At 45.4% G+C, this 566,304-nt stretch overlaps 1 protein-coding gene across 1 annotated transcript; it reads right to left on the bottom strand.

Moving 5' to 3' along the window:
* Positions 1 to 100,789: 100,789 nt before the first annotated feature.
* ZNF804A (zinc finger protein 804A) lies at positions 100,790 to 350,429 on the bottom strand. Its single transcript, XM_088476427.1, has 5 exons — positions 350,319 to 350,429; positions 350,116 to 350,286; positions 137,376 to 137,519; positions 136,131 to 136,261; positions 100,790 to 105,930 (listed from the first exon to the last, which is right to left on the bottom strand). The coding sequence occupies exons 1-5, from the start codon at positions 350,427 to 350,429 to the stop codon at positions 102,981 to 102,983; spliced, it is 3,507 nt and encodes a 1,168-aa protein (XP_088332553.1). The 3' UTR covers positions 100,790 to 102,980.
* Between the last annotated feature and the right edge of the window lie 215,875 nt (positions 350,430 to 566,304).

Here is a 566,304-nt window from a genome sequence, read left to right as displayed (position 1 = left end):
TTTGTTTTGCAGATGTATGTCATGCAGAATGTTAGGTATATGTAGTATTTTTTTTCACAAGGGACAGGAAGGAACCAATTAAGAAATCCCCACCCACACTACTCCCTGTTATGGATAAATAGGAAACTATTCCACCATGGTATCACACCTTGAAAAAGACTATCAAAGTCGAAACGTGTCAGTAGAATAAGTAACAAATATACTACCACCCCCAGGGTCTGGTAAAGGAGTCCATAACATCAAGGAAAGGTGATACATCCTGGCTTATACTATCTTACTATCATGCTTTATAAAGTGCCTTCTCTACAGACCCAATTGCGGTACGGAATAACATTTTACCCGTGGTGGTGTATTGTTGTTTTTATTTGATGTCAATACATTTTAAACATTTTACACCATGAGTAGCCTCTTTTATCACTTTTGAGGTATCCTCTTCTAAGTGACACAAATGAGAGAAACTGAGGAATACTGGATATTCATCTTCTACTTTGATGGAAGATTTGCAAAAAGAATCTTCGAAGTGACTGTTGGAACTATTTCTGGCTATTACAAACTGATATTGGACATATTTTATATTCCCAATTGGAGGAGCGCTGTGTTTGTTTTATATATTGAATATGTTTGTATGGTGGGTGATCATATCGTTTTTAATTCAGCTGCACCTTGGTTTGAGCGCTGGTGTTACACACAACCTTTTTCACGTTTATATATCAGGAGGAGGATGATGATTGGCCTCAGGAGGAGGAAACTGTTCCTTCTTTAAGTCATTCAGTTGAGTCTCGGCTACCACTGATAGAGGTAAAATCAGTGACCTTAAGATGCCCAGGGTAGGTCTATCTGGTAGGACTTCTCCCACTAAGTTGTTCCACACAAAATTGGCTATCAATTATTGTCCTGAGGTCTCTGATTTTGCGAATCTGGCCTTCCAATCTAGGAACCATGATCTGGTATACAGATATCATACAGCTCTCTCCAACATCCATGGTGGCAGGGACAGAACTATGGGAGACAATGGAGGTGCCTGCCGCTGGGCACCAGCACTGAAGGGTCACCTCCTCCATCGCCCACCATATATTCACCCCGCTTAGGGCTGTAAATATGTACCCGGAGTGTACCGTCACGGCCACCCAATACATGGCACCTCTTCCCGGCACCTGAGAAGCCACCATATACTAGTGGAGGGCTCCGTGTCAGACCATCAGCTGTCGCTTCCATCTATATATAGCCTGTTCCTGCTCATTGGTGTCGCTGCTCCTCAGCAACTTCTTATGCCAGTGAGACATGTCAGGCGACCCCCTCTCACCCACAACTCCCCGTCCCACTCCTTTTTGGCAGCAGCCCTAGCCGCAGGCCCATGCAGCAGATCTGGTGCCCCTACTCCTCATCCAGCTCTAGCTGCGGACCTGTGCAGCGGGCCCAAGCATAAGCGTGGCTGCAGATCTTCCAGGAGCTGGTTGTCAACAGGGATGCCCCTGATGGAGCTGCACATAAGAGGGCATGGGGGGTGAGGGCCTGGGGCACCAGCGACTGAGTCTGGGGGCAGATCTTCAGTGGAGCAACTTCCCGGCATGTAAAGCAATCGGCAGTAGACTGGGCATTTTGTGATTTGTAGTCCCACCACAGTGGCAATTTTACAGTATCTTAACTCAAACTCAGGGCCTGATTCAGAGCCGCTCGTAAGCGGCCGCTCGGTCCGAGTGATGTTCGCACATCTGCGCATGCGTATGGGTCGTAATGCGCATGCGCCAACCAGTCATTGCGGTCGGAAATCATGCGCTCGCAAAACAGCGAGGGCCTCCTAATTTGAGTGACAGAATGAGGCGTTTGTGGGTGGTAACAGGGGAAGGTGGAGTGGAGATCCGAACGCAGGTGTGCCAAACGGTCAAAACGGGCGTTTAATGGGTGTGCATAATTAACAAAGCAGCATCATCCACCACGTCTAGCCTGAACTGCTCGCAGTGATTGCGGGAAGTACATCCTGGCCACAAGCACTGCGAGCAGTTCATACGCCTTTCAATGTACTTGATTAATCTAATAAATAGCGGAGATGACGTATGATGCGAACGGCCAGGGGGCGTCTTTACAAAATAGCGAGCGCATGTTTCGTTCGCTCGCTCAGACATAGAGGCGTCAACAGACCGCAAAGAGCGAGCGCTCAATTTAAATAGCCGGCCCCTTTTTCTGAACGACCGTTCGCAAATAGGGTCCGGCTCTGAATCAGGCCCACAGTCCTCAAAGCCCCCACATTAGGTGGTTCCCCCTCCACCAGGAGTATCAGGAGGGCTCCCCACCCACATCAGGTGGTTCCCCCTCCACCAGAGGTGGCTTTCGTCTCCATCAGGAGGACTCTGAGGCTCATGCTAACTGCACTATACAGGTCGCTATCTTATCTGTGAATAATGCATAGCTGTATATACTTCTAATTAACCCAGGGCAGTAGCTGAGGTCACTTTTCATACAAACATACATTACATTCCTCAGTGCAGTTCCCATCTTTATAAGAGACAATGTTGCAATGTTAACCCTTATCTTGTGTCTCTGGTATACGATGGGAGAGCTGTATACCTTTGCATGGGGGGCATCCCGGCAGTCAAAACAAATCCACTTAACAGCCGCTAACAGATAAGATAAATTATTTAGAAGACTCCCTGTCTCATTGATAAGTTCTTCTCTGACATCCAAAATTGTACAATGTGGTACCCAGAAACATAGGGCCAGAGGCGGGCTGGGCCGGGGGGCAGGGTGCCACGTGCCCCCCGGGCCGCAGCCCCATGCGGGCCGTGGGCAGTCGCTGTCTCTGTGACACAGGCTACACCGCATGTGTAGCGCTGACCGTCTCCGGCAGCTGTGTGTTTGTTTTGATCAGCAGCCAATGAGAGTCTGACAGACTCTCATTAGCTGCTGCTGCGCCCACTGCAGGAGCCACTCCATCTTCCGGCTCCCGCAGTGGGTAATGGGAGAGGCGTCATGACGTCTCTCCCATAATGCAGAGCGGCCCGGCCCGGGAGGACAGACGGAGGAGCAGATGTCGGCGGCGGGAGCAGGGATTCAGGTAAGTGTTTTTTTTCTTTTTAATTACGTGTGTCTACTGGGGGGGGAGGGCTGCCACTACCGGGGGCACTGCAAGGGGGGGACTACTACTACTGGGGGCACTACAAGGGGGGGGACTACTACTACTGGGGGCACTACAAGAGGGGGACTACTACTACTGGGGACTACAAGGGGGGGACTACTACTAGGGGCACTACAAGGGGGGGACTACTACTACTGAGGGCACTACAAGGGGGCGGACTACTACTACTGGGGGTACTACAAGGGGGGGACTACTACTACTGGGGGTACTACAAGGGGGGAACTACTACTAGGGGCACTACAAGGGGAGGGGACTATTACTAGGGGCACTGCATAAGGGGGATTGGACTACTACTAGTGGCACTACATAGGGGGGAGGGGACTACCACTGGGGGCACTGCATCGAGGGACCACTGCTGGGGGCTCAATATAAAGGGCAATACTGGGGGTACTGCATAGGGGGGAGACTACAACTGGGGCCACTATTTAAGGGGCACTGCATAAGTGTTACCAATATTGGGGGCACTACAAGGGGGGGACTGCTACTGGGTGCACTGCATAGGGGATACCACTATTGGGGGCACTATATAAGGGGCTTACTACTGGGGGCACAAGGGGGCCACTACTGGGGGCACTGTATAAGGGGCATTGCATAGGGGGGATCACTACTGGGGGCACTACTGGAGGTCTGCATAAGGGGGTCCTCTCCTAGGGCACAGGGGGGCACTGCATATAGGCACCACGACAGGGGCTGCCCCTGATCTTTATTTTTACTTTACATTAATCCCATATGGACCTGCCTACTCCCTGGAACACTTGAGGGGGGGGGGGCGCCGTAGCACGCACGTTCTTCGGGCACCCTAGCTACATGCCACCTGCATGCATTTGCCCCCCAGGCTAAAAATTGCCAGCCAGTCCCTGCATAGGGCACATACACAACATCAATCTCATAGATGAAGTCTATTTCTCTTCATGCATTTCCCACTCAAAATCTCCTATAAAGGTTTCTTAACAAAATAAGATGAGAACAGGTCAAAGGTATAATAATGGTAAATTCACTCGGGCCAGCCAGAATTTGGTCCCATTTCTTCACCAGCTAATTAGGGTCCCAAAAACACCCATGGGTTCTCAAATTGACTGCTTCCAGGGTATAATAGTTCCCCAATCATAGTTGCTCCAGTCCATGTGAATGTTGGTATTGCTGTGATTATAACAAATGAGCCCTAAGCTTCCTCTACTCAGGTTTTATAGAGGCTTCTCTCAGGTTTGGAACTAAGGGCCTGATTCAGACCCTATTCAGACGCTATGCGCTCGCAAGCGGGTCGATGGCTGGGCAGTGCGCACGCACCGCGTGTGCACTGCACGGGCCCCGGAGCGACCGAGAAATCACTCGCTCCGGGGCTCACAACAAAACGGGGGGGCTGTCGATGTTGATCGACAGCTCGCCCCGTTTTGTAGGCAGGGAGGGGTGTGGCTGGCCAAACGGAGGCGTTCCCGAAGGAACGACTGCCGTTTGAGAGCGGCCCTACTGACATCACTCGTGATGTCAGTAGTTGAGCTTCCTGCTCTATTAGAGCAGGAAGCTCACTGGGGCTTGCGGGAACGAGACCCTACCACAAGGGTCTCGTCGCAAGCCCGATGGTCGCGATGATCGCGACCATCACGACCATCACCTGGCCGCTCGCAAGCTTAGCGAGCGGCCAGGAGGCCGGCTCTAAAAAAGACAAACAACGCCCTGATTAAGAGCAAGCGCTCTGAAAGAGCGTTCGGCTCTGAATCAGGGTCAAGTACAGGTAGGTAACTAAATGTAATTCAGTAAATCACTGCTACAATGTCATACAACTAGTCAGTTCAGCTCTTGATTTTTTGACTGAGAAATTGTACAAATAATTGGCAACGTCCACACTCAGACCTTATCATTCACCCCTCAGTATACGCATACCTCACATAACAGAAGGGAGGCTTTACATACCACTAATGATAGGGGCATCCTTGTCCAGACCAATTTTGCCTAACTACTTCAATACATGGAATATTTAACCCTTTGGTGACTACTTAGCGTCTCTAGACAATGGGCCTGCTTCATTACCGAATGCTATTGCGATCGCAGCTGCGATTACGCACGCAGTTCCACTGCAAAATAATGCTAATGATTGCTATCGCTATGCTGTTGCAGCCAAACATAAGGAGGCCCTCTTTACAGCTCACAGCACTATATAGACAAGAGTTTTCCCAAAAAGTAATTACCTAAAGAAAGTAGTGATAGATTTTGTCTTCTATGTGAAATTCTGGGTTTGATATTTTCCAATTTATAGTTCACACACTCACTGCTGGGGCTGCTACTATGAAGACAGTGTGAAGGAAGGTCCCCTTATATCGCCCGCATTTTCTTGCTCTTCCTCTTTTTGTGCACTTATTTATAGAGATGAGCGGTTCGGATTCTGTGGAATCCGAACCGCTCCGAACATAGGGGATCCGAGTCCACCCGAACGCTGTGTTCCCTGCCTGACTCGGATCCCCGTTCGGGGCCGAACGGCGGCCGCCTGATGTCGGATTCTCACTAGAGAATCCGACATCAGGGCTCCTATTGTGTAGGGCAGACCGCTGTGATAGCGGTATGCCCTACACAGACACAAACACACAGCCGCCAGCGGCAGCTGTGTGTTTGTTACAGCAGCCAATGAGAGTCACACAGACTCTCATTGGCTGCTGCATGGAAGGAGCCGGCTGGAGCTCACTCATGAGCTCCGTCTTCCGGCTCCCTCCTCATCGCGTGGCAGCAGAGCGGACAGCACGGGAGTGGGGATTCAGGTAAGTTTATTTTTTTTTATGTGTGTATGGTGGCCTGCTAATGGGGGGGCCTACTACTGGGGGGACATACTACAGGGGGCCTGCTACTGGGGGGCCTACTACTGGGGGAGCATACTGCAGGGGGCCTACTACTGGGGGGTCCTACTACTGGGGGGGCATACTACAGGGGGGGCATACTACAGGGGGCCTGCTACTGGGGGACCTGCTACTGGGGGGGCATACTACAGGGGGCCTGCTACTGGGGGGCCTACTACTGGGGGAGCATACTACAGGAGGCCTAATACTGGGGGGCCTGCTACTGGGGGGGCATACTACTGGGGGCCTGCTTATGGGGGCATACTACTGGGGGGTCATACTACTGGGGGCCAGCTGATGGGGGGCATACTACTGGGGGGGGCATACTACTGGGGGCCTGCTTATGGGGGCATACTACTGGGGGGGCCTGCTAATGGGGGGCATACTACTGGGGGGGCATACTACTGGGGAGGGCATACTACTGGGGGCCTGCTAATGGGGGGCATACTACTGGGGGGCATACTACTACTGGGGGCACTGCATAGGGGGCCCTACTACTAAGGGGACTGCATAGGGGGCACCACTACTGGGGGCATTGTGTAAGGGACACCACTGCTGGGGGCATTGTGTAAGGGACACTATTGCTGTGGGCATTGTATAAGTGGCACTACTACTGTGGGCATTGTATAAGGGGCATTACTACTGTGGACTTTGTGTATAAGGGTCATTACTGTGGGCATTGTGTAAAAGGGTCACTACTGTGGGCATTGTGTAAAAGATGCACTACTGTGGGCATTGTGTAAAAGGGGTCACTACTGTGGGCATTGTGTAAAAGGGGCACTACTGTGTGTCGTAACATAAATAAGAGACACTACTTTATGGTGTAATGTGAATCAGAGGCAATATGTGCGGTGTAATGTAAATAAGATTGTGCAATGTGACTCCTAGGGCGTAAGCCCACTTTGTAAACAAGTACTGTGATTCTGCTGGCCGTACCCCACTGGGTGGGTGCACTACTTTTCATTTCTGCCACTGCTGTGTGGCAATGTGTCATAGATGTGCTTTATACTGTGGTGTCTGTGTCGTTGTGCCGCTGCTTTGTCGCTTAGTAACCAGTCAGCTCACTGCAACCTTTGGCCAATAATGTTGAAAACAATATTATAAGCTGTGATATGGTCTAAATTGACTGGAAATTAATGTTATTGAGGTTAATAATACTCTAGGAAGAAAAAAAAGACCAATTTATGTGATTTTAGCTTTTTTTTGTCAATTTTTGTAAAAAAATCCAAATCCAAAGCCAGTCACCGCAGTTTGGCAAATCCAAATCCAAATCCGAAGCAGGACGACGAATTAGAACCAAATCCAAATCCGGCAAAAATGGTCCGGTGCACATCCCTACTTATTTATTACTAGAGAGCCACTGAGATACTTAGATGACAGTTTGGCAGAATGACTGCCAGGTAGGGCCGTGCTACCCACTAGCTGTTGTGGCATTCTCTCTCGAAGGACAAAACAGAAGTGTATGGGAATCTATGCTCTACAAACTCTATTTATTAAAGGAGTTAAAGGATTGCCAGCTGCAAACAAGTGACCCTCCCTCCCTTAAGATTTTCGGCCTGTTGTCTGCTTTTGAGATCACTTAATTAAAATGCTGGTTCCTACCTTTACTTCAGGCTTCCTAAATAATCAAGAGAGATTCAGAGACCTCACAGAAGGATAAACAACATTGAATCCACCCACCCGATCAACATGTGGATGCCGCTTTACGCCCTCTGGCAGCATTTCAAGCCAGACTATCTTTACGCTGATAATTTGCCAGCTGACTCCTACAATCTGTCCAGTAGTATGCGTTCCAAAATACACATAAATAAATTCGTTGCTAGTAATATGGACCCTTCTCTGGCGTGCTTCCCCCGCTGCTCTCATGGCATATGATGGAGATGGGACAGATCACCATCAATTATTAATTATATAGATTAGGGAGAAATTCTTTCAAGTGTGAGTTGCCTTGCATATCATTTTACTGTAGCACCCCTGTAGGTGCCGGCAATAGTTAGGGATGTTAAGCACTATTTTTGAACTATCTAATTGAATTGGTGTTGGCACTTTAGACTGTTAGAGAGCAGCAGGGACGGCGACAGAAATCTTGGGGCCCCGTACACTGATCCCTCTGGGGGCCCCACCTCCTCACCACCACTCCCAACCCCACCATCTTTGACCCCGCACCCACACCTCCCTCCCCTGCATGTGTGATATGTGAAGCATGAGAGTGTTAATTGAAAGTTATGCCAGGCTTTGAATAAAGTAAAAATACACTATGACTTACCACACTATCTGTCACTGACAATGCAGGTCTTCTTGTTGACAGTGCTGTGGATGCCTCAGTGGTAGGAGGGATGGTGTGTGCAGCCAGCCAGCCACAGTCCTCAGCCCCTCATTACCTTTGTCAGCCCTCAGTCCCATCACCTTTGTCAGCCCTCAGCCTCTCATCACCAACCTCAGCCCCATAATCTTTGTCAGCCCTCAGCCTCTCCCTCTCCTTACCATCCTCAGCCCTCATCACCTTACTCAGCCCCTATCATCTTCCTCAGCCCCCACCACCTTCTTCAGTGCCCATCACCTTCTTCAGCCCCCATCACCATCCTCAGCTCCCATCACCTTCCTCAGTCTCCATCACCTTCCTCAGCTCCCATCAGCTTCATCAGCCCTCATCACCATCCTCAGCCCCCATCACCTTCATCAGCCCCCATCACCTTCCTCAGACCCCATCACCTTCCTCAGTCTCCATCACCATCCTCAGCTCCCATCACCTTCCTCAGTCTCCATCACCTTCCTCAGTTCCCATCAGATTCATCAGCCCTCATCACCATCCTCAGCCCCTATCACCTTCATCAGACCCCATCACCTTCCTCAGACCCATCACCATCCTCAGCCCTTATCATCTTCCGCAGCTCCCAGCCCCTAGCCCCTTACTACCGCAGCCTGCTGAGTCAGCAGACACACATGCTCCTTCAGTGAAAGTTACTGGATGATGTGTGGTGCCGGCGACGTGAACTATGAAATCACGCCGCCGCATCACCAACTGGAAGGTCACGCCACCTGAGCCACCTGGAAAATCCCAGCATTGCCCGGGCCAGGCTACAAGGGAGATGCACGGTGGTCGGTATAGGTCCCGGTGGTGGCCGCACGGCACCCGCTGGAGCAGTGAGCCCGCGGACCCATTTTGGGCACTGTGTACCTTGGGCCCCTCTGGACCTCAGGGCCTGGTACATGTGTACCCTTAGACTCCCCCTGTCAACCGGGCCTGGAGAGTAGAGCGCTCCTGCAGTCTCCTCTCAGTACATACATGCTGGACACTAGGACCCAGAGTCTACAGGGAGGTTGGAGGTGCAACCTCCAACCTGATATGCTAATGCACATGTGCAAACTGCAGTCATTATTGTTTTTACTGTGTAGAGTGATACAGTACTGTAGAGATGCTAAAATATGCCAATGTTAGCAAAGATCACTTGAGCATAAAGACGCCCACTGCTGCCTTCTCACCTGCGTGCGACCACGCATACCTACGTAAACATCTGTAACATCAAAGCACATTGGCTGCCATCTGACCTGCTGCAGTCCTGGATGCTCTTCTGACACGCAGAGCTGCATATGCAATCGCACTGGCTAATTTATGCACGCCCATGTAACGGCCAGGCACGCCTGCATTTTTATGACCACTCCTCATTACCACCCCAAACACTGGCAGTCTGTCACTCACTCAGCGATGGATTCCTCTGTGCGTGCGTAATCGCAATGCGATCGCAGCACATGCGCAGTGTGGTGCATTTGCATGCGCAATGGCAAACAATCGCTCGATCTGCGTGAAAATTGCATTAGCGTCCATCTCAGAATCGGGCCCTTAGCTTCCATGGGTGAGACACCTAGGGCTTAATTCAGAGGCGGCCGTACGGTCTACGACCGCACGGCCGCCTCGATGTTTGTCCAGTGCGCATGCGCACGAGGGAGCCGGCTCATTCGTGCGCATGTGTGAGACCCGCTACGACCGACAGCGCCGGTCGTAGCGGGTCTCTTTCCAAAGGGGGCGAGCTGTCGATGTTGATTGACAGCTCGCCCCGTTTGGAAGGCGGGCCGGGGGGTGACAGCCCAAACGGAGGCGTTCCCCTGGGGGCGCCTACCATTTGGAGGAGCCAGAAGCTCTCCGGGGCTTACGACAAGTGAGACCCTACCCTAGGGTCTCATCGTAAGCCCCGATGGTCGCGATGGTCTCTGACCATCGCGACCATCACCCGAGCGGTCGTTAGAGCTGTGGGTGTAAACCCACAGCCTAACGACCGAAACAGAGGCGGCCGCCCAGTTTCTGAGCGACCGCTTGCATCCTCCGACCGCCTCTGAATGAGGGCCCTAATACCCGTATTTACCACTGTGTGATACAACGGCTGCATTACATCTAGTTACTGCTGTTAACCCCTGCATTACCACTGTGTTCCTACATACCCTGTACCTGCTGTTTACCAATAAACCCAGCAACCTTGCTAAAGACTCTCTGGAGTATATATTTACTGAAGTGCGGGTTTATACAAGTGGAGTTGTTGCCCATAGCAACCAGATTCTAGTTATTCATCTATCACCTTCCATAAGATAACAACTAGAAGCTGATTAGTTGCTCATAACAAACATCTCCACTTCTCTAAACCCGCACTTTAGTAAATATACCCCTCGGTGTGGCCTAACAGTCACTTTCACATCTGCTGTGCCCCTCTTGTGACCACCACCTCAATAGGCGATATCAATAGGTTATGTTATGTATAGACGTGGCAAAACGATCTGTGAGGCACCTTGCACGTAATTTGCTCTTTCCCTTAGCGTGCTGTATTGTTCTATAAAAAGAACACTACGTTTTAGCGTGCTAACTTTATACTTTCACAGTCTGTTGCGGACAGATACATACATTATTGTTTTACTATGTATATGGCCTGATTCTAAGTCGAACGCCTCCGCAGCCACTTTTCTGGGTGTGGCTACCTGCATACTACATTACGGTAATGTAAGAATTCGCCTGCGCGTGATACAAATCCGTGCTACTACATGTGCAAGATGCTCGCCACCCCGATTCTGTACAGTATGCTGAGTATTTCATACTCTGCACCCTTCATTCTACCTCCTTATCATCAGGACGAAGGTCTGTCTTATCCTGGGGTGAGGTTCCTTCCTTGGCAGTAATCATGGCCAGGCTTCTCTTGTCCTGTTGCTGGAGGGGCAGTGGAGGTCAAAGCTCCTGTGCCAGGAAGACCCTTCGGTCTTCTATCCATCCTTCTATTTGTACGCTGGGGCAGGAGTGGAGGCTGTAGCTGTAAGTTACCACCACAGGAAGGGAACATTACTCAGCTGTGCTAGTGATATATTTTTATTTTATTAACTGTGGCGATAAGAATCTTACAGAATGTCACAAAACAGGCTGTGCCTAATAAATAGACTCTATAGAAACAATGGGCCTGATTCAGCAAGGAATGCGGTTGCTAATACGCACGCAATCGGCCTATTGTTGCGTTCTGTGCCTGCGTATGGATCACAGTGCGCGTCCATGAACCAGCCATCGGGACTGCGACTACGCTACCCATCGCAAAGTGATTGACAGGAAGTGCCGTTTGTGGGTGGTGACGGGGGGGGGTGGTCGTGGAAAAACAGGCGTGCTAGTGCATTTGAAAGCCGTTGCAGGGGCATGCATGAATTAGCCACTGCGATGCCATACGCAGCCTGAGGTCTCATAGCGTGCGTGGAGGTTAGCAATTTCTGAGAAAGGTCAAAGCTTGTGCAAGTGTGTGTGAGGCTGCGATGGTACTCGATTGTACCGATGTTTTCGCAGTCCTGCTAAACATTACAGATGTGGGTAAGGTAAAGTGGGTGTCCTTATGTTGTGCTGCGGCCACAATGAATTAGCATACTATCGCATTTCAACTGTGGCCCTGATTCAGAGCCGGACGCTCCGACAGAGCGCCTGGTCTCCTGGTCGCTCGCATAGCTGTGGGTGACCACCCACAGCTATAGCAAGCGGCCAGGAAGATGGTCGCGATGGTCAAGACCATTGCGACCATCGGGCTTGCGACGAGACTCTTGTGGTAGGGTCTCGTTGCCGCAAGCCCCAGAGAGATTTCGTCTCTCACAGAGCCAAAATCTCTCCCCCTGACATCACTTGTGATGTCAGTGGGGCCGGCCCCAGACGGTAGGCGTTCCCATGGGATCGCCTCCGTCTGGGCAGCCACTCCCCCAGCCCGCCCACCAAAGGGGGCATGCTGTCACTCAACATCGACAGCACGTCCCCTTTGGTACGAGAGCTGGAGCGACGGTTTGGCCGTCGCTATCCGGGTCTCGCGCATGCGCACGACGGAGCCGGCTCTGTCGTGCGCATGCGCACTGGGCCACCATCGACCCGTTTGCAAGCGCATAGCGCTCGCGAGCGGGTCTGAATCAGGCCCTGTGTGTGTAATCGCTATTGCATTCACAGTTGCGTTCCGTAGTGAATCAGTCTCCGAGTTTGAGGGGGAGATGTCAGTTATTAATAGTTTATGATATTTTAGCACTCTGTAGGGTTATTGTAATAAAAGCCCCCAGAAATATCCTAAGAGTTAAATGATGCCTCTTCCAATATCTGCCTGGGAGAGCCTCAGAGAGATTAAACAGTGTCAGCTTTCATTCCCAAACTCCCACAATAAAATCATTTAGCAAATATATTTTCTCAGTACTTAGCTCCCTCAATTTACCCTCCAGAGACCTGTCAAGTTACGCTAATGGTTCCAGATACCGTAATGTTTGTGGAGGTTGTATTGCTGTTAGCAAAAAAGTCAGCCCTGGGAATTCTTAAACATTAGACTTCAGAGCTGACATAATCATTATTTATTATTCTCATTAAAAAGATACTGACATACAAAAATCGTTTTGGAGTGTGTCCAGGCGATTTAAATTTGTGATTCACTATTGATGGTTCATCGGCCATTGACCTCGAGGGAATGAAACCATCGGTTGCCAACTATCGATGGTTTCATCCACAGATGGTCACTCCTGCATTAATACTTGTCTAGCAGCGGGCCAATTAGGGAGTGGGGACGGAGCTTCACGGGTCGTGTTGGAGGAGCTCAGTGTCCCAGCACATGAGAAAGAAAAACAGTGCATTTGCTCTGTGCCATCGATGGCGGAGAGCCATTTAATCTCCATCATAAATAGCAAAACCGTCGCCCATCAGTTGTTATCCATCAATGATAGTCACCCATTGATGGTTGACGGCCATCCCTGTTGTGTATTGTAACAGTGACATGGTGGGAAACAGAAGTCTCCTGCATAGCTCCTATGAGAGACCCGGTTAATACCTGCATATAAAGCAGTTCCAGCATCCTGCACCATCGTAAGTTACGGTTGTATGGAACCCCACTCCACTCAAGCTTGTGCCATTACCAGTGTGCATGTAACGGTGAGTTATCCACTGGAGTGAGTCATCCACTGGTGTGTGCCTATACAGCTCTTCAATAGCAACACCTGCATACATATAATTTCCAACATTATAGAATGTACTAGATAAATGATAGCTAGAATCTGATTGGCTGCTAATGCCAACACCTCAAAAACAAGAGGGGGCAAATAGCGATGAAAAAATAATATATATGAAGTAAATATTTATTTCTGTTTTACAGATTTGTAATCTGCAGAGCCATAGAGCTTAGGTATATCTCACTTGATAATATCTTTGGTTTCATTCACTCAATTAACAGGTAGTAAGACACTGAAAGCCCTATAACACAGCTACCTATTGTTTACAACAAAGTGAAAAGTCAAATTCCAATGAGACTGATCATGAGAACCTACAGAACAGAAAAGCTGTCGCTTCAAGCAAAGAAATGGTAAAACAAAAGACTGGTACAACTTTTGCATACATGGAAAACAAGTGACAGCTATTCTCTACTGCTAGTTTAAAATAGAGATGAGCGGGTTCGGTTCTCAGAGAACCAGACTCACCCGAACATAGGGGATCCGAGTCAGGCTAATAATATAATATAATATAAAAGCTAATAATATAATTTAAAAAAATAATATATATATATATATATATATATTTTGTGCTGTACCCCAGTGTACTATATTATTTGACTTTTTTCAAATGACGCTGCCAGGCAGACCACAGTGTAATATTCATACACGTATTGTGACACTATAAGTCATAGCGCAGTGTAATATTCATATACCTATTGTGACACTGTAAGTGGAAATGCAGTGTAATATACACGAATTGTGACACTGTAAGTAGAAACGCAGTGTAATATTCAACATGTATTGTGACACTAAGTGGAAACAGTGCAATATTCAACATGTATTGTGACACTATGTCGTAGCGCAGTGTAATAGTCATACACGTATTCTGTGACACTAAGTGGAACCGCAGTGTAATATACACGTATTGTGACACTGTAAGTTGAAACGCAGTGTAATATTCAACACGTATTGTGATACTGTAATTGGAAATGCAGTGTAATATTCATACACGTATTGTGACACTATAAGTCGGAGCGCATTCTAATATTCATACACGTATTGTGGCACTGTAAGTGGAAACGCAGTGTAATATTCAACATGTATTGTCACACTGAAAGTGGTAGTGCAGTGTATTCATAAAAAATATGACACTAAGTGGTAGCGCAGTGTATTATTCATAAAATATATTGTGACACTGTAGGTCATTGATACTGCAGTGTAATATTTAAAATTGGTACAAATTGACATGTGTGGTGTACCCCACTTTGTTCGTGTTTGTTGATATGAAAAACAATCAGTTGAGAAGAGAGCAGGAACCACATGCTAGTGCTGGAGCTGCTGCAAGTACCACCAGTCATGACGATACCAGTCCGTCTACATCATCTACTAAAGCCGATGCCCAAGGGCATACAGGGCTTAAGTCAGGGCATCTAAAATCAAAGAAGCAATTTTTTAAAGTGGTAAAGGAAAAACATCAAAGGGAAAGTTAGCTGCAGAAAGACATATAATTGGCAATATGCCTTCCACCACACGAAGTGGCAAGGAAAGGCTAATGCCTTGGCCTTGGCCTTTATTTATGACTCATGGTTCTGCCTCTTATGATGATGTAAGCCCTTCTCCCTGTAGACGTTTAAAAAAAATGAAAATTGTAAAGGCACAGGAACCAACTGTGCACTCAAAAATGTAACAAATCCCTGAGGAGAGTCTAAGTGTGTCGGCGGGTGCCATGTGTGAGCCTGACCTTTCCAAAACTGCTCATAGAGGAACCTTCTTCCACCACTTGTGCATCCTCTGCAAATGTGGGGATGAGCAGCACAAGTCAACATGCAGACATAGAAATCGAAGATGCTTCTGTGGAAGTGTACCAGGATAAGGAGGATATTTGTGTAGCTGATGCTAATAAGGATATTGATGATGAGGATGCTGATGATGTTGTTTGTGTAAATCATGGCCCCAGTGGAAACAGTTGTTGCCCATGAAAAGGAAAAGCCCATTGTCATGCCTGGACACAAAACAAAAAAATCCACTTATTATGTGTGGAATAATTTCTACCCAAATCCGGACAACAATTGTCAAGCCATCTGTACCCATTGTCATGCCAGAGTAAATAGAGGTAGGGACCTTACCCATCTAGGAACCTCCTCTCTGTTACATCATCTACAACGCATCCATCAAAATTGTTTGCAAAATTCAGAAACTTTGGCTAAAAAAGTAACAACAAGCAGTCCAACGTCAGCTAGCTCCCTTCTCTCTGCTAGATCCAAGCACCTGGCATCTTCACCACCAACACAACTTTATCAGCAATATCCTCAATCATGATCGGAACTAGTCCTGCATCCAATTTGATCCAATTTGATAAGGCTAACTCAGTCCTCCCCTATCCTGGATTCCTCAGAAGAATCCTTGAGCTCTACACCTGCAGCTGCTGCTGCTGGGAGTGGATCTTCATCCCAGAAGGGGACCAAGAAGACTACTAGTAGTAGTTTAAAAAAACAATTGACTGTTAAACAATCCTTTGCAATGGGGAGCTAGTATGACAGCAGTCACCCAGTTGCACAGCGGATAACTGGCGCCATAACATCTATGCTGGTGTTAGATGTGCGTCTGATATCCACCAATAGTGCAGTGGGTTTTAGACAGTTAATTGAGGTCCTGTGTCCCAAATCCCATCTAGATTCAACTTCACTAGAAAAGCAATTCCCATCCTGTACAGGGACATTATAAATAACTTCCAAAATGCTGTTGTACCAACTGTCCACTTAACCACAGATATGTGAACAAGAGTAACAGGGCAAACGTAATATTACATGACTGTAACAGCCCACTGGGTGGGTGTATTGCCTTCAGTGCCACCAATATCAGCAACATCTAAGAAACAGCAGCTCGTTCAAAGGCAGGCTAATCTGAGTATCATCGGTTTCACTAAGAGACTTACCGCTGACAACCTCTAAGTATTTCAGACTTGTAGATCAAGTCCTTTATTCGCTTCGCCAGGATCTAGAGTTTGTCTGGATCTTACAATCAGATCAATACACGGCGACCGTGCTGGATCCTAGGTTTAAGTCATACTTCAAGTCCTTCTTCCCATCAAACACAGATCTGAAGAGATGCAAATAGCTGTTGGTAAGGAAATTGTCAGTTCAAGCGGCACGTGATGCAGCGATGGCTCCTCCTTCAGTTTCTCCAGCAAGTGCATTTAATGAGACCTCTACCGTGACTCCATCTGATACGGTCACCATTCAAAGAATGGTTGAGGACTATTTTAATGATAGCATCCAAATAGGCATGTCAGACAGTCCGTCTCACTACTGGCAGGACAAAAAGGCAATTTGGAGGCCCTTGCACAAACTGGCTTTGCTTTACTCGAACTGCCCACCCTCCAGTGTGTACTTAGAAAGAGTTTTCAGCACAGCCAGGAACCTTGTCAGCGATCGGCGTAGGAGTCTACTTCCTCAAAATGTGGAAAAGATGTTCATCAAAATGACTACAAATTTCATGAGGAAGACCTTTACCGCCAATTACATCCAAAAATTACAGTGGCGCCTGAGGCTGTAATGGTGGGGGGACGAATTAATATTGTGTGAATATGATGTACACACTGATGAGGGTGAGGAATCGGATGATGATGGTGACAACATCTTGCCTCTGTAAAGCCAGTTTGTGCATGGAGAGGTCATTGCCAGCAAAGTCAGCTGCCCGATGGTAGCTTGTTTTGTGGGGGCCCAAACAAACCAATTGAATCAGCCACAATTGGCAGTCCCTGTCGCTGAAGTGATTGGTCTGTTAAACTGTGCATGTCCTGTTTACTATATACAACATAAGGGTGGGTGGAAGGGCCCAAGGACAATGCCATCTTGCACCTCTTTTCTTTGCATTATGTGCTCTTTGGGGCATTGCTGCCTGACATTTTTAGTTTATTAAACTGCCATCCTGTCTGCCACTGCAGTGCCACTCTGTACCATGTTAGAAGCTGAACTGCCACATGTTAGTGCCGCCCACTGCTGTCACTTAGCTTAGTCAGCTAGCTAGCTCGATGCAACCTTTTGGCCTAAACTGGATGAAATCAATATTGTGAGCTGGTCAAACTTGACTGGAAATGACTGAAAATAAATGTCATTGAGGTTAATAATACTATGGGAATATAAACAGGCACAAATTATGTGATTTCAGATGTTTTTATAATTTTTTAGAAAAAATACAGTTCCAAAACCAAAACCAAAACACGCAAGAGTGGTTTTGTAAAACCAAATCAAGATCTAAAACCTTGAAGGAGATACAGATTTAAAAAAAAACACGGGAGTCGGCACACAACCCTAGTTTAAAATAGTATAAATGTAAAAGTATAATATAAAATGTATAAATGTAAATAAATATAAATAATTTTAATAATAGTGTTTTTATTTATTTGTGAACAGTTACTTATATAGCGCTAGCATATTCCATTGCTCTTTACAAATCTATATAACAGCAAACTATAATTTGCTTGGATCTGTTTATATTTTTAAACACCAAACTGTGCTGAGAAGTTCAAAAAACAGTAGTAATACCATTACATATCTCCTAATTGTCCCGATTTACTGCTAGCTCTGACAATGCACATGCCTAGCCATCAGGCCGCACATAAGCAGTATCAATTTGTGATAGAGGGGATGTGAGGAGCATAAATCATGTTGGGAATGGATCGGAAGATCCCTCTCCACAATGCTTTCCCTATAGGTTTAGATTGTATGTTCTCATGAGAAGGGCCCTCATGTGCTTTTTGCTTCTCTCACTTATATCATCATCTCCTCCCCACTGCCTACAACAGCACCAAACCTTTGGGTTCTGCGATCCCTCTGCATATTTGGGTATTATAACTACTGCTGCAGCAATGTTTAAAAACCTTGGGCCTGATTCAGACCCACTCGCGAGCGGCTGTCCGCTCGCAAGTGGGTCGATGTTATGGACTGAGCATGCGCACGACGGAGGGAGCTCCGTCGTGCACATGCGCCAGACGCGACGAGCGAAGGAAAGTCCTTCGCTCGTTGTGTCCGATCAAAGGGGGCGTGTTGTCAATGGTGATTGACAGCACGCCCCCTTTGGTGGGCGTGCCGGGGGCGTGCCTCCCTGACGGGGGCGTTCCCACGGGAACGCCTCCCGTCAGAAGCCGGCCCACTGACATCACTAGTGATGTCAGTGGGAGTGATTTTGGCTCTGACAGAAAACCTCAACCGCAGGCTCCGGCTCGCAATTTCGATGGTCACGATGGTCACGACCATCGCGGCCATCACAATGCACGCTCGTATAGCCTGTGGGTGGTGACCCACAGCTATACGAGCGTCCAGGAGGACGCTCCATTTTCATGGAGCCCGGCCCTCATTCAGAGCGTGCGCTCTGCTCAGAGCGTACGGCTCTGAATGAGGGCCCTTGTCCATGTCCTGCAATGTCTTTTCTTGTCTCGTTCATACTGTTTTTGTTTATGGCATTTTGTAAGGTCCCCCTGCGGCACCATGTAAATAAAGGCTAATAATAATAATAATAATTATAGTTTTACAATAGTTAAGGCTATCTGATTGTAATCTAAAGTTTGGTAAATTAGCCCATATCAAAGTGTCCAATGGAGATTACAGTCTGCACTGTTAGTTTCCATGGAAGATATAAATTATATTTTCTGCATTTGACTCTTCTTAAATAGACAGGATACATAAATCATGCAGAAACTCCTGTTTCTGCATTATTTTCACTTTACTAAATAGCCCCCTTCACTTTATGAACACTAGCCAGCATGAATCACATTGTTACTGTACAACATGTTTTTTTGCAGTATAAATTGAAATGCTACAATCACCTAGTAGCTCATCTTTGGGTGCACAATCACCTAGTAGCTCAACTTTGTGTGCAAGTGCTGACACTCTTGTTTGGTGGGACTGGCACACACTATCTCTCTATACTCCTCTTCTTATATACTAGAAATGGATCTGTGCCTCCTCTAGCTCCAAGTAGGGGTGAATATCCTTCCTTGCTGCAAACCTTCAAACATTTCTACTATCACTTTACTTCTGGGTTTGGACCAAGTTGCGCTACTGTACATTGTGAAAAAGTGTCCATGGACATCACAGTCTCTCCAGCCCACTGGAGAGGGATAGAATATCGCTCTCCGTTTGGGCTTTACCCATAGTTGACAGCAGACAAATGTCATCTAAAGATGGTTTTAGCTACCGCAAATAGCAGCCACTGTTTGCCATCCCCATAGAAAACTCTAGGAACAGCACCATTGATGGCTGGTAATCGGAAAGCAGCTGATATTTCCAATATCTTTTACTTTCAATCATGCAACATGTTGGTGATACCTAATTCACTTCTTATACATGCAGAAATAGCAGTTTCTGAATGTTTAAGAGCAAAATTCGCTTGATATATATGTCCCTATGTCTTGTTTCTCAGGATCTTCTATTACATTTTTTGCAGCTTTAGCGGTTTAGATCTTATACTTATTGCATTTTCTAGACTCAGTGCATCTCTGAGCTCTGCACATCTAGGCGCATTTTAGTTTCCAGAGGTTCCGGACTATAGATAGACAGTTAAAAAGTCAACAGTGTCTAGATAGACACCAGATGTTAGACAGGCAACAGGTCGACAGGGACAAAAGACCGCCAGGGACAAAAGCTCAACACACTAAAGGTCGACATGGAAGAAGGTTGACAGGGTCAAAAGGTTGATACAAAAAAATGGTCAACACAGAAATGGTCAACACACCGTTTTTCTGTTTTTTTTAGGGTTAGGGTAAGAGTTAAACCAAGTATACACTAGGAAATTAAAACGAGCAATTGAATGATAATAACATCATTATTGTTCAATCGCTCATTAATCGTTCACAAATCGGGCATGAAAATGTCGAAAACTACCAGCGACGTGCGCTCCCACTGGTTGTTTTCGACATCAATCATTGCCTGAACATGCTGGTGAATCTGACGATAACGACAGATTGAGCATGTTCAGGGATGAGGGAGGGTGCCTGCACATTATGAGGAACGATTTTATGATTACAATGTTGTTATCACGATCCAGTGCAAGAATTCCTCTGTGGAGGATAGTGAGCCGAGGGGTTCGGGTGACTAGGGGAGTGACTAGACTAGGTCCCCTAGTTGCGGCCAAACCCAGGTTTGGCTAGACCTGCCCAGAGGCGCGGAGTCTAACTCACTTGGTGGTTTTCTCCAGTGACCCCTCCAATTGGGATTTGGTTTTCAGCTACACCAAGTGAGCAGGTCGCGGCCCTCTGGACAGGTACCTGGGAATGGCAGAAGACCGGAAACTATAATGAATGAAATAGCACTGGAGGTGAATGGAATGATTGAACTCTGGAAATGGAACTGAATGCTATAACACAGGCATGGACTGGAAACAGTTAAGTATGCAGAAAAACACAGACATATACTGGGGATTGCAAAGGCAAGAGCAGAGTGGACTCAGGGAATATATGGAAATGCTGGAAATGATTGGAGCTGATTACCAGAGACAAGACACTGAGCAAAGAACACAGACATATACTGGGGATTGCACAGACAAGAGCAGAGTGGACTCAGGGAATATATGGAAATGCTGGAAATGATTGGAGCTGATTACCAGAGAAAAGACACTGAGCAAAGAACACAGACATATACTGGAGATTGCACAGACAAGTGCAGAGTGGACTCAGGGAATATATGGAAATGCTGGAAATGAATGGCAGAGACAAGACACAAAGAGAAGTCAGGCATACACTAGGAGAGTGCTAAATGCAAGTGCAGATTTGCACTGACAAGACACAGGGCAGATTGACACAGATATGTGCTGGGAGGTCCAGCTGAGGGCTAATTAAATACCAGCAGGTAATCTGAAACCTCAGTGACACAAGGAAGCTGCAATACTAGCAGCACATATACAAAGACACACAGACATAGAAAACAAAACAGTCTGGATACTGGGAGAGAACTACTCTCAGACTAAGAATAGCTTGGAAGCTAATACTGGAAACTGGAGAACTGTGAACAGGCTGAAGTAACTCTCTGAAAGATTAGCACAGAGCAACGCTGGTATCACTGGAACAGAGAAGAAGTTGAACAGCAACTTCCTGAAGTTCTGGAGGCGGATTTATACCCAGGGGTAGCAGATTACTGGAGCACAGCATCAGCTGACTGAAATCATGCTACCATAGGTTAGGAGTACTGTCACATGAGAGGAACTGTCATGGAGGCACCCATGATGGGAACTACGATCCCCAGCACACACAGCCGACCATGGAAGCTCGCAAAAAGCACCTAAGGCAGAATACTCAGCCCCACATCCATCACTGCACCAGACGTCTGACCGCAAGGAAGTCAGGGGAAGCCGGCAAGGAGGTGAGAGAGGCCCATCCCAGGCTGAACCCTGACAGTACCCCCTCCTTTTAGGGTGGGCACCGAACACCCATAAAGGCTCAACTGGAACTCCTCAGAAAGACACAAAAAATATACTTGAAAAACACAGGAAACTCGAAAATCCCACTTTGAAAACATCAACAAAAAAAAATCTAGCTTGAAGACACAATAAGAACTGGGTTCCAGCAGACTAGAAAAAATAACTTTTCAGATATCCTCCCAACTTTCGTATCCGTTTTTAGAGACTGGAAGTACTGGAATACTACATAAGGAGGCTTGTTCAAGAAGTAACTGTTTGCTCAAGTAAATGTCCACCAATTCAAAAAATGTATCCTCATTAATGACCTTGACCCCCAAATATCTTTTGCTTTTGCTCGCCTGGATCTCCCACCATCACGGCCCAAAATAAGATAATTGATTTTACTGCTGAGTTTCTCAAAAACTTTGCCTCCATAAATTTCTATTAAAGATCTGGCTTCATTATTCTCAACAGATTCTAAGACTCCCGAGATCACAAAAGACAAGTCCTTCAGGCAATTATCTGTTCCCAAAAAATTTTGCTCAGAGATAAGGTCTTTAGTTGAAGAACTGGTTTTATCCACAGAGGAAGGTAGGAGAACTGGTTGTGAGCATGAAATTTCTTTGGTCTTTGATTTAGGGCTTTTCCCTTTTGGAATTGAAGATACCTCAGACACTTTAGTTGAGCATACTGGAATGGACAAAACACAGTTAGGAGTGGGCATGGAATTATACTGGAGATCCATCGATTGATAAACAGGAGATGTAATTGGCATTAATTGATGTTCTTTATCTGCACCAGAATTAAAAAATGTGTTATTCTCAGGGATTATATGGTCAGTACCTACTATGTCATTGGACAAAGAATACATTAATTCAAACAATTGGTCCTCGTCGATGACCTTGATACCAAGATTTTCTGCCACTTTCCATTTAGATTTATCACCGTTGGGGCTCATGATGAGGTAATTGGTTTCTTTACTAAGATTTTCCACAACTCTACCTCCAATGACCTCAACTAGAGACTTGAGTCCTTTTTTCCCCAGAAGCCCAGGGACCTCTGAGATCACAAAAGTAAAATTTTTCAAGTGGTTATCAATCTCCTGGGAAGTCTGTTCAAAAACGCTAGACTCCGATTCAAAAGAGTGTGAGGCTTGTGAAGATCCCCTGAACATAGGAACAGAAGAATTTATAACTGGGATGGACAAATTAGCAGAAGTTGTTCTTTGAAGTATACTACTCGAAATCCCCTCCTGGGGAATGACACTGGGAATCCCATCCTGGAGTGAGACACTTGAAGTCCCCACCTGGGGAAGGACACAAGGAACCCTCTCTCTGGGTAAGAGGCTTGAAACACCCTCCTGGGGTGAAGAATTTGAAACAGGGATTTCCTCTTGGGGTGTAACACTTGAAATCCCCTCATGGGGTATAACACTAGAAACCCTATCCTTGGGTGAAGAACTTGAAACAAGAACTTTCTCTTGAAACGTAACACTGGAAATCCCCTCCTGGGGTATTACACTGGGAACCCCATCCTGGGGTGAGACACTTGAAGTCCCCTCCAGGGGAATAACACCACGAACCCCATCTTGGGGCATTACACTGGGAACCCCATCTTGGGATGAGGCACTTGAAATCCCCTCCTGGGGTATAACACTGGGAATCCCATCTTGAGGTACAACACTTGGAACCCCATCCTGGGGTGAGACACTTGAGGTCCCTTCTTGGAGAATAACACTTGAAATTCCCCCTTGGGGCACAACACTGGGAACCCCATTTTGGTGCGAGACACTTGAATTCCCCTCCTGGGGTATGACACTGGAAACCCCATCCTGGGGTGGAATACTTGAAATCCCTTTCTGGGGAAGAATATTTAAGGCTCCCTCTTGGGGCGTAACACTAGGAACCCCTTCTTGGAGTATAGCATTAGAGGCCCCTCCTTGGGGTATGACATTTGAAACCCTCTCCTGGGGTATAGAGTCAGGAAACCCCTGTTGAGGTACTTGACTTGAGGCCCCTTCCTGGGAAACAAGATTTGAAACCTTCTGTTGGGGTGAGAGTCTCAAGGCCCCCTCCGGGAGTACAGAACTTGACACTCCCTGTTGGAGTATGGGACCTAAAACCCCCTTCTGGGGAAGCTGACTTGGCTTTTCCTTTCGGGGTACGCAATATGAAACCCCCTTTTGGGATGCAAGAACACAGACTTCCTCCTGGGGTGAGTGGCTCAGAACCCCCTCTTGAGGTATGGAACTTGAGACCCTTTCTTGGGGAGTAACACTTGAAATTACGGCCCGCTCCTGGGGCATAACACTTGAAACGAAGGCCTCCCCTTGAGGCATGAAACTCGAAACGAAGGCCCTCTCCTGGGGCGTGAAACTCGAAACAATGGTCTCCTCTTGAGGCGTGTAACTCAAAACGAAGGCCCCCTCCTGGGGCATAAAACTCAAAATGAAGACCCCTCCCTGGGGTCTGAAACTTGAAATGAAAGCCCCCTCCTGGGGTACAACACTTGTAACCCCCTTCTGGGGTGAGAGATTTGAAACCCCCTCCTGGGGCATGAAACCTGAAACAAAGGCCCCCTTCTGGGCCGTGGAACTTGAGACCCCCTCTTGGGGTGCGAGACTTAAGACCCCCTCCAGGGGTGCGAGACTTGGGACCCCTTACTGGGGTGCGAGACTTGGGACCTCTACTCGGGGTAAGGAAGTTGAGACCCCTCCTGGGGTTACTGACTGGAGTCCCGTATTGGGAAAAACAGAATCCGGACTGGGACCGATGGAAATGGAATCCGGGCCGTGACCAGTAGAAATGGAATGAGTAGTGTCCCTGACTTTAGAAGGTTGAAATATCCTCCCAATATTTCTTAGACGAGGGTTGAAGCATCTTGTAGCAGGGCCCCAATCGAAAACTTTAACTTTCTTTTGCTCAGTGGACATGACCTCCTTATCTGTAACTGAAGAAACGGGAATCACTGATGGATGATGGGGAGAACTGAAAGCGCAGACATTGGGAGTCACACACTTGTCACCACTTCTCAGTGGGCGCAGAGTACAGTCCTTAAGAAAGTGATCGTCATAACCACAATATAAACAGAGATGCAGTTCCCGGCGTCGCTGATGTTCAACCTCAGTAAGTTTAGGGCGCAGGAAACTTTGATGCTTTACTTTAGTTTGTTTGGAAAAGCTGTTAGTCAAGTCAGGAGTAGCACTAGAAAGCTTGGGAAAAACTTGAAAAATTTTGGGACGGAGATTTTGTAGTTGTTCTAGAAGCCAGTAGAAACTCTTGAAAGGTTCAGGGTCACACATATCAGAAAATTGGGGAACCAGAGGACACTTGAGAGGTTCACTAGCTTGCACAGAAAATTTTTCATCTGTAGGTGTAATTGAAACTTCAGAATAAAACTGTGGAGAATTCACTGGCGGAACTTGTGGTGTGTCTGGGGACAAAGCAGCTAGAACTGAATGAATAACCATCATTTGACTAGAGAGTTCTTGCAGCTGCTGTCTGATGGATTGCAAAGCTGTCTCCTGTGCAGTCACATGAAAGCGTAAATCCTGAAACCCTGCATCACCCTGGAACCCGGCGGCTTGCATATTAGGCTGTTCAAACTGTCACAATCCAGTGCAAGAATTCCTCTGTGGAGGACGGTGAGCCGAGGGGTTCGGGTGACTAGGGGAGTGACTAGACTAGGTCTCCTAGTTGCGGCCAAACCCAGGTTTGGCTAGACCTGCCCAGAGGTGCAGAGTCTAACTCACTTGGTGGTTTTCTCCAGTGACCCCTCCAATTGGGATTTGGTTTTCAGCTACACCAAGTGAGCAGGTCGCGGCCCTCTGGACAGGTACCTGGGAATGGCAGAAGACCGGAAACTATAATGAATGAAATAGCACTGGAGGTGAATGGAATGAATGAACTCTGGAAATGGAACTGAATGCTATAACACAGGCATGGACTGGAAACAGTTAAGTATGCAGAAAAACACAGACATATACTGGGGATTGCAAAGGCAAGAGCAGAGTGGACTCAGGGAATATATGGGAATGCTAGAAATGACTGGAGCTGATTACCAGAGACAAGACACTGAGCAAAGAACACAGACATATACTGGGGATTGCACAGACAAGAGCAGAGTGGACTCAGGGAATATATGGAAATGCTGGAAATGATTGGAGCTGATTACCAGAGACAAGACACTGAGCAAAGAACACAGACATATACTGGGGATTGCACAGACAACAGCAGAGTGGACTCAGGGAATATATGGAAATGCTGGAAATGATTGGAGCTGATTACCAGAGACAAGACACTGAGCAAAGAACACAGACATATACTGGAGATTGCACAGACAAGAGCAGAGTGGACTCAGGGAATATATGGAAATGCTGGAAATGAATGGCAGAGACAAGACACAAAGAGAAGTCAGGCATACACTAGGAGAGTGCTAAATGCAAGTGCAGATTTGCACTGACAAGACACAGGGCAGATTGACACAGATATGTGCTGGGAGGTCCAGCTGAGGGCTAATTAAATACCAGCAGGTAATCTGACACCTCAGTGACACAAGGAAGCTGCAATACTAGCAGCACATATACAAAGACACACAGACATAGAAAACAAAACAGTCTGGATACTGGGAGAGAACTACTCTCAGACTAAGAATAGCTTGGAAGCTAATACTGGAAACTGGAGAACTGTGAACAGGCTGAAGTAACTCTCTGAAAGATTAGCACAGAGCAACGCTGGTATCACTGGAACAGAGAAGAAGTTGAACAGCAACTTCCTGGAGTTCTGGAGGCGGATTTATACCCAGGGGTAGCAGATTACCGGAGCACAGCATCAGCTGACTGAAATCATGCTACCATAGGTTAGGAGTACTGTCACATGAGAGGAACTGTCATGGCGGCACCCATGATGGGAACTCCGATCCCCAGCACACACAGCCGACCATGGAAGCTCGCAAAAAGCACCTAAGGCAGAATACTCAGCCCCACATCCTTCACTGCACCAGACGTCTGACCGCAAGGAAGTCAGGGGAAGCCGGCAAGGAGGTGAGAGAGGCCGATCCTAGGCTGAACCCTGACAGTTGTAATTGTACTGTCATTCCTCTATCTGCTAGTGAATATGCACCTTTAGAGATAGGGTTAGGCACTTATGCTGATGGTTAGGGTTAGGCATTTACCCCGATGGTTAGGGTTAGGCACCAGGAGGGAGGGTTAGTGTTAGTCACTTACCAGAGGATTAGGCACTATAAGGGATGGTTAGGGTCAGGCACCTACCCCGACCGGGTTAGGCACCAGGAGGGAAGGTTAAGGTTAGACACCAAGGGAAGGGTTAGGGTGAAGATTAGGGTTTTTAAAAAAACAACAACGTGTCAATCATTTCTGTGTCAAACATTTTTTGTGTCGACTTTTTAACTCTGTCTACCATCAGTACCTGTTGACCTTCTTCCATGTCGATCATTAGTGTGTTGACCTTTTGTCCCTGTCTGACATCTGATGTCTATCTATACATTGTCAACTATTTCTCTATCTTTTATACCACACCCAGTTTCTAGCGTGTGGACCAGTGTTTTGGGCTGCTCATTAAGGACCTGATGCAGAGTTGGAAGTAGATGGGGCGTATGTTGCTCTCGAATTGCATGAAAAAATGCACCTATTTGCCCATATGCACAGTTAGTATGCATTTTGCCGTGCCTTCGCCCCCTATGTACACGCTTGGTTTACTCCTAGTCATCGTCATCAGGGCGGAACCTGCACCTATCTTATGCTAAGTAAAAATAAAATGCCTGGAAGTTGCAAATGCTTCACCACATTCCCTCTATACTTTACCTACTCGAGAACGCCCAGTTTTGTCTCTTGAGACACCAGTGCACAGATGTGTCCACATACCTATAAATTACTTGCACGTTAAAAAGCCCGTCTAGTCTCGCTATGCTGTGGCACGACTCGGTAGCATCGAGCTACTTTTTGTGTGAGGTGCTCCCTTCAAATGCATCTTATTTGCAAAGTAATGCAAGTTGGACGCGCAAGTAGCTTCTGCTGAGTAAAATGATATGCGGCATGCCTATATTCTGTGTTCGACTGCGGGTGTATCTGCATGCGAAACCAGACGCATTTGAAGGGAAAAAGTTGCACGAAAAGACGCTCTGCGCTACTGAGTTGCACGGCGCTCGCGTGTTATGTGCAACCTGCCTTATAGCGCGTGGAGGATAGATGTGGACACATCTGTAGTTGCAATTGAAATGCGATGAAAATGTGTATGTCTCTGCAATGCCCATACTGTACTTATGTGCGTTCAGTTCTGCATGCGCAGTGCAAAAACACGCAAGGCACGCTGTGCAAAAGAGGAAGCTCAACCTTGCATTGGGCCCTGAGTGTCTACTAGGTTATGTGCAATTATACACTGAAGCATCAATAGAAAGTTTTGGTATCTGTAGTATTTCAAATTAAAATTGTCAAGAAAAAAAATCTGGGTTGGGCGCCTTTAGGATAGATGAACAGGTCACATGTTAGATGTTATCCAAAAGAAAATGATTCAATCTCTGCAGCTTTACTTTTGCTCCAGGAGGTGATCTGACGGGATTAATGTGATTTGCTGATGAGGGCAAGTGTTGGATTGAATAAGTATTTCTCTTCTTCGGGTGTTACCAAACACAAGAGTTCTGACTCCTTGGCAATTTTAAATATCCTCACAAGTTATACTAAGCAATTCATTATATATGACAAACTGTAAGCTAATCGGGGGCTTTGCACATAAGCACCTGAATATGACAGGTTCATTGATTAATTGGGGCCTTTACTCTTCTTCCATAACCCCCTGAAATCTAAATTTTCGGGGGGTTATGGAAGAAGACCGACGACCGATCCGATGGCCGGCTTATCGGGCGGTCCCCACACATGGAGCAATCTGCTGCCCAAGCACCCGATATGCCGGGGACATGCAAACGCGCATGTTTTTAGACTATAAAAACTCTCACGATTTAAACTCTCATCCAGATGTTTTCACATTTTGAAGAAATGTTTTGGTTTTGGATCTGTATCTCCTCTGGTTTTGGATCTGGATTGGTTTGCCAAAACCGCCCTTGCATGTTTTGTTTTTTAGTTTTGGTTTTGGATCTGTATTTCTTCTAAAAAAAATCATAAAAACAGCTAAAATCACATAATTTGGGCCTGTTTTTGTTCATACAGTATTATTAACCTCAATAACATTTATTTCCACTCGTTTCCAGTCAATTTTGACCACCTCACAGCTCACAATATTGTTTTTATCCAGTTTAGGCCCAAAAATTGCACCAAGCTAGCCGGCTGATTAAGCTAAGTGGCAGCAGAGGGCGGCAGAAACATGTGCCAGTTCAACTTCCAACATGGCACATCAGGAAACAAATGTTTTTATTATTCAAGAGAGGCCTAAGGGAGTTGGAGTATGTATGTAGTTGAAGGCAGGGACAGGAAGAGTTGATTGGTAGTAAATTAATACATTTTTTTATTCCAAAGTAAATTTATGAGGGAGAAGGTGAGGGGAGGCATTTACAAAAAAGACTTTACTCTTTCACATCAGTCCTTGCCCCAGAAGAATCCTTGAACACCATGCCTGCTGCTGGGAGTGGATTTTCATCCCAGAAGGGGACCAGGAAGACTTCTAGTAGTGCATTCCACAATTGACTGTTAAATAATCCTATGCAAAGGTTCCACTTGAAAAGCATTCCCTAACCTGTACAGGGACATTAAAAAAACATAGTTAGTTAATGGCCTCCAAACTGTTGTTGTACCCACTGTCCACTTAACCAGCGCAGATATGTGGACAAGCGGAACAGAGCAAATGCAAGATTTTAGATTTAAGGTCTTACGTCGTGTCTCTCTTGAGAATCTTGCACCTGCTTCTGCTGCTAGGAGTGGATTTTCATCCCAGAAGAGGACCAGGAAGAGTGCTTTCCAAAACAATTGACTGTAAAATAATCATTTGCAAAGATTCCACTTTAAACTTTTTCCCAACTTGTACAGGGACATTAAAAAAAACATAGTTAGTTAGTGGCCTTCAAACTGCCGTTGTACCCACTGTCCACTTAATCAGCATAGATATGTGGACAAGTGGAACAGAGCAAATACAAGATTTCAGATTTAGGTTTAAGTCTCATGTTGTGTCTTTCTTGAGAATTCTTGAGCGCCATGCCTGCTGCTGGGAGTGGATTTTCATCCCAGAAGGGATAAAGACATTGTTTCATCTTCCCAATGGACACAGATCTGAAGAGATGTAAAGAACTGTTGATAAGCAAATTGTCAGCTCAAGTGGCACGTGATGCTGCGATGGCTTCTCCTTCAGTTTCTCCAGCAAGTGCATCTGCTGAGAAAAAACTAAACTTTCAAAACACCCACTGGTGATGCAGTTGAGTCAACAGAACCAAGTTTTTTCATCTGGTCAGGTCAGACTCAGAATTGCCTACAATTAATGACACCACTGCCGTGACTCTTTCTGATACAGTTACCATTCAAAGAATGGTCGAGGACTATTTAAAAAATTTTAATGATAGCATCCAAATAGGCATTTTAGACAGTCCGTTTGACTACTGGCAGGAAAAAAATGTAATTTGGAGGCCCTTGCACAAACTGGTTTTGCTTTACTTGAGCTGCCCAACCTCCAGTGTGTACTCAGAAAGAGTTTTCAGCACAGCCGGGAACCTTGTCAGTGATCGGCCTGCGAGTACTTCCCCAAAATGTGGAAAAGATGATGTCCATTGAAATGAACTACAAATTCTAAGAGAAAAACCTTTACCTTCAATTACGTGCAAAAATTACAGAGGTGCCTGTAATGGTGGATTCCAGTGGGGACAAATTAATATTGTGTGAAGAAGATGATGTATACATCACCCCAGATTCTACCAGCACCCAAGCCTATATTGTCATCCCATCCTGTGTTGTGTATGAATTACAGCTGCGCTCCCTGTTAGATTGGGGATTCATTGTCCACTTTAGTGGATGTGAGCTCAATTTAAGTCCATATCACCACACTCCCTACACATCTTCTGACCTGGGCTACAGGAGGAGCAGCTGCACTCTGGAATACGGTTGCATGAAGTTGCCCCTCTGACTCACTGAAATTCAGGTAGATGGGTAGGGAGTAGGGACACTATAATCAGAGAAAGAAGTTTTAACTGCTTTATTCCATTTTTTTAACCATATCCTCTAATTTCACTTTTGAAAATATGTTTATGTGAATCTCAGCTGAGGCATTTGTGATGTCATTATGTTTAATATATAGTGCACGTTATTTAGCACTTTGTTGGGTCTTGTAGTCGGCGTGTGGACTAATCATTTATTCATGATTGAGGAAAGAAGTTAAAAAAGTTGCATTTTTTATTGCTAACTTTGTGTTATTAAATTGTAAAATTGTGAAGTTTCCACTTACAGTGTCACAAGATTTTTTTATGAATAAGGAAAGAATAACACACTGCGCTACCACTTGCATTATGACAATTTTTTTTATGCCTTTTCCACTTACAGTGTGACAATATTTTTATGAATACACTGCGTTTTGCACTTATAGTGTGACAATATTTTTGACGAATACACTGCGTTTTGCACTTACAGTGCGACAATATTTTTTATTTTTACGAATACACTGCGATTCCAGTGTCAATATTTTTTACAAATACACACCTACAGCCCCTGCCCAATGATGGACACAGTCAGAAACCCAAGGAAGGACACAGCAGCCCTTGCCCTAGATGTACACAACAACCCCTGGATGGAGTGACACAGCAGCCCCTGGATGTACACAGCAGCCCCTGGATGGACACAGGAACAGCAACCCCTAGATGGATTGGAGACAGCAGAGATGGACACAGCAGACCCAGGGTAGACACAAGAAACCCTGGATGGAGTGACACAGCAGCCCCTGGATGTACACAGCAGCCACTGCCCCTGGATGGACACAGGAACAGCAACCCCTGGATGGATTGGACACAGCAGAGATGGAGACACCAGACCCTGGATAGACACAGCAGTCCCTCTTGGATGAAGCACAGCCCTGACAGCCCGGGACTCAGCAAGTAAATGGCGCTGATCACCGTGGGGAGGAACTTTTAAACAATCCATAACCTGCGAGAATCCGACAGCGGGATGATGATGTTATGCCTCGCTTTGAGATCCGAGTCAGGTGGGAAAACCCACGCCGGATTTGGATCTCGCCTCGGATCTGTAAGCTCGGGTGGGTCCGGTTCTCAGAGAACCGGACCCGCTCATCTCTAGCCAAAACTAGGATTTTTGTCACCCGGGGCAAGCAGCAATTTGCCCCCCCCATGCCATAACTACATGTACTTACCCCCTGTGCCACCTCCTTAATCTGCTCCTGGTATTGTATACATAGATACATAGGGGGTGAGGGCTCAGCTGCATACATAGGGGCGGGTCAGCGTCCGCTGTATACAGCTGTATTCATGGGGGGGTGGGGGTGGCTCAGCTGTATACATAGAGGAAGCTCAGCTGTATAGATGGGGAGGAGTGGCTCAGCTGTATAAGGGGGTTTCAGCTTTATACATAAGTGTCCGAGCTGTATATTATACACAAAGCAGGCGCCCAGGCACTTTCCGACTCCCCAGCACATGTGGGACTACATGACCCAGCATGCCATGGCACGCAGATGATGCTAAGGACAAGCTGCTCTCCCTGTACCCGGCCCTCTGACAACACACCTGCCGCTCCTGGGTCCCGCACCTGCCTGCAGCCTCACAACAGGAAGTAACCATCTGGCTATAGCAGTCACTCAGGGCTTCCCACCGGAAACTACACTGAGGCCCCTGCATCCGGGAGTACAGTCAGCAGACCCTGCCCCGGGGGAGGTGTCAGGGTGGGGGACTGACAGTGGAATGTCTGTGGTTGCTATGGCAACCCGGTTTCCCTTTCCACCCAAGACCCGGATGCAGTGAGGGAGAGAGGAGAGCACTACCATACAGCTGACATCACCAGTCACATGACATCTCGTCTCTGCGCACCATCAACTCCGGAGCCCAGGGCATATGCCCCCTTAGCCCCCTCCCCTAGTTGCGGCCCTGACCAATGTGAGAGTTTACTGCTAAACTCTCACATTTTCTAAACTCTCACCCTATTACATTTAGCCCCATGTTTTTGAGGAAATAACCATAAATATGGCACTTTTGGAGTAAATAGGCACCATCTTTTCTGGCGGGATATAGCCCACAAAATGTGCACACAGGCTCCTTAATTTGTTATAACGTTACTAGAAAAATTACAAGGGATATAAACTAATTTTTTTGTGTGTGTTTTGATGGATTCACTGGCCACTTTGGCCCGTATTCAATTTAGAGCGAAAAGCCGTGTTTTTGGCGAAAACTTTTTGCCGATGACAACATTTTCGCCTGTTTTGATTTTACTCCGTATTAAATTTGGAAGATTTTTCGCCTAGGCGGAAAGTCAATGCAATGTATTAGGCAAAAAAGTTTTGCCTATGAATAGCAGGCGAAAAAGGTGTAGAATTGGGGTTTTGGGGTGCAACGTAGTCCCCTACAGCCTTCAGACAGTCCCCAAAGGTAAACTGTGTCAATTTAAAAAAAAAAAAAACACTTAAGGACACCCCAAAAAAATCACTTTGAATTTGGGGGCAAAAAAAAAAAAATGTTGGGGGACATAGTTAAAAACTAGCGAACTTGACTCTGGGGGGGGGTCCCCAAGTATGCCCCAGGTGTTTTTTTCATTGCAGGGGTTGCGGCAAGTGGATTAGCAACTTAAAAATATGCTGTCCCCCATTTTCAAGTACCTCAAATTTGATGGGTTAAGTTATTTTCTGGAAAAAATACACCAGAATACTATTCTTCACCACTTATACAAAAACGCTATTTAGCAGCTATTGAGCCCGTTTAACTTTAAATACACCAAATACCTTCAGCTAGCCAAATCGGGGGGTACCATAGCTAACCCCCATGTCAGAACATCTTTTGGGGGGTGTCAGGCTGATTTCTCCAAATCTGACAGTTCTTTCCGCTTGTTTAAGTTTCACCGGGTCACGTTTTCGCCTACTTTCAAATTGAATACGGCGATACGCGGGCACGCGCGCGTTACTTTTCCACCTGCAAAACAGGCGAAGTAGGCGAAAAATCCAGGAGGCGAAAAAGTATCGCTGCTCGGCTCAAATTGAATACAGGCCTTTATCTTTAGTAAAACTATGGACAAAAGTGACAATTTATAGCACTGTAAAAATGTTAACATGTTCTTTTGTTTATTTTAAGAAGCTTTTAAGAATTGAATTAAAGGCATTTTAAGTTTCACACCATTTTTAGGGTGTGGACAACTCTTACAATATTTTGAAAACAAACACACAAAAAAATATATATTGTAACCGCTGAGTACTTTTCATAAAATATGGTGCTGATTACTCTTCTTTAAGATTAATACACCAGTAACTGACTGCAATAAGAGTCTGCTGCAAAGGCTGGAGAGCTATAGATTGTTACTACCACAGTATTCCTTGCTACCATGCAAATAACCTTGTGTATTTATTAATGCTCTCAGACTTATGTTTTGGGTGTGTTTGATCTGTATATTTCCCCTCTTCTCATGGAAAGCCTTGAGGACTTGTTCAATGTACTCACCCTAAACTGCAAATGGTTTAGACTTTTCGCACTTGGAAAATACCTGGAGGCTAGAGGCCGACATGTAGACAGAGCGAGTTTCCAGAGATGAGGTCAGATCTTTGCCTGGACATGCCTGCCTGAATGAAGGTGTTTTTTGTTCCCCCAGTCTTTTATGGCCTAACTAAGAAAGACAACATTAACCAATCAACAAGTTTGACATGTAAAAAAGATATAATGTAAATATAAGGCTTTCGAGTTGACATGCCTCTACTGACTCCAACGTTTTTTTCTTGGAAGTGGATTGTTACTTCTGCCTGATTAGACCCTTCTTTACATAACAAAAAGGATTATGGCCAGTGACCCTATTCTGATCCCACAGTGCCAGCTCATTGAAAAAGAACTCTCAGCATTAGCTAAGCTAATAGTAAAGTCCATGCTGTAATGCCCCACACACAGCTTTCTTTGCCTATTTCCTTTTCCACTACAAAATGTCAAACTTCAAAGAACTAAGGGTCAAAGACTCAGACTCTATATACCATAAAGAGCTCTTCACATAAAACCTCTTTATCAGATAAGAATTCTGACACTCAGAAAACCAGAATATTAATGGGTACTTCTTTATCATAACACTTTTATTTACATTTAAAGCAAAGTTCCATGGAAAGGCTTAACCTTTTTTAAGGGTTTGTTTAGATTAGAAAAAAAAATAATTTCTATACCAGGGTTCTCTAACTAAATTATTCTTAAACTTACACTTCCGGTGCTGTTAGGTCCACCATTATGTATATATAATGCATAGGCAAACTCTTTCCTTCTGCCTGGAAACCCCCCTCCCCAGCCCACACCATTACCACAATAGAAATAGTAATATAATAGAATTTTTACTAATGTTCTTGGAATGGTGCCCACATCTAAAATAAAAACATTCAGCTCAGGCAGGATGGACCTAGTGCCACAACTAATGACTTACTGTGATCACTGGTCCTGTATCTGCTGGAATTATGACACACAATACACTTTGTATGACGCATATTAAAGCTAGTTAACTGCCAATTATGCCCACTTCATGGACTGGCCACACTCACTCTAAAATCGAGCATTTGGAAACCCCCCTCTAGAAATCCTGCGTTTGCCACTGAAATGGTAACGGCAAATACTGTAGACCAGTGGTTCCCAAACTTTTTCATGTTCAAGGCACCCTTAGGGTCTCCTTCATTTTTTCAAGGCACCCCTAAGCCAAATTAATTACCGAGCAGTACTACCCAAGTAGTTGCAGACAGTAGCAGTGCCTCTCAAAGCTATCTGTTTCCCCCACCCCCTCCCTGGGATCAGTATGATTTACCGCCGGCCGCAGCGGCAGCCCAGCAGTGAAGATCCCGACAGGTAAGTATTTTTTTTATTTACTAACCTAACCCCCCCAACCCTAACCTCCCCCCCTAGTGCCTAACCCTAAACCCCCTCTAAGTGTCTAAACCTAACCCCCCCTTCCCCGCAGCCTAACCCTAAGTCTCCTGGGGGGTGCCTAACCCCAACCTCCCCCTGGGGGTGTCTAACCCTAACCCCTCTCTTTCCCTAGCATAACCCTAACCCTCCCGGGGGGATGCCTAACTCTAAGTCCCCCCCTGGAGCTCTTAACTCACCCCCTCCTGCGTCTGTCTGCACCCAGCGCCCGGATTACCTTCGATCGGTAAGCTGGGTATTGGTCTCCCGACATAGGTCTAATGACAGGCATAGGGATTTCGACGCTGGTCATTAGACAATTGCCGGCATTTAGACCGTCGGCATCCCGACTGCATCCCCCCTCCCTACAGTTAGTATATAGACAGTGCCAGTGTCACTCATAGCTGTTCCCCCACTCCCCTCCCTGTAGGGAGTATACATACAGTGCCAGTGCCACTCATAGCTGTTCCCCCACCCCCCTCCCTATAGGTAGTATACATATAGTGCCAGTGCCACTCATAGCTGTTCCCCCACTCCCCTCCCTATAGGTAGTATACATACAGTGCCACTCATTATTATTATTATTATAATTTATTTATATGGCGCCACAAGTGTTCCGCAGCGCCTTACAAAGTACAAAAACAAATTGTATACAAGTGACTTACAGAACAATACAATACAGGACATGGATAATATATATTGCTACATTAGCGACCATATCACCCAGATAAGCAACATAGCATAAGCAACCAAGTGTTAGGTGCCCTAGTGGTGAGAAAGAAGTAATGACACTATAGTAAGGAGAAGCACAAGAGGGTAGAGGGCCCTGCTCGTGAGAGCTTACATTCTAAAAAGGTGGGGGAAGACAAACTGGTTTGACACAGATGGGGTAGATGGGGACGAAGGAGCATGTAGCAAGGAGTTAGAATGATAGCTGGTAGGCTTTGATGAAGTAGTGGGTCTTGAGAGCCCGTTTGAAGGATTGCAAACAGGTGGAGAGTCTGATGAGGAGTGGGAGAGAGTTCCAGAGGTGGGGAGCAGTGCGGGCAAAATCTTGGAGGCGGGAGTGGGAGGAAGTAATCAGCTGGCATGAAAGGCGGCGTGCATTAGTTGAGCGAAGAGGGCGGAGAGGAGCGTGAAGGGAGATGAGATCAGAGATGTATATGGGAGAAGATTGGGTGAGGGCTTTGTGAGCGAGCGTGAGAACCTTAAATTGGGTTCTAAAAGAGAAGGGGAGCCAGTGGAGAGCTTGTAGGAGAGGGGAGGCAGATGTAGAGCGCTTGGAGAGGAAGATAAGCCGTGCAGCAGCATTAAGGATAGACTGGAGAGGAGAGAGATGGGATTTGGGGAGGCCAGATAGGAGGAGGTTACAATAGTCCAATCTGGAGATGACCAGTGAGTGTATGAGGGTTTTAGTAGCATCCTGGGTGAGATAGGGTCTGATCTTAGAAATATTTTTGAGATGGAAACGACAGGACTGTGAAAGGTTCTGGATATGTGGTTTGAAGGAGAGGGATGAGTCCAGGATAACTCCAAGACAGCGCACCTGGGGACTAGATGAGATAGTTATTCCATCAATTGATAAAGAAATAGTGGGAAGTGAGGTGATGTGGGATGGTGGGAAAATGATCAGCTCTGTCTTAGACATATTAAGTTTAAGAAATCGCTGGGACATCCAGGAAGAGACAGCAGAGAGACAGGTGGAGATACGAGTCAGAAGAGAGGGGGAGAGATCAGGGGAGGAAAGGTAGATTTGAGTATCATCAGCATAGAGATGATAATGGAGGCCAAAAGAGCTGATGAGCTCACCTAGAGAGGAAGTATAGAGGGAGAATAGGAGAGGACCAAGAACAGAACCTTGGGGAACACCTACTGTAAGAGGCTGTGGGGGGGAAGAGGAGTCATGAGAGGAAACTGAGAAAGATCAGTCAGAGAGGTAGGACGACAGCCAGGAGAGGGCAGTTTCACGTAGACCAAGGGAGTGAAGGATATTCAGCAGGAGAGGGTGGTCCACAGTGTCAAAAGCAGCAGAGAGATCAAGGAGAATGAGAAGAGAGTAGTGGCCTTGGGATTTGGCAGCAAGGAGGTCATTGCTGACTTTTGTGAGGGCAGTTTCAGTGGAGTGGAGAGAACGGAAGCCAGACTGAAAAGGATCAAGGAGGGAGTGGGATGAAAGAAAAGTGGTAAGGCGGTTGTAGACAATCTGCTCAAGGAGTTTGGAGGCAAAGGGGAGGAGAGAGATGGGTCGGTAGTTAGAAAGAAGGTTAGGATCAAGGGTAGGTTTTTTAAGAATGGGGGAGACAAGGGCATGTTTGAATGCAGAAGGAACAGTGCCTGATGAGAGGGATAGGTTAATGAGGTGAGCAAGATGGGAGCAGGCAGAGAGAGAGAGGAAGCGGAGGAGGCAGGAGGGGATGGGATCAAGGGGGGAGGTGGAAGGGGGGGAGGACCGGATGAGGGCCAGATACAGGGGAGAAGGATGTTAGAGTTGGTAAAGTTGATGGGGAGGAGTGATTTGGGAAAGGAGGAGGTGGAGAGCTGGGGGACTGGTTGGATATGATGTCCTGACGTATGGAATCAATTTTAGATGTAAAGTAGGTAGCAAAGTCAAGGGCAGTGAGCAAGGAGGGGAGACGAGGAGGGGGTGGGCGAAGGAGGGAGTTGAAAGTAGTGAAGAGATGCTGGGGATTAGAGGACTGAGAGGAGATGAGGTTCTTAAAGTATGACTGTTTAGAGAGGGAGAGCGCAGCACTATAGGATGAGAGCATAAATTTGAAATGGAGAAAATCTGCCTTAGAGCGTGATCTTCTCCACTGTCGCTCGGCAGTTCGAGAACACTTTTGCAGGTATCTGGTGCATTTTGAATGCCAGGGTTGAGGAGTAGATCTGCGAGTGTGAGTAGTGATCGCCGGGGCATCAGAGTCCAGAGCAGAAGTAAGGGAGGCGTTGTATGGGGAAGTGGCTTGTTCAGGGCAGGAGAGAGAGAGGATAGGGGAGAGAAGTGAGTCAAGCAGGGAAGAAAAGGAAACTGTGTCGATAGCGTCAATGTTACGCTTAGTAATGGAGGCTTTTGGAGGTAGAGGAGGGGAAGGAGAGAGGGACAGGTTAAAAGAGAGAAGGTGATGGTCAGAAAGAGGGAATGGGGAATTGAGGTGGTCAGAAATATCACAACGGTGTGTGAAGACCAGATCAAGCACATGGCCACTCACATGGGAGGGTGAGGAGGTCCATTGGGAGAGACCAAGTGACGATGTGAGGGAGAGGAGTTTGGAGGCAGAGGATTCTGTGGGGATATCAATTGGAATATTGAAGTCACCTAGGATAATGGAGGGAAGGTCTGAGGAGAGAAAGTGAGGGAGCCAGGAAGCAAAGTTGTCAAGGAACTTGGAGGGAGGGCCAGGGGGATGGTAAATGACAGCTACTTGGAGGTGTACTGGGTGGAAGAGGCATATAGCATGGACTTCAAATGAAGAGAATGTGAGGGATGGTTCAGAGGGAATGGGTTGGTATGAGTAACCAGGGGATAGAAGGACCCCAACACCACCACCATGGCGACCCCCAGGTCATGGGGTGTGGGAAAAGGTGAGGCCCCCAGAGGAGAGAACTGCAGGAGAAGTGGTGTCAGAGGGTAGAATCCAGGTTTCAGTAATAGCTAGGAGATTCAGGGAGTTGGAGATGAAAAGGTCATGGGTTGGGACCAGTTTATTACAGACTGACCTGGCATTCCATAGGGCACAGGATAGAGGGACAGAGTTTGTTGGAGAGATTTGAATGAGATTATCAGGGTTGCTGTAGCGTGGAGGTGAGATTAGTTTGGGGGACCGAGCTGAATAGAGTGTAGCTATGGTGCGGACTCCAGTGCTAGAAGGGGAGCCAGTAGAAGGTGGGCAGGAAAGGAAATTAATGACGTGTGGATGGATGTGGGGTTCCCCCACTCCCCTCCCTATAGGTAGTATACATACAGTGCCAGTGCCACTCTTAGCTGTTCCCCCACTCCCCTCCCTATAGGTAGTATACATACAGTGCCACTCATAGCTGTTCCCCCACTCCCCTCCCTATAGGTAGTATACATACAGTGCCAGTGTCACTCATAGCTGTTCCCCCACCCCTGTCCCTATAGGGAGTATACATACAGTGCCAGTGTCACTCATAGCTGTTCCCCCACCCCCTCCCTATAGGTAGTGTACATACAGTGCCAGTGCCACTCATAGCTGTTCCCCCACTCCCCTCCCTATAGGTAGTATACATACAGTGCCAGTGCCACTCATAGCTGTTCCCCCACCCCCTCCCTATAGGTAGTATACATACAGTGCCAGTGCCACTCATAGCTGTTCCCCCACTCCCCTCCCTATAGGTAGTATACATACAGTGCCACTCATAGCTGTTCCCCCACTCCCCTCCCTATAGGTAGTATACATACAGTACCAGTGTCACTCATAGCTGTTCCCCCACCCCTGTCCCTATAGGGAGTATACATACAGTGCCAGTGCCACTCATAGCTGTTCCCCCACTCCCCTCCCTATAGGTAGTATACAGACAGTGCCACTCATAGCTGTTCCCCCACTCCCCTCCCTATAGGTAGTATACATACAGTGCCAGTGTCACTCATAGCTGTTCCCCTACCCCTGTCCCTATAGGGAGTATACATACAGTGCCAGTATCACTCATAGCTGCTCCCCCACCCCCTCCCTATAGGGAGTATACATACAGTGCCAGTATCACTAATAGCTGCTCCCCACCCCCTCCCTATAGGTAGTATACAGACAGTGCCACTCATAGCTGTTCCCCAACCCCTGTCCCTATAGCAGGCTTGCCTACCCTCCCGATTTGGCCGGGAGCCTCCCAATTTTTGGGTGCCGCTCCTGGCCCCCCGGAAAGGTAGGCAAGCCTCCAGGAAGTCTCCGACCCTCCCCACCTCCCCCCTGAAAAAAACAGAAATACCCGCAGTGGGGGGCCCGGTGACGCAATTCGCGCAGAATCGCGTCATCGTGGCCCCGCCCCCTGCTTCACAATGCCAAATATCACGGCATTGTGAAGAGGGGGCGGAGTCACGATGACGCGATCGTGCGGCCCCGCCCCCGCCCCTAGTGTGACACAAAATGGCTGCCCTGCCCCGGCTCCGCCCCCAATGCCCGGCCCCGCCCCCGCTATTAGCCGACAATCAGCTCCCTCCCGGAAGGCTGGAGCTGATTGTCGGCAAGTATGCCCTGTAGGGAGTATACATACAGTGCCAGTGTCACTCATAGCTGTTCCCCTACCCCTATCCCTATAGGGAGTATACAGACAGTGCCAGTGTCACTCATAGCTGTTCCCCCACCGCTGTCCCTATAGGGAGTATACATACAGTGCCAGTGTCACTCATAGCTGTTCCCCATCCCCCTCCATATACTTAGTATACAGACAGTGCCACTCATAGCTGTTCCCCCACCCCCCTCCCTATAGTTAGTAATACACACTAGGGTAAATTTTTGTTGGGAGCCAATTAACCTAACAGTATATTTTTGGATTGTGGGAGGAAACCGGAGCACCCGAAGGAAACCCACGCAAGCACAGGGAGAGTATACAAACTCTTCACAGTTAGGGCCATAGCGGGAATCGAACCCACAACCTCAGTGCTGTAAGGGAGTAATGCTAACCATTACACCATCTGTGCTGCCCTATATATATAGGGTTATGTGGATCTTGTCACAGTTTATATGTAAACGGCTTTGAAATCAAGCTAACTGTTGATATTGAAGTGTTAGGGTGTTCAGCAGGTATGTGCAGTCAGAGCCTCCCCTGCCATACTCCTAAGATATGATATAAGAATGATTAGAATAATACCAAGAAGATATTCACCAGCTTTGTGAAGCTCCCTGGGACTGCAGGGAGATGAGAGATGAGGCAGAAACAGCTCAGCCTCGCTTCTGTATAGTCAGACACTGCTTACAGAGCTGGGGGAGGGGCCACACCAAGGGCAGTAAGCTGCACAGAAAGAGAGCTAATAGAGGCATGCCTATGAGTATGGGGGGCGTGCCTAGAGCACTGATGGACACCTAGGAGTGTGTCATGTGACCAGGAGGTGTACTGCAGTGTTTAGAGATCGGAGCTTAGTCAGCAGAAGCAAGAGAAGACACAGTGATGCAGGTAGGAGAGTCAATGGACACTAAAGCTTAGTGTAGTGAGGGGAGAGTTACAGTGAGTAGGGGGTGAGACAGACTCCCAGCACTCAGACCCATCTCCATGTGTGCCTCCCCAGCCATTCACCTCGCCGCACGTCACAGGTGTTCAGATCTGGTCGTCCCCAGCACTCACTCTCCCCATCTAACAGCCACCAGGTACTGTATCCCAAAGTGCTCAGGCGCCACCGCATTTTGAATACTGAGTCCTGTTATAGAATTGCTGCCTAAGGGTAGAGTCACTTTACATGTGCCAATGTTTTAAATGGGACTTTGGATCAATTTTGAATATATAACTAAACACTATTAAACCAATATTAATCCTAACCCATATCTAGCTGTTCATGCTAGTCCATACAAACAGGGTGCTGAATGGTAGGTGACAAGGCTACAGGGGCCAGGTGTATGCAGCAGACTGTCCCTCTATAGCACAGGTGGAAACATGGGTGCAGCATTAAACGTTTCTGATAGATTTCCTGGATCCTGATGACACAGACAGAGGCCGTGAGCTGTACTGTGTTGCATATTGAGATAACAGTTTAATTACTGTGTGCTGAGTTATTAAATGCCCAAAGCTGGGGTTTGCCATTACCTAAATTCTGTCATTTCCCAGTAATTATAAATTACTGCCATTAGTTATTATGTTACAGTGCTGCATAAACACCTTCGTATAGCAGCATTTTCCCTTTAGTATAAGAACTGCCAAAGGTGTAGTTTAAAAAAAAAAGAAATAGACCGTGTACTTACAGTAATTTCTGTTTCGTCTACTGATACCGAGTATTAAAGGTGTCATATCAATTGTTACCACTAGTTATGTTACATTATATTATATAGATGTAAGGTCACCACAAATAACTAACCTCATCATAATAGACACCTGCTTAGTATGAAACGTCTCTCTCATTGATTTTAATAATAGGTTGTTACCTCTTTGCAGTACGGCCCTAAATAATAAAGGTAATGACCTATCGCTCTCCTTATGCTTCACTACCTTCAGAGTAAATATTTAATGTGCATCAGTTGTTATGAAAGCAACTCAATGCACCAGGCCCAGGTTGACGGGACGATTTTCCTAAATACGTCTGGCTTAATGTTATATCCAAGGATATCAGACCATTTCATTTAATTTCAAAGCATAACCAGCCCCATGCTCCTAAGCCAGTCCTGGTTCTAAAAATACGGGGGACAAAACGTGTAGGGTTCCCATGTATTTTATGAACCAGCACTGGGCCTTATGAGATGGTCCTGGTTTTAGAAATATGTTGAAAAAATGGCTTGGGCGTCCACGTATTTTTAAAACCAGCACTGGACTCAAACTAGTCTGGGTGTAATGCTACAGCCAGGGGACGCTTTCACCGGGTCACCCTGGCCAAAGCATTAATGCACCAAGCTGGTCAGCCCAGGCCGGGGATCTCAGGGAAGGTGGGGACCTCACTTCACCTGAGCAGCCTAGGCTGAAGCCCGGGACTTTTCCCTGCTCCCCTGGCTGGTGGGTGCAGGGGTAATAGTGTTAATAATAGATGGCTACTATTGTTTTTTGTGGGCTACAGGTGCCAGCTGCCTTCCCTTTGGCACTTCGGCACAGGTACCCCCACCGCCGGCCACAGTACAGGCCTAGTAAAGTCAGTGTAGTGTGGACTGCAATGAGTGCAGTCCGCACTACACATACACAGTACCACACACATCGCCGCCGTCACTGGGTAGTACACTCATACTGCCCAGCGGTGGTGTATGTATTGCAGCAGCCAATAAGAGTCCAACAGACTCTCATTGGCTGCTGCAACCACTGCCGGAGCTGGTCTGGAGCTTACTCATGAGCTCCGCCTTCCGGCTCCTGCAGTGGGTTATGGAAGAGACGTCATGAGCGGGAGGACGGAGGAACAGACAGTGGCAGGTGTAGCAGGAGCGGGGATTCAGGTAAGTGTTTTGCGTGTGTATGTATGTATGTCTCTGTGTGTGTATTATGTAAGGGGCAATACTGGGTGGGGGGCACTGTATCACTACTGGGGGCACTGAATAGGCAGGACCACTACTGGGGGCACTGTATAAGGGGCACTACATAGGGGGGACCACTACTGGGGGCACTGCATACTGGTGGTACTGTATAAGGGGCACTACATAGGGGGGACCACTACTGGGGGCACTGCATACTGGTGGTACTGTATAAGGGACCCTATTGGGGGCCTGCATAAGGGGGACCACTACTGGGGACACTGCATACTGATGGTACTGTACAAAGGGCACTACTGGAGGCCTGCATAAGGGGGACCACTACTGGGTGCACTGCATACTGTATAAGGGGCACTACTGGGGGCACTGCATAAGGGTGCACTACTGGAGGCACTGTATAATGGGCACTGCTACTGGGGACATTGCATAAGGGGCACTACTACTGGAGTTATTAAGGTGCATATGGAAGGAATGTTCCCAGAGTTATGAGAAATAAGGGGGAGGTCATGTTGACATGCCCCCATTTTTAAGTGGCCACAGCCTATGTGGCATGTGACCACACCCACTTTTCAGCACGTGCACATGGAGCGGGGGGGGGGTTGGATCCATTTTTCATCTTGCCCTGGGCTCCAAATACCCTAGTTACACCGCTGCTATTTAGGACCGAGTTTGCTAAAATTACACCCATGATTATAATCATTCTTGAAAATCCTGAGTTGTATTCCTGGCTATGAAAAGTACCTGCGAGTTTGGCCGATGGTGTATATATTTATATTTGTGTTTTCACCTGTGTTTTAAAGAGTTTCATGATTTCTCACCCGAGTTTGCCTTTAGTAAATTTCCAAGTTCTAAAAAATGGCCAAACACACCTGTGATTGTAATCTCGATTTACCCCCAAGAATCAGTTGGATAAAACTACCAGCAAATATTATATGTAACAAGGTGGATTGTAAAGATGTGAAGTAAACAGAGACTTTAGCAGCAGACAAAATCACTTATCAAGTAAAAAAACCTATACTCGCTGGTCATATACAGTCAGGCACATAAATATTGGGACATTGACAGAATTTTCATATTTTGGCCTCTATTCACCACCACAATGGCTTTGAAATTAAACAAACAAGATGTGCTTTAACTGCAGACTTTCAGATTTAATTTGAGGGTAATTACATCCAAATCAGGTGAACGGTGTAGGAATTACAACGGTTTCTATATGTGCCTCCCACTTTTTAAGGGGCCAAAAGTAATGGGACAAACTAAACAATCCTAAATCTAACTTTAACTTTTTAATACTTTGTTGCAAATCCTTTGCAGGCAATTACAGCCTGAAGTCTGGAACTCATAGACATCACCAGACGTTGGGTTTCATCCCTGGTGATGCTCTGCCAGGCCTCTACTGCAAATGTCTTCAGTTCCTGCTTGTTCTTGGGGCATTTTCCCTTCAGTTTTGTCTTCATCAAGTGAAATGTATGCTCAATCGGATTCAGGTCAGGGGATTGACTTGGCCATTGCATAACATTCCACTTTTTAGCCTAAAAAAACTCTTTGGTTGCTTTTGCAGTATGCTTCGGGTCATTGTCCATCTGCACTGTGAAGCACCGTCCAATGAGTTCTGAAGCATTTGACTGAATATGAGCATATAATATTGCCCGAAACACTTCAGAATTCATTCTGCTGCTTTTGTCAGCAGTCACATCAACAATAAATACAAGGGAACCAGTTCCATTGGCAGCCATACATGCCCACACCATGACACTACCACCACCATGCTTCACTGATGAGGTGGTATGTTTTGGATCATGAGCAGTTCCTTTCCTTCTCCATACTCTTCTCTTCCCATCACTCTGGTACAAGTTGATCTTTGTCTCATCTGTCCATAGGATGTTGTTCCAGAACTGTAATGGCTTTTTTAGATGTTGTTTGGCAAACTCTAATCTGGTCTTCTTGTTATTGTGGCTCACCAATGGTTTACAGCTTGTGGTGAACCCTCTATATTCACTCTTGTGAAGTCTTCTCTTGATTGTTGACTTTGACACATATACACCTACCTCCTGGAGAGTGTTCTTGATTTGGCCAACTGTTGTGAAGGGATTTTTCTTCACCAGGGAAATAATTCTTCTGTCATCCACCACAGTTGTTTTCCATGGTCTTACGGGTCTTTTGGTGTTGCTGAGCTCTCCGGTGCGTTCTTTCTTTTTAAGAATGTTCCAAACAGTTGATTTGGCCACACCTAATGGTTTTGCTATCTCTCTGATGTGTTTGTTTTGATTTTTCAGCCTGATGATGGCTTGCTTCACTGATAGTGACAGCTCTTTGGATCTCATATTGAGAGTCGACAGCAACTGATTCCAAATGCAAATGTCACACCTAGAATCAACTCCAGACCTTTTACCTGCTTAATTGATAATGAAATAACGATGGAATAGCCCACACCTGTCCATGAAATAGCTTTTGAGTTGATAGTCCCATTACTTTTGGCCCCTTAAAAAGTGGGAGGCACATATAGAAACCGTTGTAATTCCTACACCGTTCACCTGATTTGGATGTAATTATCCTCAAATTAAATCTGAAAGTCTGCAGGTAAAGCACATCTTGTTTGTTTCATTTCAAAGCCATTGTGGTGGTGAACAGAGGCCAAAATATGAAAATTCTGTCAATGGCCCTCATTCAGAGCCACTCGCTAGCGGCAGTACGCTCGTTCCGAGCGATGTTCGCACATCTGCGCATGCGTACGGTTTTTAGTACGCATGCGCGAACCAGTCAGTGCGGCCGAAAATCATTGGTACGCAATATAGCGAGGGCCTGCTATTTTGAGTGACAGAATGAGGCGTATGTGGGTGGTAACAGGGGAAGGTGCTTGAAAACGGGGAGTGGAGATCCGAACGCAGGCGTGCTTAAAGGTCAAAACGGGCGTTTTAAGGGAGTGCATATTTAATACAGCAGCGTCATTGACCACGTCACTTGGTTTTTTTTAACTCAGAACTGCTCGCAAAATAGCGGTTGAAAACACCAACCACAAGAATAGCGAGCAGTTCATACGCTGTACGATGTACTCGATTAATCTAATAAATAGCGGACATGACGTATGGTGCGTGCGGCCAGGGGGCGTTTTTATCAAAAATCGCTCGTTCAGACTTAGAGGTGGGAACAGACTGCAATTTGCGAACGGATCATTTGAATAGCCACCCCTTGTTTTTGAACGAACGACCACAAATAGCGAACGGCTCTGAATCAGGCCCAATGTCCCAATATTTATGCACCTGACTGTATGTATATAAAAAAAAGGTAGTGATCATAACTATGCACTAATCTCTGAGAGATGGTTCACACAATATATGTATCAAGAAATGGTATATTTATTAAAAACGTATGTACGCATAAAGTGTCACAGTGCACAGCCTTATGTAAACGTGTAAAGTGCAATTCTAAAACTGTATGAAGTGCAGAGGCATATTAGGTATAACAGCTTATACCACACCATATAGCAATCTCTATACATCTGAAAAATCACGAAAAAATTTAAAAAACATGAAATAACATATTATATATTGTATATTGGTTCATTCTTGCTCATACCATTAAGGGTTGGTGGTCTGTGCATCAATAGGGTATTCTGATGCAGTCTTAAAGATATCTGCTGGGAGAATCCAGTATTGTCAGCAGAGCATTCAGCACAACGTTTTGGATCCAATCAATGCTTTATCAAGTGCATATTGCTGTGACTTGAGCTGTGCTATTTAACAGATGGAGTCCCAGATTTTAGCCTCTCTGTGTGTCATGCCCCCAGTTCTCGCTGAGGTATGTGCAAGTTCTGGCGCAGTGGTTGCCAGGCTGCGCCCGGTGTTTTACCACTTTTCCAAACCACTTCTACAAATGGGGGGAGGAGGGGCACTGCACACACTGTCACTGTCTGATCCTGGCCCTGATTGCTACCAACGGGGGGCACTGCACACACTGTCACTGTCTGATCCTGGCACTGATTGCTACCAACGGGGGGCACTGCACACACTGTCACTGTCTGATCCTGGCCCTGATTGCTACAAATGGGGGGCACTGCACACACTGTCACTGTCTGAGGCTCTGATCCTGGCCCTGATTGCTACAAACGGGGGGCACTGCACACACTGTCACTGTCTGATCCTGGCCCTGATTGCTACAAACGGGGGCCAATGCGCAAACTGTCATGGACTGATTCTGGCCCTGATTGCAACAAATTGGGGGCACTGCACACACTGTCACTGTCTGATCCTGGCCCTGATTGCTACCAACGGGGGGCACTGCACACACTGTCACTGTCTGATCCTGGCCCTGATTGCTACCAATGGGGGGCACTGCACACACTGTCACTGTCTGATCCTGGCCCTGATTGCTACCAACGGGGGGTACTGCACACACTGTCACTGTCTGATCCTGGCCCTGATTGCTACAAACGGGGGGCACTGCACACACTGTCACTGTCTGATCCTGGCCCTGATTGCTACAAATGGGGGGCACTGCACACACTGTCACTGTCTCATCCTGGCCCTGATTGCTACAAATGGGGGCACTGCACACACTGTCCCTGTCTGAGGCTCTGATCCTGGCCCTGATTGCTACAAACGGGGGGCAATGCACAAACTGTCACGGACTGATTCTGGCCCTGATTGCGACAAAAGGGTGGCACTGCACACACTGTCACTGTCTGATCGTGGCCCTGATTGCTACAAACAGGGGGGCACTGCACACACTGTCACTGTCTGATCCTGGCCCTGATTGCTACAAACGGGGGGCACTGCACACACTGTCACAGTCTGATCCTGGCCCTTATTGCTACAAACGGGGGGCACTGCACAAACTGTCACTGTCTGAGGCTCTGATCCTGGCCCTGATTGCTACAAATGGGGGGCACTGCACACACTGTCACTGTCGGATCCTGGCCCTTATTGCTACAAACGGGGGACACTGCACACACTGTCACTGTCGGATCCTGGCCCTTATTGCTACAAACGGGGGGCAATGCACACACTGTCACTGTCGGATCCTGGCCCTTATTGCTACAAATGGGGGGCACTGCACACACTGTCACTGTTGGATCCTGGCCCTGATTGCTGTAAATGGGGGTACTGCACACACTGTCTGATCCTGGCCCTGATTGCTGATCTTTGCTTGTAAATAAATACTATTTAGGGTACATAATAATGGGAGCAACTATATTTTTGTGGCATTTTAGGGTGCTTTAAAAAAAATGCACCTGCTACAGCCACCAGCAATCCCAAAAACATTTGTTTTATCCATAAAGCTCCCCCAAATTATACCTACCACACTACTTTACACCCATTTTTTGACCCCGAAAATTACATCATTATTAGAGGGAATCAAGTTAATGAAAAAAATATTTTTGCCTAATTAGTTATTAGGGGAAGGGAGGGGGGTACCCAATGGGTTCTGAACCAAGTCCACATTTTTAGCCCAAAATAGGGGTTTTGTACATTTTTTCACCTGCTCTGAGATGGTGAAAACTACTCGCCTCTTTTAGCTGCAAGAAATTCGCATGTGCGGAAAGCCGCGGCTAATAGGATAGCACGATACGCCTTTTTGGTGAAAACTTTGCAGAAGTTTAAACCATACCACGGCTTTTTGTGGCTAATTGAATCCACCGGTAAGTGAGGAACACCTATTGTCCATATGGCGCTTATTAGTTTGTACTCCATGACAGGCTGCCCAGTTTTGCTCAGGGGAACAGGGGGATTGTTACTGTGCAACGCATATTATATGCTACCACTGAAGGGTAATGCAAAGAAAATGATCATATAAAGACCTGGCAGAGTCAGATAGGAGGCAATGAGGAGACAAAGAGTTTGCAGATGACAAATGGTAACACTTTATCAAAATGTGTCAATTGTTAGAAACAAGCATGTATGTATTTTTACACTACTTATATGTACATTAATAAATACAAGCCCGAAAAGTATACATTAAGTCATTTTATTAAAAATATGCAAAAAGTGATCTTTTTCTTTGCTATGTCTGTGATGTGGGTGATGGTATGATTTATACACAGCGGCAGCCTCCACTCCACCTCCTCTGTGGCACCTCGGCAAGGCAGACGCTGGCAGCTGGGATTCCCTCTGATCTCGCAGCTGGTGGTCCTGTAATGCTAATTCTGGGGACCTTAGTTGCCATTTGGTGGGCAGGTATGGCATTCCGGGGCATATAGCACCTTATGGCCCCTCCTAGGTGGATATTCCTCTCTCTTCTCCACGCCCAGTGATCGTCCCCTCTCATCACCTAGTTAAAAAACATAAGAAAATTCTAGTTCAACTTTTCAGGGACATATTCACATAATAATCTGCTAGTTGGTCGTCCATGCTCTAGAATAAAATACACATCTTGTGGGTCCTAGCATCAGTTTTTTGGCCTATGAATGTAACAAAGGCAAAACATTTAGGGCTGAGGCATAGTTGGACTCAACATTCGGGTAATTTACGATTTAGAAAGTCATATATAAAAATAGTCTATTTCCACCCATATGTAGAGCTCGTGATGCGCACCAGTTGGTAACAATAACATATGAGCCTGGGTTACACCAGGCAAACATTGCAGACACTTACAGATGTGTCCACATACATCTATCCTCCGAGCGCTACAAATTGTGTTACACATAACACGGGAGCTGCGTGTGACTCGGTAGTGGCGAGCATCTTTTCGTGCCAATTTTTACCTTCATATGCGTCTTGCTCGCACAGCAATGTGAATAGGTCGCACATGCAGCTTCTGCTAATTAAGATGATATGCGGCGGGATGCCAATATTCTGTCTGCGACTGCTGGTGTATCTGCATGTGAAATGCTACGCTACAGTGTCACAGCCGCATGCAGATATGGCGCGAGGTTAGACGTATGAGGACACATCTGTACGTCCTATTTGTGCCCATGTCTTAAACAATTTATTTTATGAATAACAAATACATTCGCTATTATGCATAAATAAAACTGCTAAAAACTCGCTATTATAGCAGAAACAATTCCCAGTTTTGTGTATGAAAAGTTTTAATTAATGACATGTATGAGAAGCATCCGCTATGCCTGAGCAATACAGAGAGCACCAATCAGTGACGTGTATGAGAAGCATCTCCTATGCCTGAGCAATACAGAGAGCACCAATCAGTGATGTGTATGAGAAGCATCCGTTATGCCTGAGCAATACAGAGAGCACCAATCAGTGATGTGTATGAGAAGCATCCGCTATGCCTGAGCAATACAGAGAGCACCAATCAGTGACGTGTATGAGAAGCATCCGCTATACCTGAGCAATACAGAGAGAACCAATCAGTGACATGTATGAGAAGCATCCGCTATGCTTGAGCAATTCCCAGTAGAGGCGTTTTCCCGCTAAAGCCGGCTACACACTGACAGATTGTTTTGATGGGGACGAGGAAGGGGGCGATTTTTTGGCAAATTGAAAGCCCCAATATCTATGCTACACATTATCCAATTTTTTATTACAAGCTCCCAATTTTCCACCACACTACACTCATTTTGCATATGTCCACCAACAAGGAGGATGACATAGTGACAGGAGAACACAGGGGATATGGGCAGATTATGGAGAATGACATAGTGACAGGAGAACACAGGGGATGGGCAGATTATGGAGAATGACATAGTGACAGGAGAACACAGGGGATACGGGCAGATTATGGAGGATGACATAGTGACAGGAGAACACAGGGGATACGGGCAGATTCTGGAGAATGACATAGTGACAGGAGAACACAGGGAATACGGACAGATTCTGGAGAATGACATAGTGACAGGAGAACACAGGGGATACGGGCAGATTCTGGAGAATGACATAGTGACAGGAGAACACAGGGAATACGGGCAGATTATGGAGGATGACATAGTGACAGGAGAACACGGGATATGGGTAGATTATGGAGGATGACATAGTGACAGGAGAACACAGGGTATACGGGCAGATTATGGAGGATGACATAGTGACAGGAGAACACAGGGGAATACAGGCAGATTATGGAGGATGACATAGTGACAGGAGAACACAGGGGATATGGGCAGATTATGGAGGATGACATAGTGCCAGGAGAATACAGGGGATATGGGCAGATTATGGAGGATGACATAGTGACAGGAGAACACAGGGGATACGGGCAGATTATGGAGGATGACATAGTGACAGGAGAACACAGGGAATATGGGCAGATTATGGAGGATGACATAGTGACAGGAGAACACAGGGAATACGGACAGATTATGGAGGATAATATAGTGACAGGAGAACACAGGGAATACGGGCAGATTATGGAGGATGACATAGTGACAGGAGAACACAGGGAATACGGACAGATTATGGAGGATGATATAGTGACAGGAGAACACATGGGATACGGGCTAATTATGGAGGATGACATAGTGACAGGAGAACAGAGGGAATACGGGCAGATTATGGAGGATGACAAAGTGACAGGAGAACACAGGGGATACGGGCAGATTATGGAGGATGACATAGTGACAGGAGAACACAGGGGATACGGGCAGATTATGGAGGATGACATAGTGACAGGAGAACACAGGGGATACGGGCAGATTATGGAGGATGACATAGTGACAGAAGAACACAGGGGATACGGGCAGATTATGGAGGATGACATAGTGACAGGAGAACACAGGGGAATACAGGCAGATTATGGAGGATGACATAGTGACAGGAGAACACAGGGGATATGGGCAGATTATGGAGGATGACATAGTGCCAGGAGAATACAGGGGATATGGGCAGATTATGGAGGATGACATAGTGACAGGAGAACACAGGGGATACAGGCAGATTATGGAGGATGACATAGTGACAGGAGAACACAGGGAATATGGGCAGATTATGGAGGATGACATAGTGACAGGAGAACACAGGGAATATGGGCAGATTATGGATGACATAGTGATAGGAGAACACTGGGGATCCAGGCAAATTATGGATGATGACATAGTGACAGGAGAACACAGGGGATACGGGCAGATTATGAAGGATGACATAGTGACAGGAGAACACGGGATACAAGTAGATTATGGAGGATGACATAGTGACAGGAGAACACAGGGGATATGGGCAGATTATGGAGGATGACATAGTGACAGGAGAACATAGGGGATATGGGCAGATTATGGAGGATGACATAGCGCTCTACATCTGCCTCCCCTCTCCTACAAGCTCTCCACTGGCTCCCCTTCCCTTTTAGAACCCAATTTAAGGTTCTCACGCTCGCTCACAAAGCCCTCACCCAATCTTCTCCCATATACATCTCTGATCTCATCTCCCTTCACGCTCCTCTCCGCCCTCTTCGCTCAACTAATGCACGCCGCCTTTCATGCCTGCTGATTACTTCCAACCACTCCCGCCTCCAAGATTTTGCCCGCACTGCTCCCCACCTCTGGAACTCTCTCCCACTCCCCATCAAACTCTCCACCTGTTTGCAGTCCTTCAAACGGGCTCTCAAGACCCACTACTTCATCAAAGCCTACCAGCTATCATTCTAACTCCTTGCTACATGCTCCTTCGTTCCAATCTACCCCATCTGTGTCAACCCAGTTTGTCTTCTCCCACCTTTTTAGAATGTAAGCTCTCACGAGCAGGGCCATCTACCCTCTTGTGCTTCTCCTTACTATAGTGTCATTTACTTCTTACTCACCACTAGGGCACCTAACACTTGGTTGCTTATGCTCTGTTGCTTATCTGGGTGATATGGTCGCTAATGTAGCAATATATATTATCCATGTCCTGTATTGTATTGTTCTGTTAGTCACTTGTATACAACTTGTTTTTGTACTTTGTAAGGCGCTGCGGAACACTTGTGGCGCCATATAAATAAATGATAATAATAATAATAATAGTGACAGGAGAACACAGGGGATACGGGCAGATTATGGAGGATGACATAGTGACAGTAGAACACAGGGAATATGGGCAGATTATGGAGGATGACATAGTGACAGGAGAACACAGGGGATATGGGCAGATTATGGAGGATGACATAGTGACAGGAGAACACAGGGGATATGGGCAGATTATGGAGGATGACATAGTGACAGGAGAACACAGGGAATACGGGCAGATTATGGAGGATGACATAGTGACAGGAGAACACAGGGAATACAGGCAGATTATGGAGGATGACATAGTGACAGGAGAACAGGGAATACGGACAGATTATGGAGGATGACATAGTGACAGGAGAACACAGGGAATACGGGCAGATTATGGAGGATAACATAGTGACAGGAGAACACAGGGAATACGGGCAGATTATGGAGGATGACATAGAACAGGAGAACACAAGGGATACGGACAGATTATGGAGGATGACATAGTGCCAGGAGAATACAGGGGATATGGGCAGATTATGGAGGATGACATAGTGACAGGAGAACACAGGGGATACAGGCAGATTATGGAGGATGACATAGTGACAGGAGAACACAGGGAATACGGGCAGATTATGGAGGATGACATAGTGTCAGGAGAACACAGGGAATACGGGCAGATTATGGAGGATGACATGGTGACAGGAGAACACAGGGGATACGGGCAGATTATGGAGGATGACATAGTGACAGGAGAACACAGGGAATACGGGCAGATTATGGAGGATGACATAGTGACAGGAGAACACAGGGAATACGGGCAGAGTATGGAGGATGACATAGTGACAGGAGAACACAGGGAATACGAGCAGATTATGGAGGATGATATAGTGACAGGAGAACACAGGGAATACGGGCAGATTATGGAGAATGCACACACACTGGGCCTGATTCAGAGCCGGACGCTCTGTGATGTCAGTGGGGCCGGCCCCAGACTGTAGGCGTCCCATGGGAATGCCTCCATTTGGGCAGCCACACCCCCGGCCCACCCACCAAAGGGGGCGTGCTGTCACTCAACATCGACAGCACACCCCCTTTTGCACGAGACCCGGAGCGACGGTTTGCGCGTCGCTATCCGGGTCTCACGCATGCACGCCGGAGCCAGCTCCGTCGTGCGCATGCGCACTGGGCCACCATCAACCTGCTTGCGAGCGCTCAACGCTCGTGAGTGCGTCTGAGTCAGGCCATAAATCTACTACATTACTCACCTCTTCCAACTGTTCTGGAGCCACGTATGTGCGGCGGTGGATCCTAGCCCAGAATACATTTTTTTTCTTCTGGAAGAACCTTAATGGATACACCTTAGCAATGTCTTCGTACATTCTTTTGTAAAAAAGTTTGTCTTCCTCTGTTTGATTGGCCAGAAAACTACAGAAACAGAAGACCACAGTAAGTTTTTGCAACATAATAACCATCAAATTTGCAAACATGTCTAAGTTACCAGTATTACAGAGGACCTACCATGTTTTCCACAGCTCCTTGTATGCCAAGAACAAGGCTACGGATAGACTGTGGTATGGAAGGGTAGAGCCCTTCTCTGGGCATAATGCTGTAAAGGGCCTCTCTTTAATGAACACAATTTAGTAATGAGATTTCCATAGATCATTTCCTCCCCAGCTATTGTATCATTTATCAGCTATCCAAAAATATTCCTATTTTGTTAGCGCCATCTAAGGATGGCAGTAACAGAAAGAATCACCTTGATCTTTTTAAAAGAATGGGCATATCGTTCCTCTCCTAGAAATAAATAGTATTTTTGGGAGATAATGTTGTATTTTTACATTATGCTTTCAGGTATTCTGATGGCCTGGCCATGTACATACTCAGAGGAGAACGGAGGTCTCTATAGTGATAACTAAACTTTTACAGCTCTGCATTTTTGTCTCCATGGCAGCTGGGTATTGGTCCTCACCTTCCATGTGATAAATCAGTGTTGAATCACTGTGATAAGTACACTTATATTGCCATGATAATCAGTGATAAAAAGATTAGACTGGCCAGTACATTGCTGTGTCCTGATATTACACTGATAGCTACGGTATAATTTGACAATTTAAGTTGGAACACAGGAAACTTTATTGTCTGTAAATTGTTTTTCCATGAGTAAATAACCCCTGACTTGGTTAGTCAGTTCTTCTGGAACATTTTGCATTCTGATCTCATCTGATGAATCAATGAGTTAAAATACTTACAGTGCGCAGTAAAAGTTGCCGATGGTGTACTCATCCTCAGTGAGACCGGCCCTCTTGAAATAAATGAGGGCCATCGCCAGTAAGTACTAGAATAGAAATACCAGATTCATTATTAGATGGAGAAATGCATGTATACATACACCAGCGGTACTATTGTCCACTGTTGGGAATAACATTGGTAACATGACTATAGGATTTGGGAGTGTAGTTTTGGAGGATCTAAATATGATCTAGTAGTGCCCACTCTAGGATTTGTTTGGCAGGATGCTGACTACCGATGGGCAATATTTTGCGCGTGATGCATTGCTAAATCCGAAGCCTAAAGTTATGGATATGCATTTAAATATGTACATAGAACCACTGCTTATTATTTATACCCTTTTGAATTCAATTCAGCAATTCATAATATGCCACACAATAGTGCCCTCACCAATTCATAATATGCCATACAATAGTGCCCTTGCCAATTCATAATATGCCACACAATAGTGCTCTTGCCAATTCATAATATGCCACACAATAATGCCCTCACCAATTCATAATATGCCACACAATAGTGCCTTTACCAATTCATAATATGCCATACAATAGTGCCCTTACCAATTCGTAATATGCCACACAATAGTGCCCTCACCAATTCATAATATAGGGCATTTTTATCACAATCCGCAGTTATTAATGCTCACGACTTTCAAATGAAGTAATGTAGGTAAGTGTATGAGTACGATGCAGAAACATCAGTGGCGGGTCTATAATGGGTACAGGTCATCCAATAGTAGTATCTTTTACGGCAATATATTGGGAAAGATGGAGACCTCACAACAAAGTATCGGCCACTATGCAAGATACATTGCTGGATAGATGGCCGTACAGTCGGGAGCAAGTATGGGGAGGGGCACTACATGGGCACAACCACAGCCAGCACTGGTATGGGGGGTGCTTTACTATAAGAGCCCCCTCATCTCTTAGCATACCTCTGTGATAACCTTAGACACAAATAACCTTTTGTCAGAAGAGACAGTCATTGGTATATGTAGATTATCGGAACGATATGGGGTACTTCCATAAGAAAGAAAAAACATATGAAGTTGGAATCCCCTATAAACTATTTGTATAGTGAGAAAAGTACTGGCTTATAATAATAAGGAAATACCTTGTCGGACATCCACATATTTTTATCCCTCTGCAGAAAACGCTGGATTGTAGGTAATTCTGAAATGAAAAGCATGAAATGTAATAGTGATGGAGGATATAGTGGGGAAAATTACAGAATTTCATTGGTTGATACGTAGCTGCCTTTCTACATAGCTACCCATATAATAGTATTCATTATGCTATAAATGTAATATATAAAGTAATGTAGCATACTAAACAAAGCTTTGCAAGTGAATCTTGTCTTATTAAACTTGAAATCTTCCTGTGCTGGGATGAGCTTACTCTGCCACCATGCTTTATAGGGGTTTGCTGAATGCTTTGTACCCATTGTGCTGGGAGGAGCTTACTCTGCCACCATGCTTTATAGGGGTTTGCTGAATGCTTTGTACCCATTGTGCTGGGATGAGCTTACTCTGCCACCATGCTTTATAGGGGTTTGCTGAATGCTTTGTACCCATTGTGCTGGGATAAGCTTACTCTGCCACCATGCTTTATAGGGGTTTGCTGAATGCTTTGTACCCATTGTGCTGGGATGAGCTTACTCTGCCACCATGCTTTATAGGGATTTGCTGAATGCTTTGTACCCATTGTGCTGGGATGAGCTTACTCTGCCACCATGCTTTATAGGGGTTTGCTGAATGCTTTGTACCCATTGTGCTGGGATAAGCTTACTCTGCCACCATGCTTTATAGGGGTTTGCTGAATGCTTTGTACCCATTGTGCTGGGATGGGCTTACTCTGCCACCATGATTTATAGGGATTTGCTGAATGCTTTGTACCCATTGTGCTGGGAGGAGCTTACTCTGCCACCATGCTTTATAGGGGTTTGCTGAATGCTTTGTACCCATTGTGCTGGGATAAGCTTACTCTGCCACCATGCTTTATAGGGGTTTGCTGAATGCTTTGTACCCATTGTGCTGGGAGGAGCTTACTCTGCCACCATGCTTTATAGGGGTTTGCTGAATGCTTTGTACCCATTGTGCTGGGATAAGCTTACTCTGCCACCATGCTTTATAAGGATTTGCTGAATGCTTTGCACCCATTGTGCTGGGAGGAGTTTACTCTGCCACCATGCTTTATAGGGATTTGCTGAATGCTTTGTACCCATTGTGCTGGGATGAGCTTACTCTGCCACCATGCTTTATAGGGGTTTGCTGAATGCTTTGTACCCATTGTGCTGGGATAAGCTTACTCTGCCACCATGCTTTATAGGGGTTTGCTGAATGCTTTGTACCCATTGTGCTGGGATGGGCTTACTCTGCCACCATGCTTTATAGGGGTTTGCTGAATGCTTTGTACCCATTGTGCTGGGAGGAGCTTACTCTGCCACCATGCTTTATAGGGGTTTGCTGAATGCTTTGTACCCATTGTGCTGGGATGAGCTTACTCTGCCACCATGCTTTATAGGGGTTTGCTGAATGCTTTGTACCCATTGTGCTGGGATGAGCTTACTCTGCCACCATGCTTTATAGGGGTTTGCTGAATGCTTTGTACCCATTGTGCTGGGATAAGCTTACTCTGCCACCATGCTTTATAGGGGTTTGCTGAATGCTTTGTACCCATTGTGCTGGGATAAGCTTACTCTGCCACCATGCTTTATAGGGGTTTGCTGAATGCTTTGTACCCATTGTGCTGGGATAAGCTTACTCTGCCACCATGCTTTATAGGGGTTTGCTGAATGCTTTGTACCCATTGTGCTGGGATAAGCTTACTCTGCCACCATGATTTATAGGGGTTTGCTGAATGCTTTGTACCCATTGTGCTGGGATGAGCTTACTCTGCCACCATGCTTTATAGGGGTTTGCTGAATGCTTTGTACCCATTGTGCTGGGATGAGCTTACTCTGCCACCATGCTTTATAGGGGTTTGCTGAATGCTTTGTACCCATTGTGCTGGGATAAGCTTACTCTGCCACCATGCTTTATAGGGGTTTGCTGAATGCTTTGTACCCATTGTGCTGGGATAAGCTTACTCTGCCACCATGCTTTATAGGGGTTTGCTGAATGCTTTGTACCCATTGTGCTGGGATAAGCTTACTCTGCCACCATGCTTTATAGGGGTTTGCTGAATGCTTTGTACCCATTGTGCTGGGATAAGCTTACTCTGCCACCATGCTTTATAGGGGTTTGCTGAATATATATATATATAAAAAATCACCCTTTAGAGTGAATCAATGCATGGCACTGCAGCTCGAGAATTGAATAAACTTTACTTCAACGTTTCGGGGCTCCTGTGCCCTGTCGTCAGGGAGCCCCGAAACATTGAAGTAACGTTTATTCAATTCAAAATCATTTAATTGATTCACTGTAAAGGATGATTCGTCTTGTTTTGTGTATATATCACTTCAAGGGCACGCAGAAATAACAATATCTCTCTCTCTTTCTCTCTCTCTTTCTCTCTCTCTCTCCCCCCATCAAGATAACATTAATACACCCCTAATAATATTAATATATACCACAACTCCCATATAAAACTAAACAGTACCCATCCCACCACAGATACTTACCTTTGCTTGTAGGAGATTCTGTGGCCCCTCATGATCACCCCCCGGGGCAGCTGGTTGGGGACCCAGGAGAGATGAAATAGGCAGTGAGTGGAATAGTGGGTGGAGCCTTGGGTTGGGAGGGGGCAGGGCCACGATGAGGGGTGGGAGAAGGGTCAGAAAAGCAACAGTAGATGGGTGGCTGGTCCCAGGGCAGGGAGCAACCACCATGCAGAGAGGAAAGGGGGTGGGCATCGGGCACTGCTGCTACAGCTGGCTACGCTGTACCGGACATGTCAGGCTGTGACATGTCTGCAGCAGTCTCGGCCAGGGAGCAGCTGACAAGTGTGGGAGAGGCGGCCGCGGTTTATAAGATCTGTGGCCGCCACCATTGGTAAGTAAAATAAGGATGTCTCTTTCAGGGACATCCTTATTATTGTGTTAGCAGCCTTCATGGCGCCCCTTAGGTACCAGCACCTTAGGCAGCTGCCTAATGGTAGCACCAGCTTTGCCTAGTGCCCAACCGGGGGAGGGGGTTGCCAGGGCCTGTGTTCTCAGAAACGGAGGCGTCTCCCCCGTTTCCTGGGATTGGCCAGGCTGGTCTCGGTGTGGAAAGACGCAGATTTCCTGGCCTCAGCAATGCAGGTAAGACGCCATAGTGAGAAGCCTTTGGCTTTCTCAGTTGGCCTGAAGCTGCCACCAATTGTCGCCATGGTGATTCGCAGTTGCATCTTCAGACACAGGAATCAGATCGCAGATGCTGACTGAAGGCGTCCATTTCCTCCAGACGTTTCCTGCAGCATTAGCCTATTACACATCTCTGGTGTGACCACAGATCTAGTAGCCATGTGTCCTGCGCTTACATCAGTGTCCGGTCCCATGCTACAAAGTATTGTTCTGTGTCAGCCATGGGTGTACTCTATCTATAATGGCTGCAGTGTGGTTGTGTTATCCTCGAGCCCCTGTGCCACTAACTGGTGCTTGTGTACACTGATTGTATTTACCACATATTCCATTACAATGTTATCATGAAGCTGTTATTTATTTATGTTACACACTGGATTATCATCCTAAGGCAGGGGTCCTCGACCCGTGGCCCGTGGAGCCATTCCCTGTGGCCCGCCGATGGTTACTGTAGTGCAGACCGCAGTAAGTGCAGTCTGCACTACAGAGAGAAACCACCACACTGCCGCCGGCGCTGGTAGCAGTGTGTTTGGTTTGCAAGCCAGCCAATTAGAGTCAGAAAGACTCTCATTGGCTGCTGCGCCCACTGCTGGAGCCGGGCTGTAGCTCACTCATGAGCTCCATCTTCTGGCTTCAGCAGTGAGTAATGGGAGAGACGTCATGATGTCTCTCCCATAATTCAGAGCCAGCCTGCTTGGGAGGACGGAGGAGCGGACGGTGGCGGGAGCGGCGATTCAGGTAAGTGTTCTTTTTTTCTTTACGTGTGTGTTTGTCTGCACTACTCGGGGGGGCTACTGCTGGGGGCACTGCATTGGGGGGGACTGCTACTTGAGGCATTGCCGGGGGGCACTACTGGGGGTACTGCTTCGGGGATGGGATGATGACTACTGGGGGCACTGCATCAGGGGAACACTACTGGGGGGTTCCACTACTGGGGGCACTGTAGAGGGGGGAACTACTACTGAGGGCACTACATAAAGGGCACTACTGGGGGCACTGCATAGGGGGGAGCACTACTAAGGGCACTGCATAGGGGGGGACCACTACTGGGAGCACTATATAAGGGGCACTGAATAGGGAGGACCACTACAAGGGGCACTGTATAAGGGGGACTACTACTGGGGGCATTATATAAGGGGCACTGCATAGGGGGGACTACTACTGGGGGCATTATATGAGGGGCACTGCATAGGGAGGACCACTACAGGGGGCACTGTATAAGGAGGACTACTACTGGGGGCATTATATACGGGGCACTGCATAGGGGGGACTACTACTGGGGGCATTAAATAAGGGTCACTACTGGGGGCACTGCTTGGGGGGGACTACTAATTGGGGCACTGCATAATGGGCACCACTACTGGGGCCACTGTATAGGGAGGACCACTACTAGGGGCACTGTATAAGGGGCACTACTGAGGGCACTGCAGAAGGGGGCAGTTATGGGACATAATTAAAATTGTAGGAGGGGGGAAGTTATGGGTCATAATTGTGTGAGGAAGTGGCAGAGTTTAAATACCGCAGTATAGCTTAGTGGCCCTCAGCTTCGTTTTAATTTTTTATGTGGCCCACACTGCCTTAAAGGTTGAAGACCCCTGTCCTAAGGATTGTTATTACTAGTAACCGGAATTATATATTTACAATTAAAGGTCCTCAGTGATAACATAGAGCACGGGCCCTGATTCAGAGCCGGACGCTTTGAAAGAGCGCTCGCTCTGAATCAGGGTGTCTTTTTTTTTATGGAGCCACCCACAGCTATAGCGAGCGGCCATGATGATGGTCACGATGGTCAAGACTATCGCGACCATCGGGCTTGCAACGAGACCCTTGTGGTAGGGTCTCGTGGCCACAAGCCCCAGAGAGATTTCGGCTCTAACAGAGCTGGAATCTCTCCACTGACATCACTTGTGATGTCAGTGGGGCCGCCCCCAAACGACAGGCGTTCTCATGGGAATGCCTCGGTTTGGGCAGCCAACCCCCCGGTCCCGCCCTCCAAAGGGGGCGAGCTGTCACTCAACATCGACAGCTCGTCCCCGTTGTTGCGAGACCCGGAGCTACGGAGTGCCCGTCGCTATCTGGGTCTCGCGCATGCACATGACGGAGCTGGCTCCGTCGTGCACATGCCCTGTCTGCCACCATCGACCCGGTTGCGAGCGCTCAGCGCTTGCGACCAGGTCTGAATCAGGCACACTGTTCATTTATTCTCTATCAGGCTACAAGTTGGGATATGAATCTGCAGATGCATTTTGCTATTGAGCGGCACATAGAGATACACTATTTATACATTCAGTACCATTTCCATGTATCTCTTACTCACTTCTTATTCAGGGGCCTATTTATCATTGGGGGCCGCATTCACCTCGCCACAGGGAATACTATACACAGAGCATTCGTCATTCCTCCGGTTAAGGGACAGCTGCTCCGAAAAGCAGCTGTCCCCAAGATTAGTAGCACAGATACAAAAGTAGCTGCATTACTGACCTGTCCACACGGCCGGCTTCTGCACATGAGCAAAGCCGCCAAGGAGTCAGTGCGGAGGAGGCACAGGGATCTACTCGGATCCCTCTTCGCATCTTGGGAACTCCTTCCAATAGGAAAGAGCAGGGCCACAAGAACAGGCAGGTAAAATCCGAAAACTTATCAGATGGTCCTATTCGGACCCCTGATGAAGACTGGTCCGGTAACCTAAATATGCAGAAACTAGCGTTTGTTTATTTATTTATCGTATGATGAATAGGCCCCTCAATCTGAGAATAATATGATCAGACAGTTTATTGGGGTAATTAATCTATAATCTATATGCAGTAGTTTGATTAAGTGATTATTGGATATACTTTGAAGTCCATGGGGGCGATTCATTTGTTTTTTTTAGGCGTGATAATTAATGAGCGCCCAGTGTTGCAATTCACTTGTCTGGGCACTCATTAATTATCGCCCTCTTCACGCCGGGTTTAGCCATGTAAAACGGCTAAACCCATCTAAAGTTCTGGTTAGGGCGCGCTAACTGTGGTTACTGTGCTCTAACCAGGGGGTTTCTCACACATCTCTGCGCGCACCCTCCTGAGGGTGTGTGCAGAAATGCAACCAGCTATCGCGCCCTGACGGAGCAACAAATGAATTGCTCCGTTGGGCATCTTAGAAAAAAGGCAGCCGGCCAAACAATTGATTTCCCCCCAATAAGTTTACATATATTAATACAAAGGTGCTCAAGTGAGCATACAGTATGGTAATGATTTAATAAATAATAACAATAATAATAATAATATCATATAGTTTGGACTTTGGAGAAGTTGTTTTTATGCTCATAGTGATCAGTATGTAGTTTGTATTTTTTATTTAAGGAAAATTATGTTATTTTCGCTTCCACTGATGTACATGCTGTAGCCATGTCTGCAATATATAACACAGAGAACCATGACTGTTTGTTATTCGAGGTGCCAGTATTGTATACTTGCCAATTCTCCCTCATTGTCAAGGAGACTCCCAGAAATAGTAGCAATCTCCCTGTCTCCCTGAAGAGGCTAGTAATCTCCCTGATTGCACCTTACCCCCATTATGTAGCTGTTATATAAAAAAAAAAAGAAAAAAACAGAGATATATACATACAAATGGGATCATTAGTAAAATTTCTGCATTGGGTATAAGGCACAATGATCCCTATGGCTATAGGCATTTTCTGAAAAGTATCAGTGTGTTTTCATCAACAAATAGATCTTACTAACTGCTTTGGGGCTCATTTACATTTGGATGTAAGTCAGTTTTATGGCACGCCTCTCCGATGTAGCAGTACACGCCCACTTTTGGGTGTTGCTTTCACAATCTCCCTGAAATGCTTTTTCAAAAGTAGGCAAGTATGCAGTATTGTCATATTTTGGAGCAGTGAGTAACTCTAAGTGCTATTATCAGGGCTGTAACTAGGGCGGTGTGGCCGGTGCTCCCACACAGAACACAGGATGTCCTGGGGGGACAGAACCCTCTGCCACGGCAATCTCCATTTCTGGGCACCTGCTGTGACTGTTACTAGCGGTGCACCCGGCGGCTCCTTCTCTACACCCCAGAGGCTGAAGCTCACTCTGGAGCTCTGACTTCTGGCATAGTGCCATAGTGCAGAGAGCGAGGAGCTGGTGAGCGGGCGAGTGCAGCAGGGCGTCTTTTGGCTTCAAGTGCATAATGCACAGGACTTACCATTTACCACAGCCCCTCTCCCTTCCCAGCTGGGCCGATTTATAATTGCCGCGGTTGGACAGTGTTTGTTTCCCTTTTACTGGTCTCCTCAGGGATCAGCCAACTTATAGCAGCTTACTGCGCACCTCCTGTTCCTGTAACTGAACAAACCCCTGGTGCGCCCCCGTGATCATGATGTGTGCACCGCCGCAAGAAGGAAGGATGTAAATAGCCCCTCCACGGATCCCACATCACCATCACCATGTATGCATTCTGAGCAGCACCTCCCGGCCGGAGCCCCTTCCGCACACTCACTGCACCACTGACGCCTTTATCCATCCTCCATGTTGTATCAGTCTCCAAGTCAGGACTCGCTGCTCAGGATCTACATGTGAGCCAGCACCTGCTTCAACAGGCCATCTCTCCAGGAACCTTTGAAATTTGGTGTGAAGACATGCTCCAGCAAAGTAACCCTCTGCACCATGCAGGGTACACACAAGGTATTAATGGAGGGGAGGGCAATAAGCAGCCATCCAGCTGTTGTTGAACTACACATTCCAGCATGCCTTGCAACAGTTTTAGCATAGCCAAGTAGCAAAACTGTGGCAGGGCATGCTGGGATATCTAGTTCTACAACAGCTGGGGGGCAGCTTATTGCCCACCCATAGATTAATGTACAGTATACTGTAGGGATGAGCGGGTCTGGACTTATGGAATCCGAACACCCCCCCTGAGGCCCCCCGATCCGATTCGGATCCGAGTCAGGCTCAAGTTTTCACACCTGATTTGGATCTGAAATTGAGGCAAAACGTCGTCATCCCGCTGTCGGATCTCGCGGGTTTTGGATTCTATAAAAGGTCCCTGCGTCGACGTCATTTTTCACTCCGGCTGTGGAGACTGAAGAGGGAGGGTGGGAGTTAGGGCTGGCTGTGTTGTGTTGTGTTGTGCTGCTGTTGTCCATAGGGGCTGGCTGGGCTGTGTTGTGCAGTCAGTTGTCCATAGGGACTGTGGGCCTGATTCAGAGCCACCCACAGCTATAGCGAGCAGCCATGATCATGGTTGCGATGGTCAAGACCATTGCGACCATCGGGCTTGCGATGAGACCCTTGTGGTAGGGTCTCGTTCATCGCAAGCCCCAGAGAGCTTTCGGCTCTAACAGAGCCCGAAGCTCTCCACTGACATCACTTGTGATGTCAGTGGGCCGCCCCCAAATTGCAGGCTTTCTCATGGGAACGCCTCTATTTGGGCAGCCACCCTCCCGGCCCTCCCACCAAAGGGGGCGAGCTGTCACTCAACATCGACAGCTCACCCCCTTTGGTGCGAGACCTGGAGCGACGGAGTGCCCGTCGCTAGCTGGGTCTCGCGCATGTGCGCGATGGAGCTGACTCCATCGTACGCATGCGCTGTGGGCCACCATCGACCCAGTTGCGAGCGCTCCGCGCTTGCGACCGGATCTGAATCAGGTCCTGTGTCCACTCTAAAATCTATAGGGGCTGACTGGGCTGTGTTGTGCAGTGTCCCATAAAGGCTGCAGTCCTAAAGGGGTGCTGTAGTGTTGTCCAGGGGGTGATCTGTCCATCAGGGGTGCTCCCCCCAAGAGCAAAAAAAACAATTCTTTCTTTCTGTGTTTGTGAATTGTGTGTGCTGTAGCCGCACGTGCATCAACAAAGTAGCGCCAAGCGTGCACCTGTGTCATAAATCAAGGGTCAGCTGGCTTGTCTGTTAAAGGGTGCTGTAACTCCAAAAGGTGCACTAAAAAAAAATAATTTTTTCTGTGTTTGTGAATTGTGTGCGCAGTAGCCACACGTGCATCAACAAAGTAGCAGCGCCAAGCGTGCACCTGTGTCATAAGTAAAGGGCCAGCTGGCTCATCTGTTAAAGGGTGGTGTAACCCCCAAAGTGCACTCCCCCCAAAAATAAAAAATTCTTCTTTTCTGTGTTTGTGAATTGTGTGCGCTGTAGCCACACGTGCATCAACAAAGTAGCAGTGTAAAGCGTGCGTCTCTGTAATAAGTAAAGGGCGAGCTGGCTCGTCTGTTAAAGGGTGGTGTAACCCCCAAAGTACACTCCCAAAAAAAATTAAAAATTCTTCTTTTCTGTGTTTGTGAATTGTGTGCTGTAGCCGCACATGCATCAACAAACTAGCAGCGCCAAGCGTGCGCCTGTGTCATAAGTAAAGGGACGGCTGGCTTGTCTGTTAAAAGGTGCTGTAACCCCCAAAGTGCACTCCAAAAAAAATAAAACAATCTTCTTTTCTGTGTTTGTGTGAACCTTGGCCGCACGTATATATCAATATAACATAAATGGAGGATAAAACTTTGTCCGATAAAAATAAAATAGGGAAAGATCAAGAACCACTTCCTCCTAGTGCTGAAGCTGCTGCCACTAGTCATGACATAGATGATAAAATGTCATCAACGTTGTCTGCCAAAGCCGATGCCCAATGTCATAGTAGAGGGCATATAAAATCCCAAATGACAAAGTTCAGGAATATGACCTTAAAAATACATTTAAATCATCTGAGGAGAAACGTAAACTTGCCAATATGCCATTTACGACACGAAGTGGAAAGGAACGGCTAAGGTCTTTCCCTATGTTCATGATTAGAGGTTCAGCTTCACATGACGATGGAAGCCCTCCTCCCACTACAAAAATCAAATGAGTTAAGCTGGCAAAAGCGCAGCGAAGAACTGTGCGTTCTAAGAAGATATCACAAATCCCCAAGGAGAGTCCAATTGTGGTGATGGTTGCGATGCCTGACCTTCCCAGCACTGGATGGGAAGAGGTGGCTCTTTCCACCATTTGCAGGCCCTCTGCAAGTGCCGGAAGGAGCACCCACAGTCCACTTGCTGATATTCAAATTGAAGATGTCACTGTTGAAGTACAACAGGATGAGGATACTGGTGTAGCTGGCGCTGAGGAGGAAGTTGGCGAGGAGGATTCTGATGGTGATGTGGTTTGTTTAAATTAGGCTCCGGGGGAGACAGTTGTTGTCTGTGGGATGAAAAAGCCCATCACGGTCATGCCTGGGCAGAAGACCAAACATTCCACCTCTTTGGTCTGGCAATATTTCTATCCAAATCCGGACAACTGTCTTGCCATATCTACCATATGTAAAGGTGAAATAAGTAGAGGTAGGGACGTTAACCACCTAGGAATATCCTCCCTTTTCCGCCTCCTGCAACGCGTTCATAAAAAGTTACTGTCAAGTTCAGATACTTTGGCTAAGACCGTAAGCAGTCCAGGGACACCTAAATCCCTATGTCCTGTTGTATCCAAGCGCCTGCAAACCACACTGTCAACTCCCTCCTCGTCAATTTCCTCCTTAGTCAGCATCGGAAGTAGTCCTGCAGGCCATGTCACTGGCATGACTGACTCTCCTATCCGGGATTCGTCCAGAGGATCCTGCATTGCTACACCTACTGCTGCCACTGCTGCTGTTGCTGCTGGGAGTCGTTTATCAATCCAGAGAGGAAGTAGGAACACCACTACTTTTACTAAGCAATTGACCCTCCAACAGTCCTTAGTGAGGAGGATGAAGTACGATAGCAGTCATCCTAAAGCAAAGCGGATAACTGAGGCCTTGACTGCTATGTTGGTGTTAGACGTGCGTCCGGTATCCGCCATTAGTGCAGTGGGATTTAGACAATTGATGGAGGTAGTGTGTAACTAACTAAGTAGTGTATCAAATGCCGTCTAGATTCCACTTCACTAGGCAGGCGATACCGAGAATGTACAGAGACGTCAGAAAAAGTATCCTCAGTGTCCTAAAAAATGCGGTTGTACCCAATATCCACTTAACCACGGACATGTGGACAAATGGAACAAGGCAGACTAAGGACTATATGACTGTGACAGCCCACTGGGTAGATGTATCGCCTTACGCAGCAACAACAGCTGCATCACCAGTAGCAGCAGCTCAGAAACGCCAGCTTGTTCCAAGGCAGGCTACGCTGTGTATCACCGGTTTCAGTAAGAGGCACACCGCTGACAACCTCTTAGAGAAAATGAGGGAAATCATCGCCCAGTGGCTTACCCCACTTAGACTCTCCTGGGGATTTGTGATATCTGACAATGCCACCAATATTGTGCGGGCATTACATCTGGGCAAATTCCAGCACATCCCATTTTTTGCTCACACAATAAATTTGGTAGTGCAGAATTTTCTGAAACACAACAAGGAAATGCAGGAGACGCTTTGGGTGGCCCAAAAAGTTTCTGCCCACTTTCACCATTCAGCGATTACGTGCCGAAGACTGGAGTGCCAGCAAACCTGCCCCGCCATCACCTGAAGCAAGAGGTTGTGACGCGGTGGAACTCAACCCTCTATATGCTTCAGAGGAATGAGGAGCAGGTAAAATGCCATTCAAGCCTATACATCCACCTATGACATAGGCAAAGGAGAGGGTATGCACCTGACTCAAGCACAGTGGAGAATGATTTCTGTGTTGTGCAAGGTTCTCCAGCCTTCGAACTTGCCACACGTGAAGTCAGTTTAGACACTGCCAGCTTGAGTCAGGTCATTCCCCTCATCAGGCTTTTGCAGAGGCAGCTGGAGAAAGTGAAGGAGGAGCTAAGATAGAGCGATTCTGCTCGGCATGTGGGACATGTGGATGAAGCCCTTCATTCGCTTTGCCAGGATTCCAGGGTGGTCAATCTGTTGAAATCAGACCACTACATTTTGGCCACTGTGCTCAATCCTAGGTTTAAAGCCTATGTGGTGTCTCTCTTTCCGGCTGACACAAGCCTGCAGAGGTGCAAAGACTTGCTTGTGAAAACACTGTCAGCTGAAGTGGAATGTGACACGTCAACAGCTCCTTTTACATTTTCTCCCGCAACTGGTGCTGCCAGGAAACAATTTAGGTATCCTAAGCAACCCGCTGGCGGTGATGCATGGCAGGCATGACCAAGTTTGGACATCTGGTCCGGACTGAAGGACCTGGCAACAATTTCTGTCATGTCTACTGTCACTGCATATGATACTTTCACCATTGACAGAATGGTGGAGGATTACATCGGTGACAGCATCCAAGTAGGCATGTCAGACAGTCCGTACCTGTACTGGCAGGAAAAAGAGACAATTTGGAGGCCCCTGTACAAACTGGCTCTATTTTACCTAAGTTGCCCCCCCTCCAGTGTGTACTCCGAAAGAGTGTTTAGTGCAGCCGGGAACCTTGTCAGCGAAAGGCGTAGGAGGCTGCTTCCTCAAAATGTGGAGAAGGTGATGTTCATAAAAATGAATGATCAATTCTTCCAGGGAGACCAGCCTCCAGAACGTACAGAGGGACCTGTGGTGTTGGATTCCAGCGGGGATGAATTAATACTCTGTAAGGATGAGGATGTACACAACACTGAAGAGCGTGAGGAATCGGTGGATTAGAACGACATCTTGCCTCCGTAGAGCCAGTTTGTGCAGGGACAGATTAATTGCGATTGGCAGACCCTGGTGCTGAAATGATTGGTTTGTTAAAGTGTGCATGTCCTGTTTATACAACATAAGGGTGGGTGGGAGGGCCCAAGGACAATTCCATTTTGCACCTCTTTTTTTTCTTTGCATTATGTACTGTTTGGGACCTAGTTTTTCAAACTGCCATCCTGTCTGCCACTGCAGTGTCACTCCTAGATGGACCACGTGTTTGTGCCGCATAGTCATCTAGCTACCTCGGTGCAACCTTTTGGCCTAAAAAACAATATTGTGAGGTGAGGTGTTCAGAATAGACTGGAAATGTGTGGAAACTAATGTTATTGAGGTTAATAATAGAATAGGAGCAGAAATACCCACAAATTCTGTGATTTTAGCTGTTTTTATGCTTTTTTAAAAAAAAAATACAGATCCAAAACACAAAACCCAGAACCCAAAACATGGAAGGGTGGTTTTGGCAAAACCAATCCAGATCCAAAACCTGAAGAAAGATCCAGATCCAAAACCAAAACACGAAAAGTGGTCGGAGCACACCCCTAGTTAGTTTACAGACAGTGCCACTCATAGCTGTTCCCCCACCCCTCTCCCTATAGTTAGTATACAGACAGTGCCACTCATAGCTGTCCCCCCCACCCCATAGTTAGTATACAGACAGTGTGTGCCACTCATAGCTGTCCCCCTCACCCCATAGTTAGTATACAGACAGTGTGTGCCGCTCATTGCTGTCCCCCTCACCCCATAGTTAGTATACAGACAGTGCCACTCATAGCTGTCCCCCTCACCCCATGGTTAGTATACAGACAGTGTGTTCCGCTCATAGCTGTCCCCCCCACCCCATTGTTAGTATACAGTGTGTGCCACTCATAGCTGTCCCCCCCACCCCATAGTTAGTATACAGACAGTGTGTGCCACTCATAGCTGTCCCCCCCACCCCATAGTTAGTATACAGTGTGTGCCACTCATAGCTGTCCCCCCCACCCCATAGTTAGTATACAGTGTGTGCCACTCATAGCTGTCCCCCCCACCCCATAGTTAGTATACAGTGTGCCACTCATAGCTGTCCCCCCCACCCCATAGAAAGTATACAGTGTGTGCCACTCATAGCTTTCCCCCATCCCATAGTTAGTATACAGTGTGTGCCACTCATAGCTGTCCCCCCCACCCAATAGTTAGTATACAGTGTGTTCCGCTCATAGCTGTCCCCCCCCACCCCATAGTTAGTATACAGTGTGTGCCACTCATAGCTGTCCCCCCCACCCCATAGTTAGTACACAGTGTGTGCCACTCATAGCTGTCCCCCCCACCCCATAGTTAGTATACAGACAGTGTGTGCCACTCATAGCTGTCCCCCCACCCCATAGAAAGTATACAGTGTGTGTCACTCATAGCTGTCCCCCCCACCCCATAGTTAGTATACAGTGTGTGCCACTCATAGCTGTCCCCCCCACCCCATAGTTAGTATACAGTGTGTGCCGCTCATAGCTGTCCCCCCCACCCCATTGTTAGTATACAGACGGTGTGTGCCACTCATAGCTGTCCCCCCCACCCCATAGTTAGTATACAGATGGTTTGTGCCACTCATAGCTGTCCCCCCCAACCCATAGTTAGTATACAGACGGTGTGTGCCACTCATAGCTGTCCTCCCACCCCATAGTTAGTATACAGACAGTGTGTGCCGCTCATAGCTGTCCCCCCACCCCATAGTTAGTATACAGTGTGTGCCACTCATAGCTGTCGCCCCCACCCCATAGTTAGTATACAGACAGTGTGTGCCGCTCATAGCTTTCCCCCCCACCCCATAGTTAGTATACAGTGTGCGCCACTCATAGCTGTCCCCCCCACCCCATAGTTAGTATACAGTGTGTGCCGCTCATAGCTGTCCCCCCCACCCCATTGTTAGTATACAGACGGTGTGTGCCACTCATAGCTGTCCCCCCCACCCCATAGTTAGTATACAGACGGTTTGTGCAACTCATAGCTCTCCCTCCCAACCCATAGTTAGTATACAGACGGTGTGTGCCACTCATAGCTGTCCTCCCACCCCATAGTTAGTATACAGACAGTGTGTGCCGCTCATAGCTGTCCCCCCACCCCATAGTTAGTATACAGTGTGTGCCACTCATAGCTGTCCCCCCCACCCCATAGTTAGTATAGACAGTGTGTGCCGCTCATAGCTTTCCGCCCCACCCCATAGTTAGTATACAGTGTGCGCCACTCATAGCTGTCCCCCCACCCCATAGTTAGTATACAGTGTGTGCCGCTCATAGTTGTCCCCCCCACCCCATAGTTAGTATACAGACAATGTGTGCTGCTCATAGCTGTCCCCCCCACCCCACAGTTAGTATACAGTGTGTGCCACTCATAGCTGTCCCCCCCAGGCCATAGTTAGTATACAGACGGTGTGTGCCGCTCATAGCTGTCCCCCCCACCCCATAGTAAGTATACAGACAATGTGTGCTGCTCATAGCTGTCCCCCCCACCCCACAGTTAGTATACAGTGTGTGCAACTCATAGCTGTCCCTCCCAACCCATAGTTAGTATACAGACAGTGTGTTCCGCTCATAGCTGTCCCCCCCACCCATAGTTAGTATACAGACAGTGTGTGCCGCTCATAGCTGTCCCCTCACCCCATAGTTAGTATACAGACAGTGTGTTCTGCTCATAGCTGTCCCCCCCACCCCATAGTTAGTATACAGACAGTGTGTTCCGCTCATAGCTGTCCCCCCACCCCATTGTTAGTATACAGTGTGTGCCACTCATAGCTGTCCCCCCCACCCCATAGTTAGTATACAGACAGTGTGTGCCACTCATAGCTGTCCCCCCCACCCCATAGTTAGTATACAGTGTGTGCCACTCATAGCTGTCCCCCCCACCCCATAGTTAGTATACAGTGTGTGCCACTCATAGCTGTCCCCCCCACCCCATAGTTAGTATACAGTGTGCCACTCATAGCTGTCCCCCCCACCCCATAGAAAGTATACAGTGTGTGCCACTCATAGCTTTCCCCATCCCATAGTTAGTATACAGTGTGTGCCACTCATAGCTGTCCCCCCCACCCCATAGTTAGTATACAGTGTGTTCCGCTCATAGCTGTCCCCCCCCACCCCATAGTTAGTATACAGTGTGTGCCACTCATAGCTGTCCCCCCACCCCATAGTTAGTATACAGTGTGTGCCACTCATAGCTGTCCCCCCCACCCCATAGTTAGTATACAGTGTGTGCCACTCATAGCTGTCCCCCCCACCCCATAGTTAGTATACAGACAGTGTGTGCCACTCATAGCTGTCCCCCCACCCCATAGAAAGTATACAGTGTGTGCCACTCATAGCTGTCCCCCCACCCCATAGTTAGTATACAGTGTGTGCCACTCATAGCTGTCCCCCCCACCCCATAGTTAGTATACAGACAGTGTGTGCCGCTCATAGCTTTCCCCCCCACCCCATAGTTAGTATACAGTGTGCGCCACTCATAGCTGTCCCCCCACCCCATAGTTAGTATACAGTGTGTGCCGCTCATAGCTGTCACCCCCACCCCATAGTTAGTATACAGTGTGTGCCACTCATAGCTGTCCCCCCCACCCCATAGTTAGTATACAGACAATGTGTGCTGCTCATAGCTGTCCCCCCCACCCCACAGTTAGTATACAGTGTGTGCCACTCATAGCTGTCCCCCCCAGCCCATAGTTAGTATACAGACAGTGTGTGCCGCTCATAGCTGTCCCCCCCACCCCATAGTTAGTATACAGACAGTGTGTGCCGCTCATAGCTGTCCCCCCACCCCATAGTTAGTATACAGTGTGTGCCACTCATAGCTGTCGCCCCCACCCCATAGTTAGTATACAGACAGTATGTGCCGCTCATAGCTTTCCCCCCCACCCCATAGTTAGTATACAGTGTGCGCCACTCATAGCTGTCCCCCCCACCCCATAGTTAGTATACAGTGTGTGCCGCTCATAGCTGTCCCCCCCACCCCATTGTTAGTATACAGACGGTGTGTGCCACTCATAGCTGTCCCCCCCACCCCATAGTTAGTATACAGACGGTTTGTGCAACTCATAGCTGTCCCTCCCAACCCATAGTTAGTTTACAGACGGTGTGTGCCACTCATAGCTGTCCTCCCACCCCATAGTTAGTATACAGACAGTGTGTGCCGCTCATAGCTGTCCCCCCACCCCATAGTTAGTATACAGTGTGTGCCACTCATAGCTGTCCCCCCCACCCCATAGTTAGTATACAGACAGTGTGTGCCGCTCATAGCTTTCCCCCCCACCCCATAGTTAGTATACAGTGTGCACCACTCATAGCTGTCCCCCCACCCCATAGTTAGTATACAGTGTGTGCCGCTCATAGCTGTCACCCCCACCCCATAGTTAGTATACAGTGTGTGCCACTCATAGCTGTCCCCCCACCCCATAGTTAGTATACAGACAATGTGTGCTGCTCATATCTGTCCCCCCCACCCCACAGTTAGTATACAGTGTGTGCCACTCATAGCTGTCCCCCCCAGCCCATAGTTAGTATACAGACAGTGTGTGCCGCTCATAGCTGTCCCCCCCACCCCATAGTTAGTATGCAGACGGTGTGTGCCACTCATAGCTGTCCCCCCACCCCATAGTTAGTATACAGACGGTGTGTGCCACTCATAGCTGTCCCCCCCACCCCATAGTTAGTATACAGATGGTGTGTGCCACTCATAGCTGTCCCCCCCACCCCATAGTTAGTATACAGACAGTGTGTGCCACTCATAGCTGTCCCCCCACCCCATAGTTAGTATACAGACAGTGTGTGCTGCTCATAGCTGTGCCCCACCCCATAGTTAGTATACAGTGTGTGCCACTCATAGCTGTCCCCCCACCCCATAGTTAGTATACAGTGTGTGCCACTCATTGCTGTCCCCCCACCCCATAGTTAGTATACAGTGTGTGCCACTCATAGCTGTCCCCCACCCCATAGTTAGTATACAGTGTATGCCACTCATAGCTGTCCCCCCCACCCCATAGTTAGTATACAGACAGTGTGTGTCACTCATAGCTGTCCCCCACCCCATAGTTAGTATACAGTGTGTGTGTGTGCCACTTACACTTTACAAACAAAAGTGAAGATACAAGTGTTTAGATTAAGTCCCCTATTCACTATTATATAGTGGTAACAGATGTTGTCTATTGCCACTTACCACAGCGGTAGAAAAATCTGTCATCGACGCAATTTACAAATAAAATTTGGGCAGAGCTGCTCAGCGATACTTGGCTGCCCAGAGATACTGGCTGGCAGGCAGACAGCCAGGGGCGTAGAGAGCCATGCCGGGCCTGGGGATGAAGGAGGCGTGGCCACATAATCCCACAATTAGGCCACACCCCTTAGGATTAAAAAAAATATAAACATAACATTTTTGCAATGTGCTGCGGAGGGGGGCGCTGTGAGCCCCTCAGCCCGGCGCAAAGCCATGCGGGACGTGATCAGGTTGATCACTCCCCCCCACAGGCATAGGAGACTGCTGCGGCTTCCACTGCAGCCCAGCACACAGCAAGCCTGGGCCAGGGTCATTAGTACCTGCTCCCCCCCCTCTTGGCGCCCCTGCTAGCAGCAGAAGGATCATTTGTATAACCTTAATGTGAAGTTTTGGGACTTTTGCAAGTACTGTATGTAACCCGGCTTGCCATACTACACATGCGCAGTGGAACTGCAGACCCTGGCTTCAGCTTCCAGTTCCCCTTGTTAAAGTAAAAGAATATATTCCAAAAGAGAGAAAATGTGACAAAAATTCTATAATCTATATAAAGAAAATAATTATGTAGAAAAGATTACCAATCCAAATATTGCTTTGTTTAAATAAATATGCATGCGTGAGCCCCGCCGAGCGACTGCAGATCAGTCGCTCCGGGGCTCGCAACAAGACGGGGCGGCTGTCGATGGTGAGTGACAGCTCGCCCCGTTTTGTAGGCTGGTAAGGGGGTGTGGCTGCACAAATGCAGGCGTTCCCTTAGGAACACCTGGCGTTTGTAGGAGGGCTTACTGACATCACTAGTGATGTCAGTAGTGGACTTCCTGCTCTATTAGAGCAGGGAGTCCACTCAGGCTTGCGGCAGCTAGACCCTTCCCCAGGGTCTCATCGCAAGCCTGATGGTCGCAATACTCGCGACAGTCTCCAGCCCACTCGCACAAGCCGTGGGTGGCCACCCACAGCTTTACGAGCAGCCTGGAGACAAATAAAAACGCCCACAGACTCAGCAGTGGTGCCATCCTGCCTGAGTTGAATGTTTTTATGTCATATGTGGGCACCATTTTAGAGCATTGGACCAAGTCTGGGAGTCTGGTGGAGCAGCAGAAGAACCTAGCACTGCCCTGAACATGTATGTACATATAGGTATCGTCATGTATTGGATAGTGTATTATTATATGGTATCAATAATTAACCCTATTGATGGTCTATAGCAGTGTGCCCCTAACAGTGCACGTTTTCCATATCTCCTAGTTGGTGCACAGGTGTATTTATTACTGGCTGACACATGTTAAAAGATCCATGCAGCCCTAGTTACATTCTATATTACTATTCCTATTGTGGTCAAAGTGTTGGCTGGGGAGGGGGGGGGGTTTCCAGGCAACCGGAACCCCCACCCCCTGCGTTTGCCTATGATCCTTGTTAAATGAGGGAATCTTGCTGCATGGGATAGCCATTGCCATGATACTGTAGATAGGGAGAAGTCTTACAGTATCTCAGCTATAAGCACCCGTATTCACCAGAGATATCACTTTAATATATAGATTTACAAAATTTTAGTAAAGATCCTCAAAATAGTTTAGAGATGTTTCTTGAACCGATTTGTTGATCTGGAGGAAAACTTTGAAAAGTCACAGGAAAATATTGAGCTTTAGACCAACTAAAAACAGGAGCTAAATTTAAGCAAGGTAAAGAGATGTTTGAATGCATGCGAATTGGTTTGACCACGTTTCAAGCTGGTTCAACCATGGACAAGCTGCTTCACTCATAGATAAGTATGATATATTGTCATTGTTTTCCAATGCTTACACAGAACCTCAAACATGAATGGTGAAGTTTGAACAAAATTTAAAATCCCAGCTTCACCCATGCAGATATGATAAGTCAGGACCATAACCAGGGATGCGTGGGTGGTGCAGCCTGGCCTACTGGGTGGCACAGTCGCATCCCCTTATCACTAGCATTTGGGTTGCAGGGTGCCTAGAACAGCACCCAGCAGCCTAGAGAGCCACTGTAGGGTCAATCTGAGAGTCCTTTTGACTCTCAAAATGCTCAGCTCCTTCCCTTCCCGGGCTCTCTGCATCATTTGAGCCATTTTAGCCCCACCCCTCCTTACGGACCCGCAAATGCCCTGTATAATCTACCCATCCTGCCCACTTCACTAGGAAGTGGGCGGGATGCGGAAGATACACCTACTATTCCGTTGGTGCGGGGGACTATCGGAAAAATGGTGAGCTTCCCGTACATTCCTGGAGAGTAGGCAAGTATGGGTGAATTTTTGTTGGGAAAAAATTTACCACTACTAATGGATTGTGGAGGAAGCTGGAGCACCCAGAGGAAGCCCACGCAAGCAAGGGAGAACATAAAAACTTCACACAGTTAATTGGTGGGAATTGAACACAATGCCTCAGTGCTGTGAGGCGGTAATGTTAATCATTATGCCAACTGTGCTGCCTCAGGAGCATCTCCCATGTCTAATTACAGATGCTTTTACTTACATTTCATTCGCTAGAACATTTCACTTACATAAAAATAATGATCCATTGACAATTAGTGAACATTTGATCTCTATGAGAAAAAGACCATAAGTATTGTAAAGGCGTTTTCCATTAGCTATATATTAATGATATAATTCCGTGCCGGCCTGGAGCTTATAGACACATAAATGGAGTGCATGCATTGATATTAATTTTTTATCCATCAGCAAAAAATAAAATACATAACAAATTTATTTTGCCCAAAGAAAAAGATAAGTGAAACTGTGAAGTTGGTGAATTGTAGGACGCAGGATCAAAATCAGGAACATTTCAAAGCACGGGAATCTATAAGGAGTTATACGCCAACTAAATACGATCTATGTACCTGATAGCAGATATTCAAAACATACAGTAAGTGCTATTAAATTGTTTTCTCTTGGAAAAGTGAATAGATAGGTGAGGTGTGTTGTGTGCTGGGTGTGGCACAGAAAATTGTGTCATCGCTCGGGGCCCCGATAGGTCTACCTATGCCCCCCGTCACCCCCCTCCCCACCACCCTCCAGCCCCGCACTACTTACCTCCTCCTGAGCCTGGCGCGCTGCTCTGTCTCTCCTCGCTAAAGTTGGGAGGAGGCGTGGCATGGTCTGGGGATGTCATAATAGCCACGCATCTTCCCAGCTTCTCTTAGTGAGAGATGTATGCAGAGGAGAGCCAATGTAATTTTTAATCAGAAGCCGGTCTCGAGCCAATTGGAACTCGCGGACCAGCAGCCGCTGCTGATTGGCTGCGGGTCCGTGAGTTCCTATTGCCTCATGACCGGCACGTGATTAAAAATGACATTGATGCTGTACTTGGCAGGGTGCAGGAAGTTGCTTGCTGGGCTGGTGGACCCCCTAAGCCGCTGGGCCCCATAGCAAGTGCACCCTTGCTATGCCTCTATAGTTACGCCACTGGTCATCGCGGCCCCACCGCCAGCTATGGAATGACACAATTTTTGGTATCAGGCAGCACTAATGATGCAATTCAGCATAAATTCATCAAGACCCTGCACAGACCATTTCACTAAGGAAGTGGGTGGTGTCCAGGGGGTTGCTCTCTCAGGTGCCCGGGAGAGCTCCACCAAATAATAATAATGTATGGTCTGGTATTTTAAATAATTTAACTTAAAAGCTCAGACAGTTATAATCATGAGAATAGAATCAATTATGAGATTAGCATCCAATGAACACAATAGGGCATATTCTTTATGCGTTAAATTGTCCGTTAATCATGTGGAATTGCTAGTTTCCACATATTTAGTTTACCAGGCCATTCATCATCAAGGGCATATGATATACAACAAATCTTCAGATGGCGCATGTTCCTGTAACCCCACTCCTTTCTATGGGAAGGAGTTCCGGGGATGTGAAAAGGTATTATTATTATTATTATTATTATCATCCTTTATTTATATGGCACCACAAGTGTTCCACAGCGCCTTACAGAGTACATAAACTAATAAGTGAAAAAGAATCGAGTAACTTACAGTACATTACAGTGCAGGACAAGGACATGGTTTATATACACTACTGCAATAGCCATTAAAACATTCACAATAAGCAGCAGGGAGTTGGCAGTCATGTGTTATGTGCCCTTATGGGAAGTAAGGAGTAGAAGAAAGTGTAAGGAAAAGCACATAAGGGAAGAGGGCCCTGCTCGTGAGAGCTTACATTCTAAAGGGGAGGGGCAGATAGACAGGCGTGACACAGAAGGGGAAGATAGGGAGGAAAGAGCATGGAGTGGGGTTAGGATGACAGCTGGAAGGCCTTGATGAAGTAGTGGGTCTTGAGAGCCTGTTTGAAGATCTGTAGAGAGGTAGGGAGAGGGAGAGAGTTCCAAAAGTGGAGCATCTGATAGGGAGAGAGTTCCAAAGGTAGGGAGCAGCACGGGCCTCCTCACTGACTCACTGGTAGCTGGCAGTGTTTTGGTTTTGGATATGGATTTCTTTAAAAATTGATAGAAACAACTAAAATCATGTAATTGGGCCTATTTTTGTTCCTACAGTATTATTAACCTCAATAACATAAACTTCCAGTCATTTCCAGTCAATTTTAACTACCTCACAGCTTACAATATTGCTTTAGTTTTTTCACCCATATTGGCCAAAGACTGCAGCGAGCTGACTGGCTAAACTAAGTGACAGAACAGCGGCACAAACACATGGCAGTTTAAAAAAAAATATGGCACATATAGGAATCATAGTGGCACTGCAGTGGCAGACAGGATGGCAGTTTAATATTAACTATGCAATGCTATAGAATGTTTTCACTAATCAGAAACTAGATCAGAGCCCGAAGCCAGCACAGATAAATGGAGGTGGAGTACTATTTAGTTGAAGCCAGGTAAACCAGGTCATTGATTAATTAATTGAAACTGAAGCAGGAGACATTGGGCCTGATTCACTACGGATTGCAACTGCGATTGCACTGGCAATTACGCACGCAGTTCAAATATTATATGGTGTAAATACATTTTCTTATTGTATTTCCTGCATAAATTGGATTTATGCAGTTTATATTTTATGTCTCCTTTTGAAACCTCTCAAAATCATTTAATTGTTTCACTCAAATCAATTGTTTTGATTGAACACCAGCTGTATTACATGTAGCCCACTAAGAATGCTACTTAAGCATATAAACATGAGAGCAACTTATTCACCTTGATAAAGACATCGTTAGGATGTTGAAACGCGTAGGTGCATTTTATGTTTCATCGTGATCCCGTGGAAACCATTTATACCAACTAACAACCTGCATCTGAGACTCCGTGACTGCTTGCCGGCTCATCATAACTAGCTAAATGGACTCGACAGCTCCCCAGCTACCGGTAGAGCTCGTTTGTCAGCCAACTGGGGAAGTAGATTTTCTTTCATTACAGCACCAGTCAGAGCTACACCAAACCTGAGATGGGACTACCATCATTATAATTGACGCGGTCTCGTGAAACATCTGAGGCCTGCTTTTATCACCTTAATAGTAGATATGAGCTGTTCGGATTCTGTGGAATCCGAATCGCTCCGAACATAGGGGATCCAAGTCCACCCAAACCCTGTTCGGGTGTTCCCCGCCTGACTCGGATCCCCGTTCGGGGCCAAACGGCGGCTGCCTGATGTCGGATTCCCACTAGAGAATCCGACATCAGGGCTCCTCGAGTGTAGGGCAGAACGCTGTGATAGCGGTCTGCCCTACACAGACTCAAACACACAGCTGCCAGCGGCAGCTGTGTGTTTGTTACAGCAGCCAATGAGAGTCACACAGACTCTCATTGGCTGCTGCACGGAGGGAGCCGGCTGGAGCTCACTCATGAGCTCCATCTTCCGGCTCCCTCCTCGTCGCGTGGCAGCAGAGCGGATAGTGGCTGGAGCAGGGATACAGGTAAGTTTTTGTTTTTTTATGTGTGTGTATGCGGGCCTGCTAATGGGGGGCCTACTACTGGGGTCCTGCTAATGGGGGGGCATACTACTGGGGGCCTGCTAATGTGGGGCATACTACCTGGGGGGGCATACTACTGGGGGCCTGCTAATGGGGGGCATACTACTGGGGAGGCCTGCTAATGGGGGGCATACTACTAGGGGGGCCTGCTAATGGGGGGCCTGCTACTGGGGGACCATACTACTGGGGGGACATACTACTGGGGGGCATACTACTACTGGGGGCACTGCATAGGGGGCACCACTTCTGGGGGCATTGTGTAAGGGACACCACTACTGGGGGCATTGTGTAAGGGACACCACTGCTGGGGGCATTGTGTAAGGGACACCACTGCTGGGGGCATTGTGTAAGGGACACCAGTGCTGGGGGCATTGTGTAAGGGACACCACTACTGTGGGCATTGTATAAGGGGCATTACATATAAGGGTCACTACTGTGGGCATTGTGTAAAAGGGTCACTACTGTGGGCATTGTGTAAAAGGGTCACTACTGTGGGCATTGTGTAAAAGGGGCACTACTGTGGGCATTGTGTAAAAGGAGTCACTACTGTGGGCATTGTGTAAAAGGGTCACTACTGTGTGTCGTAACATAAATAAGAGACAGTACTTTATGGTGTAATGTGAATCAGGGGCACTATGTGCGGTGTAATGTGAATAAGATCTTGCACTGTGACTCCTTGGGCCGTAGCCCACTTTGTAAACAAGTACTGTGATTCTGCTGGCCGTACCCCACTGGGTGGGTGCACTACTTTTCATTTCTGCCACTGCTGTGTGGCAATGTGTCATAGATGTGCTTTATACTGTGGTGTCTGTGTCGTTGTGCTGCTGCTTTGCCGCTTAGTAACCAGTCAGCTCACTGCAACCTTTGGCCAATAATGTTGAAAACAATATTATAAGCTGTGAGGTGTTCTAAATTGACTGGAAATTAATGTTATTGAGGTTAATAATACTCTAGGAAGAAAAAAAAGACCAATTTATGTGATTTTAGCTTTTTTTGTCAATTTTTGTAAAAAAATACAAGTCCAAATCCAAATCCAAAGCCAGTCACCGCAGTTTGGCAAATCCAAATCCAAAGCCGGACGACGAATTAGAACCAAATCCAAATCCAGCAAAATTGGTCCGGCGCACATCCCTACTTAATAGCCGGAGCTGTAATACACTTGGAGTGGGAATATCATCACCGCTTAACAATTCATACGCGGTTTCACGTTTCATTCGAGCGGCATCCTCTGGCCTCGGTTGCTCCCCGCTGGTCGGGTTGAGCATACCATCACCTGGGCATAAAGATTCACATACCATCAGCCTCAGCTGCACTCCTTTGAAACTTGAGACAGGAGTCTGCAGGTAAATTATTTGCTGAAAAATACCTTGATTACATCATACGGGTTGATCAGCTTATAAATTGATACAATATAGACTTTACCACAGACAAAAATGATTCCCTCCAGCTTACTGCAGCAATATCAACAAAAATACTTAAAGCCTACATGATAATAGAGATTCAGAGGTATTAGTTACATACATTTGCAAATATATGAATAAGCGCCAGGCCATCATCAAGACTCCTCTATACTGGCGTCCCTAACATTAAGGGATTCACGTCCGAGAAGCAAGGTACCCCAAAAAATTCCAGCCGGCCCTCCCCAGGGCATCACACGAAAAGGGGAAAAAAGGTGATAGTGAAGTGTAAAGAATAGATGTGTAAAGGTAAGTCAATAAGTATTAATGAAATGAGAAAGAATTAAAATGACATAAATAATAAACAATTAGAAAAGTGATAAAGAAATCTATGGACCTCATTCAGAGGCGGTCGCACGGAGCGATTGGACGTAGCGAGCGATGTTTTTTTCAACTGCACATGCGTGTACATGGCAGTGTGCGTGCGCAAGCCTGTCTTTCCGACCGCAATCCTCTTGCTCACTAGTCACTACGAGGTCGTAGCTGTGATTGACATTTTGTGCCATTTGTGGGTGGTTACAGGGGAAGGTGCTTGTGAACAGGGGTGTGGTGGTGCGCACGCAGGCATGGTTGACCTTAAAAAGGGCGTTTTAAGGGCGTGCATATATTACTGAGCAAGACATCACACACGTCATCTCGTTGCAATAACGATGCTACTGCTCGTAGTGCTAAAGGTAGCCCAGAGGCGATGGTTTCTGCCTCAATCGATGTCTGTCGGCAATTAACACTGTAACAGGTGTTAATCGTGCTGACGTAGGTTGCCGGCTGCGACCGACTCTGAATTAGGCCGTAGAGATAGGAGGCGTGCTTTCATTGTTGTGGGTGTTTCTGCGCTTACGATGTGCGTTGCGATTGAGCGCTCGTTTTGCATATTCTCAATCACTTTGGGTGCGACTGATCGCTCCCGAGCGACCGCCTCCGAATGAGGGCTTATGTGAATTAAGTGGTGATGCCCTGAAAAAGGTCCAGCCAGAACAACCCTGGGGGCCCCACTCCGAAACGCTCACTCCAAAATAATTATTGCTACATAATAGTAGCACCCACTCTGGGTCATATAATTACAAATTAGTGTACTGCATAATAACAGCACAGGTATAAGCTGAGAGCTGACTCACCTTGGAGGCACCTCAGAAACCTCCACATGGCATATATTTGCTAACTAATACCTCTGAATCTCTATTATCATGTAGGATTTAAGTATTTTTTGTTGATATTGCTACAGTGTGCTGGAGGGAATCTTTTTTGTCTGTGGTTCAGTGTAAACCCCGCCCATTACAAGCACCTGTACGATGTCATTAATCTGATATGAGCGACCACCATACTTTTTGTTTACAATATAAACTTTGACAGAGACTATAATTTAATTTCTCTGGAAATAACAAAGAACTAATGATTGGTTTACACCCCGAGACCACTTTTTGAACGCTACAATTCTAGCTATTTTTAATGTAAGTATTATTTTTATTTTACTTTTGATGTCAGCTGCTAATGTTATTTGTTTAAATGTTTTATAATAAATGTTTATTCTTATGTTTTATAATAAATGTTTATTCTTATGTTTTTGACAATTGATTTGAGTGTATTAATTGGTACCTCCAGACACTATGGTTGTTTCTTTTTTATGCAGCCTGAGCACTAGATGCACACAGGGCCTGATTCAGACCCGGTCGCTAGCGCTGAGCGCTCGCAACCGGGTCGATGGTGGCCCAGAGCGCATTGTGCACGATGGAGCTGGCTCCGTCGTGTGCATGCACAAGACCCGGATAGCGACGGGCAATCCGTCGCTCTGGGTCTCGCACCATAGGGGGCGTGCTGTTGATGTTGAGTGACAGGACGCCCCCTTTGGTGGGCAGGCTGGGGGGGTGGCTGCCCAGACGGAGGCGTTCCCATGAGAATGCCTACCGTCTGGGGGCGGCCACACTGACATCACAAGTGATGTCAGTGGGAGAGCTTTCGGCTCTGTTAGAGCCGAAAGCTCTCTGGGGCTTGCGCCACGAAACCCTACCACAAGGGTCTCGTCGCAAGCCCGATGGTCGTGATGGTCTTGACCATCGCGACCATCATCCTGGCCGCTCGCATTAGCTGTGGGTAGTAACCCACAGCAATGCGAGCGGCCAGGAGGCCGCTCCATAAAAAAAAAAAGACGCCCTGATTCAGAGCGAGCGCTCTGTCAAAGCGTCTGGCTCTGAATCAGGGCCACAGTAAGTTTATCAATTTCTGAGTCAGGTCAGGTTAACCACTATTGTGTGTATGGGTCTGATGGTTCTCGATGTTACCAATGTCTTGTGAGGTATTGTGGATGTGAGCAGAGGCGGATTTAGACCTCATGGGGCCTTAAGCAAGATATCAGTTTGGGGCCCTACTCCCTCAACAGCATGCAATTTTACACACGCACTGCCTCATAGCCGCGCACACTGCCCTCATAGCCGCGCACACTGCCCTCATAGCCGCACACACACACTGCCCTCATAGCCGCACACACTGCCTTATAGCCGCACACGCACACTGCCCTCATAGCCGCACACACTGCCCCATAGCCGCACACACTGCCCCATAGCCGCACACACACACACTGCCCCATAGCCGCACACACTGCCCTCATAGCCGCACACACACACTGCCTCATAGCTGCACACGCACACTGCCCTCATAGCCGCACACACTACCCTCATAGCCGCACACACACACTGCCCTCATAGCCGCACACACTGCCTCATAGCCGCACACGCACACTGCCCTCATAGCCGCACACACTGCCCCATAGAGCACACACACACACTGCCCTCATAGCCGCACACACACACTGCCCCCATAGCCGCACACACACACACTGCCCCCATAGCCGCTCACACACACACTTCCCCCATACATACACACACACACTGCCCCCATAGCCGCACACACACACACTGCCCCCATACATACACACACACACTGCCCCCATACACACACACACACACTGCCCCCATACACACACACACACTGCCCCCATAACCGCACACACACTTCCCCCATACATACATACATACACACACTGCCCCATACATACACACACTGCCCCCATAGCCGCGTATATATACACATACATGTACTGACTGACACACACACTTACTGACACCACCAAGTGGCTGACACACACTTACTGACACTGACATTCATTTATTATACATTCACACAGCACAACACAGTCTTTATTGTTTGCAGCAAACAAACACCCTCCCCTCCCCCACATCCTGCAGAGATTATAGCAGGAGCAGGAGGGTGATAGAAACATCAAACACCCCCTCTCCCCTGCGGACTATAGCAGGTGCAGGTGGACAATTCCCTCCCCCCCCTCCCAATCCACAGCACCATAATATGAGGCTCAACAGGCAATGGCACTCACCAATTATACTCTCTCCAAATGTCAGCATGGAGGGCACCTCAGCCTCTTCTAGGCTCCGCTCCTCTCTCTGCGTGTGACGTTACTGGTTACATGCAGCACAGCAGAGCTCCCCTGCTCTGCTGTGCTGCATGTAACCAGGAGTGCAGAGATACAGAGCAGTACCCAGCAGCTGTCCAATCAATGTGCTGACAGTCTGCCGCGCAAAACAATAACATAACAAGCCTCCGTTCTACAGCCCTGTCTGCGGGCCCCCAGGGACCCGCGGGCCCTAAGCGGCCGCTTGGGTTGCCTAGCGGTAAATCCGCTACTGGATGTGAGTAAAGGGAAGTCGGCGGCATTATGTAGTGCTGGGTGTCTGCATTTTGTGGTGCGGCGGCATTGCGATTGCATTCATAAACATATTTTCACATCGGCCGGGTGCGTGCGTGGGCAGACTCGCGATCCGTGCTGAATCAGGCCCTAGGTTCCCAGACACCTAAACCTATCTTCTCCAACCTAATGCTAATAACACCTTAAAATGAACTGGGCAGGACTGGCTGGCAGAGCCGTAACTAGACTTTTTGGTGCCCTGTGCCAGAAAGAGCATTGGCGCCCCCCTAATTTTTAAACCGGACATAATGCACCCAAATAAGGGCCAGGGAAGAGATAGGAGAGGCCAGGAGATACTGGGGATGAAATAAGAGGAAGCTACGTGAGAATGATAATAAACAGAAATTTGACAGGCCCAAACAGCGACCCCTGACCTGTGGCGCCCTGTGCAATGGCACCGGCCGCACTACCCTAGCTACGGCCCTGCTGGCTGGTTCTGGGGTTGTTGACATGTAGGCAAAGTTCCACATCCCGACCATCTATTCTAATTTATGTGATTGCAATAATTTAGGAAAAGGTTTTCACTTTTTGCTAATTAAAACTTGTGTTGAAGGAAGAAATGATCTCTCCTCTGGCAGTTAGGACACTGCGGATAATGGGATTGATTCTGATGGAAGTGGGAAAGAGGATGGATATGACAGATTTTAGCAGAATGCGCATGAGCAAAATAATTATATCCGTGACTGTGCCGGGTCCCACTTACACTAACTGACGGAGATCGTTCCTGCAAATGATCTGTCTGTTGACGGACCACACATTCCCTGAAATGGCCATTTCTGAGTGGTAACAGTGGTGAAAGTAAGGTGGTACGGTGTACCATTAGGAAATTAGAGGCTGGTACAGTATGCCGCACTGCCCAACCACCTTACCGCGTGGCACGGCCCTTATTCCAACACTGTGCTGCCGAACAAGTCACAGTGCTCGTCGCCATGACAGTTCCTTTATTTTTGCCTGGCTGTAGCCTGGCCTGCCGGAAGCGCGACGCTGATGTCGCAACATCATGTTACGCTCGCTGCCCTGGTTACATGACCCCAGAGTGCTGAGAAACATTTTCTGACACATTTCTGGCACGGCTATTACATCTATCTATTACATCTGTCATATAGTATGTTTGATTTTACAAAAATCGGGACTGCGACTCGTATCCAGTAGAGAGTGATTCTGCTGGATTTCTGCCAACTTTGCCTGTAGTCACATTCTGGGGGAGATGCATCAAAGCTGGGATAGAGATAAAGTGGAGAGAGATAAAGTACCAACCAATTAGCTCCTAAATGTCATGTTACAGACTATTTTTGGAAAATTACAGTTAGTAGCTGATAGGTTGGTACTTTGGGCCTTATTCAGCTTGGATCGCAAGTCTGCAATCACACACACAGGCACGGTGCGAAAATATGGAAATGAATGCGATCGCAGCACTGTACCAAGACACTCACCAGCTTATAAAGCCCCCCGCTCCCCATTACATACATCAGCACATCAGCGAAAACATCGGTAACATCGAACTCATACGCAGAGTTGTGGTTGAGCTTGACATGACTCACAACCTGCAAAACTTCCTGTCGCCATGTAGAGTTCTGGCTGCGGATGCCGTCGCCTAGGCTTAATTATGCCAGCCCCTGTAACGGCGTTCAAACGCACTGGCACATATGCGTTTCTCCGACCACGCCCCAGTCACCAGCCTGAAACGGCACTTCCTGTCAATCACTCTGCGTAGTCACTGCAATCGCAATCCCGATCGTAACGGCCGGTTCACATACGTGCACTGTGTGGCATATGCATGCGCAGACCGCAAACAACGACTGATTGCGTGCGAACGCAGACCTGCGATCCAAGCTGAATGAGACCCTTTATCTCTCTCCAAGATTTGATAAATCTCCCCCTACATTTAGCGACTTTGAACTCACCGTACGAATGCAGGAAACTCTCCTCCCTCGCTCGTGGTCTACAATGCTCCAATCATAAACATTTCCTTGGGCGGCAATCTTCTAAATCACCACATGAGGGCAGCCACACTCCTCTCTTGGAGTGTTCACATCAGCACACCCTAAATGTATCTCTCCCTCTATATTCATTATGAATAATTGAATGGACAATAATCAGGGGATTTACCAATTATCTAGAGATCTATCTCCCCCCCCCAAAAAAAAAAAAAAATTGCTTTACGGTGGTTTCCCCACAAAAGGGACAGTAAAGCTACAAATGAAACAGCAATAAGCGTACAGCCCACTTTGATTTGCAGAAGAATAATCTGCAGCTATGCATACAGATGCAAGTACAGATCTAGCACACGAGCCGTCACACTGGCTCAGGAATGATGTTCCCGTTGCTGGAGTAAAACACTGTTTAGATGGAAAAAATGTATTGATTTGTACATAATGCAACTATATAATGCTGAGAGTATTGCCAACGTGGACAGTTGTTGATAAACTATCCAGTACTCAGGCCATTTGTCACACACAAGAATCAGCAATTTACTCTCTCTGAGACAAGCTGGAAATGTCACATAAATAAATAGGAGAAGCAATTTGATGATAAGTGGTCTTATAGGATCGGTTGGAATAAAAGACCTGCGGCCTGCTTCTGAGCCAGACGTAATGCGCTCCACATGCAGACAGATCTCTCAGATATTTTCAAACAGCGCATGCATCGTAGAAAGCAATCACGACTGCGCATTCTCCGCGCCATGCAAGTGTCTGTTGACGGATCACTCTTTTCATGAAATGGGCTTTCTGGTCTTGTGGGAGTGTGGTGGGCGTGTAGCATACTTACCGACTTTTAGCTCCCTCCTTCCGAGAGGGAGCTGTCGGGCTTTCACGGCGAGGGAGCGTGTTGCGGCAAAAGGGGGTGTGACCCGACAACGAGTCATCATTGGGGGCGGAACGCGATCGCATCATCATGGCCACGCCCACTCTCAGCATTGTGAAGCAGGGGGCGGGGCCACGATGACGCGATTCAGCGTGAATCACCTCACCGCCAAAGCCCCCCACCCCCCCGCTGCCGGGGTTTATATTGTAATTGTGGGGGGTAGCCGGGGGCCGGGAGGCTTGCCTGCTTTTCCAGGGGGGGGGGGGGGAGAGAGCGGCACCCGATTTTCGGGAGGCTCTCTGCCGAATCGGGAGGGTAGGCAAGTATGGCGTGTAGGCCGACTTCCATGCTTGTTTGGAGCATGCGGAACGCATATAGGACACATTTCATATAGATCTTTTGCACCCAGCTTGGAGTGGGTGCTAGAACCGATACTAATGGTGACGGCTGCAGGTGGAATGTCCATTTGGATAAAGATGAATAATTGTCATGGATGGGCGGATGCTTGCAATGGCATAAGGTAGCAAGACGGCTGCCACAGCCAGATGGAAAAGCGGCTGCAGATTTATCCAACTCAGCATCAGGTCCCGCATGAGCTCATGAACTAGTCTCACACTGGATTCCTGCAGAATGCGGCTTCATCCCTGGCACAGAACCAATTATTAAGGAGTTCATGCAATAGGCCCAGGAATACATGGTGACCAGCAAAATCTAGTATAGCTCTTAATCTTTGCATACAAAGTGAAACTAATGGAAGCTTACCCGAAACCTATTCCTCGCTCTCAAAGAGACAAATGTGTGTTGTCCCAAGATCTTTCCTCTCAGCTGTCAATGTGTATTGCGCACCTGGGTTTTGAACCCAGGGCCTCTGTCATTCACTGCCTGCTCCTCAGCTTCTTGGCTGTGAAGCAGTTACTGTGACGGGTCCTTCCCTACGTTCTATGGTGTTCACTCTAGTTCATATGGCCTGTCTTCTCCCCCATAATTCTCAGGCCTATTCAAACATCGCTGGTTAATTTTTATGACTTGACCCCATGTCCAGTTCTTGTCTTAGCCTTGTGTATTTTGTTTTTACTGTTCCTGTGTCTGTCCTGACCTGTTGCTCCTGCAGATTTCCGCAGTTTCCTTTGGTGCTGTTGCATTCTGTTTGCCCTGCTAGACCTAACAGACCTCTTCCTTTCTGGCACACCTCACCTGTCACCCCCATATACACTTCAGTCCATCTACAAAGCTGTGGCAAAAAGTTCTTTTCCCACCACTCCAAAGGCACCTTGTCCCCTAGAGTCTTCAATTCAAACTTCTCACTTACAAAGCCACCAGCCACTTATCTCCTACTTTCATATCTCTCAGCTCTGGTCCCACTGATGACCTCCCACACCTCCGTCCAAGACATCTGCCATGCCTCACCCCACCTATGCAATCCACTTCCATATCCACCAGCCTCCAAAGTTTTAAACACTCCTTACAAAAAACAATTTGTTTATCAAACCGTACCAATCGGTGACCCACGAGACCCCTGCATATGAGAATACATAACATTGTCTTACACAACCAAGCAAAGGGAAATTGTAATTTTGCTTAGTAAACATGTAGCATTATGCAATCCACAGTAGTATATGTGACAGTCAGGGCACAGCCTGTAAAAATGACAACTTAAATATACTGCTCCTAATTAATCTTCCCTTGCAGGTTTATGAATTCCAACATTATAACACTGGAAAATGTGGAAGCTCTGCCTAAGGCAATTTATATTTTGAAGATAATGGGCACAGAATGCCGGACACCTGTCAGAATTTTGGCGCAGGCATCCCGAAGGTAAGTAGTGGGGTTAGGGGGGGGGGAGCAAGCGTTAGGCACTAAGGTAGAAGTGTTAGGCACCATGGGGGAAGGGCTAGGTTTAGGGTGCGGGGAGGGGAAGGTTAGGTTTAGGCTCTGGGGTGGGAGTTAGGTTCAGTCACCGGGGAGGGTTAGAGTAAAGGGAGGGGGAAGGTTAGGATACCTAACAACAAGTGTTGGTATCCTAACCTTGTCGGGATGCCGAGCGCCGGCATCCAGTACCCAACCTGGTCTGCACATGTGTTGCACAAAACATCCGCAGTGACAATGAGCTCCGTACGAGTCGGACCTCGAACGGACTTAGGGTCTCATTCAAACCCGCTCGCAAGCGCTATACGCTCGCAAGAGGGTCGATGGTTGTGCATCATTCACTCGCTCCGGTGCTCGCTACAAACAGGGCGGCTGTCGATGTTGAGTGACAGCTCGCCCATTTTGTAGGCGGGGTGGGGGTGTGGCTGGACATACGGAGGCGTTACTGAAGGAACGCCTGCCGTTTGTGGGCGGCCCTACTGACATCACCAATGATGTCAGTAGTGAGCTTCCAGCTCTATTAGAGCCGGAAGCTCACTGGGGCTTGCGGCAGACGAGACCCTACCACAAGGATCTCGTTGCAAACCCGAGGGTCGCGACCATCACCTGGCCGCCCGCTAAAGCTGTGGGTGGTCACCCACAGCTTAGCGAGCGGCCAGGAGGCCGGTTTTTTTTTAAAAAAAGTGGCCGCCCTGATTCAGAGCGAACGCTTTTTCTTTTTCTGAATCATGCCCTCAGTTATCAATCTGGAGATTTACATCCTACATTAGTTCTACTGTACTGTAATTGTCTAATCTGTAAAGCCGGTTATTGACTGCAGCTCCAGGTATACACAGCAATCAATCGTATACCAGTGCATGGTTATTGTCAGTGGCATTATGGTTCATTATCCTTCCTTAAACTTTTTAATTATTAATATATTTTTGACATAAATGTTGTTTCAATATATATGTATGTTTACCAGTGATAACTGGTTATTTATCATTCTTATTATTGGTAAAAACGTATCCTCATATCTTATTAATAAGAAGAAGCCATTAATAAGAAGAAGCACAGTGAATCTTTTTGTTTTTTTTAGTAACTTATAAGGGGCTTGCTGCAAGCCTGCACAGTGTGAGTCCATCAGGATCCCAATGCAGCACTGTGCATCACGCCAATTTCCCTTCTCCTTTTCCCATTTTCTGCAGATGGCTCTCCCCATTCATGAGAGGAGAACAATCGTGCAGTACCATACCCTGCTGCCCTTTCCGCAAGGAGCTGCTGAAGCAGAAGCAGTGGCTTTCATTTCTGTGTGGATGCTCTTCTCCCTTTTTTAGTATCAGCCTCCCCTGGTTCCTCTGGGGCCATGGATCCTACATCTTCACTGCCCAATATTCACCAATTGCAGGAGCAGATAGCGCCACTCATTGGGCAATTGCTGCAGGCTTTGGAACTTGCAGAGGTGGGTCCTTCTCTGCTCCATTACCAGTTGCTTCAGTTCTTCCTCAGATACTTCCTTCTTTGCCTTCTATTGATCCATCCCTGGCTGTTGTTTCTGATGCCCTTTCCTTTTCAAGACTGATGGACCACTTCTTTCTCCACCACTAGCGACTCTTAATTTTGGGCAGTAGCATTGCGAAGGTGGTTCAGTTGGGGCATCAGAAATTAGTTTTTTAGTCTCCAGTAAAAGAGGTGCAAGTGGTGGCCTGGGCTGTGGTTGTGTGATGGTACACTGCAGCAACACCGCCTTGCTGTGGGACCTGCGATGTAGAGTGTGTGCCAAAATTAAGTACGGAAAGTTAGTGCTTGGTATTTTCTATAAATAGGCAGAAGTTTTTAAAAAGTTACAAAATTTCCAAAAGAAATGAGCAGAAATTGGGGGATGAAGAGTGCTTACATGGAAATGTCCCGAAGATGCAGAAATCAACAAATTGCATCAAGATCTAGAAGAAATCACCTTGCATCATGAATCAATTGTCTCTAATTTGGGGAAACAAATATAAGCTAAAAGCGTGGATGAGCTGTGGGAGAAGAAGGTCATCACCACTGTTGTATGGTTTCATGTGCGTATGGGTCATGCATTCATTAACCAAAATGACCACACAGAAGGTGTCTTTGTCCATTAGACTGCCATTATGAGGAATAACCCACTGATGCTGCTGCAAAGTGTTGAGATGGGGATTTGGATATAGTGGTAGGAGTGAGGGTACAGAGGCAGCAAATGTGACTGGCTTCGGAGGTGTTAAAGGAACCCAATTTGCTTCCAAGAAACAATGGTTCTGTAGATGTTCTCAACAGCCGAGAGGAAAGAGGGTCGGGTGAGAAGGTGAACATGCAGAGCAAGCAAGTGAAATAGAGATGGAAGATTACCCATCTAGCAGAGGCGTCTTGCTCTACTCTTCTTCAAAGTGAAGTTGTCCAAAGTAACCAATCAGCTTCTAACTTTCATCTCATTGAGTGCGCTAGATAAATGCTAACTAGAAGCTGATTGGTTGCTATGGGCAAATTCTCCAATTCTTTACAAGGTTTGATCCATTTCTCCCTACATGCAATAAGATGATTGTTACGATAATTTTTATAATGATAAACAGTGACCAATTCAGATCAAACGGTGTTGCATCTACGTGCCTGCTCTGCCAGAAGTCTCCCAAATGTTGGAGAGTACACCTGGACCCCTGGAAGAGCAGGGCTTCCTCCTGCATTTAGCCAACATTGGTAGTGAAGTGGTTGGGGACAAGGCATGATGTGCTGATTCATGGTGAAATGCATCATTGTCGCACAGCAGAGGGCACAAGTAAGGTTTGTGCTGGATAGCTAACTTATGAGGGCCCCTACCAATGAAATTGTCAATATGCCACACAGAAATCCCAGTTCACATTAGCCACAGTGACCCCACACTTTTATTATTATTATTACCAGTTATTTATATAGTGCACACATATTCCGCAGCACTTTACAGAGAAAATTTGGCCATAAACATCAGTGCCTGCCTCAGTGGAGCTTACAATCTATGGCCCTCATTCAGAGCCACTCGCTAGCGGCAGTACGCTCGTTCTGAGCGATGTTCGCACATCTGCGCATGCGTACGGTTTTTAGTACGCATGCGCGAACCAGCCAGTGCGGCCGAAAATCGTTGGTACGCAATATAGCGAGGGCCTGCTATTTTGAGTGACAGAATGAGGCATATGTGGGTGGTAACAGGGGAAGGTGCTTGAAAACGGGGAGTGGAGATCCGAACGCAGGCGTGCTTAAAGGTCAAAACGGGCGTTTTAAGGGAGTGCACAATTAATACAGCAGCGTCATTGACCACGTCACTTGGTTTTTTTTAACTCAGAACTGCTCGCAAAATAGCGGTTGAAAACACCAACCACAAGAATAGCGAGCAGTTCATACGCTGTACGATGTACTCGATTAATCTAATAAATAGCGGACATGACGTATGGTGCGTGCGGCCAGGGGGCGTTTTTATCAAAAAAACGAGCATATGTTTTGCTCGCTCGTTCAGACTTAGAGGTGTGAACAGACTGCAATGTGCCAACGGATCATTTGCATAGCCACCCCTTGTTTTTGAACGAACGAACGCAAATAGCGAACGGCTCTGAATGAGGGCCTATATTCCCTATCACATGTACACGCACACACATACACACTAGGGGTAATTTGTGTTGGGAGCCAATTAACCTACCAGTATATTTTTGGAGTGTGGGAGGAAACCGGAGCCCCTGGAGGAAACCCACGCAAGCACGGGGAGAATATACAAACTCCGCACAGTTAGGGCCGTGGTGGGAATTGAACCCACGACCTCCGTACTGTGAGGCAGTAATGCTAACCATTACACCGTCTGTGCGGCCCACACTTGTGATGTAGCTATGTGTGTGTGTGTGTGTGTGATAGGGGGGCCTGTGTGTGGAGGCCCCCTACCATCTAGGTTTTCTTTGGGGGGCTGTTAAAAATATCAGCAAGTATGGATTTACACCTTGAGGATTTCTAGTCTGTCACGATCTGGCCCTTGAGAGTTCCAGTCAGAGGCTGGGAGTCCAGGTGGATAGGTGGGGAGGCAGCAGTAGATGAGAAGTATATATGACTTCCCCATCAGCTAATTCTGGGTGTTGACGAGACTTGACCACAGTCGCGGGGTCTAACTCATTGGTGGTTTTCCCCAGTGATCCCTCCTAATAGGATATGGGCTAAGCTGAGCCCAATGAGCAGGTCGTGGCACCCCTGGTCAGGGACCCAGGAAATAGCAACTGACGGGTAGGTAAGGAAGACAACAGAGTGGCTTGAGATTATCACTAGTGAATATTGGTATGTGGAATATCACTGGAGAATATCGGTAGTGACCGATGTTGAATATCACTGAAGAATATAAGTAGTGACCAATGTTGAATATCACTGGAGAATATCGGTAATGCCTGATGTAGCACACTGGAGTAATACAGCAAAGATTGGTGAAAGCGCCCTGAGAAGACAACAGCGTAGAGCCTTGAACAGTGATTCGAAGCAAGCATCTACTGGAGAAGTGCAGTTGTTCAGGTGACTTCCTGTTTCCTGGAGTCCTGCTTTATACCCTCAGGTAGCTGTCCCCGGCAAGGCTACCATTGGTGGAGGGTCCAGTCAGGTGAGAAAGACAACATGACTGTGCCCATGAACACGGCTGCATGGAAGTCAACAGAGCCCTGGGGAGAATACTCAGCATGTCACCCGCCGCCGCACCTAGAGTCTGACTGCAAGGCTTGTCAGGAGAAGCCGGCGCCGCGGTGAGTAACAGCTGAATCCTGACACTAACGTTTTGTGACTGCATCATGTGAGCTTGGTATATAACTTGAGATAGTATGAATATTCTTCTGTTGGAGGTCAGTTGTACTTGAGCAGTTGTGTCTGGATAAAATGCCAATAACTGCCAGTGTCTCAAACATTACTATGCTGTATATCTTTCCAGGTCTCAGCAGCCACCTTATTGACGATCACTTGTATGTTTAAAGTCAGTATCATGATTTAAAATGCTATATGTTTCACTACTCCTACTCAATGCTGGATGCAAGAGATGCACCTAAAATAGGCAAACCCTCGGTATATGCACAACTCAGAATATTTCTTTCATTTCACGGACAGGCGAAAACAGCCAAGCTCCGTCCTACTCAGTATGGCTCAGACAGCCTTATTTATCAACAAGTTTTATCACTCACAATGAGTGATAAAACTCGTTGTGTATGATAATGGTTTTCCAGCCAATCAGCTCAGGTCAACTGTTTGAAAAATGACAGTTGGGAGCTAATTGGCTGAAGCACCATTTATCATATGTAACAAGTTTTATGATTCGTTGCGTATGATAAAACTCGAAAAATAAGCCACAGAGTTACATAAAGATGTGTTTTATCACTGGGGTGCATGCACAGTTGCTAATGCTCACTAGATGCGACCTGCATGCAACTCATAATCAAATATTATGCCTACAATATACTAAATTAGATGATGGGTGGTCATTATGTTTTACTGGCAAGCTAATCATAAGAGAAGACTTTAAATAAAAGTGACAGAGAACCAAAGGTAACTTTATACAGGAAGATGGATAAAGTTTGAACCCTTAGGTAAAAATGATGATGAAATAGGGTGGAAGTCCAATGTGTGTTCAATATAAAAACCACTAACGCGTTTCGTTCACATTGGGTTAACATTTTGTGTTTTGATGTTCCTGTTCATTCTTGTGTTGTTTTTTTTTATTTTAATAGATGTTATACAGATTTAATTAAGAATTAATGAGAACCAATCTCTTTTCGACCATGAATAATTAGACAAACACATATAATAGAAGTTGTTCAGTGAACAGGGCTATTATCTGTTTTTTTTCTATTGCACAATAGCTTATATGGAGGTTATGCAAATGTCTCACTGACGGCTGCAGTTCACCTTTTATGTTGAAGTGCTAGTTTTTTCTTTTTCTGCCAATCAAGTTAAAATCTCAAGAACATTTTTTTTAACATTTGCTATGATAGCTCAAAACACATCACACTTTGGTTTGATTTTAATAAAGAATCTTCTATAATACAACAGTTGTAATCTTACTTCTTGTGTACAAATGAAAGTAGCAAAATAATAAACTCTAAAATAAACTCTCACAATCCTATAATCTAAGCACAATCAATTTTAAAAGCACTGTCAGCGTCAGAGGTCAATCCGCAAGCAGCCAATCAGAAGTGGCATCTAGTACTACCAGAGGTGCAACTTTCAGGTCTATGTACCAGATCTATGCTACCAATGCAGCCCCGAGAAGCTGGTCTAGTGTTATGCACATGCTCGGTGCTACCGCCGCATGCACAAGTCCCAGTGCCTGACATTCATTGAGCAGACGCCGGGACCAGATTAAGCAGCGGCAAGAGGGCAGGAACTGCTGCTGGTAAGGACAAATGTGATACCCCACGTAAGGTGGGGATATGGATTTTGTGTGGAGTTGGTGCTAATTGGAGTTCCATCTCTGATTGATCAACCTTCTGGCTTCTTTGTTCGGCAGCAACTACCAACTCAGACCACGCCCCAGCAGAGAGACAAGGGTTCTTCCCCCAGACATAGTAAATGCACAAGATGCACAATAAATTGATATTTAATTTAACTGACCCAAGATGAGAACTGGAATGTGGCAGCTAGGTGGTTGTAATAAATGAAAGGAGATTTACAATAAATTAAATACAGTCTCACAACTGCTGGTAGCTTTATCACTAAGGAGAAACAAGCTGAAATAGTTTTGGTCTTTCTACCACGAATACAACATAGAAAGGAACCAATAAACTTATTAAATATCTCACATAATTTTACTATAAAACTACAGAATGTTTCTTTGAGACAAATTCCATAAACCTATTGTGATAACTTGGGGTCATTAAGCTCGGTAGACGGGTCAGTGGTGTAATGCCTAGGTGCATAATAAGGGTCCACACGCAGCTTTTTAGGTTTAAATAAAAATGGAGCTTTAGTGTCAGCATTCGGGAACAAAAATAACAAACACCTAGGGCCAAATGTAATAGGGTGAGAGTTTAGAAAATGTGACAGTTTAGTTTAAACTCGGCCAATGTAATAGAGTCCAAGAACATGCAAACTCGCATGATTTTAGATTAAAAAAACTCTCACGATTTAAACTCTCATCCAGATCCATTTTGAAGATAACACTCGACCAATGTGAGAGTTTACTGCTAAACTCTCACATTTTCTAAACTCTCACCGTATTACATTTGGCCCCTAGCCCCCATTCAGGGCACTAACTAACTTCTTGAACTCTGATTATTATGGTCAGCTAGTCTGCAAATGTAACACAGTTTCTTGTAGTCCTGTTTTTCACAGGTATAGATATGGCCCCTGGCCTGACTTCCACAAAGTCACACAGTCTCTTTAGTGGTCCTCCCTGCTTCCTGCAAGTATGGACCCGGCCTGCAGCTTGGCTGCCACAACTTCACGCAAACAGCCTTAGAGATTTTTGGTCCTCCCTGGCTCTTGCAGATCTGGACACTGGCCTCCAGGCACACTGGCACTTTCCCACTTGGACTCTCATCTTGCAGCCTGACTGACCCGCCTCATTAGCCTCACCTGAGTTCTGTACACAAGGCAACCCATAGGTGTGGTCACTCTTACTATTTCTACCCTGTGTGGGTGGATCCCTCCAGCCCCACACAGACTCCATGGCTCACTATCACCACCTAGCTTGGTATTGCCACACTACTCAAAAATGTTATATTCACACAAACCTAACATAAATAATATGCGCTTTTCTAGCATTATACAAATGTCCCTTTAAGTAGTGGGAGGCTCCACTTACCAGGCGCCCGCTGGGATTGTAACCAGCTGGCGCCCGGCTCCCTCCCCGCAGCAGTAGCCGGAGACTGGCGCTCACTCGTAAGCTCAAGCCTCTGGCTCACGCAGTGCACTATGGGAGAGACGTCATGACGTCTCTCCCATGGTGCAGAGGAGCAGCCGAGCGGACTGGACGCAGATGGCAGCGGACGCGGGAGCGAGGTTTAAGGTAAGCATTAGCTTTCTTTCATTTTTTGTGCAAGATGCTTTTCTACTGGGAGCATTGATCAGGGAAGGCATTACTACTGGGAGCAGTACTCGGGGAGGGGGGCGCTACTACAGAGGGAGCATTACTATTGGGGGCACAAATACAGGGGCATCAGTACTGGGGGCATTTATATAGGTTGGACTACTATAGGGGGCATTACCACAGGGGGCATGACTATTGGGAGCATTACTACTGGGGGCACAACTACAGGGGTATTACTGCTGGGGGCATTACTACTAGGGCAATACTAATGGGCACACACAGGGGGCATGACTACTGGAGGCATTTACTGTATACAGGGGGCATTACTATTGGGGACGCTACCACAGGGGGAACCACTCCTGGGGGCACTACTACTGGGTGCACTGCATAAGGTCCCCATTTCTCATGTTTGTCACATTTAATAGGGGCCCCCACATGTTTGTTGCCCAGGGGCCCCCACAGACCATAATCCGGTCCTGACGCCTATCTTTACTCCCAAATCGGGATTTCTGCATCAGGATTCTGGTGGCCGGCATTCAGGACACCAGTAACATAACTACATACCCTAATGGCATTGTAGTCCATAACCCTTGATTCAATCTTGCTAATTGATAATTGCAGCATGCATTTGCCGTTCAATTGCATCTTGATGCACTCTGTGATGAGAAGACCATCCACCTACACACAAAAGCAGCCACATTGTAATTTTATCTAATATTTATGAAAAAAAGTAAATTCATTCACTAAGAACATGTTACACCAATGATGCAGTGAGCACAGATACAGTACCAGCATCAGGTGTTCCTTCGTGCCACGTGCTCCTAGTGGATAGGTTGCTTTCCCTGGACCTTTAGTTCTGATCTAAATATTTCTGACTCTATTTTGTTTCTATTATGGACATACTGCATTCTGCAGTAAGTAGATCATTTTAAAAGAGGCATAATACCCCACTACGGATCTCATTCAGAGGCGGTCGCAAGAAGCGATCGCTCTCCCTGAATGAGGGCGGCCGCTTCTTTTTTTTAGTGCGGCCTCCTGGTCGCTAGCTAAGCTGTGGGTTACCACCCACAGCTTAGCGACCGACCAGGGTGATGGTCGCGAAGGTCAAGACCATCGCGGCTTGCGACGAGACCCTAAGGTTGGGTCTCGGCAAGTGCAAGCCCCAGGGAGCTTCCTGCTCTGATCGAGCAGGAAGCTCCCCAATGACATCATTGCTGATGTCAGTGGGGCCGCCCCCAAATGGCAAGCGTTCCATCGGGAACGCCTCCGTTTGGCCGGCCACCCCCCCTGCCCGCCTCCCACACGGGGTGAGCTGTCAATCACCATTGACAGCTCGTCCCCTTTGGTGCGAGACCCGTAGCGATGGAGCGCCCGTCGCTAGCTTGCGACGGCTGACGTGCGCTTGCCCAGTGGGCAAACATCGACCCGGTTGCGAGCGCTCAGCACTTGCGACCGGGTCTGAATAAGGCCCTATGTCCCTAACTGTGTGGTGTTTGTATATTCTCCCTGTGCTTACGTGGGTTTCCTCCGGGTACTCCGGTTTCCTCCTACACTCCTAAATATATACTGGTAGGTTAATTGGCTCCCAACAATAATTAACCCTGGTGTGTATGTGTGTGAGAATGTGGTAGGGAATATAGAGTGTAAGCTCCACTGGGGCAGGGACTGATGTGAATGGGCACATATTCTCTGTAAAGCGCTGCGGAATATGTGTGCGCTATATAAATAACTGGTAGTAAATAAAATAAATAAATAATAGAAATAAAGCGACATTAACATGATATAAATTAAATGTATTTATTTGTTGTCATATTTTAATACACAATGGGGCTCGTTTGCTAATACTGCAGTTAGCTACAAAATTTGCGACCAACCACATATGCTGTTCCATTGTCTAACTTGCTAGACAGATAAGCCAACTGCGCATTGGTTATGGCGATTCGGTGCAATTTTGCACCTGAGTGCAATGTTAGTAAATGAGCAAAAGTGTTTTGCAAAATGATTCAACAGTAATTTAACAATTTCATAAAAACATGGTACAAATGCAGTGCAAATATCCAAGCATAAAATAAGTGCACATTTCTTAATAAAATGAAAGGCGTATGTTTGTAAAATAAGTATAATTTTCTATAAATTATTGTTTTTCTATTATTGATATATTTTGAGTGTATGCCATCCGTATCACCCTCATCTAGAAACTTCATATAACTGCACGTAAAAAAAATGCATTGAATCTATGAAACCTAACAACAACCAAATCGTTATAGACCCATGTTTAATATTTACAAAGAAGTATGTAGAGTACCAAGTCTAGGATATTGAAAGTACACTATAGATTCATCATTTGGATAGACAAACCTACAAACTTCAGATCATCTTCATTACTACACCTTACCTTCTGTATTGCTGAGATAGACTGCAAACAGTGCCCTGTTGTCCCCCTCCCCAACCCTGCTGTGAATACATTGCTTAACCCTTATTGTATTGTATTGATGCCCCAAAAGATGCGATGATTAGAATAGCAGGCAAGGCTGACATAGGGCTCGGTTTCCATGACTACTTCAAATTGGGTCTTATTTTTGGGGGACCCAAAATCATTAAGGTCCCCTACAGCACGAAGAATAAGACTGATAGTATTTTAAGCCCTCCACAGTCCAGATAAGGGCTAACAAGAAGATTGTTGGTCATTTTGTCAAGCTAAAAGGTGGAAATACACTTTAAAATCCAATCAATGGCAACTATGGTTTGAGCAAGTACAGAACACAAGTGTCATGTACTGTACCATAAACCAGAGGTTCCCAAACGCAGGCCTCAAGGCACCACAACAGTTCAGATTTCAGAGATATCCATGGTTGAGCATAGATGGTTAAATCAAATTAACTGAGGTACTAATTAAGTCACCTGTGGTCAGGCATGGATATCCTTAAAACCTGGACTGTTGGGGTGCATTGAGGATAGAGTTTGGAGACCTCTGCCCTAAACGGCAAGTTTTAATTTTGGATCATAATTTATTGCACCCAAATATAAAAGATAACAATCAACTGTGATGTTACACACTAAAGACACTTTAATTAAAGAAGAGCCCCCAGCGTTTTGGATAGATTTTCTCTTCTTCCTGTATTCATTCAAAATGTTATCATTTCCTGGAGAGCAGATCAAAGGTGAGCTGTGAACTGGGAACTCATGGACGTGGGAACAATGTGGTTGTGCCAAAAAATCTAAAAACAAGAATTTTAAATGATGTTCTTTTTTAGGTTAGTAGTACTTAGCTAAGGATCTGACACAGAGTAACTGGACATGATGTCTAATTGAGTTCTGGACATAAACATTAATGTAACACTATACAAGGCTCTTCACGGAAACTTGAGCTCACGTGGGAAACTATGTGAAATCGGTAATTTGTTTTGTAAAGTAACGAAGGAACAGAGAACACATTGGGGGACATTTATGAAAACTAGGGCACAGGAAACTGCAAAAAATGTGCTATCACCTATTGCAGTCAAGTTTGTACTAAACAAAATACAGTACATGTAGACTCTAGTTGGTTACTACTGATTACAGCATAACATTTGCCCAGTAACATACATTGCATAGATTACGTCTATTGTGCTGCTGTACAGTAGTTTGTAGCCTTGGCAAAGTTGAGTCATTTTCCTCCTTACTTTAGTATATGGTATTGTCATTGGGACTTCACTTACAGGGGATTGGCACTTGCCAGGTCCATTTCTTTTAGTAATCAAGAATAATTAGGGGGAGATGTATCAAACCTTTAAAGAGGACAGACAGAGACGTTCCTCATAGCAGCCTATGACTTTCTAGCTCTCATTTTACAAGACGTACTTGATGAATGATAGCTACAAGCTGATTGGTTACTTTCAGCAACTTCTCCTCTGGTCCTCTTTAGAAGGTTTGTAGTTGACCAATGTTTTTGGAATGATGCTCATTTATTTAGCATGGGGGGGATGCAGTTTACTTCAGAATCGAGAATGCAGAGGTATAACTGACGGCAGCTGTGAGTGTATAGGTGTAAAAATTGTTGCATGGGAAACATGCGGAATAGGCACAGGGATATGGCAGAGGACAGAATTTGCCACCATTGGTACTTGTGGGGAAGAGGCAAATGTATCTCTCGTACACAGGCCTGGTTCCATTGTTATTTGATAGAATGGAGTTCGTGAAATGCTTTGTGTTTGTGGACACAAAAACAGTCGTTGAGGACCAACAAATGTGACTCTATCGACAGAAGCAGCCAGAAAGGGAGCCGCTAGTTGCTGAGGTACTCTGTTCTGCACGGTAGATATAGAGGCAGAACAGAATTGTGGTTCTAATGGTACAGGATACACTGTAACACCAGTGTGGAATGTTCCTGTTGGAATTATTAATTTAAACCTGGGAAGTACATTAGGCTGAGGCATTGGCCCATACCCAGCATTTTGATGATGTTGAAGTTTCGTAGAGTATGTCTCTGGAAGATGAGCTTGTTGGCAAGGATGGGCTACATGGGAAAACAGCTGCTCAGTTATATAAGTTTTGGCGTGTACATGTAGTCCTTCTGCTGGCAATGTCTGGCTTTCTCTAGCCTGTGAATGAACTTGCACAGAATTTTTCTTTTGCTCATTGTAAGCTTGTCTCGACGGCGACGCTGAATGACTTCTGTATTGTTGTGGTGGCTCAGGGTCACATGGCAGGAGGGATTCCGTTTGTTCACAGTCTGTTACCGTAAGGGAACTGCCTGTGTCCGCTGCACGAGTGATGCTTTTCACAGCGGAACAAAATGGAGTTTGATTTTCATGCTTTAAATCCAGCAAACTCTTACATAATTGGTCTAATTTGTTTTCCACGACTTGCTTTAGCTTTACTATTTTCTCAAGAAAATCTTTTGTTTTTAGAGACTCTTTATCTAGCTCGTAGTAGTTCCGAGACAGACAATCCACTGTTTCTAAGGAAGTAGATTTATTCTTGGGTAGTTTGCAGTGCATGTTTTTGCTTACATTGTTACCTTTCCTTTCGCTAACTGGTTGAGTGTCTGTTACTCTAATGGGCTCACACACAGGGGAAAAGTTTTGTTCTGGGAAAACAACCAGTTGGGAAGATGATACAGATTTACAGAGCCGAGGTCTCTTAAAGGCCAACTCTATTTCATCAACGACAGATCGATGTGTTCTTTTGAAAGTACAACTATGGTTTAAGATTTTTTCATGTTTGTCATTAGAGCCTGTTTTGTCAGAACTCCAGCTGCAAATTGTTTTAGAATAAGCTATGTTTTGAGAGCAATGATTTAGTTGTAAGAGTTTTGATTGGTAGTTAAAAGACCCTGTGTTCTTGCTGTGTTCATTTTCTATTTGAGTGGCGAACCCTCTTTCATGATCTATGTTCCAAACCGCACATTCCCGTTTGATCTCCAGCGTTGGTCTTCTTATCAATTCTCTTTCTGCATGCCGAGTCCCAGCATGTGGCAGTTGATGGGAAAATGTAAAATTTTTTAATGAGCAAAATAAGTCTTTTGATCTAACATGTTGTTCTAAATTTTTCGCGACAACTTGAGTATCTCCATGTATAGAATAATTTTGCCTTTGTCCACTTCTGGGCCCTCTGCTTACTTGTAATTTATATTTGCATTTCCTTTGCCTACTTCCTTTTTGCTTTGTACCACAAGATTTTCTGCGACTTTTTCTCTTTTCACATTTGTAATCATCGTCCATATGGTACCTTGAAATGTTGTGCCTTTGATCTTCCTTAATTCTGCAGATTACACTGTAACATTTCAGATTGCCTGGAGTATTTGTCATATTGGGACATGAGTGTATTGCATCATGACTGATCTCGGTAACAGCAGAGTCACAATTCAATCTATGTTTGGCATTGCCGAATGTTTTTGGACAATTTTCTGTAGACTGGTTTGGCAAATTGAAGCCCTGGGAAAACTGTTGAGTTTTATGGACCATTGTTTTGGCTGACCGAAAGTCAAAATGTAAAGGGTTGCAGCTGTAGGATACTGACGGTTGCGTGTAGGTGTACCTCAGCATTTCAGTAGGCCATTGAAGAACTTTTGAGCCATCTCTGCTTTGCACGGGATGGAAGGCCTCATTTGGGCTCTTATGTGGCATCTCATTCTTTTGCGTTAATCTTTCATCATCATCTGATGATGATAAAAGGATGCCTGATACATTGTCTGTTGGACTTTCATTAGATTTACTTCCTGGATCATCACAGTCTAGTATTGCTTGGTCAACATGAATATCACTACTTGTTGTTTCCACGAGATCCGTATCCAACATTTGGTATCCAACTGCAGGTTCCACATCATCAACTTGATGTTCATCCACAGTTTGCTCCAAATCAATGAATGTATCTGAGTTTGAAGGTTGTGTTTGAACATCGCAGTCTAAAGGCACTTCTAACTGACAAACATCAGAGGATAACATAGACGTCATCTCACTTTCCGGCGATTGTCTCTGATTTGGTTGCTGAGGATATCTCCTAGGCGGCTGCTCTGCAGACGCTGTTATAGATGTCTCATCACCGTTTAGGTAGGATGGCAAAGATGACTGAACACCAAATGACCCAGGCACAAATCCACTTCTCTTTTCTAGGCCATGACCACACGAAATGTCTTCGTTGAACTCGTAGAAAACCGCGGCCGATGCTTCAAGTTTGATTGGGGTCTTTTTAGGAAATGCAAAGGAGAAATTTATTTTATGTGTGTTGTCTTTTTGAATGTGCTTATGATGGTTTTGGTTATCAGTTGGTGAGCTCTCGGAACTCGACAAGAGGATAGATGCCATGTTTGCGCGTTTGGTGAGGGACGTAAGTTGTGGGTTATCTCTCTCTGCAGAGTGGACAATAGTGCTTTGAAGACTTCCGTGGACGTGATCATGAACAGTCACCGTTGTTGATTTGAACATGGGACCACTTCCTGGAGCACTTAAAAAAACAAAAACAAAACACAATAGGTGTATAGTAAAATGTAATACTTCTAAGTATTAGACACAATGCTGTATGAGTTCAATGCAAGATTATCAATATTTAACGTAACTAAATCCATTATAATAATAACCACAGCACTTAGATAGGATTGTGCAGTTTAGAGGAAATGATACATTTAACTGTAGTATACAATTATGTAGTACTTACTAAAATCTAATGATAATAAGATAATGTCCAGTGTTACCACTAAATATTTTTCCACTCATAAATATAACTAGACTGACTCTGAATGCCGTTTTTCTAGTTGCTTAGAATTTAGCATTTCAAATTTTAAGCACAACTTGGTATTGTTACATGCAAAGGGATGTAGTCGGCATCCCGGTGTGCGGGATGCCAATGGTCTAAATACCGGCGCCGAAATCCCTACAGGTCGGGATCCCGGCACCAGCACCCCCTTAACCCGCCACGATGATGCAAATGTGCAGCCACGCCTCCTGAACCACCCACTTTCTGGACCATCCTGTCCCCTCTCTGCCAACCTGGCTGCCCCGTCGGAGGAGGGGGCAGCAGAGTAGGCAAGTGTGATTTGCACTCCTTGCATTGCAATATGGTTTGTCCAGGTTCAGAGTTACTTGCTATATCTTACTCTATTCCAAAAGCTGCATCAAGCAGAGTGTGTGCCAGTGCTCCACCGCAGAGAATTTCCCATTGCCTGATTGTTAAGGGGCATCAATGCTCACTGGTGAGTAATTGCAGTGTAAAATACAAAGGTATGGTTATGTAATAGGCATTTGGGTTTCCAGTAATAACTTCATTTTTATTATTATTCTGAATTTTTTTTTTGTAGTTTTGTTACATTTTAGTGTTTTTTTAAATTGTAGGCACTAACTGGGATGTTCCGCATAGTTGTTTCCTCATTCTAAACCAAAGAAATGTTGTGATTTCAGTGTTACGGATTTCTGGGCAACAGGAAACCTCCCTTTGGTGATGATTATAAATCAGAGTTTTAGCAGCCGAAGTGCCTGCGTCCAAATGTGCAGGGACTGAGACGCCGACTGTCAGCGCCTGTAGACGATGTTATAATACCTGATGCGTCTTTAGATGCATAACCGGTCATACCATCGATACTTGCACCAATCCTATGGCTGGTGCAGTAGCTCCCTCTGAGCATGGCCCCCTATGAGACCGGTTCAGTGGCTTTGTACCCTTCCTCTTCCAGTGACACTTCCGCAACATCCCTACGACACTCCCATAAAACGCAATGTTTCTGTGCGTATCTGTGCGTTACCACACAGTCACCGGCCAGGAACGCGGCTTACATTTCTGATACCGCGTGTGCAACTCTGTACTGCAACTCTGTAAAATCAGAATGCATCCGCGGTGCGACTCAGATGCCCATACGAAAAACATCGCTCCACTGTGTCCGACATCACCTCTGTGTCCAAATCAGAATCAGATCCTAAGGGCCTTATTCAGACCCGGTCGCAAGCGCTGAGCGCTCGCAACTGGGTCGATGGTGGCCCAGAGCACATGCTCACAACGGAGCCGGCTCCGTCGTGCGCATGCGCGAGACCCGGATAGTGACGGGCAATCCGTCGCTCCGGGTCTCGCACCAAAGGGAGCGTGCTGTCGATGTTGAGTGACAGCACGCCCCCTTTGGTGGGCGGGTCGGGGGTGTGTGGCTGCCCAGACGGAGGCGTGGGCACGCCTACCATTTGGGGGCGGCACCACTGACATCACAAGTGATGTCAGTGGGAGAGCTTTCGGCTCTGTTTGAGCCGAAAGCTCTCTGGGGCTTGTGGCCACGAGACCCTGCCACAAGGGTCTCGTCGCAAGCCCGATGGTCGCGATGGTTCAGAGCGAGCGCTCTGTCAGAGCGTCCGGCTCTGAATCAGGGCCTAAGTGCGCCCCTGCACAGACACCCCAGCCATTGTTCTAACTAGAGATGAGCAGTTCGGATTCTGTGGAATCCGAACCGCTCCGAACATTGGGGATCCGAGTCCACCCGAACCCTGTTCGGGTGTTCCCCGCCTGACTCGGATCCCCGTTCGGGGCCGAACGGTGGCCGCCTGATGTCGGATTCTCACTAGAGAATCCGACATCAGGGCTCCTATTGTGTAGGGCAGAGCGCTGTGATAGCGCTCTGCCCTACACAGATACAAACACACAGCCGCCAGCGGCAGCTGTGTGTTTGTTACAGCAGCCAGTGAGAGTCACACAGACTCTCATTGGCTGCTGCACGGAGGTAGCTGGCTGGAGCTCACACATGAGCTCCGTCTTCCGGCTCCCTCCTCAGCGTGTGACAGCAGAGCGGATGGCGCGGGAGCGGGGATACAGGTAAGTTTTTTTGTTTTGTTGTTTTTACTTGTGCAAGGGCCGGGGGCGCTACTGGGGGGGGGTCTGCTACTGAAGGTTCATAATACTGGGGGGGCTATACTACTGGGGGGGTCTGCTACTGGGGGTGGCTATACTACTGGAGGGGGCTATACTACTGGGGGGGGTCTGCTACTGGGGGTCCATACTACTGAGGGGCCATACTACTGGGGGGGGCTTACTACTGGGGGGTGGTCTGCTACTGGGGGGTCTGCTACTGGGGGGCCATACTACTGAGGGGCCATACTACTGGGGGGGCCATACTGGGGGGGGCATACTACTGGGGGGGCTTAGTACTACTGGGGGGGGGCTTACTACTACAGGGGGGGCTAATACTGGGGCAGCCTACTACTGGGGGGGCCTGATACTGGGGCAGCCTACTACTGGGGGGGGCATACTACTGGGGGGGCTATACTACTGGGGGGGCATACTACTGGGTGGCATGCTAATGGGGGCATACTACTGGGTGGCATGCTAATGGGGGGCCTACTACTGGGGGGCATTCTACTGGGGGCACTGCATAGGGGACCCTACTACTAAGGGGACTGCATAGGGGGCACCACTGCTGGGGGCATTGTGTAGGGGACACCGCTACTGTGGGCATTGTGTAAAAGGGGCACTACTGTGGGCATTGTGTAAAAGGGGCACTACTGTGGGCATTGTGTAAAAGGGGCACTACTGTGTGTCGTAACATAAATAAGAGACACTACTTTATGGTGTAATGTGAATCAGGCCCTATGTGCGGTGTAATGCGAATAAGATTGTGCACTGTGACTCCTAGGGCCGTAGCCCACTATGTAAACAAGTACTGTGACTCTGCTGGCCGTACCCACTGGGTGGGTGCACTACTTTTCATTTCTGCCACTGCTGTGTGGCAATGTGTCATAGATGTGCTTTATACTGTGGTGTCTGTGTCGTTGTGCTGCTGCTTTGTTGCTTAGTAACCAGTCAGCTCACTGCAACCTTTGGCCAATAATGTTGAAAACAATATTATAAGCTGTGATATGGTCTAAATTGATAGGAAATTAATGTTATTGAGGTTAATAATACTCTAGGAAGAAAAAAAAGACCAATTTATGTGATTTTAGCTTTTTTTGTCAATTTTTGTACAAAAATCCAAATCCAAAGCCAGTCACCGCAGTTTGGCAAATCCAAATCCAAAACCGGACAACGAATCAGAATCAAATCCAAATCCGGCAAAAATGGTCCGGCGCACATCCCTAGTTCTAACCTCAGTAAAGTTATCATTTCACATATACAACTTGTATATTTTATACTTATGGTATTAGGCAGATCATTATGTTGTGGTGAATGTGAAATCCTGGAGGGGGCAGCATATCCATGCAAATTACCAATATTTGTATTCCTTATATTTATAGAGTTCTATTACATTTAACAGGTAATACTACTATTTGGTATTCATTTGTTGATAAATACATTTGACAAATACAAATGGAAAATAATGAATAAAGGCTAGTGGCAATTATGCTCCCCCCCTTCCTAGAATGCCCTATTAGTCATGGAAACATTCTTAATAATAATAATTAGAATAATAATCACAAACAAAGCAATTTACTAATATGTTTCTGCTCCCACTTGGATGGAAAACTGATATCTTGAGAAAACTGGGTGTCCATGTCTGTCTGCACTAAGCTGGGTATGTAGGTAGGAAGCCGACGGTCGAAATTCCGACCGCCAGCTTCCCGACTGTCCAATCCCGACAGGGGACTAATGATAGGCGTCGACATCCCGACGCCTATCATTATCCCTACGCCAAGAGCCTGACGTCCGGCATACCGAACGATGGTATATGTCTATATCATAAAGCGATATCAATTGTGCACTTAGGATGTGTGTTTCCTTTAGCAGTGATCTTTGATGACTTGAATTCTGATGATAGTAGTTCTGAAAGGCTTGAAGTCCAAATGCTTTTCCTGTAGGATATACCCTCTCACCAGAAGTTCACCCAAGAAACAATGCCATATTTATTAATAAAAGAACAATATTTTTATTCAGTATAAAAACAAAACATAATTGTTTAAGATTTGCTTACAATAGTAAAAAGATGACAAAGTATCCCAAAATTACAGAGAGGGAGATGGTATTTCCTGACACCACCCTTACGGGCGTGAGTTCCAAGATGGCGGACCCCTTCCGCCAAAATTCCCTATGCGTTTCGTCCAAAGGAACTTCTTCAGGTGAAAATACTTTATAACTGGGTGAAGAAAATATTTATTGAGCGGGGAACAAGCTTACTATTAAAAATACTCTGCACCGTAATTATCAAATGGATACATACCATTAGATAAAAGTAGATTCACAATATTCTAAAATTTCTAGGATCCAATCCAGAACAAAAACAATACTGATGGCAAACTAAACAGAAGCAAAAAGCCCCAGATTACAATTATGGAAAAACCTGCTTTTCCTTTAGAATGTACACTTTTCATTTACAAAGTTACACATAAAGGGTAAGCACACCATGTACTGTACGTACCAATTAGAAGTAACCAATTGTATCCAGGTGGTAATTACTCAGAATAAAAAAATATTCTTTAATCCTAGCCAATCATTTATGGAAAAAAATGGCTTGACAGATTATATCTATTTTTTTCTAACCAAATGACTATTTTACAGTCAGGGCTATTTAAAAACCTATTATATATTCAATGTTATTTATATAGCAAGGGGAGTTCTCACCACTAGAATGATTAATAGTAAGTCCAATTAGCACATAACAATCTTTTTACTACATATTATAAAGATTTTCATCATATACATAGCATATTAAAGTATATCCAGGGGCTTAAGTAACAAAATAAACAGATAAAAATGCATATATATTGCTGAAATTGTTATATATTACATCAATTCAATTTACAATAAAAAATCTGTTATCCAAGGTTAACCTGGTCCTCCCACCGGGAGCGTTATTGTGGGTGTGGGCTATAACCCTTCTTATACCCACCTCTTACATAACTTCCTCCCTCAATCCAGGGCTAATTCATCCAAAAAACGTATTGATAATTGTGAATATAAAGAACAGAACGTTAGTTTTCCAATAGCAAACATATAGTGACTTTATCATTGATTAGATAATGCTGGGAAATGAAAAAAGCGATGTGAAAGCTTAAATTTAAGTAACTGCACCGTTTTACGCCAATTCAATACACCATATTTTTGCTGGGACCCGGTGGGGTGCACTTCCGCTTTGTGAGTTCCAGCGCCATATAGGACCATTTAATTTCAATAAGACTATTCTAAAGAGGTGACACGGTTGAACACACTTCCGGTTTGGGTTCCACTGGACAGCTGGGTGCGTTCCAGAGGCCACATTGGACCATTCAATTCTAATGAGACCATCCTACAGTAGTAGCTCGGTAGAACGTACTCCCGGTCTGTGGAGTTGATTCAGACCCGGACGCTAAGAAGCGTTCACTCGTAGCTGCCGATGGTTCGCATTGTGTGCATGAATATGCAACGCAGTGCGCGTGGGTGAACCACTGCAAAAGATCGGGAAGCGTTCGCTCGTCCAGCATAGACAGCCCAGCTGCATGAGTGACAGGTCAAGCTGTTTGTGGGTGGTAACAGGGGCAGGCCACTAGAAACGGGGGAGTGGAGGTGCGAACGCAGCCATGTCTGATCATCTTAACGCCGTTTCAGAGGCGTGCATAATTAACAGGCAGCGTCATAGTACACATCACCTGCTTGTATTTTACACTGAAGTGATCGCAGTGCTTGCGGCAGGGTATAGTCAACCTCAAGCGCTGCGATCGCGTCCAATGGTGCACGATGTACCAATGGTTTCAAGCACTTCCAGGAGATGACGTGCGCAAGTGGGCGTCTTATGAATGGCTGGTAGGCGTCTGCATACACAAAGTGATCGCATGCCAAGACATAGTGGGCGTGCTAATGCCTTGCCGTGTGATCGCCTGCCTTGGTGGGCGAGCGCAGGATCTGCATACGCTGAGAGCGAGCGAACGCAACTAGCGAGCAGGTCTGAATGAGCTCCTGTGTTCCTCTGGACCATAACATGCGGTCCAGCGGCCATGCTTTAACCTTTCCATAGCAGTGGAGCGCATAACTGATTTGAGCTTCACCGGCTAACGTTTCTACAGCCACTATTAGAGTTTAAAGAGTAATGGAATGCATATTTAATTTGCTTTCCATCAGATAGGAAAACATCTAACATCTATAATTCAAATGTAAATGTGCTAAATTAACCCATGTATGAGATTCTTTATAACAATTCTAACATTACAATTGCAAATATTTAATGTAGTTTACATCTTAATAACCACATGAATGTTATACAATGATAAAAGTATACAATATGTAAGAATAGAAATATACAATGTAGTACCATATATAAATACAACACTAAACATCTATAATGATAGATATTAAACAGAGATGGACATACAGATGCGCCCAGTTACATTGTGGCTGATTGCGCCACACACGTGTGCACGCATTTCGCTATATGATTCCCCGCGCCTGCATGTGCAATGGTATGCTATCGTGTGCACTGCGATTGCACCAAGCGTGGCGTGATTTGCCATGCTTGAGGCAAGGATATAGCTGGGCATATCTGTATATAGTGTATAAAGATCAAAGTATACATTGTTGACCATACATAGATACAATACACAACATTTATAAATATATTATTTTACATCTTAACAGCGAAAAAAGATTGTACACAATAAGTAGCATTATACAGAAATGGAAATACAATGTTGTGCCCTATATAAATGTAATACACAACTAAGCATGGCAGACGATACTCCCCCTATGTAAAAATTGTGCCAATAATGGTTAGAGAAAGGAAACAATATCAATACCCTCATTTAACCCTTTAGGACAGAGGGTATTTAATGTATAGATCCAGTATGATTCTCGTTTGGAAAGCAAAAGCTCTCTACTGCCACCTCTTGGATTTCCATTACCATGTTCTAAAATGGTGAAAGAAAAATCATTTGCCTCTGATTTATGTATTTCCAAGAAATGTCTCGGCAAACTGTGAGTGCAAATCTTATTTTTAATATTACGGAAAAGCTCCCAGAATCGTACATTGGCCTGTCGCTTAATGTTGCCCACATAAAAGACAAACCACAGCTACAGCCAATTTTGTAAACAACATAATCAGTGTTGCATGTTACTATTTGGTTCAGGGTATACAGGGTACCATCTTCCCCTTTCCAACAGAAGGACTACTTTTCCATAAACTTAGAACAGATTGAACAGTTGCAAGAAAAGCAACCTTTCCTTCTAGAGAGAAAATGATCCTTCTACTCTACTCTAGGTTTGGCAGGTAGAAATCTACTCAGAGCAAGAATGTTTTTGAAATTCTTAGCCTTTCTAAAAAACAAATGCGATTTATTAGGAAGATGAGGTCCTAAAGTAGAGATCTCTTAAGAAGATCCCCCCCCCCCACTGACGTTCCATTATCTTTCTGATAATCACATTCTCCCTATTATACTGAGTGATGAACAGTCTACATTGCCATTTCTTTTCCTCTTTAGGTCTTATTTGATCTAAAAGAATACACAAATGGAATGGTATTTGTATGTTTGCGCCAAGCTGGCTGCTTAGGTGAGATCTCCTAAGGGGGAGGTATCTAACTCCTCCAATAATAAAGCTTACACAAAAATATATCAGGTGTCCCACCTTAGCGCCTGCTCCAAAGAATGATCAATTGATACTTAACTTATATGTATCACGAATGTCTTTGGACTTCTTATCTCCAAATCAAAATGAGGTGTAACCAATGTATGTCGTAATATGTGAAGAAAGACAAAAGAAGAAAAAAAAATCTAGTGCAGATTGTCTCACCATAAATTCATAAACTACAAATAGAATATTTTCAAAAATGATCCCGATGCTATATGCAGAATAAATGCTTGTGTGAAAAAAATCCTTAATGTATAACACACATTTATTCAAAGCACAAATTAATATAGGCACATACAATACAATATACAAAAGGAGCTTCTAGATGAATAATGAGCCTCCTTTGAAACATCAATTCACCAAAGTTACAGGTGAAGTTGGCCTCCTACCAGAATCCAGGTAAGTAGATGCATATAATAACTGGGAAGATGTAAAAAACCCGGGTTCAGCCTCAGCTATTTGTCCTCATCTATCCCACACCGGTTCTGGATGGATCCTATGGTCCCTCTTTGCTGCCAACGCGTTTCTACCATTAAGGTCTTTGTCAAGGCAATGAGGGTCTAGTAATGTGGGCCACCTTAAATACCCTTATCAATCAGGAACTGGATTACTGGGAGGAGCCACCTTCTTTACAATATATAATTCGAAACATCAATTCATATATCACAATATATATAATCATTAAAATCCCCTATACTTATATATTTAAGATTCATAAATTATCCATATTGCACCAACCCCGAATTTTTCTTTTTATTACTTAAAAAACGGCATCCATATCACTTCCGGTAAGCGGGTCCACGTGTGTCCCCACGCGTCTCCTTCCGGTGTTTCACGTAAGACACACAGCACTTTGGGATAACTAATTCCTTCCCCAGGTGTCCAATACCAATACAGGTGATGTCCTAACGTTATGTCCTTACGACGGACACAAAGTTCCGTTGCTCTGAGCGTAATGGCCGGAAGTACGCGTCACGCGGCCTTAAGGATTCTGGGATTTGTAGTCAAAAAGTCCCGCCGATCCCGGAAGTCCACGTAACACTGTGTGAGGATGCTTGGGGCTTGTAGTAGAGATGCCTCACTAGTTCTTAGAGTGACATATCGATAACCATGCCTTCCATGTAAATCGATACATTGTCAGTGCTTTAATAACAGCTGAAGTTTATGGTTTAGAAAGTCCATTTATCCCATATTAGCCTATCGGTAAAATATATCTGTGAAATGACACGTACAAAATATATTATACAAAGCAGCCTTATATTATTAAAATGACCACATGTACATAATAAATAGATAATAAAAACTACATATAAATAATGAACTTATAAATAAAACAATTTAATTTAAGAACCATTTAATTTCAAAATCCTTATTGATCCCTCCCGGATGTAGAGTCTTAAGGGAATAGATATAATACATCTCTGCTTTAGCCAACTCATAAGGTAGATTATTGTTTCTCCAATTTACTTTTACTTGTTTTAAAACCCCAAATTCTTTGATATCCCTGATATTCTTGTTATGGATATCTTTAAAATGGGATGATAATGCATGGGTCTCTAGACCCTTTTTAATGTTACGGATATGTTCCGCAAGTCTTATCTTTAGGGGTCTGGATGTTCTACCAATGTAATATTTATTGCAATTACATCCTATATAATATACAACATTTTTTGAGTTGCATGTAGAGAAATCTTCTATTTTTTTCTCTATGCCATTAATCTTTATATTCAAACACTTCCTAACCCCCTTAACTATTTGACACATTATACATGTACCACATCTCTGAAAGCCCTTAGTGGTAATTCTACCACTAGTCCTAGGGGGTGAAAGTGCACTTTTGGTAACCTTATCCTTAATATTTTGAAAAAATCTTAGTAATAGAAGCTCCCAATTTAAAAAAACTTATAGTAGTAATCAGAGACAGTATACTTTTAACCAATATAATAATGAACCAGTAATAGAACATTGGGATTATGATGATAGAAAATTGAAATACGACAGTCCACCAACACACAGAGGAGACAATTATAGGACTGGAAAAAGATGGGAAACTGATAGATTAGATCAAAGGTTCTTCCCTCAGATATCAAACAGATTTCAACCTTTAAAAAAAATGAGAAGTGATCATTTTTTAGAGAGAGAGAGGCAAGACTTCAGAAAAAGATAACTAATAAAACACATAGAGGTAAAAGGGCAGGTATTAACCTCAATAGAAAACATAATCCAAAGAAAAAAAGAAAACGTGATGATAACGTTTCGAATAGTAACACACAGGTAGAAGAAAAAATTAGTAAAGTAAAGATTTTTAATCTCAGCCAACATGTACTAAATCCTTATGAAGTTTCACTTTTGGAGAAAGGATTAAAATTTGCCCCCACGTGCCATATGAATAAATTTAATGTATATGTTGACTTACAAAAATATATACGTAAACTTTCATTAAAAAGGTTCTTCGCTCTTAAAACCGATGAGGATCCCACTATAGTTGAGGAACCTACGAGTTCCACTACGTTTAGACCACGTTCGGTATTTTGCCCTACATATATGAGGGGCAATTTTGTTGAAACTTTTAACCAATTAGTTCAAAAGGATTTAGAAGAACTACCTAGAAGCAAAATAAAATATAACCTGACTAGAAAAGAAAACGAAGCATTGAAACAATTGAAGGAAAATAAAAATATAATTGTAAAACCGGCAGATAAGGGGGGAGGGGTGGTATTGATGGACCGAATAAAGTATGAAAATGAAGTGTTGAGACAATTATCGGATAATACTACTTATAAAAAACTAAAAGGAAACCCTACAAATAAGATTCTAACGAACCTGACCAATTTAATTAAGGAATATGTGGAAAAATTGGCCATAACAGATATAGAATCAAAGTTTATAATTAATGAGGAACCAGTAATACCGGTATTGTACATTCTACCAAAAATCCACAAGGACCTAAATAATCCACCTGGCCGCCCCATCGTGTCAGGAGTTAATTCGGTCACAGCTAACCTATCAGAGTATATAGATTATTTTTTACAAAGTCTTGTTTTAAAAAATAGGTCTCATCTTAAAGATACCCTGGACATTTTGAAGTTATTGAAAACGATTAAATGGGAGGAACATTTTTTACTTATTACCGCTGATGTGTGTTCACTTTACACCATTATTCAACATCAATTGGGCTTAGAAGCAGTATCCTTATATTTAGAAGAAAGTGAATATGCTATAGTTTTAAAAGAATTTTTATTAAAAGGGATAGCTTTTATTTTGGAAAATAACTACTTTCACTTTAAGGATAGTTTTTACCTACAAAAAGTTGGGACAGCCATGGGCACCAGATTCGCCCCAAGTTACGCCAATATTTTTATGGGCATGTGGGAATCACAATATGTGTGGAATAATTGTAAATATGGGGCGAATCTGGTGTCATGGGTGAGGTATATAGATGATATTATTTTTATCTGGAGTGGAGGTCGAGAAAAATTAGAGGAATTTTGTAATTATCTAAATGAGAATACTTTTAACATAAAATTAACTTTTAACATTAGTGATTGTACAATTAATTTTTTAGATTTGACAATTTATATACAGGAGGGCAAAATCTTGACACGCAACTATACAAAACCCATGGACTCAGGAACTTTTTTAGATGCTCAGAGCTGCCACCATGAAAATTGGCTGGATTCAATTCCTAATAGCCAATTACGAAGATTAAAGAGGAATTGTTCAGAGAATAATATTTTTGAAGAACAAGCGAACAATATGATAATAAAATTTGAACATAGTGGGTACAAAAAAGAGAAGGTACGGGCAGCTATGGCAAAATGCATAAATCTCGAAAGAGATACATTACTAACTGAGAAAAGGACACAAATCCAAAATTCTAATGAGGGTTTTAAGTTGGCGTTTATCACAGATTACAATTCACAATATAAGCAAATCGAACGAATCGTGAAAACTCATTGGCCTATCCTGAAAGCAGATCAAGTTCTTAAACCTTTACTTCCGGATAAACCAAGATTCATTTATAGAAGAGCAAAAAATATTAAGGATAAGGTTACCAAAAGTGCACTTTCACCCCCTAGGACTAGTGGTAGAATTACCACTAAGGGCTTTCAGAGATGTGGTACATGTATAATGTGTCAAATAGTTAAGGGGGTTAGGAAGTGTTTGAATATAAAGATTAATGGCATAGAGAAAAAAATAGAAGATTTCTCTACATGCAACTCAAAAAATGTTGTATATTATATAGGATGTAATTGCAATAAATATTACATTGGTAGAACATCCAGACCCCTAAAGATAAGACTTGCGGAACATATCCGTAACATTAAAAAGGGTCTAGAGACCCATGCATTATCATCCCATTTTAAAGATATCCATAACAAGAATATCAGGGATATCAAAGAATTTGGGGTTTTAAAACAAGTAAAAGTAAATTGGAGAAACAATAATCTACCTTATGAGTTGGCTAAAGCAGAGATGTATTATATCTATTCCCTTAAGACTCTACATCCGGGAGGGATCAATAAGGATTTTGAAATTAAATGGTTCTTAAATTAAATTGTTTTATTTATAAGTTCATTATTTATATGTAGTTTTTATTATCTATTTATTATGTACATGTGGTCATTTTAATAATATAAGGCTGCTTTATATAATATATTTTGTACGTGTCATTTCACAGATATATTTTACCGATAGGCTAATATGGGATAAATGGACTTTCTAAACCATAAACTTCAGCTGTTATTAAAGCACTGACAATGTATCGATTTACATGGAAGGCATGGTTATCGATATGTCACTCTAAGAACTAGTGAGGCATCTCTACTACAAGCCCCAAGCATCCTCACACAGTGTTACGTGGACTTCCGGGATCGGCGGGACTTTTTGACTACAAATCCCAGAATCCTTAAGGCCGCGTGACGCGTACTTCCGGCCATTACGCTCAGAGCAACGGAACTTTGTGTCCGTCGTAAGGACATAACGTTAGGACATCACCTGTATTGGTATTGGACACCTGGGGAAGGAATTAGTTATCCCAAAGTGCTGTGTGTCTTACGTGAAACACCGGAAGGAGACGCGTGGGGACACACGTGGACCCGCTTACCGGAAGTGATATGGATGCCGTTTTTTAAGTAATAAAAAGAAAAATTCGGGGTTGGTGCAATATGGATAATTTATGAATCTTAAATATATAAGTATAGGGGATTTTAATGATTATATATATTGTGATATATGAATTGATGTTTCGAATTATATATTGTAAAGAAGGTGGCTCCTCCCAGTAATCCAGTTCCTGATTGATAAGGGTATTTAAGGTGGCCCACATTACTAGACCCTCATTGCCTTGACAAAGACCTTAATGGTAGAAACGCGTTGGCAGCAAAGAGGGACCATAGGATCCATCCAGAACCGGTGTGGGATAGATGAGGACAAATAGCTGAGGCTGAACCCGGGTTTTTTACATCTTCCCAGTTATTATATGCATCTACTTACCTGGATTCTGGTAGGAGGCCAACTTCACCTGTAACTTTGGTGAATTGATGTTTCAAAGGAGGCTCATTATTCATCTAGAAGCTCCTTTTGTATATTGTATTGTATGTGCCTATATTAATTTGTGCTTTGAATAAATGTGTGTTATACATTAAGGATTTTTTTCACACAAGCATTTATTCTGCATATAGCATCGGGATCATTTTTGAAAATATTCTATTTGTAGTTTATGAATTTATGGTGAGACAATCTGCACTAGATTTTTTTTCTTCTTTTGTCTTTCTTCACATATTACGACATACATTGGTTACACCTCATTTTGATTTGGAGATAAGAAGTCCAAAGACATTCGTGATACATATAAGTTAAGTATCAATTGATCATTCTTTGGAGCAGGCGCTAAGGTGGGACACCTGATATATTTTTGATCTAAAAGAATGTCTTCCCTATTGCGGGTTAAGGCTCTAGTCTTAGCTTCTTCTGTAGATCTCTGACTATATTCTCTTTCAATAAATCTTTCCTGAAGGATCACTGATTGCGTTTGGTAATCCTCCAATCTGCTACGATTTTTTTTATACGTAAAAATTGTGCATACAGAACATTGCTTTTCCATGTGGGGTGATGACAATGAGAATATGGTATAAAACTTTTAGCATCCACTTTTTTGAAGAAAGTACTAGTACATACCAACTCTCCATGTCTATCTTGAAGAAGCAAATCTAAATAATCAATAATATGTGGACTAAATCTATGTGTGGATTTTAAATTGTAATCATTCCCATGAAATCGGAAAATACTGATAGCATCACCTTTCAAAATAAATAACAGGTCATCAATATACCCTTTGTAAAATCTGATATTGTCCTTCTCAAATTCAGTACCATAAATAAAATGTTTCTACCACTCCCTCATTAGGAGATTGGCGTATGATGGGGAAAATTTAATCCACATTGCCGTACCTTGTTGAAGATAAAACATATTATTAAATTTATAAAAATGATGTACAAGAATGAGCTTAATACTATTTATAATAAAGGTTACTTCAGCCAATGCTTTATCAGGGTCCAATAGAAGGATTTTCTCATGAGCCTCTACACCCTTAGAGTGGGGGATAGTAGGGTATAAAGCTTGAACATCTATGGTTAGCCAAATATCTGAAGAAGACCAAGTGTAGTTTTTCACTTTTTGAAGTACAATAGTAGAAAATTTAAGATAGGACCTACTTCTTTTAACATACGTTTGTAGTTTGAGATCAATATAATGTGATAAGTGGGAAGTAAAGAGTATTTAACCCAGCTGTGATGGGCCTTCCAGGCAGACATTTTTTATCTTTATGAACTTTTGGTATATAGTACAATATAGGAATAACTGGAGATTTAACATAAAGATAATTGAATTCTTCCTTAAGAATCAAGCCACCTTTCTTAGCTTTATCTAGAAGGTTAAACAATTATTCCTGATATAATTCCGCAGGGTCCCCATGTAACTTAACATAAGTGGAAGAGTCCTTTAAAATTTCATATGCCTTGTCTACACATGCCCCTTTGTTTTGTATCAAAATGGAGCCTACTTTATCTGCTGTTTTCACAGTCAGTTCTTCATCTTTTTTAATTTGTTTAATGGCCTGTTTTTCTTAGGGAATCAATTTACCATTGAAATAATTTTTTGGGATTTTCACTTTTCTAAAGTCATCTTTTAACACTATCAAAAAATATATCAATATGACTTCCGCGTGATTCTACTGGATGAAATTTAGAGGGGGGAGCTACGATTGTTTAATTTTGGCAGGAATATAGGACAGTTTCGGTACTAGATTCTTCAAAAAATGCCTCTAAACCATCAAATTACGAACATATTTATTAAAGTCTATAAAAATATAAAATTTATCAACATGATGATTGGGCGCAAATTTAAGGCCCTTTCCTAGAACCGAGATCTGGCCCGAGGATAGTTCCTTCTCAGAGTTGTTAATAATCCCTACTTGGGCATTTCCATGCGGAATAGTGATTTTTTTTTGGGGGGGGATATGTCCTCTACCTCTTTTACTTCGTCTCCTACACGGAATCCTCTTTTTATACCCTGGGGAAAATCCAGACGTACAAATAGTTCTTCTTTCATCTTCATATAAGGCAATGTTGTCCTATTTTTTTCCTGTAAAAAAGTTGTCTAAAAACATTGGGCAAAGGTGATCTCAAAACTTTGTATCTATTTCTATAGGTTGGATAACTTTCTCTTGATGAGAGGGCATTAGATATGTAATATCAAATGTTAAATAATAGATACAATTATTATTTAACAGTGATTAAAATATCTATCTATAAAATGTAAAATTCAATTAAAAAAGAATTTATATATTTTCCTTGCAGTACAGAGTTGTGTCCACCAGAGGGCTCTCTGCACTACAAATTGTATAATAAAACTTTTTTTTTTTTAAATGTTTTCACTATTGCACAACCATAATCATGTAGATTAGGTAATGAATGCTGTTGAACTGTATATATAATTCTATTGTATGTTTTTTGTTTTTTTTTAAGCATCACATCAACTTACAAATATCAAACATAATATTTCGAAAATACAGAAGAAAAATATATATGAAAAATACACATATTTTCGTAATCATTTACAGAGATATACAATAATATACATAGATGTAGTCAACCACATGGCTAGAATGTCTAGAGCTAATTCTATGTTTTTTATTTGTTCAGATCAGTTTTTGTTCCACATATCAGATACGTGCACAGGTCAGACTGAACTAGCAGCGGGCTTGTAACTGCAATTACAGATTGAGCCAAATGATTCAGCCATTATCCTAACCATCAATATTTATGTGTGTGTGTGACCAAATTGGAGCAAAGCCGGAAAATTAGTGTTCACGTTAGATACAGAGGTGTCCACATACATCTAGCCTCCTTGCTCATTAGACAGCCCTTCTAGTTGCGCCATGCCGTGGCAATACTCGGTATCACCGAGCGCCTTTTCGTGCTACTTTTCCCTGAAAATGTGTCTTATTGGCAAAGCTTCTGCTGATTAAAATGATATGCGGCATGCCTATATTCTGTGTGCGGCTGCGGGTTTATCTGCATGGGAAATGCTACGTTACAATGTCAAAGTCGCTGACATTGTAACGTAGCACTTTGCATGCATATGCATCCGCAGTCGCACATAGAATACAGGCATGCCGCATATCATTTTAATCAGCAGAAGCTGCTTGTGCGTCCTACTTGCGTCACTTTGTGAATAATACACATTTTAAGAAAAAAGTTGCGCAAAAAGACACTCAGCAATACCGAGTCACACGGCGCTCATGTGTTATGTGTAACGCGACTTGCAGTGCACGGAGAATAGATGTATGTGGACACATCTGTACTGTGTGACCAGCTGTATGCTTTCAGTATTATATTTTAACTACTATTTTTGACCTACTGTAGTGAGTGCTGGTCGAGGGGTCTCTCATTGCGTTCCCCCCACCACTACACTTACTCGGCTCTGTCTCCCTTCTCTCTATTCCTCTGCAGTGAGAGCCATTAGCCTGTAGTGTACGCCGCAAATCGTGCAGTGCATGTCAATATCAGGAAATGCCATCCTTGATTATAATATATAATTAATGGGATAATACACTTCTTACTGTTAGTTATTTTCGCATATATCAACACTACAGCGCAAAGTTAGCTGTGACCCACTCACTACAACCTCTTTTTTTTGTAAAATGTTAAATAAGAAGGTATTTTTAAGGGAATAATGTTGACATGCATCGTGACGACACTGATGAAATGTCAACATGATAGAATGGTGACATATCATCCCTGGAGGCCCAGCAGTGACTTACCTGCTCCTGACGGCTGCAGCTGCTCCAGGGTCCTGGCGCTCATGTGACTTCAATTTTGGACTGGGGCATGAAGGGCCCACCAGGGAATGTAGTTGTAGGGGTCCAAGCTTATGGGCTGTGGCCAGCTATCGCAGAGGGACTTGGCCAACCATTAGAGAGGACATGCAACAAATAGGGCACCTTTGATTGGCAGGGGGACTAATCTTGGTGTAGTTTCCATAGTCAAACCAAGTACCCAAGTTCATCAATGATCCAGCTCCATCAAGTTACTGACCCCTAGAGGTAAGGGTGGGGCCCTCAGGTAGTGGGGCCCAGTGGCCGGGCCGGGAAAATTTTAGTGGTCAAGGCCGCCCGCAGTCGTGCTCTGCATATACATAGCAGGAGCAGGCTGTCGGCTGGGGCTGGTCCTCTCTGCTCTATCGGACGTCCTACCTCTTGCTCCGCCTCCTATTCTCCTTGTTGAGTGCACATCACCCAGGGCCCCCTCTCGCAGCGTGCAGCTGCAGTCACAGTGCATTGCAGTTCAAAGGAGGCTAACAGGGAGGTGGAGTCAGGACAGGGGGCGGGGCTACACGGCAGTCAGAGGCCAGGCCAGCAGCAGCATGGGGGAGAGGAGTGGATGGCGCATACAACAGTGAGTATACTGTACCCTGCCGGACCGTAAGGTGATAGAGAGGAAGGGGGGGGGTCTGTGACTGTGTGTGTATCTGTGTGTATAAGTGTATGCATATGTATGTGTCTCTGTAACTGTATGCATGTTGTGTGTATGTATGTACTTATTTGTGTAACTGTATGTATGTGTTTGTATATGGTTATATGTGGACTGTGTGTGTATTAATTTGTGACTATAGGTGTGTATTAGTGTGTGACTGTATGAATGTGTGTATTATTGTGTAACTGTATGTATGTGTATTAGGTGTGTAGCTGTGTGTCATACTTGCCTACCCTCCCGATTCGGTCGAGAGCCTCCCGAAAATCGGGTGCCGCTCCCGGCCCCCCGGGAAGGCAGGCAAGTCTCCCGGGCACCAGCGACCCGTCCGCCCTCCACTGCACTTACTGTAAAAATCCCGGCAGCGGAGGGGCCGGTGACGCGATTCGCGCTGAAACGCGTCAACGTGACCCCGCCCCCCTGCTGCACAATGCCATTAATAACGACATTGTGAAGAGGGGGCGGAGCCACAATCGTGACGTCACGCCCCCATGCTCCGCCCCAAAATATGCGTCACCGCATGGCCACGCCCCCTTTTAGCTGCTACCTGTCCCCCGCCGAGAAAGCCCGACAGCTCCCGTCCGGAAGGAGGGAGTGAACTGTCTGCATGTATGCTGTGGGTATGTGACTAAGGGCTCTATTTACAACAATCCGCATTTGTAATGCAGATTGTAGTGTGATATTACCGACTGAATTCGCATTGCGAATTCAGGCAATGTCACAGGGATTTACTACAAATCCCTTGCAGGGACAGAGCTTGCGAGAAAGCTCTGTCCCTGCGACTACCCTCCGCACTCTAGTCACGATATTTTCGCAAATAAATACTGTGACTAGTGCCCCGCGCATGCGCTGACCGGCCACCGCTGCTACCCCCGCGCTAAGCCCCGCCCCCGTGATCGCGGACCCCCTGCGACACCCCCAGCGATACCCCCTCCCTTAATAGCACAATAGCACTTACCTTCAGTCATCGGTGCTCCGGTGATGTCTTCCATACCTTCGGTCAACTGATATCCCATACTGCACTGGGACCCGATCACCTGATGACCGGGCCGGAGTGCAGCATGGGAGACCAGCTGACTGGAGGCGAGTCATCACCGGAGCCCCGACCACCGGTCCCTGGAATCAGGTAAGTTAATTTTTTTTTTGCAGTGTATTAGCTTGCGGTCTGTTTAGACCACACAGCTGATTACTGGTACCGACTCCCGGCTCTGCTCTCCCCGTTAGAGCAGAGTAGGAGTCCGGTAACTGGGGGAGACCCTGGATAACCTCCAGGTGGGGTTATTATCACAGGGCTTTCTCCGGTATTTTTTTACAATTTATTTTTAGTAACTTTGGTAGGATCACATTTCCCATTACAATTATTGGAAATGCGATCTGCTTACTAAAAATAAGTGATACTTATGGGTTGGAGTAGAATTTTACGAATTCTACGACAATTGCCCTGTAATAACTATAGGTGATACTAAAATAATGTGAAAAGGGTGTGAAAACACCCTTTTTCACTTTATTTTAGTCAAAATAATGTTAATAAATAGAGTCCTCTGTATGACTGTGTGTATTTGTGACTAGGTGTGTATTAGTGTGTGACTGTATGAATGTGTGTGTATTAGTGTGTGACTGTGAATAAATGTGTATGTGTGTAGCTGTATGCATGTGACTATGTATATATGTTACTGTATATATGTGCATGTGTGCAGTGGCGTACCTAGCGTAGGTGCAGGGGGCTGCGGATGCTATGGGGCCCAGACCGACCCTGGGCCCGGCCCTCCACCTGCATCTACGGTTCCAGGCCTCGGTCTGCACCCCCCCCCTCCTCTGCACTCCCCCCTTCCTGTGAGTGCAATTGTAAGCACTGGGGGCTGCAGTCTGTGCTGGAATATAAAGGTGATTTGAATGGATGCTGGGGTAATGGGTGTTAGTGGGTGGATAAGCGGCTCAACCGGCGGTTGGCAGAGGTTTAGAATGTGGAACACGGTGGGACAAGTAACATGCCGTGAACCGGCTGTAAGTGACTCAGACCGCTGGCACATGTTGTGCACGCTGGCATAGCTGCTGCTTCCGGGGAGCAATGCAGCAGGAGAGAGGTCCCGGTGCAGAGCATTGCACCAGCGGTACTGTAATAGGAGCGGTGACGGTGGGAGAGGAGTTCGGGTGGGTGTGGAGGAGTCCTCTGTTATTCAGGTCTTGGATTGATCAGGAATGTGGCCCTAGATCATGTGTAACACAATATTTGGGATGTGTGACTGATTGGAGCCAATGATTGTGCTGAACTTGAGGAGACAGAAGTGAGAGAGAGGCTGGGAGATGGCACGGCAGCTGGTGTGACAAGAGAACGTGCCGTGCTGTATAGTGCAACAGGAATAAAGGTGTAGCTGCTGTGGGGATGTTCACGTGGGAGTCCTAATGACTAGCATATATGATGATATCAGTGGTGAAGAGGGAATGATGTAGGATGATAATAATAGGGTGAGAGTAGGAGGTGGGATGAGAGGAATGAGTCTGGGTGCAGGAGGAGATGGGTGCCTGGAGGTGGGAGGAGAGGAAAGGCATGAGTCTAGGTTCAGAAGATGGGTGTCTGGATGAGGCAAGAGAGATGCCTGAGTCTGGGTGCAGGACATGGGTGTCTGGAGGTGAGACGAGAGGCATGAGCCTGGGTGCAGGAGATGGGTGTATGGAGGTGTAAGGAAGTTGGTGTATGGAGGTGGGAAGGGAAGCATGAGTCTGCGTGCAGGAGATGGGTAGCTGGAGGTGGAAGGAGAAGCATGAGTCTGCGTGCAGGAGATGGATAGCTGGAGGTGGGAGAAGCATGAGTCTGCATGCAGGGGATGGGTAGCTGGAGGTGGGAGGAGAAGCATGAGTCTGTGTGCAGGAGATGGGTAGCTGGAGGTGGGAGGAGAAGCATGAGTCTGCGTGCAGGAGATGGGTAGCTGGAGGTGGAAGGAGAAGCATGAGTCTGCGTGCAGGAGATGGGTTGCTGGAGGTGGGAGAAGCATGAGTCTGCGTGCAGGGGATGGGTAGCTGGAGGTGGGAGGAGAAGCATGAGTCTGCGTGCAGGAGATGGGTAGCTGGAGGTGGGAGGAGAGGCATGAGTCTGCGTGCAGGAGATGGGTAGCTGGAGGTGGGAGGAGAGGCATGAGTCTGCGTGCAGGAGATGGTTAGCTGGAGGTGGGAGAAGCATGAGTCTGCGTGCAGGGGATGGGTAGCTGGAGGTGGGAGGAGAAGCATGAGTCTGCGTGCAGGGGATGGGTAGCTGGAGGTGGGAGGAGAAGCATGAGTCTGTGTGCAGGAGATGGGTAGCTGGAGGTGGGAGGAGAAGCATGAGTCTGCGTGCAGGAGATGGGTAGCTGGAGGTGGGAGGAGAAGCATGAGTCTGCGTGCAGGAGATGGGTAGCTGGAGGTTGGAGGAGAAGCATGAGTCTGCGTGCAGGAGATGGGTAGCTGGAGGTGGGAGGAGAAGCATGAGTCTGCGTGCAGGAGATGGGTAGCTGGAGGTGGGAGGAGAGGCATGAGTCTGCGTGCAGGAGATGGGTAGCTGGAGGTGGGAGGAGAGGCATGAGTCTGCGTGCAGGAGATGGTTAGCTGGAGGTGGGAGAAGCATGAGTCTGCATGCAGGGGATGGGTAGCTGGAGGTGGGAGGAGAAGCATGAGCCTGGGTGCAGGAGATGGGTAGCTGGAGGTGGGAGGAGAGGCATGAGTCTGCGTGCAGGAGATGGGTAGCTGGAGGTTGGAGGAGAAGCATGAGTCTGCGTGCAGGAGATGGTTAGCTGGAGGTGGGAGAAGCATGAGTCTGCATGCAGGGGATGGGTAGCTGGAGGTGGGAGGAGAAGCATGAGCCTGGGTGCAGGAGATGGGTAGCTGGAGGTGGGAGGAGAAGCATGAGCCTGGGTGCAGGAGATGGGTAGCTGGAGGTGGGAGAAGCATGAGTCTGCGTGCAGGAGATGGGTAGCTGGAGGTGGGAGGAGAAGCATGAGTCTGCGTGCAGGGGATGGGTAGCTGGAGGTGGGAGGAGAAGCATGAGCCTGGGTGCAGGAGATGGGTAGCTGGAGGTGGGAAGAGAAGCATGAGCCTGGGTGCAGGAGATGGGTAGCTGGAGGTGGGAGAAGCATGAGTCTGTGTGCAGGAGATGGGTAGCTGGAGGTGGGAGAAGCATGAGTCTGCGTGCAGGAGATGGGTAGCTGGAGGTGGGAGGAGAGGCATGAGCCAGGGGCATGACAAGGAGAAGTCTGGGATCTGTTATCAGACAGTGATGATGAATAAAACTAAATGCAACTGTTGTTCAGCAGCCACCTGATAACAAAAAAATGTCCTGACCCGCAGGACATATCTGAGAAGTACAACTCACTTCCCCCATTACCATAAAGGAAAACATTGTGCTGTGAAGGAAATTGTACGTTACCGTAGCCTGTGTCACTGAATGCAATACCAGGCTGTGCATTGCTCGCTCTCTATCACCTACAACTATAGGCAACTGTACGGTGTAGATAGGCAAGAGAGAGGGCAAACCGTGGCTGCCTAGATAAAGCACATTACTCTGGTGCAGTACAGGGGCCTTGCAGCATAGAAGCGACAGAGGTTAGGTTTAGGCACTAGGGGGTAGGTTAGGTTTAGGCACCAGGGAGGGAATGTTAGGTTTAGGGTGTGGGGAGTGGGAGGTTAGGCTTTGGAACTAGGGGGGAGGTTAGGTTTAGGCACTGGGGAGGGAGGGTTAGGATTAGTGCTAGCATACCTGCGGCATCCCAACCGCCAGCAATCCATACCCAACCCATCTCATACATGGCATATAAAAGGAAGGAGCCACATTCTGCGATTCAGGGACACCAAAAATAATTACAGTATGTCCCTATATATACTGAATTGCGAAATCGTAACCAAATCAAGTGGACATTTATATATGATTCCCAAGTTTAAAGATTCTGCCAGCAATAAACCGTGGTCGCGTCCTCCCCCTCCGTGGTCGCGTCCTCCCAGTCGGCTCTCCTCATTGACTGGTACTGGGCGGAGGCCTGGCCGCCTCCTCCCAGCATCAATCAGTGAGTAGAGATAGAGCCGACCGGGAGTGTGACAAGTGCTGTACATGCTTAATTTTTATGTCTCTGGGTTATTATAAAGATGCAGTCATAGTAATTTGTTTTTATCCTGATTGTTTTGGGCTGTGCAATAGAGTAAATTTGCCTCTAGTTTAAGACTTGCAATCCAGAATGTTACCATGGGATAGAATGGTAAGAAGAGGTAGTAAGTTGCCATGTGCTGGTAGAAAAGCCCGGGCTACTTGATTGCATGTGCCCCCCAGACTAAAAGTTGCCAGCCAGCCCCTGGTGGGGCCCACCACAGATTTCCCCTGTATCCTGCATGACTGTCAGTCCTGGCTGAGTCATCTGATGGAGCGCCATTCCGGTGAGTACAGTGGCCATATCCGCAACAACAATCCCTACTTCTAACCATCCCTCTAGTGTCTAACCCTGACGCTACCATACCACAGCTTCACCCTAATATTGCCATTCTGAGAATGTCTGTATTTCACATGTTGACAGTTTAACAATGTGAATATTGGGATGTAGTCAGCTTCACGACAGTCAGGAAGCCGATGGTCACAATACCGATAGCGGCATCCCAACTGTCAAGACAGATTGCAAAGGTATTAGGGTCAGGGGGAGACTTAGGCACTGGGGGGAGGGTTAGGTTTAGGCTGCGAGACGGGAGGGTTAGGCTGCGGGTTGGGAGGGTTAGAGCTAGGCTGCAGGACGGGAGGGTTAGGCTGCAGGACGGGAGGGTTAAGCTGCAAGATGGGATGGTTAGGGTTAGGCTGCCGGACGGGAGGGTCAGGCTGCAGGATGGGAGGGGTAGGCTGCAAGTTATGAGTGTTAGGGTGCTGGGCGGGAGGGTTAGGCTGCAGGACGGGAGGGTCAAGCTGCAGAAGGGTTAGGCTGCAGGATGGGAGGGTTAAGGGGCCTATCCACTAGGTGACCTGAAAGACTGAACGTCTAGCGTTCAGACCTTCAGGTCGCCGAGGTGCGGTGCCCGCACTGAACGGCGTTCACTGAACGTCATTCAGTGAAGGAGTCCGACCTCCTACCTCTGAACATGCTGAACCTGACGAGCGTCGTCAGGTTGATGGGAATGTTCTGTAGATAGTCGGGAACGGCAAGGACCCAGCGTGCACATGCATCGCTGGTCCTTGCCGGCTATCCATTACCCGACTTTGTGAACAATGCGACTAAAACCTCCTGGCACTTGAAGAAACTCGAGGGTATAACAACAGGGGAACCTGGAATGAAGTGACGGCAAGTAGACACAAGAAGTAACAACATTGTATAGGCAACTTCCTGTTGCCCATAACCCGGTAAAATACCCTAAGGTAGCAATCCATTGGAAGACAGCGTCAGCTGACAACAACCATGCTCCCATTGGATGGAGGGTCAGTCAGGTAATACAGACTGTCATGGCTGCATCCATGACGGAAACCACGAACCAAATCACGGAGCAGCCACTGACGATAATGCACCTAAGGCATACTTCTCAGCACGTCACCCGCCGCTGTACCAGACGTCTGGTCGCACGAAAAGTCAGGGGAAGTTGGCGCAGCGGTGAGTAACGGCCGATCCTAGGCCGGAACCTGATAATAATACTTACAGATTTCTATCAGCATCCTGGCCGTCGGGATCCTGCACCCAACCCGTCCATATTATGACTGTTGACATTGTTGTGTTGAGATTATAAATACAGACATTGTTATTGCTGACATGATGGGTCTGATTCTGCGTCGCGCGTAATCTGCACGCAATGCCAATGTTCACATGGTTGAGCGATTATTTACAACTGCGCTTATGTGAAAAGTTCTGAAAACTCCTATGGTCACATGTTTTACCCTGAGTGTACGCACAAAGGTTCTGTGGTGATCGGGACAGACTGTATTAGAAAGGTGGTGGAAAAGCGATGGCATTCTTGGGTGATGACTGGGATGTAGCTAGTAGTGTACGCAAATATGGGCCATTCAGTGGGCGTATTATGAGATTGTTGCGGGTGTGTCAGCGCAAGCTGCATTTGCTCCATGTTCCCGGTTATATTTGCAGCGCCAATGGAGAGGTAATTATTGGGAATGGGAATGGCCAGTATGCACATATAATTGCGGTTAAAATCGCAAAGGATAGCTCTTCTGAAAAGAGCTGTCCCTTGTGGTGAGGGAACTTTCAGGTTTATGACCGGGGAGTCCTTCTGCACTAGTGCAGCCATCGGCTTGGCCTGGCCGGCTTGGGGAGAGAATGCTTTGGCCCTGGAGACCCGGTAATAGGGTCTCCTGGCTGTGGCATTACACCCCGGTCGGTTTGGGTCTGGTGCTGGTTTTAAATATAGGGGAACCCCTACGAATTTCCCTCCCCCCTATAATTAAAACCAGGACTGGCCCTGAAGCCTGGTGCTGGTTCCTAAAATATGGTGGAACCCTACTCGTTTTGTTCTCTGTAATTTTTGGAACCAGGACTGGTTGACAAGTCCGGGGCTGGTTATGGCTTTTGGGGGGGACCCTACATCATTTAAAAAAAATAAAAAACCCCTTTACATTAGGTATACAGGCAGAAATATACACAAATCACACTGATCTGTGTATGTTTCTGGCAAACTCGCAGCTCAGGAGGTGGTCTATTTGAAACTTCAATTTATCAGTGAGTTTGCTACAATCTCACCCGAGATTGTAAACTCGAATCTTAGTAAATTCCCGAGTTGCATCTTTTGCATGAAAAGTACATCCTAGTTTGGCCGATGGTGAGTTTTTTCGAGTTTGCTATCTCACACGAGTTTTAACAGTGAAAAGAGAGAACTCTCTTCCAAACTCACTCCAGTTTGTCTTTAGTAAATTTGCGAGTTGAAAAACATGCCTAAACTCATGTGAGATTGCAATCTCACCCAAATTCGATTCTTAGTAAGTTTACCCCACAGAGCCATATTCAATTTGGAGCGAAAAGTCCGTTATCGGCGATAATTTATCGACGATGACGTCATTTTCAGTTATCCCCATATCCAATATTAAAATTTCAAAGACTTTTCGCAGGTGCAAATACCAGAAGGGCCGATGGCCTTATGGGCTACCATTTGAGGGCCTAGCCTCCCAGTGCTGTGCTCGCTCAGCAGGCTTAGACGGGGCATGCCACTTACGCCACTCCTGTGCCGCGTGGCAACATCCCCTTTTCCAGTATGCAAGCCCCTTCAAAGCAGGACTGGGAAGAATGCCTGGGTCGTATTTTAGCCCCAGGGCGGGATGAATGATGCATTTTAGCCCCACAGTGGGATGCGTGACGCATAGTAATTTGCATGTGATGCATCCCAGCTGTCCTTTGCGAAAGAGGGACTTCCAGCTCTATGACCCAGAAGTCCATCTGGGTCATAGACCACATTACTTTGCGAATAGAAGATCACAGGCGTTACCCACCACATCCAATCCCCAGAATGGATCACGTTCTGAGGCTTGGTGCATATGAGAAATGCAGTCAACCCCCTGAAAACAGCATTTTCGGGGTTTGACCGCATTTCTGGCTTTGGTGCATCCCGCCCCAGTCTGACTCTGGCCCTGGGGCATAAACATTTTATATAAAACAGCATCTTCTAATTTAAAAAATATAGTTCTGATGATATAGTGTAAGACATTTGAGTTTATATGTTTTGGCAACTTACTGAGGGAATAAATTACTGTTATTTCTGTGCATTCTCCTGTGTTGCTTATTGCGTACTTCTATTCTAAGTTTTCCATTCAAAGGATCGGAACTATCGCAATTTTTTTTATCATTTTAATCTTGGCTACTCACTGTCTCCCTTGGCTACTCACATTCTCCCTTGGCTAATCACTGTCTCCCTTGGCTACTCACTGTCTCCCTTGGCTACTCACTTTCTCCCTTTGATGCTCACTTTTTCTCTTGGTTACTCACTGTCTTCCTTGGCTACTCACTTTCTCCCTTGGTTACTCACTTTCTCCCTATGATACTCACTGTCTCACTTGGCTACTCATTTTCTCCCTTGGCTACTCACTGTCCCCCTTGGCTACTCACTTTCTCTCTTGGCTACTCACTGTCTCCCTTGGCTACTCACTTTCTCCCCTTGGCTACTCACTTTCTCCTTTGGCTACTCACTGTCCCCCTTGGCTACTCACTTTCTTTCTTGGCTACTCACTTTTTCCCTTTGGTACTCACTTTCTCCCTTGGCTACTCTCTTTCTCCCTATGATACTCACTGTCCCTCTTGACTACTCACTTTCTCTCTTGGCTACTCACTGTCTCCCTTGGCTACTCACTTTCTCCCTTGGCTACTCACTATCCCCCTTGGCTACTCACTGTCCCCCTTGGCTACTAACTTTCTCCTTTGGCTACTCACTTTCTCCCTTTGATACTCACTTTCTCCCTTTGGTACTCACTTTCTCCCTATAATACTCACTGTCCATCTTGACTATGCAGTTTCTCCCTTGGCTATTCACTGTCCCCCTTGGCTACTCACTTTCTCCCTTGGCTACTCACTGTCTCCCTTTGATACACACTATCTCTCATGGCTAATCATTTTCTCCCTTGGATACTCAGTTTCTCCCTTTGATACTCACTTTCTCCCTTGGTACTCACTCTCTCCCTTGGCTACTCAGTGTCTCCCTTGGCTACTCACTTTCTCCCTTTGATGCTCACTTTGTCTCTTGGTTACTCACTTTCTCCCATTGATACTCACTGTCTCCCTTGGCTACTCACTTTCTCCCTTGGTTACTCACTTTCTCCCTATGATACTCACTGTCTCACTTGGCTACTCATTTTCTCCCTTGGCTACTCACTGTCCCCCTTGGCTACTCACTTTCTCTCTTGGCTACTCACTGTCTCCCTTGGCTACTCACTTTCTCCCCTTGGCTACTCACTTTCTCCTTTGGCTACTCACTGTCCCCCTTGGCTACTCACTTTCTTTCTTGGCTACTCACTGTTTCCCTTGGCTACTCACTTTTTCCCTTTGGTACTCACTTTCTCCCTTGGCTACTCTCTTTCTCCCTATGATACTCACTGTCCCTCTTGACTACTCACTTTCTCTCTTGGCTACTCACTGTCTCCCTTGGCTACTCACTTTCTCCCTTGGCTACTCACTATCCCCCTTGGCTACTCACTGTCCCCCTTGGCTACTAACTTTCTCCTTTGGCTACTCACTTTCTCCCTTTGATACTCACTTTCTCCCTTTGGTACTCACTTTCTCCCTATAATACTCACTGTCCATCTTGACTATGCAGTTTCTCCCTTGGCTATTCACTGTCCCCCTTGGCTACTCACTTTCTCCCTTGGCTACTCACTTTCTCCTTTGGCTACTCACTGTCTCCCTTTGATACACACTATCTCTCATGGCTAATCATTTTCTCCCTTGGATACTCAGTTTCTCCCTTTGATACTCACTTTCTCCCTTGGTACTCACTCTCTCCCTTGGCTACTCAGTGTCTCCCTTGGCTACTCACTTTCTCCCTTTGATGCTCACTTTTTCTCTTGGTTACTCACTTTCTCCCATTGATACTCACTGTCTCCCTTGGCTACTCACTTTCTCCCTTGGCTACTCACTTTCTCTCTTTAATACTCACTTTCTCCCTTGGTTACTCACTTTCTCCCTATGATACTCACTGTCTCACTTGGCTACTCATTTTCTCCCTTGGCTACTCACTGTCCCCCTTGGCTACTCACTTTCTCTCTTGGCTACTCACTGTCTCCCTTGGCTACTCACTTTCTCCTTTGGCTACTCACTTTCTCCTTTGGCTACTCACTGTCCCCCTTGGCTACTTACTTTCTCTCTTGGCTACTCACTGTTTCCCTTGGCTACTCACTTTTTCCCTTTGGTACTCACTTTCTCCCTATGATACTCACTGTCCCTCTTGACTACTCACTTTCTCTCTTGGCTATTCACTGTCTCCCTTGGCTACTCACTATCCCCCTTGGCTACTCACTGTCCCCCTTGGCTCTAACTTTCTCCTTTGGCTACTCACTTTCTCCCTTTGATACTCACTTTCTCCCATGGCTACTCACTTTCTCCCTATGATACTCACTGTCCATCTTGACTATGCAGTTTCTCTCTTGGCTACTCACCGTCTCCCATGGCTATTCACTGTCCCCCTTGGCTACTCACTTTCTCCCTTGGCTACTCACTTTCTCCTTTGGCTACTCACTGTCTCCCTTTGATACACACTATCTCTCTTGGCTAATCATTTTCTCCCTTGGATACTCAGTTTCTCCCTTTGATACTCAGTTTCTCCCTTGGCTACTGACTTTCTCCCTTTGATACTCACTTTTTCTCTTGGCTACTCACTTTCTCCCTTTGATACTCACTTTCTCTCTTGGCTACTCACTTTCTCCATATGATACTCACTTTCTCTCTTGGCTACTCACTTTCTCTCTTGGCTACTCACTTTCTCCCTTTGATACTCACTTTCTCTCTTCGTTACTCACTTTCTCCCTTGGCTACTCACTTTCTCTCTTGGCTACTCACTTTTTCCATTTGATACTCACTTTCTCCCTTTGATACTTACTTTCTCCCTTGGCTACTCACTTTCTCCCTTTGATACTCATTTTCTCCCTTGGCTACTTACTTTTTCCCTTCCTTTGATATTCACTTTCTCCCTTGGCTACTCAATTTCTCCTTTTGATACTCACTTTCTCTCTTGGCTACTCACTTTTTCCCTTTGATACTCACTTTCTCTCTTGGCTACTCATTTTTCTATTTGATACTCACTTTCTCCCTTGGCTACTCACTTTCTCCCTTTGATACTCACTTTCTCCCTTGGCTACTCACTTTCTCCCTTTGATACTCACTTTCTCCCTTGGCTACTCACTTTCTCCCTTGGCTACTCAATTTCTCCCTTTGATACTCACCTTCTCTCTTGGCTACTCACTTTCTCCCTTTGATACTCACTTTTTCCCTTTGATACTCACTTTCTCCCTTTGATACTCACTGTCTCCCTTGGCTACTCACTGTCTCCTTTGGCTACTCACTGTCTCCCTTGGCTACTCACTGTCCCCCTTGGCTACTCACTGTCTCCCTTGGCTACTCACTGTCCCCCTTGGCTACTCACTGTCCCCCTTGGCTACTCACTGTCTCCCTTGGCTACTCACCGTCTCCCTCAGATACTCACCAAGTTGTTTGTCTTTTACAATCAGCTGATTTGTGGAACCTTTGAAGATACTTTTTTTGTTTTCTTTCATTTCTTCTCAATTTTGATGATACATTTCGAGAGAATTCCCTCTGTTTCAGCTCCTTAAGCCTCTGTTAAGAAAGTGTAAAATCAAGCCATTACGTTATATATTGTATTTTCTGTTCCATTTTAGCTATATATATATATATATATATATATATATATATGTACATGCACAGTAAATCATGTATGCCACTTAGGAGTTATTGCAGTTAGCAACTTAAAGCTCATGAATCGTTTCAGTGTTGCTGTATTTACACAAAAAAAGACCATTTTCTGAAATCAATGCGGTTCCTCTCTTGGATGAATGGAGGGAGATTTCCTTTTAACAAATTCCTTACTAATAAACAAAACCCGTGTGAGAGGTCCACTTCAGCAAGCCTGATTCATCCATAGCATGTGTGGCCTGGTATCACTTGACATTTGTAGACAATAGATTTGCGTTTCTGCAGAATGCAGCAAACGGGGCACTTGAATGAAAACCTGTTTGTCACATTCTAGAAAAATGCAATTCAGTCACTTTCAGGGTTTCATTCAACACAGAGCCTTTAGGAAACAGACTCGTTTTGTATTTTTAATTTGACGACCAACACCTAAGTCCACTACGATATTTTTTATACTTGTACACACTTGAGATGTCTATTAGGAAAACACTTGCTTACGCTGCAGTTATCCTGACGTGCTGCATCTCTCAGAACAGTGCCACACTGCTTGGGAATCTGCCTAAGCACTTAACTTCAACACACCCTGGCTCCCTGATTCCATTAAGTGTGTGCAGGTCGCCTCTGCCAAGGAGTAAGTACATTTGGCTATCTATCTACCCATTAACTGCTTCAATATCATTGATTAAATTGCTGATTCTAATATGCTTGGAAGTATAAAAAAAAGAGGTGTCTACATAAATCTATACTCCAAAACTGGAAATGAGTTTGGCTCATTCTTAACCACCAAGGGGTTATGCGCTAGACTTATAAAAGTTTGAAATAATTATTTCCATAATTTGTGTCTCCCTCCCATATAATTCAAGTACTAAATTGAATGGAAACTGCAAACAAGTTACAACACGGTTGCCCATAAATCCTTGGACAGTTGACGTTCAAGACTTCCGTCAAATTCGTATCGGTGAAATATTCAGAAATGGTTTTAAAAAAAAATTAAAATCCCAGAAACCCTGATTTCTCTCACCTGTTTGTGTGCGTGGTCATAGGAATTTATATGATTATCAAATTCTTGATGTTTATAATACTGCTTGTCACATAGCTCACAGTAGAAATTGGCTCTCAGGGATTCCAGCGCAGTTTGCCTTGTATTCTCTTTTTCCGACAAGTCCTTAAAGAAAATAAATGGTAAAGTGGATATAAATGATTTTGTGCTGAACAATGCTTCTTGAGGACTACGCTTAAACAGGGTGTTGTATAAGAGATAGACAGTAATTAGATAGACAATGTCTACATAGACACCAGATGTTAGACAGTCAATAGTTAGACAGGGACAAAAGGTTGACAGGGACAAAAGTCAGACACATTAAAGTTAGACAAGTAAAAAGGTCGACAGGTACAAAAGGTCAACAGGGTCAAAAGTTCGACATGAAAATGGTCGACACAAAAATTGGCGACAATTTTTTTGCATTTTTAGCCCTAATCTTCACCCTAAACCTCCCCTTGGTGCCTAACCCTAACCTTCCCTGCTGGTGCCTAACCCTAACCCTCCCTCCTGGTGCCTAACCCTAACCATCTGGGTAAGTGCCTAACCCTAACCGTGGGGGTAAGTGCCTAACCCTAACCCTCCAGTAAGTGCCTACAGGGCTGTAACTAGGGTAGTGCGACCTGTGCCAGGGCACAGGGCACCACAGGGTAGGGGGCACTGTTTGGGCCGGTCAATTTTCAGTTTATTATCATTCTCACTTTGTAGCTTCCCCTTCTTTTATCCCCAGCATCTCCTGGCCTCCCCTATCTCTTCCCAGACCGTTCCCCATGAGGCCATGGACCTTTTTCAGGTACATATCTTATGTCCCTATTTGAAAAATAATGGTGGGGGGTGCGCCAATGCTCTTTCTGGCACAGGGCACCAAAAAGTCTAGTTACGGCTCTGAGTTCCTAACCCTAAACCTAACAAAAAAAAAAGGTGTCGACCCTTTTTTGTGTCAACCATATTCATGTTGAACTTTTGACCCTGTTGATCTTTTATACCTGTCAATCCTTTTACATGTCGAACTTTAGTGTGTCTGACTTTTGTCCCAATCGATCTTAAGTCCCTGTCTAACTATTGACTGTCTAACATCTGGTGTTTATCTAGACATTGTCTATCTAATTACTGTCTACAGTCAGGAACCCGTTTAATCACTGTCATTAAACTTGTGCTATCATTTATTGGAGGCACTCTTGAAGGATAGAAATTTTCTTTGGGACTTTTATAAATATTTCATGCATCATCTCATTAACATCTCATCTTTCTCACCTCATAGATCTAAATTTGCAACCATACGTCCAACAGCTCCAATCATGCATTAAAGATTCAACTGCGAGTTTATAATCGTTTGAGAATTTTAACAATTTTTTCCAAAAATTGCTCATATATATATTTTTTAAATAAATGAATTAGGTCAAAAATATGTATTTAGAACGATTCCAAAACGATTATATTTATAAAAAAAAATGAAAACAGAAGACATTAATATTGATTTTAATATAGACAAACAATGTATCGGACCGTCGAATATTGGAACATTGCGACTTTGCCTTGAATTGGTGGCTGCTCCTCTAAGCAGCCACCGGGTATACACTGGGGGGCTGCGGGCTGTTTCCTTTACATTTCCCCGGCAGCTGCTCCTCTCTGGAGGGTGCTGCCGCGCTGCCAGATCAGCAGTGATCGGCCCCATGGCAGACACTGGAAGATGGTGCAAAGATTCTGAGAGGTCGGGAGCTTCCTCTGCAAATGGTTTCTGCTGGAAGATTATCTTCTGGCAGCCGCCCAGTGCGTGTTTCTGATTGGTCGCATTGTTTGCTACCATGTCAGGGAACGCACAGCCTGGTGTGGTCGCAAACGATGAGACCATGCCAGAAAGCTGGTTAAATGAAATGATCATTTTAAATAGGTAAGCATAGACATGCAGGCAGTGAATACTTGATAAAGGAATTGTTACTATTATCACTACATTTTTGAGGTATATTAATTTAGCCACAAGGGAACAGAGATTTTCTACTATGAAGAATAGCGCTGATATTAACATAAACAATTATTTTGTGTTTCATCTTCAAAGCACAGCTATGGGGGCAACTTGTGCCCAAAGTTATGTTAAATTGTTTATAAGGGAATAGGAAGCACAGAATGTTTATAAATAATTTTAATAGATATGAAGTATAATGCAGTTGACCCATCTCCAACCAATTGGTGACTATCATCAATCTATTGCATATTATATCCACTTTTATCTCTTAGGGGTTTATATACCAAGCAGTGAGAAGCGTGGAGAAGTGGGGACCAGTGTAGAAGTTTCCCCATAAAATGACGAAACACACAGCATAATCTCTCATACTCCTCCCTGACAGAGACTGTATTGGTGCATACACACGGTCAAATTTTCCTTCAGATTTGTACAATAACGATTTTAAAAATCGTTCATATCTGAAACGATGAACGATGCACATTCCCGTTGATTTTCATTCATTTTGATACTGTCAAAAATCGTTCGTAGTTCGTAGTTCATGAAATCGTTGGTAAAATCGTTCGTAGTTCATCGTTCGTAGTACGTCTGACAGATCTGACCGTGTGTATGCACCTTAACACTGTTTGACATCACTTGCAGTTTTCAGACATGGATGAGATGGATCCGGAAGACTGCATGCTACATTAAACAGTTAAGCCTAAATATTTTAAACTGAATATATTTATAAATAAAACTTTTTTTTCCATTACACTGGACCTTTTGCTTTTATAATAACAACATATACAATTTAATTAGACTCCAGAGGTGGGGCTGCAGCAGTCCGAAATTCAAATAGGGCAGCCACACCAACTGCCACCCCAAATACTGCCAATCATCGCCAGCCAGGACTCACTGGCAGTTGGTGTGACTCCCCTATTTAAATTTATAACTGCGCTGCAGCCCCACCTCCGGAGCCACCATTGTTTGTGAATGATTTGTATTGCTTTTCTGTTATTGTTTACTGTGTATGCTACTATCCATGTGTATATTGGGTATCAGGGGATAAAGATACAAAGGGGACCCAGATTGCATTTTGCACAGGTTCCTGTGGAAGACCTGTAGCTCTGCCACTGCATTTTAAAAAAAAAATTGATATTGAGCACTGTTAAATCATATTTTTGTGATATAGGACTACCTGGGTAATGTCAAAACTATCCATATTTTCCATCTATAAAATGCGGGATACAGTCAATATACCGACGGACGGGAAGCCGTCCGTTGGAGTCCTGCTGTGTAAATCCCGACACTGGACTAAAGACAGGCGTCTATCTTTAGTCTGATGCCGGAATCCTGACAGGACGGCTTCCAGAACGAAGGTAAGCGGGGACACTTAGTTGATAGCCGCGGTGGGGTGGGGGGCTCAGGAGGGTTAGGTTTAGGCACCCTCCGGGGAGGGTTAAGCTAGGGGAAGGGTGGGTTAGGTCCCACTGGGGGGAGGTTAGGGTTAAGCACTCCCCCTGGAGGGTTAGGTTTAGGGTGCAGGGGAGCAGGGGTGTTAAGTTTAGGAACCCCCGGGGGGGACTTAGGGTTAGGAACCACCCCGGGAGTTTTAGGGTTAGGCACCCCTAAGGGAGGGTTAGGGTTAGGGGGGGAGAAGGGTAGAGTTAGGGGACTTGCCTCCTCCATGTGGATTATGAATGTTCGGGCTTACGGCGTCGGCATTTTACCTGGTGGCTATTTATTTAGCCGCTGGGATCAATTGCAGTGAAAACATATATTTTGCAAGTAAGATATAATTATACATTCAAAGCACATTTCATGTACAATAAAAACTAACTGGCTAGTTCTATGTTAAGGTATTTATATATTGGGCAGCACAGTTGGTGTAATGGTTAGCATTACTGCCTCACAGCACTGAGGCCATGGGCTTGATTCCCACCACAGCACTTATTGTGTGGAGTTCTCATATTCTTCCCGTGCTTGCGTAGGTTTTCTCCGGGTGCTCTAGAAGAAACCCACGCAAGCACAGGGAGATTGCATGGCTACTGGCAAAAAATTGTAAGCTCCGCTGGGGCAGGGACTGATGCGAATGGCCAAATATTCTCTGCAAAGCGCTGCGGAATATGTGTGCGCTATATAAATAACTGGTAATAAAGAATAAAAAAGTATCTGCAGTTTGATGTAAAGTGTACCACAGTCAAAACACTGGATAAAAGATCAGGGGTGTATTTATAATGGGTGCAGGGTGTGCGGTGCACACCGCACACCCGTCACGTATACTTTTTAATACTTACCATTCTGAAGTCCCGTGTTGGCGGTAGCACTGCACAAAACACCAGGAAAATGGCTGCTGCAAACATTTTCCTGGCGTTTTGCCCATGCGCAGTAAGAAAATCACCAGTAAAATGGCTGACGTACACTTTCCCAGTGATCTGTGCATGAGCAGTAGACTCTGGGTACAGACTGGCGCTCAGAGTTTACTGCTGCGGTCAGTGCACGACCGGCCGCCGAGGAGAGAGGAGGGGGGCCCGGACGAGGAATGCACATGGGCCCCTCTCTTAATACGCCTCTGGACAAGATTGAAACCCACTACTTGCCACATTGAAGGTAATATTTGTCATTTTAATCATTTGGATTTACAGAATAGCTGGCTCTTTGCCTAATACTTAAAGTTTTGCAGCCAAATTCCAAAATCTCTGATTAAATATAGGCAGCTTTTCTCTCCCATCTATTATTCAACCGGATTAGCTGTAATGTAGACATTGGAAAGCCAAGGCTATCAATCTATGCATTGTAATCTAATTATGAGAAGGGAAGGAAGAGCATCTGTAGAATGGTTGGTGATTTAACTTTAAAATACTTTTGAAGTAGAAATATCGAACCCATAACAGCATATTAAAAGGTCCCAGGGAAATTATAAAAAAGTTTTGATATATGCTGCAAAGAAACAAATCTAATAGAAACAAGTTAAAAAATATATAAAATTTAATGACTGCCACTAAACGATAAAAATGGTAAAAACAAAAAGGTATAATTATTCCTTGCTGGGTCCGCACTGGAAATGTAAACTGAAAAGCAGGAGCCAATTTAGGGCTGAAAGGCATTGCGTATATCCACCTATATGTTGAGTTGTATGCGTCTCTGCAGCCGCACCGCCCCTATCTGTTTGCTGGTTTGGTTCCCGTCGTCGTCATAATCATCACCAGTGCACAATTGCACCAAAGCAGGTGCATTTACTCATCCGGACAACGGTGCAACGCCCACAATTCCTGCGATGCATCCTACAGTTAACATAGCCTAGGGTGACAAAGCCCTGTTGCATCCATGGTTGTAGAAAGCCAGCCCGTGTGAAGGGGCTGTGGCCTATTTGCAGGAGGCGTGGCCATGCCCCCTCAGAAAAAAACCCTTTTGCATTGTCACTACGCCGGGCAGGGGGGCACTGTGAGCCCCCAGCCTGGCGCAAATCCATGGGGGGGTGCGAACAGTGTGATCGCTCCTCCCCACCGACAGAGTAAACTGCTGCTGAGCAGTCTCCCACTGCAGCCCAGTGGGGGGAGGTTGGTGTTAGGCTGTGGGAGGGGAAGTTAGGGTTAGGCTGTGGGACGGAAGGATAGGCTGCCGGGGGAGGTTAGGGTTAGGCTGCGGGCGGAGGGTATGGTTAGGTTGTGAGAGTGGAGGCTAGGGTTTGGATACGGGGGGAGGTAAGGGTGGAGGAGTGGAGGTTGGGGTTAGGCCGCAGGAGGAGGTTATGGTTTGGCTGCGGGGGGTGTAGAATGTTAGGGTTAGGCTGCAGGGAGAGGTCAAGGTTAGGCTGCGGGAGGGGAGGTTAGAGATAGGCTGCAGGGAGAGGTTAGGGCTAGGCTGCGGGAGGGGAGGTTAGGGTTTGGATACGGGGGGGAGGTTAGGGTGGAGGTTGGGGTTAGGCCGCAGGAGGAGGTTATGGTTAGGCTGCGGGGGGTGTAGAATGTTAGGGTTGGGCTGCAGGGAAAGGTTAGGGTTAGGCTGCGGGAAGGAGGTTAGAATACAAGAGTGTAGGTTAGGGTTAGGCCACAGAATGAGGTTATAGTTAGGCTGCGGGAGGGGAGGTTAGGGTTAAGCTACGGGAGGGGAGGTTAGAGTTAGGCTGGCAGAGTGGAAGTTACAGTTAGGCTGCAGGGGGAGGTTAGGATCAGTTGTGAGAGGGGGGGTTAGGCTCTAGCAGGAGGGTTAGAGGTTAGGGGCATTACCCACCACTGGGTGCAGGAAGTCATTATCACATCACTGCTAGACCCAGAAGATACCTCTGGAGCAGCTGGACCAATTGAATAAGGTAAGTCACCGTTGGACCACCAGCAACATTTTGTCAACATTTTAATCTTGTTGACATTTCATCAGTGTCGACATGATGAATGTCAATGTGGTTAATGTAGACATGACAATCTGAGTGTTGACAAAATATAGAACCCTCGACATACTGTATATGCTGGTGTCAGTAAAGGATCCACAGATTTAATGAATCTGATAAGGGTCGCAGAATAATTTTTCCAGAAATCTCGAGACATCTCATCCAATCTCCAAAACCTTTTGGGCAGTTTCAATTAGCTGCGCTCATAAGCACAATTAAGGTCCACTTCCATAGTCTGCAAACAGAAATCAGCTGGAGAGACGCATCCTGCAAAGCCGCCGGAACCCGACCTGGTGGAAGCTCAAAGATAATTGAACCTGGCCATTGCAAACTCCTGGTTCTATACAAAGTAACAGCTCATTGAAAAGACAAAACCTGCGGCGCTCATAAATTTACATGGAGTAGTAATGGTAATACATTCCTTATTGTTTTAAATACGGAGAATATCACAAGTTGGGTCAATAGATGTATCTCCTTCTGAATCCTTTAGTTACCAATCGACGTCCACTCAATCGTCACATAAGAGGAGATGTCGAAAACAAAAGAAGGAAAAGAGGACCACGACATAGGAAAAATCCAAATACAAAACGTGCATTAAAAAAATGTGGTGTATGGGTCCAAGTATTTGGCTACTCACACCCTCAGTAGATGTCATCTACTGAGGGTGTGAGTAGCCAAATACTTGGACCCATACGCCACATTTTTTTATTGCATGTTTTTTATTTGGGACTTTTTATTGTGACTATGGACCTTTAATTACTTGCCATTTGTACTTATTCCGGCATTTTTTATCCTATGTCGTGGTATAGCTCCTCTTTGGAGTGATTTGCTCCACATATGTGTCTTTTTTTATTATTTCAAAATAAAACTTTTTTGGATTGAAATACACTGGTCCGCTTATACAGCTACTGAAGTGATACTATTGAGGACCGATCCAGACATCATTACAAAGATACCTTTATGAGAGTGTCATCATTCCATATCGTGTGAGTTTGGGTATGCACTCGCATTTATTGTACCAAGATACCTTTATGTGAATAACTGTCTACTCTCTAGTGTGAGTTTGGGTATGCAATCTAGGACCTCTCCATAAAGAAATTCCTATAAGATTAACAGCTACAACCCAGTCGGGAAGTTTGAAAATACGTCTTTAATGTCAATCTTTCCAATCTAATAAAGTGAAAAAGAAAACTTTATATACTTTATCCAATAGTCAGAGATGTGAGTTGGATATGCGAACCCTGTAAATGATCTATATTGGAATATAAAGAAACCCTTTAGTACATTTCTTGCCCATCATTTATGTAAGCGGGGTATGCCATATAATGGAAGACTAAATATCTGTCCTGTTTGTAGCAAGTTTGGTGTTTTATGCTATTACTACACATTGGTCCTCTTTTTCCTCTTTTGTTTTCGACATCTCCTCTTATGTGACGACTGAGTGGACGTCGATTGGGAACTATATTCAGAAGGAGATACATCTATTGACCTGACTTGTGATATTCTCTGTATTTAAAACAATAAGGAATGTATTACAATTACTACTCCATGTAAATTTAAGAGCGCAGCAGGTTTTGTCTTTTCATTGTGTTGTGATACTTGAGATTCCTTTTTGAAAATTGATAGAACCGACTGGCAGCTTTTTGCACCCTAAAAAGTGATCTCTCTCGTCCATTTTTTCTTGGTTCTATACAGTAAGCCACTAACAGAAATGTACACATGAGTAAGCATAGTCCTGCTCGCTCTCATTGTGGCAGATGTACTAAGCTCTGGAAAGTGATAAATCGGAGGGTGATAAACTTCCAACTAATCAGCTCGTAACTGTCATTTTTCAAACACAGCCTGTAAGGTGACAGTTAGGAGCTGACTGGCTGGTAGTTTATCACTTTCGTATTTATCACTTTTCAGAGCTTAGTACATCTTGATTGAATTTTGTTTTTGGTTTTAAGATAATAAATTAAACATCTGCCATTATTTTTCTAAATAGCATCACATAAATCCAAGTTAAAACATTTCTACCATAATGAATTATACATAAGATATTCACTGATAAACTTGTTACTTTCAAGCCTGAATATAGAACAAAGTATTTTAATTTAGCGACATCTAATTAAATAATTTCTGAGATGAAAATCAATATGCAATTTTAGGCTGACTTGATTACATAGCATATTAAAGCGATAGAGTATATTGTGACATAAACCTACTAACTGGTGCTAATAATTTATTTATGTAAATATCTATACAGTATGCTATGGGGGCTTTACAGGCAATTAATATGCTGACACAGAATGTAAATGGGAGAAAATTGAACACAATATTAGTTCTTCGTTTATGAAACATGATCATGATTTTAATTTACTGGGATCCAAGTATAATAAATTATATAATAATAATAATAATATCATGGGGTGATGCTGTATGATATCTTGCATAGGACTATAATATATGCTCTTCTGGCACGCAGAGCTGTGTATGCACTTGCAGTGGCTAATTTATGCACGCCCATGTAACGGCGTTTAAACGGACAGGCACGCCTGCGTTTTTCTGACCACTCCCCGTTACCACCCCCAAACGCTGACAACCTGTCAGTCACATTCTGATGTGATCCTCTGTGTGGCCGTAATCGCAATGCTATCGCTGCGGCTTAAACGCATGCGTGATGGCAAACAATTACTTGATCTGCGTGAAAATAGCATTAGCGTCCATCTCTGAATCAGGTCCTCAGTCGTATTTGACACCCCCAATGGATATATTGGCCGTCAGCTTAACCCTAAGTAAAATAGGCGATGGTAAGTAGCCTATATAAACAATTGGCAAGACAAAAATTAGGGTGACAGCGACCTCTGGTGTCCCAAGCGCGGAAAACTATTACTGAGAACTGTGTTAAAAATATAACATCAGTTTTATTTAGTGAAAAGTTAAATAAATCAGGCAGAAAATATATTCCATAAAATATCACTGTACAAGTAGGCTAGAAATAGGTGGAATAATAAAACAGCACTAAAATCAGACACTGCTGCACTGGTAGTAAAATAAAACGGCACTTTAAGAAAGAGGAAAAATTATTATTATATTTTTTTTAAAAGATAAAAAAATCTAAGAAGTAAAAGATGGGAGTACTGTAAATAGTTTGTCTTGCTATTTGATTTCTCTGTGTTTTATGATATAATTTGATTTGACTTATGTACACCAACTGATGTATGTAAAAAATTCTCTTTTCAAAAATTCAATAAAAAAGATATGTAAAAAAATAAAAAAAAAAGATGGGAGTACTGTAAAATGCTTATCTTTCAAGAGGGATGCAGTCTGGGAAGGCCCCAGACAGTACCTATATATATATATACTGTATGTAACCCCCCTTTGTCCCTTAAAGGGTCACCAAGTTACTATCTTCCCAATGAATGTACCCACCTTTAACTTTATGTTAAATGATGTACCTTTTGTTAGATCAGTGCCTCCACCCAAGTATCTGTAGTAAGTCTGGGCCTACTTGGGAAACCCTAGTATATAATGGTTTGGATAAGGATCAGTATTCTAAGGACAAACCTGCTCCCTTGTTTTCTTAGGCTCCCATGGCCCTCATTCAGACCCGGACGCAAGTGGCCGTTCGTACGTTCGGCGTACGTACAGACATATGTTAATTCAAGCACTCGCTCGTAATTTCGAACGCATCTAAACATCCTCCCCAAACTCTACCAACCCCTCCTCTAACTAACGAGCGTGCCAAATAGCGAGCGTACATCCCCAATGTGGCTTGCAGGGAACGCACGCACAAGTACAAACCGGAAGTGGGCCTGTCAGATTCCGATTACCTGCTCCTTTATTCTGCCTACCTCCCTCAATCGTATCATGCCAATCAATATATCAATTATCTTAATTGCTCTTTTTTTTTTTTTTTGACAATGCAATAAACTTTACTCTTGTCCGTGTTTGTGTTTACCCGCAGAATACGTACGGCTTAAACATTCGCTTTTATTTGTCAAAATACATGTTTGAGCCAATTAAACATTTGTTTTATTTGTTTTTAACCACGCATATTTTCCTGGGTTCATTTCTTTATTTAAATTTGCTTACGCATGTAACTGCATCAAGCCTATCATAACTCTCAATAGATTTGTGGCCCTGTCGAACACATGACTCATACACTAACCAATAGAATTGGTCCTGTTAATTACCCAAATACATTAGCCAATCGAATTTATTTTCGGGTCTTTATTAAAAATGATTTTTAGAAAATACACCATTGCCATCATGAGAGCCTCGGCATTCACCAGGCGCGAGCTGATGGTGTTAACCGAGGTCATGGACAGGCGGATCACCAGCCAGCCTCCCCCCATCACCAATAGGGAAAAGCGTTCCGCATATGCGGAGGTACGTGGCCGCCTGCGTTCCTTCGGCTCACGCCGCCAGATCGGCCAGCTGGAGCGCAGGTGGTCCGACCTGCAACGGCGGACGCCCCGCTTGCTGGCATGCTTTCGCATGCAGATCGCGGAAAGTAAGTTTTTGTGACTGTGGTTTTCATGTTTTTCTTTGTACTCATATCTGCATGGCCATGTTTTCATGTATGTCCTATTCATTCTTTGTACTCATATCTGCATGGCCATGTTTTCATGTATGTCCTATTTATTCTTTGTACTCATATCTGCATGCCCATGTTTTCATGTATGTCCTATTTATTCTTTGTACTCATATCTGCATGGCCATGTTTTCATGTATGTCCTATTTATTCTTTGTACACATATCTGCATGCCCATGTTTTCATGTATGTCCTATTTATTCTTTGTACTCATATCTGCATGGCCATGTTTTCATGTATGTCCTATTTATTCTTTGTACTCATATCTGCATGCCCATGTTTTCATGTATTTCCTATTTATTCTTTGTACTCATATCTGCATGCCCATGTTTTCATGTATGTCCTATTTATTCTTTGTACTCATATCTGCATGCCCATGTTTTCATGTATGTCCTATTTATTCTTTGTACTCATATCTGCATGCCCATGTTTTCATGTATGTCCTATTTATTCTTTGTACTCATATCTGCATGGCCATGTTTACATATTTGTGTTGTCAAAAATTAGTGTTTAACTAGGTCTGGGTTGAAAATAACCACAATTTGTTTCCCATCTTTTAGGGGCAGAGCGGAGACTACGGCGTCATCGCCGTCAAAGACGGCGCTCTCGGCCCCTCTCCCCAACCCCCAGCCAAACATCCACACCCCAAAATTCCATTATTTCCCCCTCCTCCCCAGCCTAAACAGACCCTGTGGAAGATGTTTTGGGGCTCCTTCCCCTCCATCCCAATTCTCCCTCTCCTCCAACCACCCCTCTCGTAACTACCCCCTCCCCTGAATCCCAAATCACCCCTCCAACCTCGTTGGGGAATGTTTGCACCTCCGAGGACGAGGGAGTTGCATCTGTCCCGGCCGTTATTTTAAACGGTATGTTTTTTTTGTTTTTTTTAACTTTTTTTTATAAAACTGTTTGTATGTAATCCTGTGTCTGTGCCTTTTTTTGTGGGGTTTGTCAGAATTTGGTGTAGATTTCTGTTTGTCTTTACCTTTTACTGCTGATTTCCCCATACACATATCACACCTGTCAGAATCTGATGTTTTTTGTTGCAATTTTTGGGGTGTCCATTTTTGGGGCCTTGGTTTTTTTGGGGTAAATCTGCTTTTGGTCACAATATTGTCATTTTTGGTTAACTTTGTTTGGCTTGTTTTTTAATGTGGTTTCATTAATTATGTATTAAGACCCACACTTTTCTAACCCACAGAGGAACAGAGGCGTTTGGCGGACTTAGCCGGATGCGTAGAAAGGATACGGGGCTATGTCATCGGGCTGCTGGTGGTCCTTGACCATATGTCTGTCATCCTGCGTCCCTAATTTATTTTGGTTCTTAAAAAATAGTTGTCTTCAATAAAATTTTAATCTTAACGTTCTGTCTCATTCCTTGTCTCCAAATCTTAGATTGTTTACACTGACATAAGTAGACTCTTCCAGCAAGTATTTGCATTTAATGTCACTAAGATTGTGTGTTGTATTTTTTAGGAAAACAGGCACATGAAACACCTAACAGTAACAATCGGATTGGCCTTTTTTTGTGTTTGACAATTTATATATTACTACATTTTACAGGTTCCAATTTGGGGGGCAACCTGCTTAGGCCGAGATTACAAAGCCAACTGATTGTACAGGATTCCTTTTGGTGTTGGTTTTGACCCAGAAAGCATCTTTAAATTTAGATCAAATTGCGTCATTACAGGATTAACCCTTATTAAATTTTAACGTGGGTGAACCTGGTTACACTTGCTTGTAATGGGCAATAAAATGACCAAAATTACACTCTCCAAACATTTATTCACAACATAACTAAAATAACAAAGTGTTCACTCACAAACAATACACACAGTGAAAACCAAAAATACAACCCATAAAACACCATATGAAAAAAGAAATGAAAAATCAAGAACTGGTTGACGAAGGAGCATGCCAACATGATTCCACAAATGTGGCGTTGCAATATGGGTTCCAGAATAGATATCCAATGTGTCCCCATGACGGATTTTTTAGGGTAGCAGGAAGTAGTCATCGTTTGAGTCCCAAATATTATGAAATCAAACAGAAGATGGGAAACAAAAATCAAATTAATTAGATGTTCTCCAAAAAACCTTACCACATTGTGTCTAAACACTTTTGTGTTGCAAATAATTACCTAAAATATCTGGCCACCACATCATCGCGTATGGCCCCCCCATATACTGACCTCCGACCAACCTCGGGGGGGCCATCCTCAGGCAAGGCATCCTCTGGCTGCATTGGGACACCACTCCTTATGGCAATGTTGTGAAATATCCCACAGTGGACCACAATTTTCGAAACCATATCCGGCAAATACATGAGCTCGCCACCAGAGCGGTGGAGGCATCTGAATCGGCCTTTTAAAAGGCCGATACAGCACTCCACCACTTGCCTGGTGGCTGTAAGTGCGGCATTAAAATTACTTTGTGGCCCTGGTGTGGGAGCCAAATGAGGAGTGAGCAGCCAGGGCATGCAAGGGTAGCCACTGTCTCCTGTGAAAAAGAAGTGACAACATCAGGATCACTGTGTATCAAGCTTAACATTGTTATGTACTAAAGGTCTCCACTTACCCAGAAGCCAGGCATCACCAGCTTGTAGGTTGTTTAATTTGTGCCATATCCCTGATTGCCGGATGACGAAGGAGTCATGTGCACTTCCGGGTAATTTTGCATTCAGGGACAGGATCTGGAGGGAGGCATCACATAACACCATTACATTCAGGGAGTGATAGTGTTTCCGGTTGCGAAATATGGCCTCCAGCCGTGCTGGAGGCTGAAGTGGTATGTGAGTACCATCCACAACCCCTATGATGTGTGGGAAGCCAGCTATTTGGTAAAAATTGGCCTTGGCCACACTAAGGGCACCCATATCCAAAGGCATTTGAATAAAATGATGGAGGTGCTTGAAAAGGGCCTCCATCACTGCCCTCAGGATCCGGGAAAAGGAGGATTGTGAGATTCCCGCAACTATTCCCACCGTTGTTTGAAACGATCCTGAGGCACAGAAATGTAACACCACCATAAATTGCGTAAGTGGTGGTATTGCTGTAGGACTGTCAATTTGCAGCTCAAGATCACTCTCTATTAATGAGAGAGTGTCTATGATGATTTTGTGCGGAAGACGGTAGCGTCTTAACACCTCATCATCGGGCATTCCAAAAAGGGTGACACGTGTTCGATATATCTGGGGCCTTGCACGCCTACGATGCCTACGCCTGGGACGAGATTGAGGTTGGTCGGCTTCTGGGAGCATGGCCAGAACAATCCGACCAAGATCAACCTGAAATGGCAAGATTTGAATGTAAGGCTTTTTGTGTCAAAAATATTTGAAAAATTACTTAGCTTGATGATACAATCCAATGATGCTTACATGCCGGGGTATTGTCATGATTGGCCAAACCTATAAATAATAACAAATAAACAATGCAACAATTTAGGGTGGGCATTTAGGAATCTAAATTGGGTGCAACACAAAACAGAAAAGGGGAGAAACACACATTTGGGCAAAGAGCAAAACGACAGTGCGCAGACTACCTCAATTTGGGCCCAAATGTATTAAACAAATGCTAAAGGGAAAACACAACCAATTTAACGGGTCAAAATAAGCATTTAAAAATGCGCTAATTAGTTCGCAAATACAAGTCAAAATAGAAACAGATAAAAATGCGCTAATTAGTTCGCAAATACAAGTCAAAATAGAAACAGATAAAAATGCGCTAATTAGTTCGCAAATACAAGTCAAAATAGAAACAGATAAAAAAGCGCTAATTAGTTCGCAAATACAAGTCAAAATAGAAACAGATAAAAATGCGCTAATTAGTTCGCAAATACAAGACCAAAAATACGCCGATAAAAAAACACGAATTAGTTCATACATTTCGGACTCACAAAACCAAAGGTTAAAAGTGTAAGGTCAAACAAAGTTGCGTTAAAAAAAACATGCACATTTAATAAACAAGTGAAAAAATAAACTTACCAATAGAGGATATATAAGTCACCGGATAAAAAGGTCGTTGGGGCAGAGCCAAAAGAAACCTAACAAAGGAGAATTTTTAATAAATTAACGAGCCAAAATTCACAAAAAGAAGGAGACACAAAGTAAACAAAAGTTAGACAGCCAAAAACTTACCAAAAAAATACACGACAAAAAAAACAACCACATCAAAAAAAGCGAACGGAAAAAAATAAAACAAAAAGACAAACCAAAAACAACTCCCAACAACGCCAAATCCAAATCCCGCCAACAATCCACTCTGACCAACGTAACCTCCAACAACCAACAACCGCCACCTCGACTCGAGACGCCCCAAGCCATAAATAGTGTTTATTTTCCCGCACAAATTAAGGAGGGATCATAGGAACGCACAATCAATGATGCGGCTGAAAAATAAGGACGCATGTATAAATACGTCACGAACCAAAAAAAACGTTCTGGTGTATTTCTTGTTTGGAGATAAGAAATGGCTACAGACCAGGGAAACAATGGCCAACAGTCTGCCGGTAAGTATTTCATGCATTTCCAAACAATGATTATTTTGAAACATAATATAGTGCAAGTAGTCAAGCTTAAATTTCTCAACATTTAAACAAATAGGTGAGGAGGATGACATGGAAGAGGCTGCTGGGCCCAGTATTCCGGCCAAAGCAGGGATAAAGAAAAGGCAGCCACAATTCACAAGAAAGGAGATGGAGGTTTTGGTTCAGAAGTGTGTGGACATCCTGCCACAGACAGACAGGAATATGAGTGCAAGCCAGAAGTGGAGAATGTGGGAGGAGGTAGCCAGTGCTGTCAATAGGGTGGGTGATTATGTCCGTCTAGCCTGGGATGTCAAACGGCAGTAAGTAAAAACTTGACCCCCCTAAAACCAAAACCCCCCCCAAAAAAAGGATAATGGTTCCATTTTCGCCCACAGATGGGGCGACTTCAAATATCGCCTGAAGCAAAAACTGGCGGACAGGGCAAGGCATGCAAGGGGTACAGGTGGGGGTCCCACCCCTGTGTCATTGGAGTTGAATGATTTAGAAGAGCTGGCACAGGGGTGTGTGCAGGCTGTGGAGGTGTTTGGCGTGTCCAACATGGATACGGACATGCCAGACTTTGCGGCTCCTCATGTTGTCCCAGGTAAATATTGTGATGTCACCAACTCTGAAATGTTATTGTGCCAATATGTAGATTCTAATGTGACTCTTTTCTCATTTTGCCAACAGAGACACAGGCGGATGAGTCTGCTCCAGAGGGGAGCCTTGGCCGCAGAATTTCTGCTGGCTCTGCAGGGGAGGAACCAGTACATCCGGCTGAGGACCCTGCAGAAGCCAGTCCAGGGCAATCCCTCTCGCAGGCAGTGTCCCTCCTCACAGAACTCAATTTTAAATCGGATTTCCATATGGAGATTCTGCAGAGGATGGACGCCAGTCTGGTACGGGTGGCTGAGGCCCTGGAGCAAAATGCTGCGGCCAACGTGACCATTGGTCAGGCCCTGGCGGAAAATACCAGGGCCAACATCCGCATCGCCAATGCCCTGGAGCAGCTCGTTCGCCAGCACATGGTGGAGCCGACCTCCCTTCCTGCCGGAACATCAGGATCCTCCACCTCTGGCACAACATCAGCCGATCCTCCAAATGTGCCTAGCCCTGTGCCTAGTCCAGAGGCCACAACATCTGCCTCTGGACGGGCCAGCCCGATGACATCCCGGACCCGGTCTGGCGCCCACCCTCCCCCAGCCAAACGGGGGAAAAAACGTTGACAGCACTGGCTACTTTTCCCACACTCCTTCTGTGCTTGCCCCATATTCCTTTCTGGCCAAAACTTCCCTCTCCTTTCTTGTGAATTGTTTTTAATTTTTAGCTTTAAATTTCCATACCTTTTATGTTTGCACAAATAAAAATTTTTTGGGGAATAACACTGCCAAAAATGTTTTGGCCAAAAATGTGCCTGAAAATGTTTTTAGCTTCCAATAAATTTAGCAAAAATGTTCGACATTGTATTCTGACATTATTTTCGAAATGGTTTACATTTAATCCTGGCCCACAAGGCAAAAACGAGCTCCCAAAAAATTTAAACGAAATCACAAAAAAAGGCCTCTTTAAGGAACACTTTAAAATTTCCATAAGGATGCAAATTCTCCAGACAAAAGCAAAATGGAAAAATACACACAAACATGATGACATTATTGTTACAATAGCCCAAAAACCAAATATCAACCAAAAAAAAAACCCAACAAATGTACGCTAATTGATTGTGTAATCCTGACATTAGCAGCTATGATTTCCACCTGCGTACGGTTTTGTGCTAACCAAAAAAACTGATTGCAAAACACATTACAAGCTGGTTTTCAATACAAAACTAATTGTTTTTCTGACAAGCCGTGATTAAAAGATGAAACATCTTGGAGGGCCGGGACGGAGGAGAAGGCCATTGCCAATGTGGTCGAGTAATCCAGACCCTAAACTGTGCGAGCATTTTGAACGGAAAGAGGATCATCCAGTGACGTATGAGTTGGTACGAACACATTTGACGTTCGCATCTGATAATGTATGTACGCCCAAAAAACACCTCGCCACGCCTGCGTTTTTCCATCTCCACCCACGTCAATGCCCAAAAACGCCCTGTTCTGTCAATCACATTTGACATGTCACTTCCTGTACGCTATTTGACGAACGAGACAAAAAAAACTCGCAATATGCCGTACGCACATGCGCAGTGTTACACCGACGCATGCGCGCTTTCTCAACATCGGAACGCAACGAGCGTACTGCTGTTAACGAGCGGCTCTGAATGAGGGCCCATGTCATTTGACCCCTCTCATCATTCCTCCAGGTAGGTAGACACTATGAAGTATAGTTTAGATTTATTACTTTTATATAAGCAAAAAGATTCATACATATAACACCAAGAATTTATCTGTTTGCATTACATAAATTATCATATACAGTTTGATACATACACCATACATGCCTACTCTTCCGGGAGTCACGGGAGGCTCCCGATTTTTCGGGTAACCCCCCCGCACCCCCAGAAGAGTAGGCATATCTCTAGCATCCCGTCCACTTCCTAGTGAAGTGGGCAGGATGGGGAGATTTTAGGTGGAATTTTTGGGTCCGCAGGGAAGCTAAATGTTGCAAATTGTGTCATCTGGCCCGCCCCCTACTCACGGACTCACGATTCGCTGGGTTTTCTGTAAAGGGGGTGGGGCCTAATTATGTCTATAGTCTGGCCCCACCCCCCGATGAAGTGAGCAGCAGGTCCCTTCTGGCTGCTCCCAGAAAGGTGCCCAAGCATGTCGGTAAGTTTGACATACACCTGCATATACTTTTAACTGAACAATGGGGTAACCTAATGCAGAATTAACACCAAAGTACATGAAACCTTCTAGGAGATTGTGAGGATACGGGGTTCTCTCAATCACCCAGACACCGAGCAGATGAAACCAAAGTGGTGGTTTATTTTTCACAGCACACAGGAATAGGTAATATGCAATGGCAAAGGGGTAAATACAGCGAACGTGCAATACGCAGGTAGCAGTCCAGACAGAGCCAGTCTCAGTAAGGGATAAAGTTCCAGGACAAGTCCACAACAACCCACAGTTTCACACAGTAGAAACTATCACAGTTCACACAGAAGTGATAGCAAATACATCCACCCAAGTGTTGTCGGGATACCACAAAGTCGAAACTACCACAGTTCATACAGTAGTGATAGAGTACAAGTCCACACCGGAGAATGAAGATTTCCACCCAGGAGTTTCCAGTTGTATACGTCTACACAGGACTTACTTCCACTAAGCACCTTTAAAGAGAGCTACCCCTTAGCCACGGTGAGTGACTAACATGAGGAGCTGCCCTGTGTGACCTCTTTTGAAACCTTCCAATTTCCCATGATATTGTGACCACCCAGGGGAGTTGCACCGTTTCATGATTGGTGCAGGTCCCTTATCCTACAACTTTCTCCTACCTCCCCCAAATATTACTTCCCTGACGAACCCCTGCTGGGTTGGCTCGTACAGTCTGCCAGACTCCAGTGAGGGACAAAGGCAGGCAAATGGAAGGAGGTGTAAGTCCTGAGTGTCTCCTGCGGAGGTGGAAATTAACCCAAGAGGTCTTTTGTTCTGTGAGGTGTTATATTGCTCTACTGGTTATGAATAAAACAGCCATATGGACAAGGCTAAACATCAAGGGCTAAAAAGTATTAAACATTACATTTCCTCACATTATTACAGTACATAATATACAAGCTAATGCAAAAGTATAAGTCCTGTGAATGAACACACATACACCAGCATACGGATAGGGGAACGAAAAAGGGCTAAAAAGTAAATTAATTGCTGCAGGGAATGAGATGCTGCAAATACATTTTTAACACACATCTCATTTCGTCACAGAGATAATGCCCAAAAGTCTTGTTGTGTCTCCTTAGGTGGGTAAGTATCTAGAGTTCCTGTAGATTTGAGTCATTCTTATAGTCTATAGAACCAAACTGTTCATATCCCTTGTAGTGACTAAGGAGCCTGGTTCACTACTCAGTTCCTTAGTAAAAGTGGAGACTAGTTGTAGAAATTTCTGTAGATGGTGGAACAACAGGAGTCAGAGCTGCTATAATCCTAAAGAGCCTCCTAAAACTCCAACTTTAGATGTCATATATATACTTCGCAGCAATAGTCCCTCTACAGCTGATCTGCCTAGGAAAGGTTACACAATGTTTTAGTTGTTTGTCCTCTTCTTTTTAACTGTGCTGAATGACTGTAATAAGAACATGTGCTGCAGTAATATATAGATTTATTAATGAAAAAGGTTAAAGATCCCTTCTCCTGTGACTTGGATACTCTCCATGAATAGCCCAATCCCAGCAAAGCTGCAATACTATAGTTATATAGGTATACCATGGGCTTTCATTCTCTTTTATAGTATTAATTATCTTTATATATCTATATTGTAAGATTCAGCTTAGTTTTCTTTCAGAGCACTTGAAATGCTCCCCTGACACTCTACTTAAAATGGAGGTTATGCAAGAGTGCAGTGGTGATGTAATTACTTGCACTAGGCATCCTCTGATAGCTTCTATGTACTGAAACTCTCATTAAGGTGAAGCTGTCTGTAAATAATAATGAATAATATAATTGACAGGGAGTGCTCAGGTGAATGCAGTGGAAGTGGTTCTACTCACTGTAGGAGGTTCCCTGCAACTGCTGACAGACTGTTAGTAACTCCATTCCCACCAGCCAATCTCCTTCTTCCCGCTGCCACACCTCCCAGTGACAGCCCGTGAGCGGTTAGGCTAGTCACCGCTGGGCCACCCACTGCCACATGTCCTCTGCCCACAGTCCCTGCTCTTCTTTCCCTGACCCACTCACTCCCAGCTATATTACTCCGCCCCTTTTGCTATAGAACATGGGCCACCCAACACACTGAGGCACATGCTCACCACAAAAAGAAGTACCACATCAACCTATATGTATATAGATGAATCACGTACAGGGCCACCATCAGGGAGGGACTGCCAGGACTGGAGTCCCGGGCCCAGAGAGACAGTGGGGCCTGGGTGGCAGTGGTACAGATTTGCGGCGGGCTGCATCGTTGGGCAACCTGGCAGCCATGGAGAAACAGCCGCGGTTGCAGCATTTCAAATATGGCGCCGGCCCTGAGCCAAGCGGAGCTAGTGGAATGGCAGCCAAACAGGTGCGGCGGCTGTGGCCACTCCTGATCGGCTGCCGGTCCGCGAGCACAAATATACCTCGCGGCCAGCGCCATAATTGAAATGTCACTGCTGTGTCTCTCTCCATGCCTGGGCCGTGGGGGTCATCTGAGAAACCCCCTCAGCAGGATGTAACAGCGGCAGCTGCCTCGTAGTGACCAGTAGTCCGTGCTAGGAGCAGTGCTCCTCCTTCTCTCTCATCTTATCACCAGTCTCCTGCCACCGCCTCACTTCGTCTCCCTCCAGTGCCTGCTTAGTGCTCCCTCCCCTGCCCTGTTACCCTGTGCTCATACAATACTGTATAACACCTCCATATACTGTGCTTTCTTCACATTCCTCTGCCAGAATACTTACCCCTGTATCCTGTAATATCTTCCCTCCAGTGTGCTGTCTCAGGTATTGCAATGTGTAATCCACCAAGATCCCCACATCTTATCATATCTCTCTCTCTAACAACATAGTCTAAAAGGAATGTGACACTGGGTACACACTGACAGATATATTGGTCAATCAATTGATTGGCCAATATATCTGGTGTCCGTCGGCCAGTGTGTTCTAGCGATATGTCTGTGTGCCGCACATATATGTCCATCGGCATGTGTGTACGGGCAGTCTGACGATTACCCGTACACATGCGGCAGCCACGGGGAGGGGCCAGTGGGACCCGTGGCTGCCTGAAAGATTGTTCATATTAATTACTGTATACAGGATAGTCCTTTATCGTGCCTCATTTTTACTGTATCTAACTCCTCTACCTACCTACCTATATAATCTATACTAATATATAAACTCTTAAAGATACATACAGATGTGTGCTCTTAATGTAACTAATGACATCATAGTAAGCTGTATTGTTTGTGTAAAGTTGGACACATTTTATGTAAAACACGCATGTATTAAGTGCAATTTAAAAAAGTGCAATTACATCAGGGCCGTAATTAGGAAGGTGTGATATGTGCCTCAGCACAGGGCAGGGGACGCCTATCACTTTTCTGTTTATAATCATTCTCACTTGTAGCTTCCTCTTCTTTTATCCCGGCATCTCTTGGCCGCCTCTATCTCCCCCCTGCTGACTCCCCCTCCATCTGGCCATACCCCCAAGCACCTTCAGTCACATCCTCCTTTATTTAACACACACATTTCAAAATACTGTAATAACGGGGACTCAAACCTATCACCTCTCATGACAGACACCTTACACATAGAGCTATCTGCTCCTACAAAGGAAGCCTGTAACTGAATGTGTCAATGTGAGAGGTGCTGGGTTCAAGTCCTGGATATGACTGCTAAGAAATGTGAGATTTAAAATAATGGATAATGTCACTGAATGACAAGGAGCTCTCAAGTTAAGGGCATGAACATGGTATAAGAGGATTGATGTCCAAATTCACTTTTTTCGAGAGTTCCTAAAGTATAGGCATTCTATAAATGTTACACATACATATTTATGGGATGTAGTTATGAGACCGCGGTCTCTATCCCAACGCAGGAATCCCAACAAGGGAGTTAAGATAGGCATCAAAATACCGACGCCCATCATGATCCCGATGCCGAAATCCAGGAGGCTGCGTGCCTGAACGAAGGTAAGCCGGGGCGCCCTTAGTGTTAGCCTCGGGGGGGGGGGTGGGTTTAGGTCAGTTAATGGGGTTAGCGTTAGGTTTTTGGGGGGAGGTTAGGGTTAGGCACCTCTAGGGGGGAGGGTTAGGGTCAGGCACCACTGTGGGGGGGTAGGTTTAGGCACTAAGGGGGGAGGGTTAGGGGTAGGCATGAAGGAGGTAGACTTAGGTTTAGGAACTAACGGGGAGGGCTAGGAGTGGGGAGGGTTAGGGTTAGGCTACAAGAAGGGAGGGTTAGGGGGAGAATGGGAGAGGGTAAGTATACTTACCCGAGCCCTGTTGGGATACCAACCATCAAGATGCCGCTGTCGGTATTGTGGCAGGAGGCATCCCGACAGCCAGCATTACATACCGATTCCATATGTATATACAGTATATATATATATATATATATAAAAAAAATAATGGAGTTGACCTATCAAGCAACTAAATTTTCACAATCAGTGTTCAAGTCGTATAGGTGTATAGCAATGTTAATTAAAGTGATTCAGTGCAAAATAAACATGTGACTATATCAGTAAAGTGGAGAGTCTGTATGGGTGCCAGTGGCGTAACTATAAATTTGGCTCCCCCAAGCCAAAAAGGTTTCATGCACCCCCCACCCCCCGCCCAAATATCAAACACACCCAAAGACGACATTTAAGATGTGTGGTTACATGATACAGCAACGTGCTTTACACATTATGACACGATAAGTAATGCCACTTATAACACAGTGTGCCATACCCGAAACGCCCCTTACAACACATTATGCCACACAGCAATGCCCCTTACACTTGCCACACAATAATGCCACGTATAACACATAATGACATACAGTAAAACCCTTATAACAAATTTATGCCATGCTGTAATGTCCCTATTTCACATTATGCCACATTGTAATGCCACATACAACACATTATGCCACACAGTAATGCCACATACAACACATTATGCCACACAGTAATGCCCCTAATAGCACAATGTGCACACAGTAATGCCAAATACACATTATGCCAAACAGTAATGCCCATTACATCCCACCCTGACAGATCTACTTCACCAACCCTCCTCTCTGCTCCTGCCAGTCTGTCACCTCAGCTCAAGACAGGTTGCACAGTTTTTATGTCCGTGTAGAACCAGATTATTGGGAACATAGTTTATAACCTGTAAACTGTGTGTATCAAGTTAGTGCCCCTTATACAGTGCCCCCTGTAGTTGTGCCCCAAAATGCAATGCCCCCTATACTAGTGCCCCTTATGCAATGCCCCCTGTAATAGAGCCCCTTATGCAGGGCCCCCTTTAGTTGTGCCCATTAACGTAGTGTCCCCTGTAGTTGTGCTCCATATGCAATGCCCCCTATACTAGTGCCTCTTATGCATTGCCCCCTGTAGTAGTGCCCATTATGCAGGGCCCCCTGTAATTGTGCCCTTTAAAGTAGTGCCCCCTGTAGTTGTGCTCATATGCAGTGCCCCTTGTAGTTGCGCCCCTTCAAGCAGTGCCCCTTGTAGTTGTGCCCATATGCAGTGCCCCTTGTAGTTGTGCCCCTTCAAGTAGTGCCCCCTGTAGTTGTGCTCCTTCCAGTAGTTGCCCCCTGTAGTTGTGCCCAGTAGTTGCCCCCTGTAGTTGCCCTCAATAGTGAGCCCCCTGTAGTGAGCCCCCTGTAGTTGCCCCCAGTAGTGAGCCACCTGTGGTTGCCCCCAGTAGTGATCCCCCTGTAGTGAGTCCCCTGTAGTGGCCCCCAGTAGTTAGCCCTCTGTAGTTGCTCCCCCCCCACGCGCACACAAACACACGCAAAAAACCCCAAAACACTTACCTTTATCCCCGCTCCAGTGCTGCAGCCGTCCATACCCCGGCGTCCGCTCCTCGGCACTATGGGAGTGACGTCATGAAGTCACTCCCATAGTGCTCTGCGGGACCCGGAAGACGGAGCTCACTCCTAAGCTCCGTCCCCGGTGTCCGCTCCTCGGCACTATGGGAGTGACGTCATGACGTCACTCCCATAGTGCTCTGCGGGACCCGGAAGACGGAGCTCACTCCTGAGCTCCGTCCCCGGAGTCCACTCCTCGGCACTAAGGGAGTGACTTCATGGCGTCACTCCCATAGTGCCCTGCGGGACCCGGAAGACAGAGGGAGATCCATCCTACGGCTGCCGCTGAGGGTTTAAAATAGGAGCCGGGCGCCCGCTGGTAACACACTCAGTGGGCGCCCGGCAGATGGAGGGTGCAGGGGGTGCGACTGCACCCCCTGCCCCCTCCGTATTTACGGGAGTTCCGCCACTGAGTGGCGTAATTACTGCCCCCGTCACCCCCAAGCTACCCAGCGCCTCCAAGCCGCCGCGGAGGCAGCGGGGGCAGTAGTTACGCCACTGATGGGTGCAGTAGTACAGTGCAAACAGACATGTGTATTTTAGCAAAAACGTGCTAATGTATAAATAATATATAAAAAATTCAGTGACCATACATAGGAATTTCATAAATAACAAAGTGCATATGCTTAAAAGTATTTGCATATAAATATATATGAATTTATTTAACGCAACAACAAAATATTAAAACACCAAGTCCCACATCAGGATGGGTGTTAATATTGCACATAAGAATAACACAGACACAATTACAGTTTTAAAAACAGGTAGCATTTGAATAAAAATTATCAGCTTATCTGTTCATGTAGCAAGAATCAAGAGCCTCCAACGCGTTTCGTCCAGTGGGGACTTCATCAAGGGGATGTTGCTCTACTAAGTGCTCATTAGGGATTAGGCTAATTAGCCATTCACTTCCGGTTTCCGCTCCTTACTTAGAACGCGGTTTCTATCATCAAATTGAATAAATTAATGAATTCATTAATATTAACGCTATTGTCTGTTACATGTGTACTGGGCCCCACAATTTCTGATGGCAGCCCTGTTATACATGAATTAAATCATATATATATATACTGTATGTATATATATATATATATACACACACACACACAGACGTGGACATTTTTTTTGCCCTCTTCACGATGGAAACTGTCCCTGTGTGAAATAGTAACTGCCCCCTTAGTTGGTGAAATCCAACATGTTGGGTTTTACTGACTTGCCGATCACGATCAAAATATAAAATTTAACATGAACAATTTCAGCAATCCTCCGATGGATTGCGGAACATAGAAGGCCTGGCATTTCCGACCAACGTTTCCGATCCCATCACAGGATCCGGCAATCCATCGGATAGTGTATGGGGTTCACTAAAGGCTCCCATACATCAGCAATCTGAAAACCACAATTGTACAATTTGAAGATTTGTTGCCCGTTTTTAATATTTCCCAATCTAGCAATCTGCGCCCATACATTACAGATCACTGCAGATCATTTTCAGCAAACACAGATCTTCTAATCTTGAAAGGCCCGTCATTTTACTAGTAACGGTTTGTAAATCTGCCGATCTCCTCCATACACTAGCAATCTACTGCCCCAATCCATCTGTGAAATCCAACATTTTGGACAACCTGATTTACCAATTCCAATCACTTTTTGGTTGAAATCTGTGATCTGTGAAGCCCATACATTGCACATTTTTTTACACAATCATCTGCAAGTTGCAGAATTGCCACAATCGATTGCTGATGTATGGGGGCCGTTAGTCTAGACACAATCAGGCCTGATTACTGCCAGCCTTTTTGAATCTAAACAACACTTAAATAGAACCTTTCCAGTAATGTGAAGTAGGCTTAAAGGTCTCCACAAGCAGCACAGAAATCAAAAGAAATTCCAGAAGAGATGAAAAATAAATTTATTGAAATATATCAGTCTGGAAATGGTTACACAGCCATCTCTAAGGCTCTGAGACTATGAGTGAGAGCTATTATCTATAAATGGAGAAAACTTACAACATTGGCTAATCTTCCCAGGAGTGGCCGGTATACCAAAATCCCTCCAAGTGCACATCAATGATAAATCCAGGGATTCCCAACAGAGCCCAGATGAACATCTAAGGAACTGCAGCCCTTGCTAGCCTCAGTTAATGTCAACATTTATGATTCCACCATAAGAAAGAGACTAGGGGGCCTATTCAACATCGAAGGCCGTATGGCTTCCGATGAGGAAGGATTGATCTCACTGCGAGGGATACTTAAGTATCCAACTCGCAGCGGGGGATACTTTGCATCGGAGCAATTCATCATTGCTCCGGTGAGGGGACAACTGCTCCGAAAACCAGCTGTCCCCTCGGTTAGTATCGCAGCTACAGATGTAACTGCGTTACTTACCTCCTCCCCGAGGTCACGCATGCGCTCAGCCGCCAAGGAGGTAGTGAGGAGGCGGCAGAGGGATCCCTCTTCGCATCCCCGGAACTCCTTCCCATAGGAAGGAGCGGGACTACGAGAGCAAGCGCCGTCGGAAGATGGCGCTTGTTCTTGGCAGCAAACTCCGAAAACTTTCAGTTTTCAGAGTTTGCTGAATACCAAGGTGGTCCTGTCGGACCCCTGATGATGAATGGCCCGGTAAATTAAATATGCGGAAACTAGCATTTCCGCATGTTTACCAGGCCATTTATCATTTCAAGAATAGGCCCCCTAGGTAAAGTTGGTATCCATAGGAGAGTTGCAAGGTGAAACCACTGCTTACCAAGAGGAACATAAAGGATCATCTCGCCTTTGCTAAAAAATACATTAACAACTCCCAGATTTTTGGGCAAATGTTCTGTGTAGGGGTGTGCTCCGGCCACTTTTCGTGTTTTGGTTTTGGATCTGGATCTTTCTTTGTGTTTTGGATCTGGATTGGTTTTGCCAAAACCACCCTTCCGTGTTTTGGGTTCTGGGTTTTGTGTTTTGGATCTGTATTTTTTTTTAAAAAAGCATAAAAACAGCTAAAATCACAGAATGTGTTGTTTTTTCTGCTCCTATGCTATTATTAACGTCAATAACCTTAATTTGCACTCATTTCCAGTCTATTCTGAACACCTCACACCTCACAATAATGTTTTTATGTCCAAAAGGTTGCACCGAGGTAGCTGGATGACTATGCTAAGCGACACGAGTGGGCGGCACAAATACGTGGCCCATCTAGAAGTGACACTGCAGTGGTAGACAGCAGTGGCGTAACTAGGGCAGGACGAGCAGGGTGCGTGCGCTGGGCGCCGTGGGACCGGCGGCGCAGGGGGGTGCCACCGGCCACGGTCCGGCCCGCCCTAGTTAGCCACCAGTGTAGCGCCGACTGCAGTGAGTGTGGTCAGCGCTACACATTTACACAGGACCGGCGCTAGGTTCCAGCGCTGGTCCTGTGCTGCACACCTGAGCCCGTTCCCTCCCCCTGAGCGCTTGTCCAATAGCGCCAGGAGGCGGGCTCAGGCTGTGCATAACACACGCATCGCCGCCAGCGCTGGCTGCGATGCGTGTGTTAAACAGCAGCCAATGAGAGTCAGATAGACTCTCATTGACTGCTGCAGCACCCACTGCAAGAGCCGGACTTCCGTACGGCTCCTGCAGTGGGTAATGGGACAGGCGTCATGACATCTGTCCCATAATGCTGAGCGCTCCAGCCCGGGAGGACTGGCGGGTGGCGGCGGCAGTGGTGTCGCGGTCCGGAGCAGCAGCGTGGATTCAGGTATGTTTTTATATATATTTTTTTAAAAACCTGTCAGCACTACTGAGGGCACAACGGGGGAGTGGGGTGGCTACCACTGGGGGGACCTCTACTGGGGTGGGGGCACAACGGGGGGGGGTGGCTACTACTGGAGGCACCATTATTGGGAGGACCTCTACTGGGGGGGGCTATTACTGGGGTCACCATTATTGGGAGAACCTCTACTGGTGGGGGGGGCTATTACAGGGGGCACTTAATCGGGAGGGGGAACCTCAACTGGGACCACTACTTGGGGGGGGACTACTACTGGGGGCATTATCAAAGGGGCCTACTACTAGGGGCACTGCACTGGGGGACCACAACTGGGGGCAATAACAGGAAGGACCACTACAGGGACCACTGGATAGGGGGGGTCACTACTGGGGGCCTGCATCAGGGGGACCACTACTGGGGGCACTGCATGGGAGGGAGGGGGACTACTGCTGGGGGCACTATATAAGGGGCTTACTGCTAGGGGCACTGCGGGGACCACTACAGGGGGCACTAGAAGGGGGGGATCACTACTGGTTTCCTGCATAAGGGGGACCACTACTGGGAAAATTGCATGGGGGGGACTACTGCTGGGGGCACTATATAAAGAGCACTGCATAGAGGGGGGGGACTACTACTGGGGGCACTATATTAAGGGCACTGTATAAGGGGATACCACTACTGGGTGCACTGCATTGTGGGGACTGTTACTGGAGGCACTGCATAAGGGGGAACACTACATAGGGCACTGCATTTGGGGGGAACACTACTGGGGGCACTGAGTAAGGGGAACTAATTGGGGGCTGTATAAGGGGGACCACAACTGGGGATACTGTATAAGGGGCACTACTATGGGCCTGCATAAGAGGGGGTACTGTATAAGGGGTACTACTGGGGTTAAGGTGCATATGGATAGGAATGTTCAGCGTGAAAATAAAGGGGTGTGTCATGTTGACACGCCCCATTTTTAAGTGACCACGCCCATTTATTTTCCCCGCGCGTGCCTTCAGCGCGCACACATAGCGGGGAGTGTGTGTGTGTGTGTGTGTGTGGGGGGCTCCCTTTTCAAATTTGCCCTGGGCTCCAAATACCCTAGTTACGCCACTGGCAGACAGGAAGGCAGTTTGAAAAACTAGGCCCCAAACAGTACATAATGCAAAGAAAAAAAAGAGGTGCAAGATGGAATTGTCCTTGGGCCCTCCCACCCACCCTTATGTTGTATAAACTGGACATGCACACTTTAACAAACCAATCATTTCAGCGCCAGGGTCTGCCACACGACTGTGGCTGAAATTATTGGTTCGTTTGGGCCCCCACAAAACAAGCTGGCAATTAATCTGTCCCTGCACAAACTGGCTCTACGGAGGCAAGATGTCATCCTCATCCTCCTCATTCAACGAATCCTCTTCAGTGTTGTGTACATCCTCATCCTCACAGAGTATTAATTTGTCCCCGCTGTAATCCACCACCACAGGTCCCTCTGTACGTTCTGGAGGCTGGTCTCCCTGGAAGAGTTGATAATTCATTTTTATGAACATCATCTTCTCCACATTTTGTGGAAGCAACCTCCTACGCCTTTCGCTGACAAGGTTCCAGGCTGCATTAAACATTCTTTCAGAGTACACACTGGAGGGGGGGGGCAACTCAGGTAAAATAGAGCCAGTTTGTACAGGGGCCTCCAAATTGCCTCTTTTTGCTGCCAGTACAGGTACGGACTGTCTGACATGCCTACTTGGATGCTGTCACCGATGTAATCCTTTAACAGACAGATGCACGCTTGTCGTTGCTGCTTTGAGGATGCAGGTGCGGCTACAGCCCACACAATTCACAAAGACAGAAAAAAAAAAGAATTTTTTATTTTTTGTGGAGCGCACTTTGAGGGTTACACCACCCTTTAACAGGCAGACGCACGCTTGTCGCTGCTGCTTTGAGGATGCAGGTGCGGCTACTGCGCATACATTTCACACACAATCACAGAAAAAAGATTATTTTATTTTTTTGTGGAGCGCACTTTGGGGGATACACCACCCTTTAACAGACAGACGCACGCTTGTCGCTGCTGCTTTGAGGATGCAGGTGCGGCTACAGCCCACACAATTCACAAAGACAGAAAAAAAGAAGAATTTTTTATTTTTTTGGAGTGCACTTTGGGGGTTACACCACCCTTTAACAGACGAGCCAGCCGGGCCTTTACTTATGACACAGACGCACGCTTGGTGCTACTTTGTTGATGCACATTCGGCCACAGTGCACACAATTCACAAACACAGAAAATATTTTTTTATTTTGTTTGGAGTGCACTTTGGGGGTTACAGCACCCTTTAACGGACAAGTCAGCCGATCCCTTTACTTATGGGACACAGGTGCACGCTTGGCGCTGCTCCTTTTTTGATGCATGTGCAGCCACAGTGCACACAATTCACAAACACAGAAAATAAATTTGTATTTTGTTTGGAGTGCACTTTGGGGGTTACAGCACCCTTTAACGGTCAAGCCAGCCGGCCCTTTATGTATGACACAGGCGCACGCTTGGCGCTACTTTGTTGATAACCGTGCGGCCACAGTGCACACAATTCACAAACACAGAAAATAATTTTATATTTTGTTTGGAGTGCACTTTGGGGGTTACAGCACCCTTTAACGGTCAAGCCAGCCGGCCCTTTACTTATGACACAGGCACACGCTTGGCGCTAGTTTGTTGATGCACGTGCGGCTACTGCGCACACAATTCACAAACACAGAAAAAAAAATATTATTTGGAGTGCACTTTGGGGGTTACAGCACCCTTTAACGGACGAGCCAGCCGGCCCTTTACTTATGACACAGGTGCACGCTTGGCGATACTTTGTTGATGCATGTGCGGCTACTGCGCACACAATTCACAAACACAGAAAATATTTTTTTATTTTGAGTGGACACAGCCCCTATGGACAACAGCAGCACAGCACTACACAGCCAGCCCCTATGGACTTTGGAGGAGTGGATACAGCCCCTATGGATAACAGCAGCGCAGCACAGCACAACACTGCACTACACTACACAGCCCAGCCAGCCCTAACTCCCACCCTCCCTCTTCACTGTCCACAGCCGAGTGAGAAAATGGCGCCGACGCGGGTACCTTATATAGAATCCAAAACCCGCGAGACCTGGAAGGCGGGATGATGACGTTTTGCCTCGATTTATTATTATTATTATTATTACCAGTTATTTATATAGCGCACACATATTCCGCAGCGCTTTACAGAGAATATTTGGCCATTCACATCAGTCCCTGCCCCAGTGGAGCTTACACTCTATATTCCGTATCACACACACACACACATATACACACTAGGGGTAATTTTGCTAGGAGCCAATTAACCTACCAGTATATTTTTGGAGTGTGGGAGGAAACCGGAGTACCCGGAGGAAACCCACGCAAGCACAGGGAGAATATACAAACTCCACACAGTTAGGGCCGTAGTGGGTATCGAACCAACGACCTCAGTGCTGTGAAGCAGTAACGCTAACCATTACACCGTCTGTGCTGCCCAGAGTTTAGGTCTCATGAACCATTCTAGAAGTAATTTTTAACATTATAGATTTGGTATCAAGTCTGAATGTGTAGTGTAGTGTAGTGTAGTGTAGTGTAGTGTAGTGTAGTGTAGTGGTGTATTGCGTAGTCAAGTGGGGCATACTTGCCTACTTTTGAAAAAGCATTTCAGGGAGATTGTGAAAGTAACACCTATGAGTGCGACGGTAAAGTGGGTGTGTACTGCTACATCTGAGAGGCGCGTCATACATGTGATGAGCGTGTGCTGCTACATCTGAGAGGCGCGTCATACATGTGATGAGCGTGTGCTGCTACATCTGAGAGGCGCGTCATACATGTGATGAGCGTGTGCTGCTACATCTGAGAGGCGCATCATAAAATTGACTTACATCCATATGTAAACGCGCCCCAAAGCAGTTTGTAAGATCTACTTATTGATGAAAACACTCTGATACTTTTCAGCATTTGCTCAAGTATTGTTTTTTTTACAATTGTTTCCTTCTAAGCGGCCACGTGAAACCTTATATGAAAATGCACGTAGCCATAGGGATCATTGTGCCTATAACCAATGCAGGGAAATTGCACTGATTATACCAAATTAATGTATATATCTCTGATTTCTTATTTTAAGTATATAATAGCTACATAATGGGAGTAAGGTGCATCAGGGAGATTGGTGGACTTTGCAGGGTAGTGGAGTGGGGTATTGCGTCGTGGTGCGGGGTCTTGCATAGTGGAGTGGGTATTGCGTAGTGGAGTGGGGTATTGTATACAGGGCCGGTTCTAGACATTGTGGAGCTCAGGTCGAAAGTTCCCAGTTCCCACAAAAAGAAATAACTTTTTTTTAGATTGCGTTCCTCTGCTCGCTCAAGGGGGCGTGTCCTTGTGGAACACCCCCAATTCATCACACTCTGGGGCGTGCCCAGGACTTATGTACGTGCTGGGCTTCCCCCAAGCTCTCCCCTCGAATAATTGCCATGTGCAGTAATGTGCCTTACACAGTATGTCTTACACAGTAATGCCCTTTATAACACATTATGCCACAAGCAGTAATGCCCTGTATAACACATTATGCCACATACAGTAATAACCTGTATAACACATTATGCCACACGCAGTAATGGCCTTTATAACACATTATGCCACACGCAGTAATGCCCTTTATAAAACATTATGCCACACGCAGTAAATGCCCTTTATTACACATTATGCCACACACAGTAATGCCCTTTATAGCACATTATGCCACACACAGTAATGCCCTTTATAACACATTATGACACATGTAGTAATGCCCTTTATAACACATTATGCCACACGCAGTAATGGCCTATATAACACATTATGCCACATGCAGTAATGCCATGTATAACACATTATGCCATACGCAGTAATAACCTGTATAACACATTATGCCACACGCCGTAATGCCCTGTATAATACATTACGCCACACGCAGTAATGCCCTGTATAATACATTGTGCCACACACAGTAATTCCCTTTATAATACATTATCCCCAATTCAAATTACACCACACAGTAGTCCCTTATTCATGTTATGACACACAGTTGTGCCCCTTTTACACAATGCCCAAATTAGTGCCACTTATACACAAGGCCCATAGTAGTAGTGTCCCTAATACAATGCCGACAGTAGTAGTGCCCCTTATACAATGCCCACAGCAGTGGTGCCCCTTACACAATGGCCCCCCATGCAGTGCCCTCATTAGTAGTGCCTGCAGTGGTAATGCCCAGTGTTAATGCCCCCAGTAGTAGTGCCCTCATTGGTAATGTCCCCTGTAGTAGTGCCCCCATTGGTAATGCCCCCAATAGTAGTGCCCACAGTAGTAATGTCCCCTATAATAGTGCCCAAAGTTGTAATGCCCACATTAGTAGTGCCCCCAGTAGTAATGCCCACAGTAGGAATGCCCCTTATAGTAGTGCCCAAAGTAGTAATGCCCACAGTTGTAATCCCCCCATTAGTAGTGTCCCCTATAGTAGTGCCTCCAATAGTAATGCCCACTATAGTAATGCCCCCAATTGTAATGCCCCATTAGTAGTGCCCCCAGTAGTAATGCCCCATAGTAGTGCCTCCAGTAGTAATGCCCCCTATGTTAATGCCCCCATTAGTAGTGTCCACTGTAGCAATGCCCCCTATAGTAGTGCCTCCAGTAGTAATGCCCCCATTAGTTGTGTCCACTGTTGTAATGCCCCAGTAGTAATGCTCCCCTATAGTCGTGCCCCCTGGAGTAATGCCCCCCTATAGCCATGCCCCAGTAGTAATGCCCTCTATAGTAATCCCCCCTATAGCCATGCCCCCAGTGCTGGTGCTACTGAAAAAAAAAATACAATTGAAAAACAAATACAATACTTACCTTAAGCCCCACTCCTGCGTCCACTGCCGTCCGGTCCAACCACGGCTCCACCACGGATCTATGGGAGAGACGTCATGACGTCCCTCCCATAGTGTAGTGGGGTTCTGTATAGTGGAGTGGGGTATTGTATAGTGGAGTTGGGTATTATACCAAGTATTCAGTAATCCCCATAACAAGATGAGACCAGTTTAAGAGACCCAAGTTCCTCCTGCGTGTCATTTTCATTTAATGATTCCAAATAAACTTCCTAATAAACACTGCTTCTCTTTCATTTTCTGCCCTTTTGACAAACTGAAAGGATTTGGCAGTAATGTAGAACTATGCTTTTGTTATCTGACTTAACAAGAGCGTCTAAAAAAGAGTGGGAGCTAACCAGAAAATTGTAGCACAATGGGATGATGAACGGGTGAAAGAAAACAGATTTATGAAAGTCACATTTTTTTTTTCATACACTTTTGGGTTATATTTTAATCTTATAATATAATATTATGTGGGCGAAGTCCATGTAGCATCATTGCATAAAATGCTTAGGTGGGCGTGGGTATGCAGATTAGTGGGCGTGGTTTTATCTGGAATGTATCTATCAGATTTGTATTGATTTTGTTGAACTGCTTACATATATATAGCACATCGTACATAACAGTGACAAGATTCTCCTGCATAGCAAGTGACTGCCACCCACATATACAGCAGAGAATTTATTTAATAAATAACATTATCACCAAACATACATTGAATAGATATCACCCACAAACTGTATACTTATACATTGCACTGAGGTGACCAACCAAAGCAAGTCACATAATTCAGGTAAATACAGTACCTCCAACTGCCAGCGACATATTGCTCAGATGACTTCCAACTGCCAGCCACCAATTCAGAAGATACTTCTCCATTGCTAACCATCTATAGCATACGTACTCAACTGCCAGCCACATGCCACATGTCCTCTAGATAACCTTCCACTGCCTGCCAGCTGTAGTCACCACTAGCACAAATACTGCAACTGCAGTGCCAGTCACCTATTGTACAGGTACCCCTCAACCACCATGTGTTGCAGATTAATCCTCTCACTTCTCTTTATGTCATAGCAACCAGTTAATGGCCAGGATATACTAAAGGAAAAATGCAGTTAAATCCCAATTTTTGGGGATTTTACCGCATTTTCATATGTACTAAGCTCCGGCCACACATTTTTCAATGCCAAGTGAAACTCCAGGGTTTTATGGCATTACCCTATAGAAGCCTATGGGCTTCTTACCGCATCTCGCTCCCTCACTGCCGGCCCCCCCTCACCTCAGCCTTTTGCGTCCTCCTCCTGGGTCCCCCGCCTCCTTCTCCTCTTCTACTGGAGGAGGAGGAGCCCGGGACTTCCTGCAGAGGTTACCAGCAGGAAGCTTCCAGGGCTAGGAGGTGGAGGAAACCCGCGGAAACCCACTCACCCAGCGGTGGCAGTTTTGCAACGGGCAGCTCTTATCAAGAGCTGTCCTTTGCGATACTAAGTGCATATGTCAGTACCGGTGCGGTGACTGGCGAGATGTACACCGCACGGTAGAGCCCCTTATACACTTTACCCCACAGTAGAGCCGCTTATAAAAGACATGCTACAAGAGAGCCCCTGAAATATTTTACGCCACAGTAGAGCTGCTTATACGGTTTACGCCACATTAGAGCCCCTTATACACATTACACCACAGTAGAGCCGCTTATACATGTTATGCCACAATAGAACCCCTTTTATACATGATGCCATGGTAGAGCCCCTTATACATGTTACACCATCATAGTGCTCCTTATACACATTAGACCACAGTAGAATTGCTTTGCTATGCTGCTTAGCTTTGCTGCTGCACTTGTGTGTTCAGCAGCAGCCACGGAAAGGATCCTGACTGTGCCTGGCGGAAGTCCAGTACCTGAAGACACTCCAGGAGATGGGGAGGGAGGGCGGAGGGCAAGGGACAGGCAGCTGCAGCACTGCCCGCTGTAATGTATATTAGCAGCAGCGCGTCCGGCAGAGAAGGAGCCAGGCGCATCGCTATTATACATTGAATTGGCCGGTGGGCAGTCAGTGGTGGTGGCGGCAGTGCATGCATGGGTGGAGGTGGATGGTTCCACCCACAGGGCATGTGCGGCCCTATACGAGCACACCAGCCGCATCACCATAGTTACGGCTGTGGTCATAGATGACAGAAATATAGAAAGCCACAGCACAGTGACAGGGGAGGTAATGGCATATTCATTCTGTTTATTAAAGAGAGGCCAGTACAAGGGCCAGGGCCGCACACCTCCAAATACAGGGAAAGGACCTTAGAATTCATGTGCAGGGACTTGGACATGGTGGACAGCTAACAATGGTGGTGAGCTGTGCGGTGGCACAGAAAAGGTGGCTGCGCACTATGCGAATGCTTTGTTACAGCAAAGATAATCAAATAATTGAACACTTGGAGGCACTGTTCCATTTTATGTATAGATTATATTTTATTTACAGCACAGACGGTGTAATGGTTAGTGTTATTGCCTCACAGCACTGAGATCGTGGGTTCAATTCCCACTATGGCCCTGTGTGGAGTTTGTATATTCTCCCTGTGCTTGCGTGGGTTTCCTCCGGGTACTCTGGTTTCCTCCCACGCAACAAAAATATACTGGTAGGTTAATGGGCTCCCAGTGCAAATTGACCCTAGTGTGTGTGTGCATGTGGTAGGGAATATAGGGTGTAAGCTCCACTTGGGCAGGGACTGATTTGAATGGCCAAATATTCTCTGTAAAAGCGCTGCGGAATATGTATGCGCTATATAAATAAATGGTAATACATAATAATAAATAAAATATTAAAGGAGACCTCAAACCCATTGCAGCTTCATCTGAATCCTGGACCTTTCTTTACTATTTTGTGATTGGCTCTCTTGAGCTGGCACAGCCAATCACTAACCAACAAGTATAGAGTACTGTCAACTGCATAGGCAATAAGCTTTTGCCATGAACCAAAAGCTGGGTGCACACTATACAATGTATCGTACGATATATCGTTCCAACGCGTAACGGAACGATATATCATACGGTACACTGTATAGTATGTACGTCCGATCCGACGTTCCTGGCCATTGTTCATTGCATCATCCCATCTGCTGACCTGCATAGCAGATGGGACGATGCAATGAATGCCGTGGTGCGGTTACATGAAGCGTGTATCAAAACATTGCGGTGTCGTACACCGGATCGTGGAACGTGTATGGCGGGTGCAATGTATCGTTACATCAGTCACCGCATTGCTTCATTGCACTTTCATTCATATGGTGTGTACCCAGCTTTAAGAGTATAAGTGAATATCAATAGCAACTGATAAGCTTATAGCTGTCATTTATCTAGTTCAATATGTAAATGATAGCTAGAAGCTGATTGGTTGCAACTTCTTCACATGTCCTCTTCAGAAAGATTGATACATTTCCACCAAATTACCTGGAAATCACTATAATTTGAAGCTTGATTTTTAATTGACTTACTTTACTAAACACTGACACAAACATAACATGACTACAAATAAACCCTATAAATGAGGTGTATTTCCACCTTTGAAACACCATCCCCAGGAATGACATTTCCTTGACAATCCGCGATTCTATCTGGTTTATTTTGTAAACTACATAAGGCACAACAATGCATAAAAGTTGATATTATATATGTCCTACATGAGATAAAGCCAGGACACTATAAATAAGTTAAACTGCCTTCTCCTTGGAATGACAATAGATATTAAATTGTTTCCTAGCTGTTGTCATTTATCATTTCTAAAATGATTGAGCCGGCATGGCGTTTCCAAGCAGGAAGTCAGAAAAAGCCGACACAGAAAACAAGCTCAGCGGGGATTTTATATTTCATATCTGTCCCAGTGAATATCTTCTATGCTTGTATGATTGGATTTCAAAGAAATGATCAATGGGAGCCTGTAGCCTCATGTTGAGAAGGTTGAAAATACAAACATTTAATAAATCAATACGTTTTACGATGACTTCCTTTTATTTTCATGGAATAGTTCAAAGATTATATGTTGCTTGTTGTTGGTAACCAGCCACTTGGAGCTCGGGATCAAAATGAATGGCTATAATATAAATAATAATATGTATGTGTAAAGTGAACATATTACAAACAATTAAAAATAATTGAATCCTTACTGTTGCGCTCCTAGCACTCCAGTAATATCAAATGTTTACAAAGATTGTATTGAAGAAACCTAGTGAGGTTCTAGACCTGCCACGGACTCATCTAAAATAAGAAAAAACAAGAGAACGCAAGATAGTGCAGTATATGAAGTCTTGCTGGATTACAATGATAATGGGCCTGATTCAGACCCGCTCACTATCTGTGTATGCTCGCTGGATGCATATGCAAATTTGTCAAAGTGACGCCACGGGAAGCTAACACTTGCCAAGGCATAAGCATGCCCACCATGTCTTAGCGAGCGGCCAGCGTACGCTCAATCGCACAGGCAGACCCGCCCACCAGCACCACGTCATCTCCAGAAGGTGTATCGGATGCGAACGCAGTGCTTGCGGTTGCTTTACCCTAATGCAAGCATTGCGAGGAAATCAGTGTAAAAAAAAGGCAAGTGACGTGTACTATGACGCTGCCTGTTAAGTATGCACACCTCTAAAACGGCCTTGAAACACCCAGGCACGCCTGCGTTCGCATCTCCAACCCCCCGTTATTAGTGTCCTGCCCCTGTTACTACCCACAAACGGCCTCTCCTGTCACTCATTACACTGGGCTGTCTTTGCTGGGCGAGCGAGAGGATTGGGATCGCAGTGTGTAGTTCACGCACGCGCAGAACGAAGCGTGCGCATGAACGTACTCAGAACATCGGGCTACTTGCGAGCGAGCGGCTCTGAATCAGGCCCAATATCCTTAAATTAAGGTGCATTAGATGTTCTAACTGCATCATAATACACGAAAACACAACATCTTTCTATACATTTAGACATCTCTAGCCTTTTCAGGGGCATATTTATCACAATCTGCATTTTTTTTTTTTTAAACAAATTTATTTAGAATTTTGCAAAAATAAAATAATACAACAATATATGCATAGGCAAAAAAGATATCAGGAATATACAAAAACAAAAGACACGGAATTGCACAGACACATATAGACACATATAGCAATAGACTGACCTGAAAATAAAAAAAAAAGAAATTAAAACTGCTAAATATCAAAACACATATTGAAATAGACTGTAAATAACAATGCAAAGCATAAGACTGATTTTCACATGTACAATTTATGTGCATCATTTGGAATCAGGCAAAAATTGGAGCTAGCGGCATTTATAGACAGGCTTACCTATGTTTTTGGCCGATGTGAGAACGGGTGTGCACAACATATTAGAAAAATAAGGTACATACTTAGCCGTTCTTTGCTGTGGGGTGTTGGGTGGACTCATTCTATTGAGGATTTAGCTAGGTTTTAATATCCACAATGGCGTGGGTTTGAGAAGTCATGCAGTATAAACAATGTTAGAAAAGTTCAAACTGCAAAGTGGGGGTAATAGATTAATGTGAATACTTAGGGGCCTATCTATCATGACATTTTTGTGGGGGTCATTACCCGAAATCTGCCATTTTTTTGTGAGGGGGAGGGGATCGCAGAATATATCACAGATATCTCCATTTTTGTCTGCAAATGCAGCCCCCATTGGTTTTTATGAAGGCTGATGTGCTGCCCGTTCCGAAGTCCGCCCGCCCTTCCTCCCAATTACGGCGGCCGCAGAGTGTCCAGGCTGCACAGCCTCTACACTGCACAGAGGAGGAGGGGTAAGACTGTACATTACACCTCCTCCTCCGTGCAGTGCAGGGGATGCAGTCAGGAAGCCGACGGTCGAAATGCCGACCGCTGGCTTCCCGACTGTCTAATCCCGGCAGGGGTCTAATGACAGGTGTCGAAATACCAACACCTGTCATTTTACCTATGCCAGGAGCCCGACGCTCGGCATGCCGATCGAAGGTAAGCCGGGCGCAGACAGTCCACGCGAGGGGGGGGGGGAGGGTTAGGTTAGGGGCTCCCTGGGGGGGACTTAGGGTTAGTCACCCCCAGGGGGAGGTTAGGATTAGGCAACCCCCCGGGAGAATTAGGTTTAGGCTGCGGGGAAGGGGTGGTCAGGTTTAGGCATTTACAGGAGGGGTTAGGCACTTGGGGGGAGGTTAGGGTTAGGCACCCTAAGGGAGGGTTAAGGGGGGGGTTAGGTTAGTAATAGTTTAAATACTTACCTGTCGGGATCTTCACTGCCGGTCTTCCGGCTGTATTTTATACCGATCCCCAGTGCAGGGGCTGTGCAGCCTAATGCTATAAAGCACAGCCCCTGACCGTCCACGGCCGCTGCTCCTTTCAAATGAGCTGCCCTGCCCCCTTGCCCCCCCCCCTTTCCCCATTCTGACACCTATGCTTGAAGCTACCTCATTCCTGGTGATACATTTACAAATCCCTATGCCGGTAACAAATGTAGTATCAGACATTCACTTACCTGCACCAGCAAATACGTTATATACCTCTCGTCCTTATATATCTCCTGTCTTGCCCAGGTAGTTTCTATTATGTGGGCATGATAGAGAGGCAACTAAAAGAACTTATGGTGAACCATTGTTGCCATACAATCAGGGTCTTCTGAGGAACCAGTGGCGAAGCATTTTGCCCGCGCACAACATGGGGTTGCAAGTTTTCGATATCAGTTAATTGGCTGAATTAAATTATCTATGAGTTGAGGGGATCATTCCATTATATTGTTGAGGAAAGAATCGGACTGGATATCCTGGCTAGATACTTACTTCCTAAGGGGCTGAATGAGTCACTTGGCTTAGCCTGTTTGTTTTTTTTTGTAAAATATTAATATTTTAAGATATAGTGTATGATTCACACAGTTCTTTCACAATTCAACTCTCCATATTGTTATTTCCTGGCTCACATGGGGTTGCACAATGACACAGCCGGGTCATCTCCATGACTACGAGCAACGCCTGTGTGTGTGGTTAAAGTGTGGACCAGGAAACGGAACAATGGGAGAGAATTGTGGGGATTTAAAGATTCAGATTTTTATTGTTACACGGTGTTCCCTGAGGAAAGAGCATGGAGCGCTGAAACATCGGAAAATAAAGATACAGGTTTACTACATATATATATATACTGTATACATATATATATATATATATTCACAGAGTATATATACATATATACATACATATACACACACATACATTGCTTTTCCTTGTATCGGATTATTGTCTGTAAAAAATGATTATATACTTTAATTACATAGAAAAATAAATATTGTACTGGAAATTTTATTCATATATATGCAACAACTGTGTCTGATATAATTTAGAGTGAATATCCACATAAATCACCTTCTTATTCTTATATTGTAATAATGTGAAGCAGCAAATTGTTTACAGAGAAATAATAGTCACAGCTCACTGAAGTTGCAAGAAACATTAACGGCTGTTTTGTGCCCCACGCTGCTGCGGCTACAGTGAGCATAATTACTTCACAGTACACTGCAACTTACAAAGACAATTCCATATCACATGAATGCTATTATCACCACCAGCATATCATCATGTGCAATCATGTCATCGGCATAAATTCTTAATGAACAGAATATGACATCTAAAATAAATCTTACATTAGAGAAGTGGAAACAAAAACAAATAAATAATCAAACCATAATCGGACTCTCGCTCCGTCCCTCTGACTGCTAACCATAGGTTGGTAGTGGGGTTTGGTTTCTCCTGTTCTAAGTTTCTACACTTGGGCTGTTCCTGAGTGTCACAGTCCAGTTCCAGATCTTAGGTGGGTCGCTGCGTCCAGGTTCACCTGGCTGGTTTAGTCGGGGGTCCGGGGTGTCATACCTCCACTTCTAGTTTCTGAGTTCCGGATTTTGATTCCAGTGCTAAGGCCTGTGAATTGGGGTTTGGGTTCCAGGGCAATTCGACCCTTGTGGTTGTTCACCCTGAATTCCTTCTTTCTGACACAGGTTCTGAGTTTCTAGACTCCAGGCTTGGTACTATGCACCTCTGAGTTTCTTCAGTCGTGTTAGGCTGAGTTCCCAGTAGTGGGTTCCAATCTTTAGCTCCTCTGTTGGGAGCTGGGGTTGAGTTCCATGCGAATGGTTCCAATCTTGTCTGGGATTCCAGTTCTGTATCCTTGTGCAGACCCCAGTCCAGAGTTCTACCCTGTGTGTTTGCCATGGACATCCGAGCTTGTGAACTATAGTTTCACCCACACTCCTGCTTCAGCTGGTTCCAAGATGGATCTAAAAACTGTGAGTCCCGTGACAAAGAACATGTATGGATAAAATTACAGACACTTTACAGACTGTACGGATAACATGAAAAAAACAATGAAGTGCTAGATATCAGGTATTTTTAATTTAAAAAAAACAATTAATTTCTATATTTACACCGGCCGGTAAACATATATATAACACAATATCACAGTAGTAGTAGTTAAAAATGAAATCATACGTCAGCACAAAATTGCTTCAATCAAATATTTGTATAAAGTTCTTAATTTTGTGCACAGGAAGAGATTAAGCAGGCGGTCGGTGCGTTAATAGCATAGAGGTTAGTTAGCTTTCCTAAGCAGAAATTGATGTTATTGTAGCACCCACTGTCTTTTTAGTCAGCAGTCCAGCAACAGTACCAGTTAGTCACTGCTTATATAAGAAATAATGGGTAATTACCTCTCCTTGCTTATATTCCTGGCCAGGTTATACAAGTTTAAGGGGTCTATTTACTAGGCAGTGTTAGGAGACATAGTGAAAAGTGATAAGGTGCCATCCAATCAGCACCCAACTGTCATTTTTCAAACACAGCCTGTGAGCTGATTGGCTGGCACCTTATCACTTTCTTATCACTTTTCACTCTGTCTCCTAACACTGCTTAGTAAATAGACCCCTAAAGTTGAGTTGTAATGTCCTTTGCCTTTTTTGCTCCTTTGGCCCTTCGGCAGAGATGGAGTCTCCCTGCATGCACTTCTTAGCTGTGCAGGACAATCTCCTAATGCAGCTCCAGATGAAACAAATGTATCCTATATCTGCAGATTGAATCCCCGGACAAGGTACACAAGTCCAGCTGCTGTAAAAGACAAGTTCCTTAACGCGTTTCTGGAGTCTGGCACCGCCAGGCAGCTGCGGAGGTACGGGTCCCCAACCTCCCGACCACCCACGGGACACTTCGGCCCGCGGGTGGAACAGCAGGACAATGCCCTAAAAATTGGACTGTCCCGCTGAAATCGGGATGGTTAGGAGGGTTGCGACCGCACTGGTAAGGATAACAGAAGGCTGTATTTAAGCTTAATGGCAGTTAAACCCTTAAGTTAGGTACGCGCTCAAAACATATATCTGCAGATGATGGTTGTTCATACACATTGAACAACCATCACTGCCTCTAACTGCGGGTCCCGCTGGCCGGGTGTCGCCCAGCGACCCCTTCCACCACCGACCTCTGCAGTAAGGGTATGACGTCATTCACAGACATATTGTCTGTACACACTGTCCGACATACACACAATAGATTAGCCGTTCAATTAAATGGCTGATATGTCGGCCAGTGTGTTTCCAGCATTAAGTTGTTACAAATTGTGTGTTTTGTGTGTATAGGTTTTAGTTGAATGGATGGTAATGACAGTTATACTGGAACCAATAATTGCTAGGCATGTAACTTCATGGCTGCAGTAGAAAAACGAAGGGATGGATACAAAACTAGGAAGCTCCATATTAAGTGGACAAGTGGGGCTCGTCCTTAGCAATTTTCAATATACATCTGCAGGATTAGTACTGCTCATCCTTAGCAGTAAAGAGTTTAAAAACAACAATTTCAAGTTAAGCTTCAGAATCACCAGACCCTTGGTCTTCTATAGATTACTCTTAATAGCTATAATGACATCTGCTCAACTTAGTGCAGGTCCTCCAGTAAACTCGAACATTTGAGCAATTTACAGGCACTTTTGAAAATTAATTTGTATTATGGTCCTTTGATATACCTTTGGATGTACAAAAAAGGCTGCCGATATAAAAAAAAATTACAAAAAAAAGCTCCAACAACCTCCCCCAGAACATTCAAAGTCCGCTTGAAGCAAATGAATAAAATGAAAAATCGATTACATCAAGATTATACCGTGAACAAATGTTTTTTCATTTCTATAGATAAAAGTATTTAGTCATAGGCAATTCATTTTAAATTGCAGCGCATTAGCACATTCATCCATTCTAACTTGAATAGCAGAGATGATGTGAGAAGAAGATATTTTCTTCAGAATGCGTAATAAAAAAAGAAAAAGTCCATTTGCAAACTGCAATTCTCTTAGTGGCAGATAGCTTGTATAGAATTTATACGGTTTAGGAAGGCATACGGCAAAGTTTTCCCCACATTTTACGCTCTGCCTATGTTTTATTAGTTGTTACACTCTTCCTATAAAACAGTAATTTCCGAGATTTACTTTCTCCAAAATGGTATATTAGGAACTTTACTTCTGCATATTGACATGTTTACAGCCACGTGTACAGTATTTTCATCCCCAAATGATTTAATTCAGACCAAAACCAAATATTATTTATTATTCACTAGCTCGGTGCTTCTGAGACTGCAGAATAACATTTATACTTTCTCAGCGAAGTAAAAAAATAAAAAATAACATTTGCAGATTGGGGTTTGTGTGACAAGTGTAATAAACTGGCTCATAAAATAGTGGCCTGATTTGCATTTCTCTGGAAATATTGTTAGACAAAACTCTCACCATTATTATAAGTAAGTTTATGGTCTGTAACTTTAGATTGCAGACGAGCTGGGCATCCAGGGACTTAGGGCCTGATCCAGCTAGGATCGCTATTCTGCTAATAGGTACGTAACGCAGTTGCTAATATCAGTGGTAATATGCAAATGATTGCATTGGCATTGCGATCGCAGCCTGACATAAGGACGCCCACTTCCCCTTACACACATCCGTATACTTTAGCCACATAGCAAATAAGTCGAGTGACTCCGGACCCATACGCACACTTGCACAAGCCCAGACCTTACTCAGAAATTACTAACTTCCACGCACACTATGAGACCTCATACTGCGTATGACACCTCAGTGGCTAATTTATGCACACCCCTGCAACGGCGTGCGAACGCACTATCACGCCTGCGTTTCCCCGACCACGCCCCAACACCACCCACAAACGGTGCTTCCTGTCAATCATTACGCGAGGGGTCTGCGTAGCCTCTGCGATCGCAGTCCTGATCTCAATAGCTACTTCGTGCACTGCATACGCATGCTCAGGACGCAACAATCGACCGATTACGTGCGCATTAGCAACTGCGATCCTTGCTGAATAAGGCACTTAGGCCCTCATTCAGAGCCGTTCGCTATTTGCGGTCGTTCGTTCAAAAACAAGGGGTGGCTATTCAAATGATCCATTCGCAAATTGCAGTCTGTTCACACCTCTAAGTCTGAACGAGCGAGCAAAACATATGCTCGTTTATTTGATAAAAACGCCCCCTGGCCGCTCGCACCATACGTCATGTCCGCTATTTATTAGATTAATCGAGTACATCGTACAGCGTATGAACTGCTCGCTATTCTTGTGGTTGGTTTTTTCAACCGCTATTTTGCGAGCAGTTCTGAGTTAAAAAAAAACAAGTGACGTGGTCAATGACGCTGCTGTATTAATTATGCACTCCCTTAAAACGCCCGTTTTGACCTTTAAGCACGCCTGCGTTCGAATTCCACTCCCCGGTTTTCAAGCACCTTCCCCTGTTACCACCCACATACGCCTCATTCTGTCACTCAAAATAGCAGGCACTCGCTATATAGCGTACAAACGATTTTCGGCCGCACTGACTTGTTCGCGCATGCATACTAAAAACCGTACGCATGCGCAGATGTGCGAACATCGCTCGGAACGAGCGTACGGCCGCTAGCGAGCGGCTCTGAATGAGGGCCTTAGGCCCTGATTCAGAGCCGCTCGCAAAAAACGAGCGCTCGCTCTGAATCAGGGAGGCTTTTATTTAAGACCCGGCCTCCTGGAATTTCTCACTCGCTCCGGGGCTCGCCATCGACCCGCTTGCGAGCGCATCTGAATCAGGCCCTTAATACACAGTTACCATGCTCAATAGCTAGATTTGAGAGGGTAGGGGACAGCAATATGTGGCAATGTTTTTTTACATTCATTTGTCAACTTGCCCTAACCGCAGCCTAGCCCTAATGCTAACCCTAAAATCAGCTGCCGACAGTGTCTGTCGACATGCATAATGTTATAATTCTGACAATGACAACATTGTGTCGATGTCGACATTCAAATGATGTCGAAATGCTGAATTGAAATGGTCTGAATGACGACATGCTGAACATATAGCCCCACACTGCTCTTCAAATGTGCAGTGAAGCCCCATTTGGGCATTCATTCTGGAACTGAGGGTCTGATTCAGAGCCGGACGCTATTTGCGGTCGTTCGTTCAGAAAAAAGGGGTAGCTATTCAAATGAACCGTTCGCTCTTTGCGGTCTGTTCACGCCTCTATGTCTGAAAGAGCGAACAAAACTTGCAGTCGTAATTTTGAAAAATACGCCCCCTGGCCGCTCGCATCATACGTCATGTCCGCTATTTATTTGATTAATCGAGTACATCGAACTGCTCGCTATTGTCGTGGTTGGTTTTTCCTACCGCTATGTTGCGAGCAGTTCTGACTATAAAACAACCAAGTGACGTGGTCAATGACGCTGCCGTATTAATTATGCACACCCTTAAAACGCCCATTTTGACCTTTAAGCACGCCTGCGTTCTGAATTCCACTCCCCGTTTTCAAGCACCTTCCCCTGTTACCACCCACATACTCCTCCTCCTATCACTCAAAATAGCAGGCATTCGCTATTTAGCGAACAAACGATTTTCGGCCGCACTGACTGGTTCGCGCATGCGTATTACAATCCGTATGCATGCGCAACGAACGAGCGGCCGCTTACAAGCGGCTCTGAATGAGGGCCTGAAATCCCAAAATGACTTCACTGTGCATGACCTGGCTCTCGCTCATGTGCAGGCTCCTGTCCATTTTCAGCAGCGATGAGCAGGGTCCTTCAGAGTGGATAGAGCCGTGTCATCGGGCTCCCTTCACTGCTGCTCTGGAAGGCAGTAGTTACGTCACTGTTTGCGTCTATTTTCTTAGATTATGCATGATAAATAGAAGTTTTGCAAATAAATGTTAAAAAATTTTATGTTACCAACTGTTTTGCAGTGCTAAGGGTTTACTATTGTAATCATACTGGGGCTGGTGCAGATTGGAGTTGGAGTGTACCTAGAGCCCCATAGAATACCAAAAGCCCAAGGGGAATCGGTGTCTAAATAAATGTAAGAAATGTTGAAATTAGATATAATTAAAGAGTCACGTAGTGAGCAGTCAAGTCCCATTGTGCTCATTCCGAAACACGACGGGAGCTTGCGCTTCTGCAGTAATTACCGTAAATTGAATAATGTGTCTAAGTTTGATGCTTACCCAATGCCTCGTGTGGATGAACTTATTGGGAGGCTGGGAACTGCACAGTACTTAACCACTCTAGATTTAACCAAAGGGTACTGGCAAATGCCATTGGCAGACAAGGCAAAAGAAAAGACAGCTTTTTCTGCACCGGAGGGTCTATTCCAATATAAGATGTTGCCATTTGGGTTACACGGGTAACCCGCCACTTTTCAGAGGATGATGGACAAAATTCTAAGGCCCCAGAGCCAGTATGCTGCTCCTTATCTTGATGATGTAGTCATCAATAGTCTTTATTGACAGTTTTGCTTGCCTAGGGGACAGGCAGTGTTGGAGTCCATCCGTGAGGCAGGATTGATAGTCAACTTAAAAAAGTGTTGCTTAGGGATGGAAGAGGTGAAGTATCTTGGATACACCATAGGCAGAGGTTTGATAAAGCCCCAACTTAACAAAATTGAAGCAATACAAAATTGGCCACAACTTCTAAATAACAAGCAGGTGATAGCTTTCTTGGGAATCACAGGTTATTACAGGAGGGTTATACCCAATTGTGCCACCATTGCAGTCCCTTTGACTGACCTTACCAAGAGTAAACACAGTGATGCTTAAGTGGAATCCTGAGGCAGAAAAGGCTTTTTAGGCATTGAAGGTTGCGTTGTGCATCCAACCAGTTCTGATGACACCTGACTTTAAAAATGAATTTGTTGTACAGACAGATACATTATATGTAGGGACAGGTGATGTGTTTTCTCACAGCAAAGAAGGTAAAGAGCATAATCTTATTTATGTAGGAAATAGAATAAACATGGGAAAAATTATGTCACTGTTGAAAAAGACACATTGGCAAATAAGTGGTCACTAGAAACACTAAGGTACTACCTTTTAGATTGATTATGGATCATGCTCCATTGTACATATATACATTCTTGGTGCCTGATATTACACAGCCATATGGTCAAAACTGATAAACTTCACCAATGTAAAACTAATATATGACTCCAAACTAGGGATGTGCAGGCTCGGATAGGTTCGAGTTTGCACGTTGAGTTCGGATTTTTCCCTCCAAAAAAACGGAAATCAGAAAGAGGCAAAACGTCATCTTACATGGACGAACATCATAATTCCTGGACTCCAAACCCATATGAGGCAAATTCTACAGGGTTCCAGTTATGATTTAGTCAGTGTGCGTACCTGCAATATTTACTCTCTGGGATAGTTTACAATAGATGGCCTCCTATCACTTTGTAGAACATGACAGGTAGATTGAAACTATCCCAAAAGTACAGTGTATGCATATTGCACAGCGCTTTATAGTTTATGTTAGGGCTGGATCCCCATTTTGTCTTCCAAGAAAACCAGCAGTCAGAGATTTAAGTATACTTGCTGACAATATGGCTGCCGGGAGGTGGCAGCCAGGCCGGCACAGTGGAGTGCATGACGAGGGGTGGTGCAGGGAATGTGACTGTGCTATCGCATCATCGTGGCCCTGCCCCCTCTACTACACAATGGCGAGATTACCGGCATTGTGCAGCAGGGGGCAGGTCCACGATGACTCGATTTGTTTGCATAAGTGGGTGGCTGCAGTGAGAAGGGGGGTTCGGAGGGGTGTGGGCCAGGAGACTTGCCCACTCTTCCGGGCGGCAAGGAGCGCCACCTGATTTTCGGGAGCCTCCCGGCCGTTCCAGAGGAGTAGGCAAGTATGGATTTAAGATGTCTCTTATCCAGTGGTGTATCTATAATGGGTGCAGTGTGTGTGTTGCACATGGGCCCCCGGGTCCGGGGGGGGCATCGCACCGCACACACTGCACCCATATTTTTTTTAAACTTACCTGTCCGAGGTCCCGCGTCAGGTGTCACTGCTGCTCAGAACACCGGAAAAATGGCCGCCGCGGCCATTTTCCGGTGTTCTGAACATGATCAGTAGACTCCGGGCACTAGAGTGTGCCCGGAGTCTACTGAACATGCACAGACCGCTGGAAAATGGCCGCCACGGCCATTTTTCCGGCGTTCTGCGCACGCGCAGTAGACTCCGGGCGCACTCTAGTGCCCGGAGTCTACTAATGCTCCGGTGGCTGGCCAGCCGCGTCAGTCGGCTGCCAGCCACCAGGGAGAGAGGAGGGGGCCCCGCACGAGGAGTGCACACAGGCTCCCTCCTCTCTTAAAACGCCCCTGCTCTTATCCATGCTCTGATGTTGGGCCCACAATCCTGGCCTAGGACAAATGACCTTCTTGCTTCATTAGGAAAACAGGCTTGTTCACGCTGTGCCCTATTTCCTTTTATAGTTCTTTTTCTGCCTGGTGGTATCACTTTTATTTGCTATTCTTCGTCTAGTTGTGGGCCCTATACACAATCCAAGTATTTTCCCCTTACATTTTTTTTAGTTGCATATCCTTTAAATGGCCAAGTAGTTATCGCTTGCAAAGATTAAACTGCAGAACATAATAACATTGTGGCCACTCGCTTCTAAATACCATAGCCATTGAATGCTGTTGTTGAAATGAAACTTGTAGTTATTTGCTATTTTCTTGTCAGTAAAATGTTTTAAATGACTGATGAGTATTGTTGCAAGCAAGACTTCTATCTAGAACATATTAACTTGCCATTTTACTTCCAGGCTTGTGGAAATGGCTCTTAGATGTGACAGGGAGAGTGAGAATGGAAAGGAATTGGCCAGGCATTTGGAAAAGCTTTTATATGTGCACTGTACGATAAGTGGGAAATGATGCATTGAAATGGAACTAAGACAATATGTCACCGTGTGTTACGGAATGCATAGCGCTTTCATTAAATTCCAAACCTGTTTTCTATTGTCAACGCCAATGTCATTGTTGGGCAACGTTTAATGTGTCTGACAAGGGTTGCACTGCAATGCTGTTTGTTTCATATAGATTGCAGAGCCACAAACGATATGATTACATAGAGACTACTGAATGGAGAGCAGGGAGTGGATGCTAGATGTTAGTGTATATATCTATGCCTATCTCTCTCTATATAAGTAAGCTCCTGGTGTCCAACAGAGGACTGTGCAAAAGTTCTAGGCAGGTGTGGAAAAAATGCTGCAAAGTAAGAATGCTTTAAAAAATAGAAGTGTTAATAGTTTATTTTTATCAATTAACAAAATGCAAAGTGAATGAACAGAAGAGAAATCTTAATCAAATCAATATTTGGTGCCTTCAATACAGCATCAGTTCTTCAATTCTTCTAGGTACACTTGAACACAGGTTTTGTAGGACCTTGGCAGGGTCCTACAAAACATCTTTATGAACCAATCACAGATGTTCTGTGGATGTAGGCTTGCTCAAATCCTTCTGTCTCTTCATGTGATCCCAGACAGACTGGATGATGTTGAGATCAGGGCTCTGCGGGGGCCATATCATCAATTCCAGGACTCCTTGTTCTTCTTTATGCTGAAGATAGTTCTTAATTACATTGGCTGTATGTTTGGGGTCGTTGTCCTGCTGCAGAATAAATTTGGAGCCAATGAGACGCCTCCTTGATGGTATTGCATGATGGATAAGTACCTGCCTGTATTTCTCAGATTTGAGTATAGTGCAGACACTCATTATTGAGACACTCATTATTGTATGACTTCAGACACCATGGGCCGTATTCAATTTGAGGTGAAAAGTCAGTTTCCGCTTGTTTTTGGCGGAAACCTTTTGCAGATGATGTCATTTTCGCCTGTTTGACTTTTACCCCGTTTTCAATTTGAAAGACTTTCCGCCATGCAATGTAATAGGTGAAAAAGTTTCGCCTATGTATGGGAGGCGGAAAATAGTGCAGAAATTGGGTTTTGGGGTGCAACGTTGCGGGAACCCCCGTGCAGTCTTCAGACAGTCCCCCAAAGGTAATCTGTTTTAAAAAAAAAATAATAATAATTAAGGACACCCCAAAAAATGACTTTGAAAAAGGGGGTGAAGAAAAAGAATGTTGGGGTACAAACTTAAAAACTAGCGAACTTGACTCTGGGGGGGGTCCCCAAGTATGCCCCATGTGTTGTTTTTGATTGCAGGTGCTCGCAGCAGGTGGATTTTTCACGATTTTTCAACTTCACTTTAGAAACTTTTAAATATGCTGACCCCCATTTTCAAGTACCCCAAATTTGCTGGGAATAGTTATTTTCTGGGGAAAAACCTCCTGAATACTATTCTGCACCATGTATAGAAAAACGCTATTTAGCAGCTATTGAGCTCGTTTAAAATCACCAAATACCTTTAGCAAGCCAAATCAGGGGGTACCATAGCTAACCCCCATGTCAGAGCATCTTTTGGGGAGTGTCCGGATGATTTCCACAAAAATTACAGTACTTTCCACCTGTTTCAGTTTCGCAGGGACCCGTTTTCGCGCACTTCCATATTGAATACTGGGTATAGCACGGACGGCCATGATACTTTTCCTCCTGCAGAACAGACGAAGTAGGTGGAAAGTCTGGGCCGCGAAAAAGTATCGCGGCTCGGCTCAAATTGAATACGGGCCCATGTCGAGTTGCTGCACTCTTCTAGAGGGGGCCCTACACGATACTCAGCATCTATCCCATGACTTCTGCCACTTTATATATCATACACATCAAATTAGTTTATTGAATTTTGAACCCCCTTTCTACAAACACATACATACACGCACACACACCATACTGATGTGTCCTGCTACATCTTTGCCGATCGCACCACAAACATTTGCATGCATCGTGTCATGCGATTACCCGCAGCTGCATACACTATGGCGCACACTGCGATCTTACCATGCATTCCTATGGCGGTGCGGGTGCGAATACAGTGCGCATATCCATTTGGTAAAACTAATACAGGACCGTTTCTAGGCAATTTGGCTCCCAGTGCAAACAGTTAAAAATGCACCCCCACCCCATAGACAGTTTACATTATTTGTAATTTTTTCTCCTTATAGTAATGCCCCTTACACATTATGCCACACACCTTTATGCCCATTACATATTATGCCACACCATAATGCCCATTACACAATACGCCACACACCGCAATGCACATTACACATTATGCCACACACCGTAATACCCATTACACATTATTCCACGCACCATAATGCCCATTACACATTATGCCATGCACTGTAATTCCCATTGCACATTATGCCACACTCCACAATGCCCATTACGCAATACGCCACACACCGCAATGCCCATTACACATTATGCCACACACCGTAATACCCATTACATATTATGCCACACCATAATGCCCATTACGCAATATGCTACACAATGTAATGCCTACTACACATTATTCCACACACCGTAGTGCCCATTACACATTATGCCACACACACCACAATGCTCATTACACATTATGCCACACACCACTATACCCATTACACATTATGCAACACACCGTAATGCCCATTACACATTATGCCAAACACCGTAATGCCCAGTACACATTATTCCACAGACCATAATGCCCATTACACATTATGCCATGCACTGTAATGCCCATTGCACATTATGCCACACACCACAATGCCCATTACACAATATGCCACATACAGTTATGCCCCTGACACCATTTTATGCCCCACAGTAAGGCTTCTAATTACTTTTAAATTACATTCTCTTTGTCAAGGCTTCCATGCTTGTTGCCAGGGGTTTCATGCTCATTGTCAGGGGTCTTATGCTTGGTGACAGGGGTTTCATGGCAGAAGATGAAGCTTTCTGTATTCTCTCCTAGTGGCGCCAGCGTTCCCGGCACTTCCGAGTAATGCTATGCGTTCTGTGCTTCCCTGACAGACACTAAAGGTCAAGTAGGACCTCTAGTATCTGTCTCCAAGGTGGCGGACCTTTTTGGAGGGACATTTTCAGCAGATTCCATGCCGACTGCTAGACCGCATGGAATCTGCATAAACACGCCCGTGAATAGCAGCCCCAATTGGTTTCTATGTGGTCTGCTATTTCTGAGACTTACCGCAAAAGTTAGCGGGAGAGGGATCTTCTGGATCTGTCCCTGGTAATGTCCACTCATGCATGCATGGTCTAATTATGGCACATGACGGGTATTGCAGCTAGCACCCACAACACAAAGTAAAAATAATTGCATCAGCAGTCACTTTATTTTTACATATCCCAAGGACAGGATCCTATTGAAGCCCCTCTCCCTTTGTGTGATTAATGGTACATCCCTACGATATGTAATTTCTTATTGCCACGATAAGCGGCGCTAAGAAATTATAATGATCAGGACTAAGACCCGATATTTAATGAATATGCTCCTTTGTCTGCTCTTCTTCCTGTACAGGCTTAGACGTATTTATTAGCAGGTACAGGATCTGGTGGTGATTGTACGTATATTCTCATTCATTCACTGCAACAACTAATGTTTTTGAAAGGAAATTTACATTTCACAATCATGGCCGTATTTAGAGTTTGGCAGAAATCCAGTTTAGAGGTGCAATTTTATATCTTGTCAAAACCATGTAGTGCTGCATGTGGTGGGGGCAAATTAAAAATGTGTGGACAGCTTTAGAGTTTGGAGGGGGAGCGCATCCTAACCCAACTTTAAATAGCAGTGTTAAAACGCAGGTGTCTAGTATTTCTGTGTGACATGTTCATTTTCTCTGCACACAGAAATATATTGTAGATTCCCTCTAAGTATCGCAGAAGTCCAGGTTAGTCTGGCTGTAGTATAAAAGACCAACAGTAATTAGATCGACAGTAAATATGTTGACATCAGATGGTCGATAAGCCCACCTCACAGCACAGCTCCCCTCTCCCCACCTCACAGCACAGCTCCCCTCTCCTCACCTCACAGCTCCCCTCTCTCCACCTCACAGCACAGCTACCCTCTCCTCACCTCACAGCACACCTCCCCTCTCCTCACCTCACAGCACAGCTCCTCTCTACCCACCTCATAATACAGCTCCCCTCTCCTCACAGCACAGCTCCCCTCTCCCCACCTCACAGCACAGCTCCCCTCTCCTCACCTCACAGCTCCCCTCTCCCCACCTCACAGCACAGCTCCCCTAGAAATGGCATGGAAATGGCACTGGTGATGAAGAGTTTACTCCAGAAGAAACTCTCTGTGACCTGACGGTCAGAAATGATTTGAACCATTTCTGGACTGTGCCATCCGGTCCTCAGAAATTTTTCAGGCACTCACTTACAATCCCGTGGTCCACAGTATCAAATGCTGCTGAGAGATCCAGAAGGATTAAGATTGAACAATCACCTCTGTCTCTTGCCATCAGAAGATCATTAAGCACACATACCAGTGCTGTTTCAGTGCTCTGTCTTCTCCTGAATCCTGACTGGAATGGATCATAAATATCATGGGTAGACAGGTCCACAGTATCAAATGCTGCTGAGAGATCCAGAAGGAGTAAGATTGAACAATCACCTCTGTCTCTTGCCATCAGAAGATCATTAAGCACACATACCAGTGCTGTTTCAGTGCTATGTCTTCTCCTGAATCCTGACTGGAATGGATCATAAATATCATGGGTAGACAGGTGGGTTTCCAGTTGCATTGCCATCACTTTCTCAATTACCTTGCCTAGAAAAGGAAGGTTTGATGGAATGCGTACAAATGTAGTCGACAAGCTAGGTCAGAACCAAACGGACAAGACAGTACCAGGGAGCAGACGTAATCAGGTCACGGAGAATAGCCAAAGTCAAAACCAGAATACCAAGCGCAGTACCAGGGAAGAGACGGAATCAGGTCACAAGCAAAGCCGAGGTCAGACACGAGCAGCAGGAATCTCTAGAGTTTAGTTTAGGAGGCTATACTCTGACACAGGAGTGCACTCAGTGACTTCCATAACTAGGAAGAGGCTTGAACTTGGTGCCTCCTATGATGTCACCTAGAGGTGTCCTTGGCCCTTTAAATTTGAACAGGCCTGAGCGCGTGTCCCCCCAGGGGAGCAGTGGCTGCCTGCATGCTGACGTTGGGGGAGGAAGCCGGAGGGACAGGGCAGTGGGCACTGGGGACTTGGCGCCCACTGCACTGCTGTAGACCAGCGCTGCCGGACCCGGTAGGTGCGTGCCAGTGACAGTACCTCAGTCAATTTGATTTATCCACCTGTGCTCAACCATGAATACCTCTAAAACCTGAACTGTTGGGGTGCCTTGAGCACCGCGTTTGGGGACCTCTGCTATGAAGGAAACAGATAAAACAGTAAATGAATAAAAAGTTGTTCTGAAACAAACACAGTAGTACCAGTGGCGTATCAATAATAGGTGCAAAAGAGCGACCGCTCACGTCCTATTTCCCGCAATTTGTTCTAAAATATGTTGCAGAATCTTTGCTACCTTCTGCTCAGCTGCTGGGGCCATATTTCTGGAGGAAGAAGGGTCACACAAAAAGCTGTCACTCAGCCCTCCTCATTTTACAAACCTACCGTGCATAGCATATTATACAGATAGTTTTACATGCTAATCAATCCGGCGATGATCATTCACCATGACAGGTCCACTTTAACGCTGAGTAACTAAGAGACTCGGAATTAAATGAGCATAACAATCCTTAATTAATTGAACCAATAGAATATTTATATCATTGATCTTTCTCTTTTTTTTATACACAATCTAATCTCACTTTCAAAACTAAACAGCAATTTGGAAAATGTTTCTCTTTTTTAGCCACACAACATTAACCAAAGAATCAATCAGATGAATGTAAAAAAAATATATATTTTGCTAACCGCTGTCTTGCCTTATATCCATACTACCAGAATGATGTGTGCTGGTACTTGTGAAGGGATAATATTGTAATTAATTTAAGATGTTCTCTACAATACCCAGTACACAAGATCCTGAAGCGAACATTTCTGCTTAGACAAACATATTTTATATTGATCACATCTTTTAAATTTAAATAGCCTTCCCAGAACACACACACAGTTAAGCATACCAATTGGTGGGGACACACGTGTGTACAGTATACACACACACACACACACACACACACACACACACACACACACACACACACACACACACACACACACACACACAAACACATGTGTATGTGTGTGTTTGTGTGTGAATGTATGCAGAAATATTTTCTTTAAGCTAGCAGTCCTACAATAATGATTGGAGAAAATAATATAAGGTAAACACAATTAGCCTTTTTTTTTGTAAACCGTGGAATTCTATTTGGGGAATCCCAGATGTACCGCTACACACAAAAAAATCTATTCACGTATTCAGCAAGTTCTGAATTATTGTAGAAATATATTGATTCCCTACATTTATATTAAACATCTGTAAGTATCATACAGTCCCTGCTGTAATTAGCAAATAACTTTTCTTAAACAAATAAGAAATGCACACTGTTCATTTGCAAAAACCTTTTGTAATGAAAACAAAATAATTACTGCAGAAATAGCTTTGCATCTCTATTAAAGGTAAAAAATACATTTATTAAATACGTTAGTATTAGAGATGTTAGGGACCCACCTTATGAGGTTCACCGTGACGTGGTAGGTGGGTAAACAACTTTGGCCAAACATGCACTAATAATCTTACTTAAAAAAAAGTGTTAAGGTTAGAGATGAGCGGTTCGGATTCTGTGGAATCCAAACCGCTCCGAACATAGGGGATCCGAGTCCACCCGAACCCTGTTCGGGTGTTCCCCGCCTGACTCGGATCCCCGTTGGCCGCCTGATGTCTCCGACATCAGGGCTCCTCGAGTGTAGGGCAGACCGCTGTGATAGCGGTCTGCCCTACACAGAACAAACACACAGCCGTCAGCGGCAGCTGTGTGTTTGTTACAGCAGCCAATGAGAGTCACACAGACTCTCATTGGCTGCTGCACGGAGGGAGCCGGCTGGAGCTCACTCAGGAGCTCTGTCTTCCGCCTCCCTCCTCGTCGCGTGGCAGCAGAGCGGACGGCGGCTGGAGCAGGGATACAGGTAAGTTTTTTTTTTTAATGTGTGTACGGGGGCCTGCTAATGGGGGGGGCCTACTACTGGGGGGGGCTGCTAATGGGGGCATACTACTGGGGGCCTGCTTATGGGGGGCATACTACTGGGGGGGCATACTACTGGGGGGTATACTACTGGGGGCCTGCTAATGGGGGGCATACTACTGGGGGGCCTGCTAATGGGGGGCATACTATTGGGGGGGCATACTACTGGGGGACTGCTTATGGGGGAATACTACTGGGGGGGCATACTACTGGGGGGCATACTACTGGGGGCCTGCTTATGGGGGCATACTACTGGGGGGTCATACTACTGGGGGCCTGCTAATGGGGGACATACTACTGGGGGGGCATACTACTGGGGGGCATACTACTGGGGGCCTGCTTATGGGGGCCTGCTAATGGGGGGCATACTACTGGAGGGGCATACTACTGGGGGCCTGCTAATGGGGGCATACTACTGGGGGGGGCATACTACCGGGGGCCTGCTTATGGGGGCATACTACTGGGGGGGCCTGCTAATGGGGGGCATACTACTGGGGGGGCATACTACTGGGGGCCTGCTAATGGGGGGCATACTACTGGGGAGGCCTGCTAATGGGGGGCATACTACTGGGGGGCATACTAATGGTGGGCATACTACTATTGGGGGCACTGCATAGGGGGCCCTACTACTAAGGGGACTGCATAGGGGGCACCACTGCTTGGGGCATTGTGTAAGGGACACCACTGCTGGGGGCATTGTGTAAGGGACACCACTGCTGGGGGCATTGTGTAAGGGACACTATTGCTGTGGGCATTGTATAAGTGGCACTACTACTGTGGGCATTGTATAAGGGGCATTACTACTGTGGGCTTTGTGTATAAGGCTCACTACTGTGGGCATTGTGTAAAAGGGTCACTATTGTGGGCATTGTGTAAAAGGGGCACTACTGTGGGCATTGTGTAAAAGGGTCACTACTGTGGGCATTGTGTAAAAGGGGCACTACTGTGTGTCGTAAAATAAATAATAGACACTGCTTTATGGTGTAATGTGAATCAGGGGCACTATGTGCGGTGTAATGTGAATAAGATTGTGCACTGTGACTCCTTGGGCCGTAGCCCACTTTGTAAACAAGTACTGAGATTCTGCTGGCCGTACCCCACTGGGTGGGTGCACTACTTTTCATTTCTGCCACTGCTGTGTGGCAATGTGTCATAGATGTGCTTTATACTGTGGTGTCTGTGTCGTTGTGCCGCTGCTTTGTCGCTTAATAGTAACCAGTCAGCTCACTGCAACCTTTGGCCAATAATGTTGAAAACAATATTATAAGCTGTGAGGTGTTCTAAATTGACTGGAAATTAATGTTATTGAGGTTAATAATACTCTAGGAAGAAAAAAAGGACCAATTTATGTGATTTTAGCTTTTTTTGTCAATTTTTGTAAAAAAAATCCAAATCCAAATCCAAAGCCAGTCACCGCAGTTTGGCAAATCCAAATTCAAATCCAAAGCCGGACGACGAATTAGAACCAAATCCAAATCCGGCAAAAATGGTCCGGCGCACATCCCTAGTTAAGGTGCCTATCAATTAGGCGGCCTGAAAGACTGAACGTCTAGCGTTCAGACCTTCAGGTTGCCGGGTGCGGTGCCCGCAATGAACGGCGTTCACTGAACGTCTTTCAGTGCAGGATCCCGACCTCCTATCTCGGAACATGGGACCTGACGAGCGTTGTCAGGTTGACCAGCATGTTCTGTAGATAGTTGGGGTCGGCAAGGACCCAGCGTGCATGCGTATCGCTGGTCCTTGCCGGCTGTCCATTACACGACTTTGTGAACAATGCGACCAAAACCTCCTGGTTTTGGTCAGATTGTTCAAAAAGTCATGTAATGGATAGGTCACTTTAATTGTTGGAGTCTATTATAAATATTTTCAGAATTCTTAGTGCTTAGAGTGTGCACCTGCATTTTCCTTCTTATTTTTCTGCATAAAAAATATAATATAAGCTAAACACAATTAGCCTTTTTTGTAAACCATGGAATTCTATTTGGGGAATCTGTACTGCTTACTAAAAAAAAAAAAATATATATATATATATATATATACATATATATACATATGTATTCAGCAAGTTCTGAATTATTTTAGAAACATATTAATTCGCTGCATTTGTATTAAACATCTGGAGGTATCATACAGTCCCTGCTGTAATTAGCAAAAAACTGCCGAAGATATTTTTTCAAACAATAAATGCACTGCTCATTTGCAAAAACCTTTTGTAATTATAACAAAATAATTAGTGCAGAAGTACCTTTGCATTTGTTTAATATTAATGTAATGTGCTTTTGTTTCGCTGTGAAACGGGGTCTTCATTCCAGTTGTCACTTGGTGCATCATTTAACGACAGGAAAAATGTAGCAGAGTGTAAAATGAGATTGCTCTTGGCAGATGGTACCGTGAGCAGGGTACATAGAGCATTCCTGTACCAGCATTGTAATGACAAGCTTCAGGAGTCGCACACAAATATAAATGTGTAAGAGGACTGGTATGCAATTATTCTGCAGCAGCAGCTGAGAGGGAGGGGAGATGACAACTTTAGTCAGCGACTAAGTCAATTATACATATATTGCAACTGCAGTAGAAATAAAACCAGACTTTCTATTTACATAGATGATGAATACATTATGAATGTGACTATTTTCTTGAAAAACCATCATAAATTTGTTAATCTTCTAGTTGTAAATTGTAATACTATATAAATCATAGCGTTACTATAGGGTAAAACTATATATGTTTATTTTTTTTCATCATAACTTATATCTAATCGAGATTAACAGTTCTGTACCTCAATCAGGCACTTTTTAATAAAGTCAGTTGGTATTCTTAATTATCTACATTTCCCCAGGGTTGGATTAGAATGAACTAGCTGAAGTACCCGGCATTACTCGGGTTTAAATCTTCAAGTTATTAAGTTTTATAATGTGATGTCATCCAAATCCATCTGGTGGAAGGCCCAGAACCGGCTGCCTGGGTCAAAGTTCTGCCCAGCGTGCACCAATGGAAGGTCTAGGGGTCTCATTCAGACCCGGTCGCAAGTGCTGAGCACTCGCAACCGGGTCGGTGTTAAGGCCCTGCGCACGCGCAGCTGCCGCACTGCGCGTGCGCAAGCCCCGGAGCGAGAGAGAAATTCTCTCGCTCCGGAGCTCACTACAAAAGGGGCAGCTGTCGATGTTGATCGATAGATCGCCCCGTTTTGTAGGCGGGGGGGGTGACTACACAAACGGAGGCGTTCCGTGCCGTTTTGTGGGCAGCCGCACTGACATCAGCAGTGATGTCAGTGGGGAGCTTCCTTCTCGATCAGAGCAGGAAGCTCCCTGGGGCTTGCGGTTGCCGAGACCCAACCTTAGGGTCTCGTCGCAAGCCCCGATGGTCACGATGGTCTTGACCATCGCGACCATCACCCTGGTTGGTCGCTAAAGCTGTGGGTGGTAACCCACAGCTTAGCAAGCGGCCAGGAGGCCACTAAAAAAAAACAAGCGACCGCCCTCATTCAGAACCAGCGCTCGCTTCTTGCGACCGCCTCTGAATGAGGGCCAATGACCAGGACCTCCACCCCTTAGTATGTCTTCTGTGATCCAATGTTACCACTCTGTGAAGTTTTTGTCCAAATTATGTGATGTCATCCAAATCCATCCAGTGGAAAGTCCAGAACAGGCTCCCTGGGTCAAAGCTCTTTCCGGCGCACTCCACCATTAGGTCCAACCAGTACCCCAACCACTCACTACTCGAGTCCTCTCAGCAGCATCAGCATGAAGTCATGGATGTCCCGTGATCTACACCACCTGAGTCCTCTCAGCAGAATCAGCATAAAGTCACAGTCGGTACAGATTCTACACTTCCTGAGTCCTCTTAGCAGGATCAGCAAGAAGTCACGGTTTGCCCGGATTCTACACCACCTGAGCCCTCTCAGCATCAGCATGAAGTCACCGTCGGCCTATATTCTACACCATGTGAGCCCTCTCAGCAGGATCAGCATGAAGTCCCACCACAAAACGAGATTATTGATATGACTTTTGCTACAGATGGTTTTCCACCCATTCAAAGTAACTTCATATATGTCCAAGTGGGTTTAAGATGTCAGATAATTTAAACAAATGGGCAAAATTATACCACAAATGCCTGGGAGATAAAGTACTACGATGCATCGGCCACAGATTTTTCTCATGCCAAGTTCCCCTGTGCCTCATCTGCAACTTTCTACCTATTCAAAACTAATTAATGTGCCTCATCTGCGGTAAAAGTCACAGACCAGCGTCGCTAGTATACTTTGATTGGTGTGTCGCTGCATATGCAATGCGAATAGGGCACTACATTTTAAGAAAAAAATGGTACGCTCTACCTATCGGAGCAACGCAGCCATGCCGGGCGTCTCGTGTCGTATGGCGTATTGAGTCTAGGTGTATGTGGACACATCTGTAGCTCCGAGCATGTGCAATGTGAAAAAAGTACAAGAATGTAAAAAAAAAAAAGAACACACAGGTCAAGTGTATTATTTAGCTCAGTAATACACAAGCTTTCCTACATTACATTTCTGGCTATAGTGGCTTTACTTGCCCTTTACTGACTTTTATTTACAGCTTTCATGAAAAATAACCTCAACGTTTATTTTGTGAATATGCATATTGATAATGCTGGCTTTTTAGAAATGATATATTGCAATAAATGAAATGCTAATTTGTGTGTGTTTCTCTTTCAAAACACTTTTGTAAGGAGGATGCCTAGAACTCATCTGCATATAAAATGATCGATACATTATTTTGAGCTCTTTTATTCTAGTGATGATAAATAGCTGTTTAAAAACATACTGGACAAGCAGAGCAATTAGTTACTTACTGTGTCAGAACGGTTTAAACATTTCACTCAGTACTTAACATTATGCTTTACATGCAAGGATTGCCAGGTATTGACAAAAGGTTGCCGGCTGTTTCCTAATGGGTAGTCGGCTTTTAATGTCACTTCCAATAAAAACAAATGTATAAAAATATACTGGGAAGTTATGAGCTTATTTTTTTTATTTTCAAAAGTAAACATGGAAGCACTGTAGCATAAACCTAGAGCAATCAAATGTTTCGAAGCCCCTCTCAAGTTGACCTGCAGGGGATGTAGCCGGCATCCCGGCGTGCGTAATGCCGATGGTCTGAATACCGGCGCCGAAATCCCGACAGGTCGGGATCCCAGTACCAGCATCCCGACCGCCGGCATCCTGAAGGTAAGTATCGGGGTGTTAGGGGGAGGTTAGCGTTAGGTAGCAGGGTTAGACATTAGGGGGAGGGTTAGGCACTGGGTAGGGAGTATTAGGATTACGGTGCGGGGAGGGGAAGGTCAGGTTTAGGCACTAGGGGGGGTTAGGGTTTAGTAAAATACTTACCTTGCGTTCCTATGAGTGGCGGGTTTCTGGCTGTCGGGGTGCCGCTATCGGTATTCTAACCAGCGGCATCCCGACTGCCGGGATTTCGTACCCAACCCGACTTGCAGATACATACAAAATCACTCACATTTTCTCTTGTGGACACCCTCACTCATAGGAACCAGCTCTCTAGGTGCTGTGGGTGCTTAAAAACTGCTTTTTGAGAAGAACGCTTTCTGTACTCATCAACCTGATACTGTATATATCCATCCCTCATCAGACTTCTATTGCTGATGGATGTTCTTAATTTCCCTGCACTCCAATCACCTCTAGTTTCTCCTTACCATTCCCGGTAACATGTTCTGTCTTGTACCATTCAACCAGTCTCCAACACAGTCCTTTCCCAGATGCATTTCACACAGAATAATACAGATAAGATGGTATAGGGGAATCAGTATGATTTACCGGCGGATTGGATGCCAGTGGTGAGAAGACCGACAACGGCATCCCGATGGTGAAGGTACCGACAGGGGCCTGTAAGTAACCTAACCCTCCCCCCTTCCTCTCTAACCCCAAACCTCCCCCGGTGATGCCTAACCCCAATCTGCCCGATGGTGGGTAAACCAACCCCCCCTTCTGGCACCCTAAACCTAACCCTCCCCGGGCGATGCCTAACCCTAACCTCCCCTCAAGGATGCCTAACCTTAACCCCCCTCTTCCCCATCCCCTCTAACCCTAACCCTCCCCCGGTGGTGCCTAACCCTAACATGCCCGGTGGTGGGTAAACCACCCCCCCTTCTGACACCCTAAACCTAACCCTCCCTGGGCGGTGCCTAACCCTAACCTCCCCCCCGATGATGCCTAACCTTAACCCCCCTCTACGTAGCCTAACCCTAACCCTCCCTGGTCAGTGCCTAACCCTAACCCTCCCCGGTCGGTGCCTAACCCTAACCCACCCCGGCAGGTCCCTAAGCCTAAACCCCACATCCCAAACCTTACCCTAAACCTAACCCGCATACTTACCTTCGGGATGCCGGCAGTCGGGTTGCTGATGTTGATATCTAGATCCCTTCAGAATGCCGGCATCGGCATTCTGCCGGCCTCAGGATTCCGGCGTCGGTATCCTGGCGACAGGAATCCCATCCATCGGCATCTTAACTGGATCCCGGTACAGGAACTCTCTAAAAAGTTCATCAGTTTTTCAGATGTCAACAGTATTATTTTTGGCAAGTTTCCAAAGGGCTTCTTTAAAAATGTTCTACATTTAAAAAACAGTATATTTTTTGCAGAACCTGTCACACAGAACATTTTAAGCGCTTACTATCTGGTTGTCAGAATCAACTTTCCCATCCAAGGCATTACTGTAAGACCATTGCTGACTCTAGATGATAATAAAGATTTCATACCTGTAATTTCTATCTACGGTACGCACAAGACATCTTGATGTAAGATATTCATGCCTGAACATTTTACATACAACTTATTCATTTTTAAAAGCTTACTGAAAATTGTAAGGAAGACCATAACAGATTATATCTAATTTCTCTTTGTTTTTCAGCATTTTGTTTTCAATAAAAAAAAAACAGCAAAATAAAAATCACACACAAAACAGTTAAACGTAATCTGGAAAAAAATACAAGTGTATTTTAAGGTAAAATCTTATAAACAAACATAAACTGCATTTTTCATCCATCATAAACATCAATAAAATGAAAGCAATACCGTTAAGCTTTTTTACTGTGAACCAATCTACAGATATAGGGGTAGATGTACTAAGCTCTAGAAAGTAATAAATTGGAGAGTGGTAAACTACCAACCAATCAGCGCCTAACTGTCATTTTTCAAACTTTGGGGTCTATTTACTAAGCCTTGGATGGAGATAAAGTACAAACCAATCAGCTCCCATGTCACAGGCTGTGTGTAAAATATGACCTAGAAGCTAGTTGGGTGGTATGTTATCTCCGTTCACTTTATCTCCATCCAAGTTTTAGTAAATAGACCCCGCAGCCTCTAACATGGGAGCTGAGTGGCTGGTAGTTTATCACTCTCCAATTTATCACTTTCCAGAGTTTGGTACATCTCCCCCATAGTAAGAAGCTTTTTTGAAGCCTATAATCTATTATTATAAAATTGAAGCCTGATAAAAAAAAAATTAGGTCTTTATACACGTTAGTGTGATGACCAAATCATGGCTTCAACATAAAAGCGCACCACACCAAGCATGTGCAGTGCACACCCCAGCTTCCACCTCAGCAACTCGACAGAAAAGGACAGGAAATTGGTGGTAAGTATAGAAGGAGGGATCAGATTGGGGACCATTTATTAACTTATTTCTATATATACATTTAAGCATGTTGCCAGATGTCTTCTCATACAGCATTAACTAAGTTTTAGATATAGCATCCAAGTGTACTGCACATATACATACTGTACCTCCCAGTGTATCTGATCTGTGAATGGAGGCAGGGGACATAGCCATGGCACATTGGGGCATGGTCCCTATCAATGGGGGCATCTAAGTCAGAATAGAGCACTGAAAAGAACTAGCACCCCAAGCTCCCCGCCAAACACCAGTTTATCATTGCTGCAAGCAATACCGGCATGCAAGCACATGGTTCATTGCTGCTCGGCGGTGAATGCGAGATTATTATGCGCAATTTTCCCACTATTGTACAAAGCTGTACTGATTGGGAAAGCAGAACGTAGCCCTTTAAGGAATGTCCTGCCTAAATCCGAACAGTTGGGAGGTATGCATAAATAATGCAATATATTGGGGTCAAAAAAAGCTTCAATGGTCAGTCATGAACCTGTAAAAACATCACACACAATGTTCCTTTATGTACAGAACTGCAATCTCTTGCCGGCCTGTTGTGCTTCATAAAGAAGACATTAGCAATAGTCCTTGGCAATAGTCCCACAAAGGCAGTCTGTGCCTAGTCTTGTGGGTCAGGGAATGCTCCGGACAATGCACTATGCGACAACAATAAAAGTATCACCTCTATGTCCAACATTCTATCACTTAGGGGTCATGCCCTTTATTAATTTGCAATTTTCAGTTTTCCTTCTAAAATATTGCTCTGAGTGTGCCCGCACGATGTCACAAAACAGCATTTCCGCAGCAGATTTGAACTATATTTAGTGTCACAGCCTCAATTATTTCAGAGGTTATATGCTGTGTGATACTTTACATTTGGAAGCTTTCCCCGACAACATTCACACTCCTTTCATTTGTAATTTCATTCATCCATGCTTTTGTTAGACCAATTTGATCCACTTTTTGCCCTAGCGCTTTACTGTACATGACCTGCTTCGGGAATCCTGACAAAGCTGGTTCCCCTGACTACTTATTTATTCGTCTAATAGGCTACAGTATCTTGGTCTGTCTATATTTCTCTTTTAATCCATCTTTTGACTTTTCACGGGGTGCTGTCAATCTTATGCCCAAACTGGAACATAACAGTTACTATTTAATAAGAAATTCACAAAAAAATAAAAAAATTTAAACTGACTGAATCGTAGATCCTATTTTTTTATTTTTGTAATGAAAATCTAGAATTTGCATGTGTGGATTTTATTGTGTGGCATTTATACAGTATATGTATTTAGTGCTGCACATATTTGAGTTTTTATTATAAAAAAAATAAAAAATAAATAATAATAACAATAAAAATGTTTTGTATATTATTACTTAGTTGACAATTATTCTTAATTTCCAGGGAAAAGTCCAGCCTGCAAAAATTTGTCTCCGAAACATTAAATAATTCTCAAAAAGTTAAAATGTGCACTTAATAAAAGATAAAGCAGATAATAATGTATAATCATTTTATTTATATAGCGCTTTTCTCCCGCAGGACTCAAAGTCGCTTTACAGACATCAGAAAACATGGTACATTGATAATGACTTAACAGATAATGATTTAACTTTGAAAGCCTATATAATTTATATTATACATGGATAAGATATATATGTGAAACTGGCACATACTATATGTAGACTTTTAGTACTGTATATACATACTTGCCTACTTTTGAAAAAGCATTTCAGGGAGATTGCAAAAACAACACCTATGAGCACGCTGTAAAGTGGGCGTGTACTGCTACATGTCATAATACTGGGCGTGTAATAATACTGGGCGTGTAATAATACTGACTTACATTCACATGCAAATGAGCAAAAAAGCAGTTAGTAATATCTATTTGTTGATAAAAACACACTGATACATTACAGAAAATGCTTGTAGCCATAGGGATCATAGGCCCTCATTCAGAGCCGTACGCTCTGAGCAGAGCGCACGCTCTGAATGAGGGCCGCCCTCCATGAAAATGGAGCGTCCTCCTGGACGCTCGTATAGCTGTGGGTCACCACCCACAGGCTATACGAGCGTGCATTTTGATGGCCGCGATGGTCGTGACCATCGCGACCATCGAATCTGCGTGCCGGAGCCTGCGGTTGAGGTTTTCAACCGCAAGCTCCGGAGTGATTTTGGCTCTATCAGAGCCAAAATCACTCCCACTGACATCACTAGTGATGTCAGTGGGCCGGCTTCTGACGGGAGGCGTTCCCGTGGGAACGCCCCCGTCAGGGAGGCACGCCTACCAAAGGGGGCGTGCTGTCAATCAACATCGACAGCACGCCCCCTTTGATCCGACACAACGAGCGAAGGACTTTCCTTCGCTCGTCGCGTCTGGCGCATGCGCACGACGGAGCTCCCTCCGTCGTGCGCATGCTCAGTCCAGAACATCGACCCACTTGCGAGCGGACAGCCGCTCGCGAGTGGGTCTGAATCAGGCCCATTGTGCCTTATAACCAATTCAGGGAAATGATACTAATGACCCTATTTGAATGTATATATCTCTGTTTAGTGGTTATATATAACTGCTTCATAATGGGGGTAAGGTAGAATCAGGGACATTGCTAGGCTCTTCAGGGAGACAGGGAGATTGCTGCTGTTTCAGGGAGTCTCCCTCACAATCAGGGAGAGTTGGCAAGTATGTGTATATAGTTTTAGTTGTTTTTATATTTTCTGATAATTTATATTAATATAACATTGTTATACTGAATCCAACTGTTTGACTCACAGATTTTTTTTATTTTTTAGTGTATTCTGAAATCCAATTATTGAGCCACTGTCAGCGCTGACTAATTTCCAATTTGTATTACAATACATCTGCTATCACTGGTGCATCTGCAGAGCGGCCCTGGACTTTATATCCTGATGGCAATGTGAATTCAGTGTCTTTCTTTTAATACAAAATTTGGCATGTTCTAATGATCCAGACTGGATGACGGAGCGATAAGTTTAGCCTTACCACTGCCTGGCAAACATGTCTTAGTAAATTGCAATGATCAATTATTTTCTATTGCTGCGATAATCATTGATAGAAAATCAGCCTTATTGCCGCAGATTAGTAAATAGACCTTTTAATAGCTATAATAATCCAGTGAAAAATTCAGACAAAGTTATGGCTGCCACTGCTGGAGGTATTAGAGGGGAAAAGTACAGCAGGACACAAATCTGATACGAAAAGTGCCTAGTCGCTATTAGTTTCCAGCCAATGCTGTAGCCACTTTATAGATCGATACTTTTACAATCTTAGAGCCGCTAAATCTTTATTGATATATCTTGACATCTGAAGATAGCGAAAGCTCCCGCAATCAACCTCTGAAACTATTGTATTTATGAAACTTGATGAATTCTGTCCCCATACTTGTGTACGGGGACATCAGGCTATTCCGCAAGAGGAAGGTAAGCGGAGATTATTATTATTATTATCGTTTATATATATGGCGCCACAAGTGTTCCGCAGCACCTTACAAAGTACATAAACAAATAATTTGACAAGGACATGGATAATATACATTGATACATAAGTGACCATAACACCTAGATATGCAACAGAGCGTAAGCAACCAAGTGTTAGGTGCCATGGTGGGGGGTAAGAAGTAGGTGAAAGTAAAGTAAGGAGAAGCACAAGAGGGTAGAGGCCCTGCTCGTAAGAGCTTACATTCTAAAGGAGAGGGGCAGACAAACAGGTGTGACAGAGATGGGGTAAACGGAGGAAGGAGCATGTTGCAGCAAGTTAGGATGGGAGCTGGAAGGCTTTGATGAAGTAGTGGGTCTTGAGATACAGTATCTTTGATATTAGTGTATGAGGACAGCGGGCCATTCCACCAGAGAAAGGTAAGCAGGAGATATCTGTGATACTAGTGTATGGGGACAGCGGGCCATTCCACAAGAGGAAGGTAAGCAGGAGATATCTGTGATACTAGTGTATGGGGACAGCGGGCCATTCCGGGAGAGGAAGGTAAACAGGAGATATCTGTGATACTAGTGTATGAGGACAGCGGGCCATTCCACCAGAGAAAGGTAAGCAGGAGATATCTGTGATACTAGTGTATGGGGACAGCGCGCCATTCCGGGAGAGGAAGGTAAACAGGAGATATCTGTGATACTAGTGTATGGGGACAGCGGGCCATTCCACAAGAGGAAGGTAAGCAGGAGATATCTGTGATACTAGTGTATGGGGACAGCGGGCCATTCCGGGAGAGGAAGGTAAACAGGAGATATCTGTGATACTAGTGTATGAGGACAGCGGGCCATTCCACCAGAGAAAGGTAAGCAGGAGATATCTGTGATACTAGTGTATGGGGACAGCGGGCCATTACACGAGAGGATATCTGTGATATCTCCTGCTTTACCATCTTGATGAATGGTCCGATAACTTAATTTTTACAATTACAGGTGAAAATTTTCATTTTCATCTGCTTTTTGTAAAAATTAAGTGATGATGAATAGGCCCCTAGAGTTTAAAACCCCTTTTATGTGTAACCAAATAGACATTTTATATGAGTGGTGTGCTTTTCCAATGTTCACTAAATTCTCAATAACAAAGGTCAGGGGTGCAGAGAGGGAAAGCGGGTACTGATTACCCCTTGCCCCGACTTGCTTGGGAGGCCCGGCGGGGGCCTGGGTCCACTGCTCCCTCCCCCTCCCAGTCCTGTCAGCTGCAGCAGCGCAGTGACTACAGGGAGTAGTCACTGAGCTATTTTATACACTCTCACATATGTTTTATTTACCAATCTATAAATATTTTGCCCACAGTTTGTGAATAACACAGTATAACCAAATGATACACTTGTACGTGCTCACCATATACAGGACGCCTAAGGCAATTCCGGCTATAGATGGCACTGCAAAGCTCCGGAAAGTTACACTATCCAGAGTTTGCTGCCTACGGGCACATGGCAACCCCACAAATTTCTATGTTGCTTTCTGTGCCAAGGGATATCTCTGATAGCTGCTGCAGTCCCCTTTTTAATACATATGGCGAGCCCAGAGCAGTTATCCCAACGTAAAATGATGCAACTTGTTTATTTGGCGATAGCTATTGCACTCCATGGCTTGTATGTGTGGGTTTGTACGTTGGGGTGAGCAGAGATAGAAGACACGGCTGTTTCAGACTCTTGCAAGACTTTACCTGGCTACAACCAGTATGTGCATAGCTATATTTTGATGCAACACCCTTTAGATCAGGGGTCTTCAACCCTTGGCCCGCGGAGCCGTTCCCCGTGGCCCGCCGATGGTTACTGTAGTGCAGACCGCAGTGAGTGCAGCTTGCACTAAGCACAGAAACAAGCACGCCGCCGCCGCCGGCAGTGTGCTTGCTTTGGCAGCCAGCCAATGAGAGTCAGACAGACTCTCACTGCCTGCTGCGCCCACTGCAGGAGCCAGGCTGGAGCTCACTCATGACGTCTCTCCCATAATACAGAGCGGCCGGCCCGGGAGGACGGAGGACCGGACGGTGGAGGGAACAGGAGCCGGAGTGGGGATTCAGGTAAGTGTTTTATTTTTCTTTTTTTTTACATTGGTGTCTTTGTCTGCATTGCATTGGGGGGGACTACTATTTGGGGCACTACTGGGGGGACGAGTACTGGGGGCACTACTAGGGGGGGAACTACTACTGGGGACACTGCATCGGGGGACCACTACTGGGGCACTGCATAGGGGGGGGACCACTACTGGGGGCACTGCATAGGGGGGGATTACTACTGGGGGCACTATATAATGGGCACTACTGGGGACACTGCAAGGGGGGACCACTACTGGGGGCTCTGCATAGGGGGGGACTACTACCGGGGGCACTATATAAAGGGCACTACTGGGGGCACTGCATAGGGGGGACCACTACTGGGGGAACTGCATAGGGGGGGACTACTACTGGGGGCACTGCATAGGGGGATTACTACTGGGGGCACTGCATAGGGGGATCACTACTGGGGGCACTGCATTGGGGGACCACTATTGGGGGCCTGCATAAGGGGGACCACAACTGGGAGCAGTGTATAAGGGGTGCTACTGTGGGCACTGCAGAGGGGGGCAGTTATGGGACATAATTAAAATTGTAGAAGGGGCTGTTATGGGTCATAATTGTGTGAGGTGGGGGCAAAGTCTAAATACTGCAGTATAGCTTAGTGGCCCTCGGCTTCGTCAAATTTTTTGATGTGGCCCACACTGCCTTAAAGGTTGAAGACCCCTGCTTTAGATAAATGCCTTTGTGTGTATTCGCACTGCACTTGCTCAGAAAAACAGCGCAAACAAGTACAAGCTTAATTTGCATTGGTATCAGCTTGGCTACACTAAGGTTCAGTACATTGCGCTGTAAGGTACATGCAGGTAATCAAACTGGTAGAGTCCTGAAAATATATAAAATGCAAATCAGGAATGTAATTTTTATGGCAACGACTTAACTGATAGACACCTCCTAAAGGGAAGTTACTGGTGTCATAGTTCCAAGGGGTTGGGTATATGATGCCGGTGGTCAGAGGGCCTGACTCTGCAAGGAACGCAGTTGCTTATACGCACGCAGTCGGCCGTTTATTGCTTTCTGCGCTTGTGTATGCATCGCGGTGCGTGTGCGCGAACTAGCCACTGCCATCGGCACTGCGATGGCAGCGGCTGAGCAGACCCATGGCAGAGTGAATGACAGGAAGTGCAGTTTGTGGTTGGTGACTGCGGGGGTAGTAGGGGAAACGCAGGCGTGACATTGCGTTGGGATGGCCTTGCATCGGTGTGCATAAATTAGCCACTGCGATGCCCTACACAGCCTGAGGCCTCATAGCGTGCGCTGAAGTAAGCAATTCCTGAGGGAGGTCTGACCTGCATTAACTGTGCGTATGGGTCTGATGTTACTCGATGTTACAGATTGTTTAGCTATGTTGTCATAGTATACGGATATGAGTAAGGGGAGGTGGGCGTCCCTATGACAGGCTGTGATCGCAATGCGAATGCAAACATTTAAATATCACCGCTGATATTAGCAACTGCGTTGCATGCATCTAAGCAGAATAGCGTTCCGTAGTAAATCAGGGCCATAATCCGGATGTCAGAGTTAGGATACTGACACCTGCAGGTAAGTATCCTAACCCTATCCCTTCCTCCCCACAGCCTAAACCTAACCCCCCCCTACAGCCTAACCCTCCCTCCCTGCAGCCTAACCCTAACCTTCCCCCTAGTGCCTAACCCTAACCTTCCCCCTAGTGCCTAACCCTAACCCCATTACTTACCATCTGGCTGGTGTCGGGATTCCAGCACCGGCATCCACACAGCCAGGCTATCAACTACATCCCAGTTCCGAGTATGGGTTTAATCTATAAATATGCTAAAAAATGGGATTGATTAATTGTTCCATTCTCTGGTATTACTGCGAGATAGAGGATCATCACCTTTCTGAGCAAGGGAAGCAGTCGGGAAGCCGACTGCCTAAATACCGGCAGCCGCTTCCCGACTGTCTTATCCCGGCATGGGTGAAATGCCGGGCGTCTAGATGTAGATGCCCGCATTTCCCCGACACCGGGAGACCGGCGCCCTGCATCACGATCGTAGTGATGCCGGGCGCCGCGAGCTTACAGCCGCGGGGGGGAGGGTTAAGTTTAGGGCTCCCGGGGGGGACTTAGGGTTAGGCACCCCCCCGGGAGGGTTAGGCTAGGGGGAGGGAGGGTTAGGCACCCCCGGGGGGGGACTTAAGGTTAGGCACCCCCCCGGGGGACTTAGGTTTAGGCAGCGGGGAAGGGGGTGGTTAGGGTTAGGCACTTAGAGGGAGGATTAGGGTTAGGCACTTGGGCGGGAAGTTAGGGTTAGGCACCCCTAAGGAGGGTTAGGGTTAGGGGGGTTAGGTTAGCAGATACTTACCTAGCCACGATCGGGATTTCCAGCGCTGTCGGGCTTCCGCTGCTTCGCACTCTGCTGCTGTCGGGCTGCCGCTGACGGGAATCGAACCGCCGGCCATTTCATACCCATTCCCTGAGCAATAACTGCTGTCTTTGAATGACAGACCAGGCATCTAGTTGTACAAATGTTGTTGATCATAAACATAGCAGATGCTTAGAATATTACTAGCGCACTACTATAAAGGCTTATAAATATGTTAATGTTGAAATTTAGAGTTACTGCACTTGCATATTAAGTTGAAAAAAAAAAAAACTTTGGTCACAGCAATTTCAATTTAATTTGATTTAATTTTCCATTATTCCTCAGATGTAATTGTCTATTTATTGTCAGGTTATTTTGGTGTTGATGGGAGATGTATTGTTATTAGGATTCTATGAATATGTTCAATTGTGTCCAAAATGATCTTAATGTAGGGTATAGTAGCAACACAGAAGCTGGCATGCTTTGTACAACTGTTATTTGCCCATATCAAATGAAAGCTTTGCAAAATTACACACTAAATCGTGTTCATTAACATAAGCCATTTCCTTTGCAATTCTATTTAAATGTTCAAATTAAGTGCAATTGAAATAATTGAAAATAAAATGTTTCTATATCTAATAAAAGATGCATTAGAAAAGAAAAGCTTTTAACATAGAATTTATAAGCTTAAAGTTCTTAATTACTATTGAAGTACTACACTTCTTGCTTTTATTAGGAGCTTAGTAGTGGACTATTCTAGTAATTTACGTTAAACATTTTTTTTTATACTACTTAATTTAAATAAAAAAAATACTAATTGCCAAGCCCCATTATGTTTATGAACAAAGAAACAGAACAAGTTTTCAAGCTTTCTAACATTAACTAAAGGTTGAGTCTCCCATATCCAAAATGCTTGGGACCAGAAGTATTGTGGATATCGGTTCCATATTTTGGATTGTTTGTATACCATGATATGATATCTTCGGAATGGGACCCAAATCTAAACAGAATGCATTTATGCTTTATATACACCTTATTCACACAGCCTGAAGGTAATTTTATACAATATTTTAAATAATTTTGTGCATCAAAGTTTGTGTACATACATAAAATGTATTTATGTTTCATATACACCTTATACACACAGCTTGAAGATGATGTTAAACAATATTTTTAATAATTATGTACATTAAACCAAGTTTGTTTACATAAGTCATTAAAAAGCAAAGGTGTCTATCTAAGTCACGCTCAAAAAATTTCATATTTCGGAAAATTTGGATATGGGAGACTCAACCTGTATTAACATTCAAATATAGCAGACTAGCAGATGTACCCGGTTTCACTCAGGCAGACCTTAGATAATGCATCACTGCTAAAGTAAGACATTACCCTTCTTCACCTGTGTACTAACATTCCACTCCCTCACCTCTGTAGTAAAACATTATCCTCGCTCCCCTCTGTAGTAACACATTTCCCTCCCTTGCCCATGTAGTAACACATTCGACATTCCCCTCCTCACCTGTGTAGAAATAGAACCCCTCCCTCACACCTGTAGTAACATTACCCACATTCACACCTGTAGTAACTTATTCCCCTCCCTCACTCTGGGGTAACATATTCCCCTCCCTCACTCATGTTGTAACACATTCCTTTCCTTCACCCTGTAGTAACACATTTGACATTCCCCTCCCTCACTTGTGTAGTAACACATAACCCTCTCGCCTCTGTAGTAACACATTCCCCTCCCTCACCTGTGTAGTAACACATTCCCCTCTCACCTCTGTAGTAACACATTCCCTTCCCTCACTATTCAAATAGGGGAGCTACACCAACTGTCAGTGAAGTTTTGCAGCACTTGCAGTTGGTGCTTGAATATTGAACTATGCTACAGCCAAAATGAGACAGTCAGGCAGGACATTACACAGGGGAGGAAAAATGTTATCTCTTTTCACATCCTTAGGAGTCGAATTTCAAAAAATCCCTGCTTAGTGGGCACCTACGTCACAGAAGGAATATACTCCCCCATTTTCATGATTCTAGGTCCAGGGGTTTGGGGGTTGATGAGTCAGTGAGGATATCTGATTTTATATGGATAGATTGCATTAAATAACCAGCATATTTATTCGCTCCTTGCAGAATATATATTGTTTTATTTTTAGCATCTGCCATCACTAGCCAGAAATGATATAGCCCTATGACGAAACCGCCACTACCTTTAGCGGAGAAACGCGTAAGGGTCTCCCTTGCTTATATCAAATTGGTATTCTGCTCCAGCCACAGTGTTCCATAACTGAGGTTTGCACACAAGGTCCTAACAGCACGAGGAAGAGCAACAAAAGCTCGTCAGCGACGATCGTGGAGTCCCGTTCACGGACAGAGTGATACACCCTCCACAATAAGCGGCCGGTGGTAAGCTACTAACATCTTGTCACTGTGGGGAGAGCTAATTACAGCTTTAGTATGCTTACGCACGGACTCTGACATTAATGACTAAGGCTGAAATATTTATTATGTTGCGACTTGTCTGAAAAGATCGGGATGATCATTCGCTGTACATAACAAGCTAACCTGTGTGGAGTTACGGACATCAAGTAATCAAACTGAAGTTAAACAGTAAATAAACATCCCGACGTGGATGACTGAGTTTTCTAAATACCAATAATATAACATCTGGAACTGTTTTTTCACCAGAGGAAGGTCCAATATTGACCTTACTATCCAATTGGATGTTGATAACTGCTGTGTGGAGCTGGAGCCTCAAATGGCTGCATATTATGCATACATATAAGAGACACCTACTGCAGAGGTAAATCCCTTATTTCTTTATATGAGTCAATATTGCACCAATATACCAGTTTGTATTTTATACATGTATGTTTATACCTTTTTATTTCTCATTTATCTATTTCATATTTCTGTTTTATAATATGTGACATTTTCGAAAAGTCAATATATTTATTAACACTGGCCAATTATTGACATTCTATATGTTAAATTGATGTTGCATTCAGGCTTTATATTTAGAAATGATATAGCCCACACTATATTTATTGCACCTATTGATGTAAAATATGGATTTTCCTACAACAAAGATGTATTAGTTACATTACATTAGTTCATATGAACACTTCAGCATATCCCTGACTTGCGTCTCCTTACACCCGAAACGCATAAAGGAAGGTGCTTGCAAGTGTTGGGCAAGTACAGTAAGGGTGTGATAACATAGTTGCAATACAATTAGAGATGAAACCTTGCTCGCATGTCAATAGGTGCATCTGTTGTGGGAGCTCAACCTCTGGAACAATGATCCAATCTAATAATGATGATCAGCACAACCCTTTTTCTTAAAATGTATCAATTGTATTATCAGTCTACAATGTATAAACAATATGATAAGTATAACTTTATTAATATGTAGTGGGAGACTGGGGGCTCTATTTATTAAAAATTTTTCACACCCTTTTCACATTATTTTAGTTTCACCTGTAGTTGTTACAGGGCAATTGGAGTATAATTAGAAAAATTCTACTCCAACCCCTAGTATCACTTATTTTTAGTAAAGCAGATCGCATTTCCCATAATTGTAATGGGAAATGTGATCCGACCAGAGTTACTAAAAATAAATTGTAAAAAAATACCGGGGGAAGCCCTGTGATAATAACACCAACTGGAGGTGGCGTTATCCAGGGTCTCCCCCGGTTACCGAGCTCCCACTCTGCTCTAACGGGGAGAGCAGAGGCGGGAGCCGGTACCAGTAATCAGCTATGTGGTCTAAGCAGACCGCAAGCTGATTGCTGTAAAAAAAAGAAAAAAAAAAATTAAAATTTTTTTTTTGTTACTTACCTGAATCCAGGGACCGGTGATAGGGCCTCCGGTGATGGCTCCTCTCCGGTCAGCTGGTCTCCCATAGTACACTGGGGCCCGGTCATCAGGTGATCAGGCCCCAGTGCAGTATGGGAGATCACAGTGCAGTATGGGAGATCACCTGATCGGGAAGCCCGGAGAAGATCACCGGAGGCCAGGAGGATGCAGGTAAGTGTAATGAAGGGAGGGGGGGTCGCGGGGTTCCGCGATCACGGGGGCGGGGCTTAGCGTCGGTGGGGGGTAGTAGCAGTGGTCGGTCGGCGCATGCGCGGGCTCTTAGTCGCGGTATTTTTTCCAAAAATACCGCAACTAGAGTGCGGATGGGATCCGCAGGGACAGAGCTTTATCGCAAGCTCTGTCCCTGCAAGGGATTTATAGTAAATCCCTGTGATATTGCCTGAATTCGCAATGCGAATTCACCCGATAATATCACACTACAATCCGCATTCAATATGCGGATTGTAGTAAATAGAGCCCTTAATATGATAAACATTCACAACATTATTTATTTGTAAATATTGCATAGTTTAAACTATTTTGAGGGGTGTCGCAATCTGCCTACAGTCGTCGTCAATTGAGGTCTTGCAGTCAGCAGACTGTAAGATCTCACAAGCAGGCAGTGGCGTAACTAGGGGGGGTGGTTGAGCGGGGCTCATGCCCTGGGCGCTGTGGCAAGCCAAGCAGAGAGGGGAGCCGCCGGCCAGGGCATCGTACCCGCATGCCTGCCCTACCCCCGCCACCATTGTCCTGACTTACTTTAAAGAGCAGTCAAGTGTGCCTGCTAGCCTGGTGCTGGCTGGGCTGCCTGTAGGGGGAGCTGCAGTGGAAGACTTCTTCACTCTCTCTCACTGGGTGAATAGTGATTCTTCCTTCCCGGTGCTCTCTCAGTCTCCGCTCACCGCAGGTGTGTATTGGGGGGGGGGGGGGTGGTGGGTGGCTTAAGCAGCCGCGGGGGGTGGGGCTCACCACAGGCGTTTGTTAGTTTTTTTCATTGTTAGTTTTTTCATGTGTGGGGCTGGAGGAGGGGTGCTGACTGCATTTGTGTGAAAGAGGTGTATGTCTGTGTAGGCTTTCTCAGTGTGTGTGTCAGTGTGTGCATTTGTGTCAGTGTGTGTGTCAGTGTGTGTATATGTGTCAGTGTATGTGTGTATATATTAGAGATGAGCGGTTCGGATTATGTGGAATCCGAACCGCTCCGAACATTGGGGATCCGAGTCCATCCAAACGCCATTCGGGTGTTCCCTGCCTGACTCAGATCAACGTTCGAGGCCGAGCCGCAGCCTCCTGATGTCGGATTCTCGCGAGAGAATCCGACGTCAGGGCTCCTCTAGTGTAGGGCAGACCACTGTGATAACGGTCTGCCCTACACAGATCAAACACACAGCCGCCAGCGGCAGCTGTGTGTTTGTAATAGCAGCCAATGAGAGTCACACAGACTCTCATTGGCTGCTGCACGGAGGGAGCCGGTTGGAGCTCACTCATGAGCTCCGTCTTTTCCGGCTCCCTCCGCACGTTATACAGCAGAGCAGGGCGGACGGCCGCAGGAGCGGGGATTCAAGTAAGTTTTTTTTATGTGAGTGTGTGTGTAAGGGGGCATTACAGGGGGGCATACTACTACTGGGGGCCTGCTAATGGGGGGCATACTACTACTGGGGGCCTGCTAGTGTGGGGCGTACTACTACTGAGGGCCTGTAATGGGGGCACTACTACTACTGGGGGCCTGCTAAGGGGGGGCACTACTAGTACTGGGGGCCTGCTAAGGGGGGGCATACTACTACTGGGGCCCTGCTAAGGGGGGGCATACAACTACTGGGGGCCTGCTAAGGGGGGCATACTACTATTGGGGGCCTGCAAATGGGGGGCATACCACTACTGGGGCCATGTTAATGGGGGCACTACTACTGGGGGCATGTTAATGGGGGCACTGCTACTGGGAGGCATTCTACTGGGGGACATACTACTTGGGGCATGCTAATGGGGGCACTACTACTGGGGGCCTGCTAATGGGAGCACTACTACTGGGGGCCTGCTAATGGGGGCACTACTACTACTGGGGGCCTGCTAAGGGGGGGCACTACTACTACTGGGGGCCTGCTAAGGGGGGGCATACTACTACTGGGGGCCTGCTAAGGGGGGCATACTACTACTGGAGGCCTGCTAAGGGGGGGCATACTACTACTGGGGGCCTGCTAAGGGGGGCATACTACTACTGGGGGCCTGCTAAGGGGGGGCATACTACTACTGGGGGCCTGCAAACGGGGGGCATACCACTACTGGGGGCATGTTAATGGGGGCACTACTACTGGGGGCATGTTAATGGGGGCAATACTACTGGGGGCATGTTAATGAGGCAATGCTACTGGGGGGCATACTACTTGGGGCATGCTAACGGGGGCACTACTACTGGGGGCCTGCTAATGGGGGCACTACTACTGGGGGCCTGCTAATGGGGCACTGCTACTGGGGGGCATACTACTGGGGGCATGCTAATGGGGGCATAATACTACTGGGGGCACTGCATAGGGGGCCCTACTACTAAGGGGACTGCATAGGGTGTTCCCCGCCTGACTCGGATCAACGTTCGAGGCCGAGCCGCAGCCTCCTGATGTCGAATTCTCGTGAGTGTAGGGCAGACCACTGTGATAGCGGTCTGCCCTACACAGATCAAACACACAGCCGCCAGCTGCAGCTGTGTGTTTGTAATAGCAGCCAATGAGAGTCACACAGACTCTCATTGGCTGCTGCACGGAGGGAGCCGGTTGGAGCTCACTCATGAGCTCCGTCTTCCGGCTCCCTCCGCAGAGGGACCAGAGCGGACGGCCGCGGGAGCGGGGATTCAGGTACGTTTTTTTTTTTTATGTGTGTGTGTGTGTGTGTGTGTGTAAGGGGGCATTACTGGGGGGCATACTACTACTGGGGGCCTGCTAATGGGGGGCATACTACAACTACTGAGGACCTGCTAGTGTGGGGCGTACTACTACTGAGGGCTTGCTGAGGTGGGGCATGCTACTACTGGGGGCCTGCTAATGGGGGCACTACTACTACTGGGGGCCTGCTAAGGGGGGCACTACTAGTACTGGGGGCCTGTTAAGTGGAGGCATACTACTACTGGGGACCTGCTAAGGGGGGGCATACTACTACTGGGGGCCTGCTAAGGGGGGGCAGACTACTACTGGGGGACTACTAAGGGGACATACTACTATTGGGGGCCTGCAAATGGGGGGCATACCACTACTGGGGCCATGTTAATGGGGGCACTGCTACTGGGGGGGCATACTACTGGGGGACATACTACTTGGGGCATGCTAATGGGGGCACTACTACTGGGGGCCTGCTAATGGGAGCACTACTACTGGGGGCCTGCTAATGGGTGCACTACTACTACTGGGGGCCTGCTAAGGGGGGGCACTACTACTACTGGGGGCCTGTTAAGGGGGGCATACTACTACTGCTAAGGGGTGGCATACTTCTACTGGTGGCCTGCTAAGGGGAGCATACTACTACTGGGGACCTGCTAAGGGTGGGGGGGGCATACTACTACTGGGGGCCTGCAAACGGGGGGCATACCACTACTGGGGGCATGCTAATGGGGGCACTACTACTGGGGGCCTGCTAATGGGAGCACTACTACTGGGGGCCTGCTAATGGGGGCACTACTACTACTGGGAGCTTGCTAAGGGGGGGCACTACTACTACTGGGGGCCTGTTAAGGGGGGCATACTACTACTGGGGGCCTGCTAAGGGGGGGCATACTACTACTGGGGGCCTGGTAAGGGGGGCATACTACTATTGGGGGCCTGCAAATGGGGGGCATACCACTACTGGGGCCATGTTAATGGGGGCACTACTACTGGGGGCATGTTAATGGGGGCACTACTACTGGGAGGCATACTACTGGGGGACATACTACTTGGGGCATGTTAATGGGGGCACTACTACTGGGGGCATGTTAATGGGGGCAATACTACTGGGGGCATGTTAATGGGGGCAATGCTACTGGGGAGCATACTACTTGGGGCATGCTAACGGGGGCACTATTACTGGAGGCCTGCAAATGGGGGCACTACTACTGGGGGCCTGCTAATGGGGCACTGCTACTGGGGGGCATACTACTGGGGGCATGCTAATGGGGGGCATACTACTACTGGGGGCACTGCATAGGGGGCCCTACTGCTAAGGGTGTTCCCCGCCTGACTCGGATCAACGTTCGAGGCCGAGCCGCAGCCTCCTGATGTCGGATTCTCGTGAGAGAATTCGACGTTAGGGCTCCTCTAGTGTAGGGCAGACCACTGTGATAGCGGTCTGCCCTACACAGATCAAACACACAGCCGCCAGCGGCAGCTGTGTGTTTGTAATAGCAGCCAATGAGAGTCACACAGACTCTCATTGGCTGCTGCACGGAGGGAGCCGATTGGAGCTCACTCATGAGCTCCGTCTTCCGGCTCCCTCCGCACATTATACAGCAGACCAGAGCGGACGGCCGCGGGAGCGTGGATTCAGGTACTTTTTTTTATGTGTGTGTGTGTGTGTAAGGGGGCATTACTGGGGGGCATACTACTACTGGGGGCCTGCTAATGGGGGGCATACTACTACTGGGGGCCTGCTAGTGTGGGGCGTACTACTACTGAGGGCTTGCTGAGGTGGGGCATGCTACTACTGGGGGCCTGCTAATGGGGGCACTACTACTACTGGGGCCTGCTAAGGGGGGCACTACTAGTACTGGGGGCCTGTTAAGTGGGGGCATACTACTACTGGGGGCCTGCTAAGGGGGGGCATACTACTACTGGGGGCCTGCTAAGGGGGGCATACTACTATTGGGGGCCTGCAAATGGGGGGCATACCACTACTGGGGCCATGTTAATGGGGGCACTGCTACTGGGGGGCATACTACTGGGGGACATACTACTTGGGGCATGCTAATGGGGGCACTACTACTGGGGGCCTGCTAATGGGAACACTACTAGTGGGGGCCTGCTAATGGGGGCACTACTACTACAGGGGGCCTGCTAAGGGGGGCATACTACTACTGGGGGCCTGTTAAGGGGGGCATTCTACTACTGCTAAGGGGGGGCATACTACTACTGGGGGCCTCCTAAGGGGAACATATTACTACTGGGGGCCTGCTAAGGGGGGGGCATACTACTACTGGGGGCCTGCAAACGGGGGGCATACCACTAATGGGGGCACTACTACTGCGGGCCTGCTAATGGGAGCACTACTACTGGGGGCCTGCTAATGGGGGCACTACTACTACTGGGGGCCTACTAAGGGGGGGGCACTACTACTACTGGGGGCCTGTTAAGGGGGGCATACTACTACTGCTAAGGGGGGGCATACTACTACTGGGGGCCTGCTAAGGGGAGCATACTACTACTTGGGGCCTGCTAAGGGGGGGCATACTACTACTGGGGGCCTGCAAACGGGGGGCATACCACTACTGGGGGCATGTTAATGGGGGCACTACTACTGGGGGCATGTTAATGGGGGCACTGCTACTGGGAGGCATACTACTTGGGGCATGCTAACGGGGGCACTACTACTGGGGGCCTACTAATGGGGGCACTACTACTGGGGGCCTGCTAATGGGGCACTGCTACTGGGGGGCATACTACTGGGGGCATACTACTACTGGGGGCACTGCATAGGAGGCCCTACTACAAAGGGGACTGCATAGGGGACACCACTGCTGGGGGCATTGTATAAGTGGCACTACTACTGTGGGCATTGTATAAGGGGCATTACTACTGTGGGCATTGTGTAAAAGGGTCACTACTGTGGGCATTGTGTAAAAGGGTCACTACTGTGGGCATTGTGTAAAAGGGGCACTACTGTGGGCATTGTGTAAAAGGGGCACTACTGTGTCGTAACATAAATAAGAGACACTACTTTATGGTGTAATGTGAATCAGGGGCACTATGTGTGGTGTAATGTGAATAAGATTGTGCACTGTGACTCCTTAGGCCGTAGCCCACTTTGTAAGCAAGTACTGTGATTCTGCTGGCCGTACTCCACTGGGTGGGTGCACTACTGTTCATTTCTGCCACTGCTGTGTGGCAATGTTTCATAGATGTGCTTTAAATTGTGGTGTATGTGCCGCTGCTTTGTCGCTTAGTAACCAGTCAGCTCACTGCAACCTTTGGCCAATAATGTTGAAAACAATATTATAAGCTGTGAGGTGGTCTAAATTTACTGTAAATGACTGGAAATTAATGTTATTGAGGTTAGTGATACTCTAAGAAGAAAAAAAGGACCAATTTATGTGATTTTAGCTTTTTTTGTAAATTTTTTGTAAAAAAAAATCCAAATCCAAAGCCAGTCACCGCAGTTTGGCAAATCCAAATCCAATTCCAAAGCCAGACGATGAATTAGAACCAAATCCAAATCCGGCAAAAATGGTCCGGCGCACATCCCTATTATATACAGTATGTCAGTGTGTGTGTGTCAGTGTGTGCATATGTGTCAGTGTGTGTGTGTATATATGTCAGTGTGTGTGTGTCAGTGGGTGCATATGTGTCAGTGTGTGCATATGTGTCAGTGTGTGTGTGTCAGTGTGTGCATATGTGTCAGTGTGTGTGTATACAGTATATGTCAGTGTGTGTATCTATGTCAGTGTTTGTGAATCTGTGTCAGTGTGTATCTATGTCAGTGTGTGTGTATATCTGTGTCACTGTGTGTCTGTGTGATGAGAGATGACACGGGGGGGTGATGGTGTGCTGACAGACGATACGGGGGGAGATGATGTGTGACTGAGAGATGATGCGTGGGGGAGTAGATGGTGTGCTGGTGGACAGCACGGGGGGATGTGATGGTGTGTTGAGAGACAACGTGGGGGGCAGTGATGGTGTGCTGAGAGATGACGCAGGGGGAGGAGATGGTGTGCTGAGAGATGACGCAGGGGGAGGTGATGGTGTGCTGAGACAACGCGGTAGGGAGATGATGGTGTGGATAAGAGACGATGCAGTAAGATGATGGTGTGGCTCTGAGACACAGGGGGAAGGAAGTTACACATGGAGAACGAGTCTGGTAGAAAAGCTGTTGTATGATGATGACCTTGTTAATACACAAACAGGCATCTTCCGGACCATGTGACCTACATGAATAGTGAATATTGACTGAAGACGCCGTCGTCCCAGGGAGGATACATTTCTTCAGAGGTTCCACATTGTGAGAAACCACTGTATAGGTAAGGTGCATACTGAATGGAAAGGAATATTCCCAGAGTGATGAGAAATGGGTGGCGTGTCATGTTGGTACGCCTCATAGTCAGTAGCCACGCCCCTTCCGGTATGTGACCATGCCCATTTTATGTCATGCACTGGAGGCCCGCAAAATATATTTTGCTGTATGGTGGTGGTGGTGGAGGTGGGGGGCGCCATTCTTAAAATTGCCCCGAGCTTTGAAGTCCCTAATTACGCCCACTGCATGCTCTTGGTTCTCACTCTGTATTATCCTTGTCTCCAGTGCCATCCTCCCGATAGTCAGCAGCCATGATCCTTTGTCATGGTATTAGCTGTCTTAGTTACCTTTATATCACTGTCTGCTTTAAGCTTGCTATATTGAATTGATTGCGTGTATTTTTGTAATTTTGTTTGTATGGGGCTACAGATATTTTGTGGTGTCATATAAATAAAAGATAACAATACTTAATTTGGAAGTAATTTTGACACACATCTGGCCATTTGGGGCAGAACAACTATAGCGAATCAGCCCCTCTCCCATCTCCCAGGGTGACCGAAGACTTCAGACATTTGTAGGTGGTGGTCTTCAGCTGAACTGATTTTCTGTCTTGAGAGAGTAATTTAACAAGATATTGATCGAACCCTTGTGTTAGAGTGGGATGGGGAGTACGTGCACTTTACACACGTGTACTCGTTGCGTTAGTGCTCGCCACACTAAACCGCTTTCACTACACAAACTGGCAACGTCGCAACTCCAGCTTCACCAAAAAACGGCAACTTGCGCGCAGTACTTTAAAAAAAAAATTATAGAAGTTTGTCACATCCCACCTAGGACCTCAATCAGACCCGCTCACAAGTGCCTATGCGCTCGCAAGCGGGTCGATGGTGAGGCCCTGCGCACGTGCAGCGGCCGCAGTGCGAGTGCGCTAGCTCCGGAGCAAGTGACAAGTTCACTCGCTCTGGGGCGTGCTACAAAAGGGGTGGCTGTCGATGTTGATCGACAGCTCACCCCGTTTTGTTGGCAGGGAGGGGGGGTGGCTGGACAAACGGAGGCATTCCTGAAAGAACGCCTGCCGTTTGTAGGTGGCCCTACTGACATCAGCAGTGATGTCAGTAGGTAGTTTCCTGCTCTGTTAGAGCAGGAAGCTACCTGGGGCTTGCTGGAGATGAGACCCGACCCCAAGGGGCTCGTCGCAAGCCCCGATGGTCGACCATCCCAACCATCACCTGGTCACTCGCTAATGCTGTGGGTGGTCACCCACAGCTTAGCGAGCGGACAGGAGGCCGGATTTTAAAAAGGAAGCGACTGCCCTCATTCAGAGCGAGCGCTCGCATTCTGCGAGCGGCTCTGAATGAGGTCCCTAGTTCACCGAAGGTTAAGAAAAGATACTATAAAAAGCACACACATATGTACACTTTATTACGCCCACACCTATACCAAACCATTAATAAGTAGTGCCACACACAGTTATAGTATGTTCACTCTGTTCAGTTGTGTAAAAAATTCTCTTAATGTAGGCAGTGGCAAACGCAGGATTTTAAGGGGGCCACATCCCCCTAAGTGAAGATACTTGGGGGCATGCCCGAATGGCACGCCTCCCATGTAATGTCAGGCTGGGAGCGAGCCCAGCACTTCGTCATTAGCTGAGCTTCCCCCATCCCTTTCCCGGTACTGAATGGATGCCACGCACATGCGCGCAGTATCCATTCAGCTACTATGGAGTCTGGACACCTCTGCACAGCTGCGTCGTAGGGGGAGCCCAACCTCCCAACCAGACCACTCGCGGGACACTTCGGCCCATGGGTGGAACAGCGGGACAGTGCTGTCCCACTGAAATCGGGATGTTGGGAGGGTTGCGCCCTCTATGGGGTGGCACCCCTGTTCGACCGCACTGGTTCAAACACCCCAAGAGCCGGCCCGGCACACACACACACACACAAGCACACAGCATTTAAAACGGCACTAATAATAAGTGTAAAGCTGTCAGGCTTTACATTTAATGGCAGTGCTGCTTTAAATTTCCACCTTAAACCTGCCAAGAAGCCTTCCGTTAAAGTCAATGGTGGGAACCGTTCATTGGCTGAGAGGCGGAAGACTTGAGTCTTTGAGCAAATGAGCGCTCAGCGGCGGGGTTTCCATGGCAAAATTCCGCCGATAGGAAGTACCGTCCAAGTACGTGGGTCTGCAAAATTAGGTTTTTATTTTGCCAAGTCCGGGGATGCCTACTCTGGACCGAAGAGGACCCGAACTTCGCATAGGAGACGTTGAGTATGGATATTTTTTTTACAGGTACTCTATGGATTCTCTACATGGAGAAGAGGACATATGGCTACAGGGATACATAGGTGAGTATGTGTACATGTGTGTGTACATGTGTTTGTGCATGTATGTTTAATAAACTTATACTTTGTACGGTGTGTGTGTCCTGTGTTTATTTTAATATTGCTTTTTCTGTGGAACTACAGATACCAGTGGGCCCGTAATGCCCCGAATGCTGGTACTTGTGGTTCTCCAAGTACCAGCATGCGGGAGAGGCTTGTTGGGATCTGTTGTTCCATAGCAAAAGACAATATTTTTACTCTTAGCAAATGCACTACACAACCGCTCCAGGGGTGCTTGGGATAGCCCCGGGCTATCAGCCTAGGCCTCGGGTGCCCTGGATAGGGTCAGACTGGCCCACAGGGGTACAGGGGAATCCAACGGTGGGCCCCACAGCCTGAGGGCCCACCCCTTCCTCTAGGGATCAGGTTTAAGACCGTGCACTTGAACTATACATATGTTACACTATATAATATATATATAGAATTTTTTAAGGGGACCAGTCCATGCACTGTCTAATGGTTAGCCAAGCCTCAGTGGAGGCTGGTCCCCTTAGCTGGTCTGGAGGCTGGCCACACCCCTAAGCATGGGCCCCTATCACTGCATTCCCCCAGTGGGCCCTTCATGCTCAGTCCGACACTAGCCCTGGAGTGGGGGACTCCTTTATTGGGGGGTCACCAGCTCCACAGGGATCCCCGGCATGGGCTGACTAGCTGTCAGGGTTAATGCTTTGGTTGGAGGGGCCGGTAAAAGGGCTCCCTTGGCTGTGGCATTAGCCCCCCACTAGAAAAAGTCTGGTGCTGGTTCTGGATAATACAGGGGGACCCGACTAATTTTTTTACTCTGTATTTCCAGAACCAGATCAGATCCCAGTGCTGGTTGCTCAAAGTATGGGGGACCCCTACGTCGTTTGTCCCCCATATTTTGCACAATCAGGGCTGGTTCTGACTAGCCTGGTTCTGGTTGTGCTTAAGTGCGGGTGGCCCCTACGTCATTTGTCCCCCATATTTTGCATAACCAGCACTGGGTCACTAAAGCCCGGGGCTGGCTGCTCTTTTGGTGGAGAGGCCAAGCAGTTATTTTGGATTTTTTTTACAATGGTTTTAATTTTTTGAACACAGCAGCAGGGACGGGTCTCACTGATCCCATCCGTGCATCTGTGTTTCTTTTCTTGCAGACAGATGCATGCATCACGGATATCCCTGATACGTGTAAGCATCTGTCTGCTATCCTGTACGATCTAAAGATCGGCAAATCTTTAGATCGTGCACGATAGATATTGTGACACATCGTGTCCTGGAGTGCCGGGGAGCTGCTGGGGACAGTTCAAGGAAAATTTCTCACGATATCGCATTGTGAGCACATCGCATAGTGTGTAGGCACCTTAACTCTATTCTCTTTTATTTGAGTGCTTTAACTGTGAAAAACAAAAAAATTTTCTTACTGTGTCTATGTACAAGATAAATGTACACATGTCATATGCAGCTTTAGGTACATCCTATACTTATGACTAGAGAAGTGGAACAGAGGAGATGGGGTGGGAAAAATGTGTAGGACATATACAGCACAGAATTGCATAACTTGAAATTAAAACTGGATGCAGATACACCTATCAGGAGATGCAATGAGGATGACTTCCAGCAGTACTAGTTGTCCGTCTCTGATTGGCTAAAAATGGATTGAACTCTTTAGCTGACTGTACTCATTGTACCCAGTGATTGCCCTACCACACAGAGAAACCCAGTGATCACCATACAATACATAGCGCATCCCAGTGACCACCATACAGTACATAAAGCATCCCAGTGACTACCATACAGTACACAAAGCTTCATAACCACCACAATAGGGAATTTTTGTGAATGTCACAATATCATCCTCTCTGCATGAATAATTTACTCCTTCAGCTTTATAGTAACAATCATATTCACCATAATTAACCAAATTAATACACCTCATTCCCCTTCCAACTTCATGCCTACATAATCCACTACATTTATAATCATTAACCTCCTAACTACCTCCCTCATAATCCCATTTAGAGGTGGACATGAGAGCAGTCTCGGGGAGGCCAAACTTGTCCAAAGAAGAGTTTTAAATTAAAAAGTTGCAGCTACAATAAAAATGTATTTAAATATTTTATTGAAAATAAAATGCCTAGAGGGTGTCTTGCATCCCATTTCCCCATGTCCATAGGCCCCCACTGTAACATTCCTCCCACTTCCTAGTGGCAATAGACCCCAATCAGCATCACCTCCCCTCTGGGGCATCGGAACGATTTTATGTTGGGGGGGGGGGGCACAAAACTGGTTAAAAAATTGGCCAGATAATAGATAGCCGGATGAGATCAATTCAACCTATAGGAGCAAATGCTTTTAACTTCTCAATTTATTCTGTCAGCCTAAAATGAGAACAACAGCGACCAAGTCAGGAGTAACATTAATCCACATTTCTGTAATGCCAGTCGTAATTTTCACAGACTTTGTTTTCAATTTTAGGTCTTCTCTTTCATCTGACACTTTTTTTAGCTTGAAGTCTGGAGCCTGCAGCGAACAGTAAAAAACCACAGACCAAAAAAGATTTACTGCAAATAAACTGAGAGACACTGACCAATAGGGTCAATTAGGAGACCCGAATGTGCAGCAGACTGGTAATTGTTTTCGGTATAATGGTGAGCCTGGCCTGGGGTTCATCAAACCAGATGTGCTACGGTAACATGTAGAGAGATAGCAGGAAATAATGGTAACATCTAAACTAGAACAATTCTTTGTGGAAGGAATAGCTGTAATGCACAACAGTAACAAACTGTAATATATTATAAACATATTAAATATATTGTAAACAGCAGAAAGACCTATATGTAGACTGTATAGCTTGTATGTTTTTTTATGCACTTTGAAGAAAAACAGAATTTGAAACAAGTTAATAAACAAGCAAAATGATCTGAACAAGCAACAATGTGGCATATTATTATTATTACCAGTTATTTATATAGCGCACACATATTCCGCAGTGTTTTACAGAGAATATGGGGCCTGATTCAGACCCGCTCGCAAGCGGGTCGATGGTCCCCCTCTGCACATATGCCGCCTCCAGCGTGCGCACGCGTGAGACCCGTCCAGCTCCGTCGCTCACTACAAGACGGGGCGGCTGTCGATGTTGAGTGACAGCTCGCCCGTTTTGTAGGCGGGGAGGGGGGGTGGCTGCACAAACGCAGGCATTCCCTTAGGAACGCCTGGCGTTTGTGGGCGGCCCTACTGACATCACTTGTGATGTCAGTAGTGGACTTCCTGCTCTATTAGAGCAGGGAGTACACTCGGGCTTGCGAGAGATGAGACCCTACCACAGGGTCTCCACGCAAGCCCGATGGTCGCGATAATTGCTCCTGGCCGCTCGCAAAAGCTGTGGGTGGTCACCCACAGCTTAGCGAGCGCCCTGATTCAGAGTGAGCGCTCGCCAGCAGGCCCATGTACTGTAGTCTTACGCAGAGGTTTGAAAGGCTTGTAAAATGACAGTTTGGAGCTGATTGGTTGGTACTTTATCTCTCTCCACTTTATCTCTTTCCAAGGCTTAGTACATCTCCCCCAATATGAGATTGCAGTAATGCTGGGCATCCACCATACAATTTCCTGTCAGATATCTGTCCAATCTGGCTGGTTGGAATGAAAACCTGGTAATGTATGGTAGCAAATGACAATCGTCCATTTGCTCACAAACACTGGAAAATAGCCAAAAATGGTCGTTCAGACAAATTGGTTAAAACACACAAATTTAACCAATTTAAACAACTTTTTTTGTCCTTTTTTCGGTGTTTAAAACCATATGATCAACTGTCATTTGCTCCCATACATTACCAGGTTTTCATTCCAACCAGCCAGATTGGACAGATAATTGTATAGTGGATGCTCTGCTTTACTGAACTAAGGGCCTGATTCAGAGACGCACGGTGTTGCAATTGCAGCTGCAATTTAGTGAGCTGCGGAGGTGCGATTGTATGTAAAATAGCGCCCTCCCCTAACAGTGCTAATACGCCCACCAGAGCCATTGCAAACAGTACTGCAGCTACGTACACATTCACAGCCCATACTCAGGTTCTCCAATAATTTTCCATGCAATGAATCTATGGTCACACAGAAAAGGCACCTGGACTGAGACACTGGAGCCATCTTATGTGAATAGGGGATCTCAGGCGCCTGCTGCCACCCGCCCCCAAAACAGCACCGACCCATTTGCGTTTTACTGACCACTCCGTCGTTTCCTCCCCCAAACTGTGCCTTGCTGTGATCCCTGAAGGTATGCGTGCGGGAACGCAGCAGGGGCTTGAAGCATGAGCATTTTGATGCTTTCACATGCGAAGTTCACCGATAACCACTCAACTGGGCAAAAATCAGAACACATCTCTGAATCAGGCCCTAAATGGGTGTCAGGCCATGTAGAGTTTCCTAATTAGATTGTATTTATTTATTTTTAAGCACTGCACGTCCAGGTGTAACGGCTTTATCTTCCTCCACCTGGATTTTGCTTTTATAGTACCTCAAATACAAATTATCCTCATGTGAAGATGCTAAGTGTTATTATGACCCTCCCAGACCTTAATATTCACAAGAAAAACTTTTACCCACAAACTTCAATTTTCCCAAATTTAGAGGCCTTCCTCAATGTACTTCTTTAGGATTTTAAATGATGCCGTCTCAATTCCCACTAGACCCTGAAGAAGGATTCTCTATCTTGTTTCTATGTTTGAGTCACATTGAGATAATCACATTCATTTGGGAGACCAGGTTTTCCTCGGTGGAACAGCACACGGGGATGCGCTGGCATTTGTATATTTTGTGTTTGATAGTTTTGGTTATATTGGGGGAAATGTATCAAACTTCTCCAAAGAGTGGAGAAGTGGGCAAGTAGAGGTTGCCCATAGCCATACTTGCCTAAACTCCCGGAAGTTGCGGATGGCTTCCAATTTTTTGGGTAGCCCCCCCCCGCACCCCCAGAAGTGTAGGCAGATCTTCCGCCTTCTGCACACTTCCTAGTAAAGCAGGAAGGATGGGGAGATTTGATGGGTAATTTGCAGGTTCGCGAGAAGGGGGTGAGGCTAAGCGGGGCGATTTGGGTCATTTCACTCCGCCCCCTCCTTGCGTGTCTGCAAACCATGGACTTTTACGGAAAAGGGGCAGGGCCTAATTGTGTCATCAGTTCGGCCCCGCACCACAACCGGCCTCTAGCGGCAGCTCTCGAGGCTGCTCCCGGAATGGAAAAAAGTAGGTAAGTATGCCCATAGCAACCGATCAGCTTTGTGGCATCCTTACCTACTTTCCCGGAGGTTGCGGGAGGCTCCCAAATTTTCAGGTAGCCCCCCAGAAGAGTTTCCTAGTGAAGTGGGCAGGATAGGGAGATAATTGACTAGAATTGAGGCATAATAGTCGGGAATCGAGGCTCTGTATGGAGGAGTGGGACTAAATGAGGTGAAAATGTGTCATTTAGTCCCGCCCCCTACTCTAAGAGTGGCAATTTGCGACAGTTTCCATGATGGGGGCGGGCCAAATGAAATAGGAACCCAGAAACATTTAAAAAGCAGAATGTTACTTTTAAATTGTTGCTTAGTTAAAACTTGTTAGTGGATTAATAAAATCATAACCCAAATCAATCCCAAGACCATTGTCAGAGATTTTCATTTAGTACAGCTAATAAAAGCATAAAAGCAGTTTAAGAACACACGTTCATTAATTTACCTGCAATGTGAGTGTAAGCCTTTCAAATACAGATGTGTCCTCATACATCTAGCCTCAATACACCAGGCAGCGCGAGTAGCCCAGGATTAGTGAGCCGCCAGGTCCCGCGCAACTCAGCTAGCGTCAGGCGATGTGACTAGTGAATTAGGTGAAGAACATTCAAAATGAATTCATTTAAAAAAAAAAAAAAAAACATTTTTAAAAAACATCGGAACATCACGACTTCCCTTTTCACAGTGGCTTCAGGCACCAGGTACACTTTAGTGGGTATTGGGGTGGTGTTAATTTATATTTCCCAGTGGCCACTAGTTTCTGCAGCCGCTGAGTGGAGGGCCACTGCTGTGCTGACCGATCAGCAGTGATCAGCAGCACGGCAGACACTGGGAGAGGCTGCAGGCAAGCAGAGAGACTGGAAGGTCCCTCTGACAACAGCAGCTGCGGGAAGATGCTCTTCCTGCAGCCGTCCACGCTGTTTATCTGACTGGTCGCATTATTGCGAACAGATCAGATAATGCACAGCCTGTTGTGGTAGGAAAAATGCCACCATGCCAGGCAAGTGCTTAATCTGATATGCGACACTTGTATATCTGCACCTGAGTAAAGCACAACGAACCTTGAAATGAAAAAAAAAACTGCAGCCGCTACATTGTAGCACTTCGTATACAGATTTGGGGACTCAGTCGCACACAGATATACAAGTATCACAGATCAAAGTAATCAGCACAGTTTGCTGATCCGTCCTAGTCGCATCGCAGCAACTTTGAGGCATTTTCGGTAAACAAAGATGCAAAACAGATGCCCGGTGTTAGACCTTATCTCATTTTAGTAATGTTGCGCCACTCTTTAGGTACCATACTGCGCAAAGCATAGTTGCCAACTTTCTGGCTGCTCCTTCCGGGAGGGAGCAGCCAGATCGACAGGGCAGCGGGGGGCATGGCCAAAAAAGGGGGCGTGTCCGGACGGGTGCCTGGCATTTGTAGGCGTCACGGGGGCGGGGTCACGCGATCGCGTCATTGTGGCCCCGCCCCCGCTACACAATGCCGATAATACAGGCATTGTTAGGCAGGGGGCGGGGCCAAAATGACGCGAATCGCGTCACTGGCTGCCCTCGCAGCGGGGGTTAGGTGTTAATTGCGGGGGGATGTCGGGGGATCGGCGGCCGCCGGGAGGCATGCCTGCCTTTCCGGGGGGGCGGGAGCTGCACCCGATTATCGGGAGGCTCCCGCCCAAATCGGGAGGGTAGGCAACCCTGGCGCAAAGACACGTCTTCACCCAACCCACGTCCTCCCATTGGTCGTAGCACAATCCCCGCTCCCCCACCACTTTGCTTCCTAAGGTGGCACTCAGCCATATTTTGGCCTATGTATAATATCTAGATTTGCAACTATCTTTTTCTGGAATATTTGTAAAATATAATTAACAGAATGTGCAGAGTCAGACATTTTATCCATTAAATCTGGTGATTCAAAATATTTATGAGCCCAAAGCAAAAAGCAGTTTAACCAGGTCAAGCATCCTAATGATTTAAGTCAGTTTAAATGTCAAAGTCTTACTTACTGTGCAGGGAATATTCACAGTAACTCGGCCAAATGAATTACTTATGAAGCAATGAACATCTTGAAACTTTAATGCTGAATGTAATGTTTATCTGTATTTCTACACTTCTGCACCTATAAGCACACACTGCAATGTATTATTTTATGTATTTAACAAGATCAGCAACAAAGAGGCCTATTTATGTACAGTAGTCCAGGCACTAACTAATAAACTGAGTCACCATTTCTTGGAGTGATACAGATTTTAGTGGCGCCGCAATTTACCAATATGGGTTCCCTCTGCGAGGGTTTCTCTACCTCACTGGGGGGTCTATGTACTATGCCTTGGAGAGAGATAAAATGGATGGAAATAAAGTACCAACCAATCAGCTCCTGTCACTTTACAGGCTGTGTGTGAAAAATGTCAGGATCTGATTGGTTGGTATTTTATTTCTACCCACTTTATCTCTCTCCAGGTGGAGCCGTGCCCTGCGCAGAACGGGTCTGAGGAGTCCGTTACTTGTCCGCGGCCGTAAATGGGGGTGTGGTCTAATTACCATAGCCCCCCTCCCTAAACTACGTTATTTGGGGGCGTGCCCGTATGGCACTCCTCTCGTTTAATGTCTGGCTGGGGGTGAGCCCAGCACTTCTTCAGTAGCTGGGCCGCCCCCCAGCCCTCTTCCTGCACTGAATGGATGCCGCGCCCCATTTTCTTCTCCGGCATGGAGGTGCCCAACCTCATACTTGCCTACCTTTGTTGTCTCTTCCCCGGGAGATGCCTGGTGAGGAGAGGCAGGTGGGTTGGGCCAGATGGGTAAAGTCATTAAGCCTAACCCCCTTCGTGGTAAATTACTGCGATTGACGCTATTTTAAATAGGGGGCGTGGCTAAATGATGAGATTCATGGAGAATCGCGTAATTAAGCCCCGCCCCTTACACGGGGACCCGCGATCGCCATGGAAATTCTCCCCATTCTGCCCACTTCACTAGGACGTCATCTCCAGGAAGTGTATGCAACCATCGGTACCATCGGAAGCGAACGGAGCGCTTGTGGTTGACCATACCCTACCGCAAGCACTGCGAGCACTTCAGTATAAAATCCAGCCAGGTGACGTGTACTATGATGCTACGTCTTAATTATGCACGCCTCCGAAATAGCATTGAGACGCTCAGGCACGCCTGCGTTCACACCTCCACTCCCCCGTTTTCTCAGACCAACCCGTCCACCCACAAAAGACTTCTCCTGTCACTCACTCAGCTGGGCAGTCTATGCGCAGCGAGCGAATGCTTCCCGATCACTCGGACTGGTTCGCGCACGCGCACTGCGATGCGTACGCATGCGCAGAATGCCGAAATCGTCTGGCTGCGTGCGAACGCTTCCTAGCAGGGGGGGTCTGAATCGGGCCCTGGGTCTCAGGCACTTTTGAGGCACTTTTTAGAACTTAAGCTATGAAGACGAGCCCTGTTCAATACTTGAAAGTGGAAGTACTCTTATAGTACTCAATTTATTTCAATTTGCAATAACACTAATAACAGTGACAAGATTTAGGGGGCATCAGGGGGCATGTTAATGGCAGCATCTACATTCTGATTTCCTCTAATGCCTTTATCTGTTATTGCTGAAATATGAAACAGGCTGGAATAGATACAACCAGTGCTGTCACTTAAATCTCCTAAGTGTAATCAATTTGCATGTATATATTGATTAACTGCATGAGTATATACTTTAAAAGAACATGTAACCTGTATAAATCACATTTACGGTAATACATTTACTCTAAAATATACATCTTGTGCTGCTATTGGTTTGGACAAGGAGTGCGTATCCACATTAATTAATGTCAGTGCTCTGCTGTTAGGTTTTAGCAGCAAACATATCCGGGCAGATGGACCATGTAGTCAGTCAACTAATTTCACTTTGGGCACAATCCAGATTTTTAGGTTGAGTGATGTTTAACCCATATTACTAATCCAAACATGAAATCCACATAATCTCTTTCTGTATTAGGAAAATTCATGCATCTGTTTTCTACAGGCTTTTTCATTAACATAATATCGGTGCCAAATGCTTCAATTCAGTGCGCACAGCTTTGGGCTTTGGCTGGGCTCCAAAATACGGAGAGCAACTATTCAGCATGTTTATCATTTTTACAACGTTCAAATCTTATTTCAGTTATGTCGTTGACAAAACAAAAGCTAAATATTTATAATAATAATTTTGCTCAACGTATTTTTTATTTTTAAATATTAAAAATTATTTTTTGGGATTGTGCCATGCTGAGTGGAGTGTATGATGCACACTGATAATAATAAAACATAACGGACGTAACACATATGTACAAAGAGGTACTCACTTGTTCTGCTTTTGACACTAAGGCCCATATTCAATTAGCCGCGAATAGTCAGAATCCGCGAAAAAGTATCGCTTATTGCGACTTTTTGCCAGACGGAAACGTATCTCCGTATTCAATTGCAAACACTTTTCGTGTACGGGAAAACGCAATACAATAGTCGAAAAAGATTTACCTATATATAGGTGGAGAAAAAAAGTGCAAAAAAGCTATTTTGGGGTGCAAAGATGGGGAACCCACTTAGCACCCTTGGGACAGCCCCCCAAAGGATAAATGCGTAAAAAAAAAAACTTAAAAAAATTGAGGAACACACCAAAAAAGCACTTTGAAAATGTGGGCGAAAAAGCGGAAAGTGGGGGTACAAACTTAAAGACTATCGAAATAGACTTTTGGGGGTCTGCAAGTAGAGGTGGTATTTTTTTCATTGCAGGTGCTTGCAACAGGTGGTTTTTTTTAATTTTTTTAAACTTTACTTTAGCGACTTTAAACCATGCTTGCACCCATTTTCATGTACCCCAAATTTGACAGGAATACTTATTTTTACCAAAATAAACTGGTTAATGCTATTCTTCAACACTTGTGCAAAGACGCTAATTAGAAGAAATTGACACACCTTAAATACAACAAATTTGGGGGCATGTACATTGATCCCCAATGTTGGTGCATCTTTTAGGTGGTGTCAGGCTGACTTCCCCAATTCTGTCAGCATGTTTCGCCTGGTTTGCATTCGCCGGGTTACGTTTTTGCGTCTTTTGGAATTGAATAAGGCGAATCGAGGGTACGCGTGCGATAAGTATCCGTGGCTAAAATACACGATGGAGGCGAAAAGTACGGCAGGCGAAAAAGTATCCCTGGTGCGAAACCAATTGAATACGGGCCTGAGACGTATACAGGGGTCATACAAAGTTACAGTAAATCCAATCTCCAGTCATTAGTTCAATATTGCTAATTATAAGAGTATTATCAATAGGGAGTTATGTAAACATTGACACAAGTCTAGATTTCACCCAAGTACATACCTCACATACTTCTAGATCGAAAATTGAGACAAGTTAAGTCTATCAAATCTACTTAAACTTGTGCACTTCTGGACTAACTTCTGGACTAACATTGCTCCCCAGTGACAGATTTAGGGAGACAATGGGGCTGATACTGTATGGAGTGTAAACAACACATGGCTCTGGCCACACCCACACAGTACTGGTTACAGCTCCTCCCCTTCTCAGTATAGGCCCCCGGCCTTTTTGTTCCTCCCCAACCAGTGGCGGCTCCAGAGGTGGGGATGCAGCGTAGTCCAACATTCAAATAGAGAAGCCACACCAACTGCCATTTCAAATGTTGCCAAACATAGATGGCTGGGACTCACTGGCAGTTGGTGTGGCTCCCCTATATGAATGTTGGACTACGCTGCAACCCCACCTCTGGAGCCGCCACTGCCCCCATCCTATTAAAATATCTTGCTCCTCATTGATTGAGGTGAAGTCTATGGCTACTGTATAGATTGCAACTCATTTAAAAGTTAAACCAGTTAAACACCAACAAATTCTCCATACATCATGGTCTTAGTTATGCAACAGCCATCGTAAACACCTTCCACATTTACATATATGGTTTTAGAATCCCAGTTTAATAGCGAGTGATATTCTTGTTATCACTTGTTACTAATCTTAAATGGTGCTCCAACCAATCAGTCATCATGTCTTTGAAAAATGACAGTTAGGAGCTGATGGGTTGGAGCACCATTTAAGATTAGCAACAAGTGATAACAAGAATATCACTCATTATTAAATATGCCCCATAGTATATAACTAGTGTATGCCCACAGCTTCGCTAGCGTGGCTGTCTGTTATTGCTCAGCTGAACTAATTTTATAAGGACAATAGTGGCATCCAATATTGTAATGTATATTTTATATTGTAGATACTGATCACAAAATGTCTTTGTAAACAATATTTACAGTTTTCCTTCAGGGATTAACACAAAAGGATGCTTGGGGTTACTAAATTGTGAGCAAGCCACTTAACCTACAGTAACACTGAAAGATTGCAAGTAACATGTCACGGCCAGAGTTTCTCGGCATGGTGGTCACCAGGTATTACCTGTGAGGTCATTGTGGCGAGGGGTCTCTGGCAGCGGTGCTGGTGTTTGGCGAGGGGCATTGGCTGCGTGTGGTTCTGTGCGGGCACATTGTCACTGAGGCCTGGTGGTGTTTCCGTTCCGTTTGGCATGGGCGCTGCCATCTTGCCTCAGGTCCCCTACCTGAGTACCTGAACCTGCTGTTTCCCTGCACCTTGCCTCACACTCTAACTCCCAGCTGGACTTCATTACCTCTGCCTGCACTTCGTTACGGCTCACCAAACCTGCATACTGGACATTTCCTGCCTGTCACTATCTGGACATTCTTCCATTTGCTTCACCACAGTTATCAAGTGCACTTTAGTGCTAAACCTGGACTTTTTCTTTTGCCATTCCCATGTCTGCTAAATCACTTATTAAAAACTCCACCTTTTTATTTAAATCTACTTCTGTGTCTGCTCCTGTCACCACCCCGGGTCCACAACAAACCCAGACCCTCACATAACATGAGCAATGACTCTTTGATATGTTGTAATTGTCTTGGAGCGCCATCTACTGGATTGACATGTATACTGCACCTCCATGAGTCAAGATACGCTGCCTGATTAGTGCTTAATATATAGTTGAATTTTCCTGCAAAATAGATTTTGAGATATATATATATATACAACCTACAACAACTGTTGGGGTGCTGTTCTCCTGGGAAGGCACCGGAGCCAGTTACCCCGAGGTGGGTCTTGATTGCCGGGTCACAGATTTGTATATATATATATATATATATATATATATACACACATATATATATATATGTATTTATACATGCATGCATATCTGTTTGCGCTCGGGGTGTGCAATATATGTATATAAATATAAATGTACATATATATTCATACACGTATAGGGCCTGATTCAGCACGCAATTGGCCGATTGTTGCGTACTGCGCACGTGTAGGCATCGCAGTGCACGCAATCACAGTGGCAACGCAGACCCAATGCAGAGTGATTGACAGAAAGTACCGTATAGGAGTGGTGACGGGGGGGCCTGAGCTGATTGTACTCGATATTGCCGATGGATTCATAGTCTTCCTAAGTATTACGGATGTGTGTAAGATAAGTTTGGCATCCTTATGTTGTGCTGCGACGGCATAGCAACCGCAGAGGATTAGCATATCATCACAGTGAGACTGCGCGCGTATACGCTATTGCAATCGCGGTTGCGATCCGTACTGAATCAAGCCCATAGTCATTTTGGACTTGAGGAGCCTGTGCAAATTCCAATAAAAAAAATGTTTGTCTCCATAGTTCATAAACAGACCCTAAAAGTATATTTGTTCCATAAAATATATATTTATATACATCTAGTCATTTTTGGCTTGAGGAGCCTTCACACTGCACGTGCCAAGTGTCAAGCGTCTGGTTCTTCCTTTCTTGCTCCTCTCCCTGATGTCACATTGAGATAATACATACCTCAGTTTCTTTATAGGTGACTGAGCTATACAATATTGAAACACAATCCAAATTCATCCCATAGTTTTTTGTGTGATGCCGGAACAAACAGATAAATTCAGAACATTTTTTTTTGTCCACAGTCCCAAGGACTACATTTCTCAAAAAACAAAAATTCTATGTACAGACACAACCATTACAACTTTATTATAAGTATAGATATAAAACATGAACTATTCCCGCACCAAAACAATACTGAATTGCTCCGGTAATTAAGTATCCACTTCCTCCAGTCATGGTGATTTGGATACTTAATCATCGGGGTCATCCAGCCCCTCATAATGAATAGGACCCTAAAAGTAAATATTGAGGAACAAACAAATAGTTAAGTTAAATTGTATTAATTGACTATTGGCTGTAAAAAGGTATGCAGTCATATTGTCCACGTTTACAATTCCAACATTCACGGTGTCGTCACTGTAATGGCGAATGGTTCTGAAAGTGGGCATTCAGAATAATAACAGGTTCATAATTTCAACATTGACAAAATATCGGCAATGCATTTTTACATGATAAATGCCCTATCGGCATATGTCGGACCTGACACCAACCCAGTGTAAACTTCTTATGACACTTTATTAATGATAACTTATCTAAAATAACGACACAGACAACTGTTATTGCGATTTAAAAATTAAATCAGCCTTTATTTGAAAAAATGAGAGAAATCTTAACTGCTACTGGTGACGGTAAGACAGACACGGCAGCAGATCAATGGCCAGATCGATTAAAGCAAATTCACCCCCTCCACCATACTTGCAGGGCCAACTGCCCTTTAAGCAAGTAAACTAGGGTCTCCAAATCTTCCACCAATACACGCCAAAAGGGCCCGGCCAGTAAGCCAGTGCAGCTAACCCCAGTAGGGTAAAATCAGCCCATAATTATTTGCAGCGAAATGCCCATTGTCCTGACGTTCTTTTCCAACACCCAAATGTGACAAGATAGGGTGAGAGGGAGGGAAAGTGTTAGAAAGCGAGGGTATATCAGGCAGGATAAAGTCTGAGGACAGCCTTGATGGCTGATTAGCAGTGACTAGTCGTGGCCAATTGGCTAAGGATATGATGCAGCCTTTGGGCTGTTGAAGCAGCCTTGAGGGCTGGTTTGCCATTGCTAGTCGTGGCCAATTGGCTAAGGATGTGATGCAGCCTTTGGGCTGTTGAAGCAGCCTTGAGGGCTGGTTTGCCTTTGCTAGTTGTGGCCAATGGGCCGAGAATGAGATGCAGCCTTTGTGACTGTGGAATCAGTCTTGAGGGCTGGTCGGCCTTGGCTAGTTGTGGCCTGAGGCCCGAGAGTAAGATGCAGCCTTTGGGCTGTGGAAGCAGCCTTGAGGGCTGGTCGGCCTTGGCTAGTTGCGACCTGAGGGCTGAGGGTAATAGGCAGCCTTTGGGCTGTGGAAGCAGCCTTGAGGGCTGGTCGGTCTTGGCTAGTTGTGGTCTGAGGGCTGAGGGTAAGATGCAGCCTTTGGGCAGTGAGTCTCTGATTAAGTGTGCACACAGATGTGGAGATGTTACCAGTGTCGCCGGGTTGACACTGGCGGTGGTGCGCCAGATCGCACACTTAGGACGCTGAGTTGCGACCAGTGCCGCCAGGTTGACACTGGTGGTGGTGCACTTGACTGCGCACTTGGGGCACTGAGTTGCGACCCGTGTCGCCGGGTTGACACTGGCTGCGGTGCGCTGGACTGCGCACTTGGGACACTGAGTTGCGATCAGTGCCGCAGAGTGGACACTGGCGGCGGTGTGCTGAGCTGCACACTTGGGACACTGGGTTGTGACCAATGTCGCCGGGTTGACACTGGTGTGGGTACACTGGATTGCATACCCTCACTGCTGGGAAGCAGCTGGTGTCGCCGGGTTGACGCAAGCCGCCGGACGTTGATAGGTGCTTCAGAGCAGGGAAGCGCACTGTGCCGCCTAAATTACACAATTGGCACAAGCAGGTGGAATACAGACTGAGTCGCCTGGATGGAACAAACGGCAGTGGACAAACACAGCAGAACTGGACTCTGAACTCAACTGATCAACAGGAGACAGGACTAACCGGAAGCACGAGTAACTCTATCACCGGCATGGAGTGAAGGGCTGGCTGGAATTTAACAGAAACAGGGCCCAACCACAGCAAGCCTCCCTTAATGACAGACTAGTGTGCACCTAGGCTGTGCACAGACAGGAGAATAAATTAGTGTGCACCTGATACTGCACACAGACAGGCAGTAATTAGTGCAGTGCCTCAGTAGCAAGGCTGAAAACTGCAAACAATATGATCTGCTTAACTGCAGATCCTAACAGAAGGTCCAGAAAAAAAAGAGGCAGAGCACTATCTAACATTCAACGAAGACAGACCAAACTCCTCCCACCACTGAGACACCCTAACTACCCATAGGCTGACATGACTAAACAATTAACCCTCAACATACCTACACTGGGCCATTATCTATCCTCCAAATCCCTAAAGGTTTACAAACATTCCTGCACATAAAATGCACTCTCTCCTCATGAACAAATCAGTGTTAGGGTTAGTCTGCAGTTAGGGCCAGGGTTAGGGTCAGACTAGGGTTAGATAGTATTGCTGACATTCTCACTGTCGTACATATGGATCATCTTTCAGAGGAAGTAGGCAATGAGAACACAGAGCTATTTAAAGTTATTTAAACAATCTATAGGACCTGAAAGGCTGCTGAGAGGCCTCAAGAGCCCTAAGAGCCAGCTGTGACACACTTACCACAAACACCATGTACTGGATGAGAAGGTATGGGTGCTGACTTTAACCTGAATAATACAGGACACAGTTACTGTGACACCGCAGACTATATAGGGCAAACATCTTCACAGCGCTAAGTGTGTGGCCCTAAAACAACTGCAATGTATTATAATGATCCAAGCAAACTATTTATCATCATTATTGCGTATGGTGGTAAATGTGGCTGTAAGGTGACTCCGCCGGGATGTAGGTTCCCATCCCGGCGGTCGGGACGCGAGCACTCAGAATACTAGCGCCGGAATCCTGACCACCGGCATCCTGGTGGTAAGTATTAGGGTTAGGTTTAGGAACTAGGGTTAGGTTTAGGCTGCAGAGGGGGGGATTAGGATTAGCCTGCGAGGGTGGAGGGTGTTAGGACTAGGCGGCGGGAAAGTGGATTAGGGTTAGGGGGAGGGTTAGGACAGTTACCGTATATACTCGAGTATAAGCCGAGTTTTTCAGCACATTTTTTGTGCTGAAAAAGTACCCCCTCGGCTTATACTCGGAGTTCGGTCAGAGCTACACAGCACAAACACACAGCCGCCGGAGCCGGCAGCTGTGTGTTTGCTGTAATCAGCAGCCGCTGAGAGTACTCTCATCGGCTGCTGCTGCTCCCACTGCGGGAGCCATCTTCCGGCTCCCGCAGTGGGTAATGGGAGACACGTCGTCATGACGACGTCTCTCCCATGCAAAGCGGCCGGAGGAGCGGATAGCGGCGGGACCAGGAGCAGGGGTTTCAGGTAAGTGATTTTTTTTGTGTTCTTATCACATCTCTCTCTACTGGGGGGGGGGACTACAGGGGGCACTACCAGGGGGCGATTACTACAGGGGGCACTACCAGGGGGCGATTACTACAGGGAGCACTACCAGGGGGCGATTACTACAGGGGACACTACCAGGGGGCGATTACTACAGGGGGCACTAAAAGGGGGGATTACCACTGGGGGAACTGCCAGGGGAGGATTACTACAGGGGGCACTACCAGGGGGGATTACTACAGGGGGCACTAAAAGGGGGGATTACCACTGGGGGAACTACCAGGGGAGGATTACTACAGGGGGCACTACCAGGGGGGGATTACTACAGGGGGCACTAAAAGGGGGGATTACCACTGGGGGAACTACCAGGGGAGGATTACTACAGGGGGCACTACCAGGGGGGGATTACTACAGGGGACACTAAAAGGGGGGATTACCACTGGGGGTACTACCAGGGGGGGAATACTACTGGAGGCAATGAAAGGGGGGATTACCACTGGGGACACTACCAGGAGGGATTACTACTGGGGGCACAACCAGGGGGAATTACTACTGGGGGCACTACCAGCTGCTGCCATTTCCCACACTAGGCTTATACTCGAGTCAATAAGTTTTCCCAGTTTTTTTGGGTAAAAGTAGGTACATCGGCTTATATTCGGGTCGGCTTATACTCGAGTATATACGATACCTAATTGGGTCAGGATTCTGACTGTCGGGATGCTGACCCATCGGGATCCCGAACCCAACCCGACTCAGTTCATCCGTAGCACTTCAATAGAGCAAGACTGATGAACAGCGATAAGTGCCTTATACAGTAGAGCACTTGTTTTTGCAGGTAATGGGAGGGACCCCCACTCGCTATACATATTAGATTAAGCAGAGGAGATTAAGTAGAGGTTGTACTTGTCATTTTAGAATGATTGAACCGTTCACTTAAGCTGTCTTTTATAAGCTTTGGTAAATCTTACATTAATTGGATCTTTATATATATCCTGTATTCCTCTTTTAAAAAAAAAAAGCATTTGGGTTGCAAATAGAAGAATATAAATATTTTGCTAAAATAGCATTTAGTGCCATTATTGCAGCTACACTGCGGAAGATAAATATAGCATTTTGAAGTACAGTAATTAGTTGTTTCTCTGCAGTGGTTAATGATTGCTAAATAAAAGCCAGCAAGACAACTTTATGGTGTCAGACTACCTCCTATTTAAGAAGTGGAGCATCTGCTTTGATGTAATTGCTTAAGTAGGAAACACAAAACCAAACAAATTTTCTTTGATGTCTGAAACAGTAGGTAGTATTTATGAATGATATTTACTTTAAACACACATACTAATGTTTTTGGTTACTTGTGAGACTATTTTACATTTACTTTTATTTATTATTTTTAAAGAGCTTGACTGAATGGGAAGAATTTGAAGATTTATAAACCGGAGAAAATTCATACTTGCCCACTCTCCTGGAACAGCCAGGAGACTCCCTAAAATAAGGTGGCACTGCCGGCCACCTGTAAAAGTGGCCCCGCCCCCTGCGACAATGCCAGTAATCTCAGCAATGTGTAGTGGGGACTGGGCCGCGATGATGTGATCACGCCCCTGCTCCGTCCCCAATGCCGTGTCAAGTCCCCAGCCAGAATGTCTGCCAATATGGCTTAATTGAGGATTAGGGAGCAAATGTATTAAAAGGCAAAGAGTCCTATTACCAGTGAAAAGAGCATCGGTTCTAGATTCTGCCACCAAATTTCAATAAACACAAAGTTAGCACTGCCAGATGATATATTACTAAAAAATTAGGGGAGATGTATCAAACCTTCAAGAGAGATAAAGTTTGACAAGTTGCCCATGCAACTAGTTACTAGCTATAATTTATTTAGCGCAGTCTATAAAATGACAGTTGGAAGCCGATTCGTTGCTTTTGGCACCGACTTTACTTTATCACTCTCGAAGTTTGTTGCTTCTACCCCATTATCATTTTTGCCAGTGGCTTCCAAACTCAGGGCCTGATTCAGACCCACACGCAAGCGCTATGTTAGCCACTGCACATGCGCACCCCGGAGCCGGCTCCGACGTGCGCATGCGAGAGACCCTGCTAGCGACGGGCGCTCAGTCGCTCCGGGTCTTGCACCAAAGGGGGTGGCTGTCGATTTTGATCGACAGCTCGCACCATTTTGGAGGCACGGTGTGGGGGTGGCTTCACAAACTGAGGCGTTCCCATGTGAACGCCTGCCGTTTGTGGGCGGCCCCACTGACATCACCAGTGATGTCAGTGGGAGAGCTTCCCGCTCTATTAGAGCCAGAAGCTTTCTGGGGCTTGCGGCCACGAGACACTACCACAAGGGTCTCGTCGCAAGCCCGATGGTCGCGATGGGCTTGACAATCGCGACCATCATCCTGGCCGCTCGCAATAGCTGTGGGTGGTCACCACAGCTATGCGAGTGGTCAGGAGGCCGCTCCATTAAAAAAAAAAAAGAACTGATTCAGAGCGAGCGCTCCTTCAGAGGCACCCTCCCTCAAGGCACCCTTAGTCCAAGTTTTCAGGACATCCATACTTAAGAACAGGTGACTTAATTAGTACCACAGTCAGTTTGATTAAACCATCTATGCATAAGCATTGATATCTTTAAAACCCGGGCTGTTAAAGGTGCCTTGAGAACTGAGAGCCTGATTCAGCAAGGGACGCATGGATGCACCCCTCTGCTGAGAGAATATGCTAATTAATGCATACGCACGGAGACCGCAGCACAGGATGCAGACACCCAGCCCCATACCATGCCGCCCATTTACCTTTACTCACAGCCTGATCAGCACGCAAGATAGCGCAAACATCGGTAACATCGAGAACCATCGGACCTATTAGCATAGCAGTGGTGACCTGGCCTGCCGCAGAAATTTGCCCGCTTCCTGTGTACAGGTTACAGTATGGTTGCGTATGCCGCCGCACTGCCTTAATTATGCACGCCTCTATAACGGCATTAAAAATGCCATTTAGTGAAAGGCTCAGGACTGGCTCGCTGGGTCAAAGTTCGGGCCGGCGCACTCCGCCATCAGGTCCGACAGGAACCCCAACCACTCCATTAGGCATCCCGGACTAATTGCCACCCCTCTGTGAAGTTTTCATCTATAGCCATCAACTGGAAGGCCCACAACAGGCTCCACGGGTAAAAGTTCTGTTCAGTGTACACCTATGGGAGGTCCCAATGGGACCTTAGCCCCCCCAGTATGTCTTCTGGGATCCAATGTTACCACTCTGTGATGTTTTCATCCTAATTATATGATGACATCCAAATCCATCCAGTGGAAAGTCCAGAACAAGCTCCCTGGGTCAAAGTTCTACCTGGCGCACTCAGCCGTGAGGTCCGACTGACTGGGGCCCCAACCACTCCATTAAGCATCCCAGACCCCTCCGTGAAGTTTTCAACCAAATCCATCCAGTGGAAGGTCCAGAACAGGCTACCCTGGTCAAGTTCTGCCCAGCGTACACCAACAGTAGGTCCTACAGGGACTCTAACTCCCCTAAAACCTGGCCGGGATCCAACTGGACCACCTTGCATTGGTTTCATCCCAATCGGTGCAGGGGTGTCTGAATTCATAACCGTACAAACAAACAGACCAATGAATTTTATATATAAGATGTAATTCATGACGTGTGTTGTCTGGCATCTTTGTATGTATTGCCCGGCAACTACTTTCATGGTTTCAATCATACTGGTAATGGAGGCTCAGCTGATGGGGTCTAACTTCAAATAATTCAATATTGCCAGATTCAGAGCCAGAAGATTAAAGACTGGAGCATATGGGAGTGGGCAGCTGGAGCAGGACAGCAAGTAAGAAATTGACTACCAACTCTGGCATATTGCTGGGCATTACTACTGCTGTGTATTCTACTGGAGTTATAGCTAAATCTTTACCACATTACCTATTGCTGTTCAGGGGTGGATTGGCCATAGGCAATATTGGCTTAATGGGGCAGTCTGAGATTTCTTTTTAGAATTTTGTAATCCCCATCTGCTGTAGAGCGGCCTGTTCAGCTGCCCAGGCTCCCTGTACCAGCCTAAAGGAGACGTCCCCAGCACTGTGAATTCCATTTGAGGCAGCTTCCAGGCTCTCTATTATCATCATCACAGAACGCTGGGCGAGGGGGCCCCTATTCTCGCGAGATGAGGTCATATTGCAAGACGTCAGCACATGTCTGTGGCACCCAATAGACCAGACTGGAGAAAAAAGCAATTACTATATTGATTACATTTAAGAAGAGTATGTTGTGATGTAGAGTTGTCTCTTCTTGTTTTTCTGAATTTTTTAGTAGTTCTGTCTATAGGACACACCGTTTACTACTTATTGTTGCCATAGCTTGGTACTGTGTTACACACGGTTGGAGGGGATATTCTTTTCCCATGTCTTTGGCCATAATTTTACGTCATGTTGACCACACGCCCTCTATTGGGTGATTCAACCTTGACTATGCTCGACTTGTATAACTTTTTGGTATTTGCTCCCTTTAACTAATCACTTTCTCCACTATTATTTACTGCCACAATGTGTCCTTGCTCCTGCCCAATACCCATCCTCATCATGCTTGCAATTCCAGACAGAAATGGGGGTAGCGATTCTTATAGTTTGCATATTACTTTTGAATTATTAGACTCTTAGAAGGCAAATTTACTAAAGTTTAATTTGGGTTGTTTGGTGTTTTTTTGCTATATCGTGATTTTGCAAATCAGAGATTTACTAAAGGCAAAACAGTATGATCTGTGCAGAGCTTTGAGGGCCTGATTCGGGTTGGATCGCAAGGCTGCGTTCGCACGCAGCCAACCGATGTTTGCATTCTGCACGTGCATATAAGATAGTGTGTGAACCATGCGTATGCATTCATTAGCATATTTTCACAGCTAACCGTTGCATGCAAACGCAGCCGAGCAATCCGTGCTGAATCAGGCCCTGAATCCACTGCAGACTGCCAGCGGATTCGGGCTTCTGTCAGTAGAGTCTATCGTAAATGGGGAACATGCTGGAAACCGATAAGTATTACCATCGAATCAAAATAGCCAATCGAAACACGCTGCTTTGTAATTTCATTATTTGAGGCTAAAATAATTCCGGAGACGTGCACCGATTTGGTTTAGGAGTCAAACACGATTCTTAGAAAATTTACTCCTATGCTGATAAGTATAATTGATATCTGACTTAATAATACCCTATGCACCTTAGTGAATGTCTTTGCCCCTAACCAAAATCAGCTACACTTGTTATTGAACTCGATTCCCTATTTTCCCAAGTATGATAGGGAGAGGCGATTGTGACTTTAATGTAGTGGTCTCCAATACCCCTGATAGGTCTTACCGTCCTTTCCCTTCTGCCAGTAGTTCTGAACTTCGTCAGTATACAACTTTGATAACCCTTTTTAATTCCTGGAATTTTACAGACCCTACTGCTAAAAAAGAGTAATGTAGTTTACTGGATCTGAATGAACTAGACTGCATGTATGCATCTGTAGAGGCTCATATTTAATATAACGTGGAAGCAACTGTCTGAGTGTGCTATTTACTGGGGAAGCCAAGGAGAAAAAGAGAAGCATGATTTAACATAAGGGTGTTAGGTGTAAGTGTATAGAAATTCAACATATTGGGATGTAGTCACCATCCCAGGGCAGATAATGCTGGCGGACACAATACCGGTGCCGAAATCCGGACAGCAGTCAGAATCCCGGCTCCAGAATCCTGACTGTGAGTATTAGGGTTAGGGCTAAGAACTAGGGGGTTAGGCTGCGGGAGGGGAGGCTTAGGCTACGGTGGGGGCATTTAGGGTTAGGTTGCGGGAGGAGAGGATTAGTGTTAGGCTGTGAGAAAGGTGAGTTAGGGGAAGGGTTAGAATACTTACCAGCATGCGTTGGGATTTCCAACATTGGGATTCCGCTGCCGGGATTCTGTCCGCCAGCATTATCAGCGCCGGGATCGCATATCCAACCCAACATATGGCCTGATTCAGAGCCGAACGCTATTTGCAGACGGTCGCTCTGAGAAAGGGGCTGGCTATTTAAATGAAGTGCTCGCTCTTTGCGGTCTGTTGACGCCTCTAAGTCTGAATGAGCGAAGAAAATCTGCGGCCGCTATTTTGAGAAAAACGCCCCCTGGCCGCTCGCATCATACGTCATCTCCGGTATTTATTAGATTAATCGAATACATCGAAGGGCGTATGAACTGCTCGCTATTCTTGTGGTAGCATTTTCCTAACGCAATCATGCGAGCAGTTCTGGCTAATAGACAACCAAGTGATGTGGTCAATGACGCTGCTTTGTTAATTATGCACTCCCATTAAACGCCCGTTTTGACCGTTTGGCACGCCTGCGTTCGGATTTCCACTCACTCGCTATTTTGCGAGCACATGAATTTCGACCGCACTGACTGGTTCGCCCATGCATATTACGACCCGTACGCATGCACAGTTGTGTGAACATCGCTCGGAACGAACGAGCTTACGCTTACGAGCGGCTCTGAATCAGGCCCAAAGTTTACATTGCAGAACAATATATAATATACTATTGGTAACAGGCTGGTTAAGCATTTATTTCTGTCGCTGCATTTAATCCATTGGCTAAAGCTGCCAATGATTGGCAGCTGCTTTGAAAAACCGACCTTTGGTTATAGAGTTACTAAACGTTGGATTTTCAAAAGCCGCCAATGATCGGTGGCTTTGATCGATGGATTTTGCATGGCAATAGTAATTAAAGCTTATGCAGGCTTGTTTAAGCATTAATTACTATTGCCGCTCAAAGCCACTGATCATTGGCGGATTTGAAAATCCGACGTTTATTAAATCTATAACCAAATATTCATAATATCAGCATCGTCCCCAGCGCTTTACCATTGGACAAATATTATCTTTATTACAGAGGTGATTTAAAAATGGAATTACCCTTTAAATCAGGGGTCTTCAAACTTGGCCCTCCAGTTGCTGTGGAACTACACATCCCAGCATGCACTGCCACCTTTTTGATATAACAGCATGCTAAAACTATGTGCAGTGCATGCTGGGATGTGTAGTTCCACAGCATCTGGAGGGCCAAGTTTGAAGACCCCTGCTTTAAATGATTGCATTAGTTTTCCATCTAGAGATGTGTATAGATCATCTTTACCAGCTCATGTGCTATACATTAAGGGCCTAATTCAGCAGCACTTGCAAGCAGGACGATGTTACCCCACTGCGCATGCGCCGCCTCCGGCATGCGAATGCGCGAGCCCCAGCGAGCTCCGTCGCTCCGGGGCTCACTACAAGACGGGCGGCTGTCGATGTTGATTGACAGCTCGCCCCGTTTTGTAGGCGGGGAGGGGAGCGGTGGCAGCACATACGCAGGCGGTCCCTTAGGAACGACTGTCGTTTGTGGGCGGCCCTACTGACATCACTCGTGATGTCAGTAGTGGACTTCCTGCTCTATTAGAGCAGGAAGTCCACTCGGGCTTGCGGTAGCCGAGACCCTCCCGCAGGGTCTCGACGCAAGCCCAATGGTTGCGATAATCGCGACCATCGCCAGGCCGCTCACACTAGCTGTGGGAGGCCGAAACAACAACAAAAAAAACGCCCTGATTCAGAGCAAGCGCTCGCAAACAGCGAGCACCTTTGAATCAGGCCCTAAGTACATTAAAGTATTTCTTAAAATTGCATTGTATATTATATTTATAAACACATTTGCATACCAAATACCATCAAATATCATTTCAAAGTCAGTTTATTGATTTCCAAAGGTTATGTCTCCAAAGGGATATTGCTGTAGTAGCCAATTCTATGATTTCTTTATTCAGTTACATTTATTCAGTGATATCTATTCCTAGTCAGATGTGCAATGTCGGTTTTGCTGACGAGGTTAGCATGATTTTTTAATCATTTGATAACAGTATCAGCAGTTCATTCCTTCACTTTAACAGCGGCACTGTGGCAAAATAATATATATCTGTCTATGCGGAGCCAGGGGCATGTATGCCTGGTAGTAAATAGGTTTAGCGCGTTAACCCCCTCATGACTGGGGATGATTTGAAGTTAATGACCATCAGAATTTTCACGTTGCAACAATATTATTTTTTTGTTCTCAGTCCCCCCAAACAAATTATATTCCAGACAAAATAATGGCAGAAAATACACATTTTTCTTATTCCCGTGCAGATTCACCTAGCGTTTTTGCGCCATATGCTCGGTGCAACTTAGACCTTCATCTTATTTGCATCGTAGCAACATAGAAAGTAGGGTCACAATGTGCCAGGGACACTAGATTAGTAGTTTTGTCACAAAGTAATTGGTATAAAGTCGCAGATTACGCCTAACGATACGTGGCTTGTGGCAGGACGCGGACTCTCGTATCGGAACTCTGGGCCTGATTCAGAGCCGAATGCTCTGACCAGAGCGCTCGCTCTGAATCAGGGCCCTCCTCCATGAAAATGGAGCGTCCTCCTGGACGCTTGCATAGCTGTGGATGACCACCCACAGCTTATGTGAGCGTCCATGATGATGGTCGCGATGGTCAAGACCATCGCGACCATCGGGCTTGCGACGGAGACCCTGCGGTAGGGTCTCGCTCCAGCAAGACCTGGAGTGATTTTGGCTCTATCAGAGCCAAAATCACTCTCACTGACATCATTACTGATGTCAGTGGGACCGGACTCAGACGGTAGGCGTTCCCATGGGAACGCCTCCGTCTGGCAGCCACGCCCCCGGCACGCCCACCAAAGGGGGCGTGCTGTCAGTCACCATCGACAGCACGCCCCCTTTTGTGCGAGACCCCGAGCGACGTATTCCTCGTCGCTCGCCGGGTCTCGCGCATGCGCACGACGGAGCTCCCTCCGTCGTGCGCATGCGCATTCGTCAAACATCGACCCGCTTGTGTTTTGCCTTTTTTATCCAGATTTGTAACTCAGTCGCAAACACAAATGCCTGTACTGTCAGCCCCTGTAGTCAGTGTACTCTTGCACTGTACTTGTACATTGTACGCTTGGAGCGGCTAAATCACAAAGTCCATGGATCGCCAAATGGAACTAGCTAATGTGGCTTGAGCAAAGATGAATGTGGACACATCTGTAGTTATATTTATGCCCCTAGTGTACAGTAGCTCCAAAAACTTATATAGTAATATCCTGTTCTATGTACTTTATTCTAGGTCTGACTTAGTTATAGGGACAGAGACTTCACATCATTATTTGTTTTTAACTTTAGTTTACTTCCAACAGTGCCATAACAGGGCTTTTCCACGCCCTGAGCGGCCACACCCTATGAGCACATGATGTCGTGTGGGGGCGGGGATTTGCGGCAGCGCAGGGATTTACGGCACTATAAGGGACAGAGGGCCTGATTCAGAGCCGCTCGAAAAAAGCGAGCGCTCGCTCTGAATCAGGGCGGCCGCATGTTTTTTTTTGTTCGGCCTCCTGGCCGCTCACTATAAGCTGTGGGTGAACACCCACAGCCTTAGCGAGTGGCCAGATGATGGTCGCGACCATCGGGCTTGCGACAAGACAGAGGGTGCCGTCAAGGGTTCCGGAAATCATAGTATGATGGCCGCCTGTTAGTTTTATCTTGGTTTGTTTGCTCTATGTTCTAAATAAGTTACGGATCTGAGATCTATTTCTACATTTCATGCTCCCTCAAGCTGCCCAGATTGCCTCCCCTCTGGCCCTCCCTCTTCTGTGATCATCTTCTGTCACCTCCCCTTTCCTGCCAGATTGATTATATTCTCTTCTCACCTCTTTAATTCCCTCCCCTCTCTACCCTGTTATTGACTCTTTGCCCCTGTCCACTCCTTTCTTATTGGCTTCTGTCACTACCCATCTCTGATCGACTCTTTGCCCCTCCCATTTCTGATTGACTTCTGTCACTACCTATCTCCTCTCCTTTTCTTATTGGCCTCTGTCACCTCCCCTCTCTGATAGGCACTTTCATCTCCCTTCTCCTCTTTGATACCCTCCCTCCTTCTCTTCTCATTCTGTGCTTCAATGGACTTAAAAGTGACACATCTGAGGTAAAATCCTAAAATTCCATTATAAGGTATGAGTTTAAAAAAAGTCACTGCTTTACTATTTAAAGTAATGAGGTGTTCCCAGGCTCCCCTCTGGCCTGGGAACACCTCATTACACACATTCTCCGGGCGCCATGGTTCCATGCTACTCCTCTGGTTGTGGGTGATATTGTTGGTGTATGGATGAATGATATCATTCAACCAACACACCGGGAATTTCAAGGGGGATCGTTCAGCGATATCAATCGATGAACAGATCGTCCCGTGTGTATGCAGCATTGGGCAGTGTGCACAGCGGCGCATTAGTGCTGCGGCCGGTGGCGTCTCTTTAAAGAGTCCGTCAGCCGCGGCACTCACATAAAAACGCAGACGCACTACGGCAAAAATACGTAGTCATGGCTGCATAAGCATGACCTCTGAATCAGGCCCAGAGTCCTATATGAGTAACACTGTGTATTGCAGTGGACTATTTTCTATTCCTATTTCTGTCACTCTTCTCAGTCACGAGGGCCTATATATTAACAAGAGGTGATAACGATGAGCAACACTTGGCGGCCTCGGCAACACTGGAATAGAGTGGTAACCAGTGGCGGCTCCAGAGGTGAGGCTGCAGAACAGTCCAAGGGGTCTATGTATTAAGCAGTGATAAGTGACAGTGTGAAAAGTGATAAGTCTGTGATAAGTGCCAGCCAATCAGCTCCCAACTGTAATTTTTCAAACACAGCCTGTGAGATGACAGTTGGAAGCTGATTGGCTGGCACTTATCACAGACTTATCACTTTTCACTCTGTCACTTATCACTGCTTAGTACATAGATCCCCAAGATTCAAATAGGGGAGCCACACCAACTGTCATTTCACACGCTGCCAAACATCACCTGTCAGTTGGTGTGGCTCCCCTATTTGAATTTTGGACTGCGCTGCAGCCCCACCTCTGGAGCCGCCATAGGTGGTAAGGGTTAATTTACGCCTCTCAGGGTCCATGCGGCACCACTGTAAACGCACAGACGTAGGCAGTCTGCTCCACTTAGCAAAAAAAAATAAAAAAATCGAAAAATAGTTAAAAATACATTTAAAACCAATTAGACAATTGTTGACCAGTGAAAAATATTTTTATACTGTATTAACATAATGATAAAAAAATTTTTTCCATTTATCTTCTTACAGGTTATATGGCCAGGATTCTTCTCATCACTGGTGAGTTACCATGGTTGATCCACAACTCCCTCCCCCCAAAAAAATATAAAAGCAATGCAATGTACTCTGTACTCTGACCGCGGTTTTCATCACCTTCGTTTTCATGTATGTTGGGCACAGTGTTATTGAGACTTGTGATAGGTATACAATGGAAAAATAAAATCTACAAACTTTCCAAAATAAGCTTTATTTAAATGAAACCCAACCATCACTGGTCCTGGCTCTATGCAGCATTCGGCACTATTCTACTTTGTCGCCATCTTCCACCAATCTACCCATTCTTTCCAACAGCCACCTGGATGACCGGGAAGGACACTGCGACCATACTAGGTTATTCCGGGTGTTTTGGTTGTGAAAGGTTCAGCGGACATGCTTCATAAACAGAAATGTGGTCATGTAAGGAAGGCTCTTTCAGAAATATGTTAAAGAGAAGGAGTTAGAAGTACAGTAAAGGATTAATCTAAAGATGATGTAGGAGTCTTCTTGCTGTCCCATGTGTTTGGTGCCTCCTCAGTTGGTTAGATTGTCAGTTGCAGGACTAAGGTGCTGTGGCCAGTTTATGGTTGTTATACAGTGTCTTCCTCAGGTAACTTGAAATTGGATTGGTTATAAGTGAGGGGGAGGGGGGTTGGGGATGTATCAAAGTTTAGAGAAATATAAAGTTTTCCAGAGAGATAGATTAACAGATGGGACTACAGCTCTCGGCCCCCACATAAATATCCGAACATCATTATAACAGCATGATGACGATCAGCCACCCAGCTGGCTACATGGTTGTTTACAAATCATAAGTATTACATTTGTATTTCTACTTTTACATTTTAATGGAAACAGGTAGTGTAGGGGGTGTACACATGGCACTGGCCACACCCACACAGAACTGGCCACACCCATGCAGCACTGGCCACAGATCCACTTCTCACAATAGGGTGTTGGTCATTTTCAGGCCCAGGTCCATAATCCAGCCCTGCTTGTCCATAGCAACTGATCAGCGTCTGTCATTATATACCTTGTGCTGGATAAATGACAGCTAGAGGCTGATTGGTTGCTATTGGTAACTTCTCCACTTTATCTGTTTCGAAGGTTTGATACATCTCCCCTAATAGGGATAAGGTTGCAAATGATATTAAAATTGATCCATTTAAGACATAGGCCCACTTTGTGCAGCTTTTTCCCCAAAAAATGTGCAGCATAATAGACTCAAAGGCCGGTATCCAATAAGCCGCTGTAAAGTACCTCGCCAGGGGCTATCCAATTAGGCCCGATGCCGGCACTTATCGGGGATTTTGTCTCACCCACCTCAGGCAGGCGAAACCAAATTCGTGATAAGAACCCATTTTTCTCCCGATTGTGGCAGTGAAAATACATATGTCCACGACTTTTCGTGGATCCTATGTGTTTTCGTGACAAAAACAGAAATTTTTTGGATGTAAAAAACGGGGTTTCATTGGATACCACGAATAAAAAAATTGTCGAAAAGACCCGAAACTCGGCGAAAAAAAACGTTTTCTGCGTGCAAAAAATTTTCGCTGCTAATTGCATACCGGCCAAAGGGTCCCCTATCCTATCAATGATTAAACACACAATGGGAATGATTCAGAGATAGACGCAAAGCCGATGTTTATGCAGACGAGCGATTATCGGGAATCTATGCATGCGTCTGGGTCACTCTGCACAGTACCAGTGTTGCTCGCAGCCAATGAAGTGTAATGTGCCTGACTTCACACAATGCCTGGCCAAACTGAATGGGTAGTTTGTTACTCGGAGTGACTGTCCTGCTTTCATAGGGTGCTGTAAGGTATACAATCGGGAAACCGGCTGCCTTAATACCGACAGCCGGCTTCCCGACTGTCATATCCCGGCGAGGGTGAAATGCCGGGCGTCTAGATGTAGACGCCTGACATTTCCCCGACGCCGGGAGACAGGCGCCCGGCATCCCGATCGAAGGGATGCCGTGCGCCGCGAGCGGACAGCCGCGCGGGGGGAGTGTTAGGTTTAGGGCACCCGGGGGGGGCTTAGGGTTAGGCACCCCCCCGGGCAGGTTAGGCCAGGGGGAGGGAGGGTTAGGCACCCCAGGGGGGGGACTTAAGGTTAGACACCCCCCTGGTGGACTTAGTTTTAGGCAGCGGGGAAGGGGGGGTTAGGGTTGGCACTTAGAGGGGGGATTAGAGTTAGGCACTTGGGGGGGGGAGGTTAGAGTTAGGCACCCCTAATGAGGGTTAGGTTGGTTAGGTTAGTTTATACTTACCTTAGCGACGACCGGGATTTCCAGCGCTGTCGGGCTTCCGCTGCCGGGAACTCTGCTCATCTGTCGGCCAGGCACTGCCATGCGGCTGGCGGTATTTCATACCGATTCCTGCTGTAAGGGGTTATGATGACCATAAACAGATATACGGAAATCCCCCATAAGGTTCATATCTATTTTTATAGTATAAGTTCTGGCCACTGCACTAATTATAGGACCAATTTGCCAAGATCACTGACAGTATTTTCACATAAGAGACTTTAATAATTTGTGCCAGAAATAATGTTACATTGCATTGATTGCAATAAATATTTTGCATCAAGTTTAGTTTCCTAATTGGGAAGCTGGAATGTGAACTATGCACATTTTTATTATTTATTTTTTAATAGGGCATTTTATTTTGTCCATTCATCTTGTGCCATGAAGAGCAACAATAATTAGCTCTCCAGTGTATGCTATATAAATATCTACCCTTAGCAATGTATTATGCTAATGCACATTGCCGATAACCATGAAAATGCATCAAACTTGTTAGGAGGTTTATTTTTTTTCATTTAAGCTTAATTACAAATACAAACACATTTCTTCTAATAGCAAATGTTTCCTTCGTATTTATGCCATTGATTATTTAATGCGACTTGAGCATAATTTTGTTTTTTTTTAAAATGCAGTTTTTGTGAGTTAAGCAAGAAATAAAATATTTGAATCGATTTATATTGATCTAAAATCGATCATCGGTGTTGTGTTTATTAGGATTAGTTTTTAAGTATTAGTAAATGGGTGATTTAGCCCCGAAACATATCATTGCTTGAATTTCATTGATTGTAAACCGACATTTAGGAAAAATATCCCATTATGTCTCTTACATACTCGAAGATTATGACCGACAGATAACTATTATATAGAGTATGCACTGAAAATACAGAATACTTACACAGCATACTCATATACATAGGCAGGTTTGTTACCTTCTTATGGATGTACTACTTAAATGAGAAGACTTTTCTGGGGCTCTCTTACTTATAAGTTGTATAGTAAAACATAACTTTTACTGCATTAAACTTAAAGGGTATGTACTGAGGGAATCAATATGAGTTACCGCTGGTTGCATGGAAGCCCGCCACAGGCCCGCCTGTGGCAAGCCCGGGTAACAGGGGGTGTGGCCTAATCGCTGGAGGCGTGGCCACGCCCCCTTCCCGAAACAAAAAAAGTTGTGCTGACCGCTGGGGGGGGGGGTTTGCTCAAAGCCAGGGGGGGCGCGATCAGTGTGATTGCTTACCCCCCACAGGCATAGGAGACTGCTGTGGCTGCTGTGAGGGAGGGGGGGGGTGGAGGGCCCCTCAGGAAGCCCGGGAAAGCTGTACCCGCCCCCCCCTCTCTGCGCCCTTGGCCCGGCAGCGGTGAAGATCCCGAAGCTACCAAAGGTAAGTATTAACTAACCTTTTTTTACCCCCTAACCCTAACAGTCCTTTAGAGGTGCCCAACCCACTAATTCATCCCCAAATGTCTAACCCTAACCCCCTTCTAAGTTCCTAAACCTAACCCCCATTCCCCGCAGCCTAAACCAAAGTTTCCCGGGGGGATGTCTAACCTTAACCTCCCCGCAGGCGTGCCTAACCCTGCCCCCCCTTCCCCTAGCCTAACCCTAACCTCCCGGGGGGGGTGCCTAACCCTAAGTCCTCCCCGGGAGCCCATAACCTAACCCTCCCCCCTGTGGCTGCCCGTGCCTGGCACCTGGCTTACCTTCAATCGGTAAGCCGGGTGTCGGGCTCCCGGCGTAGGTCTAATGACAGGCGTCGGGATTTCGACACCTGTCATTTGTACCTTGCCTTGATTAGATAGTCGGGAAGCCAGCGCTCGGCATTGCGACCGTCGGCTTCCTGACTGCATGCTGTACTGAGGGCCTGATTCTGTAAGTTTCGGAATTGCAAAGCTGCATTCAGGCTATAGATATATGATGTATGCACTCAGGCTATAGATATATGATGTATACACTCAGGCTATAGATGTATGATGTATGTACTCAGGCTATAGATATATGATGTATGAACATAGGCTATAGATATATGATGTATGCACTCAGGCTATAGATATATAATGTATGCACGCAGGCTATAGCTATAGTATATGATGTATGCTTTCAGGCAGCTTTGCAATTGCGATCTTTGCAGATGTGGTAATGCAGCAGGAGGCATCACGTCCCCTGTACATTACTAATCCGAGCTGTGTTGTTCAACGCAGCATCGGTTAATCTGCATACCATCAGCCGGCTGCGGTGACCCATAGGGTCCCACAGCCGGCCGCCGCAGTTTACAGGAAAAGGCCAGGAAATCTCCGTTACCTGACGGAGATCCTGACCTCTCCCCCCTCCTCCCCCCAACACCAGCGACACGCCTCCGTTTCGGGTAACGGAGGCTGTTCCCGGCCCCAAACGGCAGCAGACTGTCAATCACTGACAGTCTGCTGCCAGTTTACAAGTGAACTCACAGACCCGTTCTGCAAATGCGCAGACCGGGTCTGGCGTCTACGCAGATTCCCAAACATCTACTGCTGAATCAGGCCCTGAGTATCTATATAGACAAACACAACACATATAAATACATATAGTCATTATGGGCTAGGTCCAGAGTTGCAGGCAATGATGATGTTCGCAGGGTTGAGCCAAGCGGTATTGCAACATCTACAGATTTTCAATGTGGGTGTCTCAGTCCTTGCACACTCATACACACGGATGTATCAGTACGGAAGGGCTTAGTATAGCCCTCTCCAATACCAACTTGTAATGTGAAAGTTGGTTTTACGATCTTTCTATATATACACCAAGGTGCAGAATCACACCTTGAATCCTTCTTCTGTGTATACACAGTTATTGGCTGGATCCCACATGTGCAGTACTGGTCCTGCATGTTTGCACGCAGAGCAGCAGCAGACTGTCAGTGATTGACAGTCTACTGCCGTTTTTTTTTTGGGGGGGGGGGGGTGGGGGCGACGGCTCAAGTTTCCTGAAACAGAGGTGTGTTGCCGCCGTTGGGGGAGAGGGAAGAAGCCAGGATCTCCGTCGGCTGACGGAGGCCGGCTTGTGTGACCCCATGGGTCACTTAGCCGCCCAATGTTCTTGCAGGTTATCCGATGCTGTGTTGTACAATGCAGCTCGTAGAAGTAATGCAGCAGGAGGCGTGACGCTTCCTGCTGCATTACCATAATTGCAAGGACAAAATTGCTTGCACGCGGCTTTTTCAATTCCGTCCTAAGCTGAATCAGGCCCTCTGCGTGCAGTCTCCTGCAGTACAATTGTCTCATTGTGCCTTTACTGAAACAAAACCTATATTCACTTGTTAATCCCTCTTTATTTCAGCCTAGATTAATGCCCACCCTCCCCTCCATCTTATAGTGCATACCCACGGTCAGATTTGATGAACGATTGAATGATTTTTACAACGATTTGAACGATTTCATCAACGATGAGCGATGAAGGATTTCTGACAGTATTAAAATGAATGAAATTGTCAAAATCTGACTGCAAACACAGTAAATGTCAGAGATCGTTATCTGGCATGCGAGAACGCCCATCGTTGGTCGAGGCATGCCCTACATGTCAAATATATGAACGATTTTTACAATCGTTATCGTTCATATCTGATAAGAAATTTGACCGTGTGTATGCACCATTACACACAGACAAACTTTCTGACCCCATTTTGAATACAGCTAATAAACTTATCAGGGGTCTTCAACCTTGGCCCTCCAGCTGCTGAGGAACTACACATCCCAGCATGCACTGCCACCTTTTTGATATAACAGCATACTAAAACGGTGTCAGGGCATCCTGTAGTTCCACAGCAGCTGGAGGGCCAAAGGTTGAAGACACTTGACTTAAGTTAACTAAAATGAACACGTGAGACATAAATTGGAGGGAAAAAGGTCAGACTTATTTATATATATTATTTAGAACCTGATTGGTGGCAAAGAATCAACACCCGGCTGTTAGTACCGTTGCTTGACCAAACAAAGCTTCAAACAAGCATTGGATGGGCGCAAACTGTCCCCAATACAAGGCCAACAAAGTACACAACAGAAGTGTCGTAAAACCCAACACTTCTGTTCTCGTTCCTGCACAATATTTAAAAGGCAATGCTTTTACTAGCTGTGTCTTGCTACTAAAAGCACTGCCCTTTTATATATCGGGTAGAAACACGAACAGAAGTGTCGGGTTTTACAACCCGATACTTTGTAAATAAACCACAAGGTATCTGTCTCCCTTCCCAATGAGAGCACATCAAACATCTGCAGCACGATGGCCACCGAAGTGCCATTGTTTCCCACCAAAAGCAAATCACCTCACACTGGGCGGGATGTACTAAAGCCTGATATGTGGTCAAAACTCGGGAAACCCCCATTTTCTGAGTTTTGGACGCATTTCCATACGTACCTAGCTCCTGAATGTGATACATTCCAAAGCTTGAAACCGGTGGGTGACACCATCTTTCGATGGCTTTACCCAATAGAAGCCTATAGGCTTCTTTTCACGCTTCCCCCTGAGAGGGTAGAAGGAGTTCTAGGTCATAAACTCAGAAGTCCCTCTATCGCAAGGACAGCTCTCACCGGGAGAGCTGTCCTTTGCGAATTTCTAGGTACATACCGTCGATATTATGGAGGATATGTATCCGATACTTGGCGGAATGTACAGCTACATTCTGCCCAATAAGTGAAGAGAAGGTGTAACTTGTCAAGGAAAAAAGAGGCCTGAGATGTGGTGACCTACAACTAGAAAACCTTCCCCCCAACCTTACTCCATCTACCAAACATCCTATAGGACCAAGCAACTGTCTAGGTCTCATCACCAGACATGTACAGTAGATGTGTCCTCATGACAACCAGTCTCTGCCCAGGAAGCTCACCCCATTGGCCATGTTGATTATGCAGCTGGAGAATAAAGACACATTGTGTACCAGCTCCTACATCCTGTCGTTTCTACACCGATTCAAACTAATCTACGAGATCACCTGACCCACCATATAAAACTACATTAGTGCCACAATCTGCCCCAGTCTTAAGGTTTAAGCTCCACCAGGCTTATAAAAAGCTTCCTGTTATTCCGATAATAAGTTAAAGTGCACCGCTGAACGCAGATTCTCGATGTTTGGGATGTTTCTGCGCCTGTGCAGAACGGGTCTGTGAGTTCGCTTGTAAACTGGCAGCAGACTGTCAGTGATTGACAGTCTGCTCCTGTTTGTGGGCAGGGAGGGGGCGGCGAAAGCCTCCGTTACCAAAAACAGAGGCGTGTTGCCACCGTTGTGGGGGGGGGTGGGGATGGGGGGAGAGGCCAGGATCTCCGTCGGGTGATTTCCTGGCCTTTATTTGTTTTTTTAATTAAATTTGCAAAAATCTCAAAAAAACTTTTTACACGTTGTCATTATGGTGTATTGTGTGTAGAATTTTGAGGTAAAAAATGAATTTATTCCGTTTTGGAATAAGGCTGTAACATAACAAAATGTGGAAAAAGTGAAGCGCTGTGAATACTTTCCGGATGCACTGTACAAGTACTTAATGAAGGATAAGGATATGTAAACGTCCTATTTTTCAGGATCCAGCAGAGATACCCACCCAATTTGGATATTGCAACAATGCAATAGATATACAATACAATGGATATACTGGATTACAGCCTCTAGTAGTGGAATAACGGTTGACGGCACTTCCCCTGGATAAGCGGCGAGTTTGTCGTAACCGCAAGGGTCAACCTCACTGTCATCCTCAAGGAAGGGCCAAGGGAGGGGAAGTGGTACCGCTCAGCTAAATGGCGCAGGGGCAGGATGGTATTTCCCACCCCAGTTATAAATTTAATAAGTTGAATATCAGCAGGGGGCTGTAGCCCAAGGGTAAGCACTGCTTTTGTCACCACCTGTAATTACCAATTCGATCAATAAATTTGGCTTGACCTCCTTAAACAGCAATTCAGTTATCTGAGCCTTCATTTCATGCAGAGTGTTGGTAATAAGCTTAGGTGATGACAGAATAAAACCAATGGACGTCTTAGTGTCTGGGTTCAGCACACTGGGTGTTATTGTATTTGTCCAGTTGGAAGACAATGCACTTGGCAAGAGTGTATAATGGTGTTAAGTGTGTTGCGCAGTATGTTGGCGCTATTGGCGGTTAGTCCACATGTGGGACTGCTTAACCAGGTGTTAGGATTATTTGACCAGGTAGAAACAACATGTAGCATAAAGACATAGGGATAACCATATACAATACTGATACTGGTGCAACCTGGAGCATAAGCAGCAGCCCACCGTGCACACTCCCCATCCCACCCAGCATCCCACCCACTGCTTACAGCCCATCTCTGTCCCTAAAACCTACTCTATGGTGTGATTCCTCCAGGAAGTCACAGGTGCTCATCCTGGCATTTTTCTTACACCTCCGCTGCCCACTGTGTCCACAATGGCCAGCACCAGCGCCCTCTGCAAACAGAGCCAGCCCCAGGTGGTGTTAATAAAATGCCAGGCAGAGCACCCATTAAAAAGACTTCGGAACATGGTGCAGACGCCATGTTCCTGGAGACCTAAGCATGTAAAGTGCACCCTGGCACAGGCAGTGCAGGAGTCTACGGTGCCATGTGAGAGGAGGGGGCTCCATGGGAGATTGCACACTGGACCCCTCCTCTCTTAAACTGCAAAAATGCCGAAAGAGCTATTACCATTTGATACATTTACCCCTAAGGTATCGGTTAGTAATAATAATATTAATAATCCATGCTCACTGCAGGGGACGCTTTTTAGTTTTCATTTTTCACCAGGCAAGCCGTCTAACACACAGCAAGTCAAAGGGTCTAAGCTGCAAACTGTTCATCTCGCAAATGTAACACCACTGAGGCTTTGACAAGTGTAAAAATTCTAAAAGACCGGAGTGTGAAAAGAAGAGTGGAAAATGTATCAAACATTTGCAACTAAAAATAAAAATCATAATTACAAATGTGCATTTTCTACTCGCGTATTCATTTATTGCCTTTTTATTTTATTTTACATTCCATCATTATTTTATTCTTCATCAATTAAATAAAATCCCATTAAGGTTAATTTGACATCTAGAAAAAAAATATATATATAAGCTTGAAATTCATTTTTCTCACATGTATTTCACTTAATGTCCCATGGATATTTGTTCCCATTGCCTACAGTACAGTGATAAAGCAAAGCTCTATATTTATGTATAAATGGAGAATGGCAGATCCAGTCCCGTTCTCGCCTATCTTCTGCAACCAATGAAATCCAGTGTAGGGGTTGGGGACCCTGCAGCACCATCCGCCATCGCACCGTTTATTTAAAACAAATGTGCTCCATCTGTACGCTTCAACTAAACAATACTGATAAGTCTTAAATAGGTATGTGCAGGCTCGCATAGGTTCGAGTTTGCACGTTGAGTTCGGATTTTTCCCTCCAAAAAATCGGAACTCAGAAAGGAGGGAAAAATCCGAACTCAACGTGCAAACTTGAACCTATCCGAGCCTGCACATCCCTAGTCTTAAAGTGGTATAGTGTGGGCGACGCTGGTGGAGCTCATCCTCCAGGGGCAAAGCGAACGGCTGGGAAGATTTCGCAATCGGAATCTATTTTATTAATTGGCTGCTGGGAGCCATTTCCGAGTACAGGGGAACATTACTAAGTACCAATGAGGAGACAAATACACTGGTGCCCACTGGGCAGACGTGTCCCTATTAATGGGAGGCCAAACTCCCCATACAATGCCATGTTGGTAACATGCCGGGTACCCGAGACTGTTTAAGCTAGGGGATCACCGGTGAAGTGACGCCAGTGAAGTAGCTTGTGGCTTGCCACAGAATCAACTTTCTGCTACCGACTACCACCAAGACTCAGGGCCAAAGAGAGCTTGTCCGGGCCCCGGTACTGCAAGGGATGTGGCCTAATCATAGTGGTGTGGCCAACCCCCTTAGATAACAAAAATAATAAATGACTATTTAGGTGCTGTGAAGTGCCCTTCAGCCAGGGGTAAATCCAGGGGGTGGGGGGTGCAATGAGTGCGATCACTTCCCCCCTCCCCACCCCCAGGCCTAAACAGACTCCCTGGATCCACCACAGCCCAGCACACAGCAGCGTGTGCTCAGCAGGGGAAGAGACTGCTGCGCTGACAGATATAAGGGGTGGGGGGGGGGGGGGGGATAGGCATGGATCCAGACCCCCATCTTGTCCCTCAAAATAACCTGGGCTTGGGTAATTAATAACCACTCCCCTCCTCTGCCCAGACTATTACTGAAGTGAATACAATTTTATAGAAAGATTTATCCTGTGCCTGCAGTTCACGCTGGAGCTGAAAGTACAAATGGGAAAACATAAAGCACTGATGTTTGGAGTGTTCATTTACTGCTTCTCTGTATAGGAGTTGCTGAAAATCTGACATCTAGCTTTGACTAAAGCAAAAAAAGCTTGAGCATTTATACAGTTGTTCCATTTTAACCAAGTCTTCATGTACTGTACACCTCTCTCCTATTGTGTAATATTCTACAATAATATAACCTTCTATATTATTTATTTATTATTATTTATTACCAGTTATTTATGTAGAGCACACATATTCCGCAGCGCTTTACAGAGAATACTTGCCCATTCACATCAGTCCCTGCCCCAGAAGAGCTTACAATCTATATTCCCTACCACATGCACACACGCACATACACACTAGGGTTAATTTTGTAGTGGATATAAAGTGGATCGACGGTATAATAAATGATACAGTAGTAGTCGCCGGCTGCCTAGTGATTATCAGAGCTATTTCTATGTTTAGCTTATGTGGTATAACTGAGGTCAAGTGTTGTTGCATTAGCCAATGGGTCAAACTACCAAAGAGCAAACTCTTTCCAAAGTTGTGCTATACCTGTGCAATGCCAGAAAATATGCAAATAATACAAATTTTAACTTCAACATTTTCAGCACTTATCTCTTAAGCAGGGTACACACTATGGGCTTCATTCAGAGCCGCTCGTAAGCGGCCGCTTGTTCGTTATGAGCGATGTTTGCCCAACTGCGCATGCGTATGGATCGTTATATACATATGCGCGAACCAGTCAGTGCGGTCGAAATTCATGTGCTTGCAAAATAGCGAATGCCTGATAATTTGAGTGACAGAATGAGGCGTATGTGGGTGGTAACAGGGGAAGGTGCTTGAAAACGGGGAGTGGAGATCCGAACGCAGGCATGCTTAAAGGTCAAAACGGGTGTTTTATGGGTGTGCATAATTAAATCAGCAGCGTCATTGACCACGTCACTGGGTTATTTTATAGCCAGAACTGCTCGCAAGATTGTGGTAGCAAAAACCAACCACAAGAATAGCGAGCAGTTCATATGCTGTTCGATGTACTCGATTAATCTAATAAATAGCGGACATGACGTAGGATGCGAGCGGCCAGGGGGCGTATTTATCCAAAAAACGACCGCAAGTTTTGTTCGCTCGTTCAGACCTAGAGGCGTGAACAGACCGCAAAGAGCGAACGGTTCATTTGAATAGCCGCCCCTATTTTCTGGACGAGCGAGCGCTAATTGCGTCCGGCTCTGAATCAGGCCCTATGCACGATATCTCGTTCCGATGCAGATCAGAACGATATATGGTGCGGGTCGCATATTTTGGGCAGCAGACGGTGTAATGGTTAGCATTACTGCCTCACAGCACTGAGGTCGTGGGTTCGATTCCCACCACGGCCCTAACTGTGCAGAGTTTGTATATTCTCCCTGTTCTTGCGTGGGTTTCCTCCGGGTGCTCCGGTTTCCTCCCACACTCCAAAAATATACTGGTAGGTTAATTGGCTCCTAACAAAAAAATTAACCCTAGTGTGTATGTGTGCACGTGTACATGTGGTAGGGAACATAGATTGTAAGCTCCACTGGGGCAGGGACTGATGTGAGTGGACAAATATGCTCTGTAAAGCACTGCGGAATATGTGTGCTCTATATAAATAACTGGTAATTGTGTACGCCCGATAGCGCCTGTGCATCATTCATAGCATCGTCCCATCTGCTGTGCAGCACATAAGGGGCGATGCGATGTACGACGCCATGCTGCTAAATTGCGCCATCGTCGACTGCATCATGCGGTGCGTACGGACGGTGTGATGTATCGTGACTTTGCATTGTCCGTATCGTGTAGTGTGTACCCAGCATAACCAAAGCAATATGGATGCATGTCCTTCTCATGGCTGGCTATGTCCATCATGGCACCATACCATTGCATTTCCCCTTCATGTACAAGACCAAAACCACCACTGCGTCACTGCACTGTTTTTAGATGCAGTGGCTGACCGCAATCTGTGTGTGCTTAGCCAACCTCGTTACAACTCAGAAGCACCAACCATAATTGCATCTCCCTGCCTGCTATTTCGATCTACGTCTTAGGGCCGTATTCAATTGGTTTCGCACCCACGATACTTTTTCGCATGCCGGACTTTTCGCCTACATCACGTGTTTTGCATGTGGAAAAGTATCAGGCCTGCTCCCGCTATTCAATTAGAAAGGACGCGAACACGGCACCCGGCGAAACTGAAACAGGCGAAAAGTCCTGTCAAAAATGGGGAGCCTGACACCCCACAAAATATGCACTAACATTGGAGATCACTATAGATGCCCCCGATTAGCCTTAATGTAGGTATTTGGGGTACTCAAGTTGTGAAAATTGGTGCCAAGTAGCGCATTAACACAAGTGGTGAAGAAAAGCATTAAGCAATATTTTTATGAGAGAATAACTACTCCCAGCAAATTTGAGGTACATGAAAATGGGTGCTAGCATATTTTTAAGTTGCTAAAGTGTAGTTTTAAATCACGTAAAAAAGCCACTTGCTGCAAGCACCTGCATTCAAAAAAACACCTACCCCATACTTGGGGACCCCCCAGAAGTCTATTTCGCTAGTTTTTAAGTTTGTCCTCCAACTTTGCACTTTTTCGTCCCCAAAATTAAAGCACTTTTTTTTGGGAGTTCTAAAGTCTTTTTACAATTTTTTTTGACACAGTTTATCTTTGGGGGACTGTCCCAAGGGTGCAGGGTTGTTTCCCGAAGTTTGCACCCCAAAACCACAAATCTGCACTTTTTTCCACCTATTATTCATAGGCGAAAAGTCTTTGGAACTGAATGTGGTGATAACTTTTCGCCTGGCGAAATGACATCACCCGCGATACTTTTCCGCGGATTCAGACTTTTCGCCGCTAATTGAATACGGGCTTTAGAGCGGTAACCAACAGGACACAGAAAAACACTTAAAAAGTCGCTTGTGTTCGACTCGACGTGCACCTCTAAATCAGGCACCTAGTGTTCACTCTAGGATCATTTTGCGCAGGGTGCTGATCACTCAGGAGGGCACATTTTATTTTTGAAGGGAAAAATTTTGGACGCATCGCTAAAACTGAAGTAAACGGTATTTTAATGCAGTGGTTCCCAAACTTTTTCAGTTCAAGGAACCCTTCAAGGCACCCCTATGCCAAAATAATTACTGAGTGGTCCTTTTTTTAATGTACTTGGGACAAAATAACGTAATTAGTATTTAGGTCAGGACAGAAATACTTATTAACTTGTTTGCAAAACTAGTACACATAAATCCAAAGAAAATGATATGTATATTTTTCAGGGTGGAACAGAACAGCACTGCATGAAGTCTCCTTAAAGCAGGGCTCAATAAAGGTTTTGGGAGGCCCGACAGACAGACAGGGCCGGCTCTAGGGGTGTTCGACCTGTGCGGTCGCACAGCGGCGCCACCCATAGAGGGCGCACCCATCCCCAACATCCTGAAGTGGCCCGCGGGTGGTCAATTCGGGATGTTGGGGATCCCCACCTCCGCAGCTGTGCGGCGGTGCCGGACCCCGGAGACTCTGAATGGATGCTGCGTGCATGCGCACGACATCCATTCAGTGACAGGAGAGGGGCTGGGGGAAGCCCAGCTAGTGAGACTCCCCCCAGCCTGACGTTATTTGGAGGCGGACACACCCCCTAATAACGTCATGTAGAGGGTGTGGCCTGGTAATTAGACCACGCCCCATTTTTGGTCACGCTATGAAGAGGGCCGGCACAGGGTGCTCCGACCCCTGGAGCCGGCCCTTAAGACAGGGGTGCCCTATGATCTTAAATTAAGGGCATACATAGTGTCATCATTCACAAAAAATAAAGAGAAAAACTGCTATTCTTACCCATTGCCACCTCCATCTTTCTCATATTGCCCCTCTCCGTGTTTCTCATTGCAGCCCCCTCAGTGTCTCTCTCTTTGAAACTCCCTCCTCCATGTGTTCTCATTGCAGCTCCCCTCCTCCATGTGTCTCCCTTTGCACCCCCCTCCGCCATGTGTCTCCCTTTGCAGCCCCCTCCTCCATGTGACTCCCTTTGCAGCCCCCCTCCTCCATGTGTCTCCCTTTGCAGCCCCCCTCCTCCATGTCTCCCTTTGCAGCCCCCCTCCTCCATGTGTCTCCCTTTGCAGCCCCCCTCCTCCATATGTCTCCCTTTGCACCCCCCTCCACCATGTGTCTCCCTTTGCAGCCCCCCTCCTCCATGTGTCTCCCTTTGCAGCCCCCCTCCTCCATGTGTCTCCCTTTGCAGCCCCCCTCCTCCATGTCTCCCTTTGCACCCCCCTTCTCCATGTGTCTCTCATTGCACCCACCTCCTCCATGAGTCTCCCTTTGCAGATCCCTCCTTCATGTGTCTCCCTTTGCAGCCCCCTCCTCCATGTGTCTCCCTTTGCACCCCCCTCCTCCATGTGTCTCCCTATGCAGCCCCTTCCTCCATGTGTCTCCCTTTGCAGCCCCTTCCTCCATGTGTCTCCCTTTGCACCCCCTCCTCCATGTGTCTCCCTTTGCAGCCCCTTCCTCCATGTGTCTCCCTTTGCAGCCCCTTCCTCCATGTGTCTCTCTTTGCAACCCCATCCTCCATGTGTCTCCCTCTGCACCCCTCCTCCATGTGTCTCCCTTTGCAGCCCCTTCCTCCATGTGTCTCCAATTGCAGCCCCTTCCTTCATGTGTCTCCCTTTGCCTTTGCAGCCCCTTTCTCCATGTGTCTCCCTTTGCAGCCCCCCTCCATGTGTCTTCCTTTGCAGCCCCTTCCTCCATGTGTCTCCCTTTGCAGCCCCTTCCTCCATGTGTCTCCCTTTGCAGCCCCTTCCTTCATGTGTCTCCATTTGCACCCCCCTCCTCCATGTGTCTCCCTTTGCAACTCTTTCCTCCATGTGTCTATTTTTGCAGCCCACTCCTCCATGTGTCTCTCACTGCAGCCTCCATGTGTCTCTCATGTGTCTATCATTGTAGCCCCCCCCATAGTTCCCCTCCCCCCTCTCATTGTGGTCCCCTCCAAGTAGTATAATTATTTCACATTGCAGGCCCCCTATAGTTCCGTATGTGTTCCGCTCACTATAGAACACTAAGTGGCACTCCCCCTCCCCCTCTGCTCACCAACCGACCCTCTCCTGAGCTTTCTCTCATTGCAGCTCCCCCCGCAATATCCTTTGCTGCCCCCTCCCTATAGTATAGCCATACCCCCTCTTTCCTGCAGTGACTGTGGCATCCATGGCTCTCTGAAAAAGGGTATGGCGCAGTTTTAAGGTTATAAAATTGGAAAAATGAGCTAGTCGCAGTGTTTCCAAAACTCATTCCTCAGGGAGCGCTAACAGTGTATGGTTTCCATGTTTCCTCGTTGGTGCACAGGTGTATTCATCATTACTGGCTGACGCATTTTAAAAGATCCAAAGGTGGAGCTAATTATTGATTCTGTGAGGAAACTTGGAAAACATGCTAGTGCTCCCTGAGGAATGAGTTTGAGAAACCTTGGCCTTGTGTGAACACTAGAGATTGATATTGCACATTTCCCAAATAGTCCGCATAGGAGACAAAAATTTTCATATAGAGAAGTGTTTCCCAACCTCGATCCTCAAGGCACACTAGCAGTCCAGGTTTTCGTTATATCTATGCTTCAGCACAGATGGTAAAATCAAAATAACTGAGGTACTAATTAAGACACCTGTGCTCAAGTATGGCTATCCTTAAAACATGGACTGTTAGTGTGCCTTGAGGACCGTGGTTGGGAATCCCTGATATAGAGTAAATATTAAAGTGCCAATGTCAGTGAAGCATAGTACCCAGGGTATTAGGTGAGGAATGCGCTAATATAGTCCCTGCGCGCTCACCACTAAGCCGACTTTCTGTATCAATAAGCCTATGGCAAGCACGGACTCCTGCAGTGGAGCACAGATGCGGGCATGTTTGGCACTGCATGAGGGAACAAGTCCGGTCTCTGAGTACAGCACTAAAAAGACATGGGCCATGAGAGTAACCAGCTCAATCTGACAGCCAAAGTGACCAGCCTTCACACGTTTCTCTTTCGCTAATGATCTTGTATTTTCAGTTTTATTGCTGTACCATATGGTATGTATTGAAATATGTTTAAAGTAAATATGAGGGTTACATATAGCGCAGGGTAACATATAGCGCAGGGTAACGTAGTGCAGATCTTTTGTGAAGTTTTTGTTTTTGCACATTTAAAATAGGCGTTTGCACGCTATGCAATCGGGAAGCCGGCGGACCTAATCCCGACAGCTGGCTGCCCGACTGCCTAATCCCGGCGAGGGTTAAATGACAGGCATCTAAATGTAGATGCCTGTCATTTTACTGACGCCGGGAGACTGGCACCTGGCATCCCGACCGAGGGGACGCCGGGCGCGGATAGCCATGGGGGGGGGGGAGGGTTAGGTTTAGGGTTCCCAGGGGTAACTTAGGGTTAGGCATTCCCCCGGGAGGTTAGGGTTAGGCTAGGGGAAGGGGGGGTTAGGGTTAGGCACCCCCTGGGGTACTTAGGTTTAGGCGGCGGGGAAGGGGGGGTTAAGTTTAGGCACTTAGAGGGGGGATTAGGGTTAGTAGGCACTAGGGGGGAAGGTTAGGGTTAGGCACCCCTAAGGGAGGGTTAGGGGGTAGAATTAGGTTAGAGAATACTTACCTTGGACGATCGGGATTTCCTCCTCTGCCGGGATACCGCTGTCGGGATTCCAACCGCCGGGCATGGATCCGGCGGTAAATCATACCGATTCCGTTTGCACAGACAACTTGGTAGACCTTGTAGCTTTTGTATTTAATGATATAATAATATTCACCATAGTAATCTTGTAATAAGCGCCTGATTTTCTCTTTTTTTGGGGTTATCTATTTTTAATAAATAAGAAGATCGTTACTGTACTGTTGTGGCACAAAATATATTCCTGGGTAAGACAAAGGACACAGGCCAGCAGTGAGAGCACCTTGTATTCTGATTTACAGGCAGTCGCCTGTTCCTGTACGTGAAGAAGTCTGTTACACAGTTTGGGAATAATGTGCCCCTTTCCCTGAAGTTGTAATTTGTGTGCTCACATAGGACTGTTAGCTGAATCCTAAAACGTGATTTTCTATAAGCTAATACTCTCCCCATGGCCCTTGGTCACTGCACGCCATGAACCGTGCCTTGAATTAAAATCACCACCTGGGTAAAGTATTAACTTCTAACCCATTGTAACATTGTGAAACTCAGCAGCATAGTATATTGTAATGAGTCAGCTTTTCACTTGTCATTAAATTTGCATAACAGCAATTCTCCATATTTTATTCCTTGTGTGGGTTATGTGGGGGTTAATCCCCTTTAAGGGATGTTAGGAGCTCTATTTATTCATTTAATATTAAAATATTTTAGTAGAATTTAATATCAAAATATTGTTTTTTTTTATATATATAGAAAACTACAACTGTCATTCTCACGGAGCAACTTTCGCAGCACATTTGTCTCTGGTTTCTGTATATATACCTATATACAGTATATCTATATATTTATATAACCACAAGAGACCCTTGAAGTGTAATCAATGTTTCAGAACCAGAGGAGTAGCGTGGAACCATGGCGGCCGGAGAAAGTGCATGTCGTAGCGCCCCCCCTCTCTCTGTACTGAACTGTGCTAGTGGGGTATGGCCTGCCTGCGGGGGGAATACTGAAATGAAGAGAATAACTGCAAACAGTGGCAGTATCGCACTGGGCGTTGAGGTCCCATTGGGGGAATGGAATGCTTCGGTGATACACTATCTGACATTAAGGTAGCTGCTTTGGCACTGCTTTATTTATGTATAGCACCTAGGATCTGACTTTTGCTCCTTTGAATTGTTATTAGTTAATAGAGGAGATTGTATTATATATACTGATCATTTAACCTAAATTGTACATGTGCTAGAGTGAAGTTCCACAGGGTGCACAGCTTATTACTACAATCACTTCCCCGAGTAGCTATCACTGGAGTGGGAACACCTATGGGAACCTCCATTCTTAGCTATGCTCCTACTTCGCAAATATACATTGCACCTATATTAATGTGAGTACTACTAACCATGTCATGTTCTGTCTACCACCATTATTATTAATCCAGGTCTAATACAGTATTTTTTAAAAGACCTTTCAAATAACACTTTGTGGTCATGCCTGAGAACACCTCATTACTTTATATAGCAAAGCAGTTACTTTTTTTTAGCTCATACCTGCTACTATGAAAAGGAGAGGGGAGGGGTGGTGGCAGAAGCCAATAAGAAAGGAGAGGGGAGGGACAAAGAGTTGATCATAGAGGGGAGGTGACAGAAGCCAATAAGAAAGGAGAGGGGAGGGACAAAGAGACGATCAGAGAGGGGAGGTGACAGAAGCCAATAAGAAAGGAGAGGGGAGGTGACAGAAGCCAATAAGAAAGGAGAGGGGAGGTGACAGAAGCCAACAAGAAAGGAGAGGACAGGAGCAAAGAGCTGATCACAGGGTAGAGAGGGGAAGGAATTAAAGAGGTGAGAAGTGAATGTAATCAATCTGACAGGAAAGGGGAGGTGACATAAGATGATCACAGAGGAGGGAGGGCCGGAGGGGAGGCAATCTGGGCAGATTGAGGGATCATGAAATGTAGAAACGGATCTCAGATCCGTAACTTATTTAGGATATAGAGCAAACAAACCGAGGTAAAACTAACAGGCGTCCGCCATACTGTGCAGCGCCCCATGAATTCCGGAAACCTGAATGGCGCCCTCTGTCCATTTTGGCGCCCTGAGCTCATGCTCCACTGGAACCACCCTCAATACTCGCCTGTTCAGCACTATAATGGTCTTTCATCAGGATAAAAATAAGTAATTTTTTGGTCTACACAGCCTTCCGTAGTCCACCTACTGTGTTTCTATGGTGATGGGTGTAACTCACATTACGGAGACGTCAAGGCAGCCGCATCTGCGACGGGCTCCCGGGATCGGGTCAGACGTGTAAGGTAAGACTTTTGTTATATATTGTTATCCTGACTAAAGAACTTACATTATTGTTCTGAAACATTGATTACACTTCATGGGACTTGCGGGTCAGGTACCACCTGAGGGAGGGTTGGGTTAGGCACTAGGGGTGGGGGGGTTAGGATTAGGTGGGGGGGAGGGGTAGGGATAGAATACTTACCACCCCTGTAGGGATCTCCAGCATTTGGGCTTCCGGCATCGGGATTTGAACTGTTTCCACTGTAAGTTATGGTTAGTTTAATTGGACTGGATGAAAGTTTGTCTTCAAGCAAGTGACTTAATGTTTCCACAGGGCCATCTCAGTTCAAGAAAATGTTGTCGATATAACTATGGTAGAATGTAATGTATTCATTCAAAAGGGTTGTGACGAAGTAGTTAATCTGGAAGAAAGGCATGACTGTATCTGCATATGCTGGGGCATAGCTGACCTCACTGAAGTCCCCAATGTATGGAGGTAAAAACACACCATCAAATGCCATATACTTTCATCGTCAACACTGCTCTCAGGAGATCCAGCAAAAAATCCACTTGTGGTCCATGATAGGCCAAGCTGTCCGATGTTTTTTAACTGCAATGATCACCTCATACTGTGGGATGCAGGTGTATAAGATGGCGACTTCTATTGTCAGCAAAAGGTAAGTGTGTTAGGAAAGTCACATTAGAGATGATTTTTTTCTTTTGCCAAGAAACATGAAACGTTCCTTCGGGAACCTAAAAACTCACATTTCTCAAACTTGACATGTAATTCTCCTGTTACATCTATGATACTTTCCTGACCTGATGTTGATGCTTCTACAGAGAGGTGGAATAGGTAAGGAAGTCGTCCAAATACACAACCATAAACCTCCTTGAAAACATAATTTAATAAATCTTTGAAGACTGCCAGAGCATTACTGGCTAATGGGTGGTCCGGACTCTGGACCACCAGAGCCGGCCCTAGCCAATTTGGTGCCCTAGGCAAAATTTTGGCTGGTGCCCCCTAGCAGATAATCCCACCAGCAAATATATTATACATAGAGACCTGTATGGCTGACTCAGTGCCGACCCAAGCTTAATTTTTTTGGTAAGCGAAAAAAGATTTTGGTACCCCTTAATGAATAAACCCTTATATTTATATGTTCAGATCGCATTTTGGCATGCATAGTCGATATAAATACTTGTGCAGTTTGCAATAATCTTGATCACCTTCTCTCTCACATGCCTACCCCTTCAATTGCATGTTACACCTTACCACCAGATTTTCCCTCAAAATTCTATCTGACCCGCATGGCCCCAGGTTCCCCCTGACATGACCCCTCTGCAGCCAGGTATTTCTCACCTATATGCCTTAAAACCCCCCAGCATCTGCCACCCTCCAGCAGTGTGTTTGCATCATGCCCCCAAGTGCCCAAAATCCTCCCGACATCTGCCCTCCTTGCAGCATGTTAACCACATGCCCCCCTGTGCCCTATATGTCTGTGACATGCCCCACTTTGTGCACCAAAATAACCACAGCATCTGCTCCCCACATGCCCCTTGTGCCACATATACCCCCCAGCATCTTTGACATGCTTATTCCACAGCAGGATTTTCCCCAAATGCCCCGTGCCCCAAACTCCCCCAGCATCTGTCTCCCCCAGCAGCATCTTCCCCACAATCCCCCCCCTGTGTCCAAAATTCCCCCAGCTGCATGCTCCACATATATCCCTGTGCTCCAAATGCTCCAGCACCTTTTTCCCTATCACCTATGCCCCAAAAGCAGTGTGTTCACCACTTGCCCCACTTTGTACCACAAATGTCCCCAGCGTTTGTGACCAGCCCCCCACCGCAGCATGTTCCCCAAATACCTAGAGTCTTCCTGACATGACCCTTTGTGTGCCCTCTATGCTGCAAGCATTTGCCCCCCATCTGCATTTTCTCAATATGTCCCCCTGTACCATGCACCCTCCACAGCAGTGGGCTCTCCACATGTCCCACATCCCTGTCTGCTTCTTACCTATGCTGCTGCACCTGCAGGACCCGGAGACACTGTATGTAACCTATCGCTGAGATCGGTCACAGGGACTGATCACATGATCGGATAACAGCCAACCCGGAGCTTGTCTGCCGCCTCATTGCATTTCATCACTGTCAGGACTGCTGCATGGCGATGGCGGTGGCGCGGCCATATCACTATGGCATTCTATGTGGCCGTGTATGCGGCGCATGGTCGGCCGGCCCTCACTGTGACCACAGTCACCTGACAGGCTGCGCTGCCTGATCGGAGCTGAGCTGAGCTCCGGCTCCGATCGCGGCAGTGGGGGGGGGCGGGGGAGCTGCAGAGCCAAATGCCCCTAGGCTTTCAAGTTGCCCCTAGGCATTTGCTTAGAATGCCTATGCCTAGGGCCGGCTCTGTGGACCACCCAGATCGCCAATTCGCCTGAATTTAAATGTAATTTCTGTCCAGGGCCAAACGGTCAGGAACTGATTTCATTGCCCGGTAGTGCCCGCCCCTGAGCGGGAGGAGCTAGTTCCTTCCCCTGCCTTGTTGTTGTAGGCTACGCCACTGCCAGCAATAGCAGGGAGACCAGCAGTTTACACAAGCGACATGCGTGATGACATCACGCCACGCAGGCACAACCACTCTCTCTGTGTGTGTGCTGTGTCCAAGAACAGGAGCAATGGAGGATCTGCCTCAGCTGCGCACCGCAACACCAGGAGGAGGACCCGCTGAACAGTGAGTGAGAGAGAAAGATAGTTGGAAGCTACCCGTCCCTGACGGAGGTGAGGAGGTAGCAAATTTATAGTTTTCAGGGGGGCACCGAGCACCCTAGCACCGGCCCTGGCTACAGGCAAGTAAATTCTGGAGATCACCACTGCCCCTTTCAATTGCTCAAAGAGCTCTGAAATCAAGGGCAAAGGGTACTGATTCTTGGTTGTTATTTTACTCAACCCTCTGTAATCAATGCAAGAAAGAGGCCACCGATATTCTTGCCTACAAAGAATAAACCTGCCCTTAATGGTAGCCTGGTAGGCCTGATGTATCCCTTCACCAGATTCTCATGAATGTATTATTCCACCAACTTGAGTTCAGGAGACAAGGAGAGTCTTCCTTTAGGCAACTTATCCTCTGGTAGAGATCAACTGCCCGACTTTATTGTCTATGTGAGGGCAGAGTATCTGCTGACTTCCTACAGAAAACATCAGAGAAATCCCAGTAAGGTTCAGTCAATAGAAGAATTATGTTTACATAACCATGGATATCCCAGTGTCAATGGGTAAAAAGAAAAATCAATAACATAGACCAATATGCTTTCTGACTGGCTACTTCTGATGAACAAAGTGGACAGAGCTGTCAGGAAATTAATGGTCTAGTAGGGTAATTAGTACCCAACTCTATGAAAGAGACTGGTGTTTCTAAAGGCACCACTTGAAGACCAAGTCTGGACATTGAATTTTGGTCAATAAAGATGCCTGCCACTCTACAGTCAATTAGTGCCATCATTTCGGAAGGTCCACAGGAATATTTCAACATAACTGGAATTTTCAGGTAATTTACTGAATTTCTAAATAAACCACCTGAGGTCTTCTCCATAGCACAGCTCAGGTTCTTCAATTTCCCAAATTATTTGGACATGAACAGACCATGTGGAATCCCTATCTACAATATAAGAAAGTCCATCCATCCTCTACTGATGCTTACACGAACTCTTCCAGCAAAAGACCCTTATTCTCTGCACCATTACGTAAAAGGCCTATGAATGCAGATGGCTTAAGTGCATTACAGAGTCCATAGAATTGGGAACTGAATACTGCACTAATACATCCTTAATATGTCTGGAGAGACCTAACCTGTACTGGCTTCTCAAAGCACAGTCCCTTCCATTCAGTGTCAGAGGACTATCTGCTCAACTTGGTACTGTATTCTTTAACTGTCCTTCAATCTTGTCTTAAGGTCTGAAGGGCAGACTCAGGTGTGTCAACCTATCTTGGTCGTCACAAAGCAAACCGAGGGCTGCAAAGAAGGAATCTACAGAAAGGAGTTCTGGATTTCCTGGATGTGACTCAAAAACCTAGGTCTAGAGGAAGGAGAACCTGCTACTATCTCAAACACCAGGGATCCAGCTATCATCTGCAAACACCGCTGTAAACCGACTACCACAGCCACTTCTATTGGGTGACTGTGGCTACGGCCTCTCATCTCTCCTGGGATAACTTCAACTGCACAATTGTCCTTCTCTGCATTTACAGCTCCTCACACGTCATAGACGCCGGCCTTGCTGTGTGGACACAGCGTGAGCGAGGTTACCGCGGCAGATAGCTGACAGTCTGAGGACTTATATTGGACATTGTCGGAATCTTCAGAGTGACCGGCTATAGGCTGCCCAGCTCCCGCCCCCCTGCATCCGCAGCCTCGCGTACGGCAGAGACGTCGGTGTCGCTGTGCGGACACAGCGTGAGCGTGGGGACTACTGTTGGAAGCTGAGGGTCCGGTGACCCTGATTGGACACTATCATCCAGATAAGCTGCCTTGTCTGCATGTCCCATCCTCAATGGGCTATTAAAGGATTACAGCGGAATTACTGTGCAGACACCAAGGTGAGAAACTGTATATTTCCATATTTATAATACGGACATTGCTACAATTCATCAACAGACTGTTATATTATTATAAGTTGGAATAACAGAGGTGTTTCTCAGCACAGAATTGGATATTTAATGGCTACATTTTATTATTGCAGTCATTGCAAATATTTACTCTCTTTTAATTGTGTATTATTTTTTATTTATTTTTGCTGGGACTCATGCAACATTATATGTGTATATTTTAATAAATTATGTCAATTGTGATTTAAATTGTCTGTGTAAGGGATGATTTAAATATCTACTAATTGGTAAGCACAGTTCCTATACAAATCCTTTCACTAGGTCTAGGGATCACCTTGGAGCAATGAGATGACTATTCCCACTCATTAGACTCTAGAGTATAGTTACTAAAGTGAGAGTTTTTAGAAGTGGAGATGTTGCCCATAGCAACCAATCAGATTCTACTTAACATTTAATTAGCACCTTCTAGAAGATAATAGCTAGAATCTGATTGGTTGCCATGGGCAACATCTCCACTTTCACTATAGTAAAAACTTTCACTATAGTAAATATGCCCCATTGTTTGGAGCCAGATGAATAGGGCCTGAGTTTAAATGGAGTTTGCAACTCTATGAAATTCTGGAACAGTTTTCAAACACTAGAAAGCCTGTAACTCTAACAGATGTTGCATACTAGACCTGTTTCGTCAGGATATGCTTGGGACTGGGGACCTCATTCAGAGCCGCTCGCAAAATGCAAGCGCTCGCTCTGAATGAGGGCGGCCGCATCTCTAAAATGAGCCAGACTCCTGGCCGCTCGCTAAGCTGTGGGTGACTACCCACAGCGTTAGCGAGTGGCCAGGTTGATGGTCGCGATGGTCAAAAGCATCGTGACCATCGGGGCTTGCGACGAGGCCCTTGTGGTAGGGTCTCGTCTGCCGCAAGCCCCAGTGAGCTTTCGGCTCTAATAGAGCCGGAAGCTCACCACTGACATCACTGGTGATGTCAGTGGGGGCCGCCCCCAAACGGCAGGCATTCCTTCGGGAATGCCTCCGTTTGGCAAGCCACCCCACCTACAAAACGGTGCGAGCTGTCGATCACCATGGACAGCTGCCCCTTTTGTAGTGAGCCCCGGAGCGAGAGAATTTCTCTATTGCTCTGGGGCTTGCGCACACGCAGTGGGCCGCTGCGCGTGCGCAGGGCCTCAACATCGACCCGCTTGCGAATGCTCAGCGCTTGCGAGCGGGTCTGAATAAGACCTTAAGATTCTCAGATTCCATTGTGTAAGTGCTTAATAGATTGTTAGGAAACTCAACTGGAAGGTGAGTTTCTAATGTAACCAGTTCGGATTTGGTACTGCTTAGCCCATAGGCATGAAGTCAACAGGAACACCAGAATCACACAAGGAGGGATGTACTAAGCTTGAAAATGCATTTCCATATGTCCAAAGCTCCCGGTGGGTATGGCATTACCAAATAGAAGCCTATGGGCTTCTATTTGCAATTCTTATGGGAGGGATCCAATCGGATCCCTCCCAGTGTCCCCTATGGCGGCGTACGTCATTCTGCGCATGTGCAGAGGGACTTTTGGGAAATCCCTCTATCCAAGTCTATCACAAAGGACAGCTCTTATCGGGAAAGCTGTCATTTGCAATTTTAATCGCATTTCTAAGTACATACCGGCATAATTAACACCGGTATGTACACGATAAGTGGTGGGATGTACCACATTGCAGATGCAATGCTTAGTACATCCCGCCTATAGTGTCCTAAAATCACCCCAAGCCATGATGCAACTCCAAAAAGTTTGATATAGTGCTGGTTGAACAGGGAAATGGTTTGAATGTTATAGTGGCTGGTGCACTGAATGCTAGCTAAAAAATTGCTATCATACAAAGTGTCCATTTAACACAGGGCTAAATCTGATTGGCAGTTGAGTTGACAACTTTTATTACAATTTATTTAAATACACCCTATCTTTAACATTTTATATTACTTTGGGTTACTTTTGTAAGTGATTAATAGGTATATGGTAAGCCAGAGGTGTATAAAGAGAGGAGGGGTCCATGTGCAGTTTCCGTTCGGGGCCTCCTCCTCTCTCTCCAGGGGCCAGCAGCGAGTGTAGCGCCGTCCGCATCAGTAGACTCTGGGCAGTAGTCTGTGCCCAGAGTCTACTGCGCATGCGCGGGTCACCGGGATAATGGCGCGGCCGCGATTTCCCGGTGGCCATCTTTCCGGCGTTTTGTGCAGGGCTACAATACCCGACTTGGGACTTTAGAGAGGTAAGTATTAGAAAATATGGGTGTAGGGTGTGCAGTGTGGGCCCCCCTGGACCCAGTGTGGGCCCCCCTGGACCCAGGGGCCAGTGTGCCCCACACACCCTGCACCCTTTATAAATACGCCCCTGTGGTAAGCTCATACATCCCAACAATCCCGATTTGTGCAGCACCCATGCAGTGTTTTTTCATCCCCATTGCTGTTTTCACTGGGATCCCTTGTATGCAAAGTCATGTGGTCAACAAGATTTATGACACACTTACATTACAGAGATCATGTCATTTGTTTAATTACGGCAAAATCAATTAAATTAGCAGTAAAAAAAGAAGAAGAAAATTGGACTTGGAAGATTTCCTAGTATAATGTATTTACTTTTGCTCCTCTCTCCTTTCCTGGCCAGCGATATTATTACATGTGATTCATAATGTGCCACAAAGTGACCATAGTGCCATTCTGGGGAAATTACAATAGAACAAACAACACAATATATTCAAACAGACATAAAGGTGGTAAATCTACAGTAACAGTGAAATTTCTATACAACTAAGTGAGTGACAGTGAATAACAGTTTCACTTAATGACCCAATTTCCCAGAAGGGCAGATAGAAAGGATCAGAGTCGCTGAATAATGAGTGGGGGTCTTCGGTAAACAAGAGTAGGGTGAGAACCAAGAGGGTGGAGGGCCCTGCCCATAATAGCTTACAGTCTAGGGAAGTGGGGAATTGTTGACACCTTGTTTAGTGATGCAAATACCAGGCAGGCATTGAATAAGCTGAATCAAATACATGGCCAGCACTTAGCTTAGAGCACCATTGAGCCTCCGAGCCATAGAACATCAGCAATTGCTGAACCGTGGCAGTGTCAATCCAGTGGCAGTTCTAAGGGCGGGCAAGCAGGGCTATCGCCTGGGGAGCTGCAACTTGAGGGCGCAGTCACCCCACCGGTGCCCGCCTGCTCTTGCCCACAATGGTGCTGCCATTATGTGCAGTTATTCCCTCTCTCCCACTGTCTCCCAGAATGCCGGTGCCCACAGCGGAGCGCAGCGCATGGCATTCTGGGAGCATCTGCGGGGTAGATAGTAGGGTCACGGAGTAGCAGTAGCAGCCTGCCTCCCTAACTGAGCCCCTGAGGAGAGAAGAGAAGACCCAGCTGCCGCTGTGTGACTGTCCCTGGGCTGCCTGTGGAACTTCTGTGCTGCTGCGAGCTGGTGCCTGCCGCCCGCTGAGACACCATGCTGAGCCCATGGCCAATGAAGTCTGTGACAGTTGTCAGTGTGGAGTAGGGGATTTGTGTATGTGTGCTGTCAGTGTGTGTGGGGGAGAGATGTGTGTGATAGAGTAGTCGGTAGGCTGTGTGTGTGAAGGAGTGTTAGATTTGTTAGCATGGGGGTTATTAATTGTTTGTCAGAGTTTTCAGTTGGGGGGGGGCAGTGTTCATATTTAAGTGATTTAACATGGAGAACAACATTCCCCAGCATATACAGCATTCTGCGGGTATGCAGTCGGGAAGATGGCGGACCTAATCCCGACAGCCGGCATCCTGACTGTCATATCCCGGCAAGGGTCTAAAGACAGGCATCGATATGCTGACGCCTGTCATTAGAAATACGCCAGGAGCCCAACGCCCGGCATCCTGATCGAAGGGACGCCGAGCGCATATAGCTGCGGGAGTTTAGGTTTAGGGTCCCCGGGGGGACTTAGGGGTAGGCACTCCCCCCGGGAGGATAGGTTTAGGCTAGGGGAAGGGGGGGTGAGGGTTAGGCACCCCCCGGGGGACTTAGGTTTAGGCGGCGGGAAAGGGGGGGTTAGGTTTGGGCACTTAGAGGGGGGATTAGGGTTAGGCACTGGGGGGAACGTTAGGGTTAGGCACCCCTTTGGGAGGGTTAGGGTTAGTGGGTAGAAATAGGTTAGTATTAGGGATGTGCGCCGGACCATTTTTGCCGGATTTGGATTTGGTTCTAATTCGTCGTCCGGCTTTGGATTTGGATTTGCCAAACTGCGGTGACTGGCCTTGGATTTGGATTTGGATTTTTTTACAAAAATGTACAAAAAAGCTAAAATCACATAAATTGGTCCTTTTTTTCTTCCTAGAGTATTATTAACCTCAATAACATTAATTTCCAATCAATTTAGACCATATCACAGCTTATAATATTGTTTTCAACGTTATTGGCCAAAGGTTGCAGGGAGCTGACTGGTTACTAAGCGACAAAGCAGCGGCACAACGACACAGACACCACAGTATAAAGCACATCTATGACACATTGCCACACAGCAGTGGCAGAAATGAAAAGTAGTGCACCCACCCAGTGGGGTACGGCCAGCAGAATCACAGTACTTGTTTACATAGTGGGCTACGGCCCAAGGAGTCACAGTGCACACACAATCTTATTCACATTACACCGCACATAGGGCCTGATTCACATTACACCATAAAGTAGTGTCTCTTATTTATGTTACGACACACAGTAGTGCCCCTTTTACACAATGCCCACAGTAGTGACCCTTTTACACAATGCCCACAGTAGTGACCCTTTTACACAATGCCCACAGTAGCGGTGTCCCTTACACAATGCCCCCAGCAGTGGTGCCCCCTGTGCAGTCCCCTTAGTAGTAGGCTCCCCTATGCAGTGCCCCCAGTAGAATGCCGCCCATTAGCAGGCCCCCCATTAGCACGCCACCCAGTAGTATGCCCCCCATTAGCAGCCCCCCCCCAGTAGTATGGCCCCCTAGTTGTATGGCCCCCCCAAGTAGCAGCCCCCCCCAGTAGCAGCCCCCCCCAGTAGTAGGTTGCCCCAGTAGTAGCCCCCCCTGTAGTATGGCCCCCCCTGTAGTATGGCCCCCCCAGTAGTAGTAAGCCCCCCCAGTAGTATGCCCCCCCCAGTAGTAGTAAGGGCCCCCAGTAGTATGCCCCCCCAGTAGCAGACCCCCCCCCCAGTAGTATAGCCCCCCTCAGTAGTATGGACCCCCAGTAGCAGACCCCCCCTCAGTAGCAGACCCCCCCCAGTAGTATAGCCCAACCCAGTAGTAGAGCCCCCCCCAGTAGCAGACCCCCCCAGTAGTATGGCCCCCCACACCCCCAGTAGCAGATCCCCCCAGTAGCGCCCCCGGCCCTTGCACAAGTAAAAAAAAAAAAAACTTACCTGTACCCCGCTCCCGCGCCGTCCACTCTGCTGTCACACGCTGAGGAGGGAGCCGGAAGACGGAGCTAGCCGGCTCCCTCCGTGCAGCAGCCAATGAGAGTCTGTGTGACTCTCATTGGCTGCTGTAACAAACACACAGCTGCCGCTGGCGGCTGTGTGTTTGTGTCTGTGTAGGGCAGAGCGCTATCACAGCGCTCTGCCCTACACAATAGGAGCCCTGATGTCGGATTCTCTAGTGAGAATCCGACATCAGGCGGCCGCCATTCGAGACAGGTTCGGGTGGACTCGGATCCCCAATGTTCGGAGCGGTTCGGATTCCACAGAATCCGAACCGCTCATCTCTAGCTAGTATATACTTACCTGGGGACGATCAGGATTTCCTCCTCTGCTGGGATGCCGCTGTGGGGATTTCAACCGCCGGGCATGGGTCCGGCGGTAAATCATAACGATTCCATTCTGGGAATGCCACGATCCACCCATGTATGCGCCATCGCCACTGACCGTCTACCGCCCACTGGTAGATGCAATGTATAATAGTACCAGTGCTCCCGACTCCTTTTCTGCTGGGAGGATCGCTGCTAATATACATTACAGCGGGCAGTGCTTCAGCTGCTTGCCACATGCGCTTCGCCCCCTTCCCATCTCCTGCTGCTCTATTGTGGCGTAACATGTATAAGTGGCTCTTCTGTGGTGTAACGTGTATAAACGGCTCTACTGTGGTGTAACGTGTATAAAGAGCTCTACCATGGCATAATGTATATAAGGGCCTCTACTGTAGTGTAACGTGTATAAGCGGCTCTACTGTAGTGTAACGTGTATAAGCGGCTCTACTGTAGTGTAACATGTATTAGCGGCTCTACTGTGGTGTAACGTGTATAAAGAGCTCTACCATGGCATAATGTATATAAGGGCCTCTACTGTAGTGTAACATGTATAAGCGGCTCTACTGTAGTGTAACGTGTATAAGCGGCTCTACTGTAGTGTAATATGTATTAGCGGCTCTACTGTGGTGTAACGTGTATAAAGGGCTCTACTGTAGTGTAACGTGTATAAGCGGCTCTACTGTAGTGTAACATGTATTAGCGGCTCTTCTGTGGTGTAACGTGTGTAAAAGGGGCATAAATGTGGCGTAACATGTATAAGTTGCTCTACTGTGGCGTAATGTGTATAAGGGGCTCTAATGGGTGGTGTAACGTGTATAAGGAGTGTGGTGTAATCTGAATAACGGACTAATGTGAATCGGCACTATTCTGTGTTCACACCCCTTCCCCATGAAGCCACGCCCCTATATTTTTTGCGCACCATGTGGGATGCCAAAGGAAAATTTTACTCTGAGCTTCACAAGGTCTAGATCCAGTTCTGTGTCAATTATTATGACATTGCTGGTGTCATAATGATTATATAAGGGAAAATCAGAGGCATTCATATGTATAAATAGCGTAAAAACATGCCCTAGCGGGCGCTTCCCATTTTGCTTCCTGCCTGATATGTAAAAGGCCAATGTGTTACTAGCTGTGTTTTGCTAGTAAAATAAATGCCCTTTTAAATTTCAAGCATAAACACGATCGGAAGCACCATTTTTTTTAGAACCTGACACTTAAGTTAATAAAGCCTTTGGATTACATAGAATTCATCATTTGAAATAGTTTCCATAAACACTTTGTTAAAGAGATGGTACATCTAGGTACGGTAAGCATACTACACTTAATAGTAGTACCTCCCAACTCTACTCATACTCACTGGGACAGTCCCTAAAACATAGGGACTGTTTTCTTATATGCAAAACAAGAGATATGATAAGAACTTACCTTTGTTATCTCTGGTTCTACGAAGTCCATAGGGTCCACAGGGTTGACCTTGGGGTATAGGTTGGGAAGCACATCCGGGTACCACGCAGTTAAAGCTTTCAGCTCCAAGGATGCACTGAGGCCCTGATTCAGAGCCGGACGCTCTGACAGAGCGCTCGCTCTGAATCAGGGCCGGCCGTCTTGTTTTTTACAGCTATAGCGAGCGGCCATGATGATGGTCGCAATGGTCAAGACCATCGCGACCATCGGGCTTGCGACAAGACCCTTGTGGTAGGGTCTCGTTGCCGCAAGCCCCAGAGAACTTTCGGCTCTAACAGAGCCGAAAGCTCTCCCACTGACATCACTGGTGATGTCAGTGGGGCCGGCCCCAGATGGTAGGCGTTCCCATGAGAACGCCTCCGTCTGGGCAGCCATGCCCCCAGCCCGCCCACCAAAGGGGGCGTGCTGTCACTCAACATCGAAAGCACGCCCCCTTTGGTACGAGACCCAGAGCGACGGAGTGCCCGTCGCTATCCGATCTCGAGCATGCGCACGACGGAGCCGGCTCCGTCATGCGCATGCACACTGGGCCACCATCGACCCGCTTGCGAGCGCATAGCGCTCGCGAGCGGGTCTGAATCAGGCCCTGAGTCCACTCTCCCTATAACCCCGCCCCCAAACCAGAGGCACCTCAGTTTGTAAGTAGCCAAAGGCCGGAGGAGGAAAGAAAGAGAGAGAAGACTGGAACACTCAAGAACCATACTCACACAGAAGGAGACCGGAAACCGGTGACCAGTAACACAGCCCATATGAAGCCAGGTGCGTCAGGGGGGGGCGCCCTGTGGACCCTATGGACTTCGTAGAAACAGAGATAACAAAGGTTCTTACCATATCTCTTGTTTTCTACTTCAGGGTCCATAGGGGGTCCACAGGGTTGACCTTGGGGATGTCCCAAAGCAGTCCTTATAAGGGTGGGGACGCTCCTGTGTTGAGAGGAGAATCCGTTGCCCAAAGGAAGCATCCTGAGAGGCAAAGGAAACCAATGCATAGAACCTTAGAAAGGTGTGGACAGAAGACCATGTGGCCACCTTGCAAGGCAGAACAGCCGAGGCGCCACAGCGAGCCGCCCACGAGGGGCCCACAGCCCGAGTAAAATAAGCATCAACAGAAACATAAAGGCCTTCCTATGTTTAGGCCCCTGAGATAGGCATACGAAGCCATCCAGCCAATATCTGTTTATTGGCCGGCCATGCTTTCCTGTGAAATCCAGAAATCGATAGACCACAAATAAGGAGTTTGTTTTCCTGAAGGAACTTGAACGGACCACGTAAATCCTGAGGCCGGACCACAGTCAATGAGGCCAACCCAGCCGATAGGACTGGAGACTGAAATGTTGGTACAATAAGTTCCTGAATAATATGGATCTTAAAACCCACTTTAGGAAGAAACACAGGGCAAGTTCAACTCACAACCCTGTCTTGGCGAAATATCCAGAAGACGGAGCCCCATGAGAATGCTCCCAATTCCGACACTCTCCTGGCAGATGCAAACGCCATAAGAAGGAGAGTCTAAGCCATAAACCACGTAAGGATTATCAATACTAGTGGTTCACATGAAGGCCCCAGGAGGGTACGAAGAACCACTGTCAAATATCAAGGAGCCCTTGGAGGGGATAAAGGGAGGTAGAATCCAGAAAACACCCTTAAAGGAGGATCTGGATACCAGAGAGTGGAGCAATTCCACATCCGAACCATCCTGACAGTGCAGAGACACGCATTTTCAGGGAGGCCAGGCAGAGGGCTAGAGCCAAGCCCGCTGGAAGGAATGCTAGAACTTCTGGAAATGCTACACACCTGAGGATCGTAGCTACAGGTACAATACCATAAGAATTATGTATGCCACATTCTGAGGTAGATCGCAACAAAAGCTGGCCTACACGCTCTAAACATCCCGATTATGACAAAGCCAGAGAAGCCTTAGGACCACAGTAGGGACGCAGTCAAAGACAAACTATCCAGGTCCAGGGAAAGGCAAGGACCCTGAGACAACAGGTCATTGAGGCAGCAGGAACGGAGTGTCGATGGAGAGACTCCAAAAATCTAAGTACCAGTGACGTCTGTGTCAATCTGGAGCCACCAGCAGGACAGTACCTCCGTCTTGATTGAACTTCCGAAGAACTCGAGGAAGAAGGGAGACCGGAGGAAACAGGTACACAAATTTGAAGGACCACTTCACTGACAACGCGTCATGCTTCAGTACCTCTAATTTTGGACCCTAATACCGGCAGTATCTGATAGAGTCAGGAGGCCATGAGGACCACCTCTGGGAGGCCCCCTCTGCTCACTAGGAGTTGAAACCTCTCTTGGAGAAAAGATTAGTCCCCGGAATGCACGTTGTTACGGCTGAGGAAGTCCGCTTGCCAATGGAGAACTCCCGGAACGAACACTGCAGAGATGGCCGAGAGGAGACCCTTGGTCTGTGTCAGAATGTGTGACACTTCCGTCATTGCTGTCCAACTATAAGTGTCTCCTAGTTGTAAGCCATTGTTGTGACATTGTTAGACTGAACCTTTACAGGTTTACTGTGAAGTATGTGTTAGGCACGAACGAGGGCCCAAGATACAGTAGTTTGAAGTTCCAATAAGTTGATTGGCAGGGAGGAATCGACAGACGTCCAACTGCCCCGAAAGAAGTGCGGACCGGTCACTGTGCCCCAGAGACTGGCGTCCGTAGTAAGGATTACCCTAGATGACATGGCCATAGCCACCCAGATAGAGACAGACGCACCTCTGGAGAGAGCATCATCGTCTGAACAGTGATCCGATTGAGAAACACGTTCCATCTCGAGAGAATCAGTTTTTGCAAAGGCCTGGAATGGAACTGAGCATATTCCACCCTTCCGAAGGTAGACACCCTGGATTCCAGAACCCGCATTACAGAGTGTAATGACACTTATCGACTGTGGAGACATCCGCTCACTCGTAGTTGAAGAGTGGAGATTTCTTGTCTGATGTCAGAAGGATTCTCCGATTCTGAGAATCCAGCAGTGCTCCCAGATGAATCATACCCTGTGAGGGATTCAGGGAGGACTTTTTCCCAGTTGATTAACCAAAGCAAATAAAGGAAAGCAATAGATAACTGGAAATAGCCTTAAAGTACCTTGGTCATCCTGCTAAGAGCAGGAGGTCATCCAGAAACACGAGCAGTCGGATACCCTGAACAGGTGGGCTGTCATAAAAGCCATATATCTGGTAAACCCCGATGGGGTTGTGGACAGTCCAAAGGGCAGAGCACGAAAATTGAAAGTGTTGCTGTGGCACAGCAAACCTTAGCTAACGCTGATGAGAGGGCTCTATACGTACCTGTAGGTACGCGTCCTGAATAACCAGCGATACCATAAAGTCCCCAGGTTCCATAGCTTGGATGATGGAGCATAGAGGTTCCCTCTTGAACCTAGGCACCTTTAGGAATTGGTTCAGGGATTTGTTATAGAGGAAAGGCCAATGAGGACCACTCGGCCTCTGCCCCAGAAAGTAGAATAACCAGTCCCTCGCTGAGATAGCGGGACCGGCATAATTACTCCAGCTTACCGCAAGGACTGTATAGCTTTCTGGACATGTAAGGCCTTGTTCGGGTCTGAAGAAGGGCCTGTGTAGCAAAATATGTGGGGACGCCGTCTGAGCAATGAGAGGGCGTACCCGTGAGAGACTTCAACTCTTACCCAAGCATCCGTGGTCACTTGAAACCAGCACTGGGCGAACTGAAAAAGTAGGTATCTCACTCTGGGATCCCCCAGATGAAGACCTGTCCCGTCAGGCTGAAGTTTTATCCTTAGGTTTAGAAGCAGGGCATCTGGATGTCCAGGTTTGCTCGGTACCGGGTATGGCGGCCCTCGTGGAGGCTGACAGCCTAGGAAAAGACTGGCCTTTAGGCTTTCCCAGAGGACAAAAAGACTCAACAGATTTAGAAGCTCATTCAGACCCGCTCGCAAGATGCGATCGCTCGCTGGCAAAAAGGGGCCAGATATTTAAATTAAGCCCTCGCACTGCGTCCTGTAAGAACACCCTCTATGTCTTAGCGAGCTACGGCAATGAGCGCTCGCTAGTGTATAAAGATGCCCCCTTGCCACTCACAACACATGTCATCTCTGGGAATTGTAGGATTAATCGGTAACATCGAGAGCCATCGGAGATGCTCGCAGCTCTTGAGGTTGCCTATCCCCGCCGCCAGCACTGCGAACAGTGCGGGATGAAATACATGCAGGTGACTTCTACAATGACGCTAGATTGCTAATTTTGCACGCCCTTTAAACGGCGTTTTGGCGGCCTGACATGCCTGCGTTGCAGCACCATTCCCCCATTCACAAGCACCTTCCCCTGTTACCACCCACAAACGCACTGTCTGTCACTCAAAGTAGCAACCTGATAGTGGCTTACGAGCAACCAAAATCAGATCGCAAATACTGGCTGGTTTGTACAGGGGACATCGAATTATATGCATGCGCAGATGGGCGAAAATCGATCACAGCGAACGATCACACCTTAGGGAGCGGGTCTGAATCAGGTCCTTAGTCCGAGTCCTTGTACTGGGAGTAGCTGAAGGCGGAAATTTGCTGAGTGATACTGCCAATGTTGCTTCAATCTTGTCAAGGTCAGGATTAAACAAGATCTCCCCAATATAGGGTATCCATTTTAAGGCCTATCTTGGAGTCCACCTCTGCCTTCCATGAGCGCAGCCATAGGGTATGGCAGCGGATACAGACACAGCCAAAACCCTGAAGGTTAGGAGACCGGCATCCAATGTTGTTACTCCAACATATGAAACTGCATTTTAAATGTGAGCAACAAAAGGCATCTGATCCCCAGAAGCTTTTGAGGGAAAAAGCTCTACAAATGCAGCAGCCCAGCACTCAATAGCATTAGCCACCCATGTGATAACCAAGGTTGGATGGGCAACAGCCCCTGATAGCGAGTATATTGATTTCAGGCAGAGTTACCACCTACGGATCCGTAGAATCCATCCGGGCAAGGATGGGAGGCGTAGTAATGCTCGTAATCAGACGAGTAACATGAAAATCCACCCCAGGAGGTGATTTCTATTACATACATTGACCCTCAGGGAATTGGAAACATGAGGCCAAACGCTCTTGTGATACCTCTTATCTGGCAATTGTCAGACCCCCGCCATGTGATCCACCCGCTGGTCAGAGAGGGGGAAAACAGCCGAAGACACTTTAATGCTTAAACTGATGGTGATTTGATTTAGGTGCAGGTTCAACATCCTCTATAACTAGGATGGACATGACCACCAGCACCAAAGCAGGGATAAAAATTAGGGGTGTGCACCGGCCACTTTTCGTTTTTTTGTGTTTTGGATCTGGATCTTTCTTTGTGTTTTGGACCTGGATTGGTTTTGCCAAAACCACCCTTCCGTGTTTTGGGTTCTGGGTTTTGTGTTTTGGATCTGTATTTTTTTTAAAAAAAGCATAAAAACAGCTAAAATCATAGAATTTGTGGGTTTTTCTGCTCCTATGCTATTATTAACCTCAATATCATTAATTTTCACTCATTTCCAGTCTATTCTGAACACCTCACAATATTGTTTTTAGTCCAAAAGGTTGCACCGAAGTAGCGGATTGACCTTGCTAAGCGACACAAGTGGGCGGCACAAACACGTGGCCCATCTAGGAGTGACACTGCAGTGGCAGACAGGATGGCAGTTTGAAAAACTAGGCCCCAAACAGTACATAATGCAAAGAAAAATTAAGAGGTACAAGATGGTATTGTACTTGGGCCCTTCTACCCACCCTTATGTTGTATAAACAGGACATGCACACAACCAATCATTTCAGCGCCAGGGTCTGCCACACGACTGTGGATGAAATTATTGGTTCGTTTGGGCCCTCACAAAACAAGCTGGCAATTAATCTGTCCCTGCACAAACTGGCTCTAAGGAGGTAAGATGTCGTCCTCATCCTCCTCATCCACAGATTTCTCACCCTCTTCAGTGTTGTGTACATCCTCATCCTCACAGAGAATTAATTCATCCCGCTAGAATCCACCACCGCAGATCTCTCTGTACGTTCTGGAGGCTGGTCTCCCTGGAAGAATTGATAATTCATTTTGATGAACATCATCTTCTCCACATTTTGTGGAAGCAACCTCCTATGCCTTTTGTAGGTAAAATAGATCCAGTTTGTACAGGGGACTCCAAATTGCCTCTTTTTCCTGCCAGTACAGGTACGGGCGGTCTGACATGCCTACTTGGATGCTGTCACCGATGTAATCCTCCACCAGTAGACATGTCAGAAATTGTTGCCAGGTCCTTCAGTGTGGACCAGATGTCCAAACCTGGTCCTGCCTGCCCTGCATCACCGCCAGCGGGTTGCTTAGGATAAAGAAGTTGTTTCCTGGCAGCCCCAGTTGCAGGAGAAAATGAAGAAGGAGCTGTTGAAGTGTCACGTTCCGCTTCAGCTGACAGTGTTTTCACAAGCAGGTCTTTGCACCTATGCAGGTTTGTGTCAGCCGGAAAGAGAAACACCACATAGGCTTTAAACCTAGGATCGAGCATGGTGGCCAAAATGTAGTGGTCTGATTTCAACAGACTGACCACCCTCGAATCCTGGCAAAGCGAATGAAGGGCTTCATCCACAAGTCCCACATGCCGAGCGGAATCGCTCTGTCTTAGCTCCTCCTTCACTTTCTCCAGCTGCTTCTGCAAAAGCCTGATGAGGGGAATGACCTGACTCAAGCTGGCAGTGTCTGAACTGACTTCTAGTGTGGCAAGTTCGAAGGGCTGGAGAACCTTGCACAACACAGAAATCATTCTCCACTGTGCTTGAGTCAGGTGCATACCCCCTCCTTTGCCTATGTCATAGGTGGATGTATAGGCTTGAATGGCCTTTTGCTGCTCCTCCATCCTCTGAAGCATATAGAGGGTTGAGTTACACCGCATAACAACCTCTTACTTCAGGTGATGGCAGGGCAGGTTCAAGACTGTTTGCTGGTGCTCCAGTCTTCGGCACGCAGTTGCTGAATGGGGAAAGTGGGCAGAAATTTTTCGGCCACCCAAAGCGTCTCCTGCACGTCCTTGTTCTGTTTCAGAAAATTCTGCACCACCAAATTTATTGTGTGAGCAAAACATGGGACGTGCTGGAATTTGCCCAGATGTAATGCCCGCACAATATTGGTGGCGTTATTAGATATCACAAATCCCCAGGAGAGTCTAAGTGGGGTAAGCCATTGGGCGATGATTCCCCTCAGTTTCTCTAAGAGGTTATCGGCGGTGTGCCTCTTACTGAAACCGGTGATACACAGCGTAGCCTGCCTTGGAACGAGCTGGCGTTACTGAGCTGCTGCTACTGGTGACGCTGCTGTTGTTGCTGCATAAGTCGATACATCTACCCAGCGGGCTGTCACAGTCATATAGTCCTTAGTCTGCCCTGTTCCACTTGTCCACATGTCCGTGGTTAAGTGGACATTGGGTATAACCGCATTTTTTAGGACACTTTTTCTGATGTCTCTGTACATTCTCGGTATCTACTGCCTAGTGAAGTGGATTCTAAACGGGTTTTGGTATCGGGGACACACTACCTCCATCAATTGTCTAAATCCTACTGCACTAATGGCGGATACCGGACGCACGTCTAACACCAACATAGCAGTCAAGGCCTCAATTATCTGCTTTGCTTCAGGATGACTGTTGTCGTACTTCATCCTCCTCGCTAAGGACTGTTGGAGGGTCAATTGCTTAGTAAAAGTGTTCCTACTTCCTCTCTGGGATGATGAACGACTCCCAGCAGCAATAGCAGCAGCGGCAGCAGTAGGCATAGCAATGGAGGATCCTTGGGAGGAATCCCGGACAGGAGAGTCAGTCATGCCAGTGACATGGCCTGCAGGACTACTTCCGATCCTGACTAAGGAGGAAATTGACAAGGAGGGAGTTGACAGTGTGGTTTGCAGGCGCTTGGATACAACAGGACAAAGGGATTTAGGTGTCCCTGGACTGCTTGCGGTCTTAGCCAAAGTTTCTGAACTTGACAGTAACTTTTTATGAATGCGCTGCAGGTGACGTATAAGGGAGGATGTTCCTAGGTGGTTAACATCTCTACCCCTACTTATTTCACCTTTACATATGGTACATATGGCAAGACAGTTGTTCTCCGGTTTTGGATAAAAATATTGCCAGACCAAAGAGGTGAAATATTTGGTCTTCTGTCCAGGCATGACCGTGATGGGCTTTTTCATCCCACGGACAACAACTGTCTCCCGCAGAGCCTGATTTAAACAAACCACATCACCATCAGAATCCTCTTCATCAACCTCCTTCTCAGCGCCAGCTACACCAATATCCTCATCCTATTGTACTTCAACAGTGACATCTTCAATTTGAATATCAGCAAGTGGAATGTGGGTGCTCCTTCCAGCACATGCAGAGGGCGTGCAAATGGTGGAAAGAGCCACCTTTTCCCATCCAGTGTTGGGAAGGTCAGGCATCGCAACCGCCACCACACTTGGACTCTCCTTGGGGATTTGTGATATCTTCTTAGAACGCACAGTTCTTTGCTGTGCTTTTGGCAGCTTAACTCGTTTGATTTTTGTAGCGGGAGGAGGGCTTCCATCGTCATGTGAAGCTGAACCACTAGTCATGAACATAGGGAAGACCTATGCCACTCCGTGTTGTAAATGGCATATTGGCAAGTTTACGTTTCTCCTCAGATGATTTAAATGGTTTTTTTTAAGGTTATATTCCTGAACTTTGTCATTTGGGATTTTATATGCCCTCTACTATGACATTGGGCATCGGCCTTGGCAGACGACGTTGATGGCATGTTATCGTCTATGTCATAACTAGTGGCAGCAGCTTCAGCACTAGGAGAAAGTGGTTCTTGATCTTTCACTATTTTATATTTATCGGACAAAGTCTGTCCTCCATTATGTTATATTGATATATACGTGTGGCTAAGGCGCACAAAAACACAGAGAAGAAGAATTTTTTTTTCTTTTGGAGTGCACTTTGGGGGTTACACCACCCTTTAACAGACGAGCCAGCCGGCCCTTTACTTATGACACAGGCACACGTTTTTTGGAGTGCACTTTGGGGGTTACACCACCCTTTAACAGACGAGCTAGCCGGCCCTTTACTTATGACACAGGCAGACGCTTGGCACTACTATTTTGTTGATGCACGTGCGGCTACAGCGCACACAATTCACAATACAGAAAAGAAGAATTTCTTTTGGGGGGGAGTGCACTTTGGGGGTTACACCATCCTTTAACAGACGAGCCAGCTGGCCCTTTGCTTATGACACAGGCGCACGCTTGGCACTGCTACTTTGTTGATGCACATGCGGCTACAGCGCACACAATTCACAAACACAGAAAATATTTTTTTTTTGGGGGGGGGGAGTGCACTTTGGGGGTGACACCACCCTTTAGCAGATGGGGCAGCCGGCCCTTTGCTTAAGACACAGGCGCACGCTTGGCGCTGCTACTTTGTTGATGCACGTGCAGCTACAGCGCACACAATTCACAAACACAGAAAAGAAGGTTTTATTTTTGGGGGGATTGCACTTTGGGGGTTACACCACCCTTTAACAGATGAGCCAGCTGGCCCTTTACTTATGACACAGGCGCACGCTTGGCGCTGTAACTTTGTTGATGCACTTGCGGCTACAGCGCACACAATTCACAAACACAGAAAAGAAGAATGTTTTATTTTTTGGGGGAATGCACATTGGGGGTTACACCACCCTTTAACAGACGAGCCAGCCGGCCCTTTACCTATGACACAGGCACACGCATGGCGCTACTACTTTGTTGATGCACGTGCGGCTACAGCGCACACAATTCACAAACACAGAAAAGAAGAATTTTTTTTTTTTTGGGGAGTGCACTTTGGAGGTTACACCACCCTTTAACAGACAAGCCAGCCGGCCCTTTACTTATGACATAGGCGCACGCTTGGCGCTGCTACTTTGTTGATGCACGTGCGGCTACAGTGCACACAATTCACAAACACAGAAAATAATCTTTTATTTTTTTTGGGAGTGCACTTTGGGGGTTACACCACCCTTTAACAGTTGAGCCTGCCGGCCCTTTACTTTTGACACAGGCGCACGCTTGGCGCTGCTACTTTGTTGATGCACGTGCGGCTACAGCGCACACAATTCACAAACACAGAAAAGAAGAGTTTTTTATCTTTTTTGGAGTGCACTTTGGGGGTTACACCACCCTTTAACAGACGAGCCAGCCGGCCCTTTACTTTTGACACAGGCGCACGCTTGGCGCTGCTACTTTGTTGATGCACGTGCGGCTACAGCGCACACAATTCACAAACACAGAAAAGAGTTTTTTATCTTTTTTGGAGTGCACTTTGGGGGTTACACCACCCTTTAACAGACGAGCCAGCCGGCCCTTTACTTATGACACAGAGGCACGCTTGGCGCTGCTACTTTGTTGATGCACGTGCGGTACTGCGCGCACAATTCAGAATCACAGAAATTTTTTTTGGAGTCAACTTTGGCGGTTACAGCACCCTTTAACAGACGAGCCAGCCGGCCCTTGATTTATGAGACAGGCGCACGCTTGGTGCTACTTTGTTGATGCACGTGCGGCTACAGCGCACACAATTCACAAACACAGAAAAAAATATTTTTTTTTTTGCACTTGGGGGGAGCAGCCCTGATGGACAGATCACCCCCTGGACAACACTGCAGCACCCCTTTAGGACTACAGCCTTTAAGGGACACTGCACAACACAGCCCAGCCAGCCCCTATAGACTTTAAAGTGGACACAGCCCCTATGGAAAACTGACTGCACAACACAGCCCAGCCAGCCCCTATGGACAAGAGCAGCACAACACAGCCCAGCCAGCCCCTATGGACAACAGCAGCACAACACAGCCCAGCCAGCCCCTATGGACAACAGCAGCACAACACAGCCCAGCCAGCCCCTATGGACTTTGGAGTGGACACAGCCCCTATGGACAACAGCAGCACAGCACAACACAACTCAGCCAGCCCTAATTCCCACTGTCCCTCTTCACTGTCCACTGCCGGAGTGAAAAATGGCACCGACGCGGGGACCTTTTATAGAATCCAAAACCCGCAAGATCCGACAGCGGGATGATGACGTTTTGCCTCGATTTCAGATCCGAGTCAGGCGGGAAAATCCGAACTCGCTCATCCCTACTGTATAGTGTACATTAATATATGTGTGGGCAATAAGCGGCCCCCCAGCTTTTGTACAACTACATATCCCAGCATGCCCTGCCACAGTTTTGCTACTTGGCTATGCTAAAACTGTTGCAAGGCATGCTGGAATGTGTAGTTCAACAACAGCTGGATGGCTGCTTATTGCCCTCCCCTCCATTAATCCCTTGTGTGTACCCTGCATGGTGCAGAGGGTTACTTTGCTGGAGCATGTCTTCACACCAAATTTCAAAGGTTCCTGGAGAGATGGCCTGTTGAAGCAGGTCCTGTCTCACATGCAGATCCTGAGCAGCGAATCCTGACTTGGAGACTGATACAACATGGAGGATGCTCCAGAGTGAGCTTCAGCCTTCGGGGTGTAGAGAAGGAGCCGCCGGGTGCACCGCTAGTAACAGTCACAGCAGGTGCCCAGAAATGGAGATTGCCGTGGCAGAGGGTTCTGCCCCCCAGGACATCCTGTGTTCTGTGTGGGGGCACCGGCCACACTGCCCTAGTTACAGCCCTGATAATAGCACTTAGAGTTACTCACTGCTCCAAAATGTGACAATACTGCATACTTGCCTACTTTTGAAAAAGCATTTCATGGAGATTGTGAAAGCAACACCCAAAAGTGGGCGTATACTGCTACATCGGAGAGGCGTGCCATAAAACTGACTTACAACCAAATGTAAATGAGCCCCAAAGCAGTTAGTAAGATCTATTTGTTGATGAAAACACACTGATACATTTCAGAAAATACATGTAGCCATAGGGATCATTGTGTCTTATACCCAATGCAGAAATGATACTAATGATCCCATTTGTATGTATATATATATATATATCTCTGTTTTTTTGTTTTTTTTTATATAACAGCTACATAATGGGGGTAAGGTGCAAAGGGAGATTACCAGCCTCTTCAGGGATACAGGGAGATTGCTACTATTTCAGGGAGTCTCCTTCACAATGAGGGAGAATTGGCAACTATGCAATACTGGCACCCCGAATAACAAACAGTCATGATTCTTTGTGTTATATATTGCAGACATGGCTACAGCGTGTACATCAGTGGAAGCGAAAATAACACAATTTTCTTTAAATAAAAACGACATATTCATCACTATGAGCATAAAAACAACTTCTCCAAACCATGTGATATTATTATTATTGATATTATTTATTAAATCATTACCATACTGTATGCTCACTTGAGCACCTTTGTATTAATATATGTAAACATATTGGGGGGAAATCAATTGCTTGGCCGGCGGCTTTTTTTCTAAGATGCCCAACGGCGCAATTCATTTGCTGCTCCGTCAGGGCGCGTTAGCTGCCGGCATTTCTGCTCACACCCTCAGGAGGGTGCGCGCAGAGATGTGTGAGAAACCCCCTGGTTAGAGCACACTAACCACAGTTAGCGCGCCCTAACCAGCACTTTAGATGGGTTTAGCCGTTTTAAATGGCTAAACCCGGGGTGAAGAGGGCAATAATTAATGAGTGCCCAGAACAAGTGAATTGCAACACTGGGCGCTCATTAATTATCACGCCTATAAAAAACAAATGAATCGCCCCCATGGACTTCAAAGTATATCCAATAATCACTTAATCAAACTACTGCATATAGATCATAGATTAATTACCCCAACAAACTGTCTGATCATATTATTCTCAGATTGAGGGGCCTATTCATCATACGATAAATGGACCGTTAACCATGCACAAACGCTAGTTTCTGCATATTTAGGTTACCGGGCCAGTCTTCATCAGGGGTCCGAATAGGACCACCTGATAAGTTTTCGGATTTTATCTGCCTGTTCTTGTGGCCCTGCTCTTTCCTATTGGAAGGAGTTCCCAAGATGCGAAGCGGGATCCGAGTGGATCCCTCTGCCTCCTCCGCACTGACTCCTTGGCGGCTTTGCTCATGGGCAGAAGCCGGCCGTGTGGACAGGTCAGTAATGCAGCTACTTTTGTATCTGTGCTACTAATCTTGGGGACAGCTGCTTTTCGGAGCAGCTGTCCCTTAACCAAAGGATTGATGAATGCTCTGTGTATAGTATCCCCGCAGTGAGGTGAATGATAAATAGGCCCCTGAATAAGAAATGAGTAAGAGATACATGGAAATGGTACTGAATGTATAAATAGTGTATCTCTATGTGCCACTCAATAGCAAACTACATCTGCAGATTCATATCCCAACTTGTACCTTGATAGAGAATAAATGATCAGTGCTCTATGTGATCACTGAGGACCTGTAATTGTAACTGTGTAATTCCGGTTACTAGTAATAACAATCCTTAGGACAGGGGTCTTCAACCTTTAAGGCAGTGTGGGCCACATTTAAAAATAAAATGAAGCTGAGGGCCACTAAGCTATACTGCGGTATTTAAACTCTGCCACTTCCTCACACAATTATGACCCATAACTGCCCCCTCCTACAATTTTAATTATGTCCCATAACTGCCCCCCTCTGCAGTACCATCAGTAGTGCCCCTTATACAGTGCCCCTAGTAGTGGTCCCCCCTATGCAGTGGCCCCGGTAGTGGTCCCCATTATGCAGTGCCCCCAGTAGTAGTCCCCCCCTGCTGTGCCCCCAGTAGTAGTGCCCCCCTGCTGTGCCCCCAGTAGTAGTCACCCCCATGCAGTGCCCCCAGTAGTGCCCCTTATATAATGTCCCCAGTAGTAGTCCCCCTTATGCAGTGCCCCTTATATAATGCCCCCAGTAGTAGTCCCCCTTATACAGTGCCCCCTGTAGTGGTCCTCCCTATGCAGTGCCCTTAGTAGTGCTCCACCCTATATGCAGTGCCCCCAGTAGTGCCCTTTATATAGTGCCCTCAGTAGTAGTCACACCCTCTACAATGCCCACAGTAGTGGAACCCCCCAGTAGTGGTCCCCCCTGATGCAGTGCCCCAGTAGTGTTCCCCTGATGCAGTGCCCCCAGTAGTTGTCGTCCCCGAACACACACGTAAAGAAAAAAAAACACCTGAATCCCCGCTCACGCCGCTGTCCGCTCCTCCGTCCTCCCGAGCAGCCTCGCTCTGAATTATGGGAGAGACATCATGACGTCTCTCCCATTACCCACTCTGGGAGCCAGAAGATGGAGCTCATGAGTGAGCTACAGCCCGGCTCCGGCAGTGGGTGCAGCAGCCAATGAGAGTCTGTCTGACTCTCATTGGCTGACTTGCAAAACAAACACACTGCTGCCGGTGCCGGCGGCAGTGTGGTTGTTTCTGTAGTGCAGACTGCACTTACTGCGGTCTGCACTACAGTAAACATCGGCGGACCACAGGGAATGGCTCCACGGGCCACGGGTTGAGGGCCCCTGCCTTAGGATGATAATCCAGTGTGTAACATAAATAAATAATAGCTTCATGATAACATTGTAATGGAATATGTGGTAAATACAATCAGTGTACACAAACACCAGTTAGTGGCACAGGGGCCCGAGGGCAACACAACCACACTGCAGCCATTATAGATAGAGTACACCCATGGCTGACACAGAACAATACTTTGTAGCATGGGACTGGATTCCGATGTAGAAACAGGACACATGGCTACTAGGTCTGTGGTCACACCAGCGATGTGTAATAGGCTAATGCTGCAGGAAACGTCTGGAGGAAATGGACGCCTTCAGTCAGCATCTGCGATCTGATTGCTGTATCTGAAGATGCAACTGCGAATCACCATGGCGACAATTGGTGGCAGCTTCAAGCCAGCTGAGAAAGCCAAAGGCTTCTCAGAATGTCTGTCTTACCTGCGTTGCTGAAGCCATGAATTCTGCGTCTTTCCACACCGAGACTGGCCTGGCCAATCCCAGGAAATGGGGGAGACATGCCTCTGTTTCCGAGAACACAGGCCCTGGCAACCCCCTCCCCCGGTTGGGCACTAGGCAGAGCCGATGCTACCATTAGGCAGCTGCCTAAGGTGCTGGTACCTAAGGGGCGCCAAGAAGGCTGCTGACACAATAATAAGGATGTCCCTGAAAGAGACATCCTTATTTTACTTACCAATGGTGGCGACCACAGATCTTATAAACCGCGGCCGCCTCTCCCACACTTGTCAACTGATCCCTGGCCGAGACTGCTGCAGACATGTCACAGCCTGAGATGCCCGTTACAGCGTAGCCAGCTGTAGCACCAGTGCCCGATGCCCACCCTCTTTCATCAATACCTGGTGGTTGCTCCCTGCCCCACGGGACCAGCCACCCATCTACTGTTGCTTTTCTGACCCTTCTCCCACTCCTCATCATGGCCCTGCCCCCTCCCAACCCAAGGCTCCGCCCACTATTCCACTCACTGCCTATTTCATTTCTCCTGGGTCCCCAACCAGCTGCTCTGCGGGGTGATCATGAGGGGCCACAGAATCTCCTACAAGCAAAGGTAAGTATCTGTGGTGGGATGGGTACTTTTTAGTTTTATATTGGAGTTGTGGTATATATTAAAATGATTAGGGGTGTATTAATGTTATCTTGATGGGGGGGGAGAAAGAGAGAGAGAAAGATAGAGAGAGATATTGTTATTTCTGCATGCCCTTGAAGTGATGTATACACAAAACAAGATGAATCGCCCTTTACAGTAAATCAATGCATGGCACTGCAGCTCGATAATTGAATAAACGTTACTTCAACGTTTCGGGGCTCCCTGACGACGGAGCACAGGAGCTCCAAAACGTTGAAGTAAAGTTTATTCAATTCTCGAGCTGCAGTGCCATGCATTCATTCACTCTAAAGGGTTATTTGTTTTGTATATATATATATATATATATATATATATTTATAAAATGGGTGGAATTCAATTAGCCGTGGGGATTACCCCGCAGCTAATTGACCGCACTACAAATTCAATGAATTGCGGGAGCCCTTCGCGCTAATTGCCACAGGCCCTATGGGCTGGATCACCCCTCTGGTTACACTTGATGTGAGGTAAGAATAAAATGCTTTATTAGTAAATAAAAAGCACCTTTTCCATCTTCTCCAAAAAGTTAAATGTTTTTTTTTTTTTACATTTTATACAAATGAATCTGCACCTGGAATCCCCAGACCTGGCTTCCAGTGCAGTATGTCTGTATGACCTAGCAATTCCCCGCCATGCATGTGCTGAATGGCCCCAACTGAGCAGCAATGTGGTCAGTCTCTTCTTAGTGCTGCCGGCCGCTTTGTCCTAACATTTAGTCTCCCCTCCAGCCCATCTAGGAGCCATGCCGCAGCAGCAGTGGAGTTTGGACAGCGCTTTGCATCACACATCAGTGTATCTGGACCGCAGTCTCAAAAGTCATTTGTGAGAAGCTAGTAAGTGGGGGGTGGCAGGCTAATGTTTTGCCTAGGGTGCCGTGACACCCTGCATGATGATACGTATACGCACGCAGTACACACCATCAACCGATCTGCGTACGCAATTGCATTTGCAATCCATGCTGAATCAGGTCCAATATACAGTTGCTTGATATAAGTAACCCACATATTCCAGTAGGTCCAATTAGAATATTCAAAAAATACATGAGGACTATATGATTGTGTAGCGATGACACTGTGAGCGGCAGCGTATCTTACACCCCAGTAACCTGTCACTCACACTTTGGGCCTCATTTATCAATTAATTTTATCATTCACAATGACAGATAAAACTTGTTGCTTATGATAATGGTGCTCCAACCAATCAGCTCCCAACTGTCATCTGTTTGAAAAATGACAGTTAGAAGCTGATTGGCTGGAGCACCATTATCATACGCAACAAGTTGTATCATTCCTTTTGAGTGATAAACCTGGTTGATAAATGAGGCCCTGTATCACAGAGATCCGGGTCACTATCACTAATACACTTCTTTGGAATATAGTATAATTGTGCCTATAGCAGAATTTGTAGATAGTATTCACTTATAGCCCCCTTTCTCCCCACATGCCAATTGGGAAAATCACTGGGAATGCATTTGGACCCATTGCTCTACTCTTTTAGCATTGCCTGGGCCTCTCACCTCTGGGCCCCATAGCCAATTGCTGTTGTGTCAGTGGCCTAAGATAGGATAACTGCAAGTTTTCTTAGTACACCTAAAAACAGGAAAACTAGTATGCATATGACAAAATCTTCCACCACAATTACTGCCTCATGTCACATATATTAATTGGTAACAGGTTACTAAGATAGATGTGACATGTAATTGTAAATGTTAATATTAGTTCCTTTATGTAAGGCAGCATTTTAGCTTCAGTGGCCCATTAAGTCATGTTGTATCCATGACAACAGCACTAAAACATTAGTCATCAAAGGTTGTCATTGTGACATCACTTGTGTTTAGTCAACCTGGCTGAGAGCTCTGGAGTCTTATGACATAACAGCCAGACCACTGAAGAGCATTAGACTTTAGCTTCATTTATTTCTTTATTGATTGATTTATTTATATATTTAATTTATTTTATTATATTTTACTTAGAATTAGGTATAGGCAGTAGAATAAGTTTTTTATATTTATATTTATTTATATATATTTCATTTATTATATTATACTTAGAATTAGATATAGGCAGTAGGATAAGTTTTTTATATTTATATTTATTTATATATATTTCATTTATTATATTATACTTAGAAATAGATATAGGCAGTAGGATAGGATTTATTTATATTTTATTATCTTTTTATATTTATATATATTTATTTTATTATTTTCTACTTAGAATTAATTAGTGTTAGTATTTTATTATATTTTATATATTTATTTCATTTTTAGGTAGATTTTAGTTTTATTTAGTTTAATTAGGACTCCAGTCCTAATTAGGACTCTTCAGTCTTTGCTGGTTGTGAGTGACAAGCAGAGATATGGACAGTGGGTAAGTACCATAAGCGAGTCACTACAATAGTAAGCTATAGGGAGAGTAGTAATGGGGGTCACACTGGTAAGGGGCTATAAATAGTGTATAGGTGACTGTGCACATAGTAGAGTCAGATATTATGCAGACATACAATACCACTGATTTCTGCAGGCCAGTATAGAGGGTACAGATGTGTAACTAAGGGTCTGTTTACTAAGCCTTGGATGGAGATAAAGTGAATGGAGATAAAATACCAGCCAACTAGCTCCTAACTGTCATTTTTCAAAAACAGTCTCTGACATGGCAGTTAGGAGCTGATTGCTGGTACCTTATCTCCGTCCACTTTATCTCCATCCAAGGCTTAGTAAATACACCCCTAACTTTGTTATAGTTTTAGATCTAATATTCTCTTTTCAAAAAATAAATATAACAAAATGTACTCAGTCAAGGAGCCAATATGACCCTCAAACTGATTCCACATGCAAATCGTCATTTTCTGGGACAAAGTATTTAAATAAGATTAAAGCACATTTACAGAGGAATTACCTGATTGTGGGGGGCTGCAGAGTTTCTTTTCACCTACAAAACTATTTGGATTACTATTGGCACTTAGGAGAGGCCACTAATTGGGGATTGCTGTTATACTATAAGTAGGATGACATTATAACCTCACATTATAACAGTTATCACTGTGCACATATTAGCCAGAACTACAATCCTGCAAAAGTAGCTGCATCCCCATTTTATGATGGCATTTCCCAAAAGCGGTATGTTACCCTCCTGTGCTGGGCACACACATAATACAGCATACAATGAATTGCAGAGGTGCATTTAAGGATGCTAAATAGTATCCATTATCTTTCATTTGAAAATACTGTAAATGTTCATTATTATCATATATAATATATATATAATAGAGAAAACTTTCTAACCACAGGACGCCAGCCGAGTTACACCCTGCAAAGAGGAGGAGAGTAGACAGCAGCCAAGATTCCCTGTCTACTTTCCTTGGACAGCAGGAGAGAGAGGCTTTTTGTGAATTGCTGGGTAAGGCTTATTCTCTTCTTATTTATTAACAATTACAAATAATGTCCCAGGGTGCACTTCATTACTGATGCTTAATAATCAGTAATCACTGATGAACTCTACTTGGAAGAACCAATAGTTTGTAAATTCCACTCTTTCCATTTTCTGGTGATGGATGATTTTTACCAACTATTGGTTCTTCCAAGTGGAGTTTATCAGTGACTACTGGGCCTGATACAGGGAAAGACAGATGTGCAGAGCGGCCCACAAGCGGCTGTGCAAATACTGTTAAAAATTAGTTACTAAACACCATTGTAGTGTTGTTATAATCCCGACCCCCCATATCTGGACCCAGGGGTGTAACTAGGTATTTGAAGGCCCCTTAGCAAAAATTTGTAAGGTCCCCTATGTAAGGTAAGGTACCCATTGAGCACTGGGGAGCATTCACTTTGCTGGCACAGGCCCACAGCCAGGGCCTCAGACAAGCCTGGGGAATAAGTAAACACCCTGCCACCACTATCTTGGCGCCCATTGGTGAGCCCATTGAATGGTAACATTCAAAGCTGGAGAGTTGCTGGTTTGCCCAATAGATTCAAAGCATTCAGCAAACCCCTATAAAGCATGGTGGTAGAGTAAGCTGCTCCCAGCACAATGAGTACAAAGCATTCAGCAAACCCCTATAAAGCATGGTGGCAGAGTAAGCTGCTCCCAGCACAATGAGTACAAAGCATTCAGCAATCCCCTATAAAGCATGGTGGCAGAGTAAGCTCATCCCAGCACAGGAAGATTTCAACTTTAATAAGACAAGATTCACTTGGAAAGTTTTGTTTAGTATGCTACATTACTTTATTTATTACATTTATAGCATAATTAATACTATTTTATCGATAGCTATGTAGAAAGTCAGTTACCTATCAACCAATGAAATTCTGTAAATTTCCCCACTATATCCTCCATCATTATTACATTTCATGCTTTTCATTTCAGAATTACCTACAATCCAGCGTTTCCTGCAGAGGGATACAAATATGTGGATGTCCGACAAGGTATTTCCTTATTATTATGAGCCAGTACTTCTCTCACTATACAAATAGTTTATAGGGGAGTCCAACTTCATATCTTTTTTCTTTCATATGGAAGTACCCCATATCGTTTCCGATACCAATGACTGTCTCTCATGACAAAAGGTTATTTGTGTCTAAGGTTATCTCAGAGGCATACTAAGAGATGAGGGGGCTCTTATAGTAAAGCACCCCCCATACCAGTGCTGGCTGTGCTTGTGCCCATGTAGTGCCCTCCCCATACTTGCTCCTGGCTGTACGGCCATCTATCCAGCAATGTATCTTGCATAGTGGCCAATTCTTTGCTATCTGTTGTGAGGTCTCCATCTTCCCCAATATAGTGCCGGAAAGATACTTCTATTGGATGACCTGTACCCATTATAGACCCGCCACTGATGTTTCTGCATCGTGCTCATACACTTACCTACATTACTTCATTTGAAAGTCGTGAGCATTAATAAATGCGGACTGTGATAAAAATGCCCAATATTATGAATTGGTAAGGGCACTATTGTGTGGCATATTATGAATTGGTGAGGGCACTATTGTGTGGCATATTATGAATTGGCAAGGGCACTATTGTATGGCATATTATGAATTGGTAAGGGCACCATTGTGTGGCATATTATGAATTGGTGAGGGCACTATTGTGTGGCATATTATGAATTGGTAAGGGCACTATTGGGTGGCATATTATGAATTGGTAAGGGCACTATTGTATGGCATATTATGAATTGGTGAGGGCACTATTGTGTGGCATATTATGAATTACTGAATTGAATTCAATAGGGTATAAATAATAAGCAGTGGTTCTATGTACATATTTAAATGCATATCCATAACTATGTTTCGGATTTAGCAATGCAACGCACGCAAAATATTGCCCAGGGTGGTCAGCACCCTGCCAAACAAATCCTAGAGTGGGCACTACTAGATCATATTTAGATCCTCCAAAACTACACTCCCAAATCCCATAGCCATGTTACCAATGTTATTCCCAACAGTGGACAATAGTACCGCTGGTGTATGTATACACGCATTTCTCCATCTAATAATGAATCTGGTATTTCTATTCTAGTACTTACTGGCGATGGCCCTCATTTATTTCAAGAGGGCCGGTCTCACTGAGGATGAGTACACCATCGGCAACTTTTACTGCGCACTGTAAGTATTTTAACTCATTGATTCATCAGATGAGTCCGGAATGCAAAATGTTCCAGAAGAACTGACTAACCAAGTCAGGGGTTATTTACTCATGGAAAAACAATTTACAGACAATAAAGTTTTCGGTGTTCCAACTTAAATTGTCAAATTATACCGTAGCTATCAGTGTAATATCAGGACACAGCAATGTACTGGCCAGTCTAATCTTTTATCACTGCTTATCGTGGCAATATAAGTGTACTTATCACAGTGATTCAATAGTGATTTATCACCATGGAAGGTGAGGACCAATACCCAGCTGCCATGGAGACAAAAATGCAGAGCTGTAAAAGTTAGTTATCACTCTAGAGACCTCCGTCCTCCTCTGAGTATGTACATGGCCAGGCCATCAGTATACCTGAAAGCATAATGTAAAAATACAACATTATCCCCCAAAATACTATTTATTTCTTGGAGAGGAACGATATGCCCATTCTTTTAAAAAGATCAAGGTGATTCTTTCTGTTACTGCCATCCTTAGATGGCGCTAACAAGATAGGAATCGTTTTGGATAGCTGATAAATGATACAATAGCTGGAGAGGAAATGATCTATGGAAATCTCATTACTAAATTGTGTTCAGTAAAGAGAGTCCCTTTACAGCATTATGCCCAGAGAAGGGCTCTACCCTTCTACACCACAGTCTATCCGTAGCCTTGTACTTGGCATACAAGGAGCTGTGGAAAACATGGTAGGTCCTCTGTAATACTGGTAACTTAGACATGTTTGCAAATTAAATGGTTATTATGTTGCAAAAACTTACTGTGGTCTTCTGTTTCTGTAGTTTTCTGGCCAATCAAACAGAGGAAGACAAAGTGTTTTACAAAAGAATGTACTATGACATTGCTAAAGTGTATCCACTAAGGTTCTTCCAGAAGAAAAAAAATGCATTTTGGGCCAGGATCCAGCGCCGCACATACGTGGCTCCAGAACAGATGGAAGAGGTGAGTAATGTAGTAGATTAAGTTCATGGGTGAGAATGTCATGGACCACACTGGGAGTAAAGTTACCTACACCGTATCCCCTGTGTTCTCCTGTCACTATGTCATTCTCCATAATCTGCCCATATCCCCTGTGTTCTCCTGTCACTATGTCATCCTCCATAATCTGCCCGTATCCCCTGTGTTCTCCTGTCACTATGTCATCCTCCATAATCTGCCCGTATCCCCTGTGTTCTCCTGTCACTATGTCATCCTCCTTGTGGGTGGACATATGTAAAATGAGTGTAGTGTGGTGGAAAATCGGGAGCTTCTAATAAAAAATTGGATAATGTTTAGCATAGATATCGGGGCTTTCAATATGCCGAAAAATCGCCCCCTTCCTTATCCCGATCAAAACAATCTGTCAGCGTGTAACCAGTTTTAGTGGGAAAATGCCTCTAGTGGGAATTTTATTGTGTGATATCAATGGGGGAAACCATCACTCCAGTTGAGCAAAACGAAGTTCTAGCACAGTTGGGAGGATAATATGTACAGTGATTTTGCACAGGGATGCTGTTTTGTTATACTCACACTTTGGTATCACTAGGTAATGAAAAGCTAATTGGAGGGTGATAACAGGGCAGGCTAGTGCTTGTCCCATGATTTTTGTCTTGGAGAACCACAGTCACTACAGCAATGCGTTTCTCAGCATACACCACAGGCTCTTGCAGTAAGAGTTGTGCTGTGTCTAGGTTTATCTATAATGTGTGTTACCTACATTCCAAGATTGAAAAATGAGGACATTCTAAGCCTTGGCCCTGATCTACCAGGAGCCACTATTAGATCATCTAAAACTATTCCCCAAATGCCATAGTCCTGCACCCATAGTTCCAGGCTCATTGCCCCAACTCTAACTTTTGCTGTACCCACAGACAGGGTACAACTGAGCACATGTTCAGCCCCAGATTACAGCAAGCAGAGTGGGACGTGCTTCCTAGTGACTTTAGGTCACATTCTCCAAGCCAGCATCACATCCCATGTCAGTGGGGTCACTTTATGGTAGGGGTGGGCAATAAGCGCCCCCCCCAGCTGTTGTAGAACTACACAATCCAGCATGCCCTGCAGCAGTTTTGCTATTTGACCAATGCCAAAACTGTTGCAATGCATGCTAAAATGTGTAGTTCAACAACAGCTGGAGGGCCATTTATTGCCAACCCCTGCTGTATGGTATGGGAGAATAAAGTAGCACCAAATGCAAATAAGTACTGCAGCTAAGAGCAGCACAATGTCCACCCCTAGTCTCTGCCATATATTACCTTCTCTATACACAAAGCCAGCATCAGCGAGTCTCCTGGGGACACAGGGCTTAGTAATGGCACTTCATGAGTTTCGTTACAGAAAGGTTTCACATAGGGAGGGAATACCATGCTCAGCAATGTCACTTTGGGTGCTCTGGACACAGTGATAGCATATGGGAGCGTCTGGCACAATGTTGCATTCATTGTAATACTTTCCAGGTAGAGCTTAAGGTCACATGATGCATCAGATTGCCTATTATTCCGCTGACACTGATTGGTGCTCTCTGTATTGCTCAGGCATAGCGGATGCTTCTCATACATGTCACTGATTGGTGCTCTCTGTATTGCTCATGAATAGCGGATGATTCTCATACACGTCATTGATTGGTGCTCTCTGTATTGCTCAGGCACAGCGGATGCTTCTCATACATGTCACTGATTGGTGCTCTCTGTATTGCTCAGGCATAGCGGATGCTTCTCATACACGTCACCGATTGGTGCTCTCTGTATTGCTCAGGTATAGCGGATGCTTCTCATACACATCACTGATTGGGGCTGCTCAGGCATAGCGGATGCTTCTCATACACGTCACTGATTGGTGCTCTCTGTATTGCTCAGGCATAGCGGATGCTTCTCATACACGTCACTGATTGGTACTCTCTGTATTGCTCAGGCATAGCGGATGCTTCTCATACACGTCACTGATTGGTGCTCTCTGTATTGCTCAGGCATAGCGGATGCCTCTCATACATGTCATTAAGTAAAACTTTTCATACACAAAACTGGGAATTGTTTCTGCTATAAAAGCGAGTTTTTAGCAGTTCTGTTTATGCATAATAGCGAATGTATTTTTTATTCATAAAATAAATTGTTTAAGACATGGGCACAAATAGGACGTACAGATGTGTCCTCATACGTCTAACTTCGTGCCATATCTGCATGCGGCTGTGACACTGTAGAGTAGCATTTCACATGCAGATACACCAGCAGTCGCACACAGAATATTGGCATCCCGCCGCATATCATTTTAATTAGCAGAAGCTGCATGTGCGACCTATTCACATTGCTGTGCGAGCAAGACGCATATGAAGGTAAAAATTGTCAAGAAAAGATGCTCACCACTACCGAGTCACACGCAGCTCCCGTTTTATGTGTAACACGATTTGTAGCACTCGGAAGATAGATGTATGTGGACACATCTGTAAGTATCTGCAATGTTTGCCTGGCGTAACCCAGGCTCATATGCTATTGTTACCAACTGGTACGCATCACGAGCTCTACATATGGGTGGAAATAGACTATTTTTACCGTATATACTCGAGTATAAGACGACCCGAATATAAGCCGAGGTACCTACTTTTACCCAAAGAAACTGGGAAAACTTATTGACTCGAGTATAAGCCTAGTGTGGGAAATGGCAGCAGCTGGTAGTGCCCCCAGTAGTAATTCCCCCTGGTTGTGCCCCCAGTAGTAATCCCTCCTGGTAGTGCACCCAGTGGTAATCCCTCCTTTCAGTGCCTCCAGTAGTATTCCCCCCCTGGTAGTGCAGCCAGTAGTAATCCCCCTTTCAGTGCCTCCAGTGGTAATCCCCCCCTTTTAGTGCCCCCAGTAGTAATCCCCCCCTGGTAGTGCCCCCTGTAGTAATCCCCCCCTGGTAGTGCCCCCTGTAGTAATCCCCCCCTGGTAGTACCCCCAGTGGTAATCACCCCTTATAGTGCCCCCTGTAGTAATCCCCCCCTGGTAGTGCCCGCTGTAGTAATCCCCCCCTGGTAGTTCCCCCAGTGGTAATCCCCCCTTTTAGTGCCCCCTGTAGTAATCGCCCCCTGGTAGTGCCCCCTGTAGTAATCGCCCCCTGGTAGTGCCCCCTGTAGTCATCGCCCCCTGGTAGTGCCCCCTGTAGTCCACCCCAGTAGAGAGAGACGTGATAAGAATAAAAAAAAAAAAATCACTTACCTGAAACTCCCACTCCTGGTCCCGCCACTATCCGCTACTCCGGCCGCTTTGCATGGGAGAGACGTCGTTATGACGACGTGTCTCCCATTACCCACTGCGGAGCCGGAAGATGGCTCCCGCAGTGGGAGCAGCAGCAGCCGCTGAGAGTCTGACAGACTCTCAGCGGCTGCTGATTACAGCAAACACACAGCTGCCGGCTCCGGCGGCTGTGTGTTTGTGCTGTGTAGCGCTGACCGAAGTGCTACCCAATGAGAAGCTGCCAAGTGGCAGCTTCTCATTGGCTCACAGATTCCAGACGGCCGGTGAGCTGGTCCACTAGCCGGGATTGGCTGGCAGCCGAAGTGGACATTAAACTGCATTTCAGCAGGGACGCAGTGCTCAAGGCACCGGCTCCGTTCCAGCTGCAGTGTAGCGAGAGGTAAGAGGGCTGTTTGTTATGCTAATGAGAGGGGCAGGGGGTGAGAGAGATGAATAGGCAGTTAGTGGTGTAGAGGGGGTGTGAGAGGGGGAACCAGTTAGAGAAACGGACAGGGTGAGAGAAGGGGAAGCAGGCAGGGAGAAGTGCAGTAAGTGAGAGGTGCAGTGACTGAGATAAAAGCAGGGGCTAAAAGGATAGCCGCGCTCACTATTCTGTAGTGACTGCACCGGGTGTCATCCAGTGCAGGATAGCCACTGGAGTGAGAGTTGGGGGAGTCTGAATCCAAATCTCCATACCCCCACCTCTAAATTCCCACTTCGAGCACTGTATATATATATATATATAATATATATATATATATGTATATATACATATATATATATATATACTACACACACAGTATATATATATATATATATATATATATATATACACATACACAGTATACACACATATATATGTATACACTTCACATCCCATCCCACAAGTTGTGCTAGTGATTTAAGTGATGTTATATGTTGCATCATGTGGATAAGTTGTGACTTACACCGTGTCACTGGCGGTCCAGTCGCTGACGCTCTCTCCAGTCCGGGTACAGCCCTGCCACCTCTGCCCTTTTTCCCCTTCCCGGCTCCTGCTGCTAAGGACTGATGGTGGCTGTTGGAGGCGGAGCCGAGAGGTGTACCTCGCGTGCTCCGCAATGCCCCATGGGAGGAGCTAATGCTCTGCATGCACGTTAGCCCTCCATCGGCCATTTCACTACTGAATAAGCTTCTGCACATGCGCAGAAGCTCATTCATGACCGCCACCTGTTTGGAGCTAAGCTCCGATCGCGGTAGCGGCCGTTAGAGCCGGCGGCGGCCGGCCTGCAGGGGGTGAGAGGGGACCGGCCCAGCGGGAACTTTCCCGCAGTCCCGGTGGCCCCAATCCGCCCCTGCTTTATATGATCATTTTCTTTGCATTACCCTTCAGTGGTAGCATACAATATGCGTTGCACAGTAACAATCCCCCTGTTCCCCTGAGAAAAACTGGGCAGCCTGTCATGGAGCACAAACTAATAAGTGCCACATGGACAATAGGTGTTACTCACGGGCGGATTCAATTAGCCATGAAAAGCCGCGGTTTGGTGATAGGTTTACACTTGTGCAAAGTTTTCGCCAAAAAGGCGTATCGTGCTATCCTATTAGCCGCGGCTTTCCGCACATGCGAATTTCTTGTAGCTAAGAGGCGAATAGTTTTCACCATCTCAGAGCAGGTGAAAAACAAGAGATATGGTAAGAACTTACCTTTGTTATCTCTGTTTCTACGAAGTCCATAGGGTCCACATGGTGACCTTTGGGGGTATAGCTGGATCCTGGATCCTCGGGCACCACGGAGTTAAAGCTTTTAGCTGCTCCCAGGATGCACTTGGGTCCATCCTCCCCTATACCCCGCCCCCAAGCCACAGGCACCTCAGTTGGTAAGCAGCCCTGGCCGGAGGAGGAGACGAAACAGAGAGAAGGAAGACTGGAACACACAAGAAACATACTCACAGAAATGAGAGACGGAAAACCGGTGACCAGTCACAGAGCCCATATGAAGTCAGGTGCGTCAGGGCGGGTGCCCTGTGGACCCTATGGACTTCGTAGAAACAGAGATAACAAAGGTAAGTTCTTACCATATCTCTTGTTTTCTACTTCAGGGACCATAGGGGTCCACAGGGTGACCTTGGGGATGTCCCAAAGCAGTCCAACTAAGGGCGGGGACGCTCCTCTGCTGATAGGAGAACCCGGCGCCCAAAGGATGCATCCTGAGAGGCGAAGGTGTCAAACGCATAGAACCTCAAAAAGGTCTGAATGGAAGACCAGGTGGCCGCCTTACACAGCTGAACAGCAGAGGCGCCACGGCTAGCAGCCCAAGAAGGGCCCACAGACCGAGTGGAATGAGCCTTAACAGAGGCTGGAACAGGTAAACCCTCCTGCATATAAGCCTCAATAATAACAGAACCAAGCCAACGGGCTAGAGTCTGTTTGTTGGCAGGCCAACCCCTCTTGTGAAAACCAAAGAGGATAAACAAAGAATCCGACTTCCTCACAGAACTAGTCCGGTACACATAAACCTGGAGTGCACGGACAACGTCTAAGGAAGCCTCCCCAGCCAAAAGATCAGGCGACTGAAAGGCTGGTGCAACAATTTCCTGATTAACGTGGAACCAAGAAACCACCTTAGGCAGGAAATCAGGATGAGTGCGAAGCACCGCTCTGTCCTGATGAAAAACCAGAAAAGGGGGACGACAGGAAAGCGCCCCCAAATCCAAAACCCTCCTGGCAGAAGCAATTGCCAAGAGAAAAACCATCTTAAAAGTTAGCCACTTGAGCTCCACTGACTCCAAGGGCTCAAAAGGAGGACCCTGTAAGGCCCGAAGAACCACCGCCAAATCCCACGGGGCCACAGGTGGCACAAAGGGAGGCTGGATTCTTAAAACACCCTGGAAAAAGGTGTGTACATCCGGCATAGCAGCAATCTTGCGCTGGAACCACACCGACAGAGCAGACACGTGCACCTTCAGTGAGGAAAGACGTAATCCTAAGTCCAAACCCGACTGAAGGAAAGCCAGAATACGCGAAACCCGGAACACCTGGGGATCATATTTTCTGGCCTCGACCAACTGAAAGTAAGTGTGCCACACTCTGTGGTAGATCCTCGCGGAAGCAGGCTTGCGCGCCCTCAGCATGGTGGTAATAACGGAGCTAGAAAAGCCCCGAGACCTCAGGACGGCTGTCTCAAGAGCCACACCGTCAAAGATAGTCGACCCAGATCCGGGTGAAGACAGGGCCCCTGAGACAACAGGTCCCGCCGTTGAGGTAGGAGGTACGGAACGTCAATGGACAGGCTCTGCAGATCGGAGTACCACGGCCTTCTGCGCCACGCTGGGGCCACCAGGATGAGTGTGCCTCCGTCCTGCTTGAACTTGCGCAGGACCCGAGGCAGCAGAGATATCAGAGGGAACAAGTAAGCCAGGTGAAACAGCCATTTCACCGACAGCGCGTCTATCAGACTTGCGCCTGCGTCCCTTGTCCTTGACCCGTACACGGGCAGCTTGTGATTGTGACGGGACGCCATCAGGTCCAGCTCTGGCAGCCCCCACTTGTCCACGAGCAGTTGGAATACCTCTGGATGAAGCGACCATTCCCCGGGATGCACGTCGTAACGGCTGAGGAAGTCTGCCTCCCAATTGAGGACTCCCGGGATGAAGACTGCCGAGAGAGCTGGAAGATAGCGCTCTGCCCAAGCCAGGACGCGGGACACCTCCGACATCGCAGCTCGACTGCGAGTCCCTCCCTGGTGATTGATGTACGCCACCGTGGTGCCGGACGACTGCAGGGCTCTGTACACTGCCCGCAGTTCCAGGATGTTGATGGGAAGAATCGCTTCCTCCGCCGACCAACGACCCTGAAGTGACAAGGAGCCTGTCACCGCCCCCCAACCCCGGAGACTGGCATCTGTCATGAGCAGAACCCATTCCGGGATCCAAAAGGGGCCCCCTCGAGGAGATGAGCCGTCTGTAGCCACCAGGCCAGGGACAGACGCACCTCCGAGGACAACACCAGCATCTGAGAGCGGATCCTGTGTGGCAATCCGTTCCATTCCGAAAGAATCAGCCTCTGCAGGGGCCTGGAATGGAACTGGGCAAACTCCACCATGTCGAATGCCGACACCATGGACCCCAAAACTCTCATCGCTGAGTGCACCGACACTCTGCCACTGCTCAGACAACTGTGAATCCGCAGCTGTAAGGAGGAGACCTTCTCTGGAATCAGAAAAATCCGTTGCTGACGAGAGTCCAGCAGGGCCCCCAAATGAACCATCCGCTGTGATGGGATGAGGGAGGACTTCTTCCAGTTGATCAACCAACCGTGCGCCTGTAGACAAGCGACCGTCAGGTGGAGATGCTGGATCAGTACCTCCGGGGAGCTTGCCAGCAAGAGTAGGTCGTCTAGATACGGTAGCAACCGTATCCCCTGGCTCCAAAGGTGAGCCGCCATGACCGCCATCACCCTGGTAAATACCCTTGGTGCCGTGGAGAGGCCAAAGGGTAGAGCCCTGAATTGGTAGTGGTTGTGGAGAATAGCAAACCGCAGAAACCGTTGGTGCGATGTTGCTATAGGCACATGGAGGTAGGCGTCCTGGATATCCAGGGAGACCATATAATCCCCCTTTTATTCCAACGCAAAGTTTCCATCCTGAATTTGGGAACCCTGAGAAACCTGTTCAGGGACTTCAAATTGAGGATGGGGCGATGAGAGCCATTGGGTTTCTGCACCAGAAACAGCGTAGAGTAATACCCGTTGAGATTGTGGTACGGGTATAATGACCCCCGCCGTCAGCAAGGCCTCTATGGCTTCCTGAACCTGCAAGGCCTTGGTTTTGTCCTGAGAAGGACTTGTGCAAAAAAACTGGCGAGGCGGCCTGTGCCGAAAAAGACAGGGCATACCCCTGGGAGACCACTTCTCGCACCCAGGCATCCGTGGAGGTATTGTGCCAGCACTGGGCGAATTGAAGAAGTCGGCCTCCCACTCTGGGGTCCCCCAGAGGGAGGCCCGTCCCATCACGCAGAAGGCTTATCTTCTTGTTTGGAAGAAGGGCGCCTAGCACTCCACTCCAGGCTTGCTTCTTTGGCTTCGAGGCGGTCTTGGTTGCGGACTGCCTCGGGAAGGACTGACCCTTTGCCTTGCCCTGAACCCGAAAGGAGCGAAAGGCCGAGCTCCGGACCTTAGCGGGTGTCATGGCAGAAGGGAGGAAGGCCGACTTGGATTTTGCCAGGGTATCTACTATTTTGTCCAGGTCCGGACCAAATAGTAACTCTCCATTAAAAGGTAAGGCCTCCAAGCCTTTCTTTGAATCAGCGTCTGCTCTCCAAGACCTCAACCACAAGGATCTGCGAGCAGACACTGCTGCCACCGAAACCCTAGAGGTCAGCAGGCTAGCATCCAAAGATGCTTCTCCAATGTAGGAAGCGGCATCTCTCATCTGTCCTAACAACGCCCTCTGGACATCCGGAGCTTCATCCGTAAACGTATCCTCCAAGGCCTTGGCCCAACCCTCAATGGCCTTGGCCACCCAGGAGATGGCCATGGACGGCCGGGCTACAGCCCCTGAGAGAGAGTAAATAGACTTTAGACAAGTCTCCACCTTCCTGTCCGTAGGATCCTTCAGCGTGGATATAGACGGCAATGGCAAAGTAGCACTCCTAATGAGGCGTGTTACATGGGAATCGACCGCAGGCGGAGTTTCCCATTTCTTACAATGTGCCTCCGGAAATGGATAATTGGACGCCAACCGCTTCTGTGGCAGGAATCGCTTACTGGGCGTCTGCCAGGCCACCGCCATGTGATCCGTCAACTGATCAGACAAGTGGAACGCTGCAGAAGTAACCTTAACTTTTTTTAAACTAGGATACCTCGACTTGGGAGCGGGTGCCTCATCCTCAATCAGAAGAATGGCCCGCACCGCCCTAACCAGAGCCCGCACGTTGATGGAAGACTTAGTGTCTACCTCCTGGACTGAGGCATCTGAGGCTGAGTCATCCTGCACCTCACCATCATCCGAGGACCCCTCAGAGTCTGAAAAATGCGCAGCCTGCGCCATAACTGTGCATTTAGACGCCCTGGAGGGCACATCACTTTGCAACATCGACTGAAAAGCCGAACATGCTGCCGCCAAATCTTGGACAGTGTGGGAAAGCGCATCCACCCAGGGTGGAGGAGCTGCCACAGGAGCCTGAAACGGCACCACAGCCTGCTGCGCCACAGGGGTGGACTGTATATACATTGGCAACCCCGCATAGGGACCAACAGGCTGAGACCCCGGAGGAGTCTGCAATAATTGTGGGACACCTGGGGAATGGGGGATGGTAGGCTGGGGCAACGCCCTAGGAGGGACGGCAGTTGAGACCGACAGACGGTCCGCGATGGACACCAGCACCTGGGAAAACATCGCCCATGGTGGCTCCTGCGACATAGGAGGTTTAGACGTACCAGGGATCGCCTGGCACCGTCCGCACAGGCCGTCCTGTGACAAATACTCCTCCACTCCTGCAGAACAGCGCCTGCAGGAGAACAATACACGGAGTGCTCAATCTCCGCCTCAGACATGACAGACTATATAGTTAAATATACAGTTATGACGTAGGAAGAAAACGAGCGCACTCACCAGTGTGCTGGACAACAGCCCACAATATGGTACTGTGCAGCACACAACTGTATGTGACATACCTCACAAATACGTGAACTATATAAGTGAGGTCAGTAGAAACACCCTTCTCCCGCACACCTGTAGGCTTGTAGGAGAAGGAAAGGCATAGGTATAGGCTGACAGTAAGTAGAAATTAGCGCAGACAGGCAGCACTAGCAAAAGTCACATACCATGCAGGAAGATATACTCACTGCACCTTTCCACTACAATCAACCTGCCCAGATTCAGTGTCTGGGAGGGCTATAGTGCTGTGTATACTGTCCTTTTGCAGGGGAGAGGTACACAGGGGGACCGGTCCGCGTGCTCCCTGAGAGTATCTGCACTGCCACAGAGAAAATGGCTGCTGGAGACCTCAGAGGAGGAGTGGCCCAAGTAACTGCAGCTCAGCGACGCCAGACTACTAGCTGAAAGGCGCGCTGAGCTGAGGGGAGGAGCCACTAGACAGGGAAGGCTTCCTCCCCTGGCTAGCATATTAACCCCCGGGTTGCCGACATCCCGCTTGCCGCGTTACCCTGGTGGTTTAGTGGTCTGGCGGGGTATGCCTCCACTGGAGGGGGAGCCCGCCGCCACCGCTAGCGCCCCCGGTCTGTCCCCTAGACCGGGGGCATGGGACTGCATTTTTAAAAGGAACCCGCGCACCGCCGCTAATCAGCGGTGCGCGGCTTACCTTAATCTCCCCGGCGTCTCCGGCAGCAGTCCCGGGGGAAACCAGAGTCCAGTACAGACTCTGGCTTCCCCCGCCGCGATCCCCAGTGCAGTACTGGCGTCGCGGCTCCAACAGGGAGAAGGAGCGGCAGCGTGGGCGTCTGTACAGACAGCCCATCGCTGCCGCTCTGGAGAAAAAAACTAAAGTAAAAATACATTTAACCTAGTTAAAAAAATAAAAAGCTTTAGGGGGCTGCAGCCCCCCCCCCCCCCGCAGGGTGACCCGACTCCGGCCGGGCACCAGCTAAACTGAGGTGCCTGTGGCTCGGGGGCGGGGTATAGGGGAGGATGGACCCAAGTGCATCCTGGGAGCAGCTAAAAGCTTTAACTCCGTGGTGCCCGAGGATCCAGGATCCAGCTATACCCCCAAGGTCACCCTGTGGACCCCTATGGACCCTGAAGTAGAAAAATGTGCAAAACCCCTATTTTGGGCTAAAAATGTGGGGACTTGGTTCAGAACCCCTTGGGCACCCCCCTCCCTTCCCCTAATAATTAATTAGGCAAAAATATTTTTTTCATTAACTTAATTCCCTCTAATAATGACATGTAATTTTCGGGGTCAAAAAATGGGTGTAAAGTAGGGATGTGCAGGCTCGGATAGGTTCGAGTTTGCACGTTGAGTTCGGATTTTTCCCTCCAAAAAAACGGAACTCAGAAAGAGGCTAAACGTCATCTTACATGGACGAACATCATCATTCCTGGACAAAAGACAGTGACAGTGTGTGCAATGCCCCCCGTTTGCAGCAATCAGGGCCAGGATCAGACAGTGACAGTGTGTGCAATACCCCCGTTTGCAGCAATCAGGGCCAGGATCAGACAGTGACAGTGTGTGTAATACCCCCGTTTGCAGCAATCAGGGCCAGGATCAGACAGTGACAGTGGATCTCATTCAGAGCCGCTCGCAAAATACTCGGTATCAGTAGACGAAACAGAAATTACTCTAAGTACATGGACTATTTTTATTTTTTTTTTACACCTTTAGCAGTTTTTAATACCAAAGGGAAAATGCTGTTATACGAAGGTGTTTATGCAGCACTGTAACATAATAATGAATGGCAGTAATTTATAACTACTGGGAAATTATAGAATTAAGGTAATGGCAAACCCCAGTTTTGGGTATTTAATAACTCAGCACACAGTAATCAAACTGTTATCTCAATATGCAACAAAGTACAGCCCACGGCCTCTGTCTGTGTCATCAGGGTCCAGGAAATCTATCAGAAACGTTTAATGCTACACCCATCTGTGCTATAGAGGGACAGTCTGCTGCATACACCTGGCCCCTGTAGCCTTGTCACCTACCATTCAGCACCCTGTTTGTATGGACTAGCATGAACAGCTAGATATGGGTTAGGATTAATATTGGTTTAATAGTGTTTAGTTATATATTCAAAATTGATCCAAAGTCCCATTTAAAACATTGGCACATGTAAAGTGACTCTACCCTTAGGCAGCAATTCTATAACAGGACTCAGTATTCAAAATGCGGTGGCGCCTGAGCACTTTGGGATACAGTACCTGGTGGCTGTTAGATGGGGAGAGTGAGTGCTGGGGACGACCAGATCTGAACACCTGTGACGTGCGGCGAGGTGAATGGCTGGGGAGGCACACATGGAGATGGGTCTGAGTGCTGGGAGTCTGTCTCACCCCCTACTCACTGTAACTCTCCCCTCACTACACTAAGCTTTAGTGTCCATTGACTCTCCTACCTGCATCACTGTGTCTTCTCTTGCTTCTGCTGACTGAGCTCTGATCTCTAAACACTGCAGTGCACTTCCTGGTCACATGACACACTCCTAGGTGTCCATCAGTGCTCCAGGCACGCCCCCCATACTCATAGGCATGCCTCTATTAGCTCTCTTTCTGTGCAGCTTACTTCCCGTGGTGTGGCCCCTCCCCCAGCTCTGCAAGCAGTGTCTGACTATACAGAAGCGAGGCTGAGCTGTTACTGCCTCATCTCTCATCTCCCTCCCTATATATATAGGGCAGCACAGCATTACTCCCTTACAGCACTGAGGTTGTGGGTTCGATTCCCGCTATGGCCCTAACTGTGTGGAGATTGTATACTCTCCCTGTGCTTGCGTGGGTTTCCTCCGGATGCTCTGGTTTCCTCCCACAATCCAAAAATATACTGTTAGGTTAATTGGCTCCCAACAAAAATTTACCCTAGTGTGTATGTGTGTGAGCATGTGGTAGGGAATATAGAGTGTAAGCTCCACTGGGGCAGGGACTGATGTGAATGGCCAAACATTCTCTGTAAAGCGCTGCGGAATATGTGTGCACTATACAAATAACTGGTAATAAATAAATAATATATAATATTAGTGTGCAGCACGGATGCAATAGACCGTTCCCGCAATACAAAGTCTTCACATTTTAATTTTTTCCACCAAATCCAAGTAGTAATAAAAAAAAAGTTGAAAACAGTCACCACAATATTTCCGATATACCACCAGCACCCCAACATCAGTCCTTCCATTTACAGTTTCATTATGCAGACAGAAGGTTTGTAACCATCTGTGGTAACTGTACAGTATGACCGTAAACAGGCAAAAAATGAATCTAAAATACAGAACATTGTCCCTGCACCTTATCACGGTGTCACACTTTGTATACAGTGCACATACTTCTTCTACCATACTCTGTAGTACTACCTGATTACACTGCTGCACAGCGATACGATATGAGATATAACTGGTACAGCAAAAGTTGTTTAACAGTAACCAGAGGAAGAGTTGTGGGAATGGGATACATTTCCAATATTTCTCTATAACATTTCCATGAAATACAAAACTATATTTTATCCAGTCTTCAATTGCAAGAAGTGCTAACAAAAAAAAATAATAAATTCAAGAACATGGAAATTGAATTCCGGGCGATGATCAGGGATGATACAACAGACCCAGTAAAATATATATATATATATATATATATATATATATATATATATATATATGATATAAATTCATGCGCACAAAGTCCAGTGTTTCCAATAGTAAATTCCAGTCCCAAAAGATTGTGCCTTTAAAATCAGTGCAGCTTCATCGCATATGTCCGTAACCAAAGGCACAGATAGAGTTTATGCAAAACAAAGGGAGAGCGCACGTGTAAATAATATATCACAACACTTTAATAAAAGAGCATAGCTTACTTGACGAAGTCCCGAGAGTGACGAAACGCGTTGGGCGTGGCTTGCCTTACGGAGGACGTGGTGACGTCTGACGCTGGTCCCAGCGAGGATTTCTCTGCCTGACTTCCGTGCGGCAGTGAGCCCTTTACTAGCCCCGTGGTGGACGCTATATGTCGTGGAGACACAGGCGGATCAAGGAGGCTGAGTGATATGCCGTTAAATTCATTCTGAAATGTATGTGATGTGAGCTATGCTCTTTTATTAAAGTGTTGTGATATAGTATTTACACGTGCGCTCTCCTTTTCTTTTGCATATATATATTAGGGGTGTGCACCGGCCACTTTTCATGTTTTGTGTTCTGGTTTTGGATCTGGATCTTTCTTCGTGTTTTGGATCTGGATTGATTTTGCCAAAACCACCCCTCCGTGTTTTGGGTTCTGGGTTTTGGATCTGTATTTTTTTTTAAAAAGCATAAAAACAGCTAAAATCACAGAATTTGTGGGTTTTTCTGCTCCTATGCTATTATTAACCTCAATAACATTAATTTCCACTAATTTCCAGTCTATTCTGAACACCTCACACCTTACAATATTGTTTTTAGTCCAAAAGGTTGCACCGAGGTAGCTGGATGACTATACTAAGCGACACGAGTGGGCGGCACAAACACGTGGCCCATCTAGGAGTGACACTGCAGTGGCAGACAGGATGGCAGTTTGAAAAACTAGGCCCCAAACAGTAAATAATGCAAAGAAAAAAAAGAGGTGCAAGATGGAATTGTCCTTGGGCCCTCCCACCCACCCTTATGTTGTATAAACAGGACATGCACACTTTAACAAACCAATCATTTCAGTGCCAGGGTCTGCCACACGACTTTGGCTGAAATGATTGGTTCGTTTGGGCCCCCACAAAAGAAGCTGGCAATTAATCTGTCCCTGCAAAAAATGGCTCTACGGAGGCAAGATGTCGTCCTCATCCTCCTCATCCACCGATTCCTCACCCTCTTCAGTGTTGTGTACATTCTCCTCCTCACAGGGTATTAATTCTTCCCCGCTGGAATCCACCACGACAGGCCCCTCTGTACGTTCTGGAGGCTGGTCTCCCTGGAAGAATTGATAATTAATTTTGATGAATATCATCTTCTCCACATTTTGTGGAAGCAACCTCCTACGCCTTTCGCTGACAAGGTTCTCGGCTGCACTAAACACTCTTTCGGAGTACACACTGGAGGGGGGGCAACTTAGGTAAAATAGAGCCAGTTCGTACAGGGGCCTCCAAATTGCCTCTTTTTCCTGCCAGTACAGGTACGGACGGTCTGACATGCCTACATGGATGCTGTCAACGATGTAATCCTTCACCATTCTGTCAGTGGTGACAGTATCATATGAAGTGACAGTAGACATGTCAGAAATTGTTGCCAGGTCCTTCAGTCCAGACCAGATGTCCAAACTTGGTCCTGCCTGCCCTGCATCAACGCCAGCGGGTTGCTTAGGATAACTAAGTTGTTTCCTGGCAGCCCCAGTTGCGGGAAAAAATTAAGAAAGAGCTTCAGCTGACAGTGTTTTCACCAGCAGGTCTTTGCACCTGTGCAGGCCTGTGTCAGCCGGAAAGAGAGACACCACATAAACCTAGGATCGAGCACGGTGGAAAATAAGGTAGTGGTCTAATTTCAACAGACTGACCACCCTCGAATCCTGGCAAAGCGAATGAAGGGCTTCATCCACAAGTCCCACATGCCAAGCGGAATCGCCCTGTCTTAGCTCCTCCTTCACTTTCTCCAGCTGCTTCTGCAAAAGCCTGATGAGGGGAATGACCTGACTCAAGCTGGCAGTGTCTGAACTGACTTCACGTGTGGCAAGTTCGAAGGCCTGGAGAATCTTGCACAACACGGAAATCATTCTCCACTGCGCTTGAGTCAGATGCATACCAGCTCCTTTGCCTATGTCATAGGTGGATGTATAGGCTTGAATGGCCTTTTGCTGCTACTCAATCCTCTGAAGCATATAGAGGGTTGAGTTCCACCGCGTCACAACCTCTTGCTTCAGGTGATGGCAGGGCAGGTTCAAGACTGTTTGCTGGCGCTCCAGTCTTCGGCACGCAGTCGCTGAATGGCGAAAGTGGCCAGAAATTTGGGACGTGCTGGAATTTGCCCAGATGTAATGTCCGCGCAATATTGGTGGCGTTGTCAGATATCACAAATCCCCCGGAGAATCTAAGTGGGGTAAGCCATTGGGCGATGATTTCCCTCAGTTTCTCTAAGAGGTTGTCGGTGGTGTGCCTCTTACTGAAACTGGTGATACACAGCGTAGCCTGCCTTGGAACGAGCTGGCGTTTCTGAGCTGCTGCTACTGGTGACGCTGCTGTTGTTGCTGCGTAAGGAGATACATCTACCCAGTGGGCTGTCACAGTCATATAGTCCTTAGTCTGCCCTGTTCCACTTGAAAACATGTCCGTGGTTAACTGAACATTGGGTACAACCGCATTTTTTAGGACACTGAGGACACTTTTTCTGACGTCTCTCTACATTCTCGGTATCGCCTGCCTAGTGAAGTGGAATCTAGACAGGATTTGGTACCGGGGACACACTACCTCCATCAATTGTCTAAATCCCGCTGCACTAATGGCGGATACCGGACGCATTTCTAACACCAACATAGCAGTAAAGGCCTCAGTTATCCACTTTGCTTCAGGATGACTGCTGTCGTACTTCATCCTCCTCGCTAAGGACTGTTGGAGGGTCAATTGCTTAGTAAAAGTGTTCCTACTTCTTCTCTGGGATGATGAACGACTCCCAACAGCAACAGTAGCAGCGGCAGCAGTAGGTGTAGCAATCCAGGATCCTCCGGAGGAATCCCGGATAGGAGAGTCAGTCATGCTAGTGACATGGCCTCCAGGACTACTTCCGATCCTGACTAAGGAGGAAATTGACGAGGAGGGAGTTGACAGTGTGGTTTGCAGGTGCTTGGATACAACAGGACAAAGGGATTTAGGTGTCCCTGGACTGCTTATGGTCTTAGCCAAAGTTTCTGAACTTGACAGTAACTTTTTATTAACGCGCTGCAGGTGATGTATAAGGTAGGATGTTCCTGGGTGGTTAACGACCCTACCACTACTTATTTCACCTTTACATATGGTACATATGGCAAGACAGTTGTTGTCCGGATTTGGATAGAAATATTGGCAGACCAAAGAGGTGGAATGTTTGGTCTTCTACACAGGCATGACCGTGATGGGCTTTTTCATCCCACGGACAACAACTGTCTCCCCCAGAGCCTGATTTAAACAAACCACATCACCATCAGAATCCTCCTCGTCAACTTCCTCCTCAGCGCCAGCTACACCAGTATCCTCATCCTGTTGTACTTCAACACCGCCGCCACACTTGGACTCTCCTTGGGGATTTGTGATATCTTCTTAGAACGCACAGTTCTTCGCTGTGCTTTTGCCAGCTTAACCCATTTGATTTTTGTAGCGGGAGGAGGGCTTCCATCGTCATGTGAAGCTGAACCACTAGTCATGAACATAGGGAAAGACCTTCGCCGTTCCTTGCCACTCCGTGTCGTAAATGGCACATTGGCAAGTTTACGTTTCTCCTCAGATGATTTAAATGTTTTTTTTAAGGTCATATTCCTTAACTTTGGGGGTCATTCAGACCCGTTTGCGAGCAAAGGACGCGCGCAAACGGGTCGATGTTGCCCCACTGCGCATGCGCACGATGGAGGGAGCTCCGTCGTGCGCATGCGCGAGACCCGGACTGCGACAGCCAAGCTGTCGCTCCGGGTCTCGCACCAAAGGGGGCGTGCTGTCATGTTGATTGACAGCACGCCCCCTTTGGTGGGCGTGCCGGGGCGTGGCTGCCAGACGGAGGCGTACCCATGGGAACGCCTACCGTCTGAAGCCGGCCCCACTGACATCACTTGTGATGTCAGTGGGAGTGATTTTGGCTCTGATAGAGCCAAAATCACTCCAGGGCTTGCGGCAGCGAGACCCTACCGCAGGGTCTCCGTCGCAAGTCCGATGGTCGCGATGGTCTTGACCATCGCGACCATCATCATGGACGCTCGCATAAGCTGTGGGTGGTAACCCACAGCTATGCGAGCGTCCATGAGGACGCTCCTAAAACAGGTAGGAGGGCCCTGATTCAGAGCGAGCGCTCTGGTCAGAGCATCCGGCTCTGAATCAGGCCCTTTGTCATTTGGAATTTTATATGCCCTCTACTATGACATTGGGCATCGGCCTTGGCAGACGATGTTGATGGCATTTTATCGTCTATGTCATGACTAGTGGCAGCAGCTTCAGTACTAGGAGGAAGTGGTTCTTGATCTTTCCCTATTTTATTTTTATTGGACAAAGTTTTGTCCTCCATTTATGTTATATTGATATATACGTGCGGCTAAGGCGCACACAAACACAGAAAAGAAGAATTTCTTATTTTTTTTGGAGTGCCCTTTGGGGGTTACACCACCCTTTAACAGACGAGCCAGCTGGTCCTTTACTTATGACACAGGCACACGCTTGGCGCTGCTACTTTGTTGATACACGTGCGGTTACAGCGCACACAATTCACAAACACAGAAAAGAAGAATTTTATAATTTTTTGGGGGAGTGCACATTGGGGGTTACACCACCCTTTAACAGACGAGCCAGCCGGCACTTTACTTATGACACAGGCGCACGCTTGGCGCTGCTACTTTGTTGATGCACGTGCGGCTACAGCGCACACAATTCACAAACACAGAAAAATAATTGTATTTTTGCACTTGGGGGGAGCACCCCTGATGGACAGATCACCCCCTGGACAACACTACAGCACCTCTTTAGGACTACAGCCTTTATGGGACACTGCACAACACAGCCCAGCCAGCCCCTATAGACTATGGACAACTGACTGCACAACACAGCCCAGCCAGCCCCTATGGACAACAGCAGCACAACACAGCCCAGCCAGCCCTTATGGACTTTGGAGTGGACACAGGGACTGATTCAGACCCGGTCGCAAGCGCTGAGCGCTTGCAACCGGGCCAATGTTTGCCCACTGGGCATGCGCACGACGGAGCCGCATGCGCGAGACCCGGCTAGCGACGGGTGCTCCGTCGCTCCGGATCTCGCACCAAAGGGGGCGAGCTGTCGATGGTGATTGACAGCTCTCCGCGTTGGTAGGCGGGCAGGGGGGGTGGCTGGCCAAAAGGAGGCGTTCCCGAAGGAAGCCAGAAGCTCTCTGGGGCTTGCGGCCACGAGACCCTACCACAAGGGTCGCGTCGCAAGCCCGATGGTCCATCAACCTGGCCGCTCGCAATAGCTGTGGGTGGTCACCCACAGCTATGCGTGTGGCCAGGAGGCCAAACAAAAAAAACACACCCTGATTCAGAGCGAGAGCTCGTTCAGAGCGTCCGTCTCTGAATCAGGCCCACAGCCCCTATGGACAACAGTAGCACAGCACAACACAGCCCAGCCAGCCCTAACTCCCACCCTCCCTCTTCACTGTCCACAGCCGAAGTGAAAAATGGCACAGACGCGGGGACCTTTTATAGGATCTAAAACCTGCGAGTTCCGACAGTGGGATGATGACGTTTTGACTCGATTTCACATCTGAGTCAGGCGGGAAAACTCGGATCAGGGGAGCTGGGGGGGGGGTTCGGATTCCATAAATCCGAACCCGCTCATGCCTAATAAAATAATACTTGATTTAGGCTCCCCCTAGTGTGAAGGAGTCCGATACATCATCCAGTGCACCCTTGGCTAACGATCTTTGTTAGATAGCAGTGCAGACTGGGAAGTAACCACAAGGCGTTTATTACGCCATTTTGTGTTTTGTAGAAACGACATCCACCCAGGGTGTCTGTTGTGTTAATCCTTGCAAGGGAAATGACAGACTGTTGTGATACCTGAGGGAATTTGAAAAACTCCGGTAGGGAGCGGTAGTCTGTGTCACAGGGGTTAACCGCAAGAACTGCGAGCTACCCTGAGAGGGAATGGTAGCATGTTGAAGCAACCCCAAGCGGGTGACAACTATGGGGGCCGCTAGGCGATCCGCAATGGAGGCCAGGGTGAGAAACAAACTGCCCAAGGGGGATCCTGTAAGGGGCCCGTCACCTCATACATAACCCTTTCCGAGTCAAATCCTCCGTACACCTGCAGCACATGGCAAGCAGGATAGCAAAAATGGGTGCAGTATCGTGCTCTATTTCCTGGTCAGACATATCTGACCAACAATCATCGTGGTAATATGAAGCAGCGCTATACTGGTCCTGACTAACGCTAAGATTAGCTGCAGGGACCCATTATCAGCGTATGCAACACACAGTTCCATCTAAAATATGGCAACGTGCAGCACGCAACAGTTTGTGACAAATCTCATAAATATTGACAAGTATATATATATATGTGAGGTCCTAAGTACACCTGTATTAGGGCAGATTGTAAAGAAAAGGGATAGATATACACTGTCTGTCTGTGCTTTATTCTTTCACCTGTCAGTCAGCACTAGCATAAGTCACATACAATGCAGAATTATATATACACACATACCCTGAAAAGGGGGCGTGACCTAACCATAAAGGGGGCGTGGTCTGATGACATGCCCCCATTTACATCACTAATGGGGCGTGCCCAGCATCTCCAAGATGCTGGGCAGCCCCTGGGCTTCCCCCCGTACTCTGAATAGATGCTGTGCACATGCGCACAGCGTCTATTCTAGCTCTGCATACAGGCTGCATAACAGCGTGTATGCTTCCCCCCAACTTCCCTCCCACCGCGGGACACTGCGACCCACGGGCGGGACAGTCCCAGAAAAACGGGACTGTCCCGCTAAATGCGGGACAGTGGGGAGGTATGTACACATAAACATTACATATAATATACTGCAAATGTCGCTACATTCAACTGCCTAGATTCAGTGTCTGGGAAGGCTATAACACTGTTTACACTGACCTAAATGGTGAGGTACGCAGGGGGACTGAACTCACTGTCATCCTAGGAGTTCTCTGCTGCACCATAGAGGAAATGGCCGCCTGGAGACCTCAGAGGAAGCGTGGCCCACGGAGGGAGCAGCTCAGGGACACCAGACCATGCGCTGGAAAGGCATGCTGAGCTGAGAGGAGGAGCTGCTAGACAGGGAAGGCTGCCTGCCCTGGCTAGCAATTAAGCCCCGGGATGCCGGTTCCGGCTGCCGGCATATCTCTCTGATAGTCTAGCGGTCACACAGGGTATGCCTCCGCAGAGAGGGAGCCCGCCACCGCTGCTAGCACCTCCGGTCTGTCCCGAGAGATCGGAGGCAGGAGACTGCAGGATACACACGTCGGTCACTACAAGCGGTGACCCGTGATCTTACCTGTCCCCGTCGATCCGGCTGCAGCCCTGGGATACCTCCAGAGCCCGGCTAGTACAGACTCTGGGGTCCTGCCGCGATCCCCAGATCTATACTGACGTCGCTGCCTCGGCGGGTTGTAGGAGCGGCAGCTTGGACGTCCAATGGACAGTCTGACGCTGACGCTCTGAAGAGTTCCAAAATAAAATAAAAATGTATCAAACTCAAATAAATAAAAGCTTAGGGGCTGTTAATCAGTCCCCCTGCGCATAAAGGTGACCCGACTCTGGCCAGGCACCAACAGGTGCCTCTGGCTTGGGGGCGGGGTTATAGGGAGAGTGGACCCAGTGCATCCTGGGAGCTGAAAGCTATAACTGCATGGTGCCCGGATTTGGTTCCCAACCTATACCCCAAGGTCAACCCTGTGGACCCCCATGGACCCTGAAGAAGAAATACTGTTGTGTTGATCTTAGATAACTATATAAAATTCACCAAGTTCACCCCAGGCCTATAGCAGAGTGATAATGCTCCATAGACTGTCCCGCCCCCTGCACCTGTAATGTCATAATGAAAATGCAGAACCATCGGGACCAGGAAGGGCCTGACTGCGCCTCTGCAGCGGATCTCTAGGCTGGAGGGTGCTATTCCAGGCACCCTGTTGGTCAAATACAACTACAATGGAGCAGCAATGGTGCTGCCCTATAGGTTATGCGCCCCTGGCATCGGCACTGCTCGCAATGAGAACAACGGGGTCCAGGTGCTGGGCGGTTTGGCCAAATCCAGGAGACGTGGCCACGCACCCACTGAAGAAAAAATAAATAAATACTATGAGCTGCGCCGTTTGCTCACCTGGCCCCGATGGGCCTCTAATAACAGGTCCGGATATAGAGTATCCTGCCACCCTCTGGGCGCCACCACCAGTTACAGCCCCATTTCACCCAGGCACAATCACTTCCTCGTACCCACAAACTTCCGTCTGTATGTACAAATGCAAATATGAAGATTGCCTCCCAAAAAAACATAAAAACAATTCACATATGTTTTCCTGACAATAACAAAATGACAACTTTTTGTATTATTCTACATAATTTGCTAAATTACAAATAATTGCAGTAAAAAGCATTACCTTCAGCAGTTGCACAAAAGCCCCCCCCCCCAACAAATCAGGGATTACTCCTCATTTATCACTTTATTAATATATTAAATGGATAATTAGCCCATATCCCAATGACCAATCGCACTGCACTTCTGACAAACAATTTCCTGAAGCTAATGCACCTTAGACTGTAGTTAATATTTCAGGGGACGAATAAGAGCTGCTAATTCTAACACTGACATTATTTAGTGTTATATAAATGCAAGTAGCTCAATTAGCCACTCCCTAGGCATCACCGAGAGTAGCGTAAATGTATCATTTCTATTGTCAAATTTCTTTTAACAACCATTAGCGGCACAAAGCCCAGAACAGTAAGTATACAAAAAAATTAACATATTAACCTTTCATCAGTGGATAATTACTTTCAATTCAGGCTAGAAAAGTCTTAAAATATAGCTGCAATGGGGAATGGTATGAGATACCGCCGGACCCTAACCCTCCCTTACGGGTGCCTAACCCTAACCTCCCCCCCAAGTGCCTAACCCTATCCCCCCCTGTAAGTGCCTAAACCTAAGCCCCCCCTTCCCCGCAGAATAAACCCCAAGTCTCCCGGGGGGTGCCTAACCCTAACCTCCCCCCGGGGTGCCTAACCCTAACGCTCCCTACTACTGATTTTAACTACAACCCCCATTGTGAGATATAGCCGGTAGATGTTTTCCAAATAGCTGCGATACCAACGGTTCACAATGGGCTTCACTCATTACAGATCACCACTGCGATTGTAATAGCGATTACACACGCAGTTCAACTGCGATAGTATGCTAATCCATTGTGATCGCTATGCCGTCGCAGCACACCACAAGGACGCCCACTTTACCTTACACACATCCATAATGTTTAGCAAGATTGCGAAACCATCGGCACAATCGAGTCCCATCGCAGCCTCACGCACACTTGTACAAGCCCTGACCTTACTCAGAAATTGCTAACTTCATTGCACGCTATGAGGCCTCAGGCTGCGTATGGCATGGCAGTGGCTAATTTATACGCGCCCCTGCAACGGCGTTCAAACGCACTGGCATGCCTGCATTTTGCCTCCCCCCCATCACCACACACAAACGGCACTGACTGTCAATCGCAGTGGCCGGTTCGCGCACGTGTGCTGCGATGCATAACGCAACAATTGGCCGACTGCGTGCACATTAGCAACTGCGATCCTTGCTGAATCAGGCCCTATATTTGCTAAGTGATAAAATCCAGTCTATAAACAAATAAACATATGACACCAGCGGGGTATATTTACTAAAGACACTGGCCCTCATTCAGAGGCGGTCGGAGGATGCAAGCGGTCGCTCAGAAACTCAGACCATCACGACCAACGGGGCTTACGACGAGACCCTAGGGTAGGGTTTCACTTGTCGTAAGCCCCGGAGAGTTTCTGGCTCTGTCAGAGCCGGAAGCTCTCCACTGACATCACTATGGCAGTGATGTCAGTAGGGCCTCCCCCAAACGGCAGGGCTGCCACCCCCCCGGCCAGCCTTCCAAACGGGGCGAGCTGTCAATCAACATCGACAGCTCGCCCCCTTTGGAAAGAGACCCGCTACGACCGGCGCTGTCGGTCGTAGTGGGTCTCACGCATGCGCACGAAGGAGCCGGCTCCCTCGTGCGCATGCGCACTAGACAAACATCGAGGCGGCCGTGCGGTCGTAGACCGTACGGCCGCCTCTGAATAAAGCCCTGTGTTTTTAGAAGTGGAGATGTTGCCCATAGCAACCAATCAGATTCTAGATATTATCTTCTAGAAGGTGCTAGATAAATGTTAAGTAGAATCTGATTGGTTGCTATGGGCAACATCTGCACTTCTAAAAACCTGCACTTTAGGAATTATACCTCCAGGTGTATTCCAATATGGAAAGAGATCTGTGTTCAATTGTTTTCTGTGCCACCCTCTCCCAACCCCTCTTGACCAGTCTGCTTAACTGTTGTCCTTCCATTCTCCCAAATCACCTGGCGGCCCAAGGCACCATCATTACAATGACATGTTCTACAATATGGCACCTGAGCAGGAGATAATAAAGATTCTGGTACAGTGCCATAGTCTTAGGTATCTTCTGCATGCCTCCCAACATGACCCTCTCCAGGAGGGACACAATGCTCTGGTCCTGGACTTCCCTGGTAATTTATGATTGGTGGCGGCTCCAGGATCGGGGCTGCAGCACCGTCCAATATTCACATAGGGGAGTCACACCAACTGTCAGTGAGTCCCAGCCAGTGTTGTTTGGCAGAGTGTGAAATGACAGTTGGTGTGACCCCCCTATTTGATTTTTGAACTGCGCTGCAGCCCCACCTCTTACCAGGGAAGTCCAGGACCAGAGCATTGTGGACCTCATTCACAGAGCGTGAGGTCGGTCTGAATGAGGGGAGGACCTTTTGAATTTTCAAGACGTCCTCCTTTGCGGTGGTAAGGTTGTGGGTTAACACCCACAGCCTGACGACCGCCTAAGGTGATGGTCGCGATGGTCAAGACCATCGTGACCATCGGGGCTTACGACGAGACCCTAGGGTAGGGTCTCCCTTGTCGTAAGCCCCGGAGAACTTTCGGCTCTGTCTGAGCTGGAAGCTCTCCACTGACATCACTAGTGATGTCAGTGGGGCCGCCCCCAAACGGTAGACGTTCCCATGGGAACGCCCCCGTTTGGGCTGCCACCCCCCCGGCCCGCCTTCCAAACGGGGCGAGCTGTCAATCAACATCGACAGCTCGCCCCCTTTGGATCGAGATCCGCTATGACCGGCGCTGTCGGCCGTAGCGGGTCTCACACATGCGCACGACGGCGCCGTCGTGCGCATGCTCTGTGGGGGGCCATCAACCTGGTCCGGGCGCATCGGCGCTAACGACCGGCGCGATTGACCCCCTGTGTCCCTCCTGGAAAGGGTCATGTTGGGGGAGGTATGCTTCTGTGCTGGTGCCATCTTGACAAAGACATGGCAGAAAATACGGCAGCCTAGAAACTTGGTAATAGTCTGTTATAGGCACGGGGCCCCCATTGATACACTACCGGATGACAATACCTACTAAATTCAACTTAACTTCCATTAAAGCTCCATTCAGCTAAAAATAAAAGTTGGCGTATTTAATTGAGCTAGTTGCTAATTCAATTTACAAAACTTGCTCAAGCTGCAGATACTCAAGATAATATTGTGATTTCCGATTGTGAGAGAATTTTATTTACGATAAACAGCAACAGCCAACTAGATCCGAATGATTAAAATGTCTTTTATAGAACAAAGAATTAATCAAACAAATCAGAGTCAGTTGCTCCGCAAGATTCAAAGAAAGGGATTTGATTTATCCTCCTTGGTTGTAGTCCCAGCAAAAACAGGGATAGGCAGCAGAGAGTGATTACAGAGAAGCCTATGTTCTGCTTGTTTCTTGCCTTTTATTCAGGAGTGCCTCTTGTAAAATACCACGGTTATAGAGTATAGACAGACCATTTATTCAAAGCTATTTACACGTGGACAAATTCAACCAAAATCCTTCGGTTCTGCACTCGGATGCAGTTTCCACTATTGTTGCCCAAATTTTAAAATAATTTTCAGTGACTCTGCAGCTGAGTCATGTTACTAAGTGCATCACACGTGGTACTGCCTTGGACTCAGAGCACTATTGCTCCCATCATGTCAGGCTTACAGAACTTGATTGTAATACACGTTTTTGACTTTTAAGTACTGCTCGACAATAAGTGTTAAAGTAAAATCTCAGAGAATAAGAACAGATGATAAAAAGGCTTCTGACATGCAGAGAAAGGTTCATCGTAATGTGCAGTTGATCAGTACTGAAAATGACATATATTTCTGTGCCAAACTTTTCCAGGTACAAAATTTTAATACTGTAAATATAGAAATTAGTGACTGTCAGCAGGTAGGCTCTATGCATTATACGTTTTGGATACACTTTTGCATTTGAATATATTTATTAGGGGTGAGCGGGTTCGGATTTCTGAAATCCGAACCCCCCCGATCCGAGGTCGATCAGAGTCAGGCTCGACTTTTCCCGCCTGACTCGGATCTGAAATCGAGGCAAAACGTCATCATCCCGCCTTCCGGGTCTCGCGGGTTTTGGATTCTATATAAGGTACCCGCGTCGGCGCCATTTTCTCACTGGGCTGTGGACAGTGAAGAGGGAGGGTGGGAGTTAGGGCTGGCTGGGCTGTGTAGTGTAGTGTTGTGCTGTGCTGTGCTGCTGTTGTCCATAGGGGCTGTGTCCACTCCTCCAAAGTCCATAGGGGCTGGCTGTGTTGTGCTGCTGTTGTCCATAGGGGCTGTGTCCACTCCTCCAAAGTCATAGGGGCTGGCTGTGTTGTGCTGTGCTGCTGTTGTCCATAGGGGCTGTGGCCACTCCTCCAAAGTCCATAGGGGCTGGCTGGACTGTGTTGTGCAGTCAGTTGGCCATAGGGGCAACTCCGAAGTCCTGTGCAGTGTCCCAGTCCTAAAGGGGTGCTGTAGTGTTGTCCAGGGGGTGCTCTGTCCATCAGGGGTGCTCCCCCCAAGTGCAAAAAAATAAATGTTTTCTCTGTGTTTGTGAATTGTGTGCGCAGTAGCCGCACGTGCATCAACAAAGTAGTGCCAAGCGTGCGCCTGTGTCATAAGTAAAGGGCCGGCTGGCTTGACCGTTAAAGGGTGCTGTAACCCCCAAAGTGCACTCCAAACAAAATAAAAAATATATTTTTTTGTGTTTGTGAATTGTGTGCGCAGTAGCTGCACGTGCATCAACAAAGTAGCACCAAGAGTGCACCTGTGTCATAGGTAAAGGGCCGGCTGGCTTGACCGTTAAAGGGTGCTGTAACCCCCAAAGTGCACTCCAAAAAAAAAATATATATATATTTTTTTGTGTTTGTGAATTGTGTGCGCAGTAGCAGCACGTGCATCAACAAAGTAGTGCCAAGCGTGCGCCTGTGTCATAAGTAAAGGGCCGGCTGGCTTGACCGTTAAAGGGTGCTGTAACCCCCAAAGTGCACTCCAAACAAAATTAAAAAATATTTTCTGTGTTTGTGAATTGTGTGCACTGTGGCTGCACGTGCATCAACAAAGGAGCAGCGCCAAGCGTGCGCCTGTGTCCCATAAGTAAAGGGCTGGCTGGCTTGTCCGTTAAAGGGTGCTGTAACCCCCAAAGTGCACTCCAAACAAAATAAAAAAATATTTTCTGTGTTTGTGAATTGTGTGCACTGTGGCTGCACGTGCATCAACAAAGGAGCAGCGCCAAGCGTGTGCCTGTGTCCCATAAGTAAAGGGCCGGCTGGCTTGTCCATTAAAGGGTGCTGTAACCCCCAAAGGGCACTCCAAACAAAATAAAAAGATATATTTTTTTGTGTTTGTGAATTGTGTGCGCAGTAGCAGCACGTGCATCAACAAAGGAGCAGCGCCAAGCGTGCGCCTGTGTCCCATAAGTAAAGGGCCGGCTGGCTTGTCCGTTAAAGGGTGCTGTAACCCCCAAAGGGCACTACAAACAAAATAAAAAAATATTTTCTGTGTTTGTGAATTGTGTGCACTGTGGCTGCACATGCATCAACAAAGGAGCAGCGCCAAGCGTGCGCCTGTGTCCCATAAGTAAAGGGCTGGCTGGCTTGTCCGTTAAAGGGTGCTGTAACCCCCAAAGGGCACTCCAAACGAAATAAAAAAATATTTTCTGTGTTTGTGAATTGTGTGCACTGTGGCTGCACGTGCATCAACAAAGGAGCAGCGCCAAGCGTGCGCCTGTGTCCCATAAGTAAAGGGCCGGCTGGCTTGTCCATTAAAGGGTGCTGTAACCCCCAAAGGGCACTCCAAACAAAATAAAAAAATATATTTTTTTGTGTTTGTGAATTGTGTGCGCAGTAGCAGCACGTGCATCAACAAAGTAGTGCCAAGCGTGCGCCTGTGACATAAGTAAAGGGCCGGCTGGCTTGTCCGTTAAAGGGTGCTGTAACCCCCAAAGGGCACTCCAAACAAAATAAAAAAATATTTTCTGTGTTTGTGAATTGTGTGCACTGTGGCTGCACGTGCATCAACAAAGGAGCAGCGCCAAGCGTGTGCCTGTGTCCAATAAGTAAAGGGCCGGCTGGCTCATTTCTTAAAGGGTGGTGTAACCCACAAAGTGCACTAGTGTCCAACAAAAATAAAAAATTATTTTCTGTGTTTGTGTGCGCCGCACGTATATATCAATATAACATAAATGGAGTACCAAACTTTCTCCGATAAAAATAAAATAGGGAAAGATCAAGAACCACTTCCTCCTAGTGCTGTTGCTGCTGCTGGGAGTTGTTCATCATCCCAGAGAGGAAGTAGGAACACCACTACTTTTACTAAACAATTGACTCTCCAACAGTCCCTAACAGGGAGGATGAAGTACGACAGCAGTCATCCTGAAGCAAAACGTATAACTGAGGCCTTGACTGCTATATTGGTGTTAGACGTGCGCCCGGTATCCGCCATTAGTGCAGTGGGATTTAGACAATTGATGGAGGTAGTGTGTCCCCGGTTCCAAATCCCGTCTAGATTCCACCTGCATCCTCAAAGCAGCAGCAACAAGCGTGCGTCTGTCTGTTAAAGGGTGGTGTAACCCTCAAATTGCGCTCCACAAACAATAAAAAAATTATTCTTTTTTTTTTCTGTCTTTGTGAATTGTGTGGGCTGTAGCTGCACCTGCATCCTCAAAGCAGCAGCGACAAGCGTGCGTCTGTCTGTTAAAGGGTGGTGTAACCCCCAAAGTGCGCTCCAACCAAAATAAAATAATCTTCTTTTTTTCTGTGTTTGTGTGTGAAATGTATGCGCAGTAGCCGCACCTGCATCCTCAAAGCAGCAGCGACAAGCGTGCGTCTGTCTGTTAAATGGTGGTGTAACCTTCAAAGTGCGCTCCACAAAAATAAAAAATTCTTTTTTTTTGTCTTTGTGAATTGTGTGGGCTGTAGCCGCACCAGCATCCTCAAAGCAGCAGCGACAAGCGTGCATCTGTCTGTTAAAGGATTATATCGGTGACAGTATCCAAGTAGGCATGTCAGACAGTCCATACCTGTACTGGCAGGAAAAAGAGGCAATTTGGAGGCCCCTGTACAAACTGGCTCTATTTTACCTGAGTTGCCCCCCCTCCAGTGTGTACTCCGAAAGAGTGTTTAGTGCAGCCGGGAACCTTGTCAGCGAAAGGCGTAGGAGGTTGCTTCCACAAAATGTGGAGATGATGTTCATAAAAATTAATTATCAACTCTTCCAGGGAGACCAGCCTCCAGAACGTACAGAGGGACCTGTGGTGGTGGATTCCAGCGGGGATGAGTTAATAGTCTGTGAGAATGAGGATGTACACAACACTGAAGAGGGTGAGGAATCGGTGGATGAGGAGGATGAGCACGACATCTTGCCTCCGTAGAGCCAGTTTGTGCAGGGACAGATTAATTGCCAGCTTGTTTTGTGGGGGCCCAAACAAACCAATCATTTCAGCCACAGTCGTGTGGCAGACCCTGGCGCTGAAATTATTGGTTTGTTAAAGTGTGCATGTCCTGTTTATACAACATAAGGGTGGGTGGGAGGGCCCACTCGTGTCGCTTAGCATAGCCTTTTGGACATAAAAGCATTATTGTGAGGTGTTCAGAATAGACTGAAAATGAGTGGAAATTAATGTTATTGAGGTTAATAATAGCATAGGAGCAGAAAAACCAACACATTCTGTGATTTTAGCTGTTTTTATGCTTTTTAAAAAAAAAATACAGATCCAAAACACAAAACCCAGAACCCAAAACACGGAAGGGTGGTTTTGGCAAAACTAATCCAGATCCAAAACACGAAGAAAGATCCAGATCCAAAACCAAAACACGAAAAGTGGCCGGTGCACACCCCTAATATTTATTCGAGCGTAATCCAGAAAGTAAAGACCGTTTGCTTGTAAACGAAAAAAAAAAAATTTGTATTCATTTTTTTTGTTTCTTTTTTAAACATAACAAACAAATCAATAAACATGCGCACCCTTCCTACTTGGTCTAATTTCGGTTTGTGTCATTTTAAAACATGGAGTACCTGTCTATCTCCACATAACTGCCTCCTTCAGTTATGCATTTGTCATATTTGGGCCTCATTCAGCAAGGAACGCAGTTACTTATACGCGCGTAATCGGCTGATTGTTGCATTCTGCGCATGCGATCAGGACAGCGATTGCAGTGACTACTCAGACCCATCGCAGAGTGATTGACAGGAAGTGCCGTTTGTGGGTGGTGATGGGGGGTGGTCGGCCGAACGCAGGCGTGCCAGTAAGTTTCAACGCCGTTGCATGGGCGTGCATAAATTATTCACTGCGACAGCCTGAGGCCTCATAGCGTGCGCTGAAGTACGCAATTCCTGAGTGAGGTCTGACCTGCCTTAACTGTGCGTATGGGTCCGATGGTACTCGATTGTACCGATGTTTTCGCAGTCTTGCTAACCATTATGGATGAGCGTGTAAAGTAAAGTGGGCGTCCTTATGTAGTGCTGTGGCGGGCATTGCAATTGCTATGGATTAGCATACTATCCGTAGTGAATCAGGCCCCCTGTCCACGAGCTTTATAATCCCCTTGTTGTAATCGGCTGCTTCCAGACCATTGAACCCCTTGATGACATTAAGCTACAACTCATTTATTTATTTACAGTTTAAGTTGCGCAGCATATTCCGTTGCGCTTTAATAGAACAAAACTGGGTAGTAACAGACAGATATAAAGCTGGCAAAACTAGCAAAACGTTTTCCATCCATGAACTTAGGGCCTGATTCAGAGCCGGACGCAATTAGCGCTCGCTCGTCCCGAAAATAGGGGTGGCTATTCAAATGAACCGTTCGCTCTTTGCGGTCTGCTTACGCCTCTAGGTCTGAACGAGCGAACAAAACTTGCGGTCGTTTTTTGGAAACCTACGCCCCCTGGCCGCTCGCATCGTACGTCATGTCCGCTATTTATTAGATTAATCGAGTACATCGACCAGGGTATGAAGTGCTTGCTATTCTTCTTGTGGTTGTTTTTTGCTACCACAATTTTGCGAGCAGTTCTGGCTATAAAATAGCCCAGTGACGTGGTCAATGACGCTGCTGTTTTAATTATGCACACCCATAAAACGCCCGTTTTGACCTTTAAGCACGCCTGCGTTCGGATCTCCACTCCCCGTTTTCAAGCACCTTCCCCTGTTACCACCCACAAACGCCTCCTCCTGTCACTCAAATTATCAGGCATTCGCTATTTTGCGAGCACATGAAATTCAACCGCACTGACTATTTCGCGCATGCGTATAACGATCCGTACGCATGCGCAGTTGGGCAAACATCGCTCGGAGCGAACGAGCGGCCGCTTACGAGCGGCTCTGAATCAGGCCCTTAGTTTGGTGAAAAAGTGAAAATCGCAAGGTCCGGACTATAGGGTGGATGAACAGAAACCTCCCACCCAAAACTGTGTCTGGTGATGGGCGTCCCGATTGCTCTTCGTCATGCATGTTCATTTGTCCATTCAGGAATCGAATAACATTCCCCACTTCAGTGACAGAGGGAATTTGCATCAGAGGGTTCTTTTATAACAACGCACATCAAAAACAACCATAACAGCACGCCACTCTTAGAAAACAGGCTAGGGAGACCGTCTGACCATGAATTGGGAGGGGGAATGACCTGCACGGCGGGAAAGCGCAAACAGACCTTGGAGCGAGATGCAGGAAGGTGAAAAATGCATTTCTCATATGCACCAAGCCAGTTGTGGTGGGTAACGCCATCTCCCTGGCTTCTCTCCGCGGAGTGTTGATAGAGGGATCCAAGCGGATCCCTCCTAGGTCCCCCCTCCCTAAGCGCGGCGCTTACGCAGTAGGACGTAGACCGGGAAGTCCCTCCACCGCAAAGGGCCACTCTTACTGACAGAGCGGTCCTTTGCAGGGATCGTCATGCATCCAGCCCTATTTTCTGGATTACCCGTGTGTGTGTACTTTTTTAATAGCTCTTTTATAAATGAAAACTTTTAGCTTTCCTTTAAAGTAATTAAAATGTAATTTAGTAATATAATTTTAGTAGCACTTACGGCTATAGGGCTTATTCAGAGTTTTACGCTAAGCTGGTGTTTACGCAGTTGTCTTTTTTTTTGCTACTGCGCACGCGCGAAATGCCATGGAAAGTTCCACTGCGCACACGCAAACTAAAGTTTGAGATGGCATTCGCAATAGCTCCATGATCGCAAGGTCCTGAGCAGACCACTGCGATCCATGGGTGTTTCTGGGTGAAGTCAGGGAGGTGGCCGAAAGTGTTTGCAAAAAAAGGGCGCTCTGTGGGCGTGTTATGGGATTTCCAGGGGTGTGTCTGAGCTCGCAGCTGTGCTCCAAATCGCAGAATCTCAGTCTCAGAGGTCAGTTTCAGAGAAACAGTTGACACGGAATCTGCGCTGCCCAGGACTTACATGACGAGTCGGTGTGCGTCCGATCTTGCGTCGATGGTGGTGTCTTCTCAACCCCTGGTGGATCTGCACACAATGCAGATAGGGGAAGTGGGAGTAGCAACATTTGCTTAATCTGTCGCACACTATTTCAGACTGGCTGAATTGTAAGCAAGCCTTACCATGTTTTCGTACATACTTTGAGAACGCAGTTTAGAATGCAAGAGCGTAGAACTCTCAATCAGGCCGATATTTACTAAAGATCATTATTTCAAAGCTACCGATTCTTAGAGCCTTTGAGGACTGGATTCATAAGGGCAAAGTCACGATCCGTAGGTAGGAATTCCTCTGAAGAGAACAGGGAGCCGGGGGGAGGGGGGGTAAGGATGGCTAGAAGGCAGCGAGGGGAGTGACAGTGCCAGCATCCTCAAAAGGTCAGTCCCAGGTGGCTAGACCTAACCAGAGGCGTGGAGTCTAACCCACTCGGTGGTCTTCACCAGTGACCCGTTTTGATATGGGTTTCGCCGCACCGAGTTAAGCAGGTCGCGGTCCTCTGGTTAGGTACCTGGAAGTTTAACAAGGAGACTACGAATTGTCACTGCGGTAATTATTGGAAAAGATGCACTGGAATGTACTTATGAGACATTGCTGAATACATCAAGAAGTGACACAGGAGGACAGAACTAGTTGGGGGAGACGATGAATAATGGAGGGTCAGGTACTGAATGCTTAGGGTAACATAGAAAATCTAGACACAGGGTAGTGTGAAAGGAAATCGGGGATCCAGACACTGAAAGACACTGAGTGTACAGGGAACCCAGACGCAAGGTAATATACTTGGTGCACTGTAGATCCTGACACAGAACAGTAACTGCAAAGAATTCAGATGCTGGTGAGAGAACTGATAAGGTGCATACACACGGTCAGACTTTGTAGGACGATATAAACGATAACGATATCTTTTATCGTTATATCGTTCATATTGTCCATTTTTTGACCCCTTCCAACCCCCAAACGACGGACAATGCGCGGGCACGGATGGTCGATAACGATCATTGCCCGTGCATGCAGTCCAACCTGGTCGATATCGATCATCCAGCACATGCAGAACTATCAGACAACGATAACGTTATCATTGTCTGATCTGACCGTGTGTATGCACCATTACACTGTAGGTAGTCTCGGAGTAATCATACAAAGAACACAGACGCATGTGGGTGAGCTTGTTACACAGTAGAAACAGTCACGGAGGATAATAACTGCAGGGACTTCAGACGTTGGAGAGTGAACTTGTTACACATTATGCTGCAACCCGGCATCGCAGGATCAGAGAAATCCAACATGTTGGATTTCGGCGATTTGATGATCGCGATCAAAAAATTATTGCAATTGTCAAATCGACATTTAATATGACAAATGTCTGCGATCAGCGACGGATCGTAGAACATCGATGGTGGGAGGTCGGCGTTTACCCCCGGAAACACCGGCAATTCTTATTGCATCGCCGGATCATGACAAACAGTCGCTGATGTATATGGGCACCTTAACTTGTGCAGGGAACTCAGAGAGGAGCCTAAAGCTGGCTACACATCTAAAGATTATCTGTCCAACCAGCCAACTAGTTGATTGGTTGGAATGAAAATCTGGTAACGTATGGGAGTAACTGATGATCAGCAAATTGCTCCTAAATGCCAGAAAACAGATGAAAATGGTCGTCAGACAAGTTTGTTAAATGTTTGATCTAAACTATTTGTTCAAACAACAGTTTATTTCCATTTTCCGGCGTTTGGGAGCAAATTGCTGATTGTCATTTACTTTCATACCTTACCAGATTTTCATTCCAAACAATCAACTAGTTGGATGGTTGGACAGAAAATCTTTACGTTTGTATGCAGCTTTACAGCTGAGGTATACAACACAGGGACTCAGCTGGGAGCTGAACAGCAATCCAGGAATCAGCAAGAAACTTGACACAGTGGTATTCAGCTAGCAGTTGAAACATGTAACAAAGGGAATCAATACTGAGAGCTGCTGCAAATAACACAGGTAGTAAACTTGATAGTAGATCCAGTCACAGAATAATAATCACTGCAGATTAGCTTTGGGATACGCTGAGAAAAGCAACCTAGAGCCTAGAACGAACACAAGCGTCACAGGGAAAGTGAAGTTGAACAGCATATTCCTGTTCCTGGAGTGAGACTATATACCCCTAGGTAGCTGGTCATTGGATCAGAGGATCAGCTGAGTGACCTCAGGGCTACCATTGGGGGAGACTAGTCAGATGATATGGACCAACATGGGGCGAACAAATATACAGAACATTTTATTCTCATCAATCCCTGCCTCCAATGGACCACACTAAACATTTTTGGGCTATTATAGGAACCTGGTACTCCCAGGCAGGGGCGTCGAGAGGGGGAGGGGCGGGTACAGATTACCCGGGCCCGGGCTTCCTGAGGCGACCGGCGGGGGCCCAGATCTGGCGCCGCCCCCCCCACCTCACAGCAGCCCAGCTACAGCAATCCCCTATGCCTGTGGGGGGGAGCGATCACACTGATCGAGCTCCCCCTGGCTTTGAGCAGGGCTGAGGGGGCTCAGAGCTCCCCCCCCTCCCCAGCGCGCAGCGCCGCTTTGCAGCGCTGCAATTCTTTTTTTTTTTTTCTAGGAAGGGGGCATGGCAACGCCTCCCATGATTAGGCCACGCCCCCTTTTACCCAGGCCCACCGCTGCTCTTGGCAGGCCTGCTCCCAGGTAAACCCATGTCAACAAGGGAAGAACATTCAAGCTCCACACAGATAGTGCCCTGGTTGAATTGGATTGAACATGTAACCTCATCACTGCAAAGCATCAATGCTGGCCAGAAAGTACCTTATTTGAGATGCATGGTGGTTGCCAAGACAGGATCTATTCCTTCTTAAGATGCTAGTACCGACACACTGCTGAGTGTGCATGCATCTGGTCTGGCGGTCTCCTAGTTTACAACAATTTTACACATTGGTTCACCTACAACTCACTAAAGCTTTATTTTTATTGAATGAAGAACATCACTCAGGCCATAATATTGGGTTGGGTAAGAGATCCCAGCGGTCGGGATGCTGCTGGTCAGAATACCGACAGCGGCATACCGACAGTCAGAATCCCGACACCCATTAAGAAAGCAGGTAAGACTAACCATTACCCCTAACCCTCTCCCTGGTGCCTAACCCAAACCTCACCTCCTAGTGCCTAAACCTAACCTCCACCCAGGGGCGTATCTTCCTATTGGCCAGGATGGCCAGGGGCGCCGGCCGAGGGGGGGCGCCGTTGCCGCCTGCAGTCAGTTCTATCCCTGCTGCCCGCCCCAGTGATTTCCCGGCTGCCTGGCGCTTAGTATACACATACACACTGAGTCTGTCACAATCACTACAGAGTAACAGACTCAGTCTGGAACTGGCAGCGTTGGGTGACCCCCTTACTGACGTGTGATGTCACACACCATGCATGCTTTGATAGAGAGGACACACACCTAATCATCTAGATGTCCTTCACAGCAGGGGTCAGGGAGCGGTCAGTGCACATGGTACACTGCTGACTCGTCGGCCGGGACCTGCGGGGTTGAGGACTGAGCAGGCAGGAGGAGTGTACAGCAGCGTGAGGACTTTTGCCGGGGAAGTTGGGATCGGTCTGTGATGTGGTAATGGGGGCTGGCTGAGGAAGGTGATGTGGCTGTGGATTGAGGTAGGTGATGTGGCTGGAGGCTGGCTGAGGAAGGTGATGTGGCTGTGGACCTCATGAGGTAGGTGATGGGGCTGGAGGGTGGCTGAGGATGGTGATGTGGCTGTGAGCTGAGGAAGGTGATGGGGGCTGAGGAAAGTGATGGGGGCTGAGGAAAGGAGTGGGACCAAGTTCCAACCCACTGGCCTAGTCTGGACTCTCTGGAGGGAGACACTCACTGGTCTGGACTTTCTGAAGCGACTTGAGGCTGGTCTGCAATTAGCTCTGCAGCTATCTGTGACAGCCTAGCAGGTGAGGTTACTCAGTTATCTGTAGGGGGCTGGAGAGAATTAGGGGTCTATATACTAAGCAGTGATAAGAGACAGAGGGCCTGATTCAGAGCAGCTCGTAAGCGGCCGCTCGTTCGCTCCGAGCGATGTTCGCACAACTGCGCATGCGTATGGGTTGTAATACGCATGCGCGAACCAGTCATTGCGGTCGGAAATTGTGTGCTCGCAAAATAGCGAATGCCTGCTAATTTGAGTGACAGGATGAGGCATTTGTGGGTGGTAACAGGGGAAGGTGCTTGAACACGGGGAGTGGAGATCCGAACGCAGGCGTGCCAAACTGTCAAAACGGGTGTTTTAAAGGTGTGCATAATTAACAAAACAGCGTCATCGACCACGTCACTTGGTTGTCTTTTAGCCTGAATTGCTCGCATGATTGCGGTAGGAAAATCCTACCACAAGCACTGCGAGCAGTTCATTCGCCTTTCGATGTACTCGATTAATCTAACAAATAGCAGAGATGACGTACGATGCGAGCGGCCAGGGGGCGTTTTTTTAAAAATAGCGAGCGCATGTTTCGTTCGCTTGTTCAGACATAGAGGCGTCAACAGACCGCAAAGAGCGAGCGCTCTATTTAAATATCCAGCCCCTTTTTCTGAACGAGCGAGCGCAAATAGCGTCCGGCTCTGAATCAGGCCCAAAGTGAAAAGTGATAAGTAAGTGATAAGGTGCAAGCCAATCAGCTCCCATCTGCCATCTCACAGGCTGTGTTTGAAAAATGACAGTTGGGAGCCCCCTTAATGTTTGTTTTTATTTATCTTCTGGCTGTGGGGGCAATGAATCAGTGTGTGTTATTTTATTTCCAGTGGGAGCAATCACTGGAGGGGGACGCCAGTCCCTTAGTTTGCAAGGGGCACTCGGACCCCTAGATACACCCCTGGCTCCACCTCCCCGCACCCTAAACCTAACACTGCCTCCTCGCTGCTTAAACCTAACCTCCCCAAACAAGTGCCTAAAACTAACCTCCCCCTCCACGCACCCTAAACCTAACCCTCCCCCCTAGTGCCTAACCCTAACCCTCCACCTAACGCCCCATATTTACCTTTGTGGTCCTGGGATTCCGACGCCCGTCGGCATCTGGCACGCCGGGATGCTGACTACATACCCATAATATTTACACCTTGTTTCAATTATGTTAAAAAACGCAATGAAACAATAAATTGATTTGACTGCACACAGCAAAGGCAAGGAAAACTGCTGATAAAATGTCCACTTTTCACCTTAGCACAAGATACTGTAGTTCTCCATTAAGGGGGAGATTTATCCCAGCTAGGGTTAATTCAATTAGGAGCAAAAAGTCGAGATCATCGAAAAGCGTTCTCCGATGCGATCTTTTCGCCTCATTCGCCAGTTTTTCATCAATCTTTTCGCGTACTTTCACAATGCGTGCTCCCGCTTTTTGCCCTATTCAATTACAAAACAGGCGAAAATGCATATGTGTGAAAACTGCCAAAGGCAAAACTAGCGAAAAGTACAGCATATATTGGGGAAAGCATTCTGTACTCCATAAAAGCCTAACTGACCCTGGAAATCAATACAGAAGGCTATTAATAGCCCTAATAATAGTATTTTGAGTTTTTAAATTGAGTCAAATGGCTGTTATACTGTATGCATATTTGCATATCTGTTAAAAAATTATATAAAGCATTTTTTTTTTTAAATAGTTGGATTTAAATTGGGGGTACATTAAAATGGGTATTATTATATTTTTGTGTCTATAAAGTGCAGTTTTAGAAAATGTTAATAATACACCTGCTGCTGCCACCTGCAAACCTAAAAACACCTGTCCTATCCATACTGCCCCCAAATTACCTGACCCAGTACTTTAAACCCATATTCCAACACTTTTTTAAATTTTCACCCCCAAAAAACATGTCATTATTAGGGGGAATTAAGCTAACTGTAATTTTTTTTCCTAATTAGTCCAAAGGCTTCTGAAATAAGGAGCTCATTCAGAGTCGGTCGTGAGCGCTGAGTGCTCGCAACCGACTCGATGTTGCCCCTCAGCGCATGAGCACGACGGAGCGCATGAGCCGGCTCCGTCGTGCGCATGCGCGAGACCCAGCTAACGACGGGCGCCCCGTCGTTAGGGGTCTCGAAGCAGACGGGGCGAGCTGTCGATGTTGAGTGACAGCTCACCCCGTTTGTTGGGCGGGCCGGGGGCGTGCCCGGCCAAACGGAGGCGTTCCAGTCAGAACGCTTGCCGTTTGGGGGCGGCCCCACTGACATCATTGCAGATGTCAGTGGGGAACTTCCTGCTCAAACAGAGCAGGAAGCTCCCTGGGGCTTACGAGTGCCCAGACCCTACCCTAGGGTCTGGTCGTAAGCCCCGATGGTCGCGATGGTCTTGACTATCGCGACCATCACCCATGTCGGTCGTTATAGCTGTGTGTGTTAACCCACAGCTTAACGATCGACAAGGAGGCGGCCGTTCAGGATGCAAGCGACCGCTTGCATCTAACGACCGCCTCTGAATGAGGCCCCAAGTGCCCACATTTTTAGGCCAAAATAGGGATTTTGCACACCTTTTCACCTGCCTCTGAGGTGGTGAAAACTTTTCGCCTGTTTCTGCCTATGGAGTATTCTCACCTGTGAAAACGTCCGGGAATTGAATAGCGCGATACGCTGGACTTCACAAAAAGATCACATCGGCAAACGCTTTTTGCTGATTGCGACTTTTCGCTCCGAATTAAATTCGGTCCTAGGAGAGAAATGAAGGGGAGAGATTTAAAGGGGTGTAATGCACTAAGCCTTGGAGAGAAATAAAGTGGACGGGGAAAAAAGTACCGACCAATCAGCTCCCAACTGTCACTTTACAGGCTGTGTTAGAAAAATGACAGTTAGGAGCTGATTGGATGGTACTTTATCTCTCCTCAAAATTTGACACATCTCCCCCATAATCAGGTATGCTAAAAAAACAAAAAAGAAATTCACATAAGATAATTTAATGAGGACTTCATGAAGGGTTCCAGATTCCTGTAGTTTTAAACCCACTGAAACATTTGGTAATTTAGAGGGGAGAGCAATCTGTAAATGTCGCCTTTCCGTGAACTTCAGAACCTCCCCCGGAGACCGTTGCCTGCAAGTGAAATTTGATACATTCGGGCGCTATGATCGCATCCTGCAATGCGATCAAGGGCGCTAATATCGAGCCCAGATCATATTGCAAATGCCATTATTAATGCATTCTACCATGATTCGATAGGCAGCCAGGTATCGGTCAGATTTGGCCATACGTGTATATAGATGTGCGTAACAAAATCTAACAGACAAGGGTTTTTGTGTCTTGATAGAACTTATGTATCTTAGCACAGTCTGACAATTACTGTGTACACAACTAGATGCGATTATTGTCCGACTTATCCGTGATTTGGCTCCTCATTATTTACTGTGATCTGATGCCAGTTATACCCCTTTCAGACATACTGAGATTCCCGGGATTTTGGCCTGCCTCGGCCAAAATTCCCGGGTCTCATGTCTGTTTGAAAGGTACCTACCCGGGAATGTGACCAGGGTATTTCCCGGGACTTAAGTCCCGGGAAGACTACCCTGCTCTAGTGTGAATGGTGCAACCCGGGGATTTTACTCCCAGGCTGCACCAGGCAGTTTCTGTTTGGCCCTGGCTCCGACTGAGCCACCGGGGAGGCGGCACCAGCGGCGGTAACAGCGCCCACACCCCTTCCCATACTCAGTGCTGGCAGCACTGAGAGCAGCGGCCCCCCTGTCCCTATAATTACCGGCGGTAGCAGCGCCGCCGGTAACAGTGCCCGCACCTCCCCCCCTTCCCATACTCAGCGCCGGCAGCACTGAGAGCAGCGGCCCCCTGTCACTATAATTACCAGCGGTAGCAGCACCGCTGGTAACAGCGCCCGCACCCCCCACCCGTTCCCACCGCCGGCAGCACTGAGATCAGCGGCTCCCCTGTCCTCAGCCCCAGCGGGTCAACTTTCCGTCTGTCACCAGGCAGAAGTGGATGGAGAGATCACAGCCTCCCCGTATTCTCACTGCTGCACGGAGCTGCGCTGGGAAACTACAGGTACAGGAAGACTGCTCTGCTCTTTCACACATGCTGCATACGGGAGAGGGGCTGCGGGGGGGGGGGGGGGGAGTAGGAGCAGATATTTTCAGTGACCTGTCCCTCTGTCACTTTCCCCACCTGTCCCTCTGTCACTTTCCCCACTTGTCACTTTCCCCACCTGTCCCTCTGTCACTTTCCCCACCTGTCCCCCTGTCACTTTCCCCACCTGTCCCCCTGTCACTTTCCCCACCTGTCCCACTGTCACTTTCCCCACCTGTGCCTCTGTCACTTTCCCCACCTGTCCCTCTGTCACTTTCCCCACCTGTCACTTTCCTCACCAGTCCCTCTGTCACTTTCCCCACCTGTCACTTTCCTCACCTGTCCCTCTGTCACTTTCCCCACCTGTCCCTCTGTCACTTTCCCCACCTGTCCCTCTGTCACTTTCCCCACCTGTCCCTCTGTCACTTTCCCCACCTGTCCCCCTGTCACTTTCCCCACCTGTCCCTCTGTCACTTTCCCCACCTGTCCCTGTCACTTTCCCCACCTGTCCCTCTGCCACTTTCCCCACTGTCCCTGTCACTTTGCCCACCTGTCCCTCTGTCACTTTCCCCACCTGTCCCTCTGTCACTTTCCCCACCTGTCCCCCTGTCACTTTCCCCACCTGTCCCCCTGTCACTTTCCCCACCTGTCCCTGTCACTTTCCCCACCTGTCCCTCTGTCACTTTCCCCACCTTTCCCCCTGTCACTTTCCCCACCTGTCCCTCTGTCACTTTCCCCACCTGTCCCCCTGTCACTTTCCCCACCTGTCCCTCTGTCACTTTCCCCACCTGTCCCCCTGTCACTTTCCCCACCTGTCCCTCTGTCACTTTCCCCACCTGTCCCCCTGTCACTTTCCCCACCTGTCCCCCTGTCACTTTCCCCACCTGTCCCTGTCACTTTCCCCACCTGTCCCTCTGTCACTTTCCCCACCTTTCCCCCTGTCACTTTCCCCACCTGTCCCTCTGTCACTTTCCCCACCTGTCCCCCTGTCACTTTCCCCACCTGTCCCTCTGTCACTTTCCCCACCTGTCCCCCTGTCACTTTCCCCACCTGTCCCTCTGTCACTTTCCCCACCTGTACCCCTGTCACTTTCCCCACCTGTCCCTCTGTCACTTTCCCCACCTGTCCCCCTGTCACTTTCCCCACCTGTCCCCCTGTCACTTTCCCCACCTGTCCCTGTCACTTTCCCCACCTGTCCCTCTGTCACTTTCCCCACCTGTCCCTCTGTCACTTTCCCCACCTGTCCCTGTCACTTTCCCCACCTGTCCCTCTGTCACTTTCCCCACCTGTCCCTCTGTCACTTTCCCCACCTGTCCCTCTGTCACTTTCCCCACCTGTCCCTCTGTCACTTTCCCCACCTGTCCCTGTCACTTTCCCCACCTGTCCCTCTGTCACTTTCCCCACCTGTCCCTCTGTCACTTTCCCCACCTGTCCCTGTCACTTTCCCCACCTGTCCCTCTGTCACTTTCCCCACCTGTCCCTGTCACTTTCCCCACCTGTCCCTCTGTCACTTTCCCCACCTGTCCATGTCACTTTCCCCACCTGTCCCTCTGTCACTTTCCCCACATGTCCCTCTGTCACTTTCCCCACCTGTCCCTGTCACTTTCCCCACCTGTCCCTCTGTCACTTTCCCCACCTGTCCCCCTGTCACTTTCCCCACCTGTCCCTGTCACTTTCCCCACCTGTCCCTCTGTCACTTTCCCCACCTGTCCCTGTCACTTTCCCCACCTGTCCCTCTGTCACTTTCCCCACCTGTCCCCCTGTCACTTTCCCCACCTGTCCCTCGGTCACTTTCCCCACCTGTCCCGCTGCCACTTTCCCCACCTGTCCATGTCACTTTCCCCACCTGTCCCTCTGTCACTTTCCCCACCTGTCCCCCTGTCACTTTCCCCACCTGTCCCTGCCACTTTCCCCACCTGTCCCTCTGTCACTTTCCCCACCTGTCCCTCTGTCACTTTCCCCACCTGTCCCTGTCACTTTCCCCACCTGTCCCTCTGTCACTTTCCCCACCTGTCCCTCTGTCACTTTCCCCACCTGTCCCTGTCACTTTCCCCACCTGTCCCTCTGTCACTTTCCCCACCTGTCCCTGTCACTTTCCCCACCTGTCCCTCTGTCACTTTCCCCACATGTCCCTCTGTCACTTTCCCCACATGTCCCTGTCACTTTCCCCACCTGTCCCTCTGTCACTTTCCCCACCTGTCCCTGTCACTTTCCCCACCTGTCCCTCTGTCACTTTCCCCACCTGTCCCTCTGTCACTTTCCCCACCTGTCCCTGTCACTTTCCCCACCTGTCCCTCTGTCACTTTCCCCACCTGTCCCTGTCACTTTCCCCACCTGTCCCACTGTCACTTTCCCCACCTGTCAGTCTCACTTTCCCCACCTGTCCCTCTGTCACTTTCCCCACCTGTCCCTCTGTCACTTTCCCCACCTGTCCCTGTCACTTTCCCCACCTGTCCCTCTGTCACTTTCCCCACCTGTCCCTGTCACTTTCCCCACCTGTCCCTCTGTCACTTTCCCCACCTGTCCCTGTCACTTTCCCCACCTGTCCCTCTGTCACTTTCCCCACCTGTCCCTCTGCACCTTACCATCCACTTTAATAAAACTGTGTAAAACTCTGAAAAACCCTGCTCTTGTCTGAATGGTGCTACCCGGGAATTTCCCGGGATTTTTCACAGGAGAACTTCCTGGGTCTGAGCAGGAAATTTTCCGGGTTGTATGTCTGAAAGGGATATTAGATGTAAAAATACCTAAACTGACAGGTATTGGTGTATACACACGGTCAGACTTTTCTTCAGATCTGAACGATAACGATTTTAAAAATCGTTCATATCTGAAAGAAAAATCTGACATGTGGGCAACGATGAGCGATGCGCGTTCTCGTTTGTGAGATAACGATATCTGACATCTGTGTTTGCAGTCAGATTTGGTCGATTTCATTTATTTTAATACAGGATGAAATTGTTCAGTCATTTGCAAATCGTTCAATCGTTCATCTGACATATCTGCCCGTGTGTATGCACCTTAATCCACCGCAATTTTGCCTTAATGAGTCCTATAACATTTTTTTTAACCTTATTTAAACTGATATTATTACAAGTAAATAAAAAGAGCAAAGTATTTCTCTCATCATGGAATGATCCTTGTGCGCAACTTAAACAGCTCACTACTTTTAGTAAATTCATTAAGCCATCTCACAGAGGCAAAGACTTGAGATGGTAGAACTGGTTATATACTTCAGTACATAGAAATATCGCTTTCAAAGGTGTAATGACAGACGTCTTACAGTATATGAAGTTTTAAAATAAGTCTTTTCATTTTCTTTTTTAGTATTATTTTAAAGTGGACGTACCACAAAAGAAAGCTCTTTGCATAGTCATTTGGAAAACGTATTGTCAATATTGAAAACACAGGATATGATACAAGCATATGACATATTTTATATTATTGCTGCTTAACTTCTTAGAAAATATTGAAATAAAAAAAAAACAATACAGGAAACAAGTCACTTATGGTGCATACACACGGTCAGATTTTTCCTTCAGATCTGAACGCTAACGATTTAAAAATCGTTCAGTCGTTCATATCTGAAGGAAAATCTGACATATCTGACATGCCTGAACGATGGACGATGAACGATGTGCGTTCCCGTTTGTCAGATAACGATATCTGACATCTGATGTGTTTGCAGTGAGACTTGGACGATTCCATTCATTTTAATGCAGTCAAAAATCGTTCAATCGTTCAAAACTTTGGTAAAATCGTTCAAATCGTTCATCTGACAAATCTGACCGTATGTATACTCCATTACAGAGGTCCGTATATATGGGTTCTTTAACTTTATCAGACAGGACTCACATGATGTACTTACAGAGCATAATAACTGTTACAGTATGTACAAATTAGGTAATTATTTTAGAAACGGCAAAAAAAGGTATTCATGTACACATGCTACATATTAAGACAAAAATATGATTGATGATTAATTTATTAAATGACATGCCTCCTAATTTTGGGCTCTGACGATAAGTTAAGAGCAGGTGTTACAAGGGAACTATATGGTGTAGAATGTGCAAATGACAGTAATGATGACAGGTGCTACAGCAACTTCTGACAGTCTCAAGGAGAGAGAGAGAGAGAGTGCTCAGGAAAATGATAAAGTGGAGAGTGATTAACTGCCAGCCACTCAGCTCTCAACTGTCATGTTACAGGTTGTATATGAAATATGACAGTTAGGAGCTGATTGGCTGGTCGTTTATCACTCTCCACTTTATCACTTCCCATAAATTAATACATCTGCCCCAGAAAGCGCTGTTATATTACAGTTAAATACTTTATTATAAACCCCTCACTGGCTGGACACATGCCCAAAGGAGTAAAAAAAAAAGTTATTTCTTACAATAATGTCTCCTTTTGATCATACACATAACAACGTTTTATACCAAACAAATGAAGAAGGCACAGTAAGGAGCCTTATAGATAATTGCCTCTAACAGCAGCAGCCCTGCCAGCCGTGTTACTGGATGTTGGCATCTCTGTACAGTACATTCCACATTGATCTGTTCTATCTATTTATTGGGAACCCAAATAGCAGCCTGGAGCACGCCCAGAACTCCACAGCAAGGCAGAATGCAGACAAAGACACAACAACACACTGTGTAACCATAAAACAGGGAGCAGGTGATCCCTACCAGAGTTTTGCTGCCAGTGAGGGGTCCTCTGAAAACTCCTTTGATGTTGCGGCAGTGCCCCTTGCTCTGGTGCGAGGAGCTGATCACTATGTAGTAACACTCCATTACACGGGGCTTCTCCGCATGCAGGGTCCGTGCTCTGTATATAGTGCGTGTGCTGCTGGGGAGTCGCTAATAGCGTGTGTGTGGCCGCAGCGCTGCGCGTCACTGGCTGCCCGGGGATCTCTTCTGCCTGCTGCGCTCCCGTACTGCTGCTGCTGCTGGCGCCTCTGACACGCTGAGTGCTGATATACGGGAGAGCAATGCTGCTTCATTACACTGAGCCAATAGAGGGGAGGCGTCTCGGTTAAATACGAGGACTGTCAGGGAAGAGCTTATGTCACACGCTGCTCCGACTTCTCTCACATTAAAGGCACTGTAACCCTATTATTGTATAATGCCAGTGTAGTGTGTTAGTAAGGATCTGGGAACTAAACATATTTTTGTTATTATTATTATTATTATTATGCATATTTTTTGTTATCTATATATAAATAGCAGAAGGACGACTTTTATGAGCAACATATTTCTCTGATGCCGTTGTCTGAGCGGGTCATATACCAAATGAAAGGTCTTGGGGCCTGATTCATTACGGATAACTGCGATTGCAATAGTGATTACCAGAGCCGTAACTAGACTTTTTGGTGCCCTGTGCCTGAAAGAGCATTGGCGCCCCCCTCATTTTTCAAAGGGACATAATGCACCCAAGAAAGGGTAATGGCTTCATGGGGAAGGGCCAGAGAAGAGATAGCAGAGGCCAGGAGATGCTGGGGGTGAAATAAGAGGAAGCTACAAGTGAGAATGATAATATACAGAAATTTGATAGGCCCCCCTGACCTGTGGTACCCTGTGCGATGGCACCGGCCGCACTACCCTCGCTACGGCCCTGGCGATTACGCACGCAGTGTCACTGCGATAGTATGCTAATCCATTGCGATCGCCTCTGCTGCACAACATTAGGACGCCAACTTTACACACATCCGTAATCCTTACCAAGACTGCAAACCATCGGTAACATTGAGAAACATCGCAGCCTCACAGACACTTGCACAAGCTCTGACCTTACGCAGGAATTGCTAACCCTGTCGCAGGCCATGAGTACTTAATCTGCGTAAATCATCGCAGTGGATAATTTATGCACGCCCCTGCAACAGTGTTCAAATGCAATAGCACGTCTGCGTTTCGCTGACCACTCCCCTGTCACCTCCCACAAACGGCACTTCCTGTCAATCACTCTGGAATGGGTCTGCGTAGTCACAGCGATCACAATCCCAATCACAGTGGCTGTTTCGCGCATGCGCACTGTGATGCATACGCATGCGCAGTACGCAACAATCGGCCGATTGCTTGCATATTAGCAGTTGCGATCCTTGCTGAATCAAACCCTTGGTCCGTAGATTTGCAGAAAAATATCGTTATTGTAATTGGTTGTTTCGTTTCGGAGTTATTTGGCAAAACATCCGCCACCCATTTACAATGCATCACCATTGTGCTCTGAAAAATGTGACAGTTGGTGAACTCTCTATGTCCACCTGCTGGGTGACCTGGAACATGGGACCTGCTGGGTGGTCTGGAAACTGTGACAGTTATTTGCAACCACATGTATCAGCGCGTCTTGTGGGGACCTCAATCACCGACTGTTGTGTTATTTCATTATTCACTTCACCTCACATTGTTTACTCCAAGCATGCCTAGAGGCCGGCCTCGAGGACGTCGACGTGGTGGAACCCATACAGGTCGCCCAGAGCGTGCAGTTCAAAGGTCTTAAACAATGTATAACAAGATCAACTGATACATTGTATTGGACATGATATATTCGCCACAATATTACTCTTTGGGTCCTATGGATGTGCAAAGTGTGAACTGTGGTGCCCTACACTTCTTGGTAGAGGAGATTAACGCCCATTTTTCAGACTACTGTCACAATGGAAAGGCTTCATTGCCCAATGCGGGTGTTCGACCATATTTAGCAGAACTCTTTATGGCAAATACCCTTAAATTACGGACTCATAATATCCTCCATAACTATGGCGGTTACCGCCGGGATTCCCTAGTTATTATAATTGTTGTTGGGCTGTATATAGACTCCGCCTGTTATCATTTTTCAGCAGCCTCCACCAAGCTCAAGGAAGCTATCCCTTGGTTATCTCTCTCCGCTGCTGAGTCAGAAGTAGATGCTAATCCCGTTGTGCGGCAATTCTGCAAAAATATGCAAATGCTGCAGCCACTGGGATTTGTACAGAAGACATCCACCACCGCTTGTGTACACAAGACAAGCCATCGGTTTCACCATCAATCCCATACCTCCCAACTTTTGGAGATGGGAAGGAGGCACAGGGCGCGCGCTGACCCGGAAAAGGGGTGGGGCTTCCGGAAAGGGGGCGGGACGAAATGAAAAGGGGCGGAGCCTCACGGCTTCCCCCCGTTTTCGTCACTATAGGGGGCATGCCCAGCACTCTCCGAGATGCTGGGCAGCCCCCCAGGCTCTCCCTACGCTAGTGAACAGATGCCGTGCGATGCGCACGGCATCTGTTCACCTTCTGCACACCCGCTGCTCTGCTAGGCAGAGCAGTGGGTGTGCTCTCCCCAACTTCCCCCCCACCGTGGAACACTGCGGCGGGCGGGACAGCGGGACAGTCCCAGAAAAACGGGACTGTCCCGCTGAAAGCGGGACAGTTGGGAGGTATGAGATCCTCAGAGCAACCCTATAGCTGCTCATAATGTCTGTCGGAAGTCAGCCGCTGGAGCCATTGGATCTTCCTACACAGATGCAGTTGCAGGCTAAGACACGCCCCTGAAACAGTCACAACTATCCATATTGCATCCACCTCTGAACAAGGCCCTGAGTGTCAGCAGGAAAGATGATTGTGTAGTGTGCAATACAAACCCCCTTACGTAGTTCCACGGGGGAACTTCTGTGCCATGCTCCCAACTGTCCCTACCATCCAGACTGGAATAGTTGGGCAGTATGTTACAATCAATGCTGCTCTCTGGTGAATGTCTGCATGCATACTTGCCACTGGAGCAGAAATGAAAGAGTGTTAGGTAGGGTTGTCCAATGTCCATCGGTAACCAATGGTTCATATCCATCAATGTTTTCAGCCTGATGGTGATAGTTTCAGTGGCACACATAGGAGGAGGGGGAGGGAGGTGCTGAGAACCCAGAAGCATTCCCTTTCAAAACAGATTTTATTTTCTGGGATGGAGACAGCTCGCTGTGACTGTAATCAGTGCTCCTCCCCCTTACTGTGTGATGTTGCCATTTGCAGGTCTATGGAGAGGCATGATGGAAAGCACATTGCCCTGCCCCATCACTAACAATTAAGTGTGTGTATATATATTTATGTGTATTTACGGCACCGTCTATATTTGTGATAGATAGATATATTGTGACACAGTCGAGATTGGGGTCCCTCCTTCACACACAGCAGCCAGAGAAACAGGACACAATTCTGGGGTTCTCGTACAAGCTGGTCAGAGCCAGTCTTTATTGTACAGAGCACATAAATAAAACAAAACACAAACAAAATCCTAGCCCGTCTGGGCTCTAACTAGACAGTAGATTCCCTCACTATCGGGAGACTAAATAAGTTCACGTCCACAGTACTTACAGGTTGTATCAAACAGTGGGCCTGATTCAGAGCCGGACGCAATCAGCCGTTCGCTCGTACGCATTCGATTGTTTTAAACCACGCATGCGTCCGGTTGTCATTGCGCATGTGCGGCCGGATCATTGCGGTCATTTTTCTTTCGCTCGTATACACAGCGAACAGGAAGTTACCTATGTAATTTGATTGACAGAATGTTCCATTTATGGGTGGTAACGGGGGTGGAGATGAGAAAACGCAGGCGTGGCAAGCCGTTTTTTGGGCGTACATGTATTATCTTGTGCGAACGTCCAATTTGGACGGTATTTTGGATACGTCACTGTGTGATCCAGTTTCCATTATGACTGCTCGTTCAGCTTGTGGTAGGGTATTGGATCTCGCAAAGACGATGGTCTCTTCGTAGCTCCCTTAGCTAATCGATGTTTTGCTATTCTCCTTTACAAGGCACAAGACCAATCACTTAATAATTGGATCACTTGCGAGAAGGTGATTTTCAATGGCCATGATTTATTAGCTAAATTTGGAACGCATGTTGTGTTCCTATTTGTGTTTTGTAATCACAGCAATCACAAAATAAATGTTTAAATAAAGTTTAAAATGCTTGATTTCTTTGCTATATTCCGTATGCATGTTGTTGTCAGATTTATTTTGTTTTTAAAAAGCCCAACACATTTTTTTTTTAAGTATAATTTTTTTTTACATTTTGGTTACAAATTACAATACAGAAAGACAATCAGCTACTAATTGCTTTGCTTGTGTTATTGTTTACCTACCTGTTACCTTATGTTTTTTGGATTTAAACATTTTTTAAAGTATATGACCTTTGTTATGTATTTAAGTATGTTTTAGCCATTTGCTAATGAATTTGACACACATTTTTTTATTTAGGGGTTTTTTTTTTCAAAAATTAAATGTTCACATTTTGTTAGAAATGTTGCTTTTTTTTCAGCCAAATGTTTTTTTTTTTACATCCCAAAAATAATGTTAAAAAAAAATCAATTCACAAGAAAGGAGAGGGAGGTTTGGTGTAGCAAAAATATGGGGCAAACACAGAGATGGAATTTGGGGAAATTAGCCAGTGCTGTCAACGCCTTCTCCCCCGCTTGGGTTGATGTTGGAGGGAGCATGACTTTGTCTGTCTGGTTGTATGGCGTGCCTGGGCAGAGGTAGCTGGTGTTTCCTCTGGTCTAGGCATAGGGCTAGGCACATTTGGAGGGATGGCCGATGTTGCGCCAGAGGTGGAGGGCCCTGATGCTCCAGCAGGAAGGGAGGCCGGCTCCAACATGCGCAGGCGAACGAGCTGCTCCAGGGCATTAGCTATTCTGACATTGGCCGCAGCATTTGCCTCCAGGGCATCCGCCCTCCGTAGCAGATTGGCATCCATCCTCATAAGAATCTCTGTGTTTTTATCCGTTTTATCATTGAGATCTGTGAGAAGGGCCACTGTCTGCGAGGGGTAAGGCCCTGGACTGTCCGCCACAGGGTCCCCAGCCGGAAATACTGCTTCCTCCCCTGCGGAGCCAGCAGATCTACTGTGGCCAAACCTCAGTTCTGGAGCAGACTCGTCCTCTTTTGTGCCTGTGTGAAAAAGAAAGATCATAAAAATATTAGTACATTTGTATTTAAACAAGTTTTTCAATCATTTATAACTAAATTACCTGCAGCAACATGTGGAGTCGCAAAGTCTGGCATGTCTGTGTCCATGTTGGACACGCCAAACACCTCCTCTTCCTGCACACACCCCTGTGCCAGCTCCTCCAAATCTGTTAACTCCAAAGACACAGGGGTTGGCCCACCACCTGTCCCCCCTGCATGCCTAGCCCTATCAGCCATTATTTGTTTTAGCCATTATTTGAAGTCGCTCCATCTGTTGTTTAAAAATGTATGGTTAGTTTTTTTACTAAGTTTTTAGAAATTTGGAAATAGGTTACAGCATTTGCGTACCGGCGTTTGACCTCTTTGGTTGAACGGAAAAAATCACCCACCCCATTGACAGCACTGGCTATTTCCTCCCACAGTTTCCATCTCTGGGTTGCACCCATATTTCGGGGTGCCTGTGCCAGGTTATCAACGCACTTTTGCACCAAAGCCTCCATCTCCTTTCTTGTGAATTGCGGCTGCCTTTTTTGTTTGGCCCTTGCCTCGGTACTAGGCCCCGCAGCCTCCTCATTGTCAGTATCAACACCTTACAAAAAAAAAAATTATTATTTTTTTAATTTGTGTGGTAACTTTAATTTTGGAGCTACTTACTGTGAGGTCCTGGATTTTGGCTTTGCTGCTGTTCAGTGGACATAATTAAACCCTTGAATTCAGCAGACCCATTGTGGGCTCTCGTGACATTTTTATAGATGCGTGTGCATTATACGGGCGCATCTATTGTGCGTCATTGATTTGAGCGGGAAAGTTCGGTCTATTTAAGGCTTTTTTGTGGCCTTGTTTCGGGTTGGGTTGATTGAAGTAGTTGGAGTTTGTGATTGTTGCAGAGTAGTGGTTGTTTAAGGAGTTGGTTGTATTTGGTGCGAGTTTTCGATTTTTATATTTTTTTCTTTCGCATTTTTGTGTTTTTTTTTACTAAGACTTTTTTTTTTGGTGTTGAGGTATGTTTTGTGGGTCGCTTTTTGGGTCAATTTAAATTTGCAATTTTTTTTATTTTTTAATGTTAATACGTGCTTCCTTTATTTATTTGTTTATTTATTTTTTCTTCTTTCGTGTTGTGGATTCTGTTTTTTTTAAGTGATCATCTTTGTGCGGTAAGTGTTTCTTGAAATACATTAGACCCTGTTATTTTTATTAATTTATCATGTTTTTTTAAGGGGTCACACTATGCAGATAGGTTTTTTTTTTTTTGCCCAAATGATTTTTTTGCCATCAAAAATGCAAAATGTATTGTGTATATTTTGCTCATCTCCTGTCTGTGGTGTTAGCGTACCATTTAGCGTTATTTTCTAACCTATATTGCGTATATTTTGCTCATCTCCTGTCTGTGGCGTTAGCGTACCATTTAGCGTTATTTTGTAACCTATATTGCGTATATTTTGCTCATCTCCTGTCTGTGGCGTTAGCGTACCATTTAGCGTTATTTTGTAACCTATATTGCGTATATTTTGCTCATCTCCTGTCTGTGGCATTAGCGTACCATTTAGCGTTATTTTGTAACCTATATTGCGTATATTTTGCTAATCTCCTGTCTGTGGCGTTAGCGTACCATTTAGCGTTATTTTGTAACCTATATTGCGTATATTTTGCTCATCTCCTGTCTGTGGCTTTAGCGTACCATTTAGCGTTATTTTGTAACCTATATTGCGTATATTTTGCTCATCTCCTGTCTGTGGCGTTAGCATTCATTTTAATTTTCTTTGAAAATCCTAGAATAACAACATCATCTGTGTAGTGCATGCATTCTTTATATTTTAGCCTTAGCCTGTTTTTATTTTGTGTTAATTTTTACATTATTTTTATGGTAAATCTAATTCGTAGGTTTACTTCAAGATGTCACTGCCTAACCCTGTAAGATTCTTCTTAATGTCTAAAGAAGATAAGTATATTTTCTCATTGTTAAATGTTGTAAAAATAACTACATTGTCTAACATTTCACATTGATGTTGGGCAAATTATAGTGGCGATGGTCCACGACCCCGACCAACCTGAACATCCTCCTAGGCGTAGGCATCGTAGGCATGCAAGGCCCCAGATATTTAGAACACGTGTCACCCTTTTTGGAATGCCTGATGATGTGGTTTTACGGCGTTATCGCCTACCACCCCAAATCATCCTAGACACTCTTTCATTAATAGAGAGTGATCTTGAAAGGCAAATTAACAATCCAACAGCAATACCACCACTTACGCAGTTAATGTCGGTGTTACATTTTTGCGCCTCAGGATCCTGAGGGCAGTAATGGATGCACTCTTTAAGCACCTCCATCATTTTATTAATATGCCATTGGATATGGGGTCCCTTAATGTGGTGAAGCAGAAATTTTTCGGAATTGCAGGCTTCCCACACATCATAGGGGTTGTGGACAGCACTCACATACCACTTCAGCCTCCAGCAGCACTGGAGGCAATATTTAGGAACCGCAAACATTTCCATTCAATGAATGTAATGGTGGTATGTGATGCCTCCCTCCAGATCCTGTCCCTGAATGCCAAATTTCCAGGTAGTGCACATGATTCATTTGTCATCTGGCAATCAGGGCTTTGGCACAAATTAAACAACCTACAAGCTGGTGATGCGTGGCTTCTGGGTAAGTGGTACCCCTAATTTTTAAATCTAACAATGTTTACTTAGAAATGGTACTGAATGTTTTTTTATTTTCACAGGAGACAGTGGTTACCCTTGCACACCCTGGCTGCTCACTCCTTATTTGGTTCCTACACCAGGGCCACAAAGTCAATATAATTCCGCACTTACTGCCACTAGGCTGGTGGTGGAGCATTGTATTGGCCTTTTAAAAGGCCGATTTCGATGCCTCCACCGCTCTGGTGGTGACCTCATGTATTTGCCGGCTATGGTTTCCAAAATTGTGGTCCTGTGTGGGATATTTCACAACATCGCCATAAGGAGTGGTGTCCCAATGCAGCCAGAGGATGCCTTGCCTGAGGATAGCCCCCCCGAGGTTGGTTGGAGTAGAGTGTCAGGGGGGGGCCATACGTGATGAGGTAGTTACACGGTTTTTCAGGTATTTGATTTTCCTTTTTTTTTTCATTTGTTGACATTGGGAATAATGAAAATTATGTGTGTTTACTATCCTATGTTTTGAATTTTAACCTTTTTTTTTTTTTGCAAAATCCAAACAACAACCTGCTTACTTCCTGAAATTGATCGCCTGTGACAATAATGACTCACAAATGACCTTTACACCTGGACAAATGTGTTTCTTGACTGATTTGGGACAACATGTTGGCATGCACCATCTTCAACCAGTTCTTGATATTTTTTTTATACTATTTGTGTGTATTTTTTTTATATTGTGAGATAATGTGTAATAAACAAATTTTATATTTATTCATTTTTTTTTAACATGAAAAACCAGCAAATGGACAGTACCTTTTAAATTAATTTTCAAGTGTTTTTTTTATTTTATTTTTTTAAACAAAATAACAATTAACAACATGTTTGCATAGTTTGCCCAAACTTTTTTCCTCTTTATTTTCCTATTTTGGGAGTTGCATTGATAATTTTTAATATATTAAATAACTACATAAGGGTATTTTAGCGAAACATTATGGAGTTAATGTCAATTGTCCCAATTAGTTGAATGACAAAATATGTATTTAAATTCTTGGAAACCACTCTTTTTTTTTTATTTAAATTTTTAAAGAATAATTATTAAAAAAATTTAGTCTGGCACATTGTTTGCATTTTCATATGCAAATTCTAAAAACCCAAATGTTAAAAAAACAAACACATTGATTGACCTTGTGAGCTAATGTTTGAGTCAATAAATGAGATTTGTTTAAATAAACACCTTTTATTAACAAAATCAAAATCAAAAACATATTATTGGCGCAAAACAACTATTAAATGGTCCATTGAGACCAGCAGCTGGACCAAATGCCCCCTCATCGCCATAATATGGGCCAAAATCTGCTGATCCCGCCTCCTTGGGTCTGTTGAAAGACAAATATGTGTTTTAATTAAATGTGAATTTTTTAAAGAAAACATAAAAGGAAAACAGTATGATTTACAAATGAAACTAGTTAACATACCATGCTAATTTTTGTGCAAAAATATAGTGATAACATGAATTTGCCTAAATTACCAATGGGCACAAAAAAACAACTTAACAAAACATGACCATGAGAATAGTGGTTGAACAATCACTTTGGCATCTGAAATAATCCTTACACAATTTGTATATTGATTTTAGACAACAAATTTTAAAAAGCACAATGAAACTTGTATTTGGCTCTGGCATATGTGGTTATTGTAAAGTTTATTTTGTTATGAAACATGAATAAATTTGGGCAAAATTTAGGTAAACAAACTCAAAAAAACTTAAAAAAAAACCAAAACATTTTAAACATTAAATTTGGGACGAAATTTTACATAAATTAGCACCGAAAAGCAAAAAAAAAAGATGCTTTAACCCCCCCAAAAAATTGCAAACATGAAACACAAAATACCTGCAGCTTCAGGGCCAGTTTGGCCCAGATCCTCTTCCTCGGAAGTGGGCCAGTGGATGGCCGAACAAGGTGGGGAAATGTCCGGTGGGGATAAAGGGGAGGGAGTGGAATCAGGAGTGGGTGCATCAGGGGAGGGTGTGGGAATATGGATGGGTAGGACAGGGGAGGGAGGGGTTATTTGGATTTGGGGAGCAGGAGAGGGAGGGGAAATAGGGATGTCCAGGTCAGGGGAGGGTGGAGAAATTTGGGAGGAGTAGGCAGGGGAGGAGATGGTGGGAGTTAGGGAGAGGGGTCGGGCAGGCCTCTGACTCCGTCTATGGATCCGCTCCTGACCTAAATGATGTATAGTTTGTAATATTAGCAAATATGTATACCAAAAAACATTTAAAATGTAAAACATTAACCCAAAAGAAAATAATTTTTAAAAATCAACAACATTAACAAGGTCTCATTTAGCCCGAAAAAAACACATAATGCACACATGCACACGCATATTTACATTAGCAAAGACAAAAAGTAACAACAGATTGTCATAGATATATAAACATTGAAATATCCACTTACGCCGACGAATCCTCATCTGGAGATGCGCAAGCAGGTGTGGGGACCGGCGGCGTAAATCCGACCACCGGCGCTCTAATTGGCTGATGGTCCGCCGAAAACCCAATGCCCGCAGCCTGCGCCGCACCTCCGCGTACGCCCGTCGCTTGCGTTGGTTGGTGACGGGGGGCGGCATGTCTGTTATACGCCGATCCAGGACTTCAGTGAGCACCAGCAGCTTACGCCGTGTAAAAGCACTGGCTCTCATGATGGCAATGGTTTTTTTTTTACACAAATCAGTTTTATTACAGGGACCCCTAAATTTTGATTGGCTAATGTACTTTCATAAATAACATGAAGAATTCTATTGGTTAATGTGTGAGTCATGTGAACAACCCCTAAAAATATATTGTGACTTAGGATTGGCTTGCTGCATTTGGATGCGTTAGCAACAAGCCGGAAATAAAACAATTTCTAAATTATAAACCAAAATAAAAGCTATTAAAAAACCAAACAAACAGCCTTTGGATTTAAAAAAACAAGTTTGCCGTTAAAAGCGGACGGATTCTACGGACCAAAATTAACACAAAACAAACAATAAAGTTTATTGACATTGAAAAATGAAACAAGATTGAAAACATTCGACCAACAATTAAGTAAATTAAGGTAATGATTGGCACCAATCGATTCACGGATGTTTGACGAACAAGAAACAAGGCAATGGACAAATGACAGGCCTACTTCCGGTCGTACTTGTGCGAGTGAACACTTCATCAAAAAACGAGTAGTGCGCTAGCTATTTCGGACGCTCGTTAGCTAGAGGAGGGGTTGTGGAAATATGGGGCGGAAGACTCGCTACAAGCGACCACACGTGCGAGCGCTTGGTTTGACATTTGGACGGTCATACCTCCTGCGGGTGAACGGCTGATTGCGTCCGGCTCTGAATCAGGCCCAGTGTCTCAGAGCAAGCTAGCCTGCAGGCCTGCTCTCCCAGGTGTGAGACACTCAGCCACAACTAAACCTAGCTTATCACAGCCATTTCCAGGTGCAAGCCCTAATGATCCTGCTACCAGGCTGAAAGGCCCAACACCCGGAGTGCCCTGTGGATGGAGCCCTCCATCTCACATCCACATCCCCAGGACCCATTCCGGCTTTTCACCAAAGCTGACAATTCTAGTCTGTTTTCCAAACAGACTTCTCCTGGGGGTTTTAAAACACATAGGACAGGAATTTAGGACACACATAGTAGCCATACCAAACTTTTCCAGTGCTTCTATCACAATATATATATTAATATATATCACAAATATAGACAGTGCCGTAACAGGGTGGCAGTGCTCCCTGTGCTGCCCCCTGAATGCATGTTGCTCTGACAGGGTGGGCCCACTAGCATTGGGAAGTACAGCACTACCTGGAGCATCCAATGGATGCTCTGGGTGGCACTGCAGCAACGATACTGGCTCAGGGTATCATTCCAGGCTCTACCCTGCTAGCCAGATAAAGGGCCGTTGGCAACAATTGCTTTGTTCTTATGTGTTTTTAATGATGTTTGGTGATCTAAATGAACTCTCATTTGCACAAGTATACCATTATTAGTTCAAACCATCAAAAGGTTTGCAAACAACGGTTACATTGCATTGTTAGGCATGTAATGATGGCAGCAACACGGACACAATTCAATCCCGTTCTTCTGATGACCATCCCTAGTGTTATCAGTGAAAGCCAGGGGAGTAATAAGTAGTTTATTGCTTCAAAAGTGATGGGCTAGGAGCAAACCATTGTGATTTGGCTAAGCCCCTTGTCCCGACTCCCTATGTTCTAAAGTTGGGAGGAATGCTCTGTAGAATGTCTTATATCCAGCGAGTCAGCCTAGGGTGATGCATCTATTTGGGGTTGATTTATTTGTGATTTTCTTTACAGTTGATTACGTTACAAACTAATGGGAATTTACACTTGTGCTCTATAGTTGTCAGCTGGGGATGCAGTTTGGAAGCCGACGGTCTAAATCCCGACCGCCGGCTTCCAGACATTCTAATCCCGGCGTGGTACTAATGACAGGCGTCTAAATCTAGACGCCTGTCATTAACCAGACGCCGGAAGACCGACGCCCGGCATCCTGATCGAAGAGATGCCAGGCGCGAACAGCTGCGGCTTAGGTTTAGGGCTCCCGAGGGGGACTTAGGCTTAGGCACCCCCCTGGGAGATTAGGGTTAGGCTAAGTGAAGGGGGGGTTAGGGTTAGGCACCCCCGGGTGGAGGTTAGGATTAGGCACCTCCCCGGGGGACAGGTTTAGGTGGCGGGGAAGGGGGGTTAAGTTTAGGCACTTAGAGGGGGGATTAGGGTTAGGCACCTGGGGGGGAGGTTAGTGTTAGGCACTCCTAAGGGAGGGTTAGGGTTAAGGGGGGGAATTAAGTTAGCGGTACTTACCTTAGGGACGATCGGGATTTTCACCCTTGCCAGGTAGCCGCTATCGGGATTTGAACCGCCGGACCTACTACACCCCTCAGCTGGAATCTGTTTTCCCACTGCATAGTCTCTGGTTATGTTAACTCATGCGAACCAAGGGCCTGATTCAGTTATGTAGTAAACCCAATGGTTTTATGTACACATCCGATGGTGGGACACTTGCGCATGTGCAGGACAGGTTCTGCGTATGTGCACAAAGTGTCCTGTGATCAAGGCTGGCAACAGAAATCTTCGGGCCCGGTACACTGAAGGCTCTCGGGCCCCCCATCAACACCCCCCAACCACCCTTGACCCCCACACATCCAACTGCTGCATGTGCCAATGGCCCTTTAAACCTCCTGCAATGCTCTCAGTGTGCAGGGCTGTGCAGAGATAAAAACAAATCAGCGAAGTGTCAGCATAAGAAAAAGACTGGCTCTTTATCAGATAGATGTGACTGATTCCATCAAGGATGGGCTGGTACAGGATAAGAAAAACATTACCTCATGTCAGGGCCGTAACTGGGGTAGTGGGACCTGTGCCATGGCACAGGGCACCACAGGTCAGGGGGCGCTGTTCGGGCCTTTCAATCTTCTATTTATTATCATTCTAACTTGTAGCTTCTTTTTTTATCCCCAGCATCTCCTGGCCTCCCCTATCTCTTCCCTGACCCTTCCCCATGAGGCCATGGCCCTTTTTCGGGTGCGTTTCTTATGTCCCTATTTGAAAAATAATGGGGGAGGGGGGCGCCAATGCTCTTTCTGGCACAGGGCACCAAAAAGTCTAATTACGGCTCTGCCTCATGTAATATATATATTATTTTTTTCAGAAATATGTTATAGCCGGCACCCAACTACTATGTCGGAATAGTATCCATGTAGACTGCAGTGAAGGCGGCACTCTTACTACGAATAAGGACCACAGTAATTTTCTCAATGTTTCAGAACATATATTTATACATTATATATATATATATATGTATATATATATATATATATATGTATATATATACATGCACACACATATAGATATATAGTTATATATATGTACACACATTTATATATATATATATATATATGTGTGTGTATATATATATATATATATATATACAGTCAGGTCCATAAATATTGGGACATTGACAGAATTTTCATATTTTGTCCTCTATTCACCACCACAATGGCTTTATTATTATTATTATTATTACCAGTTATTTATATAGCGCACACATATTCCGCAGCGCTTTACAGAGAGTCCATTCACATTAGTCCCTGCCCCAGTGGAGCTTACAATCTATGTTCCCTACCACATGCACACACATACACACTAGGGTTAATTTGTTGGGAGCCAATTAACCTACCAGTATATTTTTGGAGTGTGGGAGGAAACCGGAGTACCCGGAGAAAACCCACGCAAACACAGGGAGAATATACAAACTCCACACAGTTAGGGCCGTAGTGGGAATCGAACCCACGACCTCAGTGCTGTGAGGCAGTAATGCTAACCATTACACCATCTGTGCTGCTTTGAAATGAAACAAACAAGATGTGATTTAACTGCAGACTTTCAGATTTAATTTGAGGGTAATTACATCCAAATCAGGTGAACGGTGTAGGAATTACAACGGTTTCTATATGTGCCTCCCACTTTTTAAGGGGCCAAAAGTAATTGGACAAACTAAACAATCCTAAATCTAACTTTCACTTTTTAATACTTTGTTGCAAATCCTTTGCAGGCAATTACAGCCTGAAGTCTGGAACGCATAGACATCACCAGACGCTGGGTTTCATCCCTGGTGATGCTCTGCCAGGCCTCTACTGCAAATGTCTTCAGTTCCTGCTTGTTCTTGGGGCATTTTCCCTTCAGTTTTGTCTGCATCAAGTGAAATGCATGCTCAATCGGATTCAGGTCAGAGGATTGACTTGGCCATTGCATAACATTCCACTTTTTAGCCTTAAAAAACTCTTTGATTGCTTTTGCAGTATGCTTCAGGTCATTGTCCATCTGCACTGTGAAGCGCCGTCCAATGAGTTCTGAAGCATTTGACTGAATATGAGCATATAATATTGCCCGAAACACTTCAGAATTCATTCTGCTGCTTTTGTCAGCAGTCACATCATCAATAAATACAAGGGAACCAGTTCCATTGGCAGCCATACATGCCCACGCCACGACACTAACACCACCATGCTTCACTGATGAGGTGGTATGTTTTGGATCATGAGCAGTTCCTTTCCTTCTCTTCCCATCACTCTGGTACAAGTTGATCTTTGTCTCATCTGTCCATAGGATGTTGTTCCAGAACGGTAATGGCTTTTTTAGATGTTGTTTGGCAAACTTTAATCTGGTCTTCCTGTTTTTGTGGCTCACCAATGGTATACATCTTGTGGTGAACCCTCTATATTCACTCTTGTGAAGTCTTCTCTTGATTGTTGACTTTGACACATATACACCTACCTCCTGGAGAGTGTTCTTGATTTGGCCAACTGTTGTGAAGGGGTTTTTCTTTACCAGGGAAATAATTCTTCTGTCATCCACCACAGTTATTTTCCGTGGTCTTCCTGGTCTTTTGGTTGTTGCTGAGCTCTCCAGTGTGTTCTTTCTTTTTAAGAATGTTCCAAACAGTTGATTTGGCCATACCTAATGTTTTTGCTATCTCTCTGATGGGTTTGTTTTGATTTTTCAGCCTAATGATGACTTGCTTCACTGATAGTGACAGCTCTTTGGATCTCATATTGAGAGTTGACAGCAACTGATTCCAAATGCAAATGTCACACCTAGAATCAACTCCAGACCTTTTACCTGCTTAATTGATAATGAAATAATGAGGGAATAGCCCACACCTGTCATGAAATAGCTTTTGAGTTAATAGTCCCATTACTTTTGGCCCCTTAAAAAGTGGGAGGCACATATTAAAACTGTTGTAATTCCTACACCGTTCACCCGATTTGGATGTAATTACCCTCAAATTAAATCTGAAAGTCTGCAGTTAACGCACATCTTGTTTGTTTCATTTCAAAACCATTGTGGTGGTGAATAGAGGCCAAAATCTGAAAATTCTGTCAATGTCCCAATATTTATGGACCTGACTGTATATATATATATACGAACAGAAGGGTGGCACTCAATAGTCTTGTTAGTAGATGAAAATAAAACGATCCTTTATTGCATCATACAATGTTTTGGGGTTTCCCCCTTCGTCAGGGACAGCAGTACACAAAATAGACATAAAACAAGCAGACATATAAAGCCACAATTAAGATTACAAGTGCACTCGTGCCCTTGTAGCTTGTCTTACAGTATACAATAATAATCTAATGCGCTCCCCCTGGTGCTGTACTGGTGTTGTCTACTGTATTTTAAGGAGTATATGACTGATGATTCTCGAGTAATATGTACATCACAGTGGGCGTAATACCATGTGACATAGTGATGTGTCATACACACTATGGACTAGAGATAGTGAAAGTACACAGCATTTAATGTAGTAAAACAACCACAACAAAATACAATAGGTTATACTGTTTCTAGTCAAAGTCACAATGAGGGTAACTAAAATATGGGTACAGTAATATGGAAGGTGAATCCCATGCACGTGGGTACCTGTATGTTGGAGTCTCTGTTTCAGGCTGTCTGGAGTTTGCCGGGTTTCTCTCCTGGTCCTGGTGGTCCACTTAGCGTCAACCTGGAGTGTAGCTCTGTGCTTGGTACAGCAGGTTTTGCGGTGTTGCCGGTGGGGGGTGAGCCGCGTTACTGCTGTGCCTTCCTCTCCTTCTCTCGTCCTGAGTGGAACAGTCTCCTCTGCGTTGCAGCGCTGATCGTCTGGCTCCTATGTTCTTCCGGGTAGAGCTCGCTTTAGGGGCAGGTAGCGGTCACGTGATTCGGAATTCAGGGAAATTTCAGTTTCATGCAGGAGATTGAGTGTGGGTCCCAACGTGTTTTGGCCCTTTAGGCCTTCCTCTGGGGGTGTGTTATTCCGAATCACTTTATTCCGAAACCCCCCACCAGCAACACCGCAAAACCTGCTGTACCAACCACGGAGCTACACTCCAGGTTGACGCTAAGCAGACCACCAGGACCAGGTGTGCCGCTTGTTGCATCCCTGGAGAGAAACCCGCGAACTCCAGACAGCCTGAAACAGAGACTCCAACATACAGGTACCCCCGCGATTGTGTTACTCCACACAGTGCGATCATCCTCTTTATACCCATCGCTTCAGAAGTGACTGAAAAGGATCAACTCAGGTTGGGACGCCACCTGTTGACTTCCTCTACTATATCAGCATAACCACCAGTTTACTTATCACGTGCATGGGATTCACCTTCCATATTACTGTACCCATATTTTAGTTACCCCCATTGTGACTTTGACTAGAAACAGTGGGCCTTATTCAGACCCGAACGCAAGTGGCCGATCGCTCGTCCGCCGTACAAGCGGAAATATTTAAATGCAAGCGCTCGCTCGTATGTTCGCTCGTAGCTAACCTTCCGCCCCATATTCTCCCAACCCCTCCTCTAGCTAGCGAACGTTCAAAATAGCGAGCGTCCATCTCTTCTTTGGTTGCAGGCAGCGCTCGCAGAAGTCAATTCCGGAAGTGACCCTGTCAGTTTCGATTGCCTGCTATTTCATTCTGCAAACATACTTGAATTGATTAATGGCAATCACTATATTAATTACCTTAATTGTTATTCACATGTTTGCAATCCTGGTTTTTTTTTCAATGTCAATAAACTTTATTCTTGTTAGTGTGTGTCATTTCTTCCGCAGAATACGTACGGTTTGACCAAGGGGATGGTTTTTCTAAATTTTATATTTAAATTAGCTTAGGCATGTCACTGCATCAAGCCTATGATAACTCACATTATATTTGTGAGGGTGTAGGTCACATGACTCATACAATAACCAATAGAATGTTTCCTGTTAATTTACAAAGTACATTAGCCAATCAAATTTTTTCTAGGACCTTTATTAAAACTGTTTTGTGTAAAAAAAATCATTGCCATCATGAGAGCCAATGCTTTCTGTAGGCGCGAACTAATGATCCTCACTGAGGTGATGGACGAGCGCATAACAGACCATCCGCCCCACATCACCAATCTCCGCAAGCGGAGGGCCTATGTGGAGGTGCGCTGCCGCCTGCATTCCCTCGGCTATCGCTGAAATATCGGACAGCTGGAACGCAGGTGGTCGGATCTGAGGTGCAGATCCCCACGCCTGCTGGACCTTTTGCGTCGCCAGATTGGGCAAAGTAAGTGTTTCTGTGTACGTTTATATATATATATATTTTTTAATCATACCTGCGTGTGCATGTTTACAGTATAGCCCTGTTTGTTTATTTTGGACATACCTGCGTGTGCATGTTTACAGTATAGCCCTGGTATTTTTTCACTACATTTTTTTCTCATACCTGCGTGTGCATGTTTACAGTATAGCCCTGTTGTTTTGTTTTGTTTATTTTTGCAACATAAAAAAAAGGAAATTTGTAATTAAAAATGTTTTTCTCCATCATTTAGGGGCAGAGCGGAGAGTCAGACGGCGCCGACGTGTGGCTCGTCCCCTATCCCCCACTCCCACCCAAACATCCCCTGCCCACTCTTCCCCAAATTCCCCCTCCACCCCAGACCTTGCCGTCCCTCAGTCCCCTCCCTCTCCTCACATTACCATCCCTCCAACTTCCCCCTCCCCTCAAACCCCCCCTCTCTTTTCCTCACCCTCCACTTCCTCAAACATTACCCCTCCTCCTTCCATGAGCCACTGGCCCACCTCAGATGAGGAGGAATTCGGGGCTCCAGGCCCAGTCAGCAGTGTGACCGGTATGTTTACATTTTAAACTATGGGTTTTTTTTATCATTTTTTATTTTGGTTGATGTTGTCCTTTTGCCTGTGCAGTTCAAAATAGTAAAGTAGTTTAAATGTTTTGCATATATATATTTGTGAAACAATGTCAAGGATGTTTTCCCCTTACACATATGACACATGTCCAAACACTCAGACTTGTGTCTTTCTTGTTTACGGTACCAACAAATTTTGTAGTTTTGCTTAGGTTTAATACATATGTTTTTTTTGTAATTTCTTCTTTTTGGGCCCTTATTTGTTTTAAATCTTTTCGTTTTGCATTCCTTTTTTTTTGGACATGTTTTTGTAACTGATGTTTGTTTTTTGTATAGTCAGAATTTTGTGTGGGTTTGGAAAATCTAAATGAAGGTGTCATTTTAGTAAGCCGCACATTTTTTTTACCCACAGAGGACCAGAGGTGTAACGAGGCAATTGCTGCCGGATTGATTGATCTCCGGGGCCATGTCATTGCCATGCTGGTGGCATTGGACCACCTTTTGGCGATCCTGCGCCACTAAGTTTTTTTCCTTACCAAAATAAAAAAAAATAAAAAAGTTTATTTTGAATTATTTAAGTCTCATTCCTTGTCTGTAAAACTTAGATTGTTGAACCTTACATAAGTCTACTATTTGTCCCTGTGTTTTTAAGTAATGTAAATTTGTTTGTAGAAAGGTCAAGTAAGTATGTAAGCTTGCACATTAAACACATAACAATACCAATAGGTTTGTAGGATTAACGTCAAAAATCGAGTAATTATTTTTTGGGCTAATGTAAAAATTAAAGCTACCTGCTTAGGCCTAGAATTGAAAACATACTGATTCACCATAATACTTTTGGTGTTTGTTTTTAGCAACAAAGCAGGGTACAAAAGTTTAGAAATTACAGTATTAGGCATTAAGCAAGTTTGCATTTTTTTGAACAGGTTACACTTGCTTGTAATTTACGAAGGAAAAGGTTGGTTAACGAAAAAAATAAATTTATTGCACACAAATAATAAACACCAAGTGAATTGACAAAATAAATTCACACATTGAAAACACACACACAAAAGTCTAAACAACACCAAAATCCCCCCCCAAAAAAACAAAATCAGGAACTATTTGAAGAAGTAGCATGCCAACATGAATTCACAAATGAGGAGAAGAAATCATTGTTCCCGAAGTTATATCCAATGTGTCCACATAAAGTCATTTGTGTTGATCAGGTAGTATGCATGGATTTTTATGGTCATTTTAGGGAATAAAACAAAAACAAAACCAAAAAAAGTTAAAAGTGTACATTAAAATATTACATGTCTACATTGTGTCAATTAAATTAATTTGTGGAAATAATTACCTAAAAAATCTTGAAACAATTTGATCGCGTATGGGCCCCCACATACTGACCTCCAACCAACCTCGGGGGGGCCGTCCTCAGGCAAGGCATCCTCTGGCTGCATTGGGACACCACTCCTTATGGCGATGTTGTGAAATATCCCACACAGGACCACAATTTTTGAAACCATAGCCGGCAAATACATGAGGTCGCCACCAGAGCGGAGGAGGCATCTGAATCAGCCTTTTAAAAGGCAGATACAGCACTCCACCACCTGCCTGGTAGCTGTAAGTGCGGAATTATACTGACTTTGTGGCCCTGGTGTGGGAACCAAATAAGGAGTGAGCAGCCAGGGCGTGCAAGGGTAACCACTGTCTCCTGTGAAAATATAAAAAACAACATCATGACCATTGTGTACCAAGCTTTGCATTGGTTTCACCAGAAGGTGTCAACTTACCCAGAAGCCACGCATCACCAGCTTGTAGGTTGTTTAATTTGTGCCAAATCCCTGATTGCCGGATGACGAAGGAATCATGTGCACTGCCTGGGAATTTGGCATTCAGGGACAGGATCTGGAGGGAGGCATCACATACCACCAGTACATTCATCAAATGAAAGTGCTTTCGGTTCCTAAATATAGCCTCCAGCCTTGGAACCTCCAGCCATGGAGGCTGAAGTGGTATGTGAGTGCCATCCACAACCCCTATGATGTGTGGGAAGCCAGCAATTTGGTAAAATTTATCCTTCACCACATTAATGGAACCCATATTTTAATAAAATGATGGAGGTGTTTAAATAGTGCATCCATCACTGCCCTCAGGATCCTAGAAAAGGAGGATTGGGAGATTCCTGCAACTATTCCCACAGTGGTTTGAAAGGATCCTGAGGCACAAAAATGTAACACCGACACTAATTGCGTAAGTGGTGGTATTGCTCTAGGACTGTCAATTTGGCGTTCAAGATCACTCTATTAATGAGAGAGTGTCTATGATGATTTTTGGAGGCAGACGGTATCGCCTTAACACCTCATCATCTGGCACTCCAAAAAGGGTGACACGTGTTCTATATATCTGGGGCCTTGCACGCCTACGAGGCCTACGCCTGGGACGAAGTTGAGATTGGTCGGGTTCTGGAACCATGGCCAATATAATACGACCATATAATACCAACATCAACCTGAAATGTTAAGCCAGGTAGTTATTGTTTTAGACAAATGTGTTAAGAAAAATATACTTATCTTTTCAAAGAAAACCAAAGATTCTTACAGGCCTGGTTCGTGTCATGTGAAAATCCAACTACATTTCAAAAATAGAAAATATTTTTATGATTAATTTTATAAACTAGGAATTAAACCAAATATAGTTTTCTAAAATTTAGAGAAGGGACCACACATTAGTTCGCAAAATAGTACGCTACATTTAGAGTTAAGACATGATTTTACACAGAACAAGCACACATTAGTTCGCAAAATAGTACATTACATTTAGAGTTAAGACATGATTTTACACAGAACAAGCACACATTAGTTCGCAAAATAGTACGCTACATTTAGAGTTAAGACATGATTTTACACAGAACAAGCACACATTAGTTCGCAAAATAGTATGCTACATTTAGAGTTAAGACATGATTTTACACAGAACAAGCACACATTAGTTCGCAAAATAGTACGCTACATTTAGAGTTAAGACATGATTTTACACAGAACAAGCACACATTAGTTCGTAAAATAGTACGCTACATTTAGAGCTAAGACATGATTTTACACAGAACAAGCACACATTAGTTCGCAATATAGTACGCTACATTTAGAGTTAAGACATGATTTTACACAGAATAAGCACACATTAGTTCGCAAAATAGTACGCTACATTTAGAGTTAAGACATGATTTTACACAGAACAAGCACACATTACTTAGCGAAACATATGCTAAGACCAACACATCTAATTTGTGAATTAATAAAACCAAAAACACTTACCAAAAACAGACAAATATCAAAAAGTTATAAAAGGTCACTTGGGTTCCAGCCAAAACAACTTTAAACAAAAAAAAAACAATATAACATTTTTTCCAAAATTTATTAATAAATGTTTATGGGATTTATTGAAATACTTACTCAAAAATATAAATAAAAATAGCAAATAAAAATACGCAAAACTGCTAACTTAAACAAAAAAAGTAATAGAAAAACACTCCTTCAACAAAATACAAAAAACTCCTTCACGCTCCACTAACGAAACTACAAACCACTACACCGAAATTCCTCCAACAATCCAAAAATGCCACCTTGAATGGAGTCACACCAAGCCATAAATAGGCTTTATTTTCCCGCTCAAATTAAGGACGGACAATAGGAGCGCACAATGAATGATGCGGCCGAATAATGCTGACGCATGTATAAAGACATCACTGAAGGCCCAAATCGGTCTGCTGCATTGAGAAAAGACAATGAGTACAGAGCAGCAAAGTACTAGCCAAGAGGCGCCATGTAAGTATTTGTTTTTTAAGGGGAAAATGCTTATGTTTAACATTACATTTTGAAATATTTTACTTTAAATATTTTTAAAACATTTAAAAAAAAGGGGTGGAGGATGCCATGGAAGAGGCTGCTGGGCCTAGTAGGCAAACTAGGGCCAAAAAAAAAGGCAGCCACAATTCACAAGGAAGGAGATGGAGGTTTTGGTGCAAATGTGCAATGACAACCTGGCACAGGCTCCAAGGAATATGGGTGCAACCCAGAGATGGAAACTGTGGGACGACATAGCCAGTGGTGTCAATCTGGGTGGGTGAGTTTGAACATTCAACCTGGGAGGTCAAACGCCGGTACGTAAAACCTACATTTGACTAAAAAGTGTTTTCAGGTCCAAATACTGCAGTAATAATGCCAACTTTTTAACCAACAGATGGAGCGACTTCAAATATCGGCTTAAACAAAAACTGGCTGATATAGGGCTAGGCATGCAGGGGGGACAGGTGGGGGTCCCATCCCTGTGTCACTTGAGCTCACGGATTTGGAGGAGCTGGCACAGTGGTGTGTGCAGGATGAGGAGGTGATGGGCGTGTCGAACATGGATACCGACATGCCAGACTTTGCGGCTCCTCATGTTGCCCCAGGTAAATGTTGTAATTTTAACAACTCAGAAATGTGTTTTGTAAAATATCTAGATTATAATTTTACTCTTTTCTCTTTTTTCTCACAGAGACACAGGTGGATGAGTCTGCTCCAGAGGTGAGCTTTGGCCACAGAATTTCTTCTGGCTCTGCAGGGGAGGAAGCAGTAGATCCGGCTGGGGACCCTGTGGAAGACAGTCCAGGGCATTCCCCCTCGCAGGCAGTGGCCCTCCTCACTGATATCAATGTTAAAACGGATCAGAACACCGAGATTCTGCTGAGGATGGATGCCAATCTGCTACGGGTGGCGGACGCCCTGGAGGAAAATACTGCGGCCAACGTGAGAATTGCAAATGCCCTGGAGCAGCTCGTTCACCAGCACATGTTGGAGCCAGCCTCCCTTCCTGCCGGAACATCAGGACCCTCCACCTCTGGCACAACAACAGCCATCCCTCCAAATGTGCCTGTGCCTAGTCCAGAGGCCACAACATCTGCCTCTGGCCAGGCCAGCCGAAGGAGCTCCTGGCCCCGTTCCAGCTCCCTCCAACCCCCGGCCAAACGGCCTAAAAGGCGATGACAGCACAGGCTAATTACCCCACAATCCATCTCTGTGTTTGCCCCATATTCCTTCATGACAACAACCTCCCTCTCCTTTCTTGGGAATTGTTTTTATTTTTTGTTATTTTTTTAGTTCAAATGCCACTTATTTTGTGTGTGTGTGGCCCAAATTATTTTGAACATTTTTTACCTTAAAATAAATATGTTTATGGAAAAAAAAAAACAACAAAAAAAAATGGACACAATCATTTAATAAAATTATGATCAAAATCGGCAAAATTCTATTGTTGATTTATTCCAAAACTGGTTAAAAGGTAATCCCTCAAACAAACTTAGAAACAATACAACGGAAATAGAAACATTTAATTTTTTAAAAAAAAACAAGGGTTAAAAACAATTTATGAGTTTTAATTAACACTTATCAAAAAACAAAAGGACGATTGATTTCTTGTCCCCAAAAAAATTATGTAAAAAAAAACATGTGTACAATATTGTTTCCCTAAAAAAGAAACACTTAGAAATATTTTAAAAGCCCCCCCCCCAAAAAAAACCATTTGTTAGCTAATTGATTGTATGACCCAGAAATTAGCAGCTGAGTAGTTCACCTGCGTTCGGTTTTTAGCTACTAATAAAGGTCTATTTCCTAAACACCTTACAAGTAGTTTTGCAATTAAAAGATGATTGTTTTTGGGGCCTCAATTGATAAATCGCTACACCATCGATGAGCCCAGGGAAGTACGAAGAGACCATCGTTATTGCGGTAGACTATACCAGACCACAAGCTGAGCGAGCAGTCTTAATGGAAATTGTATGAGACAGTGACATATCACTTGTTCCGTTCACATTGGGCGCTCGCATAAGATAACTTATGTACGCCCAAAAAATGCCTCGACACGCCTGCGTTTTTCCATCTCCACCCCGTCACCACCCCAAAACTGACAGTTCTGTCAATCACATTTGACATGTCACTTCCTGTTCGCTGTGTCTACGATCGACTGAAAAATTTACCGCAATCAGACGTACGCACATGCGCACTGTTACACCGACGCATGCGTGGTTGGACAACATCGACTGACTACGAACGAGTGGCCGATTACGAGCGGCTCTGAATCAGGGCCAGTATAACCTATTGTATTTTGTTGTGGTTGTTTTACTACATTAAATGCTGTGTACTTTCACTATCTCTAGTCCATAGTGTGTATGACACATCACTACGTCACATGGTATTACGCCCACTGTGTTGTACATATTACTCGAGAATCATCAGTCATATACTCCTTAAACTACAGTAGACAACACCAGTACAGCACCAGGGGGAGCGCATTAGATTATTATTGTGTATTGTATTTAACCCCAGAGGGATTGGCACCATCATATCTAAGTGCCGCATACCCCGTCAGATATAATCCAGTGCGCAGGAATACCGAATCTCTTATTGTCTTACATTATGCAGGTAAAACACAAAGGCAATTTAAGGAGTGTATTGTGTACCATCGCTCAGCAATACGACAGGCCCTCCATAGCGGGTCTAGTGATCAACCAGTGCCTCGTCACTGTGCTCGATTTAAGCACAGTGTAGCATCTATAAGGGTTATCGTTATTGACCATGTACCCCTTTTATTAAGGGGCGGTAACAGGAATAAAATTCTCATGCAAACTAGAGAAAGCACTGAAGGACTAAAGTTTTGTTAAGGCCCCTCGGGGCAATCGTGTTTAAAACAAAAATCCATGGATTTTTGTTTTAAACACGATTGCCCCGAGGGGCCTTAACAAAACTTTAGGCCTTCAGTGCTTTCTCTAGTTTGTTCTAGCCATCTTTGATATACCAGGTGCATTCTCCAATATATTTCTTGATAGTTTAAAGACCTTTTTCACTTTTTTCATTTAAAGTGACTAATATCTCTATCTCTATCTACTATATAAAAGCGAAAATTTGTCCTTTTGTCTTTCTATACAAATTCACAGTTTACAAGCCAAGATTGTGAAATTTTACATACAAGTGTATTAAAACACAGCAGAGGCAACTAGAAAAATTTGAAATTGAAATTAATTACTGTTCATTTTTAATTAATTAAAAATCAAAATTTTTGCATAGCATTCGCCCTCTACAGGTCAGGTACGGAATTAGAAAAGGATTTAGCTTATCTACTATTTTTTCTTTTCTATCTCTACTATCTACTATATAAAAGCGAAAATTTGTCCTTCTGTCCTTCTGTCTTTCTATTCAAATCCACAGTTTATAAGCCACAGTTTACAAGCCAAGATCTCTCAGGGTTCTACACCTAAAACACCAAAGAAGAATAAAAGCATTGTCCTGTTTGGTTTATTGTTAGATGCAGATTTGGACACAATTCTTCTTGGGCCATCTGCAAGGTCAATAATACAAATATTAATATGTTATTTTTATTTAATTTCATAATTTGATTTTCTAACATGCATTTTGCTACATACTAAGTAATTATGGAATTTTATTCTGTAGCATATAATCTAAGTCTCTGAACATCATTTACTATGGCTCTCGCGTGGAGTTTACAGTACCTTTTAAATGCTGTATGAATTTATAACCACTATTGATATTAAGCCAGGCTTATTAGGAGTCTGAATATGGTAAAAATTGCTATCTGCATCCATGAGGAGAGATCCATCTGATTTAGAATCAGGCACATAAAGATGGCAACTATACTGGGATGCAAAAATGCAGCTCTGCAGCACAAAATTTTATTTATACTTGCTCATGCATGAGCTTACACAACTAGATGCTGTCAACAGTGGCGACCAAACTTTTTGGTCTACCTCCTTGGTTGCTGGACCGCACTATGGAACGCACAGAGGCTACTTCCGGTTCATTCCTTTTTCAGCCCCTGAAGGGTAAAACCAATTGGATAAATCTTATACACCGTGGAGACTCTGAATGCCGGAAACAGCTGCACAAGAAACTGGAAGTAGTTGCTGTGCATTTCATAGTGCGATCCAGCAACCAGGAAGTACACAGTCATCCTGGTATCAGAGCAACAGAAGCTCTTGGCCGTCTTTACACTGTACATCCGTCAAATTTTGAATGCTTCTATCTCCGAAGTTTGCTTTACACCGTTACAGGTCCTTCTTCCTTCGAAGACCTTAGGACTGTGGATGGGGGAGTTTGTCACACTTTTCGTGAGGCCTGCCTAAGGAGAGGTTTGTTGGAGGATGATGTGTAAACAAACATTCTTAAAATCCCGGGCAATGCCGGGTACTCCAGCTAGTATTGATTATTCTAATGTGTCTACTTTAATTCCATAATGAATATTATTTTAACTACTCACTTGCCTTGAAGTGGCAACTGTGTATTTTATGCAATTATATGTATTTCATGTTTGTTACAATTGACTGACTTTGTTGTTTATTGTATATTATGTGGATTGTTGTAGGTTGCTTAGCAACTCGCATGCAGGCACTGGCTGATGACGTCAGGTGGCTTGCGACGTCGGATTTTGGCGTGCGGCTCCGGTGGCAGGCGCGGCCGTCCTGCTGGTGAGTGCACTTGTAAACTTAATTGTGGCTTTATATGTCTGCTTATTTTATGTCTATTTTGTGTACTGCTGTCCCTGACGAAGGGGGAAACCCCAAAACCTTGTATGATGCAATAAAGGACCGTTTTATTTTTATCTACTACCAAGACTTTTGAGTACCGCCCTTCTGTTCGTATATGGCGAATGAGCTTACACTCTGGGAAGGCACCATAGCAAGTATTCAAGTAACCACCGCGGGAGTGCCGGGTTTATGTGTTGGTATATATATATATATATAATATATATATATATATATAAATATATAAAAGCAGCAGCAAAACAGCATATTTATTTGGCATAATATAAAAAATGTACTGTCACTTACCAGTCTTTGCAGGCTGGGGCTGCAGCCAGTGTCTTTAGAGGGATCGGACCGCGGTGCCGTTCCGTTCGGCTCATGCTTTCCATTTGCCAGGCTGCCTATTCCTTCCTGCTTCTCGGTGATCGCGGCGGCTGGGCAGACCAAGGAATGGCCGGCCCAGCCTCATGTGTTTTGAAGTTGCAACATCATTCAGGTGATGGGGATGAGTCACCCCCGGAGGGAGGAGGGTTAACTGTCTGTAGGGGACATGATCTTTTTTTGTCTACGCGTGCTCGAATGGCAGCCTTTAATCAATGTATTACTTAATTTAATTAACAATTAGGCACCGCGGCCCCTCTCAATCTTGGGGCCTCTCTGAACCTTGGGGCCCAGGACGGGTGTACCCTTTGTACCCCCCTGTTGCAGGGCCTGCCTGCGATAATGGTCGCAGTGGCCCATGAGCCGCAGCCTGACTGAGAGGCTTCAGCTGTTTGGGGGAGGGAAGGGGGTGGCATTGTTCTGTGTTCCTGGAAACAAGGGCGTCTCTCCCCCATTTCATGGGTGTGCCGAGGCAAGGGTCTGCGTCGTAAGATTTCCTGGTCTCACAATTCTTATGCCTGGCCAAAGCAGCAACCATCGCGACCGATCATCCCTTTAATTCGGGACACATGAATTACACAGATTCCGTGGCTGGCTTGCTTGAAGTCTCCATTTCATCTGGTTTTAATCAGCCACAGAACCTATGTGCACATGTGTCCCGAATTAAAGGGGTGATATGGCAAGCCTATACAATATATATATATATATATATATATATATATAAACGTCCAAGATCCGGCACTCACAGGAAAAAACGTGTACTTTACCGGGTGCCTTCCAAAGTCAACCCGTATCCACAGGTCCACTGCACATATAGTCCAACAAGCGGCACTCCGGACAAAAAATAACGACCAAAAACAACTGCTTATCAGCAACGTTTCAGTGCTTTATTAGCACTTTTGTCAAGCCAAGTCTTTGTATGTATACATACACACACAGCACAGATGGTGTAATGGTTAGCGTTACTGCCTCACAGCACTGAGGTCATGGGTTTGATTCCCACCACGGCCCTACCTGTGTGGAGTTTGTATATTCTCCCTGAGCTTGCGTGGGTTTCCTCCGGGTACTCCGGTTTCCTCCCACACTCCAAAAATATACTGGTAGGTTAATTGACCCTAGTGTGTAGGTGTGTGCGCATGTGATAGGGAATATAGAGTGTAAGCTCCACTGGGCAGGGTCAGATCTGATGTGAATGGCCAAATATTCTCTGTAAAGCGCTGCGAAATATGTGTGCGCTATATAAATAACTGGTAATAAATAAATAATATACTGTTTACACATATATATATTACAGACTTTTGATTTAATGTTAGGTGATATGGACGTTGTAAATGGTGTTGGGGTCTGATTTCTGCTAAAATTGATCCTCTCTCTGGTAAATCACCATCTATGTGGCAGCTGTTTCCAGATTTTACATTTTCCTGTTGCCAGTATAATCCCTCAGACCTCACAGCCTGATTGCAATGCAGCACTAACAGGCTAAAGACAGCAGAACACATGCTGAAATGACAGAGTAATACCCCTTTTCCACCTAAATTCTGGGTCTGACCCGGAGTTGGAACAAAGATCCTATCCGGATCAGACCCGGAATTTTGCCGGCGCCGACTCGGGATATTCCCGAGTCAGCGCCGCTCACACCGCAGTTGGGTCTGCATAGACCCGGCTTTTGCGGAGTGAAAGTGGTCGCTTGGAGATGACGTCATCTCCAAGCGCCACTGAAGCCGGACCAATCGGCCGGCTAGCAGCGCACTCCAGGTCATCATGACCCGGAGTGCGCTGTTCTCACAGCAGGGTTTCACGGGCTACGCCCGTGTTAAACCCTGCTAGTTACCTGGGTTAGATTGCCGGGTCACTCGACCCGGTGATCCAACTCTCTCCCCTTTTACACCAGGGAGCTGCCCGGGTTAACCCTTCAAAAACCCGGGTTTTAGCTCCGGTGTAAAAGGGGTATACTCATAGAAGAATTTCTAATTTATAAATTATGCAATTTATTCAAAGGACATAAAAAAAAAATTACTGCTTTTTTGTCTCCAATACAATTGTGTAGACTGGTCCATTCTAATTTACACACTGAAATAGGAAGGGGCAATTTCACACTTCTGTTATAGCAGACACCACACATCTAATACTACTACACAAACTTTAGAGATGGGCAAATTGATTTGATGTTGGTGAATTAATTTAAAAACCCCAAATTTCTGAAACTAATTAGTGCCCTTTAGACATCAGTTCATGGAATGTACACAAGCAACACAACACGTATCCACAAACGTCACATGACCATAGCCTTATAAAAGGATCTTGCAGGTCATCAGAACTGATTGGTGTATTTGCGAAGTGGCAGTATTGCAGCGTTTTCCCAGCGGGATTACACCCGGCTGATTTTCTAAACTCATACCTGCCTCATTAATACCCCTTTCGCACTAGCAGCAAAATCCAAGGTTATTACTCGTGAAAGCGCAGCAATCCGGCTTAGGCCCATATTCAATTAGCCGCAAAAAGTCCCGGACTTTTCATCCTGTTGTACTTTCCGCTGCATTCGCCTGTTTGGGATGCGAATTTGCAGCATGCGCATCCCCGCGTTTCGCCATATTCAAGTGCAGAACAGGCGAAAACGCAAATAGGCGAATGCATAACAGGCGGAAAGTACTGAATACAGTGGGGGAATCAGTCTGTACACCAAAATAAGACAGACTGACACTGGAAATTATTACAGATGTGTACCATTAGCCCTAATAAACGTACTTTGTGTCCTTCATTTGTGTTAAAAGCTTTCTAGGAGCATATTTGTAAAAGTGGTGAAGAATGATATTAAACAGTATTTTTGGGTGAAAATAAATAGTCCAGTCAAATTTGGGGTACTTGAAAACGGGTGCTAGCATATTTTTGAGTCTCTAAAGTGCAGTTTTAAAACAAGTGAAAAATCCACCTGCTGCAAGCACCTGCAATCCTAAAAACACCTGCTGCATCCATACAGCCCCCCAAGAAACCTATTTCGCTAGTTTTTATCCTCGTCCCCTCACTTTTTTCATTTTCCCCTTGAGGTAATTTTTTTTATTTTTTTCAGCTGATTTGTCCTTTGGTGGTGTCCAAAGGGTTCTGAATCAGTTCCCCACATTTGCACCCCAAAATGGTGATTTTGCACTTTTTTCTGCCTGCCATACCTTGGAGAAACTTTTCCGCCTGTTACAGTACATTGAGTTTCCACGTACGCGAAAACGTTCTGGAATTGAATTTGGAGATAATCCGCAAACAGGCGAAAAGCGGCATTAGGCGAAACATTTTCGGCGAATATGGTTTTTTGCATCTAATTGATTCGGCCCTTAGTCTGAAAGGGTTCTTCAAAAAAAAAAAAAATCTGGGTTGAGCATTTTAACTTGGGTAATTACAAGGGTTGAACCCTAGATCTACACGTGATCTCATCTCCAAGTGCCGGCACTGCGCCCGTGTGCAGAGATGTGGGCAACCTGGGAATAAGCGTCCTGTCTGAAAGTGGTCTGAGCCGGGACGCATTATCTGAAAGGGGTATTACTAAGCTCAAACAACACTTTAGAACAGAGGCCCTGATTCAGACCCGCTCGCAGGTCTGATGGGCGTGTTTTTTTTTTCCAGCCTCCTGACCACCCACAGCTTTTGCGAGCGGCCAGGTGATGGTCGCGATTATCGCGACCATCGGGGTTGCGACAAGACCCTTTTGGTAGGGTCTCGCCTGCCACAAGCCCCAGTGAGCTTCCTGCTCAAATAGAGCAGGAAGCTCACTAGTGACATCACGAGTGATGTCAGTAGGGCCGCCCCCACAAACGGCAGGCGTTGCTTCAGGAACGCATCCGTTTGTCCAGCCACCCCCCCTCCCCGCCTACAAAACAGGGCGAGCTGTCGATCAACATCGACAGCCGCCCCGTTTGTAGCGAGCCCCGGAGCGAGTGAATTTCTTACTCGCTGCGGGGCTCGCACACATGCACACCGTGCGTGTGTACTGCCCGGCCATTGACCCACTTGTGAGCACTATGCGCTTATGAGCTGGTCTGAATCAGGCCCGGAAAACACTATCAAAGTTTCTCCCCAGTAAAACTATACAAAGCTCAAATTTACTATATGGTGAGTGTAGAACGGTTTAGAACCCTCTGCAAAGCCGCGGCAATCCCGCCCAAATTATTTTGTGATATTTTATATAGTTGAGCATGGAGAGGAAAGTGGTACATTGAGAAATCTGTATGGATTTTGAAATCTGAGCAGAATGCAAGACATTTTATACACATGATTAATTCTTAGCAGGCGGTGTTACAATTACATCAAAATAATTTCAAGATGTACAGCAAAAGGTGGTAACAATGTATGGCCTATGGGGTCGTCTAGGCACACATAAGCAAAATCAGGTGATATTCGTGACAGTAGGTGACTTGGTGGAAGTGACATTCAGCAATAACGTCATGTTAGCTCTTCAGTAAAACAAATAAGAACCAAGGCTGAGATCTGTCTTTTCCAGACTGCCAGACACCACATAGTTATATTTCATGAAAATCCCAAATAATATATTTTTCTCTCTCTGCTATCTTGTGGTTAACCCGTCAAGATTCCTTTGGTCACTGCGAGAATTTAATTAAATACATTAAGCAATACAGACACCATTTTGATTGAACTTCAGTCCACCCCTTGTTAATTCTAATTAACACCTAAAACTTCATTATCAAAATGTTTCTGACTGTCTAATTATCTTCCTCCATTTTGGAGGTGTGAAGAGTGTGACAGAATAAGGATATAGTAGTTGCTTTGGATGCATCTCGCGAGCCCTGGACCATTGGTAATGGAGTGTACGATCCCCTCCAGAGTTTAGTGGAAACAGACAGTAGCGACAGTGAAGAGAATCTTAAGTCCTTTATTGGATTGAAGCACTTGACTTGTCAAAAAAAATTATATATATATATATATATATATTATATATATATATATATATTGTGACACAGTTAGGTTAGGGGGTCCCTCTCCTGGGTAGAGGACTCCTTCCTTACACACACACACAGCAGCAGGGAAGCAGCACACCAGTCTGGATGCAAGTACAAGCTGGTCGGCGCCAGTCTTTATTGTACAATGTCAGAAATATAAAGAAAACATAAATATAAATCCTAGCCCTGTCGGGGCACTAACTTCACAGGTAGTTCCCTCACTACCAGAACCTGGCAGGGCCTAATGCCCTTGCCAGCAACAAAGGCACAGCACAACACTCACAGTTAGGTTTCCAAGTGTCTCTGAGCAAACTCCCTGCCTGCTCTCCCAGGTGAGACCCTCAGCCGTAAACACACAAGGCTTATATTGGCCACTCTCAGGTGGGAACCCTAACAAGCCTGTTACCAGGCTGCGAGAACCAAAACCTGGAGTGGCCGTGGGTGGAGCCCTCCCTCTCCTCTCACCCACAACCCCCAGGTCCCAAACCGGCTTTTCAAAAAGCCGAGACTCAAGCCTGCTACACTGCAGACTTTCTCCTGGGGGTTTAGAACACATAAGACAGGAATCTGGGACAAATGTACCTGCCACAGACCACATTACCAGTGATCATATCACAATATATATATATATATATATATATATATTTGCACATGAGACCAGCAGCACACACTTTCAGATAAAAAGAGTAGAAGTGCATGACACACAACACGTTGCTGGTATGGAAAAAGGAGAGTCAGCACATCCAAATAGCATAAGAAAAACTGTTTTAACCACCAATGAAAAAGTGCATATCCATATCAAAAGAGTAAAAAAGAAGTCAAGGCTTAGAGGGGCTTGATAAACATCAAAAATACGATACATAGCAGCAATATGGAATCATCAAATGTAAATACGCATCACAAGCCTCCCTCATGTGCCCAGCGCCCAACAGCTGTTTCGGGGTTAGACTAACACCTCATCATGAGCATCAGTTACTGATGCTTTATGACAGCCACTAATTATCTCTGTATTATATGTTGGTCACTGATGCTGTCTTTTATGGTGGTCACTGATGCGCTCTGTATTATATGATGTTTGCTGATGATCTATTTATTATATAGTGGTCACTGATGCTTTCTGTATTTTATGACGGTCACTAAGGCTCTCTCTAATTAATGGTGGTCACTGATGCTGTCTTTTATAGTGATCACTGATGCTTTCTTTATTATATGTTGGTTACTGATGCTCTCTGAATTATATGTTGGTCACTAATGCTTTCTGTATTATATTGTGTTCACTTATGCTTTCTGTATTTTTTGGTGGTCACTGATGCTCTCTGTATTATATGGTGGTCATAAATGCTCTCTGTATTACTCTGTATAATGATGTTTTCTATTTTATGGCTGCCACTGATTCTCTCTGTATTATATGGTGGTCATTAATGCTCCCTGTATTATGTAGCAGTCACTGATGCTCTCTGTATCATATAGAAGTCACATATGTTCTCTGTAGTATATAGCAGTCACTGATGCTGTCTTTATTTTATAGTGGTCACCCAGGGCAGAGACATTGAGCTGGGACTTTGGCCTGGGTAACGAAAAGCACAATTCACCCCTGAGATACTCGTACAGTGTTCTGCATGTTTGTCACTTTCACACAGACATGCAGGATGGATTTGAATCAGGTGTTCAATAAAAATAGTAAATTTTTGCGCTTTTGTAATTAGGGGTGACAATCCCGGGATCGGGATCAGAGGGATCCTGGGATTTTTGCCTAAAACTGGTGGGATTTCAATCTTGGAATTGGAGCTTCCAATCGCTTAGACCAGGGGTGGGGAACCTTTTTTCTGCCGAGGGCCATTTTGATATATATAACATTAATCGCGGGCCCTATGCAGGCCACGCCCCCTCTGTGTGATGTGACATGGGGAAGAGTCACAATTGCCAGTAATTACAGTATTGCCCAGAGCATCTTAAGGTGCTCCGGGGAGCTGTAAGGGCAGACCATCTGAAGTGTTCTAAGGATGCTCCAGGTGGCACTGCTGCATAGCTTCTGGCTGCAGGGTGCCATTCTCGGCAACCTGCTATCCAGATGAGGCTAGTAGGAAAAAAGCTCAGACGGCCAGACCAAATGATTCCGCGGGCCTTATACGGCCCCGGGCTTGAGGTTCCCCATCCCTGGCTTAGACGCTGCAATCGCTCAGATGCTGCATTTGCTCAGACGCTGCAATTGCTCAGATGCTGCCCCAGCCTATGCTCAACGTGACGTGATGTTAGAGGTCACGCAGCGCAGCCCCACACCAGCCCTCCCCTTCAGCCATGCCCATCTGCCCCATTGACTCAATCCTGCTCTGTGGGAACAGGGGAAATGTCCAACAGTCGACTGTGGCAGCGCATACACTGCCTAGTGCAGCTAACTTGCAACTCCAAAAATATTTCATCGGACGGACATGCTGGATGATTCGGTTGTGCAAATACACAGTGCAGTTATCTGGGCGACCAGGGCCGGTGTGAGGTTTCTAGGCACTCTAGACAAAGATACACAATACCGCCCCTATTCCCCCCAATACCCTCACATGTAGACTTTACTTCTTAAAATATTGGTAGATTTATTTTTAGATTTATTACAACATAAATGATAAAAATTACACTAAAACAATATAGCAATAACATTAACAACTCTGTGACTGTAATACAATACCGAGAGCATTTTTGTGACCGCCGAACAGTATCTACTGAGAGCATCTTTTTAACGCCCATGAAAAACCAAGAGCATTTTTGTGACCATCATACTGAGAGCATTTTGAGACCGCCATTAAAAACATTAAACAACTAATCTTATCTATATTACATTAACCCCTTTACCCTCATAATAAAACCAACATAGCTTACCCTTATACTTATCAACTTTCGTGAACTGTGACAATCCCATCCCCCACACAAACCGCCCTCCCCCCACTTACCTGTTGCTGATCTTCTCACCACTGTCACCCTCATCATGCTGTTGTTATCATTTGCAGCCTCAGGAAGCAGGTCCTGCGCTGCTGGTGAGGAGGAAGAAACACTGGCGGGGAGGTGGGAGAAGTCTCCTACACAGCTGACTGGGCTCCTTCTTTTGTGGTGGGAGGTGCGAGCCACCAGCTTCTCTGTTCACGTTTAGATGTCCCTGCAGTCATGATAGACAGTGGGGGCGGTGTCTAAGTTTAAATGGACGGGGATCTAATTTAATGCAGGAAAGTAAGGGGGAAAGCAGGGACCAGGCGCGCGCGCAACATTGCCCTCATTACAGCACATGGCTCATCAGTCATGTGACTGTCAGTGTTGTGGCCAGCCTACCCCAGATCAGGAAGGGGCAAAGCATAGGCAGAGGTAGTAGCAGATGAGGCTGGTAAGATACGTGGATGCTGCCAATATCATGTAAATGAAGGAAAGAGACATCCTTCATTTGTGTTTTTGGAAGACTCAGTGGCGCCCCCACAGTAGCCGGTGCCCTAGGTAGCTGCCTAAAGCTGCCTAATGGTAACGCCGGCCCTATGGGTGACCTGCCGATATAAGGCGGATCGCCTAGATAATTTTATAATATATAACCAGCATCAGATATAGGCCCGTATTCAATTTGAAGCGTTATGATGACGTCATTATCGCCTGTTTTGGTTTTACCCCGTATTCAATTTGAAAGACTTTCCGCCTAGGCAGAAAGTCAGTGCAATGTAATAGGTGGTAAACTACCGCCCATAATGGCAGGTGGAAAAAAGTGCAGAATTGGGGTTTTGGGGTGCAATATTTCGGGAACCCCCGTGCACCCTTCAGATAGTCCCCCAAAGGTAATCTGTGTCAAAAAAAAAACAAAAAAAACTTAAGGACACCCCAAAAATTTACTTTGAAAAAGGGGGCAAAAAAAAGAAAAATGTTGGGGTACAAAGTTAAAAACTAGCGAACTTGACTCTGGGGGGGTCCCCAAGTATGCCCCAGGTGTTTTTATGATTGCAGGTGCTTGCGGAAGGTGGATTTTTCATGATTTTTCAACTTCACTTTAGCAACTATTAAATATGCTGACCCCCATTTTCAAGTACCCCAAATTTGCTGGGATAATTTATTTTCTGGAAAAAATACTCCTAAATACTATTCTGCATCAGCTATAGAAACACTCTATTTAGCAGCTATTGAGCCCATTTAAAAACACCAAATACCTTCAGCAAGCCAAATCGGGGGGTACCACAGTGAACCCCCATGTCAGAGCATCATTTGGGGGGTGATAGGCTGATTTCCCCCAAAATGACAGTACTTTCCGCTTGTTACAGTATCGCCGGGTGCCGTTTACGCGTACTTTCAAATTGAATACGGGGTAAAGCGTGCACGCGCGCGATGCTTTAACGCCTACAAAACAGGCGAAGTCGGCGTTGAGTCTGGGCCGCGTTAACTTAACGCGGCTCAGCTCAAATTGAATATGGCTCATAGAGAGAGTATAACATATATTGGTTGTATTTACACACACGCACGTGCACTTTAATCCTCAATACTAATATGGACTAACAGCATAACGTTGAACTTAAATAGAACAAGTATATTTATTTACTTATAGGGAGCATTGTCCATGTTACTGCATCACAGAGTACAGATCTCCATCTGTATTAAAGTAAGTGCATATTCTGCACTCTTGAGATACAGTAATACCTCATTACCTATAATTATAGGAGACACATTGATGTTATGGAAATGTATTCCTTTGAACTCCTAGAAAACATAAATTGATTGCAAATTATTTAGGACATCTAATTGTCAGTAGAAATGATTGATCATTTGTGACATATTAGAACAACAAAGGAGCTGTGTTTTTGCAATACTGCAAAATGTTAAACGTTACACTCTATTCTTTTCTCTTTTTTTATCTCACTGTTTTTAAAGGTTCAAAAAGCCACAAAAAAATGGGCGTGGCTATGCATTATGAGGGGTGTGGCAACATGTCATGTGGGGTGTGGACACTCAAAATTGGGGCGTGTCATGCACCTACCTTTAATCTCTCACCATTTGCACCTCTCACTCCTCTTAAACACATAGGCCCCCGTCGCAGAAAATACATAAGTAAATAAAAAAACCACACACATATTGGCACCCATAGGGAAAAAGCCAAATACATAGGCCCCCACAGGAAATAAATAAATCTCATAACCTTTGAATGAATAAAATAACATATTGGCACCGATAGAAAAATGTTGTGGGGTACACAGGGGTGGTGAGGAACACAAAGGTAATGAGGCATATATAGAAGGTGGGGTACACAATGGTGATGGGGTACACATAGGAGGTGGGGTACACAAATGGTGGAGGGGTACACACTAGAGGAATATTAACTGAAATCTGGTATTACTTATTACTAGTTGCTGCTGACTCCAACTGAGGGTTGAAAAGGTGGCGTGGAGAGGGATCCATCCAGAAGTGAGCAGCAAGGGAGGGGGGAAGCCCCAGCAGTAAAAATAGGGCTCCAGGGCACAACCAGCCCCATAGTCAGCCGGGCAGTATGAGGGGCTGTCCTGTGACCCCTGTCACTGAATCCAGCAGGGGACGGCCAAACACACTCTGGCTGGCGGGTAGAAGGGCGCGCGGCAGTTGAAACACAATGCCGGACTCTGACGCGTGGATGTGGCAGAGAACTTCCGTCAGTGGGCACTGGCGGGTGTGGGGAACAGGCACCGGATGGCACACTGCCAGAATTTATTTAGAGCCAGCCGCACAATCATACACTGCAGCTGGCTATGGCTTTAGGGGCTGTCCTCCTATGACTGGCAGCCTGTGAGTAGTGTCAGTCACTGAAGGTAGCGGGCGGAGGCATGTAGCTTCCCCGCACAGCACTGAAGCCACGCCTCCGCCCTCTGTCCTTGCAACTGAATTAAAATAAAAAAAATTGTTTAGTACTTGAAGTGCCGGCTGCATACCGCTGCATACCAGCACACATCGAGCACTGTTTATAACAAATACCTATATGATAATTCTCTAAGGTCTATCCCGTGTCCAAGGGGCTGAACTACCGTCGGTACAGCCGATGCACTGCACCGAGGCCCGCCACAATATTTGGGTCCACACTGCCCGGCGCCGTTTATAATTGTATGGCAGGCTGCAGTGCAGCTGCTTGCCGGGCAGTCATCAAGGCTGTGACTGACCCAGCCGGCAGTTACACGCAAAGAGGACCAGGGCACAGTGCAGTCAGGCTCAGCACTGCAGTGTACTTCTGGGTAATAAATCCCAGTAGTCTCTGCAGTGGGGTCAGAGGAGCATGTGCTGAGCTCTGATTGGAGGAGCCCATCACATGCTCCTCTGACCTGGAGTTTAGCAGCAGCGCAGCCTCATGGGTGTGACTCATTGTGAGGTTGTAACTGCTGCTCTGCTGCTGCTGGTGAGTATACTGTGTGGGCACTACAGGTGGCATAATGTGTGGGGACTACAGTGTAGCATAATGTATGGAGACTACAGTGTAGCATAATGTGTGGGCACTAGAGGTGGCATAATGTGTGGGCACTAGAGGTGCATACCTCCCAACTGTCCCGCTTCCAGCGGGACAGTCCCATTTTTCTATGACTGTCCCGCTGTCCCGCCCGCTGGCTGCAGTGTCCCGCGGTGAGGGGGAAGTTGGGAGAGTGTGCATGCGCACGGCATCTGTTCTCTTCTGTATGCAGAGCATGGGTGATGAAGATGGGGGAAGTCGCGAGGCTCCACCCAATTTTTGGTGGCTTTGCCCCCTTATCCAGAAGCCATGCCCCCTTTTCAGCGCGCACCCTGTCCCTCTTTTCCATTTGGAAATGTTGGGAGGTATGGAGGTGGCATATTGTGGGCACTACAATGTGACATAATGTTGGGGCACTACAGTGTAGCATAATGTGGAGGCACTACAGGTGGCATGATGTGTTGGCACTATTGTGTGGCATAATGTGTGGGGCACTACAGTGTGACATAATGTGGGGGCACTACAGTGTGGTGTAATGTGTCAGGCACCCACTGCATCTCCCTGTCACCTTTTCCTATCACCCTCTCCCTGTCACCCACTGCCTCTCCTCTCTGTCTGTCACCCACTGCCTGTCACCCACTGCCCCTCCCTTTCCCTGTCACTCACTTCCTGTCACCCTCTCCCTCTCACCCACTGCTTTTCCCTGTCACTATTGCCTGTCACCTCTACCTATCACTCTCTCCCTGTCACCCTCTTCCCCTCTCTGTCATCTCTCATCCTCTCCCTGTCACCCATTGCCTGTCACCTCTCCCTGTCACCCACTGCTTCTCCCTGTCACCCACTGCCTGTCACCTCTCCCTATCACCCTCTCCATGTCACCCACTGCCTCTTCCCTCTCCCTGTCACCCACTGCCTGTCACCTCTCCCTGTCACCCACTGCTTCTCCCTGTCACCCACTGCCTGTCACCTCTCCCTATCACCCTCTCCCTGTCACCCTCTGCCTGTTATCTCTCCCTGTCACCCACTGTCTGTTATCTCTCCCTGTCGCCCACTGCTTCTCCCTGTCACCCACTGCCTGTCACCTCTCCCTATCACCCTCTCCCTGTCACCTACTGCCTCTTCCCTCTCCCTGTCACCCTCTGCCTGTTATCTCTCCCTGTCACCCTCTCCTTGTCACTTTTTTGCCTCACTTTGTCTACCTCTTGCATCTCTCTGTTACCCTCTACCTCTCCCTGTTACCCACTGCACTTTGAACTTGGAGTAGGGCGGAGGGGGGCTCAAATCAAAGTTTTGCACCTGGGCCCACCACTCACAAGTTCTGTCACTGCCGTGCCCTATATGCATGCGCAGTGGGAGCCATGGCACGTGCTGCCCCTTCAACGGCTCCCACTGCTAGGTAGACGGAACAGAGTTTATCAGGAAAGGAGGACCGGAGGTGGGGAGGGGGAGGGATGGAGATAGCACTATGTGACAAGAAATAGAAGCAAGGGGTGGAGTGAAACATTGGGGGGGGTAGGGGGCACAACGGAACCGATCAGGAGCTAGGATAGAGTGGAACAGCAGGGGTGGGACAGAGGGGAGCAGTTGCAGGATGGAGTAGAGCAGCAGGACAAAACAGCAGTGGGTGGGATGGAGCTGAGCAGCAGGGGTTGGGACAGAACAGAGCTGGAGGCAGGTCGGACCACAGCAACAAAAAGAGGGGGCTAAGCAGTGAGGGGACCCAGCGGGGGCTGGATGGGGCTGGGAGGGGGTGGACCATGGTGATCCCTTTACGAGTTTTTGAATATTTTAAGTACCTTCAGGAGAGGAAACCAACTGAGCATAGGGTATAAAGTTTACAGACCAGTAACCACCTCTCTTTAACCTCCTGCTAGGTTTCTGCTCATCCCATGCAGTAATCAGATCAAGTCGGCAAGAACTGAATGGTAATAGCACTGCTGAGCTACCAGTAGTACCAACCAGTGGAGTAACTTGGGGGGTCAAGCCGGGCACATGCCCTGGGCACTGTCAGACGTGTCGCCGGGGTGTGTGTGTGTGTGCCACCATCCAAGTCAGTGCGGTCCGCACTACCCTGCAAAACAAACACACCGCCGCCAGTGACGGGTAGTACATTCACTGATAGAGAGTGCCGGTGGAAGTGTGTTTGTTTTATCAGTCAATAAGAGTCAGACAGATTGTTATTGGCTGCTGCACCCAGGGCCGGCGCTGGGCTGGAGCTCACCAATGAGCTCTGCCATCTGGCTCCTGCAGTGGGCGAAGGGAGAGACGTCATGATGTCTTGACATCTCTCCCATAGTGCCGTGCAGGAGGAGGGGACGGCGTCTATGGGTATTGTGTTCTGTGTGTCTGTATCTTTTATGTGTAAGTGGCACTACTACTGGGGGTACTGTATAAGGGGCACTGCATAAGGGGCACTACTGGGGCACTGTATAAGGGGCACTACTGTGGCCACTGTTTAAGAGGCACTACTACAGGGGGTATTGCATAAGGGGCACTGCTACTGGAGGCATTGCATAAGGGGCACTTCTACTGGGGCCACTGCATGAGGGCCCCTACTACAAGGGGAAATTCATAAGGGGCACTTCTGCTGGGGGCTCTGCAAAAGGGCCCCTACTACAGGGGGAAATTCATAAGGGGCACTTCTGCTGGGGGCTCTGCATTAGGGCCCCTACTACAGGGGTATTGCATAAGGGGCACTACTATTGGGAGCACTATATAAAGGATACTACAACTAGGGGGAATGCATAAGGGGCACTTCTAATGGGGGCTTTGCATAAGGGCCCTACTACAGGGGACATTGCAAAAGGGGCACTGCTACTGGGGGCTCTGCATAAGGGCCCCTACTACAGGGGGAAATTCATAAGGGGCACTTCTACTGGGGGCTCTGCATTAGGGCCCCTACTACAGGGGGTATTGCATAAGGGGCACTACTATTGGGGGCACTGTATAAAGGATACTACAACTAGGGGCAATGCATAAGGGGCACTTCTAATGGGGGCTCTGCATAAGGGCCCTACTACAGGGGACATTGCAAAAGGGGCACTGCTACTGGGGGCATTGCATAATGGGCACTACTACTAGTGACATTGCATAAGGGGCTCTACTAGTGTGGGCATTGCATAAGGGGCACTGATACTGGGAGCATTGCATAAGGGGCACTACTACCGGGAACATTGAATAAGGGGCACTACTACTGGGGACATTGAATAAGGGGCACTACTACTGGGAACATTGAATAAGGGGCACTACTACTGGGGACATTGAATAAGGGGCACTACTACTGGGAACATTGAATAAGGGGCACTACTACTGGGGACATTAAGATGCATATGGAATGGACAGGAATGTTCCCAAAGTGAAGAGAAATGGTGGCGTGTCATGTTGCCATTTTTCAGTGGCCACGCCATTTTTCATCTTGCCCTGGGCACCAAAGACCCTAGTTACGCCACTGGTACCAACAGTGCAGGCCAGTTGTCCGCCACCATTACAATGTTAATGACCTAATTAACAAAGAAAGAAGCTCAAAAAATGCCTTAAAATCGAATAGTACTTCTATTTACCCTATGCCCAAAGCAGCGGGTGGAGACATATTAATAACTGTTCTACAGTGCAGGTGATAAATATACATTATTAAGTATAGACAAGACATTAAAAACAAGTTAGTCAGCACTCAGTAATAACATAATATATAAATGCCCAGACTTGAAGGGCTTGCCTAGCATTAAATATAAAATCCTGCGTCCAAACTGTATATAAAAAACGCTAAACAATTGGTGGTTTGTAAAACATCTGTTCAGTCAACATTCCTCCAAAAGTCCAAGCTCAAGCACTTGTCTTTCCAACAGCAGTCACTAGTTTTTCTTGTCATGGTGTCAGCCCCGGGATGCAGTCAGGAAGCCCATGGTTGAAATGCCAACCGCCGGCTTCCCGTCTGTCTAATCCCGGCAGGGGTCTAATGACAGGCGTCAAAATCCCGACGCCTGTCATTTTACATACGTCAAGAGACCGACGGCCACCATACCGATCAAAGGTAAGCCGGGTGTGGACAGCCGTGGGGGGGAGGGTTAGGGGCTCCCTGAGGGGACTTAGGGTTATGCACCTCCCCGAGAGGGTTAGGCTAGGGAAAGGGGGGGTTAGGGTTAGGCACCCCCGGGGAGAGGTTAGGGGTAGCCACCCCCCAGGAGACTTAGGTTTAGGTTGCAGGGAAGGGGGGATTAAGTTTAAGCACTTACAGGGGGGGGGGTTAGGGTTAGGCACTTGGGGGGAGGTTAGGGTTAGGCACCCCTATGGGAGGAAGGGGGTTAGGTTAGTGATAGTTTAAATACTTACCTGTTGGGATCTTCATTGCCGGTCTTCTTACCGATCCCGTCAGCCCCATTAGAGGCACGTGTTGTTTCACCTAGTAAAAAAATCTAAAAAGATAAAGGGGAGATGTATCAAACTTTGGAGAGAGATAATGTGGAGAAGTTGCCCATAGCAACCAATCAGCTGCTAACTGTCATTTTATAGCCTGTGCTAGATAAATGACAGAAGCCGATTGATACCACTTCACTAAAGGGAGAAGAGGACACCCAATGGTGTTATACCATCTAAATAATTTGTGGTCTATTAAAAGTGAACATTGGTGCATGGGAAAATCCACGTATCAGAAATAAATGGAATTGGCCTTGCATGAAGATATGACAAAGGACAGACAAGAGACGTACATGCATGGGCTTATCTATAATGGGTGCAGTGCATACTTGCCTACATCCTGGCTGCTTCCTCCAGGTCGGTGTAGCAGGGGGGCGGGGCCTGTATAGAGGGGCGTGGCCGGGCACTTTACAAGTGTTTAGGGGCGGGACTGGGGGCGGAGCCACACGATAGCGTCATTTAGGCTCCGCCCCCACAACAAAATGCCGATATTTCCGGCATTGCTATGCGGGGGGTGGGGTTATGATGACGCGATTCAGCGCGAATCGCATCATCAGCCCCTCCGCAGTGGGGGTTTAGCATTACATTGCGGGGGGGGACTGGAAAAGTCGGGAGGCCTGCCTACTTTTCCGGGGGGCCGGGAGCGGCACCCGATTTTCGGGAGGCTCCCGGCCAAATCGGGAGAGTAGGCATGTTTGGTGCAGTGTGAGCGGCACACACAGGCCTCTGGGACCAGGAGGGCCCACACCCCGCATCCTGCATCCATAGACTACATTTACCTCTCCAGTGGTGGGTGCAGAAATCACTGTAAAGATGGCACTTGTGTAAAGATCTGGGGTGGAGAGGAATCACTAGGAAACTGGCACCAGCGCCAGAGATCTAGGCTTGCGCAGTAAATGCAGGGACTACTCAGCGCACATGTTAGCGAAAGAGGAAGGGGCAAACATGGAGACTGCACAAAGACTCCCTCCTCTCTTAAATTGCCCTTACATACATGGTAGAGTCATGGGACCCCTGATGATGAATAGCCCGGTAACCTAAATACTAGCGTTTCCGCATGGATACCGGGCCATTTATCGTTTGGTGAATAGGCCCCTCTGTGTAATACATATATTTTTTATATTATGCTAGTCATCATATCAGTGGAATATGACTCTGCCTCCCCTGACTGCATGTCTCTGGCCTATAGGACTGTCCCGGACTGCCATCAAAATAAAAGAGGCGCTTCCCAAGGTGCTCTAAATGACGTATACAAACAAGGCCGGTGCTGGCTAGGATGAAAGGTCTGATTCTGAGTCAGCCGCAGCTTTGCAAATAGCAATTTTTAGGAAACTGAGCTTGCGCAGAAGCATTTTTGCGTATCTCCAGGCGATTCTGATTCAGACGGATGTTGATCGGATCTCTCCTTGTGTGAAATAGACATTTGTGGGAGGCAAAGGGGCAGTAATGCTGCTGTCATAAGAGATTCGTCTTGTGGGAGTGTCATGGGAGTGTAGTGGACGTGTGCTGTTCTGAGGCGAAGGGGAGCCTATTTCTCACCAAGATTTTGCACCCAGTAGAGGGAAGGTGCCAGTGCCTATACTAATTATCTAAGTCAAATAATTTGATATGATCACTTAGTTATTATCTGACGATATAGTCGTCTATGGTCAGATGACGTGTTACGAGGACGCTACTTTGCGTTGCGTAATCCAGTGGGCACAATTGCCAATCCACAACACACATATACTGACACACATATATACATATATACACATAGACGATCGTATGTATAGTCACATACGTACAAGTAGATGCTCATATGCGTATTCACATACATACATATGCACATTTGCTATTCCAATACACAGATGCACATATGCGAACGCATACATATAAAATGGTTCCCAGACATTATAGTTAATAACCAGAGTTATTAAAGGTATTTGTTAGCTAATAATTATGATGTAATATGTACTTAAAAGAGATCTAAGGTTCAGAATATAGTGGACATGTCATGTTTGGTATCGTACTAAGGCCCTGATTCAGACCCACTCGCAAGCGGCTGTCCGCTCGCAAGTGAGTCGATGGTCTGCACTGAGCATGCGCACGATGGAGGGAGCTCCGTCGTGCGCATGCGCCAGACGCGACGAGCGAAGGAAAGTCCTTCGCTCGTTGTGTCTGATCAAAGGGGGCGTGCTGTCGATGTTGATTGACAGCATGCCCCCTTTGGTGGCCGTGCCGGGGGCGTGCCTCCCTGACAGGGGCGTTCCCAAGGGTACGCCTACCGTCAGAAGCCGGCCCACTGACATCACTAGTGATGTCAGTGGGAGTGATTTTGGCTCTGATAGAGCCAAAATCACTCCGGGCCTTGCGGTTGAAAACCTCAACCGCAGGCTCCGGCTCGCAGTTTCAATGGTCGCGATGGTCACGACCATCGTGGCCATCAAACTGCACGCTCGTATAGGCTGTGGGTGGTGACCCACAGCTATACGAGCGTCCAGGAGGACGCTCCATTTTTATGGAGGGCGGCCCTCATTCAGAGCGTGCGCTCTGCTCAGAGCGTACGGCTCTGAATGAGGGCCTAAATCCCTGTTTATTTGCAGATATCCGTTTCTATCGGCAAAGAAGTCGCATCATGCGTCCGCTAGTTATGGATGATAGGGAGTTATTGAATAGAATGTTTTTTGATTGTATGCAGTGTATGCAGTCAATTTATCCCTTTGTTAACTCTGAAACCTGTAAGGTATATAAGCGAATGGGTATGAAATACCGCCGGCGGTTCAATTCCCGTCAGCGGCAGCCCGACAGGAGCAGAGTGAGACGCAGCGGAAGCCCGACAGCGCTGGAAATCCTGATCGTGGATAGGTAAGTATCCACTAACCTAACCCCCCTAACCCTAACCCTCCTTAGGGGTGCCTAACCCTAACTTCCCCCCAAGTGCCTAACCCTAATCCCCCCTCTAATTGCCTAACCACCCCCTTCCCCGCTACCTAAACCTAAGTCCCCCGGGGGTGCCTAACCCTAAGTCCCCCCCGGGGGTGCCTAACCCTAACCCTCCCTCCCCCTAGCCTAACCCTAACCCTCCCTCCCCCTAGCCTAACCCTAACCCTCCCGGGGGGGTGCCTAACCCTAAGTCCCCCCCGGGAGCCCTAAACCTAACCCTCCCCCCGGCGGCTGTCCGCTCGCGGCGCCCGGCATCACTACGATCGTGATGCCGAGCGCCAGTCTCCCGGCATCGGGGAAATGCGAGTTTCTACATCTAGACGCCCGGCATTTCACCCTTGCTGGGATAAGACAGTCGGGAAGCCGGCTGCCGGTATATAGGCAGTCGGCTTCCCGATTGCTTCCCATATAAGCTGTGTCCTGACCTCAGTGTACAGACATCTTCTTGCGACCGCAGACTTCTGGATTGATGACTGTATACTGGGACCAGTGCGCACACGTTTGTATCGGGCTGTACTATTTTCATTGCTTTTTACTCTAATTGTTAAATCTTACATCGTGTTATCCCTTTTACGTAAATAACTTTTTGTGCTTGGAACCACACGATTGGACTGGAAAGTAGTTCTTTCTTAAGCGACTTGCAGCACTAAATAGCGACTGATAGAAATCAATATAATGATGACGATTGCGGGTCTGGACAGAAAAACAGCTGTCAAGAGCTTTAACGGGCCTGGTTAACGGGGGGGCGTGGCCAAATCCTGGAAGCATGACCACTCCCCCACACAAACCAATATAAATCAATACTATGCACTCAGCAGGTTGCAGCTGGGAGAGGGGGGGGGGTGATCAGTGCAATTGCCCCCATTCGAAACTTGCCCACTACCACTGTATAGCAGCGAAGTAGAGCGCAGAGGCACATCTGGCAGTGAGATCGAGGTTCTTGGTCTGGCATTGCCTGATGTGCTGCAATGGCTGCGCTGCTATACAGCAACCAGTGGCAGCAGCTGATTTGGCCCCCGCTGGGCCCCTCCAACCAACCTAGGTACCCAGGTAAGTAGTACCTGCTCTTCCTTCTCTCTGCGCCCCTGAAGAGAAAGAGTGGGCACTAAGGTACTCCACCTGAAGCTGTATGGATGGACATTCACATTAGTATAAGGTAGTAAATCTGGCTTCCGCTGCTACCCACAATTACAGACACTTTGCGATCGATTCAGAAAAGGCCAGAAATGTCTATGAAAACCTTTTAGGGATAATACGTATTACCCAAGCCTAATATGTCTTGGTGCACTTCTGCTGCGCTTATCATGTTCCGTTAGCCATGTACACAGCTGCCAAATTCCCTACCTACGCTTGTAATCTCACAACAATGTGACTGTACACCTCACTTAAACAGTAATACAATCTACAGCATATACACTCTTATTCCCTCTACCCTATGTTCTCTTTCTAGCTTTTTCTACTGCTAAACGTACAGTGCCTGTCTCTCTTCTCTCTCGTGCCTTTCTGTTCTCTCCTTTTCTATGGGCACACTGGGCAGCTGCATTTACATAGAGTGTGCGGCCCTTGCTCCCTCTCTCGGGGGGCCCTTCATGCTTTAATCACAGCTGCAGTGCTGCGCAGGACCTGCACTGCGAGCTGGAGAAGAGAAGAGGGAGGTGGAGTCCCTAATCTTTGTTTTACATCTTTTTTTTATGTTTCTACATTGATTTTGTTGAAGGTACCAATAAATCTATAGGTTTAATTTTATTGACCGTTTTCATTTGTATTCCCGTGAAAGGATGGGTAGGGGCCTCAGTGCATTGCTTTACCCAGGGCCTACATTGCTGTTAAGACGGCTCTGTATGCATGCAGTCCTTTAGTGTGGAATGAAAAATCCATCATTTAAAAACAATACAAACTGCATTCATAGGGATTACATTTCATTAAAGCAGTTACAGTTAATATTTAAGCTCACTAGTAATTAGCAAAAAGCATGGCCCAGTCTTCTAAGTACTGCACAAAGGGAAGAAATAAGAATGGGGAGGTAAGGGGCAATTACTTTTTTGCTGAAGTATTATTAATTTAGAGGGGTTTAGCAATATTTAATTTTTCTAGGGGTGGGAATACTGGGATGAGGTCATAAGGTTGAAATCCACAGTACTGAAGTTGTTAACATAGTTGAAATGTGGACAGGCAACATGTCGACATCTTCAGAATGTTGACATTAGGTTTAGACTGCGGGACGAGAGGGTTAGGCACTAGGGGGAGGTTAGGTTTAGACTATGGCATTGGGGTTAGTGTAATGGCCTGTACACACGAGACGATCAGACAATGATCAGATATCGTTATCTGATCGTCCTGCATGGGCTGGATGTTCGATATCGAACATCCAGCACATGCACCAACCACCAAACTACTATAACGATCGCGGGTCCCCATAGTAAACAGGCTGCATGCACGGGCGATGGTCAATATCGATATCAACCATCGGTGCCTGCGCATCGATGGTCGTCTGATCGTTGGAGGGGTCTAAGAAAAAAGGACGATGTAAACGATCAAACGATAAACGGTATTGTTATCGTTTATATAGTCCTTTTTATCTGACCGTGTGTTTGCACCATTAGGCACTAGAGGAAAGTTAGGGTTAGACTATGGCTTCGGGGTTAGTGTTAGGCACTAGAGGGAGGTTAGGGTTAGACTATGGCATGGGGGTTAGTGTTAGGCACCAGAGGAAGGTTAGGGTTAGACTATGGCGTAGGGGTTAGTGTTAGGCACTAGAGGGAGGTTATCGTTAGACTATGGCGTGGGGGTTAGTGTTAGGAACTAGGGGAGTGTTATGGGTAAGGATTAGGGATAGAGGCCCCGTTTCAGAGCCGGACACTCTGACAGAGCGCTATCTCTGAATCAGGGCCGTCCCTCTGAATTTTAGAGCGGCCTCCTGGCCGCTCGCATAGCTGTGGGTGACCACCCACAGCTATAGTGAGCGGCCAAAAAGATGGTCGCGATGGTCTTGCGACGAGACCCTTGTGGTAGGGTCTCGTCTGCTGCAAGCCCTTGAGTGCTTCTGGCTCTATCAGAGCCAAAAGCACTCCCACTGACATCACTTGTGATGTCAGTGGGGTCGGCCCCAGACGGAACGCCTCCATCTGCCCAGCCACGCCCCCGGCACGCCCACCAAAGGGGGCGTGCTGTCACTCACCATGGACAGCACGCCCCCTTTGTAGCGAGACCCATAGCGACGGCTGAATCAGGGTTTGAATCAGGCCCAGAGGGAGAGTACTCACCGGAGCGTTGATCATCAGATCTCTGTGCCAGAACTGCTTCACACGTTACCGCTGGGACACCGAAGCTGCTGCTGATCATGCCACCACCAATGGGACCAGGTAATTCATCGCTAACAGACCATCGGTGGTTTGTCGACATTCTATCATTTTGACATTTCAGCAGTGCCCACCTGTTGAATGTGCACACTCTCAATGTCGACCTCGTATATCACACCCGGAATACTATGTATTATTTTAAAAGTGTTTTACCCTGGTGACAAAATAAATCTGGAGGGAAAAAAAAACAAATGCTCCGGCATGTGAGGTGATTAAATCCTCTGGCTGCTCATTCCATTAGTGACAGTGGGTATTCTCCACTGCAATCCAACAGAATGGAAAAATCAGTGTGGTGTAAAGTAACAGACAGCGGAACATCATTCAGGGAAGCTCTCAGAATAGATCAGCTCAACACAGGGAGAAAAAAAAAGACAAAAAGACATTCACATTTTTTTCTTTGTGAATGTTATATGTGTTTATTTCCCTCTCTTGCCTGACCTGAGTTTACCTAAAACAAATAATTTTCCCTATTATACCCAGTGCATTAGACATACAAGCATTTGTGATAAAATCGGCTTCACCATGAGGCACAATAAGTTGAAAGGCTGCAAGAAGAATAGCAAATCAATAAGCTTTTTGCCAAGTCATTGGTTTCACAGTTACTATTATTTTCATTGCCCGCCAAGTAAATCCTTACTGGCAGCTAGGAAATTAACCCTTGGGAGCATCTGCTGAATTCCTGCAGAATGTACGTCTGCCTTCCTACAAATACATATCACAGCAATTATATAATGGCCAAAAGGGAACTGATGCAGAAAAATGAGAGGATAAAGTATGGCCACTGCCACATGGGGATACAGCCGGGATGTAGTCAGCTGCATCCCAACAGGATGCCGGTACCCACCCCATACAGCCCAGGGTCCTTTATTTACTTACTAAACATAAGAGCTGTAACTAGAAATTTTAGCACATGGGCCAAGAAGGACATTTGACTCCACCACCACCACCAATTATAACAAAATAACCCTAAATCATTCATTCCCTGTAATCCCCATTCAGATTTGCACCATAGACGGCCACACTTTTTGCACAGCCCTAGTTATGGTCCTACTAATCATTATTATCTCTAGGTAACTCTGTAACTGCTTTTAAGCTTCTTTTCCCCCACTGTACCATGCTGTTATCTATAATCTTACTCTATTTACACTTGTTTGCAATTCTTACCACCAAGTCACTATGATTTTCAACTTTCTACCAATGTTTTTACAACTGTCAACCACCTATACCGTACAACGCTACACTGGGAGCTACATCGAGGGCGGTTAGAGGGACTGGCATCAATGGGTTGAGAAGAGATTTTCAAGAGAGTAATAACTCTTTTCTACCAAAAACCCGGGCCCGACCTGGGTTTCAGACATGGGGCCTGATTCAGAGCTGCTCGCTCTGACAGAGCGCTCGCTCTGAATCAGGGCCGGGCTTTTTTTTTTTTGGAGCGGCCTCTTGGCCACTCGCATAGCTGTGGGTCACCACCCACAGCTATAGTGAGCGGCCATGATGATGGTTGCGATTGTCAAGACCATCGCGACCATCGGGCTTGCGACGAAACCCTTGTGGTAGGGTCTTGTTCATCGCAAGCCCCAGAGAGCTTTCGGCTCTAACAGAGCTGGAAGCTCTCCACTGGCATTACTTGTGATGTCAGTGGGGGCGCCAACAAAATACAGCAGGCGTTTTCATGGGAACGCCTCCATTTGGGCAGCCACCCCCCCGGCTCGCCCACCAAAGGGGGCGTGCTGTCACTCAACATCGACAGCTCGCCCCCTTTGGTGCGAGACCCGGAGATACGGATTGCCAGTCGCTAGCCAGGTCTCGCGCATGTGCACGACGGAGACGGCTCCGTTGTGTGCATGTGCTGTGGGCCACCATCGACCCGGTTGCGAGCGCTCAGCGCTTGTGACCGGGTCTGAATCAGGCCCATGGTTCCAACCCAGGTCAGACACTGTTTACACAGCACCATCTATCTGGGTTATTTTCAGGTCAGCCCCATTCACACTGAACCTGGGTCTGCCCTGCTAAATTTGTGACATCATAAAAAGTGGGAGGTGACTGCTCCACAGCCACCAATCTGCTCATTTTAGGCATGACCCAGGTCGGATTACCCGGGTTGCGCCGTTTACACTGCACCATTACCCAGGTACATCCTGGGTCCGACCCTGATAGCTACCTGGTTTGGATTGCTGGGTCACTTGACCCGGGTTATTTTTCAGGGACCCTTTTACACTAGTACCCCTTTTACACCAGAGCAAAAACCTGGGTTTTTGCTGGGTCTACCCGGGTCGCAGCTCAGTGTAAAAAGGTCCCTGAAAAATAACCCGGGTCAAGTGACCCAGCAATCCAACCCAGGTAGCTACCAGGGTTGGACCCAGGATGGACCCGGGTAATGGTGCAGTGTAAACGGTGCAACCCGGGTTATCTGACCTGGGTCATGCCTAAAATGAGCTGATTGGTGGTTGTGGGGCAGTCACCTCCCACTTTTTATGACCTCACAGGTTTAGCAGGGCAGACCTGAGTTCAGTGTGCACAGGGCTGACCTGGGAGTAACCCAGATCAAAGGTGCAGTGTAAATGGGTTTGACCTGGGTCTGACCAGGGTTGCAACCATGTCCAAAAACCCAGGTCGGACCTGGGTTTTTGGTGGAAAAGAGGTATAAGCTGCGACCTGAGTAGACCCAGCAATAACCCAGGTTTTTGCTCTGGTGTAAAAGGGGTAATAGAGAGAGATATTTTACCTGTTCATAATCAGCTTTATCCATGTCTGTTTTTGTAAATGGCCAATGTTTGCATCTTCTTGTATGACTCAGCATGTGGCTGAATGTTCTTGTCCCATTTTGTAAAGCTTCTAGCTGAAGTATTTCCTCTCTCTCTCCTTTTCGATAACCAGATCATCTAGTATGATGTTAATATTACTTTTGCTTGTTTTCCTGTTTGAACTTGTTGATCAGGCTGAACTACTGTACATGTGAAATTTAATTAATTTTAGTGACAATGAGGGGGTTATTCAGATGTAGATGTAGGGAATTCCCTGTGGGCTTGCGTCCGAGCCTCACTGCGCATGTTCAGTGATGTTTACCGTACAGAGACGCAGATTAAAAAAATTGCATTCAGATCCAGTCAATTTCAATGGGTGTTTCTTGGTGGCAATAGGAGGAAGGGTGGCTACCAGATGTGGACGTGTCTCAGGCGTGACTGTGTCAGCGACTGCATATATAAAGATGCATTTGCAACTGACATCGGCGGCCAAGTTCAGTCACACATCCTGCACCTGTCATCGGGCAAGCGCTAAGTGCCATGGTGAGACCAATGGTTCTCTGTGTCTATGATCAGAAATCAGCGGATTCGCGCTACAGCTGGTGGGCATCTCAATAGGACGCCCATCGGCTGCGGCAGATGCAGTGGTGGCTGCAACTGCGTCCACCTGTGAATCACAGCATACTTTGGCCCTGATTCAGACCCGCTCGCTGCCGCAGGCAGCTCGCAGGGTCTGTGGGCATTTTTTTTTTTTGTCTCCAGGCCGCTCGCAAAGCTGTGGGTGTCCACCCACAGCTTGTGTGAGCGGCCTGGAGACCGTAGCGATTATCGCGACCATCGGGCTTGCGACGAGACCCTGGGGTAGGATCTCAGCTGCCACAAGCCCGAGTGGACTCCCTGCTCTAATAGAACAGGAAGTCCACTACTGACATCACTAGTGATGTCAGTAGGTCCTCCCACAAACGCCAGGCATCACCACTGACAGCTGCCCCGTCTTGTAGTGCAGTTCAGTCACTCGGCGGGGCTCGCGCATGTGCATGCCGGACACGGCGCATGCGCAGTGGCCAAATATCGAGCCGCTTGCAATCACTGTGTGCTCGCGAGTGGCTCTGAATCAGGCCCTTAGCCCGCACTCACACAGCGTACTTAGGGCCTGATTCAGGCCCGTTCGCTATCTGCGTACGTTTGCTAGATGCGTATGCAAATTTTTCAAAGTGACGCCACGGGAAGTGATCGCTCGCCAAGGCATAAGCACGCCCACCATGTCTTAGCGACTGACCACTTTGTGTATGCGTACGCCCAATCGCACAGGCAGAGCCGCCCACAATCATCTCCAGGAAGTGTATTAAAACATTGGTACATCGAGCATCATCGGATGCAAACGCAGTGCTTGAGGTAGCTTTACCCTACCGCAAGCATTGCGAGGAAATCAGTGTAAAAAAATGGCAAGTGACGTGTGCTATGACGCTGCCTGTTAATTATGCACGCCTCTAAAACGGCATTGAAACACCCAGGCACACCTGCGTTCGCATCTCCAACCCACCATTATTAGTGTTCTGCCCCTTTTACCACCCACAAACTGCCTCTCCTGTCACTCATTACCCTGGGCTGCCTTTGCTGGGTGAGCGTGAGGGTTACGATTGCAATGTGTTGTTCGCGCATGCACAGAACGAAGCGTGCACATGCGTGTACGCAGAACATCGGGCCTGATTAGAGCAGGAATGTCACTTGGGCTTGCGGCGGACGAGGCCCTACCACAAGGGTCTTGTCGCAAGCCCGATGGTCGCGATAATCGCAACCATTGCCAGGCTGCCCGCTAAAGCTGTGGGTGGTCACCAACAGCTTAGCGAGCAGCCTGGAGGCTGGGGTAAAAAGAAAAACGGCCCGCCCTGATTCAGAGCGAACGCTCGCAAATAGCAAGCGCCTCTGAATCAGGGCCTAAGCCCGCGCTCACACAGCGTACTCTGGGGCTGATTCAGTCCCGCTCGCGAGCACAGGACGCTCGCAAGTGGGTCGATGGTGCCGAATTGCGCATGCGCACGACGGAGAGAGTTCTGTCGTGCGCATGCGCGAGACCCGAATAACGTCGGCCAAGCCGTCGTTATGGGTCTCGCACCAAAGGGGGCGTGCTGTCAATGGTGAGTGACAGCATGCCCCCTTTGGTGGGTGTGCCGGGGGCGTGGCGGCCAGACGGAGGCATTCCCATGGGAACGCCAACCGTTTGAGTCCGGCCCCACTGACATCAGTAGTGATGTCAGTGGGAGTGATTTTGGCTCTGATAGAGCCAAAATCACTCCAGGGCTTCCGGCAGCGAGACCCTACCGCAGGGTCTCGTCGCAAGCCCGATGGTCGTGATGGTCTTCACCATCGCGACCATCATCATGGCCGCTCGCTATAGCTGTGGGTGGTCACCCACAGCTATGCGAGCGGCCAGGAGGCCGCTCCATTTTAAGGTAGGAGGGCCCTGATTCAGAGTGAGCGCTCTGGTCAGAGCGTCCGGCTCTGAATCAGGCCCTGAGCTTGCACTCACAGAGCATTAAGTGTACAGGACAAGGTCATTATAGGTACAGACAATAGCACAGTACCAGTATAAATGTAAAATAAATATATAGGGGATAAAATTTGCGCAGTGAAAAAATGGGGTGCAGCTTACTTCCTCATAGAAAAAAGATTGTACACCATAATGTGTGAAACAAGAAACCAAAAAAAAATATCTATGAGACTGATAGCGCTCCCACTTGATAGATGTATAGTGTGTTGTACCACACAGTATATAACACCTTGGAATCACACAAGAGGTATCTCAATAAAAAGGTGTATTTATTTCATGGACTTCAAATATAAAAATGGAATAAAAATAGAATAAAAAACAATTACATATAATGTGCAAAATGAAGCAATAAGAGTCCTCCTGGTAGGTTACCGTTTTGGGTGGGTGGTTTGAGAACACGATGGAGATAGTCCTGATGAATTAGGCTAGTATTTCTTCACACCACCAGATATTAAGCCAAAATCTGAAGTTCTCTGGAATTCTCCAAAATCCTTTCCCAGGAGGTATGACAAAAGCACAGCAGGCACAACGCATCTTCATCCCCGCTATTTAAAGGGATAAAACAGAAATTATGCGCTTCCTGCTTCCTGTCTATTCTCCTGCGGTTTGCGTTCCACTGCGAAACCGGAAGCCGGAAGTGATCATTGTTTTGCGTTCCATTCACCGGAAGTGAGCACGCCTGGCTCACCATTTTACATTCCATACTTAAAAGATCGCCATCCCCTTTCCAGATAAAAAAGATATCATCTATAAAACGGAACAGGAAGATTACATTTCTGAGGTTAATCGACAATTAAATGACTCAACCACTTACAAAAGGTTGAGAAAAGATCGACTACTGAAGTTAGTACGAATCTAAAACTATTAACAAAAAGAGCTATGGAAACAGGTGCGATAACCCAAAATGAGAATGATTTTATTAATATCACTAATCCTACAGTACCAACTATGTATATTTTTACCAAAGATACACAAACACAGTACCAAACCCCCAGGAAGACCAATTATATCGGGATCCAACAGTATAACATCAAATCTCTCAGCTATAGTTGACCACTATTTGCAACCATTAGTGGTCAAAACTAAGTCTTATCTAAAAGATACACCGGATTTACTAAGAAAATTGGAAAATCTTACATGGGAAAATGACTATATTTTGGGGAGCGCCGATGTAAGTAGCTTATACTCAATAATAGATTGGAATAAAGGCCAGCAAGCTATTACATTTTTCCTTGATCAAAGTGATTATACTGCGGAATTAAAAGATTTCCTTATTGAATCTATTTCATTCATTTTAAAAAATAATTACTTTTATTTTAATGGATCGTTTTACGTACAAATTTTAGGAACCGCTATGGGTACCAGGTTTGCCCCCAGTTATGCGAATTTATTTATGGCATATTGGGAGCTTAATCATATTGATGATTTTAAAGAAGGAGGGGCAAACCTGGTAACCTGGTTCCGTTTTATAGATGATATCTTTTTGATCTGGAAAGGGGATGGCGATCTTTTAAGTAAAAGGTGGGATGAACTAAATTCTAATGATTTTAATATAATTTTAACGATCACCACGTGTTGTACAGATCTTATTTTTTTGGATCTCAATATCTATATTTCCAACAACAAAATATGTACGAAAACCCACCGTAAAGAAACTGATTCTAATTCTTATATAGATGTTTCCAGTGAACATCATATGAGATGGCTGGAAAATATCCCTTTAGGTCAGTTCCAGCGAACAAAAAGAAACTGTACAGAAAATAATATCTGGGAAAAAGAATTGGAAGACATGAATCTAAGATTCATGGAAAAGGGTTATTCAACTAATATTTTGAGGCAAGCAAAAGAAAAAACTATTGCAATTCCAAGGCAGGACCTCATACAAGAAAAACAGAAAAAATCAAGAGATCCAAAATATGAATGGGCCTTCATTAGCAATTATGGATCATATTATAAACCAACTAGAAAAATGTATATCCAGGAATTGGAGAATTTTGCAAGATGATCCGATTTTAAAGGAACATTTACCAGAGAAACCTATATTTATTTATAGGAAATCTAAATCCCTAAAAGATAAGTTAGTTAATAGCACTTTAATAGATACCAAACCCACCAGTGAAAGGACAAAAGGATTCCATAGGTGTGGAAGTTGCTTAATGTGTAAAACTACAACTAGTAAAGGAAATGAAAGAAAGATTACAACGTTCAAAATTATGAATGATGAAAAAACTTTTTATATTAATAATTTTATTACTTGCCATTCTCGTAATGTTGTTTATTTATTAGAGTGCACGTGTGGTTTCATATATGTGGGGAAAACCACTAGAAACCTAAAAACACGTATGGCGGAACATGTGTACAATATTCGGAAGGGACTTTTAGGACACCCTCTCTCAAAACATTTTAAGAATGTCCATAATCAATCGGAGATGTGTATAAAACGTTTTATGGGCATTGAGCAGGTCAAAGAAAATTGGAGATCCCGTGATCTAGATAAAAGACTTGCACAAAAAGAAATGTTATGGATATACACGCTAGAATCATTAGGCCCAATAGGTCTGAACTCAGATTTTGAGTTAAAATGGTTTTTAGAGTAATTTCTTTTATATTGTGTTTTAGCATTTCAAGCACTTTTCTCTGTATAATTTTGGTTTTGTTTTTATCTTGACTTTTTATTATGTATCCCTACATTTATCATATATATAATTACAATTCTTGTGTTTTTTCCATCTTTTACATGTACCATGGATTCCCATTAAAAACGAGGTATTCTCCGTGCATCTCAAAGGTAGGGATGGACTATGTGGGAACAAAAAGTACCACATTAGTTTCTTAGGAGATGCATGGCACCTATTTAAGAAGTAGGAGGAATCAATAAAGCATGTGTTTTAGAAAAAAATGGATATCGGTAACCAAGGATACAGATGTAAACAAACTTTTCCCCGTCTCTGTATATTAGAAATGAGCTAGATGCGCTCACTTCCGGTGAATGCCACGCAAAATGATGACCACTTCCGGTTTCCGGCCCCGCTGTGGAATGTAAAATGGTGAGCCAGGCGTGCTCACTTCCGGCGAATGGAACGCAAAACGATGATCACTTCCGGCTTCCGGTTTCGCGGTGGAACGCAAACCGCGGGAGAATAGACAGGAAGCAGGAAGCGCATAATTTCCGTTTTATCCCTTTAAATAGCGGGGATGAAGATGCCACTATATCTTGCGCTTGATAAAGGATCAGGACGATCCGAACGCGTTGTGCCTGCTGTGCTTTTGTCATACCTCCTGGGAAAGGATTTTGGAGAATTCCAGAGAACTTCAGATTTTGGCTTAATATCTGGTGGTGTGAAGAAATACTAGCCTAATTCATCAGGACTATCTCCATCGTGTTCTCAAACCACCCACCCAAAACGGTAACCTACCAGGAGGACTCTTATTGCTTCATTTTGCACATTATATGTAATTGTTTTTTATTCTATTTTTATTCCATTTTTATATTTGAAGTCCATGAAATAAATACACCTTTTTATTGAGATACCTCTTGTGTGATTCCAAGGTGTCATATACTGTGTGGTACAACACACTATACATCTATCAAGTGGGAGCGCTATCAGTCTCATAGATATTTTTTGTTTTGTTTTGTTTTTTTGGTTTCTAATAGCACAGTACCAAACAATCCAAGGTTAGGGCACAGAAAGCAAGGTCCATATATAATCCGATGTCAGGGCTGCCAGCACACAAGTCAAGGACATTGGCAGCAAGCAAGACAGAATCTATTAGTCAGGCCAAGGTCAGGACAGAAAAAGGCAGCAAAATCCAAATTCACTCTAGGTCACAACAAAAAAGACATTTAGAAATAAAGGTTCAGCATTTGAGTTAGCAGAAACTAACACCAGCACAGGTAAGACAGAGAAGAAGCTTTTAAAATTTTTACAAGCCACTGCAGTGTGGTCTGGAGAAGTAGCCCCCTCCTAACATGTTGCAACACCTGTGATCAGTTTTTTTTTAAGAGAAAGCTTCTTATTTGACTAGCAATCAGGACAGCAGGCCAGAAGAATGGTAGCACTAAAAGTAGGAAGCCAGCAGGTGTTGCTGAGTGAAGGTCAAGGCTTAAACCACCCATAAACAGAAGGGCTGAACTGGGTCTTTATTAAAGTTTATACACACACAGGATTAGGGTACTAGAACTAACAAATGCAATGGAGTTCACAAAACCTCTAAAACATCTTTACCCATCAGAGCTATATTCACTGAGTCACTTGGAGTGTTTTCGGGTTCATTGAAGTACACTATTTACTCCTCTACCAATGAAGTCTGACATCCTTCTGCTCCTGGCAGCTACACAAAGATCTGCAAAGATGTGGACATCCAATTACTGACACAATCATAGATTAACATAACATAAGCCATGACCATGTCAGTACTGTCCCAAAGTAGAACACTGAGCTGGTGGATGAGGAAAATCCTGGTTCTGGTTCCCACAGTGATGGGTCTTCAACAGGACATGTTTTAGAGAGTGTTATGAGCCGCCGTGACAGCTTATATCTGCTGCAGGTTCCCGCTAGAGCTGAGAGGGTTAATAGACAAAGACAATCACAGTGAGGCTTGGCCCAGGCTGATTGCTCCCAGCTGGAAAGTATCTGTGAACATGCAGCACTCAGCTGCTCATAGTGGTTATTGCCAGAGGCTGGTCCCGTGTGCTCACAAGAGATTGGCTCTGACTTCTATTATAGGGCAGCCAGCCCATTCCTGCCTTGCCGGAGATAGATTCTCGAGGAAGTCGTGCTATCCGGTCCCTGTTCCGGTATCTGCTGTTTGGTATTTCTGGTTCCTGCATTACCGGTACATGTTTCAAGTATACCTGGAACATTCACTGTGCTGCAAATCCACTCTGCAAGTCATATGTGTTGTGTACTGTTGCTATTTTATCCTGCAGTATATGCACATATCTCTTGCTGCTATTATACTCAAAACACAAGCTGGTTAATATATTGCTATTCCATTCTGCATTATATGTTCTACTGCAATTCCATACTGCCAGCTGTATCTGAGTTTATTGCTATACCATCTTGCAATATATCTGTTTTTTGTGGTTGCCACTATTTTATGTAGCTGTGGTAATATGATATCGTATTATGTTAATGTCCGCAGTACATGCTGCTCTGTGGTAATTACCCTGCAATATTATTACTTAGTATTGCTGATTTTCAAGCTACCTGTTTATTAGTGTGCAATTTATCTAGCTTGTGTCCACAGCTGCAGGCTGCTCATTGGTTAATATTACATTTGTACTACTCCTCCAGTTTTACCTTCTGCTGTTTGTATAAGCCCGTACTGTCAGTTTTACCTCCCACTGTTTGTATAAGCCCCTACTGTCTGGAGGTTAAGACCTGGCAGCATCCTAAGTACCGGTGAGTGCGTCGTACACTATGGGAACGGGCTGCTGTTATAGGCTGAAGCCCTACCTAGAGTGACTCTAGTGAACTTATGCAAATACAGGTGAGATTCATTGCATAAATTTTCCCAGCTCGATTGAATACCTGCATATTGGAGAGTGGCCTAATAGCCTCCCCTTTGGCTTTAGGTTGCAGCAAGCCCCTCAATGGTGGTACACTCTGAGGTGTATGAAAGATTAAAGGGATTCACACTTTGTGCAATGCATTAGAAGCTGAATATTCTTGATCCAGACCAAAGTTAACCCTTAACAGTCTTTTCCAGGGTGAATAGGAAAATGGACTATGAGCACTTCAGTGATAGCAGTGCTCCAGCTACAGTATTTTTTTTGCAAGCTCGATTCCCCTATAGAATAAATTGCCACTCTGAGCAGACTATAGTTAATGTATAGTTTAACAAGACACCATACTGCATCCCTCTATAATACAGTTACCAGCCTCGCCATCAAAACCTAGTATAAGTAAATATTTTTGAAGCCCTCCCCCCACACCACTGTTCCGCAGGTTTTTTTTATTAACAATTTATAAATTAACTATAATTTTGGCATTATTCATTCCTACAGATCATGTGGCCTCTTTAAAAGTTTTCACCACTGTCAAATTAAATATTACAATCTATAAATTACTTGGATATTCTCAATTAGCATTATTAGCCATGGTGTAATCATTTATGGCTGCAGCTGTTTATGATCCTAATTAGCATTGCCAGCAATTTCCATTTTAAAGGTATTAGAACATTCTACCATTATGTTTTGTATGGCTGTTTGAATAATTCTGTCAACATAGGACTGGAGTAAATAAATGTGTTTGTTTTTCTACTATTACTACTGTAAGCTCAATTATCCTAAGTAGGAAAAGACAGACAAAAAGGTGCATTAATGTTGTATACAAGTTAGAACTGTTTATAATACTAACTTGGTAGAGAAGAAAATGATAATGTGTATAATGTTTATGCAAACTTTTTTGACAGATGGTTTTAACTTTGCTTTCTAATATACTTTCCTCCACCCCCTGAGGCAGAATAACATATAGCTAACAAAAAAAAAGAAAATATGTTACAGGTATGACGATAGAGCTACATTTACCAAATGGAAATGAAACATCATAAAAGTCATGTTTTGACACACATCATAAGTCATAAACAGTGGTGAAACTAGGGCAGGGTGAGCGGGGCACGTGCCCTGGGTGCCGTGGCAGGCCCAGCAGAGGGGGGCACCGCCGGCCAGGAGATCATATCCGCACCGCCACCGTTGCACCCGGTCTGGACTGTGTGAAGACTACTGAACGAGCAGGCAAGTGTGCCTGCTGGTGCTGCTGGGGACTGTAGGGGGAGCTGCAGCAGAAGTGCGCAGCCCCTCCCAGGCAGTGTTGCCATTCAGAGCTGCTGCCGAAGGCCAGGATGATTCTCCTTCCCCAGCGCTGTCTCTGCTCTGGACTAGCCACTGCAGCCAAGTAAATAAGTATTTTTTTTTTTTTCTGGTAGGGGGGAGTGGGGGAAGGGCTGCCGGTGGGGGAAGGAGGGGGTCGGGCTGCTGGTGGGGATTGGGGGGTCGGACTGCCGGTGGGGGGAGGGCAGGGGTCGGATTGCCGGTGGGGGGAGTGGGGAGGAGGTGACATTCCATTGATGTCAGCCATATTTTTACTTGGCTGGCTGCATTTGTGTAAAAGGTGTGTGTGTGTATGTGTGTCAGTGTGTGTGTATGCTTTTCTGTGCCAGTGTGTATGTGTATCTGTGTCAGTGTGTCACTGTGTGCGTGTATGTGTGTCACTGTGTATCAGTGTGTGTATCTGTGTCAGTGTGCGTGTGTCACTCTGTGTGTGTATGTGTGTCAGTGTGTGTGTATGTGTGTCAGTGTGTGTCAGTGTGCGTGTGTCACTGTGTGTGTATCTGTCAGTGTGCATGTGTCAGCGTGCATGTGTCACTGTGTGTGTGTATATCTGTGTCAGTGTGTGAGTGTCAGTGTATCTGTCAGTGTGTATCTGTGTCAGTGTGTGTGTCTGTGTGCGTGTGTCAGTGTGTGTCTGTGTGCGTGTGTCAGTGTGTCTGTCAGTGTGTGTGTATCTGTGTCAGTGTGTGTGTATCTGTGATGGTGTGCTGAGAGACGACATGGAGGGGAGGCGATGGTGTGGCTGAGAGAAGACCCAGAGGAGGCGATGGTGTGGCTGTGAGATGATGAGGGGGAGAGATGCTGGTGTGCTGAGAGAAGACGCAGAGAGGGACGTGATAGTGTGGCTGAGAGACGACGCAGCGAGGGAGGGAGGTGATGATGTGCTGAGAGACGACGCAGGGGGGGAGGCAATGGTGTGTCTGAGAGATGACGCAGGGGGGAGGTGATGGTGTGCTGAGAGACGACGCAGAGATGGGAGGCATAAGTGTTGCTGAGAGATGACGCAGGGAGGGAGGTGATGGTGTGGGTGAGGGTGAGAGACGATGCAGGGGTAGATTGTGTGGCTGAGAGACGCAGGGGGGAGGAAGTTACACAGGGGGAACGAGTCTGGTTGAACCGCTGTTGTATGATGATGACCTTGTTAATATTCTTACACAAACAGGCATCTTCTGGACGATGTGACATACAGTACATGAATAGTGAATACCAACTGAAGACGTCGTCATCCAAGGTAACGAATCGAAAATTACGTTACTGAAGAGAGAGAGAGATTGGTTGTCTTAGAGGAACACATATATTGCTAGTTTACTAACATAAATAATGTATTCACATTCAAGAGTTTGTGTTTCCGATGCACAAAAAATATTATATTGTAAACAGGGGATAAATGCCTTAATCTAAACAATGAGCGCCAAAGTACAGTAAATAACAATAAATGATACAATTACCACACGATTCGCAAGCGGTATTTATTCACTTTAGATTCAATTGTATAACAAACAAGCGGGCTCATTGGCCTTTATTATGACTCACAGTAAATGCAGCACTTCAATGGTTAGTATACATTTGGTGTCACTAGGGGCTGAACTATGTTAGAGGATCCCATTGTTTCTAATCTCCCGCTCTAGGTATGTTAATTCAAAGGGCCAATGCATACAAAGTTGTACAGTAAATAATATGAATCCTCCAGATCTTCATAACTTGTCGGTGTTTCCTCTGATATTCATGCTGTCTGATCCATAATCCTGTGGAGACATAAGGAAATCGGTAGGTACCATACACGACCAGTTTATCTCATTCCTGGGGTCAGATATCATATATCTAGTGTTCAACATATATCATTCGGTCGACATCCTATTATAATATAATATTCTTTATATGGAACATTTGCTGTGTCAGTTTGTATGTTATTGAAGTTTGTGTATGCACTATTTAGCACTATGCGCATTGGTAAATGTAAGTTATGTTTTGGTGTACTCAGCATTGGATTATTGTTAGAATGGGACACAGTTCATTGTGGTGAGGCTTCCGAAAGAATTATTAAAAAGCTTGCTGTGCGATTGATGTACAATACATTATTTAGATATTGCCATATTAACTTATTTCATCTAAAATGGCGCTGAGCGCCCAGTCGCAGAGTAGCGTGGTGTGCCATTCACAATATGGTGTGGGGCAGCTGTATGGGGATGCGTGCGCTACTGGATGATTGCATGCACATTGGGATCGCGCATGGGTGGGTGCGTGCGCAAATGTGCGTCGGGAGCGTGAATGATTTTAAGACGTGACTACGGATGATCAAATCGTCCGATGAATATCGTGAAGCGGGTTATGCGCAATTGTGCAATTGCTTACAATCTATTTGGCTTCGACACAGGGAGAATACATCTCTTCAGAGGTACCACATTGTGAGAAACCACTGTATAGGTAAGGTGCATATGGAATGGAAAGGAATGTTCCCAGAGTGACGAGAAAAGGGTGGCGTGTTATGTCGGCACACCCCATTTTCAGTGACCACGCCCATTCGGTATGTGACCACGCCCCTTCGTTATGTGACCATGCACATTTTTTGCCACGCGTCTGTGGCGCGCAACATTTTTTCTGTGTGTATGTGGTGGGGGCACCATTCTTAAACTTGACCTGGGCTCCAAAAACCATAGTTACGCCACTGGTCATAAATCAACACACTTCCTGAGAGCCTAAAGCTGGGTACACACAAGCTGATGTGCAAACGATTCAACATCATTAACGATTGCCCTTGATTTTCCGGACAGACGATATAGTGCATACATGTAGACGATTTAACAAAGATCAAATGATTTATCGTTCGTCGTATGAATCGTTTCATCTTTAGCGATATGACGTTTGCTCTCCTAAACCCTCACGACCATCTTAAAGATCTCAGCTGAATTTAAATAAGGGGCTGGACTCTGTGGAGGGTATAAAAAGCGGCCACCATGTTAGCTGTGTGCAGTTTTGCTCTGTGACTAGTGAGGCTTGGTTTATACCTGCTGAACTCTGCACATTGCTTGGCTGCTCTTTGTTTTGCCTAGCTAAACAAAGTGCTTTATTACTTATCTTGTGATGGATCCTTTCCACTATCAAGTGATGACATCATATGCTGCTGCTGCTGCTGTGTTGTTAGAAGCTGATATGGAGAGAGCGGAAAGTAGGAGAAGAGTGATGCGATCCTGTTGGAGAAAGCAGTGGCTGCTGCAGAGGGAGTCTCGCTCTCACATGCCATTGCTGATGGAGATACGGGAGAATAACCCCCACGACTACAGTAATTTCCTGCGAATGGATGATGCCACATCCAGGAGTTGCTGAGCTTGGTGACGCCCTACATCCGAAGACAGAATACCAAGAATCTGAGGGCCATCCCTGCTGAGGAGAGGCTGATGGCTACCCTGAGGTTCCTGGCTGACCTGACGTTTGGGTCCCTCATCTCCCCTCAGGCTTTGGGCCTAGTCATACCTGACACATGCAAAGCCATCATTGCAGTCCTGAGGCAGCAATACTTCAAGGTAAGTAAAATAAAACACACAACACATTTTATTGGGCCAAAAATTAGTTTTTTTTATCTAGAAACTGCACCATTTTTAATGGCAACAAATATATATTAAGATAAACATATACTTTTTTCAAATTAGTGCAAATAAGCACAATTAAACAAATAAAAGGCACATTTGTCAAAAAAAATGTGCATTAAAACATTTTTAACAACAATGCTGATCACAAATATTACAGGTTTAATTAAAATTAAAGAATTGGGGGACATCTTCAGGAGTCTCACACTGCATTAGGGCAGAAAAGACTTGACCCGAAGCTGTAGACTCATAGACACGAGGTGGTGAGGGAGGGAGGGAAATGATGGTGTTGAAGCCCTCATTGTGGTTGAGGAGTGTGGGTGACCTGATGGGTGGGGGTGAATATAAGGGTGGGGCTGAAGAGATGGCTGTGAGGGAGCTGTTGCTTGTCACAGAATGGCCTGGGGCACAAACCCATAAATCCTGTAATCTTATACACAATAGGAGACACTCACGCGCAATACGGTAAAAAGCTGCTCAAATTCTTTCCTATCTTGCCCAGTACAAGAAAATGACATATACACAATATACACAGATTTCAGGATAGAATCAAAGAGCACTCCCGATGTCACAGAAATTGTCCAATAAAATGTTACTTAGTATTTGACCCAGAATTCTTCTTTTTTCTCTTTGATCTTCCTTTCTCTCAAGAGTTATCCACATAGAAATAAAGAAAAAAACATTCATGTGTAGACTCCTCGGATATTTCAACTTCGTTAAGAGAGTGCCCAGAACCAACACACCGAAATTCAGATATAGTGATATATAAATCACAGTCGGTATCCCTTTAAGTGATTAGGTCATGGGGTAATGTACCCTACTTACTTCATAGAAGGTATACAGCTATATATAGCGGTTTCTTTAAAGATGTCACCGAAGACGTGTAGTATACAACCAAACATGATATTTTCCAATATAGATTATGTTACTCGCTCAGCAAAACTCTGATGGTAAGCTTATCATAGTATTTGTATACAGTTGCTGCGTACCCTAATCACTTAGCGCATATGTAGATTTTTCATATAAAGGTATCTTTCCAAGCCACTATCCTCCAATCCTTAATATACACTTTGTTGATATGTAGCAAAAATACGTTTATTCCATAAGAAGTATAAAAACAACATTTGCTTTAAAAAGCAGGTAAGTGGTCTCAAAACAGTCAAGGAAGCCTTTATCTCCTGACCAGCAGAGGTAAAAAAAAGTGCAAGTAGATAATAAATATAGTAGTCCGGATCAGCTATAAAACACTTAAAAAATATTTTCACCTAAAAACAGTTCAGGATTCTAAAAGATTTTTCAAAACAAAGAATTGCACTTACTCCCATAGCCAACGCGTTTCAAACAAGTCTTTTTCAAGGCATAAAATGGGAGTTGTACCATGTAGTCTCCTTTATACCACCCCCACCAATCCAGAAAAACAGGGTGGAGCCAAAATTAGCATTTACATATAAAAACATAATATAAACAAATATAAGGAAATAACATGCCCCATCATAATACCTAGACATGAACTGCCCACTCCGGGATCGGTGTCCATAGCATAGGTGTAAGTTAATCCAGAAATCCCGGGTTCCATACAAGTCGGAGCTCTATTGGCCAGAAGTCTCTGCTTTCCACCTAATGGAACACATGACTAGACCGCCCACCTGTCTCTTTTAAAATCGTCATCTGTCATCTCCGTCTTGTGTTCCAGACAGTGGAAGGCAAGCCAGAAGTATGGGGTTTCATAGTAAAAGTGATGGGAATGATTATTCTATATTGAGGCTCTAGTTAAAAGGTATATTTCAATATAAAATATTGTGACTTAAAATCTCATTTAAAAGGGTAACAAAATACTAGGTCATATATAAAGGATACATTAGATATTATTAATAAATGAGAACAAATACAAATAACAAGATACATACCTAATAACTGCCGATGTTACATCGTTATATACGGCAATAAATTATACAGATGGGCTGGAATCTATAAAATGGTTCCTCACGCAGAAGGATTTGTCAGAAGGAATGAGGGACTTTAGCCTTGAAGGAGTTGATTTCATCTTAACTAATAACTATTTCTTTTTTGAAGGTAATTATTATCTCCAGTGAGTCGGTACTGCTATGGGTACCAAGTTTGCTCCCGCCTACGCAAATCTATTTATGGCCTATTGGGAGATAGATGCGGTGGACGGTAGAGTGGGAGCAGACTTGGTATCATGGCACAGGTATATTGACAATATTTATATTCATTTGGAAGGGATCAGAGAACGAACTAAAAACCTTTTGTGAGAGTCTGAATGAGAATGACAAGAATATTGTACTGACTTATGAAATAAGCCTGAATTCAGTAAATTTCTTGGATTTAACATTATACATCAGAAATGGTATACTTCATATGAAAGGTTATAGTAAACCTACAGACTCTAATAACTACATCCCTAAGGGCAGTAATCACCATCCTACTTGGCTAAAAGGGATACCCAAATCCCAATTTTTGAGGCTGAAAAAAAATTGTAGTGAAGACCTATATTCAGAAGCACAAATAGTGGAAATGGGAAAAAAAATTACCTCAAAAGGATATGTCCCGAATATATAGAAAGAATCAGAAAAGAAGTAATATCTTTGAATAGGAAAGAGATATTAAGGGAAAAGGAAAAAAAGAAAAGAAATATAAATGCAGAATGGGCCTTTTTTCAGGATTTAACTCTGATTATAAGAATATACAGTAGAGAAAGTGGTGAGAAAATATTGAGATACACTTTTGAAAGACCCAGTTTTGAAAAGTGTTATCCCTAAAAAAACAACTTTTATATCCCGCAGAGCTGCAAATCTTAAGGATAAACTAGTTAGGAGTGCCCTACCATATGAAACCCCTAATCCTGTATGCACTAAGGGATTCCATAGGTGCTGTGATTGTAGTGCCTGTAAGACAGTTGCAAACCCCAGTACTAAGAGCACGCATTGTACAGTGAAAAGAAAAGAATATAGAATTAATGAATTCATTACATGCCATACGGCTAATATAATATACCTTCTGGAATGTAAGTGTGGTGTATTGTATATAGGACGTACTTCTATGTCCTTGAAAACTCGACTCGCTTAACATATTAGAAATGTAAAAAAGGACTCAGTACCCATACACTGTCAGAACATTTTAGAATAACCCACAATTGTTCAGCAAAAGAACTAACTAGATTTGTGGGGATACAGAATATAAAATCTAATTGGAGAGATAGAGATATTGAGGGTAATCTGGCAAGAGCGGAAATGCAATGGATATTTAAATTAGGAACAATGGGCCTGATTCAGACCCACTCGCGAGCGGTTGTCCGCTCGCAAGTGGGTCGATGTTGTGCACTGCGCATGCGCACGACGGCGGGAGCTCCGTCGTGCGCATGCGCCAGACGCGCCGAGCGAAGGACTTTCCTTCGCTCGTTGTGTCTGATCAAAGGGGGCGTGCTGTCGATGTTGATTGACAGCACGCCCCCTTTGGTGGGCGTGCCGGGAGCGTGCCTCCCTGACGGGGGCGTTCCCAAGGGAACGCCTACCGTCAGAAGCCGGCCCACTGACATCACTAGTGATGTCAGTGGGAGTGATTTTGGCTCTGATAGAGCCAAAATCACTCCGGGCCTTGCGGTTGAAAACCTCAACCGCAGGCTCCGGCTCGCAGTGGCGATGGTCGCGATGGTCAAGACCATCGCGGCCATCAAACTGCACGCTCATATAGGCTGTGGGTGGTGACTCACAGCTATACGAGCGTCCAGGAGGACGCTCCATAATTATGGAGGGCGGCCCTCATTCAGAGCGTGCGCTCTGCTCAGCGCGTACGGCTCTGAATGAGGGCCAATATCCCCTGGAGGCTTAAATGCCGATTTTGATTAAAATGTTTTTTGTGATATTCTGTTACCTATCCCTTTTAAATGAGATTTTAAGTCACAATATTTTATACTGAAATATGCCAGTGTGAAAGGTCTTTGAAAAAAAACGGGGATAACTTTTCACCACTGAATAGGTGGCGAAAAAAAGTGCAGAATTGAGGTTTAGGGGTGCAGGCATAAAAAAAATAGCCTGCACTCCTGGGATAGTCCCCTAAAAAAGATCTGTGTCAAAAAAAAGTTTAAAAAAAAAAGTTTAAATTTGGGGTGAAAAAAAAAAATTAAGGGGAACAAGTTTAAAACTAACTAAATTAATTCAGGGGGGGGGTTCCCAAGTATGTGGCAGGTTTTTTCTTCATTGAGGTTAGTAGCAGCAGGTGCATTTTTGAAGAATTTTAAAAATGCACCTTAGAGACTTAAAAATAAGCTTGCACCCATTTTCATGTACCCCAAATTTGATAGCTTTTTTATTTTTTTTAAAAACTAGGTGTATGTGCTCTTCTTCACCCCTTCTTCCCTGTCAGGAAAAAAACACCTGCCACGGCTATTTAAAAACCATACTTACTTTCCGCAGGCCAAAACGGGGGTACCCATAATGATCCCCCATGTCAGGACATCATTAAGGGGGTCCCGGGATGCTTTCCCGAAAATTGCTGAATTTTTCCCGATACTTATCTTTCCGCCGGGTCCTGTTTTCACAGCTTTCAAATTGAATACAGGGATAAAGCGGGCGCGCGCCCGATACTTTATCCCCATCAAACCTCCGGTAGGGAGCGAAAAATCCAGCATGGACTTTTCGCTCACATATTGAATACCCCCCTATATCTGAATTTCGGTGTGTTGGTTCTGGGCACTCTCTTAACGAAGTGGAGATATCCGAGGAATCTACACATGAATGTTTTTTTCTTTTTTTCTACGTGGATAACCCTTGAGAGAAAGGAAGATCAAAGAGAAAAAAGAATTTTGTGTCAAATACTAAGTAACATTTTATTGGACAATTTCTGTGATATCGGGAGTGCTCTTTGATTCTATCCTGAAATTTGTGTATTGTGTATATGTCATAACTCCCTGTATTAGGGGTCAGGGTGTTGCGTCTTGCCCTAGTGAGCAAATCGTTGCATATCTGCTCAAATTCAACCTGCTGAGACTCGGGGACTAGCTTCAATTTACTGGCCATATAGGAACCTTATAAGCTCAAGTGGTCTGGGGGGATAGCCCGCACCTTCTCCGCCTTAGAAATAAAGAACTCTGCAGCAGTATGTGCTTGTGTTTTCCTCTACTTTTTTTGATCTCAGCAGCAGGGGCTGGCTGGCAACTTTTAGCCTGGAGGGCAAATGCATGCAGGCGGCCCTGGCAGAGGAGTAGCGTGTAGCCAGGGTGCCCGAAGAATGTGCGTGCAACGGCGCCGCCCCCCCTCAAGTGTTTCAGGGAGGAGGCGGGTCCATATGGGATTAATGTAAGGTAAAAATAAAGATATGGGGCAGCCCCCTTGACGTAGTGCCCATATGCAGTGCCCCCGTGTGCCACAGGAGAGAACACCCTTATGCAGGCCTGCAGTAGTGCCCCCAGTAGTGATCCCCCCCTATGCAGTGCCCCTTGTGCCCTCAGTATAAGCCCCTTCTATAGTGCCCCCAGTAGTGGTCCCCCCTGTGCAGTACCCCTTGTGCCCCCAGTAGTAAGCCCCTTATATAGTGCCCCAATAGTGGTACCCCCTATGCATTGCCCCTTATATTGTGCAACCAGTAGCAGTCCACCCCCCATGCAGTGCCCCCAATAGTGGTAACCCTTATGCAATTACCCTTAAATAGTGGCCCCAGTTGTCTCCCTCCTATGCAGTACCCCCAGTATTGCCCTTTATATAGAGCCCCCAGCAGTGGTCCCTCGATGTAGTGCCCCCAGTGGTAGTCCCCTCCCCGGAGCCGGCGGCTGTGTGTTTATCACTTGTGTAGCGCTGACCGAACTCCGTCCGGTCAGCGCTACACACGCGGTGCAGTCTGTGTCAAAGTGACAGACTGCCCCGGCCCGCGGCCTGCATGACGCTGCGGCCCGGGGGGCACATGGCACCCTGCCCCCCGGCCTAGCCTGCCACTGCTCAGCACGTTGCTGTGTTGGAGTGCTGTGTGGGATGGTTGACTCCACAGTTTCCTCTAGGTCAGGTGTTCAAGTCTGTAAAATAGTGAACTTATGTTGAAAACTAAGAACTGACCAGTATTTTTTTCTCACCTCTTTTAGTTCCCTTCTACCATTGAGGAATGGAAAAGCATTCTGAGGAGTTTGAGCAAAGATGGAACTTCCCTAACTGCGGGGGAGCTATTGTTGGCAAGCATGTGCGTATAACCCCACCTGCCAACACAGGTTAATTTTATTACAATTACAAAGGGTTCTTTAGCATTGTCATGATGACCGTGATCAATGCTAACTACGAATTCCTTTTTCTGGATGTTGGAAAGAATGGCCATGCTTCTGATGGAGGGTCCTTCAAGCAGACAGCCTTCTACAACAAGCTCATGGCTAAAACTCTGAAGTTACCATCAACTGAGGAGATAAAGCACAGGCTAAATTTCGTGTTCGTTGCTGACGAGGCCTTTGCACTCCGCGAGCATATTATGAAGCCATATGCACAGGGGGGCCTGACAAAGGAGGAGAGGATCTATAATTATAGGCTATCTTGGGCATGCAGGATTGTGGAAATGCCAACTATATGCTGCAAATGCAAACCCGCATCGTACACGATATAGTGCGTACACACTATATATATAATATATATTGTCTAGTGTGTACGCATCTTAAATTCAGAGTACATCCTAGAAGTCAAAGATCACAAAGAGCCTATTAAGTATCCAACTCTCTGTTAGCTGCAGCGACGATTTATTTCAATGCTACTTCTGTAGCAGTGAAACGTGACAGTGCCAGTGTTAGTGAGCATGTGTGAACTTGGGGAAACATGCAATGCAGCAGCTCTAAATTGCTAAATTTGGCCCAGCCCTTGCTTCATAATGCTGCAATTCGTGGGTGTATGGGAGGGGGTGGAATGAAAACCGCAAATCATGGCATTAAGCGGGGTTCCGATTGTGGTCAGTCAGGGGGGATTTCTAGGTAGTCAAGAAACCTCCCTTTCCATGCGCCACTGACAAGTGTACATTTTATATGCAAGTACTACTGGCTCATGCATGTAACTGAGGTTTCTTTTATACCAAAGCCCCCTGAATCGGTAATCCTTTGTTTCAATCCATAATCATGTTGCTAGATGTATAATTGCTGTCATCTGTTGTGTCTGTCTTTTTCTAACATAAACAAATTTATTGTATCGTGAGTCATAGGTCAACATACCAGGCACACAAAGATGATAAATTTATAGTTTGGTACTTTTGGTCTATTTACTAAGCTGTGTTAGGAGACAGAGTGAAACGTGATAAGAAAGTGATAAGGTGCCAGCCAATCAGCTCCCAACTGTCATCTCACAGGCTGTGTTTGAAAAATGACAGTTGGGAGCTGATTGGCTGGCACCTTATCACTTTCTTATCACTTTTCACTCTGTCTCCTAACACAGCTTAGTAAATAGACTCCTTTATCTCTTTCCACTTTATATCCAAAATTTATGAAGGGCCTACTGTATGCCATCACAGGGGGTGTTACCAATGCCATATGGGTGAGAGTAGTAATGTAGGAATATGCATCAAACCTTGGAGATAGATAAAATGTTGAGAGATAAAGTACTAGCCAGTCATCTCCTAACTGTCATTTTTCAAACAAAGGGGCCCATTTATCAATGATATGCAATGATACAAGTTTTAAAACTCTTTGCATATGATAATGGTGCTCCAGCCAATCAGCTCCCAACTGTCATCTGTTTGAAAAATGACAGTTGGGAGCTGATTGGCTTGGACACCATTTATCATATGCAAAGAGTTTTAAAACTCATTGTGTATGATAAAACTTGTTGATAAAAGAGGCCCAAAGCCTATAAAATGACAGAAGCCGATTGCTTCATACTTTGGGGTCTATGTACTAAGCAGTGTTAGGAGACAGAATGAAAAGTGATAAGGTGCCAGCCAATCAGCTCCTAACTGCCATCTCACAGGCTGTGTTTGAAAAATTACAGTTGGGAGCTGATTGGCTGGCACCTTATCACTTTCTTATCACTTTTCACTCTGGCGTCTAACACTGCTTAGTAAATAGACCCCTATATCTCTCTCTACTTTATCACTGTCCATGGGTTTATTCATCTTCCCCCCATGGTTTGTTCAGTGGTTGTGACCTTTACTGTGGTGTGGGGCTAGCACCATGGAGGAAATAGCTAGTGCCTATCTTCAGTCTCGCTCACCTCTCTGCTTATAATGTAATGTGAGAGACTACAAATGAACAAGTGACACCAATATGACAAAAAAAAAAATATAGCACTTACTAATAACATAAATGTGAAACCTGTCTATTAAAAAACGTAAGGGTCACTTAGATATTAGATCCAGACCCCATAGCAAGGACCAATAAAACAGCCACTTAGGGGCCAGTTCATTATGTTAATTATCGGGGGCCGTGTGGCCCTCGATGATTAAGTTTCTAATTTGCTGTGAGCAACAGAGCTACTCAACATTGCTCCTGTCCCCGTAAATCCTATCATCGCTACTTTAGTAATGATAAAACTTAGCTGCCGAGTCTTACTCGGCAGTGCTACAGCGCATGCATGAACTTGGGTTCACGCATGCGCGACTTCCAGTGGAAGAAACTGAGCAGTGGTGGGCCATGGGGAAGCTGCATGGGTGCGGAAACAAATGCCATCTGAAGATGGCGAATGTTCCCGCAGTCAAACTCCAAAACTGTTGAATTTTCAGAGCTTGATAAATTGAGATCCCCATACTAGTGTATGGGGTAGCGGGAAAGGTCGGAACTGAAAGGTAAGCAGGAGATATCCGTCATATAACTTTTATAATGAATGGCCCTGACACCTACTTTTGTAGACATGAAGGGGTCCATTTATCAACGACTATTATCATAATCAATGAGTTTTAAAACTCATTGCATATGATATTCAGTATGTTGCTCCAGCCAATCAGTTAATAAAGAAGACAAGAAAAGAAAGGAAAGTCAGTCTGATTTTGGGGCACTCATGTCCCTATAATAGCAGCAGAAAAATAATAATATATATTTAGTATATTTAAAATTCCTTATACGGTGTCGCACTGTTTATAACAATAATACATTTTACAAAACTTACAATATCTATTTGTTTATTCATGCAAATATAGAAAAAAATATATAATTCCCATAAGGGGTTAAAGCAAGCGAAGTATTAAAAATTATAAAGACGAATGTGAAAAAAAAAAAGTGTGTGATTTAAGATCTTGGCTGAGCCCTGTTGTCCCAAGTAATCAATTTGTTCCTAGTATCTAGGTTTTGCTTCAGAAAATAAGATCTCTTTTTTTATGTTCCTAGCATCTAGGTTTCATTTCGGAGATCATGATCTCTTATGTCAAATCCTAGCAGGTTATTATATATTGTAACTCGTAATTTTTCTATCAAAGTCAGGTTCCAAACTAGAAAACACAATGATACTTTATATCCACTCATCTGATTTTCATTGCCCTGATTATGGATCACGGTGTGGAATTAATCTTGTTTGATCTTCCGTACTTTGATGGTTATAGGGCCTGGTTCAGCAAGGATCACAAATGTGATTACAAATGCAATCGGGCGATTGTTGAGTTCTGCGCATGTGCATGCACGAACCAGCCACTCTGATCGGGATCGTGATCGCTGTGGCTGCGCAGACCCATCGCAGAGTAATTGACAGGAAGTACCATTTAGGGGTGGTAACAGGGGGGGTGGTCGGCGAAAGCAGGCATGTCAGGGCATTTGAACGCCTTTGCAGGGGTGGCCAGTGCAGTCACCAGATCTCAACCCCATTGAACTGTTGTGGGAGCAGCTTGACCGTATGGTACGCAAGAAGTGCCCATCAAGCCAATCCAACTTGTGGGAGGCGCTTCACGAAGCGTGGGGTGAAATTTCTTCAGATTACCTCAACTAATTAACAGCTAGAATGCCAAAGGTCTGCAATGCTGTAATTGCTGCAAAAGGAGCAATCTTTGACGAAAGCAAAGTTTGAAGGACAAAATTATTATTTCAAATAAAATTCATTATTTCTAACCTTGCCAATGTCTTGACTATATGATGTATTCATTTTGCAACTCATTTGATAAATAAAAGTCAGTTTTCATGTAAAACACGAAATTGTCTGGGTGACCCCAAACTTTTGAATGGTAGTGTAGGGTACCCCCGAAAAAAGCATAACCAGCCCCAGGCTGCTCAGCCAGTTCTAGTTCCTAAAAATACGGGGAAAAAAAACGAGTAGAGTTCCCCCGTATTTTAGGAACCAGCACTGGGCTGCTGAGCCTGTCCTGGTTTTAGAAATAGGGGGAAAAAATTATGTAGAGGTCCCCCTATTTTTAAAACCAGCACCGGTCTCAAATCCAGCCGGGGTGTAATGCCACAGCCAGGGGACCCTATCACCGGGTCACCCTGGTAAAAGCATTATCACCCAAAGCCAGTCAGCTCAAGCCGGAGATCTCAGCGGAGGTGGGGACTCCCCTCTCCCAAGTACCCCAGGCTTAGGCTGAAGCCCGGGTCTATTCCCAGCACCCCTGAGCTGTGGGTCTGGGGGTAATAGCAGTGAAAACAGAGTTAAACTATTGTTTTTTACTGTGGAACTACAGGTGCCAGTGTGCCTGCCCTTTGACACTTGTGGAACTACAAGTGCCTGCAGGCAGTCGGCACCCGTACCACTGCTGTAAAAAAATTGTTAAAACACCACAAGACACACACCATAGTAAGTACAATTTTATTACATACACCTACCTACCACACTCACACACACTTACCTGCTGCCAGCGCTTCGGTCCCCTTATCCATGTAGAATTCCACAGGTGTACCTGTAAAAAAAAACTAAACTCATCTAAGTCCATGCGCTGGTCTCCGTAGCATCCCTGGGTCTTGGTAAAATAACAAACCGAGACCCGGACCAGAACGGACTGTAGCGATGTATGTGTGACCACATACATCGCTACCCGTAACCCAGCTACTGACCACGTGGGAACTGTCAGAAGCCGGAACCGTCAGCCAATCAGCGGCCGCTAACTGTAGAGCTATAGTCCATTCTGGTTCAGGTCCCGATTTGTTATTCCAAACCTGTGGAATTCTACATAGACAAGGGGACCGACCAGCTGGCAGCAGGTGAGTATGTGAGTGTGGTAGGTAGGTGTATGTAATAAAATTGTACTTACTACGGTGTGTGTATTTTGGTTTTTTAACTATTTTTTTACAGCGGGGACCTGTAGTTCCAAGGTAAAAAACAATAGTTTAACTCTTTTTTCACTACAATTACCCCATACCCACAGCCCAGGGCTGCGGGGAAGAGCCCCTGGCTTCAGCCTAAGCCTGGGGTGCTCCAGAGAGGGGGACCCTTTTATTGGGGGGTACCCACCTCCCTTGAGGTCCCCAGCCCGGGCTAACCGGCTTGTGGTAATAATGCTTTGGCCGGGGAGCCCGGTGAAAGGATCCCCTGATTGTGGCATAACACCCCAGCCGGATTTGAGTCAGGTGCTAATTTTAAAAATAGAGGGATCCCTTCACAATTCCCCCCCCCTATTTTTAAAAACAGGACAGGCTCAGCAGCCCAGTGCTGGTTCCTAAAATATGTGGTAACCATACTCCTTTTTCCCCCCATTTTAGGAACCAGAACTGGCTGAATAGCCCGTGGCTGGTTATGCTCTCTTTTGGGGAGGGACCATACGTAATTTTTTTTTTTAATATTAGCCTTTTAGATAGTGTTTACATGCAGAAACATACACAAATCACACTGATCTGTGTATGTTTCTGACAAACTCGCAACTTCTATGTACTGTAGCTGCGAGTTTGCTACAATTACACCCGAGATTGTAATCTTGAATATTAGTCAATTCCTGAGAAGTATCTTTTTCATGAAAAGTGCTTCTGAGTTTGGCTGATGGTGAGTTTATTCGAGTTTGCAATCTTACCCGAGTTTTTTAGTGAAAAGAGAATCTCACCCGAGTTTGCTTTTAGTAAATTTGCCAGTTGAAAAAACAGCATAAATTCACTCATGATTGTAATCTCGACCAAACTTGAATCTTAGTAAATTTATCCTTTAGTGTCCTAAGCCTCTTAAAATGAAACATGTACTGTAGTTATATTGTTATCAAAAAGTGCAAGCAACGTGTAGAGAATATACTGAAATTTAATTATACACTCATTTGTGCAATTTACCAACCCCTATAAAAGAAATTTCATAGGACTTTATGAAAAAATTCTAAAACAATTTTTTATTAAGAGCAAGACCTAAACATATAGGACAATGTGCACATAGGGTCCACATATACACATAATAGAATGTTTTAAGATACATAAAACAACACATATAATAGTAATGACAACGGCTTATCTGGTTAAAAAACGGTAAGTTCATGATAGGTAGAGAAAAGGGAGACTCTTGTTATACCCGGGGGAAAATACCTGTGACTGGGTAGTCAAGACAAACGTAGGCCAGTTAAGGGTCAAGGATGAAGAGCATTTCCTCAGGGCTAAATAGGTTGCTACAAGTGTCTAAACTGCCTTCCCTGCAGATACCTTAACATGGGTGATAGTTTTCATCACCCATACAGTGGGAAGCGATATACCATCCGGCACAGAGTTGTACCACTAGATTTGTGGTCTACCTGATCACTTGCCCATGTGGTTTGAGCTACATGGGCAAAATTGATCGGAAATTACGAGAGCGTATGGCCCTATACCGGTTGGCCATTACGGCAGCAATTAAGTCAGGCTCTAGTGACCAACCTGTGCCAAGACACTTTGTGGAGGCGGGCCATAATTTGTCCGCCCTTAGATATATTATTATCGATCAAATACCTGCTTTGTGTCGGGGTGGCAACAGATCGCAAGAACTCTTCCAATGTAAATCCCGCTGGATTTACAAACTTGGTACACTACAGCCGAGGGGCCTTAATGAGAGTTTAGAGTTACATTGCTTTTTATGAATGATCTTGCATTTTTAGTATTATTTGTTCAGCATCAATACTATTGATACGTGTGCTTGCTTATGACTACAGTTGAATAATGCTCTGCATATATGTCCTAAAATGTGTTTTTCAAACAGGATCCCCCATTCTTCACAGACGTCTTTCCGGAAAGAAGATGTGGGATCTACTATCTTGGTGGATCGGTGGGGTAATTCTATGGTCTTATCCTCTATTACTATATTAGACTACTGCTTTGGTTTCTATGTGTGAAATTGATACTGTCTGGTGTATGACGATCATGCGATTTCCTTACATTGCTATAAGTGTATACACTTGATGTATTAATGATATGAAACTACTTGTATAATGATTGTGTATATCCTTGTGATTGATCATTCATGTCTTCATGGATGTTAACATGCCGCTGTCTATTTGTTTTTATATTTCACTTGGTTGTCATGGCGATGGGTCGCACCTCTCTGGCGTGTTCTCTGGCTGAACCCGGAAGCCGCGGCTGTGGGCATTTTCTGGCTGGCCCCGGAAGCCGCAGCGGTGCACGAGGTGTGGTCAGGCCCGCTGAGAGCTGCGGTGGGCCCGGGTAATAGGGGGTGTGGCCTAATCGCGGGAGGCATGGCCATGCCCTGCCCCTCAGGAAGCCCGGGTAATCTGTACCAGCCTCCCCCCCCCACTTGGCGCCCCTAGGTGTGGTGTTGGGTATAAAGTAAGTAGACTTTTACTGTGTATTTTGTATCTTGAAAATGATGCAATAAAGCATTGAAATGTTTATATATATCCCTGCCTGAGCGTGGTCATTACACTGGAGTGCCGCCAGTTTGCTGCATATATATATATATATATGGAGATAAACGGGGGGGCACTCAGCGGGACTTGCACAACCAGACGGAGCCGGTGTCTTTGCCGACGTTTCAGCAAACAAATGCTTTTATCAAGATAAAATGTCTTGATAAAAGCATTTGTTTGCTGAAACGTCGGCAGAGATCGGCTCCGTCTGGTTAATTTTTTCTAAAGTTGTGCAAGTCCCGCTGAGTGCCCCCCGTTTATCTCCATATATCTTTCCTGTTTGGAGTGGCACCAGGGCAGCTATTATATTTAAGGAGAGTGCCGGACTTTACTTTTTTGTTATATATATTAACGAAACTGGATCAGAACCTTTATATACTCCTGCCTATACCTTCTAAAATCCTTCCTATAAACCTCTAAGAATAACGCTAATTTGCGTACGTAGTCTGACTGCAAATAAAGACAGGAGTGGAATCTGTGGTTCCAACGCACAAGTATTATTCAGGTAAAAGTACAGTCAGTTACACGCAATTGATACATACACAATTTAGGCGTAAAAGGAAATATTACAGACCCAAGTACAGTATACATACGCTGCGCCTCCGGACCCAGAGATAGACCTCAGACTAGAGACCCTCAGTACATACAGCATTCAACATGGACTAAAAAAACAGTATTCGGGCACATGTATTTATCCCCCCCAGACTAAAACAGGACAAAGGGGAAATTTCCTGCTGATGTCATTGGTTCCCAGAGGAGAAGCATATGTTACAGCATATTTAACAGGCTGGTTCAAATAAACTCCCCCTGTCTCTAACAGCAGGGGAATCTTTCTAATAACGCCTCCTGTAACATTCCAACAGCTAAACATTTTGTTGCTTGTAAGTTCTGTGATCCGTAACTTGAGTTTGCATGATGCGATCTCTCCACCGATAACACCGGGATGCTGTAAAAAGCGTACGCATCAGAACAAGACCAAACACAACTTGCTTATCATGTATAATACCTTAGTTATCAAAAACCTTTATTTCTCAGCATTTAAACTAACTTAACGAACTTGAATCATACATTTGATGCTTATTGAACCTTATGAGTGAATATGAAATGTGTGGGTATTCAGGGTTATAAAGACATATTTAATGTGTGTATGAAGATGAGTGCATTTGTCTCTAACATTTTAGCATACTGGGCCAGATAGTTCTACATGTCCTGTCAGCAGGCCCTCCCCCCCCCACCTTTCCTGTGTTCTGTCATTGCAGGAAGCTTGCTTATTTATTCTAGCCAGACCACCCGTAGTGTACAAACACTATGCAGGAAGCTTATCTACACAAGCCAGTTGTCACCTGGCCACTTGCTTAACGCAATACTTTAAAGCCATTTCTGGAATATATCCTTTATAATACGTAAAGTAATGAAATAGGCTTTTAGTGAATCACCATAACATATGATAATGGTCACAGATGCATTCGCATGATGCTAATGGTATTATCGCCACATGTACTAAAATGTGAGTTTATCTAAAATGGCGCTTAGGCGGCCATTTCGCAAAATGGCGTCTTGCGGCCAGTCGCAAGATGGTGTCGCTGCGATTCAATTTTAAACTGATCTTGTCTCAGCCAATAATCCAACTTCGACAGTCCACCTTTTGATAGCGAACAACATGCTATCACAATCTGCTATTAAAATTTAATTTAGGCTTACATTTACATATTATTTGGTGTTATTATGGGATGGCACAAGGTGGTTCTTACTCCATCAATAATGTGTCTCTGAGTGGGGACATAAAACTACTATTATACGCACACCGCAGATCTTGGAAGATCATGTGACAGGTGTGGGAATGCACTAGTCTTATAACAGCAGTCTTGAAGGGGAATTGAGACTTTACATTATCTGAGGTATTCTATAAACAACATTTCAATAATACATTCTATGCATGTCTAAATATAATACATTAAATGATGGTACTTCCTAGCTCAGGGTTGTAATGCAGTTCTGTGTCTACCTCGGTATTCATACTGGCCACTAGCATACTTTTATTCTTTCGTTTTACTCTATTCTTACACAATAGGAACACACCGGACGCATATGGCAATTACTATGATGACAATCAGTATAAGGATCAAGAATTTGCCTATGCTGGCGATCACTTCCTGGACCCATTCCCCTAGACCTGAGAACCATTTCACTGGGTTCAGCCATGACACCCATCCTTCTATCTTTTCCCCTGCTTCAGCCACTGATGCATTATGGTTCTTACGAAATTGCCACTTTAGATGCAGAATCTCATCCATCTTCTGGTCTATCACCTCCTTAGGGTCGCTGGTATCATTGGTGACATAAGTGCAACATTTTACTCCAAATTGGGTGGCTAATGTTACGCAATACCCTCCAGTAACAGCAGTTAAATAATTCAACACTAGCTTGTGTTGCACTAGTTTCTTGTACACTTGCAATTCTCTCCCTGTGTACCTGAATGTGTCATCGTACATCTCGGTGATATTATCTATTAATTTAGCAAGTTCCTGGATATATCTAAAATTTAATGTATCTCTAGCAATTCTGTTGGGATCCAGGGCGACTAAAACTTGGAAGCCAGTTGTCTCACTGATTAACTGAGCGGCTTTATGCATATCACCAGGTATCATATTTCTCTTGCCTCTGTGTTCATATTGTGTGTGAAGATATGGTGACGGTGTGTTTTTATGTATTCCCAACATTTCAACATGTGTGAGGGTCATAACTTCTGGAAGTATTTTTTCCAAATAACATAACAATTACAATACTAAAATTGGTCAGAAACTCCTCTGATTGGCATTGCACTCCTCCTGACTCCACTCCATCAGCTCCGCCATCAGCTCACATCTCCTTTATCGGTCCCCCATCACAGACACTGAGTATCCCCAAACAGATCATCATGACAAAAACTCTGGAAAGAAAAAGAACTAGGATGACCACAGCAGACCACTCCATTGCTGGAAGCACTGATCTACACATTTCTTTAGCTCAGATATCTCACCATCACCTTTTTAATTCTTCGGGCACAAGCTCGCAATCGACAGGTCCACGTTATCGGCCTTGTCTCTGCCTTGTATCTCCACCGGTTGGTTAACCTCCCTATAGTGAGTGGAATGGACCCACGTATCTTCCCCGGCCACCCTTTGAGGATGCTGTATCATCAGATACGGACCTTTCCACCGATCAGTCAAACGACCTGAGCTAAAAAAAATTTGGATCATAACAAATTCTTCCAGATTTTGACATCATGACAGTTTGCATTAGACATGTTAGTTAATAACACTTTCAATTTCGGTTATTCTCATTCATCTTCGTGAGACCCTGCACAGTAACCTCATTATCATATTTTCACATGAGGCTGCCTGTTTGAACAGTATCTCAAAGGGGAGCAAATAAAGGAAAAGACAGTCTGGGATTATCTCAGTGTTGTTACCCATCATCTTACACATGTTCTTGGAAATGTCACCTGTAAAATAAGTCCCCCTATCAATTTTAATAATTCTAGGGATATAGTATCTGCATAAAGGTTCCTGCAATTAAATCTTGTTATTAATAGCTACTGTTCTAAATAATGCCTGTGCCACTGTTTTGGATTGTATTCCGAGTAGTCGACCTCAGCCTGGCATGGCTGCCATTTATCCTCAGCAACCTTGCGTCCTATTAGTGGGAGATAAAGCACAACCGTTTAACATCATTTAAACATGACCTAAAATACAACAATAAATCATCCACATTTTACATTAGAACAGATCCATTGATAGGTTGAAAAGATTATAAACAGTCATATAAGGCCTGGGAGAAGATACTGGGGTTACCTATGAACCCATGGGAAACTCGGGTTCCTGTGTGGTGTTCTTCATTTTGCAGTTCTTACTTATGTGTCCCACTTGGTGATAGTTAAAACATAATTTTGAACGGGGTGGATGAAAAGATTGTTGTGGGATTTGAGCAAGAGGGAAAGGTGGTGGGTATGGGTAAGGATAGGAAGGGTAAGGATATTGTGGGGGATATGAGTATGGGACCTGTGGTTGTGTATGATATGTGGGGTAAGGATATGTTTGCTGTGGTGTGGGATTGGTGAGGACGTGTAATTGTTCAGGTGCAGGTGTGTGTGTGGGTGCAGGTGTGTCGGTTGGCTGTGATGTTATTGTCATTCCTTCCAGAGCTTGGATACTGACAGCCATTAGGTTTTCGCTCTGGATCTCTCTCTTCTTTGTGATATTTTTATCATGTTCTATGGCAGACTCTATGAGGTTATCTATTGTGAGTCCCCTCCAGCCAGGTTGTGAGGTCTGAACCCGAATCTTTAAATCATCTTTCAGACCGTCCATGAGTACCGTGACTATCATTCCCCTGTGGTGAGTGCTATCTTTAATATCTTCTATCCCAGTGTACTGGGTGATAGCCTGCAGAGCCCGGTCGCAATTGTCTTCTGCAGTTTCACTTTCCTTTTGTTTGATCGTGAAGATTTTGTTCCAGTTAACTACTACTGGAAAATATATACCCAATTGAGTCACAATGCGGGAAATGTTACCTTGGTTTTCTTGGTCTGTTAAGGGAACGTCACCATCCAATACACAATCCATGATAAATTTTGTCACGTCGGTATTGCGTGGCAGACAAGCCCTTAACACCACACGCCAATCTTTATTAGTGGGCTCATGAGAACTACCCAAATTTCTCAAAAATCTTTGACATTTGGCTAGTTCCTTTTTGGGATTGGGGAAATCATTTATGATGGAATTTAGTTCTGCTCTTGTCCATGGACAATGCATTACTACTTCCCTCGTGGGCACTACACCGTTTGCATCCGCATTTCCATTCGGAACAGTTATTGTCCGAATGGGATGCAGACCGGCAGCGTTGCTACCTCTGACCTGGTTACCTGGCTGGGGGTTTAATCTGCTGCTGCTACGTATGGTATTAACAACTTCCTCTACAGGTGCAGAGTGTGTTAACACTTCCCTTGCTGTTACCAATGGAGATGGCGGCGCCACCCGTGATTGTGGTGATGCAGCATCTATCATTTGCACAGCATGGGAAATGGCAGACATTACAATAGGCTCATCATCCGCATCATTTTCTTTATAGTTGCTTAAGAGAGGGTACAAGTTGCTTGTTACATTTTTATGGGGTTTTTTTTGTAACTGTACTTGCACCTCCATCCACATAAGGTGGGGGAGGTGAGCGTGAACTGCTGGCAATACTCTCCACGACGCTACCGTGCCACACGTGTGCGCCAATTTGCGGCTCGTCCGTATTTTCTGGCAATGCGCTCGCAACAGTGGTTTGTGTCGTTTGCACATTTTTAAGCCAAGCATCCCCTTCATGCTGCCATAGTTTTAAACATTCAAAATACTTAATCTTTTTCTCTCGGGATCGCACCATACTGATGTGATCCTGGACATTGTCTAACACATTTTTATCAACACTACCAATTCTGGGAAATGGTCTAACACTCTTCCTCGTCATATTAAACCATATATCACAATACCTTATTGCATAAGTACCGTACTTAGTATGCATAATACGACGGGCCGATCCAATCGGAGCCTCCATTAGCAGCACATCATTGCCTAACATCTCTACTGTTTGCGTGGCTCCCATTCTGAGACAGCTCCTACGCTTTTCAATAAAAATTTAAACTGGTGAAAGACAATCAAGATACTTTCACTTACCTGTGGACGATTTAAGTCGGCGGCGCCCACACACCTGGATAAGATTTAGTAAGGCAACTTCCACACCTGGATAAGATTTGAAACAGGCCACTTCCACACCCGGATAAGCTTTAGTAAGGTAACTTCCAGACCTATGAGAGTTTATATGTCGGCCACTCTCACGCACCTCTATACAACAAAGACAACATGTACACCTGCTACTGTGTATAGAACGGTAAAGCTGCTTACTGAGCGGCTAGGCTAACCCTTGCACCTAGCCCTTAAGGATCATACGATACCCTTAACTTTGTTCAACAAGTATTCACTGTTACACACTTTTTTCCTGCGCAGAAAAATACACGTTTAACCCAGATATTGGTAATAGAAAAAAAATGTAAACCTCAATGGCTTTGTTAAAACACGTGGCAGCAGAACCGGAAGTGTGTATACGCTATTGTGCGACCATCCGCATACACATTAATGCGACTACCACACAACCGTATAATGACTTTTTAACTGCGTACGCAAAAATGCATTTTAGCCGCGTACGCAATACTGCGGCACCCCTCTAAACGCAAGGTTCTATCAACAGAGGAAAACAAACTTTTTCCTCTCTTGTCCCTGGATTCTAGTCAGCTTCCTTAGTTCACACGGAGACGGATAGCGATCTTTCAGCACAAAGTGGTTATAGGCAAACCCTGCATGTGGCCACTCCACCCTTTGCTGAAATATCGATGACCGTATGTACCGTGTGAGCAGGTAAGTGACTTCTTTACGAGCCCCCAACTAACGAAACTGGATCAGAACCTTTATATACCCCTGCCTATACCTTCTAAATTCCTTCCTATAAACCTCTAAGAATAACGCTAATTTGCGTACGCAGTCTGACTGCAAATAAAGACAGGAGTGGAATCTGTGGTTCCAACGCACAAGTATTATTCAGGTAAAAGTACAGTCAGTTACACGCAATTGATACATCCACAATTTAGGCGTAAAAGGAAATATTACAGACTCAAGTACAGTATACATACGCTGCGCCTCCGAACCCAGAGATAGACCTCTGACTAGAGACCCTCAGTACATGCAGCATTCAGCATGGACTAAAAACCAGTATTCGGGCACATGTATTTATCCCCCCCAGACTAAAACAGGACAAAGGGGAAATTTCCTGCTGATGTCATTGGTTCCCAGAGGAGAAGCATATGTTACAGCATATTTAACAGGCTGGTTCAAATAAACTCCCCCTGCCTCTAACAGCATTGGAATCTTTCTAATAACGCCTCCTGTAACATTCCAACAGCTAAACATTTTGTTGCTTGTAAGTTCTGTGATCCGTAACTTGAGTTTGCATGATGCAATCTCTCCACCGATAACACCGGGATGCTGTAAAAAGCGTACGCATCAGAACAAGACCAAACACAGCTTGCTTATCATGTATAATACCTTAGTTATCAAAAACCTTTATTTCTCAGCATTTAAACTAACTTAACGAACTTGAATCATACATTTGATGCTTATTGAACCTTATGAGTGAATATGAAATGTGTGGGTATTCAGGGTTTGATATAAAGACATATTTAATGTGTGTATGAAGATGAGTGCATTTGTCTCTAACATTTTAGCATGCTGGGCCAGATAGTTCTACATGTCCTGTCAGCAGGCCCTCCCCCCCCCACCTTTCCTGTGTTCTGTCATTGCAGGAAGCTTGCTTATTTATTCTAGCCAGACCACCCATAGTGTACAAACACTATGCAGGAAGCTTATTTACACAAGGCAGTTGTCACCTGGCCACTTGCTAACGCAATACTTTAAAGCCATTTCTGGAATATATCCTTTATAATACGTAAAGTAATGAAATAGGCTTTTAGTGAATCACCATAACATATGATAATGGTCACAGATGCATTCGCATGATGCTAATGGTATTATCGCCACATGTACTAAAATGTGAGTTTATCTAAAATGGCGCTTAGGCGGCCATTTCGCAAAATGGCGTCTTGCGGCCAGTCGCAAGATGGTGTCGCTGCGATTCAATTTTAAACTGATCTTGTCTCAGCCAATAATCCAGCTTCGACAATATATATATATATATATATATATATATCTATAGTCTACATAGTCTTGCACCTCACCTCATGAATACACCACCAGATATATATATATATATATATATACTGTATATATATATTAGCTCAAGCTATTAAGTTTTATTATGCGAGGTCATCCAAACCCATCCAGTGGAAAGCCCAGGACAGGCTCCATGGGTCAAAGTTCTGCCCGACATACTTCCTGTGAGGTCCAACCAGGACCCCAACCACCCCGTTACATATCCCAGACCTATTGCCAGGCCTCTGTGAAATTTTCATCCAAATCAATCCAGTAGAAGGCCTAGAGCAGACCCCCTAGGTCAAAGTTCTGCCCAGGGTACACCAACAGGAGATCCGACTGGGACCTAACACCCCTAGTATGTCTTCTGGGATCCAATGTTACAACTCTGTGAAGTTTTCATCCAGTGGAAGGTCCAGAACAGGCTCCCTGGATCAAAGTTATGCCCAGCATCCCCAGGTCAAAGTTCTGCACAGTGTACAGCAATGGGAGGTCTGACAGGGACCTCAACTCCCTAGTATGTCTTCTGAGATCCAATGTTACCACTCTGTGAAGTTTTTGTCCAAATCCATCCAGTGTAAGGCTCAGAACAGGCTCCCCATGTCAAAGTTCTGCCCAGCATATACCAATAGGAGGTTCAACCAAGACCTTAAAATTTGGCCAGGATCTGACTGGACCACCTTGCGCTGGTTTCATTCAATCAGTGCAGGGCTGTCTGAATGCAGAACAAACACATAAATAAACAAACAAACAGACCAATGAATATTATATACAATGAATATTATATATAAATAAATAACATATATATATATATATATTGTGAAAGAAGCACTGGTGAAGTGCTAAATGGAGTGTACATTTGTTGAGGCTTTCTGACGTATGTCTTTTAAAAACCCCAGAAAAAGTCTGTATTTGGTTTGTTGGTGTTTTGGGCTTTAAGTAAAAGCCAGATAATGGGTCCTGTGGGTGTGGATGTGAGAGAAAAGGGAGGGCTCCATCCACAGGGCCATTTCAGGTGTTTGGACCTTTCAGCCTGAAAGCAGGCTGATTAGTGATTGCACCTGGATGAGGCATATATAAGCAGGCACAGGGTTTGGCTCAGGGTCTCACACCTGGGGAGAGCAAGCAGGTAGGCTTGTTAAGAGACACTGCAAGCATTGTAAGCACTGTGCATATGCCTATGTTGTGGTGAGGTGAAAAGGTCCTATCCTGTTGAGAGAGGGAACCTGTTGTTTAGTTAGTGACCAGATGGGCTAGGATTTATTTTTATTATTTCATTTTTTTATATTGCACAATAAAAACTAGCTCCGGGTAGCTTGCGCGAAAACTCTGGACTGGTGTGCTGATGTATATATATACTAACATTACTATTGTAATAATGTTATTTATTTTGTTTATTACTTAATAATATTTATTTTGTTTATTACTGTATACTCATTCTATTTTACAATTTTTGTGGCTTGTTTTAAGTCCTTCCATCTGGCTTGTTTTAAGTCCTTCCATCTGTCTTCCATCTGTCTTTAGACTGTATTATTATTATTATTATTATTATCCTTTATTTATTTATTTGTTGCAAAAAATGTTCCATAGCATCTTACAAACTACAATAAGTGAACAAGAAACTATTGACTTACTGTACAGTACAATGCAAGACAAGGACAAGGTTTATATACATTGCTGCTTTAGGGATCATAACACTCAAATAAGCAACAGGGCATAAGCAAACAAGTAAAAGGGCCCAAGTGAGGAGTGAGGAATAGATGAAGGTTTAAGTAAGGAGAAGCACAAGAAGGTATTCAGTTTATAATCTAATGGAGAGGGGCAGACAAACAGGAATGTCACAGATGGGGTAGACAGGGAGGAATGAGCATGTAGCACCGGGTTAGGATGAGAGCTGGAAGGCTTTGATGATGTAGTGGGTCTTGAGAGCCTGTTTGAAGATTTGTAGAAAGGTGGAGAGTCTGATGGAGAGAGGGAGAGAGTTCCAGAGGTAGGGAGCAGCACGTGCAAAATCTTGGCGGCGGGAGCGGGAGGAAGTAATTAGTTAGTAGGAGAGATGACGTGTTGAGCAAAGAGGGCAGACAGGAGTGTGAAGGGCGATGATGACAGAGATGAAAGTGGGAGAGGAGTGGGCGATGGCTTTGAAGGTGAGTGTAAATACCTTGAATTGAGTTCTGAAGTGGAAGGGGAGCCAGTAGAGGGCTTGTAGGAGAGGGATGCAGATGAGGAACTTTTGTAGAGGAAGATGAGCCGAGCAGCAGCACTACGGACAGATTGGAGTGGAGAGAGGTGGGAGTCAGGGAGGCCAGATAGGAGGAGGTTACAGTAGTCCAAACTGGAGATGACAAGTGAGTGGATGAGGGTTTTTGTAGCATTTTGGGTGAGAAAAGGTCAGATCTTGGAAATATTATGAGATAGAAATAGCAGTACTGTGAGAGGTGCTGAATGTGTGGTTTGAAAGAGAGGGAGGAGTCCAGGATCTCCAAGACAGCACACTTTGGGGCTAGAGGACATAGTTGTGTCATCAATTAATAAAGACATTGTGGGAAATGAGGTTATGTGGGAGGGTGGGAAGATGATCAGTTTAGTCTTAGACATATTAAGTTTAAGAAAGCGCTGGGACATCCAGGAAGAGATAGCAGAGAGACAGTTGGAGAAATGAGTTAGGAGAAAGGTCAGGGGAGGAAAGGTAGATCTGAGTATCATGAGCATAGAGATGATATTGGAGGTCAAATGAGCTGATGAGTGTCACAAGCCGTGACAGCGGCTTGTTTCCCACCGGCTCGGGGCCTACACCTACTCAGAATCCGGTTCCGCTGATTACCAAGCACCGGGGATGCTGCAGAGAGTGACTCATACTCCATATGCTGATTGGCTGCTCCTCCTATTTGTAGCTTCCAGATTCATTCCCCCTCGCCGGTTATAGAGTTTCCTCCTACAGCTCGGTCTGGTTGTTCCAGCTATCCTCCGTGATTGTCTACACTTCAGCCGCTTCTTCTATTTACCACTCTCCGTCTCCCTCCACGCTGCCTTCCAGGCTTCAGCAGGTAGCTCAATTATTCATGACTGTTGTTCCACTCTGCTCTGATTGCTGTTAGCTTGCTGTCTGTTTTCACCATCCACATGCTGTGCTCAGTGTATGCAGGCCCAAGCCTTTGGGTCCGTGCTTCCTCTGTATAATCAGCAGCTACAGCTTTCTCAGCCCTACTGTGTGTAATCAAACTGTACATTTACACCTGAACTATTCACCATCCACATGCTGTGCTCAGTGTATGCAGGCCCAAGCCTTTGGGTCCGTGCTTCCTCTGTATAATCAGCAGCTACAGTTTTCTCATCCCTACTGTGTATAATCAAACTAGCCAAGAAATCCTGCCCTCCTGGCAGGCAACTCATCTAGCCAAGAAATCCTGCCCTCCTGGCAGGCAACTCATCTAGCCAAGAAATCCTGCCCTCCTGGCAGGCAACTCATCTAGCCAAGAAATCCTGCCCTCCCGGTAGGCAACTCATCTAGCCAAGTAATCCTGCCCTCCCGGCAGGCAACTCATCTAGCCAAGAAATCCTGCCCTCCTGGCAGGCAACTCATCTAGCCAAGAAATCCTGCCCTCCTGGCAGCCAACTCATCTAGCCAAGAAATCCTGCCCTCCTAGCAGGCAACTCATCTAGCCAAGAAATCCTGCCCTCCTGGCAGGCAACTCATCTAGCCAAGAAATCCTGCCCTCCTGGCAGGCAACTCATCTAGCCAAGAGATCCTGCCCTCCTGGCAGGAAACTCATCTAGCCAAGTTATCCTGCCCTCCTCGCAGGCTACTCTACAAACCAAGTTTTCCTGCCTTATCTGGTGAGACACTTTTCCATAACAATGAGTTCACCTATAGAGGATGTAGAGATGGAGAATAGGAAAGGTCCAAAAACAGGGCCTTGGGGAACTCCCACTTTAAGTGAAAGTGGGGGGGAGGAGTCATGAGAGGAGACAGAGAAGGAATGTCTAGAGAGGTAGGAGGACAGCCAGGAGAGGGCAGTGTCATGCAGACCAAGGAAGTGAAGGATTTGCAGCACGGAGGTCATTGCTGTCTTTTGTGAGGGCAGTTTCAGTGGAGTGGAGAGAATGGAAGCCAGATTGAAATGGGTCAAGGAGGGAATGGGAGGAGAGAAAGGTGGTAAGGCAGTTGCAAACAATACACTCAAGGAGTTTGGGAGGAAAGAGATGTGTCGGTAGTTGGAGAGAGTGTTAGGATCAAGGGTAGGTTTTTTTAAGAATGGGGGAGAAAAGGGCATGTTTGAATGCAGAAGGGACGGTGCTTGATGAGAGGGAGAGATGGAGGAGGTGGGCAAGATGGGAACAGGCAGAAGAGGTAGCCAAGGAAATGGGAAGGGATAGGTCAAGGTGAAAGATTGAGGGGGGAGGACCGGAAGAGGGCCATGACTTCCTCTCCAGATACAGGGGAGAAGGATGTCAGAGTTGGTAAGATGGGGAGGGGAGGGGTGGTCCAGGAAAGGATGGGGTGGAGTGGTGAGGGTCTAGCGGAATATGTCCTGATGTATGAAATCAATTTTAGATGTAAATTATACATCAGAGAGCAGCGAGGAGGGGAAGGACAGAGGAGGGAGTTGAAGTTAGCAAAGAGATGACGGGGGTTTGAGGACTGGGAGGAGCTGAGGTTCTTTAAATATGACTGTTTAGAGAGGGAAAGGGCAGCACTTAAGGATGAGAGCATAAATTTGAAATGGAGGAAGTCTGCCTTAGAGCTTGATTTTCTCCACTATCACTTGGTAGTGCGTGAACACTTTTGCAGGTATCTGGTGAATTTGGAGTGCTAGGGTTGAGGTGTGGATCTGCGAGGGTGAGTAGTGATCGCTGGAGCAACAGAGTCAAGAGCAAAAGTAAGGGAGGTATTGTATAGGGTAGTGGCTTGTTCAGGGCAGGAGAGAGAGGATAGGGGAGTAAAGTGAATTTAGAATTTAGAGGGAGGGCCAGGGGGGTGATAAATGACAGCTACTCGAAGGTGTACTGGTTGGAAGAGGTGTATGGTATGAACCTCAAATGTAGAGAATGTAAGGGATGGTTCTGAGGGTATAAGTTGGTAGGAGTAACCGGGGTATAGAAGGACCCAACACCACCACCATGGCGACCCCACAGACCGGTAGGTGTGGGAGAAGGTGACACCCCCATAGGAGAGAACTGCAGGAGAAGTTGTGTCAGAGGGTGAAATCCAGGTTTCAGTAATGGCAGTATTGTATTGCTATCATCCTCAAGTCTGCATTTGCTGTACTAAGCCTCCCCCTACTGTCTCCATGTTTGCCTTTTGCCCCCTTCATCCGGATTCCTTGCATTGTGAGATATTGCACTATATCCACCATCTGGATGTTACGACTCTGGACCTATAAATCATCAGCAACTTATTAATCTAAAGACTAACATCTGTAATGTTAGGGGGTCATGAGCATCTTCCGATGCTTAAAAATCCATTGTTCTGCAGCTGACATGTACTTACAAATATCCTACTTATCCTGCCTGAGCCGTGTTAGAGCAACCTGCAGCTCTTTTACCATGAGGTAAATAAGAAGTGAAATTTAGTAAACGGCATCCAAGACTTAACTCAGACAAGGAGTGGGCCACTGCCAAAGTCACTGAAGCTGGTTAGTAGTGGATGCTGGCTACCATAATGGGAAGGCTGCAGCTTTCTCTAATGAGGTCAAAAGCCTTTCCGGTCTTTTGACCTCATCAGGTTCAGCAAATGTTTGGTAATATTTCACCAACCTGACTGAAGAAAATAAGAAATCAATAGCTCTGAATTTGAAGTAGTCAGGGTAATAAAACAGCTCAAAATGTAGATCAGGAGGTCTAAAATCCATCTACCTCTCACATTGTAGGTAAAGCCAGGGCAGTAACTAGGGGTGTGTGTGCGTTGCACCGTCGTTGCCCCACGGCATGGAACAACACCCTGCAGCCATTAGTGTTACTGCAGAGCCACCTGGAGCATTCAAGGAACACTCCTGGCAGTTACTTGCCAGAGCCAGCAGCCCTGCCCCTAGGCATGACATCACGGGTTTAGGGGACAGGGCCATCACTGGACGCACTGCCGCCATGTTATGAGGCTGGATAAAGCCATGGCACTTCTGGAATTTTTACATTTGAGCAAATAATTGTTTTGAAGACTAAAATGATTGTCTGCCAGTCTTTATAAAATTACCTCAAGAGCAATCTAATTTGTTTATTTATTACCAGTTATATATATAGCGCACACATATTCCACAGCGCTGTACAGACAATATTTGGCACTCTATATTCCCTATCACATGCGCACACACATACATACTAGGGTTAATTTGTGTTGGGAGCCAATTAATCTACCAGTATATTTTTGGAGTATGGGAGGAAACCCACGCAAGCACAGGGAGAATATACAAACTCTGCAGACATATCTGTCCATCGGCAAGTGTGTATGGGCCGTCAGCAGACCACCCGTACACATACAGCGGCAGCCGTGAGGATTGGGGCGGGATACGCCCCCGACCTGCCCACGGGCCACCTGGTCCCGCCCCCCGGCCACCGGAATCCAAGGGCACAAGCAGATGATGGCCGTTCAGCGTGTATGAATGACCATCATCTGCAGATATATCTGTCAGGTGTGTACCCACCTTTAGTAAGGTTCATCAAATTTACATTGTGCAGTGCTGTCCAATGACATTTACTGGTTGTCTCCTGGAATAGTAAAATAAAAAAATATTAAGAAAAAAAAAATGTATGAAGTCCATTAAAAACAGAAATCCTAGCCGGGAAACATCAGCAGCATTGTGTGCCCACTATTCAGACAAAGCTTATTTTGTGATTTTAGATACTTAAAAAACAAAATCAGATTGTTAAAATGTATTTGTTGTAAGATAACGTAAAAGAAAATTCTGGTGTTTCTTCGTCCTTAAAATAACAGTGATAAGGATTGTACAATACATATTTTTTGGATTCAAAATGATAAATCAGAGCTCTAACAAGTTTAATAAATAATAATATACTCAACTGTAAAAAAAAAAGAAAGCATTTGGAATATATAAAAATAGTTGTACATTTTTTTAGATTGTGATCTTTTACGAGCAAGTCCCTCACTACCCAACATCTCATGTCTGCCACCTCAATGATTACCCCTCTTGTACCTTTTATGTTTTGTGCTGCAATTGTATTATAAGTGAACGTTATTCTTCTGTACTCTCTACATTTATACTTACGGCATGTGTACTTGCTCCGCGCTACTAGTTATTGTACTCGTCTATCTCCTATTTGTATTTGTGCCACGCGTCTTGTTATTAAGCTAAATTTGTATTCGTGTATTTGTATGTTGACTGTTCCGGCACTGCGGAATTTGTGGCACCAAACAAATAAACAATGATGATGATGATGATGATGATAAAATGCAGAACGATTTCATTACATTTGTCCGTACTGAAAGTGAAATAATCTTTTATGGCTTTTTCTCTTGAAGTAATAATTGAGTACATATTTTTCAGAAAGTGCTTCATTTAAAGAGGGTCATGAAGTTCCCTTTCACGGAAAGCCGGTAATGGTTTTCATCATAGTACTTATTTCTGCTTAAACACAATTTTGACCTCAGACATAATGATGTGAAGTTGAGGCTAAAACATGTTAAACCTGACCTTTGCGATAATAATTTAATATGTCAATGACTAATATTAAAGGTTCTCTTCAATTCAACAGTTACAGTCTCTATTTAACCGCATAGTGCTAATACTGTGTCGCAGTCTGTACTTAGGCAGGCGTTTGGTACTTTGTACAATTTATTGTATAAAGCGACAGTTCCCCACAAACTCTATTGCTTTGCGCCTTGAAATCAACATCTTATTGTGGTTTACCCACTTCATAATGAAGGATATATTATTCCTTTGTGACCAAACCACATTTTACGCCCGATTCTGAGTTGTACACAACCCGCTTGCAATGACGATATTCACGTAGTTAAGAGATTATTTGCTACTGCGCATATGCAAAATATGCTGAAAACCACAACGGTGCACGTATTACCCTGAGTGTAGGCACGAAGGTGCTATTGCGATTCGCGTAGACCATAGACGGTATCAGAAATCAAGCAGCAGGACAGACGTTCCTGGGCAGTGACTGGGAGGTGGCCTGAAGTGAACGCAAAATAGTCCCTCTCATGGGCGTATGAAGGGAGATTTGTGGGAGGGTCGGTGACAGCGGCTGCGTTCTCAGATGCAGAGCCGCAGCCACATAGACCATGATCAGATGGAGAAACTACACCTGCTATAAGACTGATGGAAGTATAGATGGTGCCACCAAGAGTGTGCCGATAATGGCATGTTAAGAATCACCGGTGATGTAACAGAGCACAGAGAGGCAGAAAGTGGGCGTCTTAGGGCTGCACATTCAGGTGCACGCTGGTGAACAAGGGGGAGGCCGAAACTAGCATTTGTGTGTTATCACTTTCGCAACTCCGTCAACAGAGGCAAAGAGCTGACGCAGCAGTGGCTACCTCGGAATCAGGCCCTTTATAGTTTTGCTTAGTTGGTTGAAAATAAAATAACTAGTTTGTAGGATTTTCAACTAGCCACGAGGCTTCCTCAATTTGCTCCTACGCACAGCGGGGCTGATAGTGAGTTGGGAGCAAAGCAAAAAAGAGCAAGTAACTGTGCAACGGCTTGCTTTCGCTGAAAACTGAGTACACCCGAACTTTGAGGTTCCAAGTCAAACCAAGTCCCAGCTCGGATCACTTTTGGGGTTCTTAGTAGAACCAAATCTCGGCTCAGGTCTTCACCGTGAGTTCGGAACTCGGATCTAAAAACCAAATCTCAGGTTTTGGATTGCATGTAAAGAGGTCCAAGTTACATGATCTTATATTTTTTTTTAATCAATTTTCAAGTAATCTGAAACCGAACCAAAACACTTGAGGGTGGTTTTGCCAAAACAATAACATTTTGTAGGTGGTTTTGTCAAAATTGCAACCAAACACGGGTGTCCGTGCACATCTCTAATTTTTGCGTGTGACTGAGTCTGAATCTGTATACAGAGTTCTGCAATGCTGTCTCACTTCGTATGGCGTATTGAGGCGAGGTGTATGAGGACACAGCTGTTCTTATGTACAGAATCAATGGTGTTTGTGCTGTGTTTAGTTATGTAAGGGATCAGTGGTGGTTGTGCTGTGTGTAGTTGTGTAAGGGATCAGTGGTGGTTGTGCTGTGTTTAGTTATGTAAGGGATCAGTGGTGGTTGTGCTGTGTGTAGTTGTGTAAGGGATCAGTGGTGGTTGTGCTGTGTTTAGTTATGTAAGGGATCAGTGGTGGTTGTGCTGTGTGTAGTTATGTAAGGGATCAGTGGTGGTTGTGCTCAGAGTTGCCTACCCTCCCGATTTTCGCGGGAGTCTCCCGAATAAAGGTGGGAGCTCCCGCAACCCCGTAAAGTAAGTTGAATCCCCCGCATTCCCTCTGCCCTGTCTAAAAATCCGGACTGCGCATGCGCGAGTCCGGAGGTAAAGGGGGCGGGGCCCGAGCTTAAGACGCAGGGGCACACTCACCGGGTGCAGGGAGGCAGGAGTGTGGCTGCTGTGAGGTCTCCTGGGCACGCCTTCCCCTGCTCACAGACTGCTGCTGGGAGAGACTGATGCTCCCAGCATTCCCTGGCCAGCCTGTGATGACAGAGGACGGAGGGGGGAGGAGCCGACGCAGGAGGACACTGAAGACAGAGACAGAGGAGCTGCCTGAGAATGTGAGTGTTAGAGGTCACTGCAGCCCCTGCACATGTATAACTCATGTCAGTGCCGTGGGGGAGGGAGGGAGATCTATTACTGTGTAATTGTATGTGATGTATGTGTAGTAATGTGATGTACAGTATGTGTGGGTGTAGTAATGTGATGTATGTGTAGTAATGTGATGTATGTGTGTGTAGTAATGTGATGTATGTGTAGTAATGTGATGTGTAGTAATGTGATGTGTAGTAATGTGATGTATGTGTGTAGTAATGTGATGTGTGTGTGTGTAGTAATGTGATGTGTGTGTGTAGTAATGTGATGTACAGTATGTGTGGGTGTAGTAATGTGATGTATGTGTAGTAATGTGATGTATGTGTAGTAATGTGATGTACAGTATGTGTGTGTGTAGTAATGTGATGTGTGTGTGTAGTAATGTGATGTACAGTATGTGTGGGTGTAGTAATGTGATGTGTGTGGGTGTAGTAATGTGATGTATGTGTAGTAATGTGATGTATATGTGTGTAGAAATGTGATGTATGTGTAGTAATGTGATGTATGTGTAGTAATGTGATGTATGTGTAGTAATGTGATGTGTGTGTGTGTAGTAATGTGATGTATGTGTAGTAATGTGATGTGTGTGTGTAGTAATGTGATGTATGTGTGTGTAGTAATGTGATGTATGTGTAGTAATGTGATGTATGTGTGTGTAGTAATGTGATGTGTGTGTGTAGTAATGTGATGTATGTGTGTGTAGTAATGTGATGTATGTGTGTGTAGTAATGTGATGTATGTGTAGTAATGTGATGTATGTGTGTGTAGTAATGTGATGTATGTGTAGTAATGTGATGTATGTGTAGTAATGTGATGTATGTGTGTGTAGTAATGTGATGTGTGTGTGTAGTAATGTGATGTATGTGTAGTAATGTGATGTGTGTGTGTAGTAATGTGATGTATGTGTAGTAATGTGATGTATATGTGTGTAGTAATGTGATGTATGTGTAGTAATGTGATGTACAGTATGTGTGTGTGTAGTAATGTGATGTGTGTGTGTAGTAATGTGATGTACAGTATGTGTGGGTGTAGTAATGTGATGTGTGTGGGTGTAGTAATGTGATGTATGTGTAGTAATGTGATGTATATGTGTGTAGTAATGTGATGTATGTGTAGTAATGTGATGTATATGTAGTAATGTGATGTATGTGTAGTAATGTGATGTGTGTGTGTGTAGTAATGTGATGTATGTGTAGTAATGTGATGTGTGTGTGTAGTAATGTGATGTATGTGTGTGTAGTAATGTGATGTATGTGTAGTAATGTGATGTATGTGTGTGTAGTAATGTGATGTGTGTGTGTAGTAATGTGATGTATGTGTGTGTAGTAATGTGATGTATGTGTGTGTAGTAATGTGATGTATGTGTAGTAATGTGATGTATGTGTGTGTAGTAATGTGATGTTTGTGTAGTAATGTGATGTATGTGTAGTAATGTGATGTATGTGTGTGTAGTAATGTGATGTGTGTGTGTAGTAATGTGATGTATGTGTAGTAATGTGATGTGTGTGTGTGTAGTAATGTGATGTATGTGTAGTAATGTGATGTATGTGTAGTAATGTGATGTGTGTGTGTGTAGTAATGTGATGTATGTGTAGTAATGTGATGTATGTGTAGTAATGTGATGTGTGTATGTGTAGTAATGTGATGTATGTGTGTGTGTGTAGTAATGTGATGTATGTGTAGTAATGTGATGTATGTGTGTGTGTGGGGAGGTAAAATCTTCATATGATGTGTGTGACTGACTGGGTGTCTGTGTGTGAGAGACTGTGTGTGTGTGAATCTATTCATGGGATGTGCTGAGACTGTCTGTGTGTGACTGTGGGGCCCATTTATTAATGATCGCATTTTGCAATGCGATCAGGGCATGCAGTACCGCCCCTGATTGCATTGCAAAATGCGATCCTATCTGCCGGATGTATTATCCGGGACATGCAGGGAGACGGGCTCCGAAAAGAGCCCGTCCCTGCGATGTCTCCGGAGGGCAGTCGGGGCTTCTGCGCATGCGCAGTCCCGCGGACTGCACATGAGCGGCGCCGATTGCCGGCGGAGGGATCTGGCAGATCCCTCCGCCGGCTGATATGCGGTAAGTGCCCATAGGAAACAGCGGCTAACGCTATCTTTAGATATCGTTAGCTGCTGGGGCCAATATCGGGAATGCTTCGCATTCCTGATATTGATACATTTGGCAGCATCGCATCCCCCATAGAAACCCATGGGGGAGGCGGCTGCCGGCGGCAATGGAGGGATCGCAGCAGGTATCTCCGATACCTGCTGCGGTCCCTCCTTCATACATTCGGGGGATACTAAGTATTTGAGGTAAACCCCCGAAAACACCTGTTTTCGGGGGTTTACCTCAAATACTTAGTATCCCCCGAATGTATGAAGGAGGGACCGCAGCAGGTATCGGAGATACCTCAAATGCACTTTGATAAATGGGCCCCTGTGTATGAATCTATTCATAGGATGTGTGTGTGTGTGTGTGTGTGTGTGTGTGTGTGTGTGTGTGTGTGTGTGTGTGTGTGTGTGTGTGTGTGTGAATCTATTCATATAAATGAATGTGTGCGTCTGGGGGGGAATCTATTAATGTCAATATGGCAGGGTAGAGATGTATTAATGTCAGTGGGGGAGCTAGGGCGTCAGCTTATAGGAATATATATGCCCATAGGTGGAGTTAGACACGCCCTTTGGGTGGAGCAGACCACGGCCCCACAACGGCGCGTCACATTCTGCAGCCATCTACAATCTCCCTCAAAGTCATTTTCAAAAGTAGGCAAGTATGGGTTGTGCTGTGTGTAGTTATGTAAGGGATCAGTGGTGTTTGTGCTGTGTGTAGTTATGTAAGGGATCAGTGGTGGTTGCGCTGTGTGTAGTTAGTTATGTAAGGGATCAGTGGTGTTTGTGCTGTGTGTAGTTTTGTAAGGGATCAGAAGTGGCTGTGCTGTGTGTAGTTATGTAAGGGATCAGTGGTGTTTGTGCTGTGTGTAGTTATGTAAGGGATCAGTGGTGGTTGGTTGCGCTGTGTGTAGTTATGTAAGGGATCAGTGGTGGTTGTGCTGTGTGTAGTTATGTAAGGGATCATTGGTGGCTGTGCTGTGTGTAGTTATGTAAGGGATCAGTGGTGTTTGTGCTGTGTGTAGTTATGTAAGGGATCAGTGGTGGTTGGTTGCGCTGTATGTAGTTATGTAAGGGATCAGTGGTGGTTGTGCTGTGTCTAGTTATGTAAGGGATCAGTGGTGTTTGTGCTGTGTGTAGTTATGTAAGGGATCATTGGTGTTTGTGCTGTGTGTAGTTATGTAAGGGATCAGTGGTGGTTGGTTGCGCTGTGTGTAGTTATGTAAGGGATCAGTGGTGGTTGCGCTGTGTATAGTTATGTAAGGGATCAGTGGTGGTTGTGCTGTGTCTAGTTATGTAAGGGATCAGTGATGTTTGTGTCAGATTACAGCTGGCAATATTATGATGTTGCCATTTTGCTGCATAGTTAAGAATACAAAGCTAGTGGTACTTATGCACATTTTTGAAAGACATCATTAATAGAAGTTAAGGTACCAAGACATAGATATTGTATCATCTCGGTTACATAAATATGTGTTTAACGTAAGGTTATGTTATTAATTATGTAAATTAATTAGATACGGTAACATTGTACAGAGAGAACTGTGAGAATTCTATATTGTTAAAGGAGTTAAAGAACCCTTCCCTGGCTGGCGCACACTGCTACACTGTGCAGTGTAATACCACTTTTATACCTAAATTCTGGGTCTGACCCGCGGGTTGGAACGGGGTTCCAAACCGGATCAGACCTTGAATTTAGCCCGCGCCGACCCAGGATATTCCCGAGTCGGCGCCGTTCACACCGGAGCTGGGTCTGCAGTGTCCCGGCTCTTCCAGTGTGAAAGTGGAAAGTGGAAAGTGCAAAGCTTGGAGATGACGTCATCTCCAAGCACCACTGAAGCCGGCATGTGGCACGCTCCAGGTCTTCATGACCCGGATCGCGCCGTCCACACTGCAGGGTTTCACGGGTCATTTCCGTGTTAAACCCTGCAAGTTACCTGGGTTGGATTGCTGGGTCACTGGACCCAGGAATCCAACCCTGTTCCCTTTACTGCATGGACCTACCCGGGTTAACCCTGCAATAACCCAGGTTTTAGCTCTGGTGTAAAAGGGGTATTAGAGATCTCTTCCAGCACAGCAGTCACTAGGCACTAGGACCCATCAGGTCTCCAAGGAAGTGCAACCTCTAACATACGGCACTCCGTTGCTTCTCCCTCTCTTACCGGCATATACGGACGTGCCCCTGAGTAGTCCTTCGGTAGTAGATAGATCCCCTTCAGTATTTGTACCCTGACGTAATCAGTTACTGTCCAACGTCATTCCTTACTATCCACGTGGACATAGAGGGGGGATATAAACCTGTGGCGAGTGACTTTATGGGCATGGAACCGCTCTTCCGCCCTCACTCCACATCACTCCTGTTACAAATACTGAAGGGGATCTATACACTACCGTAGTCCAAGTGTGGGAGCCCCGTGAGATACCATTATCTACTGTGCCACCCCCGGATGGGCGCAGTGCTGACAGGAGGGGGAGGGCTGCAGGAGTGGGTGGGGGAAAAGCTGTCTTAAGTGCCCCGGGCCATCCAAGATTTTAATCCGGCTCTTATAATAGGAGCTGTAAAGGCACCACCCCTATCTTTTACAAGAAATAACTGTAATATACAAATATACTAGTTTCATTATACATTTATTTGCATAATTGTTTTATTCAATTAATTTGAATGATCTTTTTATCTACAAATATCTATTGTTGCACTAACTTTATCTGTACTAGATGATATTATTGTTAATCATATAAAGAAAATGGATATTATGTTAATTATCGTAATTAGCACCGATTAGAGGTTCCACTATATATGAAATCAGCTGTACTGTTCTAGCTGAAGTCTATCCTGATTGTGGGTAGAAGGAGAATCCGAAACACAAAAATATGAAGAGGATACAGTAATCTGTCCAGTGCGATTCATACTTATATGTTATTTTATAATTTTACAAGTGTAAGTGCAATTTTATTACTTCAATAAAAGTACCTACATACAGTACACTTGATCTAGCAAGTGCCTTGTTTTTACTGCCCTTATCCTTTCTGATAGATATAATTTGCAGGTGAATAGAGAGCTTACAAATTCGCACTTACACTTTAAGGGGGGAACCTAGTAAAGATCGGTTTTGTTCAGCAGTTTAAAAAAAACAAATCGATCAATTTTACCTTAATAGAATTGTCAATTTATAGACTAGAGTCTCATCTTTCAGTAATTCAGTAAATGGTGATTTTATCTTATATAATTTGCTTAGTCCATTTGATCGGAACGCTCTTTGAATTTGAATATCTCAAAGACTAATTAAGATATCACTGTGATGCTTTTGCCACGGATTTCAATCAGCAATAAATTACAGAATTTGGAATTAAACTGTATAAAAGTTGATGAGAAAAAATATCAGCAAAAACCATAATAAGTTCTTTAGTATAGCTAAATGTCTAGAAAAGTGTCAGAACATAGAGCCGACACAGTGACCAGGGGGGAAGCAGGTTAGGGGTGACCACCACTGGCTGCTGTTCTCACGCACTACTGGTGGTCTGTGTATCTGCGGACACTGTTTACATTCTGCCCAGTTCGGCTCCTGATTGGCCACCTGGCTGCGTGACGTAGCTATTGCATAATGAGGGATGGCGCGTGGACAGGACACAACATGTGAGGCTGCTGCCATAGGGGGCGCTCTTCCCTCACCTACTTTCTCTAACACGTCAATTCCAGACTCGCAACTCCCAGCCAATCAGTACCATGTTTGCTTTTCGAAAGTAATGCCTCTTTTCTCTGCTTTCCACAAGAGCTGCCGGCAGCCGCTGATTGGCTGGGAGATGGTGAGGCAGAGTAACAGTGCATTATCATTCGCATCTATAGGTGCTCAGCTTGCAATACCCCCTGGAAACGGCCCATTTTGTTTCAGAGTCCATGGCCAAATATATCATCGCACTTACAAATTGGTGAAATGTTACAATATAAAATCCTCAAAAACCATAAATGGGCGTGGCTTATCCGGTTATGTTTCACACACATTACCCGATTCCGTCGTATTAACATATGATCTAGCCATTATCTAGCCAAGCATTTTCCATACGTATGTTCTGGGTTCAAATTGTCAAAATGTTTGCCACGGGCATACTAGTCTCTAAATAAAGTTTTCATTTATTTTGGTGGTTTATAAAAAGGAATTTACTCTAAGGGGGGTATTCAATTAGAAGCAAAAAGTCAGAGGGCCTGCGTCAGTCGATAGTGGCTCAGTGCGCATGCGCACGACGGAGCCGGCTCCGTCGTGCGCATGTGCGAGACCCGGATAGCGACGGCCAAACCGTTGTTCCGGGTTTCATACCAAAGGGGGCGTGCTGTCGATGCTGAGTGACAGCACGCCCCCTTTGGTGGGCGGGCCGGGGGAGTGGCTGCCCAAACGGAGGCGTTCCCATGTGAACGCCTCCGTTTCGTGGCGGCCCCACTGACATCACGAGTGATTTCAGTGGGAGAGATTTCGGCTCTGTGACAGGGTCTCATCGCAAGCCCGATGGTCTTGACCATCTTCCTGGCCGCTTGCTATAGTTGTGGATGGTCACCCACAGCTATGCGAGTGGCCAGGAGGCCACTCTAAAAAACAAGAAGGCCGGCCCTGATTCAGAGCGAGCGCTCTGTCAGAGCGTTCGGCTCTGAATCAGGGCCAGAGATCAGACTTTTCGCCATCATCGCCATTTTTTCTGGGATAAAGTATTGGGCGCATGCCCGCTTTATCCCAGTATTCAATTAGGATGCGGTGAAAACGGGACCCAGCGGAAAGGTAAGTATCAAAAACACCTGTCAGTTTATGGAGAAATCAGCCTGTCACCCCCCAAAAGATGTCCAGACATGGGGGATCACTATGGGTACCCCGGAATTGGCTTTTTGAAGATTGTCGGGGTTATTAAATAGCCGCAGCAGGTGCATAAATGCGGCTTTGAAGAAGGTGGTAAAGAATAGCATTTCGTTTATTTTTTGGGGAAGGGATAGGGTTAGGTTTAGGGTTCCCGGGAGGGACTTGGGGTTAGGCCCCCCCGGGAGGTTAGGGTTAGGCTAGGGGGATGGAGGGTTAGGGTTAGGCACCCCCAGGGGACTTAAGTTTAGGTGGCGGGGAAGGGGGGGTTAGGTTTAGGCACTTAGAGGGGAGATTAGGGTTAGGCACTGGGGGTGAAGGTTAGGCACCCCTAATGGAGGGTTAGGGGGTAGAATAGGTTAGTGAATACTTACGTGGGGACAATCAGGATTTTCATAATTATCGGGCTGCTGCTGTCGGGATTTGAACCGCCGGGCATGGGTCCGGTGGTAAATCATTCCCAATTCCTCAGATGCAGCATCCGTCTATTTATAGCCTGTCTCCGCTCATCAATGTCGTTGCTCCACAGCAGCTTCTCATGCCAGTGTGACTCTGGCGCCCACCCCTCACCCACAACTCCCCGTCCCACTCCTCCCTGGTGGCAGCTCTAGCCGCGGACCTGTGTGGCAGGCTCTAGCATAAGCACGGCTCCAGATCTTCCAGGAGCTGGATGTCAACAAGGATGCACCAGACGGAGCTGCGGGTAAGAGGGCATGGGAAGCGGGGGCCTGGGGCACCAGCATCAGAGTCTGGGGGACAACTCTTTGGTGGAGCAACTTTCCGGCATGTGAAGCAGTCGGCAGTCCTGGGTGATTTGTAGTTCCACCACAGTAGCAGTTTTACAGTATCTTGACTCAAACCCAGTCCTCAAAGACCCCACATCAGTTGGTTTTCCCCTTCATCAGGGGTATCAGGAGGGTTCCCACCCCATATCAGATTCGCCTCCATCAGGAGGACTCTGAGCCTTGTGCAAATTGCATTATACAGGTCACTATCTTACCTGTGACTAACGCATAGCTGTATGTACCTGAAAAGAGGGGGGGGGGGGGGGGGATGTCCTGCCTATTTATTTTAGTAAATAGGCCTAATCTAAACAAATTCATATATTCTATAATAGTGTTTTTGAGCGGATAGATAGATAGATAGATATGAGATGGAGGGCGGGATGCACTAATACTTACCGCCGGACATCGCAAATGTACACATCACATATACACTAACATATGCGATCTGTACAGCAAAGGACAGCTCTTCCGATAACAGCTGTCCTTTGCGATCTCTCCTGCACAGTAGACTTCCGGGTTTATGACACGGGAGACCATCTGCGCATGTGCAGACTGACGCAGCGGCCGCGGGGCATGCTGGGAGGGATCCGATTGGATCCCTCATATCAGCGCGATGCGGCAGAAGCCCATAGGCAACGCAGCCTGGCGGCTAGCAGAATGATGCATACGAAAAATTCGGTAAATGGGGTGTTTACCGCATTTTTCGTTTACTGCATCCCGCCCAGATAGATAGATATGAGATAGATAGATAGATAGATAGATAGATAGATATGAGATAGATAGATAGATAGATATTACATATATATGAGATAGATAGATAGATAGATAGATAGATAGATAGATAGATATGAGATAGATAGATAGATAGGTATGGGATAGATAGATAGATAGATAGATAGATACATAAATATAAGATAGATAGATAGATAGATATGAGATAGATAGTAAGGATTCTGCCTTTGAACCTCTATATAACCCATGCCTATACCTTCTAATATCCTTCCTATAAACCTCTAAGGATGACGCTAATTTGCGTACACAGTCATCCAGTAAATAAAGACTCCAGACTTAGAACATGTGGTTCCAAAACACAAAGTATTATTCAAGTAAAAGTACAGCAGTTACACGCTATGATCCTCATATAATCTTAGCGCAAAGAGATTATACAGACCCAAGTACAAATATACATACGCAGCGCTCTCTGGTCCAGATGTTAGGCATCAGCAAGAAACCCCTCGTCAATCAGCACAAAGACTAGGAACCCAGGGTCAGAGCACATATTTATACCCCCCAGAAGTAAACAACACAACGGAGAGGGCATATGTTACAAAGCATTTAATAGGTTGATTCAAATAGACACCACCCAGCCTCTAACAACTGGGGGTCTCTGGTTTCCTGCCTCATGCAATCATCCTAACAGTTGTTCATATTATGTACATTTTGTTGCTTGAAGTCTCTGCGGTCCATAAGTTGAGAATGTATGATGCGATCTCCACACCGATGGTACCGGAATACTGTTGAGAGAGTACGCATCAGTACAATTCCAAACATGGCTTACTTATCACGTATAAAACCTTAGTTACGAAATAACCTTAATTTCATAGCAATTATAGTAAATGCGCATACTTGAATCTTATACCTTAAAGCTTATTAAACCTTTTATGTGAATATGTAATGTGTAAGTATGCGGAGTGTGATGTAAAGACGCTAGTTAACTTGGGGCAGATGCGTGCGCATGAAGCTAATAAACAGCGTTTTCATACAGGATCTTATGCATTCGCTAATATGCGATTAGTTACCAGCGCAATTGTGCGTATTAATGTGTGTATGAGAAATGGTGCACTTAAAGCTCACTTAAACTAAGTGAACACCTAGCAGTGTGGAATGCTGAGCCTTATAGTTCCACACGCCCCCCTCTCTCAGCAGCCCCCACCCTTCCCAGGCTCAGAAGTACAGTCCTTTGTTCTCCCAGGTTCTTGTGTAAATGCAAATTAGCACAGCTACAAGACCCAAACCTCAGATAACACTCTTTGCTTTGAAGGTATTTTATTGCAGGAAGCCTGCTAGTGTAAGGTGTTACAAATGACCCTCTTGCTGTATTCGATCAGGGCCACCTGGAGTGAGAGTAGACGTTATGTCCAGGAAGCTTGTCTACACAAGCTAGTTGTCACGTGGCCATTTGCTCTGTTTAGCTAATGCAATCCAATTTTGACATACTGTAATAATATACACTTTATCCAGAGCACCCAAACTACGTAATGTCATGAAGTGGGCTTTTGATGAATCGCCGTAACTTATGGCAATGGTCACAGATGCAATCGCATGATGCTAATAGTAATATTGCCACATGTACTAAAGTGTGAGTTTATCTAAAATGGCGCTTAGGCGGCCATTCGCAAAATGGCGTCTTGCGATCAGTCGCAAGATGGTGTCGCTGCGATTCAATTTTAAACTGATCTTGTCTCAGCCAATAATCCAACTTCGACAATAGATAGATAGATAGATAGATAGATAGATATGAGATAGATAGCGAGATAGATATATATCATATTTACTTTCCCCTTTTTTTTTACGGGGCACTGAATTATAGCTAGCCTCCGGGCATCTGGGATGAATTTACGCCACTGCTGCTTCCAAAATGTATGTTTGATATCAGCCCATTGTCGAATAGATAGGAGAGTTAAGACCAGCAAAGTCATTAGTTACTGTGGTCACAAATGGTAAACCCTGAAAATTGCACCTCTTAGGAGGAGTTTCCAGGAGAAGCTAGCATGTGTGAATTCTTTTTCTTCAATTCCGTATAGTTCTAATCTGTGAGTAACATAATACCCTACAGTGTCCCCTCAGTCAATTTTGATTAGATATTTTTTACCTGCTTTATTTATATCACACCTAATTAGACTCTCCCCAGCCTTCCAAACGTTAATCATTTTCTCTGAACCCATCTCTTTATTAGAGATTACCCTACTCCCACCCAGCTAGGGCTGTAACTAGGGGTGGGCAAGCGGGACCACCCCTAGTTGCCACCCCAGAGCACAGGGCTTATGGGGTGGCACCATCACTACCATGTGGCACCTGTATTTGGCGTATTTAGAGAGCCATCGCAGAACTTCTTTCTGATCCTGGTAGTGCCGCCTCCTCACCGTGACATCATGACGTCAAATGTTTGGGGGTGGGGCTAGCACAGGGTGGATTATTGCCCTTTCTGTGGCTATGCTCCCACCTATACTACTCGCACTTGAACATCTTTACAATTAATTATGTCAATCGTCACTCACTTCTTTTGACTCAGCTGTGCCCTTTCCCCATTAGATTGTAAGCTTTCCTATGAACAGCTCCACCCCCTCATCCTCTATCTAGTGCTATGGAGCACTTTAGTATGTCACTCACCAACAATAATTATAATAACCATATAATGTCTCCTTATACAGTACCACATCCAAACTTTGTCTGTTATATCCTGCTAATGCCACATAGAAACCTAAAATCATGATTACCTCTGTAAAAACATTCTGCCCTGATTCCGTACAGTATACTGAATGTGATGTCTTATGCTAATATATTTTAACCCCGACCAAAAAAAAAACAACGACATGGACAGGTGTGATACAAAAGGTCAACAATAAAAAGGTTGACACTAATTTGGTCGACATGGATAAAGCTCAACATGACAGAATTTTGACATTTCAGAAGGCCAACAGGTACAAAAGGTCAACGCGTAAATGGTCAACACAAAAATGGTCAACATGATTTTGTTTTCTAATACCAATTTCACCCTGACCCTAACCCTCCCCTTGGTGCCTAACCCTAACCCGTCCCTCCTAATGCCTAACCCTAATCATCCTTCCTAGTGCCTAACCCTAACTGACCCTCCAGGTGCCTAACCCTCCGGTAAGTGCCTAACCCTAAAAATTTTAAAAGATGTGTGGACCATTCGTTTCCATGTTGAACTATAGAACCGGTCTACCTTTTGTATCTGTCGATCTTTTGTCATGTCGACATTCTTCCATGTTGACCTTTTGGTGCCAACCAAATCAGTCAACCTTTTCATTGTCGACTTTTTGTATGGAACCCATATAGACTTCAATTTCAATCTCACTAGGGAGTTCACTGGGGAGGGAAGGGTTGCTGTACAGAAATTGGGAAGTGTGGTGAGATCTTGAACAACTATAGTTATGTTGCTTGAAATCTCACCTCTCCTCAAAGAAGATATGACCTGATGGCAAAGGTACCTTTTAAAACAAAATTTACATAAGGCTTTCCTAGAACTTTTGGACACTGAAATGGTGAATGGTGCATAATGTGGGATAAGTTTTTGAAATGTATAACACTGTATTCTGGAGGAATACAGTTGGAGGCCCAGAAACGTGTCAAAAATGCTCACATTTCTGCTCTTACTCTGCTCAATAACAAATACGCCCAATACAAATGCAGTTGTCCTTTAAATAAAACTTCTCCTCTAGCAGTTCTTTGACATTTAATATAGGTAACAACATCTTGATATAAAAAATGGTCAGTAAATCAAATACAGAAATCTGTCATTGGTAAATAGCACCACTATGCTTGGAGTCAAGAGGAAAAATTTCAATTTCATGCTCAACAAGATGATATAAACAAGGATGATATAAACAGCGAGATATAAACAAGGATGCGACATTCGCTTCAGATCTTTTTCACATCAAAAACTCGGCATGGTTGGAAGTGCCTATGAACACTAAAGCAAGTACAGCAATCTATATCTCTTCACACATCTATCAGTACTTCTTCTGCAGCACCTAAGCATTCCTATATCACTACAGAAATGAATCATGTTTCTTTGTTGCTGCTTATGTCATTGTATGAACGACTGGTGCTCAAAAAAATAGAGGCTCATTAAGAGTTGAGTGTATTTGTAGCCAGGTGCAAAATGCTTCCCGCATGACAAACTCATTCACGTAATTATTTTGGGTTGCTTGCATGCACATTTTCAGAGGATACGTGTAATTCAAGGCATGCTTTAAGATTGTCACGAAAAGATGGCATGCTCAAGGTACCATATCCTCAAATTGGCAATTTACCCAACCTTGGCCCGCATGTTATCTCAACTATCTCTTCTCACACTCATCACACCCAAAACTTCCCATCCACCTTGTAACTCCAATCCCTCAAGCTATAGCCATATATCACTGCTCTTCTATGGAATATGGAACACAAAATCTGTTTATAATAAACTGAAATCCATATATGATCAATTAATTTCCAAATCCCTCATGCTCTTTGCCATTGAAGAATCCTATCTTACCTCCCCTAACACCACAGTCCATCAACTGTAGCCCAGTGCTAGATTTCCCACTAGGCATGTGAGGCACGTGCCTAGGGGTCCCACTTGCTGTGGGAGGCACAGCAGTCCCCCTGCATCAGAGCTTTCCAGTGCCCCAATTCAGCCACTGCTATTTGGACACAGAACAAAGACTACATCCCCCATGATGCATCAGGGGGAGTTTCAGGAGTGGGTGCATAGGTAGTCCAGGAGCCTAGAAGATTAGGTTCATATCGGGGAGAGTCTGGGAATGTTCGTATGTGCAATCTGGGAGCCCTGAAGAGGAGGTTCCTAGCATGCAAAAGGCCAAAAAAAACCAAGCAGCTGGAGCTAGCAAAATCTTGTCAGAATCCCAAATGGGAAAGGTGGAGAGCAGGCACCCAATAATTGTGTGTATCAGGATGGCCTGACCCCTAAATTTGCCCCTGCTGTAGCCATCATCTATGGGGAAGTCTTCCTCAGCTTTCACACATAGGAAGAGACAAGTTGGTGGAGTAGGCACTCTTTTTTCTTCATACTGCATCTTCCAAATCATACCCACAAACCCACTCGCCTTCTGTTCTTCTCCTTTGAAGTTCACACTATCCATCTAGACTCTCCTATCCCCCTACTCGTGCTGTCTCTTTCTACTACAACATAATCACTTCAATCCGAGAGAATGCAGCGTCGGCCACCACAGGCAGGGCCAGATTCTGTGCTAAATGCAAATGCGGCATCTAGAAATTTCTTGCAGACTGTGCCTGCGTCACAACAAGCAGACGCATCTCTGTGTTGGTCCAAGCAATTCTGAGTCAGAAGCATAGTATCCATTTCACCCCGGCTGTCCAATGTTTGTTACTGGGTGGCAATGGGACGGCATCTGGGTTTACGCACATAAGAGAGCCATCTCATGGGCATGTTTTTGGCGTGCAGTCGAAGTAATGGGGCCCTTATATCTGTGACTGGTTGCCTCAATTCCCCATTCTGCCGACAGCGGGATCGTGGAGTCAGGAATATTTAACATGTTGCAGAAACTGTAATTCCCAATTCCGACCCGAAAATGGTAATAATCGGCGAGTCAGCAATTTTTTTATGTCGAATTTCCAAGATCCCCCAATGGATTGGCGATCATCAATGGCCGCTGATGCGCTGATGGTATCAGGGATCGGGTTGGATCAGCAAAAAGGGGAATCATGATGGCCTAGAGTATCAGCATTATTTTCACAGCACCGCTGGGCCAAAAGTTTCTGCAAAATCTCTTTAAGTAAGTAAATTGTGCTTATCTGTCATCCTTAGGTTCAGTTATGTGGTGGTAGACAGGGTTTAGCTTCTGTTTGCCCACATATTTTATAATAGTGCAAAATCAGTGTGGGTGGCTGTCAATCACATTAACCATAAATCATTTGAATTGGTCCTAGACCACCAACTTGTGGCACCCCTGCAACTGCCCTGTACCACCCCGGGGAGCCGCGGCACCCAGTTTGGGAACCACTGCTCTATAGTATCCAACCGGTCTTTTATGCCTTGATCCCACTTTGTCACCTTCAACTTACTTCTCTGCCAAAAATGGGCTATTGGGGCCGGTAACGAGCAATGGAATGCAGTGGACAGTGATGGAAAAGTCCATATTGCCGTACAGGGTTGCTCTCAAAAAAACTCCAGGAGTCCTCGGAGATAGAGTCTGGATGATGAATAACACCTTAGATTAAACATTAGGGAGCAGAGCAAAATTAAGACCCCATGGGGCTTCAGGCAAGTCACTGGTTTGGGGCCTAAATATTATCTATCTATCTATTTATCTACACACACATATGGTACTTAGGGGATCATGGCCATAAATGAGCAGGCATGGCCATGTACTTCTGTGATTACCCGCTGAAGAAGGGATGTGACCGCTTCAACTAGGGGGAATGACTGCTTCTGCCTGACCTTTCTGAGACTAGGCCCCAGTACTTTGAACCATCTAGTCCCTTACTAGTTGCCCCTGACAGCCAATTTGCCTCAGCCATGTTGGTTGTGTGTTCTAAATGAAAAAGTTACCAATATGTGATACCCATAAGAGATGAGTTACCATTCTGTCCCATGGATCGTGCATTACTGGAGTCAACCCATGGTGGCGCTGTACTTGACAAATGCTGCCTCGAAACTGAGTGGTTGCTATGGGCAATTTCTACACTGGTCCACTTTTTAATTTCTTACACTGCTTGATGCATCTCCCCCATTGAGCTACCTTCTTCTGATTGATTTGCATTTATTAATAAGTTGAATAATTAGCAATATGTTCAGTGACACCATAACCTCAGATCACTAGGGACCAGTGGCGGCTGCAGAGGTGAGCCTGCAGCACAATCCAAACTTCAAATAGGAGAGTCACACCAACTGCTCTTCCAAACGCTGCCAAACATCGGAGACTAGGAGTCACTGGCAGTTGGTGTGGCTCCCCTATTTAAAATTTTGGACTGTGCTGCAGCCCCACCCCTATAGTCGCCACTGCTAGGCACCCAACAAAATGGCCGCTGTGTATACTATAGACTGCTAACAACTGAAATCCTATCAAACAATATGTGGTTTCTTTTTGTTCTATACTGCGATCTACCACACAAAATGGCATGTCATCTTTTATTTTGTGTAAACACAATAAATGCATTGCTTTTTTTCATGCTTGTAATACTTAAAGATTTATCACTACTCATGGTGCAATGCTCTTAAGAATGTAAAAATGATGGCTAAACCTTTACAGCAAGAGATATTTAGCTTGTGGTGCAAACCCTGGCTGTTTTATCTTCTAGATGGATATGCTGGAAACGTGCCACAATGAAACATCCATACAAAGGGCATTGTTGAATTAGCACATATAAAGCCCAAAATACCAAATATGACTTGTATCAAGTCACTACCTACACAAATAGTTGCGTTTAAAGTTTGTGTGTATGATGATCATTTTTAAATCAGCAGTGTCTGAATAAAATAGTTATTTTAAAAAGTAAAAGGACCACAATTTGTCATATCTATATATAGTATTTTAAAGGTGGAGTATTTACTGAGCTGAATAACATACAAAAATAACTTGTTTATACATAACCTAATATGCCCACCAGAGTAGCATTGTAAAAACTACTTCATGTGAAAATTAATTTCACAGTTGACCACAAATGTTTACAACATGTTTTGCCAATGGAAGCTGACCTTAAGCATTCCCAGTTTCAGCTTAAACACCCCATTCGCCATATGTGTTTGTTTATACGCATTTTTGTCCGAGGACCGTCCCGGTCTGAATGCTCAGTTTCAATGTACTTGGATGGGCAGAGCCTTGTTCCGGCCATGCCATCTTTGGTAAGCCCTAGCTGCTCCTCTGCAAGCTTTTGGTGCTATGGGCCTGATTTAGACCCGGTCGCAAGCGCTGAGCGTTCGCAACCAGGTTGATGGTGGCCCAGAGCACATGCGCATGACGAAGCCGGCTCCATCGTGCGCATGCGCGAGACCCGTATAGCGACGGGCAATCTGTCGCTCTGGGTCTCGCACCGAAGGGGGCGTGCTGTCAATGTTGAGTGACAGCACGCCCCCTTTGGTGGGCGGGTTGGGGGGGTGGCTGCCCAGACGGATGCGTTCCCATGGGAACGCCTACCGTTTGGGGGCGGCCCCACTGACATTACAAGTGATGTCAGTGGGAGAGCTTTCGGTTCTGTTTGAGCCGAAAGCTCTCTGGGGCTTGCGGCCACGAGACCCTACCACAAGGGTCTCGTCACAAGCCCGATGGTTGCAATGGTCTTGACCATCTTGACCATCATCCTGGCCGCTCGCATTAGCTGTAGGTAGTAACCTACAGCAATGTGAGCAGCCAGGAGGCCGCTCCATAAAAAAAAAAAAAAAGGCGCCCTGATTCAGAGCGAGTGCTCTGTCAGAGCGTCCGGCTCTGAATCAGGGCCTATATATGTATTATACGGCTCAAGCCACATACCTAATTTATGGAGCAAGGGAAAGTGCCACTAGTGGGTGTCCTCTGTAGATTTCATTTTTATTAGAATTTCCCAGTAACTGGCACTCAGTCCTTACAGACACATTGCAGTTGACTTTCAGTGCAGAAGTGAAATTCTAGGTGCACTCTAGCCTATAGGGTATAAAACACATAAAATTGCCACCTGTAATGCCTCTGGGTTCCAATCAACAGGTCTACAATAAAAAGGTCGACAGTGTCTAGGTAGACACCAACTGGTAGACAGACAATAGCTTGACAGGTATAAAAGGTCGACACACAAAATGTCTACATGTTTGAAGATCGACAGGTTCAAAAAGTCAACATGGTCAAAATGTTGACATTGGAATGGTCGACACGAAAATTGGTCAACACTTTTTTTGGGGTTAGGCACTTACTGGAGGATTAGGGTTAGACTGTAGAAAAGACTGTTAGGGCTAGGCACTTACCTCAATGGTTAGGGTTAGGCATCAGGAAGGAGGGCTAGGTACCAAGGGGAGGGATAAGGTTTGGGTGAAAAATAGGGTTAGAAAACAAAATTGTCGACCATTCCAATGAAGACCTTTTGTACCTGTCGATCTTCATTCATGTAGACCTTTTGTGTGTCGTCATCTTGTACCTGTCAACCTTTTGTACCTGTCGACCTATTGACTGTCGGGATGTAGTTAAGAGACCGACGCTGGAATCCTGACAAGGGAATTAAGATAGGTGTCGAAATACCGATGCCTATCTTAATCCCGACGCCAGAATCCAGAAGGATGCGTGCCCAAATGAAGGTAAGCTTGGGTGCCCGTAGAGTTAGCCATGGGGGGGTTAGGTTTAGGTCAGTTAGCGGGGTTAACGTTAGGATTTGGGGAGGGAGTATAGGGTTAGGCACCCTTAGGGGGGAGGGTTAGGGTCAGGCACCACTGGGGGGGTTAGGTTTAGGCACGAAGACTTTAGGAACTAACGGGGACAGTTAGGGTTAGGGTGCAGTGTGGGGAGGGTTAGGCTACAAGAAGGGAGGGTAAGTATACTTACCCGACCCCTGTCGGGATACCAACTATAGGGATGCCGCTGTCGTTATTGTGACAGGAGGCATCCCGACAGCCGACATTACATACCCATTCCTGACTGTACCAGTTGGTGTTGATCTTTTACAGAAGAAATAGAAATACTGCGCTCAGTTGATGGTATTACGTGTTCTGTTTGTGAACAGGTAATACAGTGGTAGCAATAATCTATAATGGAAAGGCACATATGTGATACAATCCATAAACCACAAGAGGAACGTATATTTCTGATAATTAGATTACCGGACTATTGATAACAAAAACCCTATGTCCAATATTAAATGTATTGTGCAATCATGCACAAATTCCAGCAAATCAAACAGTATAATGGTAAAAAATAAATGGTAATTATTTGGAGGTGTGCTAAACCGGAAAACCTGCACATGCAACTTGATCATCAGTGTCTGTTGCACCAACGTAAGAGAAAAGGGGACTGGTTGTTAGAAAAACCGGGATCAAATAACCGATGGACTGGTAGGCTGGAGTAATAATCTCCAGGAACAGGATATTGTATAGAAAAAATATATGTCTATATATAATGTTGTCTGAAACAATAGGTACCAGCGGCGTCCCGCTGGTACTATGGGGGTAATGATGAGCGCTTGGATGGGATGCCCGGGGTGGTCTTCTCGGGACTAAGAAGTACGGTGTAATCTACTGGGGGGAGGCTGTCTCCTGACAGAGCGTATGTCACTGTGCAGCACGGGTGTCGGAAGTATGCCTGAATAAACAAGCAACCGCTGGCAGCGTGCACTGGAGCGATCGCTGCTGTCTGAGGAAGAGATGGCACGGCAGCACCGCTCGCTAAAGCAGTGTGCCGCGTGTCTCCTCCTGGTGACAGGGACTTACCTCTCTCACCCTAGAGGGCACTGCTCCTTCCCCTGCCGGCTCTGTTCCTATCGATCAGCGCTTCTTGCTTCCTGTAGTGTCCGGGATGCGCCACGTGACTTGTGTTATACCAGGTGATTCCGTCCAGGTAGAGTAAATGGTACTTCAGGATAGTTCAGGATATGTACGAGTCTGCAAGCACTGGTCCTTTCTTGGTAATAGCAAAGGTCCTGATATGGGGTGAACTCGAACGCGTTTCAGCTGTGCTGGCCTTTATCAAGGAGTGTCGATCTTTTGACTGTCTATCTAATTACTGTAGATCTTTTCATCCACACCCAATGCATCTGACCCCAATGTTAACTAATTCTCCTGATTAATTTAAATCATACGTTAATATATGTTGAGAGCTATTCAGGAGGAAAATATAACATGGGGTGGCGGTTGATGCACCATTTTGTGCTTTGTTCTATATAAGGAAATTGAAGATATTGATATTACCTGAAATGTATCATATCATTGTGTCATATTGACTATCCCAGTACTGTCATAACCCTTCCCTGCGACTGCAATGCACTGTCATGTCTCTTTTACTGTGCAGACATTGCAGTACACAAAATTCGGCTGCATTCTCTGGTCACAACCCTTTCTAAAGATGGCAATGGATGAACTGGGTGCAACAACTGGCCCCAGCATTCTTTTTGCGTGCATGCAGACGGTAGAGGGGGGTGATAACTAGAGATGAGCGGGTTCGGTTCCCTAAGTACCGAACCCACCCGAACAAAGGGGATCTGAGTCAGATCTGAGTCGACTCAGAGTTTCCCACCTGACTGGGATCTGAAAACAAGGCAAAGCATCATCATCCTGCTGTCGGATTCTCGTGGGTTTTGGATTATATAAAGGTCCCGCGATCACCGCCATTCCGGCTGTGGAGAGTGAATAGAGAGGGTGTTGGGACCTGTCCTGTAATGCTGTGCATATGGGCTGGCTACAGTTGTGTTGCTTAATGTCCATAGGGGCTGGCTGTTGTCCATATAGAGGCTGGCTGGCTGTTGTTGTGACTGAGGTTGTCCTGTCCAACCATAGGGGCTGGCTGGCTGTTGTCCATATATAGGGAATGGCTGGCTGTTGTCCTGTCCATAGGGGCTGGCTGGCTGTAGTCATAGGGGCTGGCTGTTGTCCATAGGGGCTGGCTATTCTTCTGTGTTGTCCAGGGAGTGCTCTGTCCATAAGGGGTGCTCTTCATCCCCAATGTGAAAAAAAAAAAAAACTATTTTTTCTGTGTGCGTGTTAGCCACACCTGTCATCAATGTAGGTGCGCAGGGGTGCTGTGCTGCTGTCTGTCAAGGGACTGCTGCATTTTTCAGGGGTGTTCTTCACGCCCAGTGTGAAAAAAACAAAATTCTGTGTGTGGTTGCGTGTGTTAGCCCCAACTTAGCTGTGCTATAATTGCTTGGTGACACTGGTGTAAGACTGCAGTGAGTATGGAGGACAGTCACATAACCGGAGAGCAGGATCCACATACCAGTCTTGTAGCTGCCGGCAGAGGTCATGATGACGATGCAAGGCCGTCAACATCATCTATGAAGGCCGATGTACCAGGGCTTGAGTCAGGCCAAAAAGTCAGGCTAAAAAATATCAACTTTTACCCTGTTAAGGCAAAAAAAATCTAAAGCTAAGTCAGCTATAGACAAACAAAAAATTGGCAATATGCCATTCACTACACGAAGTGGCAAGGAAAGGATAAGGCCTTGGTCTTTATTATTTATGACTGGTGGTTTTAGTGATGACTTAAGCCCCTCTGCTTGTAGGAAAGGTACCGAAAAAATGTAAATTGTTAAGACTAGTAAGACACCGAAACCAACTGTGTGCTCCAAAAAAAATCACAAATCCCTGAGGAGAGTCCAAGTGTGTCCGCGGTTGCCATGTGTGAGCCTGACCTTTTGGATCCTCATTCCACCATTTGTGTGCCCTCTGAAAATGTGGGGATGAGCAGCACAAGTCAACATGCTGATGTAGAAAACGAGGATACTTCTGTGGAATTGCACGAGGAGGATGAGGAGGATATTTATGTAGTTGGCATTGACAACAAGGATGATGAGGATGTTGATGAGGATGTTGATGGTGAGGATGTTTGTGTAAAAACTGTAAATCAGGCAACAGTTGTTGCCCATGGTGGAAAAAATCCCATTGTTGCCATGCCTGGGCAAAGGACCAAAAAATCCACTTCTCATGTGTGGAATCATTTCCTCCCAAATCGGACAACTTTTGCCAAGACATTTGTATCCATTGCCATGTAATAGTGAGTAGATTAAAGGAATTTAACCATCTTGGAACCTCATCCCTGTTACGTCACTTGCATCAAATTGGAAAGGGTATAGAAACTTTGTGGACAAAAAAGCGAACAACAATCAGTCCAGTGTCACCTAGCTGCACCCTTCTATCTGGATCCAAGAGCCTGCAATCTCCACCACCAACACCTGCATCATCATGAACATCCTCATTCGTTATCGGAAGTAGTCCTGCATTCACTATCATAAGGACTGACTTCTCTCCTATCCGTTGTTCAGCAAAAGGATCCTTGAGTATTACGTCTGTTGCTGCTGCTGTTGCTATGACTTGATCTTCATCCCAGAAGGGGACCAGGAAGAAGACTGCTTTTAGTAGTTCAAGCACAACGAAACAATTGACTATCACACAATCTATTGCATTGGCAAACAAGTATGACAGCTAACACCCAATTGCACAGCGGACTACTGACGCCATAACAGCTATGTTGGTATTAGATGTGCATCCAGTATCCGCCATTAATGCAGTGGGTTTTAGAAAGTTAATGGAGGTCCTGTGTCCCAGCTACCGTGTCCCTTCTAGATTCCACTTCTTTAGAATAGCAATTCCCAATCTGTACAAGGACATTAAAAAAAACCTTATTAATGTCCCCCGAAATGCGGGAAATCATTGCAAAATGGCTTACAACACTTGGACTCTCCTCGGAATTTGTGATTTCTGACAATGCTAACAATATTGTGCGAGCATTACATGTGGGCAAATTCGAACACATCCCATGTTTTGCTCACACAATGAATTTGGTTGTGCAACATTTTTAAAAAAATTACAGGTGTGTGCAGGAGATGCTCTCAGTGGCCCGAAAGATTTCTGGACATTCAGCAACTGCGTGTCAAAGATTGCAGCACCAGCAAGAACTGTTGAATTTGCCCTGCCATCAGCTGAAGCAAGAGGTAGTAACTAGGTGGAATTCTACCCTCTAAATGCTTCAGCTACACTATGGCCTATGACATAGGGAAAGGAGCGGGAATGCACCTTAGTCAAGCGCAGTGGAGAACAATTTCCGTTTAATGCAAGGTTCTCAAACCCTTTGAACTTGCCACACGTGAAGCTAATTCAGACACTGCCAGCTTGAGTCAGGTCATTCCCCTAATCAGACTTTTGCAAAAGCAGCTGGAGAAACTGAAGGAGGAGCTGAAACGGAATGATTCTGCTAAGGATGTGGGACTTGTAGATCAAGCCCTACATTCGCTTCAGCAGGATCCAAGGGTCGTCAATCTCTTGAAATCAGATCACTATATTTTGGCGACCATACTTTATCCTAAGTTTAAGTCATACCTTGTGCCTTTCTTTCCGATGGACATAAATCTGAAAAGATGCAAACAGCTGGTGGTGAAAAAATTGTCAGCTGAAGCGGAACGTGACATGGCAGCATCTCCTCCTTCAGTTTCTACAGCTTCCAGGAAAAAAATACATTTTCCTAAGAGACCCACTGCTGGTGGTGATGCAGATCAGTCAGCAAAATCTAATAACATCTGGTTGGGTCTGCCTACAATGAGTGACATGTCTGCCGTGACTTTGTCTGATTCGGTCACCATTCAGAGAATGGTGGATGGCTATTTTAGGGATAGCATCCAAATAGGCATGTCATACAGTCCGTTTTACTACTGGCAGGAAAAAGAGGCCATTTGGAGTCCCTTACACAAACTGGCTTTGCTGTACTTGAGTTGCCCACCCTCCAGTGTGTACTCTGAAAGAGTTTTCAGTGCAGCCGGGAACCTTGTCAGTGATTGTCGTAGGAGGTTAGTTCCCTAAAATGTGGAAAAGATGATGTTCATCAATATGAATTACAAATTCCACGAGGAAGACCTTTACCAGCACTTAAGTCCAAAAAATACAGAAGCATCTGTAATGGTGGATTCCAGCAGGGACAAATTCATATTGTGTGAAGAAGAGGAGGATGTACACACTGATGGGGATGACGATGACAACATCTAATCTAATGTATTGTAAAGCCAGTTTGTGTATGGGATCATTGCCACCAATGTCCACTGCACATTGGCAGCTTGTTTTGTGGGGGGTCCAAACAAACCAATAATTTCAGCCACAAATGGCAGTCCCTGTTGCTGAAGTGATTGGCTTGTTAAACTGTGCATGTCTTGTTTCATATATACAACATAAGGGTGTGTTGGAGGGCCTAAGGACAATACCATTTTGTACCTTTTTCATTTCCATTATGTGCCGGTTGGGGCATTGCTGCCTGACATTATTAATGTTATGGTTTATGAATGTCCAGAAATTGTAATGGACACAGACAGCATCTCCTGCATGCCCCTTTCATTTTATTTAAAGAAAATTCTGAACCAATTGCTGCTTGTTGTGTCAACCCGATGGCACAAGTCGCATAACAGTGACATTCAGCCAAGGGTTCTCAGCCCTTAAGGCTGCTACATGGCCCAAAGGCCGCATCCTGCTTCACGGCCCAAAGGCCACCTGTCGTCACTCCTCACCAGCCCTCAACTTGCCAAGAGTTCCAGGCCTCAAGGCTGTTGCAGGACTGGTTCCTTCCTAATCATAGCTCTGTATTCCACTACTACTCAGCCCGGAGGCTGCATCAACAATTAACTATCAACTATCAATTCTTCAGCCAGTGGCTGTACCAATTATCAATTCCTCAGCCAGGGGCTGCTCCAATTATCAATTCTTCAGCCAGGGGCTGCGCCAATTACCAATATCAACTCTTCTTACTTCGGCCAGTGTCTGCACCAATAATCAATATCAACTCTTCTTATTTCAGCCAGTGGTTGCACCAACAATCAATTCTTCAGCAAGGGGCTGCACCAATTAATCAAGTATCAACTCTTCTTACTTAAGCCAGTGGCTGCGCCAACTATTAACTATCAATTCTTCAGCCAGTGGCTGCACCAATTATCAAGTATCAACTATTTTTACTTCAGCCAGTGGCTACGCCAACTATCAATTCTTACTTCAGCCAGTTATTGTATCAATTATCAACTATCAATTCTTCAATGCTCAAGGGGTACCCCAACCATCATCTTTGCACAGTCCTCAACTCTATTTATCACTAAGTTTTGAGCCAGCTAGCTGGATGCAACCTTTTGGCCCTTACCTAGATGAAAAAAAAATCAATATTGTGAGCTGTGAGGTGGTCAAAATTGACTGGAAATGAGTGGAAATAAATGTTATTGAGGTTAATAATACTGTAGGAACAAAAACAGGCCCATTTTATGTGATTTTAGCTGTTTATATGATTTAAGAAAAAATCCAGATCCAAAACGGTTTTGGCAAAACCAATCCAGGTCCAAAACCAGGGGAGATCCAGATCCAAAATCAAAACACGGGGGTCAGCGCACATCTCTAGTGATAACGAATCATGGGGGCGTGGTCTTGCATAACTGGGGCAATCTGTGAGTCAGAGGGAGTGGCCTTATGACATTCTACCATAGGGATGGCCATTGGTGGGTTAACCATTGTTGGTCCATCGTTGGTGCAATTGTTGGTTGACCTCGATGGTATGAAACCATTGACGGGAAGGCTATATCGATGGCCATACCTATTCTGCTGTTATAGCAAAACTCTCAAACATATCATATGCAATAATCTGGGACCTAATAAAAAATCTTGCGTTCAGTCATTAGCAAGTCTTTGTAAGGGGTAAAAAAATTACTCCTTATTATTGTGCTTTAGACCTTTCTTTACTGTGTAGAACCATTAGGTCTATATTTGCAATTACCATCCTGCATTTTTTAAGTGCCGGGCAGCGCTGAGCACCTCCAGCAGAGTGCTCAGATGCTGCCCGACTTCCTCTTCCCCCGGCTGGCACCACGCAGCCAATGCCGGCTGGGCCACCCACGTAACCCATCGCTCTACAGGACACAGACACCGCCGCCGAAAGTCCCGCCACCGAAAGCCCGCCGGAATGTCATTGTGGGGGCTGGGATGGGGGCTTTTTTTGTTTTTTTTAAACCAGGCCAATCCAGGGTATCCCAGGCACTTTCCCTTATTGTGTACGGTATCATAATGTTTCTTCATTCTATGCTATAGTTTTGCATATTGGAAACACATTGGGCGTGATTCAGAGTTGGACGCTATAGCTGCCAGAATTTTTTTTTTCAGCCGATAAGTTGTGAAAATATGATAATATGACAGACGCCAGGACTTGTACTAAGACTCCCACCAGAGCCATCACGGCTGTCCGCAACTGTGTACAGATAAGCAGCAGATCACGCAAACAATTACTTCCTAAGTGCGTCTATGGTCACTCAGAATGGGTGCTGTAACTGAGACGCTGGAGCCCTGTTTCCCGAGCTCGCAATCGCAGATGCAGGATGTGACCCTCCCCCTAAACATTAGCGACACGCTTGCGATTTTATCCAAAACTCCCCATTGCCTCCCCCAAACGCTCCCTGTCTGTCAATCACACTGCGAATGAAGACTCCCAACAGGCAACTACAGTAATGCACCTCGACACACGGGCAGCGCAACTCGCACGCATGCACAGTGAGCTGAAATTGCTCCATTTGCGTTCAACTCTGAATAAGGCCCTTTATTATTATTATTATTAGGGGTGAGCGGGTTCGGATTTCTGAAATCCGAACCCCCCCGAGCCCCCCCGATCCGAGTCCGATCCGAGTCAGGCTCGACTTTTCCCGCCTGACTCGGATCTGAAATCGAGGCAAAACGTCATCATCCCGCCTTCCGAGTCTCGCGGGTTTTGGATCCTATATAAGGTACCCGCGTCGGCGCCATTTTCTCACTCGGCTGTGGACAGTGAAGAGGGAGGGTGGGAGTTAGGGCTGTGTAGTGTAGTGTAGTGTAGTGTAGTGCTGCTGTTGTCCACTACTTCAAAGTCCATAGGGGCTGGCTGTGTTGTGCTGTGCTGCTGTTGTTAATAGGGGCTGTGTCCACTACTTCAAAGTCCATAGGGGCTGGCTGGACTGTGTTGTGCAGTCAGTTCTCCATAGGGGCTGTGTCCACTCCAAAGTCCTGTGCAGTGTCCCAGTCCTAAAGGAGTGCTGTAGTGTTGTCCAGGGGGTGCTCTGTCCATCAGGGGTGCTCCCCCCAAGTGCTAAAAAAATAATATATTTTCTGTGTTTGTGAATTGTGTGCGCAGTAGCCGCACGTGCATCAACAAAGTAGTGCCAAGCGTGCGCCTATGTCATAAGTAAAGGGCCGGCTGGCTTGACCGTTAAAGGGTGCTGTAACCCCCGAAAGTACACTCCAGTCCAAACCAAAAAAAAATTATTTTCTGTGTTTGTGAATTGTGTGCGCAGTAGCCGCACGTGCATCAACAAAGTAGTGCCAAGCGTGCGCCTGTGTCATAAGTAAAGGGCCGGCTGGCTTGACCGTTAAGGGTGCTGTAACCCCCGAAAGTACACTCCAGTCCAAACCAAAAAAAAAATTATTTTCTGTGTTTGTGAATTGTGTGCGCAGTAGCCGCACGTGCATCAACAAAGTAGTGCCAAGCGTGCGCCTGTGTCATAAGTAAAGGGCCGGCTGGCTTGACCGTTAAAGGGTGCTGTAACCCCCGAAAGTACACTCCAGTCCAAACCAAAAAAAAAATTATTTTCTGTGTTTGTGAATTGTGTGCGCAGTAGCCGCACGTGCATCAACAAAGTAGTGCCAAGCGTGCACCTGTGTCATAAGTAAAGGGCCGGCTGGCTTGACCGTTAAGGGTGCTGTAACCCCTGAAAGTACACTCCAGTCCAAACCAAAAAAAAAATTATTTTCTGTGTTTGTGAATTGTGTGCGCAGTAGCCGCACGTGCATCAACAAAGTAGTGCCAAGCGTGCGCCTGTGTCATAAGTAAAGGGCCGGCTGGCTTGACCGTTAAAGGGTGCTGTAACCCCCAAAGTACACTCCAGTCCAAACCAAAAAAAAAATTATTTTCTGTGTTTGTGAATTGTGTGCGCAGTAGCCGCACGTGCATCAACAAAGTAGTGCCAAGCGTGCGCCTGTGTCATAAGTAAAGGGCCGGCTGGCTTGACCGTTAAAGGGTGCTGTAACCCCCGAAAGTACACTCCAGTCCAAACCAAAAAAAAATTATTTTCTGTGTTTGTGAATTGTGTGCGCAGTAGCCGCACGTGCATCAACAAAGTAGTGCCAAGCGTGCACCTGTGTTATAAGTAAAGGGCCGGCTGGCTTGACCGTTAAGGATGCTGTAACCCCCGAAAGTACACTCCAGTCCAAACCAAAAAAAAAAATTATTTTCTGTGTTTGTGAATTGTGTGCGCAGTAGCCGCACGTGCATCAACAAAGTAGTGCCAAGCGTGCGCCTGTGTCATAAGTAAAGGGCCGGCTGGCTTGACCGTTAAAGGGTGCTGTAACCCCCGAAAGTACACTCCAGTCCAAACCAAAAAAAAATTATTTTCTGTGTTTGTGAATTGTGTGCGCAGTAGCCGCACGTGCATCAACAAAGTAGTGCCAAGCGTGCACCTGTGTCATAAGTAAAGGGCCGGCTGGCTTGACCGTTAAAGGGTGCTGTAACCCCCGAAAGTACACTCCAGTCCAAACCAAAAAAAAAATTATTTTCTGTGTTTGTGAATTGTGTGCGCAGTAGCCGCACGTGCATCAACAAAGTAGTGCCAAGCGTGCACCTGTGTCATAAGTAAAGGGCCGGCTGGCTTGACCGTTAAGGGTGCTGTAACCCCTGAAAGTACACTCCAGTCCAAACCAAAAAAAAAATTATTTTCTGTGTTTGTGAATTGTGTGCGCAGTAGCCGCACGTGCATCAACAAAGTAGTGCCAAGCGTGCGCCTGTGTCATAAGTAAAGGGCCGGCTGGCTTGACCGTTAAAGGGTGCTGTAACCCCCAAAGTACACTCCAGTCCAAACCAAAAAAAAAATTATTTTCTGTGTTTGTGAATTGTGTGCGCAGTAGCCGCACGTGCATCAACAAAGTAGTGCCAAGCGTGCGCCTGTGTCATAAGTAAAGGGCCGACTGGCTTGACCGTTAAAGGGTGCTGTAACCCCCGAAAGTACACTCCAGTCCAAACCAAAAAAAAATTATTTTCTGTGTTTGTGAATTGTGTGCGCAGTAGCCGCACGTGCATCAACAAAGTAGTGCCAAGCGTGCACCTGTGTCATAAGTAAAGGGCCGGCTGGCTTGACCGTTAAGGATGCTGTAACCCCCGAAAGTACACTCCAGTCCAAACCAAAAAAAAAAATTATTTTCTGTGTTTGTGAATTGTGTGCGCAGTAGCCGCACGTGCATCAACAAAGTAGTGCCAAGCGTGCGCCTGTGTCATAAGTAAAGGGCCGGCTGGCTTGACCGTTAAAGGGTGCTGTAACCCCCGAAAGTACACTCCAGTCCAAACCAAAAAAAAATTATTTTCTGTGTTTGTGAATTGTGTGCGCAGTAGCCGCACGTGCATCAACAAAGTAGTGCCAAGCGTGCACCTGTGTCATAAGTAAAGGGCCGGCTGGCTTGACCGTTAAGGGTGCTGTAACCCCCGAAAGTACACTCCAGTCCAAACCAAAAAAAAAATTATTTTCTGTGTTTGTGAATTGTGTGCGCAGTAGCCGTACGTGCATCAACAAAGTAGTGCCAAGAGTGCGCCTGTGTCATAAGTAAAGGGCCGGCTGGCTTGACCGTTAAAGGGTGCTGTAACCCCCAAAGTACACTCCAGTCCAAACCAAAAAAAAAATTATTTTCTGTGTTTGTGAATTGTGTGCGCAGTAGCCGCACGTGCATCAACAAAGTAGTGCCAAGCGTGCGCCTGTGTCATAAGTAAAGGGCCGGCTGGCTTGACCGTTAAAGGGTGCTGTAACCCCCGAAAGTACACTCCAGTCCAAACCAAAAAAAAATTATTTTCTGTGTTTGTGAATTGTGTGCGCAGTAGCCGCACGTGCATCAACAAAGTAGTGCCAAGCGTGCACCTGTGTCATAAGTAAAGGGCCGGCTGGCTTGACCGTTAAGGGTGCTGTAACCCCCGAAAGTACACTCCAGTCCAAACCAAAAAAAAAATTATTTTCTGTGTTTGTGAATTGTGTGCGCAGTAGCCGCACGTGCATCAACAAAGTAGTGCCAAGCGTGCGCCTGTGTCATAAGTAAAGGGCCGGCTGGCTTGACCGTTAAAGGGTGCTGTAACCCCCGAAAGTACACTCCAGTCCAAACCCAAAAAAAATTATTTTCTGTGTTTGTGAATTGTGTGCGCAGTAGCCGCACGTGCATCAACAAAGTAGTGCCAAGCGTGCGCCTGTGTCATAAGTAAAGGGCCGGCTGGCTTGACCGTTAAAGGGTGCTGTAACCCCCGAAAGTACACTCCAGTCCAAACCAAAAAAAAAATTATTTTCTGTGTTTGTGAATTGTGTGCGCAGTAGCCGCACGTGCATCAACAAAGTAGTGCCAAGCGTGCACCTGTGTCATAAGTAAAGGGCCGGCTGGCTTGACCGTTAAGGGTGCTGTAACCCCCGAAAGTACACTCCAGTCCAAACCAAAAAAAAAATTATTTTCTGTGTTTGTGAATTGTGTGCGCAGTAGCCGCACGTGCATCAACAAAGTAGTGCCAAGCGTGCGCCTGTGTCATAAGTAAAGGGCCGGCTGGCTTGACCGTTAAAGGGTGCTGTAACCCCCAAAGTACACTCCAGTCCAAACCAAAAAAAAAATTATTTTCTGTGTTTGTGAATTGTGTGCGCAGTAGCCGCACGTGCATCAACAAAGTAGTGCCAAGCGTGCGCCTGTGTCATAAGTAAAGGGCCGGCTGGCTTGACCGTTAAAGGGTGCTGTAACCCCCGAAAGTACACTCCAGTCCAAACCAAAAAAAAATTATTTTCTGTGTTTAGCCGCACGTATATATCAAATCGATATAACATAAATGGAGGACCAAACTTTCTCCAATAAAAATAAAATAGAGAAAGATCAAGAACCACTTCCTCCTAGTGCTGAAGCTGCTGCCACTAGTCATGACATAGACGATAACATGCCATCAACGTCGTCTGCCAAGGCCGATGCCCAATGTCATAGTAGAGGGCACATACAATCCCAAATGGCAAAGTTCAGGAAAATGACCTTGAAAAAGACATTTAAATCAGCTGAAGAGAAACGTAAACTTGCCAATATGCCATTTACGACACGGAGTGGCAAGGAACGGCTAAGGTCGATCCCTAGTATGTTCATGACTAGTGGTTCAGCTTCACATGACGATGGAAGCCCTCCTCCCACTAAAAAAATCAAAAGAGTTAAGCTGGCAAAAGCACAGCGAAGAACTGTGCTTTCTAAGAAGATATCACAAATCCCCAAGGAGAGTCCAAGTGTGGTGGTGGTTGCGATGCCTGACCTTCCCAGCACTGGACGGGAAGAGGTGGCTCTTTCCACCATTTGCACGCCCCCTGCAAGTGCTGAAAGGAGCACCCACAGTCCACTTGCTGATATGCAAATTGAAGATGTCACTGTTGAAGTACAACAGGATGAGGATACTGGTGTAGCTGGCGCTGAGGAGGAAGTTGGCGAGGAGGATTCTGATGGTGATGTGGTTTGTTTAAATCAGGCTCCGGGGGAGACAGTTGTTGTCCGTGGGATGAAAAAGCCCATCACGGTCATGCCTGGGCAGAAGACCAAACATTCCACCTCTTTGGTCTGGCAATATTTCTATCCAAATCCGGACAACAACTGTCTTGCCATATGTACCATATGTAAAGGTGAAATAAGTTAGGGGTAGGGACGTCAACCACCTAGGAACATCCTCCCTTATACGGCACCTGCAGCGCGTTCATAAAAAGTTACTGTCAAGTTCAGAAACTTTGGCTAAGACCGTAAGCAGTCCAGGGACACCTAAATCCTGTTGTCCTGTTGTATCCAAGCGCCTGCAAACCACACCGTCAACTCCCTCCTCGTCAATTTCCTCCTTAGTCAGGATCGGAAGTAGTCCTGCAGGCCATGTCACTGGCATGACTGACTCTCCTATCCGGGATTCCTCTGGAGGATCCTGCATTGCTACGCCTACTGCTGCCGCTGCTGCTGTTGCTGCTGCTGGGAGTCGTTCATCATCCCAGAGAGGAAGTAGGAACACCACTACTTTTACTAAACAATTGACCCTCCAACAGTCCTTAGCGAGGAGGATGAAGTACGACAGCAGTCATCCTGAAGCAAAACGTATAACTGAGGCCTTGACCGCTATGTTGGTGTTAGACGTGCGTCCGGTATCCGCCATTAGTGCAGTGGGATTTAGACAATTGATGGAGGTAGTGTGTCCCCGGTTCCAAATCCCGTCTAGATTCCACTTCACTAGGCAGGCGATACCGAGACTGTACAGAAACGTCAGAAAAAGTGTCCTCAGTGTCCTGAAAAATGTCGTTGTACACAATGTCCACTTAACCACGGACATGTGGACAAGTGGAACAGGGCAGACTAAGGACTATATGACTGTGACAGCCCACTGGGTAGATGTATCACCTTACGCAGCAACAGCAGCAGCGTCACCAGTAGCAGCATCTCAGAAATGCCAGCTCGTTACAAGGCAGGCTACGCTGTGTATCACCGGTTTCAGTAAGAGGCACACCGCCGACAACCTCTTAGAGAAACTGAGGGAAATCATCGCCCAGTGGCTTACCCCACTTAGACTCTCCTGGGGATTTGTGATATCTGACAACGCCACCAATATTGTGCGGGCATTACATCTGGGCAAATTCCAGCACGTCCCATGTTTTGCTCACACAATAAACTTGGTGGTGCAGAATTTTCTGAAAAGCGACAGGGGCGTGCAGGAGACGCTTTGGGTGGGCCGAAAAATTTCTCGCCACTTTCGCCATTCAGCGACTGCGTGCCGAAGACTGGAGCGCCAGCAAACACTCTTGAACCTGCCCCGCCATCACCTGAAGCAAGAGGTTGTGACGCGGTGGAACTCAACCCTCTATATGCTTCAGAGGATGGAGGAGCAGCAAAAGGCCATACAAGCCTATACATCCACCTATGACATAGGCAAAGGAGGGGGTATGCACCTGACTCAAGCGCAGTGGAGAATGATTTCCGTGTTGTGCAAGGTTCTCCAGCCCTTCGAACTTGCCACACGTGAAGTCAGTTCAGACACTGCCAGCTTGAGTCAGGTCATTCCCCTCATCAGGCTTTTGCAGAAGCAGCTGGAGAAAGTGAAGGAGGAGCTAAGACGGAGCGATTCCGCTCGGCATGTGGGACTTGTGGATGAAGCCCTTCATTCGCTTTGCCAGGATTCCAGGGTGGTCAATCTGTTGAAATCAGACCACTACGTTTTGGCCACCGTGCTCGATCCTAGGTTTAAAGCCTATGTGGTGTCTCTCTTTCCGGCCGACACAAGCCTGCAGAGGTGCAAAGACCTGCTGGTGAACACACTGTCAGCTGAAGCGGAACGTGACACGTCAACGGCTCCTTCTTCATTTTCTCCTGCAACTGGGGCTGCCAGGAAAAAACTTAGGTATCCTAAGCAACCCGCTGGCGGTGATGCAGGGCAGGCAGGACCAAGTTTGGACATCTGGTCCGGACTGAAGGACCTGGCAACAATTTCTGACATGTCTACTGTCACTGCATATGATACTGTCACCATTGACAGAATGGTGGAGGATTACATCGGTGACAGCATCCAAGTAGGCATGGCAGACAGTCCATACCTGTACTGGCAGGAAAAAGAGGCAATTTGGAGGCCCCTGTACAAACTGGCTCTATTTTACCTGAGTTGCCCCCCCTCCAGTGTGTACTCCGAAAGAGTGTTTAGTGCAGCCGGGAACCTTGTCAGCGAAAGGCGTAGGAGGTTGCTTCCACAGAATGTGGAGAAGATGATGTTCATCAAAATGAATTATCAGCTCTTCCAGGGAGACCAGCCTCCAGAAGGTACAGAGGGACCTGTGGTGGTGGATTCAAGTGGGGACGAGTTAATACTTTGTGAGGATGAGGATGTACACACTGAAGAGGGTGAGGAATCGGTGGATGAGGAGGATGAGGATGACATCTTGCCTCCATAGAGCCAGTTTGTGCAGGGACACATTAATTGCCAGCTTGTTTTGTGGGGGCCCAAACGAACCAATCATTTCAGCCACAGTTGTGTGGCAGACCCTGGCGCTGAAATGATTGGTTTGTTAAAGTGTGCATGTCCTGTTTATACAACATAAGGGTGGGTGGGAGGGCCCAAGGACAATTCCATCTTGCACCTCTTTTTTTTCTTTGCATTATGTACAGTTTGGGGCCTAGTTTTTCAAACTGCCATCCTGTCTGCCACTGCAGTTTCACGCCTAGATGGGTCACGTGTTTGTGCCGCCCACTCGTGTCGCTTAGCATAGTCATCCAGCTACCTCGGTGCAACGTTTTGGACATAAAAACACTATTGTGAGGTGTGAGGTGTTCAGAATAGACTGGAAATGAGTGGAAATTAAGGTTATTGAGGTTAATAATAGCATAGGAGCAGAAAAACCTACAAATTCTGTGATTTTAGCTGTTTTTATGCTTTTTTAAAAAAAAATACAGATCCAAAACACAAAACCCAGAACCCAAAACACGGAAGGGTGGTTTTGGCAAAACCAATCCAGATCCAAAACACGAAGAAAGATCCAGATCCAAAACCAAAACACAAAACACGAAAAGTGGCCGGTGCACACCCCTAATTATTATTATTGAGATATGTAAGGCTTCACATGCAGTGGAGGAAAGAAGACATATATAAAATTAGAGATAATTGGTTTGGTTTTGCTGAAATACGAAACAACCGAACTTTGGGGTTATGAGTCCTGGCTCAGATCACTTTTGGGGGTTCCGAGTAGAAACTTGTCCTGGCTCGGCACTACCCGTAAGTTCGGATCTAGAAAACGGATGTCGGGTTTTGGATTGCATGTTAACATGTCCAAAGTACATGATTTTCGCTGTGTTTAGCAATTTTAAAGAAATTCAAAACCAAAACTGAACAAAAACACTTGAGGGTGTTTTTTCCAAAACCAATACCATCAGGGACGCAGGGCCGTAACTAGGGTGCTGCGACCAATGCCATGGCACAGGGCACCGCAGGGAAAGGTTTGGACCTGACAATTTTCCTGTTTATTATCATTCTCACTTGTAGCTTCCTCTTCTTTTATCCCCAGAATCTCCTGGCCTCCCCTATCTCTTCCCTGGTCCTTTCCCATGAGGTCAGGGCCTTTTTTCAGGTGCACTATCTTATGTCCATATTTAAAATATGGGGGGGCACCAATGCTCTCTGGCATAGGGCACCAAAAAGTCTAGTAACCACTCCTCAGGGGCATGCAGTACCCTGTCATACTTCCTCCTCTGTGTGTTATACTTTTGAAATAAAAACTGTGTACCTCCCCAGCCATTGATCTCACCGCTCGTCACTGAATACCATAATATTTGACAGGTGGGATTAGAGTAAACTCTACTATAGAAGGGCTTTCGCTGGGCATTTACGGAGTGGAAGGTTGTGCGAGAAACTGATAGTTAGCAGTACGGAAAATGTCTTGTAGGTTGGTGTAAGAAGTGGTTACAATTAGAGATGTGCGCCGACCCACGTGTTTTGGTTTTGGATCTGGATCTACCTTGGTTTTGGAACTGGATTGGTTTTGCCAAAACCTCACCTCCGTGTTTTGTTTTGGTGTTTTGGTTTTGGATCTGGACTTTTTCTTAAAAAATCATAAAAACAGCTAAAATCACATAAAATGGGCCTGTTTTTATCCCTACAGTATAATTAGCCTCGATAACATTTATTTCCAGTAATTTCCAATCAATTTTGACCACCTTACAATATTATTTGCTTCATCTAAATTAAGGCCAAAAGGTTGCATCCAGCTAGCTGGCTGACTAAGCTAAGTGACACAGTGGGCGGCACTAACATGTGGCAGTTTAGTTTCTAATTTCCAACATGGATACAGTGGGTTATACAGTGTGGGTTGGATACAGCAATAGTGCACTTACTGTGACAGCAGTGTTGGCAGAGTGGGGTTGCTGATGGTGTCCTCCTCAGTACATGGAATGGCAGTGCTGCGGTACTGGCAGTGTCCTCAGTGAAGGGTTCCGGTGATGTCGGCAGTGCAGGGGTGCCAGCGGTGTCTTAGTGCAGGTTTGCAGGCTGTGTCTGCAGTGCGGGGTGCCAGCGGTGTCTTAGTGCAGGTTTGCTGGCTGTGTCGGCAGTGCGGGGGTGCCAGCAGTGTCTTAGTGCAGGTTTGCTGGCTGTGTCGGCAGTGCGGGGGTGCCAGCGGTGTCTTAGTGCAGGTTTGCTAGCTGTGTCAGCAGTGGGGGGGTGCCAGCGGTGTCTTAGTGCAGGTTTGCTGGCTGTGTCGGCAGTGCGGGGGTGCCAGCGGTGTCTTAGTGCAGGTTTGCTGGCTGTGTCGGCAGTGCGGGGGTGCCAGCAGTGTGTTAGTGCAGGTTTGCTGGCTGTGTCAGCAGTGGGGGGGTGCCAGCGGTGTCTTAGTGCAGGTTTGCTGGCTGTGTCGGCAGTGCGGGGGTGCCAGCGGTGTCTTAGTGCAGGTTTGCTGGCTGTGTCGGCAGTGCGGGGGTGCCAGCGGTGTCTTAGTGCAGGTTTGCTGGCTGTGTCGGCAGCGCGGGGTGCCAGCGGTGTCTTAGTGCAGGTTTGCTGGCTGTGTCGGCAGTGCGGGGGAGCCAGCGGGGTCTTAGTGCAGGTTTGCTGGCTGTGTCGGCAATGCGGGGTGCCAGCGGTGTCTTAGTGCAGGTTTGCTGGCTGTGTCGGCAGTGCGGGGGTGCCAGCGGTGTCTTTAGTGCAGGTTTGCTGGCTTTGTCGGCAGTGCGGGTGTGCCAGCGGTGTCCTCAGTGCAGGTTTGCTGTGTTAGCAGTGCAGGGGTGCTAGTGGTGTCCTCAGTGTGGGAGTGTTGGCAATGTCAGCAGTGTGGGGGTCGCTGACGGTGTTCTCAGTACGTTGGGCAGCAGTGCAGGAGTGTCGGCAGTGGTGGTGTCGGCAGCGGGGGATGCTACCAGTGGGGGTGCCGGCAGTGTCGGCAGCGGGGGGTTCCGGCGGCGGGGGATGATGGGCGCCATGTTCTTTTTCTTCTTTTGTTCTGTTTTCAATGGGCTTAACGCTGATTGGCTGAAAGCCGTGGCACACAGCTCTCTCAGCCAATCAGCGTTAAGCCCGCTGAAAACAAAGCCTTGCGACTCGACAGAGGGGTCGCAAGGTTTTGCCTCGGGTCAGTGATCCGGGGCAGGCAGGGAGATCCGAGCTGTGCTTGGATCACCCCGGATCCCCCAAATTCGGGTGGGTTTGGATCTCTGAGATCCGAACCCGCTCATCTCTAGTTACAAGAGGCGATGCACGGTGCAAACCAGAGGCAGAGCGCAAGAGGAAAGTATTTTTAGATGAGATTTGAGATATATGAAGGTGTGGTGTTATTGAAGCCTTCGCATATAAGAGTGAGTTACTTGACCTAGTTTCTGGGGGACACAGCGATATAGTGTAGGGATTTGCAAAGTGGTTTCACAGATGTGGAGCTGCGAGAGAGGAAGATCAGTCTTGCTGTGGAAGTTAGGGAGGAGGAGGTTGGAATAGTCAAGACAAGATATTTTAGAGAGGTGAAGAGCTTTGGTAGCATCTTGGGTAAGAAAAGTGTGTATTCTGGTAAAGATTCGAAAGGTGAGACAAATTGTGATGTTAATGGAGCTTTGAGGGAAAGTGATGGAGATTATAAACTCTGTTTTGGACATGGTGATGCTTTAGACAACATGTGGATATCCTTGTGGAAATAGCATAGTGGCAGTAGTATACATGAGATAGTACTCGGGGAGGGAGGGGAGGACGGGAGAGGTGCTGTAGATTTGAATGTTGTCATCTGGATATGGTAATGGAGCCTGAATGAAAGGCTTAGTTACAAAAGGGAAGAGGTGTACAGGGGAGAAATCAGAGAGCTAAGCACAGAGCCTTATGAGACCCCAACAGATATAAGAAATGGAGGGCAGGATGAACTAACAGTAGAGAAACTAAAGGAGCATACGCAGCCTGAGTACTCACTGTGTGCGACGAGACTTGCACATTCTGAGACAGGTCAGACCTACTGCGAGGTATTACCTATGTGAGAAAGCAGCAGTGGGCATCTCTATGCTGGCTGAGCAGTGGGAGACATTAGCATATTTTCGCAGCTGCATTGCTTGCGATTACGCAGCTGCGATTGCAATTGCGATCGGTGCTGAATCAGGCCCTCTGTTAATTTATGTCTATCTTATATATAAAATGAATTGGTCTGTTTGTTTGTTTGTCTGTCCGGTTATGCATTCGGACACCCCTGCACCGATTGGGATGAAACCAATGCGAGGTGGTCCAGTTGGATCCTGCCCAGGTTTTAAGGGGGTTAGGGTTCTGGGCAGACCTCCCGTTGGTGTACACTGGGCAGAACTTTGACCCGGGGAGCCTGTTCTGGATCTTCTGTTCTGGGCCTTCCACTGGATGGATTTGAGTGATTGGTCTGGGATGCCTAACTTAATACCGTGAAGATTTAAACCTGGGCAACGCCGGGTACTTCAGCTGGTGTCATCTAAATTCAAGGCTCACGGTGGATGCCTTTAGAGGCGTGCACAGGTCTATTAAAAAGAAATAGATCAAATAGATAATGTATTTTTGTATTGTAAACTTTATATCCAAAATATGACAAATGTGTTCTCTCCCCTAGATGTGGAAAGGGGATAATTGTATTTGCCTTATTATACCGTATAGATCACATATTCAGTGCCTTGATATGGTTTGAAAGGTGAACAGATGGCATTTTATTTTTAGCTCACATTAACACAGACCATCAAATGCTTACTAGACTGATATAACAGAATAATGTACTGAAACAAAAAGCAGATTTCTAAATACGTCTCATAATATTGTGTAGCATTTTTCATGGATTAATAGTACAAGTTTTATTTTTTTTTTCAGTGAAAACCATTTAATGTAACAAGCAATTTGACATGTTCTGCAGATTACCATGTCTAATATGCCAATCCAAGAAAAAGTATTGCAAACTAGAGTGTGTATTAATATAAAAGGCAAACTTCAAATACACAAATACACAAATACAAATATTGTAACGACATGAAAATATTCCTTAAGGGTCTGGATTTAACTTTTGTGCCTGTACGGCACATATTCCACATGTCACAGAAAATAAAGTGAAGAAGAATTGTGCCCCTTTCTCCGGTCACATCAGTCTGACCTGGGGGCAGGATGCAGCAATGGGAGTAATGCGATCAAACCCTGCACCAAGCCTCGGAATGCTATGCGGTGGGTAACGCCATCTTCACATGGGTCTATGGGCTTCTATTCGGATAGTGCTGTAAGAGAGAGCCAATTGGATCCCTCCCAGCACCCCACACGGTGTGTGTGTAATTTTACGCATGCGCAGAATCACACCAGTGGGTCTTCTGGGTCATAGACCTGGTAGTCCCTCGTTCGCAAAGGACAGTTCTTACAGAGAGAGCGGTCTTTTGTGATTTTCTTCATGCATACCAGCCAGGGGCGTCTTAACAGAGGAGGGGACCAGTGTGCACTCCCTGTGCGGGGCCCCCTCCTCTCCCCCCGGTGGCCGGCAGCCGACTGCTGTGGCTGGCCAGCCACAGGAGCATTAGTAGACTCCGGGCACTAGAGTGTGCCCAGAGTCTACTGCGCATGCGCAGAATACAGGAAACATGGCCATCGCGGCCATTTTCCAGCGTTCTGTAGACTCTGGGCACTAGAGTGTGCCCGGAGTCTACGGCGCATGTCCGCGGTGGCCATTTTCCCGTGGTCTGAGCAGCGCCGACACCCGTCGTGGGACCACGGACAGGTAAGTTAAAAGAAATATGGGTGCAGGGTGTGCAGTGCGGGGCCACCCTGGATCCGGGGGACCGTGTGCCCCGGCACAGTGAACTCATTATAGATACGCCACTGATACCACCGTAACCAAAGCCAGCATGCATGCGAAGGGTGGGGGGATACATCGCATCCCAAATACGACCCATTATGCATCCCGCCCTCGGTGTTCAGTATCCCCCACGGCGAAGTGAATACTGAACTTCATCATTGGGGGCCCATATGATGAACAGGTTGGAAGCTGATTGGTTGGTTCTTTATCTCTCCACTTTATCACTCTCCAAGCTTTAATTAATCTCCCCCTAAATACTCTCACTTTCTCAAGGCTGATATCCCTATAGGTCATTATTACCATTCACATGTTACATCTTTGACCTGAATGAAAAGAAAGACATTTGCAATGTTAGAACAATATAAGATCCACCTCACCCCAATCCTTGCTCCGTGTTTTTAAATAAACCCTTATGCTGTAAGCCCAGTATAGACATTAGCACTTAAGGTGCATACACACGTAAAGATTTTCTGTCCAACTATCCAACTAGTTGATTGGTTGGAATGAAAATCTGATAACGTATGGGAGTAAATGATGATCAGCAATTTGCTCCTAAATGCCAGAAAACAGATGAAAATGGTCGTCAGACAAGTTTGTTAAATGTTTGATCTAAACAATTGGTTCAAACAACAGTTCTTGTCCATTTTCCGGCGTTTGGGAGCAAATTGTTGATTGTCTTTTGCTTTCATACCCTACCAGATTTTCATTCCAACCAATCAACTTGTTGGCTGGTTGGATAGAAAATCTTTACATGTGTATGCACCTTTACACTTCACTAGAAATCCACACTAAATAAGTACATGGGCAGTCAACAAATATGTAATGAACATCACGGACTGATGATTTTCAGCTAATCATCTGGTAATGGGTAGAACTGTGCATGTACCATGAGAATAATCATATTACATTCCACAGGTTTTCTCATTTTGTTTTGCAGTAAATCTTATTACAACAATTGGAGTCTGTGTTAATTATGTCACTGAAAACGTACATACACCAGTGAAGCCTGGGCAAAAAATTACCACCGTGCTACGAATTCTGAATTTTACTGTAATAGACAAAAAGTCATTTTTTTTTTTTTAAATTGATTTTAGAAAAAAACAGAAAGGAAGAGAAAAGGAACGTGTTTCATTCAGCTAATTCCCTTTACATCTTTTATTTACATTTATTTTCTGTGCATAAAAGTGTGATTGAGGCTCAACATCTCCTGTAGCTCAGCACTGCCATAGGACTTGGTGTAAAATTATGCCAGGAATACACATCTACAATATTATTTTCACTCGTTATGGGGGAGATTTGTCAAATCTTGGAAGGGAGAGATGTATCAAACCTTGGAGAGAGATGAAGTGGATGTAGATAAAGGGCCTGATTCAGACCCAGACGCTATTTGCATCCACTCGCTGGCTAAAAGGGGCCGGCTATTTAAATATGTTGCTCGCACTGCGTCGCGTAAAGCCGCCCAATAAGTAATAGCGAGCGGCCGCACTATGCGCTCGCACCTGTATAAAGACGCCCCTTTGCCACTTGCAACACACATCATCTCCAGCAGTTGTAGGATTAATCGGGAACATCGAGAGCTATCGGAGCTGCTCGCAGCGCTTGTGTTAGCCTTTTCCCACCACAACATTGCGAGCAGTTCTGGCTAAAATACAACCCAGTCACGTGTGTAATGACGCTACTTTGCTAATTATGGACACCCATTAAACGCCTTTCTGACGGTCGGTGCGCCTGCGTTCGCACATCCACACCCCCGTTTTCAATCACCTTCCCCTGTTACCACCCACAAATGGCACTATCTGTCACTCAAAATAGCAGCCCGACTGCGGGCTATGGACGAGCACTTTCCCATCGCAATGACTGGTTCGCGCACGTGCATTGCGACATATGCATGCGCGGATTGCGAAAAATCACTCAATGCGAGCGAGCGCAGCATAGTCTGAATCAGGCCCAAAGTACTAACCAATTTAACTGTAATTTTTTAGGCACAGCCTGTAACATGACAGTCAGAAGCTGATTGATTGGTACATAGGGTTTTATGTATCAAGCAGTGAAAAGTGTGGATAAGTGGACCAGTGGTGAAGTTGTCCATAGCAACCAATCAGCTCCTACCTATTATTTTATAGACTGTACTAGATAAATGCTACTTCATAGCTGATTGGTTGCTATGGGCAACTTCTCCACTGCTCCACTTCTCCACGCTTTTCACTGCTTTATACATAAACCCCATAATCTCTCTCCACATTATCTTTCTCCAAGATTTGATAAGTCTCCCCCTTTGCCTGCAGCGAAACATGCTGCTAAATAGTTCCGCCTATATATCGCTCCAAATAGAACATTATTAACATTTATGACCATGTGCTAACACAGCGCTAGCATGCTCTTTTGCACTTCACAATTGGATTGTCCAGTGTTCACGAGCATCTGTTAGTATGCCCTTTTTGCTCGCGCGCGCACACACAGACACATACAGTACACACAATGTTTTGCTCTCGTATGGGGCAGGATGCATGATGCATTGCATCGGGGATGCAATGCACCCTGCCACACTTCGCATGCATGCCAGCGTTAGTAACGCCGGTATGCATGAAGAATTTGATAAAGGACAGCTCTCTCGGTAAGACCAGTCCTTTGTGAATGGGATCCTTCTCACAGCACTTTCTGGGTAGAAGCCCATAGGGTCCTCTAGGGTAATGCCATCAGGAGATGGCATTACCCACCAGTGCATATGAGATATACGGACAAACTTACATTTTGGGGGTTTGACCGCATTTCTCCCTTTGCTGCATCCCGCCCATGGTGAGCATCAGTGGAGGCTCCAGAGGTGGGGCTGCAGCTCAGTCCAAAATTCAAATAGGGGAGTGACACCAACTGCCAGTGAGTCCCAGCTGGGGTGGCAGTTGGTGTCGCTCTTCTACTTAAATTTTGGACTTCGCTGCAGCTGCACCTTATTTTGCATGCACAATTTGTTTCTACTGACTCCATTACTCTTCTGATACAGGATACATAAGTTCTTTACTGAGCTTGAGCTACAGTAGCCACATACGTGTACTTACAGTACCTAGGCATGTATATTTAAAAATTACATTTTGTTGTCCATATTATGATTACGGAAATGAGATTCAAAGGGCTGAGAAGACACATTTAGTGCACTTTTCCTTATTAGGCAAGGCAGTTTCCAACCACGGTCCTCAAGGCACACTAAAGGTGCATACACACTAGGCGATATGCTCCCTGAGCGATATCGTCTAGTGTGTCCCCGGCAGGCTGTGCTCAATGTCGTTCATGACATTGAGCACAGCCGCTGAACGATATCATTAGCGATATCGTTCAGCGCCGGGCTCTCTCATCCATTCCCTGACATGCAGCAACCTGATGAGGTCGTCAGGTTGGCCTGCATGTCAGCCCGATGAACGAGGATGACGAACGACCCGCGGGAACGCGCGTCGTCGTCATCGTTCATCTTTTTTGTGTTAAAAATGGACGATAAAGTGGACGACTGAACGATAACGATATCGTTATCGTTCAGTCGTCCACTTTAATCGCCCAGTGTGTACGCACCATAACAGTCCAGGTTTTAAGGATAGCCATACTTGAGCACAGGTGTCTAAATTAGTCTAAATAGTTATTTTGCTTTAACCATCTGTGCTCAAGCAAGGATATCACTAAAATCTAAACTGTTAGTGTGCCTTGAGGAACAAGGTTGTGAAACACTGAGGTAAGGGTTGGTCCAAAAACGTTAAATGTGGGAATTGGGTTATATAGACAAATTAGAAAAAAAAGCTACACATACAAAATAAATAGCTAAATAATCCTGAGATCACCATATAAAAGGAGACAGCAGTAGCATAATTATTATTACTACATTTTATTATTAGGGCGCCACAAGTGGTCCGCAGCGCCGTACATACAGTAGAGGGTACACAGAACATTACATTACAATACAGTAACCAAAATATAAACAGAACACAAGTAACAATTAGCAACACAATTCTCCATACACAATCTGAAGGTGAAGGCTGTCATAGTCAAGTGCTATAGAGAAGAAGGCTGTGAGACAGTGGGAAGGAGGACCCTGCTCCTAGGAGCTTACAATCTAGCATAATGTAAAGCATCAATAGCTTCCGAGAATTACCCAAGCACAAACACACAACACATATCTCATATGATGAACTTTTGAATCCCATCATAATACATAACTGATATTACATAATGCATGTGTGTTTGTGTGTATTTGTATGTTAATTTATGTTGTGCTTGTGAAATTTGATGCAGTGCTATAAAAGTTTGTTTAGCTATGAATTTTTGGCTCATTTGTTATGTATTACACCTTGGGACTTTTCTTTTCCTTTTTTATATCTCTAAACAATTCTGTAAACAAAATTTGAAATTGGTATATTGACTCACTATATTCCCATATAATATGTTTTATATGGCTTTTCTTGATTGATAATTAGGATGATTTGATTTACACAAAAGCTCCTTGGAAGGATGAATCGTTGACAGCTTATGTCTGCAAACATATTAATCAGACATTGCAAACGTTTCTTTAATGATCCCTTTGTAGACAATATGCTCAGTTGCATTGGTGTGACGAACACTCACAGCAAGGGTTTGTACATACTAGTCACTAAAGGGACCCTTTACTTTCCTGTTGATGGGCGTGCTAATATATTTAGTGCACCTTCTTGAAAAGATTTCAGGCATGTTTAAAACACAATGGGCCTGATTCAGAGCCGTTCGCTATTTGTGGTCGTTCGTTCAAAAACAAGGGGTGGCTATTCAAATGATCCGTTCGCAAATTGCAGTCTGTTCCCACCTCTAAGTCTGAACGAGCGAGCAAAACATACGCTCGTTTTTTTGATAAAAACGCCCCCTGGCCGCTCGCACCATACGTCATGTCCGCTATTTATTAGATTAATCGAGTACATCGTACAGCGTATGAACTGCTCGCTATTCTTGTGGTTGGTGTTTTCAACCGCTATTTTGCGAGCAGTTCTGAGTTAAAAAAAACCAAGTGACGTGGTCAATGACGCTGCTGGATTAAATATACACACCCTTAAAACGCCCGTTTTGACCTTTAAGCACGCCTGCGTTCGGATCTCCACTCCCCGTTTTCAAGCACCTTCCCCTGTTACCACCCACATACGCCTCCTCCTGTCACTCAAAATAGCAGGCACTCGCTATATTGCGTACCAACGATTTTCGGCCGCACTGACTGGTTCGCGCATGCGTAGTAAAAACCGTACGCATGCGCAGATGTGCGAACATCGCTCGGAACGAGCGTACTGCCGCTAGCGAGTGGCTCTGAATGAGGGCCAATATTCTGAGTATTTTTATTTATTTTTTGACAATTTCTATGTCATTATCTTTGCCTCTAGGGAAAACCATTGGGGCAGAACCTCAATGTCACCAAATGTGTGCTTTCAAATGATTGCTATAATCAAACACTTTTATTGCTTTTATTACATACGGTAGTCTTTCAGGGGAATATAACATTGTCACTCAAGAGAAATGTATTCTCTATGTAAGACACATTTTATAATAATAACATTATTTTACCTCCTGGAAAAAATGTGCTCTTGGATCTCGAAAAGTGCATGTCTTAATTAAGCTATTTGTAAAGTCAATAAATAATTCTCCTTTCCCCATTTGCAGTTCTGGATCAGAAAAAAGTCTATGTCTGGGAGTCCTTTCTATGCATTAGCACCTATAATTCTATAATTACGAGTGTTTGGCTTGACCGGATTGATAAGAATGCACATTTTGTGTGAAGAAGGGGAACAGCATTGGAGTGCAGTATTAGTTTAATTGAATAAGCAGGGTATAGATGGCTTTTTCTATAGCTACAGGCAGACTGAGACATCTGGTTACCCCAATTTTTCAGCATTTAAAAATATTCTATTGCAACAAACTCATATAACTATTTTAGCATGGAAGCTGGTGTAGGTAACAGTAAGCTTGTGAAGTGTCCTCAAAGGGATGTAGTTAGCATGTAGACCTTCGTTATGTTGACATATACAAAATGTTGTCATATACAGAATGTCATTCAACATGTCTACATTTGCATAATGTCGACATGGTTAAAATGTCTTTTCTAAATCAGTGGCTCTGAATATCTCTATGTTAATGGGTACTGTAGCTGGGCTTCAATGTGCTTTAAAATTTAAATAGCAGACTCCTTACAGTCATTACTTGGTGTGCTCACATTGGCCAAAGATAACTCTAACCTGTTACAATTGAACTACCTGAATTTATTGGCATGATTCAATTTGGACTTTCAGAAGGGGCTGCCTCTGAAACTGTCTAGGGGAACATTAGTAATACGATCGAAGTGAATATCGTCCTGAAAATTATATATATTTTTCAAACGCTCCCAATCTCCATACCTAACTCCTTTCTTAAAGATCCTCAGGGGGTTATTGAGTAATTTGTTTGGCAAAGACAGAGACCTAGACTTAGACAAGAAATTAGTTAAGTGGAGGTCTCCAACTCCCTTATTTTATTAGGTATTAACTCTCGTCTATCTCTGTACAAATACTGGAGATGTCTCGTGAGATGACTACTAAAGAAGGAGTCCTCATTGAGATCCTCTCCTCTATGGTTCCAGCACATGTCCTTCCATGGCTGGTGAAGCTTCCTCAGCTTACGCATCCCACACTTGAGCCCAAACTCGGGTGCTGGAGAGCAGATTTCGGCACCTTCCTTCTTCACTCATTTTCTGTTTTTTAATTCCGATTTACCAATTCATTTGGCTGACTAGTTGCCATACGGTGTGCTTAGACTTGGCCAGCTGACTGACTTGGTGGATGAAATCTTTTGCAGATATTCAGTGTGCTTTTCATCTTCCAGCCCACTTGTTTTGGCTTTTTTTTTATTTTATCCACTCTCTCATGAATCAATGTGAGTCTAACGGAACTCGGTTTATCTCAGACAAGTCATCTTTTAGATTTGATTTTATTGCTACCCAAAACCCAACTGCTTTGTATAATGGATCTGTTAAGTCGAAAAAACATGTCAGAATCAGACAGAGCCATAACTAGACTTTTTGAAGCCCTGTGCCAGAGAGAGCATTGGTGCCCCACACCCCACCCCCATTTTTTAAATAGGGACATAAGATGGTGCACCTGAAAAAGGCCATTGGTCTCATGGTGAAGGGCCAGGGAAGAGATAGGGGAGGCCAGGAGATGCTGGGGATAAAAGAAGAGGAAGCTACAAGTGAGAATGATAATAAACAGGAAAATTGACAGGCCCAAACAGCGCCCCCTGCCTTGCAGTGCCCTGTGCCATGGCACAGGTCGCACTACCCTAGTTACGGCCCTGGAATCAGATGTCCTGTCTCCAGTCACACGCTATGATCGTGCATGGAGGTTGAATTACCCGCCAATTACACTCCCAGGACACTTCCACGAAAAAAGGAGGCTGTTTCATGTGATCGCACAGTTGCCACCCAGTTACCACCCAGAAATGCTCGTCATAGAAAGTGCGATCCTTCGACAGGCAGATCAATCCGTTCCTTAGAGCAATCTCTGTCAGTTAGTGTCATCCTGATCCGGCACATGCGCAGTTGCAAATTTCTTTCACGAAAGCACAAAATGCTGAAATCCGGAAGTACTGTCCACCTTGCGTCAAACTCAGTATCAAGTTCTATGAGAACAAAACCAACCAGCACTGTTGAAGATAGTACACACTGGATATGTATATTTTTTGATGGGTGTAACAACCACTAATGCAGTTGATTGTGCCTTATTTCATTTAGCATTTCCAGTTTCACTATGTTTTATCCAGTAACTTACAGTAAAATAGTTTTAAAAGTTCTCTGTTGAGAATAAAGTTTTAAGTTTACAGGTTTAAAAATTAAAAATGGCTTGTTTAAAAAATGATTACTTATATTGTGTTATACAAATTAGTGATAATTAACATTCCTTTGTTTAATAATGGTTACACATGCAAAAACAACACAGACACAAACTAAAAAACAGGCAATGCTGGGCAGAACAGCCTGTATTATAATAAAAACTAAGGGGTATTAAAGTGCACGTTTTTTTAGAATTGCAGTTGTTGCCCATAGCAACCAGTCAGATTCTAGCTATTATCTCTTAGAAGTTGCTAGATAAATGATAAATAGAATTTAATTGGTTGCTATGGGCAACAACTCCACTCCTATAAACCCGCACTTTAGTAGATATATTCCTCCTAAATGTTGATTTATAATTTGAGTCTCATTCAGCAGTGATATAAGGAGCAATGTAGTTTAACTATTGAAACTACCTCTACACCTTGTATCTTCCAATTTGTAGCTATCAGTCTTTGTACCTATGTATTGTCTTTAAACATCATTACCACAGTATGATACCCTTAATAATGTATGTACTGTATAAATGTGTATGAACAAATGCATTTTTCATACAGTCTTCACTGTGTAACATTTTGAAGAACAGTGTGTTGAATTAGTGTGCAATTTTTAACCAAATTATGGGTTTAGCAATTTTCTATAAATCCCATGGGTTGTGCAAATCATTTAAAATATTCTCAGAATAGCTGTGTAACAATACCTCTAAACTAAAATGGAAATACTTTGTACTGTTCTTACTAGAGCATCTCATGAAATCATAAATTGTAAATGTCATTGCTTAAATAAAATGTAACATTCATTTTAAAGTTCATTTTTGCATATTTCAAACAGCTGAATGGACACTAAAAAGATATTTATGGCTTTATAAACTTGTATTGATCTTTATACTTTTTAGCATACAACTCATATAATGTACTGTATATGTAGCAAATGACACTTAATATACCACTTTATGCATACTTTACTACTGTCTACAATTTTTGGGGAGTTCTCACACAATCTCGGGAAAGTAGACTAGAAGCCTTTCAGATGCTGCCCACTTCCCCAGTTTAGTAGGCAGTCTGGGGGGTTTGATGGAAGGATATTTTAAACCCAAAAAACAGGTCTAGTTACCAGATTTTGGCTGCTTTTTTAATCTAGATTTTGTTTGGTAGCCATGCAGATGGTCTGAAACCAGTTCAATATTTACATATTTTTTCCATAACCTTCTGAATGTCGACACCAGAATGTCTACACAGTCTGAATGTTGACACCAGAACGTCTACACAGTCTGAATGGTGACATTCAGAATTTTGACATGAACAGAATGTCGACATTCAACATATCGACAATGACAGAATGTCGACATGACATAATGTCAACATTGTGAGTCGACAGAATGTTGACAGCTAATTTGGTACCGATTTCAGGGTAAGGGTTAGGCTGCGATTAGGGTTAGGTTTAGGGAAACTTACCTTGTCAAAGGAAAACCACATGGTCGACATGCCAAAGGTCGACATTCACAATGTTTCCATACTGGCAAAGTCGACATGAAGTCAATGTTAACATTTGACATGTCAACATCCCGTCCATGTTAACATTCTGGTGACAACTCTGAATGTCGGCATGTTGTAACACAACCATGATGCCAAATATTGAACTTAGGGCCTGATTCAGACCTGGACGCAAGTGGCCGTTCGCTCGTTCGGCGTACGAGCAGAAAAATTTAAAATCAAGCGCTCGCCCGTATGTTCGCTCACAGCTAATCTTGCGCCCCATAGTCTCCCAACCCCTCCTCTAGCTAGCGAACGTTCTAAATAGCAACCGTCCGTCTCCTCTTTGGTTGCAGGGAACGCTCGCACAAGTCAATTCCGGAAGTGGCCCTGTCAGTTTTCGATTGCCTGCTATTTCATTCCGCAAACATACTTGAATCGATTAATGGCAATCACTATATTAATTACCTTAATTAGTATTCACATGTTTGCAATCCATTATTTTTTTCAATGTCAATAAACTTTATTATTGTTAGTGTGTGTCATTGATTCCACAGAATACGTACGGTTGGACCAAGGGGATGGTTGTTCAAAATTAAAAGTTTGTTGGAATTCTACTATTGTTTTGCGTTTTTTTATATGCAGATTTTTCATCTTTTTTATTAATATTTAAATTAGCTTACGCATGTCACTGCATCAAGCCTATCATAACTCACATTATATTTGTGAGGGTGTAGGTCACATGACTCATACAATAACCAATAGAATGCTTTCTGTTAATTTACAAAGTACATTAGCCAATCAAATTTTTTCTTGGACCTTTATTAAAAACTGTTTGGTGTAAAAAAAATCATTGCCATCACGCAGCTTTTTGTCGCAGAGAAAGTCCTGGTCCTCACTGATGTGATGGGCCGGAGGTTAACCAACTCCACGGGCCCCATCACTAACATCCGCAAGCGGCTTGCCTACACGGAGGTACGGCGCCGCCTGCGTAGGATCAGATTCCGCCGAAATATCGGACAGTTGGAAAGGAGGTGGTCCGATCTCCGGCGCCGATCCCCACGCCTGTTGGCCAATTTGCGTCAGCAAATCATGGAAAGTAAGTGGTTTTTTTTAGAAAATTTTAAATGTAAGCATACCTGCGTGTGCATGTTTCCCGTATAGCCCTGTTTCTTTATTTTGGACATACCTGCATGTGCATGTTTCCCATATAGCCCTGTTTCTTTATTTTGGACATACCTGCGTGTGCATGTTTCCCGTATAGCCCTGTTTCTTTATTTTGGACATACCTGCGTGTGCATGTTTCCCGTATAGCCCTGTTTCTTTATTTTGGACATACCTGCGTGTGCATGTTTCCCGTATAGCCCTGTTTTTTTGGGGGGTTTTGTGTGTAAATTTTGGATTCAAAATGTTAAATATGTAATAATATACATTTTTCAACATCATTTAGGGGCTGAGTGCAGACTACGACGTCTCCACCATCACCGACGTCGGGCTCGTCCCCTCTCCCCCACTCCCACCCAAACATCCTCTCCCCACTCTTCCCCAAATTCCCCCTCCACCCCAGACCTTGCAGACCGTGAGGCCCCTCCCTCTCCTCACATTCCCATCCCTCCAACTTCACCCTCCCCTACACCCCCCCTCTCTTTTCCTCACCCTCCCCTCCACCCCCCCTCTTTTCCTCACCCTCAACGTCTTCCCAAATTACCCCTCCTCCCTCTGTGCAGCACTGGCCCACCTCTGAGGAGGACGATTTCGGGGCACCTGGCCCAGGCAGCATTAGGCCCGGTATGTTTCCCTTTTAAACTATGGTTGCTTTTGCATTTTTTGGTTTTTAGGTGATGTTGTCCTTTTGCCTGTGCAGTTCAAAATTGTAAAGTAGTTCTAATGTTTTGGATATATATCTTTGTGAAACAATGTCTAGGATGTTTTCCCCTTACACATATGACATCTGTCCAAACACTCATACTTGTGTCTTTCTTGTTTAGGGTAACAACAAATGTAGTATTTTTGCATAGTTGTCCCTATTTTGTGTTGAATTTTGATGTCAAATTTTTTTTTTCTTTTTTACAACAATCTTTGCGTTTGGCATTACTTTTGTTTTGTAGATGTTTTTATTCTCGTTTTTTGGTATAGTCTGATTTTTAAGTTGTTTGGTAACATATAAATTAAGGTGTCATTTTAGTAATCCCAACATTTTTTAAACCCACAGAGGACCAGAGGCGGAACAAAGAAATGTATGTCGGCTTGCAGAGCTTGAGGGGCCCTGTAGTTGGCATGCTAGTGGTCTTGGATCATCTGTTGGCGCTCCTTCGCCACTAATTTTTTTGTTTTCACCAAAAAAATGTTACAAAAAATAAAATATATTTTGATTTATTTAAGTCTCATTCCTTGTCTGTAAATCTTAGATTGTGGAACCTTACATAAGTCTACTATTTTACCATGATGTTTTAAGTAATTAAAATTGGATTGTAGAAAGCTCAAGTAAGTATGTAAGCTGGCACATTAAACACCTAACAATACCAATAGGTTTGTAGAATTAACAGCAACAATAGTGTGTTCTTTTTTGGGGGTACCGTAAAAATTAAACCAAACCTGCTTAGGCCTACATTGGCAAACAGACTGATTCACCATAATACCTTTGGTGTTTGTTTTTAGCCACAAAGCAGGGTTAAAAAGATTACAGTTTAACACATTACAGGATTAGACATTAAGCAAGTTTGCCTTTTTTTGACCAGGTTACATTTGCTTGTAATTTACCCAGGAAATGTTTGTTTAACGGTAAAAAAAAGTTTAATGCACACAAATAATAAACACCAAGTGATTTGTCACAATCAATTCACACAATGAAAACACACACAAAAACCCAAAACAACAAAAGTAAAACAACAATCAGGAACTGTTTGAAGAAGTAGCATGCCAACATGATCCCACAAATGAAGCGAAGAAATCATTGTTCCCGAAGTTATATTCAATGTGTCCACATGAAGTCAGTTTTTGGGATCAGGTAGTAGGCATCGTTTTTTATGGTAATTTTATGGAATAAAAGAAAAAAAAAGAAAAATTAAAATTGAACATTAAAATCTTACATGTTTACATTGTGTCAATTAACTTAATTTTGGAAAATAATGACCTAAAAAATCTGGCCACAATGTCATCGTGTATGGCCCCCCCACATACTGACCTCCGACCAACCTCGGGGGGGCCATCCTCAGGCAAGGCATCCTCTGGCTGCATTGGGACACCACTCCTTATGGCAATGTTGTGAAATATCCCACACAGGACCACAATTTTTGAAACCATAGCCGGCAAATACATGAGCTCGCCACCAGAGCGGTGGCTGTAAGTGCGGAATTATACTCACTTTGTGGCCCTGGTGTGGGAACCAAATAAGGAGTGAGCAGCCAGGGCGTGCAAGGGTAACCACTGTCTCCTGTGAAAATATAAAAACAAACATCAGAACCATTGTGTAACAAGCTTTGCATTGGTTTCAACAGAAGGTTTCAACTTACCCAGAAGCCACGCATCACCAGCTTGTAGATTGTTTAATTTGTGCCAAATCCCTGATTGCCGGATGACGAAGGAATCATGTGCACTGCCGGGGAATTTGGCATTCAGGGACAGGATCTGGAGGGAGGCATCCAATGGCATTTTAATAAAATGATGGAGGTGTTTAAAAAGGGCCTCCATCACTGCCCTCAGGATCCTTGAAAAGGAGGATTGGGATATTCCCGCAACTATTCCCACAGTGGTTTGAAAGGATCCTGAGGCACAAAAATGTAACACCGACATTAATTGAGTAAGTGGTGGTATTGCTCTAGGACTGTCAATTTGCCATTCAAGATCACTCTCTATTAATGAGAGAGTGTCTATGATGATTTGTGGCGGCAGACGGTATCGCCTTAATACCTCATCATCTGGCATTCCAAAAAGGGTGACTTGTGTTCTATATATCTGGGGCCTTGCATGCCTACGAGGCCTATGCCTGGGACGAAGTTGATGTTGGTCGGGTTCTGGAACCATGGCCAATATAATACGACCAACATCAACCTGAAATGGTAAGCCAGGTAGTTATTGTTTTAGACAAATGTGTAAAGAAAAATATACTTATCTTTTCTAAGAAATCCAAAGATGCTTACAGGCCTGGGCCGTGTCATGTGCAGAACAACCTACATTTCAAAAGTAGAAAATATGTTTAAGATTAATAAAAAAAAAAGGATTTGAAACAAATTCTTTTTGTGAAAAAATAGAGAAGGGAGCACACATTAGTGCAGAAAATAGTACGATACATTTAGTGGTAAGACATGATTTTACACTGAAAAAATATAAAAACAGTGCACATAATAGTACGCTACTTTTACAGTTAAATCAAGACACATTAGTTCGCAAAATAGTACGCTACTTTTACAGTTAAATCAAGACACATTAGTTCGCAAAATAGTACGCTACTTTTACAGTTAAATCAAGACACATTAGTTCGCAAAATAGTACGCTACTTTTACAGTTAAATCAAGACACATTAGTTCGCAAAATAGTACGCTACTTTTACAGTTAAATCAAGACACATTAGTTCGCAAAATAGTACGCTACTTTTACAGTTAAATCAAGACACATTAGTTCGCAAAATAGTACACTACTTTTACAGTTAAATCAAGACACATTAGTTCGCAAAATAGTACGCTACTTTTACAGTTAAATCAAGACACATTAGTGCACAAAATAGTACGCTACTTTTACAGTTAAATCAAGACACATTAGTTCGCAAAATAGTACGCTACTTTTACAGTTAAATCAAGACACATTAGTTCGCAAAATAGTACACTACTTTTACAGTTAAATCAAGACACATTAGTTCGCAAAATAGTACGCTACTTTTACATTTAAATCAAGACACATTAGTGCGCAAAATAGTACGCTACTTTTACAGTTAAATCAAGACACATTAGTTCGCAAAATAGTACGCTACTTTTGTTCCCTGAAACTAAACAACAGCAGAAGGACATCCCGGACCCGTTCAGGCTCCCTCCCTACCCTGGCCAAACGGGCCAAAAGGCGATGACAGCACTGGCTAATTTTCCCACAATCCGTCTCAGTGTTTGCCCCATATTCCTTAATGCCCAAAACCTCCCTCTCCTTTCTTGTGAATTTTTTATTAATTGTGTTTGTTTGTGGATTTCAAATGCCACTTATTTTGTTTGTGTGTTTCTAAAATCATTTGTTATTTGTTTTCAAGTTATCAAGTTTTTATTATTTCCCAAAAATTTTTAAACAATAAAATAAAATACTGTTGAAAATCTGCACAATTCTATTGGTAATTTATTAAAAAACTGGTTAAAAGGTAATCCCGCAAACAAAATTACAAACAATACAACGGAAATCTAAACATTATTTTTGAATAAAAAAACCAAGGGTTAAAAACAATTTATGAGTTTTAATTAACACTTAGCAAAAAAACAAAAGGACGATTGTTTTCTTGGCCCCTAAAAAATGAAGAAAAACAACAAACATGCGTACAATATTGTTGCCCTAAAAAAAGAAGAAAACAAATTTGGCAAAAACACGCAAATTGAAAATAAATTTGTAAGCTAATTGATTGTCTAACCCAGAAATTAGCAGCTGAGTAGTTCACCTGCGTACGGTTTTTTGCTACTAAAAAAAGGCTATTTGCTAAACACCTTACAAGCATTTTTGCAATTCAAAACTGATTGTTTTTGAGGCCTCAATTGATAAATCGGGATACCATCGATGAGCCACGGGAAGAACGAAGAGACCATCGTCATTGCGGTAGAGAATACCAGACCACAAGCTGAGCGAGCAGTTTCAATGGAAAGTGGATCAGACAGTGACGTAACACTTGTTCCATTCACATTGGCCGTTCGCATCAGATAATTTATGTACGCCCAGAAAACGCCTCGACACGCCTGCGTTTTCCCATCTCCACCCCCGTTACCGCCCCAAAACGGACAGTTCTGTCAATCACATCTGACATGTCACTTCCTGTTCGCTATTCGACGACCGACTGAAAAAATGATCGCAATCAGCCGTACGCACATGCGCACTGTTACACCTACGCATGCGTGGTTTAACAACATCGGATGACTACGAGCGTACGGCCGCTTACGAGCGGCTCTGAATGAGGGCCTTAATGCCAACCCTAAATAGTATGTCTTAAATAATATATCTGTAATATTAGTTTCTGTTTGTACAGTCACTGGTGTTATGAAATTTTCTCAGATTCTAAATACTGGTTGTGACTGGGTTCCCCTCTTTCCACCCCATAAGTGGTCAGGTGCAATCGTGCCTTAAAGATTAAATAAATCAGCCTCTTTTCTCATTGTTCTTATTCCTCTGTATTGTTAAATTGAAAATAAAATAAAAATAATTCCTAAAAAAAAGATAAATCAGCCAATTTCTCGGCACAGTGCACCTGCATATGAATGTTAAAAAAAAATTGGGTTTCAATCCTATTAGGTGCAATATGGGTTCTGCCAGCTCTCATGAATAATGAATAACCACACATTTGGAGTGGTTTACGTAGCTTAATTTGGCCAATAAAGACATGTAAATTTTGAGGTGATTTTCCCTAAGATCAATAATGGGTTAAGTGATGTTTGACAGATATGTGGAGGTGTAGTATGGATGAGAAAAGGTTTTTTGAACTTGTAGATGGGAGCTAAAAAGTGATTTTTCCAACATTAATAAAAAAAGTGCAACAATCAGACATTTGACTCCTACAGTACTAAGAACTTCCAGTCCTTTCCTTCTGGCCACTAGCAACTTTCTGTATGGTCTGACTCCTGCTACTGTATCTCATTTGTTACTTTTTGAGATCCTAGATGGTTTCACCACTTTTTCATGCCCTTCTCCAAGTTGAGTTTTTGCAACCTCACCACAAGTTCCGTGAATCAACATTTCTAAATGGATCTCACTTTCCTCGGATGCACGCGTTCAAATGATGTAAACTCACTGTCGCAAATTTGAGCCTACTAGGATTGACATCTATATGTATTTCAAATGCATTTGAAATACCTACCCTAGTGGTTCAGTTGTGATAAGGGCACAAATATGGATGTTACGCAGGCTGCTCTAGTTCCTCGTATCGGGACTGCAACAATGGTGCACGGGTGGGTGCCCCTCTGGTCCATTGACTATGCACTGGTTGCTAATGAGCTTGGGTAATCTTCTCTGCTTCTGATCACTGGGAGCAAGTGCAGGCAGTGTTTGGAGCCCCAACAGCTTGCATGATTTGCATAAACTAGTAGTAGAGTGGGAAAACTGTGTTTTGGGCTATTGCAACCCAGCTCCTGTGGCAAGAGCAAGCTGGTGGGCATCAAAAATAAAGGCAACTAGCTAGACATCCCCTCTCACCAAATATTAAGTTGTGAATTGCATATGATGCCTATGTGTGTCTTCACGGTTCTAGAATTGTGTTTGATAGGTCTTCTATGCACCACTAGGAGACCTATCATGTACTCTAAAGGAGATACAGTACTATCATTAGTGGTCATCAGTGATCAAAGGCACCCTGAGAAGTTGTGCTGATGGCTGGCGCAGACTCTACTGAACTTCCTGCACTAGCAGATTATCATGTCATGCCGCCTGAAATGCCAGTTTCAGCCCAGAGCACAAAATACTCCATATACTCGCGAACCAACAAGAAGTTTGCAATCGACTGGGTGTATCAGGGTGGAGACTCAGAGGTGACTAAAGTGACTGCAGAAAGAGTCCGTTTCATAGGTGTGTTGTGGGAGTGCGTCACAGGTGTGTCTGGGAACGCTGCTGCTTCCCAATGGCAAATACAATGTTTCAAAGGCCAAGTTTAATTGGATTAGAGGAGAGTAGAGTAGACCCTTTTACTAAAGCTTCTAAAAATGACAAGTGTTAGTGTTGCCCAAAGTAACCAATCAGATCCTAGCTATCATTTCTCTAGTCCATCCTAGAAAATGATAGAACTAATCTGATTGGTTACTAAGGGCAACACCACTGCTTTTCATGTTTAGAAGATTTAGTAAATCTATCCCTAGGCTTCCGCAAATGTCAGTGGTGTTAACAATGTTCTGTCGATGTTGGAGTGTTTACAAACTCCATCGGAAATTCACAGGCCACACAGCCTGAAAGTGACGTCTCACCACTTGTACTCTACTCTCCAACGCACCGTCCGACTCGCGTACAAAACGAAGGCTGAGAGTAGCATTTGCTTATTCCCACAACTGTTTTTGCGAGAGTGGCTGGACAAAGAACATCCCGTCAGTAATCCAGACATGATATTTACATCTGTAAAATATAGTACTTACATTCTTTATCATTCTCTCTCTGACCGATCTTGTGCTATAGGGTTACACATCACTGTAAAAAAAAAAGTCAATCTTATTTATGCTTAGGATGGGAACATGAAATGTATCACAGCTAACATTGTTGAATTGGATAATGATATCCTAAAACATGTCTTCGCTATATCCAATAATCAATGCTCTAATTGAACTATTTGGGAATTCATCCACGTTTTCCGAAGTAAAATAAAACTTTGGCCCTCATTCAGAGCCGTTCGCTATTTGCGGTCGTTCGTTTAAAAACAAGGGGTGGCTATTCAAATGATCCGTACGCACATTGCAGTCTGTTCACACCTCTAAGTCTGAACGAACGAGCAAAACATACGCTCGTTTATTTGTTAAAAACGCCCCCTGGCCGCACGCATCCTACGTCATGTCCGCTATTTATTAGATTAATCGAGTACATCGACCAGCGTATGAACTGCTCGCTATTCTTGTGGTTGGTGTTTGCTACCACAAATTTGCGAGCAGTTCTGGCTCTAAAATAACCCAGTGACGTGGTCAATGACGCTGCTGTTTTAAATATACACACCCATAAAACGCCCGTTTTGACCTTTAAGCACGCCTGCGTTCGGATCTCCACTCCCCATTTTCAAGCACCTTCCCCTGTTACCACCCACATACGCCTCATTCTGTCACTCAAAATAGCAGGCACTCGCTATATAGCGTACAAAGGATTTTCGTCCGCACTGACTGGTTCGCGCATGCGTACTAAAAAGCGTACGCATGCGCAGATGTGCAAACATCGCTCGGAACGAGCGTACTGCCGCTAACGAGCGGCTCTGAATGAGGGCCTTTGTTTCTTAGCAAACTGACTTATTGATTAGGGACCTTGTTACCAGCCTTGAGAATAAGCCAGTTGTTGTCCTGAGGTATAAAACACAGTTGCATGGGCAAAGCTTATTAAATAGTTATGCATGAATAGATAAGCACAGTGCTACTTAGAAATACCGGAACAGACACTACTAACAGATATGCAAATATAGTCAACTATCTAATGCATATTTTTGTACAGCTGACTGTGTTTCAAAGACTTAAAAAGAATACCAACTATGTCTAAACACGAATTCAAAGTGAGGTAGTCTGGGGAAATGCTATGCAAACTGATTCTCCCTCAGTTACAGTTTTTTTAAAGGGATATTACAATATTTGAAGACTGCAATATGTATGTAGACAGATAGATGTGGATATACTGTATACACACATACATATATTCAACAGGAAAATGGATAGGTAGGTGCACTGGTTACACTATACAGACGTAAAAATCTGAACCGGTATATATATATATTAATATATAGTAAAATTCCATTATATTACTATTTCTATTGTGGTCATGGTGTGCGCTGGGGAAGGGGGTTTCCAGGCAAACGGAAACTACCCCTGCGTTTGCCTATGTTAGTTATCCACGTGACTATATGGGAGATAATGCCATTTATCTATGGTATTTATTATGCCTAAAGCTGGCCACACATCTAAAGATTATCTGTCCAACCAGCCAACTAGTTGATTGGTTGGAATGTAAATCTGGTAACGTATGGGAGTAAATGATGATTAGCAATTTGCTGCTAAATGCCAGAAAACAGATGAAAATGGACGTTCAGACACGTTTGTTAAACAATTTGTTCAATCAACAGTTTTTGCCCATTTCCGGCGTTTGGGAGCAAATTGCTGATTGTCATTTGCTTTCATCCCTTACCAGATTTTCATTCCAACCAATCAACTAGTTGGCTGGCTGGACAGATAATCTATAGATGTGTGGCCAGCTTAAGGATAGCTATAACTGTGTAGTTATGTTATGAGGTAATGTATATCTCTCTGGGTAGTTGGATGTTATGGTGATCTGATGGAATTTGGGCCTATGACACTGCAGCACTTTTTACTTTATTTAAGTAATGTGTATTATGTTGTGCTGTAACTAGACACTAGTGATGGGAACCCAGGGCCTGATTCAGACCCGTTCGCTAGGCTGTGTTCGCACGTAGACTGCCGATGTTTGCAATGTGTGCATGCGTGTGCCTCACAGTGCGCGTGCGTGAACCAGTCCATGCGATCACAAAGCGATCGCACATTGAACATAGACGCCTCGCTAGATTGAGTGACAGGATGAGCCATTTGTGGGTGGTGACAGGGGTTGGTCGATAGAAACGGGGGTGTGGTGGTGTGAATGCAGGCAGGGAAGGATTTGGAATTTAAAGTGGCCCTGGAAAAAAAATGTGGAAGAGGCCCTATGTGCGCGCGGCCGGAAAAGTGGGTGTGGCCTAATTACAAGGGGTGTGTCCTAATGAGAAATGCCATGCTCACAAGCCACTCCCCCCATTGATTCATGCTGGGGGCATGCCCACAGCTCCAGGAGATGATGGCCATGCCCCCAATCCCTCTCATTAGTGAATAAGCACAGCGAGCATGTGAAGGAGTATTTTCTTACATATATGATTTCTCTGCAGCGGGGAACTTCTGAAGAAACTGATTCTTCTTGGACAGGCAGTTTCTTGCGTCGGTACTCACTATTCATGCTGAGATCACATGGTCCGGAAGCCGCCTATTTGCGTAGCAATAAAGCCAAAGTCATCAACATGCAACATAGGTTTAACCAGATAATACATAGTAACAGATGTTTTGGGGGAAGAAAAAATGGGAGTTTCCTATATTGAACAATTTAATATTAATGAATAAATTTTTGCTCATTTGGTACCATTCACATCAGAATATGGTTTCATTAGAATTGTTGTCTTACTGAAGATTACCGTGCCCAAGTGTTATCTTCTAATAGTACCAGCGTTCCTACTGTCCTATATGTGTGTCTCCAGCTTCATCGCCTTGGTGTGTCTCCAGCCTATCCCCTCTAATGTGTTTCTTCAGCGCTATCCCCATGCGCCTCTCCAGTGCCACCCCCAATGCTCTCTGGCACCATCCACCTGTGTCTCCCCACAGTGCCATCCTCCTTCATCTCCCAGGCGCCATCATCGTGCGACTCCCCAGCGCCATCATCCTGCATCTCCTCAGTGGCGTCTTCCTGCCCTAGCACAGAATAGCCCTTCTTTCTCACACACAGATCATCTCCCTTTAGCACAGAATACCCCCCTCCCCACAGATCATCATCTCCCCCACCCCTAGAATAGCAGACGCTATCTCCCCCGCCCCTAGTATAGCACAATCCCCCTCCGCCACAGACAGATCATCAACCCCCCCGCCCCAAGTATAGCAGACCCCGCTCCCCCAGACAGATCATCTCCCCCGCCCCTAGTATAATATAGCTCCCCTCCCCACAGACAGATAATCATCTCCTCCATCCCTAGTATAGCAGAGCTCCCCTCCCCACAGACAGATCATCATCTCCTCCATCCCTAGTATAGCAGAGCTCCCCTCCCCACAGACAGATTATTATCTCCTCCATCCCTAGTATAGCAGAGCTCCCCTCCCCACAGACAGATCATCATCTCCTCCATCCCTAGTATAGCAGAGCTCCCCTCCCCACAGACAGATCATCATCTCCTCCATCCCTAGTATAGCAGAGCTTCCCTCCCCATAGACAGATCATCATCTCCCCCGCCCCAAGTATAGCAGACCCCGCTCCCCCAGACAGATCATCTCACCCGCCCCTAGTATAGTAGAGCTCCCCTCCCCACAGACAGATAATCATCTCCTCCACTCCTAGTATAGCAGAGCCCCCCTCCCCACAGACAGATCATCATCTCCCCCACCCCTAGTATAGCAGAGCCCCACTCCCCACAAACAGATCATCATCTCCCCCATGCCTAGTGTAGCAGAGCCCCCTCCCCACAGACAGATCATCTCCACCTAGTATAGCAGACCCCCCCCACAGAAATATCATATCCCCTTAGAACAAAATGAGCCCACCCCACAGACAGATCATCTCAGTATAGCAGACCCTCCCTCCCCCACAGAAAGACCGTCTCCCCCCAGTTCAGCAGATCTCCCCTCCCCCCTCCAACAGATCATTTCCCCTCACCCCCTCCCCCTTAGATCATCTCCCCTCCCCCTTCCCCCTTAGACAGATCATCACCTCTCCCCCTCAGACAGATGATCTCCCCTTAGCAGAGCCCCCACCCCAGACATCCCGAGACTCACCAGGCGGACCTAGCCCCATTGCCCTGCACTGCAGCTAGCCAGAATGTCTCCTCTCTGCTCTGCCCTCTCCCTAGGCTGTGAAAGTAAACTTGACACTTCACAGCCTAAAGGAGGGAAGAGTAGAGAGGAGACAGACTGCCTGGATGGCCTCCCATCCCCGCCGGCGCCGCAACTTACCTCTCACCCGCAGGCCGCTCCACTTCTTCTTTTCTCCACTGCGTGTGATGCCGACGGCATGCTGGGCGGGGCTTGAATAGGCCGCCACTGGCCTCTCCTCTTGTGAGAGAGACTCAGGCACGGCAAGGCAGGGGCAGAGCTGACAGGCAGCAGGCTCGGGTGCCTGTGAAAAAACAGCAAGTCTGTGTCAGGACCCAACGGCCGCGGGTGACGCTAATAAGGGGACGGGACCCACCGGGATTTTCCCTGCAGAAAGTAACTGCCAATCCGCCCCTGAATGCAGGCGTGTCTGAATCGGGCCCCCAGTGCACAGATGCACTTTGCAATTAAGGGCAGAATCTGCCATTTCCATATGTGTCTACTGCAAATAGATTACACAGTTATAAGAAGCTGGTTTCATTACGAGAAGGCTCCATTCACACTGTCTCCGCGTGACTCATTACGGATCGCTATTGCGATTACAGCTGCGATTATGCATGTAGTCCTACTGTGAGAATATGCAATCGCAATGCCGTCACAGCCTAACATCCGTAATACTTTGCAAGGCTGCGAAACAATCGGTAACATCGAGTACCATCAAAACCTCATTCACAATTATAACAGGTCTGACCTTACTCAGAATTTGCTAACCTCGTCGCAAGCAGTGAAAGCTGAAGCTGCGTATGCCACCGCAGTGGCTAATTTATGCACAACCCTGTAATGGCCACCTCCAAACGGTCACTTCCTGTCAATCACTCTGCGTTGGGTCTTCTTAGTCACTGTGCTGGAGCCTTCACTCGCACACACTGCGATGCATGCGTATGCGAAGTATGCAACAATCGGCCGTCTGTGTGCGTAAACTAGAGATGTGCGCCGGACCATTTTTGCTGGATTTTGATTTGGCTCTGATTTGTTGTTCGGCTTTGGATTTGGATTTGCCAAACTGCCGTGAAAAATCTAAAATCACATAATTTGGGCTTTTTTTTTGTTCCTAGAGTATTACTAACCTCAATAACATTAATTTCCAGTCATTTACAGTTAATTTAGGCTACCTCACAGCTCAGAAAATTGTTTTCACCATTATTGGCCAAAGGCTGCAGTGAGCTGGCTGGTTACTAAGCGACAGAGCAGCGGCACAGACACCGCAGTTTAAAGCACATCTATGACACATTGCCACACAGCAGTGGCAGAAATTAAAAGTAGTGCTAGATAGAATTGTCCTTGGGTCCTCCCACCCACCCAGCATGGTATGGCCAGCAGAGTCACAGTACTTGTATATACAATGGGTTACGGCACAAGGAGTCACAGTGCTTGTATACACAATGGGGTATGGCCAGCAGGGTTACAGTACTTGTTTATATAGTGGGCTACGGCCCAAGGAGTCACAGTGCTTGTATACACAGTGGGGAACTGACAACAGAGTCACAATACTTGTATACACAGTGGGGTATGGCCAACAGAGTTACAATACTTGTATACACTGTGGGGTACGGCCCATGGAGTCATAGTGCTTGTATACACAGTGGGATATAACTCAAGGAGTCACAGTGCTTGTATATATAGTGGGGTATGGCCAACAGAGTCACAGTACTTGTATTCAGTACACAGTGGGGTACAGCCCAAACATGTTTTTTTTTACTTTTTGAAACTTTTTTTTTACTTTTCTTGAGTTAACTTGTCATAGTACCTGTGTGCTATGAACACACAGTGGGCTACGGCCCAAGGAGTCACTGTGCTTGTGCTTGTATACACAGTGGGGTACGGCCAGCAGAGTCACAGTACTTGTATACACAGTGGGGTACGGCCAACAGAGTCACAGTACATGTATACACAGTGGGGTATGGTCAACAGAGTTACAATACTTGTATACACAGTGGGGTACAGCCCAAGGAGTCATAGTGGTTGTATACACAGTGGGGTATGACCCAAGCAGTCATAGTGCTTGTATACACAGTGGGGTATGACCCAAGAAGTCACATTGCTTATATATACAGTGGGGTACGGCCAATAGAGTCACAGTACTTGTATACACAGTGGGGTACGACCCAAGGAGTCACAGTGCTTGTATACACAGTGGGGTACAGCCAACAGAGTCACAGTACTTGTATACACAGTGGGGTACGACCCAAGGAATCACAGTGCTTGTATACAACACAGTGGGGTACGGCCAACAGAGTCACAGTACTTGTATACAGTACACAGTGGGGTACAACACAAAAAAAGTTTTTTTTACTTTTTTAAACTTTTTTTTTTATTTTCTTGAGTTAACTTGTCACAGTACTTGTGTGCTATGAACACGTGTGGGGGTCGGTCCAAGGTGTCACTGTGCTTGTATACACAGTGGGGTACTGCCAGCAGAGTCACAGTACTTGTATACACAGTGGGCTACTCTGGACACAGCACAGTTATTATATAAATATAATATATAGCAGAGTCAGCACAGCATACAGCAGCATGCTCCCTATACACACTGGCTACAGCACAGCCCCTTATGAGACTCTGGACACAGCACAGTTGTTAAATTAATATATTATGTATAAAATATATAGCAGAGTTAGCGCAGCAAACAGCAGCGTGCCCCCTATACACACTGACGTTCGGTCTTGGCTGGGAATCCGAGTCTGGCTGGAACACCCGAGCCACGGCTTATTGGAGCAGTTCGGATTCCTTGGAATATGAACGGCTCATCTCTGGCGTAAACGCAGTTGCGATCGGTAATGAATCAGGCCCATAGTACTGGAGTAGACTAGCAACCGAACATAACAATCCTCAGACATGAGTACATGAGTACAGACCTCAAGAAGGAGCAGAACAAGTGTTTGGAAGGAGTTGCTGCAATCAGGGCTGCCAAGAGAAATCCTGGGCCCCGGTACAGCAACTTCCCAGGCCCCCCCTGGAGGAGGTGTGGCCACAGCATGTTAGGGGCAGGACTGCACATCTTAGGGGGTGTGTCTAGCAGTTTTATTGAAACCAGTGAGTGCCGGACCTGTATACAGTGGTGGCCAAAATTGTGGACACATTTTGAAATTTTAATGTTTTTCAACTTCGAATGCTTATAAAAACTGTTACACTTCATGCAGTGCAATGATTCATATATCAAATGAAAGGAAAATTAATGATGAATTGAACACAATAAACAGAGGTCAAATATTTACATTACAAGGGAAGTTATGCAGTGAAAACAACACTTAGGGTGAAAATCCCTGTGTACTTATGATGTTACTGTCCTATCAGTATTTCGTTGGGTATCTTTTATCTTTCAAGACAGCAGCACAGCGATGTAGCATTGAGCCAACCAATGTTTGGAGCTGTTCCTTCTTTATTATGTGGTGCCATGAGACAATTATAGCCTCAATTAATTGTCTTTTATTGGATAGACGTACCAGTATTGTACCAGTTTTTTCAAATAAAACCACAGATGTTCTATGGGGTTCAGGTCTGGCCTGTTTCCTGGCCATCCCAGCACCTGTATGTCATTCTCCGTGAACCACTGTTTGCATATCCGTGCAGTGTGGCAGGGAGCTGAATCCTGCTGGAAAAAAAATGGGGCATTATCTGGGAAAAGATCCCTGATAGAAGGTAGAAGTTTTGGTTGTAGGATGGTGTCAATGTACTTTCTGCTGTTCAGTGTGCCATCTATGACATAACGGCGGCCTACAGCATCTACTGTCACACATGCCCAGGTCATAACACTTGTAGGATTCTTTGTTGTCGCTTGAATGCAATCTGGATGTACCTCTTCCCCGATGCAACGTTTCACATATTTTCTCCCATCACTACCAAATATTGATATCTTAGTTTCGGCACTCCATATCACTTGTTTCCACTGACCTTCTGTCCATGTAATGTGTTCTTTTGCCCACTGTATTTGTTTCTGCCACTGGCCCTGATTCAGAGCTGGACGCTCTGACAGAGCGCTCGCTCTGAATCAGGGCCGTCCCTACTACTTTTTGGAGCGGCCTCTTGGCCGCTCGCATAGCTGTGGGTGACCACCCACAGCTATAGCGAGTGGCCAAAATGATGGTCGCGATGGTCAAGACCATCACGACCATCGGGCTTGCGACGAGACCCTTGCGGTAGGGTCTCGCTGCCGCAAGCCCTGGAGTGCTTTTGGCTCTATCAGAGCCAAAAGCACTCCCAGTGACATCACTAGTGATGTCAGTGGGGCTGGCCCCAGACGGTAGGCGTTCCCACGGGAACGCCTCCGCCTCGGCAGCCACGCCCCTGGCACGCCCACCAAAAGGGGCGTGCTGTCAATCACCATCGACAGCACGCCCCCTTTGGTGCGAGACCCATAATGACGGCTTGGCTGTCGTTATTCGGGTTTTCGCTCATGCACACGACGGAGCCGCCTCCGTCGTGCGCATGCCCACTTGGGCAACATCGACCCGCTTGCAAGCGCTCAGCGCTCGCGAGCGGGTCTGAATCAGGCCCACTGTTTTTATTCAACAATGGCTTTTTTCGGAGAATCCTACCTTTTAGGCCAACCTCTGTTAGTCTTCTCCGTACCGTTCTTGCACTGACAAAAACACCAGTTGCACTCAGGTCACTGCTAATGGCAGCAGATGACATCCATCTGTCCCTGACGCAAATTTGTTTTATTCTCCTATCATCAACAGCTGTTGTGCACTTTTTCTGACCATTTCCTTCTTTGTTTTGTATAGATTGTGTTTCCTGATAGCGTAAACAAAACTTTCGTACTCCTGATGTTGTCACATTCCCACCAACTTCTTTTGCAATTGCTGCATACGAAAGACCATTTTCACGTAACACCACAATCCTGGATCTCTTCCTGGGTGACCAGTCACCACTTTGCCTTGATGACATTGTTGTATTTATTTTTTACACTGTCAATAGCACTAAACAATACACACAAACATCCAACCGTAATTGCACTTCAGTAACCAACTTTATTCTGCAAAATGAAACCGTAAAACTGACCTTTCCCACCTTTGAACATGACCTTGCACCTGCTCATAAACGACAGCTAATTGGTCCTCAGAACGACGATCCCGATTGGCTGGTAGTAGCTGTTACTACAATCCTCTTCTTGAATGTCCTTTTTATTGTGTTGAATTCAGCATTAAATTTCGTTTCATTTGATATATGAATCATTGCACTGCGTGAAGTGAAACAGTTTTTATAAGAATTCAAAGTTGAAAAACATTCAAATTTAAAAATGTGTACGCAATTTTGGCCACCAGTGTATATATAATATATATATATATCTAATATGCATAATGCACTTGATGGACATTCACTCACAGACAGTGACTCTGACTCACACACAACACAGCAGAGACAGTCAGTGGCACGCTCAGGCTCTTCCCTTCAATGCAGTGCAGCCAGTCTCACCACAAGTCACCAGTCACCCTTGTCTGCTGAGGGCTGCCTGCGCCACACACAAACAACATGGATGCCCGCGCCGCACCCACGATCACCTCTTCTGTCTGCGTAGTGTGTAATCCCTCAGGCCCCGCCCGCTGCTGCCGCATGGAGCCGCGCTGCCTTCTGGTGATGAGTGCACTAGCTCCGCAGCAGCGAGGCTGCAGCCTGTAAGTAGTGACACTGTCTATGTACAATTGACACACAGACAGTGTGTGATCATGCGGTGACAAAGACCCGAACCCCCCTCCCCGCCGCCCGGCGCCCGCGGCCAGCGGTGGTTTGAGAAGTGGCTAATAAAAAAAAAAAGTTTAAAAAAACCTGGCAGTGTGCTTCCAGTGGCCCGGGCCCCCTGCCATGCCCCGGGCCCGGGTAATCTGTACCCGCTCCCCCCTTCCCCCTCTCGGCGCCCCTGGCTGCAATGGTCTTGTTGGGACGGTTAATTGAAGGTGAGGTTATCAGCTTTCAGTGTGACCAAACACATTTGTCTGCTGTGACTGGAGACACTCAAAAATTTAAAAATGCAATCGAATTTCACTGGTTTCAAGGACACAAACATGGTTCACGGTATATTATTCAATAGACCCTCCCTAATTACATTTTATGGTTTGTCATTTCTACCATTCACAGCTCACATCCAAGGTTTGCAATTCACATTTGATTTATCTGTACACATTCACCGTTTGCTATTTGTCCTAAAATTAGTATTTTTTATGTTATTTTTATTTTTAAATGTTATTTAAATACTTTAAACAATGTTTATATATGGACTTACTTCTAATGTACGTAATACACTAATGGATTTAAAATGTAATTACATATTTCTAATGTACAGAAAACACTACTGTATTCTAAGTTCAAATATCACCACTCACATTTCAGGTTCGCTATTGACATTTAAAAACACTTAAAAATACACCAGTTTAAGTACATACATTTTTAATCATGAGCGAACGAACTTGAACATTAACAAACTGGCTTGAACATGGTCAAAATATTAATATTTAAATACATCAAAGTTACATTATAACTGCATTAACCATAAGCATTACCCACAGAGTCCCAGAGTATGAGCTTTTATCACAGCAGGATTACAAATAAAAATACTTGAAGTTCTCAGGACAATTTTTAAATCTCTATATATAAAATCGAATGTCCTCACTGACTCACTGACTGACTCATAAATGCCCAGCCCAAACCCCTGGACCCAGAAACATGAAAATTGGAGAGTATATTCCTTCCATGACGTAGGCGCCCACTAAGAAGGGGTTTTTCAAAATTCTACTCCTAAGGGGATGAAAAGGTCTAAAATGTTTCAGTGTCCTGACTGACTGTCTCATCGTGGCTGTAGCACAGTTCAGTTTTCAAACACCAACTGTCATCCCAAGTGCTGCCAAACATCACTGGCAGTTGGTGTGGCTCCTATATTTGAATAGTGAGGGAAGGGAATGTGTTACTACAGAGATGAGAGAAGAAAATTTGTTACAACAGCAGTGAGAGGGGAATGTGTTACTATAGAGGTGAGGGAGGGGAATGTGATACTACACGGATGAGGGAGGGGAATGTGTTACTATAGAGGTAAGGGAAGGGAATGTATTACTACACAGGTGAGGGAGGAGAATGTCAAGCGTATTACTACAACAAGAGGGAAGGTAGTGTGTTACAACACAGGCAAGGGAGAGGAATGTATTACTACAGGGGTGAATGGGGGTAATGTGTGCTCCAGAGGTGAGGGAGGGGAATAAGATACTACAGGTGTAAGTGAAGGAAATGTGTTACTACAAAGGTGAGTGAGCGGAATATGTTAGTACACAGGTGAGGGAGGGTAATGTCTTACTATAGCAGTGAGAGAGGGGATGAATTACCATAGAGGTGAAGGATTACTGGAGTGGTGACATGGAAATGAAAACAGTAAATATCCAAGGTCTACCCAGCTAGTCTATATACAGTATATAGAATCAAATGTCCTGACTGACTCTTTGATTAACTCATCAACCCCCAGCCCAAACCCTTGGACCTAGAAACTAGAAAATCAGGGAGTATGTTCCTTCCATGACGTAGGTACCCACTAACTAGGATTTTTTGTAATTCAACTCCTAAGGGGATGAAAAGGGCAAAAAATGTTCCTCCCCCTGTGCAATCTCCTGACTGTCTCATCGTGGCTGCAGCAAAGTTCAGTATTCAAACACCAACTGTCACCTGAAGTGCTCCCAAATAGCACTGGCAGTTTGTGTGGCTCCCCTATTTGAATAATGAGGGAAGCAGATGTGTTACTATAGAGGTGTTGGAGGAGAATATGTTACTACACAAGTATGGGAGGGGAATGTGTTACTACACAGGTGAGGGAGAGGAATGTCAAATGTGTTACTACGGAGTGAAGAAAGGAAATGTGTTACAGCGCGGGCGAGGGAGGAGATTGTGCTACTACAGTGGCGGTGGAAGGGAATGTGTTACTCCAGAGGTGTGGGAGGGGAATAAGTTACTACAGGTGTGAGTGAGGGTAATATGTTACTACAGGTGTGAGTGAGGGCAATGTGTTACTACAGGTGTGAGGGAGGCATTGTATTTCTACACAGGTGTGGGAGGGGAATTTTCGAATGTGTTACAACACAAATGAGGGAGGGAAATGTGTTACTACAGAGGTGAGGTAGTGGAATGTGTTAGTACACAGGTGAGGGAGGGCAATGTCTTACTATAGCAGTGATGCATTACTATAGAGGTGAAGGATTAATGTGTTACTGGAGTGGTGAGATGGAAATGAAAACAGTAAATATCTAATATATATATATATATATATATATATAAAACAATAGAATATAAAGAAATTATACTCTACGTTTAGAATTTAGAAAAATCGCGATGTTCCAACATAATAAAAAATTTGTAACAAATCTTAAAACTGTAACTTTCTCTCTAAATTAGGAAATGCAGTAACTAAAGAGCTGATCCAGCGTTGAATGCAAGGTGACTGTAATTGATTCCACATTTGGTGCACAGAATTAAATACACATGCTTGCCCAGGCGCAAGGCGGTCCGCATCTCTCTGTCCGTACCTCACATCCGTACACTTGGTTTTATAGCCACCATCATCATTGGTGCAAAATATCACTCTGGAAATAGATGTATTTACTGTACAGTTTCAATAAAATTAATTATTCATAATCAATTATATAACTTTTATCGTTAGATTCTATGCAAATGTACCATAGATGACTCTAACCTTGAAATTATTATTATGTACTATTTAAACCAATCACAAATAAAGAAAATATATTAAATACTCCTGAATATCTCTTGCTGCGTTTGATTAAATGGGCCTTGTTTCTTATTCATTAAATGATTTATAACATATATTTCATACATAAATGTATGTGATTTGTACATAGAGGTTGATTTGATCTGTACAGAGATGTAGTGATTGTTTACTATTGCGCACGCATAAGGGGCTTTTCTAGTGAGGAGGGGGCCCATGCGCAGTCTCCGTCAAGGGCCCCCTCCTCTCCGTTCGGCAGCCGGCAGCGCACTGAGCTGTGCACGGCCAGCACCGGAGTTACAGACTCTGGTCACTAGAGTGTGCCCAGAGTCTATAGCGGATGTGCAGGTTACCGGGAAAATGGGCATTTTCCCTGTACTGCGCATGCGCAAACGACGGGAAAATGACCACCGCGGCCATTTTCAAGACATTTTTTACAGTGCCGGACCCCCGTGCCGACGTGGCACTCCCCAAAGGTAAGTATATTATGGGTGCAGGGTGTGTGGTGTACCCAGCTTATCAATTCCCCGGCACTTACAAAAGGGCAGTCACTGGCTCATTTCTGGACAGGACAAACATAAAAAGATACAAAAATGGGATGTGTAGATTGACCAAGATTTCATGAAAAGGTAATTTGTAAAGTAAAAAGTTATATTCTATTTGTATTGTATTACAGTGAAATTTAGCATCGGGAAATCTTGTAATAAAACATGACACATTTCCATTTCCCAAAGACTTAATATTATAGTGCTTTAGCCTGGTACTTTAGTGTAACAACAAGACTTTTGATCAAACCAAACACAGATGTATTTCAGTCTCATTAATGCTTCAGTACAATCTCAAGTAAAGGAATTATGTAGAAGAACAGCGTAAAACAGCTGCAATCTGATTGAGCCAGGTTAAACCCCGAGGTTGTAGTAGCAGTATACCTTTAAGAATTATGGTTGTTGGTGTCAGGCATTTAGAGTAAAGCTGGCCACATACTAGACCAACTTTCATCCAACCATCCAACTAGTTGTCTGGTTGGAATGAAAATCTGGTAAGGAATGGGAGTAAATGATGATCAACAATTTGTTCCTAAATGCCAGAAAACAGATGAAAATGGTCGTTCAGAAAAGTTTGAACAAATTGTTTAGATCAAACATTTAACAAACAACAGTTTTTGTCCATTTTCCGGCATTTGGGAGCAAATTGCTGATTGTCATTTGTTTTCATACCTTACCAGATTTTCATTCCAACCAATCAACTAGTTGGCTGGTTGGATGTAAGTTGGTCTAGTGTGTGGCCAGCTTTAGCCTATTGGGTTCTTGGGGGGGTGTGTCTTTGTGCTAATATTACAGCTGGAAAACCAGGAAATCAGTCTTTTTGATTCTGGAAATCCCTCCCTCCCTTGTTTGGTTTTTGTGTGTGTTATGCATGTTGTGGCGGAAAGTACGGTAGTGTGCTCTTTATTTGTTATTAAGTTAGATGCATTCTCCTTATTCAAATATAGGCCAAATCGTCCCTACAGGGAAATGACCACAACCAGTCCGGGCGTGCTTTGCTGGAGAGTTGAACACCAGCGAGCGCTGTGTTTGGTCTGCGTGTGTGTGTTGGAGTGTCCGTTCTTTGTTGTCCACCACCATACTAACTTTAAGTTCATAACAATTCATTTCAATTGACAATACCTAATTCGATGATTAATTCAATAATTAATTATTTAATAATTAATAATCTTATGTCAAAATAAAATCTGACCTTATTTTGATTCCAACTCCTGCTGTCCGTGTGTTTATTTTAGATAAGTTTTAGTCGTGATAGGTCTTTAAGGTGCAATGCGGATATCAACCATTAGGGAATTTAACAGTTTGGGTTTAACTTGGATATTGACCTGCTTTAAGATTGAGTAATGCAAATTATTAAGAACTCAGCCTATACAGCATGTTTTACTCACCTGCTAGTGAGCTAATAAAATAAGACATAGATTGGGAATTGTGTAGCATGGTCTACGGTCTATTAGCTGTTTCATACTGACAATAATAAAGAAGGGCTAATAGACAATGACACTGGCAATGCTAATGATGAAAAATGAATCACAGCTGCTATTTTCTCAGAGACACTTAAACGGCTGAACAAGTATTATAATTGTCAGGGTCTTTTATGTTGTATCTGTAGCTCTGTGCTACCATGTTGCAGGAATAGTAGCAGGTCTGTAAGTCTGCAAGTTTAAGCAGAAGATAGATAGATAGATAGATAGATAGATAGATAGATAGATAGATAGATAGATAGATAGATATGAGGTAGATAGATATGAGGTAGATAGATAGATAGATATGAGGTAGATAGATAGATAGATATGAGATAGATAGATAGATATTAGATAGATAGATATGAAGTAGATAGATAGATAGATAGATAGATAGATAGATGTGAGATAGATAGATAGATAGATAGATAGATAGATAGATAGATAGATGTGAGATAGATAGATGTGAGATAGATATATAGAGATATAGATAGATAGAGAGATAGATATGAGATACATAGATAGATAGATATGAGATAGATAGATAGATAGATAGATAGATATGAGGTAGATAGATAGATAAATATGAAATAGATAGATAGATAGATAGATAGATAGATAGATATGAGATACATAGATAGATATGAGGCAGATAGATAGATAGATATGAGGTAGATAGATAGATAGATAAATATGAGATACATAGATATATAGATATGAGATAGATAGATAGATAGATAGATAGATAGATAGATAGATATGAGATACATAGATAGATAGATATGAGGTAGATAGATAGATAGATAGATATGAGGTAGATAGATAAATATGAGATAGATAGATATGAGATAGATATATAGATAGATAGATAGATAGATAGAGAGCGAGATAGATAGATAGATAGTTAAATATGAGGTAGATAGATAGATAGATATGAGATAGATAGATAGATAGATAGATATGAGGTAGATAGATAGATAGATAGATAGATATGAGGAGGATAGATAGATAGATATATGAGAGAGAGATAGATGGATATGAGGTAGATAGATAGATAGGCAGACGGTAGATAGATTAGATAGATAGATAGATAAGCAGATATCCTTCACTTTGTCCAGCAAGTGCATCTGGTGAGAAAAAACTAAACTTTCCCAAAAGACCCCCTGGTGATGCAGTTGAGTCAACACACAACACAAAAACTTTTTGGATGGATGCGCTGCAGATGACTTAGCAGGGAGGAGATTCCTAGATGTTAAGGTCCCTACCTCTACTTACTCTGGCTTTACAAAGGGCACAGATGACGTCACAATTGTTGTCCGGATTTGGGTAGAAATAATTCCACACATAAGAAGTGGATTTTTTTGTCTTGTGCCTAGGCATGACAATGGGCTTTTCCTTATGGGCAATGACTGTTTGTTCCACTGGTGCCTAATTTACACAAACAACATCCTCATAAATAACATTCTTATTAGCGTCAGCTACACAAATATCCTGCTTATCCTGGTGCACTTCCACAGAAGCAACCTCGACTTTTAGACAGCTTGGTCACTTGTGCTTATATCATCATAAGAGGCAGAACCACCAGTCATAAATAAAGGCCAAGGCCTTAGCCTTTCCTTGCCACTTTATGTGGTGAAAGGCATATTAACAATTTTATGTCTTTCTGCAGCTAACTTTCCCTTTGATGTTTTTTTCTTTACCACTGTAAAAGATTGGTTCTTAATTTTAGATGCCCTGACTTAAGCCCTGTATGCCCTTGGGCATCGGCTTTAGTAGATGATGTAGATGGACTAGTATACCACTTACAGTGTCACAAGATTATTTATGAATGAGAAAAGAATAACACACTGCGCTGCCACTTACAGTGATGTCATTATGTTTTATATATAACGCATGTTATTTAGCACTTTGTTGTGGTCTTGTAGTTGAACAATAATAGCGCAGCTGAGTTGCTAACGTACATATAAAAAAAGGATAGAAAAAAGTACTTTTATTTTTTGTACACTTGGGAAGAGCACCCCTAATTGACACAGCACCCCTTTATGGACTGCAGCCCTAGCCTGATGGACAGGGCACAAACATAGCAGCAGTCCTAGTTAATTGACAGGACAAGTGACACAGCAGCTGCAGCACCCACTGAAGGAAGCCCCCCTTTATATACTGCAGCCTAAGCCCCTTTATGGACAACACAGCAGCAGCCTTCAGCCCAAGACCCCGACTGGACACACACACTGAGTGACTGACAGTGACTGACTACGTCTGCTAGCTCCACTCCACAGCGGGAGTGAAAATGGTGCTGATCGCTGGGACCTTTATATAATCCAAAACCCGCGAGAATCCGACAGCACCTGGATGACGCGTTTTGCCTCGTTTTCGGATCCTCGTCAGGCGGGAAAACAAGGAAAACCGGACTCAGATCTCACCTCGGAACATGAAGTTCGGGTGGATCCAGTTCTCGAAGTTCTCTAGTTTTGATTATGATGAAATAGAGTTGTCTTGTTAATATTCAGTTTTATTATTTTAAAATCGATAAAAAAAATGTTGTCTTGAAAACAACAAGAACAAATAAAGTGAAATGAAACAACAACAGTCGTCCTCCCAGCCCTGCAATTCTGTACCCCTAATATTCGGCCTAAGTAGCATAGTCACAAATTAGACCAGTGTGAATGGAGAGGAAGGCTGAGCAGTCACTAGGTAGCAGTATTGAATGTTTAAGGGTTCTGGAGAGCTTTCAATAATTTTATCTACAGTGGCACTTATGTAGCATTCTACAGAGTTTTCATTTTAATTTAGTTATTAAACTAGAATAGCAACATATACACAGTTTACTGCATTATGTTAATATACACACTAGACATTAATACAGTAAATTAGTTATATTTAGCTGGCAGCTGATGGGCCATATTCGGGCCAATAAATAAAGCAGATTGCCCCGTGAAACTTAGGACCTCATTCAGAGTCGGTCGAAGCGGCCGCACGGTCGTACGGGAAAAGGGGCCGGATATGCAAATGATTCCCTCGCAAGTTGCGTCCCTAAGTTCGGATCGGTAGCTGACCGACCAAGGGGAGGAAGCGGTCGGAAGACAAAAAAATACGCCCCCTTCTCGTACACATTACACGTCATCTCCGGGCATATAAGGATTAATCGAGACCATCGGGAACCATCGGAACTGGTCGTAGAGCTTAAGGTTGACCATACCCTCTCTTAAGCTCTACGATCATGTCAGTGTAAAAACCTCCCATGTCACATGTGCCATGACGCTACTTTGTTAATTATGCACTCCCATAAAACGCCGTTCGCATAATGAGGCATGCCTGCGTTCGGATCTCCACTCCCCCATTTTCAAGCACCTTCCCCTGTTACCACCCACAAACGCCTCCATCTGTCACTCTACCGACCTGGCTGTGTTCAAGGAGAGAGAAATTTCTGATCGTAGCGGCTAGTTTGCGCACGCGCATTGCGAACTTTACGCATGCGCAGTATAGCGAACATCGGTGGCATACGACCGTGCGGCCGCTTCGACCGACTCTGAATGAGGTCCTTAGTGCTTCCTGCACAAACATATAGTTGCCAAGTGGGTTGCAGGTTGCTGTGTTGCTTGGCTTTTTAAATTGTGTTTTAATTTTAAGAAAGTGCTACAGATGAGACAGTCATCATGACATCATAACACCTCATGCCCAAAGTGAAGAGAGGAGCCCCCCTGTCCCAAGGAGTTAACAAGAATCAGTAAAGGAGATGAAGAAGCTGCAGTGCCGGATTAAACCCTGTGGAGACCCCTAGGCAGCCGAAATCTCACGACTGCAAATTATCTCCTAATACGTTTTTAAATTTACTAACCAACAATTTTGATAAACTTTACGTAGGTTGCACCAAAATTTTTTTACAAACTGACAGCTGACAGGAGATGAGCTTTTTAGAGACAAACTGTATTGTGAATCTGATGTCTATGGTTTATGTACTTTAAGTTGTTAATGGGTACAGTACATTAATACAGTCTTTAATGGAAAGTTTTAATTTCTTTGATTTGATTAATTTTATCTACCTTTTGGAAACAAGTTAAGAAAGGTTGATTGTAATTTTCTTTCAAGATCGAATCAGTATTATTTTGCTCCGTTGTTGCCGAGCCCCTAAAAGGGCCAGGGCCCATAGGCCGATGCCTACACTGCCTATTACTAAGAAGGAGATTAAGGGAAGGCACAAAAACAATAAACCTGTATATAATAGGGGCACAAAATCAATTAAACTATACAAAGAGGGGGACACAAAATCAGTAAAGTTAAATAAAGGGGTGGGAGCACATATTCAATAAAACTACATAAAGGGGTGTGGAGCTCAAAGTGAATTTTTTAAATAGAGGACTGGCATAAAAAAAACAGAATAAACTTTATTATATAATTTAATCTTTTTTGCTTCAGTACTTTTTTGTTTTGTAAAACTCAAATGCCCATCAAATCTCCCTACAGTTTCAAAGTGGCCCACTTAAAATAATAGTTGAGTAGCCCAACTTTAAATTATAGCTGCATAACATGATTATGACAGGCGGCGATCAGTTATCAATTCTGTATTCAACAAGGACACAAATAATCTTTTCCTCTGAACTTATTCTCACATGGACCAATTGTATAAAGTAAGTGGAACAGTTTTTGACCAAGCTAGCCCAACATCGCTCCATGTGTAGGGAACACATGGACTTGTATCGGACATACTGGTACATACGACTGCTTTCAAGTGTGTATGTGGCAATTGGCTGATGCGTTTCGAGAGTGGAATGAAATGAACATTCTTGCTGACAGTTTACATGGTTCATGGGATTATATTAATAACAACAAATCTTAGACGTTTTTGGTGCTTTCTTGTTGTCACATAATATTCATCTTTAAATCCTCATATGTATATACAAAAAGATACCGTGTTTCCCCGATAATAAGACACTGTCTTATTTTTTTTTTTGTTAAAAACACCATAGGGCTTATTTTCAGGCTAGGTCTTATATTAATTATCATTGACAGCAGTGCCCCTTATGCAGGTCCCCTTTTAGAAGTGCTCCTTATGCAGGCCACCCCCTTGCAGGCCCCCTTGTAGAAGTGCCCCTTATGCAGGCCACCTTGTAGAAGTGCCCCTTATGCAGGCCACCCCCTTGCAGGCCCCCTTGTAGAAGTGACCTTTATGCAGGCCCCCCCCCCTTGCAGGCCCCCCTGTAGCAGTGTCCCTTATTGTAGTGCACTTACCTGATTCGCAGCCGTCCGGGATGTCGCTCTCACTTGCGCGCTGACTGGATCTAACATGATCCAGCAGGCGCGGCCGCACAGGACATCATGACATCACCCGCGCACTGCATGACTGGGAACGCTGGTCTCTGCAGCGTTCCCAGCTCAAAATGAGATTCAGGTAGGTCTTATTTTCGGCATAGGGCTTAATTTGGACCGGGTTACAAAATGAAGGGTAGGGCTTATTTTCGGGGTAGGTCTTATTATCGGGGAAACACGGTAGTAGATCATTGTGTAATTTGATCAGAATCACCCTTTGTGGCACTGCACATACAGATTGCTACACACATATATCTATTGCATTATACCTTTATAAAATAGTTTTTAATGCACACAATGTAAAAAATACAAACAAGCAGCATATAAAATCGTGGACACAACTTAGCACAAGTGGGGGTTAGTCCAACTGCCCAGAGAGATGAAGTAAGATGGTATATACTGTAAGTAACAGTCATTTGTAGGTCTCCGGAATAACCTGCAGGAATTGCTGTAGTGGAGAGATGTAGCTCCAACCTCTGCCCTGATTTCTTGAAAGACCCCCGTGCTTCACAGTAGTCACTGACGGGCAGCTAAATAGGGTTGCTGATCGCCATCCTCATTATTGGATATGGTTGCACCAGCCCTCCAGAACAAACAAGAAATACATCTCCAGACTGGTGTATATATGTGCAAAAAAAATGGTAGTTGCTCAGATCAGCTTAATTGCATAACACAGGTGCTTGTAAAGGGCAGGGTTTACTCTGAACACAGAAAAAAAAGAGATTTGCCCCCCAGCACACTGCAGCAAAAACAATACTTAAATCCTACATGATAATAGCGATTCAGAGGTATTAGTTACATACATTTGCAAATATATGAATAAGCGCCAGGCCAATCGTCAAGGCTTCTCTATACTGGCGTCCCTAGCATTAAGGGGTTCACATCCGAGAAGCAAGGCACCCCAAAAAATTTTTAACCAAGGGCCATCCCCAGGGCATCACACGAAAAAGGGAAAAAGGTGATAGTGAAGTATAAAGAAAAGATGTGTAAATATAAATCAAAAAGTGTTAATGAAATGAGAAAGAATTAAAATGACATAAATAATATACAAACAAATAGAAAAGTGCTAAAAGAATTATTATTATTTTTTTTTCTGTGGTGTATATATGTGTCTGCGCCCCGGTCTGCCTGAGTTGCAATCATGTAAACACACCAATATTTTAGCCTCAAACACTGTACTCCTTACTGTACTCGTCTCTTCCCTCCCCATTCAGCCTCCCACAGTTGAGAGGATTTTTAACTGTGAAATGCGTCACAATCTGCAAACAGATGTGTGCGTTTACATGTTCAATATGGAAATGCGCATTTTGCTAAAAAATAAATAAATAAATAGAAAACATATGTACATACATCCAGCTCTTCCTGGGCCTCATTGTTCTCATTTAATTCTGTCGCACTTTAAATATTTAGAGTTTATTAAAAAAAAAATATCATACACAGCTTTTTATATAAAGAACTTATTAACTTAATTTATGTAAATGTTCTTGCATCGATATGCTTAATTAATTAGCTCAAATTAATTTAATTTGCATATTTGCTGCATCTTATATTTCATCTATAATTTTCCTCATTAACTGCAGCATCAGTAATTATGTAAAAGAGGAATTGACAACAAATTGCTATATTCAGAACTGTCTTGCTTGTACATCTTTTAAATATATGTTGACAATTTAATGAGGATTGATTAGGCAATGTTCCAGTTGTGATTTAGTGAAATAAATATGCTACCATAGTGATCGTCTACTTGTCTACTTGTATTGGGCAATGTACAATAACAAACAGTACATTATTTTATATTGAAACCTAATTTTAGTCAAAATGATGTGTTGTCAATTAATAGAATTAAACATCCAGGTTATTTAATTGTCCCCCTTATTGAAAAAAAATAAAAATAAAAGACAATTTATATAAAACATCACATTGCTCACAGAGCTACACAGCTCAACAATTATTTATACCAAGGCCATTGAGTGATCAAAAAGGTTCAGATACTGGGGGTGTGACCAAGTGAGGGAGGTGTGTCTATGCCTACTCCAAAAATAAACCTTGAAAAATACTATGCAGCAAAGGGGGACATGTACCTGCATTTATTTTAAGCACCTGAAAGTGCTCGTTATGATGGATGTCCAATGTTTGCCGATTCTGAGATTATCTCTTGCTGACTGTAGGCTGGGTGCACTTGGGCACCTCATGTTGTGATACTAAAATGAGATCCAATGGAAGGTAGGGCATATTATGGGGTTGCAATGTGATTTCCGTTTTCACTTTTCGGGAATGCCTCTTATGGGAACACACATTTTTAGGAACATTCCACCAGTATCACAATAACATTGTCACTATACAATAGTCACTAAGTAATAAAGACAATCTTGATGCTCCCCTAACTGATTTATTTAAATATATAAATGTAACTAAAGTTGAAAGTAATCGGGCGACATCCCTAAATTGGTAGTAGGTGGGACTTTGTTGTATATGTTTACTTTTCTCACAAAAAGCAGGAGATTAAATTTACTCACCTGTTTACTAACTGCATTGCACCGTTCTACTAGTCATCCAACTGGCTGCCCAAACTAGTAAGCTGGTACTGGAAAATAGATTTAAAAAACTAAAAAAAAATAGTGTAAGACATTAAAGAATACTAAATTGTTTGAAATATGATAAGGCTCACAACTGATGCATGTGTGATCGGCTGGGTTGTAGTATAGTGCTATCATCCAGTGCTGTTTCTCCTGTAGGGTGGTCAGAATAACATAGTGGGAGTTTACCACTGGCTTCTAAGATCCTTTATTACTGTAGGGGATTATAATAACTATACTATGATGGGTCATTTAGATTATAATAATAAATTCACAAAATGTTATTAGCAGCCTGTCCACTATAGGTTATGTAGTCCTAATATACTCATATGACTATTTATGTGGTGTCTTCTTCTTCTCCTTTCTCCTCTTCCTCCTCCTCTTCCGCCTCTTCCTTCTCCTCCTCCTCAGGAGCGAACCATCATAAGGCTCAGTCAAATAGAGGTTGTGTACACAAAACAAGCCTCAGGTACAATATTTAGACACAGTACACCTAACACAGTGCACGATTAACAACATAGCAGGGCACACACAAGGTCACCTCCCATGCATAGCTAGATCACCAGCATGGGGGAACTGTGGCATATGTGAACTGGGGTTTCTGTGCCGCATAATGTGAACTGGGGTCCCTACAGTATGTCTTATTGACAATTTTATTGGTGAGGGCCCTCACAAGTTACGTGCCATGCTCCCCTTCAAACCTTAATCTGGCCCTGACCCATCACCCAGGGTGGCACAACAAAAGTCTTTGAAGAACTATACTATGCTGTGACAAAAAATAAAATACTTTACAAAATGTTACTTACACAAATATGCTTCAGAACAGTTAGTGACTGGCAGTATCATCGTAAAACGGAATACAGAGAAGACACAAGCAATTATATTTAACTGTATGTAAATATTTTACCAAGCAAAGTGAACCTTGAAAGTAATGCATTTCTATCTATAGTAGTTACAGCGTGTATATTTCAGGGTAATTTAGCATTTAAAACTACATTTTGCTTAAATCAAAGAATTGCAAAAAATAGTATTACAATTCTTTAACAAACAAAATTAAAACCAAGGTATTGTAACCATTTTTAATATTCATTTTTTAATACAAAGGAATGAGAGAGAAAAGGTACATAATTAAAGCTAATAATGCTGAAATAAAAGCACAAATAAGTGTTGCAAGGTCAAAAATAAAACTGTAAAGCAGAGAAAAGGCCAATTGCTTAGTAGATTATAAACAATATTTTTGTACATACAATTCCTGTGCACACATTTCATGAATGGATCTTTAACTACTTGTGTGTCCATATTAGGTGTATTTTAGATTACCTGTTATTGCACTGCCTAGGTCTAGTTAATAGTGTAGACACAGCTGAGCAACTTTACTTCACTGATATAACAACACGTATGTCCTTAAAATCTGACATAGATCTCTCACACTGATTCCATTGCATTACTAGCTGTCTGTGAGGAATGGAGGCCATACGTTACTTATAGGCAGACTCAATAAAAACTCAGCAGCAAGGACCAGAGCCATTGCGAGACCAACTGGAGCCCAGGAAATTTCCTCTGGATCCATGGGCGTCAACACAGCACACTCTGGACCCATGTTCTTCAATAATTACCTCTCCGGAGCCCCACTTCAGCAGTGGCAGTGCCAGGGCTTTATCTATAATGGGTGCAAGGTGAGTGGTGTTCACACCCTGCACCCATTTATTAAATACTTACCTCTTCGGAGTCTCGCGTTGGCGGTAGCATTGCTGTACAAATCTCCAGGAAAATGGCAGCTGCACCATATCGCCAGTGACTTGTACAGGGGCAGTAGATTCAGGCACAGCACTAGAGTGTACTCTCGTGCCCAGAATCTGCTGCGCTTAGTGAGCTGCCAGCCGCAGGGTAGAGAGTAGGGGGCTCTGGTCGGAAACTGCACACGGGCCCCCTCCTCTATTAATATGCCCCTGGGCAGCGCAGTGCATATCATCGGGAAAATGTTGTGGTGGCCATTTTTCTGGAGATACACAGTAGGCATGCACAGTAGAACAATCGCTCCGAAATTGCCTACCGTGCCATTTTCCTGCACATGCACCTTAGGCTCTGGCATAGGGCCTGAGGCCCTGATTCAGACCCACTCGCGAGCGGCTGTCCGCTCGCAAGTGGGTCGATGGTCTGCACTGCGCATGCGCACGACGGAGGGAGCTCCGTCGTGCGCATGCGCGAGACGCGACGAGCGAAGGACTTTCCTTCGCTCGTAGTGTCTGATCAAAGGGGGCGTGCTGTCGATGTTGATTCCAATGGGAACGCCTACCGTCAGAAGCCGGCCCCACTGACATCACTAGTGATGTCAGTGGGAGTGATTTTGGCTCTGATAGAGCCAAAATCACTCCTGGCCTTGCAGTTGAGAAACTCAACCGCAGGCTTCTGCTCGCAGTGACCATCATCCTGCACGCTCGTATATGCTGTGGGTGGTGACCCACAGCTATACGAGCATCCAGGAGGACGCTCCATATTTATGGAGGTGGGCCCTGATTCAGAGCGAGCGCTCTTGTCAGAGCATCGGGCTCTGAATCAGGGCCTGAGTCTACTCACTTGCACTGCCAGCTAGAGAGGAGGGGCGCCAGACGGAGGCTGCACACGGGCCCGCTCCTCTCTTGATACGTCCTACATTTTGTGCACTGTCCTGCCAACCCACCCATAGGCAAACACAGGGGGGGTGAGGGGGGTTCCGGTTGCTCCGGAGCTCGCTACCAAAGGGGCGGCTGTCGATGTTGATCGACAGCTCGTCCCGTTTGGTAAACGGGCCAGGGGGGGTGGTTTTCGAAATGGAGGCGTTCCTTAGCGAACGCCTGCCGTTTTGGGGGCGGCCGCACTGACATCATCAGTGATGTCAGTGGGGAGCTTCCTGCTCCATCAGAGCAGAAAGCTCCCTGGGGCTTACGTGTGCCCAGACCCAACCTTAGGGTCTGGTCGTAAGCCCCGATGCTCGCGGTGGTGTTCACCATAGCAACCATCAAACTGGTCGGTCGTTAAGCTGTGGGTGGTAATAACCCACAGCTTAACGATCGACAAGGAGGCGGCCGTTCAGGATGCAAGCGGCCGCCCTGATTCAGGGCGACCGCTTGCATCTAACGACCGCCTCTGAATGAGGTCCTATGACCCATAACCTTGGAAAAGATTATGCTAAAAGCCTCTATTTACTGCAAACATGTATTTATTTATATATAATCAGTTAATTTGGAGTTGTGTACTTGTATTTCTTTTTGTGCTAATTGTATGTAAGATTACCAGTGTCCAATGTGACTTTTAGGTGTGTATCTGACTAAAGTGTGTGGGATTATTATTTATTTATTTATTTCTAGATGGAAGGAAAAAATATAGATTTTCCAATAAAAAGCTCTGGTGTGCATGCGAGGAAAGGATTATGCTATATATCAGTGGTTCCCAAACTTTTTTTGAATCACGGTGCCCTAGAGTATCAGGATTGTTTTCACGCACCCCCTAAGCCAAAAGTTTGTTATTGAGAAATTCAGAAAAAAATATAGTAAAGTAGTAAAGTGAAGTAAATTGTGCTTATATGTCATCCTTAGGTTAAGTTATGTGGTGGTGGACAGGTTTGCGCTGCTGTTTGTCCACACATTACATTACATTGACCATAAATAATTTGATTTGGTGCTGGACCACCAACCTGAGGCACCCCTGCACTGTCCCGAGGCACTCCAGGGTGCCGGGGCGCACAGTTTGGGAACCACTGCTATATTTTGATTTTTTTTTCAGATTTGAAAGCTGCATACACTATTGCCAACCTTAATGTTTAGACCTCTCTACATTCATGCTTCCGGTTTGATGAAGGTTTTTTAGGGAGCCTTGTGCAAATGAGCGGGCTCTCGGTGCCTACAGCTCTGGCTGAGGTTCAGACTTCAGGTAACCCCTGGAAAAGAATATACAGTGGTGCTTGAAATTTTGTGAACCCTTCAGAATTTTCTATATTTCTGCTGAAATTTGGCCTAAAACTACCTCAGATTTTCACACAAGCCCTAAAAGTAGTTAAAGAGAACCAAATCAAACAAATGAGACAAAAAAATTAGACGTGTTAATTTTTTAATTGAGGAAAATTATCCAACATCACATATCTGTGAGTGGCAAAAGTATGTGAACCTTTGCTTTTGCTTTCAGTATCTGGTATGACCCCCTTGTGCAGCAATAACTGTGTTTAAAAAGTTTCCCGTTAATTATTGATTAGTCCTGAACATCGGCTTGGAGGAATTTTATCCCATTCCTCCATATAAAACAGTTTCAACTCTCTTATTATGGTGGGTTTCCTCTCATGAGCTGCGCGCTTCAGGTCCTTCCACAAAATTTGGATTAAGACCAGGACTTTGACTTGGCCATTCCAAAACTTTTAATTTATTCTTAACAGTCATTCTTTGGTGGAATGACTGTTAAGGCATGTGCGTGACTCTTTAGAGTACAGTCCTGCAACAGCCTTGAGGGCTGGAATACTTGGCTGGATGCCGCCGTGAAGCAGCTTTGAGAGCTGGAAATAACTTGGCTAGATGGGCACGAGGGCCGTTGATTATGAAGTGGCCTTTGGGCAGTGCCGCAGCCTTGAGGGCTGGTGTGCCTTGGCTAGCTGTGGCCGGCGGGCCGTAGAATATGAAGCGGCCTTTGGGCTGTGCAGCAACCTTGAGGGCTGGTGTGCCTTGGCGACAGCAGAAGGGCAGTGCTGTAATGAAGTCACTGGTGTTGGTACGCCGGATTGTGCACTGAAGTCACTGGAGTGCGACCTGTGCCGCCAAGTTAACAAAAGCAGCTGACACTGTAGTGTGGCCTGTGCTGCAGAGTTGAAACAAGCAGCTGACGCTGTAGTGCGGCCTGTGCTGCCGGGTTGACATGAGCAGCTGACGTGGTAGTGCAGCCTGTGCCACCGCGTTGACACAAGCAGCTGACGCTGTAGTGCGTACGCCGGACTTGAAGTACTGTCCGTGCCGCCTGGACGACACGAACGGCAGAGGAAAGATTTGTGGAGCGTGCCGCCTGGATGACACTAACGGCAGGTAGATGATATGCAAACCGTGCCGCCTGGATGACACAAACGGCAGAATAACAATATACTGTAGAAGGCAGGCAAACTGGAGCTTGACTAGGTGACAGGAGACAAAGCCAGAACCGGAAACACGAAAACTCTATCACCGGCATCGGAGCAGTATTAGCACCAGCAGGATATAGATGCAGGAGCCAATCCGGAGTAATCCCAGAATGATGTACAGGAGGTGGGTGGAGATTCAGCGAACGTTCACCCGACATTCGCCTCGCACAGCAGTCATAGTGCGGCGGCTTGTAACAATGACTTGTGCTTTGGGTCTTTGTCTTGCTGCATGACCCATGTTCTCTTGAGATACAGCTCATAGACAGATGTTCTGACTCCTGACATTTTCCTTTAGAATATTCTGGTATAATTCAGAATTCATTGCCACATTAATAAAAGGCAAGTTGTCCTGGGCCAGATACAGCAAAACAGGCCCAAACCATAATACCACCACCACCGTGTTTCACAGATGGTACAAGGTGTTTATGCTGGAATGTAATGTTCAACTTTCTCCAAACATAACGCTTCTCATTTAAACCAAAAGGCTCTATTTTGTTGTCATCTGTCCACAAAACATTGCTCCAATAGTCTTCTGGCTTGTCCAGGTGCTCTTTGCTGCATACGGGCAGCAATGTTCTTTTTGGAGAGCAGTGGCTTCAATCCTGCCATGCACACCATTGTTGTTCAGGGTCCTCCTGATGGTGGACTCACAAACATTAACATTAGCTAATGTGAGAAAGACCTTTAGTTGCTTAGAGGTTACCTTGGGTTCCTTTGTGACCTTGCAAACTATTAGAGGCCATTCTCTTGGCGTGATCTTTGTTGTTCGACCACTCCTGGGGTAGGTAATAATGGTCTGGAATTTTCTCCATTTGTACATAACCTGTCTGACTGTTGATTGGTGGAGTCCAAACTCTTTAGAGATGGTTTTGTAACCTTTCCCAGCCTGATGAGCATCAACAACTCTTCTTCTGAGGTCCTCAGAGATCTCCTTTGTTCGTGGCATGATACTCTTCCACAATCATGTGTTGTGAGCATCAGACTTAGATAGATCCCTGTTCTTTTAAAAATACAGGTTATCCACTCACACCTGATTGTCATCCCATAGATTGAAAATACCTGACTTTAATTTCACCTTCAAACTATCTGCTAAGCCTAAAAGTTTGCATACTTTTGACACTCACTGAAATGTGATATTGGATCATTTTTCACAAAAAAAAATGAGCACCTCTAATGTTTTTGTCTCATTTGTTTGATTTAGTTATTTATCTACTTTTAGGACTTGTGTGAAAATCTGAGGCAGTTTTAGGCCAAATTTCAGCAGAAATAGAGACAATTCTGAAGGGTTCACAAACTTTCAAGCACCACTGTAGGTGTAAAACTTAGTGTGAAGTTATTTCTTACAATAGTTCTGCAGAAATTAGTATAAATGTCGGGGGGCAAGGGGGAGGGGTTTGTAAGCTGGACTATTAAATTTAAACAGGTTTATCTAATTATCTGGTTATGTGATCAACCTCTTAAATGACATGAGTCGGCTCTACATTGTGGGCCTGATTCAGCGGTGCATGCAGTGTCGATACCTCACGCAAGGTGCCGCTGTTTTCAGTCAGCGTTTGCCTCCGAGTCGCACTGCGCATGTTTCCTGATGGTTAACGACAGGAGCCGCAACAATTTTGGAAGCAGGGAGAGGCAATTTCGGTGGGCGTTTCTGGGCTGTAACAGGGGGCTGGCCAGATGCGGGCACATCACAGTCAGCGATCACTTCTGAAGACGCAGTTGCACTGACATATGCAGCCATGTTCAGACTGATAATCTGCGCCTCTATAGGACTGGCGCAATGTACGATGGTGCATCTGATGGGGCGCCTTAATCCGCACAGCGGCAGATTTGCACCACAACTGGTCGGCATCTCTGTACTAATAACACCAGCTGTGGCATTAGCATAAAGATGCAGTCTGGCTGTGGCAAAAGACATAGTTATGGCTGCAACAGCCTGCACCTCTGAATAAGGCCCTGTATATGTTAATGTTAGAGTGAGGTGTCACAGACGTTCTTGGTTGAAATATTTGGCTCCACATATTGGGGCTGATTCTAAGTCGCACGCAATGAGGCTGCAGCTGCCGCTTTACTACCTGCCGGATTTACTACCTTATGCTAATGCCAGTTTCCGATACAGCTAATGCGGCGGTTGGCGTTTCTGCAAGTGCAAAGCTGCGCCGCCCGTTGATGTTACACTGGCTGTTGCAACCATCATCATTAGTATTGGCACCTGCAGGAGCCCCACGCTAGGTGCTAGAGAGCCGTCAGAAACAGGCTTCCCTACCCTCTATACATGACTCAGAATCGCACGGAGCTGTAGAAACACGCCCACAACACTCCCATAAGTCAGGGCGGTTATGTACAATCACATTGCTGTCACCCAGTTCCCGTCACAAAATGCCCAATTTCATAGATAAACAGATCCGGCCAAGTTCCGTCCGCGTCAGAATAGGACGGAGATATGCAAAAGTACGTAAACGCGCATATGCGTCTGAGCTGTATGCAAAAACTCGCCATTTGTGTACGTGCACAGGGAACCGTCCAATCAGCTCCAATATGACATAACTATGATGTGGTGTGGCTTGTGCAGAGAGGTGCATAGGTTCAGGTTCTATATTGTTAGGTATCCCTGACAACCTTTTGACTATTGTCGTTTTGTTTGTGTGCTGTATATTTTTATTTTTGTTTTCTTTTTCTCGCTCTCCTGGATGCTACATTTGCATTCTTGGTACCAGAAACATTAACACTAACTGTAACACTAATGTAAAAAGTGCTGTTTACTTTGCTAATGACTAAATCCTTCATTTTTCCTTGTAATCTAGTTGTTTGCCTGGGATGTAGTTACTGTGCCTATAGCTAGCTGGGATGCCAACTCTCGAAATCCCGGCACCAGAATCCCCACTGCCGGCCAGAAGACCGGCGCCGGATTCCAGACAGTAGTGGAGATGCCGACGCCAGAATCCAGACAGCTGCTATCCCGATCTTATGTATAGCAGGACCGGTTAGCCGTGGGGGGTTTAGTTTAGGTGTCACGGAGGGTTAGGGTTAGGCAGTAAGGGGAGAGGGTTAGGTTCAGGCATCAAGGGGGGAGGGTTAGGTTTAGGCAGTAACGGGCAGGGTTAGGGTTAGGATGGGGGGTTAGGGCTAGAATGGGAGGGTTAGGGTTAGGATGGGAGGGTTAGGGTTAGGATGTAGGAACAGAGGGTTAGGGGGACAAGGGAGGAAGGTTATCATACTTACTGGACCCCTATCGGGATGCCGAGCATCGGGATGCACCTATCGGTATATTGACAGCAGGCACACCAACTACCAGGATTTCGTACCCAACCCATTTGCCTCTTGCTGCTTTAAATAAAATGTTGTGTTGAAAAACGCACTATACAGATGTGTCCTTGCAGCACCTATTCTCCTGCTGTATACCTGCTGTGTGCTCCCCACAACTCCCACCCCCTCCTACACTGCTGGACATTGTGGTCCGAGGGTGGGACAGTAGGACAGTCCCAGGTAATTAGACCTGTCCCACTGAATGCCAGTTGGGAGGTATGTACAGTAGGTGTATGTGCCTGTTCCATAAATCTGGGCCTTGGAAAAGTGATTATTAGGCATAGAATTTGCATAAACACAAGACTATCATTAGTCCATCCCAGCAGCCAGTCATTTATTGTACCACAGTGGTGATAACATGCTCTATACCTCAACCTTAGCCTGCAGCTCCGCGGACTGTGAGAGCCACTATAGCGTGACGGAGCCACTGTGAAAAATTGGAGACAATGGGCCCCATTTAACAATGCACCTTAATACCAGCAGCATATTTCTCTTAGTATTACTGTGATACTAATGACGATGCCACTGGTATTCAACATTACTACATTACTTATCCCTCCGGAGAGGTCCAGCCATGTCCTCTTCCCCGGCGGCAACCTCTGCTATGTTGCTGGCAGCCTATCGTGGCCAGCGATGGGCTGCTGTGTCATGCGCCATGCCCAGGCTGCACATACACGTGGCACTTTCATCCGGTGGGGACACAGCGTGCCCAGAGCTGTTGCAAATACGTGGCGGCTGTGCAATAATATGCTAATGATGCAGGAGGGGTCTTGTGTAAAGAAACTCCTCCTGTCTGCTTATGTGATCCAGTCCGGGTTTAATAGTCATGATCTATGACTGACTGTATGGCCAACTGGTCATCATTAGGCTGTCATGATGGGCCTATTTTTATGTGGAGGCCTGAAGCTGTAGTCCCATCTATCCCATTGATAGTCTGCTCCTGCAGCTGCACCAACTAAAGGCAAAAAAAAATACAACAAAAAATAATAAAAAAATGATGTAGATAAAAATAACTATACACTCAAAACCCAACGAAAAACAATAAAAGAAAGACAGAATCCAAAATTCACTGAAAGCAGAGCTGTCTAGATGCCTGTCTGTAACTAAGGGCCTGATTCAGTATGGATAGCAATTGCGATTGCAGCTGCAAAGATGTGCTAATTCTTGCCACAGCTCAGCCGGCCTAAAGACACCCACTTCTGCTTTCTCACATCCATTCAATATTGCTGTTAGCTGTAAACATCGGTAACATAGACCACTCACACAGCTTTTTACAGCGGGTCTGACCTTCCGCAGACACTGCAAGTCTCCTCGTACGCAGAGGGCTCTGGTGCTGCTTATGCAATCGCAGTGGGTCAAAAATGCGCGCCTATGAAACGGCGTTCAAACGGACTAGCACGCCTGTGTTTTTCCAACCACTCCCCCGTCACCAACCTCAAACGCTGACATCCTGTCACTCATTCTGCGATGCGTTCTGCGTACAGCCTCTGTGAGGCTGTAATCGCAGTGCGATTGATGTGCACGTGCAGTGCTGACTTATACACATGCACGATGGCAAACAATCGCTCGATCTGCATCTGCATTTGCACTTGTGATCGGTCGTAATTCAGACCCTACATTCCTCAGATTAGTCCATGTAAAAGTTTCACTGTGTATATAGGGCCTGATTCAGAGCCGGACGCTATTTGCGCTCGCTCGTTCAGAAAAAGGGGCCGGATATTTAAATTGAGCGCTCGCTCTTTGCGGTCTGTTGACGCCTCTATGTCTGTGCGAACTAAACATGCGCTCGCTATTTTTAAAAAAACGCTCCCTGGCCGCTCACATCATACGTCATCTCCGCTATTTATTAGATTAATCGAGTACATCGAAAGGCGTCTGAACTGCTCGCAGTGCTTGTGGTAGCATTTTCCTACCGCAATCATGCGAGCAGTTCAGGCTAAAAGACAACCAAGTGACGTGGTCGATGACGCTGCTGTATTAATTATGCACACCCATAAAACGCCCGTTTTGACCTTTAAGCACGCCTGCATTCGGATCTCCACTCCCCGTTTTCAAGCACCTTCCCCTGTCACGACCCACAAACGCCTCATTCTGTCACTCAAAATAGCAGGCATTCGCTCTTTTGCGAGCACACAATTTCCGACCGCAATGATTGGTTCGCGCATGCGTATTACAACCCATACGCATGCGCAGTTGTGCGAACATCACTCGGAGCGAACAAGCGGCCGCTTACGAGCGGCTCTGAATCAGGCTTATAGTTCATTCAATATTCCTCAATCTGGCAATGTTTTCCACAGTCAGTAGTAAGTCCATTTGCCAATGTGGTGGGGGGCGTTTTTCTGCAAAAAGTCTGTAATTAGCTAACTACCCAAATTTCAAAAAGTAAAAGGGTATTTTTTTATATATACTGCCATCACAGTCTTTGCAAAGTACTTAACTATTTATTTATTTATTAACAGTTTCTTATATAGGAATGATTGACAAAACGGATATATCCTTCAAATCCCAAAATAGCTGGTCATTTTTAACATGAATCATCACCTGAACGACCGCCGTCAGGTTGCCATGTTTGGGTATGATTGATCTGCATACACTGAACGTCTGAACGTTCAGTGTATGCAGTTCACCCCGCGGGAGACGACGGCATTGTAATCGTGCTGTCGTCCCCCACATCGTTAAGAGGATGGGCAGCTTAAGGGCAACATTTACTAAGCAGCGGGTTCTAAACCACGGCGGTTTTGTGGTGGTTTTGGCCTTAGTAAATCTGCAGATAGCAAAACCGCCTCCAAATCGCTGCCAAACCACAGGGTTTAGAACCCGCCTCTTAGTAAAATTTGTCCTTAGATAGATTGCATTAGTGACCGTGTAATTTTCTATATATATTAACAAAAGCATTTGTATACTGTACTTGATGGATACAAAGAATAAACATGACATCCCTATGCCAATTAATAAAACATGCAACACCGTATGTATTATACCTTGAATCCATACTCCAATTCCTAAAATCCAGTTAGCAGCATTCAGTCAACTTAAATTCCTTCCTTCACCTCCTAAAGAATAATTGTTATTCTTATCTCCTCTTATTTATAAATAGCTTTTTCAACCATTTAAACCTTTTGGTATGATCCTCTATTATTATCATGGGACCTGTGAGTTATTGAAATGTGTACAACATATTCAGTTTTCAGCACAATAAGTTTGTTGCTGTATATACTGTAATCTATCACTAATCTATGTTGAATCTCTTATATTTTTACAGCCTGAAGTTCCTGCCTTATAAATCGAAATGTTTTATCAAACAGTATATCTCAGTAATATTATGAGTTGAGGTAGATTATAATGAAAACTTGTTGACCAGTTAATATAAGCCGCTTACTGAATGTTTAGGTTCTTGATAAATCATATCTTTAGCTTTTTGCAGACTGCTAGGGGTAAATTTACTAAGAATCGAGTCTGATCAAGTTTTTTTTAGCATCACCGAAACTTGGGTGATTTGAGGCTTCTGAACTCACAAATTTACTAAGAAATGAGTTTAGCTGAGAGTGAGTTTTTCGATGGTAAAGCAGATTGAGATTTCTCCCCGAGTAGCAAGCTTAGATGAGATTACTCACCCAAGATTGCAGTGTTTTCTCTCTGCCAAACTCTCCCGAACAAGCAGCCTGCACATATCAGTTAGATATATGAAGGCAGCTTGTGTTATACCTTTAAAAAAAGGGTTAAATGTTTGAAAAAATTACGTAAGGTCCCTCCCCAAAAGACATAACCAGCCCTGGACTGCTCAGCCAGTCCTGGTTCCTAAAATTACGGGAGAAAAAACATGTAGGGTTCACCCGTAGTTTATAGTTTAGGAACCAGCACCTGGCTGCAGGACCATTGCTGGTTTTATATATAGGGGGAAAAAAATGCATAGGGGTCCCCCTATATTTAAAACCAGCACCGGACCCAAACCGACCGGGGTGTAATGCCACAGCCAGGATACCCTGTCACCGGGTCACCCCAGCCAAACACCCCAAGCCAGTCAGGCCAAGCCGGGGATCTCATGGGAGGTGGGGACCCCCCAAGAAGGGGTCCCCCCTCTCCTGACATCCCAGGCTTAGTCTGAAGCCCGGGGCACTTCCCAGCACCCCTGGGCTGTGGGTACAGGGGTAATAATGTGGGAAATTGTTGTAAACTATTGTATTTTACAGTGGAACTACAGGTACCAGCATGCCTGCCCTTTGGCACTTGTGGAACTACAAGTGCCAGCAGGTGGCCGGTATTGGTGTTAGATCCGCATGTGTAAGTGCTATAGTTAAAGCTATTAGCTATAGTCCCACAGATCCTCGCTGTGCCTGGTGTATGCTCATATCCTGGTTCAAGTTCTGCTACAGGTTATCAGCCGCACTGATGGGCTCAGCGCTGCCATTGTCTGTTCCACTGTTATTCTACTCAAGTACTGCTATTTGTTCTCCGTTGCACTATTGGCTTAAAGTTACTACTATTGACTCAAACAGCCATTGGGGTCATCTCTAACAAACAGTTGTCAACTGCACCGTTACAGTCAAAGCCATATTGGAACCCCGTTACATCTCCGGGCTCAACCCTGTTCCGGACCTTCATCACATCTCAGGGCTCAACCCTGTTCCGGACCTTCATTCCATCTCAGGGCTCAAAACCCTATTCCGGATCTTCATCACGTCTCAGGGCTCTACCTTGTTCCGGATTTCATCACGTCTCAGGACTCAACCCTGTTCCGGATTTCATCACGTCTCAGGGCTCATCCCTGTTCCGGATTTCATCACGTCTCAGGGCTCAACCTCGTTCCAGACCTCTGTCACGTCTCAGTGCTCAACCCTGTCCCTGACCTCCATTTCTACCTTGAGGCCCAGGTCTCATGTCGGACTCGGGGTATGACCCCCACACCTGTTCATTGTGCACTACAAACTTTGTTCTCACAGAGTCTCACCCCTGCATCTGGTAGTGTATGTTATGAACTTTGTGTCGCTGGGATTTTATGTTTGAACTTTGCCATATAGTTTTGTCCTTGAATAAATTCTATTTACTTTTATCATTTCGTGCCAGTGCCATTTCATGAGAAGGTCATTCCTTAAACCACCTCAGTTTGTACTGCCTACCAAGCCTGACTCTTCTCAGGAGTCTCAAGCGTCTGTAACCATGACAGGGTCAGGCACCCACCTGACGGCTAGGGTAAGGCACCAGGATGGAGGGTTAGGGTTAGGCACCAAGGGGAGGGTTAGGGTGAAGATTAGGGGAAAAAAACAAGTGTTGACAACTTATATGTCGACATTTAGTTTGTTGACTTTTTGTCCCTGTCAACCTTTTGTCCCTGTCGACCTATTGTCTGTCTAAAATCTGGGGTCTCATTCAGACCCGCTCGCAACCGCCGATGCGCTTGCAAGCGGGTCGATGTAGAGGCCCTGCACACACGCAGCGGCCGCACTGCACGTGTGCAAGCCCTGGAGCAAGAGAGAAATTCTCTCGCTCCGGGGCTTACTACAAAAGGGGCGGCTGTCGATCAGTTTGCACCGTTTTGTAGGCGAGGCGGGGGGTGGCTTGCAAAATGGAGGCATTCCCGATGGAACGCCTGACATTTGGAGGCGGCCCCACTGACATCACTCGTGTTGTCAGTGGTGAGCTTCCGGCTCTAATAGAGCCGAAAGCTCTCTGGGGCTTGTGACAGATGAGACCCTACCACAAGGGTATCGTCGCAAGCCCCGATAGTCAACTTGGCCGCTCGCTAAAGCTGTGGGTGCTTACCCACAGCCTAGCGAGCGGCCAGGAGGCTGGCCCGGAAACTAGATGCAGCCGCCCCGATTCAGAGCCTCTGAATAAGGTCCCTGGTGTCTATCTAGACCAGTGGTTCTCAAACTCGGTCCTCAGGACCCCACATAGGTCACGTTTTGCAGGTCTCCTGGCAGGTGCACAGGTGTAATCATTACTCACTGACACATTTTAAAAGATCCACAGATGTAGCTAATTATTTCACCTGTAATTCTGTGAGACCTGCAAAACATGCACCGTGTGGGGTCCCGAGGACCAAGTTTGAGAACCTGTGATCTAGACATTGTCTACCTTTTTACTGTAGATCTTTTAATCCACACCCGTATGCTTCTACCCAACCTGAAACCTTATCAAAAAAGTCTAGCAAATATTTATATCACTGGCTTGGCGGCATATCACTAGAATCAATTTGTATAATCTCAAAAGGTGTTTTGTTTTAAAGTAAATGTTTTGAGCTGCCTGTTGTGGTCTACCTGCATCATGTTCTTAACAAATCTGACAATGTATTACCCTGTTGGAAGCATAATCTTGGCTCTAGGAGCCCACCATTGGTGGTTTAAAGCTCTACACATGCCTCCAGTTGGCCTAAAGACCAGAGGAATTGGGGTCTGCCCCATGAGAGTACTAGGTAAAAAGGAAATGATCTTTAGAGGACAGTGAGAAGGGAGAAGTCAAGACGTACAGATGGAACAGGAGACAGGAGAACAGAGAAAACTGGAGCCAACACCTATGCACTTATCATGTACAGCAAATATAAAATTGTTCCCAAAATTATTTGACTATGAGGAACAACACCCTATTGAAAGTTTTACATTACAGTGCCCAAATAAAAGATAAAGAGATAATGTAATACAACATTACAATAGAATACAACACATAATAATAGAAAAACAACAAATGCATCCAGGATTACAAAGTAGTCTGAATCAGATTCATAAACTCTGTTAACAATGGCTTTGACATCCTAAAATGCCCATTCCCAAGAGAGAAGGTAGAAAGTATTTTTAAGAAAGGAACATAGCTGATACACATCTCCATCAGTCAAGACACTAGTAGGGGGTAAATTTACTAAGAAGTGATGTTGCCCATAGCAACCAATCAATTCCAGGTATTATCTTCTTGAATGTGCTAGAAAAATGAGAAGTAGAATCTGATTGATTGGTTGCTATGGGCAACATCACTTCTTAATAGAACTCCCATCTGAGTAAATTTACCCCTAGGTCATCATATGAGTGACATATGTCTTTATGTCAGTTGTGAAGCATTTGTAAAAGCAATCATCACTGCGCTGGTATCAATTGTTCATTTTGCAGTATATTTAGTAAAAGACTGCTCTCTATTATATAAACAGCATAAACACATATGTTGAATAAAATGAAAATTATCACATAAATAGCATTACATAAAAACATACATATATATATTTATATATATATATATATATGTATTTATACACATAGAAATCTTGGGACAATACTAATATAACTTCTCAAGTTATCAGAGGATCAAATGTCCCATCAAATCACTATGAGTAGCAAATAGAAATGTTATCAAGCAAGTCTGGCAGGCCGGTCAATTAGTCAGCAGCTGTTTAGGATATAGAGTCTGTCCCAGTACATATATAATCTAATTTCAGCTGTCCAATAGATCGCTTTGTATATATTAAATTATCTCAGTTTCTGTGAGCAGAATCTGCTCATGTACCCTTGTTGGTACCCCTTAATGATGATTAGTCCGTTGTAGTTGCTTGACAACGCTGCAGGGGACCGTATACTGGGTACTCCTGTTTCTTATCTGGAGCGGTGGCACTAATGCAGCTGGTGATGGTATACGGCTAACGCCGCAAACTGTTTCTGTGCTGAGCAGTAGAATGCGATCTCACCAATATGACCTAGCAAATAACCGGAGCCAGAGTTTTAGCAGGGGGGTACAAAGTCAACGCGTTTCGTCCCGTGGAATGCTGGGACTTTTTCAAGACTTGTTTTTTGAGACGGTGTATCTGTGGGTCCTTACTAGACCCTAATTACTTGCAGCAGGTATTAATTCAAATCAATTAAGAATTTTTATATATGTATATATATATATATATAATTATATATATAATTTTTATATATATATATATATATATATATATATATATATATATATATATATAATAATAGCGCCAGAAATTGTAGTGGATTGCTCCATTTTTGTGAAGCATTTGTAAACCTCCTGTAAGATCAACTGTTGTCTGAGAAATATGCCCTTTATAGTGTAGATAAAAAGAAAAGACAATGGTGCTTGTATAAATAACAGAAGAATACTTCCATACGTTCCTTTTATGGTGTGGTGTCCACTCAACGGGTGACCTCACAAGATGTTTCTTTCCTCATATAAAACAAAAATACATATATAATGTAGTACTTTCACATAAAAAATGAATCACCCCACACAGTGATTGTATATACAAGTTCTTAGAACATAGAATATGTAAAGTCTGGATCTGCAGCCTGTGCATAACATCACCCTCACTCCTTATACCATATGCACAACTATGGTTTACCTGGTAGGAGGCCAATATCTTCATTATTTGTATTTATGTGTGAGTGTAACCTTTGACTTTTATACTTGTAACCACAATTATTATGGTTTTACACTATGGGATCTCTTCAGCTATGATTTTTTACATAAAAAATATGGAAACTATGATTCCTAATCAGCAATGGGATAATGGAGAAGATAACGCAATAATCTTCTCCATTAATTCCCATATCACAGAGTAACGCACTGTAGGTATCAGCCATTGATCTCTACAGTGCTTCAACGCTTTTTGCTATTCAGCAAAGCAAAAAGTGTTAAATCACTCAAAATATATTTACTTTACATAATGCCATCTCAGAATGGCATTATATGAAGAAAATACTTATATATCACGAAAACTGCAGGGACAGAGGGAAATTTTCTCATAAGTCCCTGCAGCTTCTTGTAAGTCCGCCGGGTCTCCGTCCCTGCTTTCCGGTGACGGCCGACAGGTAAGTCCAACTAGAGCATGTTAAACCTGCCTAAATTTATTGACATGTGTATACAGGCTTAATACTAGCCTGTATACATGTATATTTATGTGCGATTATATTTAACATTTATATATAGATGTGCGCCGGACCATTTTTGCCGGATTTGGATTTGGTTCTAATTCATCGTCCGGCTTTGGATTTGGATTTGCCAAACTGCGGTGACTGGATTTGGATTTGGATTTTTTTTACAAAAATTTACAAAAAAAGCTAAAATCATATAAATTGGTATTTTTTTTCTTCCTAGAGTATTATTAACCTCAATAACATTAATTTCCAGTCATTTACAGTAATTTAGACCACCTCACAGCTTATAGTATTGTTTTCAACATTATTGCCAAAAGGTTACAGTGAGCTGACTGGTTACCAAGCAACAAAGCAGCGGTAGAGACACCACAGTTTGAAGCACATCTATGACACATTGCCACACAGCAGTGGCAGAAATGAAAAGTAGTGCACCCACCCAGTGGGGTACGGCCAGCAGAGTCACAGTACTTGTTTACAAAGTGGGCTGCGGCCCAAGGAGTCACAGTGCACAATCTTATTCACATTACACCGCACATAGTGCCCCTGATTCACATTACACCATAAAGTAGTGTCTCTTATTTATGTTACGACACACAGTAGTGCCCCTTTTACACAATGCCCACAATAGTGCCCCTTTTACACAATGCCCACAGTAGTGACCCTTTTACACAATGCCCACAGTAGTGACCCTTTTACACAATGCCCACAGTAGTGACCCTTATACACAAAGCCCACAGTAGTAATGCCCCTTATACAATGCCCACAGTAGTAGTGCCACTTATACAATGCCCCCAGCAGTGGTGTCCCTTACGGTATTCGTTTGAGATGCCGGCGGTCACAATACCGACCGCCGGCATCTAGACTACAGAATCCCGATAGGGGTTAATTAACCTATGCCGGGAGACCGGCGCCCGGCATCCCGATCAAAGGGATGCCGGGCACCGAGCGCGGACAGCCACGGGGGGGAGGGTTAGGTTTAGGGTTCCCGGTGGGGACTTAGTGTTAGGCACCCCCCTGGAGGGTTAGGCTAGGGGGAGGGAGGGGTAGGGTTAGGCACCCCCCCAGGGGACTTAGGTTTAGGCGGCAGGGAAAGGGGGGGTTAGGTTTAGGCACGTAGAGGGAGGATTAGGGTTAGGCACAGGGGGGTAGGTTAGGGTTAGGCACCTTAAAGGAGGGTTAGGGTTAGGGGGTTCAGTTAGGTTAGTTTTTACCTTCCAAACGATCAGGATTTTCTTCCACGTCGGGCTGGCGCTCCCGGGATTTGCGCCCGGCGGTATTTCATACCGAATGCATCCCTTACACAATGCCCCCAGTAGTGGTGCCCCCTATGCAGTCCCCTTAGTAGTAGGGCCCCCTATGGAGTGCCCCCAGTAGTATGCCCCCCAGTAGCAGTGCCCCCATTATCAGGCCCCCAGTAGTAGTGCTCCCAGTAGCAGGCCCCCAGTAGCATGCCCCCAGTAGTATGCCCCCAGTAGTAGTATGCCCCCCAGTAGTATGCCTCCAGTAGTAATGCCCCCATTAGCAGGCCTCCAGTAGTAGTGCCTCCATTACCAGGCCCCCAGTAGTATGCCCCCAGTAGTATGCCCCCCAGTAGTATGCCCCCATTAGCAGGCCCCCAGTAGTAGTGCCCCCATTAGCAGGCCCCCAGTAGTAGTGCCCCCATTAGCAGGCCTCCAGTAGTAGTGCCTCCATTACTAGGCCCCAGTAGTATGCCCCAAGTAGCAGTATGCCCCCCAGTAGTATGCCATTCGGCCCCAAACGGAGATCTGAGTCAGGCGGGGAACACCCGAACAGGGTTCGGGTGGACTCGGATCCCCTTTGTTTGGAGCGTTTCGGAATCCACAGAATCCGAACCGCTCATCTCTAATAAATATAAATGTATACAGGCTAGTATAAAGCCTGTGTATACACATGTCAATCACTTTTGACAGGCTGGAGCTGTACTTACCCTGTTGGTGGTCGCCGCAAGCAGGGACAGAGACTATTCCCGAGTGCATGACTGAGCATGCGCAGAGGAACAAACAGAAGGTATTGTTTTCGGAATTCCAAAAACAATGCCTTCTGTAACATCACAGGGAGAGCGTGTTACCACAACTGCTGTCCCTGCACAAAATATTGCTGAATAGCAGCCATAAATTATCATAAGTGATAAAAACTTGTGACGATATTGCCCGATAATATTCTGGGCAACATCGTCACTCTTGCTGAATAGACCCTTATGGGAGCTCTCCTTCCGATTCTGGGTAACCTGACTCTGGAGTCATATTGGAGAGAGATCGCCTTTCCCAAGGGAGCCCTGTTCCTTATTGTGGGAGATTATTTTACATGCCTTTACGTGCTTCATGCTGTGAGTTTAATGTAAAGGAGATCACCCTGCTATCTATACGGATAAAAGTGGAGATGCAGATACAGACTTAACACATTATATGGCCTAAGAACTTGTATATACATTCACTGTGTGGGTTGATTCATTTTTTATATAAAAGTACTGTATATATGTATTTTTGTATTATTTGAGGAAATCAAAAATCGTGTGGAGGTAAATTGTTGAGTGGACATCGCACCACAACAGAACCGATTGGTAGTATTCTTCTGTTATTTATACATTATACATTGTCTACTGTTTTGTTTCCATTTTATTTGTAATATGTAGTATTGGTGACGCTTTTCAGAGTTTGATACACTGTGGGTTGCTTCATTTTGCACATTAGAGGGATACAGACACTATTTGATGTTGATGCCCCTTAGTGTATTCTGGAGAACTGATGAAGGCTTGTTTAATTGTGGTAAATGCCTCAAAACAATTAGGGATCAGGTCCTGCTGTGTGAATGTGTATTTGCCAGTGATGTGTCTCTTGATTAAACTCTGCTATGGTTGGATCAATTGTGTTTATCCTGGAATCATAGCCAACTAGACCAAAAAAAGCCCTGAGTAGTTGAAGAGTCTTAATGAAGGTACCAGTCCAGGCACATATTAGACAAAAGCCAAACTCTCCCTAAGGCAGTGTACTAGGCACCCATCTTGTGAGTGGCACCATTGGAGCTTCTTGTTAACTTTCTGGCCAATGGTGGCTAGGAAACCGAATCCATTTTAATGGTTTCATGATTGGTATCACATAATAACAGTGCCTACATATTAAATAGGAAAGGGGGGATATCCATTCATCTCATTTTTATTGGACAATTGGTGAAAAACAATTAAGGGCACCTAGGTGGGTCCATGCACACTCTTGACCAGGTTTATTGTTTTCCTTTAAGTATGAAATGAAACAACCACTGACCATCTGGATGTATGGGGTACAGAAAAGAAAGGGATACCAAATCAATAACTGTATACACCCTGGAAGTGGGAGGGTCTAAAAACTAAATTGTGACCGGCCTAGAAACAACTGGTGCAGAAGGCAAAGTAAATTTGTGAATTGACCTTAACCCCTTAACTGGCTAATATTATTTTCAAATACCGCTCAGAAATTGTCAGGGGATATGATTGAATAAGGTCTAAAAATTATCCAACTCGATTTTATTTAAAAAGGAAAAAAATGATTTTGAAACACATAACATTAGTATTGGACATTAAAATATCGAGCAATGATTTATGGAAACATCGATCATTGGAACATGGCAACATCACGACTTTGCATTTCACGTGTGACTGCTCCTCACTGCGTCTGTCAGGTATACACTGGGGGGCTAATGGCTGCTTGCCTTACATTTCCCAGGTGGCTGCTTCTCTCTGCAGCCGCTGGATGGTGGAGTGCTGCCCTTGTTGCCCGATCAGCAGTGATCAGCTGCATGGCAGACACTGGGGGAGTGTGCAAGGAAGCAGAGGGGCTAGGGAGGTCCCCTTGAGATTGGCAGCTGCTGGAAGATTATCTTCCAGCAACCACTCGCTGGGCAATTCTGACTGGTTTCATCAGAAGTGACCATGTCAGGGAAAGCCCAGCCTGGCATGGTCTCATCTGATTCAATTACGCCAGGCAAGTAGGTAAATCATGGATCAACCACTATGAGAGTAACTTGCCAGGTTTAAGGACTTTTTGAACTGGGAAAATGGGAGTATTTGCCTCTCTTAGGGGCCTATTCATCATAACTAAACTTTCTGTGGAGATAATTAAGTTTGGAACTCGCATGGAATTCTACCTAATTACCGGAGGAATACATCATTCCTCCTCTCCCTTACTATTCCGAAAAGCTGTCATTTTTGCGATGACAGCTATTCGGGAAATAGTTAGTGTTCCCTGTCTACACTACCTTACCGCAGCTGTAATCTGTGCTGCGTATGCGCTGTTACATCTGTAAAACCAGCGCACTGTGCAGCACTGCCTACAGCTACGGTAACTATGTGCTCCCTCCGCTCACCTCCCCCCCATCCCAGACTTACCTGCCCGCGCAGCCGCCTCCGGCTCTGTCTGCTGTGCTGACTCTGTGTTCTCCAGGCAGAACATAGTAGTTTAGGGAAAAAAAAGTTTTTCTTTTTTTTCTAAACTGTCTGTGTTCTGCCTGGAGAATACAGTGTCAGAGCAGCAGACGGAGCCAGAGGAGATACCAGGGAGTGCTGGAGGGAGCAGAGGAGGACCTGTCCATGCTGACACAGGTAAGTGTCACCTACTATATGCCACCTCACAGTGGCAGATAGTAACTCCATCAAATTCCGAAAATACATAATTTTCTGAATTTGATGAATAGCATAATTTCCATATCCCCATACTAATGTACTAATGTATGGGGAGTGTGGAAAGACAGACTTAATCAGGAGATATCAGTGATATCTCCTGTGTTAAGTGTCATCATGAATACTAAAATAACGGTAATTAAGGAAAATGTCCTTAAAAACGTTATTTTAGTGTTGATGAATAGGCCCCTTTATCATAAAATTATTATACCTTCTTGGTGCAATTGTTATCACTAGTATCACTAATTTCTTCTGTGGTTTGTATCAACAGGGCTTATTGCAGTAACCTTGGGACTTGAGCAGTGAGATCCCTTTTTATCCTATTTGTAACTTGCATAAGCCTTGTGTGTCCCCTGGGGTAACCCATACTTCTGAGGCTATTAAATGTAATGCTGAAGTGCCTAAGGGGTCTATTCATGATGTTAATTATCGGGGTCTGGTAATTAACATTCTAACTTGATGTGAGCGTCGGAGCATATCATAATTGCTCTGGCGCGGAGACAGCTGATCCGAAAATCATCTGTCTCCCTGAAGTGTTTCACTGCTCCTTTCGGAGCAGTGATGCTAGTGCGCATGTGTAACCTACAGGTCACGCATGCGCACAAGAGCCTCGACATCTGGCGGAAGGAGCCGGACAGGGGTGGAGGGATTCTAAAAGATCCCTCTCCGCAACCCGGGACTCTTTCCCATAGGGAAGGAACGGGTTGCTCGCAGCGAGCGGGAGCAAATGCCATCTGAAGAAGGCGAATGCTCCCGCACTTAGGCTCTGAAAATATTGTATTTTCGGGGCCTGTTGAATTCTATCCCGATACTAGTGTATGGGGACAGCGGGCCATTCCATGAGAGGAAGGTAAGCAGGAGATATCTGTGATACTAGTGTATGGGGACAGCGGGCCATTCCGCGAGAGGAAGGTAAGCAGGAGATATCTGTGATACAGGTGTATGAGGACAGCGGGCCATTCCGCGAGAGGAAGATAAGCAGGAGATATCTGTGATACAGGTGTATGAGGACAGCGGGCCATTCCACCAGAGGAAGGTAAGCAGGAGATATATGTGATACTAGTGTATGGGGACAGCGGGCCATTCCGTGAGAGGAAGGTAAGCAGGAGATATCTGTGATACTAGTGTATGGGGACAGCGGGCCATTCCGCGAGAGGAAGGTAAGCAGGAGATATCTGTGATACAGGTGTATGAGGACAGCGGGCCATTCCGCGAGAGGAAGATAAGCAGGAGATATCTGTGATACAGGTGTATGGGGACAGCGGGCCATTCCACCAGAGGAAGGTAAGCAGGGGATATATGTGATACTAGTGTATGGGGACAGCTGGCCATTCCGCGAGAGGAAGATAAGCAGGAGATATCTGTGATACTAGAGTATGGGAACAGTGGCCATTCCGCCAGAGGAAGGTAAGCAGGAGATATCTGTGATACTAGTGTATGGGGACAGCGGGCCATTCCGCCAGAGGAATGTAAGCAGGAGATATCTGTGATACTAGAGTATGGGAACAGTGGCCATTCCGCCAGAGGAAGGTAAGCAGGAGATATCTGTGATACTAGTGTATGGGACAGCGGGCCATTCCGCAAAAGAGGAAGGGAGGAAGGTAAGCAGGAGATATCTGTGATACTAGTGTATGGGGACAGCGGGACATTCCGCCAGAGGACTGTAAGCAGGAGATATCTGTGATACTAGTGTATGGGGACAGCGGGCCATTCCACCAGAGGAAGGTAAGCAGGAGATATCTGTGATATTAGTGTATGGGGACAGCGGGCCATTCCGCAAAAGAGGAAGGGAGGAAGGTAAGCAGGAGATATCTATGATACTAGTGTATGGGGACAGCAGGCCATTCCGCGAGAGGAAGATAAGCAGGAGATATCTGTGATACTAATGTATGGGGACAGTGGGCCATTCCGCAAAAGAGGAAGGTAAGCAGGAAATACCTGTGATACTAGTGTATGGGGACAGTGGGCCATTCCGCGAGAGGAAGGTAAGTAGGAGATATCTGTGATACTAGTGTATGGGGACAGCGGGACATTCCGCCAGAGGAATGTAAGCAGGAGATATCTGTGATACTAGAGTATGGGAACAGTGGCCATTCCGCCAGAGGAAGGTAAGCAGGAGATATCTGTGATACTAATGTATGGGGACAGCGGGCCATTCCGCCAGAGGAAGGTAAGCAGGAGATATCTGTAATACTAGTGTATGGGACAGCGGGCTATTCCGCAAAAGAGGAAGGGAGGAAGGTAAGCAGGCGATATCTGTGATACTAGTTTATGGGGACAGCAGGCCATTCCACGAGAGGTAGATAAGCAGGAGATATCTGTGATACTAGTGTACGGGGACAGCGGGCCATTCCGCAAGAGGAAGGTAAGCAGGAGATATCTGTGATACTAGTGTATGGGGACAGCATGTCATTCCGCAAGAGGAAGGTAAGCAGGAGATATCTGTGATATTAGTGTATGGGGACAGCGGGCCTTCCCCCGAGAGGAAGGTAAGCAGGAGATATCTGTGATACTAGTGTATGGGGACAGCGGGCCATTCCGCCAGAGGAAGGTAAGCAGGAGATATCTGTGATACTAGTGTATGGGGACAGTGGGCCATTCCGCCAGAGGAAGGTAAGCAGGAGATATCTGTGATATTAGTGTATGGGGACACGGGCCATTCTGCGAGAGGATATCTGTGATATCTCCTGCTTTACCTTCTTGATGAATGGCCCCATAACTTAATTTCTACAATTGCAGGGGAAAATTTTTATTTTCACCTGCTTTTGTACAAATTAAGTGATGATGAATAGGCCCCTACACCTTGATTGTCACTAGATAGTGGGCAGGATTTACTAAAGGTAAAAATGCGGTAAAACCCCCGAAAATGCAGTTTTGGGGGGTTTTACCACATTCCCCGAATGTACTAAGCACCTGCAATGCAGTGCATTCCAGTGCTTCATCCCAATGGGTACCGCCACCTTCAGTTGGCATTACCCAATAGAAGCCTAGGGGCTTCTTATCGGGGACGCTCCAGGCTGGGAGGCAGCATCGCAAACGACATCTTTTATTGGGAGAGCTGTCCATTGCGAATTTCTTGGTACATACCACGGTAATGAATCTTGGTATGTACCCGAAGACAGGCTGGATGTACCGCATCATTAATGCGATGCTTAGTACATCCTGCCCCTTAACATCATAAACAAGAGGTTCCACCCTGTATGCAACTGTCTAAGGCATGTCAACAAGTACTCCTGTGGCATCAAGTGACCAACGTCATCGGTTCACCATGGTAAACTCGAAAACGAAATTTCAGGTCGGTTGAAAACCCATGAAGGTATTTATACTTGCCTATTGGCTACAGATAAATTACATAACACCTACAACTATTGCTATTGGACAGTTTCTTAAGGGGACAGGTAATGGATTCTATTTTGCCAACTGATCAAATTTAAAAACAGAAGAGGGTAGTTTTCTCTATAATGCCAACATAATCTTTTGCAAAGCACTTCCCAATTAGGATTGTTGACAAGCCAAATTTAGATTATCCTTCAAATCTGCAAATAGCAGAGATCAGCTGTGGAGCCCATATAGAAGCTATACAATGGCAGCACCTTTCTCTATTAATAACTACTTGGCTTGTTGCAAAAAAAAAAAACCCCATTAAATGAAATCCATCTTACCAGGTGGGCATAGCATTGGCTCACCACTTGATTTTAATGAATAAAGGTGGTACTGTCATACAGTAAGTGTCGGAATGGGACATGTAGAAGAGGTGTGAAATATACCTTGTGGTGACATTTGGTTTTAAAAGATATAGTAAACGTGGGGGAAGGGATGCGCTAACTATAGAATTCTAATAGGGGTTATTGCTGCTGGGTGTAAATGAGGGCACTACAAATCCTCATTAAAAAGAGATGGTCCGTAAGAGAGAGGGGGAGGGGAATATCCAGCGCATGTAACACCTAAGGTGATTATTGATATGATCTTAAAGGATTAATTTACTACAGTGTGTGGGCTCATATAGGGAAACCGCTATACAAATTATACGGATACTCAACTACTTAAAATGCAATATAATGAATAAGTAAATTAAATCAATGCAATGGTAACTCAAATAGAGGTAATTGTAAATAAAATACTGAGAAGGAATATTCCTATAAAAACCAGTGTTTATTGATAGGTACAATATGCCATACTATATATCCGTATTAGTGTTAAAAGACAATACCGGTATACAACACAAATTAACCAACAATTGGACAGACACACAATACATACAGACCATTGAACATATATAATTGTGCGTGTACTCGGTTTCCCTATATGAGTCCACACACTGTAGTAATTTAATCCTTTACGATCATATCAATAATCACCTTAGGTGTTACATGCGCTGGATGTTCCCCTCCCCCTCTCTCTTATGGTTTTAAAAGATGCATGTGGGGTGAGGTGGGAAGAAGTTTGATGACTGTCTGTGTGATGGGGGAATCTGTGAGTGGCCGCAGCCCCTCGTAAGCTCCAGGCCCTGTACATGAATGCTCCCTGTACCCTCCTGTCACCAGGCCTGCTTTCATTCACAATAATACTAACTTAGAAACACTATCAGGATCCTTCTCCCGACTAGTCACTTTCTCTTATATCAGAGGTTCCCAAACTCCGCCATTACAGTCCACGTTTTAAGGATAGCCATGCTTGAGCACAGGTGACTTAAATAGTACCTCAGTCAATTTGATTTAACCATCCGGACTCAAGCTTGGATATCCTTAAAACCTGGACTGTAATGGCGGAGTTTGGGAATCTCTGTCTTATATGATCATTTCTGCATCAAAACCTGTATCCTAACACACACACACACACACAAAAGAAGAATTCCTATAACCACATTTATCTACTCTTTGCCACATATATGCCATATCATCTTCTTATCGGGATCCACTCAAGATGCCGGCGGACGGGATGCCGGACATCAGGATACCGAGGCCGGAATCCTGAAGCCCATCAGAATGCCAATGCCGACGTCGGCATCCAGACTGCCGGCATCCCGAAGGTAAGGATTCGGGTTAGGGTTAGGCCGGGGATGAGGGTTAGGGACCTACTGGGGTGGGTTAGGGTTTGATATCGACCAGGAAGGGTTAGAGTTAGGCTGCTGGGAGGGGGGGTTAGGGTTAGGCACCACTGGGGGAGGTTAGGGTTAGGCACCACCCGGGGTGGGTTAGGTTTAGGGTGCGGGAAGGGGGGGTTAGGTTTAGGCACCACCGGGGGGAGGTTAGGGTTAGGCACCACCTGGGGGAGGTTAGAGTTAGGCACAACCGGGGGAGGGCTAGGGTTAGGGGGGGAGGGCTAAGGTTAGGGGGGGAGAGGGTTAAGCTACTTACCGAGCCCTGCCACGATGTTCACCATCGGGATGCCTCTGACTGCCTGCATCCGGTCCGATGGTATATTATATCGATTCCTTCTTGTCACCACAACGCTTCTCTTACCTAATGTTGCTTATCTCTATACCTGGCAGCTCTCTCCCTCTCTCCTTTATTATAGATGCTCTCATCTTACGACCTACACATCTCCCATCCCACCTCTTTCTTTTTTTGTCATCTGCTTTTTTCATACCTCACATGTGTACGGCACCACCCGAGACGCCAGTGCTCAGGACAAATGAGGACCACCTACAATGCTCCGCGACAGGACATCTGTGCAATGAAATATATACATTTCTAACACAATAAAAAAAAATTGCAATTTTTTTTTTATTAATGAAATAACTGAAGATTTAACTTTTTATAAATAGTCATATTTTGCATTGCAAAACTTTAATAATAGTGATTACTAGCTGGCTCTAAATTAATAAGGAGTTTATGGCAGTAAGAGAATGGCAAATGCCTGTATTGTATTCCTGCAGGGTATGAAATATTATTTTTCTCTGTAGTCAAACTAAAACAAAAGCTTGTTATTAAAGAGAAGGCTTGTAACTCCTTTTTATTTTAATCTTGGTGACTGCACTTCAGTTCACAATGTAATAACTAGTAAAGTGTTTCAGTGATGTGTTTTCCCGTTTAATAACTTCTACATGAAGGGCAAATATTTCAATGATATACCAAAATACCTTCCATGAATACAAATGTTTCATATTATCAGGAAACAAATGGTTGACATGATGTTGGGAGGTAAAAATGTAATTACATAGTGATAGCAGTCATTATCATAACTCGTACTTCATGGCAGATAAATGCTCTTATTGTATACAAGTGTCATTCTCCGGCAATAGCTTTATTTTCTTGTAACATACTGTAATATAACTTAATGCAGCTGGCAATCCCTTGGAACAAGCAAGGTGTGGAGTGTAATGTGTAAATCACCTCTTGTGATAGTACAGTGCATTTTAAGATGGTGAGACAATTTAGTGAAGATGAAGATTCATCAGTTAAATGTTTTTATCCTGAAATAAGTTTTTTGTTATTATCCAAATGATAGCATGGTAATTTTTTTGGTTTCAATTCTTCCTTACTCACAGGGTTTCCATGCTTGGTGCCCTGGGGCTCAGAAAATATTAGCCTAAAGGTCCTTGAGTGCAGATGCTTGTAGGGGTGAAAAGTGTTTTTACAAGGGCAGCTGATTGGATAAGAAGTAGCCAATCAGCTACAGTCACTTTCCAAAATGGGACATTTATTTTCAAACTCTTAGGAGTAAATTTACTAAGCTGAGAGAATGGGAGAGTTTGGGCATTTTTTTCCCCACTCTCAAATTTACTAATGTCAAACTCGGGAGAGAGATCTCCTTTGCTACGGGAAAATACTGGAGAGTTAGCAAACTCATTTTAATTCACCATTGCAAAACTCGAGCACCTTTTTACTGGTGAAGATAGTATTCTGGAATTTGCCAAGCAGAGAGTTTCGAAACTCTCATGAGATGGGAAAACTCTCCTGTAAAAACTTGTGAAAAAAATACACCTGCCTGTGATCTGGGAGTTTGGCAGAAACATACATGGATCACAGCGATCTGTGTATGTTTCTGCCTATAAATATAGAATAAAAATGTAAATATCAGAAAAAAAATTACATAGGGTCCCCCCCCAAAAAAAAAAGTCTAACCAGCCCCAGGCTTGCCAACCAGTCCTGGTTTCTAAATTACGGGGAGCTAAATGTGTAGGGTTCCACTGTAATTTAGCAACCAACACCAGGCTGCAGGGCCAGTCCTGGTTTTAAATATAGGGGGAAAAAAAATTGCGTAGGGTACCCCCTATATTTAAAACCAGCACTGGACCCAAATCGGCCAGGCTGCCCCTTTCACCGGGGCTCTGGGGCCAAAGCATTATCAAAACTCGAAGAAGGTGGGCCGCGCTTCTAATAGTGGTGATGAAGTAGGTCCTATATGTTGGGGAAAAAAGGGGGGGGTCGGGTAGGTGCTGCAACGTATGCAAGAGTACCACTTCTTGCTGAGTATATGCGACAAATGGGGATGGATATACATGCGCTCCTAAGCGGGAGAGAATGTGGTCATAGGTGTAGGATGTGTAGTAAAGGCATCTGTGGGCAGGGGGGGGTTGGGGCGGTAAGTGTGGAGAGGATGTGGTATAGTGTAGGTGGGTGGATGGAATGAAGACTGACAAATGTTGTCGGATCCAAACCTATTTATTGTGTAGACGCAATGCTCCCTAGGTAATTCCATATGCTGGCATACCAGTGAATGATATAAATAGTCTCGGTGCGGCCCACGGTTGGGGGGGTGTAGACCCTTTTAGGGGGCTCCTTTGGCGTGCGGTCCTCACTCCTGCATGTCCCCCTGCTGGACCTTTGGTCGACAGACTTATGGCAACCGGGGTATGGTGTAGGCTGTGAACCAGGGTGTCTACTGAGTAGCGGCGTCCTGCTCTGCTTGGGGGTGGACTTACCTACCGGTAGGTGGGGAAGGGGTCCACAATGGGTGGTGGTTGTAGTAAATGTCCTGATGCCAAGCTTGGTGATGTTTCCTGGACTCCACGGTCCTGCGGGGTAGTCAGGTGGACTGGCGGCCACGAGGGTGAATGGTTTCAGCCACTGGGTGGTGGTGGGGTGATGCGGAGGTCCGCGTGCTTCGGTTGATACCACGCTCCCGTGGGATCAGCGTTCGTGTCCCGGGAAGGACAGGTGTATCAGTGCAGCTGGTTGGAGTACTGGTGCACTTGTGGTAGGGTCTCCAACGCGTTTCGGCTTTTGAGCCTTTATCAAGGAGTTACTGAGTACTTGGAGGTCTTGTCACTTATAGGGCACTTCCGTGTGTAGGTCCGATCACATGTGTTAAGTGGGCCAATGGCGTGTCATGGTGGGCGTGGTGGTGGTGCTGGGTATGTCTGTGGAATGATACTGATGTATATGGTCACGTGGGTTTTGGTGGGTAATGTTTGCGGGGAGTGTGTGTACCATTGGATGTGCGTGTCAATGGTGGTGCGTAACCATTGGATGGGCCAGGCTGGAGGCATGACACAACCTGTCATGCCTGGTGTCTGTGTTTGTAGTAACCCACGTGACTTCAAGTTTGTACGTTACTAAGGCTACAGGGGGTGTGTGTGCTCATGGGTCACGTCACAGCATTGTTATGGACTCGTACGTGATGTAGCTCTGGCAAACAGGAGTGGAGACTGTAAGTGTTCATGGTATGTAGATGTGGTGGCGTATTTGTAAGCTGGAAAAACACAGTGGCGGTGTTAATCGCTCTCGTGTATAGCACCAATGGGGGGCGTGCATGGATTATGTGGTGCTGCCGCGTTAACTTGGTAACGCGTTTGTGTAGGGTGAGCGGAGTGTGTAGCCACTACGTGTCACGTGTAGATGGGAGTCAAATGGTGAGTGACATAAGTGTTGCCTACTATCCATATATAGATGACGGGTGATCATAAGTTGTGTAGTGCAACATGCAAGCCCTATTATTAATATTAGGCCATTGAATGAGAGTGGATCATCTACCGTTTAAAACTTAAATGTTTAGCATGTATATGCAGTGATAAAGGGGAGGGGAGTTGTGCGTATGTTGGTTGCGTGTGTAACGGGAGATATTGCTTAAGGATAGGACAGTGATCTAATAGAAACTTATGTTGTAAGTGTAAACCCTGTGTTAAGTTATGGTGGCTATGGAGTGTGGCATACCTATTTGTTTGTCCGGTGTCAAGGATGTGTTGGAGGATCATATCTTAGGGGTGGGGGGGGGTTTGATAACATGATGTGTGTGCGGAAGAGTGTATGGTAACATGGTGTGGGTGCAGAAGGGTGAGTGGGTGGTACTTGTCTGATGAGCTTCTCGTGGGTGGTATTATATCATATTGGGGTGAATACTGGTATACTTTAGCCATGGTCATATTATGATGGAGTGCTGATGCTGGTCGTAGGTTCAGTGAAAAGAAAAGAGATCGGTGGTGTGTGTTGGTGATGTACATTGGTGGCCTAGGCTGTGATATTGTGGTATATTAATTTAAAATAGTGTTGTTATTTGGAAATGACTGATCTGATCTCATTATCAATGTTAAGCCCATGGGGTGTGGATGTTTGCAGGGTGAAGATCCATTTGAGTTCCTCCTTATTTAGTCTCTTTGTGATGTCTCCCCCTCTCCAATTCCTGCTTATTGTTTTTATGCCCGTAAATCTCATGCCTGAAGTACAGCTGTCATGTTTGTCTTGGAAGTGCATGGGAACATTATGAGTGTCTGTTTGGCTTTTGATTCCTCTCATGTGTTCGGCTATCCTAGTTTTTAGGGGTCTGGTGGTGCGCCCGATATATTGCAGTTTGCATAGACATTCTAGCAAGTAAATCACGTGGCTGGTGTTGCATGATATGTGTTCTTGAATGTTGTATGTATTTCCTGTGTGTGTGGAGGAGAAGGTGGTGGTAGGTCTGGTGCTTCTCTGCCCTAGGTTGCGGCAGTTACTGCACGTTCCACAATAGTAGAAACCTTTTTTGAGGGGTTGTTGATCTAGGGTCATTTGTCTAGCTTTGGTGGGGGGTATGTGATTGCTAACCAGTTTGGTTTTGATGTTGGGTGCCTTCCTATATATCACTTTGGGTTGCGATGGTAGTATGTGGGCTAGTGTTTCATCCTTTAAGAGCAGATTCCAATGTTTCCTTATTATTTGTTTGATCCTGGTGGCACTGGTAATGAATGGGACGTTTTCTGTATGGGTTTCTAAACTTCTTGCCTTGTATTGAAGTAATGGCGCTCTTTCTTCCATACCTATTTGTTCAAAGGTGTTTTGAAGTGCTGTACTGTCATAGTTCTTTTCCATGAATTGCTGTTTCATTTTTGTACCTTGTTCGTAGTAGTCACTGAGTTTGGTGCAGTTCCTGCGGATCCGTTTGAATTGTCCTATGGGTATGTTTTGCAGCCAATTGGGTTGATGACCACTGCTAGATAGTATGAAACTGTTTACATCAACTGGTTTGTGGTATGTCTTGGTATGGATATGTCGTTGGCCGATGAAGATCTGTAAGTCAAGAAAGTTAACATCTGTCCAGCTATGGTGTGTAGTGAATTGGAGATGTCTGTCATTGTCATTGATGTAGATTAGGAAGTCCATGAGGGTGTTGTGCGGTCCTTTCCAAATACAGATCACATCATCAATGTACCTGGCCCATAGCAGCAGATTTCCCCCCAGCCATGCCCCGACCAGATCCACTCATCCTCCCACCTGCTCATGAAAAGGTTGGCATAGCTGGGGGCAAATCTGGTGCCCATGGCGGTGCCTGTCTTTTGTCGGTAGAAGTCGTTGTTAAACCAGAAATAATTGTGCGTCAGGATGAATTCGATGCCATCCAGGATGAATTGGGTCTGTAGGGGGTTTAGGTAATGTTTGATGCTGTCCACTCCTTGTTGGTGGTCAATGATTGTGTATAATGATGTAACGTCACTTGTCAGTAGCCAGTGGTCATCACCCCACGTGATCCCTTTGAGAATGTTTAGTATATGTGTGGTATCATGTATGTAGGTTTGTTGTTGTTTTATGTAGGGTTGTAGAAAATGGTCTATGTACTGGGAGAGGTTTGCTGTCATGGAGTTAATGCCGGATATTATTGGTCTGCCTGGGGGATTGTCAGTGTTCTTATGTATTTTGGGGGAGGTAGTAAAAGAACAGGATCACTGGGTGTGTATTGTGTATGAATTCAAATTCCTTTTTGGTCAGGATGCCGGTGGTCAGTCCTGTTTGCAGAATGTTATGTAGTTCATGATTAAAGGTGTGTGTTAGATCATGTTTGAGTGTTTCATATGTATGTGTGTCCAAGAGTAGACGTCTTGCCTCAGTGATGTAATCTGTCTTATTCAGAATGACTACTCCTCCACCTTTATCAGCTGGTTTTATGATGATATTGTTGTTTTTTTGCAATTGGTGTAGTGCTGTCTGTTCTCTTCGATTCAAATTATGTATCTTGCTTTTTTTGGGGGTAGGTATTTGGTTGATGTCGTCCATTACTAGTCTCTCAAAGGTGTGGCTAAGTGACCTTTGAGGTGGCTTGGGTAGAATTCCGAGGGGGGTTTAAGTGTGGAGTGTTTGCATCTGTCTCTATTATCTATTGTTGGTTGTTTGGTTGTTTGTTGTGATAGAAAATATTTTTTCAGTGTGAGTCGTCTGATGAATCTGTGCAGGTCTAGGTACACGTCGAATTTGTTTAGACCCGTGTGTGGTGCACATTTCAGTCCTTTGCTTAGGACCGAAATATCATCGTTAGATAATGTCTGGTTGCTGAGATTGAAAATGCCTGTGGAGGACGTTGTCCTGCTTGGTTGGGTGGTTTTGTTCTGTTTCAATTTGTCCCCCCCTCTGCATCCTCATCTCTTTGATTTAGTTTCCTTTTTTGCCTTATTGGCGTTTGTGTGAGGTGTCTCGATGGAGTTTGGCAGGTCCTGTTGCCTGCCTCTAAATCTAAAAAATGGGACACCCATTGTTCAGAGTTATTGTTGGGGTGTGTATTTGGTTGTGTTGTTGTGGCTGTCGGGGGGGTAGGTCCAGTATCGGTGTTTGTGGATGTTTTGCCAGTATTATACTCCCCTCTTGTGGTGTTGATCCAGCCTTGTTCTAGTAAGAGCCTTGCTAGGTTTGCATAGTGCGATTCATCCTGGTCTTCATCAATCTCATGTGTACTGAAAGATCTGTTGATGTTGGAGTCGGTACTACAGGGTGAACCTGAGTCTGTTAATGGTAATGGTGGGTGGACTGTGTGTCTTTGTGGTTTGTGTATTTTTGTCATGTATTGTTGGTATGTCAGTTGTAATTTCTTATATATTGGTGTCTCGTCGAGGGTGTTGATCTGTCTGTTGTGTCTGGGATGGGGTTCTGATGTATTTACCTTGTTGTTGATCTTTTTGTCATTGTTGGTTGACTTATTTGTGTGCCCATACAGAAAACGTCCCATTCATTTCAAAGTTCAATACCAGTGCCACCAGGATCAAACAAATAATAAGGAAACATTGTAATCTGCTCTTAAAGAACGAAACACTAGCCCCCATACTACCATCGCAACCCAAAGTGATATATAGGAAGGCACCCAACATCAAAACCAAACTGGTTAGCAATCACATACCCCCCACCAAAGCTAGACAAATGACCCTAGATCAACAACCCCTCAAAAAAGGTTTCTACTATTGTGGCACATGCAGTAACTGCCGCAACCTAGGGCAGAGAAGCACCAGACCTACCACCACATTCTCCTCCACACACACAGGAAATACATACAACATTCAAGAACACATATCATGCAACACCAGCCACGTGATTTACTTGCTAGAATGTCTATGCAAACTGCAATATATCGGGCGCACCACCAGACTCCTAAAAACTAGGATAGCCAAACACATGAGAGGAATCAAAAGCCAAACAGACACTCATAATGTCCCCATACACTTCCAAGACAAACATGACAGCTGTACTTCAGGCATGACATTTACGGGCATAAAAACAATAAGCAGGAATTGGAGAGGGGGAGACATCACAAAGAGACTAAATAAGGAGGAACTCAAATGGATCTTCACCCTGCAAACATCCACACCGCATGTTCTTAACATTGAAAATGAGATCAGATCAGTCATTTCCAAATAACAACACTATTTTAAATTAATATACCACAATATCACAGCATAGGCCACCAATGTACATCACCAACACACACCACCGATCTCTTTTCACTGAACCTACGACCAGCATCAGCACTCCATCATAATATGAGCACGGCTAAAGTATACCAGTATTCACCCCAATATGACATAATACCACCCACGAGATGCTCATCAGACAGGTACCACCCACTCACCCTTCTGCACCCACACCATGTTACATACACTCTTCCGCATGCACATCATGTTATCACACACCCCCCACCCCTAAGATATGATCCTCCAACACATCCTTGACACCGGACAAACAAATAGGTATGCCACCCTCCATAACCACCATAACTTAACACAGGGTTTACACTTACAACATAAGTTTTTATTAGATCACTGTCCTATCCTTAAGCAATATCTCCCGTTACACACGCAACCAACATACGCACAACGTCCCTCCCCTTTATCACTGCATCCTGACCAAAAAGGAATTTGAATTCATACACAATCCGCACCCAGTGATCCCGGTCTTTTACTACCTCCCCCAAAATACATAAGAACACTGACAATCCCCCAGGCAGACCAATAATATCTGGCATTAACTCCATGACAGCAAACCTCTCCCAGTACATAGACCATTTTCTACAACCCTACATAAAACAACAACAATCCTACATACAAGATACCCACATATACTAAACATTCTCGAAGAAATCACATGGGGTGATGACCACTGGCTACTGAAAAGTGACGTTACATCATTATACACAATCATTGACCACCAACAAGGAGTGGACAGCATCAAACATTACCTAGACCAAGACCCGACATTAAACCCCCTACAGACCCAATTCATCCTGGATGGCATAGAATTCATCCTGACGCACAATTATTTCTGGTTTGACAACGACTTCTACCGACAAAAGACAGGCACCGCCATGGGCACCAGATTTGCACCCAGCTATACCAACCTTTTCATGAGCAGGTGGGAGGATGAGCGGATCTGGTTGGGGCATGGCTGGGGGGAAAATCTGGTGCTATGGGCCAGGTACATTGATGATGTGATCTGTATTTGGAAAGGACCGCACAACACCCTCATGGACTTCCTAATCTACATCAATGACAATGACAGACATCTCCAATTCACTACACACCATAGCAGGACAGATGTTAACTTTCTTGACTTACAGATCTTCATCGACCAAGGACATATCCATACCAAGACATACCACAAACCAGTTGACGTAAACAGTTTCATACTATCTAGCAGTGGTCATCACCCTGATTGACTGCAAAACATACCCATAGGACAATTCAAACGGATCCGCAGGAACTGCACCAAACTCTGTGACTACTACGAACAAGATACAAAAATGAAACAGCAATTCATGGAAAAGAATTATGACAGTACAGCACTTCAAAACACCTTTAAACAAATAGGTATGGAAGAAAGAGCGTCATTACTTCAATACAAGGCAAGAAGTTTAGAAACCCATACAGAAAACGTCCCATTCATTACCAGTGCCACCAGGATCAAACAAATAATAAGGAAACATTGGAATCTGCTCTTAAAGGATGAAACACTAGCCCCCATACTACCATCGCAACCCAAAGTGATATATAGGAAGGCACCCAACATCAAAACCAAACTGGTTAGCAATCACATACCCCCCACCAAAGCTAGACAAATGACCCTAGATCAACAACCCCTCAAAAAAGGTTTCTACTATTGTGGAACGTGCAGTAACTGCCGCAACCTAGGGCAGAGAAGCACCAGACCTACCACCACCTTCTCCTCCACACACACAGGAAATACATACAACATTCAAGAACACATATCATGCAACACCAGCCATGTCATTTGCTTGCTAGAATGTCTATGCAAACTGCAATATATCGGGTGCACCACCAGACTCCTAAAAACTAGGATAGCCGAACACATGAGAGGAATCAAAAGCCAAACAGACACTCATAATGTCCCCATACACTTCCAAGACAAACATGACAGCTGCACTTCAGGCATGACATTTACGGGCATAAAAACAATAAGCAGGAATTGGAGAGGGGGAGACATCACAAAGAGACTAAATAAGGAGGAACTCAAATGGATCTTCACCCTGCAAACATCCACACCCCATGTTCTTAACATTGAAAATGAGATCAGATCAGTCATTTCCAAATAACAACACTATTTTAAATTAATATACCACAATATCACAGCATAGGCCACCAATGTACATCACCAACGCACACCACCGATCTCTTTTCTTTTCACTGAACCTACGACCAGCATCAGCACTCCATCATAATATGAGCATTGCTAAAGTATACCAGTATTCACCCCAATATGATATAATACCACCCACGAGAAGCTCATCAGACAAGTACCACCCACTCACCCTTCTGCACCCACACCATGTTACCATACACTCTTCCGCACGCACATCATGTTATCACACACCCCCCACCCCTAAGATATGATCCTCCAACACATCCTTGACACCGGACAAACAAATAGGTATGCCACACTCCATAGCCACCATAACTTAACACAGGGTTTACACTTACAACATAAGTTTCTATTAGATCACTGTCCTATCCTTAAGCAAAATCTTACACACGCAACCAACATACGCACAACTTCCCTCCCCTTTATCACTGCATATACATGCAAAACATTTAAGTTTTAAACGGTAGATGACCCACTCTCATTCAATGGCCTAATATTAGTAATAGGGCTTGCATGTTGCACTACACAACTGACGATACTGGATCAGAACCTCTATATACCCCTGCCTATACCTTCTAATATCCTACCTATAAACCCCTAAGGATGATGCTAATTTGCATATGCAGTCATACAGTAAATAAAGACTTAAGACCTGGAATCTGTGGTTCCAAAGCACAAGTATTATTCAGGTAAAAGTACAGTCAGTTACACGCTATTGATCCAGACACAATTCGGTGCAAAGGAATTTTACAGACCCAAGTACAGTATACATATGCAGCGCTTTTTGGTCCAGATGTTAGGCATCAGCAAGAAACCCCTCGTCCCTCAGCGTTCAGCAAGAAGACTAAGAACCCAGTGTTGGAGCACACATATTTATACCCCCCCAGAATAGACAGGACAATAGAGAAGTTTCTTGCTTATGCCATTTGTTCCCAGGGGGGAAGCATCTGTTACAGAGTGTTTAACAGGCTGGTTCAAATAGACTCACCCCAGTCTCTAACAACTGGGGGTCTCTGCCCCCCCCGCCCCATGCAATCATCCTAACAGTTGTTCATATAATATACATTTTGTTGCTTGAAGTCTCTGCGGTCCATAAGTTGAGAATGCATGATGCGATCTCCACACCGATAATATCGGAATTCTGTTGAAAGAGTACGCATCAATACGAAACCAAACACGGCTTTCTTAGCATGTATAAAACCTTAGTTATCAAATATCTTTATTTCACAGCATTTATATTAACTGAACCAACTTAAATCTTATACCTTAAAGCTTGTTAAACCTTTTATGTGGATATGTAATGTGTGAATATGCGGGGTTTGATAAAAAGACGCTAGTTAACTTGGGGCAGATGCGTGCACATGAAGCTAATAAAACAGTGTTTTCATACAAGGTCTTATGCATTCGCTAATATGCGATTAGTTACCAGCGCAATTGTGCGTATTAATGTGTGTATGAGGAATGGTGCACTTAAATCTCACTTACTAAGTGAACACCTAGCAATGTTGAACGCTGAGCCTTATAGTTTCACATGCCCCTTCTCTCAGCAGCCCCCACCTTTCCCAGGCTCAAAAGAAAAGCCCCTTTATTCTCCCAGACTCTTGTGTGGATGCAAATTAGCCCATCTACAAGACCCAAACCTAAGACAACACTCTTGGCTTTGAAGTTATTTCATTGCAGGAAGCCTGCTAAGGTAAGGTGTGTATTCTAGCCGGGCCACCTGGAGTGAGAGCAGACGTTATCCAGGAAGCTTATCTACACAAGCTAGTTGTCACGTGGCCATTTGCTCTGTTCAGCTAATGCAATCCAATTTTGAAATACTGTAAAGCCATTTCTGAAATATATCCTTTATAATACGTAAAGTCATGAAATGGGCTTTTGGTGAATCGCCATAACTTATGGCGATGGTCACAGATGCATTCGCATGATGCTAATAGTATTATCGCCACATGTACTAAAGTGTGAGTTTATCTAAAATGGCGCTTAGGCGGCCATTTCGCAAAATGGCGTCTTGTGGCCAGTTGCAAGATGGTGTCGCTGTGATTCAATTTTAAACTGATCTTGTCTCAGCCAATAATCCAGTTTTGACAGTCCACCCTTTGATAGCGAACAATATGCTATTATAACCTGCTATTAGAATTTTAATTTAGACTTACAGTTACATATTATTTAGTGTTATTATGGGATGGCACAAGGTGGTTCTTAATCCATGAATAATGTGTCTCTGAGTGGGGACATAAAACTACTATTATACGCACACCGCGGATCTTGGAAGATCATGTGAAAGGTGTGGGAATGCACCAGTCTTATAAAAGCAGTCTTGAAGGGGAATTGAGACTTTAAATTATCTGAGGTGCTTTAAAAATAAAATTTCAGTAATACATTTTTATGCATGGCTAAATATAATACATTAAATGATGGTATTTCCTAGCTCAGGGTTGTAATGCAGTTCTGTATTTACCTCGGTATTCATACTAGCCACCATCATAATTTCATTCTTTCGTTTTACTTTATTTTTACATTTTCCACACTTCACATTAGGAACACACCGGACACATATGCCAATTTTTATGATGACAATCTGTATAAGGATTAAGAATTTGCCTATGCTGGCGATCACTTCCTGGACCCATTCCCCTAGACCTGAGAACCATTTCACTGGGTTCAGCCATGAAAACCATCCTTCTATCTTTTCCCCTACTTCAGCCACTGAAGCATTATGGTTCTTACGAAACTCCCATTTTAGCTGCAGATTTTCATCCATCCTCCAGTCTATCACCTCCTTAGGGTCGCTGGTATCATTGGTGACATAGGTGCAACATTTTACTCCAAATTTGGTGGCTAACGTTACGCAATACCCTCCAGTAACAGCAGTTAAATAATTCAACACTAGCCTGTGTTGCACCAGTTCTTTCTTGTACGCTTGCAATTCTCTCCCTGTATACCTAAATGTGTCATCGTACATCTCGGTGATATTATCTATCAATTTAGCAAGTTCCTGAATATATCTAAAATTTAGTGTTCCCCGAGCGATCCTGGTGG

The sequence above is a fragment of the Taudactylus pleione genome, unplaced genomic scaffold, assembly GCF_031769625.1.
Source record: "Taudactylus pleione unplaced genomic scaffold, aTauple2 ptg000188l, whole genome shotgun sequence".
Lineage (NCBI taxonomy): Eukaryota > Metazoa > Chordata > Amphibia > Anura > Myobatrachidae > Taudactylus > Taudactylus pleione.
The sequence above is the reverse complement of the archived record's forward strand: the minus strand, read 5'-3'. Positions and strand labels throughout refer to the sequence as shown.

What these genes read in the sequence shown, in the direction of transcription:
- ZNF804A (XM_088476427.1), bottom strand. Translation starts at nt 350,429, where the DNA reads ATGAAGCAGCATTGCTCTCCCGTATATCAGCACTCAGCGTGTCAGAGG. An exon ending in ATGACCACGCACACAAACAG is followed by an intron (nt 136,262 to 137,375) that starts GTGAGAGAAATC and finishes CTTTCTTAACAG; the next exon opens with AGGCTTAAGGAGCTGAAACA. An exon ending in TGTAAAAGACAAACAACTTG is followed by an intron (nt 105,931 to 136,130) that starts GTGAGTATCTGA and finishes TGTTTTTTTAAG; the next exon opens with TGCTCCAGGAAGTGGTCCCA.